The sequence below is a fragment of the Chrysoperla carnea genome, chromosome 3 (genome assembly GCF_905475395.1).
Source record: "Chrysoperla carnea chromosome 3, inChrCarn1.1, whole genome shotgun sequence".
In the NCBI taxonomy this organism is placed as follows: Eukaryota; Metazoa; Arthropoda; class Insecta; order Neuroptera; family Chrysopidae; genus Chrysoperla; species Chrysoperla carnea.
Window position 1 is genome coordinate 37,183,915 of NC_058339.1, and position 576,716 is coordinate 37,760,630.

Here is a 576,716-nt window from a genome sequence, read left to right on the forward strand (position 1 = left end):
CCGTTTGGCAGTAATCGACGATTGAAATTGGGGGGGGCTAGGTTGACGTCACGCTAGCCCCCCCAAATCGTAATGACGACACAAATTGAAAAAGTGAATACATGAGAATTTTGTGCTATTTATGTGCTAATTAGTTGCTCTATTCCCGATTTTTGTGCTCCAGCCGTTTGGCAGTAATCGACGATTGAAATTGGGGGGGCTAGGTTGACGTCACGCTAGCCCCCCCAAATCGTAAGGACGACACAAATTGAAAAAGTGAATACATGAGAATTTTGTGCTATTTATGTGCTAATTAGTTGCTCTATTCCCGATTTTTGTGCTCCAGCCGTTTGGCAGTAATCGACGATTGAAATTGGGGGGGCTAGGTTGACGTCACGCTAGCCCCCCCAAATCGTAATGACGACACAAATTGAAAAAGTGAATACATGAGAATTTTGTGCTATTTATGTGCTAATTAGTTGCTCTATTCCCGATTTTTGTGCTCCACCCGTTTGGCAGGAATCGACGATTGAAATTGGGGGGGCTAGGTTGACGTCACGCTAGCCCCCCCAAATCGTAATGGCGACACAAATTGAAAAAGTGAATATATGAGAATTTTGTGCTATTTATGTGCTAATTAGTTGCTCTATTCCCGATTTTGTTGCTCCAGCCGTTTAGCAGGAATCGACGATTGAAATTGGGGGGACTAGGTTGACGTCACGCTAGCCCCCCCAAATCGTAACGACAGCACAAAACCAAAAAGTGAATATATGGGAATTAGTTGCTATTTATGTGCTTTAAGATACCGGTAAAACATTTACGAAAATGTCTACCGTTTACAGTGAAACCTATACATGCCCTTCCCCTACTACCACAAAACAAATTCGTTCTATCCAAAAAATTTAGTGCTATTTATGTGCTAATTAGTTGCTCTATTCCCGATTTTGTGGCTCCAGCCATTTAGCAGGAATCAACGATTAAATGTGGGGAGCCTAGGTTAACGTTACGTTAACTCTGCCAAATCGTAATGAAGGCACAAATTCAAAAAGTGAATATATGAGAATTTTGTGCTATTTATGTGCTAATTAGTTGCTCTATTCCCGATTTTGTTGCTCCAGCCGTTTAGCAGGGATCGACGATTGAAATTGGGGGGGCTAGGTTGACGTCACGCTAGCCCCCCCAAATCGTAATGACGACACAAATTGAAAAAGTGAATACATGAGAATTTTGTGCTATTTATGTGCTAATTAGTTGCTCTATTCCCGATTTTGTTGCTCAAGCCGTTTAGCAGAATACGACCATAACTTAACACGATGGGACCAGGTAAACGTTAAGCTAGCTTCATCACCATGTTAAATACAATACAAATTCAATTAATAAATTTTTGTGATTTTGTTGATTTTTCGTTGCTCCGAGTATCCACTGTAACATTTTCTCAATGGCACTACTTTTTACAGTGAAACCTTTACATACCTTAAAACTAACGACACAAACTCTTTATAGGTTACTCGTATAATCGATAGTTGTATAGAAAGAATTTAAATATCTGTCTATCTAAATTAATTATATAGAAAATCCAACAAGTTTAGATAATGTACCCGTGTACTCAAATTAATTTGATCTTTATAATTTGTTTTGAAATCTACCACTAGAAGTGTTGTCATCAAAGGGTATGTGAGCAACGGCTGTGATTACGCAATTATTCACGAATATCTGTATTGCTGTGATCCGAGTACCCGTAAAATTGATATTATTTTTATTTAAAATTGTATCGATTTGCAATAGAAAAATCCTCTCGAGCTATGTTTCAGCACTCGACACATTTTTAATTGTTTATCGAGAATTAAATAACGCGTAACAATTTTCTAAAAAGTTGCATAAATTTTAATTGCTTACGAATGTCCGGGCCACGTTGGTGTACTCTGCATATTTTTAAACCGTATGTTCTCTCTAAAACTCAATACTTATTTTTTTGGTAATACACATTGCTGATTAAACAAAAAAAAAAAAAAAAACAAAAACAAAAAAAAAACTGGTTCGAAAAATATAAATTTATTCAATAAAACATAAAAATTTTACATATATACATATATTTTTTTTACAAAATGTAATAGTCATGAACTTATTCCCACAAAATTTGGGAATGTACGAAATTATCGTGCGGATTCAATTTAAAAAAATAAAGTTATATAGGAACGCGCAAATTGGGTTTGCACGTGGTACATGCAAATGCGGGTCATTAATAAAATGTTATATCGATAACAATGAAAATATAATTACCAAAATAAAATGTAAATTTATTAAAGGTGCAGGGAATCTTTGCGGAAAACGCTACCTTAGAAATCCAGTTAGGGAAGCGGTTGCACAAAAATTAGATGAAATGAGCGTTGCAAAATTAATGGTCGATATGGCAGAAAATTTAATGGAATGCGGTGATAAAATTGAGCCTCCGCATTTGTTTAAATCAAATGTTTTACGAAATGCAAAAAACAAATCAAAGCAACAAAAATATTATCATAAAGATCCGGTTAGTTCAATAGAAATAATGAAAATGGGACCAATGAAAAATGTAATTCATAACATAGGATTAAATCCATTTTTTGTGCATTATTGGTCGAATTTTCAATTAGATGTGTATCGTTCATATGCATCAAATGAAACTGTGTCTATTTACATCGATGCTACAGGAAGCATAATAAAAAAAATTAAAAAGGCTGATAAAACAAAAACAGGCGAAATATTTTTGTACAATTGTGTGGTGAACTCAGAAAGAAATGGACTATTTCCTGTCACACAGATGATATCTGAAAGGCATCATACGGGAATAGAGCAACTAATTAGCACATAAATAGCACTAAATTTTTTGGATAGAACGAATTTTTTTTGTGGTAGTAGGGGAAGGGTATGTATAGGTTTCACTGTAAACGGTAGACATTTTCGTAAATGTTTTACCGGTTTCTTAAAGCACATAAATAGCAACTAATTCCCATATATTCACTTTTTGGTTTTGTGCTGTCGTTACGATTTGGGGGGGCTAGCGTGACGTCAACCTAGCCCCCCCCCCCACTTTCAATCGTTGATTCCTGCTAAACGGCTGGAGCAACAAAATCGGGAATAGAGCAACTAATTAGCACATAAATAGCACAAAATTCTCATATATTCACTTTTTCAATTTGTGTCTCCATTACGATTTGGGGGGGCTAGCGTGACGTCAACCTAGCCCCCCAAATTTCAATCGTCGATTCCTGCCAAACGGCTGGAGCACAAAAATCGGGAATAGAGCAACTAATTAGCACATAAATAGCACAAAATTCTTATATATTCACTTTTTGAATTTGTGCCTTCATTACGATTTGGCAGAGTTAACGTAACGTTAACCTAGCCTCCCCACATTTAATCGTTGATTCCTGCTAAACGGCTGGAGCAATAAAATCGGGAATAGAGCAACTAATTAGCACATAAATAGCACTAAATTTTTTGGATAGAACGAATTTTTTTTGTGGTAGTAGGGGAAGGGCATGTATAGGTTTCACTGTAAACTGTAGACATTTTCGTAAATGTTTTACCGGTTTCCTAAAGCACATAAATAGCAACTAATTCCCATATATTCACTTTTTGGTTTTGTGCTGTCGTTACGTTTTGGGGGGGCTAGCGTGACGTCAACCTAGCCCCCCCAATTTCAATCGTCGATTCCTGCTAAACGGCTGGAGCAACAAAATCGGGAATAGAGCAACTAATTAGCACATAAATAGCACAAAATTCTCATATATTCACTTTTTGAATTTGTGCCTTCATTACGATTTGTCAGAGTTAACGTAACGTTAACCTAGCCTCCCCACATTTAATCGTTGATTCCTGCCAAATGGCTGGAGCACAAAAATCGGGAATAGAGCAACTAATTAGCACATAAATAGCACAAAATTGTCATATATTCACTTTTTGAATTTGTGCCTTCATTACGATTTGGCAGAGTTAACGTAACGTTAACCTAGCCTCCCCACATTTAATCGTTGATTCCTGCTAAACGGCTGGAGCCACAAAATCGGGAATAGAGCAACTAATTAGCACATAAATAGCACTAAATTTTTTGGATAGAACGAATTTGTTTTGTGGTAGTAGGGGAAGGGCATGTATAGGTTTCACTGTAAACGGTAGACATTTTCGTAAATGTTTTACCGGTATCTTAAAGCACATAAATAGCAACTAATTCCCATATATTCACTTTTTGGTTTTGTGCTGTCGTTACGATTTGGGGGGGCTAGCGTGACGTCAACCTAGCCCCCCCAATTTCAATCGTCGATTCCTGCCAAACGGCTGGAGCACAAAAATCGGGAATAGAGCAACTAATTAGCACATAAATAGCACAAAATTCTCATATATTCACTTTTTCAATTTGTGTCGTCATTACGATTTGGGGGGGCTAGCGTGACGTCAACCTAGCCCCCCCAATTTCAATCGTCGATTCCTGCCAAACGGCTGGAGCACAAAAATCGGGAATAGAGCAACTAATTAGCACATAAATAGCACAAAATTTTTTGGGTGGAGCCAATTTGGTTTGCGATGGTGGGGGGGCTAGGGTGACATGGGTTATTTTTTTTGCGTTTTTCTCTAACAACAATTTAGGTATCTCTAACAACAATGGATGGATATTTGATATTTTTTTAAAAGAAGATTTAAGTATTTTTCACAAGGTAATTCTAACCAGTCTCCTTACATTTCCAAAAACACAAATCAATAAAAGTTACTTAGGTAATGTATCGGTAGTAATTGATTTATAGAAACAGTCCCTTTTTAGGGAACAAAAAAAAACACCATATTCTATTTAGTTTAGTATCTAATACATACATTTCATTCTCATTACATAATATTATTCACCTGTGTCTTTTCATTTTGTAACATTTAAATATGGGGGAATACTTCAATAGACAAACTAGGTACGTTGAAATATTACTTGTATCTACCCCTCTAGACAAAAGCTTGCTCAATAGATGATACAACTACACCCTCTCATATAGAATTATTCGTAATATATATTACATTTATAGTTACATTAAATGGGTTTATTTGTGCTTCGATAAACAAAGTGTCAAGTTCGAATATCAAACCATCTTTCGTTCCCAATGGATGTCTTGATGATTGTGAAAAAAATTCTCTAACGTTTTTTTCTGACATAGAATAAGCATGACGCAATTAATTAATGTTAGCAAAAACGCAAGAATATTTGTTTTTAAACTAATTTTAAACTAAAATATATTTGAGTAATCCAAAATTCGTATTATCATATACATCAGATTCTAGTAGTATTATCATATATTTTAAATTTTTCCTCGGTTTAAGCCTTTCAATATTGCCGGATATAATATATATGATCTAGAAACCATCGATTCGAGGTCAAGTAAGCCCTTAAATGTGTTCTCTCATTTATGTTTTTAGAAGAAGTTAGACTAATTGTATCTTAGAAAATCAAATGCTGTGAGGCAATTGTTTTTTTGGTTTTCAATTTCTTCTTACTTTCAAACGCAAAACCTATAATTTTCTCGAGGAATTGTATTACCATAATCGATTTTTTTTCAGCATCCAAATTCTGGTGGAAGCGCAGATAACAATACATATTGTTAAAAACAGATATGTTTAATTCATTGCTTTGCGCTCCCACCAATATGAAGACATTTTCAAGAAATAGAATCTTTATCCAAGTTTGTTACTTGAAGGAAACATGCAAATAAAACTTACAAATATTATCGATTCTCTCAATAGTTGGATATTTTTTATAAATTATAAAATTATGTTTTTGTTTCTGGGTGTTAAGAATGTACGAGCGCCTGGGCAATTTTGGATAAATGAATTTTTTTATGAAGTTGAACTTAGTCTAAATCAATTCTGCAACTTTAAGGGGGTTTCCCGATTATTTAAATCAATAAATAACTTCAAAAGTAGGCATACTTAACATTGGTCTGTCTTATGGAAAAACGGTAGATGGATTATTTGTTTTCCTAGATTTCTCCAAAACTAGTCGGTGGAAATTAAACAAAAACCTATTTAAATTAAAGTTAAAACTATTATTAATAAATTATTGAAAACAAATAAAAAATCCGATGTGCCTGACTAATTAAGGATGTATGAGCACGGTAGAGGGTACACAAATTAAAAAAATGTATATTTTCAATCTTGATAATGAATTATGTTATAACGAAAAATAAGAGAAAAAAGTTTTCGATATCTGGAGTAATTTACAAAATATCGAAAATTGTTAATTTTGTTTAATTATTTAGCTTTCTTTATTTCTTTATTTCGATATTTTTTTTTAGTTTAAAAGTTTTTTTTATTTTATGATTTTTAGTGATTCTAAAGTACACTAACTAATTTGTTAGTAAAAAAAGAATCAACGCAATCGGCTGGCGTGATACTGAGTTATTCGTCCATTTGTCGCGCACATACCTAATGCCAAATTAAGACTTTTATGATTTTCACATGGATACCATAGTCAGAACTGGACCAAATTGAAATGGGACCACACAAGAAGCACGAGCTTTCAAATAGAAGTCGATTAAAAATTTATAAAAATTAGTTAAAAATCCTGTGCAGTATTTTTGTTGCAGACCTTTGTTATTATAATGGAAAGTTAAAACCGACTTGATTATTGTATATATATGGTTGATAAGTTGATAAGGGTCTGTCTGTGACTATGTATATCTATTATATATAAATGATAATACATACATATAAAAACACACACATATTAATATATTATATAATATAAAATAGTTGCTTCAAACATCCCCTGCACATACATGGAAGCAGAGCGATCTATAGATGTATATGTTTTATGTGTGAAGCATTATAATGGTATTTCCCTTTGTAACATATTTCTTAATGTTAAAATATTATATAGAAAGCATACCATTGTTTACGAAGGAACATATTTATGTATAAGTCTTTCAAAAATACCAAAAGTTTTGGAAACTAATATCAAATGGACCAGAAAGTATTGTTACGTTTTCTAGCCACGAACAGGTGATGGTATGAGTCTAGGTTTACAATTGGTAGTTTCATTTTTATAAACTTTCCTGGAGGAAGGAAGTTTTTGAGGGATAAGTGTTTTTTATGCTTCGTTTTTAAGATAAATTACTGTTCTTTTTAAATTTGAAAAGTCAAGCTTGTTTAGAAAGTATATATAGTAAAATTTACTGTAAAAACGACGAAAAGAAAATAAATTTTGCACAAATTTGTTGTCTTTTCACTTGATTGAATAAGAAACTAGAAGATTTTAATTATTTTAATACAACGATTTAGAGAAAAAAAGTATAAAATTATAGGATAATGGAATGGTTACAGAACTGCGTGCATATTTTACAAAAAGCAGGGAATATTTAAATGATACAAAATGTTGTTAAGTTCTTTCATTGTGGAAGCGCATGGAAATAATATTTTTTTCAACTATTAACATAAAAATAGATTTTCGAAAAAAGAATAGATTTTGGCTGAAGATATCAAAATTTTTGATTCCACATTTTTTTAGGGAACAAAATTTCCGACAGTTTATGTTTGTTAGGTACTATTTTTCATAAAGTTAATGGTTTCCGAGATATTGGCCAAAAATCGGTTTTTTATGTATACAAAGCGTTTATTAACGGAACCCTACTTCTGAGTAGGGTCTTAAACTAGATGCCAAAACCTTCCTTTTTTTTAGTTTTTTTTTTTTTTTTTTGCCTTTGAATAAATTCATAAAATCGCTTATGTTACTTTGTACGGCCTAAGACAGACACTCCGAAGGTTATTTAGAATTGACGTGAGAAGGTATTGGAGGCGTTTCCGTAGTAACGATACACTACTTTTATTATAGAATTGTATGGATGCATATATAAGTGTATGGATTGCATTTATGACTTACATTGAAAATTTAATATTATTGTCTCACAAATTTAAATAAATAATTATGATAATTTACATTTGAAGAATAATATTTGTGCAATTAGATTTCTTATTTTCACAATTTTTAATTCATTAAGTTAGTCCTTTTGAATAATTTTAAGTTGACATTTTCTATAACATTAACATGTAAAGAATTGCAAATTAGTCATAACAGCGTCCTTTATCGCCAAAATTTTACACTAGAAGCACTGGCATCGATTTTATTGCCCTACCATGACTACACACACAACGAATACAGAAACGACATTTTACTTTTGTAGTCAGACATGGAAATTGTTGATAATTTTGAAAGCATCATGTTGTTTTAGAAAGATGAATCTGAAATATTTTACTATTAATAATATATACGTATATATTATATTCTTGATTCCTTGAAGGTAAATATCTGAATATCTGTGTTTTTCTTTCATTTTTTCATATATGGATATATATTTTGAATTTCATCTTGAGAATGATATTTCCTTTGTGTGATAGATACAATTTTTTCTCTTGACAATCACTTGACATTACATAAAAATTCTGGGAAAAATCAAAATAATAACTTAACAATGTTTATGTTTTTCTATTTCTCCTGTAAAATTTATAATAATAAAAACCAGGGAATTTAAACATTGCTTGGAGAAAAATTTATTATTCTTATTGGATAAAGAAATATTTACAAAACAATTTTATTTGTGTGTTGAAAAAGAAAGAAAACAGCGCATTATTGCTTAGAAAATATTGTCTGTTAAAATCATTGCCTTAATTCTTCGCATCAGAATCACATTCTAGTTTATTTGTCTGTATGTTGTATTCCAGGCATGGGCAAACGTGACTCTTACAGAAGTCCCTCGGACTCTTAACTTAACATACGAGTAAGATAGTGGCAACCTAACCAGTGACAACCTAAAATACGAGTAAGATTTTAAAATACGAGTAAGACAGAGAGATAAAATTTTTTTTTCTACCTATCTCATTACTAGTAGTGAAAACTGAGACAGGTTACAGAGTCGTATACCCGTCTCGCTTCCTCCTGTATCAGGAATGCGTACTTGGATAAAGTGTCATAAAGTTTATGACACACAATAAAGTTATGACAATGGTGACTTCGATTTATAATAACTCGCCCATGCCTGGTTTTCCTCAATTTCATTGCGGTTTTCTCGTTAATAGCGCAGTGTATAAGCCGGGAAAAAGTGTCGATTATGGCAAACTCGGGAAAAAAAGTACTGATTTTAATGAAACTTTTTGGAGCGTGTTTATGGGACCCCAAGGAATATTCAGTCAACTTAGCCCAGTCATAGGGGACATTTGAAGACCCCTGAGGGCATATGAAGGTCAAAATTTTTTTAAATTCTTATTTAGTCTTAAAATCTAGTCCGTTTACACGTATTCTGTCACGTATTCCGAAAATCTTGCCATTTTTGGCCACATTTTGATAATTTTATTTTTGTATTCCTTCTTACCTTCTCAGCTATGAGTGCCAACAAAGTAACACTTTTGAAAGTAACATCGGAACATTTATTAAGAATATGATTTTTCGAAAGATTGAGATATATGATGAAAGATTACTATAATTATAATTCTACTTATCTATAATTTCCGGTATAATTAATTAGAACCAGCTATCGCCAGATATAAGTATGGTGTAAAATAGGCTTTATCTATTTAAACTCCTGAAAGACAAGACAAAAAGTAGTGAAAGAATTCCTTAAGTCTAGACAATTTATATATTTGTCAAATTTATATTGCATTGTTATTTCAATCTAATGGGGAATTCTTCTGCCTTTAAAATGTATTATATTATTACCAGAAGCAAAATAAAATCAAGAATCCTTTCAGTTAATTTAGCACTAAACTTTCTCTCTTATAATTTATTTTATCATTTCGATTAAATAGTTGTCTTTTGTTTCATCAAATCAATTAGATTATTATTATTCAATTGTTTCGTGTACAAACTTTTATTTTGATTTAATAAAACTTAAATAAAAATTAAAGGCAATTGTTTACATGTAGAGCCTCTCAAATCAAATGGTTGTCCGTCTAACGAGAGTCCATCCCGTGGCTCGTCGTTATTTTATACACCCGTTAATGTTAACAGACGACGGGACTTCACTGTGACTCACGTCACTAAATAATTTTAAATTCTTTCAGCAATTACATTAAAAAAAGAAATGCAAGATATAAAACGTTGTATGATGAAAAGAGGAAAAAACCTGTTTTATTAAATGTTCAGAATTATAAGCATGCACATATTATCCACAAACACACCTAGATAATAACAGCGCATGCGGCTATAAAATCATATGTAAAATTGTTAAACCTGCCCGAAGTTGAGTATACAAAAAAACCAGAGAAGAATTTTGTTTTTGATTTTTAGATGGGTCATTGATATCCATGGAAATAAAGCGATGATTTTCAGTCGAGAAGAAATTGTATTAAGTGATGCTTTACTTAACATTTTAACTTAAAAAGCACAAAATAGTTTTGAATGTTGCATAAAATTTATAGTAATAAAGCTGGGTGGTCAAAATCTGTTCAATAAATTATTTACAGGAATGAATGTAGAGAACGATTTTTTGCAAATAGAATTTTGCACTCAAAAACTAATTACTTTGTGCTTGTTGATCATAGCCCTTTGCTTGATAATTAATGATATTTAAAGTTTGGGGCAAGTAAGCCTTTATTGACCGATTCTCTTTAAAACTTTTTTCCATCAAATTATTTTGTATTTAATCACTATTTATTTTATCCAAAATTTTGTTTCCACACAACAAAATAAAATAATTAGCCACAAAAATGTTCAGTTACTTTTACAATTTCGGACTTATCGAAATAATTCTATAAGTCAGAAAATTATATTAATTCGAAAATTAGAGCTTAGTAGGCCATGTAAGTTGATAATTAATCATTAAATTTTTCGTTTTTTATACTTTTCAAAAATTTACTCAATAAACTTTGAATTACTACTCGTTCTTAATTTTATTTAATTTTTAAGCTTAAAAATTACTTTGGCATTTCGAAAATCACTAATGTGTACGAAAAATTCTTTTAAGACCAATCAAATTGTGTAGATAAAAATATTTACGCACACTAACTAATATGACTCAGTGGGAATTGTTGGGAATGTAATACCAATATAATAAAGATTTTCTAATGTTATAATCTCACTTCGAAGTGTTTGCGTATGCAGCAAAACGAGAGAAAGAGAAAATAACGACTACACTTCATTGCCACTGTACTGCATTTGTTTTTAGAAATCACCTACTTGGTTAGCTATTATTTATGTCAGGGTGGTAATTAGGTGGAAAGTAGGTTTTTAGATATCAAAATGATCGCATAAACATGTTCTATCGTCCTACGGACAGTTTAGTGTTGTCAGATTGGGCTATTTACCGCAAATTGGGCTATTTATTTCTTCAAATTGTGGGTAAATTTTACATCACAATCTAACCAAACTGTACATAAATTAACGAACGCCAGCTAAAATATTACATTCGCCGGTTTTGCTTACTCATCTCAGACAAGGTCACGTTTTATAAATGAAATGAGAATGGTGTGCATGTATTAGGTATCATACAATACACATTTTTAGCTTATATAACTGTTGTCATTACTTGAACATGACTAGTTCTGTTTAAAACGTCAATACGAAACGATCGTTAAATGAAATTTTATCTGCTGTCAAAACGAATTCAACCCCAAATTTTCAACTAGCTAAAACAAAACCTAAATTTTTGCACACACAGACTGCATTCATAATGGTTCGCACAACTACGGATTCACTAAAATGTGGCTAAATAATATAAGCTTCTTTACAGATTTTTTCAAAATAAACGAATTTTATTTTCCTCGCAAAATTGTGTTTTTATTTTTTGATTAGTGAATTTTTTTTAACCGCATTTTCGCCCCAATGACTATTGTGTTTTTTCTATTAATTTATTTTTAATATTGTGAGAACACATTTGTTGGTTTTTTTTGTTGTTGTTATTGAGAAGTGGTGTGTTTGAGTTTGTTTGTTTTTTTTTTTTTAATTGTTGTTTGTTGAGTGTGAAACAATTTTGTTGAGCCAAATGATTTTGAAAAAAATCATGTCTGTTGGGATTATATCACCATTACGTAGACGAAATTGTCTATTAACTTTAGTTTTTATTCTATGTGTACCATTTGTAATTATTGTTTTATTATCCGTACCAGGTAAGAAGATGCTGTCATATTTTTTGTGTCATCATTAAAGGGTTGATTTCATTTAGACGAGCACAGAAATTTTGATTCGTGGGGTAAAGTTTTTTAAGTTTTTTTAGAAGTTTAATCGAAAAAAGTCTCTTGAAATTCTTTAAAAAAAATGGTGATATTCAAAACCAGCCAGAAATTGCTGGAGCTGTCACAGTGGTGAGGACGAGGAGACAATATCTCACCTTTTCTGTCACTGCCCAGGTCTTGCCATGAAGAGATAGACACACTTGAGCCAGCTTCTCTTTGACGACCTCTCCAAATGGTTCATGGAGTAGTGGCCGGAGGTGGGCCAACATTATTTCGGTGTCACAACGGACCCTATGGTCTAAGCGTGTCCCACTTCAGGACAGTCACTCATCTAACCTAACCTAACCTAACCTGAAACCAGTCAGAATGTTAAAAATGAAATTTTTGGATCAGCCAAATTATCTTAAAAATTTTATCGGACACCTCTTAGAGAAACCCCGGAAAGTTATACCTACCAATTTATTCAAAGCCTTAATTTGTTATTGTTAAAAGGCGTTATTTTCAATAATATGTCTTTACCCAGTATTTATGCAAATGGACAAAAAGAAAATGTTTATATTTAAAAAAATATTCATAACAACGAGTATTGTGCACTTAAAAACGGAAGGCATCGAAATAAAAGAATCAGTAACGGCAGGTTCAAGTTTTTGTTAAAGGATATTCCAAGATTATTCAAGATTTTTGTCAAATTCAAAAATTACATTTTTGTTTTGAAAATATCGGATTTTTCAATCATTCTACAGTTAAATAACTGTCAACTCGAAAATATAATAAGCGACTGTTTTTTGCTCGTAAAAACTCTTTATAATAAGCGACTGTTTTTTTTTCTGAAAAACTCGTCGTCCCTGTTACGGAACATCTTCTGGCCCTAATATACTATAAATATTTCCCAACGAATGTGAACTTATGTGCTCCTCTAATATATTATAATTCTTCCGCATACAGGCAACCTGTTGTTTGTGTTATTTTATTTACTATACACATGCGAGTTTATTAGATATATGTTTTTGGTTAATCATTTTATAGCCGGCTAGTTTTTTAAACTTAAGGTTATAAGGTATTATTTTTAATAAATAATTTTATTCATTGTTATTTTATCGATAACAAAAAAAAAAAAACGGAAATACAGATGATTCATTGGAATCTTATTAAATTATTATTTAATTTTTATTTTCCTTTAAAAGTTTTTGTAAGAAATTGTCATTCTATAGCAAAGTCTCTTGATAGGTTTTGTTTTTTGCAAATGATTGAAAATACTTTTCTAAAAGAGTAATTTTATGCACTGATCATGAATTTCTGGGTCATTTGGCTCCCCCAGGTGAAGGAAAAAAGATGGCTCTTTTTAAGCGTGATATTTGAATTGAAGGTAGAAATTTCGGTTTTCTTTCCTCTAGCTTTGAATGGAGGGGTCAGATCAAAAATAATATGAATAAAAATGGGGTTTAACCTCCGTTTCTCTGGCATATACGCCTATAATAGAGGCCAATCACATCATTATTTGTTAATCTTTATTTATTTTAACTACACCCATATTTAAAATTACAATTTTGATGTGGGTGGAGTTGGTTACTTCGTTCTTATCCAAGCGTCGACAATGTGATCAGTTTCACCTTGTTTTTGGTTTTTTTGAATAGCACAACTTCCGGCGCCAAAATCAACCATTTCCAGAAAATCGTAAAATTGAGTTTTTAGGCCAAAAAATGCTGTTATTTAAAAAAATTAACATAAGTCTCCTAGATTGATTGTACAACCTAAAAATACCACCCATTGTAAGTTTGGTCAATACCCCGACTTCTGAGCTAACTTTTTTTTTTAAATTCGGACCTCGAAATTATTACTTTACTTCAAAATCGAAATCAAAATCGTAGCAATTGATATGATTTTTAAGTAACATATCGATTTAAAGTGGCGAAATTCTCAAGCCTGTTTTCAGCCACCGGTACTGCACGAGTCGAGCTAGTATTTTCTTAAGGCCGGAAATAACAATAATTTATAAAAAATTTTATAAATAAATATTTTTTTAATTTATGAGCGCATAAAAATATTTGTAATAAATTGTTTATAAAAGTGACTTCTTAAATTAATTTCTTTTGAAATTTATGAGTTTTTAATTTATTAAAAGTTTATTATTTCCGTTTTAGGTAATAATAGAAAAAAATTTTGTAGACCCGGAGTATTGTTGTAATTACGAGTTGTTTGGGTTGATTTTGTCGACTATAGAGGAGTTGATTGGATTCTGAAGTTTTTAGCCCTTCCGTTCAAAAATGGGACACAATTACAGAAATTTTTTTCGGTCTATTTACCCAAGTCGATAAATTTGATTCATCTCATTCTTTTTTCATAAATATTCCAATTTAATTTTAGTTTTTAAGCGCTTTTCTAAATACGTTCTTTTAGGTTTTTTAGATTTTATCGGCCTCCCTCGGAGGAGGATGTTTATTATGTAAACTTTAATTATAAATATTTCGCTTCCAAGTCGTTTTGATAAATCAAATACATCCAGATTAACACTATATTATATTATATTTCATCAAATTCTTAAGAAAAATGGGTTTACGGCCAAAATACCTTAAACTAAATGTTCCATAAATATACGGAATGTTCGATTTACATCTAGGCATATAAATATCAAGAGTATGACAGAATACATGCGTTAAGCAATGCATCTAGGTGAGAGGTATTATATACATGTGTTGAAGCTTCGATATGCGTTGAGATAGTTGTAAGACGCTTGGAGAGTGGGAGTTTCTTAGTTGAATAGATGAACTACAACAGATAAGCCACAATGCAAGTCACTTTTGCAATTTCATATAACACCTATAATACCTCTTACTTAGATGCATTGCTTAACGCATGTACTCTGTCATACTCGTGATGTTTATATGTCTAGATAAAAATTTAACATTCTGTATATATGATATATAGGTAGTTTATAATAATAAATCCTACTGCTGAATAAAAGTCGTCGAGTATATACAATTCTTGCATAACGAACTGTTCTGAAGTTAAAATTAATAAGATTACAGAATTCAAGATTCATAAATCGGAAAATTTATCCTTAATAAATTGAAATAAAATTTTTCCCGTGAGCATTTATTTATTGCTTTGATTTTTTTTTCTATGAATTAAACAAAAAAATAAAGAGGAATTTATAATTTATTTTATTTTTTATTTTGAAACACACAACACACACTTTAATTTATTTAAAATTATTTGTTATTTAAAATTGTTTATATTATTAAAAAATATAAATAAATAAATAAATAAATATACAATGGCTTAGAATATGATTAAATATTTTATAATCACTTTAATATAATGACTTTTTTTATGGCTCCTTCTCAGATTTCAAGAAATATAAACAATTAAATATGGTCTATTAAAACAGACTACACTTGAAATAATTACCTTCTATTGTTTAATTTATCTTACGATAAGCTAAACGAGTAGGCGATATCTAGATTATGGCTCATGATAGGGAAAGTTTTTTATTAAATATAAAAAAAAATTAAATATTAAATCTCAAATTTAGAAATTGATTGTGAATAAGTTTTGAAGGATGTGCTTCTAAGTAGTTTTCTAACACGTCACTTAATAAAAGTTTTTTTTGAAGCGATATTTTATTATAAAAAAAACTTTAACGGAAAGATTTTGTATAATACATACTTCACTTGTATGTATGTATGTATGTCTGGAAAGTGTGCATTGTCTATTGAAGTTAAATTTGACCCATTTGCCGGTTTACCGATTGCGGTCAAATTTTGCACCAGTTTGTCGGATGACAATGGATTTTTATGTATCATCTGATTTTCCCATCGCCTCCACCAGATTTGATATACATACGATTTTTTAGATGTAAATAACAAATACTTTTTCATGGACAACTTTTTAGTGTAGTAAAAGTAGAAAATAATGTTTCTAACAAAAGTTGTTAATTTTTTAATAAGAATCATTTTTTACACTTAAACTTTTGTTCTATCTCTAACGGTTTACAAGATGGGTCTTAGGGACCCAAGACCCAATTGACCTATGTTGCTTATTTACGAACCCGATCTCACTTCTTACGTCCTCAGCACGCTACAAAAATTGCGTCCTCAGCTTGATATCTCTTTTCGTTTTTGAGTAATCGTGATGACAGACGGACAGACTGACAGATGACAGACAGACAGACAGACAGACTGACAGACAACCGGAAATGGACTAATTAGGTGATTTTATGAACACCTATACCAAAATTTTGTTCATAGCATCAATATTTTCAAGTTAGTAGTTTCAACAGTTACAAACTTAGGACTAAACTTAGTATACCTTGGTATATTTCATATACATGGTGTAATTATTAACTTTCAAGGACAGAGACAACGTTATTCACCAAAATAAAATATTTTCGCAGTAAAACAATAGGATTATAATTCTATTTCTCACACATATTAATAGATTAAACCACTCAAGGTGAAAAGAAAATTATTATTATTATTATTGTATTTTTTTTTGTAATAAAAATAATCGGCAACCACAACAAGTATCTTGATAACCACCACCACAATACCATCTGTTTGATTCATATATACTTAAGGTTCATAGTTTACACAGAATTGCCTGAGACTATTCACATTTTTATTATGCACTAAAGCAGGCAGGTAATTTAAATGAGTGTGTTAAAGATTAATATCAGTGCATAAATTAATGTTTAACATGAAGAGTTAGCAAAAAAGAAGTTGATTATAGAAAAATGATAAAAAATAATGATAATTTTCATAATAAAATTCACTTATTTATTTACAGGTTATATAATCGGATTCACTTAATGTGGTTTGCAATGTTTATTTGAGAGGTGTAATTATTTATTTGTATTTTATATTTTTTTTAAAATTATTATCTCTGAAACAAGTTTGTTTAAGCCGTTCTCTCTATACCCACGCGGGATAAGTCTTATCTTTATACCATGTATATGTAATATACCAAGTTTGTAACGCTTAAAAATATTGATGCTATGAACAAAATTGTGGTATAGGTGTTCATCAAATCACCTAATTAGTCCTTTTCCGGTTGTCCCTCTGTCTGTAGTCTGTCCGCTTGTCATCACGATAACTCAAAAACGAAGAGATATCAAGATGACATTTTTACAGCCTGCCTAGGACGTAAAAAGTGAGGTCAAGTTCGTAAATGAGCAACATACGTAAATTGGATCTTCGGTCCGTAGGATTCATCTTGTTAGAGATAGTTTAAATGTGAAAAATGTTATAAAAAATGAGTATCTCTTGTATAAACATTCTTTTCGTAAACATCACACTGTTTACCGGTGAGGGCGCAAATTGTATAGTATGTATTTTATGGGAATATCAGTTATGTATGTATGTGTAATGTGATTGTGTAATCAACACTGTCTATACATGGTATATCAACAATTAACTCAGTTAATTGTTTGTTTTCATATGTTTTACATGAATTTAAATGGTTTTAGACTGTACTTTCTTACGCAGTCTATTATGAATGTAGGTATATTCTGAGAGGCAGGCCATAAATAGCCTATGGATAAGATACAAAAATGAAAATGTATTAGCAAATAATACTCTGAACTAAAATTATGGGAGATTGTCAGCCAGTGTTGATTTCTTAAATTTATAAGGCAAGGATACGCAAAGTAGGAACAAATAAAAACCTGAGAAGAAAGAAGAAAAAAACGTATTACTTCCACACCTTGTACATTATAAATGTAGCTCTTACTTTTTGTTATTTACAAGATATTTGTCTGAAAATTTAAGGTATTAATTTTAGATGTCAAATGCATGGTTGATTCTTTTAAGAATTAAATTTTATAGCTTTAAAAAGACATACTTCGGATTTAGTAGTCAACCCAATATGTGCGTACATTACGTTTGGTTTAATCAAGATATTTACTATGACATTACATACAAATTTCATTGTACTTACTTCAAATTATCTCTGTTATCTTTAACTTCTGATAACTTTCACAACTCAATATTTTTAAATGGTTAAACATAAAACTATAAAAAATACATGAATTTTCTCCAAATTCATGGCAAGCTGAATTGATTGAAAAGCTTTAGTTTTCCAAAGTTACCTAGATGAAAATAGCCGGTTATTGGTTTCGTTTTTTTGTTGTTGTTCTTCTTTTAGTTAGGCCTCCAAACCAGCAAACAAATGAGTTGCAAAATCGTTAAATTAAGTATCAGTCTATGATATTCAAAGTCTGAATATTATTATCGGAAATCGGATCGATTATTTTATTGTTTTATACATATAAAGCAACTGAACAGCACTGTGGAAGCACTGAACACCTTGAACAATATTAGTTTTTATGGAATTGCTATAAAATTTATGAAGGCTTAAAATTTAAATATAATTTTTACCGCAGTTTATTGTCACATTTTTTTATTATCTCCATCAAATAAACTGAGATAATTTAAATATTAAAAACGACATGACAATTTAATTACTACATAAAAAATTATCTTTATGGTATAGACTTAAAAATAATGGCTTACGTTAAGGCACATTAAAAACATAACAAATAATATACCTACGGGAAAATCATGTAAGCGTTAAAATATTTTTTAATGATTAACATAATTTTATTATCTTAAATATGTCATCAACTAAAAGAATAGACGACATTTTTCGTTCAGAATTCGTACAGTATTTTATATGTATCGAATAACTAATGAACTGGGATATTTTTTCACGTCCATATTCGTTGTGTGCGTAGTCATAGGGTAGGGACAGTAAAATCGATGCCAGCGTTTCCAGTGAAAAATTTTCGCGATAAAGTAGGCTGTTATGACTAATTTTGCAATTCTTTACATGTTTATGTTATAGAAAATGTCAAATTAAAATTATTGAAAAACACTAATTAACTAAACCTAATGCATTAAAAATTGTGAAAATAAGAAATCAAATTGTACAAATATTATTTTTCAAATGTAAATTATCATAATTATTTCTTTAAATTTGTGAGACAATAATATTAAATTTTCAATTTCATAAATGCAATCTATACAATTATTTATGCATCCATACAATTCTATAATTAAAGCAGTTTATCGTTACCATGGAAACGCCTCCAATAAAACTCACGCACGGTGCGAATAAACATTATATGACTTAGTACATAATTTTTATATCTAAAGGATAGATAGTGTGGAACGAGAGTTTTTTTTTGTTGCAAGATTGAAAATAATGTGTGCCCTTGATTTGAATAATTAGCCGTGAAAAACTGAAATGGAATTGCGCTAACAAACATGATTTTTTAATAATTTGATGATTTGCCAAGCGAGAAATAATTTGAAATCATTTTTGTTATTGCAAACCTCAAAAAGTAGTTTAATTGTTCACTTTTCATAAATGTTTTCGGCTCTAGAGCAACTAGGGTTCGAGTGCGAGTTTAGGGTTCCCTACCCGAAAAAGTTTTCGGGTGTTTTTTAAATTTTGTAAATACACGAATTAAATGAGTACATATAGAGGTTATATGGCATTGCACACACTAGATTTTTCCATTTGTATAATTTTTTATTATACAGAGCTTCATTCCACTCGAAAAACTATGCATCTATCTATGTCGCATGTTATGAATAGTTATTTCTATGCTTAAAGACTGGAGAATATCGTACAAATTGAATATATTAGTAGAAGATCCGAATTAAGGTCGACCTTCACCCATCTGTTTACCGAATGAAAGTTATTTTTTATGAAATGTAAAATATTTACAAATATCCCTGTTGTGGGTTGCCCTAAAAAATATGGTCCAGACAACTTTTAATAAAAATATCAAAACTTGAAAAGCTTGTAAATTTTATTTTTTGACTGATATTTTGTGGACAATCATATAGCACCGTATTTGCAATAAAATTATCTTTATTTATATATGTGAGGCAATGAATTAACAGATGAACGTAATTACTATTCACAACTTGTATAAATGCGAAAATAGTGAACGAAAAGAGGCAGACAGCATAGCTGCTGCATATTCTTTATGGTTTTTACTTTCGAGTAAATCAATATTCGTTAGATATGCAAGTCTGAAAAATTTCAAAAAATTTTACTCTTGATATTTTCACTAAAAGTAGTCTTGACCACATTTTTTTAGGCAACCCATTGCAGGGATATTTGTTAACATTTTATATTTCATAAAAAATAACTTTCATTCGGTAAACAGATGGGTGAAGGTCGATCCTAATTGGGATCTTAGACTATATTCTCTTGCATATAATCATGTTCCAGCTAAAATCGCAAAAATATATCTATATAACAACATGTTATGCATGCAAAATTGTTCCTTAGGCATCTTATTATGCAGGTATTGATCTCAACATCTCGGTTAATGAAAAAAATTATTTAGATATTCCCAGAGCAAATTGACAACTGGTTTCTCAGTTTTTGAGACATCGGGGAGTTCAGAGGTTCCAGAAAAATTAAAAAAAAAATATGTTTTCAATTTTGATAGTGTATTATGTTATAACTTGTCGATATATGACGAAAAGTCAGAAAAAAATATTTCGATATCGGGCGTAATTATCAAAATATTGAAAATTTTCTTGAGTTATTCAGCTTTCGATATTTCGAAAACCTAAGCAGATATATATATATAGAAAAATTTTAATCTTTTTTTTCGTCTACATTCACGAAGTTATATTGGAAATCATCATCAAAGTTGAAATAAGATAAAAATAATATCATCTCTTAATCTATATTGCTCGAGACACTTTTTTTCTATTTTGTGTCATTGCAAATATGTTTAATTTCTATTAAAAAGTTCTTTTTTTATTGATTCTCATTCGTTCCAAGTTAAAATTATGAAAAACTTTGAAAATATTTCATCGTTTTTTGAGATTTCTCTATAAAAGCAATGTATTTTATATCGATTTTCAATGATTTTTTCCTTAAAAGTATGCATGACAAGTTGAAATTTTAACCACATATTCTTTGAGTAAAAGTCTATCTCTTAAAAGAGTCTTTATTTCAAAAATGGTTGTCATGCTCATACATCCTAATAAAAGTAAAATGATAAAAAAAAAATACAAGCTCTATCTGTCAGATTAATGAATTGGAAATTATAGTTTCTTTGAGTAGTAACAACATGAGACTAAAACTAATCAATTACCCACATAAATTATAAAATTTTGAGAACAGATAATCAAAATCTGTCATTCAAACTGTGTTATTGTAAAAATTAGTAGATTAGTTATTGTTTGTTTTTTTATTTCTCTGATTTTACTTAAAATGCGAGGGAAATTTTACTCAGGGGTAATAAAAAGCAAATTGAACAATTCTCTAGGAAGCTCATAAATTATTTTAAACACTCAAGTTTGATAAATGTCTTGTTATGGGTCTTAATCTTTTGTAAATAAGTCTTGGTCTTGCAGCTTCCAGAGCCTTATCATGGTCTTGCAGAGTAGGGTCAGGGTCTTGATCTTAATTTTTAATTTTCTATTTTTTATGTATTTTGGGAGGTTTAATTTTTTACCTCTTAGAGTCTACAAAAATCTATCAAATAGAATCATATAAATTGGTGATATTAGCAAAGAAAAATTATAATTAAATTGATAACCTCCTTGTTATTCGTCGGGTAATTATATCTCAAAATTAGATTCCTTGGAAATAAATATGTACAAACCAGGATATTTTACGGCACTTTATACCTATATACGTGTATATTATTTCTGTTGCTTTAACAAAAACGTATTTCTATATTTATAAATAATTTCCGCTATAAAATTTACAAAAAACAAGTCTTGAATTTCTTGCTGCCTCATAAAAAGAAATAAAGCTCAATAAATTAAATTTATTTTACATAAATTTAAATTTTTTTTACACATAAGTAAAACAGTTTTATTATATTTTGAGCTATAAAAACTAGTAGATTTGTTATGTAGCTAGCCAAACAAGTTTCTCAGAAAATTAATTAGATTGAAATAATATTATTATAAAAAAATATAAGCAAAACAGGAATTCAAAATATTATGTGGCGTATATAAATAAATAAAATTATAGAACTTAGTTTTAGTGCGACAGTTTTATTGTTCTTTTGTGTGCGTTGAGCTCTCAATGTTATATATACTCACGGACAAAGAAATTGGATCACTATTTTGGATAATAAAATATTAACATTTCAAGATACTCTCCGAAATAATGGCGATTTAGTTCCATTTAATTCCGCTAATACTGAGACGAAAGTTCACCTGCAGAGACGAAATTGTACAGAAGCGCTAAAAATCTAAACATTCCAGACAGGCTGCTGTAAAATTTTAAACATGCTAAATTTCATCAGTTTTTGTTAAAACTGATAATTAAAAAAATTAGTTTCCCTACATTTTTCGTAAAGTGCCTGAATTTTAACACTAAAGTAGTGCTCTCGACACTTAACTTGCTATAGACAGGGATTTAATTTAGTGACTTCTAAGGTTGCCACCTCAAAGTTCCGATAAGTCAAGAGATATAACAAAAGACATTCACTGCATTATATTAATAAAATTGTGTATCCTAACCATGGAAAACGCCTGATATAAAACTCATGCACGGTGTCAATACACATTAATCAATAGTCCTAAGCTGCTATTGTAGACTGAATCATTGCTCAGGTCCATCAGACCTTGAAGTGACTTTATAGGTGAATAATTCATTATGTTTTGTAAGCTGTTATACAAAGTTTCGTGTAGATAATCAATTAAAAGTTGTTTTGGGATGATGTTTGTGATAATTGAGTACAAAGTTTTTAAACTTTCATTATATCAAAGTAAACGTACATAATAATAATTGATTAGATTAGAACTTACACCCTTTTTTTAAACCCTTGACTTTCTCTGAATGAATAGAAAGAAACGAAAAAATTACACAGAAGCCAAGACTCGATCACGGGTCCTGTAGATATTCGATGACTAATACTCCGTCACTTCTATCATCGGATCAAAACGCGATAACGTACCAAAGATCATAATGCAAGGTCAATATATCCGTGAGCGGGGCAGAATACGACCTTTTACACTTTATATTATTTTAGAAAGAAATACAAAGATAATATTTATTTGTTTTTATTGTTGTATAAAGTAGTTTATCTTGATAATATTAAGAACACGTGTAGGATATTTTTTTATGTTAAAAGGTGTAATATTTATATAAATGTTAGAAGCTTATATCTGATATATACCGAACGTTTTTAAATTTATGCTTTCGCTATTTCTATTTGTCAAGACCCCACATGCGTCATTCAGAAACATAAGGTGTTCAGTACTGGTTCGTGTGGAACTGTTATCTTACTTCCTTAAAGTATCGAGCTCGTAGCCCTGAACCTTTCTGACCAATTCGTCAGTTTGGCTTATTATTAAAAATACAAAAGTCTATCCTACGTTATTAGTCAATCACCCCTTATGTGTCGGACTCTGCAGCTATAAATAAAAAATAAATACTCACTTCCACTCTGTATAGTAAGCAACTTTGTATGCTGTATACAAACATCAATCCTTTTATACTTCTGTTGTGAAAATTCATTTCGATTCACGGTTTACGAGAAATGAACTATCAAAGTCAGTGTTTTACCGCAAAAAGGTTTTCTTTTTTATCCACAGTTCTTAATTTTGGTATGATTTGAAAGCTTAAAACTTGAGGAATATTGATTAAAAAATTTTTTGATAAAAAAGGGCTGTTTTTAATAATTATCAGAATTTCAGAAAGCATATTAAATACTGTTTATTTGACACACAAAATTTCAGTTTTTTGGTAACACTTTCGTTATGATATCGCAACATCTTAAAGGAATGTGGAAAACAATCGGTATATTGTAGTGTAATGTTTGGAGCTGTTTTATCAACAATGATTTACAAAACTTACAATTTAACATTACTGTTATAAAACCACAAGTTATTATAGAGCTATACCACAACATTTTAGAGCTATACTACATGTTATATGCAAAAAATATTACGTACGTATTACTCGTATAAGTTGTATGTACACTTTATACACTAATTAAATATACTTGGCTGTAATTGGCCAGGGTTGTCAACTACTTACTTATTTAAATCAAACAGGTTTTCAAATTAAGTATAAAATATATCCTAAGTTATATCTTAAATTATAAAAAATACAGAAATACTTTTATCATATCTTATATATTACTAGCTTTTGCCCACGGCTTCGCTCGTGATCATGATTCATTTCAATATATTCTATAAATGATTGATTTAATGAATCGTTGATTCATTTAGAGATCGAATTTTAAATACCCACATGCTGTCCTCCAACACGCTTTTTCTCGCTTAGCCCACCCTCTAAAAATCAACTCTACTTACACCGCTTTGGAAAATAACGCATCATTCGACCATGAAGTTCGCTGTGCTTATTTAAAGATGGAAATAAAAAAGTGATACAGTATACTTCTCTCTCATTAGCTTGTAATAAATTCACTAAATGAATCATTGATTTATTAGGAGACCCAACAAATTGATAATTTAATAGTGTTATGTATTCAAATATTTCAATAAACTTTTAATAATTTTGAGTTAAGGCCAAAATAATGAAAAAAATACAAATGTATATGGGTATAATTTTTTTCGATTACTCTAACCATCTTTGACGCTAAGCAAAATATTTAGGATTGGCCCTCTTTGTCAGTTTGGAGTAGGTAGAGTTTAAAGTATCTTTTTCTAATAATTTTTTTTCGATATTTCTAACATTCTTGGACGCATAGACAAAATATTAAGAATCACCCCTATTTGTCGGTTTGTATCAGGTAGAGTATAATGTTCAGTATCTTAAAAATGTGACCTATCACCTTGTTCAACTTTGAAAATTCCGGAAAAAAATATGAGAGTGTCTTCATCTTAAATGCGACATAATATATTATTTCTCTAACCTGTTTACGCACTGCGGATTTCATACGAGTTGAGGTAGTAAAATAGAGAAATACCAACTTTAGAACGTCCAACAATCAGTGGACTAGAAACAAGGCTACAAGAATTTTACCATATCATCCGTGCAAGTTTTTAGGCATGAATAACATTTTTTGTTTGCCATGTAATTTACTTAAATTCTAAAAAGTTATAAAGTAAAAATATACACACGTATAAAAGTGATTACAATGCAAGTGAGTGCATGTGCATCATCTTCATCGTGTATTTATTTACTACTGACGTTTACAAAACACACACCTTCACGCATTTATAGTTTGTCGCAGAAATGAAGCACTGAGTTAGAGGGTCAGGAAATTTTGTGATCTAACTTGATTCATAAGAAATTAAAAATATGCAATTAAATGCACTTTCAAACTTGTAACTTGGGGGTTTTTGGGGCGCTGAACACGAATATTGACAATTGATCTCTGAGGTACCTGAGGTCCCGGGATACCCTGCTATGGTGTCCGGGATACTCAGCATACCTGATACCCGATTCTGTCGAAATATTCGTGTTCCACGACCCCAAAGACCCCCGAGTAACGAGTTTGGACCGATTATGTAACGTATTTTCCGAAACCTTCAGGAGACGGCGAATATATCGTTTACCGAGCACTAGGTTCTTTGGAGACCAATTCTGATAGAATTCTGTCGCTGAACGCGAAATCGTGTTCGGCGACCTTAAAAACCTCCAAGTTACAAGTTTCATCACTGTTAACTAAATTGTGAATTTAGTTTATTTACGGTTAATTTAAACTGCAATTATAAATGCAAATTCCATATTTTTAATTTCTTATAAATCAATTAGGGTCATAAAAAAGGGAACTTTGCCTGTTTTTAGTGTTTCGTTTCCGCGACTATATCTGGGTAGGTGGTAAAAAACATATCACGAACATATACTTACTGTGGATAAATCTACTAAATATTATAACTTTCACATATTTGTATGCAAATTTTAAGAGCAATTGAAGATGTACATGATAACATGAATCATATATTCGCATTCTGTAGCTTGGAATTATTACTATTGGAACCACTTTTACTTAACAGATATCGTTTACATTTTTATTTTTAGATTTGATTGGAAGAATTAAAAAATTAAACTCATCAAGGAATGTTAATTAAAATATGTAGACAATATTTCATCGTTAACTCATTATTTTTGCTTATTAATTATTCTATAAGTAAGCAAATTAACTAATTAATAAGAAATTTATCAAGATTCATTTATTATTTATAATAATTAATTATTTATTTTAATGTTTACTGTTCTTAGACTAAAAATATTTTGAAATCAAATGTCATTAAATTACACATAATTTTCGGTTACATAATTTATAAACAAAAGAAAATGTATTGATTTATTCACTAGACGTGACTTCGCCTCTGGGTGTGGAGGCCGGCTTCGAAATTTGAAGATTTGACAGTTTTCCTTTTTAAAGTAAAGTTAATTTTACCTTATAATTACCAATTTCATACACATATGGAGTCACCACCCTGTCAAAAACGTCAAAGATTTCTTATCAGATTGAATGATTATTCTGTGTAGGGAAATGACGAAACCGTAAGAAACAAATTGTGTCAACTATCAGCATAAACATTCAATATTCAGTTCGCAACATCGGAGAAACTGCCAATAACACGCTTCTCTTTCCACCATATATAACGACTCAACGATTATGTTTATGCCATTAATTTGAATTTTGCTTTAATTTAAGATGCGAAAAATTTTAATTTCGACACACTTATGACGTATCAACTATTAGCTTTGATTTCTAATAACAATTTTTGTTCGAAATATATACCGTGTCCAAAAAATAAGGTGACATTTGAATTTAAACTGTGCACGTTTGTTGTGCTGTGCATTATGAATTCCTTCCACCCGGCTAAACAGTCAACAAGGAATCTTATTTAAACGTTATGCTTCATTTGCCTTAAAAGGCCGGAATGGTGGAAAGACAATTCATGGTTTTTACACCACGATAATGCACCATTTTATACTGCACTCATAATTCGTGATCATTTCGTCAAAAACTCAACCCATTTCGTTCCGCAACCACCGTATTCACATGATCTGGCACCGTGAGACTTCTGGCTTTTCAGCAAGCTTAAAAGACTGCTCCAGGAACACCATTTTGATACGATAGAAAATTGGAAAATCCGTTGGCATGTCACCTTTTTTTTTGGGCACTTGTACATATATCCTGGACGATAAATATTTTAAAAATAGTTTCAGTTTTATACATAACGTAAAAATAGGACAGCTTCTGTGATTATAAACTAAATTCACAATGTATAATTGAATAATCTTATCAAACAAAAATTTGGTAGACAGGATATGTGGTATTTAACACTTTTTATCTTGGTTTGATTAATTTAAATCCAAATATTAACCTACCAAAAGTATAAAAGTACTACTGATTATAAATTTTATAATAGAATTATGGAACAATACTGGCAAGGTTTTTTATTAAGTAATAATTAAATAATAAAGTGGGAATCATTTTGTTTGTTTTTTGTGTGGACATAATAAATTAATGTTGATAAAGTTTGATGTTGAACATGAAACATATCGAAATGTAATTTTCATGTATCATACAAATGATTATAATAATACAGGTAACATAGAAGCTCGTTACTCTTGTCCATAATGCACTAAATTACAGGAGTTTTTTTTTGTGCATAGATTCAGTATCACGTACTGAATGTAAATGCATAAAATCCTTACAAAAATAGGCGGGGGAAGTGCTTCCATTTTAAGGAAAACCGGTTTTAAGGAAAACCGAAAAATAGTATTTATTGTAGATAATTAAATTTTCCTACCTTTCTTATACAATTTTTTTTTTTTTGAATCACTAACCGCTTATGCCTTATACGAATAAGTATAATTAATTGAGAATATCAGAAAAGGTGACCATGAATTGTTTGACATTTACTATTTTAAATTTAATTTTTTAATTTCTTTTTTTTAATATCTATATCTTAATAATTTATAGCTCATGTGTTATTCTGATGTATGAGTTATATTGCTGTAGAGTTTCATTAAAAACCATTCGCTAGTTTTTGCGTGAAAGTGTAACAAACAAACAAACTAACAAACAAACATAAAAACAAACATCGTTACTTTCACATTTATAATATATATAAGGATTAATAAAATTTTTCTAAAATATGTTCTGTTTCGAATAGAAATTGAATTCTGTGTGTTCGTAAAGAGTATTGACCACAGAAAACATATTTCCACTGCTAACATACATAAAAAGCTAAATTACAAATAATAATCGAGCATGACGACATATATATGTCAGTCATGTCATACATATACAATAAATAATAACACAATACAATTGTTTAGCAGAGAAACACAAAGTTCAAATCAATTGTCATTTTATTTCATCTCAACATGAAAATACACAACGATCATATTATTATTATTTATTTAATAATAAATTTTTAAAGTCACTCCAATTCAATGCTTAAACTACAACGTTTTTTAATATAGTCCATCCAGAAATACCTACAAGTTATTTTATAATAAAGTTAAAACGTATTTGTGTATCAATACATTTTTAACCCCCGAACTGAAGAAAGGGGTGTTATAAGTTTGACCGCTATGTGCGTGTGGCTGTGTGTTTGAATGTCTGCGGCATCGTAGCGCCTAAACGAATGAATCAATTTTAATTTTGTTGGTTTCATTTAAAAGGCAATTTAACGCATAGTATTCTTAGCTATGTTTCAAGCGCGAGCTTAGAATTTCGTCTTTTGAAAAAACTCAAAAATTGGGTATCTTAAAAGTCGATTCAGTTTGGAAAAGGCGTGACATATAATTTTAACATATCAATAATTACTATGGAAATGCATGGTCAAATAAACCTGGGTCAATTCGTTTCGAAAAGTGAAATGGTAAATAAATAGGTAATTCAAATATTTCCAAAAATTTGTCCCAAAAAAAGATAGCTCTCTAAGTATCCTTGTCATCTCATCTAATGTCCTTGACCATCACTTTGATATTGATTTAAGAAGGAGTGTTATAAGTTTAAAGTATTTATAGCCCCTAAACGGTCGAACCGACTCGAGAAAGTATGGCTTATTATATGGTCTAGAAATCGCTGAATAATGATAGGCATATTGATAAATGGAGGTATTTTAAAAACGACTATAAAGTATATATTCAAATTCAACACAATACTATGCATATATAAATCGAACTAACTATACTAAAATGCCTTGTGAATACAAAATTTATTTTTGAATAACAAAATATTTGATTTGAAGTTCTTCTGTGACAATAATAAACAGAATAGTTAGTTGATGTATTTGGTGTATTTGTCATTCGAATTAATTGAATTAAATATAATAATTGACATTATTTTATCAGTCAGTTCTATCTTTACAAATGAAATGAATTATATTTTATATTTTGTAAAAACATTTCATATTAAGTAAATTTTATTCATACAGCATGATTTTTAAAGTTTCCAGCTTTTTTTTCCAAAAACGGGATGAAACATCAAATACCCGAAAATATTATAGTTTTAGGGGGAATTAAAGTAAACAATTTAGTTTTTTTTTTTTTTTTTTTTTATATAGCATTCACGATCAAAGAAGGATTAACTTTGTTGTTTTCTTAAACGAAACCACATTTTTTTTGTAGCTGATTTTTTCTAGATCTCAATTTTGGGTACTTTATTTCATGTTTTTTCTCTCAAGTTGAAAAATTTTCAACAGGAAAATTAAAAAATTCTCAAAATAAAACCTACAATATCGCTATAATTTGTAGCCTTAAAAACGTTATATCGGATACCAAAAATTGAGGAGTAGGAAACAAATTTTCAAACAAAAATTATGTAGTTCCGGCTTACGGGATATTTCGAGCTGTTCGTGGAGTGGGTTATATGATTTTTATTTAATTTAAAAAACAGCCCTTTTGAACTTTTGTTTCGAACGTTTTAAACTCGTGACTACATTGTCATTTTTCCGATATTGCCCATTTTTGAGCTTAAGAATATGAATTTCAACTCTCTGTACCTTTTTGTACTAAGCTAACCGGCGGCAAACGGGAATTTTGAAGGAGTTATAGGATAAGGTAACTGTACCTATAAAAACTTATAATAAAATATTATTTCTCCGATCAGGATCTCTAAACATTACAAACTTAAACAGATCAAACAAAATTATTGATTGATTCTGCCTGAAACAAACAATAGAATAATAAAGTTATAGGATTATCGTTGTGAATACTATTATAGGATATATATATATAAACAGAATGATGGATTAGGCCCGAAAATTGATGATTAATGATAAAGCTGGGGGTTAAAAATGTTCTTAATCAAGTGGGTTCGACCGTTTAGGGGCTACGATGCCACTGAGATACACACAGACGCACGGATAAACACTTTAAACTTATAGCATTCCTTCTTAAATCAATATCAAAGTGATGACGAAGGACATCAGATTAGAGAGCTATTAATTTTTGGGACAAATTTTTAAAAATGTTTTAAATTGATATATTTGAGTTGACTTTGTTCTTGTGAATTATTGTTTTGAATTACTTAATTATTTTTTTACCATTTCACTTTTCGAAATGAATGGTGCCAGGTTTATTTGACCATTCATTTCCATGGTAATTATTCTTATGTTAAAATTATATGTCATGCCTTTTCCAAACTGAATCGATCTTGAAGATCATCGCCAATTTTTTAGTTTTTTCGAGTACGGAACACTTATCTCGTACTTGAAACATATCTAAGAACACTCCCTGTTAAATTACCTTTCAAATGTAACCAAAAAACACACAGACACACACACATAGCGGTCAAATTTATAACACCTTAGTTCGAGGGTTAAAAAAAAGTCAACAGGGATTAAATCGCAAAATCGATTGTCTTGCCACATGTCAAAATACAGGATATTCTAATTGAAATCACCAAAATGGCCATACATTTAAAAATAACATCGCGGATGGAACATCATATATACATATTAACTTATTAATTAAAAAGGTTTTAAATATAGTCATGCACATTCAGATATTATTGATGGTACTGCATCCTATTTTACTAACTTGAAGGCATTCATAGAACGATGTTATTTATATGCAAGTGTTTATTACTTCACTCGTGGCCATAGGCTATTTGTAATAATTTCCGTTTACTGTAACAAATTGATGTTGTAATTGAATTATTTGAAACAATACAAATATTTACAAATTTTTTTTATTACCCATTGAATAGTTTAATTTATTGAAACTTATTTATGTAAATTCATGGCTAAAAGATAATCTGCTGGCAATACGGAAAATTTAAGGTAATTAATCAGAGTAAGGAAGATATTAAAAATCAATAAATCTTAAATTGTTTTTACGCCAGTCAAATTCTACATGAAATCGGAAAACGTGATGTAAAGCTGGTGCTCTCATAGCATGCGAACTTGGTTTTCAGACCATCGCGGTTCTAGTTGTTTTTCTAAGTGTTTAATTCTTGATGTTTATTTTATTATTTGTATTCTTGATAAATCTTTGTAGAAATATTTCATTTCCTAAATAAGTAGTGGCTTTATTTATATATTAAGATATATTATTTGGTGTTGTAATTCTTAATGAAATGAAAATAATTGTACATTCTTTATATGCAACTTAATATAAAAAAAAACTTTTCTAGCATATTTCTACACGTTTTCGGGGGGTTGAAATTCCTCAGTGAGAATGTCTGTTTACTGGAAGGAATATTACACGAATAATATATAGTAATCGTATTAAAACATAAGATTTATATAATGATTTTCGGGCTTTTACAGGGTGTAACGTAGTCTATGTGACATTTTTTACTCTATTCAAACTCAAACATTCATGTGCTCATTTGATGCTCGAATGTTAGATGAAGATAAGTGGTTTTGAAGCATTTCCGATAAAGCAGACTTATTTATCGACGGGTCTAAGTTCCAGGGCCTCCCAATTCATCAACATTTTCATACTTCTTGACTTTTCTTTAAATGTATTATTTGTTATAGCATTTCTATTAGCAAAATCGTCGAAAAGTTCGGACCCCGTTAGGAATGCAATTTTTTATGAAACTTGTACAATAATTTATTAACTATTATAACAAATATTATTGAAACTAATTTGTTATAATAATTCATTAAATAATTAACGTTTATTAATTGTTGTTCGTTTGACATCTTACAGAATAGTAATGAATTTGGTTAGTGTCAAATAGGTGAAAATATAGTGGTTTCCATGGATTTGTCACTCACATACAGAAAGCATATCTCACATGTTTACGTGACGATTTATACCAGTTTGCTTACGATAGCAAGCTACAATGAAAGCATTAAGACAGTTACTGAAAATTCAATATATGACGGAGACATTCGCTTGACGTATTTTCGATATATATTAAAATGCATCCCGAAGTACCTTTTTGGAAACCGATTTCATGAATAGCACTTACCAGTCTAATAAATGATCTTCTTAAACAACTTTTTCTTAATGATAATAAAAAAAAATTAATAATACAAGGCTAATCATAAATTTAATTGTTTATTTGAAAAAGAATTGCATAAAAAATAAATAAAACTATAAATAAACATAATTTTTACGTTTATTATTAAAAAAAAAATTTACGTTTTCAACACTGTATTGGTACCATTTTGGAAGCATGGTACAAATTCAAAACATTATAATATTGTATGAAACTTATCTTCTCAAATATGTTATTTTAATACATAACCGCTATCTAAATTGGAATTTTTTGTCCAAATTACCGAGCATCGCGTATTTTATGAAAAAACACCAGCCATGGGAAAACCGCAAGGTATGATTTTACTCTGCCCTAGTTAAAAACCGGAATAACTGCTACAGACACCTCCAGCGAGATTTTTACATTTGCATAATGCCTGAGAAATTTAAAAAATCAAGACTAATTTCACATCTTACGTGGGTTTATGTTATAAGTCAAAAATTATTTTGAACATTCCGTATATATAATAAATATTCCAGGAAAGGAGAATATATGTTATCCCTAACAGAGATAATATCACGAACTTATGTAATTGTAACACGCAGGAATAGTGTAGTGTTTTTTCCCGTTGTTATTTATTAGTTTTTTGTCTTTGCTTCCTCGTATTGTTGTGTTTAATTTTAGGTTTATATTTTTTTTCGGGGATGCTCCTCGTTATTTTTATATATACATTTTTTGTTTTATTGTTGTGATGTTTTATGATAAATACTAGAAATATTTTTTTGGATGGCTAATTTATTTTTGTATTTCTCTTTTATTAATTATTTCGTATATAATGATACCCATTTTCCTATTGATAGGTACAATTTTCGGGTACTCATTATATAATGTTTTTCAGGTTATTTTTTTAATGAATACGATAATTATCGTAGTAGTATTCGCACCGTGCGTGAGTTTTATTTATGATTCACATTGAAAATTTAATATTATTGTCTCACAAATTTAAATAAATAATAATGATAATTTACATTTAAAAAATAATATTTTATCAATTTGATTTCTTATTTACACAATTTTTAATGCATTGAGTTTAATTTATTAGTGTTTTTCAATAATTTTAATTTGACATTTTCTGTAACATTAACATTTAAAGAATTGCAAATTAGTCTTAACCGCCTTCTTTGTCGCCAAAATTTTTCACTAGAAGCGCTGGCATCTATTTGAAAATAAAACTTGGAAAAATAAGAAATAATAGTTTCAACAACTTTTGCTAAAACAATTGTGCAACTCCAATTGTGACAACGCTGAATTTACCAAAGTAATCTACATTTCTAAAATTGTGATAGCGGATGGGGGGAGTCTTCTGAGGGATTCTTTACATACCATTAAAAGGAGAAGTGATGGACTTTTCTCGGACTTTGATTGAACGTACACTTACTATCTTTTTTCGACGATTTTATTATTATAGAGTTTAAAATCAATAGAATGAAAATAGGTATTATTGGAAACTGATTTGATAACATCAATGACCAAAGCGTCAACAACTTCATAGCCGTAGCTAATTATACTGACCACAATAACATTCTGAAATAGTGTTGCCCTGTGACGACATGAGAGCAGTGTAGCAAGTTTCTTTTTTGTTCGATTTGTAAAAATTTGCTGTCTTTTTAAAACACAAAAATAAATCAATATGTGTAGTATTTAAGATAAAGAAAGCCTCACCTTTTTGTTATTTACAGGAATAACGATTTGATATCTCTAACCATTTCTGAAGCTAGGCAAAATATTAAGAATCGACCCTATTTGTCAATTTGTAGTAGGCTGTATTTAAAGTTCAGATTTTGGTTAAGTATCTTAAAAAATCATGCTGATATGAGGGTGTCTTCATCTTAAATACGACACATTGTATATAAGAATTTGGACTTAATAAAATAGAATAGTTATAACACGTCTCCAAAATCTACTGCTTTTGTAATTAGCAGTAAGTAAGTTTGTTTTGCCTTTGAATATTATGCCATCTACAAAAATCACATCTTATCATATTTCGTTTTGACTTGAAAGGAAAATAAACAAACTGCATCCGATTGAGAAATATTAATTTAGATTTTGGCTACCTACGCGATTAAAATTAATAACTTCCAACCAAGTAATTAACTAAATTAACTATTGACAATATTATTCCTAATTTAAGCCGTTACTAACTCTAGTGATTTTTTTGTTGAAATTATATTTGTATAAAAAAATTTAGTTTCTAGAACTTGAATCACTGCGCATCGGTCCCACCATCAAATGTAATAAAAACTGATGCACTACAGCTACGGTCCACAACTTGACTGTAATAATATTATAATTAGATTATCATTAAACTGAAATTATGTTTATGTAAAATGATATAATTATAACAAACATATGCATAAAATAATATGTTTGGCTATTATTTTAAAAAATATTTTTACTACACATATTTTGAAAGAGAGTTCTGAAAATATTGAATGTGAAAAAAATGATCTATAAGAACCTCTCAATGTCTATAATACGACTTATAATTTGGCCTGTTTTATCATTTCCCTTTAATGTGTTGCAAGAGTCCCATATCATGGTCTTGGTATACGTTAGAATAACTCCTTCAGTATTGAGTATTAACTTGATGAGAAATTGATGTTTGAGAATAAATCTATAATTGTAGAGAAAGAAATGTAAATCATGAATATAAATCAAAAGTATTCTGTTACCTTGAAGATTTTGGAAACTCTTAGTCTGTTTCTATGAAACAAACTCACATTAGTGTACTATGTTCACTATTACTATTTTATTTTCCTCTTGGGAAAAATAATTAAACACACTTCAAAACATGCAATAGCGAATGTGTTTGTAGAGAAATGTCTGTTTTTTTTAAACAAAGAAAAAAATCGGAGTTATTTTTAAAATTTTATAAATAATATCGGATTTTATGTACCTAAATTATTTTTTGAATAAATTTTGTTTTGGAATTTGATGAAACTCGGTGGATGGGGTAATTTTGATCCAAAAAGTATAAAAATCAGGTTAATTTAATGATTGGATACAGAGTTTCTGAGATATCGCAATATTTGGATCGATTTTAGTTCGTATTTCAAAAACTAATCGACCAGTCAACAAATGCTCCCGATTTTCGTACTTTTTGGGTAAAAATGACCTTATATACTGAGTATTATCGAAATTGGAGGTATAATAAGTTTTTCAATTTTTTGTCCCTTGAAAAAAATCGAGGAAATGGCAAAATAAATTTTTCTTTGGAATTTGATGAAACTCGGTGGATGGGGTAATTTTGATCCAAAAAGTATAAAAATCAGGTTAACTTAATGATTGGATGTAGAGTTTCTGAGATATCGCAATATTTGGATCGATTTTAGTCCGTATCTCAAAAACTATTCGACCAGTCAACAAATGCACCCGATTTTTGTGCTTTTTGGGTCAAAATGACCTTATATACTGATTTTTATCGAAATTGGAGATATAATAAATTTTTCGATTTTTTGCAATTTTTGTAAGGGGTACCCTTTGAAAAAATTAAGAAAATCGTGAAAAAATTCGAAATATCGATATTTAGCGACATGTTAGTCTATTCGTTGTGTGCGTAGTCATGGTAGGGATAATAAAATCGATGCCAGCGTTTTAAGTGAAAAATTTTGGAGATAAAGTGGGCTGTTATGACTAATTTGCAATTATTTACATGTTAATGATATAGAAACTGTCAAATTAAAATGATTGAAAAACACTAATTAATTAAACTTAATGCATTAAAAATTGTGAAAATAAGAAATCAAATTGTACAAATATTATTTTTCAAATGTTAATTATCGTAATTATTTATTTAAATTTGTGAAACAAGAATATTAAATTTTAAATGTAAGTTTTCAATGCAATCCACACAATTATATATGCATCCATTAATTCTATAATTAAAGTAGTGTATCGTTGTCATGGAAACGAAATTCACGCTCGGAGCGAATTGTATGTTTTTTAATTGTATTTTTTAAATATAATTTCTTAATATACAATTTTATTTCGAGTATCGTGGTATTTATTTCAATAACTATATAAAATGTTTTTTTACTTTTCTGATCAAATAAATAAAAATTTCAAGTACATGGGCGTTTGCTAACCTCTTAACATCTTAACAGGTTTATATAAAAAATCAATGCACACAAAATACAATTTTTATCTACACTTATATGTATGTTTTGCACTAAACAGTTCATTGCCTTCTCGTTTGTGGATTTTTTTTTTTAACATCACATTAATGTATTACACCTACATAGTAAATATTTGATTTTCATCGTCGCCATGTCCATGTCCATGTCCTATTCAATGAGTTCGATAAATATCTTATACTCACTTGGATATTGATTGTACTGTAGTTCACCAATACATCTTATTGTGTAAACGTTTTGAATGGAAAGTTTTATGTTCTTTCTATGGAAAATAATAAACTTCTAAATAAATTTATTTATGTGCATTCGTTGTGTGCGTAGTCATGGTAGGGACAATAAAATCGATGCGAGCGCTTTCAGTGAAAAATTTTGGCGAAAAAGGAGGCTGTTATGACTAATTTGGAATTCTTTACATGTTAATGTTATAGCAAATGTCAAATTAAAATTATTGAAAAAAACTAATTAATTAAACTTGCTGCATTAAAAATTGTGAAAATAAGAAATCAAATTCCACAAATATTATTTTTCAAATTTAAATTATCATAATTATTTATTTAAATTTGTGAGACAATAATATTAAATTTTCAATGTTAGTTATAAATGCAATCCATACAATTATATATACATCCATACAATTCTATAATTAAAATAGTGTATCGTCACCATGGAAATGCCTCCAATAAAACTCATGCACGGTGCGAACGGGTAAATATCAGAATTTTATGACGCTCAACAATTAAATTTTTTTCGTAACAATAGTGTTTATAAAACTAGCCATTACCCGCTTGCTTCGCTGAACAGTTCAACCTAAAATGTGAATATCGAAAAATTATCGCAACACATTATTCTCCCTTCGTCATTCTTCCTCAAAACAAATCAGCTTTGTGAATTTTGCCTTAATCGGTTCAGTCGTTCAGAAATTGTACAATTACAAACCGACGCACCAATGATATAAAATTTAAAGTTGGTATGGATTTTTTAACATTTATTAATTTTCTTGACATTTGAGTATTGGCAGAGAGCAAAGTAGGTGGAGGGGGCGGCTTAATCGATTGTGGCGCTGTTACCTTAAAAAGTTTGCAATAAATCATGCGTTTTATTTCAAATAAGATTTGCTTTCAATGTAAATGGTATAGTAAATGTCAAATTAAAATTATTGAGAAATAACAACTAATTAATTTGTTGCATTAGAAATTATGAAAATAAGAAACGAAATTGCATAAATAATATGTATTTTTTAAATGCATACATGATTACTTATTTATATTTATCAGAAAATTATTTTAAATTTTCAATGTAATCCATATATAAAAACCATAAACTTATATGTTAATCCATAAAATGAAGTAATTTATGGCTACCATGGAAACAGCCAGAATTGAAACTCGATGTCGCGAAAAAGATGTCGCGCAAAAGTTAGTACCTGAATAATATTGTAGCTTATAGGATGCAATCTTGAAAAGAGTAAAAACGTTTTTATCTCTAACCAAAGTGCAAACTTTATATTTGAAATCAATTTCAGATTTATCTATTTCAAGTTTTGATTTTCATTGGGATCAAATAACAGAATTTTTAATCGAGAAATGCTTTTTTTATTCGATCTAAAAAACAGTGAAGTGTCGAGTAATTTTATTAAAATGAACATGATAAACAAGAAATTTTTGATAATCAAAAATTTTTTTGTTATTAAATGGCGCCATTCTTGGGGTCATATTTTTAAGACAAATCATTGTGGAATCACGTTTTTGTTGTTATAAAAGTTTCAATGCATTATTCAGTCATACTTTATATAAAATTGCTTGAAGGTTCTTTAGTATAAATCTTTTACAACTTCATATTTTCTTCACACAGTCGAGTTTTTGTATTTATTTTCTAAGCTGAACAAAAATATTTCTAAAACAAGTAAGATTATTTCTCGTACTTTATAATAAACAAATATAAAATATGTATCAACTTGGTTTATTTATTTCAGTTTACTTTCAAGTTATTATACAGGATGAAAATATAAAATCTAACCATACTTAAGGCCTTTCGAGATGATTTATTTTGAAGAAAAAAAAGTTAATTTTCGAACATTTTCGAATATCTTAAATGGTAACGATACCGATGAAATTATGATGGAAACAAAACAAAAGCACTATTATGGTGGAAACGCTAGGTAGAATATAGAATGTTCGGTTTACATCTAGGTAAATAAAAATCACGAGTATGACATAGAACATGCGCTTAGCAATGCATCTAAGTAAGAGGTATTATAGGTATTATATGAAATTGAAAAAGTGACTTGTATCGTGGCTTATATGTTGTAGTCTATTCAACTAAGAAACTCCCACTCTCCAAGCTTCGTACAACTATCTCAACGCATATCGAAGCTTCAACACCTGTATGTAATATCTTTCACTTAGATGCATTGCTTAGCGCATGTATTCTGTCATACTAGTGATAGTTATATGCCTAGATGTAAATCGAACATTATGTATATAAAAAGGGGCTGATATGCATTTTATCTATAAATTCTTACTGCCTTTTTTATCTACAATTGGGTATGAAGCCAAGCGTTTCAAAGCACTTGACTTTGGACTGCTCAAAGGGGTTAAATTAAAAAAACTGTCTGCCCACTTTAGGGTACTATCCATAAATTAAGTCGTTAAGGAGAGAGGAGGTTTCAACCAAAATTGACATTGTGTGGCAATGGGCAAGAGTCAAAAGCTTTGTGACACATGTAAAAATTAAAAAAATTAAAACGCGAGGTTTACACGTATTTTACGACTTTAGACGTTTTATACGACTTTATGTATGAATTTTATCTTACTTCTCACCAGGGATGAGGGGGTACGACAACTGTGACAGACTGTGACAAAGATGGGATAGAGGAGTCAAAAAAGTTATAAAAAATTTTTCGTTAATTTACGTAATTTATGAATGGTCTTGGGTATTTATGAAATACATCAATTACCACGGGATCAAACAAAAGCTTTAAGTTTAGACTTTTTTGTAATTAAAAATGACTGTCGAAAATAGGTAAAGCAATTCGCTCTTGGAAGGGCTAAAAATTTAATGAATTTTATCTGACAACGTGACTCGTTGGGCCTATTTGATACTCGATAACATTCAGCTAGACCTTCCAAGCTAAAAATGTTGGATATATCGTTGAATAGCGAGACGAATGGCATACGATAGTTTCAAATTTATTGTTTCTAGCCAATTTTCTTTTTCGGTACTTTTTTTCTTATAATAATCTGAATCTAAGAAAACCATTTTTGCTGTATGCTCGTGACTGGAAAATAATAACTTTCTTCTTAGAATTTAGTTCTTTCTTTTAGTTGAAACTTACTTTCCATACTATTGAAATTGATGATTTGCATTTATATGAGCTTTTATTATACCATGTATATGAAATGTATCAAGCTATACTAAGTTTAGTCCCAAGTTTGTAACGCTTAAAAATATTGATACTATGAACAAAATTGCTCATAAAATCACCTAATTAGTCCATTTCTAGTTATCTGTGTGTCTGTCGTCTGTCTGTCCGTCTGTCATCACGATTACTTAAAAATCAAAAGAGATATGAAGCTGAAATTTTTATTGCATTCTTAGGACGTAAAAAATAAGGTCGAGTTCGTAAATGAGCAACATAGGATCCTTCTTGTAAACCATTAGAGAAAGAACCAAAGTTTAAAAGTAAAAAATGCTCCATATAAAAAAATTAACAACTTTTGTTTGAAACATTTTTTCGTAAACATCACTGTATACCCAAGAGAGTGCAAATTATGCACAAATTTTATAGTATGTATTATATGGGTATATCAGTTATACTTATATGCGTAACATGTATGTATGTCTAATGTGACAGAGTAATCAACACTGTCTATACATGGTATTTCAATAAATAACTCAGTCAATTGTTAGTTTTTACTTGTTTTCTTTTAAATAAATTAAGGTATATGAGTTAGATACTTGGGACACAAGACAGGTGTATACCTACATAGTTCAAAATGATCGTTATGGTACCATGGTTCTTGAATATATATAACACACTACTGGATTGATGGTATGGTCTAACAAAAATATTACCTTTGTATATATTTTTATTTCCCTTATGTGTGGAAAAACCATACTCATATTGTATGCTTGAATGCATTTATAATATTAAATAAATAAAATATATATAAATATGTTTTTCTAAGAACATTCTTTTTGGTTGAATTGTTTAAGAAAAATTCGAATTATTTTAGAAAAGAATAGGAAAGAAACGATTTTTTTTTATTTCCACGAATTGTACGTGAAATGTTTTAACATCAATGTCAAGAAGAGGTATTTTTATAAACAAAAAAAGTTTTTTGAAAAATTTTTTAGATTGCTTGAGAAAATTCATAGTATTTTTCCAAAAGAATTCTGTCTGTATTTCTTACTAAGAATATACGTTCGTGTATTGTTTCAATGCCATATCTTTTTTTGTTTAGTTTTAGTACGGACAAGTGACTGAGTAAATTGTTGAAATACCACGTATAGACAGTGTTGAGACGTTTTTTACCTTACGTAAGTAAAGAAAGATGTCCACTCTTAGATAGCCACACAATCATAACTCAAAATTTGCGCTCACACGGGCAAGCAGTGATGTTTACAAAAAAATGTTTGAAACAAAAGTTGTTTATTTTTTTATATAGAACATTCTTTACATTTAAACTTTTGTGCTATCATCAACGGTTTACAAAATGGATCCAATTAACCTATGTTGCTCATTTACAAACTCGACCTCACTTTTTATGTCCTGAGCACGCTATAAAAATTTGAGTTTGATATCTTTTTGAGGTATCGTGTTGACAGACAACCGAAAATAGACCAATTAGGTGATTTTATGAACACCTATACTAAAATTTTGTTCGTAGCGTCAATATTTTTAAGTGTTACAAACTTGGAACTAAACTTAGTAAACCTTGATATTTTCATATACATGGTATAAAAATCACTTCATAGGTGTAAAAATTATACCTAAAACAGCCTTATCGCCTTGTATCGATTTATATTGTTCGGTATTACCCTACTTCTTCACTTTTTTAACTTAAAATTCTTCGAAATTAATTCGATAACATTATATTTGTTCTGTTTAAATTGTTGTATTATCATTTGTTTTTAATTATCTACGCATATCGTTTACGCATGAACGTCCTTAAGTAACTTTTCCTGATGAACAAATGAATGGTTTTTTATATTTCCTACTTCATACATAACTTATGAATAATAAATCTATAAATATAAATTAACGACAAGTAGTAAAGAAGTATTCAATGATACTTAATTTCAAGTAATAAATGCAAGATGGTGCTTAAGTAGGTATACTCAATGTCACAAAAAATGCTCGTTTTAAAACATTCTAAGTGTTACTATTATAACATAACATATGATGAGTACACTTAGAATGTTTTAACTGTGGCACTTTTTTTGACAGTGAGTGTACAATATATTATCAGATTTTTTTATTTTTTAAAGTAATCACATAAAGAAACATTAGAGGAGGGCTTATGAATATAAAATTAAAGGGACCAAAAAGGTACATCGAATGAAAACTTTTTTTTTAAATTAGATAATTCTGAAGTGATTTTTTAATACAATTTTCTTTACAGAAGCAGATATATAAAGTAATTGCATGAACAAATATATTTCTTTTTAAAAACAACTTTGTTTAAAACATATTTTTATAAAGCCTAGTTAGCATTTTCATCCTTTAATGAAGAGAAAATGGTGTTTATACTCACAAAAGTTTCTGAACAGAACTAATAGAAATATTAACAAATAAATGAAAAATTTATAGACAATTTTCATTGGATTATTTAAGTTCATATGCTGGATATTTAACCATGTAGGAATGTGATACGTCGCGTAAATCATGTTGATAATTTATTTCGAGCAATATTGCAAAGTCACCACTTTGGTTGTTTTTTAGCACTATTTGACGTGGCCAAAACAGGAGACTGTAATTTTCACAAATCGAGCTACCGGTGTCAGGGTGTCTGGGTGTCATGTGTCTCAATCTGCCTTTTATTAGTCTTCTGCATATTTATTTACTAAAGCATTCGCTGGGCACACTATCCATTTGGATGTGAATCTATGCTTGTTTTATTAACGAAATGCATAATTTCGATTTGATATTTGTTGTAAATTTTTCAAATTTTAACTAGGAGAATATAGTGCCAGTTAGTGAATGCACAGATTTCCACATCAACCATGAAGTACAGTGTATTGGGATGCGTTTCCGTTATTTATTGTTTCGGCATCCCCAGTAGGCCTACACCACGAAAAAATTGCCACCCTAAAACTAAGGACAAATTTTGAATTTTTTTTTTTTATATTTATTTATTTAACGTTTCTTTGCATGGTTTTTACTCGTATTCTGGCACCATTACATAATCTTGGGGGATTTAAAATTACGCAACAACATTATTGGTGCACCAATTTTTAGATGAAGAATATGAGGAGGTATTCCCGGTGGGTTTAGTGTGTGTCGACAGGAACAGTATCTTCTACCTCTATGAGTGTATCTAAAAACGGAATGTGACGTTTTAAAAACGGAATGTGACTCAGAGAAGTCCCTCACACTTTTGTAACTAAATAACGAGCACGACAGCGACAACCTAACCAGTGTCAACCAATAATACGAGTAACACAGAGAGACAACATTTTTTTCTACCTATCTCATTAATATTAGAGAAACTGAGATAGATAGAAGAGTCGTATACCCGTCTAACTTCCTCCTCTACGAGCAATGTGGACTTGGATAAAGAGACACACAATAAAGTTTATGGCACACAATAAAGATATAACAATGGTGACTTCGACTTAAAATAACCCGCCCATGCCTGATATGGATGACCAAATATAATTATCAATAAATATTTAGTACTTCATAGCATTTATCATTAGTAAAATTCTAAAATAATAAAAGTTAGCAATAATTATTAAAATAATATTAATCAGAATCTCCAAGTAATAATAAATATATTTCATTTTATGTAGTTTGTAATGATAATATATTTCATTATTTTAATAACATTACAAGTTTCTAAGTACACATTTTAACCATATGTTACCATCAAATACCGCTATTTAATATTATTCTTCTTTTTTTGTACACACAAACACACACGAGAGATGTGTGTTAGAAGTAATTAGTTTTAATAATAATAATAAGCTGTGGTGAATATGAGCTTTGAAAGTGAGATCACTACCTTTACCATTCAGGTATCTGCGGCAATTAAGACACATCACCTAAATTAACAATAAAACTTTTTCATGAAAAACAGAAATGCTTTTTGTAAATTTTTTATGAAAATATAGGTCGAGTAGAGCCTGTAACTCGAAAAATTACGCATTTTAACATAAAAACACTATAAAAAAAATTGTAAAAAAGTTACAGTAATTGAAATAATTTAAAACGATTTTTGGTTCCATCGCACACGTGATTTGTGACGTCAATTCGACAAGCAATGACAATAAAACAGTGTCAACAGTCGCATTAATATATCGTTAATATCAACTTTAAAGGGGCGTTGTTGATTGTTTATATTATATCATTTCTGAGAGTGAAGATTAAAATGCCATCAAAAACCGACCGAGGATTTTCAAAGACAGGTCAAGGAAATCTACCGAAAATAACTTTTTTTATGGTATGGGAGTTTTTAGTGTAAGATGGCAGGTTGATTGCACCCGAAGTTCGTGAAGTAAAAGCAACTTTGTGAGTACTAATTTTAATAAGAAAATGCGAAACATTTTAGAAAAAAAGAATTAATAAAATTTCATATACAAATTGTTAGGTCTTCGAGGGAGAGCTACGGGCACTTTTGTAGCATGTTGAATTTTGGTAAATTTCATCATTGTGCGCCGTTTGTCGAGTTTGACGTTCGAAATATGTTGAACGGGGCTATACGTATGGCGGCCGGATAACTGCTAATACATTTATGAAAACTTAAACTGAAATATCAGCAAAAATTTTGATTCACGTGATGGATACCACATGTTTCTATCAGACAGACTAATCACAGAATTATTATGTAATACAATAATTAGATAAAAAATATTTACTGTAAATATTCTTTTTTTAAGAATTTAATAAATAATTAGATTTTAAATGAATTAGGTGATCTACTCAAAACATAATACAATAGATGACATGTATGTAATTATCTTGAATGTTCGATGCTTCAAACATTTTTTGAGTTTTAACTAGCTTTCACAGCAACTTAAACCATTATATCTATGAGGAACAACGTAGAGTTTAACTGTGCTTCTGTATTGCCAATGTAAATTAAGTGTATTTGAAATAAATTTGTGTAATTTTCCAGACGAGAAAAATTTTTTGAAAAGCAGCCCGTTCCACAATGTGGACCATGAGTTATCTTACTGTAAAAGTTTATATGTACGTTGATCTAGAGTTCCATTTTGTGGTGAGATCAAGTCAAAAATAAAACATGAACAAACTGAAAGTGAATGTATGATAATTGGTCACACTAAAAAAATATAATATTTTATTTGTAAATTTTTTCAACAGGTTTACCTCCTTATTTATAGTTCATCTGCTAATTTTTAATTAAGTATATCTTTTTTTTTTATCTAAAATTATTTTTAATTTTTTGTTATAAAAATTAATAAATCACATTCTTGTTACTAAACAATAAATACAGGTATTTAACTTTTGACGTGTTCAGACGGAAGCATTTTTTTTTATTGGTTTGTCATAACAAACAAATGGCCATAAACGATTACGATTGTTGTTGCTATGGCCGTGACATTAGCTATAGAATTTAGTTAAGAATTTAGTCAAATTACAATAAATTAAAACAAATTAAAATATTCTTCATTCCTTTTCCTCTTGAGAGCCGTAATGATTTAAGGAACTACCATGTATATATGAAATATACATAGTATATTAAGTTAAGTCCCAAGTTTGTAACGCTTAAAAATATTGATGATACGAAACAAATTTTGATATGGGTGTTCATAAAATCACTAAATTAGTCCATTACCGGTTGCCTGCCCGTCTGTCTGTCAACACGATAACTCAAAAACGAAAAGAGATATCAAGTCGAAATTTTTATATCGTGCTGAGGACGTAAAAAGTGAGGTCGAGTTAGTAAATGAGCAACTGAGTCAATTGTTTGTTTTCACTTGTTATACCATGCATATATGTAATATGCAAGGTATACTCAGTTTAGTCCCAAGTTTGTAACGCTTAAAAATATTAATGCTATGAACAAAATTTTGGTATAGGTGTTTATCAAATCACCTAATTAGTCCATTTTCGGTTGTCTGTCCGCCTGTCCGTCTGTCTGCTAACACGATAATTCAAAAACAAAAAAAGATACCTATCTGAAATTTTTACATCTTGTAAACCGTTAGAGATAGAACAAAAGTTTATGTGTAAAAAACGTTCCTTATCGAAAAATAAACAACTTTTGTTTGAAACATTTTTTCGTAAACATCACTGTTTACCCGTGAGGGCGCAAATTAGGCGTAAATTGTATAGTATTTATTATATGAGGATGTCAGTTACGTACATGTGACATGTATGTATGTGTAATGCGATAGAGTAATCAACACTGTCTATGCATGGTATTTCAACAATTAACTCAGTCAATTGTTTCTTTTCACTTGTTTGAATTTAAAATCAGTACCTATATCGTCGTATTGTGCTTGTATTGACTATATTATTATATAATGGAATGTAATGGCAATTTCAATAATTTTTCCACGACAGGGTCAAAAAATTAATAATTCACAACCATAATTCAAAGTGTCTTCATGTTTGTATGCTGGTTAGTACTGTTTTATTTATTACGACAGCATTCCGTTTGTTAAATAAAACTTTTTACAAGCTTTTATTTAATTTGCAATGTTTGTATGAACGTATGTAAGTATGTATTTACGTATGCATATATGTATTATGTATTGTATATGTTTATGTGTGTATACGTATGTGTATACAGGGTGGGTCATAACCAATCAAAAAATAACTTAAATAAAAGTTACTGAGTTGAAAGATGAAAAGATGAAAGATGAAGATGAAAAGTTAAAAGTTAAAGTGATGTTCTGACATCAGATGTGATCCAGTTCTTCGGATCGTGCTAAAGTTAAGGATACTTTTATTTGAAATAAAAAAATAAATTTTTAATATTTCTTCGTATATACATATTTATATTTCTTTGAATAATTTTAATAACAAAAGTTTATTTTTAGAAAGAAATTTAATTAAACTAACGGTATATTTTTTGTATGTTTGATTATTATTTTTATTTGATGTTTTTACAAGTACCTTATTAACTCGTAAATAATATATTTGAATTTATGAATATTTAATTAAAATATTATTTAAAAAACATAAATAAATTTGAACCACCACCCTAAAAATGCCTTTTGTAGTCAAATACATATTTTATATTTTAATTTGTTTTCAGTTATATTTATTTAATTTAATTTTTTTTTTGTCGTTAAATTAATAAAAGAGTAATAAAATTTCAAAGATTATTACTAATCCGTAGCAACTCTATTATAAGTATCGTATTTTATTTAGGATTCCGCAGCAAGCTTAACAAGAAATTACACAAAAATCAAATAAACATAAACTAAAAATATTAAAAAATATAAAAAAAGATTTAGTCAACCGAATAAGGAAATAATTTCGGTATATTGAATATTTCTTGTTTTTAGGACAATCATATTTCAATGCTTATTTGCAAGAAATTATTTTGATGGTGAATTATTTTATAACTTGGCAATTTAAGACGAAAATTTTCGATATCTGAAGTAAGTAATTTTCAAAATATAGAAATTTGAAATTTTTTTCGATGTTTCGAAAACCAAGGCTCTATCGAAAAATTGTATTCTGTTTTTTCGTCTACGTTCAATAAATTCATCATCAAAGTTGAAAATTTGAAATAAATAATTTCAATCTTTAATCTAAAATTGCCTTGGTGCTTGTACTTCCTTAAACAAAAAATCAATATAGATAGACTCTGTTTTCGCTAAAATTTAATTACTAAAAATCGTTATAATAACTATGTTTTTTGCCAAAAAGTTGATGATTATATTTGTCGTTCCGTCCGCGGTATGCTTAGGGTAGCGGTTCGATTCCCACCGTCGCAACAAAATTAATTTAATTAATAGTTGTGATGGGCTGGTATAGTTCATGGTATATGCATGAAGGAGATGCACTCAGCCTCTGAAATTTAGGAGCTGATAACGATATTATCATCGAAAAGGTGGTAAAACACATGTATGGTATCACAATGGGCTCCATAGGCTAAGTATGTCCTTCGTGAACAGCCAATTTAACCTAACCTAACCTAACCAAATAATTATATTTTCAAATCAGCATATAAAGATTTTTATTTGTTGCAAAAGATAAGATATTGTTGCATTTATAATGAACAATTTCTAGCAGCCTTGTTTCGTATCACATGTAAGAGAAGTCAGAATATTAAACTGCATTTAAAAAAATTGTGCGTTAATACTTTTCGGCGTAAGTTATTTTTTCAGTCAAGCTGCATGTTGCCGTGCTTCTTCCTTTATGCGCAGTTCTAGTAGTGTATATTCAAAGGTCTTAACAAATGTAATTGAAGTAAAGCAAATATTTAGTATAAACAAATATAAACATATATCACAACTATATTCAAATATCAATAATATAATATATACCTATATGTACCTATTATTAATATAAATATTAAATTATTGTTTGTTTTGTTACAGGTAAATAATTAACAACTCGTAATTAATTAATCTCTTCATGCAGGTAAATAATTATCGACACAAAGTAATATTAAGGAAAATTATTTTAATAGTATTTCCGTAATCTATAATATAAAAATGAATCGCTGAATGTGTTGCTAAGCGCAAGTCTCGAGAGCAACTAAACCGATTTCGTTACTTTTTTTTAATAATATTCTTTGAAGTACGAGGATGGTTCTTACGAAGAGAAAAATTTAAAATAATTGCCTGAAAAAGTCTTAAAAAAACACTTTTCTATATTCTCATATATTCGCTCCGTGCGTGAGTTTCGTTTCCATGGTAACGATACACTACTTTAATTATAGAATTGTATGGATGCATATATAATTGTATGGATTGCATTTAAGACTTACATTTATAATTTAATATTCTTGTCTCACAAATTTAAATAAATAATTATGATAATTTACATTTGAAAATAATATTTGTTCAATTTGATTTCTTATTTTCACAATTTTTAATGCATTAAGCTTAATTAATTCGTGTTTTTCAATAATTTTAATTTGACATTTTCTATAACATTAACATGTAAAGAATTGCAAATTAGTCATAACAGCCCCCTTTAACTCCAAAATTTTTCACTTAAAGCGCTGGCATCGATTTTATTGTCCCCTACTATGACTACGCACACAACGAATAGAAGATTTGTATTAATAATTAATAGTCAATTTGAACTTTAATACCATACCATAAAGTTTAAGTGTTAGTAGAAGGGTTCCGGGAAAGCAAAACAATTGAGTGACGTTAGTGTCGTATGGATATTAATGTCAATATTTATCAATATTTATACTATTGTAACATTACCCAAAACCAAATTGTCTATAGTAGAATGTAAATTGTCTGTGGTAAAATGTCAATTGAAATGTAAACGTCTCTTTAATATTCTATAATTCTATATTGATCTCATTGATATTATATTGTTTTTGAGTAATCGTGTTGACAGACAGACGGACAGAAAACCGAAAATGGACTAAATGGACTAATTAGGTGATTTTATGAACACCTATACCAAAATTTTCGCCGAAGCAAGAATATTTTCAAGCGTTAAAAACTTGGGACTACACTTAATATACTATGATATATTTCATGTTCACATGGTATAAAAAACATTTTAAGTTTTTATTCTTACCTTTGTACAAAACCTTAACATTTAAAAAAGTTTTTTATAAATTTTGAAATAATAACAACGAAAAATTGTTTTAAAGTAACATAAATTTGATTTGAAAACTGGAACATAATTAAACATGATCGTATATTATTGTATTTACATACATACATACATACCCATGTAATAAACATTATCATTATCATTATTTATCATTATTACAACAGTGAAAGTAATAGTAAGTATTCACTTTTATCATCCCAAAGAGAGTGTATTACTAGCTGGCTGGTTTGTTTGCTTGTTGACTGGTTAGTATAGTATTACATGAAGCGAGCAACCGAACCAAAACGTAGAAATATTAAAATATGGATATTTTATTAATTTTATGAGTCATGAATTTATTTTGAAGTAATTTCATAAATTTTACTGTCATGAAAATAAAATAAATATAAAATTATATAAATGTATAAGGTGGTCTGGAAATTATCAACCGGAGGATTGGTTTCGCGATTTTTGCAATGTAAAGTGGGACGAATTAGTAATTAAAATTCGAAATGAAATTTCATTATAAATATCATTCTCCACTACTAAAATCGGAAGTTTGGAGATTTAAAACGAAAAACGCACTTGATAGCCTTGTTAGCATGGATATATAGAATGTTCGATTTACATCTAGGCATATAAATATCACTAGTTTGACAGAGTATATGCGTTTAGCAATGCATCTAAGTAAGAGATTATAGGTGTTATATGAAATTGCAAAAGTGACTTGTATCGTGGCTTATCTGTTGTAGTTCATCTATTCAACTAAGAAACTCCCACTTTCCAAGCATCTTACAACTATCTCAACACATATCGAAGCTTCAACGCATGTATATAATACTTCTCACTTAGATGCATTGCTTAGCGCATGTATTCTATTATACTCGTGATATTTATATGCCTAGATGTAAATCGAACATTCTGTATACGACAATCGTATGTCTGAGTCTGCCAACCAAAAGAGTGTATACAATTGTATTTTCTTCCTCTGAGAAATTTTTAGCTCGCCGCAAATTTGGGAAGAGTCTTACACTCTTACATTATTACAAAGTCATAAATATAAAACCTTTCAAGGTTCAATTATAAAGTTTTTGATAATTTAACAAGAAAAATACCCGAAAAGCTTCGCTATTTGTATGTACAATGTACATAGTAGAAAAATCGAGTAGGTATGTTCTTGTACAGTATCTTATTTATTCAATCAATTATTTTTTGAATATTATAATTGCACCTTCAATATTTGCGAAGCGACCTGTAGGTATATTTAAAAATACTTTCATTTGTAAAAGGGAAAGTAATAAAATTTTATTTTTGAATATACAAATAGATATAGATGTATATATTTAAAATTATTAAAAGTATTTATTTATAAAAAAAAATTTTTTTTGGTGATAAAATAAAATACGAAAAAAGTATTCGATATGTGTGAAGATTTATTAAGTAGCAAGTGATTCTGAAACTAAAGATTCTATGTTCAAGATATAAATCTACATTTGAGTGCATATTTATACATTTACACTTTCCCTTATTCGATTTTCAGTTTTAGTATATTAGAGACTAAAGTAAAGAATGTCTCAGATCTCATGTTTATTGTCGCCCGAGGCGTAGCCGAGTTTTTTCATATTCAATTTCATTTAACATAGTATGCAGAAAGGTAATACTTTCTGCCTTTCGTAAAATATTGTATAACATGTTTTTCCGAATATAGCCTTGAGATCAAGTAGCTAGCTTCATTTAAAAATATTAGCTAAATGGCTAATTGCAAGCGCGTATTCAGAAAAATTTTTGATGCGAGGCTGTAGGATCTTGTACCTAAATATGATAATGAATACGTTCATAGAAAATGAAAAAAACTTGGATGAGCTCGTCGACTAATATTAAAAAGACGGACCATATAGTAACGAAAGTTTAAATCTTAAAAAATACTAGTGAAGACTGTATGAGTTTTTGAAATGGACGACTATAAATGACAAACGTCGATTTAAAAAAAGGTTTCTTTATTGAGGGGGCCCATCGATAGAATTTGATATGGGCTCCGCGCTTACTTAATTCTACTGGCTATAGGAACTTATATTATTTAAAAGTTAGAAATTCGTATTAATAAATAACGGTACTAGATTTAAGACAATGGACCTTCCGAAAATGTCAATGGCTAATTTATTTCTCTGAACATTCGCTCGCTACTTAGTGAATGTTTCTTTTTATATAGCAATTTAAATACAGTTATTTTTTGTTCATATAATGTTTTTGATATAACCTACCTAGTATTAAATAAAGCAAATTACAAAAAAATGGTTATTTATATGTATTTTGTTGTTTGAAAAGATATATCTGTTTTTTGTTGTTTGAAAAAAAAATGTATTTATGTCAACGTAAGATAGTAAACGGGCTACAAAAAAAAGAAAAGAAAAAAACTAGCTTTAGTATTACTATTAACGAAAATCAAGTGATAGCGTTTAGTTAGCTCAAGTTAGAGAGGTTTTTGACCCTTATTTGGAAGTCAAATTTCCAATTTTACTAGTTAGTTTACAATCTGATGGAAGTTACAATATTACGGTGACATATATATTTCAATATTTTTTTATCAAATAAAAAACTTATTTCATTTACCATAAAATTGGGTTACAAGTTGCCCACACTTACCTACAGTATGAGTTATATTACAATGCTTATTTTAGCAATATGGACGGGAAATTTTTTTGTAAAAAATGCAAGAAAATGAACAAAAGAAAAAACTGTGCATATACAAAATAGTCTATATTTGACTGCAGAACTTTCGCTCTAATTTACGAGATAATTAACCTACTCCTATATTAATCAATTATTAAAAAATACATTTCATCCAATAAAAAAGTACTTAAACAGGGGATGTGTTTTATCCTAGTGTGTGGATGGACTGACTAAATGCGAAATTGCTAAAAAAAAAACTCTAAACCAAAAATCTTCTACATCGTATAAACTTCTACACGGTCCGTTTTAATGAATATATGCTAAGTAATCTGATATGCGCACGATAGGTTGCGTACAAAACTTAACTTACAACGAGTGTAATAAAACTTGGTTTTTAGGCGTAAGGTTTTATAATAATATAGCCAAATAGAGTATTTTTTTGTAGTAATTTCGCATTGAGGTCACTCCTTCATACTATGATATAGCACATCCTCTGCTTAAGTAGTCTTTTATTGGATGCATTTTATTTTGATGAATGTATTTTTTATTAATTAATAAATATAAAAGTATTTTTTTCTTTTTTTTCTCAGCTTATTCAAAAGCGAAAGTCAAGCAGTCAATTATAGAACATCCTGTATACGAAGATGTCCTTGGATAATGAAGCTGTATTTTGTTGTTGCAGCGATCTCACTTTCTTCTCTCAACTTCGATAAGATAATTAGAAACTTCTTAGGGATATTTAAAATAATTTGCAAAATCAGGAACTTATTAGTCGGATCTGAATAGCCTGAATAGGTCAAATTCAGCACAATTTGTTATTAACATTTTCCAATGTACTTGTAATTTGAAAATATGTTAAAATTTACACCTTACATACTACTATAATATTGGAACGGATGTTAGAAAATAATAACATCCGTTGTGTAATAATGTACCTACCTACATGTTTTAAGCCAAATAATGTTGTTAACCTATTTTCGATACACGGTTTCCTGGATTGATTACACATATATGCAATATAATAATATTATCAATATTATCATCCTACAATATGCAAGTTAATATTTATATTAACTACTTAATATATACCGGGTGTATTATTAGAATCGTTTGTCTTGAATATTCCAGAAAGGGAAATTTCTAATCAAGAAAATATGCTTACATTTTGTTTAAAGCGTGCGTCTGGTGATATTGATTCATAAATGATAAGTAATAATGTGGTCTAAATTAACTACTGAACAAGAGAAAAAAACAATTGACTGAGTTGATTGTTTAAATACCATGTATAGACAGTGTTGATTACTCTACCACATTACACATATACCTATACATATCACACATACATAACTTATATGTATGTACATACATATTCTCATATAATACATACTATACAATTTGTGCCTAATTTGCGCCCTCACGGGTAAACAGTGATATTTATGAAAAAATGTTTCAAACAAAAGTTGTTTATTGTTTGATAAAGAACATTTTTTACATTTAAACTTTTGTTCTATCTCTAACGGTTTACAAAATGAATCCTACGGACCCAAGACCCAATTGACCTATATTGCCCATTTATGATCTCGGCCTCACTTTTTATGTCCTGAGTACGCTGTAAAAATTTCAGCTTGATATCATTTTTCGTTTTTGAGTTATCCAGTTGATAGACGGACGGACGGAAACACCCATACCAAATTTTTTTCGTAGCGTCAATATTTTTAAGCGTTACAAACTTGGTTACAAACGTTGACTAAACTTAATAAATACTATGTATATTTCATATATACATGGTATAAAAAGCAGTCCACTTTCAGTTATAAATATGTGGCTATCTAAAAGTGGGTATCTTTCTTTCCTTACGTGTCGTTATAAAACACACGATTGCGTCATCAAGACTGTCTATACATGTTATTTCAATAATTAACTCAGTCAATTGTTTGTTTTCGCTTGTTTTTGATTTAAATTTAAAATTCAATTAAAAAATACTTCTTGATGAACAATCTTTTACTAAACTGTAGATAATTATTTCTGTGAGTCACTCATACATGACTATTCGTAAAAGCTTTAGGCGATCCAAATCACCGTTTACAATTTTAATTGAGCGCCTCCAGCTTTTACAATTAGTCATGGACAATAAAAGCTTCGCCTTTCAAAAGTTTTTTTAAAATATAATTTTTACGGCGAAAAAAATGCTCCCTGTTCGTCTATATCCTTATCAGTTTAAAAGTTCTAACTTCTCAAGATCGTATTAAATGGTACCATACTAAGACGTTGATGTATACAAGTGAAGAGACACGCTGTATATTACGTAGTTTTACTGTATTACATTATTGTTTGTTCCTTCTACTACTAATAAGTAATTTATACTACATACGCTATACGGTATACCTTATCAAATTAATCTAGCTTGTAGGTAACAACCAAGTCTAACGGATATTAGCACTTTAATGAAACAAAACTTAATTATAAACAGTAAACGTGGCCAAGAGTGCCTTGGAAACCAAAAACTGTTCAAATTGATATTGTGATGGACCTATACAATATTTATGGATGAAAAATAGATACGAATTCACAAAAACGGGCTTCAATTCGTGGCTTGTAGGATTGCCACAAATTTACAGACATAGATAAAGCAGTTTTTGAAAAGATTCTTATTCTTTTGATTGGTTCTTATACCTGGATATAAATACTTTTTAGCCATTCTTCTTCCGAACTATGACGTTTATCCAAAAATCTAATTCAACAAACGTAGCTTCGGGTTAAATAATAGTCAAGTGGAACTTATTTCGAGTTTATAAATTTTTCCAATATTGTATAAGGTTTTTGTATTGATACATATTGGTTAATTTCACTGGTATTCGTAGTTTATCACAAGCCATAAATCAAGAAGGATTCCCAACTCAGACTTTTTCCAATTTTTCTAAGCCAATGTCTGAAACATAGGAATTTCATAAATTGTATTTGTAATAAGCCAATGGTGCTAGAATTTAGTTTGTTGCAACGTGATGATGTCTACACCCATACCTCTAAAGCCTGCTGGTTTTCGTAATTTATCATCATGATCCTTAAGTCATACAGAATTCTCAGCTGGTACTTTTTCCAAAGTTTTCTAAGCAAACAAAAATTAAATAGCTTCATATGCTTTTAGGAGCTACGGTGCCACAAATTTAGTTTTGTGGCATTGTAGCGAGATGAACCGATTTTGATTTTATTTTTTTAAAGGTAATTTGAACGAGCATACTTTTAGTTATGTTTCAAGTATAGTTTAGGATTCCGTACCCAAAACTTGAAAAAAAGAATCGATTAAGCCTGATTTTATGCCGGGGGTTTCTTTAAATTTTTAATTTACTATTATTTTGTATTTAGAGATGTTTTTTGATTGATCAAATAAAAAGATAGACAGCCATATATTTAGAATCTCTTTAAGGTGATAACATAAAATTGTTTACGCTTGTTTCTTCTTATTGATGTTTTATCTAGCTCCTCCCTGTTTCGTATAAGGAAAACACTACCTATATATTTATGGAACATTAAACAACGTAAGAATTATTATGCTTTTTAACGTTCATCTTTTATCCTTTTGACAAGCTGTTTTTGGTGCATATTCTTAAAGCAAACAAATAAACATTTAACCCTTAATTTACAAGAACTGAAAGCTTTAGTCCTATTTTGTAGAATTTACATTTACGTCGTTTACGTAGATATGACTGTAATATTCGAGGCATTAACATAATTTCTTTGTGCTAATTCATTACATAATGATATACTTACAGGTTGATGTTTTAAAATGTTTCCATTATTGTATTTCAAAAATGGAATGAAAAATAATAACGCGAAAACTTATATTTCTCAGTTTTAGATGAATGAAAATATAGGTTTTAATCAATTAATGGTTAGTTTTTGAAGTTTTTTAATTGGAACCACATAATTTTTTACTAGATGCTTGTTCTTAGCTGCAAAATAGCAAACTTTGTTAAAAAAATTGTTCAAACTTCAATTTTTGGTATCTGATTTTACAGTTTTTATACCATGTATGTATGAAATATATCATAGTATGTTAAGTTTAGTCCCAAGTTTGTTATGTTTAAAAATATTGATGGTACACAAAAAATTTTGGTATATGTGATCATAAAATCAACAGATTAGTCCATTCCCGGTTGTCTGTCCGTCTGTAAGCACAATAACTCAAAAATGAAAAGAGTTATCAAGCTGAAATTTTTATAACGTGCTAAGGACGTAAAAAGTGAGATCGAGTTCGTAAATGAGAAACATAAATGAGCATTGGGTTTTTGTACTATGTAAATGTACGTCTTTGTAAACGAAGGGTTTGAAAACTAAAACATTAAATTTACCAAAATAAAAAAATTAATAAAATTTTGCTTACACATTTCATTTAAGTACCTATATTTGTCCATGATAAAAAGAAGACTATAGTCTTCTTTACCATCTCCACAAAAATCAAATATCTCGACAAGTAGTTAAATAAGAAATAAGAAACAAGATGGCAACAAATTTTTTTTCATGAAAAACATTTATTTAACATGTTGACATTTTTGTATATAGAGGGTCTTTTCAAAGGAAACATTTCAAAGATTAATAGACGTAAGAACCAATTTATCGAAAAAAGCAATCATATTTTATTTTGCAAGAATATGGGTTTTTTCGGGATTAAAGAAAGCAGGTTTGAAACTGTGATCTGTGTAATGATCCATCAGTCAGTCATTCGGGACAAAGCATTTTATATGTATAGAAGATATTTTTTCAAAATGGCTACATCTTGTGATTCAACTTTTTATTTTTGTAACAGGGAAAAATGGCAATATCAATTTGTATTAAACCTTCAGGACAAATTGAGTCTTCTTAATCCAAATATGGAAAATATTCACTTTGATTCGGCTAACGCCACCGCTTTGATAGACTTCAATGCATTCCCATAAGTGAAAACAATACCTGAATGGTTAGACGATGTATTATAAAAAGAACATCATTAAACAATTCATCACAATCTCATTTTCTACAGGAGGAAATCCTTTATTTTTTGTAAAAAACCAAAGTATGGAAAAAATCAACAATTCTAGAATAGTCATGAGAAATCAGGATTGATTTACCATCTCTCTCATTCGCACTTGGTCTTACAAAAAAGTACTTTTGTAGGTCCTGTTCAATACTCTTTTATATATCACAAAAAAATTTTCCACAATCATCTAGCGATATCACAATTTTATTACCTTTACTTCAATTATTTTGGAATGATTATTCTTTATTTAATAATTACTCTCAAACCTTGTTAATTTATTTCATTGTGTCTGTTATTTAATTAATAACGAATTGCTAAAGGTTCCTTTGTTCCTCGCTCTAGTGCAGGCATGGGCAAACTTGGCTTAGAGAAGTCCCTCATACTTCTGTATCTAAAATACGAATAACACAGTGACAATTAAAAATACGAGTAAGAGAGAGCGACAACATTTTTTTTCTACCTATCTCATTAATGTAAGAGAAACTGTGATGGGTAGAAGAGTCGTATACCCGTCTCTCTTCCACCTTTATGATACACAATAAAGAGACACACAATAAAGTTTATGGCACTCAATAAAGTTATAACAAGTGTGATTTCGACTTAAAATAACTCGCCCATGCCTCCTCTATTGTAAAATTGACAAAATAAAATTTTTTCGACAATTTTTCTATGATATATGAAGTTTTTCTATTAAGATAACAACTACTTGCAAACTTTATTTAAGAACAACTATAACTTCACCATGATTACTACAGTTTGATTTAAACAAACATCTACAAGAATAACTATGAAAAAGTAACACTTTATATATATATTATACAAACATTAAAGTACATAAAGCACAAATAATGATTATTATTCTAGGTGCGATAAAAGACATTTTCCATCTCTTTTGCTTACGTACATATCAAAAGCCGGCGACAAATTTGCTATAAGAATGAACGAAGAGAAACAGAACAAAAAAAAAAACTGTTTTCTATGATGATGGCTGGCTGGCAGTGAGTTGTTATACTTTTTTATTTGTTTGATAAATTCACATTTATTTTCTCAAATGATTTTCTTATTTCTATAAACTTCAAACGGGAAGGAAAACGAATTTATACGAAGATGTTCTTTAAAATAGATATTTATTTTTATGATATCCTAGTGTCCGTTTAATTTTCGTAGTTTTAGAACTTCAATCAGTGATTGATGATTTTTTTTTTTTTTTGTGAATTTTTTCCACATTTTAATTATTACTTTTTTATCTTCTTCCGAAATTCTTTTCAAGTTCAATTTTATTATGAACCTTTCAAATATTTTATACTATTCAATTTCTTTTACTTCAATGAATAACTGCTTCCAAATGCTTTTGCCTAGATCGATTCGTTTCCGTAATATGGCATTCTAGAGGTTAGTAAAATTACTTTTTTTGCTTTCTAATTAATAGCAGTTCAAACTTTAGATATGGATGAAATTACTTGTAATCCACAAAGTCACGCCTAAAAACCTTCGATGTCTCAGCGTTGAAACTTTATAAAGTTAAAACCTCCTGAACAAAAAAAATCTGTTGTCTTACATAAAAAAATTCTCGGTGGCTTTCACTGCGTCCGGAAATTTTTTATCCGCAGGCTACAAATTGGTGCATATCCAATTTATTTCTTTTCCATAGCGTTTGTACTCCATGAAGAACGATTAGCAAAATGTTGTTCCTATCTGTTTATTAATAATTATAATGAGGACCCAAATTCATTCAAAGCTGACTACACCACTACACCTGTGTGTCATAAATGCTCTGTTAGATATGTTTCCTAAATTCCTTTTTGAAGATCTCAATTTTATAAACAAGTTGAGTCCTAATTCGTATTTTATTCAATTTGGTAATGGGTAGTGACTTTCGGCCCAGCCTGTAAATACTTAATAAAAATAGCACTACTCTAATAAAAAATAACAAATAAGAATTGAAAAAATGCAACTGGCATGAGTCAATATACTTAATTGTTCCTACGTTTGAATTAGAAAGAAAAAAAATTGATCACGATTAGATTTCGAGTTACATCAAAATATAGTTTTTAAAATTCATAAATTAAAATCAGGACCACGTAAGATTTATAAGATAAGTTTTTAACGAGGAAAAGAATAATTCTTTTGTTCTATATGTCAACGAATCGATAAATATCGTTTCTCATTAACTAATGATTTGAAGGTAGTTGTAAATTTATTTCCATATAGCTAGAGATCGTGATGATGAAAGTTTTTTTTATAAAAATATCAACTTTATTTTCATGTATCTATTTATGACGGATTTTTTTTACCATCTAATTCAAACTTAAGAACTTGCAAACATATGACGCACCTATAGCCATGTCTGTTGCATTTTTGCAATTTTAATTTGTATAGTAAGCAAAAAAAAAAGTTAATACTTGACTGACCATTTTTTTAACATCAAACATTTTGTACGTACCATTTCATTTTATATCACTCAAAGCAATTAACTACCAGAAAAAAAAGATAAACTTAATGTTATGTTTTATTCATTCTTAATTTACGACATTAATTAAAATCAAAGAGAGCATCTCCATAATAAAAACTAGTACCTAGTGTATACTAACTACATAACTGAAGACCATGCACTGAATTGACTGAATATGTATGAATATTTACACAAAAATGCTATTAAACTTTCAACATATACATTAGACAAAAAGTATAATGTTTATTTATTTTAAAAAAATGCTGCACAAGAAACGAACCTTTAAAGAGGAAATGAAAAGAATTCATCTGTAATATATGTACAGTTAAAGTGAGATTTAAAGTTGTTCAAGAAATTGAAGTTTTTTACAAAAAAGCCATCTATTGAAGCCTGGAGTGTAAAATCATTTGATATACAGCCACAAATGTGAGTGTCAAAAATTACGTGTTTTATTAACCAACTTCAAACAGAAAAGGAGGAAGTTATCAATTCGTCTGTATTTTTTTGATGTGTGTTACTTCAGAACTTTTGACTGGGTGAACCGATTTTGATGATTCTTTATCTATTTGAAAGCTGGTGCTTTCCGTGTGGTCCCATTTCATTTTGGTCCACTTCTGACAACGGCATTCATGAGAAAACCATAAAAGTCTTAAATTTGCATTGAGTGTGCACGACAAGAGGACGAATAACTCAATATCAACTCAACCGATTTCGATGATTCTTTTTTTAGTGACAAATTAGTTAGTGTACTTCAGATTCACTAAAAATCACAATATTCCACCAACTTCTTACCTTGTTTTTGTATCAAAATTACCGAGTCTAATTCGAACCAAAAAAAAAAAAAAAAACGATATCACTAATTAATAACCGATGTGATTCATAGTTCTAGAGATATCAGCTCCACCCAAAGACTTAAATGCAAAATTTGAAATATGACTAACCACATAACTTGAAGGATGTAAGTTCTACGTTGAAATGAATTCTGATTTGTTTTTGAAAATGATTTTCATTTATTACGGTAAACTTTTGTTTGAAAGCCCACATCAACTACAGTGTATATAAGTTTACCAAGCTTTACCCTGGTTGCAGATCTGATAATAGCATTACGATTAATAATGCAGCCTTGACAACAATGTTTAAAGTTTCTGCTGCTTATAAAACGAGTTGTAAAATGGTACACAGATTCCAGGCTTAATGACAATTATACAGAAACGAGATAATCGTCATAACAGGAATTATTTTAACCTCCGAACCAAAAAAAGGGATATTATAAGTTTGACCGCTATATGCGTGTGTCTGTGTGTTTGTCTTTCTGTGGCATCGTAGCGCCTAAGCAGATGAACCGATTTTAATTGTTTTGGTTTCGTTTGAAAGGTAATTTAACGGAGAGTGTTCTTAGCTATGTTTCATATGTGAGCTTAGTGTTGAGTACCCGAAAAAACTAAAAAGTTAGCGATGATTTTCAAAATCGATACAGTTTGGAAAAGGTATGACATATAGTTTTAACATATAAATAATTACAATGGGAATGAATGGTCAAATAAGCATGGCTCAGTTCATTTCGAAAAGTGAAATGGTAAAATAATTAGGTAATTCAAAACAATAATTCAAATAACAAAGTCAACTCAAATATTTCAATTTCAATTAAAATATTTCCAAAAATTGGTCCCAAAAAATGATAGTTCTCTAAGTACCCTTTTCATCTCATCTAATGTCCTTTAACAGTGTTTCTCAATGACATCGTAGCCCTTAAGCGGTCGAATCGACTTGATTGGGAACATTTTTAACCGAATTCAAACAAAAAAAGTTCTCAATTCGACTGTATAAGTACTCAATTCGACTGTATTTTTTTTATAAGTTTCCAAAAATCGGTTTACAAAAAATAAATCACATTTGTCGGGGGTTTTTTAAATTTTGTAAATTTCACTTTTATAAGTGATATGTTTGACATCATTCACTACATAAATTCTTTTTCATTCATTTTTGATTCAAACCGATTTGATTCGTATACAATTTATATTATCTATCTTCTAGATAAAAAGGTTTTTGGTTGGTCCATATACGATATGCTAGGTAGGTAATCCTATTTTTGTTTATTACAAAAGTGGGAATATAATAATTTTTCGTTAAAATTTTCGTTTTGTGTAAAGATCAAACTTATTGTTGGTAGGTTCTGATATTGATATTGTTTCTGAGATAATAATGTATCCTTAGAGATTTTCTCTTTTTGACCATAAATAAAAGAGATGTAAGGATGTAAAGAGACGTATATGTACAAGTCAGGTAGTTTGTTTGTATACTTTATTGCTTGTACAGGTAAACAGTTTATAGGTATACAGGGTGATGTTTTATAAATTTTCTACCATTATATTTTAAAAAGGAAATGCAAAGTCAGAAAACACGATGTATTGACTCGTTTTTAGGGGTAATACAGTAGGTATAATGTCAAACAGGTGTCAACTTCGTTTTTTAAATGAAACTAAGTAAGTATATAAACAAATTGAAGCATGTGGAAATTAGACTAAGAATATCAAATCAGAGTCAAATATCAGTTGATCGAACCAGTTGAGCATTCCGTCTCTTTATTGAAACATCTTCAGCACCAACAAATTAAAATTATTAAAATAATTATATAACCTCTAATACATAATTACTTTATAAAAATTAATACGTAAGTATTTTTGTAGCAAATTTGTATTCCATCCGCAAAAAAACTAAATTTTGTCTGAAATATATTTTTTCCTTAACCTCAAATAATTTTGTAGACAAAATTGACTTGTTTTTCGATAAAAAACAAATGTACAAATAATAATTATTTTGTAAATTTTCTGGGTAAATAGTTACTTTTTAACTTGAAAATATTTGAAAGGTGCCAACAATCGAGGTCTAGGAAAAACATTTTTTAAACAAAATTATTTAGTTCCGTTTTGAAAAACGAAGTATAAAAAACTTAATCATATAAGTTCGTTTCCCGCTAAAATGAGCCAGTATGTTTTTAAATTATCGATTTTATCTACGAAGCATAGGAGTGGAAACTTTTTGAAAAATTTTCCTGTATAAATATAATATATTACGTTTATTTATTAAAATGGAAAATGAAATACATTTTTATTACGTACGTTTGGTCTTTGTCGATGTTAAGCTAACACAGGCCAGTATATAAAATCATATAATTTTTCGATATTAACAGATCGAATCTGACACAACTCATATCATGGTTCCTTCAAAAATTGAGTTTGATAACCGGTTAAACGACCGATAAAGAATACAAAACGAAAAAAAAAAATGGCGTCTAATTTTGATATATTTTAGGGCGAAGGTAGGTTAAATTTGCAGATAAGATTCCCTATTAAAGATAAACAGAGTAACCCATTCGCCATTTATCAAGCACTTTCAGTTTTTAACACGTTTTTATTTGCTTGGTGTGTGTCTATGTAACGAAATCTTGGAACGTGATTTTTCCCCACTTTAAAACTTTTGAATACAATAATTTAATAAGTTTATAAAAACTAAAAAACAGGCTTTTGTAACTAACTGAACTAAAAGGCATAAAATAAGTTAAAAATATAGAATGATTAACAAAAAATCATTTTATCGTTAAAAAGGTTGGGGTGCAATTATTCAAATTAAGCACCCCAGCATTAACATTATTGATACCTTTAGTCGTACCAGAATGAAATAAATTGAAGTACTTTTTCATGTCAATATAAATATCGAATTACTTTGCACAACTATAAGGCTAGCTATTCATTGCTAACTTCACATGCTTACAAATAAATAACGGAAATGTTTCTGAAATGATATACTAACATAATGAAATTTACTAGAAAACATGCTTCATGCAATATTGTTAATATTTTAAAACATTAAAGAAAAGTGGAACTGAAGTATATTTAAAAATGGAAAAAGCAGTAAATTTTTTATACCTTTTGAACTTTTTTTTTATTCCTATTGTTTAACATTTGATTTGGTATCCCTAAAGGAAAAATTTTACCAATATTATTAATAATTAAAAAAGGTATTGCACGTAAATGAAGGTAAGAATATATTCTTATTTTTGAATTTTTTAAAGCGTTATTAAAATATTTGAATCTTTTGTGAATATCTTTTTAAAAGTATTCTAAAAAGAACAAACAATTTTCTTGTTCAGTTTTTAGTCATATTTTCACGAAAATATAGACGTATACACTGTATCGAAGGAAAACGGGAGGGGGTGGAGTTGCAAATACTCTGTGTAACCTCTTAATCATTATTTAAGGTTCGTTTAGTGTAAGTGATCGGTATGTAGGTCTCCTTTACTTTTTACTTAATGATGTTATTGCAATGACGTTTGATTTCAGCCATTTAGAGAAGATTCCTAGGAGAATATTCTTTTTTACGATGTTTTGAAGGATTTGCTCATCTCTACAACCTCTCTCTAAATTTAACTGAATCGGCATGTAGGTTGAGTTAACGTTAAAGAGTTACCATCTGGGGGTCAACTTTTCAGTCCCTGTTTTATCTAGAAATATCATGTTTGTTTGATTTTTGAGCCTTTGAGCGCCTCCAAAGCTTTTTGCCTCAATTGAGCTAGAAAGAAAATTAATCTGGGAATAAAGTTAATGTATTTTTGGAAGTGTTGAGTCCTCAACCCACTTAAAGCTTATTTATATTAATATTTCATGTTTGAAAAGATGTTAAGATAAAATCCCATGTCAATAAAAAGCCTCAAATAGTAAAAAGCAACTAATGCTTCTTTTTTATAGGTACGTTAATTGGAAGAAGATCAAGAATTAGAAAGAGTAGAAAAGTAGTTGAAACAAGTTTTTGATGCAAGGCCCACTAAAACTTGGCAATGAAAATATCTGTGAAGGAATTTAGAAATAGGTTTGGTAATATTAGAAGAGACTGCATTTTCGAACTGGTCGAAAAATATTGTCTAGTCAAAGTTCTAGAATCTTACTCTTACATTCTTTAGAAGAAAAGAAGAGATGAAATCTCTATCGAAAAAATGAATATTTTATTACTATTAAATTATGGAGTATATAGATCGTTCGAGCAAATAATGTTGCGAAATTTCTATGATTCTTTTTATGTGAAATTTGAAGGATTTTATTTGAAGGAAGATGTAAGTTTTATAAGTAAAGAAGAATGAGTTTTAAGCTGTGGCTTACTTTAACATTTAAAGTCGACACACGAGCTAAAATTAAAAACGCATTTTTTTTTATTACATTTACCTTTTTTGATACTCCAATAATGTCTCGATTCATACAGTTACCATTTATTTGCGCTCCCACCATATCATTTAAACTAAATTCATTGATAGAGATCAGAAAATTATATACAAAATCCTCCAATATTTTAAAAATTAGAATAAATCTTAAAGTTACGTTTTTAATTAGATTTACTCTCATGAAAGCTGTTTTTACTGTTAGAACTTTGGGAGACTCGTTAGCAAAAGTGAACTCAATATAAAAATGTAAAACAAATTTATAACATGCATTTATAACGACTAAACGTTATTTGTAATAATTATACAGAGACCAACAAGCTGAAACTTTTAATGAAAAAAATACACCTACTGACGTTAATTTAATCTAATTAATTTGTTGAAAAAAAATTACAAACAAACTTAAAATAAAATAAATATATATAAAAAAAAAAAAGAAAAAAAAGCATTCAGAAAACACAGTTGGCATTCTGTTTTGCGAGTAAAATTATTTTATATATATAAATTCTCATTACATTAAATAAATTACCTTGCCACCGACCAATGAATACGTTTTATTCTGATTTGTTGATACATCGTGTCCCATTCTTACTTTAGGGATTTTTTTCAGTTTTTTTTTTAAAAATTACTACGTTGTTTTGGATTATTTTTTATTATTGCCATTAGAATATTCAAGAGTATAACAAAATTTATTTATTTATTTTCCGCCTAAAACATATGTTAAAAACACGTTGAGAAAGAAAGCTCTAAAGTACGGAAGTCTGAATGTCTCACTGTCAATTTATGAGAAAGTGGCGCTACACTAGCTTAATTTTTAAATGTGTACTACCCACAAGTATAAAACCAACTTTGATTACGCTATTGACCCAGGCCTTATACCAGGCATGGGCAAATGTGACTCAGAAAAGTCCCTCGGACTCTTCACGTAAAATACGAGTAAGACAGTGACAACGTAACCAGCGACAACCTAAAATACGTATAAAGACAGATATATGAGTAAGACAGAGAGACAACATTTTTTTTTTCTACCTATCTCATTACTATTAGAGAAACTGAGAAAGTTAGCAGATTCGTATACCCGTCTCGCTTCCTCCTCAATGAGCAATGCGGACTTGGATTAAGAGACACACAATAGAGTTTATGACACACGATAAAGTATTCTCTATCGGAGGGGACTTAGTTGTGTCTGATGATCTATGATCTAATCTCCCAAGATCAGTCTTAATCTGTTGAAAACCAACTTCCAAACTTTATGTCGTTATCATTTAAATTATTATCCTCCCTTCAAACTTTTTATTAAATACTAAGATTTCAAAATATGTGATCCTGAATCGTAAATCGAGACACAGTGTATGTCTGTCGCATTCATACAATGATTCTAGAAATATGTATATGACACTATACATAAACAAACATCATCTCACAAACTTTATTTTAGTTTTTATAATATGGAAATGATTTACGTTTCTCTAATTTTCTGACAACTTCTAGCCATTATAATAAACAATATACATACATAGTCACCGAGGTACTACTAAAGCGGAAAAAAACCTAGAAAGATATATTTAGATTGTACGTTTTAAACTTTTTTTTGTAACTATATAAAAATGTAAAAAAATTTATATATATCAGGTTTATGTTATAACACTTATGTTACGTAATTCTCATTCGTGTGCAGTTCGAAAAATCAGAATTTATAATAATTGCTTTTTTGTCTGCGTAAATTGAATCTGGCCGACGTTTATAAAAAAACAAACTAAAGTTTAAAAGTAAAAGATCAATGATTTCCATTATTGGAACTATTGCTAAAGCCAAAAAAAGTTCAACAGACCCCAAAATCCGAAATGTAGGTTACCTAGGAAACTAAAACTGTTTTAATCGATTCAGCTTGCCATGAATTTTGAGAAAAAGAATTTTACTCAATCTTTCAATTTGTATTTTTTGTCAAAAATTTATGTTTTTCATTCAAAAAGATGAGTTGTGAGTTACTGTCATTACATATCCTGATCAATTTCATTGTGGGTAATGTACCCACGTATTGGGTTGACTACTAAATCAGAAGTATGTCTTTTTTAAACAAATGTTACAATTAATTCATAAAGTATAGAGTTAAAGTAGCTATAATATTTAATTCTTTGAACAATAAAACAAGTATTTGACTTCTTCAATTGTAACTTTCAATTTTCTAGAATTAGCCTTTTTCCTCTGAAGATTAAAAAAGGATCCTCTAGATGGCAGGATATGTACCCTTCCCCTCTAGTGTTGCCATCTAGCGGATCTTTTTTTAATCTTCAGCTGAAAAAGGCCTGGAATTATCAATTTTTGTATGACCGGTTTTAATGATAATATGATAATGTTTATAATTTGTCTTATGTAGTTAAACATTTTTATTAGTATTATTTAAAAACTATAATGCTTTAATTAGCCTCTTTACTCAGAAGATTAAAAAAAGATCCGCTAGATGGCAACACCAGGTGAGGGGGTACAAATATAGCCTGCCATCTAGAGGATCTTTTTTTAATGGTCAGAGGAAAAAGGCTTATTGCCAATGCACAGATGTGCAAACAGTATTGTGCAAGAAAAAATAAAAAATTACCGAAAATCACTAACGCTCAAAATTTAAAAAAAAACAAAAACAAAAAATAAAAAAACAATTAAAAGAAACTAATTACACTAATATATATATTTATATAAATATTAATTATTTATGATTTAATAATTATATTGTTAATTACTTTGGATTGATTTCATAATCATTTTCGTTTATTTTGTTACAGGTAAATACTCTTCAATTTATAAAATAAATATTTGTTCTCCTTATACAGGTAAATAATTATCAATAAATATTACTAATTTTAAATTCGAATATTCGTTGTGTGCGTAGTCATGGTAGGGACAATAAAATCGTTGCCAGCGTTTCCAGTGAAAAATTTTTGCGATAAAGGAGGATGCACGCACGGTGCTAATACAAGAGTGTTGAATATCAATGTTTATAATCACAAGAAAGCCTGATGTAAAAGGCTCGGACTTTTGCAATAACCTTTATTTTACCCTGTTTTTTTTAACATTACGTATGGACTTTCAAATTGGACTCCTCGTACTTTTATACAACCATACCTGCTTTCTTACACAATTTAAAAAATATTATTTTGTGTTTTACACAGTTGAAGCTTACTTTGTTGTTCATGTGTCTTTTAATTTTTTTTTTTCTATTTTGCTTTATACATCCGAGAAAATTGTTTCGGTGTTATCTTCTTCATAAACGTACTTAGTAGGTAGCACTACTTTTAATATTTTATTCAAAGGGTGTTTGCTGTTATACATTAAATTTTTGTGTGTTTTGTTTTTTTAAATTACTTAACTGAATGTAGGAGTTCATTATCATTATAATGGCTGTTTGTTAGTATGAATATAACGAAATCCATGAAGAATAAAGTGGACTCTTTTTAACCCCCGAATTACAAAAAGGGGTGTTATAAGTTTGACCGGTAAGTGTATGTGTTTGTTTGTCTGTTTGTGGCATCGTAGCGCCTAAACGAATGAACCAATTTTAATTTTTTGTATTTTCGAGTTCGACTTTAACGTCTTCACACTGAACATTCAACCTAATTATTAATACGTTTGTATTGAAAGAAAACAAATACACAAGGATATTATAGATTTCCCTAAGAAAACTTTTTAAATTTAAACAACTTTTTTCGTAATTAATTTTTCGTATAAATTTCATTTTTTATTATATGTATTCATCAAATTTATTGGAATGGTATATTTGATTTTTTAAGCTTGAGTGGTTTGGTATATAATTTTATTAAAAAATCTTTTTTGTGTTAGTCATTTATGGATATTTTCTTTTCAATGAATGAACTAAATTATTAAATGGATTGCAAAGTCGTATTTGTTGGAAAAAATAAAATTTAATACAAATGTCTGCTTTATTGACAAAGAAAATTTTATGTATTCTTCAAAGTAGGCTTCAAATATCCTTATTATATCGTTAGACTTGCAGGTTTACACAAGCCAAATAAACGTAAAAGAAATATTTTCGGTCAAAATTTTGGATTGGATATCTTTTGTATTACAATAAACAATTTTGATTAATTATAAAAAAAATTAAATCTTGGCTCATTGATATATCTCTGAAATTAAGTTAATAAATACATTTGAATTTTAATACTTCTTTTTTCGGATTTAGGATCTCTACAATTGAAATATTCTTTTAGTGAAATGAGAATCAATGAAGTTTTATTTTATGCTTTGTATAGTTAACTAAATTAACCATTCGAGTTAGCATGTCAAGTAAACCCTTTTATAAATATTTAAAATTTTCCTCAGAAAAAGTTTTTTTTCTACCAATTCAACTCTATGATGGTAAACTAAGGGTTAAGCCCTATATTGCACTCATAAAGGTGATCAAACGTGAATTATTATATACTTTTTTCTCGATTGTAAACAGTACGTTTCCAAAACCATTTTATTTCAATGGATAATCTTTTTTTGAGTTCATTATTTATTTCATTCATAAAAAATATAATAAATAAATAAATTTTTCCATCTATTTTCAGTCAATTTTTTTCTATTTATCAAATATATTTTATCTGCTTTTCCCAAATATTATACATACAGAGTGATCACAAAAAAAGTATCGATTCTTAAAAATCTCGAAATTTTGAAATTTCGAAATTTTTATATGCCTTTTTTTAAAATGACATCACTTGCATTACTAACGAGAGTAATTCATAACACCTTTTTATAAACGACAATTACTTAAAAGTAAATGACAATATTGGTCAAATGAATTCAATCAACAAGTTTAGAAACATTTCGTAACTATCATTAGTTATTGAGGTTGTTTTCACACTTCAAAAATGTCACAGTTTAAGATAATACAAGCGTCAAGGAAAGTTTAGACATGTGGTTGAAATTATTTGTACTTTATTTTCAACCTTGATGATGAATTTTGTTATAACTACATGAATATAGACGAAAAATAAGAATAAAATTTTTTGATATTTGCCTTGATTTTCGAAATATTGTAAGCTAAATCAATTAAACATTTTCATTTTTGATATTTTGAAAATTATTCCAGATATCGAAAAATTTTATTCTTTCTTTTTCGTCTTATCACGTTATAATAGAATTCACCATGAAAATTGAAAAATATATTTAATTTGTGTCCCCACTACCATGCTCATACATCCTTAATTAGTAGGGCACAACGGGTTTTTTTTATTGTTTTCAATAATTTATTAAGGTTTGAACCTTTATTTAAATAGTTTTTTTTTTTATAATTTCTTGTTGCTTCGTTGTCTCGCTGTACACTATTTCCCTAAAAGTCATTCTATATTTTTACTATATTTTCCTACATCTGGACAACATCCATAAATGTTTCCATAGTAACACACGACCCTCTCTCATGTTTCATATACAGGCAGGCATGTATACAATGTGTGACGCATCCATGTACACAAAACACACTACGTTATTGGTTCCATAAACAACATCTATTCATATTATGGATACACTAGGATACTATGAACTACACTAGCGTATGTCAGCCTGTGTGTGCGTTACGTACCCCGTATGCCTCCTGTCTGATACATCAGTTTAATGTTTATATTCATTATCGTTTTCTTGAATGTCTTCCAGTTTCTGTCCTCGCTGTCCCAATGGGTTGTGTGGCACATCAAAGCAATTTGGAAGACCATTTCAAAAAGAAACGGTCCAATACTAGTCGAAAACAACTGGAGGCGATTTGGTGCGAACTATAAACGGAATTGAATCGATCATTTTGCGATTATAACCACCATTTTGTCTAGATTATATTTGAACCCAATTGCATTGAATAAATAGTATATAATAAATTGTTCAACGAGTTTTTTAGCTCAGTGCTTAAATATCCTATGGCGTTATCAATCTGTTCGATGTTGTATAGAGATGTTACTAAAAAGATAGATTCAGATAGATATACAATATAATTACATTTTATATATGTTTCTAGTCCTGTGAATTGTAGTCTATAAGGGATTCGTAATCCCATACCGTTTGGTTGATGTTATCTGTTTTCTACCCGTGTTCGATTTAATGCCCGTGTTGTATTTTTATAGTCGGTTAGATTTCAGAATTATAACGTAAGAATTAGAAAGAAGATGCTTTTAACACTGTTGTTTTCTTTCCAGTAGGAATTAAGAAAGTCATGTTGGCTTTTTATTATAGCGGAAACTAAGCCTGCATTGTTTTATCATTCCTGGGGCTATCAGCCTTACAAAATCTAGTTTTGGTTTGCAAAACTTGCCCTAGCATTAGCCAAGTCTAGATTTTCAAACTTGGTACGAAGCTTAACAATCTAAACCACATGATAACCAGTCACTTAGTTCATTTTTACATCACTTGATAACTTTTGTACCAAATGTGGGACATTCATTTTGCATTTGAAATGACGAAAAATCACAATCTATGATATTTAGAAAAAGCATTGAGTAATATTTATTTTTAAACTTTCAAATTATCGGGTTATAATATTCAATTCAAAGTTTAAGAAAAACAAAACTTTTTCCATGTGTAAATTATGCTCAACGGTTGTAAAATATTTTGCCGATATATAGGACAAAAGTTATCATGAGGTTAAACCATGCCTAAAGGGATACTAATAAGGATTCTCTATTTCCTTCACTTACAATTTAATATCTTGATATACTTGGTTGGTTTAATCACTGAATACCTAATTTATGAATAATTGTTTCTCAAAATAAATTTACTTATATCTATGGAAATCGAAAATTCAGGTTTTCCAAGGCTACATTTCTTAAATTATTCGAGAAATGAGGTCGAAGTTTAAATAGTTACTTTCTTTTTAATTTTGATAGTGTAAAGCATATAAATAACGACTTTTCTAGTTTCTTTTTGTTTTATGTCCCAAACTATTCCTAGAATTTAATCACCAAAAGTTGGATGTTTTGAATTTATTGCTAAACAATAAAGTAATATGTTGCAAAATAAGAGTTTAAGCAAGACACCAATTGTAATCATCAAAAGAAACTAATAGTCACATTCTGAACAATTTAACCACCAGGATTAAATTATTAAGTATGAAATATGGAGGACTATATCCGTCCAAATCATGTTGATTGGCAAATCTTGGATTTTCAAACCGTTCGGCCTTGGCAGCCGAGAAGTGTGATGACTTTTAGGACTGAACACTAAATCCGTTTACTTTATATATCCGTTTAACTATAACAAACTTTACTCTCCTATACCACACGAATAATAATTCGTGTGGTATAGGAGAGTAAAGTTCTCTCCTATACCACACGGTAATTTTCATGTGGAGTTGATGAAATACCTATTAAACTTATAAAAGAAAACTTATCCCAATTAGCGGAAGTGCTAGTTTATATTTACAATCTATCTTTTGAATGTGGGATATTTCCTGATATTTTAAAAATCAGTATGATAAAACCAATTTTTAAGAAAGGTGAAATGTCGAAGCCTGAAAATTACCGACCTATATCTTTACTACCGCAATTTGCTAAAATTTTAGAAAAAATCATGTACAATAGACTCCTGAGTTTTTAGAAACGGAAAACATCTTGACTAAATGCCAACATGGATTCCGACCCAAACACTCTACTTGCTCTGCAAGTAATGAATTTGCGCATCATGTTCTAAAAGAACTTGATAAAAAAAGATATGTTTTATCACTATTTTTTGATTTAACTTCAGCCTTCGACATGGTAAATCACAGGTTTTTGTTAAATAAATTAGAAAGTCTTGGGATAAGAGGACTTCCACTTTCCTGGTTTATGTCCTATTTAGATAATAGAAAAATAATAACGGATGTTGAAGGTATAAAATCAAGCCCACTCTGTGTCAACATTGGAGTTCCACAGGGCTCAAATCTTGGACCATTATTGTTCTTGACCTACATAAATGACCTTCCGTCCTTTATACAGTATGGTAAATTATTAATGTATGCAGATGATACCTCTGTGATATTATCTTCAGATAATATACATAGTTTAATGAATGAAATGAATATTGTAATACAACAATTTGCTGATTGTTGCAAAAATAATCATTTAATTATAAACATGACTAAAACAACATTTTTAGTTTTTAAAAATAAAGTTATTGATGCATCAATTATTACGTCATCAATAAAATATCCGATTACGCAAGTAAGCGAAATGAAATTTTTAGGTATAATTCTGGATGAAGGTATGAAATGGAATCGACATGTGGATACAGTGTGTAAAAAGTTAAGCACGGCTTATTTTTATATAAAAAAATTAAAACAAACTCATAACACTGAAGCTTTATTGGCTGTGTATTATGCGTTTGTATATGCTGCCATGCAGTATTGTGTAATATTATGGGGACAATGTTCAGATTGTACACGAATATTTATACTACAAAAAAGAATTATTCGGCTCATGTTTAATCTTGATTATCGAGAATCATGTGTTAATCATTTTAAGCGGAATAATTTGCTAACATTTTATGGCATTTATTACTACGAGCTATTAATATTTATCAGGAAAAATTATCAAAACCTACCACTTAGAAATGAAATACATGATTATAACACTCGTCATAATAATGATTTGCATATTGCAAACTACAGATTGCAAAAGTTCAAAAACTCTCCGGAAATTATTGGAAGTGAATTGTACAATAATCTTCCCGGAGAGTTAAAAAACATAGAGAGCATGCCAAAATTTAAACGTGAGCTGAAGAAGCATATTGTAACGTCGTGCCCATACAGTTTAATTTAATTTATTTATAGTTTAATTTAATTTATTTAATTTTCATGTTGACTATACCTATGTACGTTTGTATCTTATGGTGAAAATAAATAATAATAATAATAATAATAATAATAATAATAATAACAAATAATAATGTCAATAACTTGTCAATTGAAGGAATGTTTAGAATAACTCTTATTATTCGACAACATAATTAGGTCACTTAATCTCTAAATACTTAAAAGTTTTCCCAAAAAAATAAAAAATCATTCCTAGATATAAATTACATCTACATTATGGGTAAACCAACATTTCAAAACGTTACAAACCATTCATTTTCAAAACCACATCCTATCAATTATGTAATACTGGAGTAAATCTAAGCAAAAAAAGGCTGTTATATGGATTAAAAGTTAGAGCAGTGAAACTTTGGGGTTTTTCTTTTCACATCAAAATAAGTATTTTTTGAAATTTTTTACTTTCCCGGAGTGGTGCAACATGTTTAAAAAACAAAATGGCGTCAAAAATGAAATTTTTTTCAGAAATTTTATCATTTTTATTTTATATTAGCAAAAGGAGACATCGGTGCATATCCAAATTTGGTAGGTTTATAGTCCATGTTAAGAACAACTCCTCATAATTTTTTGGTGGGGTTTCGTCCCTTCCCCTCCCAGTTATATATATATGTATACATACATATGGTAAAACAGTTCATTTGACTATAACTTGAAAAATATTCGATTGATTTTAATGAAACTAATATCAATAGTAGGTTTTATTACTTACAACTTTCGGTTAAAATTTTAGCGAAAGGGACGAAACCGCACCAAAAAATTATGAGGAGTAGTTCTTAACATGGACTACAAACCTACCAAATTTGGATATGCACTGATGTCTCCTTTTGCGAATATAAAATAAAAATGATAAAATTTCTGAAAAATATTTCATTTTTGGCGCCATTTTGTTTTTTAAACATGTTGCACCACTCCGGGAAAGTAAAAAATTTCAAAAAATACTTATTTTGATGTGAAAAGAAAAACCCCAAAGTTTCACTGCTCGAACTTTTAATCCATACACAAGGCGTAATTTCACTCTACTATAAGTGTATGCGTGTACTATGTATGTACGTATTTAGTGTTGTTGTTACAGTGGATTCAATATTAAAAGCGAATTTTTCGCTATGATTCATCAAATTTTATATGTATCCATGTACAATGTATGATGAGTTATGCTTCTCATGCCTGAAGAGCATATCAGTCAATAAACCGAATTTTGCCAATTTAGCCATTGAATTCCAGTGGTATTTCAGAATAAAATCATAATCTTATTGCGTATGATTACGAAATAAATTTATTGTAACTAAAAGGCGTTTGTAATTGTACTTGTTAATAGTGAACAATTTTTTATATACGTCCTTTTCGAACTAAAAATACTTGTTTAGACAGGGAAAATATACGAACCAGACGAGTGTATCTGCAAACACTTTTGGCGTAATAGTAATCGAATGCATGTTGGATAAGCTATTCAAAAACGAATAAGGCAAGAATATTAAACTATGCGCTTAAAGAAACCTTCGACACAAAATCAGGTTGGATAAATTCGTATATGGCATGGTAGCTTCTAAACCAAAGAATCGATTTTGATTTTGTTTGATTGTTTGATAGGTAATTTAATCGAAAGTGTTCTTCTTAGTTATGTTTCCAGCCGTTTGAAGATCATCATCTCTTTTCTAGGTGATATGTCATCAACTTTTTTCTAGTTGTTGATGACATACCACTTAGAAAAGAGATGATGATCTTCAAACGGCTGGATCTTTTAACATATGTGCAGATTTTCTTGAAACAAAGCAACTCTGGATTATACTACGTTAAAAAAAATCAAAATAACTTCATTCGTTCAGGAGCTACGATGCCACAGAGAGAAACTCAGATGTCTCCCCTCCCCCCATTATTAGTTGAGGATTAGATATTCGCTCCGTGAGTGAGTTTCGTTTCCATGGTAACGATACACTACTTTAATTATAGAATTGTATGGATGCATATATAATTGTATGGATTGCATTTAAGACTTACATTGAAAATTTAATATTATTGTCTCACAAATTTAAATAAATAATTATGATAATTTACATTTGAAAAATAATATTTGTGCAATTTGATTTCTTATTTTCACAATTTTTAATGCATTAAGTTTAATTAATTCGTGTTTTACAATAATTTTAATTTAACATTTCTATAACATTAACATGTAAAGAACTGCAAATTAGTAATAACAGCCCCCTTTAACGCCAAAATTTTTACTGGATGCGCTGGCATCGATTTTATTGTCCCTACCATGACTACGCACACAACGAATAGAAAGTACAAAAAATAGTACAACTTTGTTGCGGTATATAATCAAATCAAGGTATCTACTACAACAAATGCATGAAACAAAACCTAGGTTACGATAATGTAAACTTAAATCAAACAAATTAATTCGACCATATACATCGACATGACATCGTCGTTCAAAATACGTTTAAAATATATATTTTATAAATAATATTATATAGTAAATGAATTATTCATCAACATTTGAAGCCATTATAACTTCAATAGCCTGCCTAGAAAATTCATGTTTTGGCGAATTCGCCTTTATGGCATTATGCCATCGATATGTTACATAACATACACATGTACGTATGTCAAAACAAGACAACTTAAGTAGTCATCACTACTATATTCACTAAAACTTCTATATATACAATTATATATCACTCAAAATAGATTTATGGCCTGTAACAACAGGGTGGTGGTGGTTACAGTAGTCAAGTAAATAATACAACAAGGCAGCTGTAGTACACACAACGAATGAACGAAGCGAACGTAAAAGATTATTAATGTCCGTACACATTTTGATTAATTGATAAAGTTTAGGCATACAAAGAACGTTTTGTGTAATGCGAAATACGAGTACAGTGGAAATTGCTTAAAGTGATGTAATTATGTGTGGGGTATTTGATGTGTTTAAAGGGCTAAAAAAACGGAATACTGCATATAATGGGATGGTACTAAGGATTATCAAAGAAGGGAAGGTCGAGGTAGCTGTCCCATCCTGGACCCTGGTCCTATAAACACTAAGTTTGTTAATTCAATTTTCGAGGCCAAAACTTTCTAATTTATCCCTCACTAGACCAAAAAGCCTGAACAAGAAATATAATAGGTGCAAGTATTTATAAGAAAGGTTGATCTACGAAGGCTAAGAGACGAGGGAATGGAGGACGAAAAGAGGAAAAGTAGGCAAATTTTTGGAAAATTGCTCCCGTTGGTTTCATAATAATATGCAGATCGTATCTAATTTGATGAATATCTCTAGATTGTGATGACATTATTAATAACTTTGCTATCCAAAATAACTTTGCTATCAAGACTTAAAAATTTTTGGTTTTATTGATACGTCTGTCAAATCCTACATTAAAATCGCAAACCTGTTTTTTTTGGCATGTTATTTGCACTCTTTAGAGGATTATGAAAATACGTTTATCCAGCAAAAAAAAAGTGCCGCTACCTGCGTAATACGTAAAAACATTTTTTCACCTGTTACGCAGATAGCACAACTTTTTGTTTCTTGCAAAACATACTAGGGATAAATTGTATGACTTAAAGAAGGTATAGTCATGTTATTGTACCTGCCTTTAATTACCTATGTTTACAATTTTAATGATGCTTTTTGTAATATGCAAATTTGGATAGTATTTTGTTTGTGAAATAAGAAAGAAGATAAGTCCATTTACTTCCTCAAAAACCTACTGTTTACAGCTTTTCGAAGTAGAAAACAAGTTTAACTGTATTTAGATTATCTATATTTGTTTCGAACATCCTGGTATGTTTTAAACAGCTCTTATTTCTAACTATTAAAGTTCAAAATCAAACTAATCTAAAGAATAGAGAGTTATTCATTGTTTTAGTAGTATAGGAATTATTTGAATCAAATCCTCCACTATAGTTTTTGGACAATAGATGAACTATATACAGGGTGTTATATTTAACTAGATATAGCCTCAAAACTCAACAGATAAATTTGTCAAGAAAAAATATTTGAAACAAATAAAAGTTGGCTTTATAGGCACACATCGTTTGGGATGGGCTTTCAAGTCAATGGAAATCACATCTTGCTTCATAACTGGAAATTAGAAAGTTGAACCTAAAAGTTGAATTGAAAAGGTAAACATTTTTCGAAAACTGCATAATTTTTTTAGAAACTGAATGCAAACTTTAATCCAAGTTTTAATCCATATTTTCTGCAAAATCTAGGCACTTTTGGGAGTAAAAGTTTTATAAAACCATTTTCCTATTTCAAGTTTTTTTCTATTGTTAACTTGATGACAAAAACAAATTTGATGAAAAAATAAACAAAAGGCGGGATATTTCAAATAAAAAAACCTTGCCCTTTTAATAGGGAAGAACTTTCCAACTTAACATGTTCTTCTATTACCAGTTATGAATCAGAGTGAGCTCTTAATTGAACTTGAAAGCCAGGTCCCATTAAAAATTTAATGTCTGTGATGTGCGTGTATAGAACTATGGAACTTATTTTTCAAGTTTCATGTATATGTCTGGTTAAATGGGGACACTTTATATGTATTATATAATTACTAGATTAAACTTGAATGATAATGTTAAATTTATCTTTAAGATTATATTTTATAGGGTAAAGTGAAATTTCAAGGGTTAATTGCGTATTCATGGTTTTTCATAACTGACATAAGGTTATTAATTCCCAATACAAAAAATCGAGTTATAATTTATTGGAGAAACTTTTGTTTCTCGTTTCGTATTAAGATGAGTTGATTAATATGACATCTTATTCACAAACTTTCGTAAATAGGAATGAGTAATGACTGAGCTTTAGCAGTGATTATGTACATATGAAAATGGGAAATTGTAAAAGATAAAGCATTCTAATTATTTTAAATAAAGCCAGATGTCGAGCAAACAAACTTTAGAAATGTTGTCGTATATTGAGTAAAATAATCCATTCATTACTCACATCCACCACGAAACAATTAATTTAGTCGCTTAAAATCTTAAATCTACGTGCTTTTATCGTACTTTTTCAAAAACCATGCACATTCGACGCAAACGTAATATAAACTTATTTGGCTTCATACAGGCAATGAAGAAAGTTATGCTCCCAAGCCTGAATTCAAAAAATTCAGCTTAAAAAGTGACAAATAGATTATACATGGTACCAAATGGAAAATATAAATCGATATTTCTCTACCATAATATCGATAATTATACTTGAAACTTTTATCTGTTGTAATTGTTATCTAAATTTGTAGAATTTCAACAAATTTTTCTATTTTCTAATCATATAAAGTTATTTAAAATTTACATACTGTTTCCCATATGAACAGACAAAAATCAGAGTGGTAAATGGACGTCCGTAAAGAAGTATGAGCAGCGTTGCAACTTTCAGTAGCCGGCTTGATAATATGTATGTGTACTTGACTGGGTTTTTACCTGGATGACCAAGCTTTGCGCGATATTCTTTGAGTTAAAAGACACAAATTTTATCACTAATATAAGAACCGTTTAAAATGTCTCCACAAAAATACCAATTTACCGTTAACTACGATAAACACCAATATATGTCAGAAAAAGTCTAATTTTGCAGTTTGTTACAGTTTTTCCAGAATGGACGAAATTTTTTAAAAAAGATACATAGCTAGCTCCTCCAGAAAAGTGTTTGGATTATCTTAAATGAAAAATTCAAGAAAACATCTTTAGTTGCTAGAAAAATATAAGTATTAATCGAAAGAATAAACAACTTCAAGTGGTCCAAAATATCGAAATAATTTCAGAAATCTTATTTGAAAATATATGTAAAAAAATTGTGTAAAACCTTGAAACCGACCGATCGGTCGAACGGTTTCGGAGAAATCTTGCTCACCGACCGTCTCGATTTAGGTAAGGTTATACTAGCACCAAGTCAATTTAAGATTTAAGGTTGAAATTATTTGTACCGTAGGGACAAAATTAGACAGAAAAGAAACAATACAATTTTTCAATGTCTGGATTAGTTCTCGAAATATCAAAGGTTGAAAATTACGGTTTAACTGTTCAGTCCTTGATATTTCGTAATGTAGATCAGATATCGAAAAATTTTATTCATCGTTTTAATCTATTTCAACTCATAATCTTCTCTGCTCGTTAAAAGTCTTATACTGTTAACTTGTATAATAAACTATACCCTAATAACATTTATATAGAATAAACTGTTGAAATATTAAGACATATTTTGTGGTGATATACCTGAAAGTTGAAAGCCTATCCTTATGGACAACAATATCCTAATTTGTATAAATTAATAAATAATTAATTAATGAAAGATATTCAACCCAGTATGTACTTTTCACATAGGTTCATATAGTAGACCCTAACTTCCTCTTTAAACCACAAAACAAAATTTTATGATTATTATTAATAATAATAATATCTGAATATTTAATTAATAATAATCATCATTGTAAAGGTACCTAGATATACGTTATTTGTTTATGTATAATTATGTTATATGTGCGATGTTTGATGGTTTTACATGCCTCAAAAATTTATCGATAGTAATTAAATTAAATAATTAAATTGAATCATAATAATAATTAAATTAAATAAATAAACTGAAAATTTTAAACATTCGATATTTAGAAAAATTACCAACATTATAAAATGAAAAATGAAATATAAAACAAGTGAAAACAAACAGTTGACTGAGTTAATTGTTGAAATACCATGTATAGACATATATAACTGATCAGCTTGATTTGAGATTTCAGCTTGATATCTCTTTTCGTTTTGAGTAATCGTGATGACAGACGGACAGACAGAGGACAGACAGACATACAATCGGAAATGGACTAATTATTTGATTTTAGGAACACCTATATCAAAATTTTGTTCATAGTATCAATATTTGTAAGCGTTACAAACTTGGGACTAAACTTAGTATATCTTGGTATATTTCATATACATGTTATAAAAATTTTCCCAGAAATTATTTTACTTTTAATAAGGAGGTTTATTTTTCATTTTCTCTGTGAAATCTATGTAAAAATTATCAAAATATACCGCCTATCAGCCTCTTTGCCATAAAACCAATGTTATATAATCGGTATAACCTTCGTCCTTCCTCAAATTTTCATAATTCATTTGAACGTAATTAAAATACATATTCAAAAAAAATAAAGATTTAAAAATTTTTTCTCTAGAGTTTATGCACTATTATAATGTGATAAGCATAAGAGCTTTGATGCCAAATTTTGATTTCAGCGTAAAATTTAAGCTCTAGCTCAGAATATTTAAGCTCTGTAAAATGTATTGGAACACATTGCAATAGAATTGTTTTAAAGTAGAACTATTAGAAAGTATTTTTATTTAAGTAGGATAATTGTGGAGTAGACGAAAAAAAAGTAGAATTGTTTTCATGCCGGATAACCATTAACCGTATAATGTTGAAATTTTGAATAAAAGACTGTTGATTATTATAAATATATTCATTTGGACATTAAACCCATCTTTACTAATTTATAACCGTACAAGTAAGTCAAGTGGTATCCACGTCAGATTTCGTGGTTTAGTGAGCATGTTTGTACGAGTGTTAGGGTCGAAGCTTCGGCTAACTTCGGCCAAAAAAAAAACACCTTCGTTGAAACCTTCCGCTTTTTGTTTGTTTTGTTGAAACTTTACCGCTCAAAAACTGGCTGAAGCCAAAGATGGTTTTTTTAATAAATTGGAAGGTAATTTCTTTATCATTGTTAGATCGTCCTTTTTTTATTATACAGGCAATATTTTTAATATTAAAGCTTCAAAATAATTTATATTATTCACTGTAGACTTCGATTTCGGCCGTAGACTATGGCGATAGCCGATTAGTCGGTCTCGGCAAATAATCGGCCGTTGGTCTGATAATATTCGCACCGTGTGTGAGTTTTATTGGAGGCTTTTCCATGGAAACAATACACTACTTTATTTATAGAATTGTATGGATGCAAATATAATTGTATGAATTGTATTTATGACTTACATTGAAAATTTAATATTATTGTCACACAAATTTAAAGAAATAATTATGATAATTTACATTTGAAAAATAATATTTGTGCAATTTGATTTCTTATTTTCACAACTTTTAATGCATTAAGTTTAAGTAATTAGTGTTTTTCAATAATTTTAATTTGACATTTTCTATAACATTAACATGTAAAGAATTACAAATTAGTCATAACATCATCCTTTGTCGCCAAAATTTTTCACTGGAAGCGTTGGCATCGATTTTATTGTCCCTATCATGACTACGCACACAACAAATTGAATAAATTACAGTAAAAGACGGATACAGTTTGCATTTTCAACAGGTTACCTGTGTCATTTATTCATATCATGTTAAGTAAGTGATGTAAGTAGTTTTAAATACCCCACAATTAAAACATAGCTTTAACAACTACTTTACATTATTCATTTAGTTTACCTATGTTAATGTTAATAGAGGTTGGTATTTGTGTGATTATGTAAATTGAGTATTAACTTTTAATCATTAATAAAAGAAATAATTCTAACATGCAATGAACTCATTTATTAATGTTTTTATACCATGCATATATGAAATATACATAGTATTATAAGTTTAGTCCCAAGTTTGTAACGCCTAAAAATATTGATGATACAAAAAAAAAATTGGTATAGGTGTTCATAAAATCACCTAATTAATCCATTTCCGGTTGTCCGTCCGTCCGTCCGGCCGTCCGGCCGTCCGTCTGTGGTCACGATTACTCAAAAACGAAAAGAGATATCAAGCTGAAATTTTTACAGCGTGCTAAGGACGTAAAAAGTGAGGTCAAGTTCGTAAATGAGCAACATGGGTCAATTGGGTCATGGGTCCGTAGTACCCATCTTGTAAACCGTTAGAGATAGAATAAAAGTTTAAATGTAAAAAATGTTCCTTACAAAAAAATAAACAACTTTTGTTTGAAACATTTTTTTGTAAACATCACTGTTTACCCACTAGGGCGTTAATTAGGTACAAATTTTATAGTATGTATTAATATAGGAATATCAAAGTGAATATCTTTTGTTATTTACATGACGTCAAAAAAAACAAACGATGCGCATCAACACTTGCGCATTATATGAGAATATCAGTTAAATATGTCAGATATGTATGTATGTGAAATGTGACAGAGTTATCAACACTGCCTATACATGGTATTTCAACAATTAACTCAGTCAATTGTTTGTTTTCACTTGTTTTTTTTGTATTTCTATTGTGTGCGATTAAGAGAAATATTTAAACTATATTAAATATTGTACAAAGTGTTTGATGGTTTTATATGCCTCAAATATTTATCGATAGTAATTAAATTGAATAATAATAATTAAATTAAATAAATAAACTGAAAATTTTAAACATTCGATATTTAGGAAAATTATCCACATTATCAAAATGAAAAATGAAATATAAAACAACAAAATTTTCCCAGAAATTATTTTACTCTTAATTAGGAGGTTTATTTTTTATTTTCAGCCTCTTTGTCATAAGACCAAAGTTAAATAATCGGTATAACATTCCTATTGAAAAAAAAATCAAGGCTTAAAAAAGCCTTGCAAATTTGTGCTTCTTTGACAATTTAAGGTAGTACGCTTATGAAAGCAATATTTCAAGAATTTCTTAAAACTCAGAATATGAACTATTATAAATCTATAATAGATATGCTGATAACATTTTAAGACAATTCAGCACGCCTAATATGAGGTATATAATTACACAGCATGGGTTATTAGATTACGATATCTCAGAAACTCGCCATCCAATCATTAAATTAACCTGATTTTTATACTTTTAGGATCAAAATTATTCCATCCACCGAGTTTCATCAAATTCCAAAACAAAATTTTTTTTTTGCGTTTTTCTCGATTTTTTCAAAGGGGTACAAAAAAATTGCAAAAAATCAAAAAATTTATTCTTTCTCCAATTTCGATAAAGCTCAGTATATAAGGTAATTTTGACCCAAAAAATTCAAAAATCGGGTGCATTTGTTGACTGGTCGATTAGTTTTTGAGATTCGGACTAAAATCGATCCAAATATTGCCATATTTCAGAAACTCGGCATCCAATCATTAAATTAACCTGATTTTTATACTTTTTGGCTCAAAATAACCCCATACACCGAGTTTAATCAAATTCCAAAACAAAATTTTTTTTGCGTTCTTCTCGATTTTTTCAAAGGGGTACCCCTTAAAAAAATTGCAAAAAATCAAAAAATTTATTCTATCTCCAATTTCGATAAAACTCAGTATATAAGGTAATTTTGACCCAAAAAGTTCAAAAATCGGGTGCATTTGTTGACTGGTCGATTAGTTTTTGAGATTCGGACTAAAATCGATCCAAATATTGCCATATTTCAGAAACTCGGCATCCAATCATTAAATTAACCTGATTTTTATACTTTTTGGCTCAAAATAACCCCATCCACCGAGTTTCATCAAATTCCAAAACAAAATTTTTTTTTGCGTTTTTCTGGATTTTTTCAAAGGGGTACCTTAAAAAAATTGCAAAAAATCAAAAAATTTATTCTATCTCCAATTTCGATAAAACTCAGTATATGAAGTTATTTTGACCCAAAAAGTACAAAGTTGGGTGCATTTGTTGACTGGTCGAATGGTTTTTGAAATACGTACTAAAATCGATCCAAATATTGCGATATCTCAGACCCAGTGCTCACTAACGTTACTTAAGAAACATGTGTACAAAATTTCAGGCTTCTAGGCTTCCAGCGGTTTCAGTTGTGCGTTAATCCATCAATCAGCTTCCGTTCTATATATAAATAGATAAATCGACATTGGTTAAGCTCTTCACGAAATGCGAGTCACCTGTCACAAATAGAATAATACATTTCAAAATCATAAAGTTTGTGTACCTTATATTTACAGAAATACCAGAAATCAATTCGTTGAGTTATCGTGACCTGTCAATATTTTTCATATCCTATTGATTTTAATAAATGGTATTTTATATAAAAACAAAAGTGAAAATAAGCATCAAATTAAACAGTTTTGTGGGAAAAAAATTTGTAACCACACCCCCGTGCAATAAACACAATTTATAAGAGCATATAGTATCAATCATTGATTCTATATCCATCTCTAATGCTTTATACCTATAAACTGCTCATTGATTATCTGTCGAACTCAGTTTTATTTTTATTAGAAAAAAACATTTGACCTATAACAATTTTTCATGTTCATGTTATTCATCTCCAGGCATAATAGAGAAAACATTTTTAAAGACATACTCTAATATAAATATTATTTTCGATTTAGAATTATTGTACAGGGTGGGTCATCTTAATCTATATACTTAAATATCTCGTTTTTTTTAGTTAATCAATAAAAAATAACTTTAAGTTTGATAGAGGAAATCATGTTCAGATATTAGATTGTTCTATCATTCTAGTTCTTCGGGTTACTTTAATAGTCACTTTAAATTAAAAAGTTGACCCTCATAAAAAAGTTACCAATTTTTGTTTGAAACGGTTTTTTGAAAAAATGTTAACTCTCAGAGGAAATGCGACTTAAAAATTTGTCATTATTGCAATTAATCAAAAGAAAATACGCTTAAAGTTTATCGATAATTGTAGGTAAAACTCATGATAGGTGTAGTTAAAAGTGGGGATGAACAATCGAATATTTTTAAATATACCCAAGTTGGATATCAAATAAAAGAGCATAACGTGTACATTACAAAACTGTACCCCCGACGCAAAGGAATGCGCGGTGGGAGGGAAGGCTGGAAGTGGGAAGTGGGGGTTAACAATCGAATATTTTCAAATATACCGAAGCCTGATATCAAATAAAAGGGCATAATGAAGGCATGAAAGTTCAGCCGTTTAAAAATTGTGAACTGTTTTATCGGGGATCTGAACTATGACAATGTATTTATTATGAAAATTCTTTATTTATTCTTAAAAATTAATTTCATCCCCTTTAAAGTAATCCCCTCCCGATGCAATGCACTTATGTCAACGGATTTTCCAATCTTGAAACTCTGGTTGTAGTCACTTTCCGGGATTGCCTTCAGTTCCGTCTTCGCTGCGGCTTGATCTCCTCTATCGTATCAAAACGGTGTCCCCGAAGCGGTCTTTAGAGGTTGCTGAACAGCCAGAAGTCGCACGGCGCCATATCAGGTAAATATGGTGGTTGCGGATTGATATGGGTTGAATTTTTGACAAAATGATCACTAATTATAAGTGCAATATGGGATGGTGCATTATCGTGGTGTAAAAACCATGAATTGTCTTTCCACAATTCCGGCCTTTTTAGGTGGAGAGCGTTACGCAAAAGACGCATAACGTTCAAATAATATTCCTTGTTGACTGTTTGGCTGGGCTAGGAAGCTTCATTACCAGTACATAGGCTGTTTTCAAACAAATTTGGGTTCCGCACCAAAATAATAAAATCGACGATAATATGTACAAAAGAAGGATAAGTGATGGCATATGACGTGAAGTTTCACGGCTAGTAAACATATAATTTATCATAGCTATCTCATGCGGTTGAAAAACTAACTTTTTTGCAGACCTGTGAATCATTTCAATATTTTGTGACTTTTTTAAACAACACTCTGTAAGTATTTATGAAATTTATTATTTAAGAAAATGGAATTATTCATGTATTATTTGATAACATATTTGTAATGAATTATTGTAATTGCATGTACATGCACACATAAATACATATAAATTTTACTAAACCAACGCATTGCAGTCATTAAAAAATTAATTATTTATGTTAAAACTATAAAATGTTTTGTTTCTTTAATTCATAAAACCACAATAATTACATTTCATAATAATCTGTTTGATTCCAATTGGCTGGGTATGGTTATCAAAAAATAAGGTAATGGAATAATTGGTAAACCGGTTCCTATGATCGAGTATACTAAAAAAATTACATTTTGTGAGCATGCGTAATAAGTATCACAGGCGAAAGGCAACCCCACCTATACACAAATACATCGCCTTTTTAATATTGGGTTACAGTTTTGGCTGACCTAACAAAGTGAGTGCATATAGTTTATAACATTTGAATATGAAATAAGTAAAGAGTCTTAGATAAAAGTTTATAATTTTTTCGAACTTTACAATTTTTTGCCAAATAATCTATGTCGTTTTGAAATAATTTTGACCCAGAACAACACTAGCACACTCCGTTAGAGGTAAATGGAACTACCTTCAAGTTCGAGTGATGATTGAAATATTGCAAAAAAATGCGTACTTAGAATAAATGATGAATTTTGATTAGCGTTTTCTCGGAAACTATTGCGTCTACAGAGACGATTCTAGTCTCATATTATAGCCAATTTAGTCTGATTTTAAAAACTCTTGAAAAGGTACTTCAAAACTACCCCGTTAGAGTTATAATCACCAAAATCTGAAAAAAGCTGAAGTTTTAACGGGTTTTTTCGAGTTTTGACAAATTTGCGTTCGTCGCTCGAGGTCACAAACTTGGATTATTCATTGGAAAAAATCATAAACAAGTCTGCTAAAAATTTGACGGATTGACGTTAGTTCTGATGTATAAAGTTACGTCGATAAATTTTGAAAAACTTTATCTCGAAAAGTATTAGGTCTACAGAGTCCATTCTTATCTCATATTGAAGGTAATTTAGTCTACTTTAAAAACTTTTCCGAAAGGCTTCATAAAAAAAGTAGTCCTTTAGTTATATTCACCAAAATCCAAAATTTTCAAGGATTTTCCGTGTGGCATAAAATCAAATAAAATATGTTCTATAATGTTGTTTGATTCAATTTACTTTAAAGAAATAATTTTTGATAGAAATATACCTTGTGGACAATTATTTTGAGATAACATAGTCAATTCATTACTTTTTATAGGTAGTAATGGTACTTGTATTGACGGATTGCTATTCGAATTCTGGAATTATGTTTTTTGCTAAATAAATTGTTTCATTTGGTAAAATTTTTGACACAAAAGATTCCTTGTATATGTTTCATCTTTGCTCTCAGTTTCATCTCAGTTTGGTATAGGTGTTCATAAAATCACCTAATTAGTTCATTTCCGGTTGTCTGTCTGTCGTCTGTCTGTCCGTCTGTCATCACGATTACTCAAAAACGAAAAAAGGTATCAAGCTGAAATTTTTATAGCGTGCTGAGAACGTGAAAAGTCAGGTTATGTTCGTAAATGAGCAACATAGGTCAATTGGGTCTTGGGTCCGTAAGACCCATCTTGTAAACTGTTAGAGATAGAACAAAAGTTTAAATGTCAAATATGTTCCTTATAACAAAATAAACAACTTTTGTTTGAAACATTTTTTCGTAAACATCACTGTTTACCCGTAAATGACTGAGCAAATAGTATAGTATGTATGTTATGACTATATCAGTTATATTTGTGTAACATGTATGTATGCGTAATGTGACAGAGTAATCAACACTGTCTATACATAGTATTTCAACAATTAACTCAGTCAATTGTTTGTTTTCACTTGTTTATATAAATGATTATTTCAACAGAATAAATATTGTTCGCACCGAAAAAAAAAGCAAATCAAAATAATATAGGTGCAATCAATCAAAATAAAATATTCGTATCACATACTACGTGACATTCACAATTGTGTACGCCAATAAATCTTCAGACGTTCTTAACAAAAATAACCCGCCTATTTCTTTAGTATTTATAATTTATACCAACAGACTGTTTAAAACAATGTACAAATAGATTTAATATAAAGCTGAGCAGAAACTAAGCTTTTCAAAACCATATACTTTTTTACCAAAATAATTTTAGAATTAATTATTTAGGGTGCTTGACATTCATCTAAGAAGTCGGGGCTCGAGTCCTGGTTCGAGTCTTTTTTTTTCAATTCTCTTCAATTAAGATTAGTAGACAAGATATGAGTCAATATTTAGTTTACGCTGTGTGTATCATATTAAAATTCATCAATTATAATCGAGAGACCATGATCTAAATAAACATCGTATACATGATTAAAAGGCAACAGAACAAAAAGTAATAATAATTTTAGAATGGTTTGTAAGCAGCGAAAACACCTAAAATTCTAAAAAGATCAAAATTCGCAGAAACGGCAAAGTTTATATTATAAGTAGATAAATTCAAGAACTACTAAATTCATTTTAAAAATTCTTTCATCAATAGAAAATAATATTATCAGTTAGGAACAGGGACCAATTAAAAAAAAAAATATTAGCTTAACACTCGCTTCACTGGATATTTTAAAATCAGAGGCTTAATAAATTGATTTTTATAATGAAAAGCAATATATTTCAAGTGTCATGGATTAGGGAAAAGTGAGGGCAAGGGGATGAAGGTTATAACGCGAAAATCACTTCAATCTTTACAAGAAAAACGGTAGTGGTTTATGAAATGTGGGCTATTTTATTATATTGCCCCAATATGCAAAATAAAATTTAAACGCGGAGATGTAATTACACACAGTTTTTATACACTTTATTGCAGGCATGGGCGAGTTATTTTAAGTCGAAGTCACCATTGTTATATATTTATTGTATGCCATAAACTTTATTGTGTGTCTCTTTATCCAAGTCTGCATTGCTCATAGTGGAGGAAGCGAGACGGGTATACGACTCTTCTACCTAGTAATGTAGCAGTTTCTCTAATAGTAATGACATAGGTAGAAAAAAAATGTTGTCTCTCTGTCTTACTCGTATTATTGGTGACACTGGTTAGGTTGTCGCTGTCATGCTCGTTATTTAGTTACAGAAGTCTGAGAAACTTCTCTGAGTCAAATTTGCCCATGCCTACCTTATTGTATAGTTTTGCCCACTTCGCTATTTTAATATTTATATAGTCAATAAATTTTTGGTATAGTATATAACTACATAGCAAAACAGTAAGACGCCTGCCGCCTTACTAATGAAATCAAATAATAAATATACAGAAATATTATGATGATTTATTGATTTACTGCTGAAGTTGAAGGTTTTATTAAGAGCAATAAATATTATACTACATATTATTATTATTAGTATTATATAAATTATTTGCTAATTTTCTCTATTACAACAATGGTTTTTAGTAATAACTTCTATCGTTTCTCACCCTTATTTACTTTCTACTATCAACAATAATAATAATATTTATCAAGCATAATTTATTATTTCAGTTATAAGGCCAGCGTACAATATGATACTTTCGATAGTGAAGAATAAATGTAAAATTTGATAAAAAATTTTTTTAGAAATACACTTAAATATTCTGATTTTGAGGCATAAAAGCATATAATTGTTTTATTTTATGAAAATTAAAAATCGTAATTTTTAAACTGTATATCATGTGCCCTAAAACACAAACGAACCCTGATATGATGTCATATCGACATTAACTATAGAATATTATACATAGACAATGCGAGGGATATGCTAGTCTGTAAGTGGATGCGATATAATGAATGAGAGAAGAGATTAACAGTTAGTTCCTGTGTGTAATTGATCTCTTATCGGAATGATTAGAAGTTGACTTTTAAAATACCAAGGCAACCAGACATTTTCAATATATTTGTTATAAGCCAGATGAACCTCATGTAGTGTTGATTCAGTACATTTTTTTGGCTTTATAATAATACAGGTTGTATAGAGCTAGTTACTCTTGTCCATAATGCACTAAATTACAGGAGTTATTTTATTATTTAAATAGGTTCAGTATCACGTATTGAATGTAAATGCACAAAATCTTTACAAAAATAAGCGGGGGAAGTGCCTCCATTTTAAGGAAAATCCTTTTAGGCTATATCTCCATAACTGTGCACTTTAGACCAAAAATGGTAAAAACCTTTATTATCTACCTCTTTGTAAACTAATTTTTTTTGTATCACTATAGCCGTTTATGACTCATACGACTATGACGATTTTTTTATTGACTATTTGACCGAAATTTCTTCTAATATTTGTTTAAACAAGAAAATGATAATAACTTAACTTTTAAATTTAAAAATTTTCTAAAAAATTTACTTTAAACCTGTAACTGAATGCAGAAAAAAATTCTCTGTGGTCTGAAGTATAATTTTTCTTAAACCTTTTTTGCAAAATAATTTTTTCTTTTGAGTTATAACTCAGTGGGACACTGTATATATGTTTTGGTGGGCTCCAAAATTTGATGGGATCCGCATTTAAAAAGGTGACCTTAAAATTTTCTTTGATTCTCAGTACTGTCAGCAAGCATAAAGACTACGCATACACAAATTATTGTTAAGGATATCAAAAATTACATGTTGGCTTTATACGTATTAATTAGTGGAATCACTAGAAAATAGAACTTCGCAAGTATGTCTGTAGCTTCGTATGAAAATACCTCTATGGTTTCATATTCCCACCCATCTTCTCAATGTAATATTTACTATGAATAATTATTTACGCAAACAAAATATAATATTTTGTTTGATGATTATATAAAATTTTAATTAGTTTAATTAATCCTGTTTATTTTGTTTAATCATTATTATCCTGTTTGTAAAACAATTCAATTTCAAAATTGGTTCATTTTGAAAATAATTTATTATGCTGAGTTTGAAAACAAACATTAAATATTTGACCTAAATATTCATTGTGTTAGACATAATTTGGAACGCACAGAAAATAAAAAAATAAAAAAAATCAATTTTTTAAATTCATTTAAAAGATTTATAGCCAGGAAATCATTTTGACATTGACACAATCTAACTAATAAAATGATTGTATTTTGTCCTAGTCTATTGCCTGTCACTTCGAACAAAAATATAATTATGCTAGCTGTACGTAGGTACAGCCATTTTGTTGAATTTTGATAATTCATCTATCATCGAAAGTTACGAAAATTGTAGGGTAGGAAGATGTGTCATCAAATTCACCACTCAAAGTAGTTACGAAAGCTTTGGAAAATATGTTAAGTCTTTCTACCTCTTGAACAAAATTATTGATTTCCCTTCGAAATTTCATTTTCTATTACATTCACTAACTAGATTCGATAGATTTTTCGTTGAAACATTTTATTGTTACTTAAAAAATCACTGCAAATAATTTTGATCAATCTTCTCACAAAAGTCGAAAGTATATAATAGATGCGTCGTTTCAAACTTTACGGCCTCAAAATTTTACGTTATAATTAAAAATTTACACTTTATTTTGCAAAAAAATGATGGCTAATCATTTTCTGTATAACATGCCTTCTAGTAACTAAAATCTGTGGAGGAATTAAGAAACATTGATTGTGTATTATTGATAGGTACTTCATCTTAGCCTACGACATTTAATAAAATAAAGACATATATCGAAATAAAACGTAAATTAAGCATCAAAACAGCATCATAAAGAATAACGGAGTAAAGGAATATAAAACAAATGTAATGAAAAATAGTTTTATCTTTTATTTCCAGAAAATTTCTTACTATAAAAAACTCCACTATTTCACATAATCTTTTCGAATTCATGCATGCAAATATAATCTTAGTGAAATGTACGTGTTATTTTCAAGTCAAATGTCAATAAATTGTGTTCATTTTTAAGCTTCTTATAGTTTTTTTACATTCGTTACTTCTTTCTTTACTTCTTGCTTCTATAAGCTTATATAAAAATTAATACAAAAGTATAATAATCAAAGTGGAAAACATAAAAACTATTTCATTATTGTATTATGAAACAGGAAACTCGTTGAAAAATCAACGGCAAAGTTTTTACTAAACTAGAGCCAAAAGCTCAGCTGGTATATCATATATAAAGCAAATTGTATTAAGGATGTATGAGCATGACAACAATCTTTGATTTAAAGGCTCAAAATTTGTTTGTAGGTAGTCTTTTACTCAAAGAATATGTGGTTAAAATTTCAGCTTAGGTAACCGTGCAAATTTTTAAGAAAAAAGTCATTAAAAATCGATATAAAATACATTGGCTCTTATGGAAGAATCTCAAAAAACGACATATTTTGGAAGTTTTTGATAATTTTCATTTGGAATGAATGAAAACAAATTTAAAAAAAAACTTTTAATAGAAAGTAAACATATTAGCAATGAATTAGAAAAGAAAAAAACTAAGTGTCACCGTCCATATAAGGGATGTAAGAGCAGGGTAGATTAAGGGTTGAAATTATTTTTATCTTATTTTCAACTTTGACGATGAATTTTGAATATGTGTCTTGGTTTTCGAAATATCGAAAGCTAAATAATTAAACAAAATTTTCAATTTTTGATATTTTGAAAATTAAGCCAGATATCGAAAAATTTTATTCTTACTTTTCGTCTTATATCGTCAAGTAATAATATAAATTTATCATCAAAATTGAAAATATCTATTTTTAAATTTGTGCCCCCACTACCATGCTCATATATCCTTAAAAAAAAAATGACGATCATTATTCTTGCATTAACTTTACAGTTTATACTATTTAATGAGTGCAGGACGTTTATTTTCGTACGTCTTACTGAACAAAGTATCTTTAAACCTAAAATTGTATACCTTCCTATCCCAGTTCCACGTTCGCAATCCTAGTTCGATATTTTGAAATAAAAGAGAAGGTAAGACAACGAATAAACAATAAAACTCTATGAACGACATAAGGAGGATGGATGTTGCAATGAAAAGTTTTGTATGTTCTATAATTTTTTACGTATTTTATGGTTGCTGGATGAAAAACTTCAGATAAAAGTTTAAACAATTTTATAATTGTTCACTTCGCATTATGCTAGTGAATTCATTTTGTTTATAATACTATAATAAATTAAGGAACAAAAAAATGTGTTTTTTAGGATGATGTACTCTAAAATATGCGAATGGTTGCGATTATCTTTACAATTATCTTGCTTTAGTATTTTGAAGCCGTTTAAGTAACTGTTTCGATACCGCGCTATACTTCAAAAACTTTTTCTATAATATAAATAATTTCGATGTATCCGGGACTCCTGGACTCTTTGATCTATTATTGAACACCAAAGCTCTGGATGACGATCGACGAGCTATAAGCCGTAGAATAAAAAACCGGTTTAGAAACGTGATATATGATTGAAAGGTATTATGATGCCATCATGATCTCATTGTATGTCTTTAACTCATCACCTATTGCATTTGAGCGTTTTTTGTGCTTTTTTGAAAGAGGTTAATCTTAAGAGACTACTAGCTGTTTTGATTTCAGACTCATTTTCCGCTTTTTGCTGACTTATCCATAATCTGGTTATACTGACGATAGAATCGAGGCTGGGCCAGTATTGGTCAATTAAGCTTTGGTTTGCCGATTTTTGCCTACGCGTTTAAACTAAGGCTTCGATTTGTCAAACCTTGCTAAAGCCTTAGTCAAGGCTTATAAACCATGGTTTGTTTGCCCCTTGTCCAAGAAAGACCAGAATTTGTTTGCCAAGATTTGATATGTCAGTTATTAATTTATATAAATAATTCATGCTGCTATGCTAATATAAAGATTGGTTGTGTGAGATTGGTTGTAAGTCTTAAAACACATTAACACGCGTTTAATCCATCTAAAAAGCAGCCATGATACACCCTGGCTCGGGTGAAGACTGTAAAGCCGGCTTGAGCTAATCTGATAACCTAATTTGACACAATTCAATGCTTATAAAAGATTAGGCTGTCTTAATTTCTAAGCTAGGATAATTTACCAAATTAAAATACAAAACCTTCCGCATTCTTGCCTCGTTACTCTGGTTCTTTATCGACTTTTTTTGTGTATATTTTATACTTTATAACGCGTAATATGATATGTATCTCTATAGAAATAGTTTTATGGAAACTTTTTACGGAAAAACTTTTATATTAAATTTTTTTATTTAGAAAACTCTATAGATAACTAGATATTTTTGTGTATTTTAAGATCTATATAAATGTAAATGAAGCATATTCTATCGGTAATTTTGTTTTCATAATATTAGTTTTTAAAATTGCTATTAAAATGAATTTAAAGTGAAATGGTTGAAAAAGTTTACAAACAAATCAATCTTGACTCCATGTTTATATAAACTTAAATTTCATCGCATCCTGAAATATTGAACTTTCTGTAAACATAAAATGTAAAGGAATTTAATATGATGTTTTTTACGTTTTGCAAATCAAGATTTCTAACGGTAATAAGGGTACGAGACGGAATTTGTTCTAGTTATTGCATCATAGTAGAGATAAAAGTAAAATAAAATACCGAAAGAAGTATAAAACTATGTTCCTGATAAATGAAAGATTAGGAAAAGGAAGGGCTAGGCAAAATTTTACCAGCTTGAAAAATGAAGTATGTAGTATCGATTTGTAATAGTGAATATTCATGTATTTTTTAAAAAATTATTTTTAATTCAATATTTACACCGTTATAACATCGTAAAAAAATATAAATACTGTTTAAAAATGCGTTAATTAAGTGCAAAAAAATATTTAAAATACCGAATAATTTTGAGATGTTTAAACGCAGTATTGTGCGCTTTCTGTTGATGACGTATTTATATGTGACCTGGTAATTGGTGACACTTCAATGTATCATTTACACTTAAAAGAAAATGAATTTATAACACAGAATTTACACGCGCTGTTATTAAGTTTTCTAATAAAAAGTCGTAATATAGCTCAATGTAATACCATACAAAATATAAGTAAATAATACCAAACAGTATATTAGCGAATTTGACAAGCCAATAATACTATGACGTTATATCCGTTTTAAAATTTGAATTTTCATTTTAGATATTTTGAATTTCTCTAACTGAATTTGCACTTTTATTAATTAATTTTAAATAATTAAAAAGATAATAATTACTAAAATAATGGTTTAGTTGAAATGTCCAGCCAATAAAGTTACGGAAAAAAAATATTTGAACCAAATTTAAATTACTAAAATATTCATCACTTAATTATGTTTAAATACCAATAAAATACGTATATGGTAAATGTGACCATATAGTATCAAAAACTCACGGGAGTAAAAAAAAGCCCATTAAGAAAATAAATAATTATTATTTTAATAAACAAAACCATAAAGAAGAAAGAATTTGTTTTAATAAAGAAATGCCATTATTTATTTTAAAAAATTAATAAACTTATCAATTTAATAACGTCAACAAAATATATTTAAAAGTATGAATAAATAATAAAACACTTTATTATTAATAAATTTAATAAATATACACATGAAAATCAACAAAAATGGTATATAACCCGATCATCTTAGTCAAAATAAGTTCTCAACCACGGAATCTTACGGACTAAGCTGAATTTTTGTACAAACCCTTATTTTGATAGTACAAATGTTGTCTTAAAGCGTGCGCGTCCTTAGATATTCAAGTTTAAAGGTCTCAAAAATCAGTTTTTTATTAATAAAAGTTGTAGACGATAAAATTTTCTACAAATTTTGATTCAAACTTTTTTTTTCTATGTTGAACCGTTTTTGAAATAGATGGCGCAGAAGATGGTGCGCATAGCTTGACGTATTTCAGTGCTGGTTCAATATTTATAAATTATAAGGTGATAAATAATATTTACGTAGTATTTAATGAATAATTATGGAAAAAAACCGCATAATAGACTGGGATTCAAGATCGACTCTTTCTATTTTACAGCTTTTCATTTAATTATCGATTAAATAATTATTTAATACCATATATTTATAAATATTGATCCTGAACTAAGGTACGTATTGCTCAGCACTTCATCTTCTGCGCCCGCTATTTCAAAAACGATTCACAAAAAAAAAAAAAAAAAGTTTGAGACAAACTTTGTAGAAAATTCTATCCTCTGCAACCTTTATAATAAATGTTAATGCGATGGAAGGCAACAGAAACGAGATATTCACAAAAAGCAGATTTTCAAGACCTTTGACCATGAATATCTTAGGACGTGCGCGCGTGACCATATATGACTTTTGAGGCAACATTTGCACTATCAAAATAAAAGTTTGTACAAAGATTCAACTTATTCCGTTAGATTCCGAGGTGAAACCCTAAGATAGATGATTGGAGTAATATATGTATACTTAAATTACTTAAAATATTCATCAGTTAATTACATTAAATACAATATGTATATTGTAATTACTGATGTATATATATATATTTATTATCATTTTACATACATAATGTTATATATAATTATTTATGAGTGCATTTACCGGTATACATATTATTTATTATAATAATAATGGTTTGTAAAGAACGGATTCTCAAAGTATTGATGACACACACAAAAAACAAGTATCTATTATTCGTTTATGAAGTCAAAAAGAGCAAATTTACTAATTTCACAGATTTTCCATTCATTTTACATTTTAAAGACGATATTATAACCATGATGGTAAAATTTTTGTGTCGGAACAGTCTAGAGTATATTCGATTTTACCGAAGAGATATGCAGATAGAGAACGCTAGCCTGAGCGCAAAATTGCCATTAAGTTCCTCTGTGTCCTTGTCTAATACATACACTTACTAATTAGTATCCTAAGCATACCGCGGACGGAATTGGGTACACCTTGACAAACTGAGCTAATAGGGTGACTTTTCTTAGATAACTTTGATCAAAAATTACAAAATCAAGTACATGTAAAAGTACGGCTTACGATTCAAGATATAAGGTTGGGGTCATTCTTCAAATTCTGAGTGTAATTTCAGCGTCAGTTTACATCTCAAGTATTATGAATCTGAGATTTAAATCAGAAACATCGATTTCGCAGTTTTAGCCGAGTGTTTGGAAAAATTAGGTTTCAAAATTTATCATGAACTTTCTCCACAAAATTACAAAAACCATTAAAACGCATGACTTATGACTTTCAAAATTGAGGTTGGCATTTATACTTGTTAGAAACTTGACTTCCGTGGAGCTCTTATTTCAAGAACTATAAATCATATTTAAGCATTACTTGCCATTCAATTGAAGCTTGAAATTTTCAGTTCTACTACTGTGCCCAAAAAATAAGGTGACATTGTATTTATTTTGTAAATTCTTCATTTATTCTTCCAAATCAATTATATCCCCTTCAAAGTAATCCCCTCCATGCAATGCACTTATGCCAACGGAATTTCCAATCTTCGAAACACTTGTTGTAGTCACTTTCCGGGATTGCCTTCAGTTTCGTCTTCGTATGAAAACGGTGTTCCCGAAGCGGCCTTTTGAGCTTGCTGAACAGCCAGAAGTCGAACGGCGCCAGCTCAGGTGAATACGGTGGTTGCGGAACGATAGGGGTTGAGTTTTTGACGAAATGATCACGAATTATGAGTGCAGTATGGAATGGTGCATTATCGTGGTGTAAAAACCATGAATGTCTTTCCACAATTCCGGCTTTTTTAAGCGGATAGCGTTACGAAAATGACGCATAACGTTCAAATAATATTCCTTGTTGACTGTTTAGTCGGGAGGAAGAAATTCATAATGAACAACAAACCCGTGCAGTTTAAATTCAAATGTCACCTTATTTTTTGGACACAGTATTATATCCCATCTAAATTTATGTTCAGCATTTTGCTCAAATAGATAATATCCGGTCTTCAATGATTTATAAATAATGAATAAAATATGTTTTGCTTACATAAATATTGGTACATTAGATCCAGATGCAAGTGAGAGTATATTTATTATACGTACAAAGAAAATTACTTACTTGATTTTAATAATTAAAAATATTAAAAAGGGTTTTTGTGTTTTATTACGAAAATAAATATTGTGTTTCATTAGATAGAAAATAGGGTAGAAAACGTATAACCATAAAAGTGGATAATTTAAAATTTTAATTGACGTTTAACGGAATTCACCAGATGCAAACTTCTTGTTTCTCTAACGTTACATATATACAAATATTTTTATTTTAGATATAAGCAATTTTAAAAGTATATTGTTACAAGTTTCTAGGAAAATTGCAAGTTTGCAAGTTTCTAGAACATGTTCCACCATGTTCTAAGAAAATTACCACCAACCATGTTCTAGGAAAATTTAATTTTTAACTGCGTCTTATGGATTTTTACTCACTGCAACTGGGCATAACATTAAAAAATTTCCCGTCTGGTTATAACTTCCTCTTGAGTCAGTATCTGACGAAATTGAGGAAATTGTCAGTTCATAAATTCATAAATTTAATTGCATAGGGATGTAGTTTAATAAATAAATAATAATATTGATGTGACTGGCCTTTGTTAAATTACATTATTATTATTATTATATTATTATCATAAGAATGGACCAAACTTAGTGATGTATCTATGTTTTGAATTTGTGCTCTAATTTCAATGTGATATTGTTAATAAGTCATTAGTTGGAGCAAAAAATTTTTCCAAACAATAAAGAATTAATATTAATTTTGGATGCGGCACTCTAATAAACATATAATTTGTACAAGTATCCCACGAGATTGAAAAGACACTTTAGCAAGCCTCTGTTATCGAACATTAAAAACTTAATAAGGTATCCAGCTTCATGTTTACGAAAAACGAATATAAATTAACATATGGTATTTCTAAAATGGATTTATACCAAAATGATTGATATTATTTATTATTCCCCAATATATATTGTAAATTGTAATAAAACAATTAAAATAAGTAACCAAGACAAATAATGCACTACAAAATGTCGGTATAATATCGTTAAAATATTTCCAGTAAATTATCGTTTAATTAAATAATAGGTAGTTGGTAGGGTAGGTACATCTATCGTACAGTAGGTACAAATTAATAAATAAATATGTTTGTATTTCATTGATATTAGTTTAATTAATTTTATGATAGTGTGTAGTTTAAATAGTTGTACACAATTATATTTCTAGTAATTAAAATAAATTTACTGTATTTCGGTTTTAATAATAAATTTTGATATTTTATGTATTTTGTCTATACCGTGTGGCTAAAGTACCACTAATTTTTGCGGTAAGGTGGTAAAAATATCTTGATACTCCATGACTTTTATTAAAAGTTACATTCCGTTTACTGAAAAAAGATGAAAAAAAGATATCAAATTTGAATAATATGGATAGGTCTTATCATTTAGGAGGCTGGATATATTTCAAATCAGGACACTAAAACATAAAGATTCATTCATTTACACACATGCGAGAAAGGAAAGCTTATGAATGTTTTAGAAGGATTGGAAATTTTTATAAATTCAAAAACGAGTAACGATAAAAAGGATGTGTTACGAATTTCTATTTTGAGTCTAAATTTCAAATAGTTTTCTTTAAATTTTCATTGCAGTTTCCAAGGTAATCATACTAACGTCAAAAGATTTTGTAAAACCATGGTATTTGTTTTGTTATATTTATAATAAACAAATTTTGTATAAATTAATATAATCTCTTGAGAATGGACGAAAAATTTTGAGATAAAATAAAAAAACTTAGTCATACACCAATAATAAAATTCTTTTTTATTATTTTAATTATTTATTGTAATATAGTATGTACTACCAAAAACCTCATATAAATTCAATTAATGAAGATTCACTGGCAATTCAACATCAAACTTTGGTTTGAAAATATTACCTTCAAATTTGTACGTAAACAGTAGTAAAAATTAGGTAAAATAATTTGGCAGCGCTTACTCTAACCAAATATATTTCTTCCCATCATCACCACCAAAAATAAAATCTATATAAAAAGTTATAAGATTTGTTGACAATATAAGTGAAATTTACAAAATTTAAAAAACATCCGACAAATTTTTCTGGTATGGAACCCTGAACTTGCACTTACTTGAACATAGATAAGTGCACTCTTCATTAACTTACCATTTTTGCGTATAGCCTTCTCCAAACTGAGCCGATTTTGAAGATCATCGCTTCTTTTTAAGTTGTTTCGGGACTCGGTCTTGAAACATAGCTTGGAACACTCTCCATTAAATTAATTACCTTCCAAGCGAAACAGACACAATCACATACATGGCGCAATCAAATTTATAACACTCCTCTTTTTGGTTCGAGGGTTAAAAGATAGTTTGAAAATTATATTCCACATAAATAGCTTGCAAAGCGAGTACCTACCATACTCTTTATACATGCTGCACTTTCAATAAATTTAGTCTATCTTATTTTAAAATGTAGGAGGTTTCCCTATGTGCGCCCATCATTGGAAAATGGCAAAAACTATCCAGATGACGTTTTTCATTTTATCATTTATTAATTTTAATTGATAATTCTATTAAAAATCTAGTGCCGAGGCACTAAAAAGTTTAAAATAAGTAATATAAATAATTTTAAAAAAAACCAAATACTCGACTGCGTTAAACAAAATCTGAAGAAAAAAAACAAACAAGTCCAGTAGTATACATAGCGATTTTAAACGTCGTGGTCCAGTTTTGGGAAAGTTTACGCCGGTATAGACTTTAATGTGCCTCGGCTGTTAAGGTCACTAAGTAAACTGCTGTACTTTTTTGTTTCTTTTCTGATTGTATTTAACGCGTTTTTTAAATTTTTTATTTTATTTTTGTTTAGTGTGTTATAATATAAAATAGATCATTGGTTTTCTAGACCATTTTTTTTAACTTCCCGCTAAGAAAATAGGGAAGTTATTGTTTTCACCCCGTTTTGCCAAAATCGAGTTTTCATCAGATCTCGACGTTTTAAGGTGTCAGGAAGCTTCCCTGACTACTTCCGCGAGGGTGTCTGTATGGCTGTATGTATGTATGAGTGTGTTTGTGTGAGTGTGTTTGTGTGTGTGTGTGCGTATGCAAACCTCTCATAACTTTTGAACGGCTTGTCCGATTTGATCGCGGTTGGTGCCATTCGAAAGGACTTGACCAAACATAGATTTTGAAGCCTATTTGGACCAATAGATTTCGAAAAATCTCAAAAAAACTGCAAAAAAAATTTTTTTTAAGTGTTTTTTTTTTTGAATAACTTTTAAACGGCTGTATCGATCAATTCCAAAAACTAATCAGCTCTCAACATCCAAACCACGTCGATCACCACCAGTCCGGTCAAAATCGGTTGATTCGTTCGTGAGTTATCGTTGACGAAAGAAAACCCAAAAAAGCGTTTTTTCGGAATAACCTCAAAATTTTTTGTTCTATCAATTGAAACTTAAAGATTCTTCATGAAGCTTCAAAAACTGCGTCTAATGTCACCAACCGCGTGAAAATCGGTTTATTCATTCTAAAGTTATCGCGATTTGAAAATTTAAAAAATAGTGTTTTATCAAACGTCGCGCGAATTGTTTACACGTTATGAGTCAATACTTAGCGGGAAGTTACAGGGATGACCTGCAGGGTCAACCGTTTTCCAAATTTTTGTATGTGACTTTATTACTGGAAAACGATTAAGGTTGTCAAGCAAGGATTTTTATATGATGTAAGATACATGCTGCTGGAACAGAGGAGAGAGGGTATAAGATATAAGGAAAATACTTTGTACCGGTTTATTTGGTTTTTGTGTACAAAGTTGCGGACATCGGTTAGTTTTAGAATGAAATAATGTAGTTACGCTATCAGTCAATTTATTTTATTTAATAGTACATAGTTTAAAATTGTTCATTCATTCATAACAATACAAATTATTTTATGCTCAATAGTTTAATTTATAAAATTTGTTTTACATTATATTATTGCAATACACAATTGTTGCTTCCCCGCCTTCATATCATTGTGCATTGTGTGTTCATCATGTCCAATGTAAATGCCTGGAAAAATATTTTTATTAGTTTCAATTCAAATTATTACTATTTCGTTTTTTTTTTTGTGTGTAGATGAATATTAAATGTTTTACAAAAAGCAGCGATAAATTAAATTATTTTTTGGGAATGCGTGTGTATGCACAATTTCTCATTTTAACCATTAATTGTAGCAAATCGCCTGCCTGTACTCGTGGCTTTACTGACAAAAGTTTTTCAGTATTTGGAGGTATTTTTTTGCTTCTATTTTTAAAGAAAAGTAAAAACATATGTCAATCAAGTGTCTCTGCGAACTTTAAAAGGATTCTCTAAGGAAAAATCCAACACTTTATCCTTCCCGCTTATACAACAATTCCTTTTCATAAACAGGTCTATTTGTTGTTATATTTTCTAAAGAACATGTATTATTTTTTGTTGCAATATAATAATTACTTGTTTAAACTGTTAGTACACGTTTAGTATTTATGAGAAAATTCATAATTTAACTTTGTGGCGTCTTTAAAAGTTGTATAATATTCAAAGTTAACAAAGAAAAGCCAGTGAAGATTTAATTTAACATTTATTTTATTGGTTAGAATTTAGTCGATTAATTTCTATAGCGACAATGTAAGTTGCATTTATGTGGTCTTAAAACACATATTGTTATGAGAGATAAGACGATATATATCTAACATCATTTATATTTTATACATGGAGGTACTAACTATTGAAATAGATGGTTTTACTATTGTCATTGGTTTACACTATATGTACCTCCTGGTGGGAATTATATAAACTACTATAACAACCATGGCTTATACCATTGAACCCGCTTATATAAAGCTACAATCAAGGCCCAAAGCTTCAATTTTAGAGTATAAATAACTGGAATATCCAAAAATTGCGGCAAAGTAACTTAGGAGCCTTTTGTGTTACGAAATACACCTTAAAACCTTGATAAAATCCTAATTGCGAGAAACGTCTAGTGCGTTGCGACTTAAAAGGCTTGATCGTTTCGTTTCAGTTACATACTCGTAGAGCAGTTGCGTTTTAATTAATCTCATCTGAACGTTTTTCTACTGGAAGGTAACGATGTATATAAGGATTGTTTCTTCTTTCAGAACCCCTAAATAAACTCATTCACTAAGTTAAGTTATCTTTCCAAGATAAGGTTAGGTTTGGGTGGAATGGCTGTCCTAAGATTGCTGTCCTCAGGTGCTAGACCATAGGATCCGTTGTGATATTTCGGTATACCCGGCCCATTCGGTATACCCTTTATATGACCCATACCCGGCCTTTACTCCGTGAACCATGTAAAGCTGTTTAACAACAGCAAGAGTTATTTGAAGTCAACGGACTTCAAGTCGGGGAAGTCATCAAGGAACAGCTGACTCAAGTAAGTTCATCTCCTCATGGCAAAAGCTGGACAATGACAGATAATGATACATCGTTTCCTCTTCCGCCTCAGTATGACTGCTCCTGAAATAATCATGGTCCGGTAATAGCATCAACATGCCCGGATAAAATAACCGCAAAGATGTCTGTGTTGCACTCTGTCTTGCAGTCTAAGTCCTTCCATCTTAGACTTCTTTTCTTAAGCTTTCCTCCTTCAGGAGCAAGTTATATGTCTCCCGGATGCCTATTAATGCTAGTGTTCGACAGCCTTGTACCCGTATATCATTCCAAAGTATGTCATAAATTTTAAATGCCCTGCTAGAAATAATAAATCCTTTGTATTTATTTCAGGATTTATGTGTAAACAAAAGAGAATTACCATAATTTCGGATACATATTATTTTATAATTTGATAAAGTTCGCTACTAGGTACTGCCTACAATGACTAATTTAACCTAAAATTAAGTATATGACATAGATATTCTCATAATTACATTACAAGGTACAATTTATCGGGAACAGTTTTTGCTCTGCAGGCGACAGAAATTTAGATAAATATCTGTATTCAACTTTTCGGTCATTTTAACATATTTTAAACAATAATTTTGTTTTGTTAGTTTAAGCTTTAAATATCAATGAAGGAAGGGTTTCATTTGATATTATTAGCAAAAAAACTTTGCAAGAATATTTAATGGAGTAGAAGTAGGAAATTTAGAAAGTTTGATAGCTTAAGGGAATACAAAATTTAGTGTTTCTTGTTTAGTAAAATATACACATAAAAGTAAAATTAATATATTTATTAAGTATGCACTCTACAAAGAAAAAAAATCCTTGAACACCATGAGTGTTTAATTAATGTCAGGCTCTTACTTACTCTTGTAGAAAAGTAGAAAAAGGCCAAATATGAAACGTTCCTATTTAGAATGGTGTTCCTAAACACTTTTTGTTTTAATGATTTAAGAAAAGGGAAGAATCAACTCAAAACAATTTCAGGTTAGTCAGTAAAATTTTATATCTGTAAATACTTGGAGCTTGATAAGGCCTATTCATGGTTGTTCTGCGAAAATAGATAGAGATTTTGTTTCAAAATTTTCCAAATATTTTTGGAACTTTGTTCTTTATTGCACGATATTTGTTTCTTGGGAAACCAAAAAAACTGCAACAAACACCAAAAACCGACATCTAGGTTACCTAGGAAAATAAAACTTTTGAAATAGAAAGAATATTCTCAGAAAAGTGGTGAATCAAGTCCAAAATATTTTTAGATTGTTCTGTTATCTTACATCTGCACATACTTGACGCCGGATTTTTCCCGGTGCATCGTTGCACATGTATAAAATAATGAAACTGATAAAATACTTGGTTTATACCAGTGCAGCATGTATAAAACTTTACGGTACCTGCAGGCATTATCAATTTTTTTGATCAAATATAAAAGAAAGGAATGCAGATGCACGATTTTTACCAATATGAGGGATTGTGTATTTTGTAACAGTTGAATTAATCTAATTTTTGTTTTATTTTAATTTCGGTTAATTGCTTTAAAAGTTACGATGCGATGATGATAGTATACTGTTGTAGTACTTTCAGTTTAATCTAAGGATAAAGCTTTTAATTGAAACTTTTACGAGATGAATTAGTACTGAATGTTAGTGCTTTCCCTATGATTATACGAACACGAAATTGGTTAAATTAGGTCCAAATGTGTCTTAATTTCTTATCTCGATTGTGAGTGGTTGGAACAGACAAACATTTTCAATATTCGTCTATATGCATGTATGTGTGAGTAAATGAAGTATATATGCACAATATAAAACAGCCAGCCATACACACATACACACCAACGATGAAATGAAATGAAGCAAATGGTTTGTTCCATTCAAACGCCTCTAGAGACATCACTTGTGTAAATTTACAAACAATTCTACAACCAAGCATCCAACCACATCAACCCCCTTAACATTATCTACCATATATTATATACAGAGAAGTCTATATGACTGTTTTACAATAAAGTAGTCTCATATAATCTACTATAGTTTTGCAGTTGCGAACTTAATACAAATAGTAATAATTATATGGCACATATAGCAGTCAATATTAAGCTGATGATGCATATGCTACTTAAAGTGGATTAAGAGCCAATCTATCACTGGTTTCAAACTGTAGCCATTTGGATAATCGAAATATTTTAATATAAGTATTCATTTCAAGATTTTAGACATTCCATTCAAGTGTCCAAACATTTCAACAGTCCAAACATTTCAACAGTCCATATATTTTAAAATGTAATATATTAAACTAAATAAAAACTCGAAGTCTAATAGGGTATTCCACTATTTTTGAAGAAGTACTTCAAAATGTTGATTTTGCTAATAAAAAGCCACCAAAAAGGTTATAAGTCATGTGATAAAAATCTGTTGTTTAAACTTGAACCAACCTGCAAAATCTCATTTTGATTACGTTTTCAGTAAGTTTTACGCTTCGCCTTGTGTGTATTAAAATTAATGGCGATGATTTCGAATGAAATACTATTAAAAATTTATTTCTATAGCGTAAGCTTTATTATACTTACAGATCGAAACGCAAAGAAAACATATTATTAGCACATAAGTAAATTTTTCATTGAGCAAATGTATTCTTGTCCTTACATTTAGTAAAACTATTGTCATTAGTATGATATGCTCGTAAGAAATAATATATACGGGTCACAAAGTTTTCAAATATTATTATTTATATCGGATATTTTTTAATTAGAAATTGACTTAGAAGAAACGTGAAAACTAGAATCAGTATTAAAGATTTTAAAGTTTAATAGGATATTCGATTAGTTTTGGAAGAATTCATTCGAAAATAAATTAAAAACTTAAAACTAAGAAACAGAAATCATTTGAACAGAAAATAAAGAAATCTTTGATAAATTTCTTTTTGAGTGCCTATGATTCATGAAGACTATAGCCATTTCTAACTCCTGTATATTGGCGTTTTTTTTCATATATACATAACATTTTCGTACATAAAAACCTACAAATTTTTGTACTAATATTATCATAATAGAGAGTGAAATAGTTTTACATCATCGTGCAAGTTTTCACCTGCCTGTTGCCAGATTCCGTGTCTCACACATTATTACATTGGTCTACTTCTGTGATTGCTCTTCAATTTGAAACGATATCTCATCATTGCATCGGAAGGCCATATCAAATAATCATAGTATACTTCTAAACTTACAAACAAAATATAGGTATACTTCTAAACTTACAAACAAAATATAGACTGTGGCAAAAGTGGATATACCGTTATAAAAATAATTGAATTTTTATAATTAGTCGTTGATTTGTCGCCTTTCCTTGGGTCTATTGTTTATAGAAATAATTTAACTTACCTGTACCAACAGAAAAAACATTATTTTTTATCAACTTCACAAAAAAATTGTATATAGTCTGATCATCATAAAATTCCGCAGGATCATGACCAGATGGTTTAGTTGCAAAATCACTGATGCCATCAAATTGTCAATATGAAAATCATATACAGGCTTAAATCTTAATAAAACACCAGTAATCTATGGAAGAACTATTTCATTAAAAGAGGGGGCTATGAATGATATTCAAGTTTATTCATACATTTGAACCTTATTGTTGTAAATTACTACAGTTTCTTAATATCTATCAGTTGTTTCATCGCCTGCTAAATCTCAATTTAAGCTTTTTATCGTATTGTTATATTTAAAATTCGCAATGATTTTCCCAATAATAGGTTAGGTTAGAGTGGCTGTCCTGAGGTGGGACACACTTAGACCATAGGGTCCGTTGTGATTTAGAAAAAAGGTTAGCCCATCCCCGGCCACTACTCCATGAACCATTTGTTGTCTCCATGAACCATGAGATGTTTAAGAACAGCAGGAGAGCTTTGACGTCGACGAACTCCAGGTCGGAGAGGTCGTCAAAGAGAGGCTGGCTCAATTAAGTCCATCTCCTCATGACAAGAGCTAGGCAGTGACAGAGAAGATGAGACATTGTCTCCTCCTACAAACCGCTGTGACAGCTCCCGCAGTAGTCGTGATACACTGCCAGGCCCAGGCGTTCAATGAATCCCAATAATGGTAAAGAAACAAATTTTTTATAACTGTACAGTGTACACCCATGCGCGTATAACTCTCCGAAAATTTGAGCCATCAAAAATTTAAGGTAACAGATGTATTGGAGCTCCAAGCCTTTTTACATGATATTGAAAGTATTTTTCCTTCCATATCTCTGTAGTACTATAAATACAATATCTAAGTAAAATTTATATGAACAATCTATTGCAAAATATATACATATATATTCATACACCAATGATAGTAATAATAATTGTATCTACTAAATAACAGTTGAACATTAGTTAAAGTAAAGTACCTATCAGTATAACTACTGTTTTATACCTGGTAGGTTATAGACTGTGAGCTCATAACGAAACAAAATTTTCATAATTCTTTTGATCTGCTTTTTTGAGAATTGGTAAACGAGTATAAGTTTGATAATATTGAAAATAGAGTTTTTAACCGTAGAACGTATGTCGAGTTTTTAGTAATCGAGTTTTTCGATTTCCGTGTTTTTTAAATAACCATTTTTTCTGGCAAATATTTTATTGACGATAGTTTTAAGTAACACGATATGTGAAAAAATTGGCAGACAATTTGCAATCGACAATCCATTTTTCATGTTTTCGAATTTATATATCATGTTGTGAAGCTAAATATATATTTTAACGTACACGCTAGACAAAAAAAAACCGTAGAAAAAGTAGATTTCCATAAATTCAACAAACAAGCTCTGGTTAAACATTAATTTTTGTCATCAATAAAATTACCTTGAGCAATCTTCTAAAAGAATGATAATAATTTCTCTTCATTATTATATGAACTCACTGATCATGTGCCAGATATCCGTATCGGCATCTGTGGATATCCGCCATGAATAAAAGATGTGTTTACGTATAGGTTTTTTTATATGCGGATCGTATACCGATCTTTTATACTTTTATGGCCAATATAAACAATTAAAAATAATATTTATAAGAATTTACAATAATTAGAGCATTTTAAATTCATCGAATACATGAATCATTAAATATTCTTGACGTGTCCTAGCTCACTTTTATTTTTTCGATAGTTAGTAGATAGATAATTTATGTGCCTTATGTTCACATCACTAATATCGTCACATGTATCTTCACTGCACATGCAACACCTATATGTACCTATATAAAATAATTAATTAGAATTTGAATTAACATACTATATGTAGTAAATACATTTGAAATTCGACAATAATAATTATGTTTTGCATTTTATGATCTTACATTAATTATACCATGTATATATGAAATATAAATAGTATATTAAGTTTAGTCCCAAGTTTGTAGCGCTTAAAAATAATGATGCTAGGAAAAAAATTTTGTCTTAGGTGTTCATAGAATCACCTAATTAGTCCATTTCCGGTTGTCCGTCCGTCCGCCCGTTTGTGGACACGATAACTCAAAAACGAAAAAAGATATCGAGCTGAAATTTTTACAGCGTACTCAGGACGTAAAAAGTGAGGTCAAGTTCGTAAATGAGCATCATAGGTCAATTGGGTCTTGGGTCCGTAGAACCCATCTTTTAAACCGTTCGAGATAGAACAAAAGTTTAAATGTAAAAAATGTTCCTTATCGAAATTAAACAACTTTTGTTTGTACTATTTTTTCGTAAACATCACTGTTTACCCGTGAGGGCGCCAATTAGGCGGAAATTTTATAATATGTACTACACTTGATTATCAGTTATGTATGTGTGACATGTTTGTATGTGTCATGTGATAAAGAAATCAACACTGACTATGCATGGTATTTCAACAATTAACTCAGTCAATTGTTTGTTTTCATTTGTTTTATTTTCGTTTAAAGTTTAATTTAATATTTTAAAAAGTTTGTACTCATGGCTTCATTAATATTCTTTCGTTTCACATGAAGCTAACAAAGAACATGAAAAAATTTTTTACCTATCTTATAGAATAAAAAACATCTTTAAATTGAGATTATATTAGTTAGCAGTTAAAGAAAAAATGATTCGGAAGGAAGCTGTATGGAGGCCTTAAATCCGATTTTGTGTATTCGCGAAAGTAACGCTTTAGCCGCCGTCTTAGAAAATAACTTTTTTTGCATTTTGACTCATATCTTGCGTTCTATTTATTAATTTTTTTTATTTTTTGTTACAGGTAATTAATTATTCTTCAAAAAAAAAAAAGATATACGATTTTACTGCTTGATACAGGTAAATAATATTAACTACATTCGAATATTTTAATACATTTCAGAGTATACCGTGGAGATACAAATCGGAGTATAAGAGTCATTATATAGTAGCTTTTTTATTGGCGGAATAACTTAGATTTAGTCTTTAACAATACTATAAGTTGATTTTGGACTTTGGTTGTCTATACTCTCGGGTGAATATTTGGTCTGACAAACATTCTGTGTTTAAATTATTTCCTTTATTTGAACTATGGATCTCGATATCTCAAAAGTTCAGGAATTTTAGAGATTTGTGTCCATAATTTCTGTTATTCTCAGAATAGTTCTTGAATATTTGGTCGAATGCTTGGTGGATCTTTTTTTAAACATTCGTATGTACCCAAATTTAGTTGGATATCTTTCAAATAATGAATACATATTGTTTCAATTTCCCAAACTATCTCAAACAATGTAAAGAAACCGTTAGAGTTATTGCCTTGATCCAAAAGTAATCACAAAAGATAATTTAGTAAATCTTTGAAATGTTCACTTTACACACGACGTTAATTTTAATCAATTTTTAACCAACTTCAAACAAAAAACTTCGGTTTTTTTTTGGCACTATTCAGAAATAACGATGAAACAAGCATAAACAAATGATAAAAACTTCCTCTAGATATTTAATAAATGTTATTCAGAATCTCTAGAGTTGATCACGAACAAATTAATAATTCTTAACGATATTTCGACAATCAATGAAATTAAATCAAAATCAAATATTGATACCAACTGTTAGCTTGAGCAAACAAGTGTTTTCTTTTTTGTGAGATAGAAAAACCAATTCACTAATGTAATAATATTTTTCGTACAATTAAATTAATCCTCCTTTTTCGTTCTTTCTTCAGGATAGTAGCAAAAGTAATTTTCTATTCATTGTTCGAATTCCATAGTATTTTATTTCGTTTTCACTAAGTGAGAAAATTCATCAATATTAAAAAAGGATTTTTTATTTCATTATTTTCCAACGATTTTTTTTAAGGTAACATTCTTTCTTTTGAAAATAGTAGAAAAAGTTCTCTGTGGAAATTGAAAAATATATTTTATTTCAAAGTAAAAATACGTTTTTGTGCCTTATAAAGCTTTATATAAAATGTAATAGAGTATTAATTGGGAAATCCTGCAAGGATTTTTTTCAATGATTTATTGTGTATTTACAAGGCTTTTAAAAATAACAGTTACAACTTACCTATAACTTAATCGCCCTATTAGCTCAGTTGGTTAAGGCGTAATTAATTCCGTCCGCGGTATGCTTAGGGTAGCGGGTAGGACAATTTGTTTTGGAATTCGATGAAACTCAGTAGTTGGAGTAATTTTGACCCAAAAAGTATAAAAATCGGGTTAATATAATGATTGAATGCAGAGTTACTGAGATATCGCTAAATTTGGATCGATATATTAGTCCGTATCTCAAAAACCATTCGATCAGTCAACAAATGCACCCGTTTTTTGTACTTTTTGGGCCAAAATTACCTTATATACTAAGTTTTATCCAAATTGGAGACAAAAAAAATTTTTCGATTTTTGCAATTTTTTTAAGGGGCACCCCTTTGAAAAAATCGAGAAAAACGCAAAAAAACAATTTGTTTTGGAATTCGATGAAACTCGGTAGTTGGGGTAATTTTGACCCAAAAAGTATAAAAATCAGGTTAATTTAATGATTGGATGCAGAATTTTTGAGATATCGCAATATTTGAATCGATTTTAGTCCGTATCTCAAAAACCATTCGACCAGTCAACAAATGCACCCGATTTTTGTACTTTTTGGGTCAAAATTACCTTATATACTGAGTTTTGTCGAAATTGGAGACAAAAAAAATTTTTCGATTTTTTACAATTTTTTTAAGGGGTACCCCTTTGAAAAAATCGAGAAAAACGTAAAAAAATCTTGTTTTAGAATTTAATGAAACTCGGTGGATAGGGTATATTTAATCCACAAAGTATTCGAAACTGTAATTGGTAAAACAGCAAAATATTATGTCATTCAACAAAACCATAGCGGGTTAACATTTCGGTAGTGAGCAACTGAGATTTACTTTCAATTTTACATTTTTCACTTCATTCACCAGACACTAAATTTGTACAAACTTTTACATAACACAGTAATTCCTACAAACTATGTTGGTATTAAAAACTTATTGCACAAAATTTTCAAATCGTAAAATAAAATAAATCCTTATAAACATTTTAGAACCATATATTATATAGTTTGCCCATCAATTTGCTGCCATTTTTGTTTTTTTAAAAATACATAGAATAACAAAAAAAAACCCTAAATTTTTATTTGGTGTAAAAAAAGTTTTTCCATTTTATGACAATTTCATGACTTGAAAATAAATGTAAACAAATCAAAAGTATTTGGATACCATTTTACAAGTGTTTTTTTTTTCGGTTTACATTGATCCTTTCCATAAAATTTACGTTCAAAGTGGCAGTAATAAAACGGAAAATTTAGTGCTATCTAATAAATAAATAAAAAAAAATTTACTTAAATCGATAAAGTGTTAAATTTTTATGTGATTACTTTAATACAGGGGATAGATATCAAATATCAGTAAAAAAATTTCTAATTTTGGTCAAGGTATCTATACTTCTCAATATATTTGCAAAATAAAGTCACATTATTAATGTACTCATCAGATAATAATAGTAATAACATTTAGAATGTTTTAACTGTTCTTTGTTAATCATGTCCGCTTATCACCAAGCTAAATGTTTAACCTAAAAAAAACACAGTTTTCTAAATTTATTTATTACTCCATAATTTTACACGAAGATTTTTTGTCTTAAGCTTTCGAAATTTGGGTATTTTTCAATTAAAATTTTCTGTCAATAAAACAAATAGTTTTTACGTAGCTTTCACTGTTGAGTATACAAAAACGATAAACATAAGAAATTTCTGTTAACTTTTGAATTATGAAACATATTTACCTTTATTAAACTGCTGAAGGTACGTGTAGTAATCGTAAGTTTAGCGAATTTTGTTGATAGAAAGAATTGTAGCTTTTGAAACTGTACAGGCTACATTGAAGGGTTTGATTGCTGGTCAGGCCCACTCTCAAGGCCTTATTTTCTAGAGTAGTGGACAATAAAGACCCTGTATATAAACATAAATAATTATTTTTTTCGTCTATTTTAAAATTGTCAACCTTGCCCGAATAAGCCGGTCACAGCGAGCCCACCGCTACCTGGGAATGCCTTAGTCTGGTGACTATAAAACAGCTACAGAGGACATACTAAGATTTGCAAACTGGCCAGGTGGATGGTGGATTTTGTACCAAGCTACAGACTGCGATCATTTACCTAAGCTTATTCACGACGGGGCCAAGTGACTAAAATACCTGCCTTGAAAGAAAATTACATTAACTTCTGCCCGAAAAGCTCTTTATTTTAAAGTAGTAAAAGAATACAATTTTATGAATACCAGATTTGTTGATGACCTTTTGTTTTTTCGAAGTAATATCTTATCATTTTAAAGGTATATTTATACGAAGGCTTTTATTATTTGATATCCTTTATTTTCATTTCTTTCTTTTCCAAGTAAAAGCGTAATATTTAGCAGAATATATTTCGAAAAAAATAAGTAAATAAATAAAACATAAAAATTCTAGGAATATGCTCCTTCGAACGTTGGAAAACGCGTAAAGCATTTCACTTGTTTTCATTTTTTATATATATTACCGCTTTTTTCATATTCAGTGGAGATGAAAGAAGGGAGATTATTTTGGAAAAAAATGTTAAAATGTTTTATATTTTTATAGAATAACTGTTGTACATTTTATAACATATCGAAAAAAAGAGAGAAAACAATGGTAGCCAAGTTTTAAATGAACACGAAAAAAAAACGGTAGCAGCATTGACCTCATTTTCGCTGGTGTATTATCGTATTTTTCTATTTTTCATAAAGTATATTACGTATCTGTACACTTATACAGAGAGTTCGCCAGTGATAACTTGCATTTCTGAAAGATTCCAAGTTTGCAGGTTTTATGAGGCAATTATTATAATTTCTTTTGCACAAAAATAGATATCGTTTCCCTTTTTCGAAATTGAAATAAATGTAAGGAATGAATAGTTTAGAATGTTAACTTTTCGCATAAGAGTGTCGTATAATACCTCAGTTGTCTGTTAAAGGAGTGCAAATACGATATTTCTGACAGCATTAGAAAACAAATAGATTATTAGTCGTTCTACAACCGCCCCATTTTAAAGATAGCAAATACCGACATTTTTAATTCTAAAGAACACTCTGGTACCTGCATTACTGAATTGAAATGTCGAGGTTTTAAGTCATATCTTTCTAGTCAATTCCATTTGTTTGTTACTTAAGATTTCGTAATTTTGTTGAATGTTCGTCTGAGGAGAAACAACTGGATCTCAGTTCAGCTTGATAACGTTGAATCATAAGTTATCCCCAGTATCTTTAAACCCTACACCACTACCAGCGTGTAATCGTTTTGGAGTTATTTCAACAAATATCTATTTCAGATAGATTTAATGGAAGGAAGACTTTAAATTTATAAAAACGATACTTTGAACTCAGTGTTACTCTTACTTTTTTTAACTCTATATAAAATTTGAATTTATTTTATCACATCATTCTTACCTCAATAGTTTACAAACGCTTTGTACTATGTATTGTAAAATCCACATATTGTTTGGATTAAATTCTAAATCAGCGACTTATAAAATCTGTAAGCCGAATAGCATCATAAATATAGATTGTGTTAGTAACTTTAACCTGTAAGTTAAGCTATTTTTATTTTATAAAACTTTTAACGTAACTACAGTTTCATACTAGAATTTTTCTTCAGAATAGTTATTTCGTATATAATACCAAGAGTATAAAGTGATTAGAAAACAACTATAACGTACAATAAAATACAATAATTAATGACAAAAACGTTTCTTATCGATTTAAACGCACACTAATTTAAACCCAAGTCGATGTATTTTTTAAATGAAAAATAAGCAACTGTTATCGAATGTATTATTAAATCTAATCTATATTTCTGAATCGTAGCTCATAATGGAGCTAAAACACAATCATTTTTATTTTCTTCATCCTTTTGGAGGATTAACAGTAAGTTTAATAATAAATTAAAGATATTTAAACATCCAGAATATTGTTTTTTTATCAATTTATTTTTCAAAGCCTATTTTGTTCCTGATAGACCTACTCATTTTTGCTAAATATTTTGGAAATCTACCACCATCTACTACATTTCTCTCGATCATTTTTGGTGTTTACCAATAAATAAAATAAAGCATAGATAACAAACATAACGTAGCAAAATTAATATAAAAGATAAGAATAGACAGACAACCTGATTTCGAAAGAGCTATAACTTTTTGTTGCTTTTTTTTTTCTAAAACAATCCTTCATTTGATTTAAAAAAATATCTTTAGTTGACTTACGACTTGTATGGTATATAGATTTAAGAAGATGGCAGTTACATTAAATATTTGTGTGTAGGAAAAAGCTGTTTTAGATGGTGTGTCTAAACCAAACTCTTATATGCGTCACAGATGTTACATACAATGGTATCATAAAGGGTATGATTTATTTTGTGAATGAACTTCGAAAGGTTTGCAGAATTGTCTTCTTTTTAACCACCGAACTAAAAAAAGGGTGATATAATTTTGACCGCTATGTGTGTATGTCTGTGTCTTCGTCTGTCTGTGGCATCGTAGCGCCTGAACGGATGAACCGATTATAATTTTTTTTATTTCGTTTGAAAGGTAATTTAACGGAGACTGCTATGTTTCAAGTGCAAGCTTAGGTTTCTATACCCGAAAAAACGAAAAAATTGGCAATGATCTTCAAAATCGATTCAGTTAGGAAAAAGCATGACATATAAATAATTACTATGGAAATGAATGGTCAAATAAACCTGGTTAAGTTCATTTCGAAAAGTGAAATGGTAAAATAATTACGTATTTTAAAACAATAATTCAAAAGAACAAAGTCAACTAAAATATTTCAATTTCAATTAAAATATTGCCAAAAATTTGTCCCAAAAATGATAGCTCTCTTAGTATCCTTTTGATTTCATCTGATATCCTTGACCATCACTTTGATATTGGTTTAAGAAAGAGTGTTATAAGTTTAAAGTGTTTGTCTGTGCGTCTGTGTGTTTCTCAGTGTCATCGAAGCCCCATAACGGTCGAACCGACTTGATTGAGAATATTTCATAGCTAAGTTTCCAAAAATGATTATAACAAACTTTTCGATCACCTTCTATGTTGTAATAATATGTAACATAGTATTATTATAGCCGAGACACATTCGTACATAAAATTGCAACAAACTATCACGAAAGTTCTATCTTTAATGTAATGGTCTTGTAATTCTTCTAAAGCTTGTGTTATAAACTAGGTAATGTTGTCATTTTATATAAACACACCACTGGACCCTCATATGAGCAGATGTCCATTAAGTTAGCATTACTATTTGTTAAGCATTATTTTAGTGCCATGCATCGACCTGTCAATATTATAAATGCATCGATCTGTCAACATTTTAAGTCAACCCACGGACTACTACATTTCGAGTTTTGTGGCCATAAATGTAAGATAAATTTTTATAAATTAGATATATATGCAACGGGTTAAAAAAACTATTAAAAATAATGAAAAGGCAACAGAAACACAATGTTCTTAAGCGGTCTCCCCATCCAACTGTAAGCTGTGTCCAATGTTGCTTAACTTCAGAGATTGATTATGAATTGGTCTATCAACCGTACTAGAATTATTACGCTATACTATGCAACTATTATAATAAAACCGCTCTACGCGGGCGAAGATGTTTTCATTTCGCATAAGTGCATATCTTTTTGGTAGATATATATTCGCCATTGCACTAAATATGATTCAGATACCAGTTAACGCAAAAGTTAGTGTATATATCTTATAAGTTTTTTTAAATATTATTCACATATAAAAGTATAATTTTGTCTCATTTTAGTAGGTACTAAATCAAACAGTAAAATTTACAAGGTGTTTCAGATATCTTCAGATAGAACACATCGAATTTATATTCGAAAGTTTCTTTGAAGCTCTTCATTTCCCTTTCACAGGCGGCGCTCGTGTTCTAAAATTAATAATCGATCTGTTTCCCTTTCACAGATAGCGCTTGTGTACTTAAATTAACTAATAGTTCTATTTCTCATTCAGGCATAGCATTTTATTGCCATCCTGCATAATCAATCATAAATATTTATAATTTATATTTTTGTTTTAATATTCCATTTATGTCGTGGGACCTACGACCCATATATTTTTAGTATGGAAATAGAATGTAAAATTGATTGTGTTCTTCTGTCTTTAAATATCTGGGATACCCTTTGTATTTCAACGCCTTTTTATACTAATTCTAGATCCAAAATAAGTGAAACAAACAATTGACTTGAGTTAGTTGTTGAAATACAATGTATAGGCAGTATTGTTTACTTTGTCACATTACACATACATACATGTCACACATATATTAATGATATTCCCAAAAATAATGCATACTATACAATTTGCGCATAATATGCGCTCTCACGGGTAAACAGTGATGTTTACGAAAAAATGTTTCAAACAAAAGTTGTTTATTTTTTATAAGGAATTAAAAATTTCAGCTTATATCTCTCTTCGTTTTTGAGTTATCGTGATGACATCCGGCAGACCGGAAATGGACTACTTAGGTGATTTATGATCACCTATACCAAAATTTTGTTCGTAGCATCAATATTTTTAAGCGTTACAAACTTGGGACAAAACTTAGTATACCTTACATATTACATATAGGTATGCATGGTATAATAAGAGCATCAGTGATAAGGCATTATTTTACGCCAACTTGTATATAAACTTTCATGTCACATGAATCTTGCTCGCTACGGATATACAGTTATTTTTCTAATAATTTAATATTAAATAATACTTTCAAAGTAATACTAACGACATTCATGGGTTTATTTATTTATTTCTATACAATTTTTACTCGGTGTTTGTTTTTCCATTTTCCATTGTGGTATATACAACTCTGGTAAACAGTTTTTATTTATTTATTTATTTTAACTATTTCATTTTTATAATATTAGTTAAAATTTATTATACTTTTTTATAAAAATATCGTAATAAATAATTTTTTGATATGACAATAAATTACAAAATATATGATATGGAAAATCCCTTTTTTCTGGTATACATATTGTATGTTTTCTATTTTAATTATTTTCCTTCTAAGACCACAGTGCTATAGAAATTATTTCCATGTGAAATACAATATGAAATTAAACCTAATGAGAGACTGATACCACTGAGTTTCTTTTCTAGTATTTTTTATTTATGACTGTAAATCTACTATAGAATATGATAATCTGAATGATCTAAACTCCATTTTAATTTGAGGATGTTCGAGCAGGGTCGAAACTTTCAGTTAAAGGCTTGGATGTATTTTAAATACGTTCCAATGACATTCTGACTATTGAAAGGACTTCAAATTGGTCATATAGCAAAGTAAGTGACAGATATTTTGATACTTTCATCCGGATTTAATCGTAGAAAATGATAAAAATAAAAAACCATATCGACCTGATATCGACCTGCTTCATTTACAAAGTACGATCATTTTTAATATAATTTGATGTGTAAAATTTACATTTTTTAAAAATATTTTTAATTTTGATGATGAATTAAGATCTTATTTGACTAAATGTAGGCTTCGATGTTTTGATAATCAGATTTTGATTGATCATCAGAGTTGAAATTTTGGCACAGAAAATTATATACCTTAAGGTAGTACTGTCGGTAATAGACTTTGCATTCAGAATTTAATGAAACTTGGCATAGTTGTCCATTATTATATCATAATTAACCAGTTAAATTTTTAGGGGCTTTCAGAGAACTGAAAAAAACATATTTTAAAGATATTTTAACATTTATCCCTATGGAAAATCCCAGATTTTATTTAATTTCACAAAACTCTGAAGGCCCCTAAAAATTTAACTGGTTAATAATGATATAATAATGGACAACTATGCCAAGTTTCATTAAATTGTAAATGAAAGTCTATTACCGATAGTACTACCTTAATGTACCCTGGTGCTCAAACTTCCTTAAATGTCAATCATTATTATGCTTTTGAATAAAAACTAATAATCAATTTTTTAATTTTATTTCAATTCTTTATCATAACTAATTTTTTTAAACATGCTATGTATACTTGCGTTAAACGCGACACATTTAATAAGACCAATGTAATTTTCTTTTGCAAATAAAAATATTATAATTATTTTGTTATTATCATAATTATACATAAGATATTAAGTGGTTGAAAAATACACATTTTTTAATATGTGTAGTGCCGCCAAATATATCTGATCTAAATAGATAGTGCAACGTTTTTATTGATTGAGTGCAATTATACAATTCAATATAATTTAATTAAAACGAACAAAATTTCAAAATATATTTACAGATAACAATCGTATCATAGGCCTGCCATAGTGTACCATATTCCTGACGAAAAAAGTAAATGAACACAGGCTAATAGTTTAATGTGTGCATCTGTGTGTCTGTTTGTACCTCGTACCTCCTAAACAGTTGCATCGAATTCTTAGCTATTCAAGAAAATTTATTCTGTTTGAAGAGATATCCAGGGAAAAACCACATTCATAAAGACTTGAACATCTCTACCGTCCCTTTTAAGTAGAAAGGGCCTTTTAATTAGGAAATTTGCATGTAAATTCAGGAAATATCTATTGTATGCCTATTGAGGATGCCAATTACCACACAACTTCAGTCTCTTTTTATATCGAAATATAATGTTTTTTACAAGATTTGAACATAAGCATATGTAATTTTAAGAATGTATCGAGATTCCATTCAAACTGGGCTAGAGTTAGTGCCTTGGAAGATTATGTTATTACAAATTAATTATTACGTAACACGATGATTCATGATGAATGAAATGATTATCTTCTAAAAAAAAAAATTAATTGAGGCATAAATAATTCTAAAATGATATTCTGTAACTTAGTTAAACAATTGATTTCAATTTGTATGCTTGACAGATTTTGTAGTGGTTTTGAATAAAATTTTGTGGTTTTAACGACAAATTGATGAAATTAACGATATTGAAGATAAATCGATTTATTCAAGTTATAATAGCTATCTGTATTTATTGAGCACACGACACTCTGGCGTCTAGTTATATATTGAGTTGAATAATTAAATTATTTTCTGTTCATGGTAATAATCTTTTACATCTCTATGATGGAGTTGATCTTTAATACTCAAAGTGTTCCAAATTTTTGGTTACACGCTAGTATCATCTTTAAACCTAAAGAACTTCTTGAGCAACCCGTAATAAATATGTCTGGTAAAATTTTTTAGAGTTACGAAACATTCAAAATACTGAAAGTTCTATATAGATTGACCCGTCGAACAGTGGTGCCATGACTGAACAAAAATAATTTTGAAAAATTTAATTTTGATTGTTTTTTCATCATTCTAACACTCAGGAAAATTCAAACTTTATGAAAATATAAATTTGCTAATTATTTTCATTTGCATTACAGCATGGAAAGTGAAAATGAAAAATCCAAGTGAATTTTTTTTGATTTTTTCCGGAAATTCTCTGTAATTTTCAACGAATTTCCGTCGAAGGAATTGGAGCTTTTACTACGAAGAAAATGGAGCTATTGTACTGATGGAAATTTAAAAAAAATACAAAGTTAATATTTTGAATTTTACTGAAGTCCATGACTTTTATTTGCAGGAATACGCAAAAAAAAATGTTAAAAACGCTAGAAAAGAAGATTAACAAAAGAAAATATTCTCAAAACAGGCATTTTCCTATTTTTACACAAGCGAGGAACTAATAGTGCGTTGTAATGATCGTTAAATTTAAAAACTAATAATTTGAAATTTAAACTAGAATGCATTTCATTAATATGATTCAAATCAGGAAATTAAATGAACTTTACTCCATTTTATATAAATTATATTATTATGTGCATCTAGTATTCGAGTAGAAACTATCATATATCATAAAAATATATCAAATTATACGACAACAAAAACTATACATCCATTCCAAGGTATCGTATCTCTGTTTTTGTGGTTTTTTTTATTACAGTACAAATGTTAAAAACAAAACAAGTATAACAAACAGTTATTAAAAATAATATTTGATGGCAAAAAATTTATTTTTTAACTGAAATTGAATTGAGTATTAAAATTGTAGGTTGATTCCATCAAAAACGGACTATTTTTTATACCATGTATACATGTAATATGCAAGGTATGCTAAGTTTAGTCCCAAGTTTGTAACCTTTAGAAATATTGAGGCTAAGCACAAAATTTTGGTATAGGTGTTCATAGAATCACCTAATAAGTCGATTTCCGCTTGTCTGTCCGTCTGTCTGTCAACACGATAACTCGAAAACAAAAAAAGATATCAAGATGAAATTGTTATAGCGTACTCAGGACGTAAAAAGAGAGGTCGAGTTCTTAAATTATCAATATAGGTCAATTGGGTCTTGGGTCCGTAGGACCCATCTTGTAAACCGTTAGAGATAGAACAAAAGTTTAAATAAAAAAAATGTTTCTTATAAAAAAATAACCAACTTGTGTTTGAAACTTTTTTTCGTAAACATGACTGTTCACCCGTGAGGGCGCAAATTAGGCATAAATTGTATAGTACCTATGTATTATATGGGTATATCAGTTATGTATGTGTCACATGTATGTATGTGTAATGTGATAGAGTAATCAACACTGTCTATGCATGGTATTTCAACAATTAACTCAGTCAATTATTTGTTTTCATTTGTTATATAAATAGAATTGAAATTGAATTGTTATGCACAGCTTCATGAGCGTGCTGAATGAATTCATGTATGTGAATATAAAATAAATTTTTCCATTTCAATAAAAACGAAAAAATTCGTTGCGTAGGAGCTGCGTCAGCTAAACTAATTCCCTGTTTTTTTAGAATATTTATCCTGAAAACCACGCACCTAGAGAAAAAATCACAAAAGTATTTTTTGCTTAGAACTTTGCATACCCCTCATCTCTGTTCATTAACGAACTTGACCTTTCAAATCTGTTCTCCCATTTTCTACCGCATGCCTTTTTAAGAATTAATAATTAACCCTAAAATAAGAAAGATAGAGGAGTTATTGGCAGCTGCATGCTAACATAAGGTAGTGCAAACAAAGTCGAGCTTTAGTAGTTGATGGCATGCAATTCAAAAAACGACATTTCCGTTTTCAAAATGCTTACCGATGTGAAACATTAAAGTCTATCATAAAAACACTCTACAAAAATTAGCATGCGACTCGTATGGCCGAGGGTGGGAAATCTTGGGAAAATGTTGTGATAATGCTGTCATCATCTCCCGGTCTATTAATAGTATTTGGTGTATTCTCGATAAGTTCCTCGATAAGAGTTTTGATAAGCTAATTCGAATCCATATATTAGCTACGAATCTATAACATTTTCCATTTCACAATTACATTGAAAAATAAATGAAAATTAAACAAATCGATCAATGCTCATCCGTGGACAATTTTAGTTGATATATTATTGAAAACCATTTAAAAATCTATTAAAATTTACGGATGTATGATCACTGTTTTTAATGGAATTTTAAAATGATTTTCAAATTGAATTGTATAAACGTTGTATAATGGTAAATATACATTATTTATTTCGTAAATTTAAAACGAAACATTTTCTTTAACCTTTTAAAAAGTTTTTTACGTTATTTGAGGTTTATTTTTATTTTTCTATTTGATTGAACAGGCAAAGATATTCTAAGAAGTAAAGAAAAACATTATTATAAACATGTGAAATTTGCACCTATATTAAGCAAGTTTGGTTGTGAGCGTAGTCATGGTAGGGATGGTAAAATCGATACCAGCGCTTCCAGTGAAAAATTTTGGCGTTAAAGAAGGCTGTTATGTCTAATTTGTAATGTTTTACATGTAAATGTTATAGTAAATGTCAAATTAAAATTATTGAAAAACACTAATTAATTAAGCATTAAAAATTTTGAGAATAAGATATCAAATTGCATAAATATTATTTTTAAATGTAAATTATCTTAATTATTTATTTAAATTTGTGAGACAATAATATTAAATTTTCAATGTTTTCAAGTCATAAATGCAATCTATACAATTATATATGAATCCATACAATTCTATAATTAAAGTAGTGTATCGTTGCCATGGAAACGCATCCAATAAAACTCACACACGGTGAGAATTTATAATTTTTCCACCATTGCCATTTTTTATTCGCAAATAATTCGAGATATTTGTTGTTTCGCTAGTTGACGTAGTTCGATTACTTTTCTTAACAGTTGATATTTCAAGCTTTTTCCATGTGATTTTATTATGATTTTTTTATCGATACGCTATATTTGGGATGTCTATGTTTCTGCAACATATATATCAGAAAAATATTTAACCATGAAGAACTCATAAGAACTCGATTTTTGTACTTATTTGTTCGTTAAAAATTAGTGCAACTTCTTAACTTGTTTATCAAAGGTTTGAATGCGTGACTAAAGTTTTGTGCGAATAGTTTTCAAGATAGTAGGTCCAATGTTGTCAGTTAATTTTAATATGTTGTCCAGTGAATTGCTTGGCAATTTTTAAGGTAGGGCAAATTTTCTACCAAATTTTTATTTCAATTCTATTAATTTCAGAAAATATTGACACTTACTAAACTAGAAGATTACAGCTACGGTGTTTTTAATTTCTTAATGGCATTTAAAGAACAGAAAATACTAATTTTTCACACATCGGAGGAGAATTGCAAAATTTGTGTGTATAATTGCACGTTAAGAAAAGTTTGGTTTGTTCTGTTTTACTCAAATATTTAGCATAATTGAATAGAATGATATTTGCACTTATTTAATTAATATCAACTATAATATTATATAATTAGTGCAGTTTTTTAATAATGTATGTAATTTAATATCAATTATGCAGTCAGTAAATACCAACTATACTATTATTATTATTATTATTATATTATTGTTATTATTATTATTATTATAACATTGTTTACATGTGTACTTAAAATGCTTTTAAACAATTAAATTTATATCATTAAAGATTAAAATAATAATTAAAATTAACATAGGTGTAGGTACAATACAGTACTTATTATTATGATGAGCATGATATTTTTTATACCATGTATACTCACTGTGAGAAAAAATGCCATAGTTAAAACATTCTAAGCGTACTCATCATATGTTATGTTATAATAGTAACACTTAGAATGTTTTAAAACGAGCATTTTTTCTGACATTGAGATATATATGAAATATATTATAGTATATTAAGCTTAGTCCCAAGTTTGTAACGCTTAAAAATATTGATGCTACCAACAAAATTATGGTATACTAGCTGTGAACTACCCGCTTTGCTGGGCAACATTCCCACTTTCACCCCTCCCCCCATATTCCATATCCTTTTCTAGGTTACTATCTATCACCTAACTAAATTTCATCAAAATCCGTTCAGCCGTTTAGGCATGATAGAGCAAAACTCCCAGCAAAAACCATAAAAAAATCACTAACTCAATTCAGTTTTCTGCCTACTTCCTACCCCCTAAGTACGATGACGTGATCATTTTGATCTTATATCCGTTTTTAGGTAACCATCTATTACCTTACTAAATTTCATCAAAATCTGTTCAGCCGTTTAGACGTGAAAGAGCAAAAGTCCCAACAAAAACAACTAAAAATCACTAACTCAATTTAGTTATCTGTCTACTGCCTACCCCCTAAGAACGATGGCGTGATTATTTATAGCCTATGACCATTTCTAGGTTATCATCTATCACCATACCAAATTTCATCAAAATCCGTTCAGCCGTTTAGGCGTGAAAGAGTAACAGACAGACAGACAGACAGACAGACAGAGTTACTTTCGCATTTATAATATTAGTATGGATGTGTTCATAAAATCACCAAATTAATCCATTTATGGTTGTCTGTCTGTCATCACGATTACTCAAAAACGAAAAAAGATATCAAGCTGAAATTTTTATAGCGTGCTTAGGACATAAAAAGTGAGGTCGAATTCATGAGTAACATAGGTCAATTGGGGCTTGGGTCCCAAGGACCCATTTTGTAAACCGTTAGAGATATAACAAAAGTTTAAATGTAAATGTTCCTTATAAAAAAATAAACAACTTTTGTTCGAAACATTTTTTCGTTAATATCACTGTTTACCCATGAGAGCGCAAATTGTATAGTATGTATATTATATGGGAAAATCAGTTATATATGTGTGACATGTATGTATGTGTAATGTGTCAGAGTAATCAACACTGTCTGTATATAGTATTTCAACAATTAACTCAGTCAGTTGTTTATTTTTTTTTTAAATTTTTGTAATTGAACTTAAAAAACTATGTAATTGTACAAACAGATTATTATTTAAATAAAATTATAATTTAAAATATTGTAATAAACATAAAAACAAAAATTAGTTGAAAAATACACTTATAGCCTCTGAAAAACACAACAGTTTTTGTCATTGGATGAACGATTTTACCTGTACTTGAGTTGTTTTATCGAGGCCAACATTTAAAAAAACAAAGTTCATTTTGAAAGCACACAGTTTAATTTAAGTAGTTCGATCTTTTTATTCTGATCTAAAATAACTTATATTTATCAAAAATATAAAATTTAGTGAATACTTCTTTACATATTTTTCACAGTTTGACATTTTTTGGTTATATTTTTTCTGAAAAATATTTCTTGTGGAATTTAATAGTGATATTTTGTACAAATAAGTATTAAACTAATCTTCGTCAAGGTAAGATCCAATAGACAAATTTATATTTTTGAACATTGTACATTGGACAATTAAAACAATTATATAGAAATATATTATTTAAAAACTGTTTCTGCAATATTTACACCGTACCGTGACGGTAAGGTATTCATTCAATACTTGTAGTCTAATGTAAATATATTAAGTGAAGTATTTACCTACATAAACAAATACTTAAAAATATGAATATTTAAAAAATGTTTTTCATTTTCATTTTCAATATTTTATTTTATTATTTTAAATTTATAGTAGGTATATATAATACAGTGAAACCAAAAAGTTAAATTATGCTTTTTCTCTCTTTAGTCTAAGAAATTAAGGTCGACCTTCACCCATTTTTAGTTCATTACACCCAGATTTTATGAAAAATTAAATGAATGACCGCTTGTAAACCAGGCAACTCAGTTGTTTTCTAGAAATCCGACCTTATGCTGCTGGAAGGCACAATCACATTTTTACTTTTTTTATTTAGGTTATTTACTGGATATTATTCGGCCCGAAATTTTTCTTTATCCAGATTTTCATTTTAACCCCTTTTAGCTGACCTTTTTCATTTATGATTTTTTAAAAAGGCTAGTTCCGAAAAATTCAATTTTAACTCTTGGCAACTTCTTAATTCTAAACATCTCAAAAACAGTCGGGCTAATTACTTAGTGTAGACGAAACAAAAGTCTTATCTTTTCAATAAATATCTTAACTTACCAGACACTGCAACTAAAATATTCAGTAAATTATCGGTAATTGCATATTGTTTTATCGAATTAGTCATTTGAGATTATAAAAAAAAAATTAAACAACGATAACTAGAATTTTTTGTTCAATGGTATCGTATGAATGTATTAAACTTATCACAATTGCAATTATTTTCAATTTTAATGATAGAGTTGGCGATGATAAAAGTATACATAACTAATTAAACAGCGAGACATTTAGAATATAAAAGATCACCGGATAAAAACCAAATGTATATATATTGAATACCTATCCCGAAGGAAAATTTTACACAAATACGTCCCTGTATACTCACAAAAGTTAGTTTATATTACATTATAATATTTAATCGAATGTAATTTTAAATATAATACTTGTATAACTAACTTAAATAACAAAAAATTACAGTAAAACCTCGTTTAATTGGTAGATCTTAGTATATAGACTCAAATATGGAAATTGACTGATAGATAGATATATTATTCCAATTTTCTCATCCGAATTCCGTCTTCAAAATGGAAGAAGCCTATCAATTCGATTGTTTTAATAGAAGCTTCTTAAATACTTTTTAATGAACTTCTATTTAAATATACTATTTAAATTCATTTTTGGATAGTTTAATCAGAATGGTTCTTTCAGTTAAACAAAAATGCATGCGGCCATTTAAAAATCTTAAGTATTTATTTATACATATCTATTTAAATTCACAAAATTGTATCTAAAATTTTGTTTTATCCCCCGACGCAAAAAGAGGGGTGTAAGTTTCACCAATATGTGTATTCTTAGGGTACGTTTGGTTAGGTTATATTGACTGTCCACGAGGGACACACATAGACCATAGGGCCCGTTGTGATGCCATATATGTGTTTTACCACCTTTCCGCTGATAAGTCATTCATCAGCGCCTCAATTATTTTCAGAGATTGAGTGCACCTCGTTCACGCACATACCTTGCACTACACCAACCCATTACACTATATTAAGAATTTTCGTAGCTATGTTTCAGAAAAATCGGTTCGGCTTAGAGATAGCTGCAGGGAAAAAACCATATTTTTCGGATTTTTTAAATTTCACTTGTACCTATTTTAAAATATATTCCCGAGATAATATTCCCGAGACGATAACTTATATTTATAAGTTATCGTCTTTTCCTACTAATTCGTAAAATCTTATCCCTTTAAATATCAGTGGAGAAAATGCTTATTAATATTAAAATGCATTCAAAAATTGTTTATTATTTATCTTTAACCTCATGGAGACATCTATTCACAATGCTTAACACAACAAAGTATGAAATACTCCCATATTTTCCCATTCTTTAATACTTTTTGTACGACTTATCCAGATTCTACTGTAAGTACTTATGAATGAATATACATTTTTCATTAATAATTTTATTTTCAAACTTGTAGTTGATAAATAAAGAAACCTAAGCTAACCAGAGAAGTAAATAATGTAACGGTTTTTAATTACATAAATAAACATAATCTAAAAACATTGAAATGTTACTTATTCATATGCTCTTGCTACCATTCGTAGCATATTGCTTCTGAACAATTATAACATTTTGTATTTACCTTATATTTATTTGGTATACTGACCAACCATCATACACAGTATTTGAGATTCATAAAAGCTACATTATTTATCAGCTTTAAAAGACCCCGCAATATTAGATACGAAAATGGCTTCCTGTGAAACTTTTTTAACCCACCCTAATATATTTTTTCTATTATTCTGATCAAAAACTCTGTCGGCCACAACAATTATTAGCGGGTAGTTTTCGAGTTACGAGCGATCAAAGCTTCGAATATATTATAGTTTTAGTATCTCTAAGAAAATAGGAAAATGGCTGTCTGTGAGATTTTTCAAACTGCTCTCAAAATGTTCTTCAGATCGATCGTTCTGCTCATGGCCATAAAACTTTTTAAGGAGTAGTTTTTCAAGATAGTTCCTAAAATATTCAATAATTCGATAGACATCTATTCGAAAGACATCTAATTACTTGAAAATTGACCTTGAAAGGTCAATGCTCTATATAAGTGGTAAGATGTTGAATAAAGAAAAAAATTACAATTATTTTGTCTCTTGACCTGTAAACTGACCATCTTCGATATACCTCCCATTTGGTTATTTTGTGCTAGGTTGGACAAAATTTATAGATTATTCGTCTATTGGCTCGCAAGAAGGACTTAGAAATCAAATTTTCATATATGCATCATTTCGCTGTTTTTATTGGCGAACTTAATAGTAATTGCGACCCTAGACATCCTAAGCCCGCTCTATTTGTAACTTAATGTATAAATTTTTTAACATTATTTTTTAACATACGAACAGGGCCAGAGAAATTTTAACAGAAATATAGCACCGCTTAAATGTTGTAGCCTTAGGCTTACGCTTCACGAGTCTAAGCCTTAATTCGTCACTGGCTGTTTTCAAATAGGTACTTACGACTTATGCAAGTTAAAATGCCGAATATTTAAATTCGCAATTAGAAAAAAAAAATTCAATTGATCATGTAGAAATAACTATTTTTAATTTATCAAACGAATAAATAACTATTAATTTTTTTTCCTATATAAATAATATTGTTTTTAAATTAATTTTAATTATTTATTTTCTGTTTACAAATTTATAATTAGTTTTTTTTTTGTGTGAGTATTTAATAACAATAAAAACAAATATTAATTTATTGTTTTGTACCATTTTATTTATTTATTTCTATTTCCATAAAAATAACTATTTGTAAACAAATATATTTTTACTAGATTGATACCCGCCCGCTTCACTGGACTTAAAAGTAAAAACCACCGCTTTTTTGCCTCCACCCTCTCTTGATATACTTAGTTTTCAATTTTGTTAAATGTAGAATAGTCATAATTCATTGAGTATATCAGAATAGCTGGCTATGATATGTTTGAGTTTATTGTTTGAGTTTGTTTTCTAAAAGAAAAATGAGCCACGTGAATGTATCGAAACAACATTTATCTCAGTTTTTCTCGAACGCTTTGTACTTGATATAGTTCCATTGTATGTTTCAAAATAATATGTGCATGCATCATCTATGATAGAACAACAAACTTCAGGCACATTCAATTTGTATTGTGATTATATGTAGGAGAGAACTGTCTAGGAAGACCCACTTCAGCTTTTTAGTTTTTCAATAAGATATGTGAAAAGTTATTTTATTTATGTATTTTTTCTAAAGGCAATAAACTTTTATCATGCCATCGTGGCATTCAAACTTAGAGAAACATTTTAAAAACAATTCAATTACCTTGGGAAATGTGGGGAATAGTGAGGCTATCCTTGAAAATATGATAAGCGAGTAATTTAATACAATACCGAATTTGGTGTTAGTGATGGGGTAATGAGATAGTGTTCATTGTCCGTCTAGATTGGCACTTCTGTTTTTGACGAAACTCGACTACATCAGATCATCGTTAATTCGATACATACCGGTTTGGTCGTAAAGTACCATGTCAGTACCGTCTGCAACGATATTTGTAGAAAGTTTCTTCGGAATATTAGAAATATGACAGGAAACCATTTTTTTTCTTTGAATTAATAATAAAGCAGAAAAAATTAAAATCTTACTTTTATTTCGTTAAATTGAATTTAAATAACATTTTCAATAATATAGATTATTCTTTCTTAGCTTTTTAGTTATTGGGTAATCTAGACGGAAAAAGGCCAAACACCTACTTAATTTTTTAACGTCTTTAATTGTTTCATCTCCTCTCTTCTCATTAGAGAAGTTGTATCAATTTTTTTTGTCCACAATTTAGAAATAAATGAAAGGATTCAGTTAATTAAAGTAAAAATTAATAATTGCATTTTTGTATTGATTATTAATTAAAAAAAAGTGTGGCGTATTTACACCTATTGAGGCTGTGAGTCACTCGCAATCACGCTCAATTCACATTTTGTTGCTTGTTTCTATGGAAAATTACTTTGAATTCTATGGTGAAAGCCAGTGAAAGCAAGTTTATCGACAAACTATTTATCATTCTTTATGTTATTTTATCATTTCTCCGTACAGTGGCGTTGACGTCACTGACGTTTGAATTTGTAGTTTAGAAAAACCAATTTCTCTTGCAAGTATTTTCTTGGATTTTTCAAATTATTTCTTAAGCGAAAATTATAGATATTAATCAAAAGTATGGTGAAGCTTGACAACTCTCCTCTGTATATTTACTATTGCATTATTTTATGTATTGTAGATGAATGGTATTAATATTGTTAAATTTTGGTTTGATATATTCATTCCATTTTCTACACAAGTTTCACGAACGTTATTTCATGATCTCAAACCTCAATCCTTTGTACAAAATATTTGTTCAGCATTACAAAACAAACATGCACAGTGAATATAACCAAAATAATTCAGTGCTTGTAATGTTTATTAATGAGTGAATGTGCATTATTATTTAATTTATTTTTATGTTATTTAAATGCTAATTTTGATTAAAAAAAGCAAAATATAGAGAAATATAAAGTCAACTTGGTGTATTTTTGAATGTTTGAAAGGGATTAGCAAAGAGGTGACTGAGTTTAAAGTTCAGATTTCGGTTAAGTATTTTCAAAAATGTGACCCCTCATCCTGTATGCCTGTCCAAATTTCAAATCGATATTCCTGTAAATAACGAAAATATGAAGGTGTCTTCATCTCAACTGCGACAGACTGTATATAATAATAATTTAATACAGGAGTTTCCCAGCCCGCTTCCATTTTTTGATCCGATGCACGTATATACGCTGTCACACGTATGCATACGTCCACACCAGCGTAAAGTTGAAGTTTTCGCTTCTCACTCTCGCAGTTTCTTACTATTTCACCCCTGCCACACTGTTTTGCAGCTGTAGCGAGCTTCTAATTGGCTGCCTATTTTAATTAATACCTGAAGCAACATGGGCGTCCATTACTTGGACGTCCTTGGATACCCTATACATTAATATAACTTCCTGGACACGCTTAAAATAATTTTGACAGACTATTTTTTTATTGACAGCTTTCCTGAGGAAATATTTAGGTGGATTTATTAAAAAGGCTCAGCCTGTATAAAAATAAATGTTAAGTGTTTAGTTTTAGACATTTGGTGTAACCTAAAAGCACTTCGTTCATGCATTATATATTCAATGCCCATAGACATAATTCTACAAAACAAATAGTGAATGCCGTGGGTAAAATTGTAAAATCCTATACAATTTCCAGAATAAAATATGTTGTTGACACGTTTCAAACATATGTCCACACGCTGCTAGTTGTAGTTGTAATACAACAAGTAGCTATCACTATTAATAAATTCAAATTGTAGAGTAGCCTCATCAATATTCCAATCCATCAATACATCGAACTATCGACTACAATACGAAATACGAAATACCTATTACATCGGGAGATTTTGACAGAAAAAATATAAGGTATGCAGCATATGCATTAACAAGGATACTTCAAGGATGTGGAGTTTTCAAATCAAAGTAAGGCTTGTAATTGATAGTCATTAAAAGAACCCATACGAATAAGCGGCTAAATCGCGGCTTTTTTATCTTTTATTCTTTCAGGTTATACTCAGTGCTCCTTTTAGGGCAAAGAAGTAATATTAAGGATGTGCTTATTTAATATCTTATATATTTAAATGAGCTAATCTTGGAAATGGCTCCAACGATTTTCAAGAAAATGAGTTTGCAGGGGTTTTTTTGGGGCGAAAAGTCGATCTAGCTAAGTTTTATTTTTAAAAACGTCGTTTTATCCGTCTTTTCATGAAAATCTGAAACATTCACTGCAAACTATGACTCTTTCTGACATCTATTGGTGTATATCCTAGTTAATGAAATAAAGTACATTACCGGGACATTCAAATTGGTATTTATGTGGAGTTTTAAACGGTTCTTATAATAGTGATAAAAATTGTGTCTTTTTAACTAAAAAAAACCGAGTTGGTCATCAGGATATTACTATTTGATTTGAAATGTGTTTATGGTAACTGAAAATTCAAAACTATTTTTAAATTAATTGTTGAAATACCATACCATGTTGAAATACGTGTTGATTAGGCAATCGTTTTTTTCGTAGAACCTAAAGAAATGAACCGATTTAGTTTTTTTTGTTTCGTTTTGAAGGTAATTTAATGGAGAGTGTGCTTAGATATGTTTCAAGTGTGAGTTTAGAATTCCGTACACGGAACATCTAAAAACTACGCGATGATCCTCAAAATCTGTTCAGTTTGGAAAAGAATCTAAGAAAAAAGGTATTTTAATGGAGAGTGCTATTACATATGTTTCAAGTGCGAGTTTAGGGTTCCTTACCCGAAAAAATTGTCGGGAATTTTTTAATTTTTATAAATTTCACTTGTTTTTGTTAAAATTACCCGTTCTATATATATTATTGCTATTACTTACTTATATACCTTTATGATCGATAGGGTTCTACGATAGTATCTATGTATGTAATTTATTATGTATTAGTATCAACATTTTCGATTCAAAATAAATGTTTAACCTTATACACAGTTTTAATAAAAGGTAAAATGAATATTTAATAGATATGCTGCTGTTAAATTTTATAAACTGTATAGTGGAGTACAATATTCATTGAAATTATTATCAGAGTTGCTTTAGTACAAGAGTCACAAAATATAAGGGCCCAAAATTTTCTTGTTGGCTCACGTTAGAGATTAAATAACTTTTTATACCGAGCATATATGGAATATGTAAGGTATACTAAGTTTAGTCCCAAGTTTGTTACGCTTAAAAATATTGGTGCTACGTACAAAATTTCGGTATAGGTGTTCATAAAATCACATAATTAGTCCATTTCCGGTTGTCCGTACGTCCGTCTGTCTGTCCGTGGACACATATCAAGCTGAAATATTTACAGCATACTCAGGACGTAAAAAGTAAGGTCGAGTTCGTAAATGAGCAACATAGGTCAATTGGGTCTTGGGTCCGTTAGACCCATCTTGTAAACCGTTAGAGATAGAAAAAAAGTTTAAAAGAAAAAAATGTTCCTTATCAAAAATAAACAACTATAGTTTGAAACATTTTTTCGTAAATATCACTGTTTACCCGTGAGGTAGCAAATTAGGCGTCAACATTAAAGTATGTATTATATGGGATTATCAGTTATGTATGTGTGACATGTATGTATGTTTAATGTACTTGTGTGTTTTCACAATGAAAATTGTAAAATTAACAGAATTTTCGAAAAAAGTAACCCGGGAAGATAAAATATGAGTACGTATAACATATCCAAATTCAAAATCGATAGAGTAAAGCGTAAAGAGTAGTGCTTGAAATTCAATTGCAACTTTAACCATTCTTATCTGCAAAGCCGCTTTTCTCTATGAACATTTTTTTCCACCAACGAATGTTTAAGGGGATTTTTAAAAAATTTATAAAGTTTCTCTCCAATCAAATAATGATTTCAATGTCTGTGTAAATAGGTCCTGTATACAGTCCTGTATATTTTTATTATATTTAATAAAATATAATGTAACGTTTACATATATACTTATATTTGATGACATTTAATAATATTTTTTGATCCTTTTCATATATAAAATAACAGGTTGGCTGATAAGTCCCCGGTCTGACACATAGATGGCGTCGCTAGTATTAAATGCATATTATTTTTATATAGTACCAACCTTCAAATGATTCGTGTCAAAATTTGACGTCTGTAAGTCAATTAGTTTGTGAGATAGAGCGTCTTTTGTGAAGCAACTTTTGTTATTGTGAAAAAAATGGAAAAAATGGAATTTCGTGTTTTGATAAAATACTGTTTTCTGAAGGGAAGTCCGGAAACTCATTATCAAGCCAAGTTTTTGCTTCCACTGTATTTTTTCCCTTCAGAAAACAGTATTTTATCAAAACACGAAATTCCTTTTTTTCCATTTTTTTCACAATAACAAAAGTTGCTTCACAAAAGACGCTCTATCTCACAAACTAATTGACTTACAGACGTCAAATTTTGACACGAATCATTTGAAGGTTGGTACTATATAAAAATAATATGCATTTAATACTAGCGACGCCATCTATGTGTCAGACCGGGGACTTATCAGCCAACCTATTAGGTTTAATATGCTAATTGATTTCACTTTACTGTCTTGTTTTATATAGCTGGTTACACTCTATGAAGCAACGCTGTAAAGCAGACTGAATATTAAGTCGCAGAAACGAAGCAATGAAGTTCGAAAAATTCGAGTCGTTAGAGATTATTTATGCAAAATATCCAATTTGCATAAATAATATGCATTTTATAATTGCATTTTCAATTAACCGTTAATATACTTAATTCACAATTCGGTTAATAGTGCTGAAAATGATTCCAAACTTGTTACCCGGGAGTTTGTGGGGGCACTAAATACGAATATTGCATCAGAATTGGTTTGAGCTCCTGGAGTTTCCGGTAAATTCGTTATATAATCGGTCTAAACTCGTTATCCGGTGGTTTAAGGGGTCGCTGAGTATGAATGCCACAACAGACTTGATCTCCGAGGCACATGGTGCCCAGGGTACCTTGAGTTATCCTGCGTACCCTCTGTACTGAGATACTGGCCCATTCTGTCCCAATATTTGTGTTCAGCGACCCAAAATACCCCCGAGTAACAAGTTTGGAATCATTTTCATCACTATTTTCCGAATTTTAAATTTACAGTTCATTTAAAAAGCAATTATAAAATGCATATTATTTATGAAAATTGCATATTTTTAATTCACTAAATTTTCTGACGCTCCAACGAATCGAATGACGAAAACCGCAATAAAATTTGACTTACTGTTCAAATTTTGCGAAGCTTGACCGTTTTTAATGTTTTGTTTCTGCGACTAATTTTGAATATATTTATTCGATTATTACTAATTTATATGGATCATGTACATATTTGGGATTGGGTTTTATATACTTGTTAAAATATGTATATTCTAATATATTTAAATTCTTGTGGGGATTAAATCATTAAAATATATATTTAGAAAAGTGTATTTTACAAAATTCGATAGTTGGATTACAACATTACTAAAAACTTGAACATTTCGAACTAAAAGTTTTAAATTAATTTTTCTTTTGTGTACTTTCCGGATATTGTATAAATACTATGTATTTTTTTTTCGTTTCAGGTAAATATCACCTTTTGCCTAGCCAAAGTTATTGAGGAATAATTGACAGGAATAATGGTGCCAAGCATCAAAATTTTTGTAATAAACATGTAAGCTGTTTGTGGTAAGCTTTAGATATGTTCGCGGATTCTTTTACAGTTATATATGTGTTTATATGGATACACATTTTAAGCGAAGTAAAAGGAAGATGTTCAAGTTAACCTGTATATTTGTTTTTTAATGTATGGCCACGGATACCTTTTTACAGAGTAGCCTGATTTCGATTATTTATTTTTTATTGACCTCTATAGGTAGAAAAGTAGAGAATGATTGATCGTTCCACTGAATTTCACCTGTTGATCGATTCTTATCGATCAAATTTCACCTGTGGATCGAAAAGGAAATTTTTTATTTTTGCTTGAAAAGGATTTACTCTCCAGGCGGCCCCATTACTGTTTCATCAAAATTGGTCAATAGTTTTTAAGATTTGGACTATTACGTATAACTGACTTCATTTATTGCGTACGAAGATAGACCTTAACTTATTAAAAAGTATAAATAAAATAAAAGTGTTTCCTTAAAGATAGAATCGGCGAATAGTAACAAATAATTTTAGAGTACCGACTCAAATCAATAATTTCCTTTCGAGCAATTACGCTTTGAAATCGATGCCAATGAACCGATTTTAAGCTAAGGATATGATAATATACTACCTAATACTTCGTATCATGCATTAAAGTTAAAAAAAAACTCTTTTTTAACGACATTTACAACCATACAGACTGTATAGTAGGTAAACATATCTTTTTTATGTTTACATACTTGTTTGACAAACCTCTTCGAATTATAAAAAAGAAGAATGTTAGAACAATAAGAGTGAAACAGCTGCTGCTTTTACTGACACGTACAAAACTAATGTTCATTTATTGTGCCTACCTACTTTTCCTTCGAGAAAACATAAAAGCATTTATTGTTCGTTTGCTTTAAAATGAGTTTTCCCATTTGTAAATACTGTGATTTTAATTACATACTAACTTGATAACCGCTCGCTTCGCTGGTAAAATATATGTACAGTTTTCAATTTGTTTTTTATTAAATGTAAAATAGTCATAATTCATTGAGAATAGATGGCCATGAATTGCATTTTTACAGAAATATTTAATTTATGGTTGAAAATGAGGCATATAGATCACACATTAAAATGTCAAACTAAATTTATTAATTAATTTTTATTAAATATATCTTTACAAATTATAGCTCATGTGTTAGTATGATGTATGAGCTTTATTTTGTAGAGTTTCAATCAAATCCATTCAGTAGTTTTTGCTTGAAAGTGGTGAATTAACCCCAGGTTTGACACGAAGTGTATATTTCAATGGAATTATTAATTTTGAAATTATGTATCGATATGCTATATACAATTTTTGTACTCAATTGTATGAAGTTATATCGAAGTTTTGTAATCTTTGGAACAAGATTTGAGGTGCGATTTGTTTTCTACCGCTTGCTACTTGATTTTAGCAATTTGGAGGAAACTCTATCTCTTAAAATTGAGCTACGAACTTGAAAATACGTATGTAAATTGGTTTTGTGTCGAGAAAGTATCGTTTTGGGAGTATTAACTTTCCAGTCACCTTCTCTTCTTATTTGTAATTTTTGCGATTTTTCGCTCAACTCGCTTCAACAGCCTCAAATTGAACTAGAGTGTTAAAAATCAATCTAAAAATTGAGTTAACGTTAAGACATTACCTATTGGTAAATATCATGTGTTCAAAAGCATGAACAGACAATAATCCCTTTTTAGTAGATGTAGGCTTCCTGCTCACAATGTTTCCATGGCATATATACATTTTTTTCATAGCCAATTAGCAAAATAATTGTATCAATTTACTCAGAATTCTTCTTTGTATTTACCAAATTTACACAGTGGATAATAATACATTTTAAGATGGTACAATAATTAATTAAATTTGAGGACAATTGACACAATCATATAACCTTCTCATATTGTTCACTAACCAGAACTACAGTGTCAAAGGTGACAGATGGATATATAGAATTAGAAACAATAGTTTAATTAACTCTCGAACGTTACATGATACACACTACATCCTTTCATGTTCAAACAAATCCTTTAAATGCATGCCTATACAATATTGTTATGTAGTGTGTGGTAAATATAAATACTTTGCTGTAATAGTTATGTGTGTTTTCATGTAGGTATTGTTGCTTCGAGTGGTTGGTGAATAGACAATGTAAATTATGATGACAATTGATTTAAAATGATTTAACCATATCCACAGACAATATAAATAACAAGCACATAGTCGGAGAGCCCGCCGATTAAATATCTGGTGGATCAGATGCATGAATGATCTTTTGTGAGCGAATAATAATACCATAAATGTAGAGGACGACACCCGCCAATGAGCCAATTTGGCACGCATGCAAAAATATAATGCATTTTTTGCAATTATTTTGAAAGTTATTACTACTCATAAGATACATGGGTAGAATTTATTTAGAAATATAGATTTTGATGCGAAGAAACAGAATATCGGAGGTCGACAAGTCTAATCTACCCACTCTGCGAGTCGCCCTCTTTTTATAATTTTTTTCTCAACTGACTAAATCTAAATTAATCTACAAACTCTAAAATTACTTTTAAAAAAATGTCTATTGTACCTAATACATTTAATCATGTACACTTAACAAACGTTAACGTTAATGTACTTAATCATTGACAACCATTAAGTAGCATTAAAATTCTTCTATATACTCTAAAATTACTATTAAATAAGAGTCGGCAAGGTTTACTTGTCCGAAACTCATTGTCGCCTTCAATTTAATTACCAAGACGCCTGTGATCATACACTGTACGTATAAATTTAATAATTGGATATTTTTTTTTTTTTTTTTTAAATTCATATTCTTTTATCTATTCGTATTTATAATTCTCTCTATATTTTTTATAAATAAACCAACCTTAGTCAGAAAGTTACTAATTTAACCTTATCACCTTAATATCACAGAGAACGATCTCTGTAAATTTCATTACGAAGAGAAGAAAATCAGAATACACAGTCTGAGTGAATTCGAATTCCTCCCTATCAAATGACATCTCAAGTGAAATATACGAATTGTCATTCAGAAATATCCTAAGCTTGTTAAAGCTGTAAGGGTTTTAGAGCACCTTTGAAGCAAAGGTGGTAAAATATTACAAACTGGTCGTAATACAAAAGGTCTTCTAAGACATACTATTTACTCAAGTCTAATCTAATACAATTTAAGCTGCTTATTTGTCTTCTGACTTACCTATAATTTAGTATTCTGACTTCTAAAGCTAATCCATAACATAATCATGTCACTCACTACTTATGTAATCTCCTGATTTATGAATAATACGGTAGATACATACATACATATAAATACAGGTATTATGAACATATGAATATCATCCATATATAATTATCATATCATTGACATAACATGATAAAGGCTTATTATATAATGTATGAGCTGAGCACCATATTATAGGTATTCTATATAATATAAAGATAATAATTATATACTAATAATAATATTACTATTGTATTGTATGGTATTGAATCAGTTCGTGCGTTTGGTTGGCTAATTTACCTTTCGCTACAACACATAATTATAAAACAATAACAATATAATTAATTGATCATTTAATAGACTATGTACATTTTTTTTTCGGTTGTTTTTAATGAGATTTTTCCTCTGAATTGTTTTATTACAATTTTCTCAATCATTTTCTGCCTTAAACTACCATTTTAAATTCTTCATTGAGGAAAAAATAATAGTCGAATTTTGAATCAAAATGAATTTTCGTATACAAAAAAATTGCAAATTATTCCAACATTGAAAAAAATCGTCTTTGTCTCGTTGCCCCAAAGACATTGGAATTGAGTTACTGCCTGGGAATATTTTCAAACTTGTACTGCACTATACATCCACGAAACTTACCACCATGATTTTCTCTTATACACCGTGTTCTGTTATTGACTGCAGAAACCCGGCTTACCAAAATAAGCTCATCAAGAGCAACAAAAAAACGATTTTCCAAATTTGGATCTGAGGCCTAATTTGGGAGATACGAGTTCGGCAAAAATTGAAAAATTTGTTCATTCACTATCATTCGATAACCAGTAGCCTACGATAATCACTAGATATTAGTAAATTCCACTTAATAACGGAAGGAATTTAAAAAAAAGTATAAAATTATTTAATTTTATATCTGCTGCAATGGATGCGACCTAGGTAGACCGACAACCTTGACAAGTTTCCCCTATATGCAAGTTCTAAAAAATAGTAACATAAATTTCACATTGATTTTACCTGGTTGAGTTGTCCCTATAGAAATGTATCTGCAATTTATGCAATAACAACAATATTTCATAGACATAGTATATATTTTTCCAAATAAATTGTTAATTGGATATACAATTTTGCTACAATTAAAATATACATATATTGATTATATATACATTTATTTTAAAATTACAACAACTCGCATACGGTTTATTCCCGTATCTCTTCTGTACCATAATAATATATGTCACCCAGTTTTATGTTTCACTAATAAATTGTATGTGATATTAATTATAACTAACGTATATCGTAAAATGTAAATTATAAAATCATCTCATACGTGCGTTGTAGATACCTACCTACGGTGTTTACAGTGAAATATAACACTGATATTTATTAAAATACATAATTTAAGTGGTTTTGTACAAAACAAAATTTTAACGTGTTGGTTTTGTCGGTTTATATAATTGTTTCGATATCGTGCTGAATATTTCACTTTTGAAAGTTTAATTGGTATTGAATTTAATTATCCGCAATATGCAATCAAAAGCGGTTATAGCGACGAACCGGTCGCGGTATGACGAAATGGAAAGATACCGGCTATACTGAATCACTATATAAACAGATATAATTATCTAGCTTTTATCCGCGGCTTTGCTTGCCTTTTTGCCCTTAAATAGCTAGCAAAGATCATTGAAAAGTAAATAAAATAATATGAAAGAAACAGGGTGACGGAGATACAATTTATGGACATCTGTTCAGCCAATTATTTTTAAGCTGTAGAACAACGAACATTTTGTCTTCTCAAGTTTCGGGAAAAATGGTTTTTGCATTTTTTATTTAAATATATTCTTATCTTAATATCGTCCACAATAAAAAAATTTTATTTATCAAATTGTCGTGCAATTAAAAATTTTCTAGGCCCCTTGATAAAGCGGAAACTGTACTTTGAAAATTTGCTCGGTGCGACCTTGTCAAAATCCTTTAAAATTTTCACTCATTCTAAAACGATTGTCTAATTTTACGGCCGACACTAAGCTTATAAACGGAACACATGAATTTAACATTAACTAACACTTAACACCATACGAACTTCATCCATCCGTATGTATTTACATTATGTGCTCATATCGTTATTATTTACCTTTTAAAAACTCATTAACGTTTTTTGAGAGCTAGGATTATGTTAATACGGATTAAATAAACGGTATAGGCATATATATGGAAAAATCAATGGAGGCTGGCTAAAACACATTACATTTAATGAATTTATTAATGAATAAAAATAAAAGCTAACATGTTTTCGTAAAAATGATTTCAGTTGTGTCTCTGGAGTAGCGTGCTTGTACAGTGAGGTCGACGATACGAAAAGGCGAAATTAATGAACGTTTACTTGGATGTCCATGCGTTAGATGATGTCTTGAGCAAATTAAAGGAAGCATGTATGTACTAACTTCCTCGTGTCGCGTGTGTGGTTATGTATAGACGTATATATGCAGATATCCGTGTGACCCAAAAGTCCTTGACCTTTCTTTAATTAGATCTTCTTTTCAGATAAATCAGATAACACAAAAACTTTTCAAGTAAAAATAGTTCATACCATAACGTAAAATCAGTTGTATCATAGCTTTTTTCGATTCGATCTTGACCTTAAGGTCAGCTAATAATCAATTCATTTTCGTTACTGATAAAAAGAAATCATTTTTGGTCCAAAATTGTTCCATACAAAAATTTAGGTTTAGAAAAAAATATGTTTACGCAATATAAATTAATCAAAAATTGCATGTACTAAATTTTAACTACAAATTTTAAATTTTTCCTCGAATTTTCGGTTTGGGAAAATTTTAGAGCAAATGTACGCTAGGTATTTAAAGTATCATCCGAAACTATGCCATGCAGTCTTCTATCTCCAACCAATAACAAAAGATATTTGACTTTTTACTGACCTTGAATTTTTTTCTTACCTTATAAGAAGGATAAAAAGGATAGCTGAAATGGTATGGAATATCTTAACATTGCCTTCTGAAGTAAAATTATCCATGTTTTTCGAAGGGGATATATAGACCAATCTCGTATCGTAATTTATTCTTCTCTCTCGTTGTTAAGTTTAAAATAACCTGAGACAAAACAAACTTGATAGGAATTTGTGTAAAACTCCACTGATTTCATTGCATCGAACATTTTTATAGATTGGATTGCTTCGGCACTATTCGCTTGTCGCTTGTCGATATATGAAAAATATGGTCCACCATGTTTACCGGTAAACAATAACTAGAAAGAAAAATTTCAAAATATGTCGATTTAAAATACATAAATCATTTCAAGTTAGATTACCGTATCCAACCAATGTCTGCATATACTTTAAAAAGATATACCAAGTTCAAATACTGTGATATTCAATATAAAAATTTATGGGGATATAAATCATATGAAAAATGCATAGGTACATCGAATGTGTACTTTTTATACCATGCATATATGTAATATGCAAGGTATACTAAGTTTAGTCCCAAGTTTGTAACGCTGAATAATATTGATGGTACGCACAAAATTTTGGTAGAGGTGTTCATAAAATCTCCTAATTAGTCCATTTCTAGCTGTCCTTCCGTCCGTCCGTCCGTCTGTGAACACGATAATTCAAAAACGTAAATGAGCAACTAGGACCCATCTTGTAAACCGTTAGAGATATAACAAAAGTTTAAAAGTAAAAAATGTTCCTTATAAAAAAATTAACAGCTTTTGTTTGAAACATTTTTTCGTAAACATCACTGTTTACTCGTGAGGGTGCAAATTAGGCGTAAATTGTATAGTATGTATTATATGGGAATATCAGTTATGTATGTATTTTATGAAAATATCAGTAATCAACACTGTCTATGCATAGTATTTCAACAATTAACTTAGTCAATTGTTTGTTTTCACTTGTTTGAAATTGTTATCAATAAAATCCCATATTATACATCTAACTCTTCAGTACCATACTAGTGACATAATACAAAAAAAAATCTATTCCAACTATAAAACACTTTGTTTTTTTTAAATATGGTGGAATATAGGTATGTAGCCTCTACATATAACGGAAATTGCAAATTCCATGTAAACCATGAGAGGTTCACCGCTACAATATTGTCAACAAGTTTTGTATTATTTGCACAGTAAGAGTATATGAGTTTGTAGTGAAACGAGGTATAATTTTTGTCTAAAACTGTAGCAGTAAAGACTTCACTCACACACAACACTCGATGTATGATCAGGTGTTCTACTGTAATTGTTTCTGTTACAACCAGAATAGTTGTCTTATTTACACAATTCCTTCTGTATTAGCTCCACTGAAAACTTTCGTCTAAATGTATGATTATTTTAATTTTTCACCCAGTGGGATGAATAATTTTCAAGATTTATAGACTTATTTTCACAGAAAAGGTTTTTCTTAATGTGCGCCCTCATAGGTAAGTAGTAATGTCCACGAAAAAATGTTTCAAGCAAAAGTTGTTAATTTTTTTAGAAGGACATTTTTTACATTTAAACTTTTGTTCTATCTTTAGTGGTTTACAAAATCGGTCCTATGTTATAGGTCAATTGGGTCCTATAGGACCCAATTATGTTATTCATTTATGAACTCAACCTCACTTTTTACGTCCTGAGCACGCTCTACAGACGCTTACAAACAGACAGGTGGACAGCCCGAAAGGGACACTTTAGGTGTTTTTATGAGCATCTATGCCAAAATTTTGTTCTTGTTATCAATAATTTTAATCGTTACAAACTTGAGACTAAACTTAGTAAACCTTGATATACATTACATATATACAGAATACATAAAAATTTTTTACCATGTACCATTTTTAAGTAATTGTGCTTTCATTGTCATAGATAGCGGTGTGAAAAGAATGGAAGAAAATAGTTCGGATTATAGAAACGTTTTATTGCTAAGTAATAAAGGTATAAATTAAAGTATTTAGATCAGGCCTGGGCAAACGTGGCTTAGAGAAATCCCTCAGACTTTTGTATCTGAAATACGAGTAAGACAGTGACAACCTAAACAGTGACCACCAAAAATATGAGTAAGACAGAGAGACAACATTTTTTTCTACCTATCTGATTACTATAAGAGAAACGGAGATAAGTAGAAGAGCCGTATACCCGTCTCGCTTCCTCCTCTATGAGCAATGCGGACGTGGATAAAGAGAAACACAATAAAGTCTATGGCACCCAATAAAGTTATAACAAAGGTGACTTCGACTTAAAATAACTCGCCCATGCCTGATATAGATAGAGTATAGACAGACATAGAGAACAAAATACTAATAAATTATCAATAATATTAACAAATCATAAATTATCATATTTTATATTTTGTAATACTAGAACAATTCCTCTTGTGTACTGAATGTAAAACAAATCGGTAAATGGGTAGAACTTCATCTGCCTTTTCGAAATTAATTATTGTAATTACATTTTCTACAGTAGAGAGTAGAAGTCTATCAATTAGGTGGTGTATCGATGTATAAAGTATCATTTGTTTTACTTCAAGAGAAAGGGTAACATAATAAATTAGTACCTATTATTTATAGAAAGAAAATAATATATACAGCAAAATAGAAGCTGTATAACAATTTTCAACTTTAATATGAATCTTATCTATTTATTGTTCATAAATAAGGGCTGAATGACCAGCCCTGTTCTAACACCTAACTGACTGACAATCATAATTGTTAATTATATGTAATATACAATCTGTAAAACAATTTTAAGCTTTAGTATATTCAATTTAGTACCACGTAAAACTGCACTGTTTCAATGGCATATATCCGACCCGTGTTCTATCGCTCGCTTGACTGACCGAAGATTGTGTGTGTACAGAACTACTATAACTAACTCTCAAATTAACAGCTTTTTTTATCCAACGAATTTTTTTTTGGCCTTGCTCTTAATCCAATTTTTGACTTGGGAAATTTTTAACTCACCAATGAACAAGATTGCAACATTCGAATATTACGTTTTTAATATTTTCCGCACGTATATTTTAGAATCATATTTTATAATTGGATATTATATTAGTGAGCAATGCTATTACGGAACTAAATAGCATGTTATACAATTATTTGTAACATATTTTAATTCAAAGAAAATATTTTTAGAATACAATTGAAAATATAATATCATATGTATGTGTTGTGTATTTTATTTTGTTACACTTTAATGAAGTTTCTTTGTAAAGAAACTTTTACAGGAATTTAAAAAATAATCAACTTTTATAGCTGGTATTATGTTGTATTTTTGTTGTTCATTTTATTAATTTTTACATCCCGTAAACATACATATGATGATAATAAGTTAAGTACAAGGTTTGAAACAATTTTAAACATTTAAGGTGTTGGTTTCCCTACAGTATTGTAAAAAAGTTTTGGTTTATATGCACGGTACATACATATAAACCAAATACATGATTTGTAGTCAAGTAATGTATTATTTTTAGCTTTACAATACCACGCAACTACAAGAATATATAATATATTGTGTGCAAGTGCTGCTTATAAATTTGATACGATTTTGACTTAAATCAATCGAAATATTGCGATATTTCAGAAACTCTGCATACAACCGGATTTTTATACTTTTTGGATTAAAATTACCCCATCCAGTGAGTTTCATCAAATTCCAAAACAAAATTTTTTTCGCGTTTTTCTCGATTTTTTCAAAGGGGTACCCCTTAAAAAAATTTCAAAAAATCGAAAAATTTTGTATAAAAAAGTACAAAAATCGGGTGTATTTGTTGACTGGTCAAATAATTTTCGAGATACGGACTAAAATCGATCCAAATATTGCGATATCTCAGAAACTCTGCATCCAATCATTAAATTAACCGGATTTTTTTACTTTTTGGATCAAAATTACCCCATCCAGTGAGTTTCATCAAATTCTAAAACAAAACTTTTTTCGCGTTTTTCTCGATTTTTTCAAAGGGGTACCCCATTAAAAAAATTTCAAAAAATCGAAATAGTGATGAGAGGAAAGAAAAACTTTCTATGATATATTGTAAAACTGTTGCATGAATTCAAACATTTTTCGCATGAGACGCCGGGTCGAAATATTCACTTTGCCCATCTATGATCATAATAATAATGATGATATTTCGGAGAATTACGATAATTAATTATATTGTCGAAATGTAAATTTTTCGCTTGATTTTAGTTTATGGTGTTAATAACAATTTTTAAAAACATAGTAGATATAAACTCGTGCATTTAATTGTATGAAGAGATATGACCACGTTCTTTTATAAAAATATGATTATTCTATTTAATATTACTGATGTGTTACAAATTGTACTTAGCATGTACATTCATTACATTACAATTTTACAAGTGTTATAATATTCATCAAACTAATTTAGCATAGATATAATAGATTCTCTTTTTGTAATTTTAAATAAACATTATCATAATGTGTAGTATATGATTTTTTACATTAAATATCTACTGAGTGTTCAAACTCAACTGCCTTTTATACCATAAGAGAACTAAATGGCCGAGCGGTCCAAGGCGTTTGCCTTTGACTGTTTGTCGATTTAGACTAAGGTTGCGGGTTCGAATTCAGGCAGCGGCAGTGTGAACAATTCATAATTAATAGGAGTGCAGAATTGATCACATTGTCGTCGCTTGGATAAGAACGAAGTAACCGACTCCACGTACATCAAAATGTAATTGTAAAATATATTTGTAATTAAATAAATAAAGATTAACAAATAGTGATGTGGGTGGCATCTGTTATAGGCGTATATGTCAGAGAAACGGAGGTTAAACCCCATTATTATTTATTATATACATATTATATCATGTATACCATGAAATACACATAGTATATTAAGTATATTCCCAAGTTTGTAACGCTTAAAAATATTGATGCGACGAAAAACATTTTGGTGTTCATGGAATCATCTAATTAGTCCATTTTTGGTTGTCTGTCCGCCTGCTCGTCCGTCTGTCAACACGATAACTCAAAAACGAAAAAAGATATCAAGCTGAAATTTTTACAGCGTATGTAAAAAGTGAGGTGGAGTTCGTAAATGAGCAACATAGATCAAGTAGGTCTGTGGTCCGTAGAACCCATCTTAGAAACCGTTAGAGATAAAGGAAAAGTAAAAATGTTCCTTATCAAAAAATAAAAAACTTTTGTTTGAAACATTCTTTCATAAACATCACTGTTTATCCGTGAGGACACAAATTAGTCGCAAATTGCATAGTATGTATTATATGGGAATAACAGTTATCTATATGTGTGACATATGTATGTCATTCGAATATCGTTCGAGGCATTTAATTTGCACTTGTAAAAATTCAGGAAATGGATAGTAGAAGAAATTCACCTCTAGAAACATCTTCTAGAAAACTGTGGTCATGACTTTTGTACAACTCTATACATTATAATAAAATATAGTTACTTCATACGTTTTGTCTAATTATATTTAGCATCCATCATTTAATTGATAATTATTGTTTTTTTCCTTGTTTTCAAAATTTACCTTGAATAACATTTTTCTTGGAATAAATACTTACCACAAAAAGTTTTAATTAATTTTTTTAATGTTAAAAATATTTAATAACATTAGTATGCATAATTTTTATTCCCTGTATATATTAAATGTATACTCAGTTTAGTCTTGAAACAAAATTTTGGTACAGTTGTTCATAAAATCACCTAATTAGTCCATTTCCGGCTGTCCGCCTGTCTGTTTTTCCGTCTATCTGTCAACACGATAACGTAAAAACGAAAAATATATCAAGTTGATCTTTTTATAGCGTGCTCAGGACGTTAAAAAAAGTGATTTTGAGTTCGTTAATGAGCAACATTTGTCAATTGGGTCATGGAACAGATGGAATCCATCAGTGAACAGTTTGAGATAAAGCAAAAGTTTAAATGTAATTAATAATTTTAATGTTTAAGAAAACTCCTTTAAAAAAAAAAATTAAACTTTAGGAAAACTAAAAATGCGATATTCGATTTTGAGAAAAATGTATTTATTTTCAATCTCTGAAGGAATTCGCTTAGGTAACGCAGCTCCAGCGCTTTTTTGTTTGTTATATAAGTAATACCTTATCAAAATTTTGATCTGGGATTTTGAAATTTTGAAGTTTATTTCTTGATGTTTATGCTTATTACTTTCATTTAACGATACCCAACAAAATACATTTGTGACAGACATTGGAACTTTAATTTTTAATTCCAATTTTCGAAGTGAAACCAAGAATTTCCTATCAATAAGTTAACAAACAGAGCAAAGATATAAATTAATCTCTTTTTAATAAAATTAACATTACGCTTCGACTATTAAATTATTTTAATTACAGAATCTTATGAATCTTATAAGAAAGAGCGAGCTTAGTTATCGAAGAAAATTCAGTAAAAAAATAGCATTTTCTTAATAGTACTATTTCAAACATCGAATGAATTTATAATTAAATAGTATATATACAGTTCAAATTTTAATTAGAAATACTTTCATGAATTTTTTTTTGTGATGTATTTTTTTTTTTCATTTTATAAAAACATACATCCGAGCACACTACTATTGTGAGAGAAAGTTTGTAAAATTTCATTTGGTTTAATTTTCATTTCTGTTTTTCTAATTAAGTAACTTGGGGTGGTGTATGATTTAGACACTCGAGTTTTCAAAAATTGAAACAGCTATATGGGATATAAAATGTGCAAAACTTAGATGGGATATAAAATGTGCAAAACTATTTCCTATAGATTATTATACCAAGTATATGAATATATCAAGGTATACTAGGTTTAGTCCCAAGTTTGTAACGCTTAAAAATATTGATACTATGAACAAAATTTTTGTATAGATGTTCAAAAAATCACCTAATTAGTGAATTTCCGGTTGTCTGCCTGTCTGTCGCCTGTCCGTCTGTCATCACAATTACTCAAAAATGAAAAGAGATATCAAGCTTGAAATAGCGGGCTTAGGATGTAAAAATTAAGGTCGAGTTCGTAAAAGAGAAACATAGGTCAGTTGGGTCTTGGGTCCGTAGGATCCATCTTGTAAACTGTTACAGATAGAACAAAAGTTTAAATGTAAAAAAAGTTCCTTATAAAAAAATTAACAACTTTTGTTTGAAATATTTTCGTAAACATGACTGTTTACCCGTGAGAGCACAAATTATGCGCAAATTGTATAGTATGTATTATATGGAAATATCAATTATATGTGTGACATGTATATATGTGTAATGTGACAGTTTTCACTTGTTTAAAATTGTTTTTAGGGAACATCTACCTATAGTTTTTAAAGAATTTTGTGTGGTTAATATATAAACTTATTTTTTTTGAGCTTAGAATGTCTTTGAGCTTAGAATGATTTTAATTTGAAAATAAATATTCGTATGTAATAAATGAAAGTGAAATTTGGGATCTTTTCAGACAATTTTTTAATCCCATTGCTATTTTTATTATATCCTGTATACATGAAACATATATCTAGGTATATTTTAATTATTCAGTTTGTTATTATTAAGCGAAGGATATTTTTATAGTATGCCCAAGCTGTAAAAAGTAATTTTGAGTTCGTAAAAGAGCAACATAGGTCAATTGGGTCTTGAGTCCGTAGAAAATATCCTTTAACTGTTAGAGATAGAACAAAAGTGTAGTAAGTGTAAAAAATGTTGGTTATAAAAAATTAAACAACTTTTGTTTGAAACATTTTTTCGTATCATTGTTTCCCCTAAAGGGCGCAAGCTAAGATTAAACTTTGGTGTTCATCGACTGCAAAGCTTTAAAAGATGCCGAGTTGAAATTTTTCACGTAGCTTTAACTAGTCTTGTGAGAGATTCTCGAAAAAAAAAATTGGAAATTACGTTAGAAAATTTTTAATATTTCCGAAACAGAAAACAAATGGCGGCAGAAAATGGCGGCATCGCATACACATAGTATTTTACATTTGTATTTATATATAATATTATGGCCATTTTTCAATATGAGATAGCTGAGCGAGTTAAAACATGGGGATGTATTTTATTATTTTAGTGATTACTTAGTTCGAATATTTTTAATATAAAAGATTTCAAGATCAGTATTGATCCACAATTTGGGAATGCTTCTGGGCTGATTTTTGTTATCAAGTGGATGTTAGTGAGTTGGGTGTGGCCGATTCTCAGTTTGATGATTACAACCTGATTCTGTGAAATTTGGGAACTGTGCCGAAGACACTCTCACATACCTCATGTTACTTCATTCTATTGCAACTTTGTTGATCCCAATGTGATTGTATTTTGCAAAAATTTTTAACATTGTTGTGTGTGACTTCAATATTTGATTCGAGTTCTACGAAGTGGCAGCTAATTCATTTCCATTGATACTTATAACTAATAATTGTTGGTTTAAATTTTTTGGTCTTGGAGGTATTTCCTTCCTATGTATGAGTAATAACACTGTACAAGCACAAAAGAATTAAATGTAAATTAAACCTTTAGGTAAGATTAAAAAAATATATTTTATACACTAAGCCTTCTCTTCTACTTTGTCTGGCTCACATCTGATGTGTTTGTTTCTCTTTTTATAATGCCGTTTTTCTTCGTAGACATTTTTAATGAATATTTGTGAAACAAAAAAGTTATTATTTTTCATTTTTTATTGGATTACGTTCTAAAAACACTCTATAACTAAAGTCGAGGAGATTTTTGAATATTTTTATTATTAATTTAAATATACGAACTCATGAACTGGCATACAATTTTAATAACAAATTTTTTTAATTATAAAAACAAAGTAAGGGATTTAGCGGGGTACTATCTAATGGTTAATAAAGCCTAGGCTTAAATAAAAAATAGAACATTGAAATAATTGAAAGCTTAAAGACTAATAACAGAGTATTTATGTATTCAACATGTTTTTGGAAAAAAAATTCTTCCTTTGTTCAATCAAGAAATGTTTTAATTGAAATGTAAATATTTGAATTGACTTTGTTCTTTTGAATTATTGTTTTGAATTACCTAATTATTTTACCATTTCACTTTTCGAAATGATTTAAGCCAGGTTTATTTGACCATTCCTTTCCATAGTAATTAGTTATATGTTAAAATTATATGTCATGCCTTTTCCAAACTGAATCGATTTTGTAGATTATCTCCAACTTTTTAGTTTTTTCGAGGACGGGACTAAGTTTGCGCTTAAAATATAAGAATACTCTCCGTTAAATTACCTTTCAAATGAAACCAAAATATTAAAATCAGTTAATCCGTTTAGGCATTACGATGCCACAGACAAACACACTCACAGCGGTCAAACTTATAGCATTTTCAGCTAGTTTATAATATAAATGAACTTTGGCCCCATATCCAAACGCTCGTCAAGAATTTTCGTCGTGTACACATGCCCAAGTTAGCCGCAGTGATGTATTCAGATCCTCATTCTCGTCTTACTCCGCACGTATTTCATTGCTTTGAACAGCTATGCATATAGCTCTATATATGCATATAGCTAGTACAATTTTCTACATCTTTATTACTGAACTATCCAAGTAATGACGATCATATGGAGATGAAGATCGCCTGTATTTGTCTGGGTACATCGTGTTGCTTTTCACTCGGGTTCAAAAACCGCGTTTCCAGCGAAGTGGGACAAGACAGGGTGAGGGCATTTCTTCGCTCTACTGGAGGAGGCTTATGAAAGGATTTTTGAAAATTAACCTCAAAGACGTTAAACGGGTTTGCACCAGAATCCAACTTCTTGATTTTGTGGATTAATTTTTGTGAAGATGAGGGCCTAAACCTAAATATGTATGGCATATTACGAATGACGAGACCAATAGACGTTGGGTTAAGTAGATGATGTGAAATCAGAGAACCGAGAGATACAGCTAGTTTTTTGTATAGTTGTGCATTTAAAGAGTAATATTTGTAGAGAAGCCAGCCACATAATTCCTGAAATGTTCACGAAGGTATATTAATAACTTAAAAACGTTTTGTTTCTATTCTAATTTAACTTCTTCTAACTCTAACTCTATTCTAATTTGCATAACTCTTATCAGATCGTCCTTTAAAATACAATACTGATATTTGAAGTATCAACCCAAAAATAATTATTGAAAATATGATGTAAAATATCATCATTGTATAATGAAGTAATTTGGTTAAATAAAAGACGATTTTGAACAAAATTTATCGTAGGTACATAGAATATATTTACAAGATAAAGATAATTATATTGATAATATTGTATTATCTCTCTCTATTGTTATTAAGAAGATAACACCTTCACAATATAGATCTAAAATAGAATTTGTATATAGAATTACCTACTTATCGTAAAGGATTACTTCCTGATGATGAGATTTGAATGAAAGCAGCAGGCTGTTTGGTAGGCAAGGCAACACAAATCAGTACTTAAAACAATGTTATCTATAATATAGTACAAATTTATTCTTGTTTATTATTATCGTTATAAATATGTATAGAAAAATTTGTTCTATTTATTTTATACAGTGAAACTTCGATCAAATGAATTTTTATAAAACAGGTTTCCAAAACTAGCTCAGTTGGTTAAGGCGTAACCAATTCCGTCCGCGGTATTAGGCTTAGGGTATCGTGTTCGATTCCCGCCGTCGCAACAAAATTAATTTAATTAAAAGTTGTGATGGGCTGGTGTAGTGCATGGTATATGCATGAAGGAGGTGCACCCAGCTTCTAAAATTGAGGAGCTGATAAACGAAATTATCTGCGGAAAGGTGGTAAAACACATATATGGAATCACAATGGGCTCTATAGCCTAAGTGTGTCCTTCGTGGACAGCCAATATAACCTAACCTAACCTTTGCTAAACTACACAAGGATGGTATTTAACGTTCTCTGAATCGAATAGATGAAAATGAATGTCCAATAATGACAGTATTTGGGCAATTTACAGAATGGTCCAATTCATAACAACAGGATTTCATCCAATGGTATATAAGAAATGACAATTTTTCGAGGTGCGTATAGTTGAGAAAATGTCTTTTTGTAAATACAGGTTGTAGATATTTTAGAAAAATATTATTGTTGTGAATACTGTCAAGACGGCTGGTTTTAAAATTAGGCATTTGGCATAAAATGTCCCAATCGTAAAGTACTTCCTAACGTTATTATTTTTGCGCTGAAGGTATAGAAGCAATCGAAATTTTGTTCTCGAAGCCAAGTCGCCCAAACGCCCTCAACCGCTGATTTTTGGAATTTATTTGCATACGCCTTCAATCATGAAAAATCCTTAGCACACACTGTAAACTTTCAAATTTCTCTAAACAGGATTTTATGTTCAAAAAAATATCCTTTTTCTTATAAAATTTTAACGACCTGAATTTAGAAAAGGATAATGTCCTGAATTTAAAACAGGATAAGTGTATTGAGAAATTGTCATTATTTTAACTTCATCTACAATTTTATGAAAACCTGTTATTATAGTTTGGGAACACTGATTGAAAAAATAAAATTCTAAGTAGAAAAATATTTAGCAGTTTTTCGATTCGATAATATTTGAGAATTTTTATTTCTATTTCTTAAGAATGTAAGTTCATTCGATGAGTAAAATTTCTGAATTTAGTAATTTTTCAAAATTTGACAGAGTACAGTGCAGTACATTCAGTTTCTAGATTCAAGACCCTGCTTATTCCAATAACATCAGAGTAAAACTGTAACAAGGAGTCGGACAGAACGTAAATAGAGCCTCTTGTGATTACAAGCCATGAATAGAAAAATTTTATAAAGAAATTTAACGTTTAAAACTGCTTATAATTCGTCCAATTTGTTAAAGTTTTACTGTAAAAACCTTATTTCACAAATAATAAAATATTCCTAAACAACACAGATTTAAATTTACATATTTAATAGTAATTTTCCATACTAAATGAAAAACACGTGTCTTTTACAATTTCCTGCATTGTATAACAGAAAATTTTTACATCATTTTTTTTATAATCAAATAAATAATCCTCTTATTTATAATGAATTCCATATTCCTGTATCTACAATGTTCATATTTCCATACAAATAATTTTGGTAGCAAGCTAAACTTTGATAAACTTCATGGAAAAACTAAAATACAACTTCAAAACTTTTTTTTATAACGAGATGGCAATATCTTGGGGATGCAAGCTCTTTTATCTATAGCGGAGAAAAAACTTTCACGGATTCAGAAACATTCACGGATTAATTTCAATTTATAAAACAAATTATCGAAAAATAAAGGATATTACTTGTAAATTCCATTGTAAATAAATAATAAATTCACTTGTTATTTAAAGTATGTGTTATGTATTCCAGTCTAAATATACTTAGATCTTCTGGAATTTAAAAATTTTTGATACTAACTTTAACCACTAGTGAAAAATTGCTGCAAATTAAAAAACAAAATTTGCAGCGCAGGAGTTGCGTTAGCTAAGCAAATTCCCCCAGAGATTGAAAAAATTTCACTTTTTTTTTTAAATCGAATATTGCATTTTATAATTTTTCAAGAATTTTTATTTCGAAAACTAAGCTCTAAGAGAAAAAATCACAACAGTATTTTTTTGCTTAAAATGATCAAAACCCTTCTTGATACCAAATTGCGACTGCTAGAGAGTTTACAGACACTTAAACGCCTAGAGATACATATAATATATATATATATATAAATTTAAAGGTTGGTCATTTTTGACATCTATTACGTAAGATCGATGGTAATTGGAAGAACTTTTCCTAATATTCCACCATCAGTACAAAAGCCATAGCTCCATTTCCTTCGGCAATTCGCTGAAAGACATTGGTTATGTTGTGTTGTTATTAATTAATATAACAAATATAGACCCTGCATAAAGGCGTTACTTAAAACTCCCTAACAAAGTATTTTTAAAGTGTTTTATTTATAGTTGTAATATTTTTATTTACTACTATTCATTTATAAAGAAATTTTGAACACTAACAGAATGTTTCAGAAACTCTCTGTGAAACTCTACAATGTAAGTTTCTGCAATCTAAATATTTAAGGCATTGTATATTAATCAATATTCCAACGAAGCTTATAATCAAAACTGTAGTTTATTTTTATTAACTAATAAACGAACCAACACCTACGGTATAAAACTTTCGTAACAGTTATCAGATCATTAACTACTTAACAAAATGATCATAGTATGGACCACTAATCACCAAAAAAGAAAGTAATAAGTTATGTGTGATTTTGAAATTCATAAGAAATAAATTCGACAAGAATCGTTAATTTTATTACATATGTTAAATGTACGGATTGTTCAAGTTCCTTGAACATGACTGTAACAAACATATTATAATATCCTTAACAAAGATTAACTTTTATATAAAATTTAACGATGCATTACAAAAATATTCTCTTCTCTATAGGTCTATAGTCATATGAGATTGAAAACCTGTTGAATAACCCTTCATTGACACCTTTATAACAAGCTTCTATTAGCTTGGCCTATTCGCACCGTGTATGAGTTTTATTGGAGGCGTTTCCATGGTAACGATACACTACTTTAATTGTAGAATTGTATGGATGCATATATAAAATTGTATGGACTGCATTAATGACTTACATTGAAAATTTATCGATCATAGTAAATCTTTTTCCTGCAAATGCAAAATAACCTTTTTCCTCATCATGAATTTTAGCCGGAACAATTCTGACAAAATCCAGAAAGAACCCTGCGCTTACTTTAATCGTATTAATCCTTAATATTAGAAAAATTCATTTGCATCCGTTGCCATATTTTCTTAAACTGGTGATAATTTTTGATAGTATGTGATTTGCCTTACAATTTTAGAAGTAGAAGGGACATCGAATGTCGTATATAGGACATTCAAAAAAATTATATACAAGTCATACTCTCATCAACATATTCTTCATATTCAAAGTCGAGTTCTGTTGTGAGTTGAAGTATCATTCATACAAAATTATTAACGTCTGTTCTTTGTGTTACACTTTAAAAAGGTTAATTGAAAAATTAGCATAGAGCTCGTTTTATGATTGGTCTAACATTACAACAATGTATTCACATTACTTATTATGCCAGAATATATCAAGTATAAAAATAAATCAGTATGACATTCAATGCAGGGCAACGCACCTGCATAACGAGATGTAATGTACAATATTCGAGAAAATTAAGCTAAAAGTGCTTAAATATCATTAATAACTTTTACTCGGGTATATTTCTTCTATTAGTAAAGAAATGAAGGCATTGAAATCTTAAATCTGCCCAGGAATGAAATAAATTTTAAACATATAGAAACATGCCACATTTGAGAGTTACAATCATTCATTCGGTTATTTTTTTCTTTAAATTCTGAACTATTGTTGTAAAATCCCGATTATATACTGGCCATGCTTGCCTTTATACATAATTTAACGGGCTATTTAAATCATTCTAACCAATACTTACCCTGTATATTTTATATGTTTCTTTGTTTGTTTGTTACCCTTTCACACGCAAACTATAGCTCATACATCAGACTAACACATGAGCTATAATTTATAAAGATATAATAAAAATAATAAAAATCTTAGTCTGGCATTTCACTGCGCCATCTATGTGTATCATTTGGAATCATAAATTAAATATGTCTGTTAAAAAGGTAAACAAAATACAATTAATGGGCATCTGTTCTGATATACTCAAAGAATTATGACTATTATACGTTTAAAAAAAAAATGAACCAATATATATATATATTTTACCTGTGTAAAACAATCCCTACCCCTATTTCGAGCTTTATGGAAGAGGAATAAGTGAGAGCAAGAGAGATGAAGCGAATTGGGTAGGTATCAAGCTAGTAAAATATAGAACCACCTGCGCTAAAATTTAGATATCTTCATATATTTTAATGATTGTTCTTTGCGAATTCGATGGGAAAAATGAAAAATTAACAGCGGCAACGAAACAGTTCTTAATCATCTTTATATGTAAATTTAAGTAGACTAAAAACCCTGCATTTCAGAAACATTTTTCGTTACATTATTGTTTAGAAAACCTTATTTCTATCCAAAAATTCTATAAAACATAAGCCGAAGATTTGATTTTTATCTTTTAAAACAGTGTTTTTTACAAAAATATCAAATTATAAAATTAGTTGAAAATGACTATTTACATTTGGAATAACTACTAGAATAGGAAAATTAATCACCGATACAAAGTGATTTTTCTATTAAAGCTCAGTATCAGCGATACCTGAAATCGTCAATGCATCCATTTCAAGGCTTCCTCGTGAGAGGGACTATACAAAGCTGCGTAGCATAACACAGAAGAGGCACATGGAAAGTAATTTGAGTAATATTTTTGCATAAACGAAGCGAATTATGAAACCGATTTGCTGTGCAGTGTTAGTTTGAAACACAAATTTATTATTATCAATTTACCACTACCCAGCTGTAATTTATCAGTTTAATAAGAGGCAGAAAATTTATGAATACTCGAAAATCCATCCACATATGTTTATAACTTTTATGTATATGAAATTCAATTTGATATGTAACGTAGGAACAACGAAGAGAATGCTCTTGTAACGTAACATTCATTATAGATAACAAACGCGCTATAATATAATGTGAAGTACCATTCATTTTTAAATGCAAATTGCAAATTAGTTTAAAATTTTAAATTACATAATATTTTACATAAAACATGTGATGCATTATTAACAAATTCAAAGAAGCTATTTACACGCTAACGTATAAAACTAATGGGGACATAACAAATTTTGAGTATTTTTTAAAATACTTACATGCTTTTATTGATGTTCTTTAAAACATTGCATTTGTTTCAAATTTTGAATAATTTATATAAGTCAAAGACACGATATTTTTAATAGCTTTTTCCATCTTATCACATTATACCATAAAATATTTGACAGTGAAACTGTGCACTTCAATGGATTAACGCACATTATGTATTTTCTTGTAACCATATAGAAAAAAAAATAGAATAAGTTGAAGGAAACGAAAAAATATACAGAAGACGGGACTCGAACCTGAGTACTCTAAATATACGATCTAGCACGTAACCAAGTTCGTCTCTTGTGTTCTACGTGACTCAATTTTATGTAGTGCTTTTGCGTCATTTGATTCTTACATATTTTCGTTTTCGGTTGATGTTCGCCTTCGTATCCGGCAGCAGGATTAAACTCGGTGAAAGATAGCGTCACAATTGCTCGTCAACAAAAAAAAATTTGTCCTTTGACCTTTTGGGATTTAAATTGAAAAATTCATTGAAACCACCTGACCTTTCATTTTGCTCCACGAATCTTCATTAATTATTCTTTATGGAGCTTCTCTCTCGCATTCCTATATTTTTTATCTTGCTGAAATAACATCAGAATGGTTTGATCAGTGACACTAGCGCGGAAGTAAAAATAAAAAAATACTTTTATGTTCAACTCATATCTACCCAAAAGATAAAATTGTTGTGAATAATTGTCAACATTATTTTTACGTTAACTTGCAAATAGGTGCATGGTTATATTTTAACGAATAATTTATTGAATAATGTAAATTACTAATATATATTCAGTCTTTTGTAAAAAAAATTTGCTTCAGGTGATATATTATTGGACTCGATGTTTAAATGAAAATCTATTATTAAGTTCACAGCAAAGAGAACTTTTTGTAATCGGTCCAATCTATACATTTCATGATCAGAATAATATATTTACACCCTTTTTAGAAGGCAGTTTAGCTATGCACTTGTGTGTGTGAATGAAATGCCTTAAATTTCAGTTATTCTGCCTAGAATTAAAAAAACCGTATTATTCTAGCATGTAAGAAAGGGTTAGTTGGTCATTTGCCAAAATGGATATTTTTTACTGCAAATTATAGCAAAAACATCAAAATTTGTTGTAAACATACTTTTGCAATCTTTTTTGTCATAACATACTTACAAACTGGGAAAAAAACTAAATTCCTTGTTTTTTTTTGTTACAGATTTAAGTTCCGAGCAAACATTAGTACAACGAATTGCTGAGTTACAAGTAAAATTACAGTATTTGGATTCAATGTATCGCTCTAGGCAAGAAGATGTTCAAGTGTTAACACAACAATTAGGAAATATTTTCACTGATGCTAATTCATCGGGGGATTTACCAACACCTAGACATGTGAATAGTTTACAGGTAAGATTTTATATTCTTAATTTTTATATTTCACCGATCCAATGATTTGGGATAAAAACGAATTGAATTATCCTAAATTTGAAAAATTGGTTTATACAAGAAATCAGTTTCTGACTTACACCAAAAGAGTTTTATTTAAAAAAAAAAAACATTATTTGATTTATGTAGATGGGATTTTACTGTATATTTATGGAAGTATCATCGTATGACTCATTGTAAGAAAATAAATCACTTAAGATGTGATTTGATAAATTTTAGTAAATCTGGTTCACTTTCCTGTATTAAATTAAATAATTTACTTGCGTAGGACACATAAATGACTTTAAATTCATCATTTTTCTGGATTATTAATTTTATTACGTCGTATCCTAGTTTTCTTATGCCATTTTCAATAACAAATTATTCTGTAAACTACATCAAACTACAAAACAAAGTGGTATGCTTATCGACATGAAGTAAATGTTAAATAAAAATTATATTTTAATATAAAATTCACCATTACTATATTACGTCTACATACAGAGTTTCTTAAAAGTTCAGGGATTAAAAACTTTTTAAAAATCTGTTATTTAAAAGTATTTATATTCGCAGATTTGAGTACTTCAATTTGTCGTTTCCATGTCAGTGCAGAGTTAGCTTGGCTAATTGCAGCTTGATCCTTGAAAGTACGCCACGGATGTTTGATTCAAGAGGAAGGTTTTTATGTATAAAATAGTAGAGAAACACTGATAATTTTAGAATTTAAACGAAATTGTGAATAAAAGAAGAGTAAGTGACGGCATAACACAATAATCTCTGTATTTAAACTTGAAGTTTCCCAGTGAAGCGGTTGGTTCACAGCTAGTGTTTTATAAACTTTAAATTTTCTATAAAACTTGAATGAAAATTACAAATTAGGTTCCCTCGCTTTTCAGTGTAAAATTATATTGTATAAATGAATGCCAATATATTTAATTCGAAACCGTTGTTTTAAATTAATTGATTTGATTCGACAGAAATTCTATCTTAAATTATTTTTTATTCAACTTTACACAAATTTATTTGGCTTACAAAAAATTGTTTCGAGGTGTCAATTTTCATGCAAAGACCAGACTTGTAATTAATTTTTCTTTTAAGTATAGAAGTAACTTTCTAATTTTAGGTTTCTTTTTAATATATTCGATTTTCAAAGAAAAAGTATGAGACAAGAACTTTGTAACGTTTTGGAATTTATTTTCGCAGTACCTACATTTCAAGGTCATTTTAACATTATAAGAACCTAAATGGCCGAGCGGTCTAAGGCGTTAGTCTTTGAGCGTTGGACTATTTAGACTTAGGTTCTGGGTTCGAATCCAGGCAGCGGCAGTGTGAACAATTTATAATTAATGGGAGTGCAGAATTGCTCACATTGTCGTCGCTTGAGTAAGAACGAAGTAACCGATTCCACCCACATCGGAAATGTAAATGTAAATATGAATGTAATATAATAAATAAAGATTAACAAATAATGATATGGGTGGCCTCTGTTATAGGCGTATATGTCAGAGAAACGGAGGTTAAACCCCCATTATCTTTTTTTTTTTGTAGAATTATTTTTAAGGCCCACAAAATTCATTATATAACAGCTGTTAAACTATAGCTTATGTTTTAAACTATAACAAAGTTTTTCGTCGAACAGTTCTTACCTCCTTTTCATAAATTTTTGGACACCCTGTATAAAACATACATACAAAATTGTTAGTAAATAATTAAAGTATTTAAAATTGTAATGTAAAACCAAATAGGCATTAGTTAATAATTCTCTATATAGATAATGTTTAAACATGTGGAATTCTTAACGTTAGATTAGACTTATAGTGGTTTTTGTTTTAAATACTTGCATTTATATATGTTTTTTATTTGTATAAGTTGAACTATAAAAAAGTGATTATTATGAACTTCCCATATGGAAGTTTTAGTAATTGGTCCGATAATTCAAATGGAAAATTTGAATATACAATGAATAAACACCCACCTTTAGATTGATATCTACAAGTCTACGCATTTACCTTCTAATGTTCGTTCGTAGGAATTTTTTCGTTCCCGATTTGTCGTGAATTAAGGCAGAACTTTCGTGAAATGGCATTTCTTAGAAATTAAAAAAAATATATAATGTTAATAAAAGTATCCAGTATGTAATAAAAAATTTTCACCGCCTGTAGAATGAGATGTTAAAAATTAAAATGTGCATAGTTAACATGCTGGAAGCATACCGAGTATAAAACAAATCATGATACTTTTCGATACACAAGTAAAATTTACAAAATTTAAAAAACCTTCAAGAAATTTTTCGAGTACGGACCCCCAAACTTGCATGTGAAACGTATTTAAGAACACTCCCCATTAAATTACTTTTCAAACAAAACAATAAAATAGTTTCATCCCAGTAGGCGCTACGATGCCACAGAAAGACGCAGACAGACAGACACACATAGAGGTCAAACTTATAATAAACCTTCTTTTGGTTCGGGGGTTAAAAAATTTGTTCCAAATACAATGTACCGAAAAAATCGAAGAAAATTAAAATTTTTAGTTAATACCACGTGATCAAAAACGGTTTACAAGGTTGTTCACGGGAGTAAAGAGTAAAGGCAATTTTTGACCCCGAACCAAAAAAAGAGTGTTATAAGTTTAACTCCTATGTGTGTCTCTCTGTCTGTGGCATCGTAGCGCCAAAAAACGGATGGACCGATTTGGATTTTTTTGTTTCGTTTGAAATATAATTTAACGAGGAGTGTTCTAAGTAATTTTTCAAGTGCGGGTTTAGATTTCCGTACCCGGAACCACTACAAAATAGACGATGATCCTCAAAATCGGTTCAGTTGGAGAAGCTCAAAGGAAAAAGGTAATTTAATGGAGATACGTTTCAAATGCGAATAAAGAGTTCCGTACCCGAAAAATTTCTCCAGGGTATTTTAAATTTTGTAAATACTTGTTGATTACAATACAACCTAATCATAAGTCTATGATTGGCTATAGTACTACCATAGATTCAAAACCAACTTGGCTGAAAATCGCGCTGTTTTTATCACTTTCTTTTGTATAACTTAAGTAAATGTGAAACAATATATTTATGACAACAAAAATTTTCGTACCTATATTAAAAATACATACTTATAGTAGTTTATTTAAATCGAGTACTTTTCTTTTTGTTACTTTTTTGGAAACACATAAGAAAACTTAAATTAACACTTTTTATGGGCTCTGAAAAATACCATATAGTGGTATAGTAATAATAGTAATATCAGTAATCTGTGATGGTTTTCCGAAATCAATTATCTTATAATGGATAAAGACAGTTTTAGAAACTTATCTATTCAATTATTCGATAACAATTTGCATTATTTAACGTACACCTTGTATCTATACGTTCTTTCGTAATATGTGGTTCTTTATATAAATGTTGTTGTTTGCGATCTAAAAACCACTCGTTACCTACTTAAATAATATATTATATCGTATGGTATCTTCCGTTATTTTATGCAAATAAATTATTTCTTTAGTAAATATTATGAAAATTTTAACTACAGTTATAAACATTTCCTTGTTTACACATATTCTTATGTAATATACTTATCTTTATATCGCAGAATCCTTGTTTCTTTTAAAGGAAACGTTTGAAATTAATTTTAAAAATTTTTGGAATTTATTTTTGTGTGGATATTTCTCTTGGGTCAATTAATAAATGCTACAATAAAAGAAATGAAAAGAAAAATATTAAACTATACATACTGTCTTATAAATATTTTTTTAGATCCATGAACCTATGAGACCTCACAGAAAAATTTTGCTTAAAATAACTTTTTACGCTCTTAAGTTATCGTGATCATGGATTGATGGACTGTAGGACGGGTAGATAAATTTGATCCACGAAATTATATCAATAATTTTAATAATACTTGTATCAAAATTATTTCACCAAAATTAATCTTTTTCTAAGCATAACAAACTTCAGACTAATCTTCAAGATCTACATGTCTTCTAATAGATAACCTTTCAGAAACGCAACAATGACTAAAAGACAGATCCCTGGAAAAAAAGGCCAGAAAATATGGCTTATCAGTAAAAAAAATTTAATAACTGGAACCAATTTTAAATTTAGTCTTTTTCCACAGGAATTACTTTCCAAAGCAATTTATAACAAGTTTTTTTTAATTTTTATTACAGATTGATAATCACATGTTAATACGTTCGCTTAACATGTCTGGATTTCGTGCTGCAAGTGGATTAGAACCAGATAAACAATTACGTTTACCATCAACATTTCAATTTCTACCACATTTATTAGATGATCCACAAAGTTTACGACCCGCGTATTTAGTTTCACGTGGACGTACCGGAGTGTCTGTAGTGTTAGGTGTACCAACTGTGCATCGTGAAAAACAAAGTTATTTAATACCGACTTTACAAAATTTAATAAGTGGTATGGATACAACGGAAGCAGAGGATTCATTAATTGTTGTATTTGTTGGCGAGGTAAGTTTTTTGTAAATACTTTTATGATTGTGTTAAGTTAATCTTAAGAAACCTTAGTGACGATTACATTTTAAAGACAGTTAAATCATTTTATTTAGAAATAAAGGTGAACGAAAACTGTCTAGGCAGCCTAGAATTGTTGTTTGATGAAATTTTATAGAAAAAATATGAAATCAGTTTTCCAAAATACAAGTGAATTTGTTCTCTACTCTTTTACGGTGTAATTCGATCTTTCAGCTACAAGAGATTTAGTGTTAATTTATTTGTTTGAAGTTAGGTTGATCTTTTTCTTATATATTCTCGAATGTATCAGTGTTGAATGTTCGAAAAATTATTTTCCAATGGTTCATCGAATTATGCGAAATTATAAAATTTTATCAACTTTTTACAATATATAACTGAACTAATCAATCTTATTTAGAATTAACAATTTTGAGTTTGAGCCGTGCTTAAGATTTTACATAAACATCGCTGTTTTATTCGGTTATTCTCAGTAGTTTTAATAAATTAAAGCGACGATGTTGAGTTAGGTGTATAATTTTCATGATAAAATAGAAAAGTTTTTTCAAGGGAATTTTTATTGATTACAGTAATTTTCTATTTGTCGATCACCACTTATTTGGTGGCATAGGTGCTACATATCGCGTGCTACTCATTCCATTCTAATTATAATTTATACTGCTACAATAAACAAGCAAATTTTTCTTATATTGTGTGGTTTGCGGTATCTCGACAAAGACATCATTGCGACAAAAACGTCTAAGATAAGTTTAAACTATTAACAGCATAAAACCAGTAATCTGGAAAATCAGTAATCTTAACGTTTGACAGTTGTGCTGGAAAGCTATAGGTCTAGCTCCTGGTGGTGACAATATTTGTTTTAATTTATTACATTGTCGTTGCATGCGTTGCAATCTTACCTTTATCTACTCACATAAAAATACAAGATTGTTAAAATTTTAAAAATGAAATATGTAAGAAAAAATAAATGACGTTGTCTCTGCTTTAGCTTAAGAATAATTAAAATTAATTTATTAATTAAATAATTTTAATCCAAGTTTTTACAAGATCATGCGCCGAAATAAGGTAGACTAGTAGTAATATTTAATAAAAAATGTTAATTTGCATTCAATTTATTTTGTATGTTTTTTCACATGAAATTTTCATTAAATTTCTCTGAAATTTGTTTAATAAATATTTAAAAGCAACAGTGAATATAGCTGAAGGGTTTATTTAATACTTTTTTCGTAAGAGCCCCCTTTATGATATTCCCTTTATAATTTATTTTAAATATTTAAATTTGGATTATTTTACACGGCATTTTTTTTTTTGTTTTTTGTAAAAATATGTATAAAGATAGACAAGAGAAAATAAAGGAAAAGGAAAATAAAAATTAATATAAATTTTTGTTGTTTAAAAAAAATGTATAGTTTTCAACTGTTCGGAGAGAAAAATTACTTCAAAAATAGACATTCTGGCTTCTGGCCACTGGATACTCTAATCTTACCAGGATTTTCAATTTGAATCCTTGGGAAACGTAATGACCACTTAACATAGAGTAGTTATAACAATCATCAGCAACCAACTGTGTTTGTTAAAACATATTCCAAGTCGATCAAAAGAAATGGAGTTTCTTTTGGATTTTACTTGAACATGTAAGCTCTGTACGAAAATTCAGTTGATTTGCACAAAGTTCCCACACTGAAAAAAAACGTCCATCTTTTCTGGTATACTTAATGAATAATTACGACTATTATACATTTAAAAAATAGAAAATCATACATATATTTTACCTGCGTAAAACAATCCTTACCATTATTTAGTGTTATAGAAAAGGGATAAAAGTGAGAGCAATCTTTATCAATCTTTACTTTTAAATCCAGCGAAGCGGGTGGGTAGCACTCTAGTGATTAAATAATTATCATTTTTAGGGCGCAGTGATCAAAAGTCATAGCTCTCATTTAGTACTTATAAGTATTCTAAATAATAAAATTGAAACTTTAATACAATAAACCTACAGCATAGACAATCCACGCATGTAGGAAATAAGCCATTTATAAATATTTTCACATGTGATTAAATAAATAAATGTTATTAGCACATTTAAAATGTTATTTATAACATTACACACAGTCACACTGTTATAGTTTACGTAATGAGGTTAATGAAATATAATTTATTTTATTTTAAATTAAAATTTATTTATCATTGTCATTGAATGAAGAGTGCATTGTCTTCATCACTCTGAAATAAATGACTATGACTGTGATTTATACCAAGTAATTGACTGTACCTAGCATATTTATTGTGCGAGGCAATTACTATTATTTGTAAGTAAATAGGTTAAGTTCAAGGTTTTTATTCTGTATTTATTCATGGAAAGATTAAATAACATTTATGTTCTTTTCAATAGCGATATGAAATAAAAGGCCGAAGCGGGCGGATAGAGTTTCTGAGATATCGCAATTTTTGGATCGATTTTAGTCCACATCTCAAAAACTATTCGACCAGTCAACAAATGCACCCGATTTTTGTACTTTTTGGGTCAAAATTACTTTATATACTGAGTTTTATCGAAATTCTGGATAAAAAAATTTCGATTTATTTTTATCGATTTTTTGCAATTTTTATAAGGGGAAAAAATTGAGAAAATTTGAAAAAATTGAGAAAATCGGGAAAAAACTTTGTTTTGGAATTTGAAGAAACTTAGTGGATGGGGTAATTTTGATCCAAAGAATATAAAAATCAGGTTAATTTCATGATCGGATGCAGAGTTTCTGAGATATCGCAATATTTGGATCGATTTTAGTCCGAATCTTTAAAACTATTCGACCAGTCAACAAATGCACCCGATTTTTGTACTTTCTGGGTCAAAATTACCTTATAAACTGAGTTTTATCGAAATTGGAGATAAAAAAAATTTTTCGATTTTTTGAAATTTTTTTAAGGGGTACCCCTTTGAAAAAATCGAGAAAAACGTAAAAAAAAATTTGTTTTGGAATTCGATGAAACTCAGTGAATGAGGTAATTTTGATCCAAAAATCTTAAAAATCGGGTTAATTTAATGATTAGATGCAGAATTTCTGAGATATCGCAATATTTGGATCGATATTAGTCCGTATCTCAAAAACGACGCGACCAGTCAACAAATGCACCCGATTTTTGAACTTTTTGGGTCGAAATTACCTTACATACTGAGTTTTATCCAAATTGGAGAAAAAAAAAATTTTTTCGATTTTTTGAAATTTTTCCCTTTGAAAAAAATCGGTTTACAAAAAATAAATCGCATTTGTCGGGGGCTTTTTAAATTTTGTAAATTTTACTTGTTAAAGTTTCTCTAAAAGTATTGGTTTAAAAAAAATATAAGAGTTTGATTCAAATAGTTATATTCCTACCAAGTATCCTATTTTGAGGTATAGTTCCCAACACTCTGGAAGCATAAATTATTTCATTATCCTTTTCATATTATCGTTTCTCTCTCTTTTTTCATTTTTTCTTTTTAATTATTTATTAACTTAGAAATGTAAACAGTGTAACATTATTATTGTTTCTTTAAATATCATGACATACTTTCTTCATATAATATTTATCTTATTATACTATGTGTATATGAAATATACCAAGGTATACTAAGTTTAGTCCCAAGTTTGTAACGCTTAAAAATATTGATACTAGGAACAAAATTTTGGTATAGGTATTCATAAAATCACTTAATTAGTCCATTTCCGGTAGTCTGCCTGCCTGTCTGTTTGTCGTCTGTCGTCTGTCGGCTGTCGGCTGGCGGCTGTCGGCTGGCGGCTGGCGGCTGTCCGTCTGTCATCACGATTACTCAAAAATGAAAAGAGCTATCAAACTAAAATTTTATAATGTGCTGAGGACGTAAAAAGACAAGCCGTGGTCGTAAATGAGCAACACAGGCCAATTGGGTCTTGTAAACCGTTAGAGATAGAACAAAAGTTTAAATGTAAAAAATGTTCCTTATAAACAAATTAACAACTTTTGCTTGCAACATTTTTTCGTAAACATCACTGTTTACCCGTGAGAGCGCATATTATGCGCAAATTGTAGTATTATATGGTCATATCAGTTATATGTGTGTGACATGTATCTATGTGTAATGTGACAGAGTAATCAAAACTCCCTATACATGATATTTCAACAATTGACTCAGTCAATTGTTTGTTTTCACTTGATTCCTCTTTAACATTAATATATTTTATGTTTCTTTTCTTATACAAAAATTTTGTATATTCAAAATATCATAATTCTGTACCGTATAGAAGAAGGAAGAATAATAGAAAAAAAAAGATAAAAAAGAAGTAGAAGAAGGAAGGAATTTTAAATATGAAGAAGTTGTTATTTTCCACTTTGTATTAATAAAAAATATCAACTGAGTTGTATAGTTGAAGCATTGAAGCTTCAAGAATGAAAAAATAACTCTGATTAACTTCAAAGATACATTAAACATAACAGAAAAGATGAGAAGATAATTTTGGTTAACTTCGAAAAATACATTAATCATAACAGTCGAAGGCTTTCAATCTTTTTTTTGTCAAACATATGAACACATGTGGGCCAGTTTTTGTCATGACTCTACTATTACATCGAGAGTTTTTCCCTTCGTCTTTTACAATTTTTTTGTACAGTTATATTTCCGGATTTTAACATACCATTATCTGAAACGGAAATGATACATTTCGTCAGGTAAAAAATAAATTAATAATATTGTTTTTGTAAAAATAGGATAATAAAAGTTATTGGAATATTTTGACCAGATCCAATTATATAATCTGATATTTTTTAAAAAATCCCTTTCATTATTAAGTGAAATTTACTCATATCTACTGATTATCATTTGCTACTGGTTATCGAATGATAGTCAGCGAATGAACAAATTTATAAATTTTTACCCTATTCGTATCTCCCAAATTAGTACTCAGATCCAAATTTGGAAAATATTTTTTTTGTTGCTCTTGATAAGCTTATTTTGGTAAGCCGGGTTTCTGCAGTGAATAACAGAACACGGTGTATATTTCTTCAAATTCTTCGTTGACGCGACTATATATTATGATGAATACACAAGTGTATAGTACTTCTTGCAATGTTTTACTACCTAAGTACTGACATGACGTAAGAAGGTGGAATACTGTTTTGTATTACATTTAAAAAGAAGAGGGCTGTTGCTTGTTGCAAGTTTGAACTATTTACATTTTAAAGTTTCAATGAATATAACATTTGTACATAAGAAGTTTTTACGTTCAAGTTAAATAATTTCTTATATTATTTTTTAATGGAGAAAAGGAAAAAAAAACACTTTAAAATTTTATGGCCCCAACGTTATCTGGCACTGTTATTACACCAAAATGTACATTCAATATTTTAAAATAATAATAAAATGATAAGGTTTGATGGAATCGTTTTCAGAAAATAATATTTTGATATCTACTAAAGCTGAAAGAATGTTAATAATTCGGTAGTCGAAATGCCTTTTTTGGTGAATTTTTAAAGCAACTAGTGTCTTGCCGATTCCTTAAAAGGAAACACTACCCCAAAAACTAGAATTAAAACAAATTTTAAAATGTCTAATTATTCTTGCACTTTTAATTTAAAGACTGGTCAGACATCAAAAGCTCAAAGCTAAAGTAACATACCATTATCAATGAAGATCGTTTTTTATAGGATTTTAATTAGAGATTTATCTGTTCTTTGTTTGCTATCAAATCTCTCCAGTTTAATTTGACCTACTTCTCGGTTTCCGATTGAGCTAAAATTTTGCATTTATAAGTAAATCGGATGACAATTAGTTTCATCAATGAATATAGCCAGAAAATAGCCATTCTAAGGAAGACCTCGATAGCAGGTTCTTGATTAGTTTGATGATTATTTTTTAAATATTTCTTTTTATATAGTATTGAAAATCAGAAACCTTTCAGATAGTGCAAATAATCCGATAGGGGGGGGGGAGTTAAAAATTAAAGTATAGCAAGAAAATATTGTCTTATATTAATATTAACTTGCTGTTTTAAGAACAAATTTTCCTGCTATTACTTTTTTCAGTTTATTATTTACTTCTCAATAAACATGGTAAATTATAGATTTAAGTGAATAAACAGAAACCTATTTTATCTATCTAATCGATAATTGATAGTATAACTCATGAAAAGTTGATAGAGTCTTAGTTTCTTGTAAGACTGTCAACAAATGTTAACATTTTGGAAAAATTTACTATACGATAGATAAACATTTAAGCTAAAAAAATCTCTGAATCTTATATTTTTTAATTAACCTTGGCGGCCAAAGGATCTCCTTAACATTTACAGTTTTTGTCGGTGTCTAAAGTGCATAAACAGTTTATACATAAGTTTATCTTTATTTCTTAACCCAAATAAGCAAAAAAAGTCAATTTTCTTTAAGTGTGCCATTGAAAGAATCCAGGTCTATTGAAAGAATAAACTTCCTTTCTTCATTATTTTTTCAGTCATGTTCCTAAACTGTGGTCAAAATGAATTGTTAAGGTAGTTAAGGTTGTTACGGTAGTTAAAGGTTATACGTCTTTAGAGATGAGTAATTGTTGTAAATTACGTAATTGTAAAGAAATATTCTCATTAGAACATTTAACATTTATACATATTCAGACCTTGACAGTCTGCAAAAAAAATTTTTAATTTAAATGCTGGTAGTAAATATACTTCTCCTAACCTTGCAGTTGCAAATATATGAATGCAAACTTATATTATTATTAAAAATGTAGGATATTATATTAAAAAATTATCACATAATCAGAAAATATATGAATTTTATATTAAAAAAATAATATTCATTTAACACATGAATTAATGTTATATGTATAATTAAATTATATTTTTATATTATACAACTTTTTTTTTGTAAATGCTACGGTACCTCCATTAAATTGTATTTTATGCATATCATTATTAAAAAACTTTTTAATTCAATTTTAGAGTATGCATTTCATACACAAAAAAATCTTTGAAAAATGTACAGTGTGCTTTATATAAATGTACAATTTGTATATGTGGACGATAGAATTGCGTATAATCGTGAATGATTGAGTAGCGAAATGGTTGGTGACTTCAGTACAGCGTAAGTTTTGCAGCAGATTCAATATCACTCAAAATAGTCCCGTACCCACTGGAGACACAATCTTACTTCGGATTGATAGTTTTTGTACAATTGGCTCATAAAAAAAGATTATTTTATTATTGAGCTAAATATAATTATCTAAAACTAAAACTGCATCTCTCTCAGGCTGGAGCAGAGTTATTTCAATTTATTTTATTGGAGGTCCACCGCTATAACAAATTTAGTATCGAGCCGCTCCGAACAAAACAATAGTGGTCGATATGCGTTATTCTGGAGTTCACGATGATAACTCCATGATGACAACTGAAAAATAATTTTTTGGGCTAAAAAATATATTGCAGTCAAAATGCTCGCCCTTTCTAACAGCTGAGTACTTCCAGTTCAAAAAACATTGTGTATTAAAATCTTTTGCATTAAACACTCTGTATATTAACTGTGTATGCAAATAAATCAAATTTTTTTATCTTTTATGCTTTTGTTAACATCATTGACGTATCGCGTGAAAAACGTTAAATGCATGAGTGATAATGGTTGAATGTTTAATTAAAAAATGCTTATTGAGTTAAATCTAAAGAATGTGTGTTTTTTCCTGCTTTCGTATTGAAAAAAAAAAAAATTACTTATTATAATAGTTGAAAAGTCTTAAGAATTTTTTTTCTTAGAATATTATTTAATAATTAAATTTTACTTTGAAAGTCACCCTCAAGTTACGTCGAAATGAAGATCCCAGGCGAGCAGAGTGTATAAAATATTCATCGCGTCGAAAATAGAGCTGTTTCTTGGAAACACACAAAATATTATTATTAAATGTGTTTTGTGGATGAGTGTCCGAACACTAAACTTGAATTATACAAAAATATCCTTTTATTAACTCCCGAACTAAAATACAGGGGTGTTATAAGTTTGATCGCTATGTTTGTGTGCCAATCTGTGCGTCGTCGCGTCTAAACGGATGAATCGATTTTAATTTGTTCGGTTTCATTTGAAAGGTAATTAAATGGAGAGTGTTCATAGCTATCATTTAAGTGCAAGCTTAGGGTTCCGTACCCGTAAAAATATTGGCGATGATCTTCAAAATTGATTCAGTTTGGAAAAGGCATGAGTCATATAATTTTAACATATAAATAATTGCTATGGAAATGAATGGTAAAATAAATCTGGCTCAATTCATTTCGAAATGGCAAAATAATTAAGTAATTCAAAACAATAATTCAAAAGAACAAGAAGAAGTTTTTTAAATTTTGTAAATTTCACTTGTAGCATTGTTAATTAAGATGGCCCTTATATAATACAGGTATTTATAGCTTACTTAATAATCTTTAATATTAGAGAAATGTGATTATTGTTAATATATAAAAAAATAAAGCCGATCTGGCACTTTCACTGTTGTTTCTGGTTGTTTCACTGGAGTTTTCTAGAAATTTGTAATTGATTTTTCTGTTTTAGTTGAGTGAAAAATAAATTAAAAAATTCTAGTAGCAAATGAAATTATGTTGAAAAAAATTTATATTCAAATGTATAACCCCTTGGCCTGTGCAAATATTATGTTTTAGTAATTAAAATACAAATTATTTTTGGTTATATCAACAAGAAATACAAACAAAACAAATAAACGTATTTATCATATCTGTGATATTCGTTCAAAACTTTCCAATGTCCCAAATCGACAGTGATATGTTTTAGTACCATAAAAATTATCAATATTATCAATCCTATTACGCTTTTCCATCAATTTTCGTGTCGGTAGATGTTTTCTATCGATACAATTCTATTTACAGGTGTAAAATGATCTATTTGGATTTAAATTAATTTAGAAAAACGATAAATTTTTCTTCGAAATTTATCATTGAAGGAGCTACGATGCAAAGAAAAACCTTTCAAACTAATAGAACCTCTCTTCTACCGGTACCTGTAATCTGCTCAAGCGATGTTTATGCGGAAATTGTCTAAAAAAGTATTTAATATTCCATAAAACCTAATCGAAATTCAATTTTATTTCCATTTCTTAAATTTTAATCAAATGTTTTTAGGTTTGTACTTAAATTACTGCTTGCTTGACGAAGTTGGAAATAAATGCTATAAATGTAACATCTACATTATTTTAATTTTCCAAGTTCCCAAGAAAAATTCTATTTTTTATAATTTGGAATATTTTAAGTTCAAGTTCAGTTATTATTAAAAATGGCTGAACGTCTTTAGCTTTTGCTTACCAGAACTTTTTTGTTAAACAACTAATGGTTATATAGAACAGCTGATTCGGAAATCTTTCTGCCACCTATATACACAATATATACCATGTGTGTTTGTACCATCTAGGCATATACACATCTGTAGTATGACCGAATACATCCGTTTAGTAATGCATCTAAGCGAGAGGTATTATATACACGCGTTGTAAGACTACAGATACGATACGACAGATCTTCTGTTGTATGCATGCAGAGAGTGGGAGTTTTGTTGCATACTTACTAGTTATCTGTAACTTAAAAACTCCCACTCTCCAAGCGTCTTTCAACGAATGTTCAATACATGTATATAATACCTCTCGCTTAGATGCATTACTAAACGGATGAATTCTGTTATGCTACAGATATGTATATGCCTAGATGGTACAAACACACATGGTATAATACAACTACATGTACGTTCGTATTATGTTCCAGCTTATATGAAGACACCAGGAATTTATTTACAATTTATAAACGCTTTAAGAAATACACCTAATAAATATATGACTAAAAAGCTATTATAATAATTTTCCTTTACATAAACTTACTTCGTAAAACCACAATAATTCTATTAACAAATCATGAGAGCTAAAAAAAACTGAAACCGTACGAAAAGTGTGTAGTACATTATTAAGAACCAATTTTAGTCATACAATGATCGTGCTTTGTGCAATCGATTTTCTTTAGCAAATAGTTTTCATTGAAAAAGATATATATTTCTTTTAAATCAGCCGTAATTTTTCTGAAACCTAAGTAATTTCAATTTTAATTTAATGACGTTCTTGTTTCAAGATTATAGAGTGCTAGGAATTATCGCAGTAGACTGGAATTGTTGTTTAAAATAAACTTCACAATTAATATGCGTGTGTAAACACGTTCGATTGTTCGCAGTTGGTTAAGTCGTAGCCAATTCTGAACGCGGTATATCTAAAAATAATTGAGGAACTGAAATTTTCAGCGAAAGATGATAAAACATCAATTATGGTATGACAAGGGGCCCATGGTCTTAGAGTGTTCCTCGTGAACAGCCAATACACCTTAACTCTCTTAGAGCCTAACACTCTTCGTCCAAGAAAAATTTTTATTGTGAGAAATTCTTTGTTTCGATGTAATTTTTTTGATCCTAAGTGTAGTCATATTTTTCACTTGTACCTACAGAAAGAAGACACACGTTTGTCTGACAATACCTACAGTACGTATAGTAACAATATATAAGTATTTATGTAATATAAAATAAAAGAACAATAACCATAAATTGTAAAGGGCCTTATTTTATTTAAATTACTGGAGTAAGTGAAATTTATTGTAACACATTATATATTTATATATCGTATAGCAAAGTAGCACACCGCGCGTAGTCAATTTAATATATAATGACTATATCCAAGCTATGACTGAACAAAGTGTTTCAAATTTATTCGATTCATTGGAAATGAAGCTTCTCTCCCAACCACTTAAAGATTCAGAGTTTTCCTTTCAAAGAACATAAGTCGACATAGCGGAATACCTTTTCAATTCCCATGTAGGTATTTTCCCAAACAATATAAGTCGTATTAGTGTATGGCTAATAATTTATAGGGAATTCGATCTCAATGTTTACGTTCTGGGAAATAGTCATCGGTTTTATGCTCACTAAAGATACTCACCGTTTAGCACTCACCGATTATTTAGTTCACTTTTAAAAGTGGTTTTAAATATAGAATTCAATCGAACTCAATTTAAACATCGATTTGAATGAAAAAATCCATAAATTACTGATAATTCAAGGAATTTTCGCAATTTTCTATTTTGTAGGGATTGGGTAGGTCTATTTGTCTGCATCTATAAATGGAAACCTGATCGATGAAAACCGATCCATTTTTATCCAAATGATATTTTTCTTCAAAAAAATTCAATTCTTTTTGAATCTATATTTTGGATCCCTTTTGTAAAAACGAAAAAACAACAAATGTTACATTTGTTGGAAAATAATTTTTTTTAACGCATTTTATTTGCCACAATTTTCAAACAAAAGATATGTATCTTTTGCTAAAAAAAAGTAAACTTTGATGGTATTGACAATATAAGACGAAAAGTTAAAATAAAATTTTTCGGTATCTGGAGTAATTTTCAAAATATCTTAAATTGAAAATTTTGTTTAATTATTTGGCTTTCGATATTTCGTAAACGATGGCAGATATCGAAAAATTGTCTTCTTATTTTTCGTCTACATTTATGAAGTTATAACAAAATTCTTAATCAATATTCAACGTGTAAGATACAAATAATTTCAACTATAAGTCTAAACTTGCCTTGGCGCTTGTACTACCTTAAGAATTACGAATAACAAAAAATTTGTTCAATAAATAATATTTAAATAGGAATAGAAAAAAATTTATTTCATTCGTTCAGTTTTCAAACATATAATTTTGAAATACTCTGTGACAAATCAAATTTGTAGAGTCGACTTTTCTATTCAAACTTTTTTCCTATAGTAAATCCGTAATCCTGATAAAACTGTGTAAAATATTTGTGTTGAAAAATTTATAGTTTCTTTATTTATTTTAAATTTGAGCAAAAAATAAACTTTTCTAGATTAAACTTAACAAAGTAAATATTTAACAAAAAAATATGTTTTGAATACAAAAAAAAAAAAAAAAATGTTTAATGTAAAGTTTAAAAAGTTCGCACGTAACACGTGTAAAAAATACGATGTATCTCTTTTGTCATGTAATTAAATTTACGAAAACTTTTTCCCGGGAAACAAGATTGTAGATTATTTATGAAAGTATTACCTCAAATTTTACACACGTTTATAAAAGTTATATAAACAATAGAATAAATTTATTTCTATAATTTTATGAACGGCAATTGTGCGAACCTTTGTTTTCGATTTTTGAAGTTGGTATCTGTTTCTAAATAATGCATTTATAAACGAGATACCTTATTTTTAAAAATATTAATAATAAATAATATTCTTGATAAAATAAGAAAATAGAAAAATAAAAAGTACATATTATGTAAGCAAATCGAGAATTGAAACGTGGAAAATTCCTATATTATACCGTAAGAAAATATAACCCTTGTTTTATTTTTTAAAAAGATACACATACATATCAGAAAATTTACGATACACATCGGACATTTCTTTTTTAATATTCAAAGTACAATTCCCTTTGTGTTTTTGAAGTTGACTAGTCTGAGCGTAAAGAAAAAAAGGTTTTCTACGTTTTACGAGTTGAATACAAATTCATAACCCACAAAAAAATATAAATAGCTGTAAATTAGAATTTTATTTAACAAAATTCATTTGCCATAAATATGCTAAAGAACAATGCTGAAAAATATACTGCTTCGGGACAGTAATATAAACCTTCTGTGGATATTTCCATAGAAATAAATTTTTCCGTATTTTGTTGTTTAGTGCTAAATCCAAACATGTTCTTCATTTTCTTATGCCCTATTACATTCCCACTTTGAAATATCTTCAGATTTATTCAATGTTAATTCTTCAGAATTTCTTTTTCAGTGTATAATCTACCGTAGCTGTTAGTGATTTCCGATATTTTGAATCTTTCTGCGAAAATACAACTTCGCTTGTTCCGCTGGCTGGTCGTGCTCAAACAAAAGTTCCAACGAATGATCCTATCATCTCGATTAATCGTGTTTCAAGCCGATGTCGCGACTGTTGACCCTAAGAAAACTGTTCCGAGACAGAGCTCGTTCGGTAATTGATCCAGCGATATCTATCTCGCACGTTGCCGCTGATCTTAAGAAAAATCATTAAATGATGATATTTATATTACTTACAAAACTTACCAATATCGGTTGCCAATTTGGTTATTGGTAACCGTTTATGAAGCTACCAGAAGTTAGTTACATTATATTGATATATTGATAAAGCTTGGCCGAATTAATATAAGTCTGATAGATACATCAATAACCATTTGGAAGTACCTTTTGCGACCTATAAAGTACTTTTCAATGAAAGCATCTTAAGAAAGGCTAATATGAAGTAGATAGACAAACGTACTTGCGATAAAACATGGTCTTAATTAAAGCGGAGGCGTTCTGAAGACATTATGAAACTTCAAAGAGGCTCAATAAGCTATACCATTGCAGCTACCACTATACACTGACTAAAAGACACATGGAACGTCGTAGCCTTCTATTGTATCGTGGCTCTTGCAGGAGCCCCTAAGATAAGATGAAGAGAGGGACAATGACCTACCTTGTTTTCCACTTTCCATTTGTTACCATGAAAAGATTAGAACATTGACAAATCATAATTGCTATTCTTCAACACTTCCAATTGATTCATGGGCTAGTGGCTAAGAATAAGTAGCAAGCCTTATTCATTAAGTATCACAATGAATTTAATGGTCTTAGTGTATATCAGTCTGGAACAGCCACTACATCCAACCCTAACTTATTTTGATATCTAATCTGATGCAAAACACAAATTATTTCTGAAAGTGCAAGTATTAAGGTAGTTCCTCCGCGACCGTCCAGTCAAAAAGTTTTGGACTAATACTATCTATGACTATTATACATATACCATATATTATTTTGACAAGACTGTAGTTCCTCACTACTGATTCTAGTATACATATAAGCACACACACTATGACATATGCCTTTAACATTAGTCTTCATATCTTTTCCACAAAAATCATCGCTAAAACGAGTTATTTATTTAAGTTTTTTATCGAAACTATATGGTAAATAATTTTTATTTTTATTTATATATTTTCTAAATATAGTATTCTACATTATATTAGTTTTTCATAGAGATGGTGGACGTCATTCATTGGTAAATAAATATAATATTTGTAAATTTGTGTATTTTTATACACTTCTCCCATGTACACGTACAAATTGCGTCACTTTTAATTGCTAATATCTCATGTATGGCATGGTAAATCATCTTCTAATTTTAACAGCAAGTGTATTATGAATTAAATATTTTATATTCTGAGTTTTGAGAAATTCTTGGAATATCACTTTCGTGTAGGTACTACCTTAATTACATAATAAGGGTGGTAGCAAAATAAAGATAGATAGTACCGAGTAGCATTGGAATATTTAAGTACATTATAATTGAATTACCTAACAAGAGTAAGCTGTCAGAGATTGGCAATAATCGTACTAGCAATGAAATGAAGTATTATATGTGTACATACCTACCTTCCTTTTGTTTTATATATCAATGTAGTATATACGTTGTGACTTGTTTTATTTCTTTTTACTCGACATTATCTCTTGAAAGTACGTTTTTTTTCATACATTGACATAATAATTTACAGGTAAACCGTTTCCATTTCTATACAGTAGCCAAGAAAATATTCAAACAGCGTTCAAATAAATAGTAGTTAATTTTTGGAATGTGGTCTTATTTAAGGGTATTTAGAATTATTATACCATGTATATGAAATATACGAAGGTATATTAAGTTTAGTCCCAAGTTTGTAACGCTTAAAAACATTGGTACCATGAACAAAATTTGGGAAACTGATGCTCTTATTATACCATGCATATCTATATGTAATATGTAAGGTATACTAAGTTGAGTCCCAAGTTTGTAACGCTTAAAAATATTGATGCTACGAACAAAATTTTGGTATAGGTGTTCATAAATCACCTAAGTAGTCCATTTCCGGCCGTCTATCGGATGTCATCACGATAACTCAAAAACGAAAAAAGATATAAGCTGAAATTTTTATAGCGTGCTGAGGACGTAAAAAGTGAGGTAGAGTTCGTAAATGAGCAAAATAGGTCAATAGGGTCTTGTAAACCGTTAGAGATAGAACAAAAGTTTAAATGCAAAAAATGTTCCTTATCTTAATATATATAAATCTCGTGTCACAATGTTTGTCCTCAATGGACTCCTAAACCACTTAACCGATTATAATAAAATTCGCACACCATGTGCAGTTTGATCCAACTTGAGAGATAGGATAGTTTAAATCTCAAATTATAGTCGCAATTTTAATTTATTGCTAATTATTTGTCTGTTATTATTTGACAGTCACAATTATCTGTTAACTCCAAATGATTCTAACAGATGTCGATACCTTTCGACTGGGTTGAGTAAGTAATCAATAGATGGCGCTGCTGTGGTAAATAGTTTTATCAAAATAATGTACTAAGTATTGTACACATTGAAAAGGTCTACAGAAAAGTCCGTGATGGTATATGTCTATCTCTTATGCATTGCACCTTCAACGTTGCATTGCACCCGTGCGAAGCCGGGGCGGGTAGCTAGTAAAATATAAAATAAACAACTTTTGTTTGAAATATTTTTTCGTAAACATCATTATTTACCCGTGAAAGCGCAAATTATGCAAATTGTATAGTAAGTATGTTATGGCTATATCAGTTATATATGTGTTTAAAGTGACAACCAAAGTCTAAGTAGTCAAACGGTCAAAGTCTAATATACCTTAGACCGCTCGGCCATTTAGGCTCTCCAGAAAGTATGATAGGAAAAATCAATCTCGAATTGTAAAATGTCACGCATCGTGACATTTTATAAATAATATAAAAATTTTTCAGTATAAATATGAAGATAACGAAGTTTTACTGTTTTTTTTTTTTTTTAACATTACACAACTTATTGAGCTCCCATATCACGTATGAGCTTGGGCGGTAGCGCACCCGTATAAGTTGTTTTATATATAGTATCTTTTCTCATTCATCTTCGTATATGTAAGTATACAAACTACATTCGAATTCTTCTATTCTACAATATCGAGTACCTACTTTTTTCACAGTATGTACACTACTCACTCGTAACAATTGTGTTTTTGTTTTTTTGCATTCTTTTGTATTATCATCTATCAGTCCCGTTTTTATTCCACTTTCAATACAAGAAAGAAGAAAGTGTCTCTTTAGATTTATTAAAACAATAGGATAATATAAAAAAAAGTTGCTTCTTGTGTTTGATGAAGACAATTTTTTTTTATTTTGGAAAATTTGAAAAAGAAAAATCCTTATAAGTAACTATACAAAGGTTTATTATCATATTATTCATATTTGTTAGAAATTTAGGTAATTTGAAGACTATTATTTTTCTAGCTAATTAAATGCACAAACAATGTGAAATTTACAAAATTTAAAAAACCCCCGACAAATGCGATTTATTCCTTGTAAACCGATAGTTGGAAACTTAGCTATAAAATGTTCTCAATCAAGGCGGTTCGACCGTTTAGGGGCTACGATACCACTGAAAAACACACAGACAACAGATAAACACTTTAAACTTAACACTCCTTCTTAAATCAATATCAAAGTGATGGTCAAGGACATCAGATGAGATGAAAAGGATACTCAGCTATCTTTTTTTGGGACAAATTTTTGGAAATATTATAGTTGAAATGGAAATATTTGAGTTGAGTTTGTTCTTTTGAAATATTGTTTTGAACTACCTTATTATTTTACCATTTCATTTTTCAAAATGAATTGAGCCAGGTTTATTTAATCATTTATTCCCATAGTAATTATTAAAAAAAATTATGCGTCGCGCCATTTCCAAATTGAATCGTTTTTGAAGATCACCGCCAATTTTTTAGTTCAATTACCTTTCAAATGAAACCAAAAGAATGAAAATTAGTCATCAGTTTAGGCGCTACAATGCCACAAACAGACAAACACAGAGACACACACATAGTGGTCACACTTATAACACCCCTTTTTTTAAGCTGGGGGCTAAAAACAATCTCTTTCCCTAAACAAAAGTGGATCGAATGGCAATGAAGTAATGATCAACACAGACTCAATTACAAATGTTTACTTTTGTAACTTTTTTCTAAAACAAAAATTATAATAATAAACTTGAAAAAATTAGTTGTTTTTCAATTTGTTATGTTTCATTTAGTATAGAAATTGAAATTGTTCTCAATAAATGGGTCATTAAAAGGAAATGTATCGCAATTTATTTGGATTGAATTAGTCAATAGACATAGAACATAGATGCCGTCTCCATTTTTTTGTACATTTTCATGGCGCAACGATAGAATTTTTATGTATCGATTTTTCTTTATTTTATGTCAAATCACTTGTTTTGCAAAATAAAATAAAAAATGTAAAAAATTTTTAAAAATTTGTCAAAAAAAAAACAAAAAAAAATCAGAAACTTCTTTTACAAATATAAGCCGGTTTCGTTCATTTCCAGGAAAATCCTAATCGGTATTTATTCCTTTTTTATAACATGAATTTTTTTTTATAATTTTAGTTTCCGATGTTTAAGAATGGTCCGAGTAGATCTATTTTTGGATCTACAACGTCTTGGTAAAAGAGTATATATCTTCAATCAATTTTCTCTAGATAAGAGTCAGAATCGAAACTCTTACTTCTTGAGCTTATCGCTCAAGTAAAGACTTTTATTATAAGAGGTTATAATATAAAATATCTTCTCGATATAAACTCAAACCTAATGCTATAATCAGTTTGGTAAAATAAAGGTGCTCTAAAGCTTCGCAAACTTTCGTACTTTCAATAAGTAGCTGTTTTGTTAACAATGTCTTTCGTTTTACAAATGCATCAAGACAAAATCAAATCGTTGCAATACGAAAGTCACTAAAATCGAAAAATATGTTTTGGTCCCAAAGTAAAGCGATAATGCCGTCTAATCGATTTTGTGCAATTCCATTGACATAAAATTTTTGTTTGTAACTGGCGGTCTTTGAATGATTTAGTTGACACCCGGTATATAAAATAATTTTTTAGTTCAAATAAAAATTGAAAATATTATTTTACAACAACTAAATTATGTATAGTCTTACTAATTAACTAGATTAATTAATTTAATTGAATTATATGATTCGAGAAACCTGTTTTAATTGAGAAACATCATCACGTAATCGTTCGTTATAACGCACATACACTACTCAATTCAATTCTATTCAATTCAACATAATTTAATAATAAATTTTATATAAAATTTACACTAATTAGTTCTTAATTGTGTTTTCTATGTGGTTGATTGTAAAGGAAATGATGCCATAGACTTAACATATTTAAATAGAAAAAAATATTTTCAATATGAAGTTCATAATTCTTATTGAAATCTTAATGTTTTTATCTGGTTTCGATGAATATTCTTTCTTCTCATCTATCGATAGTATAAAATACATATAAAATGCTTTGTCCTGAATGACTGACGGATCACTGTTCACCCTAAACCGCTGCTCGTAGAGACTTGAAACTTGGAGAGTGTGTTCTTTGTATGACGTAAGCATCCAATAAGAAAGAATTTTCCAAAAATCGAGCCGTAAGGGGGTGTGAATTTTAAATATAATATGTGAGCCGTCAGTTGGTAACAGTTCAATGTACTGTTTACAGTTGTACCCACGGATGTAGCAATTATATTATATATACATGGTAATACCATACAAAATATAGGTAATTAATACCATGCAGTATTAATTACCTAAATTTTTTGAAGACTTTTATATATTTTGAAGACTTTTAAGAACAATACAATTGAAAACTACATTTAATGTTAAAAGAGAAACTAATCATGCTTCTGTATGGAGGTTACGTGAATATTTCACAAACAATTTTATTAAAATTCGATAAAGCTATTTAAATATTGGTTGGCTATTTCTGAATATAATTACATAGAAAATGGAAAATCATAATATTATACGACAGATGTTAACTGGTTGATTGAATTAATTAAACTTTACTTTAATAGCCGGCAACCATGAAGGGAAACTAAATTATAAAATTCACATAATTGATTTTAGCTATTTTGTTAACGAAATTCAGTTTTCAGAAAAAAATATTTTTTTAAATTTAAGTAGGTGATAATTTTTGAATTACAAATTAGGTATGCCCACGCAAATAGCTTTTTTCAAGAGAACTGTTGAAAAACAAAAATTAATAAATTGGCAGTACATAATCGGTGTGGTACTGAAGTTGTGTAAGTGCGACCCTTGTAGTCCATGTCCCATGTATATTTTCCATATCCGTGCATCAAGCCATTTATCCATTCTCCTTTATAAAACTAAAAAATAAGAAAGAGCTCATTGCGCCAAATTACTTAAACATCCAAAGGATTATATATTTATTAATTCGCCAACACCTTTTTAAAGGCACACATAAGTTTACCGTTAATTTATTGGCTAAATAAATTATATTTTTATTTTACCTCCTAGGATTTCAGGCGACATCAGGGCAATTTTTACGTTAAATTTTCAAGTAATAGTGTTATTGGATACTAATTATTCTTAATATTCATTATTATACAATTCGAAAACAATTTCAAAAATTTGGAAAACATTTATTTCTGCTAATGGATTTTTTAATCAATAGTAATTACTTTCCAGAATATTACTTACTGAGTTTTCTGGATAGCAGGGCCGGATTAAACATTTGAGGGGCCCTGGGCCGAAAATCATAGGGGATACATGTAAGGGCAGACTTTTTTTTACAAATTTAAGGAATTATAAGCACATTTATTTCACATTTTGTGGAATTATTTTGCTTTCCATGCAATTGTATGCACACGACTAACTTCCCAGAAGAGGAAAAAACATCAAAGAAAAGGTCTTGTTAGCCTTCATAGATTATTCTTCGAACATGTACTGCAGCTTATGCTGGAACGATAATTATCTCCATAGATAAACATAGATGTTTTATCCACTTTTCAGATTCTTAATGTCATAACTGGTTCACGAAAGAATCCGAACGAATATACGCACATACGCACATTCACACACACAGACATTGATTCGGATATTGCAGCTTTGAAACCGCGGAAATATATAAAACTGGAAATTTTCAAAATCGGCTCCATTACATTAACTTCTTCTGGGAAGTTAAAATCAAGGCAGATCTTGGAAAAAAATAACGTATACGGTGTGCAAAACTGAAGGGCAGCACGAAACCTCTATAATTTTGCCATGTTTCAATTGATTTTGTTGATATTTACATATTTTATTTATTTTAGTTATATGATTATTAACAAAACTGGTTATTTGATTCGATAATTACATCGTTTGACCGTTAATGTTTTAGAATTTTCTATCTCCTTTTAATAAAAATCAATTATCGTAATAATTTCTAGTAAAGTGTATATGAAACAATACCATTTATGATAATGTATGAATAAAAACTTATTCTAGTAGATTTTTGTATTTTTTTGGAACAAAATTGTGGGTAACCCAAGAAAAGAATTTTTATTTTTCCCAAATTGAAGACATGAAAAGTAAACCGATTTTTGGCGGTTTTCTTCATGAATAACAAGGTTGAAAAAATCGAACAAATCATTTTTATTTCTGAATTTGATAAAACTTGGCCAAAAAAAATACAAATAGGATTCCTTTAATGATTAGGTAAAATGTGCGAACGGCTTTTATTTCAGAGCGATTCTGGTGATATATCAGGAAAACACATCTACCCGTCCAATGAAACGGACATTGCGGGTTGCCTCCGTGTTAATCAACTTCACAATGTATTAGTATGAAGCTTACGGTTTTTTAGATGATACGAAAAAAATTTTCTTTTGAAAACTGATCTGCCCAGACTGGATTAAAAGAGGATGCTCTTACGTAAGTTTAGTTTCTTTTTAGTTGCGCTTGCGCATTAACACTCTTGAACAACTGCTTACTGTAAGTGGACAAGTGCGCCAGTAAGTCACGCCCAAAAAAAGACACAAAACGTACGTCAGAGCATCGTTCTCGATTTACCGAGTCGGGAATGACAATTACATCATCGTCCGTTACTTGCGTGCTCTATTTTTATATGTCAATGGAAAACTGTTTAATTTAATGTAATTTTAGAACGATTCTTCATTTCAGCTACGGATCATTCTAAAGATTATCTTTCTTTTTCTCGTCTCCATATTTCTTTTATTTTATTTTCTGATGTTCATTTTTTTTGTATGTTTTGAATATTATTAATTATTCTGGTATTTATTTTCAACTTTATATCGATTAAAAAATCATTTTTTAAATACGTCATTTTACGAAAAAAAAAAAATACATAAATAAAACAAACCGACAGTATTCCGCTATATTTTTTCTTCTTCTTTTCTTCTTTTGAATGCACAAATGTTATAGATGAGCACATTTTTTACACATTAGTTTATGTGTTTTAACTTTTTTTTGTCTATATATAAATCGTAAATTATTGTTGAAATATTAGGTAATTTGTGTTCGCGATTTTCCTTTAATGGTGTATAATCTTTTATATTTTTTGTTAATTTTTTTTTTCAGCTATTTTATTCATTTTTGCACACTGAAGCAAAAATGCGATAATTATTTAGTTTAATATTATATGAAAAATGTTCACAGATTTAATGGCCACAGATATAAAGACGATTATTTATTTTATAGAATTAGTTTTTTTTTTTCACTGTTTTTTAATTTGATTTACTTACCTACATTAATTAAAAAATACAGCACAAAACTTTTGATAAGGCTATTGGAGTAAACTAATCTTATTTTTGATAGATTTCTATTTTTGACAGGTCACGAGAAATATGTCAATATTGGCATATATTACTACGTTGTTTGTATAGATTATAACTTTTGAAAAAATTATAATATTTTATATTTTCCAATTTCACTAAAATTTCGACGATGTAGATAAATATCTTAAAGCATCCTTTTATTCGAAAAATAATAATTTTGCTTTGTTTTTAAAATTAATGAACCTTTAGAGGTACATAAAGTTTGAGTTAATGTTTCTACGCAAAGTTAAGAGAAAAAAATTTGTCGCAGCTGCCGGAGCTGCTTTTGCTAAGGAAATTCCCTCAGATATTGGAAAAAAATAACACATTTTTCTCAAACTAAGCCCCTAGAGAAAAAATTATAAAAGTATTTTCTTGCTTAAATTAAAACTGATCAAAAAATACAAAAATATTTTTTCGTTTGATAAAAGTCAAACTGTTCGTTGCGCAACCGCCCCCCCTTCACTTCTTGTTTACCTCTCGATTTTGCTCATTAACGAGATCAATTTTCAAATACCAAAACCCTTATTGATAACAAATTTTATTCAAATCAGACTTAAATTGCGACCGTTAGAGAGTTTACAGTCACATAAAAACATGATGGTCATTTTTTAATGATGGTCATCTATTAGGTAGGATCGATGAACATTTGAAGAAATTTTTTCGAAATGCCAAAATCAAAATCAGTACAAAAGCAACAACTCCATTTCCTTTGGAAATGCACTAAAAATATTTTATGATTGTTCTTTTCTTCCAATTCGACATAAACTCAACATTTATTTTTCAACAAGTACCTTTGAAAAATATTAAAATTTTATACAGAAGAAACGGATTATCTAATCGTACTAAAGAATCTTAATTGGACGAAAGTCACTCTATAAAATTTAGTTTTTCGCTATTTAACAATTCGTTTTAAAATAATATCGAAATGTCAGAATTCAGTATTTAAAAAAAAAAAAAGTGCAATTTAAAAATTAAATATATTTAACGACTAGATAGGTACCATTCTCAATTATAATATAACTAATCATATCGGTAATTTTAACAGAAAGCTATAATATGTGTATATATGTAATATATCTTTACCCAAATTACTTAATTTAATACAAATAACCGTACAAAAGGTAATGAAGATTAATAGTATTTCATATAATTCCCGTTTTATGTTAGGTATGTAATTTCATAACATTTTGTAAAAATAAAAAATTATGCTTTTATTCCCATGGAATTTTAATACCTGCCTTATTATACAAAATTATTTTTTTAAGAATAAATTACTCACACAATATTTTAGTATGAATTTTAAAAAAAATTATTATTACCTGCGACGTTATTATTTAGACATGTAAAAGTTTATTGTTACGGTAAATAATATGGAGACAATTAGTGAATATTAATTAGATAGGAATCTTTACCATTTTGAACCGACTTCAAACAAAAAAAGAGGAGGTTATCAATTCGATTGTATTTTTTGTATGTATGTTACCTCAGAACTTTCGACTCGGTGAACCAATTTTGATGATTCTTTATGTATTTGAAAGCTGGTATTCCTGTGTGGTACCATTTTGACCCAGTTCTGACAACGACATCTACGAGAAAACCGTGAAAGTCTTAAATTTGCATTAAGTATGCACGACCAGAGGACGAAGAACTCAATATCACGCAAATTGATTTCGATGATTCTGTTTTTAGTGACAAGTTAGTTAGTGTACTTCAAATTCACTAAAAATCACAAAATAAAACAAATTTTTAACAAAAGAAAACGGACTTTAAAAGAAAAACTTTTCCAAAACAAATTAATATGCACTAAAAAGTAAAAAAATGTAGATGATATAATGTAGCCAAGCTAATGTAGCAAATTGTTCTGTCCGAGTTGTTTCCTTGGCTGACACCGACTAAAAAAAAAAAAAAAAAATAATAATTTTAACTACATTATTTTATCGTTATTGTTTTACTTTTTAGTGCATATTCATTTGTTTTGTAGAAGTTATTCTTTTGAAGTCGGTTTTCTTTTTGTTAAAAGTTTTTTTTTAATATTAAAGTATGTTCTTCATTAAAATATACACAAAAGCACCAAAACATTGCGTAGAGCCGCAAAATTTTTGTCTATAAATGGTGATGGGTATAATGACTTTATGTTTCGAATAAACCATTTTATGACGCAATTCCTAGATTGTTTATTCTCTTTGACACTTTAATTAAAATCGAACCCATTGAAAAAAATTATCTTGGTACCAAAGTTATTATTATTTTATTATTATTATTGTAATATGTAAAATTATTAACTTCATAATCAATTCATAATCTGTACGTTATTCGTTTCGTGATCAAAACAAGGCATTAACACCAATTTGAGAAAAAAAAAGTGTGTGTGTGTGTGTGCGTATATACGTAAGTTTGTGGTCATTTTTTTCGTAATCGATATAGCGTGAAAAAAAGGATATCGAATTCGATAAGGTGTCGATCGAAGCGTATTAACAGCAGTATTATCCGAAAAAAATTTCATAAAATCTACTTGAGTTAGTAGTTTTTTTTTTAAATTTACCTTGATCGATAGCGCATTAAGGGCAATATGATCCGGAAATAATTTTTAAGTATTTGTCGGTCGAGCTTTATTTTATTTTTATTTTTTATTATGCTATTTATTATGCTGGGAATTTATTTGTGTATACCTCAAGGGTCGCACTAGACCCTATCCACGACTTGTTATTTATTATATTATTGTATTATTATTCTATAAGATTTTTAATTTTTCGATTTTTCTAATTTCAGGTGAGTTCGCATTATCCGTATAGATTATTCAGATCGTAAGTAAAATTTTCTCCATTAATTTAAATAATTTTAATGAAATTAATTTTGATTGAACATATTTTAGAAAATTGATTGCCCAACTATCTTTACTGAATCTCTGAATCTATAAAATATCAGTCACTGCCTACCCTTACTTAAACGACGACCATTTTTTAGATAAAAAATAAAAAAACATTTGTGTTTAAAAACATGTTTATAACATCAAAAGAAACTTTTTTTATCTTTTAAATAAAGAATAAAATACGAAACTCTAAAAAATTTCGTTTATTTTTTTTTTTAAATTAACTTAAATCCTTCTCGCACATACTTGAAGTTGTGTTGAGGTATCTATTAACTGTACCTAATGTGCGGAACTTCTGTCATCTGTAATGCCTTTTTTAAACCCATATAACATTAAACCATACTTGAAATTTACATGTAAATTGCAAGTACTTAGTTACATCATCAAGTATGTGTGTATGTACTATTGCCTATATGTGTAAAATATCATCATTACATAGATACTTTTCTATTGTATCTACATAGTACATACCATTTTCATTTCGACACATTATAAACATATGTACAGTAAAACTACTTCAAAGCTTCAAATCAATTAAAATCGATGAGACTTGTAATAAGGTGTAAGGGATTGGCCATGCAACTGCTGAAATATAAAATACGAAAAAAATTGGCAGTACATAGTCGGTGTGGTACTGAAGTCGTGTGAGTGCGGCCCCTGTAGTCCACACGACTAACTTCCCAGAGGAGGAAAAACATCAAAAAAAGTCTTGTTAGCCTTCATAGATTGTATCCTTAGATGTACTAAAGCTTATGCTGGAACGATCATTGTCTCCATAGATAAATGATGTGTTTTATCCACTTTTCAGATTTTGTTTATTCAGTTTTTTCCAGTTTTTTTATTACCATTAAAAAACAGCTTAACTAATTTTGCTGAATAGCTTACTGTTCTTAAATACACGATTTCGCTGTATTTAACTGGTTTGCGAGATAATCGAGACGCAAAAATAGGAGTGAACATACGCATATACGTACACACACACATACATAGGCGTCACATTGAAAAGGTTTGATTCGGATATTGAGGCCTTGAAACCGCGGAAATATGTAAAACTGGAGATTTTCAAAATCGGCCCCATTGCATTAACTTTCTCTGGGATAGCTTTCTACGTTGAACGAAAAAACAAGAACTTGAAGATAAATTTCGTGGTATAATTAATAAGTCAACTCCCGCTAGAGCTAAACTTATGACGTACCTACTCATAAAACAGAAGAATATCATTTCAAAACTTGATAATTAAATTAAATTAGATTAAAAAATTAAAAAACAAAGAGGCCTTAAATTTTCAAAGACAGGGTTTATAATTGAAGTGCTTCGCATTAATATCTTCTTGATGAAAATGTATTCTTTACGAAATATTCCCACGACGTAATATCTTCAAGTAAAATACCTTTTGACAAAATATTCACAAATATTAGCATATTATTTTTAAAACCATTGCGAATGATGAAATTTCAGGGCTTACCAAACTGCAGGCCTGTACAAACTCGGCTCCATTGAAAGTATGCCCGATCCGTGAATCAGTGAATGGACGCAGTCACAGGGTTAAACAATAAGTTTAAAAAAATCCGTACACCCGTGCTTACTCGACCTTATTAAAGGCTTGAAACCCGTGGACCCGCGAATGGGCGCGATCACAGGGTTAAGCCAAAAGCCAATATACCCGATGACTCGTGAACATTTAGTTTGAAGAAATTTTTGCTTTGGGAATATTTTGTCCAGGATTTATTTTATCCAGAGATATTTTTCCGAGAATATTAACGCGCGTTTCCGTCACCTATACTAAATTTTCCTCTATGTTTAATTAATAATATCAAACCTTCATACTTTGAATATTTTTAAGAATTAAACCAGCTTCATTTTCTTCATTTTTCTGTACGTAAAATTTGTCACCTGGAATGAGTGACAATATTAAGTATTCATTCATATTGAAATTGATTTTGATTTTCTTATCAATTCTGAAATTGAAATTTATTAATAATACAGTCTGGTTAATTTAACTTCGAATGCCTTTTTCGTTTTCTGTTATGATTTAAAGGTGTTTCACTGTTATGAGAATGAGTGCTATTGAACAAAAAAGGTTAGTAGTTATCACACAAAGATACATAATAATGAAACAACGCTGTTTACTCATGCAAAGTCTGTATGTTTTAAAATGTTTTTTAATGTTAAAACGCTCGCTACGCTATACGTTTTTAACGTATGCTTACGGATGGCATGTTTATCTTAAAAGTAAAATTTTCCTCGTTGTATTTGGTATACCTATAATTTTTAAAGGGGTTGTAATTTATTTTACATTAGATAAATGTTTACTGTAGGTTTTTCAGTAGATATTCTGTTTCAGTACATATTCCTTTCCATTTTCAAGCCCTTTGTGACTTCAATATAGTAGATATATTTTCACTAGTGAAAATTTTCAATTTATAAAAGGATTTACTTCATTGAGAATAAAGCATTGTTAGTACTAAAAGAATGATGGAAAATATGCTTAATTTTGGCTGACCACAATTTAGCTACAAACATTTATAATCCGATACTTTACAATGGTCCTCTATTACTAAAAAATATTAGAAAATAGTATGTTTTCTTTTGCGAGACTTGGCTTATAAAAAAAATTAATAGAAACTGGTTTAAATTGTTATAGAAGAAGGTATCCGTCGCCCGACACCCTGAAATTTTTGAATTGTCGGCCAACAAGACCGCGAGGCACGCGAGTTTACCTCTTTCTCTCCCCCATATGTGCCCAACCCGCATAAAAACAACTATAAATCAATTGTAATATTTTGACGCCTAAAAACTGTGAGAATTTTGTTGGTGAAAAAATTTCCCGTGAAAATACCTTTAAATATCACGTGCTAAAGTATAGAAAAAATAATTTCACATAAAACTTGACCCCTGTTTGACCTCGAAGCCGCCTCCGTATTAAAAACAAAATGTATACTATATTTTCGATATATAACGGTGGAAACTTTATAAAAAATCATCCTGTAGTTTCAAGTTATGAAATTGAGCAGAGTTTTTACCTAGTATGCTTTTAAAAACCTATCGTTATTATAAATATCCATTAAATTACCGTTTCAATTTCTTCAAGTTTTAAAAAATCAATAGAAATATTACTTATCTATTTTCTACTATCTATTAGAGGCAAGTAACGAGTAAATATTTTATTATTACTCGTATATTACTTTTATTATTCGAATTGTATATCTTATTGAGTGTAAAAATATTGAAAATAATAAAACTGTTCTACCGTTATACATATTATAATTGATTGTCTATGCGGTTATACATATTCGTTGTGTGTGTAATCATGGCAGGGGCAATAAAATCAATGCCAGCGCTTCCAGTGAACAATTTTGGCGTTAAAGGACACTGTTATGACTAATTTGCAATTATTTACATGTTATAGAAAATGTAATAATATTATAGAAAATGTCAAATTAAAATTATTGAAAAACACTAATTAATTAAACTTAATGCATTAAAAATTGTGAAAATAAGAAGTCAAATTGCAGAAATATTATTTATCAAATGTAAATAATCATAATTATTTATTTAAATTTGTGAGACAATAATATTAAATTTTCTATGTAAGTCATAAATGCAATCCATACAATTATATATGCATTCATACAATTCTACAATTAAAGTAGTGTATCGTTACCATGGAAACGCCTTCAAAAAAACTCACGCACGGAGCGAATATGTTTTGCTATGAATAGTACCTAATAGTTTAGAATACTACCCCTACTCTTACGGGAATTATATGGAGTGACTAACTGAGCGATAGGAAAACAATAAAGGTGTAAGTTGTTGTAAGGTGTGAATATTGAAAATGGAAAAATATTTTAAATGTAGAATAAATTTTATGATATGTTCCATAAATAATAGTAATATAAATCTTTTTTATTTTAGCCGAGTTGTTAAATATTGCTTTATCGCCCCGAATTAAAAAAGTACACGAATAGAAAATCCGAATGGTGTATTAATGTCGCAGGCACCACTGCGAGTCAAATTAATATCAAGGTGTGACATTTTAAAATTCATTGTTAAACAATAAATTGGAATTAGATAATTTTCATTATTTAAGTACTTTCAACTGGAACTCAAACTATACCTACACATTTGAATCAGTAAGATGTAGGTATGTTTTATCAATTTCATCATATTTTCAATTATTAGATCGAAGTTTCATTATTCGATAATCGAAATCCCAAAGCTATAAACTAAAGTATTGCTCAGCACATTTCATGTTCGACCGTTATCCAATTGTAAATAGACAACTCATTCACATTTTATAGTGAACATTTTATTTTTAAATTTGAAAAATAAAATATTTGCAAAGTTCGACTTGTACTACTGTACAAATGGTTCTGTACATAAACTTAAGTTCTATTTTAAGTAGATAATTTCGAATTTCGAATTAAAAGTTCGAACAAAAAAATAAAACTTGGCCAACTCGATCGAATGTTATGAAATTCTTTTCGGATCTTTAATACGGATCTTTAATACGCATTCAGGAATCAAAGCGGACCCACTATAATAACTTCCTATAGTGAGAAGTGAAAAATAAACTATGAATGTATATTTTATCCAGTGAAGTTTATAAAATTTTTATCTACCCGGCAAATACAGTTTTTTTTATAATCTCTCCAAAGAGTACAGATTTTCTTAAACATTGCTAATAACACGTCAAGTCATTTATCAATTAAAGAAAACTAAATCAAAATTCGTTCACCCGTTTAAGAGCTGCGATGCCACAGACAGACACACAGATAGACACGTTAAATTTATAACACCACTCTTTTTGCGGCGTGGGATAAAAATACGATATGCGTTTACATTCAATGCGTAGACTTAAGAAAATGTTCTAAAATAAAATAATTCTCAAATAATTATTTATAGTTTTCTAAATTCTATCCATTGCGATACGGATTTCTACATATAATGTTCACCAAGTTCTGTTTACAACCAGTCTTATAAACATTGAAGGTAGGTAATACATAAAGGTGTTTGAGGTCGTTAGTGATAAGAACATGTGCATTATACATATATGTACGTGTTATAATAATACGATATGTGTTGCAAGTTACCTATATCTAAAATATCTATACACGTACTAAACATTTTTACAATGTTTATCAACATTGATCGAGAAGTAGAATGGTACTTCTTCCATTTCAATAGTTTTTATTTTGATAATATTCTTTAGGTTTTTTTTCAAATATATTTTTTTTTTCTACACGAGACGAAGAACCCGTTGAAAACTTAATAATACCGTTTTAATGATTTTTGAAATACAACGTGTTCTGTTATTGACTGCAGGAACCTAGCTTCCGAAAATAAGCTTATCAAGAGCAACAAAAAAACTCTTTTCCAAAATTGGATCCGAGGCCTAATTTGGGAGGTTTCAAACAAAACTTGTTTATTTTTTGATAAGAAACATTTTTTACGTTTAAACTTTTGTTCTATCGTTAACGGTTTACAAGATGGGTCTTACGGACCCAAGACCTAATTAACCTATGTTGCTCATTTACGAACTCGACCTGACTTTTCACGCTCTTAGGACGCTATAAAATTTCAGTTAGATCTTTTTTCGGTTTTGAGTTATCGTGCTTACGGACAGACAAACGGACAGACAACCGGAAATGAACGAACTAGGCGATTTTATGAACACCTTTACCAAAATTTTGTTGGTAGCATCAATATTTTCAAGCGTTACAAACTTGGGACTAAACTTAATATACTATGATATATTTCATATATACATGATATAGTTACGATGATAAAACAATTTGAACATCTTGTTTGTCGAGTTTAGACAATTATCGTTGCTATTTTATTCAAATACCTTTACAAAATTCATTTGAAATATGAACTTCATATTTTCGGAGACTAAACAAGACATCGCACATTCAACAAAATTATTTAAATGTGGGATATTATGAAAGCTCACACAGTATGTGTTAGGTATTATCGACATCCATAAATATTTTATCTTCTATTATGCCATTTTTTAAAGCATTTAATAGATCGATTTTTTATTTATTAAAGGATATCGAGAAATTGTTGTTTTATTCATGATTGAAATTGTTTTTTATAGAGAAAATGTTGCTGGTTGAAATTTCTTTGAACCTTACTGAAAGAAACAGACTTAGTGTATTATTATATGACATCACTTTTCATTGCGTTAAATTTCAACTGATTCAAAGCATATCTATTTGAATAACTGTGAATGTATTAGGTATGTAAGTAAAAGAAATTCTAATTTAAAAGTTCTGTTTGAGAGTTATATTTCATGAGAAGATACACCATAATAAATAAAAGTTATTATGTTGGAAACGATGCGAAAATTTAGTGACTATTCTCTCGATATATTGATCTGCGTTTGTACTTATATATGTTACCGGCCGAAACCGATCTCAGGAATAAATAGTTTGACCTAGGGCTAAACTGGTTTTTCCTATACGTGATCGGATTAATAAGTATAGCCTAGTCCAAACCAATTCGTCTTAACCCCGATAGGATACACCAGTTAAGGCTAGGCCAAAGTGGTTGATCCTGGTATAAATACGCATCATCGAAACGCACCCAATCGATTCTTTTGCGGCATCGTAGTTCCTAAAGTGATTAATCAATTTTGATTTTTTGTTTTTTTGAAAGGTAATTGAATCGAACGTGTTTCAAGAAAATCTACTCACCCGTTGGATGATTATCACCTCTTTTCTAGTTGTTATCGGATATGGAATCTTAAGCTAGAACTAGAATCATAAAGAACTTTTTCGATCAAATTGCCTTTCAAACAAAATCAAAATCAAAGTCCTAGTTAATAAATTCCAAAATCAGTAAATTATACCTAATCTTAAAGTTTAGACTTTGAAGTTTTGTTGTGCACAAAATATCTTGAAAATATCGACCATGGATCCTTTAACTAATTTGGCTTATCTGAGTAGAACAAACGTTCAGCGTATAAAATTGACATTGTTGAAAATCTTCGACATTCAAATTAAGGCCTGCAATAAAGCTGTGATTAAAATTTGAACGGTGTTTTATGCACAGCATAACTTCAATGTCTAAGGTATAATTTACTTTGATCCATAGAATTTTTTATCTATTCAAATTTTACAGAAACATAACAAAGATAAAGTCTCCAAACCCAAAAAATACTCTTTTAGTTGCCTGGAAATAAATATGCTTTCAATATCTGAAGGAAAACACTTTCATATTTCTGGAACGCTCTGTAAACATTACACGTTTTTCACACAGTCTAGTGTTTTCAAAAACAACATTTTATAATCAAATTTATGTTTTGAATATATCAAAAACAAAACAACAAAAACATGTTAAACTTATAAATGACATTCAATTAAAATGGTTGTAATTACTGTTTGTTTTTGTTTAAATATTACATTTATCTACCTCGCTCGCATTATAAAATTCAACACATTGTAGCGTATATGTATTTCACCAGGTAGGTATTTTATACATGCTTGAAAAAAGTTTTTTTTTTTTTGAAAAAACATTAAACCTACATATCTTTGTGTTATTTAAATGAAAATTTTATCGTTAGTTATTTTTATGGCGTGTCTAATCACAGGGTACTATTAGACGAATCATTTTAGATGAAAAAAAGTGTAAAATAAAGAACTTTTATGTACCTTAACCTATTGGGCCAGTTTTTTTTTTGTAAATGTTCAGAAAGGTCCATATATCAAAATCTACATCTAACTTGTTGCCGCCTGTGTATTTACAGAATGCTGTGTTGGGCCAGAGACTAGCCCCCAAGAGGGGAGAGTATATCCCCATTCTTACTTCGGAATTGTGATCAGTGACCCCAAATTCTTCCAAATTTAGCTTTTTGGCCCATTTTGTCGAATGCTCACAGAATGTTGCCTTTTTTGGATAAACAGGGGGAGGGGGCATGCCCCATGAGGGTTATATCGGAATTCCGATTTCAGAATCGTGATCAGTGACTCCAAAAGCCCCCGAATATAATTTTTTTGTTCCATTTTGTCGAATATTTACTATTCTGCATATGCTCCCCTTGTGACTATATTTAGTTGACTGAATGTTCCTTGCAGTCTTATGAACTTTTATTGTTTCAAAACCCAATACAAAAACTACCTGGACTTTCGAAATAGATCTAAGGAGCTCGAATCGATTATCATTCCGTATTAAAAATGAAGGAAAAGTGCTAGCATAAACGCGTATCATATTATACTCTGTAGCGCCAATCATACTCTACCCTGTGAATAGACGCTTGTCTTCAATACATTATTATACTTTTAGATATGATACGTAAGCTTGAGGAGTTATTAAAGTAAAAATCGTGATGTAGCATATTATTATACAGACAGACATGTTTCAGATTTCCTTTACACACATACATAACAAAAAAGAAACTTTTACTTTTTTTTCTACATTTTCAAATTTGTTATGAGAAAGTTTTTCTTTATAAACATTTGTTGTTGTTTTTTATATGACAGCCAGGCATATTATTATTATCCTTAACGTTAACGCTAACGCAACGCAAAGCAACACATTGAAAGTTGAAATGTTATTACATTTAGATTATACCTACATATTCTTGGAAAAGTTATCTAGTTTTTGTTGTTGCAAGGTAAGGATGTTGTTGAGTGCTTATATTGAAAGATCATGTAAAGTCTTTGCAATACTACACTCGTACTGAAACTAGGGTGAAGCGGGTTCATAACAAAATACTTAAACGGGTTTATGGCAAATAAATAATTTATATTTCCTTACTTTTGTCTTCTCTTATAAAAAATATCAACAAAATAGTCAACTATTTGAGCTATTATCCCTTGCTACAAGATTTTAACTATTATTATTATTATTATTTATTTATTTTTTTTTTTTTTTGGACCATTTTCCTTATTGTTCGCTATCGTCCTGATTTGTTTGTGTGGTTAGGGGATTAAACAAAAAAAAAAAAAAATGTAACAAAAAATGTTTACATCGTAGCCTCTGAAACCAAAACTTTTCTCGATAAAAAAACGACATCTATGTAATAAACATTGAAACTGTACTGTTAACTAGTAATTAAGTGGTTCTGATCTTTGGGAAATTCTTATTACTGTTCATAAATGGCATAGATTAAGTTTTTAAAACAGGATTAATTTTTTGATTTGTTTAGTTTTTTTTATAATAATAATTAATACGAGAACGTTATTTCAATTTTCATAACTTGATAAACGAAAACTTGATATTATTAAATACAATTTTATTGTCATTCCTCCATTGTGCTTGTTATTCAATAATAAATAACTTATAAGGAAAGGAACATAGTTCTTACCGGATGTTCCATGACACCTTCTGTCATCTAAGAAGCAAAAATATCATCATTAAACATAAGAGATATATTTAATTCATTATAAACTATTGCCTGCGATTGGTTCAGGTGTTGTTTCATTATTATAAAAGATGGTGATTGACATTAGTTTCCAAATTTCAACATGGCCATTTGGCACAGGGGTCCTATAATACTATATATCCCAATTCAAAGCTGACTGACTCCCCCATACAAATTCTAAGGGACTTCTAGACATGATAGAAAAAATTTAAATCTTTTTCATTCCCAATCCCCATAAAATCCGCAAATATCTAATAAAATATTCTCATCTTCCAACCATGAAATATTCTATATATAGTTGGAAGATGGGATTGCCACCATTCGACTCGAAATAGTATCAAATTAAGAGATTAGTTAGACTCGAAATATTGTATTATTCACACCTCCCAAAAATTCGAAAAAACACTCCAAAATAACCTTTTTCAGTTTAAATAAGTTCAATTAGCAGAATACTTAGAAAATATCACTACCCACATCACAACCCCCCGGAAAATTGGAAAACATCTAAAATTACCCATTTGCTTCTCTCTCTCTAGAACTTTTATTAATATCTATGCTAGAGAGATTTTGCATTTGGTAGGAAATTTCTTGAAACTAATTAGCGAATTTGGTTGTTCGCTAACTTTAAACTTTTAACTTTATAACTACCTACTCATCAACTAATATTTTTACTCATTGGCTAAATTGGTGCATGAGCTAAAATAATACGCGGAATACAGGCAAAAAGTTCTAGATATTAATACATTTTTTCTAAAATCAATTCATAACCTTCAAATATAAAGCTTCATTCACACTTGATTCAAACTAAACTACATTCATTGTTATTCTTTGAAACGTGTAATATGTTTGTATGGTAAGACCCCCCGATACGAAGTTGTTGAATTTCATATGATATTTTTTCCCTTTTCAGATTATACCCGTTTATTGGAAAACTTTTGTGTTGGGAAAAAGAAAATACACTCTATTCGACAAGAAGTATATATTTTTGTATTTATTTTGATTTTGTTCTCAACATATTCCTCTGCTATATTCATTCAATAAATTTTAATGATAGTCAAAAGAAAACCATCAAAATGTTTTAAAAGGTTTTTTATTAATTTTTTTGTTTTGACATTTTTCTGATTTTATAAATTGTTATTGACGATACCGTGTATACAGGATGTCTTTTTGTAACTTGTTATATGCGTATAACTCGAAAAATAAGTTTAATCGAGGAAAATGCTTCAAACGAAAAATGTTAATTTCAAAGGCGCACATCTTATCTGGATATTAAATTCACTTTTAAGTTTTCGGGTTCAATTAAATCCTCCCTCTAATTCATAACTGGCAAACATTAGGCGAACACATTAAATTGAAAAGTTCTTCTTTATAAAAGCGCAAACATTTTTTATGTGAAACTTTTTTTGGTAAACCGAATATCTTAGAAAGTCATTGATAGTAAAAATACCCTATGACTACATGTCGTAACTTTTTGCGCGATTCTTCATTTAACTTGAACAAAAATATTTTTTATAGAAAAACAAACCATTTTAATTGAAAAATTTTTTTCGAAGAGTGCCTGGATTTCGCAGAAGACTTACAAAAACACAATCTTGGGGGAAAACTTTTAAATCCTTTTTTGCCTAAACAAGTTGGTTTGCGGAAAAATGTTAGGAACAAAAAAGTTAATTTTTTAATCAATAACAACTTTCTAATTTAAAGTATTCATATATCTGTTACCAGTTATGGCGTAGACTGAGTTTTTCATTGAGCCTGAAAACCTAGGTCAATTTAAGTTTAATGCCTGTATAAGATGTGCATCATGCACTCATTTTTCGAGTTTCACGCATATGTCAAGTTAAGAAAAATCACCCTGTATATATCCTATATGTGATTGTATGTGATTTTATGGAGAAATTTGGTTAGAGAATTGAAAAATAGAACTAAACCCACATTTTATTGATTTATCCAAATAAGATTACGTATAAAACGATGGAATAAAATTCGTTGAAAAAGCTTTTTTGCTTAAATAACTCTTGGAAAAAATGATTTTTTTTCTACTTTTTATTTTATTTACAATATCAAGATTTAATTTATTTAATTTTAGTTTTCAATAAGAATAACAAATATTCAAACATACATTAAATTTTTTAGGGCCTTCATTCTTTGTAATTTGTTTTTTAGGGTGTTTCTATACCAAAACGAAAGTGTTACCAAAAAACTGAAATTTTGTGTAATATCAATTAATGAGTATTTAATACTTCTTCTGTTTAGATGTCAAGTTGATCTCTGTGCGGCTTACGAGAAATTAATTGTTAAAAATAGCCATTTGTACATGGAGGTATATGAAGAATTCGTAATAAATGTTGATTTCTTAGTCATACGTCTTTTATAAAAAATTCATATTGCTTCTCTTTACGGTTTATGAGAAATGTGCCCTTCTTTGGTAAAAAAACTGACTTGGACAGTTAATTTCTTGATAAATAAAATTTCATATTTCATTTTTATTTTTGGTCGTATCGATATACCGCTCGGAAGCCAAAACCTGTGAAAACTTGAATTAACATAGTTTCAAGTCTGAGTGTCTATATTGACTCAAGCGTGCATATCCGATCTTCACCCAAGCGGGTGTAAGTATGATTTTGGATTGAACCCTTTGACAATCTGATGGTGCACTAATCGTATTACATATTAGGTGGTTTATTTTGCCTGGTGACATCGCAGCAAAAAGCATCTCAATCTCTATCGCTATCTCTTTATATTATAAATGCGAAAGTAAGAATGTTTGTTTGTTGTTTGTTACGCTTTCACGCTAAAACTAGCGAATGGTTTTTAATGAAACTGTACAGCAATATAGCTCCGACTTCAGAATAACACATGAGCTATAATTTATAACGGTATATTAAAAATAAATAAAAAAAATTAAATTTCATCTGATATTTACTATTTTAAATTTTTACAGAAATCTGTAATTTATGGTTCAAAATGATGATTATATACATGGATTAGATCTATCATCATTTTGAACCATAAATCATCATTTTGAACCATAAATTAAAGTATTCTGTAAAAATTTAAAATAGTAAATGTTCATGGCCAACTTTTCTGATATACTTGAATGAATCATGACTATTTTACATTTAACAAAATTGAAAACTGTGCACATCAAGAGAGGAGAGGTGAAGGCTATAAAGCGGTGTTTTATACTTTTAAGCCCAGTGAAACGGGCGGGTATCAGGCTAGTATGAATTATAAACTCATATAATTCGTTAACCTTGTCCAAGACTTGGGCATGGTTTTCACAAGAGTTCTTTTGAAATATCCTCTTACCTAAATTATTTTGTTCTTTGAAGCATTCTATACCTACCTACTATTTTAGCACATAAATATAACAAAATATATTTTTATATGAGATCATATATTTATTTATTATATCTTTAATTAAAAATATAAATGAAAAAAAAAAGTTATAATTAATAAAAAAAAAAAAAAATTAATATTATAAATCCATAGAATTTATTATTTCCATTGTATTAAATATTAAAAGGTTGTTTATATCCCATAAGAATCAATATTATTAATTATAACAAAATACAGAATAATAAATTATTTATGTAACAAACGCTATGAGAAGAAGAATTTAATTTACATTTTAATTTGTTCACAGTATAAAAGTCATCTTCATTGAATTTATTTACATATAGATGTTGTATTGTAATGTGCAATTATCTGATATTATTATGTAATGCACAATTATTTTTATCTGACAATCCCATATTTTTTTTATAATAAATAATTATAGAAACATGTGAAAGGAGAATGTTTTTGAAATAGTTAATCTAATTTTGGTATTAGTTTGAAGGCTTTATTAAATTTCATAAACCGAACTCGTAAACTGAAAATTAACGCAAGGGTTGAGTGTGCAAGTGTTGATAAAAAAAAAACACAGTTGGAGTCTTAAATTAAAAAAAAAAATTGTAGGTTAGGTTGAGTTTTATTTTCTGTCCACAATGGACAGACTTAGGCTATAGAGCCCATTGTGATACCATATATGTATTTTACCACCTTCCCGTTGATAATTTCATTTATCAGCTTCTCAATTTCAAAGGCTGAGTGCAACTCCTCCATGCATATACCATGAACTACACTAGCCGGGAATCGAACCCGATACTCTAAGCATACCACGGACGGTTATGCCTTAAAAAACTGAGCTAATAGGGCGACTAGTTTAGTGTAACATCGTGGAGTTTTTAATTCGAAATTTTTTTGAAATCTGAACCTTTTGTCAACAATCCTGCAACCGGATACATCTTGAGGGAGAAATTTCAAAGCTTGATCTATGAAATTAAGCCATATGAATGTAAAATGATCGAAGAAAAGTTTGGCAAAAAAGTTTATATTTGCGTATAAAGTGTTGGAGTATTATCCGACAGGCTACACAATTTACAGGATATGCTATGAACCAATAGCAAATTTAGAATCTGTGTTTCTGTCAAAATTAGCACGTTATAAAAAATCCAGGCCGGGCAAGAAATCTGGCTTTAGATATAAGTCTAAGCAATTTCTCAATTTCGATTTTCCGCTATTTCGAATATTCTCCTCCTATCTATTTTAGAAAAAATTTTCAAAATTTCTTATGTTTGACAGAAAAAAAAAAGAAACTTAACAATTATCTCAAAAACTGCTAGCTGCTGTACATACCACAAGTTTTCTGTTGTTATCCTAAGGAATGAACGCCAATGCTTTGCTTCTTTATACAGTGAACTAAGCTTTAAAAATACAAAGCAATACTTTGTTAATGAAGCATTTTGAGAACATTTGTGGTGTTTGCAGAGGAATGGCGTATATAATCATTTTATCAAAATCTATATTCGATATATTTTAATTTATCATCTTTAATATAAAGTTTATAAGCAGTGTATATATTTGACATGCCAAAAATATCTATAGCTTAAAATTTCTCGATTTTTTTGTGTATTTTATATCCTGAAATGATATTTACATGGCTCTGAAAATCAATGTCATTCAAGGTTTTCTTATTATTCATTTTCTTAAAAACGCTTCATTGTATCGCAACTGCATCTTCAAAATGATCAGATCCCTAGAAATCATGTTTAATAAATACAATTCTAAAATTTTTGAATACAGCCATATTATTATAAACTTAGAAGGAAATAGATTATTATTTATTTAAAACTTATTTGTTATATATTTCAATATAGTTGTTTGATACTAAGAAACTAATCAATTTATAAACTTTATTATTATTATTATTACAAGTGATTCTATAGAAATAGAACTCGGTTCGGTGTTGTAAAGGTAAAACCACCATAAGTTAGTTTAGCAAACAAAATAATAAATAAATAGATTGCAGATGGTGATGGTCTTAATCTGTAATTTATTTCACCTGATTCAAAATAGTACGTATTAGGTATAGGGCGATCGTATTTTTTTTTTAAACTTATTTGTCACAATTCGAAAATTTGTGTGGATGTAGTTCGTAGATGTCGCTCTATTAGCTCAGTTGGTTAAGACGTTACCAATTCCGTCCGCGGTATGCTTAGGGTAGCGGATTCGATTCCCGCCGTCGCAACAAAATTATTTTAATTAATAGTTGTAGTGCATGGTATATGCATGAAGAAGGTGCACACAGCCTCTGAAATTGAGGAGCTTATAAATGAAATTATCAGCGGAAAAGGTTTCATTTGAGTCTTAGTTTGTCAATAAATGTTGAATTTACAAGGGTTTTCAAATTTTTTGATTTTGGTCATACACTTGATTTTGACTTAACACAAGAGGACATAGCGCAATATTAAAGGTTGCGTGTTTTGATATTTGTTCACAGAGCTCTTAAGTGTACGATAGCTTTATGGCTACAAAGAAGTATAAGTAAAGTAAGATTGTTGATATACAAATGTTATAACCTTTATTATAATTTATAAACCATTATAATATATGTTAACACAAATGTAGTTTAATCTATATAGTTTGATAAATGTGTTTGTACTGAGTAATTCAATGCATAAGATACAATTATGTTTTAAATTTGAAACTCTTTGCGAAACATGACGGCTTTAACAGTTCTAAATTTACTCATTGACAGCATAGACATGGTAACTAGAAAGTCTTAGGTTTCTATATTGTGATACATTCTTTGAAAGAGAATAAAATTATCTATTCACAGATGATTGAAAAAATGATTGTATCGTTTGGTTCTTATGATAGACGACACATAATATGGAAGGTATCCGCCTTTAATTACGCTTGACATGATGTGATTATTGTTTTGAGTTAAAACACATCGATTTACATCCCTTCAACCCTAGCTACCTCAACTTTGAAATTCAAATGGCACTCCCTACCATGTGATACATTCTTTGAAAGGGAATAAAATTCTCTATACGACCATGATAAAAATATGAAATCGTACGATTTATTCTTAAGATAGACGACACAGAAGAGGGACGCTGTTCACTCTTCAAGGAATTCTTCTACAGAATGTATATTTATCTAGAAAGTTATGGTGGCCATTTAGAACATGTAATAAAATAATTTCTTGTGATTTTAGTTTAATTCAACAATTTATCGAATGCGTTATATTTTGCTTATAATATATGATTTTATGCCTTCCATCGTCTATCTTAAGTAATTTTTTTTTTAATAATGTTTGAATAGAGAATTTTATGCCCTTTCAAATGAAGTGAAATCGCTATTTTGGGGGTGCCATTTGAAATTGCAAAGTGTGGATGTGCTGGGGACGAAAGAGTGAAACCCAAAATTCTCAAATTACCATTTCTTATTTTTCTCCGTCGATATCCAAATCGAAGTTTTTCACTCAAAACAATCATCACGTCAGGTCAAGAATTATGAAGACCTTCCGTCTTCTGTTAAGTTTATCTTTAGACCAATCAATCGATTTCATTTTTTCTATCATGGTCGGTAAAGTTCTCCAGGTATCATTTTTGAACATCCCCCTTTATATCTAAATGGGCGTATTTTTACTCAAAACAATAATCACAATAGGTAGGTCAAGAGGTATGGATGGTGGATATATGAAATGAACACACTGTATATAGAAAATCTTTTTTTAACATTTCAAATTACTGAATAAAGCGCGGAATAAAAAAGGCTGTTAGAAAAGAACCGAGACAAAATAATAATTTCTCTTAACTCAGTTGACTTTGTCAGAATATATAGTTACGAAGTGAAAAAATGATTTCTTTTCATTTTGCTGATTTTAAAGACTATTAATAATGGCCTCCCTGAACATAACCTTGTGCATAGCCTTGTAGGTTTTTTTCGAGACCAATCTATATTTTTGTCCACGGCTTTTGACACATCGAAAAATTGACATTGTTGAGAAGTCAACGTTGAAGTTAAATTGCTATAATTTACATGATTTATTTCTTCAATTTTTTCTATAAAATACTTTATAATGAGTTTAAACTATACTTATTTCCAAGTTAAATTGTAATACCAAAAATATGATTCAAGCTGTCCGTTTATTTTCACTGTATTTAGTCTCAATAACTTTTATTTTTCTTTTCTAGGTGAGTAGCTCAATTTAGAAAACATAAGTCTAAATCGTAAGTAGAATTTTAAGTTATTTAAAATAAGAACATAATTTATTCAAATTGGATAAATAACCTTGTATTGAGCACCTTTATAAGATGATACGTTTTAGTAACAAGTAAACAATAAATTTATAAACAAATAATAATTATACATAATAATAATACATAACTAAATATATAGATAAGTGTATATACATATAACAATGATAAAAGATAATAATTCAAAACCCGGATGGCTCTATAAACATTAAGATGATGTGATACGAACGTTATATCTATTTATTCAATATGAAGATATAATATTAAACTAAAATCCATTAACGGTGTATTCTAAAACCTTTATTTGTTTATTAGTTGTTACCTGTTAGTTTAAATATTCTATAACATTATCAAGTACTAATAATCACTGATGAAAACAACTATGTTTAGGTATTATGCACTATAACATCTGTGTTTTAATTAAAAGTAGTTGTGAATTATGGATAAACAAATGTAATACGGATCTGTTAGAAGTAAGAGGATGAAAATAGCGCTGTCTTTAAAGAAAATACACAGTTTTCATAAAAAGATCATGGTGTGATGCGTCGGAACAAACATTGAATTTTTATACCGTTTATTTGATAAAGAACCAGGCCAACAAATATTTTTTTAATTTACTAAAGCTGATGATTTGAGGATTGGTTATAGTAGATCTGTACAGTGAACACACATACTGCGGTCAGTTAAGCGAACGATAGAACAGTGGCCAGATATATGCTGTCGAAACGGTTATGATTTCCGTGTTATTTAAATAAATTTACTAAAACTTAAAATTGTTATAGAGATTGCATATAAATACCAGCTATGACAGTCAGTCAGTTAAAAATTAGAACAGGGTTGGTCAACTAGCCCAATTTTTCCTCTTTAGTAGACAGTAGTGTCTTGGACTTATTGATGCAAGGATCCGACCTAAAGCCACAAGTTTTGATTAATATGACATTCATCTCTATTGGACCATATATGTCACTGCTTAATTTTCTATTAGGATGCATCGCCAACCTTCTTGAGCAATAGAATCGATGTTGGGGTTAGAATCCAAATCTAACACACGATTTTTCAATTACAAATCTTGCCAATCATCACTTCACGACGAGTCATCGTTATTCTTGATCTTGTCAGCTTTGTCGCTATATATTTTAAATTACAACCTGCCAACCTGAAAAATTGAGTCATTCTTGGGTTGTTTGTAATTATTAGTTACGAGTACGTCTGCCACCTTTATAACTTACCCATCTGTAGTATACTCCAATCACACTTTTAGTCTCGCAACTGGTTAATTTTAAGCACCTCTGATTAGATATCCACATAAGTCCGGCGTCAAGATTACAGAGAGTCTATATTTTTCAATAAAAATATTTTAACGCCGTAATTTTTTCCCAAATATCAATTCTAATTTGTAGAGATCATATATTTTAGCTGTTAATTTTTTGTACTGAGCTGTCATTGTTTTATACAATCCAAACTTTTTCTTCAATATTTATTCAGGACTCTCTGTATAAAACAAAGTTTTACACTTTAATTTCTGTAAATACAAAACTACTTTAAATATACACAAAACGACGGTCGACGCGACGGTATAAAGATAGATAGATATATAGAAATGCAAACATCACATTTCTCTCGATTCGCAAACATACACACATCATGAATAAAAAAGCAGATAGTCGCAATATGTGCTGTTTGGTTTGCATGTGTGAATGTTTATAAGTTTTTATATAGTTTTCTTATTTTTATGCAAAACTTAGTTTAGAATGCATTACCAAAAATCGGGAATAGCACTGCACAAGTTTGCCTGGTCTGGAATTGTATTACAAATAATGAAAGGTACTAATAAAAATAAATGCCTTGTATCTTCTGTAGATTTTTGCGTTCTCAAATGTAAAAACATTACTATTTTTTGTTTTGTTGATACTGATCCATTTTTTATTAAAGATAGTTGCTATCCGGAACTTACACGAACACATATGCTCACGTATAATATTGAAGAAGTATTTTTTGTGAACCTCGCAGGCATTTTTGATAACACAAAAAACTATATTATTTACTTTCGTCCCTTTATTTACATTCAGTTACCATTCAGTTATTAATCTTTTCTCTATTTCTATCCCATCCAAAACGTTATTCAGAGGAGCATCATTAAATTTATTGTTTTCAAGAAATTATAATAAATTTTTAAAATACCTATATGAATCCTAAACTTTGTGAAATTCGCTTTGAAGGAACCTTTGGATTTGGCTTTAAGTTATAATCGACAAAAAAAAGCTCGTTTAAAAAAAAATTACATAAATGGCCCAGTTGTTTAAGGCGCTTGGTATGAACACAAGAAACCTGGGTTAGACTCCTCGTACAAGTGTATTTTTATACCATGTTTATGAAATATACATAGTATATTAAGTTTAGTCCCAAGTTTGTAACGCTTAAAAACATTAATACTATGAACAAAATTTTGGTATTACTCAAAAACGAAAAGAGATATCAAGCTGAAATAATAATCAATTTATAGCGTGCTTATTACGAAAAAGTGAGTTCAAGTTCATAAATGAGCAACATAGGTCAATTGGGTCTTAGGTCCGTAGGACCCATCTTGTAAACCGTTATAGATAGAACAAAACTTTATATAAAAAAAAATGTTCCTTATAAAAAAATAAATAACTTTTGTTTGAAACATTTTTTCGTAAACATCACTGTCTACCCGTGAGAGCGCAAATTATGCGCAAATTGTATTGTATGTATTTTATGGGTATATCAGTTATATGTGTATGACATGAATGTATCGAATGTGATCGAAAGACACTTATGTTTAAATTTGAATACAAAATTTAATAAACGAACAAAAATAATAAATAAATTGTCCAATTTGCTTTCAGCATCTTTTCGAGCGGCAAATAGTACGTCTACATTACAAAATTGCCTTTCGCAATCATTAGGTAATTTTCGTTTTTTTTTTTGAAGCGAAATACTGTTTTGACACGTTGAGCACTTTTTGGGTGAACATTACGGCTCCTAATTTCATCAATACCATTGGTTAACATTAAAATGTACAGACTAACGAATCTTTACCATACGAAGTTCACAAGTAAAAATCTTTATAAAAATATTTAAACTTTTTCTCTCTGTTTCTTTTTCATATAAGTCATAAAAAACCAGCCAGTATGTTTATGTTGTCGGTTATATACTGTAGAAAGAATAGCTAGATAGCTAACTTTTAAATAAAAATAAAAACATGTCTAGATTGTTTACTTTCATTTTGTTTTCATTTCTTTTCTAACAAAATACGTGTTTATCTTAAGTTGATCTTTTATTAAATAATCATATTTTCAGTATAACTTTTCATATTACATATTTTATAATTCAATCTATCCGCACTCGTGACAACAATTCAATACAGTTTAATATTTTTTAATTTTTTAAATCATAATCCGTACATAATTTTATATAAATTTATTTTTGAATGTCCTTGCTAATAAAACAGTCTGATTACGTGATTATTGAGTCATGTATGAGACTGAAAATATTAGAGTAGAAAAATAATCTAAATAGCTCAATTCGTTTTATCTTATTTCACCAAGCCTCTTCGTGTCCTTTCTATCATTTTTTTTTCAATTTACTGAGCAAGTACGTCTTATATTAAATATCAGAAAATATACGGACAGGCCAGAAAATTTCCGAAGTTAATCAATAGGGTATTCCACTATTTTTGAAACAATACTTCAAAATGTTGATTTTGCTAATAAAAAGCCACCAAAAATTTATTTGGGAAAAATACACAACCTTTCTTGCCAAAAACTTAAATTAAATTTTAAATTGTCAAAAACGCGGGCATCCAATTTGATGACGTAATATGGGTATCACTATACGAAATAACACAAATAAGTTTGACAGATATATTCATAGACATCTGATTATAATAAATATAAATATTTCTAAATCTATGGATATATTAAACCCAGCTGTCTACACTGAACTAATTGATGGTCTATAACTCATACCGCTATGACATCACAGCAGGGATTACCCGCGTTTCAGGTCACGTGATATACAGTTTAAAAATTACGATTTTCTTTTAATATTTTAAAAGAAAAATGTGCTTTTATGACTCGAAATTAGAATATTTTAGTATATTTTTACATAAATTTTAACTTTTTTCAAATTTCATGATTTATTTTTAATCAACGATAACCTCCTATTTTTGCTTATACCTTTACTCTCGTGATGAGAGAAATTAATTTTTAAAACTACAGATAGGTTAAAAATCTAAAAAATTCACAATTCGAAAAAAAAAATTGTTAGAAGATAGAAAAAGTTTCAACCACATACCATTTGAAAAATATAAGTTATTTATGTTTTGAATCGAGCATGAGAAAAATGCTCATAGCGTTAGTGCTGGTCGGTTAACAATCTTTGAAGTATTAATTCTTTTGGTAGCAGTAGCGTATCGAATAATTTATTGTACTTCACCACGAAAATATCGTCAGAGACTCACAGGACATAAACTGTAATTAAGAAGTAGTGATACATAATTTGTATTTAATTAATAAAAAAGAATTGAATTAATGAATTAGTCGAGAAGAGAAAGACAAAACAAAAAACGATTTGATAATTTCATTAAAATAAACACTTCTGAAAATTATAGGCTGTATGTGGCCATATGATATTTTAATCCGGTACAAAGGCCTCTCAATCCAAAACTAACCCAAACCCACCCAACCAAGACCAGATCGTCCCAGTTCAGCTCTGGAGCGATCAAAATATCAAAACCAAAGTATCAACATGAAAGTACATTCTATAAAGCTCTTTATTTTACTATTGAAATTTCAGGCTATGGTACCTCGAAATTCAAGGGATCCTCACGACTTGCTGGATCGCATGTGTTATTTTCTATATTCCATTAAGAAAAAAATAAGGAAGCGATTCTGAATACAGTGATGGAAGATGAACAAACAAACCACAATTTCTCGAAATTCAACTATACTTCTTATTAACTATACTTCCATATTAACTATACTTCCATACTTATACAATGTAGATCAATAAGTCATGCTATCTAGCGAGCGAAGCAGAATTTGGGATCAAAAATTCATGCCATGATAAAGGATGCCTTACTTTCTAAAATTCTTGAGAAGAAGGTAAATGATATAAAGGATAAGACTGGTGTCGGTTTCCATTTTGCAGTGATTTCTTCACCGTTTTCAATACTTCTAGCGAAGTATTTTTTGCCTTCACTTCCTGCTGTATATTTTCTTCCAAAACAAACACCGTAGTTTGATTTGACGAGTAGTAATTAAATTTGGGAGTGATAAGCGAGGCTGTACGAAGGCCATATTTTTTTGTACTTAGAAAAAAGGATGTTGACTATTGTTTTCACATTGACAACAACTACTATTGCCACAAACAAATTAAAATACTGCTTCCATTATAAATAGAATTTTATTTATACAAAAATAAAATAAAATTGTCATTTCGTGATCCTCTATAATCATAAATATGTAATAATATACATGATTATTGTCATATTATATTTACCTTGTTTGTATAAAGTTTGATAATTATATTATATGAGTATATTTAAATGAGGAATGTTTTGATTCTGACATAAATTACTTTTAATGCATAGAATACAAAACAAAAATATAAATACAAACAGAAAAAAAAATAATTATTTTAAAATGCTACTCGTCAATTATGTGGAGAAATTAACTGCACGATTAAAGAGTTCGTTTTACAATGATGTTAACAAAATGAGAGAATTTATTACTTACAAAGAGCACATCTTTAAAACTATTCATCTATTCATTTCCCAGCCTTGGGTTGATACTTATAAACGATAATTAGGAGTTCAAAATAACCGTATGTAAAACAATCAAATCTGGGCGAGTGAAATCGCTGAATTTTCGAATTTCAATTTAAATATACATTTTACCTTTCGCTGGTTCCACTGTTTTCTAAATCTAGGTAAAATAAATTGTTGGGGAAATTTTGTATAAAACATACAGACCTAAGATGATTTAAAGGAAGTTTTGGTGACGTGATAGTCTTATATAGCTGATTTGAGGTTGACAAATTTAATTAAGAAAGGACCCCGCATGTTTAACATTAGGTTTGACTCTTGGTTAAAATTTCTTGGAACTCCAGATACAGGTCGATATTGTCATCATCTATCCAAAAATGGATAGACTCACTTAAATTATTCGTTTTGTAATGACAGCTTTTAAAGCTATAATATCGATGATTAAAAGAAATTTTTAGGGTCAATTTAACCTAAAAATTACAAAAATCCACCTAAAAATTTGATTTAAGTTACAGTTTTCAAAATAATTGTCTGGATACGTATACGAATTCGTATTTGCCTGTCTGGACGTGGGGAAAGATGTATTGTAAAAACCACAAATCTGACTTTTGACTGAAGTTTCGTTTTTTTTATGTTCATATTACCCATTCAAATAATGATTGTATATGTTGATTTTCTTGATTTTTTGCGAAATTTCTTGGGGAACTTTTAATCCTTTCAAAAATTTGAGAAATCGAAGGAAGACAAAAAATTATTTTATTTTATAATAAATCATCTTGTTTAAGGTCATTTTGACCAAAACTTTCAAAAATCAACTTACAAATTTGATTTGAAATACGGTTTTCAAAATAATAGAATAAACCCGCAGAGGAATAAGTTCGTTTGGGCTTTTGATCAGGATGACATTAACATCTTGTAGGCTTGTGCAGGTCCTTTGCAGCTTTTTTCGTATAAACAATTTTTTACGTACTGTTCAACTGAAAAATAATATTTTCGTTTTATGTTGAAGTATTTGAAGAAATTAGTATTTATATATCAAGTAGTCGTTAGGTCATTAAATCAAAATTATAATTTTATCTTTTATGGATCATTATAATTATAGAATGTAAATCAAAAATTTTTTTAAATATACCTATCCTGAATCTAACATTCTATATTTCTCTTTTAAATTCACAAGGCGTTGTGAAAACGTAATTGTCATATAATCGTAAAGAAGTTTGATTTGCTCCTACATTCCAACACAATACAATAAATGCTCCTACAATAAATTCATATTTTCAATGAAGAAAATTTCCATTATAATTTTCACCATTGTTTATTATTACTATGATGAGAGTGGATATAACTGAATTTACAAAAATATACATCATAATTTTTGTCATGTTCTACCACTGAATATATTTTTTTGATGATATAATAAATGATACCTCATTTATTTAATAATTTTTGTTTGGATTTCACAAAAAAAAATCATGAGCATTAGCAGCATAGTTCTATCACTCAGCTCATATTTCCTTTCATTAGATACTTATTTGATGATTTTTTATTGAAAGAGGATTTTTGTCTTTTCATATTCTTGAATTCATGAAATATTAACATACACTTTCTTTACACTAGCTCGATTTTAAGATAAATTTTATACCTCCTAAGCTCAATTTGATGGAACGGTTAGGGTTTGCCAATTCTTTATATACCGCGATAAAATATAATATAATATTTTCACAAAAAAGGTGGTATGCGTGATGGAAAGTTTCAACCTCAAAAACGCTTTCTTGACACTAATTGAAACTTTTATTGTAAATTTGTGCAAAATCTGAAAGTCGGGAGAAAATCGATGATTTTTCACATCAGAAGCAGGAGATGGTAGGTAAGTTGAAACTCGCAAAAGACATTTCTTTGGCACTATCTCAAACTTCATGTTTTCAACAATCTAGCAAAATTTAGAAAAGCTGTACAACCGTGTAAGACCTACAAATTGGTGGAATCAACTCCCGCTTTGATATCCCTCATTAACATCGATTCCAGCTACAAATAACCCGACATACAATTCAACTCATTTGAACTAAAGAGAGCCGCTGAAAATGCCCAAATGTAGCGGTAAAAGTAATTGGGGTTGTGTTATAAGACGTATTTATAATATACTCTCAACTCTCGTCGTTGACCTTCGATTTGTGCGTAAGTCTATATTTTTGAGAGCAATATGAGTAAAAACATAAAAATGAAATAAACTACACAAAAAGCAATAATCATAATTGATGAATGATATTGAACAGACAGTCTTCAATAACAGTTAAATAATGAGATATTTTTGTTACTAAATCACATGACAAAAAAATAATCATTTTAAATTTCCATTGAAATATGAAATTATGTATATTATATTTTTAAGTTCTATTAAAATTAACGTTTTAATATTAATTGTGAAAATATATCAGGTGTACAAGTTCCGTATAAAACCAATATTTTTAAAAATGCTGCTGTCATTTATACAAATTATCTCTATATATTATAAATGCGAAAGTAAGCATGTTTGTTTGTTTGTTACGCTTTCACGCTAAAACTATCGAATGATTTTTAATGAAACTGTACAACAGTATAGCTGATATATCAGAATAACACATGAGATATAATTTATAAAGATATAGTAATAAAAATTTAAAAATTAATTTATATTGACATTACCATAAATTACAGATTTCTGTAAAAATAGTCAATATAAAATATTTCACGGCCATCTTTTCTGATATACTCAATGAATAATTACGACTATTATACATTTAAAAAAAATAGAAAACCATACATATATTTTACCTGTGTAAAACAATACTTACCAGTATTTCGAGTTTTATAGAAAGGGGATAAGCGAGAGCAATCTTTATCAATCTTTACTTTTAAATCCAGCGAAGCGGGTGGGTATCACTCTAGTAGTTTCATAAACAAACAAAAATTTTTATAATAATCTCTTTTTGTTTTTGTCATGAATAGAATATTGTTCTGTATTTGAGTGTGTTGATACCAAGTTTTTCCGTTTCTTTGAATATTTATTAAAATTTAAAGTGAGATTATAGATAAGCATTGTAGCATCTCTCATAAACTTATTTTCAAATCTATAGGATTAAAGTTGAATGTATGTATGTGCCTTTTGAAGATTTTGATAGAAAGATACTGTTGTCAACTGTACTGTTTACCCGTGAGGACACAAATTAGATTAGAAACATTGTATAGTATGTATACAGTTATTGTATATATCTTACATTTATACGTTACATATATGTATTTTGTATATGTTTGTTTGTTATAGCATATACTGAGGAAGTGAGAAGAAAGATATTCTTATTCGTTTGTGTGTAAGAGTGGCTATCTACCTTTTCTTACATGACGTAAAAAAAAAACAGAAGTCTTCGTAATCAGCACTATCTATACATGAAATTTTAACAACTAACTTCAATTAACTTAAAGTCAATTTTTCTTTCACTTTTTCTTTTCACTTTCACTGCAATGATTTTTCTAATCAGAAAGTTAATTAATTTTATGATATATTTTCTTTGTCTAATTGTCTGCCTTCCTATTCATTAACTTAATAATAAAAGGGGGTGTAGATAAGGACGAAGTAAGAAATAAAAAGTATGGAATTTTTCCTGTTATTTTTTTTCAATCGTGGTCATGTTTTCTTCCATTGTAATATTCTCTAAGACATTAACGGTTTGAATTTTTAATTATAAAATATTTTTGTCTTTTTAGTAAAATTTACTTTTTCAGAAAGTTAATTATTTCTCTAGTCTCTAAGGATTATATTCATTATTTTTTTTCTCAACTGGGAAAAGTAAGATATGAAATCTGTTAGTATATATTTGAATATTAATAATACTCATATCGGCTTTTGGTGGTAGAATAATATGAAAGTTAAATTTCCATGAACTTATTTTTATAGAAATAAGTATATGTTCTTGGAAAAAAATTAACATTTTTATGAAAAAATGCAAAAAAAACAACTGTTTTTACGTTATCAAAGAAATTGAAAATTATTTTAGGTGTATTTAGGCAAAATTTGTGTCTATAATTATTTCTATCTATGAACAAGTGAAAACAAACAATTGACTGAGTTAACTGTTGAAATGGCATGTATAGACAGTGTTCATTACGGAATCGTTTGTTTTTTCACATCATGTAAGTAAAGAGAGATAGCAAGCCATACATACATGTCACACACTCATGACTGATACTCCCATATAATACATACTATACAATGTTCGAACCTAATTTGCGTCCGCAGTGCTAAACAGTGATGTTTTCGAAAAAAAATTTCAAACAAAAGTTGTTTATTTTTTTATAAGAAGCATTTCTTACATTTAAACTTTTGTTGTATCTCTAACGATTTACAAGATGGGTACTACGAGCCCAAGACTCAATTGACCTAGGTTACTCATTTACGAACTCGATTTCACTTTTTACATCCGGAGCACGTGTACAAATTTCAACTTGATATCTTTTTACGTTTTTGATTTATCGTGTTGTCAGACGGACAGACTAATAGGTGATAAACTACAACAGATAAGCCACGATACAAGTCACTTTTGCAATTTCATATAACACTTCTAATACCTCTTATTTGGATACATTGCTTAACGCATGTACTCTGTCATACTCGTGATATTTATATGCCTAGATGTAAATCGAACATTCTGTATATTATAGGTAGTGTGCTTAATTAGTTTAATAAAAATATAATATTAATATAAATAAATGTATTTTCTATGTTTAGTACCTTCTAGTAACTTAATTTTGAATTTATTTCTTTCGAGAAGTTAAAGGATGTCGTATATACATTGTACACTTTACTTGATACCACATCCTACCCTATATTTAATTCTTTAAAATTGAGGTTAATACGTTTTGAATCAATTTTATTATCTTTTATGTGTTAAGATTTTTGATTGTATTATATTATTTTATACATTTATTTTGTTATTTGGCTTTCTTGTTTTGAACTTACACACAAAACAAACTATTCAACCAACCTTCTAACGCCAGCCAACAAGCACTCCTGTAATGGTCAAAAAGTTTTAGTAAATGTCTGGTCACACGATAGAGCTTATTTTAAATTCGAGTAATATTGTATTTATACGCAATGTATAAGCTATTGGAGTAGGTTTTTATGACTGTACACTACAGTGTTAGTATCGGTGTGAACGCCAAAGGTCTTTTTTTGGCCATTGAGTAACATTAGCAATAGTTTTGGCGAACAAGTCAATGCGGTATTGATGTTTGGCACATACTAGTTGGCGATTCTCACAATACTTATGGTGGGTAGCTCTATTCAATACTGTAGTATTACTTACACTAACATAGGTACTATAGTATCTATCTCTTTATCATACCAGCAATGTAGTAAACGTCATACATTTCTTACTGTATAGAGAATATACCGGGTCCAATAGAATAGCCACCTCAGTCTTCGGACTTGGCTTGATTAGATTTTTTATTGTGGAGTGTCTCAAAATTGTGGCATGAATAGAAGGTCTAGAACTTCGAATAGTTCATGCTTATTTTGATCTTGATGAGGCCGCTATAAGTGTTGCTACAAATCGAGCTTGGGATTCCAAGCCTTGCTTAGGCGTGGGTGGGATTCTTTAAAAAAAAAGGATACTTGACATTAAATCGAGTAACTTTGAATATTTTTCTGCACTTTAAAAGCGCTATTTAAAAGCGGTTAATTTTTTGCGAAAATAAGGGATTTGTAAATAAAATTTATAGTCGCTTACGGTATCAGTATTTCTAAGATGGAAAAAAAATTTCGCTTAAAACAAGGTAAATAAAAAAAAGCTGATGATGGGTTAAAATTGGTCGCTTTTTATGAATTCTAGTAATATGATACATAGAATACAAAATTTTAAGCGACACATTCTTATATTTTTGAATGTGGTGGGGTTAAAAAACAAATTTCATTGTAGGTCAGATCTTCGATTCTTTCTAAAATGCTTTTCAAATGATTTTCAAAAGAGTTTTCAATTTTTTATTGCGCAGAATTGAAAAAAAGAGACAAATCGGTATATCTTGAAGTAAACGTAAATGAAAATTATTGGAGCGGGTTAGAATTTTACGTATACATTTAACATTTATAAAAGTGGTGTTCAAATTGGAATTCCAATAAATTTTTCGGGATTAATATACGCCAGCTTGTAACTAAAAACAAGGAAACTTTTTAACTATATATTTATCTTAGTTTATACTGAATTGAAGTATTGTAAGGTCAGTAATTGTAGTTGGGTAAATATATTCTTCTTGAATGAACATTGACTTTAATGTTCTATTTATCTTCTTTAAGCTTTCGAAGATGTCGAGGTACAAGTAAGTTTCGTGTTTTTTCACATATAAAATGAATATTGTATATATGTGAATATGGCGGATATTTACTTAAAACTACTACACACAACGAGTCTATAAACTAATACAATATAATTTTCTGTGTTAAAATTTGTGTGACTATATTATAATGCAAAGTCAAACAACTAAAATATGTAGTGTAAAAAGTCAAACAAATTGAAATCGAATTGTTGAATGTAAAGTTTCTTGGATCAGAAGGTTATTGATCTAAGAAATCGCTTTATTATTTTTTTTTTTTCGAAATCTTTCAAGATCTCAAAGTCTGGTTAGCATAACATTCATCGATGAATATTTGAAGAAATTTTTCAAAATTCCATCATCAGTACAAAAGCAATAGCTCCATTTCCTTCGGCAATTCCCTAAAAAGTAATACGTTTATATGTTTGTATACTCTCTAGCGGTCGCAATTTAAGTCTCATTTGAACAATATTTGGTACCAAGAAGGGTTTTGGTATTTGAAAGGTCAAGTTTTGGTTCATGAGAAAAATCGACAGGTAAATAGTAAAATAATTTTTTTTTTTTGTATTTTTTAATCAGTTTTAAGCAAAAAAGTACTCTTGTGATTTTTTTTCTAGACGCTTAGTTTTCTAAATAAAAATTCTTGGAAAACTAAAAATACCATATTCGATTTTTAGAAAAATGTTTTTTATTTTCAATCTCTGAGGGAATTCTCTTACCTAACACAGCTCCTGCGCTACGGATTTTTATGTTTACTGTGAGGTAAATATTTGGCTCGCATGATCCTTTTTCCATTGATAGAAATTAAGTGCTATTGCGAGGCTATTTTAGCCCCCACCAAATCATTCCAGGCGATGATATTTCGTATTATTGAAAATTAGACTTTTATGATGTAGGTATCAAAGTGCCTCAAGTACATTTTTTGCAAAAAATTGCAAATTAAAAATTTCATAGGTAACTAAGTCCCCCCAACCTCCCAGCCGGGTTGTCGATTTCACCATTCACACATTCGTTAGCTATCAACTTTAATATTTTCAATGTGCCTCAAATATGTACTCAAAAAAGCCACTCAGCTCTCCAGCTAAAAGATGTCTCACTCTATTCTATATTCACTTTTATTTGGTAAATATACTATTTTTGTAACATGCCTTTAATACATTATTGTTTCCTTAAATTAACTTTGACAGTATATTAAATTTGTTCTTTTCTGTAATTTATTTATTTTGTATCTGTTGGCTATTTGGCACAATTTTCTATTTTAATAAAAATTTCTCTCTCATATAAAGTTTTCCCTACAGTAGTTTAATTCTACTTGCATTCTATTTTCTACAAGATGGAATAGAGGTGTAGGAGGTAGGTGTAATATCAGATAAAAACTATTCTAGTTCAAACTTATTTATTGGTAGCCGTGTTAATGGTGTGAATCTATCTAAATCATCGACAGGAAAACATATATACAAGGTACGATATTTCACACCTGTATAGAGGAACATTCTTATCAAGATTTGAAAATAGAATAAATAAAAGAATTGTTTTTCTGCAAAACTTTTAACTTTTCTAGACCAGACGGTTTTTATAAAGACTGTTGGATATCCTCGGGGGATTTTCATAAAATATTTCTTACTGTTTATTGGCAGCTGTTTTCATTCGATATTCCTACATTTCTCATGAAATTAGACGACGAGTTGTTGTTTGTCACTTTAATATTTTTATTTTACTATTATTATTTTGGCTCACATAACTTTTTTCTCTTATTATTGTTGGTCTATCTAACGTTGTTTATATTTAGACGAAATGAGATAGTAGCTTTAATAAAGCAACAAATCAATTGGGTATTAAACTACTTGAAAAAGTGCTTCAAAATGTTGATTTTGCTAATAAAAAGCCACCACAAATTTATTTCGGAAAAATACACACGCTTTCTTGCCAAAAACTTAAACTAAATTTTAAACCTTTTTTAAACTGCCAAAATGGGTATCACTATTTGAAATAACACAAATAACTTTGACAGATATATTCATAGACATTTGATTATAATAAATATAAATACTGATTATCTATGTATACATTATACCCAGCTGTCTACACTGAACTAATTGATGATCTATGACTCATACCGCTATGACATCACAGCAGGGCTTACCCGTGTTTTAGGTCACGTGATATACAGTTTAAAAATTACGATTTTTAACTTTAATATTTTACAAGAAAAATGTGCTTTTATGACTCGAAATCAGAATATTTTAGTATATTTTTACATAAATCTTAACTTTTTTCAAATTTCATGATTTATTTTTGACTAACGATAACACCCTAAGATTTTGTTAAGGTTAATACTTAAGGTAGTACGAGCGTCAAGACAAGTTAAGACTTGTGGTTGAAATTATTTGTACCTTATTTTTAACTTTGATGATGAATTTTGTTATAACTTCATGAATGTAAACGAAAAATAATAATAAAATTTTTCGATATCTGTCTTGGTTTTCGAAATATTAAAAGCTAAATAATTAAACAAAGTTTTCAATTTTCAATATTTTGAAAATTACTCCAGATATTGAAAAATGTTTTAGTTACCTTTGATCCAGCATAAATTTTTTTCCACATCTCGGATCGATAAGGACTTTTTAGATTTCATTTATGATGGTGCTTTGATCTTTGATGATGCATTTATGATGGTGAATTTTTGTAACTTCGGATGTTTAAATTGGCCGGATGGGTAATTTGAAACGATTTTTAGACTTGCCCAAATAACTCATACACCTATATAAGTTTTTAAGCAAATTGAAAGAAATTTAGAAATTTTTGTTTTTAATTTTAATGCTAATCATTTCTTAAGATTTTGGCCCAAAAATTACGAAAATCAAATATATTTCCGCTTATTGTGTGTCTATTTCTAGTTATGACTTTGTCACTTGAATTCTAAATTTTAACCTTTGAATCAAGCGAAGTAAATTTAAAGTAAAAACAAAGATTCGTTTTAAAAAATAGAAAGACGCGAAGGTACTCTTATCGTCACTTCCATTAGAATACACCGATTGAATTCGAAAACCAATAATAATACACCACTTATTCATACATTTCATATTTCAAGTGAGTATAATATATGCGTATTTCAAGTGGGTAAAATGTATACTCCAATAATTTTCTCATTAAATTAATGGTTGATATTGGATAAAAACAAAAATTTTTTTGTTTGTTTTTATAACCATCACATATAAATGGGAAAATGGGTGATATTTTTGACATTTAATTTATTCAATGATTGATTAAAACAACAGTCAACATAGATATATAAATGGGTATTAAAAAAATATTGTGTTTGTTTAAACAATTTGTTGGTGAGAGCTATACAACAAGCTCTTTGGTCACATACACGAGGGCTTCTATAAAAAATATTTTATGGAAAGAAGCAAAAACAAATATTCATTGCGTTTTATTGTATTGTACTCGATAAAAAATACAAACAATGACTACTGATATTATTCAAGGTTATTCATGACGTAATAAGCTCTGTTTACAAAGGAATTATTCAGTGAAGGCATGCCATCCATAGTTATTTGGCTTAGGACTTGACAGCAGTTGGCAGTTGTCCCAACGCAAACATGTTAGTAGTTCAAGAACAATTACATTTGCAAGTTAAGGCTGTTATGTGCAAATTTTTGATTGGTGTGAAACTTAAATTTTCATTGGGAAACAAAAATTTATAAAGAAAAGCTGTTTTTCAGATAAGAATGGTTAAAATTACAATTGAATTTCAAGCACTGCGATTATACCCTTTACTCTATCGAGATGAAATTTGAAGTAATGAAAAGTTATAGGTATTCATATTCTACCTGCCCGGGGTAATTTTGTGCTACTTTACCTGGGTATTTTTCAAAAATTCTATTAATTTTGTAATTTTGATTTTTCACTCCCAGCTACAGTGGCAAAGAGAAATTTCGATATTTCCAAGGTAGGAAACAATACCCTCCCATTAAAATGGAGAAGGAAAATTTTGCAATTTTTCTCATATGGTAGAATGAATACCTGTAACAAATCCAAATTTCAAATAGAGTAAAGGGTATGATCTCAGTGCTTGAAATTCAATTGTAACTTTAACCATTGTTATCTGGAAAACCGCTTTTATTTATAAATTTGATTTCCACCAATAATATTTAAGAGAATTCATAAAAAAATGTTCGAAAACTGCTTAGAACAGCAGATTGTGATACAAAAAAGGGCTTGAGGGTTCTGTTGAAGTGTTCACCTCTCCGAAGACATATCTTTGACACTAACAACATACCAAATTTCCACTGACCAGCTAGACAATTTGGATGAATCGTGAAGCTGCGAAAAGTCTTAAAAATCGCGAAAAACATGAATTTGTGGTATAAAATAAAGAGGTAGGGAGTTGAGAGGTCGACAACCTCTAAAAAGCACATTCTTAATATTTACTGAATCCCCAAATTGATTTTAACCGTTAAGTCTAATTTAGAGAGGCTATATTCATATTCAAAGCTATAACTTCTCGAACAAAACTGTACTGGAAATCCTCTTTAAATTGCTGAAATCCTCCTGCAATCCTACGTGCGATATAGTGAATAAATCAAGTTAAGAGCCTAAGTGGGCGAGCGGTCTAAGGCGCTAGTCTTCCGATCGTTCTACTTAGACTTAGGTTGCGGGTTCGAATCCAGGCAGCGGCAGTGTGAACAATATATAATTAATGGGGGCGGTAGAGTTGATCACATTGTCGTCGCTTGGATAAGAACGTAGTAACCGACTCCACCCACATCAAAAATGTAATTGTAAAATATGTATTGTAAATGAATAAATAAAGATTAACAAATAATGATGTGAGTGGCCTCTGTTATAGGCGTATATGTATTCATTATTAGTGAATAAATCAATACTTTCGGAGACATTATGACTCAAAAGATGTTTACAATGAAACAAAATTAAGACATTTCATGTTTTCGTAAATTTCCTTCATTATAAACATGACTTTATCAAGAAAATACATAAATGGAAAACAAACAGAACAGTGTTGATGATGAACAACGTCAGTCAACAAAACGTCATTATTACACATCATGTGAAATGACCACAATGACAGTTGATGTGTATGTGAGCGGTTTTTATGGTATGAGAGGGTGAAGAATTTGTGGCATAGTTTTATTTTTATGTGTGCTTTTTTGTGTTTGTCTTTGTGTTGAATATGTACATAGTATGCCAGAAGTAAATGAGAGATTAGCCCACATAATTTTACGTGTTTTTTATTCTTATTATTTTATAGGCATTTTTAGCTCAATTTTCAAGTTTAAGTAAAATGTGGATTAAACAGCATGGACGAATTTTAATTAGAAAACTATTAATTTTTATTGGCCAATCTTAATTGACTGGTGTTGAGCTCGAAAAAAGGATTCGTGACTCTTATTTGGACGTAACTTGTATTATTTGTTAAAACCACTCTGGAAAACAAAGACTTTTGCTTGATAGTCACTTTTGTCCTAAATATATGTAAAATTCTGACGTCATTTGTCGGTGTTGTTTCAGTTTTGCATCTTTTATCGAAGTATAAACGGCTTGCTTAACAAAAAAAATTATTATCGTGCAAATGAATGTAAAATTAGTGCAAATGATGCACTCCTGAACTATGATCTGCACTAATCTATGACTGCGCTATGATCTGCACTATTCTAATGAGTCCCAACCAATTTTTCGGGTTAACCACCAGTTTATGAATCACTTTATAAATTTTTCAAGCAGTCTTTGAGAAAGTAGTGCGCGAACAGTAGCTCGTTCTTATTATGAATTTTTTGGTAAATTATGAATGAGGATCTCGATATTGAGCATTAAGAGACTTTCAGTACCTTAAAGCTTGGATTTCCTGTCGAACAAAATTGTTTTTCATTCAAGTTTTTTTGCAGGACGAAGAACAAGGACGCCTTTTTTATTTTGCAAAAAGTCCCGAGACTAAGCTATAGACGGCTTCGTGGTAAAACGGAAGGCATTTCGACCATTATTTCTCAAGACAACTAGCTTTTAGTGATTTTACTTAGTCTCACACGAAAACAATGCATTGCATCGTATCTCGAATCCACTCCGAATTCCTGTCTCCGCCACATTCTTTAAATTTACAACCAGGAGATAATCGGGGACCGTGGAACATACAGCTGATGCGAAAACAAAAACAATCAATCGATATTCTTCACAAGACTAACTAGAGTCCCTACAATAGTAATATCTCAGGAACTAATGGTCGAAATATTATCAAATTTTTAAACGTGTGTGTGAGCAAAGGAAACTGTTTAGTGAGTCAAGGAAAATTTCACGTGTATGCAATACCATGCAGGTGCAGATTTTCAAATCACCTAACAAGTTTCATCTAGTTAGGTGATTTGAAAGGATTTCTAGTTAGGTAGTTTGAGTTTTTTCATCAATTTTTCACCTCTCTGGCAATCAAGGATATTCTTTCAATCCAATTTGGTTAGGTATAATATGGTTTGGCAAACAAGCACTATTATTCGGATACCTTATCGTAAGGATTTCCAAGGATGGTACATTAGAGGTTTGAAAAGTTTATCTTGTCTATAGTTATTAATTCTGTCTTTGAATGCTACGATCATGTGCGGTTTTGTTTTAGAAAAGTATTTTGAAAAGAGCACGTTAATAATGTTCTTTAATAGTCAGATGATAAATTATAGCAATCTTTTTTATACTTCTTTGCTTATTAAAAAAATTTAAGTTGTCCTAATATTAGCCGAGAAATTCTTTAAATTAAAAACGGTAATTAACTTGATTGTTAACGTTGCATCTGGTTGAAACAGCCTTTTGTCTTAGATTTTAGTAAGGGATTTATATACAACCATACTCAATCCTGTATATAATCCAGTTACATTTTATCAAAGAAAAATAGGTTTTTTCTCAAGACATATACATATACAGGACAGTGGAGGTATCCACAAAAAGCATCCGGACTTTGATCGGACAAAAGTATCAGGTAGTTTATAAAAGTAACCTATAATCTCAAAGGAATAAAAAGAGAAAAATATCACAGCAGCTGCAAGCATAAAATTGAAAATAAAAATGATAAAATAAATATAAATAAGAGAAATATTTATGTACTAAGGAAAACTTTTTCCCAGCACTCTGTGTACCTCAGACCATATCAAATAATATATAATCATATTTTCCACGGGTAAATTTTCCTTGGGAGTATTTTTATATTCCATTTTCTATACGATACAGCAATATAGCAACAAGATGGAAAAAGAGACGAAGCATTCTCATTTTTGTATGAAGAAGAAGGTGAAAGAAGAAAAGATGAGGAAAAATATCACCTGCAGCGTTTTATTACCGCTAACGTTATGGTATTCTTTAAAAAAAACTACTTTCTATTCAAGAGCATACCTACCAGTTCTTTTTTATCTACACTATGTGTGTTGTTCCCTTTATACTCCTTAATATCTAGTACCTCTATTACTATTATTTCTATGGCTATGTACGGTTTTGTACGGCTAATAATTTTCGATCTGATATTACTTTTTGAACAACCTTTGAAATTTGATTGTTAATTGGTTAACTTAATCACAAAATAGTTTATTCTATTTTTTATAAAGCTTTATTTTTTGATTGGATTAAAAAAAAATTTAGTTGTTAAGCATTTATCGATTTGTAAGGATATCAAATGCGACAACTTTTATGAAATGCTGTAAAACCCTACTTAAATTCAAATCAGCTTAATTTTTCTAACAAATACCAAATAAGTAAAATATGTGCATACTAAGTGGTATCTGCGAAGCTGAACCTGGTTGCAAGTATTTTCTCCGTTTGTTGAAAAATTAGTCTAGTTAGTGATGTCCACCATCATATTGAACTTCTTTAATATTCTTCGTATTTCGATTTCTCTTCCATATTGAAAAATTTTTGAAGTTCGCAGATGTACATATAGAAAAACCGACGCACAATGTTGTCTATACTTAAGGCATGTCTACGTAGAAAAATAATTTACAAAAAAAAAAGAAGATGATGAAAATAGAATAAAGAAAAATGAATTATGAAACAAAAATTAAAAAAGCCTTCATAATTACTTTAAGTACTACAATGGAAAACGTTTTATATGCAATAAAAAAAAAGAATACCATAAAAGAAATTTTTCATTTTATTAATTTAAAGTATATAACTGTTATATGGTACTTATTGTAGGACTCTGCTACTTCTTACCTACTGTTGTTTGAAATATACAGCTTTAGTAAAAATATTATTATACCCTCATTTAGATAATAAATGAGGTGTGCTTTTGTGTTCTTGCAAAAGGATACAAAAATAAACATCGTATTGGATGACCATAATTACTGTTTACAGGGTGGTCCGAGTTATAACAGCAGGACTTAAATGGTAAGAAGATAACGTTAAAATTATGAAAATTTATCAATACACTTACTTATAGACAGAAAATTGTCCATTACTAGATATGGGGTATTGAAAAATTGCAAGAAAAAGGATACATTATTTTGAATATTGCCAAAACGCCTGTTTAAAAATTTTTAAATGTTGAATTCTTATAACAGTAATAATAATGAAACAATAAGCGGGGGACACTTTAATATCTCATCGAGATATCTTTAAACCTGCCTTTAACTTTTTTGGAAACCTAGATTTTATAATTTTAACGATATTTTTAATAACAGATAGGTCTTTCCTTTAGATGTTATATGAAAGTATCACTCTGCGATTTGCGAATTTTACATCCTAAAAAAATTTAACTGAATATTATTACAACCACTTTTTATACCATGTATATATGAAATATACATAGTATATTAAGTTTAGTCCCAAGTTTGTAACGCTTAAAAATAATGATGCTAGGAAAAAAATTTTGTCATAGGTGTTCATAAAATCACCTAATTAGTCCATTTCCGGTTGTCCGTCCGCCCGTCTGTAGACACGATAACTCGAAAACGAAAAAAGCTATCGAGCTGAAATTTTTACAGCGTACTCAGGACATAAAAAGTGAGGTCAAGTTTGTAAATGAGCATCATAGGTCAATTGGGTCTTGGGTCCGTAGGACCCATCTTATAAACCGTTAGAGATAGAACAAAAGTTAAAATGTAAAAAATGTCCCTAATTAAACAACTTTTGTTTGAAACATTTTTTCGTAAACATCACTGTTTACCCGTGAGGGCCCCAATAAGGCGGAAATTTTATAATATGTACTATACTTGATTATCAGTTATGTATGTGTCACATGTTTGTATGTGTTATGTGATAAAAAAATCAACACTGACTATGCATGGTATTTCAACAATTAACTCAGTCAATTGTTTGTTTTCACTTGTTAATTTCTCTAATAGTAATGGAAAATCTTTAAAATATCATTAAAAACCTAAGCAATCAATATAACCAAATATTTTTTGTATATCTGTGTATCAAAAAACGTCAACATAGATGTTTTAAAATTTTAATATTGTTTTGATGAAATATAAAATAATTCAGGTAATTAATTTTTTGTATATGTATTATATAAGTATTTTTACGGCAAGATAATTTTACTGCTTCCAAAAACGAAAAAAAAAGTTAATTCATTTTCTTAAAAAAAAAAAACAGTGAAAGTAAACTGAACGCTTTCATTTATTTTTATCAATTTCTCAGAAGTTTCGTTAAAAGTAAGGTATAATTCTGAATAATTGGAAATATTGCATTTAGTTGATAATTAACGAAAACCTACATCTTTTCAGGCGTGCCGGGGGACGTATAGATCAAATTTATGGTTGTAAAATATAGTATGTAAATATTTTTAAAAAAATTTACCTTCAATGGATTCGCGAAGACAAAAATGATTCAGAAGAATTTCGAACTTTTGGGCTGGAATTAAAATACCTATCGGACAATGAAAGGCTGGCATTTGTTTAAGATTTTTCAAGTCTTTAAGGAGGGGGTAGCTGCATTTTTCTCAATAAAACTAATTCACCTGGTAGCTACTAGGAATGGAAAAGTATATTAATAAAACAAGAACTTTCCTATACTTGGAAGTTATGAATATGAAGTTAATCATTTTTTTTAGTTATAAATGCTTATCAACAACAGATAATCACGAATTAAATCGATTTTATGTAAATACCGTTTCTAATTATCTATATAATTTGAATTAAAATTGTATGCATGCTTGATTTCCTGATATATACATTCCTGGAACATCCTTTAAAAGTATGTACATAATATAGATTTACCTAAAGCTGATCATATCTATTTAATATGCTTAAAGTGTCAAACTCACTAAAATATGTGACTGATATTTCAATCTATCTCATTTATTACTCAAATAGTTCGTTCAAATTTACAGTTCAAGTGATTTGAAATTACATTCATTTGTGCAGATACAAACTTCCAGAAAGTGTCATATACCATGATCAAGTACATACGATGATCATGATACAGTGAAATTAAAAATGATTGGTTATAAGATATATTGCTGTACATAGCGGGTTAATATTTTTACAACCTTGTAACCTGCCTTAGGTTCTTGTAGCGCTTGTATTGAGATAAGAGAAACACTTGGGGTATAAAATCAGTTGTTATATTTTAAGCGTTCTGAAACATCCCTCCCTACTTCTCCACGGCCCATTTGGAACTTTTTATGATCAGAAAATGTATTTTGACATAAATAGGTTCCAAATACAACGAACTCCAAACCCTGGCTGACCCAAGTAGGTGTTCTGTTTATTTTTAAAAAAGTTTTCCTGTTTTTTTCAAGCATTTTTCATAAGGCTCACCAGTTGAAGTAAAAAAATTGTTTGAAACAAAAGTTGTTTAATTTTTTATACTGAACATTTTTTACATATAAACTTTTATTTTATCTCAAAATTTTAACATTTGTGAAAACCATGTCAGTTTTTCAAGCATCATATCTCAAAAACTATTACACATATAGAGCTGTAGGTTGGCTTCAATTGTTAAAAAATTTAATATACTTTCAAAGTCTGAAAATTCTGCAACTTTTCACGCTTTAAGCATGTAGCACTACTTTTTTTGCTTGCTCTCTCTTAAGGAGTCCTAATAACGTACCAAAAAAGCAGCTTTACATCGCGTTTTGCGATTTTACTTCTCGCGTAAAACTGGAAATAAAAATAATTTTTTCTCAATACTGGGTATTGATTTCAGGCCGTTTTTATCTTTGCCACAAAACTCTGTTTCTATTACAATAATTTATATGTGTTTTAGGCATATATACGAACATATTTCATCATTTGGAAAGTTAGATGTGAGAACCATAAGAATGGCATTCACATGAGCAGCTTTTTTGAGAATTTTGTTATGAATTTTTCAGAAAAAATAACTTTTTAGGGACATTAATCATTTAGAATTACTCGTTACATTACAAACATACGTTCACATATTATACTTCCCTCAAATGACATAAAATGTCAATGATATACCGGGTGTTTATTTTTTGCTTGACATACGTTAGGCCAAAATTTTTATAATTTTGGGTACGATTCCGGTCAATTTCTGTGTTAAAGGTGCAGTTTTCGAAAAAATTGATTCGTAAAAATTATTACTTTTTCAATGAGGAATAACTTTATAATGTAAACTTTTCTTCTACTCTTGTCAATTATGAAACAGAATAAGCTTTTCATTAAACCTGAAAGTCCAGTTCGAATATAATGATTGCATAAATGAAGCGTTTTCCTAAATAAAACTTATTTTTCGAGTTACATACAAATATCTAGTTTAAAAAAAATCAAAAACCCGACTGCGAAAAGTATTACCACTCCTTGCCAGTTTATACAGATTGTCCGATTTACATCTAGGCATATAAATATCACGAGTATGACAGAATACATGCGTTAAGCAATGCATCTAGGTGTGAGGTATTATATACATGTGTTGAGGCTTCGATATGCGTTGAGATAGTTGTAAGACGCTTGGAGAGTGGGAATTTCTTAGTTGAATAGATGACAACAGATAAGCCACAATACAAGTCACTTTTGCAATTTCATATAACACCTATGATACCTCTTAATTAGATGAATTGCTTAACGCATGTACTCTGTTATACTCGTGATATTTATATGCCTAGATGTTTATCGAACATTCTGTATATATTTTGTATAAAGGTTATAATTTCCAATTTATACGGTAAATATTTGTAAAATCATACAGAACATTTCTAGTTATGAATTGTCAGTTTTCGAAGTATGTGCACACATAGATAGTTCGATAGATAGGAGGTATGTTAGTAGTATAAGTAAACTAAACAACATTTTGTAATATTGAATTACACAAATAGTTTTTGTTGATAAGTTCGATTCTACTCAATAAGTGATCGTCGTCATCTTTTACTTCAAACCAAATCAAATTTATTTGATTCGTATGCAATGAGTGTACTTCGGAAATCAATTTTAAAAAGTATATAAATTCTAGTTTATAAATGCTTTTTTTTTTCAAGTTGTTTTTTTGTCTGTCTGCTATAAATATTGCAATCACTTCTAACTGATCAAGAAATTTGAAAATTTGGCTTTCAGCGTATGTTTGTGATTGTGATGACAATATGTCTTTTTATTGATAAACTATACGTTGTGTGTAGAGATACATACATACCCATAGTCAGTTTACATCTGTAAATTGTCATCAATAGGGTATATCATGGTACCTAAGAGTTCTTTACAAATTTTAAAAGCAAATATTCGATTACCGTTTAAATTCAAAATCACTGCTGTTTTGAAAGCTTTTGTAAAACAAAAGGTAAGAATTATTCATTTGAGAATAAGAATTAGAAAACGATATTTGAATAATAATTAGAAGATGTTATTGAAGCAATACAAATACATCTTTTTCTTTTTTTCTCTTATTTAAAATCACCTTAGAGAACATTTGGCAATGTTGGATATGAAATTTTAATGAAACTTGTAGGTACTAAAACGCATAATGCTCTAAAATTTATTTTATAAACATGGTGGTAATAACACAGAAATACCTAAAATTCTTGATGCATGGGTCAAACGGGATTTATTATTTGATATCAGAGAAAATCTATACATATTAATTTCTTTGTCCTGAATGACTGACGGTTCAACGCACAGCCTAAACCGCTGATATCTGGGTGTGTGTTCTTTCTATGACGTAGGTATCGGATAATAAATTCTGAAATTCTACCCCTAAGGGGGTAAAAACGGGAACAAATCTATTTTAAATTTGGCATAAACATAAGTTAACAGAATTGACGGAAGACGAGTTGTATTTTGACTCAAACTCATCGGCTAATGGGGTTGGTAGAAAGAACTTTATCATATTTGAAATTAGAAATGTAAAAATTGTTATATGAGGGCTAGAACGAACGTGTTTTTGTTTTTAAAGTTGAAATTGCTGATCAAAGCCAAAGTTAGGTATCTGCTAGTCATTTATAGAATATTTAACGAAAATTTAATAAAATTGAAACATACCAAAGATTATCAAATGATAAAAAACAATTAATCAAAGAAAGAAAATGTGTCATATAGTTAATGATTACTTGCAGTCGGAGGATGTCTAACAATCACTTCTTTGCAACCAGTTGGAAAGCTTAGAAAATTATATTACCGTACCATTATGCAGAACGTTTTGGGTACCAAAGAGGGCTATTAACAAAATAAAAGGTGATTGAGTGAGCTGGAGTGATAGAATCGATCAGTAAATTAAATATTAAAGATACGTTTTTGATTCTTCCAATCGAATAACCTCCCTTAATGGAAATATCGTGTTAAACGATATATATAAAAGTACGTCTATATCGTTAGAAGAAAAATAGCATTAGTGTTGAAAAAACTAGTTGTTTATTTCGATTAGATATGCATCACCTGAATGTTTTATCACACTAACGTTGCACGATACATCTATAAATTCCATTAATGAAATGTCATTTTACAATACCCTGATTTTGAGTATACAGCGAAACTTCGGATTTATCTTTTACTGGCATTTAAAATTCATAAAATGATTTACAGTTGCCAAATTTGTTTTTGCTTTTTAATATTTTATTGAATAAAAAAATTTTCGAAACGAAAACGCTCAAAATAATCACTAACAGTTCCTTAAAATTAAATCTTTTATAGCTAGTGCGCTACGGAATGTAAAAACTGGACAAATTGATAATTTAATAATGTTGTGTATTCAAATATTTCAATAAAAACTTAAAAAATTAAATATGCGAATTTTGTCATGCAAATCGGTTAAAAAAACTATGTGGGTATATTATAAGGAATTTTTCTAACCATCTCTGACGCTAGGCAAAATATTAAGAATCGGCCGTATTCGTCAATTTCTAGTAGACTGAGCTTAAAGTCCTGATTTTGGTTAAGTATCTTAAACAGGTGAAGTTCACAAGATTAAAATAAAACCGGCAAATTTTCTTGTTAGGAACTCACAACTCGCATTTAAAACTAGCTAAGAACAATCTCCATTAAATTCTAACAAAAAAATTAAAATCGGTTCATCAGTTTAGGTGCTACGATGCCACAGACAGGCAAACAGACAGACAGACAGACACACACACATAGCGGTTAAACTTATAACACCCCCTTTTTAGTTCGGGAATTAAAAATGTGATCCATCACCTTGCATTACTGTGCAAAATTTCAAATCGATATTCCTATAAATGGCGAAAATATGAGGTTGTCTTCATCTTAAATGCGACACACTGTACTTCTTTTCTTCCTGTATATTTATGGATGAATTGAGTTTGAAATTCCATTCCTTCTAAAGGCGTCGTTATTTTTTGAAGTCTATGCCAATAGTTCCAAGTATACATAAGGTATTGTAAATGATATTGATACATTTAATATTTGTTCGTAAAGCCATCCAAATCACCATGATCATTTTGAATGTTATTGTCATTCGTTAAATTTCAATAATTTCAAAGCCTTATCAATATCAATACATTTTCTTCGAATTTTGAAGAAAAAGAAGATAATGTATAGAATAAAAAAAATATTTTCTGTATAAATTTGATATAAAATCGAACACGTTTATGGCACATTTTTTTCTCCTCGAATAAATAATTTTGTGGCCTCTGCGATGCTCATATGTGATATTTTCATACCTTAAAAACTTATTTTTCCTAATGAACAAATATTCAGGAAAAAAGCAAATTAAGAAACCGCCCCGAATCGTCAAAACCGTAAGATCAGGGATGGTTGACTACAGGGGCAGGAACAAACAAAAAACGGACCAACTTACTTATTTTATATGATACTTTTAATAGCTTTTTCTATCTAAACGCCTTATACCATGGGAGAGAGAGACTGTACACTTCAATGGATTAACGCACATTACGTACAAATAAATTTTCATTTGTACAAATAGAAAGAATCGAAAATAAAAAACAAAACAAAAACGAATATCTCTATTTCTTCAAATGAAGTAGGGTAGGTTGTATATACGGTTTAAATTGGAAAAAAAAAAAAAAAAAACCTTGAAAAAAACTGATAGTCGACGGTATAGTCCATTTTTCAACGAGTGTGCAGTAGCATTTTTTACATAGATGGTAAAGTATCCCATCTCAAACACAAACACACGACACTGAGGGAAATTGAAAAGGAAATTCAGAAAAGTAATAATAATAATATAGAAAAGAAGACATACCATAATATTCGTTGTCAACAACAACTATACTTGTATTCTTGACTATACTTACTAGTTTTGTGCAACATCACAAGCGAAAAAGAAAATATGAGTTGAGAAGTAATTTTTTCAAATGAGATAGCCGTTTAAAAGGACAGCACAGCATACAGAAAATGTGTATACTTTTTTTTATTAAAACTATTCATATATCTACAGAACGTTCAAATAATATGAATTCACAAATTGGCAGTACATTGTCGGTGTGAGTGCGACCCCTGTAATCCACACGACAAACTTCTCAAAGGGGAAAAAACATTAAAATAAGGTCTTGTTAGCCTTCATAGATTATTCTTTGAACATGTAATGCAGCTTATGCTGGAACGATCATTATCTCCACAGATAAATGATGTGTTTTATCCACTTTTCAGATTCGGTTTATTCAGTTTTTTCTAGTTTTTTAATTACCACTAAAAAACGGCAGAACTAATTCTGCTGAAAACTCTTTCAGTTCTTAAATACGTGATTACGCGTCGAATAAGCCCAAAATGTCATAACTAGTTCGTGAGAACTAGGAAAAAACGGATGTTTTACGAACAATTGTTCTGATTTTCATCAAACATTATCTTAGAAGTATTCAGATTAGAGGTGCTTCGAATAAAGAACTCACCACATGCAAATCGAGTCATCAAACCTATCTATCTATCTCAGACAATGAGATAGTTACTCAAAATAAAAAATACTTCAAACATCGTACGCTTTTCGATGTTTAAAATCATTGCCGCAAATGGCGCTTATGTCTTTTTCTGTAATTGATATTTTGTATTTAAACCATTTATCTCTTTTTTTTTTTTCAACAAAATATATCTAAAGAGCAACTTTTTAAATTCTTCGTTTAATATTTTATGAATACTTTGTAAACGTATACAATACTTCATAAAACTTCAAGGAGAAAAATAACTATTTTATTAAATTCATATGTACCTTAGGTTATACGCAAAACAAACTTGAACAAAGAGATGAACTTGTCAATTGCAATTATTTACCTGAAGTTTTTCAATTACGGAATATCAAATGTCTTAGGAACATTCTCAACATAATGAATACCTAAAAGCAACGTTGTTATAGGTACAAAAATTAGAAGAAATACTTCAAAACTTTTGGAAGCACTTAAACAGTATTTTAACCTGTTAATTAAGAAGTGGAGTATTTAAATATCTCGTATAACTCTAAAGGTGTACCCTATTATGAACACGGTAAGAAATCCATGGCGTTTATTCAATTGTTCAGTTTACAACTATTGCTAATGTTTCTATTGCTTCAATACAGTATACAGTATGTACTCTATTAGCTGTAGGATGTATTTTTCATGTATTTTTTTTAATTCATTGCTTACACTGTTATAACATAATAAAAAATATAAATACTGTTTAAAAATGCTTTAATTAAGTGTATAAAAATTGTAAAAAAGTGAATAATTTTGAGATGTTTAAACAAAGTCCTGAGGACGTATTAATATGTGATCTGTCAGTTGGTGACAGTTCAATGTACTATTTACTACAGGTGTAATAGCCCCGTATTACAATTATAGTATGTATCCATGGTAATACCATACAGTATGTCAACAAGTCTGACCAGCCACATACTATGACGTTACGTCTCCAAAAATAACAATAATTGTAACTACATTATATTATCGTTATTTTTTAACTTTATAGTGCATGTTTAGTAATAGTTTTTTTTTTTTTGTTTCAGTCGATTTTTTTTGTTAAAAGTTTTTTTTAAATTAATATGTCTTCAATTGTCTGTTTACAAGTAAAAATATACCAAGATTATAAAAATGATGAATGATGTCTCTCCAATCTTAACACTTGGATAAATGTTTTCATTTTTTTAAATCATATAAATATTTTGTTTACAAATAATTAAAATGAATAGTTTCATGTATTTGTATATCTGATACGATGAGTTTTCTAATAACATCGCGTATTCCATTAAATAAATGTATATATTAAAATCCATCTTTATGTTATGCTTCAATTTCTTCTTTTAGTAAGAGTACAAACTGTGTACTTTATCAATAGCGCTCATCGAATTTCTGAAAAATCTTACAACAATATTTGAAAATTTTTCTGAAATATTTACCTTGACAAAGGGGTCGGAATCCATCTTATATTAATTAGTTTTTGAGATTCTTCCAAACAACAGTTTTTAGCCTACTCTACGTAACTTATCATTCACATTAACTGCAAGATGGATAGCTCAAAGGTGTTTTTTCGCCTAGTTATTTATGTCAACGATAAGACATGCTAAATGAATTATCATACAGATTAAATTCGTGACTCATTTAAAAATTGTGTTCCGCCTATCAAAAACCTTTAGTGACTGTCGAAAAAATGTTTCCATTAACTTCAAAATGTTATGCCTTCAATTAAGCTCGCATGGATATAGTGCAAATTATTATTTGAGAGAAATCCTAAATGATTGATGTGTCCAGATCAGTGTGTCTCAATCCTTCGTTTATCTATTTACTTATTATTTAGTTCTATTATTATTATTATTTTTATTTTTTTTGTTGTTGTTGTGAAAACCAGTTTATCAAGCTTCATAAATAACCCCAATTATAATTCTACAAAAGTTTGGTAGATTGTTTACGATTACACAACCGGTAGTTATGTATCATCACTGGCGCTTATCATAGTACATTATGTGTATATAAAAGATACATGATAATAATAATAATATTTTTATACAGTGAAACTTCTTTATAAAAATTTATGGACCCGAACATTAAAATAGGCTATTTGACAGAATTCTTACCATTGGAGATATCTCCATAGATTTTAAAATATATTTGCTGTAATCTGATAAAAAGACTATGGCATGATTTATTTAAAAAAAAAAAGAGAATTTTAAGCCAAAAAACAGTTTGGATTGATTTGAATTTTATGACGATGAAGATAAAAAATTACTATATAAGTATTTAAGTTGTTCAAGGGAACAACTCAATAATATTTAAACTTTTTTTTACACTCATATGGAGAGAAACTATTTTCCTTTTTTTATAATTTTCCGCCAAAATTTCATGAAATTATTTTATATATCTTAAATATCCAATACAAACATGAAATTATAGAAAGATAAAATTAGATGTATAAATATGTTCTTTTTACTTTACGTTTACAAAATTTATAGGTCTTGTTTAGAGTTTTACTGTAATATTTGTTGTTAAAATAATACTTGAGCTGCATATTTGTGTCATTTTCTTTACATAATTTGATTTTTTTGCTCGATATATAAGATATAAACAATAAAATAAAAAATCAGCGAAAATGAATACATATACTGTGAAAGAACAGATCCCGAAAGTAACCTTTCTAAAAATAGAAAATCTACAACTTTACGTTGAGAAATTACCCCTTTCAGAATTTAACAAAAATAAACTAATAACAAAATTAACAAAAAAAGTATTTTTACTTTCTAACTTACAATATACAATTCCATTCCACATTCTCAGCCTCAACCTAGTTTTGAAGTACCTTCCGTATTAAAATGAAAGCTTGTATATAAATATTATGAATTCAAAAAAACAAAAGCATCAAAACAGACTCCTAGAATACTGACAGGCAGATCTATTCGCACTATACCGCTAACTGACTGAATGAATATAATTCACCAGGAGGCAGCAACCAGCTAACTAAACAACTACATTATGCTTATATATATATATTATATTTTATATTATTTTAATATTTTCATGAGAAACAGTTAAAGTGAAAAGCATTTATAAAAGCTTCTGACTAGTTCACTATTATGTAAGTATTTTTAACCGACTTCAAACAAAAAAGGAGGAGGTTATCAATTCGACTGTATTTTTTTCAAGTATGTTACCTCAGAACTTTCGACTGAGTGAATCGATTTTGATGATTCTTTATCTATTTGAAAGCTGCTTTCGTTGTGGTCCCATTTCATTTTGGTCCAGTTCTGACAATGGCACCCATCACAAAACCATTAAAGTCTTAAATTTGCATTAAGTATGCACGACAAGAGGACGAATAACTCAATATCACGCCAACCGATTTCGATGATTCTTTTTTTAGTGACAAATGAGTTAGAGTACTTCAGATTCACTAAAAATCACAAAATAAAAACTTTTCAAAAGAAAGTAATATGCACTCAAAAATATCGAAAGAAAACTTCGAAAGAAAAACTTTTCCAAAACAAAGTAATATGCACTCAAAAATATAAAAATACCGATAATATAATGTAGTTAAATTTATTGTTCTTTTTGGAGTCAGTGTCAGCCAAGCTAATGTAGCAAACTGTTCTGTCAGAGTTGTCTCCTTGACTGACACCAACTCCAAAAATAACAATAATTTTAACTACATTATATTATCGTTATTTTTTTACTTTTTAGTGCATATTAATTTGTTTTGGAAAATTTTTCCTTTTGAAGTAGGTTTTCTTGTTGTTAAAAGTTTTTTATATGTATTTATAAAATGATGAACTACATATTATTATTATAAAATGTCCTACTTAATTACACAATATCTTTATATTTTAGAAATATATTTATGCTTGAATAAATTTTCATTTTAAATTATTTAACGCCTATTTAGGTTTCTTATGAAAAATTATCTTATTTTAAATGATAATAGTTAAGAAGTATTCTGGTTGGTTGAGATGATTTTTGGTCATGGAAAATGTGGCGTCGTAGTTTCAATTACTCAAGTAACCTCAAGAAAACGATAAATTTTTGTCTCTTGAAATATTATCGTAATTTAATTAATTTTTTTATTTTATTGTAGGTAAATATATACATACTAAAATTTAATTATAGTTTATTTGGAATGTTGTACTGATTATCGTTTACTAAAATTCTCTTATAATTCAAAAGTGGAATCATCAGAGTTGTTTCGATACGATCTTAAATATTTCCTTTTTTCAATTCTTGGGGCATACCGGTCGAAATTTTGGATGGAGAAAAGGGGAACATTTAAGATCGTATCGAAACAACACTGATGATTCCACCTTTGCAAAACACCTAGTGGATTCAGATCATGAACCTAAAGATTTCATGATAATTTTACATTTTGCCCAAAAAGGTTCAATCATGAATCTACAAGAGGCGTTGAAAATCCATAAACATAACGATAATAAAACATAAAAAATTCTAAACGATCAAATGGTTCGTTCTGGTTCAACTTTATTTTCTCAATTATAGAAAAATTCCTTTTTATATATTTTATACATATTTTTACGTATGATACACGTATCACAATTGTTTATTAATTTATTTTTTAACTTTTTCTGAAAAATAAAAATTTTTGTCTATTTATTTTTATTTATTATGTGTAATTTTAAGTAATTTTTCATCAATCGACAACTGTTTCCATCTCTTTTACGAATAATTTTCAACGATCTTGGATCATACAATTGTTTTTATTTATATTTTTTTAACAATTCTACAGGTTTTTTTTATCACCTGATTATTATATAATTTCAATTTGAATTTTAGTATCAATATAGGTATGTTGTTTGTTTAAAATTCTATTGTTCTGAAGATGACTAACAAGTCGAAATGTGCATAAACAAAATATTTTGATTGACAAAATCTCAAATAAAGTGGATTTTAAGCAAATAAAATGTGTTTAATTTATGTTTTTAAACTGTCTAAAATACTGGAATTTTTTTTAAATACTCACATTAAAATTATCAAAAACATTAACAACTTGTGTTAATGATAATAAGGTTGGCGTTACTTTTTTTGCACGGTTTCATTGTATCATACTTTTGGTAAATGTTAACAATCACTGAACATAATATACACTTTATACAAAAAAAAAAAAACAACTCCAGTAATAATGGTATTAAATGTCAACATTATGATTATAAATTGTACATTATTTTAGATAAATGTTTGCTGTGTATGTTTTTTGTTTGAACCATTGCAATGAGCAAACAAAAATGACTTACCATATTTTGTATACAGTATATCCCAGAAGTCTTTAATAATATTCTTTTCATAGAAAACAAAATTCGAAAGTGAAATTTACAAAATTTAAAAAGAAAAACCGCCAAATTTTTCTGGTACGGAACCCTTTACTCGCACTTGAAACATATGTAAGATCACTCTCCATTAAATTACCTTTTTCATGCAACTGAAGTGAGTCTTTATCAAACTGAACCGATTTTGACTTGCACTGGAAACATAGCTAAAACTCTCCATTAAATTATCCTTTATACGAAACAAAAAAAATCAAAATCGGTTCATCCGTTAAGGCGCTACGATGCCACAGGCAGACAGACAGGCACACACACATAGCGACCAAACTTACTTTTAACTTTTAGCACTCCTTTTTTGGTTAGGGTGTTCTATATCTATCTCACAAAAAACGAAAATGCCTTGAAGCTTTGAAGCTCTGATGAGTCATAAATTAGCGTTTTCCCCATCTTCTGTAACAAGAAATTCGAGCCAAACTTAATTCTATATTATTTTTAAATTCAATTTCTGTCGTGCCCTTTCATATTTCGAAAACAAAAAATGTTCTTATTTTTATAAGGGACAACTTTAGCATCTAAAGTGGCCTTCTATCTCTTATCTGTATCGAAAACAAGTTGACCTTTAACTGATATTGCAGGTCAAGTTTCAATAAAAACTGCCAATGAGATGCCCACTTTATTACGATCAACAGCTTTTCTTTAAGGATAGTTAAGGACTTTTGCGACATACTGTATGGCACACAGAGAAACTGTGAAAAGGTAATGGCTTCTAATACGGAATGGGGGGTGTATAACATGATGGCTGCATTAACTTCAAATTGTACAATATATTATAATGTTTACACAAATAAAAAAATATTACTATATGTATTTTTATTATCCGCAGAACAGAATGTTACCTTAAAATTGAGCCCATGGGCCTAATTTATCGTTCCTTTTTATCGTGCTATAACAAAATTGTGAATTTTCTAAATAAAACTTTTATTTAAATGATCGCATTTATTTCAATGTGTATGTGGATTTTGATGGCATATATCTACGTCGCCGCTGTAGCAATGTTTCTTAATACTTTTTAAGTTTAATTTGCAAAATTTTAAAGGAAAACTTAGAAATCAAAATGCTAAATTTCCATAATAGTTTCCGCAAAGTTTTCGCGTTTTCGTTTTAAAAATTGCCAATATTTTTCCAAAAACATATCTAACTTATTCGATTAACACTCGATGATATTTAAAATTCTTCTAATCCAAATTGAATCCTGACGGCGTTCATATTGTCGACAAAAAATTTAAAAGTGAATTTAATCTGATAAATGGGGGATAAATGGCGGATAATCTGATAAATGGCGGATTTTTACATATTTTAAGGAGAGGCAGATTATCAAACATAAGTGTATATATATCAAAATTTGGGCCCCTTTTTCGAGTCGATGTTAAATTTAAGTTAGTTGACTTACCCATGTAAGGTCAAACATTTTCAGTTTACTGTCCTATATGGCGCTCAGATTTAAGAAAAAAAATTTTTAATTGTCGAAAAAGGTTAGAGATTTTTTTGAAGGGATTCTAACAATTGATGCGAGCTACGATCAGATCGGAGCCCTCATTTTTCGGGCTAAATGCTCGTCTAATAAAGAATTTCAAATATTTTACTCTGATTAGGTTTTCCATCATCAACTGTTTTGCGTTTAGCAAGACTGGAAACTATAATTGCCAACTATCTCTGCAGGCCTGATAGGTTTATTAAATAGTGCCAAAGAAGGCGAAGAAAATCAGAACTAAATATACCCTGATTCATTAGCCCTAATATTATCTGAAAATAAATTGACGATCGGTAGATGAGTCTAAAACCATTCAAAATCGATTTTACAGATTAAAAAACTCAGGGATCGATTTATATTTCTTGTAAATCTTTCATGTTCACGGAGATCTTGCTAGCAGAGTATACACTCTATACTCTAGCTACTACGTGGATAGGATATGTATCTAGTAAATAAAAAAATTTGATATTTTATTTTACTAAAATTATATTATTTGTGAATATTTATGATTTTATTTTATTTTTATCATAGCAGAATATTTATATCAGGCATGGGCGAGTTATTTTAAGTTAAAGTCACCATTGTTAAGTATTAACAAAGTGAGTGCCATAAACTTTATTGTGTGTATCTTTATCCAAGTCCGCATTGCTCATAGAGATGGAAGCGAGACGGGTATACGACTCTAGACAGCGAAAGCGACAACCTAACCAGTGACAACCAAAATACGAGAAAGACAGAGAGACAACATTTTTTTTTCTACCTATCTTATTGCTATAAGAGAAACTGAGATAGGTAGAAAAAAAATGTTGTCTCTCTGTCTTTCTCGTATTTTGGTTGTCACTGGTTTGGTTGTCGCTGTCTTGCTCTTTATTTAGTTACAGAAGTCTGAGGGACTTTTCTGAGTCACATTTGCCCATGCCTAATTTATATTATACATATACCTACTTTGTCCAATAAATTATCCACAATAATAATATCATGGAAACATAACAAAAACCCAACATAGAGGGATCAAAAATTATTTTAAAGCTGAATATTTCCATTCACAAAAAAACAATAATAAATATAATATATAAATTTTATTATTATAAATGTACCGTCAAAATTGAAAATACCAATTTCGGTTAATATGAATGTATTGTCGCGTCTAGACAATGGGAATGTTTTTAGGGAATGAAAATTTACTCATTTTTTTTTATACAATTTTTAGGGAACTCGTAATATTCGACTGAATGAATTATCTTAACTTTATGGGAAATGGCTGAATGCTAAATGGCTTGAAAATTTAATAGAAGGTAGTTCTTGATCAAAATCTGTGAATGGGCTCAAATAATGATTTTCTAATTAATGGTAAATACTATTTAAGGGACAGTATCCGCATCGAATTTAACGTAAAAATATTTGCTAATAATTTTTTTAAATAATAACCGAGTGGAAGTTAAAAATAGCGCCTCAACTATTATACCGTAGTTATCATTTGCTTAAGGAAGTTCCCTCACCAGTAATAGAAAAATTAAATTTAAAAAAAATTTGGGTATCTTATCGATCCATTAAGAGAGTAAGTAATTAATTAAAAATATACTAAATAACATAACATGATATGAGGATGGTATGTAATTTAGTGTATTTTTAATTAATAAAAACTCTCTTAATTGATCGATAAGATACCCAAATTTTTTTTTTGATTTAATAATATGTATCGTTAACTACAACATACTAAAAATTCGGATCCTTATCTACTAATTTATTTTTTTCTATTACTGGCGAGGGAACATCCTTAATTATGCCCATTTATTTTTCAAATAATTTTATTTATTTAAACTAGTGACAAGGTAGCATTTAATTTTGTAATAAAGTCTTGTAATGTTTTTATATCCATCCCCTTTTTTTTTGATTGCGAGATAGTACCTACATATAGAAAATATTTTTGTTTTAAATCTAATTAAAATTCAAACCACGTTTTACAAGGACAAAAAACCACGAACATTGCATTTTATTTTTTGGAAAATTGAATTTTTGCTGTTATGTTTGAATGTTAACTAAAAAACAAATGAAAACAAACAATTGACTGAGATAATTGTTTAAATACCATGTAGAAACAGTGTTGATTACTCGATCACATACATGTCACACATACATAACTGATAATCCCATATTAATACATACTATAAAATTTGTATGTAATGTGTGCCCTCGTGATTAAAAAATGTTTATACAAAAAAGTGTTTCAAACAAAGTTGTAAGGAATTTTTTTTTATTTAAACTTTCGTTCTATCTCTAACAGTTTACAAGATGGGTCGTACGGAACCAAGACTCAATTGACCTATATTGCTCATTTACGAAATCGGCCTCACTTTTTACGTCCTAAGCACGCTGTATAAATTTCAGCTTGATATCTTTTTTCGTTTTTGAGTTATCGTGTTCACAGATGGACGAACGGCGGACAACCGGAAATGGACTAATTAGGTGATTTTACGAACACCTATACCAAAATTTTGTTGGTAGCATCAATATTTTTAAGCTTGGGACTAAACTTAGTATACCTTAATATATTTGATATACATGGTATAAAAATACAATTATGTATAACAGATACAGAAATTTAAATCTTATTTTCAGTATATCAAATTATAAAATTGAATATTGCGTATTCTAAATGAAATTTTTCAGATTCAATTTTCTTTTGTTCAATGCGAGAAAATAAAAATGAGATTACTTATAGAATAATTTAAATATGTATCACACATATATGGGATATACTGAATTTAATGTAGAAAACTGAAAATGAAACATGATAAACATATCTATCACTGTTAATGTTTTTTACATCTGGTTTGATATTTTTTTATCATGTAAATATTTTAGAGCCTTACTAAACAAAAAAGTATACATCCCAATATATTATAAATGTGAAAATAGGGATGTTTGTTTATTTGTTTGTTACGCTTTCACGCAAAACTAGCGAATGGTTTTTAATAAAACTGTACAACAATATAGCGCATACATTAGAATAACACATGAGCTATAAATTAAAAAGATAAAGATACTAAAAAAAAACTTTTTTTAAATAAATTTAATCTGACATTTACTATTTTAAATTTTTACAGAAATCTTTACTTTATTGTTCAAAATGATCACAGATATACTCAATGAATTATGACTACTTTACAATTTAAAAAATTGAATACTGTGCATATCTTTTACCTGCGTAAAACAATCTCTTCAAGTGTTATGGAACGTTGATAAGTGAGATCAAAAGAGTTGGAGGCTATTCTCTGACAGGCCTTTTACACCTGTTAGAGATAAGTATTTTATTATTTTATTATTTGACACGTCTCTGGCAGGCCTTTTACACCTGTTAGAGATAAGTATTTTTAGCATTTTATTATTGGACACGTCTTTGAGAGGCATTTTATTACCTGTTAGAGATAAGTATTTTAACATTTTTATTATATGACTCGTCTTTGGCAGGCCTTATACGCCTGTCAGAGATATGAATTTTATTTATTTATTTATTATTTATTTATTTTAACGCCTATTTTTAATATTTTTATTGACATTGACTTATTTCAATTCATTTTAACGTGTTATTTTGTATTTGTTATCTTTAATGCAAATAGGTGCCTTTAGTGCCACTTCTTCATGGAGTAATGTTCGATTTATCAATACTCAGATATCTGTTTCATCCTTATGTTGAGATTGGAAATTGTGATCTGCTGTTTTCATTCTTTTTTTTTTGTTTTTATTATATTTTGACATGTTCTAAACAAATGTATTTTGTAATTAAGGAACCAATAAATATATTATTATTATTATTATTATTATAAAGCGGTGGATTTTACTTTTAAACCCAGTGAAGTGGGCGGGTATCCAGCTAGAGGTCCTATAAAAAACGTTATGTAAAATTGACAGTAATAGGTTTTAATACAATAGGATCAAATTTAATTGCAAATATAAAGTCTTACTGTATGTATAAACAAGCTTTATTTAACAAACTCACAAATATTCCAGTATATCTCAGGATACTACCCTCATGTACACAATGTAATAAAACTATATTTTAAGTTTATTTAAATTAATACATTATTTAATATTTGAAGCACGTTTTTGGTTTATTGTCTTGTTTATTTATTTATTTAATTTCTTTTTTTTTTTAATGTAAATAATTTTCCTCTTTTCTCAAAACAACATTTTTTTTTAAATATTGTTATTAATTTAATAAAGAAAAATTACACATTCAAAATTGGAAATTCGATAAATATTTTGTGCTAGAGGGGTTCAACCGAGCTTCATAAACTGCGGAATTACAAAGTAAGTGTCGAAAATAAGGTACATTTGTTTGATTACTTGTTGTGGAATTGCAGAAAAAATTTAAAATTACAAAATTGGCACAACTTTTTTTCGAAAACAAGTTCAACACACGCACAAAGATGTACTCCAGCTTAGACGCCTGTAACTTCGCAAGTGTCAGGTTCCAGACACAAGTTTTTAAACCAAAGTGCTTGTTTCAGCGTATGCTGAAATTGATGTTTAACCGACTACAAAAAAAAGGAGGTTATCATTTTGACTGAAATTTTTTTATGTGTGTTACCTCAGATCTTTCGACTGGGTGAAGCGATTTTGATGATTCTTTTTTATTTGAAAGCTTCCCGTGTGTTCGCATTTCATTTTGGTCCAGTTCTGACAACGGCATCAATGAGAAAACCATAAAAGTCTTAAATTTGCATTAAGTATGCACGACAAGAGGACGAATAACTCAATATCACGCCAACCCATTTCGATGTTTCTTTTTTTTAGGGACAAGTTAGTTAGTGTACTTAAGATTCACTAAAAATCACCAAATAAAAAAAACTTTTAACAAAAAGAAAACCGACTTCAAAAGAAAAACTTTTCCAAAACAAATTAATATGCACTAAAAAGTAAAAAAATAACGATAATATAATGTAGTTACAATTATTGTTATTTTTGGAGTCGGTATCAGCCAAGCTAATGTAGCAAACTGTTCTGTCAGAGTTGTTTCCTTGACTGAAAAGAGTTGACCTTTTTAAATAATGCTTTTGTTTATGCAAATATTCGGTACAGATTCTGAAACCATAAAAACCGTATAAATTATATGATATAATTTTTCGCGTTGGTATAAACTATCATATACATTTTGTAATGAATGTATTTTTTTGTAACCCTTTATATTTACGTTGTTAACATAGAATTCTAGGAACGAAACACACACAAAAATACACCACTCGACATATTTTTAAAATTGGTTCATTGTAAGCTGTGTATGTATTATATGATCTCTTTTTATCTAACATATACGAACATGTAATGACATATAGCATATACAATTTTAACGGTATGATATAAAATTCGAAGTATTGGGTAATTCGAAATATCAAGCCAAATACGCAAGAGAAATGATTTCTAATAAAATGAAATAATATCATTTTTTATAATAAATAGTGATCCAATAAGAGCTATACTTGTCGTCCAGCTGAAAAGGAACCGCTCCATCAGACAGTGTTTAAAAGTTGTGAACTCTTTTATCATGGGTTTAAAAAATTTCATAAAATTTACTACAAATTTCTCATTTATTTCCATGCAACCACAATGTTCCACACCGACGTGAGCGAGGTACAGCTAGTGATTTATAAATAAAAATGACATAGTCCAATACATAAACTTCTTATTGCAATATTGTACCGCTTTGTTTTTATTTCAAATTAAACCCTACATTTTACATGTTTTAAATGTATTTTCTCTTTCTGTTTTAGGTGAGTTATCCTTCTAAGATACCTGGTTTCCAAACAATAAAGGTAAATCGTAATAAGTCTCCTTGAAAAGTTTTTTATATATTTTATAATAACAGGACCTTTTTATAACTTTTAATGATGTTGTATTTTTTTAGTACTTTATTTTCGTTTTTTGATAATTCCACAGAAACGTAACATTTTTTCAAAATAAAAGATGCATGTACATTGATGCAAGTAATTAACAGTCTGTTCGCCAAATTTTTTCGAACTCCGTTCAGCCGTTTTTGTATGTTTGAATAACAAACATCCAAAAATATCGACAAGCATCTAAAAAATCTAAGTTCGTAAAATTAAATGACACGATCCTTATTGAATAAAAAACATCGTTAACAAAAAAGAGAATAGATTTTCAATACATTGTTTTATATTTGTCTACGTGGTGTATTAGTCGTAGCCCGTTGCATACTGCAACAGCTATAAAATGAATCACGTATTACATCAATATGTAAATAGGCTAGATATTTTCACAGACTTATGAGTACGTGTTAGCCATATCTTGTAGTTACAGTAAAAATCTGATAAAACGACATTGGCCTCTTCATCTATATCAATTATTGCCATTATAACCGATAGTCATTGTAAGTTAGGTTAGGTTAGGTTATATGAGTTGTTAACGAAGGACACACTTAGGCTATAGAGCATATTATGATAGCATATATGTGTTTTACCACCTTTTCCGCTAATAATTTCATTTATTAGCTCCTCAATTATTTTCAGAGGCTGAATGCACTTCATTCATGCATGCATCATGGACTACAGAAGTCCATCATAACTATTAATTAATCGAGCCTGCTACACTAGGCATTTCGAGAACGGAATTGGTGACTGTTCAAGTTGAGAGGGAGATATAAGTTAGTGAAAATAGAAAGAGAGTTATGTTTCAACAACATAACAACAACCATGTCATACTATAAGTATATTAAATATTATACATTTACACAGAGACCCAGTAGCTTAGTGGTAGAACACTGGCCTACAATAGTGATCGTTTGAAACCAGCTCACGTATATTACAAATTTTGGTTTTTGTTTTTAATACTCAATAAACTTATAAATATTACTTATTCACCAAAAGATGGAGCTATAGAAGATTTATTTCAGTCGTGTGTCTTAAATCACACTCGTTTTTGTTATTTAAGTGCACTTGTTGATCGATATTGCATGCTAATTCCAATGGCAAATGCAGTTTACTGGGTTCAAAATAATATTAGGATGTTGTTTTATTTAACTACAAAAGTATATTCATGTAAAAAAACTAGCTATCCACGTGCGTAGTTGGTATATCCGATATGTTGGACTATAAATCCGATGTATATTGGTCACTATAATATATCGCTATAATCAATGTTCTTATATTCGATATATTCATATATATGATTATATAAGGATTCATTCAGAACTTTTCGATTTCGTTATTACTGATGTCATAATATCCTGTTTCGACTGTTTTGTATTTGTGTACCACTCAACTCACACAAAGTTTAATTTCACACATTCACATATAGAAGTAAACAATAAAAGAATTATTGATGTATTATTTGTGATATTTTTATGATGCATTTCCTACAATTTTATATTTATATTCGTTTTCTTTTGTTCGTGTGAGATATTGATCGATTTCAAATAATATCCACAGCTATTCATGTATACAGCCTGCGTCAAAGTCGCCGAATGGTAGAAAAAATGGTACGAAAGCTTTCACAGTTTTCGAAAGTTTAATTTAAGACATCTGCATTTCTGATATTTCTTTCAACCAGCTCAGTGGTCGAGCGGTCTAAGGCCTTAGTCTTTGATCGTCTGACTACTGGCAATATCCAGGCGTTTTAAAATCAATTTATTCACGGTGTAGTCCGTTCGTATTCCATGGCTAGTCATTTGGAAGTAGGTGTTATCTATGCCTCTGGTATAAGGTCTTATTCTGGTCCTTAATAATTAACCATCTAGGGTAAATATGTATTGTACTTACACAAGAATGCATTTGGTCTTGCGATAATTCGCCCCAGGAGAAATAAAACCAGAAATTTGTTTTACTGCATTTCAAAACTCATCATAGTATATGGCAAATAGTACTTTTGTGAATGGTTTTGTTTCTATGGCTTAAAAAAAAAATTAACGCCTTTCAGTGAAACAAAAGAACAATAAAAGTTGTTAATCTTAGCTAAATTTTCTTATGTATTATGGCAATAAATTCTTTCAGGATAAAATGAAGTATTTTTAACACAGGCGGCAGTTGTTATATACAGGCTAAAAATTTTCGAATATAGTCCTGACAGTTGAAAAAACTGAATCCCAATACGATCTCCATTTGTAAGTGTTGTTTTTCTTTCGGTTTAGATAAAAACAGAGTATATTTCCTGTTCATTCTTTTCAACAGTTTTCATAACTCAAAAATTGTTATTCAACCTGGAAATTCTAATTAAAATCATAATTATTTCATATATAAGTATATTTATATTTCCATAATGCGATCACTTTGATACAGATTGTATTTATATTATTTTTATTTTTATGAACACAATACAGCTATGCCAGATCAGCCAGCCACAAAATAGTACATTTATTACATGAATGAAAATGATTTGAAAATCTAATATTGTGTTTTCTATAGTTTTTCATATAATAATAGAAAATATATTACTAATATCGATACATTTTATTCATTTTTTGTTTATTGAGAAAAATACTTTCTATATTGGAAAGTAATTTTTCACAATATTACCTCGTAGAGCAAAGTAATTTCCAAAGTAGAAAAAATTTAAGATGGCTTATAAAACCATTTGAGAGAGAGTGACTACATTATTAGCAAGTTTGTCAGATGCTATAGCAGCCGACCGGTGATGGCAAACAAATTGTATTACTACGGCTAGCTTCAAACTCAATTTTATACATTAAATATAAACTAACCAGCGGGGGGTAACAAATACTCCACTTCACAGTTGTTCTGGTGCCCTTGAAAATAAAAAAACATATTTTTAATAAACTTAACTTACGGTTATTAATGTTTAACTTCCCCGAGGAAAAGGAAGTTAATGTAATGGGGCCGATTTTCAAAATCTCCAGTTTTACATATTTCCTCGGTTTCAATACCTTAATATCCGAATCAAACCTTTTCAATGTGATGTGTGTGTGTGTGTGTGTGTGTGTGTGTGTGTGTGTGTGTGTGTGTGTGTGTGTGTGTGTGTGTGTGTGTGTGTGTGTGTGTGTGTGTGTGTGTGTGTACGTAATCAGTTATGACATTAACACATGACTGGGCTTATTCGACACGTAATCGCGTATTTAAGAACTGAAAAAGTTTTCAGCCGAATTATTTGTGCCTTTTTTTAATGTCAATAGAAAAACTGGAAAAGACTAAATAAACAGAATCTGAAAAGTGGATAAAACACATCATTTATCTATGGAGATAATGATTGTTCCAGCATAAGCTGCAGTACATGTTCGAAGAATAATCTATAAAGGCTAACAAGACCTTTTTTAAATGTTTTTCCCACTCTGGGAAGTTAGTCGTGTGGACTACAGGGATCGCACTCACACGACTTCAGTACCACACCGACTATGTACTGCCAATTTATTGTATAAGATTTTTATGTATTTCTCGTAGTTTTTCATTAAGTTGACAAGTTAAAATTTTCGAGGTTATTATTATTAAATTTTATTACATTTTAATTTAAAATTCGAAAATATGTATTTTGAGATATAATAAATGTTTTATTGTCTACTTAAATTCCTAGTATGGATAGCATTTTCCATATGTACTGATTATTTATATATGACCAAGAATATTGTCATGTTAGAGAAAATTTATTTGTAGAAATATTTCACTGATATTTTTATATAGCTAGAGATATTTCATTTATATGTTTGTTCATATAAACAACAAAAATTGCATAAATAATTTATTATACAACTTTTCTAAAATAATCATAAATACTAGAAGATGATGCCATGCAATTAAATCCTGTTACAAAGAAAATCTCTATGGAAATATTTGTATTTCATGCCATAATAACATCTGACAGTGAAAATATAATGTGTTCTCAGATGGTATTAACAGGAAAACAAAATGGCAATTTTTTTAATTTTATGACACAAAATTTCTCGTAAAAATCACTGCTTCTCGAGAAAGTATTATTAACAATCAGATACAGTGTAGGGAATGAAAAAAAAAAATTGTGGAAAATTTATATCTCGCAAGGTCCATGCCGAGAAAATACCTTGACTAGAAACAAATCGTTGTATGTAGTCATGATCTATGTGTTTTTCGTAGATTTTTTTTGTCAACAAAAACTTGGAATCAGGGAGGGATTTATCAAAAACGGTCATTAAAAATCCTTTATAATATAAATGTGAAAGTATGGTATATAAAACAATTTATGGCCATCTTTTCTGAAATATTCAATGAATTCTGACTATTTTAAAAAATTTAAAACTTTGCATATATTTAAGCTATGTTTAACAAATCTTTCGAGTGTTATGGAAGGAGGATAAGTGAGATCAAGAGAAGTAGAGGCTATAAAGCGGTGGTTTTAACTTTTAAGCCCAGTGAACCGAGCGGGTATCAAGCTGGTAGTATATAATTAGCAAAATAGTTTTTACAATTTAGTAAGAATTTTCACCCAAAACCATATGTGCCATTTCATGTGACAGACTGCAGTGTCATGACCTCATATACTTTTATTCTCAATACATACATTGTTTATCTGTCATAAAAATCTATAAATAAATTTTACAGCATCCTTCAATTTCATGATGAAAATGCATTCATTCAGTCTCTGTAAATCAAGTCTAAATCATTCATTTTGTCATAAAGTTACTTACATTCGCAAAAGAGGGTACGAGCGCTGGTAACGTTTTCGTTAGTTTAGAACTTGAAAGACGTTGCGTTAAATAACGCTACATGAATCTTAGCAAAGCCATCGTATTTCTGCTTAACAAATGAAAATCTTCTTTAATTAAAAAAAAAAAAAGGACGAGAGGTGTCATTGGACACCCGGAAGGATATGTTCCTATCGTATCTGCGTGCATTATAAATGTAGCACTTACTTTTTATTGACAAGAAATTTTTCTAATATTAATGGCAAGCTGAATCGCTTGAAAAAGTTTTAGTTTCCTAGGTTACTTAGGAAACTTATTTGAAAACGTTTCCTTTTTAGTTATTATATCTGGCGCAGTGTTAGCTACTACAAAACTGTGTTACAAGGACGCATTGCATAAATTGACACAAGGCATAAAAAAGGATTCAAAAAAAATGTTTCAATGATCAGGCTCCAAACATATTTTTCCCCTAGATAATTTCAATAAGAAAAGCTATATTATAAATTCAGCTGTCTTGAAATCAACTTTTTCGCGACGCTGCTGTCTAGCGCTCATATACCATAAAATACTGTTGTTGAATATTGCAAAATTTTATTAAACAGTGAAATGGCATTGAAGTAAAATTTTTTAATAAGAAAATAAACTAATTTAATATTTTTTAGTTTCACATAAAAACTGACGAAATATATAATTTATAAATTGTCGTTATTGTCGGGCTAGTCTCGGTGCCCGTAATTATTGTCAGTGATATAAAAATATATCTTATAAAAAGTGTGGCTTTTACTTGCCTGACAACTTTTTCCTATTGGAAAGTTCTACGAGAGTGTGGCAGGCCGAACTCTTCTTCGAACAAATAATACTTAATAAAGCCAAGTACCCATTGTCTAATATTGATTTTGGGGGTTTTATGACCAAGAAAAAAAAAAAAAAAAAAAAAAAAAAAAAAAAAAAAAAAAAAAAAAAAAACAACAATTCAACAATTTGCTAATTATGCCATAGCCACACAATAATTTAATTTTTATAGAAAATTTTTTAAATCCAAATTTAACACATTAACTTAATACCAATCGCCATTGTATTTAGTTCATTGGAAAGGTAATTTTAAACCTTTTTTGAGTAAATAGGATTTTATGGCCAAGATACTCGCTCGGATTAGCTCGCTTGAACCGTAATTTAGAAACTTTTCGTTTTATCCAGTACCTAGAAGCGTTTACTGGGAATATTACAATATGAGTGATTTATCAGTACAATCTAGCGACTTCATATATCCACCAAATAATTCATAGGTGTAAGTTGGTCCAAATTGTGCAATTATAGAATTATTAACTTCCCAGTAGAGAAAGTTATTGTAATGGATCCAATTTTCGCAATCGAAATTTGTGGTTAAGAAGTATGTATGTGTTTGTGTGTACTAAAGTGCGCCCGTTCGTTTGTGATGATTGAGTAATTTTTTTGCATTTTGAAATGTTTTTAACTTTTTTAAGCAAGCTTTAAACAATGTATTCGAACAGTTTTTATAAAGATTCATTTACCATCCTTGGATTACGAGCTTTTAACATATCTATACCTTACTGATCTCTGTTATATATATTTGTATTTGTCAATGTTTGCTGACTGGCACCTAGACTATCTAACCGAAGTTCTTTCCAACAATATTTTATTATTTTATTATTCTATTTTTACAGTTGTCATTGTAAATTTTATATGAATTGAAATATTTTATTAAAAATATTCGCAATTGTGTAAAAAGAGAATGGCGACATAGAAATTTTGTAAATGATATTTATTGTTGATATATAAAATAATTGTAAATGAATGCTTATTTACTTACTGCGATGGACCTTTGGTCTTTAATCTTTTTCAATTTTTAAATCGCTCCCTTCATGGATCTTATCTTGATTTTTAAAGTACGTTACATCATTAAAAATTTATGTAGACCAAATCGTTAGGTTAGCGGTTATAACGACCTCTCCGACCTGGAGCCCGTCGACGTCAAAGCTCTCCTGCTGTTCTTAAACTGCTCCAAATGGTTCATGGAGTAGTGGCCTTTTTCGGTATCACAACGGACGCTGTGGTCTAAGTGTGTCCCACCCCAGGACAGCCACTCTTACCTAACCTAAATCGTTAGCAAGTTTTCAACTTCTGTTCTTGCAAAGAGTGGTATGAGACCTTTAAGTTTTAGTAACTGTTTTCTGATACTTGTGTACGTTTACTTGGCTAAGATTTTCCACACTATCTAAACATAACCTAACTATTCCCTTTAGATGATTGAGGAGGATAATATTACGTCACCAAATGGATGACAACATTTTTGACAGACTAAAAAAGGTATAAAATATTATTTAATTTTATGGCAAGAGATTTTATGGCGTGTTAATTTTGCCAGAATATAATTTTTTGTATCTTTTTATTAGAAAAATCAACATTTAGAAGTACTTTTTCAAACATAGTAGAATACCCTATTGTAAACAATACTTTTATATTGTAAACAAAAAACCATTTTAGAAAATAGAATTATATGTAGAGATAATTTTTTGTCAAAATCTTCTCAGTATTCATTACAAGGTATATCATGATAATTAAAAAGGTGTCTTTTATTACGATTATTATCTAGAACACTTCAGAGGTAGATTTTATAAATATATATTTAATTATCCTTTTTTTCTGTATGTTTATATTTATACAACAAAATATCCTTTTCCTAGAAACTATTTTCATGGTTAATTATTTGGGTTGTTTCTTTTATATATTATGGACATTAAAATTATTTTTTAGTAGAATACATTTTAGATGAGATATTTTACACTTCATTAGTGAAAATGTGAAAATCATTCGCATAATTAACCAAGATATGGAATTTTTAATGTAAAATTCAGTTAGCCTTAATTCGTTAATTTACGAATATCTTGACTTGGAACATGCTGAATTCCTTTGAACACTTCGAAGTACTATATGTAGAGTTCTATCAAAACTAAGTGGCACTGAACAAGAGAGAGTATAGATACGAGTGCACATACATATACATCATACACTCTCTTGCTCGGTGCCACTTTGTTTTGATTTAACTCTAAATAGTAGTCAGCGCCTTTTTTCATCACGTAACGTTGATATTGAACAGGACTGACACTTATTCCAAGACCAGAGACCCATCATAAAATCCTATATGTGTGTAAGTAATTTTTTCGCTTATGATTTCAGCTACTCAATAAATTGAGAGGTTAAGTACACCCCCATCATACACCCATACCATGCACTATAGCAGCACATCACAAGTATTAATTAAAATAGATATACCGCGTACAAAATTGGTTATGCTTTAACCAACTGTATCACTAGGGTTGGTCTCGACTTTCGTAAAAGATAAATAAAAAAACAATGTTGCTTTTACTTTTTTTCAAGAGAATTGTATACAAAAGTTTGGAATTAAAAAAGCTGATATCTTACATTTCTTGATTGACGACAATGCTCTTGTCTTGTTTTTACGATAATAAAGTTCAGAAGTTTTCAATCTCATCTTTCTTTGCTATTGTTAGCGCAAAAATTTGTAATATCTACTACTAATGACACCACCTCTATGATATCAAATTCGACAACTGCTGCTGCTCGAATCGAAATTTATCATACGGTCTTGATAAACGTTAAGATATTGTCTGAAAATTTACAAAAGTTTCCCGCCAATCTTCTGAATTTCGCTGATAAAAACTGGGAAACAGAACACAAGTTTTTATTATTATGGTTTGACCCTAGCAAAAGTAAGCCAAATTAAAAATCAAATTATATTGTTTCTGTACTACGACTTTTATAGTTTTATAGTTTTTATTAGAGATTTAAAATTTGTAGTTTTTCTTAAACCAATTATTCTTGTTATAAATGTTATTCACTTCAAATCTTAACAACACCAGAGACGCAGCTCCTTAATTTGCATTTAATTGTCAATATAATAATTTGATATGCAACGAAAAACAAGATTTGGATAATGTGAGTGGTTCTAGACTTTCTTTTACACGATTTTCACCAGATGTCATTTTTAATCAATATTTCACACGCAATAAAAAGGATAGAGAATGTAAAATATATTTTCAATTCAATAAAATTGCTGAATCTATTAAAATACTAGTTGGTTTCATATTTACCACGTGTCTCAAAAATAGATGCCATAATCTAAATACGAGTAGCACTAGTTTTATATTGAGACACAGTATTGGTGATTTTTTCGGCTTTTTAACTATTTTATCTCTTAGATTGTTTTCCTTTCAGAAATTTTATTTGAAAACAAAAAAACAGAATAATCTAAAATATTTCAATTACTTCTATTGGAGCCAGAAAAAAAAATGAATTTTACACTTTCTTTTAGGAATTCCTATTTATTTGAAATTATTAATAAACTCATTCCACGATTTCTGATTAGTGGGACATTTTATATTACACTTTCAAATCACAATCTCGAAATCTAGAAATTTCAAACTTCTATCATTAGCGATTTAGGCTGTGCGTCGATATACCAGCCGGGACATTGCCTTTCCCCCTCCAGATTATTCCCTTCCTCTGGAATGTTTCTGATTTTAAATAATATACAAAAAGAATCATTTTGAAAAAAAAAATCATCAAAATCGGTGCTGTTATTGAGGACTTCTGGGTAAAAAAACATTCATTGATGCGACGAGTAATGGTATACTTCTAGACTTCATTCGATTCTTGTACGGGTTGCTTATTTATTCAAGATTTTTATAATATCATGTGCTATTCATTTATATCAAGTAAAAAAAAAGAAACTATAGACGAAAAATTTAAGTTTTTGGAACACTGTGTAAATTCTTTCGACATGGCTCGACATAGCTGTAATATTATTCTTTAAAACCAAGGAGTAATACCATTTGTTACACATTTTTCCTGTGTTTTCGTATGTCGATATTCCATACCAAAAGAGATTTCTTTAACCAACTGTGAAAAAATGCGCTCCATTTAACACACAGAACGTTGATGGTTATATAAGAACATTGTATACATCAATTTGTTAAAAGTTTTCTTATGTGTAATTTTATACCTCTATATAGACATCATACATATTAAACTTTTGACCCAAAAAATACAAAAATCGGGTTATAGTATCTATTGGATGCATAGTTTCTGAGAAAATCGCTCTTTGTGTCAAATTTTGGATTATATCTCACAAGCCACGCATCCAATCATTAAATAAAGTCGATTTATGGATTTTTGGGTCAAAATTATCTTATATAATGAATTTTATTGATATCGAGGTCAAAAAAAATTTTCGATTTTTTTGGAATTTTCTCAAGGGGTACCCCTTAGAAAAAATCAAAAAAATCGGGAAAAAGTTTTCGTTTCCAATTTCAACAAAACTCGGTATATAAGGTTATTTTGACCCAAAAAATACAAAAATCGGGTTATAGTATCTATTGGATGCATAGTTTCTGAGAAAATCGCTCTTTGTGTCAAATTTTGGATTATATCTCACAAGCCACGCATCCAATCATTAAATAAAGTCGATTTATGGATTTTTTGGGTTAAAATTATCTTATGTAATGAATTTTATTGATATCAATTGATCGATATCAAATGATTCCAAATACTCCCTAGTAACGAGTTTGGACAGATTATATGATTTCTGAAAAATCCAGGAGGCGACGGGGATAACGTTGCACCAGGTATCTCCGATACCAATTCCGTCACGATATTCTTGTTCAGCGACCTCAAAACCGATTATATAACGAATTTCCCGAAAACTCCACTAGACGACGAGAAACCGTTAACCCTGAGCACCAGGTACCTCTGAGACCAATTCTGGCACAAAAAATGAAATATGATACCTATATATAGAGGTTTTGCGTTGTTCACACCAATATCTTTTTATTTTTTTGGAATAATGATACATTTTTGTTATATAAATTACCGTGTATTAAACCATTTTTCTCATGTTTATACTATGTAATTTTTTGTATTTTCCTCGGAAAAAAACAATGGTGTAATGACATTTATGATAGGACATTTTGTTCTTTATATATTTCTGGTAATATTTGATATAGATGTTATTAGTAGTATTAATAAAAATCAAAGGAAATTACTGTTATTGAAAAACGTCAATAAACCAAATAAAGAAATAGACTTTTTTCATTTTTAAGAAAAAAAATGAATGTCCAGCCGAAGCTGTTTTAAATCATCAATAAATGGCTTAAAGAACTTAGCACAGAAAGTTTATAACCAAAATTAAAACGAAGGATGACTATATAAAATTTCATATTTATTAGATTCTTCAATTTAAATCTCATACTAGAGTGATACCCACCCGCTTCGCTGGGTTTAAACGTAAAGATTGCTCTTGCTTATCCCCTTTTTGTAACACTCGAAATATTGGTAAGGATTGTTTTACACAAGTAAAATATATGCATGATTTTCTATTTTTTTAAATGTATAATAGTCATAATTATTCATTGAATATATCAGAAAAGATGGCCGTGAAATATTTTATATTGACTACTTTTACAGAAATCTGTAATTTATGGTAATGTCAAATTACTATTTTTGCAGATATCTGTAATTTATGGTAATGTTAAATTAAATTAATTTTTAAATTTTATTTTTTATTAATATATGTTTAGAAATTATATTTCATGTGTTATTCTGATGTATGAGCTATATTGCTGTACAGTTTCATTAAAAACCATTCGCTAGTTTTAGAGTGAAAACGTAACAAACAAACAAACAAACATGTTTACTTTCGCATTTATAACATATAGAGATAGAGGTATAGAAATAAAAATAGAGATGTAAGTATATTTTGCTCCCAAAATGAATAAGTTTTGAGCTATTTCATATTAAAATATTAAAACTTGAAAACTAATATACAATTCTCAATAGTAAATAATTAAGTATGATTCTAAATATTTGGCATGAGTCCCATGAGACTATTTAAATTGAAGGCTGTGGGTACATTATTATTCAATTACATTGAATTACGTCACTATAATAATATAAATTATTAATTAAAGTCAAATTACATGTAAACATTTGATAAACATAACGCATATGTCAAAATACCATCACTCCATCCAAGCGAATTGTTTTATCTGAATAATGCATTTAGAGGTTGTATATCTGTGCATTGTGCCTGTCATAAGTGAAAGAATTATATATAATACATAGTCCATTCAAGAAGACAAACAAATTTTTACCCTTAAACTATAGCGCACTACCTTAATACATATGGAGGTTGTATATCTATGCATTGTGCCTGTCATAAGTGAAAGAATAATACATAATACATAGTCCATTCAGGTAGCCCAACAAATTTTTACTCCTAAACTATAGCTCACTACTTAGAGTGGGATGTGACCAAAAGTACCATGTTCACCTTGGTTCATTTTCTAATTTCTCGATATTACTGTCAGATAGCAATCATTGCATTTGTTTTCAAGTAAAAATAATAATACTTAAAGCATTTTTAAAATATATCACCTTCAGGACTCACAATAAAAATATTTAGGTAAATTTATTAAAAAATTATTAATAATTAAAACTAAAATAAAAAAATAAAAATAAAATTAACCAAGATTAGATAAAAATAAAAATATATGTACATCGCCCAGTTACAAAATAAAACAATTAATCTAAACTGTTTCAGACCATTGCATTCTAAATGCTCAAAAATTTGATGATAAATTAAAAATTTTACACAAATGCGCGAAAGGTAAGTTTATGAACGTTTTAGAAGGGTTTGAAATTTGGAAAAATATAGTAGTATTCAAGAATTGATAAGTTCATAAATTTTATAAAAACCATGATATTAATTTTGTTATATTTATTATAAACAAATAATGTATAAATTAATTTTAACTCTTGATATTTTTTACATTTTTAATAAATTAGTTTCTAAACAAATTAGTTTTATTGTAAGAAGTGTATATGATAACCTTGGTTGAACAGATGTCCATAAATTGTATCTCCTTCACCCTGTTTGTTTCATATCATTTTATTTATTTTTTTAATGACCTGTGCCAGTTATTTACAGACTAAAATGCATGTGAAGCCGCGGATAAAAGCTAGTATTTTATATTTACTAGAGATTTTATTTTGTCTCACAAATTTAAATAAATAATAATGATAATTTACATTTGAAAAATAATATCTGTGCAATTTGATTTCTTATTTTCACAATTTTTAATGCTTAAATTTTATCAATTAGTGTTTTTCAATAATTTTTATTTGATATTTTCTATAACATTAACAGGAAAAAACTGCAAATTAGTCATAACAGCCTGCTTTATCGCCAAAATTTTTCACTGGAAGCGCTGGCATCGATTTTATTGTCCCTACCATGACTACGAGCACAGCGGAGCTTTAGATAATAGTAAACTTATAATCATGTGAATATCAATCATATTTTTTATATATTTACATAGAAGCAAGAAATATGACAAGTAATAAATATTAAAGGTTGTATTTCTGAATGACCTTTTGTATGGTACGTATCTAAACATAGATGACATACACTTCCGATCACATGTTCATCATACATAATACATTAAATATAGCTAATTTAATCAATAATGTGTGTTGTATATTGTTATATCTAATTTACACAAAATATCTGAACGTATATTATGATAGATAGATAATAATGATCCTGATATTAATGATTATGAAGCAAATGTGTGCATAACTTACATATAATGTACTGTTGTTACAATTCTGTTAGGAAATTATTGTTTTCTTCACGAAAATAGAAATTATAAATTATGGCATCTTTACATTTTTAAGTTCCTATAATGTTACTATAATATTATCGTTTAACAAGTGAAAACAAACAATTGACTGAGTTAATTGTTGAAATAACATGTATAGACAGTGTTGATTACGCGACCGTTTGTTTTTTTATGCCATATAAGTAAAGAAAGATAACCATACATACATACATGTATCACACATATAAAATAATACAATGTTTCAAACAAAAGTTGTGAATTTTTTTATAAAGAACATTTACATTTAAACTTTTGTTCTATCTCTAGCGGTTTACAAGATGATGAACGGTTTACAAGACCCAATTGAATTTTGTTGCTCATTTACGAACTCGACCTCACTTTTTATGTGCTGGGCACGCTATAATTTCGGCTTGATTTCTTTTTTCGTTTTTGAGTTATCGTGTCGACAGACAGACAACCGAAAATGGACTAATTAAGTGATTTTATGCATACCTATACCAAAATTTTGTTCGTAGCTTCTATCTAAAAATATTTGTTTTGATGATATTATACTTGTCCTGTTTTTTATCACAATTAATGAATGGAATAAATTAAATTAATTGATTTGGAATTACTTGGTACGATTTCCAAAGACCATACCTACCTCGGATATGTTAATTTCTCTTGGATAATATACAATGTATAACATTAGTAGGCTACAATGCCTGTTTTGGAATTCAATTAATTTAAACAAATCTTAGATAATGAACTTATCTTGTTTGTGTGTCTTTATTATGAAATTCTTAATCTTGTAAGATTGCTAGGTACGATTGATGTATTTCATAAAATAAAATACCTTAAGCTTTGTTTCTTAATCTTATAAAGAAACACAACAATTATTTACAGTAAAACCAACGTTATTTTTGATAAACATATATCAAGAATATTAACCAATATAACAAGTAAAATTTACAAAATTTAAAAAAAAAAATCGAGTCGGTTCGACCGTTTAGGGGCTACGATGCCACTGAGAAACACACAGACGTACATATAAACACTTTAAACTTACAACACTCCTTAAATCAATATCAAAGTGATGGTCCAAGTATATCAGATGAGATGAAAAGGATACTTAGAGAGCTATCATTTTTGGGACAAATTTTTGGAAATATTTTAATTCAAATTTAAACATTTCAGTTGACTTTGTTCTTTTGAATTATTGTTTTGAATTACTAAATTATTTTACCATTTCACTTTACGAAATGAGTTGAGCCACCATGTCTATTTGACCATTCATTTCTATAGTAATTATTTTTATGTTAAAATTATGTCATGCCTTTTCCAAACTGATTCGATTTTGAAGATCATCGCAAATTTGTTAGTTTTTTCCGGTACAAAACTCTTAGTTCGCACATGAAATAGAGAACTGCTAAGAACACTCTCCGTTAAATTACCTCTCAAATGAAACCAAAAAAATTAAAATCGGTTCATCCGTTTAGGCGCTACATTGCCACAGACAGACAAACACACAGACACACACACAAAGCGGTCAAACTTATAACACCGCTTTTTTTAGTTCGAAGGTTAAAAATGCAAATATACGAATACATTCGATTTTTCCAAGGAAAAACCTATAATATATGAAACGCATGTCACATAAATGATCACTCCATTATCACATAATATTAGTTTGTGTATTTAGTAGAAAAAACAATACATTCCCGCAAAATTGTTTAACACGACTAATTTTGGATTAATATAAAAAATTAATAATCAAATGTGGCAAAACGGTACGGTAAAATTACTGTTCTAATCTAGTAGACATGAAATTTATTGATAAGTATACAACAATATTGAGGAAAAAGTATTCTATACTCGCATCATTTAGACCACTCTGTTTAAACTTCACTGGGATGTACATTTCATACATTTTACATCTAGTTTTACATTCATTATTTAAAAACTTTATAAATAATATGCGCACACACAATGCCTTAAAATTGTTATAAAAATAATTTCTGCATTCAAACATCCAAACAAATGGAATTTTTATACCATGTATATATGAAATATATACATGGTATAGTAAATTTAATCCGAAGTTTGTAACGCTTAAAAATATTGCTACGAAAATAATTTTGGTATAGGTGTTCATAGAATCACCAAATTTTCCGGTTGTCTGTCTGCCCGTCTGCCAGTCTGTGCACACGATAGCTCAAAAACGAAAAAAGATATCAAGCTAAAATTTATAACGTGTTCAAAACATAAAAAGTGAGGTCGAGTTCGTAAATGAGCAACATAGGTAGCCATTGGGTCTTGTCATTTTGTAAACCGTTCGAGAAGAAAAGTTTACATCTTATAAAAAAATAAACAACTTTTACTTGAAACATTTTTTCGTAATCATCACTGTTTACCCACGAGGGTGCAAATTAAGTGCAAATTTTATCGTATGTATTCTATGAAAATATCATTTATGAATGTGTGGCTATCTAAGAGTGGATATCTATCTTGATTGCGTCATCACACTGTCTATACATGGTATTTCAATAATTAACTCAGTCAATTGTTTATTTTCACTTGTTTGTAAATATATTTTAAAGGCTACTTCATGAAACATAAAAAGAGACTGGGCAGGCTAGTTTTTTATTTCTGACTGACTTATGTAAATAACAATAGTAGAGGGGTATGTTTGTTTGCTTTTCTGTATTAAACAATAAACACAATGTGTACTACAACAATATTTATAATCAACAAAAGAGAATACTAACAAAAAAAAATAAAAAAACGAAATAAGTTTTTTTCCTTTATTCCTTTTGTTTAACGTTAATATTTTCCTGCTTGTTATTTTCCAGTATCAAAAGAAAGAAGAGTTTTTGTATGTATTTATGTACTAGAGTGATACCCACCCGCTTCGCTGGGTTTAAAAGTAAGGATAAAGATTGCTCTTGCTTATCCCTTTTCTATAACACTCGAATTAATGGTAACGATTGTTTTATACAGGTAAATTACATGTATGGTTTTATATATTTTTTTTAAATGTATAATAGTCGTAATTATTCATTGAGTATATCAGAAAAGATGGCCGTAAAATATTTTATATTGACTACTTTTACAGAAATCTGTAATTTATGGTAATGTCAAATTAAATTAATTTTAAAATTTTTTTTAATTTTTTTATTGATACATCTTTATAAATTATATCTCATGTGTTATTCTGAAGTATGAGCTATATTGCTCTACAGTTTCATTAAAAACCATTCGCTAGTTTTAGCGTGAAAGCGTAACAAACAAACAAACAAACATGCTCATTTTTGCATTTATAATATATAATGATGTGTACTTTTCATTTTTTTTTTTATTAAGAAGGTAGTATCCTTTGTTTTATTATATAATATTACAAGTTTTTTGGTACTAATGAAATGAATTATAAATAATAAAAAAAGCTTTACTTGACGCAATTAGTAGCTATTACACAAAATTTGATGAACTTTATTTCGTCTTGATTACAGACACGTGCCTAGGGGCGCAATGTTACAAACGGGCACGCGCGTGGAAATTTTTAAACAAAGAAGAACTTTTGCTTCCTGAATAACCCGAGAATAAAAGAAGAAAATGGTCTTTACCAAAATTGGATCTGAAAAATAAGAAATGTTCTTTTGTATTATTGTGGCAAAAAAAGTTAAATTTTGTCGACCAGCGTAATTGTTAGTGAAATATTTTAATGAACTCTGCCCACCACTGGAACTCAGATCAATAGTTTTCATGAATGAATGAGAGATTATGTCCCATCGACATATTTTAAAATCCCTCAACCTTAAAATTTCATAAGTTTACATTTTCATTGATCGGCTAGGGAAACGGGAATGGTCATCGATTGGGGGCAGAATTTAAACAATTAAGTGTGTTATGTGTTACGAAAACATCTTTTGCATGAACTTCAACTAGAAATTGTTAATCGCTTAGCAGACTGAAATTTTTCTTTGTGATAACTTTTCTCTGTAGAATTCATCCACTGTTTAAAAATGTATTTAAAGAAAAGTAATTTTCCTTCTTATGTAAGATAGATATCTTGCGCTGACATTTTAAAAACAATTGTATATATAAAACTTTCAGATAATACACATTATATTACAATAGAAGATACAAAGAGTTTAAAAAAAATCAAAATAGTATATAAACTTATAATTATTTCTGTATAACTTATGATGTGGTAAATAGACAAATGTTTTTTTTTTTTTTTATATAGTTTTGTATGTCTTTTGATTCATTCTTTATTATTTTAAGCTTTATTTAAAACCAATATACCATACGGCAGAGAGGGAATCAACATAAAATAGGAATATTTTGCTTCATAAAAAATACTGATTTGAAATTTCCAGAAGAAAATCTTAAGAAAGTACATAATAAACGTTCAACTGATTCTACTTTGATTGATTTCGAAACTCTGTGTCTTCTCTCATATTATTATTGTATTAGTAGTTTTAAAATTTACGAACATTTATAAACTTTCAAATAATATTATAATTGAGAGTTAGCTAGTAGCTGTCGTGTCTCTCAAAACTAGTGAAAAACTTTTCTCATTTAAATATGTCTATACCATTTAAAGGTATATTTCATATCATAAATAAAATGTTATTGAATGTTCGATATTCAATGATTTTCGAAAATTAAATACTTTATATTCTAGAAAATTGAAATTTGAAATTTGAGTGGAATGCATGATATTTTACGTTTCGAGAATGTGGAGACCTGGTCCTGGAATTAGGCACATATGTGATAGCTAGCGAAAAACTGACATCGCAGCTGAAAAGAATGATCCCAAATGAGTCGGTTTCAAAAAAAATTCCAATAAGATCGGATAAAAATTGCCTGTGTTATTAAAAAAATTGAATTTTTGAACATTATGACGTCATCAGAATCCAAAAAATTTAATTTTGCTCTATCACATCCAAATTTTATCCAATTTTGATAAACCAAGTATGTAATCCTACTAAATTTGGGCCATACTTTTCAAATTTATGGTCAAAATTAATCTAGCTCTATTAGGTTTCAAGATTGTGGAGGTCTGGTCCTGGAATTAGGCACATATGTGATAGCTAGCGAAAAACTGACATCGCAGCTGAAAAGAATGACCCAAAATTAGTGGGTTTAAAAAAAAATTCCAATAAGATCTAATAAAAATTGCCTGTGTTATTAAAAAAATTGAATTTTTGAACTTTATGACGTCATCAGAATCCAAAAAATTTAATTTTGCTCTATCACATCCAAATTTTATCCAATTTTGATAAACCAAGTATGTAATCCTACTAAATTTGGGCCATACTTTTCAAATTTATGGTCAAAATTAATCTAGCTCTATTAGGTTTCAAGATTGTGGAGGTCTGGTCCTGGAATTAGGCACATATGTGATAGCTAGCGAAAAACTGACATCGCAGCTGAAAAGAATGACCCAAAATTAGTGGGTTTCAAAAAAAATTCCAATAAGATCGGAAAAAAACTGCCTGTGTTATTAAAAAAATTTAATTTTTGAACATTATGACGTCATCAGAATCCAAAAAATTTAATTTTGCTCTATCACATCCAAATTTTATCCAATTTTGATAAACCAAGTATGTAATCCTACTAAATTTGGGCCATACTTTACAAATTTATGGTCAAAATTAATCTAGCTCTATTAGGTTTCAAGATTGTGGAGGTCTGTTCCTGGAATTAGGCACATATGTGATAGCTAGCGAAAAACTGACATCACAGCTGAAAAGAATGACCCAAAATGAGTTGGTTTCAAAAAAAATTCCAAGAAGATCGGATATCAATTGCCTGTGTTATCAAAAAATCGAATTTTTGAACTTTATGACGTCATCAGAATCCAAAAAATTTAATTTTGCTCTATCACATCCAAATTTTATCCAATTTTGATAAACCAAGTATGTAATCCTACTAAATTTGGGCCATACTTTTCAAATTTTTGTCAAAATTAACCTAGCTCTATTAGGTTTTGACTATTTTACCATAACTTACCATACGGCTTCATATAGTGCGACAAACTTATTGATTTTTAAAGCATATGTTTCACACAAAAGTTGTATCTTTTCAAAACAAAAATTAATAACTAATATATATCTAAAGTGATTTTTATTTTCGATACCTACATTTTAAAGTTAGTCAGCATTCACTACTTTAGGGTCACATATTCAAATCTCACCTGTTATTTTTAACCTGCTAAGTTTGACTGCTATGGGTTTCTGTCTGTCTGTGTGTCATTCTGTGGCATCGTGGCGCCTGAACTGGCGAACCGATTTGGATTTTTTTATTTCGTTTGAACGGTAATTTTACTGGGGCGTGTATTTAGCTATGTTTCAAAGGCGAGTTCAGAATTCCGTACCCGGAATAAGTAAAAACTAGGGGATGATCCTCAAAATTGTTCAGTTTTCAAAAGGCCATAAAGAAAAAGGTAATTTATAGTAGAGTGTTCTTAGATATGTTTCAAGTGCAAGTTTTATGTTTCAAGTGCGGATTCCGACTCGAAAATTCACTCAAGGGTTTTTTAATTGTGTAAATTTCAGTTGTTTAAATTTTGTACCTCACGCGAAATATGTTTGGTAAATGGGAGTGTATTCCTTGTACAAATCTTTAAAGTTGATTTGCATTTATGAAGCTTCACGACCATTTATTGTTTTTAAAATGTGTTTCTAATTAAAGACGAGGGGAAGCCTTATTCTGTTTGAATAAAATAATTTTAATGATTATAAATAAATAGCCTAATTTTATACCTCTACACTTTTTAGGGTATAAAAGCGTCTGTCGATAGTTTATCTATTCCAATATTAGCGACAAGAAATAAATCCAAGCTAACAATACAGACTTCACAAAAGACATTTCACTTTTTTTTGTTGCTTCACATCAGATTTTTCTCTTTGAGACTGTTTATAACAGTGAAATTGTCTAATGTGGGATAAGTTGTTTTATGATTTTTCGACAGGTTTTTTGTCTCTTTTTTATGTAGGTATTTGTATATGAAAGGATACATACATAGCTATTCATAGAGTGAAGAATGAATCAAAAGATTTGTTGAAACATGACAAGTTAAATATATGAGAAATTACATTATGATTATATTATCGTATGTAGTATATGTTTGAAAATTTGTATACCTGTATGGGGTTACAGATATGCATTTAAATTAATTTTAAATTCAATTCTACTTACGAATATGTAATACAAGGAAAGTTTTGTTTTGAAACAATTTTCTTCAAGTCATATAATTATAAATTTGGATTTTTGTTTTGTATAGTCGAATATGGAAGCCTGAATGGCTCATTATAAATTTATGAGAAAGTGGCGCTACTAGAAGCTTATTTTTTAAATGTTTACTACCCACAAGTATAAAACCAACTTTTGAAAAAGTCACTAGTTCATTTTCAACAAGTGCACTCGTGACTTGTGGTATTACTGTGACAACGTCATAATAAACACTAAATAATACTTTTAATGGTTAGAAATTAGAAATGTGCAGGTGCAAAATAAAAACATAAACAATTAAAGCATAATATTTTTTAAATAATACTAAGAAAATTTTTTAACTAACTAAATAAGACAAATTATCGTATATATTACTTTGGGTACACAAACAACCAATAACCCTTGGAAAGTGGCGTCATTTAAAGACGTCAAATGGTCGCTGTTATTTCTTCTCCATATTCCAGCATTAAAATGTAAGAGCAAGTTCTTACAAATTAAATCCGGACATACAATTATTAATAATTCGAGACAGTTTCGGAGTGTCTAATTAAAGGATAGTTATCACTGATTGACATCTTCAAAAAGGTTCGTTTCCATAATGCCACAAGTCACAAGTGCACTTGTTGAAAGTGAACAAGAGACTTTTTTAAAAGTTGGATTTATACTTGTGGATAGTACACTTTTTAAAAATAAGCTAGTGTAGCACCACTTTCTATTAAATTGACAGTGAGCCATTCAGGCTTCCGTAGTTGAATACTCCCTTCCAATTCCTCTTTTTCAAAACAAGTAATTTTAATAATATTTTTCACTAAATTGTAACCCTGGGCAACCAATAGAAAATTCATGCAAATAAAACTCAAAATAACACTTTAGCAATTTCTTTAGATGTTTTAACCACTGAATAAAGCTTTAGCAAGTCAACATCAATATGGATGTGTAGAATTAGATTTAATGGTGGTATATTAATTTTCAACTAATTATACTTTTTTCTGGATAAATATTTAGAAATCAAAGAAGCTAAGACAAATCTTTATTCACAAATATATTTAAACACCCGAGAAAACAAAGAATAGTTTGAAAAATTTATGTTTCTCAGATCGTTCCTGATATTGAACTTATGATATTCCATATTCATATGCGACTTATTCGAACGCGGCTTTTCTTGATTGAAGGTATTCTTGAAAATAGATAATGTTAACAGTAAGAGAGCGTAGATCGGAGTCAATTATCTTTTTAATAGAGTATAAAAAAACGTAGATATTCATCAATTTTAAGCTGGTGAGACAATTAAAACTTTTCCGTACCCAGAAAACGCAGGTCTCTCAATAACATACTTCCTCAGTGCTTTTAGAATATACCTTACAAAGTACATTCACACAAATTTTCGACTTGTTGCAAATGAGTCCAAAAATGTACTATAAGTTTATACCGGTGAGTATTATGATTGTGACAAATGATCTATTCTTTGTGCAACGCTTAAAGTAAATCATGTTTGAAAATTCGAAACAAAGATACGATACATTAGATTGTGTATGAGACAATCGTTTTTTTTTAAATCGTTCATTTACCATTTTTTGTTTACGAGATAATATCCAAGTTTCCCTTAATTTATCTTCTAAAAATCTGTAAAAAAATGAAAAACACACGCTGTTGGAAACAAATTTATTTTATTTTTATTTTTTCTCGAAACATAAAAAAAGATATTTGATAGGTAAACGATCTTACAGTATGTGGTTTGACACATCTAAACATATGCCACTTTTTTCCCTAAACATTTATTTAACTGAAAGTGCCACAGATGTGATACTAAACCTAGACCACTAGTAATAAAGCAGCATCTCGATCAGTTTAAATCTTAATCTCAGGAATCTTAACCTTAATTTCGTTTTTTTATCTCGTGCATCTTAACCGAGTTTAAGAGTGGAGTAATTTTCAAAATATCGAAAATTTAGTTTATTTATTTTGCTTTCGATGTTTCGAAAACCAAGGCAGATATCGAACAATTTTATAATTTTTGTTCGTCTACATTCAAGAAGTTATAACAAAATTTGTCATCAAAGTTGAAAATAAGCTACGAATAATTTCAACCCTAAGTCTAACCTTCCTTGGCGCTGGTACTACCTTAATTGATAAATAAAATTTTTCACATATAATGGAAAATTTTTATGTACGATGGAAAATTCTTCGGTGAAAATTTGACTCCACACGTTAATCTACACACCTATGGAAATAATTTTACTATCTAGGTTTAGTGAAGACATTCATAGTTTTTCGAACTAAACAGATACCGAAAGTTGAACCTTTTTTTGCTCCAAAATGTGTATAGAAATTTATTAGAAGATTTTAAACATGGGAATAAAAGCAAACCATCGAGTTGTTCTAGGTACATGCGTTCGTGATATATTGACATATAAACTTAGTTGTCTGACAGTATTGTATATAACTTTAGTTGTAAAGTTTGTAACAAAAACTTTATTCTGGTGTATAGTTTTTTTTTTTTTTTTTTTTTTTTGTTATTCCAACACCAGTTTTCATTCGTTATTAGTATTATTATTATTATATTCACATAAATAAAATTGGATAAAAATTAGGTAAATTTTTGGGCGATCGTTAAGGAAATTGAAAAATAAAATATTTTATCCATCTAGTTTCCTTTATCTATCACATATTTTTCTTAAAACTAAATCAATAAATAATAAAATTATCTTCTGTTTTTTTATATTCTGTTCGTTTTTGTTGTTTGTTTGTTATTCGGTTAGGGTATTTGATATGCATTTGGGAATTATCGTACACAATTCATTGTGTATGAACATCCTTAAAAAACATCGATCCATCAATTGGTTTAAGTTTGACAAAGATATATTTCATCTAACGGAAGGCAGTTTTTCTATTTTATCCCTATATATTATAAATTTAAAAATAAGTTTGTTTGTTTGTTAGTAACGCTTTCACGTAAATCTACTGAATGGATTTTACTTAAACTTACAATAATATACCTAGCTCTTTCACCAGAATAAAATCTATATTAATTATATAGATCTTATTATTATCTAGCATATTATATAATTTTTAAGATATATTAAAAAAATTATAATTAAATTTAGTCGGACATTTTACTGCGCCATCTATGAGCATCTTTTTGAACGTAAACATGTAAATAATGTAAAAAAGTCAGCTCATCGCCATATGTTCTTATATATGAATTACCATTATTTTACATATAAAAAAAATTGAAAACTATTCATATATTTTATCTATGTAAAGCTATCCCTGTCCCTTATTTAGAGTGTTATGGAAGGGGTATGAGTGAACGCAAGATAGATGAAGGCAATAAGATGGTGCTATTTACCAGTCTTTTATCAAGCTAGTTGTAAAATAATTAAAAAAATATATTTATTAATATATAATAGGGACATTTATAAAAAAAAAAAATTACATTGAATCTTGGGACAGTTATCAAAAAAAACATACAATTGAATGTCAAATTTTGAAAAAATAGTTATCTCATATCACCTTACATTTTTTTCTTATTCAACATTGACAACAACACTTTGGTTTGATATTACCACACCATCGCCATGATGGATTTGATCCAAACAATTACCTCAGATGTTGACCCACTTTCAATCGTTTGACGCTCAGTCCATGTACTTAATGATCTAAGGAACCTACAATCATTACAATTTTTTCAACACATTAGAAAAACGCACAAATTTACAATTATTGCATAGGTATTGAAATTATTAGATATGTTTAATTATTTGACAAAAGTATTTATACAGAAATGAAGCTTCAAAAAAATTGTTTTTCCTATCAATTTTATCCATTAAATATTACGGTTCAGTTCACAGTTAATATATTATATTATTTATTAAATTTACTTTTAAACAATATTGGGTGTGGTATGACGTCATACCTATAATGTATATAATTTTGTGAAATGTACGATGTGCGTTGAACAACTTTCAACAACTCGATGAAAATAATTGTTTTCCACTTTTAATAGAGGGAAAAAGTCAATAACAAAATACTGATTACCAGTTTTTAGAGACTTGGTGTGTATGTTCTTTATGACTAGAAAACTTTTTAATTTATTCGAAAACAAAACAATATTAACAATCAGTCTTTAACCCACTTGTATTCTCATAGAGTACCCTTTCAATGCAAATACTTTCTAGTAAATAGCAGAATACGATTGATTTTAGCAACTATATCTTAACCTACAGTCGTTTTTTTAACGAGCAGTCCGTTAGTAATAATCATAATAATTTTAGGCTGACGACAAGTTAACATATAACAATTTTAGTTAATGTTTTTAAACACACAAAGGAAGGAAATATCGTTTTATCATAATGGTATATCGGTCGAATAAGTAAGAGCTGGCTGGGCTGACTGGCTAGTTGGTTGCTCACACTTACACTTCCACTTCTACTCTTGTAAAGTTATTTTGATATTAATTTCAATGAATATATAAAATAATATTTACATTTTACTGCCAATAAATTAATTTTATGGACAGATGTGATGGTTGTTTATTTTATTATTATGTTTCTATTTTCGAGAATATGGAATTTCCTGTGTAGATTTGTTTTTCCTTTGGGTTTAAACATAAGTTTTCGTATCTTTTTATACCATGTATATGAAATATTCCAAGGTATACTAAGTTTAGTCCCAAGTTTGTAACGCTTAAAAATATTGATACTAGGAACAAAATTTTGATATATGTGTTCATAAAATCACCTTAGTCCATTTCCGGTTGTCTGCCTGTCGTCTGTCTGTCATCTGTCTGTCTGCGTCTGTCTGTAGCCTGTCTGTACGTCTGTCATCACGATTACTCAAAAACGATACAAGATGAAATTTTAATAGCGTGCTTTTGTTTGAAACATTTTTTCGTAAACATCACTGTTTACCCGTGATAGTGCAAATTATTCGCAAATTGTATGATATGTATTATACGGGAACATCAGTTATATATGTGTGAGATGTATGAATGTGTAATGTGACAGAGTAATCAACACTGTCTACACATGGTATTTCAATAATTAACTCAGTCAATTGTTTGTTTTCACTTGTTAGGTTTAGATCCAGACCTCGTATTCATTTCCGATTTGACTGGGAGTTTGAGAGCACCTAACAAGTTTTTTCTCCACAAAATAAATATTAATTTTTTTTGCAAAAAATATCCTCTAAACTTGTGTATCATTTCTTGTAACACACATTATAAAGTTAACCGAATTTGTATTGTTTCGAAAAGAGTTAAATGCCATCAGAAAACCAAATTAAATATCAATTTTTACAATAAATAAAGAAGAATTTCAAAAATTATTGTGGACTGACCTAGAAAATTGGCCAAACTTTACGACATTGACGGCTCTACGTCTTTTGTGCTGTCTCCGCGAAATTCTACAAAGAAAAAAATATAAAGATTTTAAATATGCTTATTCAATGTGTTCGGAATATTATTCGTTAAGTAAAAGTTTAATGAGATGAAAAGTTTGCATCAACTTTGACGCAAATAATATAAGTGGTAGTGTCTTCAGTAAGGAAAGTGTTTTAAAACAGGAAAAGTGTAAAATTATCATTTTTACTTAAAATTATTGATTCATAAAAATACTTTTGAACAGTTTTTAATTAATTTTCTTAAAGTGTAAGTATTTTAAAATATGATTTACAATGTCACCATAAAACTGACACTCACCCATAATATACCGTGAGCCCATAATGAAGCAAAAATTGTTTTTGTCTGATGAGGATTGATAAGGATACATCTAGTAACTAATAAAATTTAAGTAATAACCTTATTTCGAGTCTTTTGTCTGTCTAATCTAATAAAAGAAACATATTGGAAATGGAGGGCAAATGAAGAAAAGATACCAATTTTTCGAAATTCATCGATAGTTTCAAACAGTTTGTCAGTTTTTTTTACGTTTTGTCTCGTCAATCTATGTTAATTTTAAATGTTAATTTCCTTTATTAACAAAATTTACATAATAGGTTGACGGTTTATATAATGAAGTAAAAGAATAAAGTATTAAAATATTTTCTAATGAGTTCAACTTTCGTTTTTAAAATCAAAAACTTTTTTAATTCTTTAAATACACATCACAATTTATACATTCGCTTTTAAACAAATGAAAACGAATGATGAAAACGACTGACAACACAAAATAAGTTTTAATTAGAAAAACGATTTTAATTGAAGTTTTTAATCTTTATTATTATACGAATTTATTTTTCTACAGTTATTGATATGATGTGTTAAATTGTTTTTGTTTTCAAATGCCGTGATTTAAATCATATTAATATTAATTTTATAGTTCAAGAACATTCAAATGCCGGTTGTCGATATTCTAATCTAGACTCAGTCAGTACCTACCTATTATTATTGCGGTTTTTTAAAAGAGATTAACGAGACTCCCCCCTCTTAAGGATTTTATTGAAATTCGGCTATCACCGTTTATTTAAAGTTTAATATTCTCATTTAACTTTTGTTGTCGTAGGTATTATTTAAAAATTAACAAAAAATCATAATAATGAACCACATGAACTTTCGAAATATCGACTGAGAATAAAAGAAAATTTTCAATATTTTGAAAATTTCCCATATATCGAAAAATTTTCGTCTTAGATCGTCAAGATATAACATAATTCACTATCAAAATTGAAAAAATATATTTTTTTATTTGTTTTCCTGAAATGGCTGGATTCAACACGCTCATACATCCTTAAGGTAATACGAGCACCAATTCAATTTTAGACTTACGGCTGAAATTATTTGTACCTTATTTTCAACTTTCATGATAAATTTTGTTATAACTTCATGAATGTAGACGCTAAATAAGAATACAATTTTTCGATATCTGCCTTGGTTTTTGAAATATTGAGAGCTAAATAATTTTTACAAAAAATTTCAATTTTCGATATTTTGAAAATCACTCCAGATATCGACAAATTTTATTCCTACTTTTCGTCTTTTATTGCTAAGTTATAACAAACATAATTAACCATCAAAATTGAAAATATATATCTTTTAAATTTGTGTCCCCACTACCGTAGTCATACATCCTTAATTAGACGGACACAACGGGTTGGAGAAATCTATTAAAACATATCGTCCATCTACCGTTTTACCATAAAACGAATGTTCAATATGGCTATACTTTTGAAGTCATTTATTTAAATAATCGGGAAACCCCCCTAAAATTATCAAAACTAATTTAGACTTACTCCAACTTCATATAAAAAAAAATTAATACTTTTATCCAAAATTGCCTTGGCGCTCGTACATCCTTAATACTCATTAAAAATTGTTAAATAATTAATATTTTTTAAATGAACACATAATAGAAGTAGTTTTAATCTGTTACATTAGAAATATAGTTATTTATTAGAATCGTTTCTGTTGAAAAATTATGCGTTTGTCCTTTAAATTAGTTTCTGCAGTAAAAAAATCGGTATTTCACAAAATAGATTTTTAGATAATCAAACAGAAAAGTTCACCATTTCATTGTTTATTTTATCGATCCTTATTTCTCAGGCTTATGATATATTTTTTAATTTTGCTTGCCTTAACTTTAATTGCGTAACTAACCTAACATTTTACATTCAAGTCTTAGCAGTTTACGTTAACTCTTGGACTATATTTTGAAAATACGATGAATTAATTTTATGTACTTATATTTAATAAATTTTTTATAAAATCCAATTTTGATTTGATAAAAATCTAATTTTTCTTTCCTATTATAAAATTAATAAGGTAGTGGTATCAGAGGTTTATTTCGACACGTATTTGAAATCTCCAAACAATTTTCGTTATAGTTTTAATCATAAAAATAATTACTAATTTTGAAATGAAAAGCAAAATATCAAATTTTTGGATAAATTTACACGCCACTTTGCATGTTTTTAAGAAATTTATTTAAAAAAGAACCATGTTTTATGAAGCATTGAAAATTTTTTTTTTTTTTATATATATAAATAAAAACAAGTAAACAATACGTCATTAACTCTAATGTATTGAAGCGATGATTGTTTTTATGAAATAAATTTACAAGAGCATGGTAAATATTTTTTAAGGTCGTACAAGTTCGTGGCATATATTGTAACAAAAGAAAAAATTGTATTGTTTAGATTTAAAATGGTATATTTCATGCGAATATGTTGTGATAACGATTAAATCCAAAGAATAAGGTACCTGTTTGCCTTTTTATATGAAGAATCTACCTGAGAAAATAATTTGTATTAATCCAATTAATCTGCAGATAGATGACAAAATTTCTATCGGAAAACAAAAAATGCGTTGTTATAGAAGATAACAAGTCAAAAATATAGTGTTTTATGTTTACGGCTAATCAATGGCAAAGTTAGCCAATGCAAATAAATTAAATGGAAAAGTTGTAGATCTCAAGAAAATCTATAATCGATTGACGTTCCATCATTTTTGACAATCAAGTTTTGCCCATGATACTCACTGACATTGGAACTTTCTATAGGTCCAATCGGACTTATACGGACTAAAATCGATCCAAATATTGCGAAATCTCAGAAACTCTGCATCCAATCATTAATTTAACCTCATTTTTATGCTTTTTGGATCCAAATGACCCCATTCACCGAGGTTCATCAAATTCCAAAACAAAAATTTTTTTGCGATTTTCTCGATTTTATCAAAGGCGTGCCCCATAAAAAAAATTGCAAAAAAAATCAGACGTTCAAATTAAGACGTTTCCCCAACATACCACTTGTGAGAAGATAGCAGAATAATTAAAATTCTCTGCAAATATTATAAACCACATAAAGTTAATAGTACAAGATCCGAATTAAGGTCGACCTTCACCCATCTGTTTACCGAATGAAAGTTATTTTTTATGAAATGTAAAATATTTACAAATATCCCTGTTGTGGGTTGCCCTAAAAAATATGGTCCAGACAACTTTTAATAGAAACATCAAAACTTGGAAAGCTTGTAAACTCAATCAAAATCATATCACCGTATTTGCAATAAAATTATCTTTATTTATATATGTGAGGCAATGAATTAACAGATGAACGTAATTACTATTCACAACTTGTATAAATGCGAAAATAGTGAACGAAAAGAGGCAGACAGCATAGCTGCTGCATATTGTTTATGGCTTTTACTTTCGAGTAGATCAATATTCGTTAGATATGTAAGTCAGTGAAAAATTTCAAAAAATTTTACTCTTGATATTTTTACTAAAAGTAGTCTGGACCACATTTTTTTAGGCAGCCCATTGCAGGGATATTTGTTAACATTTTATATTTCATAAAAAATAACTTTCATTCGGTAAAGAGATGGGTGAAGGTCGATCCTAATTGGGATCTTAGACTATAACAAAACCTTGGTAACATTACAAACATGCAACCGTTGATCTATATTTCTGTATAAAATTATTAACAAGGGTTTCCCATATAAGAAATTCACATCCCCTTTTAAATCCCTTATAGGGGATGAATTTCCAAAAATCCCTTCTTAGTGCTCACTTACGTCATTCAAGGAACGTGTGTACAAAATTTCGGGCTTCTAGACCCAGCGGTTTGAGGTGTGCGTTGATCGATCAGTCAGCTTGATACGAGCCTTCGCCTTAGGTATGTTTTACTGTCATTGAACCAGCGAATATGTAGTCTCCGCTTACGGGTTTTTCACAAATAAGATTTTTTCCAAAGGTCAGAAAGTTTGTCTCTCACTTAACATCTGTCAAGGGGAGAAGATTTTTTGTAAGGACGCGTACTCCTTGGTAGTTGCCAATGCTTGACCGTAAAGCTTCAGTATTTGGAATAGCCATCGAGACGCTAACGAAAATCGAACTTTTGTCGAATCATTCTGTACATTTTTCTTTTACATCCATAAACTTTTTTTTTATTACATTATTGAACTTTTTGGTTCAAATAAAATTACCTACCGTACTCTGAAGGAGCATACTAAATTTAATGTCCGAACGTAGGATATGGGTATGGTAGTATATAGAATATAAAATTTTATTCTGAAATATTTTAGTAATGAAATGATTGAGGATTTATTTTTCATTTCTTATCTTTTTCTCTGTTGTATATAATAAACCTTTTATACATGGTAGTAATATTTGTGTAAGGGAAAGTTTGTTGAGATTTTCCCTTGGGTATTAAACAGTCCAGTTGTGAGAGAAGTACTTTATATGTTAGATTGATATTTTATGTAATATTGTTTGAACTAATTATATTATTCTAGTATCTATATGGATTTTTATGTACCTATAAAAAGGCCTTTTCTAAAATGTGAAACAAGTTATCAAAAATATATAACAAAGGTATTTTAAGGTGTTACAGAGACAAGTCGTAAAAGAGAAAACAATTATAGAAATTTTGTTTTGAATCTGGCAGAAACAAACTGGCGAAAGGTTTTATAGTTACTTAATGTAACAGTAATTAAATCTTTTGAATGTTGATTGAAAGATTTTTGATTGACAGACATAATTTATTTCTTGATTTATATAAATTTGAAGTTTGGGACCGCAATTTAATCGCCAGCACTCGCGCTATGAGTATTTGGCTCACGCTCGATTCAAAACATAAATATTATTTTTTTTTCAATTGGTACATGTGGTTGAAACTTGTTTTATCTTCATATAATTTTTTTGGTTCGAAATACGAATTTTTCAATCAATTTACAGTTTTATAAAATGTTTTTTTTTTTTTTTGTTTGTTCAAGCTCATTAAGAAACTGTGGTCTTTTTTTCAAAAGGCGCATATAATTGTATCATATAAATTATACACTTCGCATAATTTCGGGCCTATCCGTATACTTACGGTAGATTGAGTGTTTAGTATTCTATTCGCTGATCACGAATTTATTTGTATAATAATAAACAAATGTCAATATTTCTTTGATTGAAATATTAGTGATAATAATTAATAATTAATTTGAATAAGTTTAATAAATGTTTAATAAATTATAACTTTGAATGCATTGTTATTTTGAACATATAGCCTTTAATATTCATAATTCAATAATTCAATAAATATGAACATTATAATTGATGAATATATAATAAATTTCTATAATTTAACTAAAATTAATCATTTTCTCATTGTGAAATTGTTGCAAACTCTTACAAACTCATCGATAATGAAGAATCTACAATTTTTAATTATCTATACAACATTTAAATAAACGGTCCGAAACATCGGACAAGACTTTATTATATTATAAAATTGATATATTATTCTTCATTTATTATTTTGGGTAGGGTTGATTTCATCACTTTGGACGATTTCATCCCTCTCCAGCTCCATGGCTCCAGGGGGAGGGGTCCCAGAGGGGAGTTATATTAAATCTAGGACCTTGTTGACATAAACCCAGATACGAAGTTTCACTGCTGTCCTCTGAGCCTCTCTCTAGAAAATCTCATTCTCCTGTATTTGGAAAGGTTTTTCCTAGGGTGTGGGCCTTCTCGAATTTTCCCGGATATGTGGCTTATACCAATCCTAGGAACACCTTACGGTCTAGCCAAGTTTAATCGAAATCGTTAGAACCGTTTGAGAAAACCCCAAAAATCCTGTTTTGGCTTAGAGTAAAGTACCCTTGAAAAAAGTCCTAGGGAAAAAATGAAAATCGTCTGGAATTATGACCAAACTGAACCTATGTACCGAGTTTGAGAAAAATCGGTTAAAAATTGAAGGCTCCAATTTGGTAACAGACATACCGACATACCGACGGACGCAACATTTTTTAAAAACCACCTTTTTTGGAATCAAGGACCCTCAAACGTGTATTTCCGTTGAAACCCCGATATCGATTTTTTTTCGATCGCAATACTTTATTATATTTATAATATAATAAAGTAAAAATAAATTTAAATAAAATTATGTATTAATTTTATATAAAATCATGAGGTTATGATTTAGAAATTTGAAGAATACTTTGCGCGTGAAATATTTGATGCATGCGCGGTACGGGCTAACGGGGGTTAAAAAGTTTCACGCGGCACGGGCTAACGGGGGTTAAAAAGTTTCATTGCGATAGTGATACAGAACGTCATACCGAGAATGTTCTTCAAGAATCAAAAAACGTATTTAATGAGCGTATTATTGTAACCTGGGAATGATTATGGAAAGCCTTATGTAAGTTACCTTCCAAGTTTAAAATGGAAACCCGCTTTTTTATTGCTATCATTCTGGTAAAAGACATTTTATTCGAACCATTTTTCCATAAGCCGAATATTTATGGCAGAAATCAAATTCAAAATTCAATCTATATAAATAAAAGGAACAGATGGTTATTTTGGTGGTGATAAGTCATTTTCATGACAAGGTCATTCTTAAGTAATTTCCTACGAGGAATCTAACGGGGACCTTAATTCGAATCTTACTTACTTTTGAATGTTTGTGTGTATGTATTTAATTAAATCAGTTGCAGTAGGACAGGATATCAATAATAAAACAATATCAATTATTAAAACCATGAAATTACATTTTTATGGGTCAGTAAGAAAGATCTTATTTAATAAATCAATCACATAAATATTTTATTTTTTATTTGCCATTGTCAAAATATAAAATAATAAATATATTTAATGAATTATGATTTGTGTGTAAAATATTTAATTAATTGATGACGCATTCATCTATAGCTGACCAACTAGTCGGTTTATCGATTGAAAATTAATAAGCAATATTGCTTTAAAAAAAAATTAAAAAAGCATTAAATGATTCAAAAAATTGATTAAAAATACAGAAAGTTACAGAAAAATTAGTTAGTCGATGGAAATACGATCGCATGCTGCACGGAAAGAAAGCTTTATCAGTAGCTTACTGAATGTTTTGTGTAATTTGATTCAAAGACAAAAAAATTAAAACTTAGAGCAGAACACTTCGAGATGCAAAGGCTTAACTTTGACAGATTTAAAGTTAGTCTACCGTCAATGATCAGCAGTTTTTCTCCTCCTTTAATTTATCTTTTACTATGACCGTATAGTCTTGCAGTACTATATCGTACCGGTACCGGTGATCACTTCACTAAACATGGGCCTTTCTTAATTCAGGGGTAGTTTAATTTCAAGTGTTTTTTTCTATACTTAATTTTTATTAAATTTTATTGGAAAATTTAATATTTCAATAGGGTCTGGTTTAAAAAACGCATTTTTCACATACAGATTATTACATGGGTATGTTATTATGTGAATAATATTTTAATATTAATTGAATTAACTAAAAATTTGGAAAACGCGTTTTGACGTGTTGTTTTTATTATCATGTTGTTATTGTTCAAAATTAAATTAAAATTTTTTTTGATAAATATTTAAAAAATACAGTTGATGGAACAGAACACTGATCAAAAACCTTACTTTACTAATTAATTAATTTATTTTTTCTTCTGTTTTAGGTGAGTTACTCTAAGGATTTTATGCGGCCTATTTCCATATTGTAAGTACAAATTTTATAAAAATCTCAAGACTTTGCCTGTAATAAATGCCCATATAACCTTGAAAGACCTTTATACCTTTAACCTTTAAAAAGTTTTTTTTTTTGTTAATTTTATGTAAGGTCGCTTTTAACGTCTCGGTCATTAGCGACCGAGATTTATACATTATTTACATGTGTTATTATTCATACAAAATGTGTTCATACAATTAAGTTTCTGTCTAATTTAAAGTTTTATATTACGTTTCTTGGACTCTTAATTAAGTTTTCTTTTCATAATATTGATTCAGACAAATCGATGTTCAATAATTTATTCCTACATTCCTCATTTACCTCGAAAACAGGTATGTACCGAGGATATATTTTTGAAGTTTTTAGTTGATAGAAAAACTATAGATAGGAACTAGATAGGAACTAAAGTGAATGAATTTATTTTGGTTGTCAATATTATCCAATTTTCAAGCTTATTTTCACCCCCCCTTAAAATTTTCAGAATTGATTTAGACTTAGTTCAACTTCATATAAAAAAAATTAAACCTTTTATTCAAAATTTCCCTGGCACTTGTACATCTTTAAATAATGATTTTTTACTACCACTACGAAACAAAAGTATTGCTTGTTTTAAAATCGAAATGATTCCATGCACTCAATAAAAGGATTACTGAAGATCTGCAAACCTGCTCCACATTGTACAATTATACGCTTACATTAATTTATTACAAAACAAAAAAACAGTTATGAATCATTTGTAAAAGAATAATAATTAGTAACATAATCATCGTGTTTTTTCTTTGAACAATGGTATATATGGAATGATGAATGGTAGAAATAAAATAAATGTTTTTTTTCGAATTTAAGGGTCTATAATATAATATTTACGTGACCTGTGCCTCGTAACGAAGATAGGATATCTACGTACCCCTACATACATTATTACTATTATTATATTTGTATATTGTTTTATAATAAATACAAATTATATTAACGGATATCATTGAATACAAAGATAGATACAGAAACAATGGTGTGTTCTTTTATTTTTAATTCTTTTTGTTGTTATTAAATATTTATAGACTCACACTCTAGCTGAACTGAGCAGAGCTAACAACTCACCCGAAGACAGTAATTATTTAAAATCATTTTTATTTAAAATTAAAATACTCTATAAATATTTAATCATCATAAAAGCCGTTTTTAACATGAAAAATATATATTTAGGGTTCAGTAGATAGATTGTTTTTGAATATAGTCATACATATATCTAATCTTCTTCATTCTATATATTACATTTTTCCTTCTTGTTTCTGAAGACATCTTATGGTTTCGCGTCAGCAACATGCTATGAATATAGCTACAGATTTTACACCGTAACCTAGGATATTAAAACTTTTTTCAATCGAAAAAAGGACACCTATGTAATAATAATTAAAACTGTACAATTAACAATTAACTAAGCGATTCTGATATGTGGTAACTTCTGATTTCTGTTCATAGATGGCTTTTTATATTTGTCTGTTTTATTATAGCTTTCTTCATACTAAAGTTATTTAAAGAAATTTTAACACTGTTATTCCAAAGTTTTAAGTTTTCACTTCCGTCGACAGTCCCCATGACTGACTATCTTTTTTTTACTTCACCTTTTTTAAGCTTGGTGTGTAGACTGACTGCCTGATTTTCATTACCAAGATATTTGAGAGGATATCTGTGTTGATTAAGTAATTGATTATTACTTAAAACTACGTAAGCAGTTCGGTATTGCATACTAGGTAGGATTTATTAATCTACACCCCACTCCCCCATAAAACCTAAAATTTAATGACACCGATCATAAAAACAGGTATCTTATAACACTAACTTTTATGAAACCAAAATTTCCAAACTATATGTAATTTCAAGCTAAACTTTCTAGATTTAATCATTCCATAGCTATATTGATTGTTTAATTAAATACTTAAGGGGCACGATTTGTCCTTTCATCAAGACTAATGAAACACAATAAAACTTTAGTGTTTATGGGCAGCTTAAATTAAAATAAGTCATAGGCATGCATATTGGGCGACCGGACACTACAATAAAATCTTGCACATTAAAAAACTTTTGCAAGGGCTACTTCTGCAACTTTTCTGTAGAAAAACTTGTGCTATTTTGGGCAGATATATAATTTCTGACAAACCACTGTAACTGTGGTAACTTTTTTATCTACATTGACCGGAGACTTTTCCTGCCAAATACATGAATTACGTGTACATTTTCATAATATTTTGAGATATTAAATATGGGAACTAAATAATCGATTGTCCTCATTAACTTACTCTGCTGGAATTTTTGGTATTTAATAGTTTAACTACCCATTAAATGCTTTCAAATTTTTTTGGATTTAATATAATTCGTGCAATAGGAAAATCTATTCACTTTTCCCTGTTTATAAACTACTTACACAGAAAACATTAATTTTTACCTTTTTCATATATGAATTTTGATAATTATTAAATCTCCCATACTCAATTTCATTTGAAGTAAATTACCGGAACTTAAAAACAGAAAAACAATACAATTTTTCAAAATATGTTTGTGAATAATAACAGAAATACTAATTAACAATATCCGTGTAATTATGAATAAAAAAGTGATGAGTTATGTTTAAAAGAAGAAGTCGATGACGTGAATATTATGTTTAATTTAATTAATAAGTAATTAAAAATTCATGAACGTTTGTTAATTATACATAATTAATATGATGATGAGATATTATATGAGATAGATGGTAGATCAAATATGTATATGAATTGAATATGTTTGCGACTCATTTGGATTCGAAGTTGAGATTGAATGAAAACAATGCGTATATATAAAGGATATAAATGTTGAATGTTCCTGTGTTTATCTTAACAAATATATACGTCATTTCCTTTATTATTATTATTAACTCTATCTTACCACCAAATTATAAGGTGTTCCAAGTCTTTTTCTAGTACATACTAATACAATATAGTTCACAATACTTTTATTTTAATGTTATTCTGTTATAGATTATAAAACTTGACTGTGGTTAAAACTTGAAGGGTCTGTATTGTAATCTGACGGTATCGCACACTGTGCACTGCTTATATAGTTACAATCAATTGTTACCGTACAGTCTACCAAATTCTAGAACTGTCACGTATGTTCTATTGCATATATTTTACTTGTATATGGTTTCTATCTAAGTAATATAAAACGATATTGTTTATTTCTTTTTAGAATTGTCTAGAATTCTAGTGTTGAATGAATATATCGTCGGGTTGTTTATAACTACGGATTATTTATATTGTCGGGTTAGTTGTTAACACGACAATAGAATAGTTTAAATTTGAAAGTATGATCTAGTTGGCCTTCATTTAAGGCTTATCTCGAGAAAAAAACGCATCGGGCCTTGTTTGAAAAACAATGATGCAATGTTACTTTTTTTTCAATACTCTCAATTTCTATGATCACAACATTCTATACTGTCTACAAACAGTCATTGTTTTAACGTTATTTGATGAGGACCTGCTGTTTTAACTTTGACCACCCTGTATACATTCAGTGTGTTTTAATATTATGATAGATATCTTTCTAATATTATGATATTTCTTAGAAATGAATATTATAGGAATAATGTCTAAAGGTTAGTTCACTCTATTATTTACTGTCGCTAAGAAGTGAAAGAGAAGATGAGTGCTTTCTCAGATCTCAAGCGGAAATTTGATGTAGTGATGAGTCGCATATAAAATGACTAATCAATGGGTTTTATCGCACAATATTAGTTAACGGATTGGAATATATGTTAACTGTGTTTTTAAGGCTTGCGAGTCAGTTTTTGTTGGCATCCTATTTCTATCATAAGAACGTAGGACGTATTTGAGCTTGCTCTAACGTTCAGCCACTTTGCTGAACTATGGTTCCCATCATAAGATTAAAATTTACCAGAATCTCAACTACATTGAACTTTGTTTAACAGTTTTTTTTGTTCTCTGTAATATTTTGTTTTGTGAGAAATTGATAAAATGTTGATCACGTCTACTTCAGAAGCACCACCTATTTTATTGAGCCAGGCGACCGACCGTTTATTTTTTTGACCGGTAAATTTAACGAATAATCTATGGTGAAAGATACGTAATATATACTAACCTTTAGAAGTATATCTGTATCTGTAAAGAAGTTTTAATCTATCAAATACAATAAAGCAATGTTTAATATGAGGAGTTAAAATTCAATCAAAACTCAATATCTGAATATTAATAATATAAAATACATTTATATTATTTAATATTGAAATTCAAAGAAATTGATTTTTAATTAATAAGAAACTAATTTTACATTAAATAATATATAAAATTTTTAGAATTATAATAAACAATAGTTAATTGTTAGAAACATATTTGAATTAGCTTGTCAGTTTATGTTAATATTTACCTACAATATATTTATGGCATTTAAACGGAAGAATATAAATTTTCAAGAAATTTTTGGATACATTAATACCATATACAAACTATTTATAATGGTTAAATTCAAGTAACCAAAACTAACCAAAATGCTATTGATTTTATGAAAGCCAAATGAAAAAGGACAATATATCATGTATGAACTAAATCACATCATCCGAGATTCTGTAAGGTTAGGTTAGGCTAGGTTATATTTGCTGCCCACGAAGGACACACGCTATAGAGTCCATTGTGATACCATATATGTGTTTTACCACCTTTCTGCTGATAATTTCATTTATCAGCTCCTCAATTTCAGAGGCTGAGTGCACCTCCTTCATGCAAATACCATGCACTACACTAGCCCATCACAACTTTTAATTAAATTAATTTTGTTGCGACGCCGGAATGGTACCCGCTACCCTAAGCATACCGCGGACGAAATTGGTTACGCCTTAACCAACTGAGCTGATAGGGACTAATGTCACAAAAAAATAAGGTTGATGGTGTCGGTGCGCACTGAGCAGTATTTTATTTTATTTGGGAATCTCAGAACCATTTTCTCACTTTGGTTTCAAAACCTGTTAATCTCTTTTAACCCTCCACCTTGAAATATTACCATGTTAGGCAAAACTAACGATTTTAACGTTACCCCTCTCAATCGTAACACTCTTTTTGTTGTCTGTTCCATGTATACCATGTTCTTATGGTTGACTTGGTACTTTTTCAATTATGTCATGGCTGCCTTGTCTTTCTTTTAGCTCTTTTGTTGTGATTTTTATTGTTTTATCACTTTTTTGCATAATTTCCTCAATAGTGTCTTTTAATGATTTCAATGTAGATATGGATGAATCTTTAATCTTCAATCAATTCTCTTCTACTACCAGCCGCCGCCCTTTTCCCTTATCGTCGCGTATTCAAAAAAGAGAAGCTTCCTCACCAATAAGTCAAAAATGATATTGTTTGGGTGTATATACATCTAATAAGATTCATTATTATGATTCTAAAAAATCAATAGCTTCACAATAGCACGTGTTTAATGTTATGTGTACAGTGTTGCTTAAATAGGTACACACATTACAATATTTTATTATATTTATAATGAATTTTCCCATACAACCGCAGTAATCAGAACAAATTCACTGGAACACCTATGGTTTTTATTCAGTCCCTTCTGAAATACTGATCAACCCACCCGTTCATTAAAAAAATTATATTTCTTCAACGGAAACGTCCATTGCTTTCTAACTAACCAAGGTTTTTAAAATGTTTTTAAACTTTAAATTATAATTTCTAAGATATTAATTTGCATATTTATGAGCTGTAACTGATCGTTGATGGTTTTATAGAAACAAAACCAATGTAGAGCACAAACAGAAGAGTTTTTAATGATTCGAAAAGTGTTTTTTTTATAGTTATTTGTGGTACGGATCACTAATCACAAGAAAGAATATCATCTTTATATATTATAAGATAAGGGTAAGTAATTATTGAATTTTCAAAATTATATTAAAATTGGCAACGATTCAAAATATACTTTTTGCTCTCTTTTCTCATCTTTTTCATAAACTATGAAAAGTATATAGACGAATAAATTAGAATTATTTAACCCGAACAGTAAAGTAACGATGAGTTTATAAACATGTTGGAGACAAACTATAAAATCTATAGATACTTGTCGTGTCTGCCCATGCAGAGCTTACACAATAACTCAAAGTCGAAAAACACAGTTTACAATAGGTTTCAATTAAATTCGAAAATTGTTAGTTTTATACCATGTAGGAAATATATCAAGGTATCAAAAACGAAAAGAGATATCAAGCTGAAATTTTTAAAGCGGGCCTAGGAGGTAAAAAGTGAGGTTGAGTTTGTAAATGAGTCACAAAGGACAATTGGGTCTTGGATCCAAATGACCCACCTTATAAACCGTTAGAAACAGAACAAAAGTTTGAATGTAAAAAAAGTTCCTTAGAAAAAAATAAACGATTTTTGCTTGAAGCATTTTTTTCGTAATCATCACTGTATATCCGTGAGGGCACAAATTAGGACAAAACTTTGTTGCCCATTTTCTCCAAAACTATAAAAAATAGAAAATTGAAAATTTGTATAGTAGCTTCATTCAACCAATGGTCATATGAAACATTGTCGTTAAACCAGAAAAAATTCCAGAAAATACTTTCTAGAATTTTTAAAAATCAAATAAATAGCGACTGGAAGGCTCTCTGTTCGTTTTTGAGTTATCGTGCTGACAGATAGACTGGCAGACAGACGGACAATCGAAAATGGTCACTTGGATGATTTTATGAACACCTATACCAAAAATTTGTTCGTAACATCAATATTTTTAACCGTTTCAAACTTGAGACTGAACTTAGTATACGTCGATATATTTCACATCTTCATGTTATAATAAAGGATTCAATAATTATTTAGAATATTTTTGCCTAAAATATCAAGTTGAAAGGAAGGAAGGGAAATGATATTTTTGAAACGTGAAGAATTTTACTTATGTACTTGTAGCAAGAAAATTTTTTGGCGCAATGAATTGTTTTTTAATCACAAAAAAATCTTTTTTGGAATATTCTTGAGCCAAGAGCTAACGACTTTTCTGTTATTTAATATAATTTTACTTTACAATTTACTTGACAATTTCTTCATCTCTGTCGAAACGGATTTAGGAGAAGTTTTTACACTGCAAGCAAAACATTCGCGGTCTTAAAGGTAGTGCATTCAGAGCAATCAAAACTAGCAATTTTTTGAAAGAAATATTTATGTGAAAGTATAGACCACGCGGTTATTACAGGATACTGGTTGGGCGGCAGGCATGCTGAACGCCTGGGTATGGCAGTGTATCACGACTACTGCAGGAGCTGTCACAATGGAAAGGAGGAGGAGACAATGCCTCGTCTTCTGTGTCACTGCCCAGCTCTTGCCATGAGGAGATGGACTTACTTGAGCCGTCCGCTTTTTGACGACCTCTTCGACCTAAAGTCCGTCGACGTCAAAGGTCTCTTGCTGTTTTTAAAAAGCTAACAATGGTTCATGGAGCAGAAAATAAGTTGACAGATTTTCAACTTTACTTCCAACAAATATTTAATGAAATATAGTTTTTATTTAAAAACTTCATACTGCACAAAATAAAGGCATCCGGAAAACAAAACTCATTCTCTCTTTCATGGTTAAATTAAACGGTAAACATAACAAACACACCATTGTTTTTGTCTCTAAATAATATTCAGTTTTGTATAAAGAAGAGTGCTATATCACTGTTATAAAAATGTCAATGTTAATTAATAATTTTTTTATGTTTTTCTCTTTCTTTAATGTTAAATTAGTCATTAAAATATCATTCATTAAAATTAAACAATAGACTTGATTTTTGTTGGATGGTTAGTTACATAAAAATTTTAAAAATTATTATCTGAAACTGTTTTGCAATAGGGAAACAATTGATGTTTTTTTTTTTCGAAATGAAATATCATCTATTGTGTTTTTATTTACCGTTGTTTTTGTAACTAATTGAATAGAAAAATACATTTTTTTTAAACTGTCCAATTGACATATTTTATAAGAATGTAGTAAACGTTTATAACAAATCAGTACAATTAAAAATAAAGCCGTTTAAAAACATTTAATAAGTTTACACTGGCAGATAGTAAAATATTTTTAGAAAACACGCATTTGTCGAGGATATCTTATATTTTGTAAATTTAACTTGTTATTATGTTAGAGCTTTATTGCATCACTTGCAAAAAACATCTGTACTACGAACGTTAGAAATGAATCGAATCAAATTTTCGATTCTAGTTAATTACTTCGAACTCTTTAAAAAAGACAAATTTCTGAAGAATGTAACCTGAATTATTTACTAGTTCTCAAACCAAATATCCGTGATGATACCTGCGCCCAGCGGCGAATTTAGGCATGGGCAAGATGGGTGACAGATGGCCAGGGCTACAGATTCTGGAGAAATAAAACTTTCTTTTATATTGCCATCTATATACTAGCTTACTAAGGTGCTGTGTATCACCTTTGTAACAAGTTATCAACTACATCAGTCTACATTTGTTTACTTCTCGGGAAACTTTGCAAAATATTAGATGAAAGTTCTTCTACTACTAAGAAAAATACCCCTTCGAATTCGACGATGACTGTGAGGTTTGATAATTTTTACAATGAGGTTATGTTATAGATACGTAAGAAGTTACTTCGAATAAATCTTCCCCTGAAAAGCCATAGCAGTGCAAATAATCGAGAATCAGAGTCAAGGTATTCACTGCGAAGATTTAAAAAATTTTCTCGGTAAAGGGGTGGAAATTTTTGTTCTTTTTCTTTGATCTATCTTTGACCTTTGTTAAAGTCCTTGAATTGTAAATACTCATATTCGCTTTCAAGTTTGGATTTGAGGCTCTTATTCGAAATGAAAAGTTGAAATTCACGTCACTAGAATAATAAAGAATCTAGAGTATCATTTCCTACAATTTATTCCTATCATGAAAATAACTGTATACACGAGCGAAGGTTTCTCTACAAACGATATTCTAATAAAGTCATTACCATCAATATTTCATATCGAATCACTTAGAAAACTTACCATGAATATATAAAAGTTGTTTAAATTGTCATTAAGTTAACATTATCGTTTATAAGCGATTTATAAGGAAAATCAACCGTGTCTTCATTCTCTCCTACCACCATAATCTCCTAATATAGGTAGATTTATATTACTTACATAATTTTTCACTTTACCGGGTACCGCCTACGAGAAGAAAAATTCCCTTTATATGAAAACTAAACTGTTTTTTTTGTATAAAAAAAGTTTTCATGACACAAAAATAGTTGTAAAGCATGTATTTTCTGGACACTAAAGGATGTTGTTCTACTTTTTCCTAATAAAAGTTAGTAGCTCCTCTAGGTTTTATGGAAAGGGAATTTTATTTTGAGTCTTTAAGTCTAGTTTTAGTATTCTTAACGAAATAAGTTTTTTTTCCAGTTTTAACTTTTTTACTAAGTAGAAGAATACACTTTGCTTTTATAATTGCAATTTTTACGGAATCCTAAAAGAAAGTTATACAAACAATATTGGTATTAAGTTATAAAAAAATATCATCGATATATTTTTAGGAAAAATAATTTTTTTTATCTAAAAGTTTTATAGGAAAAATGTTTATATAGGAAAACTCATGTTATGAACAGTAGTTGTTTATTAGTTGATCACACAAAGCGTTTCTGGATCTTCTCCATTACTAGTTTACTAGCCCAGCGTACATATATTTACTATAAATAAAGTAGAAGCTTCATCGTTTCAAATTTATATCATGCATACAGCTAAATAAGTGGTTATCAACAAATTTGTTGCTTATTACATTATAGCTAATTAATTATATAGAAATTAGTAATTTAGAGAAATAAAATAGAAAAATATATCATGAAGAAGCATACACTTGAGACTTTATACGCCAGGCCGAGCCAAAAAAAAATTCGTTGAATTTACTAAATCTGATAATTTGAAAGTTGGTTATAATAGTTGTGTACACACATACTGCGGTCAGTCAGCGAACGATAGACCAGAGGTCAGATATATGCTATCGAACCCGTTAAGTTTTACGTGATACTAAAATGAATTTACTAAAACTGAAATTTGTTGCATATTGCATATAAATAACGGTTATGATTGTCAGTCAATTAAACGTTAGAACAAGACTGGTCATTCAGCCCTTATTTATGAACAATAGATTCATCATATTCATTTATGATTTCCGTGGTATTTAAATTAATCTTATCTATTTATTGTTCATAAATAAGGGCTGACTGACCAGCTCTGTTCTAATGTTTAATTGAATGACTGTCATAACTGTTATCTATAAGCAATATACAATCTGTATAACAATTTTCAGCTTTAGTAAATTCGTTTTCGTTTCGGGTTCGATAGTATATATCTGACCCCCGTTCTTTCGTTCGCTTGACTGACCGCAGTATGTGTGTGTACACAACTACTATAACCAAACCTCAAATGATCTGCTTTAGTAAATTCAACGAATTGTTTTAGCCTGGATCTTCCATTATATGCAATATTTTGTTTTTGAATGTTAGAAGTCGTATATAGGAATGTTTGGTAACCACTGTTTTAAATAAAAGCCACCAAGATAATATTTTACATATAAATATATTTAATAAACATAACTAAAATATAACCTTTGTATAAATTTTGTTAAACATATAAACCATGTACATTTTCTACATTATCTATTATACAAAGCTTTCTATATTGTACATAAAAGCTATGTGCTTTCTTATTTTGATTCAACCAGAAAAATGATATTCGAGTGATGTTATTTACCTATTTATTAATTAATATAAAACTAGTTGAGATGCCTGTAGTTCTATTTACAATCAAAAATGAAGAACGTAGACATTTTTTTAAACATGATAAAAGGTACGTGACACGAAACTGATATTCACCGGTACATAACTGATATTCATCGGTACAAGGTTGTTTCAATGCATCGAGCATAATCCCTACGATTACGATTTCAGTTTGAAAGTATCCTTCCAAATTAAAATATGATGGACGAAGTGCGAAAAGTAAATATATATTGAAGAATTTAAAACGACGACTGTCGAACACTACCACGAGCTTTACACTGAAAAAACAATTCTTAATACCAACCGATATGAGGTCGTCTGAACCTCATCGCGAGATCATATGTGGTGAATGGTGCCATGAATGTGTAAAACCACCATACGGAGTCGAGTGATGAAGTTGACACAAATACATGAGTTGTTTGTATGAAAGTTATATACTACCTAACAAATTTCAAATATTGTTGTTTTGAATAATATTAATATTATACAAAATACTGATGTGATTGCTACAACTACACGAGCAGGTAAGAAAAATATAAGGTTTATACTTGCCAATGGGTACTATTGCCAAGTATACCATACGACAATATGGATACTATTGATTTTAGAGATTTCTAAAGTACGTTTTCTTAACAACTACTATTTTAAAGTCTGTGGTATTTTCTTACGTATTTACTGCACTATTTGCATTTGCGAATAAAATACATGTATAAACTTTGCTAGTAGTTTTGTTAAACGAAGCGTCATGGCAATTCAGCCGAAAATCTTTCAGCGATTATGCATAACGGAAGTGTTTTGTAAAACAACTGACAGCTTTTTAAAAAAAACTGACTCGGCAATCCATCTGCGACTATATATTTTCATCCTCGATCCTGATTATAAAGAGAAAGTTTAATATTTTTCAAGAAACTTCTGCCGGCAATTATTTTTTACAAAAAATACCAAAGGAGAAAATAAGAGAAATAAAAATTTTGCTTAAAAGGAGTATATTTTCTTTCTTTATTCCGAAGCATGCCGTATCTGTAATATGATATGCGAACCATAATTACTATAATGAATTTCCATCCATCAATCATGAATATATAGGAATGTTTTTCATTACATTGCTTGTCTCACTCACGTTGAAAGTATATTATTATATTTTCTTGTTCTTGTGTGATATTATATACTTTTTTTTAATATATCAAGCAACTCCATCAAACTTTAAGTGACAATAAAAATACATCCATAAAAATATTTGGACATATAACATAACATATCACATATATAACATATTATATTGGAGATATCTAATATCTACATAAACTTTTACACCGATTTATCATCATACTATGTACACTTTGAAGCATAAAAATTAAAGCGACCTTGAAAAAAAACATCAAAGGTTTTAACGTGGGTTTTAAGGTGGATCATAAGAAATTTGTGCGTTGTTTATCATTTTTAAAGTGACTGATTGAATTATAAAAATATATTCTGCTATGGTTCAATTATCAGCAGAGTAATTCTCGATTTCCTAATAAATGTTTTATAATGGACTGCAGAAAGCTGTCTCACTTTTTATACCATGTTTATGAAATATACCAAGGTATACAAAGTTTAGTCCCAAGTTTGTAACGCTTAAAAATATTGATGCTATGCACAAAATTTTGGTATAGGTGTTCATAAAATCACCTAATTAGTCCATTTCCGGTTGTCTGTCTGTCTGTCGTCTGTCTGTCCGTCTGCCATCACGATTACTCAAAAACGAAAAGTGAAACAACTCTGACAGAACAGTTTGCTACATTAGCTTGGCTGACACCGACTTTAAAAATAACAATAATTTTAACTACATTATATTATCGTTATTTTTTTACTTTTTAGTGCATATTAATTTGTTTTGGAAAAGTTTTTCTTTTGAAATCGGTTTTCTTTTTGTTAAAAGTTTTTTTTATTTTGTGATTTTTAGTGAATCTGAAGTTCACTAACTAATTTGTCACTAAAAAAAGAATTATCGAATTCGGTTGGCGTGATATTGAGTTATTCGTCCTCTTGTCGTGCATACTTAATGCAAATTTAAGACTTTTATGGTTTTCTCATGGATGCCGTTGTCAGAACTTCAGAACTGGATCCAAATAAAATGGAACGACACGGGAAGCACCAGCTTTCATATAGATAAAGAATCATCAAAATGGGGTTACCAAGTCAAAAGTTCTGAAGTAGTACACAAAAAAAAAAAAAAACAAAACAAAACAAAACAAAACAAAAAAACCTCTTCCGATAACATCCTCCGTTTTTGTTTGAAGTCGGTTAAAAAAATAAGAACATAATGATTCTCAATAACACTTTGCATTGTCCAATGAAACTGACATCAAAGTTGCTCAAAATTTTTTAGCTTGACTATACGTTGGTGAATATCATAATATATTATACTATTAACAATTTTTTTCCTTTTCACTTGACAGACATTTATAAATTAATACCTACCACCCAGGAAAAACGTATTAGTTGTATATATATCTAGATAATTTGATTTTCAGTGTTTTCTATGTTTTTGTGTTTATGTGGGGATATTACGTAAGGGAAAATTTGTAGAAAAATCATATTATATCCTTTAATTATATTAATGGTTATATGTATTATATTATTTATACACAAAAGTGCATTATTTTGTAACAAAGTATATTAAATCTTACTTAATATAATAAAAACTTTAATGGAACATGGATGTTTAAACAAGTCGGGGGTTGTGGATTACCTACATTAAGGAGGGAATGAAGTTTTATATTGCATTATTTATGGATTTTTTGAGGTTTATATTATATACAAAAACTATTATAAACTTTTCTAGAATATGGTGTGTAATTACAATATTTCCAGTATAAATATGGCTATATTATAAAAGTGTATGCATGGTCTGCTCGTGTGTGGAACACTAAAAGCCGAATAAATCTCTCCATATAATTTTTGCATTTGTAATCCAATAACCCATGAATAAAACAAGTGAAAAGAAACAATTGACTGAGTTAATTGTTGAAATACCATGTATAGACAGTGTTGATTAATCTGTCACATTACACATACATACATGTCACACATATATAACTGATATTCCCATATAACACATACTATATAATTTGCGACTAATTTGCGTCCTCTCGGGTAATGTTTTTTAATATTTTTAACAAGATGGGTCCTACGGAACCAATACCCAATTGACCGATGTTGCCCATTTACGAACTCTGTAAAAATTTCAGCTTGATATCATTTTTCGTTTTTGAGTTATGGTGTTGACAGACAGACGGACGGAAGGACAGGCGGGCAGAAGGACAGACAACCGAAAATGGACTAGTTAGGTGATTCTATAAACACCTATACCAAAATTTTGTTCGTTGCATCAATATTTTTAAGCGTTACAAACTTGGAACTAAACTTAATATACTATGATATATTTCATATATTCGTGGTATAATAAAAATGGGTACACATGAAATCTCTGCCGGCATTTAGGAGTTATAGTGAAACAAAGATAGCTTACATTCAAACATGAACCCTAAAACATACATAATACTCACTAACTTTTTTTTAATTTGAATGCGGGTGTTCTAATTGACATGGATTTAGTTAGATTGATCAAAATTTTCTCTCTCTTGTCCATTAAGCTTTCTCATTGTTTCTACTTATTGTAGGGGTGCCTTTTTTTAATATAAGATGGCAAGTCAATGTATTGAGCATTTACTTGGTATAAAATTCAATCTGTAGGTAGTTAATTGACCAAATTCTTTCGCCAATAACAAAGTAGGTTAAAATATGTGCAGCCGTTTTAAGATCATCAGCATTTTTTAAGTCGAACTATTTGGTCAGGATATCATTATCATTCATACTTTTGGAATACTCTGTATAAATTCAATACTTTTCATATCTATTTCATTTCACATTACTAAATGTTGTCTAGAAAATCAAATAGTAATAAATCATAAATGATTGATTTTTGAAGTACCTCAAATAACATATTATTATTATTATTATTATTATTATTATTATTATTATTATTATTATTATTATTATTATTATTATTATTATTATTTAAAATTTGAAATTAACGAATTCATGCCTGCCAAGGAGGGAGAGAGGATACAGGATTTACACCCCAGAGCCTCCCATCTCCTTGAGAGACATAAATCTTCACAAGGCAGCTACGTCTTTTGAAGAAAGTTCACTGACTTGTGGCCGTGTAGTCAGTACGTCCGTCAGTCCACGCGACGTCTGTTAGTCCGTCTGTTTTCCGAGTCGGTGGTACGTAAGTCTGTCTAATGTCCTGGTCAAGCAGGCTCCGTCCCTGCACCGCAGCGATGTGGAACCTACTAAAAAATAGAAAATGAAAAAGAAAGAAAAGAAACTTCAAGGGCTGTTACTTGAAGACAGTCTGATGCGATCTCAATGTACGAAGGGTGCCTATAATGACAGCCTTCTGCATAGAAGAGATAAGGTGACGAAGATGAGACCTGCAGACCGGAATTTGAGATAGATTCGTCTCGAGAGTGGGACGAATTCCGCCTAGGCAACCGATAATGAGGACAACCATTTTGACTGAGTAGCCAGGGTGTAGTTGTCGTAGTTCTTGTAAGAGATCAAGATATTTAGTCCGTTTTTGCTCCTCCTTCGTGACTATGTTCGTTTCTGCAGGCGCAGAGAACTCGATGACGTACATAGTCTTAGATGAGATATCCTGGAGCACTATATCAGGCTTAGTAGCAGAGAGCTGCCTGGTAGTTGGAAACGAGAAATTCCAGAAGATAATGCATTTCTCGTTCTTGACGACGGACTCGATCTCGCCTGGTTATTATTATTATTATTATTATTATTATTATTATTATTATTATTATTATTATTATTATTATTATTATTATTATTATTATTATTATTATTATTATTATTATTATTATTATTATTATTATTATTATTATTATTATTATTATTATTATTATTATTATTACCTATTACCTATTACCTATTACCTACTACTATTAGGCGCTTCCACAAATTATTAAGTCAGCAAAATTTATATTGCACCTTATATTGAATTGAGTTCTAATGTGTGATGGCAACATTGATGACTCTAATTATATTTACTTGTCAGCAAAATATTTAATATTTTAATTTTTACGTCACAATATTTAATATTTTGACATAAAAATTTTGTATTTAAAGACATTGGAAATTAATTAGAATCATACAGTAATTATTCAACCTAAACAACATCATACAGTAATTATTACAACTTAGAGCTTCACTCTTAACTTAATTTGTAAAATTCAAAACAAGTGAAATTTAATAAAACATATTATAAAAACTTCATTGTATAAATTAAAATAAACAAATACCAAAAGAAAATATCAGTGTTTAATTTGTACAGACGTCGTATTTATCCCAAAGGATTCACAAAGTCTCTCCTTTTCAAACATTAAGACTTTTGATGGCGGCCTAGTTACTTGGTATACAACAATATAGATCAAATGGTACTGTTATTTATATTAAATAATAGAAAAACTTAAAATTATAATTATAATAAGAATATAAATAAGTTTTCCATATTTTCTTAAAAAATATTATTATATTTAACAACAAAAATACTTGAATTATAACTCATTTGATGAAAACATAAAACTATATAGGGTGGCTACGAATAAATATCCACCTTTAAGGACATATGTTTTTAGAGGCGGGCTTACCTTTTTCCTTCCCTATGCCACGCTTGACTACCACCGCTGAAAATTTTTTTTAATTAAGAGACATATAATTTATTTGAGTTCAAATTATTCATTATACAGTACTCAAAAATAAAAATCACTAAGCCCATTATTTTCATAGCAGTTTAAATAGTAACATCTGTTTAGTTACTTATTTTATAGTGATTACAAAAATTGTTGGCCCTAAGCGCAGGATATAACCGAAAATGAATTTGAGTGGGGGGTTTTGTTTAATATCCAATAATAATTATGTATCATCCTTAGACCAATAATAATTTGTAAAATAAAAAATCTTTACGAAAAGGATGTATCCTGAGTTTTATGGCACTTATAAAAAGAAAAAACAATTATATTATTAACAAAATCAAAATAAAATCAAGCAAAACAACAAAAGGTAAATGAACCATAAACGAACAACATACAGTTTATTCGCAAAAGTAAATTAAAGTAAATCCTATACAAAATATTTTCTTTTACAAGAATATTTGTAATTCCAAGCCAACTTATTTAAGAGCCACTGCTTGTAATAAGATTACATATTATAAATAGGGAGTACTTTATAATTTATGATAGGGCGGGCTAAGATTTTTATTGCTCTTGACCTTACCTTCAAATGCATAAAGACTAGTCTGCGCAGTAAAAGACGAATTTTGGAGGGCCAATAAACGAATAATATCTTTATTGCCGGTAGCTCTTATACTATCGACATTTAAAGAAAATTCTAAGAGATATTTTTAGCTGCGGGCCACTCTGTATAGGTCTATTCAGGTAAAACACAAACAAGTGTTATATGTTTACCTCATAGCATAGAAGGTAAGACAATTTTCTATGTGAAAGGTTGATGAAATTATACAAATACAAAACTAATTATAAATTTTCTTCTATGATGTTTACTTTGATGTAGCAACAAGAACATATACTGTCATCATACGTTTAAGGTAGCTACTATGTATGTATAAGGTAAAGTATAAGTACTATCTGGATAGTACTAAGTTGTTTAGTTGAAGTTTTAGAGTTGTGTAATAGTTTTTAGTTTTTGGATTAAATAACAGATTAGTATGTACTATTTATGTTATGTAAAATAACATTGAAGCAGAGTGTTGAAAGTTTATATTTATACAGTAATACCATGAATCATCTTGTAGTTTCTTAGTATAATATTACTATTTACTGGAATAACATTTATGTTGAAATTAGGTTGTTTTATCCGAATTCAGGTACTATTTTCTAGGAAAAAGTCAAAAATTTTGATGCTTCTGATTGTTTAGTTACAAGATGACAATAGGGAATATTTATGAAATTTAAATTTGGTTCAAATATTTTTCTTCCGTAACTTTAATGACTGGAACATTTCCACTAAACCATTATTTTAGTAATTAAAATCTTTTTAATTATTTAAAATTAATTAATAAAAGTACAAATTCAGTGAGAGCATTTAAAAATTTTTAAAACGGAAATTCTAATTTTTATACGGACGTGACATCATAGTGCGGGCTTGTCAAATTTGTTGACATACTGTATGATATTAATTACATAAATTTTATATGATATTTCATTAAATTATACTGTTCTACTGTGTTGTAAATTCATTTTTTTTAAAGTGTAAATTATACATTGAACTGTCACCAATTGACAGATCACGTACTTATACGTTATCAACAGAGAGCGCCAAAAAACTGCGTTTAAATATCTCAAAACTATAATGTATTTTAAATATTTTTTTACACTTAAATACAGCATTTTTTAGCAGTATTTATATTTTTTACTTTGTTATAACGGTGAAAACAATGAATTAAAAATATAAAAAAATACATGAATATTCCCTGTTGCATATGTTTTAGAAATCACACTCTGCAAAAACAATTGGTTCGAATAAATATCAAAGGGCGATAGGCGTGTTCTGATTTTGCATGAGTTTTTTCTATTTTAATACCTAAGAGGCTTTACTATAATTGCTAGACTACGGTGAGTGGGTATGTTCATCTGTTCCCCTACAACTTCTAAACTACTTATCAAAATTTCTAAGATTAAAAAGAGTTCCACAGAACGGTCCCCCATCTGTATTGACAATTTTATTTATCATAACAATTTCAGATGCGAAAAAATTTCTTGTTTCATGTTTTTTAGAGCGTGATTTTGTAGTCGGCGAGTTTTAGTTTTTGGACTTTATTTTTTTTTTCTGTCTGTTAATAGTAATCCTTGTAAGTCTTTTAAATAATATTTATCTAATGGATTTATTTTGATTTAAATAATTTCACACTATACTGTATAAATCTTAAGAATCAACAATACTATGGTTTTTACTTTGCAAAACAAATAATACATTTAAATTTTCATCTACAATTGCATACAAATAGCTTTAAAATTACAGAAAAATCTCATTAATAAATTTTTAACTGAGCATCCAATTTTTGACAAATCATTAAATTAAATGTAAAAATCTAGTGGCATTTTTTCTTGCTTTTTGCCATTTCTTCCATCTTCTTAAAAAAATAAACAACGGATTTATAATCATCCAAGATGTGTAAAAAACTGAAATTAATATTTAAATATTTTAATCAATTACTTTTTTCCAGAGAGCCTTCTCCAAACTGAACCGATTTTGTGGATCAACGACTATTTTTAGTTATTCCGGGTACGGAAACGTCATAATAAACACTTGATAATACTTTTAATGGTTAGAAATTAGAAATGTGCAGATGCAAAAGCAAAACATCAACAATTAAAGCATTATATTTTTTAAATAATACTACAGGAAATTTTGAACTAATTACATAAGACAAATTATAAACATTATCATATTATTATTGAACCTGGACATAAATTATTAATAATTCCAGACAGTTTCGGTGGTGTCTAATTAAAGGATAGTCATCACCGATTGAAATCTTCAAAAAAGTTCGTTTTCATAATGCCACAAGTTACAAGTGAACTTGTTGAAAGTGAACTGGTGACTTTATTAAAAGTTGGTTTTATACTTGTGGGTAGTACACGTTTAAAAAATAAGCTAGTGTTGCGCCAGTTTCTCATAAATTGGCAGTGAGCCATTCCGGCTTCCGTAAGAATGTACCTATGTGTGCCTCCAGATTAATGTCTTGTTGAATGAGATTTCACTGTAGCTAAACAAATGTATATATTGTGTCATTTGAAAAGCAATGTTTTCAAATGCTATTACCTATGATTATTATTATTATCATTACTATTGTAGTATTAACTAACTATCTCTGGTACAACTAAAATCACACACATACTAAACTTTAATAACATTTTACTTAAAATAATAAAACTATTAATATTTGTTATTTTTGTATTTGAATTTTATTATTTTCTTTATACCTAAAATAGTCGTAATAAAACTTTTATATGCTATTAATTTCTCAATTAAATTTTGTATAAACAGCACTGATATTTGTTATTTCCCAAAGGGTAATCAAGATATTTAATTTGACATCTATTTTTGGGATTCTAAAAAATCTAAATAAAACTATTTCTTAAAACTAGTAAAAGGGCTTTTTCGTTTAAGTTAGACGGCATATAAAGTGAAGGTTATAACACCATCATCTTTGTATTTTAAAGTTGGCCAGCCAAGCGGGTAGTTCTCAGCTAGTATATTTCTAAATGAGATCGACAAACCCATTGAAAAGTCGATAAATAAGATATTCTTCTTATTCAAATTTCTGTAATTACTATCAAAAGAATAAATATTAAATCAACTCTACAAATTTCTCTCCTTGAAAAATTTCCGAGCAATATTCCTGTAGAAAGAAAATTACAATTTCATAGCTCTTATTACATTTGAAACTTGAAAGAAGAACATAACGAAGTGCATTGTACTTTCAATGTAATTATAAATATGATAAATGTAAAGCTCTTTATATAATGATTATATAAGCCTTATGAATACGCCTTAAAAAATAATATGTCGTGTATAAAGGATTATTTTATTACTAATATCGTAATTATTACTATGATATCTGTAAGCGTATAAAGCATATATTAAGTAATTCTATAATAATCTCATGTGAGCACACATGAACAATTACTTACTGTCTAGCAGGTTTTATTATAATTTTTTGTATGGATTTACTAATCAAACTTTTAGTATATAAACGTAAACGGGATATATAAATAATTTTATAGAATGTGTTAATTTTTTCAGAATTTAATCATTTGACAGAAATATTTCTAAAACCATGAAGCTACATTCTAGGACAGTTCCAAACGCATTTTGATAAATTTCTCGGCTTAACATAAGATGGAATAAAATAAATCAGCCGTGACCTATTCTAAAAACGTGTAAAATTTGGCTAATTTTCAAAACTAATGTTATCAAGTGATCACAGTGTTCGCAAAATTCCCTACTGTATTTCTGCAGACCGATAGCTTAAATATGTTGATATCATGATCATTTGAAAATGCAGCACTTTCGAAAAAATTCGTAGAGAGAACTTTGTTAGAATTGCCAAAAAGAAACCAGTCTCGAAATTTCAAGTATGTATTAATCATGGAATAAAGCATCTTTTGTGTCCCATCGCTAAGTACCATCGCTAGCACGAAAATCATCTTTGTTGGAAATTTGTTTGTGAAATTGTCGGTCTGGCAGTACCGATTAATGAGATTTTACTGTATCTGTTTTTTGCTCATTTCGTTACTGAGACACTGTGTGAGATTAAAGAAATGAACCCGTTAGATGTAAATTCCTGGCTTGATCCTGATGAATCACCCTATACATAGGATTTGTAAACAATCAACAATGTTTTCTTTGTTCTTATAATAAAACGAATAAAGGTAAACACCGGAGCCGTTAATGAAACAATAAAAATGGACGAAAAGTTTTTAAAGAACAGTTTTTTTATTTATCGTTCTTCGATTGATAAAAATATTTTTTGAAGATAACTCCATATCTTCTAGTTACATATAACTGTCGAAAAATATATAAGCTTTGTAAACTTTACGTTTCACAATATCTGTGCACTTAAGATATAAAATTCTATGAATTTTGTGAAAATTGAAAATCGTTTGAAAGAAGCAGATAGAATAAAATTTCACCTGTTTCTAGGATCAAATGTAATATTAGCCTTTCAAAAATTTCTATATACATTTTACAAATATTTTCATTGAATTATGTATATTATGTTTATAAAAGCATACCAAAGAATCAATATAACGATCATAGTTATACAAAGAGTGTGTTCCAGAAATCCACTATGTAATGCGAAATATCTAAAATTCAACTTATAATCGTAACTGATAAGGCCTAAAAGAGAAAATCATTTTAAATTGAAAGATGTTTATTATAAAAATGTCGAAATTGTTATGCGAAACATTATTTCATAAATCAAATCGATTCTCCAAAAATCAATTTTAATAAGCGATATAACTTTGAATTCAAATTTTCCTAATCGATTCTTATTTCAAAAAAATGTTTCAAACAAAAAATTTGATTTCAAGGTCAAAGACAAGCCCAACAATTTTTGTTTGACTTATTTTTCTGTGCCTCTATAAATTTTTCATTAAAGGGTGACTTAAGTACTTAAGAATCACACTGTATACTCACTACACGTATTTACAGGGTGGACCATTTGAATTTATACGCCTAAAAAAATTGCTGGTGGACATCATATTCAGACATCAGATTTGACCTAGTTCTTCGGGTTGCTTTAATAGTCAATTTAGATTCTAAACGGTGAGAGATAGAATAACACTTTAAATTGGAAAGTTGATCTTAATAAAAAAAACTAACAATTTTTGTTCAAAACATTTTTTCGTAAAACGTTAGCTTTTGGAGGAAATGCGAGGAAATGAATAAAAAATATGTCATTATTGCATTTAATCGAAAGAAAACTCGCTTTACCTTATCGATAATTGTAGGTCGAGGTCATGGACACAGGCGAATGCTCTCTATGGCCCTCGGCAACTTCTAGCTAAAGCATTATTCCGTAGTTAGTGTGTTTTATTTCGATTAAATGCAATAATGACATACTTTTAAGTAGCACTTCCTCCGAATGCTGACGATTTTTGAAATTTTTTTTTTTCTAATAAGTGTTATCCGATCTCTCACCGCTTAGGATCTAAATTGACTATTAATGAAACACAAATAACTAGGTCCAATCTGATGTCGGATCATGATGTCCCCCATCAATCTCTGACCCACGCTGTATATACAAGAAGAAGGAGTTAACATTACAGATTTTATAAACATTATTTCGTTATAAAGTGAAGAAAAAAATATGGGAAGCTTATGATATCAAATTGACGTAACATATATATTACAGGATGTACATATAAAAGTGGGTGCATTTGTCTATTACGTCTTATGAGACTTTGTAACAGAATTACGAGTGCAAAAGAGTGAGTTTCTAACTCTGTCATATACAGTTTCCCTTACAAACTGTCACTGGATGAACAACTAAATATTCACTATACAGCGCTGTTGAATAAGATGTTACCACATAAATGGGGGAAATTTTGTTCAAAAAAATGTTACCACCTAAATAGGACAGACATGTATTTTAAAAATATAGTGTAAGATTAATATTTTAATTTATACAGGGGTGTTCTTTAATTGACTGTATAATTCTATATCAAGACGAACGTAAAAACTCTTTATCAAATTTCGATCTGAGGCGTTTTTTCCGAATTCTTGTTATTGGAATTTTTATTTATTTTTATTTTAAAGTGAAATTTTATAACGCATAGGAATTCTTGCGTGTACTTAATAATTTTTTCTTTATTTAATCCGTATAACTCCTGCTGATTTTACTATTACACAACTGGATACAAATAGCATACAAGTTTGGAAGCCAAAAGATTCTTCTATGTACAACAAGAAGTTTCTCGAATGATATTTGCAGCTAGTTGAACTTTCAATACAATTTTGTATGTGGATGTACTTTTATAAACATGAAAGTTATACACAGTACACAAACCAAAAACATCCTTTTAACGTAACAAATAACAAGGTATTCAACGTTATTATATAATATATTGAGTTATTATTACTGTATGTACCAATGGAAGAAACTACGGCTACAGAAATATAGGTTTATGCAAGATATTACATAAATTATGGACAATCATTTCAGATATAAGCAAACTTATAGACTGAAAGGGTATACTTATTTAAAGTTATATTCAAAAACATTTATTGTTTTACACAATTTTTCAAAGTGTAAAAAAGTCATAACTCATTAAGTATAACAGAAAGGATGGCTATGAATTGTTTGACTTTGACTATTTTAAATTTTAACAGAAATCTTTAATTTATGGTTCATACTGATGAAAATAGATAGAGCAGTAAAATTTGGGTTCACATGTACATAATTTTTTCGTGATCCAAATACATAAAATACTGACCATTATTTGATAAAATATTCGGTGGGGTGCATAAATGTTGATTGGTAAGGCGATAAAGGTCTATTAATTTAACGATAATGGAAATAATACGAGCAGTAGAAAATAACCAACACTTGAATTCAACTAAAATAACCTAGAAAAAGAATAATGTCCTTCAAATGGCATAAAAGCCTTTTTCTAAAATAAATTGCTGAAGAAACAATTTAAAATCAATTTCCCTCTCATTTACTCGCTTAGAGTCACACGCATTGTTTCTCACCTGTCTGGCGAACGCCATTGTTATGGCAGCACTTTTGTGTTTGAACGGCGGTTCAAAAGTTCTAAAGTAGTTAATTAAATGAAATTTTATACGTTCTACCTACCTACTTTGGCGACACTCATGAGTTTAATTATGAGCCCAATGCTTTAATAAGAAAAAAGGAAAAATCAAAGTTAAATCGTGCTTCCTAAAATAACGGATTATAATTTTTTTGACATTCGGTAAATATTTGACGTAAGTAAAGTTGGTTGTAACCAACTTATTAGAGAAAAGTTTAGAAAAAAGAAAACATCATGCAAAAAACAAACAAAAAACAGCAACAACATTGAGCAAACAACGAACAATATGATGTAATATTTGTTAGTAACTATACAGTATAGTATGCTTGCTATATTTATGTAAGCACAGGAATACGAGTATATCGTGGCTACAAACGTTATTCAGAATTTTGTTGTTTATAGAGAGTATGAACTATGATTATAGAAAGTTTACTACATCTCTTTAGGTTACAATCTTCCTACAATATTACAAAAAAGTTTTGGATTATTTGAACGGTATAAGTATATAAGCTTCTAGTAAAATAAAGTATAATTTTTATCTATACTGTACCACACAACTGTCTCTCATACAATATACATACAATATAAGAGTTTAAAATTATATTATAGTTCTCTTCAACCACAATAACTTTTGTTGTTTCTGTTCAACAATAACATGTTTTAACTTTACATTATTATATCTCAAGAATGAAACAACCGGCGACTTAGTTTTTTAAAAATTTATAACAGATTTTTTTATTTTTATACCATGTATATGAAATATACTAAGGTATACGTAGTTTAGTTTTAAGCGTTAAAAACTTGGGATTGAAACTTGATTGAAACCATGAACAAAATTTTGGTATACGTGTTCATAAAATCATCTAATTAGTCCATTTTCGGTTGTCTGTCTGTCTATCTGTCATCACGGTTACTCAAAATGAAAAGAGATATCAAGCTGAAATTTTTATAGCGTGCTTAGGACGAAAAGTGAGGTCGAGTTCGTAAATGAGCAACATCGGTAAATTGGGCCATCTTGTAAACTGTTAGATAAACTTGATCTAAGAAGACTAGATAAAGAGATTAACCCTCGAAAAACCGCTCTACCATAAGCCCTCGACCAAGAGGAATGTTTTTACGAAAGTTGTTTTTTTTTTCGAGAAAATGCTATATTCCGAAAAATTTTCAAAAGTTTTGTTTAAAAAAAAAAAAAACTGAAAATTTGTGAACCTAATACTCCAAATATCAACTTCACCAAATATCAACTTTTAAATCGAAAAAGAAAATAGTTATAAACAAATGTAAAACGACTATTTTCGTTAATATTTTCAAATTTCCTCAGCACCTACCTAGCACCTAAATCGGACTTGCCAAACGTCAAAAGCCAACTAAACGCGTTAATTTGAATCCTCGTAATTTTAACTGTATAGTGTAGAAACTTCTGAATGTCTATTAAACATTTTTTATATCTATGAATATAATATACATATATACATAATGTAAATCTATCAAAATAACACGAAATAAATTATGTTCGTCTTCTACCAACGCTGAAACGGAAATATGTTGGAAAAATATTTTTAAAATGATGTGTAGATGTGTAGGAAATTTATTGTATACCATCACAAGCTTCAAGCGTTAAAGTAAATTGAATTTACCTTAAAGGTATTAGTTAGAAATCTAACACGTGTGGTAGCAACGTTCAACAATATACTATAGAAACAGTGTCTTATTCGTACGAGAGAAGGCAACGTTTTCGAGAGTTTAATTTCTTCCTTATTGAACTACTTTCTTTATTGAACTTAGATGGAGATGAAATACGTCTTGAACCAGCGATTACGTCCATTAACGCAGGATACGTGCTAGAAAAGTAACCCAATGCCTGCCTAAAAACTTAAAATTACATTATTTAAGGCAGTACGAGTGCCAAGGCAAGTTTAGACTTGTGGTTGAAATTATTTTTACCTTATTTTCAACTTTGATGATGAATTTTGTTATAAGTTCATGAATGTAGAAGAATACATTTTTTCGGTATCTGCCTTGGTTTTCGAAATATCGAAAGCTAAATATAATTAAACAAAATTTCAATTTTCGATATTTTGAACATTACTGAAAATATGTTTTTTTTTTCAAATTTGTGTGCCCAATACCGTGCTTATACATCCTTAATTGGTCAAGCACAACGGGTTTTTTTTTGTTTTCAATAATTTATTAAAGTTTAAATTTTAAATTAAATAGGCCCGTTTTGGAGAAACCTATGAAAACATATCATCCATCTACCGTTACCCTACAAGACCATTGTTAAATATGCCTACTTTTGAAGTCATTTATTTATCTAATATCTCACAAATATAATTGCCATACTTTTTTTTTAATAATTAGAGTATCTGGCGCAGGTTTTGAAACGGAAAAGCAGTGGCAAACATCATTTTTATTGCTATTAAAAGGATATGCAAAATAAATTTTATTTAATTGTTTTAAAATGATTAACAAAAGAAACTTATGCAACTAGTTTTTAGAATGCACTCTAGTAAATGCGGTAAACGGAGCCACTCTTAGGTGTAAGATGAACTTAAATCTCAACCTAATTTCAATAAGAAAAGAATTATCCTAAATCTAGACATATTCAAATCAACTTTTTCGAGGCGTTGCTAGCTCTTATGCCATATATGAGAAAACTGAAGAATTTAATGTATAATATGAATGTTTACTTTGTGTTTACATTAAAATTTTATTCGATTAGAAAATACGTAGAATAAATTTCGCATTTTATCCATATTTTCTAATAATAAAATTTATTATAAAGGTGGCAGAAGCTTTTAAAAATAAATATCTTTGTACATGAACTTTTAGTTCAAAAGCTAAAAATTACTAAATTAATTTTAAAAGACTATTTATACCATGTACATATGAAATATACATAGTATATTAAGTTTAGTCCCTAGTTTGTAACGCTTAAAAATATTGATGCTACGAAAAAAAATTTTGTATGGGTGGTCATAGAATCATCTAATTAGTTTATTTTCGGTTGTCCATCCGCCCGTAAGTCCGTCCGTCCGAATGTCTGTCAACTCGATAACTCAAAAACGAAAAATGATACCAAGCTGAAATTTTTACAGCGTACTCAGGACATAAAAAGTTAGTTCAAGTTCGTAAATTGGCATTATAGGTCAATTGGGTCTTAGGTCCTATCAAAAAATAAACAGCTTTTGTTTGAACATTTTTGCATAAACATCACTATTAACCCGTGATGGCGCAAGTTAGGTGCAGATTGTATAGTATGTATTATATGGGAATACCAGTTATGTATGTGTGACATGTATATCTAGATGTGTAATGTGATAAAGTAATCAACACTGTCTATGCATGGTATTTAAACAATTAACTCAGTCAATTGTTTGTTTTCACTTGTTTCATCTTATTTTTGGACTCCTTTCATAAAATCTAAGCTTTACTTAAGCATATTTATTTTCCATTAAATTCTTTTATAAATTTTCCCACAATTTTTTTAAATTCTATACATATTCCAAAGAATACAAATTCATATATATTTTATAGAAAGTTTTTATTAAATTTTTAGTTGGAAAAATAAATTCTAAACAAATTTTTACTTATAATATTTTTTTATTATCATTAATAATAGCATACAAAAAAAAAACTTCATACAGAACATTTTCACAAAAAATAAAAAAAATGTTATAAAAATTATTAATATTAACAAACAAAAAAAGCAAACTTTTTTCACATAAGCTTACATTAAATCACGAAGGGTTAATTTCCATTAATTTTATTACCCAACAATATTGTCGGTGAAAGCTTATAATTTATGAAAAAAATATATATACAAATTTTAAAAAACGTGAATGGTATAGATCGTCAATTTACTTTCATATGCAAATGCAAATTTTTATTCTGAAAGGTGTCGGGCACTTAAAAAATGTATTTATTTGAATTCAATGCATTAAGAGTCAAATGAAATCGCTATTCGTTGTGTGCGTAGTCATGGTAGGGACAATAAAATCGATGCCAACGCTTTCAGTGAAAAATTTTGGCGATAAAGGAGGCTGTTATGACTAATTTGCAATTCTTTACATGTCAATCTTATAGAAAATGTCAAATTAAAATTATTGAGAAACACTAATTAATTAAACTTAATGCATTAAAAATTGTGAAAATAAGAAATCAAATTGCACAAATATTATTTTTCAAATGTAAATTATCATAATTATTTATTTAAATTTGTGAGACAATAATATTAAATTTTCAATGTAAGTCATAAATGCAATCCATACAATTATATATGTATCCATACAATTCTATAATTAAAGTAGTGTATCCATGGAAACGCCTCCTATAAAACTCACGCACCATGCGAATAAAAATTTTTTAAAAGGTTTCATGTCTACTAATTAACTTTTGTAAATCGTTTATTTCACATGTTAGGTAAAAATAAAAATATTGAGACATTTTTATCCGACGAATGGAGGATATATGTATTTGGCATGTTTGTGGATGGCCTTTTAGTTGTATTACTGTAGATTAAACAACTCCTGCAGTGATTTTCCGATTGTGTAATATCCGATTTCGATTTTTGGCCAAATAACCTACTATTCAAAGCTCCCCGTAAATTTGCAACGTTCTACTACCTTTCATAGATTCGTAAAGAGCTTTAGGAAACTATCTTGAGAAAATCATCCCCATTCACCAACTTAATATATTTACATAGGGGTACTATGAAATCAAGTACTATAGACAAATGACTCAATTGACAATCTTCTGTTCTTTCAAAGTTTCGGGAAAATCCTCTGGAAGTTTCTTTAAAAACTATAAGCTATAAATTCCCAGTTCTTTGGGATGTTAAAGTTATTGGTTTATTGTACCTACCTATTTTCATACCAAGCCCATTTGATAATTAATGAGAGTTTTTGAGAAATCAAGTTTCATCCTTTTCACCGCCTAAATGTAATCAAATGAAGTTTTGACTATTTAAAAAACGAAATGCTGAATCGTTAAAACTCAAAATCTAAGGGGTTTTAAATTTTTCACAGGAATAAGTAGAATAAAAGACAAAGTTGCAACTGAATTAGGATATGTTCTTGAAAAATAAGAAAATTAACCGTAAGGAATACAATCAGCAATCGAATTTTATATGAAAAAAACGCAAAAGGTTTTGCGAGTGATATCTAGCGGTCTAAATCGATAGCTTTTAACCGTTTGTCTACTTAGACTAGAGTTGCGGATTCGAATCCAGACAGCGGCAGCGTGAGCAATAAAAGGGCGATAGAATAATAATAAATGGACGGTAGAATTGATCATATTGTCGTCTCTTAGATAAGAACGAAGTAACCGACTCCACCCCCATCATAAATCTAATTGTATATAAGAATGTAGTTTAATAAATAAAGATTAACAAATTATGATGTGGGTGGGCTCTGTTATAGGCGTTTATGTCAGAGAAACGGAGGTTAAACCACATTATTATTATTATTGGTAATTGAGAAAAAAATATTATAATATATGGAAGTCGAATTAAAAACTCGACTCTTTGTACAGTATTTCATATCAGATATTTGTATAGTTAGGAAAAAAACTACTAGAAATTTTTTTTTTATAATGAGAAAATACAGTTTGTTATTCTGTGGACCTGTACGTATATGTTATTTACTATTTATTATAATTATTCTTATCATGTGTAAGGTTAATATACAGTGTGTGCATTTAAGATGAAGACACCCTCATATTTTCGTTATTTATTTAACCGAAATTCAGAACTTGAAACTCAGTCTACTACAAATTGACAAATACGGTCATTTCTTAATAGTGTCAATTCTTGATAAAATGTTGCTTAGAATATTTTTTTATACCTATATTCTGATTTTCATCACAAAATTCGGATTTTTAATTTTTTCATTATTTTGGTCCAAACTCATAATTATTGCAAGTTTATTGAAATATTTGAATACACCATTAAATTATCAATTTGTCCAGTTTTTACAATCCATAGCACACTAGTTATAAAATTAAAAAATAAACTTTTATAACTAGTGTGCTATGGAATGTACCCAACAATTCTGAGTAAAGACCAAAATAATGAAATAATTTAAAAATACAAAAATGTTGTCATGAAAATCGGTAAATGTGTATAAAAAAATATTCTAAGCAACTTTTTATACCATGTATATGAAATATACGAAGGTATACTAAGTTTAGTCCCAAGTTTGTAACGCTTAAAAATATTGATGTTATGAACAAAATTTTGGTATAGAATCATCTAATTAGTAAATTTCCGGCTGTCTGTCTGTCTGTCGTCTGCCTGTCGTCTGTCATCACGATAACTCAAAGACGAAAAGATATATCCAGCTTAAATTTTTATAGCGTGCTAAAGACGTCAAAAGTGAGGTCGACGAAACATTTTTCGTAAATGAGGAACAATTGGATCTTATAAACCTTGTAAAGATAGAACAAAAGTTTAAACGTAAAAAATATTCCTTATAAAAAAATAAACAACATTTGTTTGAAACATTTTTTTTGTAAACATTCACCAGTGAGAGCAAATTGTATAGTATGTATTACATGGGAATATCAGTTTTATATGTGTGACATGTATGTATGTGTAATATGGCAGAGTAATCAACACTTTCTATACATGGTATTTCAACAATTAATTCAGTCAATTGTTTGTTTTATTTATTTATTTATTTATTTTTTTTTTTTTTATATATCTAACCCTCTCTGACGCTAGGCAAAAATTGTTTTAGTCGACCCAATTTGTCAATTTGTTCTAATCTCAGTTTAAAGTTCCGATTTCCGTTAAGTAAAAAATTTCAAATATATATTGCTATAAATAACGAAAATGTGAGGGTAAATGCACACACTGTACATATCTACTATATTGTTAATTATTTTATAAAAGTCATCAACAAAAACTTTTTTAATACAACAACGTATATAAATTTTATTAGTTTGTGAAAATCACTACATTTCCAGCTGGACATTGTATAGTAAAATTTTTTGTATTTGAAAATTTTTCAAAAAAGAAAATACTAACCGTATATCAATTGGAAATTTTAAATTAAATATTAATTTATCCTTGCAATATATGTATACAAAGAGTTTGTCCTTCTAACAAACTGCATGCTTTAACTAACTCAAATATTTTCAGGATAAATGCTTTTACCTTTTGAATAAAATATACCGATATTATATATGAAACGTTTTATAACCGTATGTTTTAACATCTCCATCATTATACAAGGTGGTCTGAAATATCCCATGAAATTATTCATAGAATGGTTTTTACCATATTAAAACTGTTTTATTATTTTAAAATTTTGGCGGCAAATGTACAATTGAAATAGGATTTATTTATACATATTTCATGGTAAGCCGAACAACAGCATTCTTCCTATAATCCGATCTATAGTTTCTGAAATATTGATTAACCCATGCAGAATTCTAAATTTGAAAAATTGGTTTATACGTTACATTAGTATCTGATTTACACCAAAAAATTATTATTTTAAATAAAAATACAGTATTTATTTTACATTTTAAAAAACCAATTCAAATTAACTTCTTAAACAGTGTAGATTATCATGGCGTCTTGAATGACATCAAACCGTGACATACAATCATTTTTGTATATGCATATACTTGCAAGTTTACATGTTTTTCTATTTGTAAGACCTTATCAAAACACTTTTTTTTGTTTGTTTCAGACGGATATAGAAATCGTCCTACAAGTGGCAAAAGAAATTGAAATCCGTTTTCCACAACATTTAGATTCTGGTTTAATTGAAATAATATCACCTCGTGCATCATATTATCCAGATATGACAAAATTACGTTTAACGTTGGGTGATTCATATGAACGTGTTCGCTGGCGTTCAAAACAAAATTTAGATTTTGCATATCTAATGTCGTATGCACAATCGAAGGGTACATTTTATGTACAATTAGAAGATGATATCCTTGCTAAACGTAATTATGTTTCGATAATGAAGAACTATGCATTGGATCGGATATCAAAGAAAGAATCATGGTTTGTGTTGGATTTTTGTCAACTGGGATTCATTGGTGAGTTTTTTTTTATATATTTCTTATAATGTTCTACTTTATAATGGCACGCACAATGCTGCCGGACACGAGCATCAATAAATATCCGATAGTTTCATTTGTGTATCCACTGCAAGTTGCTCCTCAAAGAGGATATTTTAAAAAATTTTAGATGGAGGGAGAAACTTACTTGTGGTACTACAAGACAGAACTGGTCCAAGTACAATCGTAGGTGTTCCGAAGATCTTATATCATTTCCAATGGCCTCTGTTTGCAATGTTGTTGCGGCTATTATAGGGCACTGATTGGGCGGCAGGCATGCTAAACGCCTGGGCCTGACAGTGTATCACGACTACTGCAGGAGCTGTCACAGTGGTGAGGAGGAGGAGACAATGTCTCATCTTCTCTGTCACTGCCCTGCTCTTGCCATGAGGAGATGGACTTATTTGAGCCAGCCTCTCTTTGACGACCTCTCCCACCTAAAGTCCGTCGACGTCAAAGCTCTCCTGCTGTGCTTAAACAGCTCCAAATGGTTCATAGAGTAGTGGTCGGGGATTTGCCAACCCTTTTTCGGTATCACAACGGACCCTATGGTCTAAGTGTGTCCCACCCCAGGACAGCCACCTAACCTAACTCTAACCTAACCTAACCTATAATGTTCTATCAATATGCTGCCCTTCGGTAAATAGTTACGAAAGACATATTTCTGGGATGGATGACGGAATATAATTTTTAATCTCATTTTTTGTTGTATTGCAATATTTTAAATAGTTGAATGATGTATTAGAGGAAGTATTAGAATGTGGAATATTCTTTTAGAAGCAGTCTAAATCTGCAAAATCAAGAGCATTTTGTTGCATTAAAGCATTGGGCTCATAATTAAACTCATGAGTGTCGCCAAGGTAGGTAGGTAGAACGTATAAAATTTCATTTAATTAAGTACTTTAGAACTTTTGAACCGCCGTTCATACACAAAAGTGCTGCCATTACAATGGCGTTCGCCAGACAGGTGAGAAACAATGCGTGTGACTCTAAGCGAGGAAATGAGAGGGAAATTGATTTTAAATTGTTTCTTCAGCAATTTATTTTAGAAAAAGGCTTTTATGCCATTTGAAGCACATTATTCTTTTTGTAGGTTATTTTAGTTGAATTCAAGTTTTGGTTATTTTCTACTGCTCTTATTATTTCGATTATGGTTAAATTAATAGACTTTTATCGCCTTACAAACCAACATTTATGCACCCCACTGTATATTTTATCAAATAATGGTCAGTATTTTATGTATTTGGATCACGAATAAATTATGTACATGTGAACCCAAATTTATATTCATAAAATTTTTGCTGTAACAAAAAAAATGTACTCCAATAAAAGGTGCATTTTTATAAATCCCTATATATTATAAATGTGAAAGTAAGGATGTTTGTTTGTTTGTTTGTTTATAACGCTTTCACCCAAAAACTAATGAAAGGTTTTGAATGAAACTAGCAATAATATAGCTCATATATCAGAATATCTGTTAATATAAAGATATATTAACAAACAAAATTTCTAAATAGTAAATGTAAGAAATTAATCGCCATTCTTTTGATATACTGAATGAATTATGACTATTTTATTTAAAAAAATCTAAAACTGATCATATATTTTACCTGTGTAAAACAATTCCTATCATTGTTTCCAGTGTTATGAAAAGGGAATAGGTTAGAGCAAGGGAGGTGAAGGCTATAACACAGTGGTCTTTACCAATCTATACTTTTAAACTCAGTGAAGCGGGCGGGTATCAAGCTGGTTCTGTATATTTGAAGTACATATTGTACTATACATTAGTCCGGAAACTTGTTTACACCATTACAATTCTGACATCTAAAATTACATCCTTGTAAAATGCAAAAATGCATCCCATCAAAACATGAAATGTGTACAAAACATCCACACAAAACAGACAAGTTTTAGATTATAAAATAATATTCAACAAAATCTCTGGAATATTAAGGGTGTTGCTGTGATAACCATCAACTATTTGGGAACTAACTTGCTTAAGCAAGGTGATTATTAATTTTTTGCTCTTAACCTTCAGGAAACCTCTTTTTACAAAAAGAGAATGACCAAATAGAAGAATGGAAAAAGAAACATTTTTTCATTAAACTTTTCTTTTTTAACAAGCTTTTCTTAGCTTGGTATATGCATGTATCTATGCATTTATGCTTCAAAATGTCGGATTGAATTGAAACTTCACACACTTATCAAGAATCGGTGATAATACATAATTTAAAAAAGTTCCGATTATTATGATTCCTTTTCAAGATTAACGATTTCCATAAATAATACCAAGTTTCCAAAACTAAAAAACACAATTTCAAATAATTTTTTTTTCATTAATTATTAATAAAAATAGTAATATTTTTGAATAAATAAAACGATAGTGACGTATTAGCTTCCGTTGAGGCTGTGTGCCAATCGGTTTCAATGGAAATTTGCCTTATAATATAGTGAAAGCCAGCTGAGAGACAAACCATTTATGCTATTCATGTTATTTTTCCCTGCGATGGCGCTACGAATGCGAGGTGTTGACGTCACTGACTAAAAACTTTGTTGTCACTCTCTACCATGTTTTCGAACAATTTCTCAAAATTTTAAGTTTGTGGTGTTTCTTTTTTTGTAATGCCTCAACAACCTTAAGTCTTTTTTTTATTAGGTAAGCACACGTGATTTCTCTTTTGCTGCATTACCACCTTAATTTGAATATCACGAATATAAGGCACATCTTTTAAACATAGGTAGGTAGATACGTTGCAGTTGTGCATAATATTATAGCCAAACATTTATTACCACCCATGTAAGATGAGTTAACGTAGCCAGTGTGTACTATTTGTATATGATGTATGTAATGTGTAAACTGTATACAGTGCAGTTTGTTTAATTTGAAAACCGTATGGAAAATTAATTATATTATATCATGTTCTAATTGGATGATTTTCACCGTCTGGAAATAAAACTGGGTTAAAATGTGGTTTGAAATTTTCTAATGAGCCATATCTTGTGTAAACTACTACAGAGTGAGGGAAAATATAAATAATACAACTTGACGAACGAAGGAAAACTGCACTGGTACTGTGCTACAAGCAAAAAAGGAAGAGGTTCTTACTCGACTGTATTTGTTTTTAATGTTTCCTACCTCAGAACTTTCGACTGGGTGAACTGATTTCGGTGATTCTTTTTCTATTTGGTGCTTCCAGTGTGGTCCCATTTCAATTTGATCCAGTTCTGACAATGGCATCCATTAGAAAACCATATAAGTCTTAAATTTACATTAAGTATCTGCGCGGCAAATAGACAATAACTCAATGTCACGCCAACCGATTTCGATGATTCTTTTTTTAGTAACAAATTAGTTATTGTACTTCAGATTCACTAGAAATCACAAAATAAAGAAACTTTCAACAACAAAAAAAAACTAAATCTGCACTAAAAAGTAAAAAATTAATATTTTTTTTTTACTTTTTAGTGCATATATATAGTACAATAGTTAATTCAATAGTCACACAATAGTCAATTATTTTCAATGAATACTAATCTTTAACACATTTTTACATATGGTGATGATGTTTTTCAACAAAAATATTCTTTCACAATTTCTTAGAAATGATTCAAGTAATAATGGAACAATTAATTTAATTTTTGAACATTGATTACAAATATTTTCTAAATCCACATTAAAAGGTTTTACTGTATTGTGATAATGTATCATATAAACTCTAAACAGTATTGCACCCAATAGTATTGTATACTGGAAATATTTACAAATACATTGTACATAGACATAGAAGAGACAATAGTATTCTGGATTTCAAATTTTATAAATTTCACTTGTTTGTGTGAGTTGTTCTAATTTTTCTCGAATTAAACGTTCGGAAAAAGAATGACAAAAAACTATGTGTATAACTTGTGTCGCAAAATTAGTTTTTTACCTTTTTATCTATAAAATATAAAATACATTTGCATCCACTTCTAGTGCATTAAAATGAGTGCGAGTAACATAATTAATACATGAGCCCATAAGGTCACGTACATTCGTATCTAATACAAAAAACAAAACTTTGCACCCTAGTTGTACAAACTACTATTAAAATATCAAATTTATTATATAAATTTTAATAACACTTTCAACACTTCGATAATAATAGAAGAGAAAATGCTATTAAATACTTTAAAACTTTTCCGTTTGATGTAATAATAACGGAAAACTTATGCTCATTATAATTATTATTAGGTATGGTACATGAAATTTTCGCCTTTTATTTGAAAAGTTGTTTCTATGTTGTTTCGTTATTATCTTGTAATAATCAATAATTATAAAATGAACTTTAAAAATATATAAATATATTGATGCTATTTGGCAGCCCCCCCCCCCATAGGTTCTTTTAATTATAGATTTCACTGACTATATTGTTGGACCGTGCATTTAGCAAGCAAGAGCATTTCAAGAAATAAACATTTTATTTGTAGCTTTCCTGAAAGGAGAATTCTTGTTCTATGAAATGAAATAATTTCCTTAGAATATTATTCAAATTTTCTTTAGAAATACCAAACGCCTCTTCTGTTAAATTTGGTGATAAAACATCTATTTCATGATTAGTCATATCCGGTTTCTATTTTTGCATTTGAAACATTTTAGTTTTTCTGGTAATTTAATAATTTTTTAAGTATTTCATTCATTTTCAACAGATCTCTTTACACAAAAACAAAAAGTGATTTTAAGTGTATGAATGAGCATGTTGTGCTAGTCCCTAAGTGGGTTGTAATTATAGTATATATCCATGGTATTACCATACAAAATATAAGTAATTAATACCATACACTATGTCAACAAGTCTGACAAGCCACATACTATGACGCCACGTCCGTTTTAACATTTGAATTTCCGTTTTAGAAAGTCGATTTTCTCTCACTGAATTTGTACATTTATTATTTTAAGTAGTTAAAAATATATTAATTACTAAAATAATGGTTTATTTCAAATGTCCAGCCAATAAAGTTACGGGAAAAAATATTTGAACCAAATTTAAATTTCATCAATATTCGCTATTACTTTCCAAAATTTCTAATTTCATTCAGTGTTATTTTATCAACGGCTTACGTCATGTAGAATAATTTTAAAACTTCCATCTTCTACTATTTTCGATATGTGTAAATATTTTCTGTAATATAGAAAATTGCAGTAGTATATTTTCCTGTTTATAAATAGACATTACCTGTCATAATATCATAAATTATATATATTTAGTAGTTGATTCGCAATAAACAGTGAACTTTATGTATAGAATAATTCCTGATGCATGACTTATTTCATATATTATGTAGGTGTATAAACACAAATGTGAAATGTCAGACATGTGAATGACTATTCAACCCAAAACTGTATTCAAATATTCGTATATTTTTTGACAAACGATATCATACATAAACAGTTGGATTTCAGGAACGTATACATGATATTTTTAGGATTCTCAAAACAATCTATGAATTATTAAAGATAAAAATATACGCCAGCCAAAGCTGCTTTTTCTGACATGTTATTTGGACCTCTTAGGGGAGTGTGAAACTAGGTTTAGCAAGCAAAAAAAGTGGTGCTAAAAAACTGCAAAATTAGAAGTTTGTCACGAACTACACAGGTTGTAAAAATTTTTTTTGCTTCCTGCGAGCAACATAGTTTAACATTTCTAAAAACCATGTAAATTTTTCAAGTATCATATCTAAAAACTATTAGACATACGGAGCTGTACGTACGGAGCTGTTTCAAATTTAATAAACTTTCAAAAATGAAAGTAGAAACTATTGTCAAAAGCTCGTAGTTTTTGAATTGAACTACAAAAACTGGAAATGTTGCAGTTTTTCACGTATTAAGCAGGTAGAACAAACACAAGGAGAGTGGAATTGTGTTTTGCAATTTTACTTCATTCAAAAAATTAATCTACTTTACATCTATTAGTATAATAGATACGTCAATTTTTTACGAAAACTTAACTGGCGCAGTCGGTAGGATATATATAACACCCGGGCCAATATAGAACTAAACCTCTTAACGACATGAATTAATTCAGTTACAGAAAACGAAAGTAAATATATTTAATTGAAATAAATCCCAAACCGATCTGACCATTTAATTGTTCATTTAAATAAAAATCACCTTTTCATGGACGTATATAAAATAAATATGATAATGTAGGTATCTATACCTACTCTACAAATACTGCTTGCTTGCTCTGTACATTATGAAAATATGTATAAAATAACCCAACATATTTGCTAGCCACAAAACCAACTACCAATTCCTGTAACCATGCGGTTATTGTTGACTCAATGACCTGTTCGCCATTACATTATGTGCTCGATATACACGGTTTGGTTTAGTTTGGTCCTCTAACCATGTTCCTTCTTCTATTTCATATTGATATCGAAAATTTTATTGTAAAGTTGTGAATAGTCAAAACATGGATCATACCTCTCTAGTTATAGCATAACATAGAATGTAAATATTAATGGTTTTATTGTGTGTTTAATAAAAAAAACTGTGGTTGAAAATGAAAAAAAAAATCACATTGAAACTCAGATATTTCTATATTGGAAACCATTATACCTAAAAAAATTTAAACCGATATTAGGATTTAAAACATTACAAAGAAAACTTCATGTAATATAATGAAATTTTTGCCTTATTTAAAGATATTGCAAAGAAAATATTTTGGATTCTATTTTAGGTTTAACTAGAATAAACCTTTTATTTTAGGTTTATATGAGCATTTAGTTAGTGCATATAAGTCGCCCTTTTAGCTCAGTTAGTTAAGGCGTAACCAATTCCGTCCACGGTATGCTTAGGGGAATGGGTTTGATTCCCGCCGTCGCAACAAAATTAATTTAATTAATAGTTGTAAAGGGCTGGTGTAGTGCATGGTATATGCATGAAGGAGGTGCACTCAGCCTCTGAAATTAAGGAGCTGAAAATAACTCAACTGCTAAAGGTTAGATAGAACATGGAACTTTAACTAAAACTTTGATATAAAGATTTGTTTCAAATTAAGTAATGTTTTATTTTAATTAAAATACTTAAATTTTAGCAAGGAAGATTCATATTTAAAATTTATTGCATGGCATATCTTCTTGAATATTATTCATTTTTTCACAGTAGGTACCATGAACCAATTCTCATTTAAATCTAGTAAAATTTCTTGGATTATTGAAACATTGAAATAATGTTTTCACCACGATTGGCAGATTTAAACAAAATATTCAAATTTAGAATTAGTAACTGTATACATAATATACAGGTATGTACACCCATGGACAAATAATTTGAGTCACTAAATAATTACTCAGATTAATAGATTTAATTTTTTGCTTAAACATACAAATGAAAAATGAAAATTTTCTAATACATATCATCTAAAGGCATGTTTGTCTATCGATTACCAGTTATGGCGTAAAGTGAGATCGAAAACCTAAGTCACTATTAATATCTGCGTAAGATGTGCGCCTCCACATCCAACATTTTTGTTTGAAACATTTTTTTCGATAAAAGTCATTTTTCGAAATTTAAGCATATGTCAACTTAAAAAAATCACCTATTTACAGGGTATATGTATTATATGTACATCTTTGCTTGAATACATAAATTCCAATGGTGTTTTTTTCAATGTTTTATTTAATTTGTAAATTATAATGAATTTTTCCATACACTTCCATTTTTCGAAATAGCCAAGGTCTTATTGAGTCCCGATTATCGAGATTACTGTATATAGTACTAGAGTGATACCCACCTGCTTCGCTGGGTTTAAAAGTAAAGATTGATAAAGATTGCTCTCGCTTATCCCATTTCTATAACACTCGAAATAATGGTAAGGATTGTTTTACACAGGTAAAATATATGTATGGTTTTCTATTTTTTTAAATGTATGATAGTAATTATTCATTAAGTATATCAGAGAAGATGGTCATGAAATATTTTATATTGACTATTTTTACAGAGATCTGTAATTTATGGTAATGTCAAATTAAATTAATTTTAAAATTTTTTTTATTTTTGATTAATATATCTTTATAAATTATATCTCATGTGTTATTCTGAAGTATGAGCTATATTGCTGTTCAGTTTCATTAAAAACCATTCGCTAGTTTTAGCGTGAGAGCGTAACAAACAAACAAACAAACAAATATGCTTACTTTCGCATTTATAATATATACAGATTTTAAGGATTTGACGCCCCACATTTTTGTCGCTCCGGTTTGTCTTTAATCCAATGTTAAAAGTGACGGCTCTTTGATCTGAAAGAAAGCCTGTCAGATTTTTTACACCTAATTGTATACGATTCCATAAATATAACATGGAAATCGTGTTATTTTATGTTTGAGTAAACTGTTCATACTAAATATCATGAATAAATACGTCATTCTGACTACTACTACATACCACTACCGAACTGTACAACAGTAACTAAACGGTTCCAATGAATAACAAAATAGTTAAACCTCAATCATTATATATTCATTTATACGTATTAGGTATGTACGTTTGTAGCTTTTAATACGGAAGCCTGAATGGCTCACTATCAATTTATGAGAAAGTGGCGCTACACTAGCTTATTTTTTAAATGCGTAGTACCCACAAGTATAAAACTAACTTTTAAAAAAGTCACTAGTTCACTTTTAACAAGTGCACTTGTGACTTGTGGCATTATGGAAACAAACCTTTTTGTAGATGTCGGTCGGTGATGACAATCCTTTAATTAGACACTACCGAAACTGTCTGGAATTATTAATAATTACATGTCAAAATTTAATAATAATATGACAATGTATGGCACGCCATTTTACTATTTAATAGGCTAATTTTTATCGAGAAAAAAATTAATTAATTATTTTTTTTCAATCAGAAATTTTATATTTTATATTTTGTAAAATAAATCTTAGTAAAAGAGAGATTGATATAAGATAAGATGAGAAAAGAGAGATGAGAATTAAAATTATGATGATAACATAATAAAAATGTATTATTATTATGTATCATCATAATAATAATGTATTATTATTATGATGATACATAATAATAAATCAGTTAATTTTATTTGAATTAGATTTAAAAAAAATGATTGAATTAAAATTATGTACATAATGGAAATAGAGAATTAAAATTATGTACATAATTAAAATGATTGAATTAAAATTATGTACATAATGGAAATAGAGAATTAAAATTATGTACATAATAAAAATGATTGAAATAAAATTATGTGCATATTAAAATGATTGAATTAAAATTATGTACATAATAAAAATGATTGAATTCAAATTATGTTCCTAATGAAAATGATTGAATTAAAATTATGTACATAATAAAAATGATTGAATTAAAATTATGTACATAATAAAAATGATTGAATTCAAATTATGTACCTAATGAAAATGATTGAATTAAAATTATGTACATAATAAAAATGATTGAATTAAAATTATGTACATAATAAAAATGATTGAATTCAAATTATGTACCTAATGAAAATGATTATTATTATGATGATAATATAATAATAATGTATTATTATTACGAACATTTTTTTTCGGACATTAAATAGTAAAATGGCGTGCCATAACAATGTTTGTAATTTGTCTTATGTAGTTAGTTCAAAATTTTCTTTAGTATTATTTAAAAAATATAATGCTTTAATGTTTGATGTTTTTCTTTTGCATCTGTACATACCTTTATAAGTATTATTATGACATTTCTGTACATGACAAAATACCGACATCTTCAAAACAGTTCGTTTCCATAATGCCACAAGTCACAAGTGCACTTGTTGAAAGTGACCTAGTGACTTTTTTAAAAGTTGGTTTTATAATGTGTGGGTAGTACATATTTAAAACATAAGCTAGTGTAATGTCACTTTCTCATAAATTGACGGTGAACCATTCAGGCTTCCATAAATATATAGATGGATATGTTCTATTTGTAGTTATTATATTGACTAGTTATTGACTACAACAATGTGTATATAAAATGTACATTATTATTCTAAGCATCACTGATCTGTGTGTAAAGTAAAGTCTTCACAATTTACATCTTTTAAGAGAAAAATACAGGTAGAGATATTCTCCATTTTCAAGTAAATATTGAATTTAATCCAGAATTACACAATCGAACGTGCTAGGCTTTTTGAAACGAAGATTGTTCTCTATAGACTCGGATTGTCTTGAATTTTTCGTCATAATTACAAGAAATCTGAAGGTCATAAGGAAGGAACATGCTATGTCATGCTTTTGTGTTTTTTAAGAATGCCGCGATGAAATCATTTTTGCGCTAACAAGCGAAGTCATAAAGAAATCGGACTTTAAAATTTCTTGCAATAACATGCAAAGTTTGATCAGCTAAAAACATTCCAAGTCAATTTTTTTCTAGAAGTGACATACTTTATTGACAGGATTAGATTATTCTAAACTTCTATAGGGTCATTTTTAAACTTGAAAATTTAGATCTTCCGCTAAAATTATCTGTAATTACTATTTTTGTTAAAGGAAAAATTTATTGTTTTTAGCATTTTCTTTACCCTTGAAAATGGTCATTTTTGAGTTTTTCAAGCATTAAACTAAAATTCGAAAACGACTAACTTTACAAAAAAATTATCAGGAGGCCTTTATTGTGTAAAATTAACTAAAAAACATTAAAATTTTTCAATTGATTAAGAAATCCGAAAAGTTTTCCCGGGTGAATGCAAACTTAGATTTTTTTCTAAATTTTTACCTGTATTTTGATTATTTTGTATTTTACAATATTAACAATTATATTTCAAAATAAATTAATGGATCAAAATTTTATTTTCAAAAGGCTTAAAACCTTTAATTGCAAATCTTATTGTCCTGAATTGTTTTTCACAATAGAAAGAAAGTGGTTTTCTTTGAATAATCGATAATAATTGGTACTGGTACTCGCTTCAAAATCTTTCAAATACCCAGAGATCTATGAAACAAAATTGGCACTGAGCAAGAGATATACATGTATGTGCATCCATATCTACGCCCTCTCTTGCTGAGTGTCACTTTGAGTTGACAGAACTATACGCATTCGGTGAAAATAGAAAAATATAAAACTTGATTTTTTCCTGTGGCAGGCAAATTTTAGTCACATAATTGGTGACGATATTAATGAGAACCATAGCCGAATAATTATGAGAGAGATAGCGATTGTCGAATTATTATAAAACTCAATAATTTTTTGATAATTTACCACCTTTAACACTACTTCAGATTTAATTTACATCATGATTTAATGGAGGAATACTAATTGGAGATTCCACAACGATTGTTGGGAAATTTTGTGACTATGAAGTTTTGTGAGATAAAAATTCCAGGACTAAAACTTATAGATGGTTTCTATGAAAATCATTTCTAGGCAAAGCGTTAAGAAAATCTTTGGTTTTTTTTTATAGAAATTTCCCATACATTAATTAAATGCCTATATACATTTCAGTACTAAGATTTTTGTAGTCTATATGATCTCGGTATTATTTATTTTACAATTTTCGATAATTCTAAGAAAATGTGAAGACTATGTTCGACAAGCTTAAACGATCTGTATGTACCTACATTTATGTAAAACATATTGAATTTTTGTTATGTTTATTAACGGTTCATACAGTTTAGTTATTGGAAAGGAGTAGTATACTACAGTCATTTTATCAATCAACTTTCAACATTTACAGTTGCTTTTCTGCACAAAAAATGGTATAAAGTTCAAAAATGAGCCTAAATTTTTCGCCACCCTTATCAGTTTTTGAAACTCTCTCTAACGTGTCATGCACCATTATTTGGAGGAATTTTTTATTTTACTATTGATAACTGGGAGTTGCAAACTCACCAACTGGCGATAATAATTCGTATTAAATATAATCAAAAGTAGATCCGAATTCAGTAGCTACAATTTCGACTACCAGATGGCAATACTTGTATTTGTATGGCAATACAATTTTTAAGGCCAATAACAATATTCATATTTAAATCACATAAATCCCGCCAACTGGCGGTAAATATTTGTACTATTAAACAGGAAGTGGGCCGTTTTTTCAGTAGTTCCAATTTAGACCACCTGATTACTTACAATTTATCAATATGCAAAGTATATAAAGTATAGTAAACATATTGGAAAAAATTGTTGGATTTCCTCAATATTTCATGTTCTAAGGATGAAATTTTTTTGTTTAAAGGGTAAAATGTTATTGTACTGAAAAGGATTGATTTTTCGAAAAACTTCATGTTGGATCCATTTTTTGCTCAATTTCATGTTTTCGGTGCGTAGCGTACTGATTTTGTGAATGCAATACTCAGTCACACCATCCTGTATATAGGGTGTAGAGGTAGTTCACAGGAGATCCAAAATTGAAAACCAAAAGACATACCGAAAGCCTTTATGTAAGAAAAGTCTGTCAAGGATTAAAGTCATATGCTAAACTTTTGTAAGCAAAATAAACATTAAGAGAAATACTTGCAGTTTCAAGGTTAAAAGCCATGTCAATATAGCTCATCTTCAGGGCAAATATCTGAAATTTTCTCGTTGAATTATTCTCCCCTCACATTATATTTTCACATTACTCTCAGCTTAATTGTATTTTTTATGAATTTAAAACCCAAAATGATCGTAGTATTAGAAATTATAATAGATACATACTCAATAAGTATGTGGTTTGAAACTTATTGACTATTCCATTTGATAAATTATTCACAAACTTACCACGACTTTGGTTCAGACACGATATTTAAATATTATGGATATAGGTATTTGTATATTTAGTATATCTATAGAATGGCTTCTTCTTAGAAATTGCTCCTTTGATCAAAACCTCTATGAATTTTCAATTTTCAATTACTTTTTGAAAACTTTCACAAAGTTCGAATTACATATTACATTTAATAATCATTATGACTCATATGTGGGTGAAACAAGAGCATGTAAAATAAATGGAATCTTTTGATATGCAGACGACTCTAAAAGTTTTAGAGGCGAACTGCATTGGAAATTGATTATTTATAGTTTATCTCTTTAATACCTGTTGTCTGCATATTATCTCCTCGTGTCTCGTTGAAGTATTCTGGAATCGACGCTCACTCGGAGGTCTGAAACCCAATAATCAAAGCAATACTAATAAATACTAATGCAATAAAGCTCATATTAATGTGAAAAATCACAAATGTCCAAGTCAATTTTTTTGAAACTTCTGAACAAATAAAACTTATACTAAGCTTGCACTTTCTGCGCTTCGTTCTTTTGACTTTGGAGCTACCAGGAATGAACGTTAATAATTTCGAGGAAAATTCATTTGAGAATGAAACCAGGGTTATGTGGTGTCATTTGTCGCAAATCCGTCCTTTTTTTAAGTTGCACTTATATTTATCTATTGATAAGTTATCTTGTCAATTTACTCTTATGTTCTAAAGGTATTGAGTTAGAATTATAACACAGAGAAATAAATCTATGTGGATTTACGGCTTTACAATATAATTCAGGCATTACCAGTATGCAATCACTTTTTGAGACACTTAGTCAATTTTTTTTACAGACTTAGAATAATGCTGCAAGCTCTGATAGATAATATAGAAATGTGTTGTTTTTAGACTTTTTCAGGAAATTTGTTTAAGTTTTTCTCTCCGTAAGAACCATCCTCGTACGTCAAGGAATATTATAAAAAAAGAATTAGCGAAATTGGTTCAGCTGCTCTCGAGATTTGCACTTAACAACACATTCAGCGATTCATTTTTATATTATATATAGATATATCAGATATTTTAATTAATTTTTTTTGTTGTGACGAAAAGCACTTAAAACTCTTGATTTAAAATTTTTATGTTTACGTTTTTTCAACATTGTTATGACACTTAAAATTAATATGATTCCATTTATTTTATGACTTTCAATTGTCACAAGAAATTACATTTTTACAATTTTTTTTATATATACACTCATTTTTATATTTTTTACAATGTGTAAGTAGCAATTTAAGTATATTAAAGATATTTTTATAGGCATTGTTATAGCATGACCTTAATAACGATGAATGAGCTTAGATTTATATTGTTATACATTATAAGGTCGTACGTACATATTATGTATTATAAAATGCATATAATGTTACTACGTACAATACATATATGGTCTAAATCAAAATAAAATGAGCTATTTTTTTATATTCGACCAGTGGCCGCGAGTTTAATAAATAGTTACTGTTAAATTGTCGCCCTATTAGCTCAGTTGGTTAAGGCGTAACCAATTGCGTCCACGGTATGCTTAGGGTAGTGAGTTTTTTTCACGCCGTCGTAACAAAATTAATTTAATTAATAGTTGTGTTGGGCTGGTGTAATGCATAGTATATGCATGAAGGAGGTGCACTCAGCCTCTGAAATTGAGGAGCTGATAAATGAAATTATCAGCGGAAAGGTGGTGTCTTTCGTGGACAACCAATATAATCTAACCTAACCTAACCTACTTTTAAATTAGTACCTTAAAGATAAAGAAAAATATGTACATTAACTCATACCAATACCATACCATTTAGGAGTGGAAATGAAGTCATAAGTTTCTGAAATAGTGAACCTAATGATCTACAATTCCCTCCATGCATGCCCAGTTAACGAGCAATAATATTTTTCAAATATTCAGTGATGTTTTATTTCTTTAAAGTAATTTGTCTTGAAGGGGATATCAATACCTATGTCTCAACTCGAAGTCAACAAACATGCATTCTTATATAATTGTTCAATTAATTTATATCCCCCATGTTCAACGTTTTTAACACACTTTTATTAGCTTGGTAATATCATCTTTGTAATGAAATCTTTCTCTCTGAACGAGATTTTCACCCACTTTAAAACGACGAATTGAATTGAAACTTCGGACATTTATCAAAGACCGACGACAATACTACTCTTAAATCAAGTGAAAACAAACAATTGATTGAGTTAATTGTTGAAATACCATGCATTGACAGTGTTGATTACTCTATCACATTACACATACATACAAATCACACATACATAACTGATATTCCCATATATTACATACCTACTATGTATTATATGGAAATTTACGCCTATTTTGCGCACCCACGGGTAAACAGTGATGTTTACGAAAAATAGTTTCAATCAAAAGTTGGTTATTTTTTTTTAAGAAATATTTTCTACAGTTAAACTTTTGTTCTATCTCTAACGGTTTACAAAATAGGTCCTACGGACCCAAGATCCAATTGACCTGTGTTGCTCACTTACGGAATCGACCACACTTTCTATGTCCTTAGTACGCTGTAAAAATTTCAGCTTGATATCTTTTTTCAAGTTTTTGAGTTATCGAGCTGACAGACGGACAGACGGACGGAAGGGCAACCGGAAGTAGACTAATTAGGTGATTTTATGAACACCTATACCAAAATTTTGTGCGTAGCATCAATATTTTTAAGCGTTACAAACTTGGGACTAAAGTTAGTATACCTTGCATATTACATACATGCATACTATTTAATTAATTATATATATAACTACTCTTTCATTAATTCCTAAAAAGCGACGATATGTGTTTTATCGCTTTTTGATTTTCCAATCTGTTTTCGTAATGTAAAGGTAGAAAATTTTTTATAAATCACCTACTATAGGTTCATTTTCTTTGTACAGAAATATTCATACCATGTAGTTATATAAATAAGAATAAGCTGACAATTTTTATTTTTATTATATGAATGATATAATCTTTGTATTTATATTTATTTTTTTAATATATTTTTGTCGTTAAAAATTATAAAATTTTTCATTCATATTTTAATTGTACCATAAATTATTTAGTGCTATTCATAATGCTTAGATATTCAACCAAATTTTAATCTGAACAAATTTGAAAGGTAAAATGTTTCAAATTAACGGATATTACCTACATAAAAATAAAATGTAAAAGTCAAAATTATCAGTATTCTCTGTACTTGTGTAAGTATTTGTATCAACATTCATTATTTTTAGAAACGTCACAATAAAGTTGATTTTTCTGTGGTTAGATTTTGGATATTGCTTTTTTGATTTAAATTAAGTGGAAATAAAATACGTCGAGCACTAGGGAGCCCTTGCATTCACTGTGTTTACTAGTGCGCATTCACTTCCTTTAAAGAATAAAGACAGACAGTTTTGCCATTGCTGGCAACGCACCAGATTGTTCTACTAATTTAAAAAAAATCAAATTCAAGTTATTTTATTGGGGCTATAATTTTTAATATGATTTAGGTTCATAATTTCAGAATGTAATTTTAATTTTCCATATATAAATTTGGTTAATTAACTAGCGCCCATCCAGCGTTATTTAATTTAAGCATGCGCTCCCATATGCAAGACCTACTTCATACCTATCAGGTTCATGTTCATAAGGAAAATAGTATCCGAAATTCAGCCGTTTTTATAAAAACTCTCAAAAAAATTGCAAAGTCTCGTATCATTATATAATATCTACCTCGACCAGTGCGGAATTGTGCAGTGCATAGCCATAACTAATTGTGTGTATAGGCAATTTTACTACCAATACACACCAAATTTTTTGAATAAGATCTACGACTGGCCAAAGAATGTTAAAGGAAATGGAAAACAAATTGTCGGTACGTTTTGCACGCAGTTCATACCTAAATTTCCTCTCATTGTAGTAATCAAAGGGCAAATCCCTACCCTGGATCTCTTCCAGGCCAACAGCGAAGTTATGAAGCGCTTAAATCTGTCAATATTTAACATGATCTCAACACCCAACAAAAAACATGGTTTGCAGTTTATGTCGAGTGTTTTTAGTAGTTTTCGAACATTTTGTTAATTTTTTTTAGTGAATATTATTTTTATATTTATTTGTGGGTGCACAATCGAAATGCTCTTTATTATATATTACTAATATGAGCTGTCACACAAAGAATTCATCATTTGTGTAATAATGTTGCCTATATTTTTATATAATATTATCCATTTGAAAATATAGACGATCTTATTACATATTTGACAAAACATAATATTTTTCCACATTGAAAACAAATAGAAGTTTTATTTAAATATTTCTGCGAACTGTGCCTAATTCGGTTATATATGCAACGAATACGGTGGCCATATTAGTGCTTAGTAAAATAATTTTTATGTATATTCGATAAAATACATATATATAATAATTAAATTTCAATAATTAATATTTTAGATGTTAAAATAAATAGTTAAAATTTAACAATATAATTATGTTTTTGCTATAAATTTATGCAATTTTTATATTTTCATTAATAATTCTCATTTTCTGAACAGTTGTAACAAATATTGGTTTGTGTTTGTTATTCGACAAATATATTGGTAATTATTTTCAATGGTAATTACAAAAGTGAATCGATCAAGTATGAACATATTTCAATCTTTTATATCTGATAACACACAGCCTTTACATTTACATGTTCGTAAATATAAGTTTTAATAATAAAAAAATTTTAGAGTCAAAATAATATTTACCTAATACGCCTTCCGTAGAAATTTCAAATCTCTGTACGGTTTACGAAAACTGAATGAATAAAAACAGCCCTTTTACATGGTGGCATATGAGTGCTTTTAAAAATGTTTCCATTTACATAAAAAACTTTTATCAATATTCCTCAAGTTTTAAGCTTTAAAATCGTACCAAAATTAAGAATTGTGGCGAAATTTTTGGGTAAAAACTTTGACCATGATAGTTAATTTCTCCTAAACCATAGAGAGAATTGAATGAATTATTCACAAAAGACGTATAAAAGGATTGATAAATTTTTTAAGGCTTTGGTATCATTTTCAATTTACGGTATCGAGGATACTTAAGGAGATGAAATGAAAATGATAACAAAAATTTAAAATTTCATTTATCAATCAATCACTCTTGTTTAGGTTTTTTATGAAAAATTCACATTGATTCTATGTACGATTTACGAGAAATGTGTCCTTTCTTTTATTAAAAAAAACTGACTTTGATAGTTAATTTCTCCTAAACCGTTCAGAGGTATGAATTTTTCACAAAAGACATATTTTTTTCGGTATCGAACTAACTTTTAAGTGATTTTCTACAACTTTACTATCAAAACTTCCAGTTCCTTAGTATTAACAGAATAATTTTTAATTTTATTTTTCTCTTTCTTGATGTTATTATGCAACGATCGACCCAGATCGAGTATCGTCACCTTACCCCCCCCCGAGTATGTCCCAGAACGCACGTACACACATGCGTACCTACACTAAAAATCAATCTAAAATTGGTGTTAAGAAGAATTATTGCGAAGTTAATAACTAAACTAATTAATGACTAAACTTTAATATTGACAATTTAACATAAAATTATGTAGGTATTTCGTTTGTAAAAATTTTTTTTTATATATCGTTGGTATGGTCCGGAATTCTAAAAATACAGCTTGTAACATATTAGAGTAACATTTTAACATGTTCAATATGCAAATATATAATTATACACAAATGCAATTGGCTTACAGCCAACAACATTAAAAATTTTGAATACATTATTTAAAGATGCCATTTTATGTAACACTGAGCTTGGATTGCACAGTAATTGTTACCGTTGTGATTAGCTACAAATATGGAATATTAAAACTTTTGAAACAGTAATTACGTTTTTGCCGCATTTCTGAATGTTGTTTTCAAATAAAACTTGACTGATTGTTTTCAATTGGTGCACCGAGAATCCTTTGGTCTACGTGCTAGGGGTCCATTTGCAGTACCCTTCTTATGTATTATGATTACTAGCTGTGCCCGCGGTGTTATCCGTGATTAAACGAGAGTGGAGTTACCCGCTACTAAAAGAGATTTTGAGAGTCTTTATCGTTACTGTGTAAATTAATCAAGCATATGTATCCCATAGAACCAAAGCCTATAAAAAACTAAAAAAAATCCATCCCAGGGGAACCTTATATTTTACAGGGATAAAAAATATAGTCTGTTTTCTATTCCAGGCTTTAATCTATTTCTGTGTCAAATTCCATCCAAATCCGTTCGAATTCAAATTCCATCCAAATCGGAAGTTTTTGCGTGAATGAATAACAAACATCCATCCATCCATCAAAACTTTTACTATTATAATGTATATCAGATTATTGTTTCCAAGGAATCAAAATTATATAGTTTTTTTTAATGTTTCTCAAAAATTTCAAAAATAAAAGTGGCGTTTTGAAATCTCAAAAACTAGAAAAAGATAATTATTTAACTAATAATAATTTTCAATTTTTGTTATTTTGTTTCTATGGTGTTAAAAGTTAATTTATAAAAAAAAATTTCTACGATAAAAATAATTTACTTTAAACACAAAAAATTTGGTAAGCAAAAACAGTTATTTTATCGAAGATGATTGATATTTTTATTATGGCACTGAAACCTTAATTGAAAAACTCAATAACATGTCTCTATTTTTTAAATAAAAATATGCAACTTACTCTTGGGTAAAGTTGCATGGCACAGGATTTTACATGGGAATTATTCAAAATTCTCTATTCTCTAGATAACATAATTAAATATGTGATTCTAACAACAAACTATGATTTAAAACATAAATTTACACAGCCATACAAAAAATATTATTGTCATATATTTTAAATAAAAGCAATGCGAAAATTAAGTACTTCGTTTGTTGGGACTTACTTACCAATCTGTATTTATTAACTGACAAAATGTTAAAAAACTGCCAGGGGTAAACCCATCATCAACTGCGTGTTGTCAGATGTCAACTATATGTAGTCGTAACCAAAGGGCAGAAGGTAAAGAGAAGGCTACCATTACTGGCAATGCTAAAAAAGAGTATACGAGTTTCCACGTCTCCAATTGCGTCTAGTCATAAACGCTCTTCACCTCCATAAGGACCTCTGGGTTGTGAGCCAAGGATTCTTCCACTGTGCGGTACTCTGCTCTGTGAAATAATATCATAATAACATGTACTGATTCGGTTGTAAACACAGTAGTATTTACAGGACCTAAATACCGGATGGCATTCGTGTCTGTATATGCGACCTTCTCCTCTATGTTATACTCTATTTAATAAATAGATGTGCAAATCGAGACCTCCAACGAAACTAAAAATAAATAAAATAATTGATTACTTTTTGTTTTTGTTTACTTTTTATCATGTATACGATATTTATTCACATCATGGTCTCGATTATAATTGATGATTTTTAATATGATACATACAGCGTAAACTAAATATTGATAAATATCTTGTCTAGTAATCTTAATAAAAGAGAATTGAAAAAAAAAATTTCACTTTATGTCTAGAACTCGAATAGACTAATTGGTAGGGCGCTTGACATGAATCCAAGAAGTCCGGGTTCGAGTCCTGGTTCTAGTGTATTTTTTCCAATTCTCTTTAATTAAAATAATTGATATTTTATGATGTAGTGAAACTGTGTAGACACTTCTCTTTAGTATTAAATGACGAATAAATTTTCAACCAATAGAAATCAATGAAATTCGTAGGGGTATTATTCAAAAATATTAGATTTCTGGAACATGTTCGTAGAAAAAGATGGATAAAAAATCAACTTATGTTATAATTCTCTTCTTCACTGTACGATAAGGTTTATTTTATAGGAGTAACATATAGTTTTATTTTGAGTATATTCAGTTAATTATATTCAAATAGTCTATTTATTTATTCAATATACGAATATAATGTAACTTATAGATATATAACGTTATAGATTCAGTTTACAATATAGGTAAATAATAATATAATTCGATTATTATTATAAACTCTACTCTGATATATTTATTATTGATTTGATTTTTAAAACATCCCTTCTATCTCTGTTCCATAATCATAATAACACAATATTAAATTTAATATTTAATTATTATAGACAAACATAATTCGAGTACCTATTGTCAGAAGGGCCTATCACACAATTTACTCATATTTCCATGCGAGTGGCTAAAATATTTTTTTTTTTAGTGAGATATAAATAAAAAGCTGATGTTAGGTAGAATGACCTTTTAACTTCCCGGAGGAAATTAATGTAATGGGGCCGATTTTTGAAAATCTCCAGTTTTACATATTTCTGCGGTTTCAAGCCCGCAATATCCGAATCAAACCTTTTCAATGTGATGTCTGTGTGTGTGTGTGTGTGTACGTATGTGCGTATGATCATTCGGATTCTTTCGCCTCGATTTTGCGAACCAACTATGACATTAACACGTGACTGGGCTTATTCGACGCGTAATCGCGTATATAAGAACTGAAAGAGTTTTCATTGGTTGAGCCGTTTTTAAATGGTAATAAAAAAACTAGAAAAGCTCGATAAACAAAATCTGAAAAGTCGATGAAACTCATCATTTGTCCATGGAGGTAATGATCTTTCCAGCATAAGCTGCAAAACATGTTCGAAACATGATCTATAAATGTTAACAAGACCTTTTTTTAAGTAATTGGCATTTCCCCCCTCTGGGACGTTAGTCGTGTGGACTACAGGGGTCGCACTCACACGACTTCAGTACCACACCGACTATGTACTGCCAATTTATATTAATAATTTCTTGCATATATATGTGAATAAAAATGTGATTTAGTAGAGAAATATAAATAATAGAATAGATGTGATTTTGTATAAGATGTGATTCAAAATTTGTTGATCGATAAATACTGTTATTTTTACTTTGCATTTCCAAAATATTATTATAACGAGTGACTTTTCGATAGAGACATCACATTTGGTTTTACTCAGGGCACTTTCAGCTCTAGTTTTGACCCTGAAACTGGCTAATTGTAGGAAAAAAACATAAAAACTTGAAAGTAAAAGTGATTAGCTGATATTGACTAATTATAGAAGGAAGTATGAACCAAAACGCTTGATTAATAATAAAACTGGAATTATATTAATCCTTAAACCATACTATATTAATCCTAAAACCATATGTTAAAAGTCTTATTAAAATAATTAGTAAAACTTCAATAGGCTTTTCTGAAAAGTCTCGTTTTTGGTGGAGGCGCTCTTCTGGCATGAAACCCTCGAATTATTTAATGAAAATGTTATATCATACATTAAAGTTTATAGTATAAAATTTTAAATAAACATAAATTCAAATTTTATAACATCATCATTATATTTTTGGATATTAATTGATATTATTGATTTTATTAATTAAATTTTAAAATGAGTTATAATAAATATGTTTAATAAAATTTATAAATATTTTTATTATATGGGCATGGTTTTTTTCTTTATTATACTTATATATGTATTTTATATCTTTGTGAACATGGTTTCTAATACCTGGTGTTTATACTGATAACTCAACTATTTTATTTACGATAAGAATCGTTTAATTAACCGCTCAACGCTCAAATTGTTTACTTGTTCTGGATAAATAATAATTCTGCTATAACTGTTTATAGACTTTTACGGGAAGATTATGACCAATTTAATCGTCCAAGTGAAAGAAAAATTTCCATCATTTTACAAAAGTTCAAGGAAACTGTAAACATGACAGATAGGGTAAGACGTGTGTATTGTCATAGCGTGCGTTATGCCTTTAATAAGCAATTGAATTTGTTTTTGTAGAGTTTTGTAAGATTCGCGTTTATATCAACAAAACTGCAACGTTGGGGCACTAACATCCGTCAAGTTATAGGCGAATTTACACCCTTAAACCAACGAAAAGACTTTGAAAATTACCACAAACGAATAAACTGCTGCAAAAGGTTCACACGCAGTTAGTTTGCTGACTGATATACATTGGAGTAGTAAACTTAATATTCTATTAATGAAAATATAAATAAGATAATATCACATTTTGTATTAGTGGTTTTAAAAAAAAAAAAGTTAAAAAATAGAAAATATGCTTTAGTATATTTTCTTATAAATTTTATATATGCTAAGCTATGCATACATTATCGGTATTATATACGAAGAAAATTAAATATTTTCTGTCAAAGAAAAATAATTAAACGATAAAGGTAAAAATAGTAATTGGATTTTCAATAAATCTTCATCATAAGTTTATTTCAATAAACACGCTATACAAATAAACAGACATATTTCATGAAAATAAATATTGTACGAAGTAAAGATGACATAAAAATTTATATATATATATATATATATATCCCCTGAACGTTTATTAAATTTTTATTTAATGTAAATATTTTTCTGGAATGTATATTATCGAGACTGAATGTATGTTGTATACGTACTACATAGTAGTTATAGAAAGTCAGTCGATTCATAATATACAGACAAAAAATCTGTTGTGAACACCATATGACACCCTTGCACGCTTATAAAATAGTCAAAATGGAAATTTCTATTGAACTCTGAAACTGGAAAATTTTCGATATTGCTACTTACTAAGCAGTACATAGAGGGTGCAAAACAAAATGAAACAACCCCTCTAAATTCTAAATTTCAACATTCTACGGGTAATATTTTTTGCGTTATGAGATTATACTTCATTAATACACCGTTGTGTTTCATGAAAACAGGCATTTTTAGCTCCAAAATGTACGTAACAAAGCATTAAGTTTTCGATATTCAGGGTGATAAAAAAAAAAAAACCAAAAAAAAAATTAAGAGAGAAACGAAATGAGGCCGTTTGGGAGGAAATCTATATAACACAGAGAATAAAAACTTTTATTTCGGAAAAATTCCCGGAAAGATAGTTATTTCCATGAACCTTTTATTTGTGGCTCCCAAAAAAATCTCAATAGTCCCCATCAATCCAAATACCGCTACAGAAGTTATCCGGGGTCAAAGTTTTCACTGTTATAAAAAAATAAGTGGTTATAAAATTTGTATATTGAGAAATTTCTTACAAATAATATACAATTATGAGACTAACGGTTTTTAAGAAAATAAATGAAATATAGATATAAATGTTCTCCTTTTACTATGTACAAGGTAGTAAACATTGGTTCATACGATGTTTTCGGATATTTATATTAAAAATATTGGGAAATTCTAAAAAATATATTAAAATGTGAAAATTTTTCAATACTCAACATGTCTTCTACGTTAAAACGGTCGTGTACGCTATGTCGTGTGCTTTAATCTTAATTTAATACAAAATTTGATATAACTAAATTGAATTTTTAATATAATTTATTTAAAAAAAAAAATTTATAACATCTTAGAAATATTGCATTTCGAAAAGTGGGTGCTACAGAGAAATCTCTTTTTAATTACTTAGCACATTTGACTTTTCGAAAGTGAAAAAGGTGCATAAAATTATTTCTTTGCATATTTTCTCGTGATATATCTATTCATAGGTTCTCAAATACTTTTTTATATATTCTGTTTCATTGAGAAGGTTTTTTAAGTGAGTGGTAAAATCATTTTTACCACTCTGTACTATTTTTTACAAAATCATTTCTTTACCACTCACTTACCAAATTATGATCTAATGCTCTGGTTGGTCGTCCCTTAGATCTTTGTGAACTTTTTCATTTATACTAATGTATTTTTGTTTTATTACAGGAAAAATGTTTAAATCAGCTGAATTGCCATGGTTAATACAATTTTTTCAAATGTTTTACAACGATAAACCGGTGGATTGGTTGCTAGATAATTTAATTGCAACAAAAATCTGTAATGGTGAAAAGGATTATGTGGTAAGTTCAATTAAATCAAATTTAGTATGTTAATCTTGAAAAAGTGTCGTGCTATAAAAATGTTACTAGACTTTAAAAAAAAAACACTCTGTAAATAAATTAGCTCAGAACTAAATACAGCTTCATTTCTAGAGGAATTTTTTGAAAGAGGTTCAATGTATTGTGTCAAAAACTGGCAATAATTAAAATAGATAAAATAAAAGAAATTAATTATGTTCCATCTCGTATATTTTTAGGAATGTGACACTTATAAATATACTAGCTTTTTCCCGTGGCTTCTCTCGCGATAATGATTCATTTCAATGAATTCATTAAATGATTGATTCATTTAGATAACGTATGCCCTTACCCATACCCTCTACATACCACTCGCAATATAGGCAAAGCAAACCTTAAGAACAAATCCCTTAGCCCGCTTAACCCACCCCTTAACTATGTACTTTAATTACATCTCGTGGACAATAAATCGACATTTGACGCCATAGGTCGCTATTCTCGCAATTTAGAATAGGCTTTAGTTTATAATATATAAGTCTCGTTGTGCACGCAAGGCGGAGGACTTTTAAAAAGCAAGCGAAATGAAGCATAAAAAATAAATAAATAAAACAAAAAAATCAAAGTAATTTTAAGAGCGTTTTATTTCGGAGGGGTGATTGCTTGCGTTGAAAATATTAAAATTTAAATTTTTAACATAAGCTTCATAGAATTTCACGCCGAATGCAAAAAACCGCATCTTTGTTGTATGAATTGAAGAAAAAAGAGTAGGTAAGGGAATAATTTTATTTATTTTCGGGCGCTTGCGACGTAGATCTAAAAAGTTTTTCAAAATATTCCGTTAATTTGAGTTTTTTACGCGTCAAATGGAAAAAATCCCTCTCATTCTAGTTTGTCTATAGTCTCTATTAAACTATGTCCTATTCTGATATATAAGCTAGATATATAAGCTATAATATTGTGAATTACCTTCCCCTAACTTGAGAATAAACGGTTCTCCATACAAACTTGCATCCCCTATTTCACCCCCGTCAAGTTTTTTTGTGCGAAAAAAGTAGCTAATATCCTTCTCCAAGGTTCCATTTATCTTTTTATCAAAATTCATTCAAATTGGCTTAGATGTTTAGACGTGAAATCCTAACAGACAGACAGACAGAGTTACTTTTGCATTTATAAAATTAGTTAGGACTTTCAAATAGGAATTGTGGTATGTCAGTGTGTATATTATTAATTTAAATACAAAATTCTTGAGAGTATTGAATTTATTAAGACCACGAAAAACAAAATTAATTTTCGTGGTCGTGATAGCAAGGAATGATAATGTTTTATTATTTAAATTTATATCAAACTTGGATTATATTTCATTTTATCTGGTCTACTGTGGTACTAAAAATTATATTGTATAGATAAATGATTAATTTGACCAACAATTTAATACTTGCACAAATATCCATCCAATATACATCATTATTTTGGCAACGGTTTTTTTTTATATCCATTTTGACTTAATACAAATACGAATTAAGTCAAAATTGATAAATACGAATTTTTGGTATAAAAAGTTTTTGTTTGAATTTCGTCTTATTATAAACAAAAAACTTTTTTTATTAGATACAAAATATTTTTGTTTCTTCTGACTAATTTTTGGCCAATTATAACTTAAGTCACCATAAAAATTGAAAATATATATTTTTTTTAAAATTTGAGTTTCCACTACCCTGCTCATATACCTTAATTAGTCGGGCGCAACGGTTTGTTTTTGCTTTCAATACTTTATTAATGGTTTAACTTTATTTTAAACACTTTTTTTTTTATTTCCACTGACTAGTTTTGGACAAATCTATGAATCTTAGCCCAACTTCATATAAAAAAAATCAAGACTCTTATCCAAAATTGCCCTGGCACTCGAACATCCTTAAGCCAATACTTTCTTCAAAACGAAGAAAAATCTTAAAATTTTAACCTTGCGATTAGCATAGTTTTTACCGCCCCTTCCATCAGAATCCCAAGATAAGCTGGACTCAAAAAAACAGGAAAAGTGGGAGTATGTTTATTATGTTTTAATGCATAGTTTTTATGAAAATTCGCACCTTGCATGAGTTTTATTGGAGGCGTTTCCATAATAACGACACACTATTTATTAATATAATTGTATGGATTGCATTTATAATTTTATAGATTGCATTTATAGCTTACATTGGTAATATTATTGTCTTACAAATTTAAATAAATAATTATGATAATTTACATTTGAAAATTAATATTTGTGCAATTTGATTTCTTATTTTCACAATTTTTAATGCAATCAGTTTAATTCATTGTTATTTTTCAATAGTATTAATTTGACATTTACTATAGCACATTTAAAGAATTGTAACGCCAAAATTTTTGGCTGGAAGCGCTGGCATCAATTTTATTATCCCTATCATGACTACGTACACAACGAATACTTGTAGTATGAAATTCTTAACATAATGGTTAATAATATTTTTGGTATAAATGTGTAATTTATACATTTTACGATTTACGAATGTAGTTTCAACAAATATTTGTGGTTTTGCCTGTGTCTCAAACACACCCCTTTATTTTATATTGAAAGTTATCTTTCAATAAAATTCATTTCATTACACATTAATATTCCTCCAAAGCTTTTATATTGAACTAGCCTGATAACCGCCCGTTTCACTGGGCTTAAAGTAAAAAACACCGTTTTATAGCCTCCACCTCACTTGATGTGCACAGTTTTCAATTTTGTTAAATCTAAAATAGTCATAATTCATTGAGTATATCAGAATAGTTGGCCATGAATGGTTTGACATTTACTATTTTAAATTTTTACAGAATACTTTAATTTATGGTTCAAAATGATGATTATAGATCTGCTTCATCTCTAATCGTCATTTTGAACCATAAATTACAGATTTCTGTAAAAATTAAAATAATAGTTAAGGATGTATCAGTGCCATGGCAATTTTTGATAAAAGGCTTGATCAATCCTGCAAATTTTAGGGAGGGGGAGAGTGGTTTCCGATTATTTAAAGAAATAAATGACTTCAAAAGCAGGCATACTTAACATTGGTCTTATGGGCAAACGGTAGATGGATGATATGTTTTCATAGATTTCTCCAAAACTAGTCGGTGTAAATTAATAAAAAACTATTTAAACTAAAGTAAAAAACTTAAAAAATTATTGAAAAGAAAAAAAACCGTTTTTCCCGACTAATTAAGGATGTATGAGCACGCTTATGGTGACACAAATTAAAAAACATACATATGATGAATTATGTTGTAACTTGACAATATAAGACGAAAAGTAAGAATAAAATTTTTCTATATATGGAGTAATTTTCAAAATATCGAAAATTGAATTTTTTTTAAATTATTTAGCTTTCGATAGTTCGAAAACAGGGCAGATATCGAAAAATTTTATTGTTATTTTTCGTCTACATTCATGAATTTATAACAAAATTCATCATCAAAGTTGAAAATAAGGTACAAATAATTTCAAGCACAAGCCTTGACGTTCGTACTACCTTAATGCACTTTAATTATAAAATATGTGCTGCATATTTAAGTTCATGTGTATTCAATTCTTAGTCCAAACAGCATAATATTCCTAAAATAACATACCTACACTTATTTCAACATCTATATTTAGGATGATTAAAATTTATATGATTTTCATTTAGTTAATATTACAGTTAGTAGTTATACCATTTCTACAAACTACATCAGTTGTAGGTATAAATAAAGACCGTATGTTAGTAGTTAGGAGAGTAACGCTCTAACCTCAAACGTATAAATAACAGAGTAGGTATAATATAGTCTCTTGCATGTGTATTTTCAATGTTTTGAAACCATAAAAGGTTTAAACATTAACATTAAATTATATTTACTTTTTTTTTTTAAATAATAAATATGATTAATAAATAATAGTATTAGACTTCCTTCTGAAAGCCACATTCATTGCAGTAGAGGAAAGCTTAAAAGGTAAAATGAGTTAAAAGCTTTCTTTAATGGTTTTTTTGTTTTGAAGGTTCAGTAGGCATCTACAGAATGATTTGCCAAAAGTATAACTCCTTATTCAGATAATAAGAATTAAAAATCATATCTTTGGTATCACATACAAAGGGTATGATTTCTAATTCTAGTAGCTTCTGTCGGTTTACCGAATTTGTTAAAGTCAAAAGTACATTTCCTAAGTTTTTTAATTGTGATCTTGACTTTTTAAAACTTTCGAACCAGACTTTAGATTACTATATATAGCCTAAATGACAAAAATTTTAAAAATGACTAATACATATAGAATGCCCTCGAGAGCAAAGCCCCGATTAACCAAAATAATTTTTGAAATTTTTTTACTGTAATGCTTCTGAACAACTTTTCTATCCATAAATGACTTCCTGTAAAATATTTATTTTCTATAGAATATAAAAAAATAAAAATTTATGACTATTTTAAAATAAATATGAAGTATTTAGAGTACATAAAAGACTAGAGTACATCATAGAGAACGTAAAAGTTTACTAAAACTGAGTATTAAATCAAAATTTATCATATTCAAAAAATTTATTGTAAAAAAGATCTATTTAAACCTACAGAGTGGAGCAGAATAGCGCACGGTTTTCAAAACACTAAAACAAAAAAACCTATAAATTTTTCCAAATTATTTTGTTACCATCTTAAAATACGTAACAATCAATAAAATAAAAAAAAAATAAAAACTTTTCCAAAACCAATTAATATGCACTAAAAAGTAAAAAAAAAATAACGATAATATTATGTAATTAAAATTATTGTTATTTTTGGAATCGGTGTCAGCCAATGAAACAACTCTGACAGAACAATTTACAATTTACATTAGCTTGACTAACAATATAACAATAATTTTAACTACATTATATTATCGTTATTTTTTTACTTTTTAGTGCTATAAATTTGGTTTGGAAAAGTTTTTCTTTTGATGTCGATTTTCTTTTTGTTAAAAATTTTTTATATTTTGTTATTTTTAGTGAATCTGTACTAATTTGTCACTAAAAAAAGAATAATCGAAATCGGTTGGCGTGGTATTGATATTCGCCCTCTTGTCGTGCATACTTAATGCAAATTCAAGACTTTTATGGCTTTCTCATGGATGGTGTTGTCAGAACTGGACCAAAATGAAATTGCTTTTGTAAAATTGCACGGTTTCGTACTACCACTCTGTATAACTATCGGATACCATTACCAAGTATTTGAAAAAAATAGAATTGAAACAAATGAAAATATTAAACAGTAAGTACTTGAAAATTGAGTACTTATCGATATCGAATAACTATTTAATTATACTTATCGACTCGTGTTTTATATTGGAAAATAGTTTTTTAATTATAACTGCAAAAAATTTTATAACATTGATAATTTACTTTAAGTGGAGGTACTTTTGCCTGTCATAAATAATAGAGAAATGTATAAATTTTAATAGGGAAATATGACAATTATAGTCGAACAAAGATAAATATTTTTTGTTAATTAAGGTAATTCCAGCAGGAAAGCACTTCTCGACAGATTTGGCCAATGTCGCAGGCTCGAAATAATGTTACTTTAAGATCCCGAAGTTGCAGAAATGTTAGTGTTTAGATCGCAAGATAATAAGCTGTAAAGTTAGCGATTTCGAAGGTCAAAGCATGTAAAAATCACTGTCCCCCGAACTATTTTTTACTTGTTTTTAATTTTAAAAAATAGCAGCACGTCGTTTTGTTCTCGAGAGCAAAAATCACTGTCCCCCGAACTATTTTTTACTTGTTTTTAATTTAAAAAAATAGCAGCACGTCGTTTTGTTCTCGAGACAATGTACAATTATTCAAATCAAATCAAATTTTCCAGTTTTGCCAGTTAAATTATTGAATGTATGTTGCCCATAACTTTTTGAAAGAATCTTTCATTTGAAAATTCGTACATAAATTTTTTGTTTTCTTTGTTTCAGAAACATTGTAAAAAAGATAAAGCCTTGTTATGGATCCATTTCAAACCATCCTTATTTCAACATATTGGTACACATTCTTCCCTAAAGGGAAAAGTACAAAAGTTAAAGGTAAGCGATATTTTTATATTTGTAAATAGTAAATTTTTTTTTGTTTTTTGTGTTTATGATTTTTAATTTTGAAAAATAATTAAATTTTTTTTAAAGGATAAACAGTTTGGTAAAATTCCATTATTCTTTCCGCATGTCAATCCTGAAGCTGAAATTGAATCGGATATTAAACATTATAAGCAATATACTTTAAAACGTGCATATCTTGGTGAAACCTTCTTTTGGGGTTTATTACCACAAGTTGGAGATCATCTAACATTTAAATTTTCTAGTCCTATTTATATTAAACGGTATGTATTCTATTTTAATATATGTAATTTTAAGATTATTAACTAATGATGCATACAATACGCATATAATTAGGAGCAGTGAGAACGTTGAGCAGTGAGAAGCAAGTACAAAACAAGTACTTTTAGTTTTTTTAATCAGTATTTTTATTTATTTTATAAAAGTAACAATACTACATCAGTGTGTTATGTTTCAACTTGAGTTCAACGAAATTTGAAAAGAAAATATTAACTGTATAAAAAGTTATTGCTATATTATATGTATTGGCCAGTAGGGTCGAAGGCTAGGCTTGAAAGCCCTGGCCCATGTTTGGGTTACCATTCAATGGACGAGGTTAGATTATCCAGCCTTGGTGCTTACAGGTTTGGTCAAGGTTATACTAGCCAATCTTGGCCCAAGCTCAAAAGTCGCATAAATTTCATTCAAATCCACCGAGCAGTTCTCGACTGACAGTGATCACTGCTCTCGACCAAGCCACATTGCGGCCGATGGCCAAAAATCCGTCCAAAATTCGAAAATTTAGGTAGCCCACTCCAAAATTGAATCGCAGGTTGTTTTGGGATCGCTGATAACAAATTTTTTTCCAACAGCATCTAACAGCATCTAACATCTAACATTATTGTTTTCAGACGTAAATTTCATTTGGTTTTGTTAAATTTTCTTGATTCAAACCACTTTGACACGTTTATGACTTTTTCCTTTGTATCTACGTAAATGTTGTGCGGCGAAGGCCACATTCTGACTGAAAGTAAAGAGAAAAATTGGGGAACAGGACGTTGCTATAAACGGTTTTCATTTTTTAGAGAATCGCTGTAGCAAACTTATTAAAAATAGCTAGGTACCCCACGTACGACAAATACATATTAATGTAGCAAACTTATTGAGGAAAAAACTCAATCTAGAATTTTTTTCGAATGTTTGCTTTTGGCCGCACTGTGAGCGTCAAAAAACTCGCTGTTCATTGTCAAATAACTCGAAAAGTTTCAGATTCACCTGAAATCGGATCCTCTTGAAATTTTTCGAGACTTTTTTAAGATATTATACTTTGAAAAAATGCCTTTTTTACAAAAATTCTGACTGCCCCTAACCTCTTGCATGAGCAAGATAACCAATCATGGATTTCATTATATTTTAGAGTAATAATTAAATATGAATTTAAATTTACGAAATGTAATTCCAAACAAAGATGTTACTTTCCTAGTAACAAAATTGTGTATTTTTAGAATTTGAAAATAAAATATCTCAAAAATTCGTCAATTTACAACCATTAATTTTTGTGTATGTTTTTTAGACAGCAAATGGAAATAAATTAGAATGTAAAACGGAGACAATTTATCGAAATTGGTCACAATTATTTCAAAATAAAATTGACATTTATTTAATTGATGTTAGTTATATCTAAAATTGAAATATTGGCACAAAAATCCCTATTACTTCCGATTAAATAAATGCTGACGGATTTGTGTTCACAGACTCAATTCTTCAAATTACCTAAACAAACACTGTATATGACAAGGTTTAATGTCGTGGCTTCTTATTTTAGAATAATACATACAATCAAAAACAGTTACTTTCAAAACTATCAAAATTTTCAAAACTTTATTCTCACAGGTATTTAAGTTTTGTGAAATTCAAAACTTTAAATATTTGTTATTATGCATATACATACCTAATAGTTTGAAAAGTTTTTGGTAGAGATTCGTTGAAAACAAAACTGAATTAATTTTGTTGAAATATGTAATATTCATGAATGTTCATTTTATTTAAAACACAATACAAAATAAATACAACTCAATTTTAAACATTTTATTTTAATCATATTGAAGTTATATACAGAATGGCTCATAAATTTTTTCTTCCATGAACTCCAATACCTAGCTTTGGCTTTAACTTTGACGTATATTATTATTATATTTTTATCTGCATTCTTATTGGAATAGGTTTCAGTAAAATTAGGTGATTTTTGATATGATATCATTTTGATATTTGTAGTCATAATTGTGTAGCGGGTTTAACGTAACCAAATTTGTGTAATAACAAATTGAACTGACTATAGTAAAATAATTATACGAATTTTTATTGCTTAGCTTTTTTACTACATACAAAATATAATATACAATTCCCAATACTTTTATATTAATGTTACTTTGATAGACGATAAAACTTGACCGTAGTTAACTTGAAGATGTATTGTAATCTCCTCTATTGTAAACTCTTGTATTGTAATCTCTCGTATTGTAATCTCTCGTATTGTAATCTCTCTTGTATTTTAATCTCTCGTTTTGTAATATAACCTATTAAGATCTCTTCTTTTGTAATCTGTATCGCATACTATGCTCCGTTTATATAGTTACAATCAATTGTTCTAGCAAATTCTAGAACTGTCACGTATTTTCTATTGCATATATATTATTTGTATTTGTTAATGAACAGTCTAGCAAATTCTTGTACGTATGTTCTATTGCATATATTTAACTATAAAACGATATTGTTTGTTTCTTTTTAAAATTGTTTAGAGATTATTTATTTTTAAGATAATATCTGTGTGAACGGATTGCTAACACCGAAATTGTTTCTTCTAATTAGTGCATTTGTTTATTTGCACGTTTAGGCTTTGATATCTAAAAAATTAAGCAGATGTTTATAATTTTGTATAGTCTCAACCAAGAAACAACATTTGTATGGTTCCATCCAGCATTAAACTAACAATCCGTTATCACAAATATTCGTAAAAATTACTTATAAGCTTATAAATCATACTTTTGCCTTGTTTCCTTAAGCTTCAAGGTGTTCCTGTAAATTAAATCATGCTTTTACATTATTCCTTATAACTTCCTTTTAAGTTATAAGGAATAATCCTATAATAGTAGCGAGAACATTTTCATGACACTCATTGTACACATTTTTAATTAACTTTTTGTATCAAAACTAATATCTAGAATACATAAAATAATGTAGAATAGTCGAGTTTGTTTTTATTGATTAAATTTTAATTATATATTGAAATTATTGTGATAGATTTCTGTATTAATTCTGAAACTTTATATAACAAGCAAGCAAAAAAAGAACAATCAAGTGTGTTTTTTTGTTCAAAACATCGCATACTGGTTGCCATAGTAATTTGCATTTTGCATTAAAAGCTGTAATTTTATTTGAAATCAATAGAATCGATTAAGTGAACATTTAAAACCATGAATAAACAAGTGAAAACAAACAATTGACTGACTTAATTGTTGAAATTCCATGTTTAGACAGCGTTTATTACTCTGTCACATTACACATACATATAACTGATATACCCATATAATACTACAATTTGCGCATAATATGCGCTCTCAAGGGTAAACAGTGATGTTTACGAAAAAATGCTTCAAACAAAAGTTGTTTATTTTTTTATAAGTAACATTTTTGACATTTAAACTTTTGTTCTACCTCTAACGGTTTACAAGATGAGTCCTAGGGATCCAAGACCCAATTGACCTATGTTGCTCATTTACAAACTCGACCTCACTTTTTACGTCCTAAGCACGTAACAATAAATTTCAGCTTGATATCTCTTTTCGTCTTTGAGTAATCGTGATGACAGACGGACAGACGACAGACAGACAGACAAACGGATATGGGCTAATTTGGTGGTTTTATGAATACCTACACCAAAATTTTGTTCATAGTATCAATATTTTTAAGTGTTACAAACTTGGGACTAAACTTAGTATACCTTGGTATATTTCATATACATGGTATAAAAACCTTTTCATTATTTTGACTCTGTCATCATTTTTTCTCCATTCAGAAAATAATTGTTTAGATTTTCGTTTATGTCAAAGGCATAACATATTTCCAAACATTTTATTTTGAGTGTCAGTGATGTTTAAAATAGTGGTTGGATGAAATAAACACTTTTCGGAAAAAATAGAATCCAATCAAAACTAGAATTCTTGCTCTTTTAGTTTTGATTCATGTATGAAACATAAAACTGTTATTCTAGCCATTTAATTGGTTTTTCATTAGCGGTAAAAATAAATCCATTCATTATTTTGAAAAATTGTGACCATAATTGGATACTTTTACTGTATAGATCTTTCTAGTGAAAATGAGAATAGTAGTAGTTTCTAAATAGTACTTCTTTACTTCTTAGGAATTTGAATTTTTAGTAACAAATTTTTATAACAAACCAAGAGACAAATTCTTATAAAGTTTGTCTAGTTTAAAATCGAAAAGAAACCGTAAATAAAGGATATTGGAAGTGCTTTTGTCAGTTTGTATGTAAATTTCGATTGCATACATACAAAAACACAGTATTTTCTTTTCGTTTTTTTTTAGTGTCGATATATAAAATATGACACTTTTAAGCTTTTCGAAATAAATATAAAAAAAATTTAAATTGATATCTTTTTACTCGAACGTATAATATTTTTTCTATATTTACTGATATAGAATGTTTTTTTTCTATCTTCTTTTTTTAAAATTAATTATAAGGATTTTTTATTCATATTTATTCACTTCTTACGTTCTCTTCTTCGTTCTAGTTATTTATTCAGAAGTGGTAATGCAGAACATCCGTCTGATAGATTTTACAATACAACCGTAGAAGTTCTTCCTCGTAATAGTAATCAATTTTATAGTAGAAATTTTAATACCACTAATGATGGTTTTGTGGTTGTGGGTATGTATATTGCAAATACTTTATTTTTTTTGTACCTCATTTATTTTGTTTGAAAAAATTATTCACAAGCTAGAGTGATAAGGAATTATTTACCACGTAAAATGGTATTATTTATATTTGTTTACTTAATTTTGTATACAAATTTAAACGTTAAAGTCTCTCGATTATTATTGATGTTTTCTATGAAAGAATGGCGAAAAATTACATCACACTTTCGCTTTGGACTAAGCGTTGAAATAATCAGAAATGTTAGCCCTAAATTTCATATAAATTTCAAAAATTTTAAAGATTTTTTTACAACAAATCTACGACTTGAAAGTTTTTTTCGTTTTTTATATTTTTTTTTGAAAATGAACTCTAAAAAGTTCTCGTTCAAGCTTTTTGGACAAAGATATTTGCTTTCAAAAGCAAAATTGGCACATCTGGATTTAAATGCCTGTATTTTCTAAAATCTTGAAATCTTTTCTAAAAGCCTGTATTTTCCAATAATCATCACACTGATATTACTGTCTCATATCATTCGAAAACTTAAACTTCTTTTAAACCATTTTATATTGTTTTGTAATGAAATTTAATCACTCTCCCACTTTTCGCTTTGAAACGTGTGAAATAAATAAATTTATGGATAAGGATAAAAATTTTTGGGCAACTAGAAAGTTCTAGTATTATTAAAAAACTAGAAAGTACCAGAGAGCTATTCAGGTTCCAAATTCGATTATTTTTCGCATAAATACAGTTGTTTTTAAGTTTGGTAAAATTTTGCGTTTTTTTTAAATTTTCGTTTATACTTTTGATGAGAATGTATTCCCTCAACCCAGATAAATAAAGTTAGTGAGAAACGGTCGATTTTATTAATCCCCTAGGAAAATTTATCTCTAGCGTGTGCCTTAAAGTAAAACGTTATTGTTATAGACGACATTTTTAAAATTTATTTTATAATTTATCATAATTTTTTTTCAATATTTTTATTTTTTATTATTTTTTTTTTGTAATAAAAATTTATTGACTGTGACATATTTCATTCTACATAAATTGATTTTTCTACAGGATCTTTTGATCTACTGGGTGTAGCAGAAGGTAGTGTGGATGAGTCATTAGGACGAATATCAATATTAAGACTGAATGTCCATTCGGAGAGTGAAAATTGGGCGATATTAAGCGAGGTAAGACTTTTTTACAATTTATCAAATTAAACAATTTTTTTCAGCAATAATGTTAATAATGATTGCTAAACAAAGTATAGGTATTGCTATGCCAAAACAAAGATTTTGAGGAGAGCAATATTAGTCCTGAAACGTCTATCTTTGTAGCTACAGGTATATAAGTGAAGTTTTGGATTTGTATCCATTTCAATCTGAAATGTGGCCCATAGTTTAACCCTTCTGTGGCTCTGAAATAAGGCGTTTCTGGATGCATGTTCCTGAAACCGTAATGCCCAGTATTTTTAAATCACTTAGCACTCAAGACATTTCTCATTAAGAAGATCGTACTGTACACTGCATACTGTCCTTCCACTGAACTATTAATTGCATGTTTAAAATGTCACCAAAGACGTAATATGTAAAATTTCTAACAATAAAATGTTCCAATCTTTCCATGTAGACATGTAAGACATTCGTATGCAATTTTCCACTGTAAAGATAACGAACAGGTAATTAATAACAAAAACTAAAAGTGTTTTTTCTTTTGTTATGTTTATATTTGTTGTAAGAAATGTTTTTTTTTCATATATATATATAAAATATATTTATTATCCTAGCAATAAAATTGTAAATTTGACCTCAATTACATACACCAAGTCGTATATAAGTGAGTACTTACAATACAAATTGTAAAAGGTATATATTTGCAATATAATAATGTACATAGATTTTTCACTTCAGTTAGTCAAATGTCAGAAAATGTCGGTTATACTATTTCAGGTTAGATACATAAAAGTTGACAAGTTGATTTGGAAATCAGAGCTTCTTAACTGATAACTAGTCACGTTTCAAAATTAAATCGAAGCTAAGGATTATAAAATATTAAAACCTAATCGTATACAGCGCCTTTAAGGTCATCTCTGAATCAATATTATAGTTCCACGATATTTACTAACAAGATACTCGCTTCGTTGGGTAATTACAATATTAAAAGTAAAAATACCGCGTTACAACCTTCACTTTCCTTGCTCCCACTTTTTTCTCTTCCATAACACTAAAATTCATTCAAATCCATTCAGTAGTTTTTACATGAAAGCGTAACAAACAAATTCATTTTCGCAATTGTAATATATAGGGATTGCATTTTTGAATTTTTATTGTACAACCAATTAAACAAACTATTAATAAAACAAACAAAAATTACAAAATAATATTGAAATAAATACTACTTCCATCAATACTTGAGAACAATTCTGTTTTGAATTCGGCACTAATGAATCAATTTTCTTCTAAGGATATGGTTGATTTCAAAACATAATTCATTTCGAAATTATAATGTCTTGATGACTACTACTGTCACCAAAACTTTCCATCCCATAACTTTTGCATTCCCTTCAGTGTCCCTGAAAATCGTTGAAAATAATACAATCGAAAATATATTTTAAAATTATATAAATGAAGAATATTTGTTTAATACTTACCAATGATAAAAAAAAATTTACAATAAATAAATACAATAAAAGAAACCTTTCAAAGGATCACTTAAAAACATTTTAATTGTTTACTTCACATTCGCATGTCGTATTGTCAGATGATATATGACCAAAAATACTAGAATTTACTAGAATATGCTTGCGTCTGGCATCCATCATATGACAACTCGACAAACCACCTTGTCCTTATTTGAAAATATGTAATTTATTCTTGACAGATTATTCTTTTACCATATTTGGTTTAAAGAGTGTAGCTTACCAAAAAAACTTTTTTTGACTAATCCTCAAGCACAAATTAAACAAACCAGTGCTTTTCAATAAAATTCAATGTTTATTTGATTTTCGATAAACTATTTCCACCTTCTTAGAAAATGAAACTCTTTTATAACATAGTGTCAATATTCGATTTCTTATGTTTGATATTTACTTCATACCTGGCATGTTTCAAACACATTTTGACTTTGTTAGAGAGAGAAAGTCCCTTGTATAATATACTTGATTTCAATTGTTATTTTCACATAGAAAATTGTATAGGATCCAGAGGTGGATTAAAAAATTTAACACCCGTTGGCAGCAGCTTAAAGAATTAACGCCCTCATCTATCAATAACGATATTTTATTTATTATTCGGTTTCAAGTTATTTATTTCTTAGAATCTGTGAAATCGCGTTGCTTGTTCGGGATAGTTTTCCGGCTCGAACTCTATTTTAAACTCCTTCAGTGTTCAAATTGTTCAGTGTACAATGCTCGCCTCTTTTGAAGTTTAATCACAAGTTTGTCTATAATTACGTGATATACTGTCCCTCTGTTTCTCGGCCAGATAATGAAGAAGTAATGTCTTTTTGATTATCAGATTAGGCAAATTCATCTACTGTGAGCTTTTCTTCCATATCCTTTTAGCATCCTTTTCATATTCTTAGATCGTTATTCCAAAACTTGCCAGTCGTTTTTATTAAAATTTTACAATCAATACACTCAACTTAATGCGAAAATAAATTTAATGTTTGTTTAAAAACTCTACGCGAATGCCCCTTTGTAACCTCGCGTCTGAAGACCATGTACCTACTTTACCTTTTGGATAGCCCTCCTTCAAACGGATCATTCTAAGTACTTCAATTGCTCATTCTTTAACATTTTATGTTGACGTGGGAAATGAAAAACTTTCTATTTCGGCTAGATTTTATAGACTCAAAACTGATTTTACAATAGAGTTTCTTTTCTGTGTACAACTGGAATATAGTGTTATCTATATACGAATTAGTTGTTGCAACACAATGCACTCTAGAGAAATTAAAGTAATTTATGGTTTGATGTTATTATGAGAACATGATGCATATAGAATGGTTTCTCTGCCTGTGTGCTCTGGATTCACTTCCAGTCGACAAGAATAAAGTAGAAAGCATTTCAAATCGACTTAAAAACATACATTAAACTCATAGTACCTACATATACACAGCAGAGACACAGCTTGAAATTATTTATACAACTATATAGCTTTTTGTTGTTGAGTTATAAAAACTTGTTTTTTTTTTATTGGAAAACTATTATTGACCACGTATAATAGGTCTCTTATTGTTGTGGAAATGTTGTTTAAAAACAATTACATATTGAAACAGTTGATGTTTATTGTTGAAAATTTGTAATAAACGTCACTTACAAGAAAATATCCAAGTCGTTAAAATCTTGGGAGTATATATAAAATGTTATGGTATCGAAGTAATTGAAATTTAACAAGTTGACAAAAACAAACAATTGACGGAGTTAATTATTGAACTGCACTGATATATAGTGTGGAGTTTGAGTATCAGTGCTTGCATCATTATTTAAAAAAAACCTACGTCACTTCTTTTCAAAATTTTCGAAAAATTTGCAAATGTATTTTATAAGAAAAAAAAATTTTGATAGAAGAAAAAGAATGATATTTTCGAAAAAATGTTCCAAACTAAAGTTGTTTATTTTTTCAATAGAAAGATTTTTTGCATTATACTTTTGTTAACATCTCTTACCGGCATAGAGAATTTGTTCTATAGAACTATAACTCAAGTGACCTATGTTGCTCGTTTACAAGCTTGAAGTCATTTTATGGTAAAAAAAATTTCAACTCGATCTGTTTTGAGTTGTTTTGATTTGATTTGAGTTGTGCGGTAAGGAACATAGTTCCTATAGTTCCAATAAAAATATGATTACGCCAATACCTGGAGTTCTATAATTTTACAAACCGATATCTCTTGAAGGAATCGTTTCCGAGCAAACTTCTAAAAAATTGTTGATTGTTTTGAGTGCTAAATATATATTTTCAATTTGAGTTTTTAACCCGGGAACACTCTACAAATTGTCTTGACATTATACCCCAGATATTATTACAAATATATTTTGTTATGCGCATAAAAATCAACAGAAAATAAATTTTAGAAGAAGAAAAGAAAACGAAAGATAGAAAATAAAAATTAGATATTATCGAGAAACATCGTTTGTAACGTTATTTACGGATTATATAAAATTGTGTGTCGAATCTCAAACAAACAAGCCTATAAATAATAACAAATTGTAAAGGCTAGATTCACATCGAATAATTATGTTTTCCTTTTTACCCGACTGCCAAGGACTGGTTATGTTATACGTTTATAAATTTATGTTTAAAGCTCTTAAAATTAAAATTTGTCGATTTATTTGACATTGTGCGTTTTATAGCTTTTAACGTAACGAAAAATATCTCTATCAATATAAAACTTAAAGAAAAAATGCAGAATAAGTGTTCACAGATTTACATAAGTACAATAATTTTAATTTAATTAAAATTAAGAGTAGGTATCTGATGATTATTTATAGCCAATTAAACACCTCCAATTTCCAGAAAATCGAAAACCCATACCTTGGGATGTAACGATATGTTTTATATTTTACAAAATAAATTGTGAATCAACCCTTCAAATAAAATTAAGAAATGAATAAATATTTGCAATTTTGATACAAACAAGATGATACAAGTGTTGAATTTTTATAAGCGCATTATGAAATATCTCTTGTTATCGTCTGTTGCAATAAAAACAAAATAAGTTATAATTCGTTGGTCTGAAATAGAAAACAGATTCGAAATAATTATTTGTGATAAGAAGAAAACTTTGTCCTCAAAGTTCATCATCAGTGCGCCATTTATATTTTATTTACGTCATGAAAATATTTATGAGTTTGGTAACTTAAAATTATATACACGCAAGCAGGTATGTGTTGGTACAAGGTGGTGTAAGTTGGAAAATTCTCGTACAATAGGTTTTGGATTACTTAGTTACAAAAAATAATTAATTGAACATAAAACATAAACTACTTACCTCGAAGGGAATATGTTTTAGTTATTTATCAATGAACAACTAATGCTTACAGGGTGGACTATTTTAATCTATTATGGCCTACAGCTCATTTTGTAGTTTACTAATCAAATAGAAACTTAAACAATAGTTGCAGAGTTTGATGGTGACATCATGTTCTGACATCGAATTGGATCTAGTTCTTCGTATTGCTTTAATAGACAATTTAGATCATAAAGGTAAGAGATAGGACAATGTTTTAATTAGAAAGAAAAAATTCGATAAAAAAATTAATTAATTATTTATTTCGATTAAATGCAATAATGACATATTTTTAAATCGCATTTCATCCGAAAGCTAACGATTTTCGAAAAAATGTTTTAAGTAAAAAATGTTAGCTTTTTATGAGGATCAACTTTCATATTTAAAGTTTTATTCTATCTCTTTTCACCTTTTAAGATCTTAATTGACTACTAAAGCAACCTAGAAAGCTACTCTCAATCTGATGTCAGAAGTCATAGTCATAATAGATTAAAATGGTCTACCCTGTATATAAAATATATATACTTATGGCCCTCCCTGTATAGAAGATTAATAAATATCTTCGATATCAAGAACAATTACAAATTTGGTAGTTATTTTTTTTAAAAAGAAAAATATCAATCATTTTTAGAAATTGGTAGCGATTCTAGAAATATTTTTTATTTCTATATTTTTTAAATATTTTTGTAGGTTTTAAAAGCGATTCTAAATCTTGAAGAAATCATATAGATATCGAAAATTATTATTCTCTTGTTTCATTTTTCAAAAATTTCAAATATATATAATGAAAACATTACCAAGGATTACTTATTGAATTTTCTATTAATTAAAGCTATGATTTAAATATCGATGAACAAACATTTATAAATATAACAAGTAAAAACAAACAATCGATTGAGTTAATTGTTGAAATACCATGTGCAGATAGTGTTGATTACGCAATCGTTTGTTTTTTTACGTCATGTAAGTAACGAACGATAGTTAGAGACGAGTAAACAGTGAAGCTTACGAAAAAATGTTTCATACAAACCGTGTTTATTTTTTTATAAGGAACATTTTATAGATTTAAACTTTTGTGTTCTATTTAACATTTTACAAAATGGGTCCTACGCATCCAAGACCCAAGAGACCGATGTTGCTCATTTACGAACTCAATCTCACTTTTTATGTCCTAAGCACGCTATAAAAATTTCAGCTTGATATCTCGTTTCTTTTTTTTGAATTATCTTGTTGACAGCCAGACAGACGGGCAGACGAACACCTATACAAAAATTTTGTTATATTTTTATATGTTACAAACAAGGGACTAATCTTAGTATACCTTGATATATTTTAATTTATACATTTTATAAAATTTATGTAGAATAATTATAATGAGTATAACGTATGTACTTCACTTAGGAAAATATGTTCAATAAACAATTTTTATTCCAATTATAAATTGAACAATGTCATATAGTATTAATTAAAAATATTTTTGCATCAATCTCTTAAACTACTTGCTTGTTTATTGCTTTTGAAGTTGTATACAGTTGATAGCTAGATTTCAAAATCTGTTTATTATAATCACTCTTAAATTTACGAAAACAGTCTAGCTATTTTATACGATGGATTTATTTCTTTCTTTATTAAACTTATATAGAAATATTGTTATACGTCTTGCAACTGAAAGTGGTTGCATTAACTAACGCTGGAAGAATGGTGGTCAAACAACCAAATTTCAGTCTGAAAAATTAAAATTACATTCTTTTACACACTTAAATAATTTGAACATTAAAAACATCTTCAAATCATTTAAGTGTATAAAATAATGTATTTAATTTTAATTTTCCAGAAAAATTTTCCATTAGGTTGGTTTACAACCAGTTACTTATTAGAACAATATCTGGCGCTTTTTGATGGCAAAACTGTCTCAACTATAATTTATATTTCTAAAAACATCAATAATGATTAAAAAATCAGCAATTTGTGCAGTTTTTTTTCTTGAATGTGTTTTTAGGTTCCAGACACATTATTACATGCATTCGCAATTTCAAATATAATAGAAATATCAAAAATTTAGCTCTCTTGTAATCAACTTTATCCCGTTACTCTTATACTAATAGAAATATTTTCTGAATCCAAGATAAACAGTAATATGTTCAATGATTGCATGTTAATTAAATCTGCTTTGAAAATTGTTTCACGTTGAGCATTTTTTCGATGAACAAATATCATGGAAGTCGCGTCATCGATGTTTGTATACTCCGAAACGTATGGATCGATTTTGATAAAATCTTGTGGGTCTCTCAAATTCACAATTCCGTCCACTACAAAATGTTTTTGAGGGTTCCACACCAAATTAAAACCCAAAACCTAGAAATAAATGGTGGAAACGCATATAAATCATATATCACATTATATCTTACTATTCAAATATATTTATTTGCGCTCGCACCATATTTTTCTAAAATTGTGAATAGCTTTTTGAATAGTATTGAGGTATTATTTATTATTATTCAGGTATTGTGAATAGGTATTTATTAGAGCTGTATACTGCCGGATGCTCCTTCCAGTACACAATTCCAAAGGCCACTTATTCCAAAGTTTTAAGTTTTCACTTCCTTTGGCAGTCTCCATGACTGACGTCGTGTGTGATGTGGTTAGTGTCCATAATAAATTTTTAATTTGAGGCTAAATGTATGTTTATTTTCTTAGATCTTCACCATTTTTGTATACCATCTATATATGTATATTATATAAATTTTGAACCCCTTAATGAACGAAAAATGTGGATTTATAATCATTTAAATGCAGATCTTAAAAATACATATGGAATGGGTTGCTAAGAAAAAGATTATTTTGATTCAGTATTTTCAGAAAATATGGAAAAATAGTCGAATGAGCAGCACATGAAATATTGGAGATGTCTTTGTAAGAACTATGGAAAATATATTTTTACGTATTACCTGTTCTATTTACATTCTACATCAACAATTTCGTATTTCGATACGTATTTTTATTTTGTAGGGCTTAAATAAAGTAAATAATAGTCAACTTTTCATAATTTTACTAAAGCTTTTGTGGTGTATCTAGTTTGAAAATCCACCTCCAGCAAAACATATTGACTATATCTCATAATTTTAGTAATCGAGCATTGCTACCATCAATCATCATAAATTTTGTTGTTGTTTTTTATAAACATTGTATATTTATTTGCTTGTAATTAGCTTCAACAATTTACCATTCATATACGTAACCCTACAATCACACACACACACACATACTTGTTTAATGGCGATATTGATTTCATAAACAATTAATTAAAAATAAAAAAAATAAAAAATTACAAAATTTTAATTTATTTACTCTTAGTAAAGGTTGATCAAATTGGGTTTAACCAACCGGTATAAGATACCGACATGATATTTTTCTAATTTTTAGATATTGTAACATGACATTTTTCATTAAAAATAATTTTACGCAAATGTAATGCCTCTTCACGGTAAGAGTAATCCTATTTTCTTTTTACTGTTAAATTTTGTTTATCATTTCGTATTTTTCGATCAATTTATCCATGAAATTATGGAGACAGAAATACTATCCTGTAGCTAAACAATTCCATACGCTTTATTAAAATAACACACTACTAACTACGGTAAATCCATAAAAATTAACAGTTTAGACTTTTAGAGTGATTTGAGGTATGGAGGTATGACTGGTTCGTGCATTTGAGTCAAAATGGTCGTACCTTTATATTAGTACCTAGTTGTAACAAAAAAAAAGAGTTCTGGCGTATAACTTTGCTTATATATCAATAGCAAGTATGAGTTGGTTGGGCCACTTTGAAAACAAACACGACATTTGAAAAAGAAAAAGGCATTGCAACAACCTGATCTAAGAGAAAGTATAAGGTCGATCTTCATTCATCTGATAACCAGATGAGACATAGTTTTTTTTTATCAAAAAGTGTTCATGGCTACTTTTAATTACATTAATTGCAATAAATTTTTTCCATGTTGTTTTGGCAAACCGTTTTTTTAGGCAAACCTATACAATTATTTTCGTAATTAAATTATCTTTCTTCTGATACCAATTTCGATTGGTTAACAGTTCGATGTAGTTATATAATAATGGTATAGGCTTGCCTGAAAAAAATTGGCTTGCATGAACACTTTTCGATAGAAAAACTATGATAGGTGTTATCAGATGGCCACAATTATTAATTGAATTGATTTTGTTGCGACGGTGGGAATCGAACCCGCTACCATAAGCATACCGCGGTCGGAATTTGTTACGTCTTAACCAACTGAGCTAATAGAGCGACTTCGCTTACATGAAACCATTTTCCGTTTAGTTTTTATTTCAATTTAAAAATTTACTACTTTTATTTGATCACCCTTCACATACTTTTGCTGTACGGGTATTTAAAAATGAGTTAAATAATATTGTAAGTGTTTTTGTTAATTATCAAATAAATAAATAAATACTTTTTTTTAAATGATGATTAATGTTATTTTGTAGGGGCGCTATACATAATTAACGTTTTTTTCCCCCCGAAAAACAAATAAGGGTATTATAAGTTTAACATTTTCAGCATTCTCGGTCATTTTTTGTTTTCCAAATTTTCCAATATCGACGATAATCAGCATCTGAAATTAAATGAAAATGGGACTGATGTAACATTAAAAATTTTAAATTTCCAGATTTCATCTACCATCTAATCCATAAAAATTTTTTTTGGATTTATGATATTATGTATCGGAAGCACTTATTAAAAGTTGGTTTTATGCTTGTGGGTAGTACACATTTAAAAAGTATGATAGTTTAGCGCCTTTCTCATAAATTGACAGTGAGACTTTCAGGCTTCCGTACTCGCAGCATTAAGAACTACTGAAAAGTGTATACAAATTACATATCGCCTTTTTTGCTGTTGGTATTTTTTATTATGCTCACATAACCCAATTTTTGATACAAACACATCCAAATAAACTTGTATGCATATTAAATTAGTAATTATCGGATAATCATTTAAAACAATCCACTTATACGATATACCCCCCCCCCGACCTCTTTACTCTTCTCTATAATAATTATAAATAAAATATGTATGTACATATTTATGAATAAATTAATTTAAATTTAACAAAGCGGATTAATTAACATTTTCAAATAATTTATGCAAAATTCAATTATTAATTATAATTATTAACAAAAAACACGTGAAAATTAAAACTTGACTGACTTAATTGTTGAAATACTCGATGCAGTCATTGTTGAACATCCCGGCCACTACTCCATGCACCATTTGGAGCTGTTTACGAACAGCAGGAGAGCTTTGACGTCGACGAACTCCAGGTCGGAGAGGTCGTCAAAGTGAGGCTGGTTCAAATAACTCCATCTCCTCATGACAAGAGCTGGGCAGTGATAGAGAAGATGAGACATTGTCTCCTCCTCCTCACTACTATGACAGCTCCTGCAGTAGTCGTGATACACTGCCAGGCCCAAGCGTTCAACATGCCTACCGCCCAACCAGTGTCCTGTAATAGCCGCAACAACTTTGCGAACAGAAGCCCTTGGAAGTGATATAAAATCTTCGGAACGATTGTACTCAGACCTTATCTAAAAAAGCTGCGTTACAGAATATAAAATTAAAATTTTTACGGATTTTATTCCTGATTCAATTCAATTAACGAGACAATTCCCAGTGTGCTACATAAAAAGTTAACATTCAGAAAAAATATTATAAAATTTTCTAGAAAATTATTATTATTTATTGAACCGTAACAATAATCAATATTGAAAAGTGCACACAAACCATTGTTATTAAATAAAAAAATATAATTTTTCCAATAAAATTTTATGTATCAATGAAACAACGAAAATGTATCGGCAAAGTTTACGAATATAGAGTGTTTATAAATTCAATTAAAAACGAAAAAAGCTTGAACATTATCGGGTAATACTAAGTAGATAATAATCCTTATTTCAAATTGAAAAATAATTCAAATGAACGGAAAAAATAAAATTAGAAAACTCAGATAGTAACCGAAATTAGTCTACAAAGTTTTGATTTCCAGGTATCAAACATAGAAAGTAAAAGTAACACTAACAACAACTTTCTGAAACAGAAACTTTCAAATGAAAAAATGTATATCAATTATCCTGTTATTTTCTCAAAGTCAGAAGTGATTAAATCTCAATTTATAACCATTCTGTACTTGGAGTACATATCATTGTTATAAATATAGAAAAGAAAGCCTTCCGGGTAATTGGTAATGTTATTTTCATTTCTAATAAATTGATATTTTCTTTAGACATACAATGAAAAATGAAAAACTTTTTTTTTCGTTATAGCACAAACACAGCTCAAACGTTATACAAAACAAACAAAAAAAAATCGTAGAAACGGCGAATAGTCGACTTTCTAATAATTAAGGGTTCTGTATATTTCTATACCGTTTTTGGGAATCTATTTCATTTTTAAACTGTCTTCTATTTCATTTTAAATCTATTTCATTTTCACGGCAAAACTGTCTGGCAATTATCCTTTATATTGAACAAAAAAAATTTCGATTGTAGGATCCCCGTTAGGAACAAAGTTCCTTACAAAACCTGTACAAAAACAAATGTAACCATTAAATAAATACTTATATACAATTTTATTTACTTCCTTTTGTAAATCTGTATAATACCTACATATAATATGTTTTTGGTTGCTTACCTAAATAAAATAAACTAATTAGTTATAATAACTTCATTTAACTAGTTTTGGATGTAAATAGTACAAAAATGCAAAATTCGTGTGCTATAATCAATAAATTTAATATAAAGTAGGTAAACATTGGTTGTCATGGATATGATACACACACACACTCACAAAGCATATCTCTCATTGTTACGTGATGAATTCTGCCAGTTTATTCACCATGGCGAGTCGCGTTAAGGAACTTCGTAAAAGTATCCTGTCGTCTTGAAATCAACATTTTGTGGCGATGCCAGATCTTTTTTTTTTATGGAAAAAGCGTGTTTTACTGCTAATTAGAAAAGCTCGATTTTATACAAAATTCAACCACCAAGATTTTTTTTCCTTTTTTTTTTTTATATTGTGTTTCTAACTACTATGGTCATTTATACAGTACCCAGATTTCATCTAACATTTTTAATAATTTAAACATTATAAGTATAGGGTATTATCGTTAGTCAAAAATAAATCATGAAATTTGAAAAAAGTTAAAATTTATGTAAAAATATACTTAAATATTATGATTTCGAGTCATAAAAGCACTTTTTTCGTTTAAAATATTAAAATTAAAAATCGTAATTTTTAAACTGTATATCACGTGACCTAAAACGTGGGTAAGCCCTGCTGTGATGTCATAGCGGTATGAACCATAGACCATCAGTTAGTTCAGTGTCGACAGCTGGGTATAATATATACATAGATAATAAGTATTTATATTTATTATAATCAAATGTCTATGAATATATCTGTCAAATTTATTTGTGTTATTTCGTATAGTGATACCCATATTACGTCATCAAATTGGATGGCCGCGTTTTTGAAAGTTTAAATTTAATTTAAGTTTTTGGCAAGAAAGTGTGTGTATTTTTCCAAAATAAATTTTTTGTGTCTTTTTATTAGCAAAATCATAATTTTGAAGTACTTTTTCAAAAATAGTGGAATATCCTATTGACAAATGAGTGTATCGAATTAATATGATACTTTCACATGGATCTGGGTACAATTCCCTAAAGTTAAAAATAATAAAATCACAAATAAGTTTCTTCTCATGATTATCTCTTTTCCACTTATATTATTTTTCAAAAACGTTCTTCTGTGCGCTATTTAAGTTATATATTTCTGTTTGGAAAATTGAAAAAATAACAATCTCTTTACGAATGTATTTTTTCAATTAGAAATGTTCATCTTTTTTATTTTTCAATGTAGAAATGAAAGAAAGGTTTTTTAATTTTCCATATATATATACATAGATTCTTGTTCAATGTGGATTATTTTAACATTACAATAATTATGTATAATTCAACTGTGAGAAAAGTTATGTAAGTACGGATGAAGTTTTTCATTTATTTTACAATTGATTTTTAACTTTTTCCTTTTTAACCTCCGACCTTAAAGAAAGTTGGACCGCTATGTGTGAACGGGTGAACCTATTTTAATTTTTTTAGTCTCATTTAAAGGTAATTTAACGGAGAGTGTTCTTAGCTCGAGTGTTCTTTAAGTGCGAGATTAATGTTCCGTACCCGAAAAAACTAAAACATTGGCGATGATCTTCAAAATCGATTCAGTTGTGAAAATGACATATAATTTTAACATATAAATAATTACTATGGAAATGAATGATCAAATAAACCTGGCTCAATTCATCTCGAAAAGTGAAATGGTAAAATGATTAGGTAATTAGCCTTTTTCCTCCGAAGATTAAAAAAAGATCCTCTAGATGGCAGGATATATTTGTACCCCCTTAGTGTTGCCATGTAGCGGATCTTTTTTTAATCTTCAGTGGAAAAAGTCATGGAATTATTTATTATTGTATGTCCGGATTTAATGATAATATGATAATGTTTATAATTTAATTTGTCTTAGTTAAAAATTTTTATTAATATTATTTAAAAAATATAATGCTTTAATTGTAGCCTTTTTACTCAGAAGATTAAACATAGATCCGCTAGATAGGAACACTGGGGGGGGGGGGGGTACATATATATCCTGCCATCTAGAGGATCTTTGTTTAATCTTCAGAGGAAAAAGGCTAATTCAAAACAATAATAAAAAAGAACAAAGTCAAGTCAAATATTTCAATTTCAATTAAAATATTTCCTCCAAAAATTTGAAGTATCCTTTTCATCTCATCTGTTGTTCTTGACCATCACTTTCATAATGATTTACGAAGGAGTGATAAATTTAAAGTGTTTACCTATGCGTCTATGTGCTTCTCTGTGGCATCGTAGCTCCTAAACGGCCGAACCGTCTTGATTGAGAACATTTTCTAGCTAAGATTCCAAAAATTACAAGGAATTACAAGGTTTACAAGGAATAGTTTGCATTTGTCGGGTCGTTCGTTTTTAAATTTTGTAAATTTCACTTGTTCACCCACTCTAATATGAATAATAATATTTATGTTAATTTTTTTTTCATTATACAAACGAAACTGAAATAAGAAATTGTTACAATTACTTTTTAAGGTTACCTACAGATTGTTTTGGGAGTTATTTCCATCAACATTCTTTAACGAACCAACCTAAGCATAATTATTTCAGTTAAATCATGAATAAATATGTTAAAATCACAAAATTTTATTATTTTATTTTCTCATTTACATATTAAGAAAAGATAATTTTTACATTATACCTACATTTTATTTAATTCATGTTAAATTCACAGAAAATATCAAAATAATAAATTTTTTCAAAAATATGTTTTATAAACTTGCGAGGGCATAATATGTAGAATTTTACACGCAATAAATAATTTTTTTTATTCTAACTTAAAACAGGCAAAAGGTGTGTTACCAGAAACATAAAAAATAATAATTATAAAATTTTTTTTATTTAGAATATTTTCAAATGTAATTTATTCATATGAACAATTTTTGTAAAATATATTTTTTTATGAAAATAATGAAGAAAATGTAACTTACTTTAAAAAAATAAATAATAATAACTTAAAAGATTGAAATATATTGATTGACTAGATTAATACCCGCCGCTTCACTGGGCTTAAAAGTAAAAACATAGATTACGTACTTATACGTCATCAACAGAGAGTGCTAAAAAACTGCGTTTCAATATCTCAAAATTATAATGTATTGAAATATTTGTTTACACTTAAATACAGCATTTTTAAGCAGTATTTATATTTTTTACTTTGTTATAACGGTGTAAACAATGAATTAAAAGTAAATAAATAAATACTTGAATATTCCTTAACATTAAGAAGGTTCTATTGAACTTTCCTCTCTTTTAGAAGTCGGTTACAACGTTAAAAATAAGAAAAAAAAATTAATAATTAATTGATATGTGAGTATGTTTTATAATACATTTTTTAGAGCATATTATGTGCAGCATTATAAATATTTCACTGATAATCTTTTAAGTATTATAAAGAGTATTACATTATGGTAAATGGTTAGTTTCACGCGATATAAATTTACATAAAGATACATGCAAATCTTTTGTTACCATATTTAGTTTAGTTTTTTTTTTTTTTTTTTTTTTAATTCATGTTAGTAAAAAAATGGAAATAGCCACCCACTAAATAACTCTTTAATTGGTACAAATAATTTGTATCTAAAACGAATTGTATTCATAAAGAAAAGTAATTTAAGAAAAACGTCCTCCTTTTTGGAATTCGTTTGGATAATTTTGATATAAATGATTGATTTATTAACTCTGAATCTGCCTTAAAAGTATTCAAATAATTTTAATTATATGAACAGAGAGATCAAAGATTCTAAAAATATTCAGTTACATCTGAAAAACCATTACATTAAAATAACTTTTGAGACTGTGGCAAATCACACGAACTGTAAAACTATTATTATTGAATTGTACCAAAGATGAAATCAAGCACCTATTTAAAAAACATTTTCAAAAGATTTAAAAAAAAAAAAAAAAAGTTGCAAAAACATACAAAAACATATATTGCAAATCTATCTCAATCTCTGTAAATCTTTAAGAGGAAAAAATGACTGGAATTAAAAATTATTTTCTTTTGCTTACCTATTTCAAAGAAAATTCATTTTACTAATATTTGCAACAAAATTGTTAAAGTTTTATTCCTTCAGTATCCTACGGCTAATGATTTTCGATTTATTCAAGATACACACGTACAAATGCACAAACACCCAAGTTAGTCATATAGGCTTCAGGACAACATAAAATGGATATTTCCGTTAAACAGAACTAAAATCTTCTGCGATTACAATACTTTCTTTCTTTCATTCAAGGCAGTAAATTATCCGTTTCGTTCGAAATATGAATGTGGGGTAAGAAGACGAATCACGTTAATCTTAATACCGTTTGGAAGTTAATCATGAAGCATTGAAATAAATTTGTTAAGACAATCAAATCTTGAACTGTGTAGTACCTCCCTAAAAGTTTCATCCTTTATAAAACTTTTGTACTGATGGTGAAATTTTGGGAAAATTCCTTCAAATGTCCATCGATTCTACCTAATAGATGTCAAAAATGACCATCGTTAACGTTTATGTGTCTGCAAACTCTCTAGCGGTCGCAATTTAAGTGCGATTTGAATAAAATTTGGTATCAAGAAGGGTTTTGGTATTTGAAAGGTCAAGTTCAGTAATGAGAAAAATCGACCGATAAACAAGGGGTGGGGGGATGAGCAAAGTACAAAATTTTGAATTTTTCTAAATAAAATATATTTTTTTATTTTTTTATCAGTTTTAAGTAAAAAACTACTTTGTACTAAAATGTGCTATTTTTATTTCTGAGGGAATTCGCTCCTGCGCTACGAATTTTTTACAATCGCCATTTCCACTGCTTCTGCATTTGCTAATTCTAATAAAAACCATAATCTATTAAATGTATTACAAAAGATTTAAGCATCTGACATTATTAACCGTATAATTTTACTATATAGTATTTTGTCGCATAAAAAAAAGGAAAAATAATGAAAGACGTAAAATGAAATGAAAAAAACCTTACAGTTTTCTTCCCCTATTCTTGTATATGTATTCGTTTTTCATATATATATACGTCATAAAAATAGTCATAAATTGCTATTTTGAATTGTAAATTATAATGTTCAGTATATAATTTACATATTATTTACGATTTAAGTAACAACAAATAATAATCATAATAATATTATTTAAAACTATTAAACTATGATACCGTTTCTTAAAACGAGCAGAATAGTTTTCTATGAACATATCATGAACAGAAATATTTGCGAAAAATAATAATAATTCTAACCAGTGCCCAAACATTGGTTAGAATTATTATTAATTTTCGCAAATATATCTCTTATTAATTTTAGTACCTGGATGACCGAGCTATTTTAAATAAAACCTCGCTAGATCGATTTTTAGCACCCGAAACCCCGCATACTGAATTTCATGAAAATCGTTGGACATTTTTCCGAGAGAAAACGACGTTTTCTTAAAATGAAACCTACCTAGATCGATTTTTCGCCAATAAAGCCCCTACCTACATATTAAACGTGTGTTACTTAACTACGCCATCTACCGAAACCCAGCTGTAGTGTTTCGGTGTCGGTAAGGTAATTAGTTCCTCCCAATTAAAAAAATATAACTACTACTACTCGCCAATAGATGGCAGAAAGAGTCACATTTTTCAGTTTTATCAGTTTTTCCTGAAATGAAACCCAGCTAGATCGATTTTTCGCCCCAAAAAAACCCTACATACTGATTTTCAAGAAAAGATTTTCGGTTTCATTAAAAAACAATCGCTAGATTTAGCGTGAAAGCGTAACAAACAAACAAACAAACATGCTTACTTTCACATTTATAATATATAGGGATGTTTTGTTGGAATATTGGTTCGATCAGAACATTATCTTTTTATATCTCAATGAGAAGTCCCTATCTTATTGGTTGGTTGATGCCACTACTTACTCTCCTGCATGTGACATATCCTTTCTTTAGTCTCAGAACCTTTTAGATTCAGGTTTTATTCAAATATGTATAGTATAATCGAATATGCTTCATATTTTATAATATAATACCTAGTTGAATTAATGATTATGCTTGTAGGTACTTATTCACTTCCTAACAACTACTACTCCTGTTCTCGAATTTATTTATTTACTACCACCATAAAATTCCAGATAACATGGGAGTTCGCCTGTACCAACATGCATACATACTTATAGTTTTCGTTTAAGCTTAGGAAAAAATACGTACTTTATTTCTAAAAATTATGTGAAGATGTATTACTTATAAATTTAAATGTGTGTTTTAGCCCAGGAAAATAGAAATTTAGCTGCTTAAAAAATCCAAGTGAAGTTTTTTCATCGGGAATATCTTTATTCGGGTGCAAGAAATGATAAAAAAAAGTTCATTACAAAATCATGTGTGCAAAAAAAATATTCTGGGTTAAAAGTCGCGTAAAAGGGTTCTTTCAAATTTCTCGTAAACTATGAAGTGAGTTAATTTTACACAAAAAGATTCTGTACAAAATTTTCGTAGAAGCAACAAATTTCGAAATTTTAAACTGAGAAAAGTTAGAATATGTCGCTTACTCTACTACAGGAAAAATATCAAAAATAGTGATTTTGCAGATCTTTTCTTGAATCCAAATAATGAAAATTCCGGTTAAAAAACTTCGCTTGGATTTTTTATGTAGTTTTTTTGTCTTATTTTTTTGGATTATTTTTTAAGACATTTTTTTAAATATCACAATGAATATTGCCTCTATTTATAGCACTGCCGTTTCTTAAAAGCATGTATTTCATTAAATCTATCTGATTGAAACATTGGAAACCTTACAAGTTTGTCTTTCTGGCACCCTCATCTCTTAGCGTTTAGTAACAGCTTCAACTGGTATTTTTGGATTTAATGTGAATACTTTTTTTCCCCATTTTACTACGGTTTACTTAACACGGCAACTACAAAAAGGAGTTAAGTAACTAATAAAATCGCAAGAATACTTTTTTACTGAAAACTGATCAAGAAATACAAAAATATTATTTAATTAGAAAAAATTCAAAATTTTGTACTTTGTGCACCGACCTACCCCTACCCCTTGTTTATCTGTCGATCGGTCTCATTAACGAATTTGACCTTTCAAATACTAAAACCCTTCTTTACTTTACTGTTACTAAAACTTTGTTTTCATATCTCATAGATTATCTATCGAGAAATTAGAGAAAGAACCACGGTGCATTGCATTATCTAATTGGTGCTATATTTTACCCTACTATTTATACATAAGACTCACGTGTGGCATACAATATAATATTAAAATAATATTTAAATCGATTTAATTAACATGAATTGTTTGCATTTTATATTAAACTAGCTGTGTCCGCAACTTTGCTGTCTGATTTATAGAAACATTGTTCATGGATTTGACAATCTGGATTTTCCTAGATTATCGACAATGTTTATTCAATAAAATTAAAATACTAGCGTCACATTTACAAAAAGACGCATGAAGAGACATAACGTTGTATAATTTGCTCAAAGATTTCGAGTAGTTAATCTTAGAAAAATTGAATTACCGGAAATATTTTTTATTTGTCTACTAATCACAGTAGCATAGCACATAACACCACAATTTGCTTTTGGCTCTAGGCTGAATTTTTATACCATATATATATGAAATATCCCAAGGCTACGAACAAAATTTTGGTGTTGGTATTCCTAAAATCACCTAATTAGTCCATTTCAGGTTGTCCGATAACTTAAAAACGAAAAGAGATATCAAACTGAAATTTTTATAGCGTGCTCAGAACGGAACTGAAAGTGGATCAAATTTAGCTTGCAAGATTTGATAACAAACAACAGACAGGGGAAACTAAATAAAAGCTTGTAAAGTTTTTAACAATTACACAATAATTATTAAAATGGATCTACTTTTTGTATTCTTAATTATATTTGTATTACTGACTTGCGTTTCTATGTTGAATTGCCCTGTTTACATTTTTTAATTTATTCATCTTTCATGTCACAAAAAGAAATAAAAATAATTTTACTGTAGAAAAGCAACAAGCACAAATTCAACAAATTTATGTGAATTTGCATACATAAAGGATACACACTATACACAGATAAATGTAGGTAGACATATAAAATATGGCAAACCCATTCCGTTTGTGTTCAAAAGTCCATAAAATTACTATTTTAATCTACGATATACTTATTATTGAAGCATAATAATGATGTTTTTTATATACTGGGTGGACACTTTTAAGTTGACATATGCTTGACACTCGATTCATAAATTTAATCAAAGAAAATGTTTCAAAATGTTCGTTTCGAGGTTACACATCTTATACCGGTATCGAATTCGTTTTAAGCTTTCAAGTTCAATTAAAACCTCACTCTAATACTTACCTGACAAACATTAGATGATCGCTTTAAAAACGAAAGTTGTTCTTTATAAACACGGAAACATTTTTTGTTGGAAATATTTTCAATAGCAAAAATCTAGCTTTGAAAAAACAATTTTGGGTAAAATTTTTAGAAACAAAAAGTGTCACTTTTTTAATCAATTACAACTTTCTAATTTAAAGTGTTTATCTATCGATTACCAGTTATAGAGTGAGCTAGGTTAAGTTTAATGTCTGCGTAAGATGTGCGCCTACACACCCAAATTTTTTTGCTTGATGTATTTTTATGCATAAAACTTATTTTTAGAGTTTCAAGAATATGTCAACTGAATAAAGTCAACTTGTATACGTATAACAATTCTATATTAATTTCAAAAAAATTAACCATGCAGGAACTGCGTAAGCTTATTCAGTACTATTACTAAAAAAGCAAAATTATTTAATAGCCTGGAAAATTTTTATAATATTGATTGGGACATTGTAAAAGCACTGTCTCTGTACTTTTTACTGCCAATCGCTTCCACCATATTTTGATATTCAAACTCAGCTTCACGATTTTCAAAATTGTTGCTCTGATAACTGATTGTCAAGTTTATCGATTTTGTTCTAGTTGATTTTATTTTGCTCGGCTTGAGTTTCTTCTGGTATTGACTGGTTAAAATTTGATTTGTTTGTTTTTTCTTTGTTTTATAGCATTTCGAAGTCGAATTTTCGAAGAAAAAAAAATGTAAAGAGTCGTAACAAGAGTGTTTTAAGATTGATTTTTTATTTTTTTCTTTTGGATCATCGTTTAGTTATTACTTTAATGGTTTTTTTTTGTTGCACTATTGGTACAAACCAATAGCTACATTTTATTTCAAAGAATATTCGCTTACAATTGATATATAATTTAATATTTTTAAATTATACAGGATAAAAGTATTTTTTTATTATTAACTAATAATTATTTTAAGTTATTTGCATCAATTAATTCAGTAAAAAAAAATTGCTTGCAATTAAAAAATGTATTATTTATTATGTTTATTAATAGTTACCGCGAGTCCATTGATCTAAAATCACTGAAACTGAACTAATTTCAATGAATATATTCACTTTTATTCACAAAATTCCAGACAATTACAAATTACTATTATTACGAACTACTGTTATTGTAACGGTTGAAGAACAAAAAATTTCACAATAGTAAAACAATTTCGTTTCATGAAACTTCAATATTTTTATGAACCATTTCTCATTTTTGTAATTTAAAGAAAATGATCTTATTATTTTAAATTTTATTAGTGATTTTTTTATTCTTATTAATTGTACTCAAAAATAGCATTTTAGTAAATTTTTATATCTTTAAAATAGTTTTGCAATATTAATTTTTAAGATTTTTTTTATGCAAAAATACTAAGGTTCCTTATTTTACCATCTCCATAATTTGTTTTATGTAATTTAAAACCAGGTACAATTTAAAATCATAAATTCTTCATAGAGAAAGATATTCGAAGTTTTAAAAGACTGTCGAACGAGACTTCTTTTTGAATGTAGAGTCAGTCACATTTGCGTTTTGATAAATAAATCATTTATCACACATGACTGATATTTCCATATAATACACACTAAACACATACTATACAATATTCGAAACTAATTTGCGCTCTCTCGGGTAAACAGAGATGTTTTCGAAAAATGGTTCAAACAATAGTTGTTTATTTTTTTGTAAGGAACATTATTACATTTAAATTTTTGTTCTATCTCTAACGGTTTACAAGATGGGTCCTACAGATTCAAGACCCAATTGACCTATGTTGCTCATTTACGAACTCGACCTCACTTTTTACGACCTGAGCACGCTGTAATAATTTCAACTTGGTATCTTTTTCCTTTTTTGAGTTATTGTGATGACAGGCGGACAAACAGACAAACAGACGGACAACCGGAAATAATTAGGTGACTTTATGAACACCAATACCAAAATTTTGTTCATAGCATTAATATTTTTAAGACTTACAAACTTGGGACTAAACTAAGTATACCTTGATATTTTTCATATACATGGTATAAAAATACATATACTTCCAATAATTTTCTTGGTTTCAAATTCATAAATATTCCAATTTTCATAAATTCTACATAAAATCAAGCACTTTACTTTCTTATTTGTTATAAAATATGATACTAATTTCATGAAACCCATATCATGTGCACACGATAATATTTAACTTGGGTGAGAATATCAAATTTTATTAGTAATTAGTCAAGAATTTATATAATGGAAAAGAACAGAACACTACACTGAAAAAAATAATTAAAATAATGACAACCTTATCCCGAAGTTGACCGTTTCATATTAAAATATAGTAAAAATACTTTCAAACAATTGCCATAGCGATTGGAACAAGTACAGCTAAATATTTGTATTTACAATAGAATGGGATTGAATTTAAAGTATAAATTCATTGTTACAAAATCACTGAAGTTAAATAAACAAAATCATTACTTCTATTAAACAGATTGATTTTAGTTTAAAGTCATGCATTTTATTGATGGAAACTAAAATTGTACTTAATTTTAATATTTAGTCGTGTAAATAAAGCGAACCGATGAATTAAAAGAAAATTTCTTTGCATTTGCTTTAAATAGAGGATTTGGTTATGATGATCGCATGTCTATCATATCTAGTCCATATGTGATTGTGCCAACTACGTGAAGATTGTTGGTACTAACTTACAGAAAGCTTAAAATAAACTTTTGGTATATATGCAACAATCATCAATCCATCCATATGTCGCTGGTTCAAATCCGACTCGAAGAAATCTAATTTTTTTAAAAATAAACCTGTTATTTTAGCATAAAGCTTTTATTTTTTTACCTGCTAATGTAGTTGTGACAATCACATCACTATTTTGTTATTATATTTAAAAGTGGTAGAACCAATCAAAAAAAAAAAAAGATTAAAACTGTGTTGCATTTCAAAACAACAATATTTGAAATTTTTTTAAACAGTCTTTCATACAATTAACTCATGCGTTTGTGTCAATTTCACCAATCAACTCCGTACGGTAGTTGTATCACATTCGTGGCACCATTCGCAATATTTGATCTCGCGATAAGGTTGAAACAATCTTATATCGGTTGGTATTAAGAATTGTTTTTTGCAGTGTATGTTGTTATGTAGAATGTAATTGGATGTAGGAAAATTTAATGCTTGCTCATTAAATAACTTGCTTGGTAGTTGTACAACGTACGTAAGATACTTCATCAACATGAAGACTAAAAGTACTTTACTTTAATAACTAGCTAAACTCCCAAGCACCCGTTCATACCCACCCACAATAATAATAATAATCATAATCATAACAAACAAGAACAACAATTATAAACAGTAACAATAAACAAACACTGTTGCTTGGCTTGTTGCTTATGAGTTTCTTGGTTCATTATCTTAACAAGAATAGACAGTCTGGGTAAGTAGTACCTACCTATACCTACATGAAGATATTTATAAAACAACTTATTATGAGTTAATCATCAAACATAAATTGGGCTTGTTCACAAAAATTAAACTTCTGACAGTTGATTCTATCCAACCGAGCATATTAGAAGTTGCAGTTTTAAATCTGATACGTAAATGTGTTGTATACGTAGTTGCCTGGTTAATTTATCTTAGGGCTTACACACATTCGTGTACATTTACGCGAGCATTCTCCTCAACATGTATAAAATTTGTGGGGAACAGAGATTTATCAGAGCTGATTGTAATGTTGGTTTTTGATAAATAATAAAATTTTAAGTGTTATTCAACATATAGACCCGGTAAAATCCGTCATTGAGCATGATTAATTTTCGAATGGAAAATTTTTGCAAGATCTCGTTTAAAAAATGCAATCCTATACATGTTACACATACATAACTGATAATCCCATATTAATACATACTATAAAATTTGCATCTAATGTGTGCCCTCCTGAGTAAACAGTGATTTTTACAAAAAAAATGTTCCAGACAAAAGTTGTTTATTTTTTGATAAGGAACATTTTTTACATTTAAATTTTTGTTCTATCTCCAACGGTTTACAAGATTCAATTGATCTATGTTGCTCCTTTACGAACTCGACCTTACTTTTTACGACCGGAGTGCGTTGTAAAAATTTCAGCTTGATATTTTTTTTCCTTTTTTAGTTTTCGTGTTGAAAGACGGGCAACTGAAAATGGACTAATTAGATGATTCTATGAACACCTATACCAAAATTTTTTTCCTAGCATCAATATTTTTAAGCGTTACAAACTAGAGACTAAACTTAATACACTATGTATATTTCATATATACATGGTATAATAACTAAATGAATAAGTCCTATTATCTCAACACAAAAGGTAACGTTTTTCTAAGAAAACGTTTTGTTAATGAAACTAATATAAATATTATTTTCTCTCCGATGTGTATAGACGATCGTTGACAAACACCACAGGGCGTTGAAAACAAGTCAAAACCAGAATGATAGCTTGATGAAAATATGAATAAAGAATCGTTAATACAGTGGTGATATGTTATAATTATGCATTCTAATTAATTTTCATTTACTTATTTTTCACAAAATAGAAAAGGAAATTATATTCGTGCATATGCGAATTATATTCCTACTTAAGTGATAAATCATGTCAAAATCATCATACTTGTTGCTTAGGTGAATAAAAGAAATAAAATTTGAGGTATTTTTTGACAATGGAATTAATTCACCACAAAAATGGACCCAGTACAAAATGCTTAAAGTAGAATAGGTGTGGTAGAGAAGTCGTGTGAGTGCGACTTCTGTAGTCCACACGACTAACTTCCCAGAGGGGGAAAAATATTTAAAAAAAAAGGGTCTTCTTAGCCTTCATAGATTATTCTTCGAACATATGCGGCAGCTTATGTATTACCTTTAAAAAACGGTTCAACTAATTTTTCTGAGAACTCTTCCATTTCTTAAATACGCGATTACGTGTCGAATAAGCCCATTCACGTGTAATATACGTGTTATAACTGGTTCGCGAGATAATCGAGGCGAAAGAATCCGAACAAACATACGCACATACGTACACACACACACACACACACACACACAGACATCATATTGAAAAGGTTTGGTTCGGATATTGCGGCCTTGAAACCGCGGAAATATGTAAAACTGGTGATTTTCAAAATCGGCCCCATTACATTAACTTCCCCAGGGAAGTTAATAAAATATAAGTTATTAGACCAAAAAATTTCTAATTTGTCTCACCCCAAACCAAAATTGGGGGTTTTGCCTTCTCTTGAGTCAAAAGCTGGCAACGCCCCCATGTATCCATCTATTTATTCAACTGAAATAAATAGATGGCACTTGGTTTAAGATTGTTATTGTTGAACTGTTTTAAACCACCGATTGTGGAATGACAAAATGATTTTCCCAATATACAAAGAGGCTGTTTCTAAATGAAGCCATTGTATTGTACTGGTACATTCTGTATACGAGAAAGGAAGATATGAGAAAATATATAATCATAAAATTACATCGAAATGTGAATTAAATTGAATTTCGGTATTTATTTATTTATTTTTTTATTTACGGCTATAAGTATTTTTTGTGTGTGGATTTATTTTGGGTGTTTTTATTTTATTGCATTTCTCTTTTACTTAAAACATTACACGAAATCTACACGTTTTTCGTAATAAAACTTAAACGACATAACCTTTAATAATAAAATGATTATAAATATTTATTTATTTAAATAATCAAATTGGTTATTTTTTTCTTAAATTGAAATCGGATATTTTATTACTTTTCAAAATGAATACGTAAAAAAATACAGAAATTGAATTACGACACATAATGATTTTTATCCCTATTATATTATAAATGAGAAAGTAAACATGTTTGTTTGCTTGTTTGCTTGTTTGTTACGCTTTCACGCTAAAACTAGCGAATGGTTTTTAACGAAACTGTACAGCAATATATCTGATATATCAGAATAACACATGAACTATAATTTATAAAGATAAATATTTTTTTTAAATAAATAAATAAAAATTTAATTCAATTTGTCATTTACCATTTTTTAAATTTTTACAGAAATCTTTGATTTATAGGATTGAAGAAATAAAATTTCCAATTTACTTTGCTTAGTTCACCTTTATTTATTTAATATTTTAATAATTTAAAATATTATTTAAATAAAAATGGACTAAGCAAGGTAAATTGGAAATTTTATTTCTTCAATCCTAATTATGGAGTTCCTCAAAGTAAAGCTCTCTACAATTAATTATCTTTAATTTATGGTTCAAAGTGATGACTATAAGTAGAACAGATTTATGATCATCATTTTGAACCATTAATTAAAGAATTCTGTAAAAATTTCAAATAGTAAATGTAAAACAAATCATGGCCAACTTTTCTCATATACTTAATGAATTATAACTATTTTACATTTAACAAAAATGAAAACTTTGTATATCAAGAGAGGATGGAGGCTATAAAACGGTGCTTTTTACTTTTAAGCCCAGTGAAGCGGGCGGGTATCAATCAAGTCAAAAAAAAAACCAAATATTTATGGATTTTACGATTTTACTTGCCACCTATGTTTTCTGGCAGGCTTACAAATTTGTAAGAAATTAAAAAAAAGTTTTTTGAAGTTTCCAAGATAAAAATGTTAAATGTCCTAAAAAGACAAAAAAAATTGGATGATTTCTTGAAAATTACACGCTCAATCGGCAAATTAACGCAATTTTTTGTAATATTTATGCCAATAATAACATACACATTTTTATCGAATTCCAAAATAAGAAATTTTTTGTAATTTAATTACACCTTTTATGAAAATTGCAAAAATAAAATGGATGGTAAATTTGTGTTTACAATTTCGATAAAACGCAGTAAATAAATTTAATTTTGACAAAAAAAAATACATAAATCTGATTTATTTCACGATTGGCTGAGTATTTTTTTAAATATTAATCAAAATCGCAAGCAAGTCGCGATTTCATAGATCGATTTCAGGCAATATATCTTAGAAGCAACTTGTTTAATAATTAAATGATCTGAATTTTTGTAATTTTTGGATCATATTTAGTCTAGAAACTAAAATATTTTCCAAGAACGAGAGAAGACGATACTCAATAACAAAACTCGCTTATCTACATTTATTATAAATTTTTATAAGGACCTCAAAATTTCAATAATCTATTTTATTTGATTGTACGAATAATTTTTTTAAAGTATAATAAAAACAAAAATTATAAATAAAATAATAAAAAAATTCTAAAAATATTTTTTAAAAATTATTTCTATATATGTTACAGATTCAAATACAAGATAAAGTTGCACGGTGACCCTCTCTAGAAGAATGGACACGTAAGATATTACCACATTTTAACACCAAACAAAATTATTTAACATCAGTTGTGAAATTGTCAACAACCGCAATAACATTTACCAGTTCTTTATTAAAATAATAAAACTTACTGATGTCAGACATTTTACAACAATGGAACAACAGAAAACAAAACCCATTTTTCAAACATCATATTATATAAAATTTTTCACCATTTTATTATTATTAAAATAAAAAATTGTAACAAATAACTTTTTGCACATAATTTTAGTTATAGAAATTTATATATTGTAAAATAAATTTATATACGTTTACAGAATGTATCAGAATTCTAAATTTCAAGAATGGCATAGATCATACTAATAAAAACATTTGCTGACCAAAAGCTATTAGAATTTGTCAAATGGGCATATAGAATCTTATCTTTCTAGCATGTGTAGAACAGAAAATCGTTATTGTGGGGTAGTTTTTCGCGTGCTCTCTTGACAATTAACAATCAACCACTTAAAATGCAATGAGGCCAAATTTTTTGCCGTAAGACGTTCAGTTAGCTTTAAGCTACAAAAAAATTTTTTTAGATATTAAAAATCTAATTTTTTCATAGACTTTTTGAGGGATGAAAATTGTAAAAATCACGTTTTTTCAAATTTTTATCTCCAAAATTGGAGGGCTTAGAAAAAAATGTCTAAGAACATTTTTCGTTAATTTTGTGATCCCAATTGTAAAATTTCGAATTAGTTTAAATAATATCCTATCGGGTTACCCACCGGCCACTTGCACTTTAACATTCAGGAGAATGTTTTAAACGGGTTACGGAAAAAATTTTCCTTGCGAAAATTAAACATCCTAGAATGCATGGATTTTGTCAGGACTAATATGACATTGGCTTTTAAAACATTTTATTTGGTCTATACAGAAATTTGTATAATTAAAAATATAGCACTTTTTTAAATAAAAAATTAAAATACTTACATCTAGAAAAAAGTAAACCTCTGCATTCTTATTCCGTCAATTTTCTTGAACTTTCTAAATCTAAAGTTAAATGAATATGCCTAAATAAAATATACCAAATTTTTTTTTATTGTGTCAAAGTTATATATCAAGTCGCTTTGACAACCCCAGGTCCTTGGCGACTGCACTTAAATACAATATTTGGATAAACTTATCAGTGAACAAATAACAGGCGAGAATATTTGGTTTTATATATTAGCAGATTAGTTTAATCAATTTTAACAATTTGATCGTTTAGAGGCAATGGCGTTCTTCGTTGAGTGTAGTGGAAACGTCGGCTGGAATTCCGTGTTGATTTCTGAGTTGGGTGAGTCCTGGACATGTCTCGATGATATGACTTACGAAGGCTGGTTCGTTGTATGCAGGGCATGTTTTCGAGGTTGTCTACTCACAAAATGAATTAATATGCTATCATTTAGCTTTGTTAAATGATTAATACATACTTTAATAATTATGTTGATGTTATCAAGTGGTCATAGTGTCCGAAAAATTTCCTGCTGCTATTTTTCAGACTGATAGCTTAAATATGACGTTATCATGCACATTAAAAAACTTATCACTTTCGAAAAAAGTCGTAGATAAGTTTGATAGACTCGCCAAAAGGAAGCCACTCACGAAGTTTCAAGTATGTATTCATCGTATAAACAAAGCACCCTTTATGTCCCACGGTCTATCTCTATAGCATTTAAGTTAAGTAGGCAGAAAATGTAGGTGTATTAAATTTAAGAACAATTTATTCTGAAACATTCTGTATACAACAATAAAGAACAAACTTATACATATAGTATGGTGTCTATAAAATTAGTAATCACTTTTTTATATAGTTCATATTTATAAATAATATGTGTAATAATTTATCAAATAAAAATAAAAAATCCTGTGTAAAAATGAAAAAAAAAAGTCATACAAAAGTATGTTAAAATATGAAAATATTATTTTGAAAAATATATTACCTATATCAAATTGAAATTTTAAAACATAAAAATGCTCATGGGTAAAATATTAAACTTTATGAAATAATCTTCTTAGTCATTACTTTATTTATTTTTTTTTTTGTAAAATTCTAAATACTCTCATACAAAATACTCCATAAAATTCAGTTATAAGTATTCATACGGAATTACACATTAAGGTAGTACTATCAGTAATAGGCTTTGCATTCAGAATTTAATGAAACTTGGCATAGTTTTCCATTATTATACCATAATTAACCAGTTAAATTTTTAGGGGCCTTCAGAGAACTGAAAATCTGAACGTCCAGTTTTGTGAAATAAAATAAAATCTGTGATTTCTCATAAGGATCAATGTTAAAATATCTTTAAAATATCTTTTTTTCAGTTCTCTGAAGGCCTCTAAAAATTTAACTGGTTAATTATGATATAATAATGGACAACTATGCTAAGTTTCATTAAATTCTGAATGCAAAGTCTATTACCGATAGTACTACCTTAAGAAATATTCTAAAACGCAATAGAAGTTTTATTTGAATATCATATTCGCAGAATATTTGTGAAGTCTCAGACAATAGGCCTTTGTTTTCGTTAAAATTTGAAAATGTGCTGGAATAGATGGCAAGATCTGAAATCAAAATTAAAATCGATTGATAAACATGAAAGATATAAGCAACTAAATAAAATTTTTTCTATCTTATTCTTGCAAAACAACTTTTGGTATGTAGGTAGTCTCTATGACAAGTGCAGGTTTTGACGTCACCAAGTGCTATTTTCCTTTCTTTCTATTTGTACATTTAAATCCTTCATATTTTCGTAGTTATTGATGTTATCCAAAAATTGATTTCACACGTGTTTTGGCTCGATAACGAACGTCTTTTGAAACAATAAATAAATTTTAGGACAAAGGCAAATAAATTTGGGAACAAAAATAGTTTCTACATTTTCTTCTAATGAGTAATGAGTATCCTGTCAAACAAAGCAGTATCTATGAAACTTAGAAATTCTAATACTTGTTTTTATCTATTCTCAAATAAAAATTTTTCCAACTAATTTTTTTCCTTAATAAGGGACTGTATCCTCTTAAATTAAACCAATTAAATCAAGGCAGTTTACGGTTCCTCGTGAAATTTTTTTAAAAGTCATTAAATTATTTTAAATTTTAAAATTTTTTGGTTTATTCGAAATTCAAATAATTTTGAACAAATGCTTTTGAAATTATTCTAAAATAAATTTTTATAAATTTATGGAATTTATTCAATTTAAAGGTATACTATTTATTGAACAAATTTTAATTTATTGAAATACAATAAAAAAATAAATACTTGTAAAAATTATATCTAAAATAAAAATTATTTTAAATTGCTTTTCGTGAAAGTTTTACGTAATTTTATAAGATATTTATAGAATTTTTAAATAATTTTTATTTTTATATTTATAAAAAATTAAAAAAAAAATATCTAATGTAAAAATATAAATATAAATAAATGTATGTACCTATGAAAATAAACAAAAGAAAACAGTTCATATTGTTCAAAGTCTTCAAAAATTTCGGGTTGGTATGGGGAAAACTGGGAAAAATTTCGGGTAAGGATTTGTAAATTAAATTAATTTTATTATTAGACTTTGAATAATTTTACTGTTTCAATAAGTGATCATCTATCATCGATTATATTAACCTAAAAAAAATATTAGAAAAACGGATTATGAATATATTGATGTAAAAACATTTTCTTGTACTTAAAAAACATGATATTTTTCGGAATGTTAAGGAATACACCTTTCTAAAATTTTATTTTTTCATACCCTTCATTAAATATATTTTGTAATTTTGCTTGTAAATAATTGGGTAAACGCACCAATAAAAGTTATTTTATAATAATTATTATAAGTTTTTAATTTATAATGTTCCACTCGCACATATCGAATATGCACGATAGGAACCGAAAGAATGAAAAGACAAAAAAAAATTATAAAATAACTTATATCATTTTGTGTATCTACCCAATTCCAAGTAAAGAGTTATAAGAATTTTCACGGACCAAAGAAGAGAACATATTCAAAAAATTATATTAAAGTTTTTATACAAGCAAAATTACAAACAAATTGTATTTTTAGTAAACGCTTTTGCATTAAAAAAAAATACTTAAAAAAAAAAGTATAAACTACATCTGTATAGCATCTTAGTTATTTTAACTAAATAGAACGTAAACACTCTATATAATAAATATTCTCTATTTTGTGTAAAAAAAAACCGATAAACTAAGAGCTAATTTTTTCATCTAATACAAAAGATACGAAGACTTTCGGATTTCATTATCAACTATTACCAAAGAACCTAAAATGTTACGTTCTGTTTTTGTAAAGTTGTATCTCAGATTACTAATAAAACTTTTGTAATAAGTATTCTTGGTTATACTATACAGGGTGTTCATTAATTGATTGTAGAAAAAAAGTACACTACTTTATGCTCTTCAAGACGAACGAACAAAACAGCTTTTAACCCAATTCTGATCTCATGCGTACTTTCCGATGATAATTTTTTAAAAATCAGTTAATCAAAAATCAATAAATGTATCCATTTACAGAGCACTTAGAGGGAAAGTGCTACATAATGATCCATCAGAGTAAAATAATCGTTGAACAAAGACTTGAACAAAGATTTTTTTTTAATTTTCGTCGGTTGGATGTTTTGCTCTTGGCTTCTGTTGACTTTTAATAATATTATAACAAATTTTGTTAGGCGTATAATATTTAAAGGCCAGTTTTCTATGACGATATTCAAATATATCGTTACGGGTTAAATGATCCCCTTTATATAAGTTAAAATGATCCTTATTTCGTGTATAAAATTATAATAAATAAAATGATCCCCCATCATGTGATAGGTCTTGAATGTGTTGATTTAGATGAGTCAATTGATTCTTGTTCAGAAAAGTTTATAGATTAATCTTCTGGATGTTGATTGAGGCCCTATTGCTCCAATTTTTAAGCCCTTTTTGCTTCCTAGTGAAGCTTCTCTAGGTTTTTTGACAAATTTATTGATTTTTTTTAATTATTTCGGAAAAACGCATCAGATCGAAATTTGGAAAAAGCTTTTTCGTTTCTGTATATGTTAAGTAGATTTGTTTGTGTATAACTCAGAAGTCAAATTTCTCATAAAATGCAATTAACATTATACGGAACAAAAAATATTCAATTTCCTGCTATCAGAATTCACCAAAAATTCGGTAAAAGTTAATTGAATAATTTGATAGTGAAAACTGGAAATTTTCTTTCTTTTAGATGAAGAAATCCGCACTAAAATCACATTAAAATATATTACTTGTATTTATTTACAAAATAAATAAATATTTAAGCATATTATTAAAAATATTTCATACATACAATACAAACTGGTGATGATTTTTTCCCCGTAAAACAGCACCGATTTCGTCGCTAGGTGTTTGATTATTATTTTATGTGCTAACTTGAATGTCATAATCATAAAATAATTACTCAACAACAAAAAACTAATCTGTTACAAAATAAGTGGCGCAATTATATCTTCCTTCTTTTAAAATATGAGATGTTGAATGAAACGAAATGTTTCTGTCGTGGTTGAACGATAACTAAAAATCTCTTATCTACAAAAATCTGGGGTAGAAAATTTGTTATGTATGAAATATTTTTTTCTAACATAATAACAAAAAAATAAATAAATGTCCACCATATTAAGTAAACACCACTTGCTGTGATATCCTAATTAAGTGTTAGACTATCATAATTTTACTAATTATTTCTCATAATTATTAAAATAATATTTTAATTTTTCAATGTATGATCAAACAAATTTTCTTACTCAATTGTAAATAAGTGGTACCCTAATTGTAAAAATTACTATGGAGATCTGATCTATATGATTAAAATATTTTATATTTTAAATTGGATCTTTGCTACGGGTATACTTTTCTGATTATTAAAAAGTTATTTTAGAAATTAAAAAGGTATTTCTTGCTTTTCATTACGATTTAAAAATATTTTAATATCCTTAGTTTTTTAGACGTTGGTAATTGTAAGAACACATTCTAAATATCATAATCTAATATGGCTCGAAAAAAAAGTAAGCCTTAAAAAGGCAATTCTAACACCATTATTCCGCACAGTTTTCCGTGTGACAAATACCTGATTGCCCATTGTGTTTGTCCAATTTAGTTTTTCGAACATAAAAGTTAAATAAATTTTATTGAGTCCCCAGAAGTGCTCAAAGTAAAACTAAAATTGCGAAAATAGGGAAAGCAAAAACAACTATGTTTATCTCATATATTCTTTTCGTTAAATTTAAGGTATTGAGAACCAAAACATTATGTTCTTGCACTTACCTCGTTTTGTATATATTTTACCTTTTCCCGATTGCTTATACTTCAATCTCATAGATGTCTCTACATTAACAATTGTCAGTCAATTGTTAATTAAACAAAATAAAGATATTATTTTACAAAAATTAATAAAAAGCATTATTTTTATAAAACAATTTTTTTGTATATTTTGTTGACTAGTTTTAAATTTCTTTTTCTTTGTTTTCATAAACGAATATCATAAAATAAATAAATCTCTTAAACATAATTCTTATGAGAAATATTATGCTAAACAATTCATTTTCCTTGTATGAGTAAACTAACTAAAAATGCACGCACCTTATTACCTAAACTAATATTTGACCATAAATGTGCCATAATGTATTTGAAATACTGGTTGTAATCATTTTCAAAAAAAAAAAATTGATTTTTTAGAATAACATAGAAAATTACATAATCTTTCATAAAAAATTATTCTTTATAATTTCTATGTGAGAGATGTTTGTGTTTACTATCCACTCCGAATACAGTCTTGGATTTAACTGTGTGGATTACTATACAAAAGTCTGTCTATCGTCTGGGTCTGGATGGTCATTTCAGCAATTAAATAAAAATTCACATATTTTTTCATTCCTTGAAGAACTCTAAAATAGTTAATTATTTATATTGTCTTATAAGAAATGCTTTTTTACTACCCCGAGAGTCAGTCAAAATAGTTCAAACTAACATAAACAATGAGAAAATTGGAAGAATTTAACAAAAAATACAATGAAACGACAGACATTTTTGGTGTAAGATAGTTTTAAATTTTAAGTAAAATTAAGTTTGGTTCATTTTCAATTAAAGTTGAATTTTCTAATCTCAAATATATCACTTGGAATCTATGTATATTCTATGTTATTCGAATCAAAGAACAGAAAATTGTAAAGGATGATGTTAACTATAAAGATTTAAAATAAAATGAAAGAAGAAAAATGTCTAAAATATTATTAATTACATTTTAATATTAATTAATGTCGAATATATGTCATAATTTTGATATGATCATTGTATATTATTATAAATAAAATTAACACAAAATATTTTATGAGGTTTTTATTTACTTGTCTCCTATTTTTACTAGAATCAAAGAAAGTACAAGATAATTTTTCTGGGATGAACAATTTCTAAAAGTAACAAATTTACACCATATTTAACAGATTATCTCCCTAAAACAATCCAATTCACTTTATTAGAATGTGGTGTAATGAAGAGAGTAGTGTTAGTTGTTTATCCGTGTTTTCATCCTACAAATCAGATCTTATTGATTCTACTAAAAATTCTACTGTACTTTTAGTATTCAAATTTGATTAAAAAAATTGAACGAATATGGCATAAATACAAAAATTTATTAACCATTATTAGGACAGCCAAAGATGTTATAAACATCGGCGAATAAAGGAAAAGCAAATAATACGCAAACTTTTTGCCAAAAACCAAAACCTGGTGGAATGAATTTCTTAATTAAGTGTCAAATATGATTCGTAAACCATGAGCTAGTTTTTCAAATATTTCTATTTGTTAATAAACAATAAATTATTAATTAAATAAAAGTGTCTATGTAAAAGTCGTCTTAAAAAATTAATAATCAGGCAACTTGTATTACACATGTTGTCTACATGTTGTGTGATTATTTGATAAACATTCAGCCATGCAAAACATTAATCTTATACTTGTATAACATGAACGTAATACAAGTTGCATAATTTTTTAAGTCAACTTCATCAACATGGACCGTTTTATTTAATAAACAATTTATTGTTTATAAAACCATTTACGCAACTAACTCATAGTTTACAAATGGTATTTGACACTTAAGAAACACATTCTATCAGGTTTTAGCAAAAAGTGAGCGGTTTATTTCATTTTGTTAATTTGTTACAGCTTTGACTGTACTATATTTGGTTGAGATAACCGAGTCGCATTGCATTGAAAACCTTTTTAATGTGATAGTAATTGCCATAGGAAAAATACAACCCACTTTTGCTTCTTATTAGAGACGGTCCTTATGAAAAACTGATACTTTAAATTGAGTACCATTAAGCCATCAAATAGAAAACGGATGAAATTGTTTAAGCGTTAAGCAGATCAAATACGCTTCTATTCGTGAAGTGAGAATTCTTCAGTTGAAGTAATAAAAAAAAAATTAGTCCTATCTCTTATTCTGTTAAACTACTTGACTATGCTTTAACGCCTTGAAAAATATTTTTTCACCAAATTCAATATGCTACTGTAATTTAAACAAGTATTGCTATGGCAGGATACTAAAAGAAATTATAAATAATAGATTTTAATTTTTTTATTTTCAAATTAATTTCTAAAACAAAATATATTATTTAAAAAAAATGTATACATTTTTTAAGTGAACTATTTACATATTTCAGTATTTTCTGCCTAGAAAAAACCGTATGATCAAAATTTGCAACGATCCCGGCCTAATTTACAATTATCAACAAAAATAACATGTCTATTGTAAGAGAAAACCATTTTTTAAACGTAATCAATATAAATATCAGTCCAATCTAGATTTTCTAGAAAAATCTTGGATAATTGATCGAACAACTTAACAACTATACTAATAGTCACATCACGTAACGTATGCTCTGTAAAGCAAGACTGGATCTCGAGTAGGCCAGGAATCAGGACTTTTATCAGCACAGAGTCTTTTATCAGCACAGACAAATCTGACAAAAATCAAGTGGCGTTTTTACCAAAACAAGCAGGTCAGCTAGAAACAACGATTTATTTTTAACTGTATGGTTTCTGGAAAGATCCAATTCAATAATGACCTCTTCTAAGTTTATTCTATACACTCTTCCAAGCCCTAGAGCATGTTTTAGAGCCCAAAACCACATTCAATTTAGAAAATGAATGATAACTATATCTTTTGCTAAATAAACAGATAGAATTCTAGAGTTTTAACGTTTGGAATTTAATTATTGAGCTTTACATTTCTCATATTGGTAATTTCTTGCGTCTGTTGGTCTGCATCGATCATTGACCTGAGGGCTACGTAATTCTAAAAGAGGTTTTTTTGCAAAGGTATATTTGTTCTTTATCCAGTTTTGGTGGGGTTTGAGTTCGTGATTGACATGCTGTTATTCTCAATAACAAATTTCGTGCGATGTGACTATAAAGGTAAAATTTAACAACACAAAATAAATAAAATTTCGTATTTTCCTAACTAAGCCGCTAAGTTTTGATTTCGGTACGTTACTAAAGCTTTAAATGGCCCCGTTGATGGGGTACAACTATCAACACCACTAGTCGATGGTGGTTTTGTACCAGGTACTACACTAAAATTAAATTTCTGTAATAACGAGGCTGAAAATAAGAATATATTTGCTTTGGCTAATGATTCTCCAACACAACGATGTTTTCCAAATCCAAATGGAATGAATAAGTCTGGTGTAACCACTTTACCGTTTTCAATAAAACGTTCTGGTCGGAATGCATCTGGATCTTCCCAATCACGTAATACACCATAGAAATTTGCCAAAACCATTGTATCCTGGAAAATTTTTAAAAAGCATTATTTTGAATACTAAATTTCTTAGTGAATAATTTGGATTTTACCTTTGGAATGTCGTAACCTAATAATTTGGTATCACGTAAAGCACGATGAGGAACTCCAAATGCACGGAACATAAACATCCTGACTGATTCCAAAACAAATGCATTCATATATGGCATTCTAAAATAAAAGCAAATACTAATTAGAAAATTACTTATCTCAAATGCATTAAGGAATGTGTTCCATAAGGAAGCATCTCAATTTAATTGTGAACATTTGAAACATTTTAAAAAAATGCTTTAAGCAAAATATCTATTTTTTGGCAAATCAACAACGTGCAAGTTTTTTAGCAAGAAGATGATTATTAGTTTCCTAATTAGGAACTTATGATGACAATCCTTTCAATTTGAATACAATTTTAAGCTTGATTTGTAATTTTCGGTTTCTTAATATTTTTAGCTGATATAGGAAATATCAGACATTCCCAAAGTGGTCTATATCGACCCCCAAATCGAAAGCAAAAGGCATCTGCGGTAGCGAAAACTAGAATAGGGGACATACAGGAGCAGCGTAATTGAGGCAAACCCTAGCGAAAATAAAAATTTAGGTAAAGGTGCTTTCAAAAAGGACAGGTGAAGGAACAAAGGTTAAAAGTTAAAAATATTGAAGATACTTGTTGACTATAAAAAGTGAAAGTTTACGGAAATTTTTTTGAAAAGGACGACCAACTGTGGGAAAACAGCTTAGGGTAGATCCACACTATACTATCTGAATTTGGCATTGCGTGGCAGGGGTTTATCTATGTAATGAAAAACTAGCAAATGGTCTAAGAGACAAAAAATTTTGGGAACCTCTGAGTTAAATCGTAGATTTATAAGAGTTTTTATAAATTGGAAAGGACAGGAAAGCGCGAAAGGTTATCTTTTTTTCATAATTTTTTACCTTATCCTTATCTCACACATTTCTACGTTAAATTTTACATTATATTTAAAAATTACATTGTACTTTTTAGGATATATTTTAATAAAAAATTAAGATAAGAAAGTTTGTGATTGTCAATAAAATATCAATAAAAGTAAGCTAATACATTAGAATATATTAGAAAAATTCCAGCTTCATAATAACACGTGACTGAAATAAAACATCCCGTTAGAAATTTAATAATAAAAAATAATATTTTGGAAATAATAATAAAAAATTATATCAAAATGAAAAAAAAAGTAATATATCGACTTTCACTTTCAAGAGAGTAAAAGTTTAATGACGTTATCAAACACATTACATAAAATCTTTCTCTCAATACTTACTGATCGCGATCAGATAACTGTGGCATACGATCTGGGCCGACGACACGATCAATTTCTTCTTGTGCCTTCCGTTGTACATCAGGGTTTAATAATAAATATAAAAATCCAAATCCTAATGTTTTGCTTGTAGTTTCAGAACCAGCAATAAAGAAATCCATACACACGGCAACTAATTGCAGTTCTGAGAAACTAGAACGTTTATCCTCCGATTGTAAAACTTCTAAATACGCATCGATGAAATCACGGATATGACCATCCTTGTAGGTATTTTTATGATTTTCAATTTCATTACGAATAAATTTCCAAATATTTTTATGAATTTCGATGAAGAAGTTATAGCCTGAAGATTCTGGTGCGACATATTGTAAGATTGGAAATTGACTGAACAATGATCCAACCATATCGATATTTTCGAATAAATCGTTTAATAAATTTTGCAATAACCCTAATTCTTTGTCATCTGCATTATATCGAATGCTCGCCATCATAGTCCATAACGTATTCAGTACATAAACACCGAAAAATGTATCCATTTGTAATACCGCTTGATTTTTATTGGATTCTGCTAATTTTTCTTTAACATCTTTCATTAATTGAGCACATTCATCTTCGACTAAAGATGACATATTTCGACTTCCATATCCAAATTCGTGTAATTGTCTTAATGCAAAACGTCGTTGTTCACTCCAAAATTCTCCATCAGTTAGAAGTAAACCACGTCGTAAGCCCCATGTACGTGTTTGATAAAATGGCCCATGTGGTCGGCCTTGTAGATCTTCACTCTTATGGATAGCTTTGACAGCTTCGGGACTGTATCCAATAACAATTTTATCTTTACCAATTTTTAAACCAACAATCCCATCTTTTTGTGCCATTTTTGCTATAACTTTATATAAAAAACCATTTTGTTTACGTAAACGATGGATTAATAATATATTGCCTAATAACGGTAGCCATTTGGGACCAGGCGGAAAATTTTTCGGCTTTAAAGTGTCTATATACAGCAGGACTAATATTACAAAAAATAGTATTATTACCAGCCACATCTGAAAAAAAACAAATTTCACTTTATAATATAAATTAAAACTAATAACTGAAAAATAGAGGTAAAACCCTTTTATTAGTATTATATCAGGGCTGAGATTAACCATATTATTATATCAGGGTAGAGTATACAAATTCGAATCAAAAGAAAAAATTCACGATTTTATAAATATTTTAACACTCATTACTATCGAATTCATTCTCGTCTTTTTGTTTTAGGTTTTTATTTTTCCGGGTTGTTACCAACTCTATTTTTTTCGGTCTATTTTTTCCTTCGCTATTTTTCCGAGGATGTTTTTTCCCTGATTTTTTAAAACAGATCTAGACGATTGTCCAACTCGTGCCCAGTCCGGAATAAGATATTTGACCTCTAAAATAATTATTTTTAAAAGAACAATTTAACGGTTTTAAACCGTCTATTTCTATACTCTAATTCCATATCCATGAACTAAAGATCCTTTACTCTAATATCTTTTTTATGATTTTTCATCTTCAACAACTCACATAGCAATTCCAATAGAAGTTGAGAAAAATAAATTCCAAAATTGTTATAGAAAAAAAGTTTTCATAAAATAGTTCCAAATTAAAAGTAGGTATATTTTTTAAATGGATATGCATTCAAATATTCAATCCCAAGTTGGACCGGTTAATTTGATCTGGTTTTGACTATAAAATACTAAAATTTATTTTGAAAAACCGAGTTTCTTAAGGTTTTGAGAAATTTGTTGTTTGTTCAAGAAAATAAAACTTTTGGATTCAAAATCTTCAGCTTTTTATCTTTGAAATTAAAGCAAATCTATTGAGTATAAAGAAAATTTAAACCAAAAGTTGTTTGGTTTTAAAAACCTTCTTTCTATCTAATTAATTTTATGTTATCTTTTTTTTTATTGGATTATTATTTAGAAAGGTAATAAGAGGCAAATTATAGGGTTTTTTTCTAATTTAATTTTACAAGTATGAGGTGCACATATAAAATGTTTACTCGTATACAACATACGTGTAAATATTACTCGTATCTACTTCCGCTTTATAAAGTAATATAAATAAACATAAAACTGTGAGAATTTCCTTCTGTACTAATCAGTGGTGTAGAAAGTACAAATTATTAAAATATATTTCAAAAAGAAAAAAAATTATCGTTCCATATGATAAAATAACAAATCTTTGTAAAGTCTCTTTGTATTGAATTTTCTAGAACGCCTAGGGAATATAACGCTCACCCTGGGTGGTTAAATTTTGAATAAAAAAAAATTAAAAATATAGATGATTTAAGATATTGAAGTCGGTAAATCATTACTTGAAGTTTACACGTCCAGTGCCAAAATTATTCGTTTAAGTTATAGAGGCTTTGTATTTTAAGTTAGAAGTTAAGCCTCTGAAAAGATGGAAACAAAAAAATGTATTTACCGACGTTCTACTGTATAATAATTCATCCGATATCCGAATATAATCATTTGAGCAACCAATTTAAAAAAAAAAGAAATGCTATGCTAATTATTATTAATTTAATTAATTCAACTTGACCGCCCACTTGACTTTGATAATGAATTTCTTAATTTTAATAATAAGTTTAAGATAAATATTTGTTTGTAGGTACGCTACTGAGAGAAAGATGCTGTAAGTATATGTTGTAGCTTGGAGAAAGTAGTATAATATTGTTAATAAACTGTATACATGTATATTAAAATAATAATAATATCTGAAATTAATAAACAAAATAATATTTTATCTTCGCATATATGAGTAATATGATTATATAATAATTATTTAGCGAGAAAGAAAGTGGTTAATTTGATTACTGCTAGATAATCATTTTTTAGTATTCGTGGAATTGTTTGTTTTTTATTTGTATCTAGAAAAATAAATATTATACTTTCAAAAAACAAAACAAGATTAAGTAATTTTAAAAAAAATAAATCTACCCAATTTATAATTTGGAATATTCTTTCAATTTTACAAATTATTTTGCATTTCGTCAATATTATCAAAGTAAAAACCGATTCAAACGATCATTTTCGAAATTAAACTCGGAAAATGGTCAGGAAATAGTACTTTTTTAAAAGAACGTCCCGGGTCAATAGTAGCTACGCATCGAAATCAATAAAGAAATTGTATCAACTAGAATGCATAAATGGTATAAATTATGAAATCAAGAATTTCAAACGGAAATTTTTTTAACTGCTTTTTAAAATCCTTTATCTCACAAATAAAGCATTGTCGGATTTAAGTCATATGGTGATGAATACTGTGCATCTTATTAGACGATAAATGCATTTTGTTTTTCATAAAAAAGTGAATTTCGTAGGTAATATTTCCAGAAAATGAGTCATTTTAAAATTTGGACAAAAGTAAGATTTTTCTAATGAACTTTTGATACTCATTTTGATGTAGTTTTTAACTACAAACAAGATTATGGAATATAACTTTGTGATTAAGACTAAATTTGAATTCTTACTTTTTTCCAATTGCGGCAAACAGAAGTTAAATAAATCTGCATTTTGAAGGTTTAAATTTTGTATTCTTAGCGTTTTAAGCGCCGCACTGATCTTGCTAAGCGAAGATCCAGAAATTTTACTGGAGGGGGCATAGACTTTTTATAGAGTATTTTGTATGTACTTTTATACGATTATTTTTTGTTAAATCAAACTGTACTCATGCTTAAGCCCTTAAATTCCACGACTTTTGGATTAATTACTAAAAAAAAGTTTGTTTCTCAATCTTTTGAGAAGAGAGTTGTTTTTTATTTGGATTTCTAACAAAGCTTTTTCGAGGTTTTATTAGAATTAGCCAAATTGTTAATATATTTGCAAGATTGGTCTCGGGGAGATCCAAAATGTCTACTTTGTATCCATCCAGGTTTCTTTTTGGAAAATTATAAAGAATAAGAAGTACAGGTCATTTTATTGACCATATCCAGAATTATGTTATATCAATTACATTGAGTCTGTATGTATCTCTTTTCCGGAGTCTGCATGTACCATTTATCGAAATTAATCATAAAAAATGAACAAGTGAAAATAAACAATTGACTGAGTTAATTGTTGAAATACCATGTAAATACTGTGTTGGTTACACTGTCACATTACACATACATACATGTCATACATACATAACTGATATTCCCATATAGTACATACTGTAGAAATTGCGCCTAATTTGAACTCTCGCGGGTAAACAGTGATGTTTACGAAAAAATGTTTCAAACAATAGTTCGTTAATTATAAGGAACATTTTTTACATTTAATTTAAAATTTTGTTCGTAGCATCAATATTTTTAAGCGTTACAAACTTGGGACTAAACTTAATATACTATGTATATTTCATATATACATGGTATAAAAATATAAAATATCCTTATAAGTTAACTATCTTTGAACATCTTTTAACTTTTTAATTTCACATGTATTTATTTTTCATAACGAAATAGGAGTATTTTTCCCGGTTACAAACAAAATTTTCTTTTTAAAAGAATCGGAAAATATAAAAATTATAAACAATGGAAATTTAAAACAGTATTTCCATATAAAATAAAAGAAGTTAATACACTTTTCCAAGTTGATTGACTCTGACAAAGTTGTAAGGCATTTAATATAAATGATTGAACAGAAGAAGAATACCTTGATAAATAACACAGGAAAATAAATTATTGTAAACAATCACACAGGTTTTTTTAAATAAATGTTGTTACCTATTATACTCTTACTTTGATATAATATGTAATATGTAATAATCACTTTCACTAAACAACAACAAATGCACAAATTAAATCTGTATTTGCAATATCTTTCACCTTTTATAATAAATCTCCCACTTCCAAAAAGTTATATAGTTATCTCCAAAACGGATATATTTTAATCAAAGTTTATTATGGGGATAGTTTTTATTCTTAGAATTTCTGATCCTTACTATTTCAAAATTTTGACTTTCAAAATTTTTGTTATAATCTAGTTTTATAAACGTTATACCACAATATTCAAATAATTTGTCAAAAAAAAAAATATTAAGACAAAGCGTAAAGAACTTTCTCTAATGTAATTTTATCTAATCAATGAGCGAGGTCTTTTAGACCTCGCACAAATTAGATGTAATCTGCATGTCGGTCAAACTTTTTCAAATTTTGGCAAAAGATAGTTTAAGTCATTCTAAAGAAAAGTTCCCATGGTCACATGTCATGAAAATGACATGATTTCATGTTATAGCTAAATTAAAGTTGGAAAATGTACTCATTTGTATAATATATGCCTATGTGTGTATAGGCAAATACATAAACAGATATATATAACTACATGCATACGTGTTTTTTTTTTTAATGTAAGGGTGTTGTCTTTTGGATATCAACTTTTATCACCTTCCACTAAAATTTATTCATTTTAAAAATAGACAAATTTTAAATTAAGACAACGCGAATCTGGAAGTCATATTTACTGGACGAAATATAACAAATTTAGCATATTTTTAATATTCATTCACATTAAAATATTTAGTTAAGGTAGTACGAGCGAAAAGGCAAGTTTAAACTTGTAGTTGAAATTAAATGTACCTTATTTTCAACTTTGATGATGATTTCGGTTATAACTTCATGAAAAATAAGAATAAAATTTTTCGATATCTGCCTTGCTTTTCGAAATATTGAAAGCTAAATAATTAAAAAACATTTTTAATTTTTACATATTTTGAAAATTACTTCAGATTTCGAAAAATTTGATTCTTACTTTTCGTCTTATATTGTCAAAGTATAATATAATTCACCATCAAAATTGAAAAAATATATTTTTTTATTTTGTGTCCCCACTTCCATGCTCATACATCCTTAATTAGTCGGGCACAACGGGTTTTTTGTTTGCTTTCAATAATTTATAAAGTTAAAGTTTTAACTTTAATTTAAATAGTAGACTTAATCCAATTTTATATATAAAAGAAAATCAAGCCTTTTAACCAAAATTGCCCTGGCGCTCGTACATCCTTAATATTTTATAGTCTATTTCTCCGCTTAATGCAGTTTTATCATAACTAAGTATGGAAATCTCCAACTTAGCTAACTAATTAGTTAGGCAGAGTTGGGTCAAATTGAATGAGTCGAACAGTAGTTCCATTTGGGACACGCCCCAATTTTTATAAATCCTAGATATCGACATAGGTAAGTTGACCTCGTGCACTTGGCTCTCTATAGAATTCTTAAACTACAAGTAACATAACTGGAGGTTACATATCCTATAATCGGAATTGTTAATTAGTTCCCAAAATGCAAACAAATTACATCAATTGGCAATGTTCAGTTCTAACTTGTCCCATTCCATAAATATACCCCAAAATCCTAGTTAAGTGGGCAGATAATAAACTTTTATATGGAAAATTTTCATTTAAAAGTCATATTTTTAACTTATAACTAATTTTCCTTATAAAGTAACCAATATTAGTCATTCTGATTTTCTTCGTTCCAGATGAAATTTTCACGTATGCTTAATACATGAAAGCAATGACCTAGCGTCAACAAAACAGTTTATTTATGAATACTTGTTTAATTAATTAACATAAAAGACAATACATACATAATTAATTTATCAAGAATATTTTGCAAAAAGTTTTCCGAATGCTACATACTCTCTACATTATATCAGGTTAAGTTCAAGCCGACATCCTAGAAAGTGTCTATATATTTTTAAAGCTATTTAACGCTTACAGGATTGGAACTCATTAATATATTGATTTGATTTTTTAATCAAATATATAAATATTATGAGGGGTTACAGACCCCTGGGGGGTTAGCCAAAAAAAATGGATATCTTTGACCCCGACGCACATAACTATAGTAGGGAATCCCTTAATAAATATTTATAGACTAATAGGATAATTTTTATTCTAGTAAAACTTGGTAAACTTGGCACTTTCTTATAGGACCCTTCTCGCACAAATTTGCCTTTTTCTCTTTTGACCATTTCCAGAGGTCCTTAGTCGATGCAGGGACCCTAGGCATTTGCCTTAATATCCGTCTAATGGTTCCGTCACTGACTGTGCACGCGTATACAGGTATAGAAAAAATCTTCTTAAATCATTCAACCTCTAAACTAAGTGAATACGTGAATTAAAAATGCATCTTATTTACGAATCCAATATGGAAATGTATAAAACGTGTTTTATTTTTAATTTTTATTCTTAGTGTACTGTTCTCTGATTTTATTTTTATAAACACTGATATGTAAATTTATCTAGATCGCTGAAAAGTTTTTAAATAGAAAAAACAATTTTATTATCGTTTAACATCAAAGTTTACAACCAAAAATTTATAGAATTTAAACTCCAAATTAATATACAGCTGCCAATTACTTTTTTGAAATGATTATTCTTATATTGTCATCTAGTTTTTGAATAAATTATTCATTATTTGTAAATTTGAAATTAGTAACCCTCAAGTGTCATTATTTTTGCGAAAATTATCAAATTTAATCTAAATTTGATAATTTTTTTTTCAGTTTTTAATAAAAAATCCTCGAATTCTGACGGCATGTGCTTCTTTATTGAGCTTCCTTATAGGCATGGGCTAGTTATTTTAAGTCGAAGTCACCATTGTTATAACTTTATTGTGTGTCATAAACTTTATTGTATGTCTCTTTATCCAAGACCGCATTGCTCATAGAGGAGGAAGCGAGACGAGTATACGAAATTTCTACCCATCTCAGTTTCTCTAATTGTAATAAGATAGGTAGAAAAGAAATTGTTATTTCTCTGTCTTACTCGTATTTTAGGTTGTCGCTAGTAAAATTGTCACTGTCTTACTCGTATTTTAAGTGAGGAGTCCGAGGGACTTCTCTGAGTCGCATTTGCCCATGCCTGGTCTAATGATCTGGTCATATACATATACACAGTGTTCAATTTTATTGCTAAGCAAAAACTAAAGATCGATTCAAATTTTTTTTTAAATCTTAAAATTCAAAATAAGTTCAAATATTTCTAAAAGATGGTATTGATATGGAAGTGACGGAATATAGGAATTTCCCAGTTTTTTTTATATGGTTCTAAAAATTACCTTCACACAGTTTTTATTAGCTATAGTAACTTTAACAAAAGATGAAAAAATATTATGTTAGAGTAACTGAGTCATTTAGGTTTAATACACACATCGCTAATCGTGTATTTATTTTATTTAGCTAGCTATAACAACTTTTTTTAATGAGTTTCCTTCAATTATCATAAAAATATAATACTTTTATGCTAAAAATCTAAAAATGGTATTCCTTGAATTTTCTTCAATGTAAAACGAATTAATCATTTCAAATTCCAATTGAATTATTGAACAAAAATGCTACCGATTTAATAGTTTGTCAGTTTTTTTATTTTAGTACCTATAGTTTAATGTAGATACATTTTATTTTCCCATTATCAAGTGTACTTTCCACCCATTTTTTGTGCTGAGATACTGAACCAAAAAATTTAACTATTATCTATCTATGCAAATAAAATACTAAAAAATTTGGCATAAACATTCATTGCTGGAAGACGTGTTTCGTATTTTATTTAAACACATCGCCTAACGGGGGGTACCCCTAGCAGAGGATAAACCTAAAGGGATAGAAAGTGATTTTGGGGGTGAATTGCATCGAAGTTGATATTCGCCATTTTTTAATTAAATATTTTCAAAATTATTTCACCTGTAAAACGTTACATTATCAGCAGGTATCACGGGCTCGATTTTATTTAAAAAAAATAAGGGTTCCTCACCAAAAGATTAAAATCCATAAAATTGTGAACAAAGAGGAGGAGTGAGGTCAAGAAAAGTGTGTAAAACACGATGGCCTTTGTTTATAAAGTTGAAATTGCCCAACATAGCGGGCGGGTATCTGCATATATTAAATAAAAAACCATGTTACAATTTTTTAATAATTAAACAGTTTTAAGAATTTCAGGTTATTCAACTCCAACTTCAATTTCAGGTTAGGTTAAATCAGATTAAAGGACTCGGTCTGCAATGCAGACTCTCAATCGGATTCTTGGTAGCCTTTGCTTTATTCTGTTTAAACCCCATAAGCGTCTTTAAATATATGCTTTTAAATATTTCCAGTTTATTAGGAAGCTTAATATTTTCAAATGTCTATTTTGAAAAAATGTCGCTGCCATTTTTTTCCTTTTGAAAAACCTTGTCCCAAAATATTTTTTTTACTGTCTACGTTTTCGATATTATTGCCCTATAAGTAACACAATTTCCTCCCGTACCTTTCCAGCTCCTTACTTTATCAGTGACCAGTTCCATATGGAAACCCTCGAATTTCTGAAGGCGGATGCCCAACGTTGACTAAAATTGAGGATGCGTATTTTTAACTATACTCCGAATTATTTTGCAAATTAGCGTTATTTTGAAATCTATTTTTTAATTAAATATTTTTTTTAGATTTATTAACATTAGTTTATTAAAAATTTCCATTCAGTTTTCTTTTTTTATATTAATTATTACTCAGCCTTTAATAAAAATAAATAATTAACAAAAAACATAAACAAAAATGAATTGGCCACTTAATATAATTTTCTTTTATGCTTTACTAATATTATTTTCGAAAAGTAACGCATTTAAATTCTTTTTAAATTAAACTGTTTTTTCGAAAGATAAGTAAATTAATGTCAAAAACGGAATATGTTTAATGTTATCTGGAAACATTAGCCATAAATTCTCCAACAACGTTACCACGTGGATAATAGTTAGCAACTACATAAATTTTTCCATTAAGCCCTCTGGCCATTGCCATACCCATTTCTTGTGTATTTTTCCATACCATTTGTGTAAAATGTCCAGTTCGCATATTTTTTGGCTCAGATGTAAATATATAATCTTTTACTTCTGAGTACCAAAATTTACATACATCGCTTGGCGTAACAATTGCATTTTCATTTGGAACCCATGAATAGAACAAACTTTCACCGTATTCTATGTCGGGGCGATGATAAAAGCGATCATCTGTTGCTAATTTATTTGCCCAATCTTGTGCTAATGTTGTTAGCTATAAAAAAAGAATCAAATATATTGTACAGTTATAACTCCGTTCTTAAAGACCCTCATTCGTCGATATTTGTAGCGTCTACATTCTACATTACTATAAAAAATTTAAATTACCTTAATCGTTTAAATTATTTTAAAATTTTAGAATTTACCAAAATGTTGAGTTCTAAATGCCAGAATTTGTTTTATACATCAGCTCTAAATTATTAACTATTTTTCGAAGTCGACAATTTTGTAAGATAAAGTTAATACCAATAGAGACAAATGTTTTAACAAGAGAAATTTTCAAAATTCAAAAAAATCCTAACAAATTTTTCCGATAAGGCACCTTAAACTTGCACTTGAAACATATCTAAGAGCACTTTCCATTAAATTATCTTTTTCCTAAGAACCTTCTCCAAACTGAACCGATTTTGAGGATCATCACCTATTCTCTAGTTGTTCCGGGTACAGAACCCTAAATTCACGCTTGAAACATATCTCAATTAAATTACCTTTCAAAGCGAACAAAAAAAATCAAAATAGGATCATTCGTGTAGGCGATACGGTGCCACAGGAATACAGACACACACGCACATAGCGGTTGAACTTATAGTACCCCTCTTTTTGATTCGGGGGTTAAAAATACGAGGAATTCAACAATTACGCAAATATTGTTATAGGATATGAGCCACAACTTACTTTTTCACTGTACTTCAATGCAGGAACGTGATGTTTTTTTCGATATTGATTATGAATACGTACTCCTTCTTCTGAAAACTCTTTACTGTTATAATCTTTTATCGGTTTACTATAAGCACTCTTTATGGAAAAGTGAGAAAGACTGATACTTTTCATAGAAGGCTGTTGTGATTCAAGTATTTTTCCAAAAACAGGAGATAAAACATTCTCTGTAAATTCACCAACAATATTTCCTGGTGGAAGATAATTTGCTACTACGAATATATATTGATTATGACTTTTTGCTACAGCTACACCTAATTCCCGACTACCTTTCCATACCACTTGTGTAAAATGCCCACAACTGTGTATACATCTCGGTTCACGCCCAAATGTGTAAGTTTTAACTTCACTATACCATTGGTCAACTGGTTCTTTACCATTCATGTTACCATTTTTTGGGGTGCGAGTACAATAGACATTTTCCCCATACTCCGGATTTTGTCGATGTTTTATTACACCCTTAACAGCCAATTCGTGTGCCCACTCTTTACTGTATTTGCAAAGTTTAGGCGTTAATTTTAATGGTTCAGCTCCATGCAGTTTTCTATATTCGTTGTGAGCTTTTAAACATTCAGTTTCAAAACGTCCATAATCTTCACCATCTCCTTGAGACGGCGTGGTAGATTTTTCTGATGATTTAAATGTAGCATGGGCTACATTATTATCTGATAGTTTGCTGATAGGATCGCCACCAGGGGGTAGAACGTTATCATTAAAATGACCAAAAACATTACCAGGTGGATAATATTTTGCTATAACGTATACACAGCCGTTTTTATCTCGCGAATATGCAACACCCATTTCTTTAGTGTTTTTCCAAACTATTTGTGTAAAATAGGATGAACGTAAATTAAGTGGTTCAATTCCGTATTGATAGTCTCTTTGCTCTTCGTACCAACTGTCAACTGGCTCATGTCCTGAAGGTTCATAATCAGGGCCGGACATCCAGCTACAATATAAATTTTCTCCATTTTTTCTACTTTTACTTTGCTCTAATGTACCTTTTGCAGCAGTTTTATCTGCCCATTTTTGACTAGCTTCACATAATTTTTTACTTAATATTAATGGAGGTACTCTATGTTTCATCCGGTATTTATTGTGCGCTTCCAAACATTCTTGAGCAAATTTTTCGGGAGTCTTTGCTTGAGAAATTTTAGTAAACGGTATGTCCTTTTGACAATAAGTTTTCGGTATTTCTTTTTGGTGTTCTATATTCGGTATTTCGTTTCCTTCATTAGCTTCTCGTTCTATTCTGGAACGTAGTTGTTGCTATAAAACAAAAAATATTAAACATTTCTTTGAAATTTTTTAAAACGTGTACTACCTATCCGCCGTAATATTTGCCTAAAGACAAGATATCGGAAGCTCGAAAACAAAACCTTTCATAAAAATAATTATGCATACAATTTTTTTTAATTCATCTCATCGTGTAAGGTAATTTTAGATTAAGTCTTTAAAAATATACTTAATGTCTTCCAGTAATTTTAAAAACGCCTGCGTTCTGCGTCTTTTCAAAATTATAACTCAGATATGAAGTCATCATGCTCATTTGAAAACGCAGCCTTTTCAAAATAAAAATCGTAGAGGAAATTTTAGTAGGCTCGTCAAAAGCAAGCCACTCACGAAGCTTCAAGTATATGTTTATCATTTTAAAAAAATCCGTGGGGTAACACGGTCTATATAGAGTTCTACATATAAAACCACATATTTGAAGCATCCAGCATTTTATGCGCCAACCAGGGAACCTCCATTTTTCACGAAGAGAAATCCATTAGGAGAAAATTAATTTTTTTGTAAATTTGGTAACATCACTTTATTGAATTCAATTTCAAAGTCAGTCTTCTTTATTACAAACCTTTTTTTATACAATTAAATGGTAACAAATAATTATAAATATAAAGAGTAAACAAATGATAATATCACAGTCTTATAAAACATAAGACAATGATAAGAATACCTAAAATTAAATACAATTCCTCTATGAATGTTTTGGAATAACAAATGTATTATAATTAATAAAATAAAAAAATATATAAATAAACAAAATAAAATAATAAATACATAATATTAATTACTAAATTAACATTTAATTAATAGTTTATACCCATTGTGTCAAAAAGACTTCTAATTAAATTTGAGAAAATCAGGACAACAACTATTAACACATAATTTTTTGTGCTTGAAAAATATCAAAGCTTTTTATACAAATTTCCTAGGCTAATACCATTTTCGACTATTTTTTTTTTAGTTAATTCTTTATCAAATAGGTTAGCTTAGGTTAGGTTAGAGTGGCTAGGTCCTTAGGTCCTGGGGTGGGACACACTTAGACCATAGGGTCCGTTGTGATACCGTAAATGGGTTGGCCCATCCCCGGCCACTACTCCATGAACCATTTGGAGCTGTTCAACTTATACGTTTAATCGTTTTAATTCAAAAATAATTACGCCAATTTATCAAATATTTTTGGAGTTAACGATTATTACTAATTTTTTGGATCGTTTTTAATGCTGAAAAATATGATGGGTATACATATGGGCTATCTAAATCCCTCTTGAGGTAATTTCAATAAAGAATTAACATTTTTTTTATTTTACAATAACACTTGCCCTTAATAATTATTACATGGCATTATCATAAAATAGCATTATCTTTATTACATTGGACGTTTTTTTTTTATTAAATAATAAACGCTAAATAATTTTATTTAGCAAAATACATAGTGAACTTGATATTAGGACGATTTTTTAAAAATTTCTTAAATTATTATTTGTGACGTTGAAATAGGCCTTGCTTATGATTATCATAGATTATATGCTTCTTTACTGAAGCTTTTTTTTGTTTTGATATGGGATACATAAATATTTTAATATCAGTCATTGAAGCTAAAAATAATACCGCAAGTGCAAGAAATGTTTTGCATTATTTTTTTAAACATGGAATGATTTAGTGTTAGTTCTAACATATTCTTTGGCACTAATTATAATGATTTTTTTTAAACTTTGAGGCGCGCAAATTTTGCAAATTACTCTAATTTTTTCTTTACAAGATTGTCTGTAGATAAATTTTAATTACATTTTTTAGAATTTAATAATTTTATTTAGAATGTTAAATAAGGTATCAAGATTCATAAGAAATTGTTCCGCATTTTTATAGTGGAGTATTAGAACAGATAATCGTGAAATTAACCGAACAAAAAATACTACGTCACCTACTACGTTATGCCTGATAACGGAAGAGACTAACCATACTTAACTTAAGCTTATGAACTTGGTTATTAAGTCTTAAGATTTTAGTCGTTGCTACTATTACTAGCAACTACTAAATCTTTTGAATAGTTTAAAAATTACAGAGTAAATTCTTTAAATCGTCATTTACTTAATTGTTTTAAAAATGCGTTTTTCAACTAAACTTAGTGTACATGATTGGTTAATTTCACGGGCACACTTTCATTATCGAAAAATCTATTGTTGAAAAGGAAAATAAATAAGCGTGATTCTATACATAAATGTTTTGGATGATTTTGTTTAGATTGTTTTTTTCAAGGGAAAAACTATGCTTATCCCCATACAAATCAAAGAAAACTCAAAGATAAAAATTTGGACCAAATTTGTAGTTTTATTCAATTCATATTCTTTTTTATTATTCAAAAATAATTTTATATAATAATTGACTCTCGATTTTTACTAATAGTCCTGTCATAACATTTAAAATCAAAATGGATGTTCTTTTATAAAAATAATACGTAATTCGAGTAAAACAAATATCCTTAAAATAAAATAAAATTCTTTGGAATCAATCACTTTTAGAGCCTAATTGAACATAGAAAATTTGTTAGCAAAAAACAAATTATTAACTCTCAATTTCGACATCTCAATTAGGGCAATCAATATTTTTGTTTATACTTTGCTTTTTAGTTATTTTTTTGTGTTTATTAACGTGGTCTAGGTACATTGGCACTAAATTGTCCAACAATATTACCACGTGGATTATAATTGGCAACTACATAAATTTTTCCATTACGTCCCCTTGCCATTGCCATGCCCATTTCTGTGCTGCCTTTCCATATCATTTGTGTAAAATGACCAGCTTTCATTGCTCTTGGCTCGGACGCAAACGAATAATCTTTTATCTCGTCGTACCAACTTTTGCATACGTCTTTTGGAGAAACTTTTGCGTTTGGATCTGAAGACCATAAATAGAAAATATTTTCACCATATTTTGAATCTGGACGATGATAAAAACGATCTTCGGCTGCTAATTTTTCTGCCCATTCTTTTGCATATTTTGTTAGCTACAAAAAAATTAAAAATTATTAAATTCATATGTATTAGCTAGATTCGACTAACAGGTAGATATTTAAGGAATCGACAAAAATAAGGTTTTGTAGACCGTTAAATCTTTTTTTCTTTATTTTGAGATTCGAGTTTTTGTCATATTATATTTGCGGGAGATTATGATTTACGTACCGCCGGATTTTAAAAATTGCAGTTTACTTTCATTGTGCATCAATAGTGATTATTTTAGCTTATCTGTGTTTTTTTAGCTTATCCAAGCCATTATATTTACGGTTACATTCTTATATTATTCATGATGTTGGCAGAGATGAAACTATTGCAAAGGATATGGATTGGAAAATTACTTGGTCGCAGTCGACTTTTTTATAGGACCTATCTTAACATTCGTGAGAGGAAACTGTAGAAACCCTTTACTAGCATAGGCGGCTACTTTGCCGCTCTTATCCATGCAAGATTAATAAATTCTATAATTGATAATGGCTGCCGAGATTCGAAACGGAAAAATTTGGCCTTTATTCGCTGTTTAGTACCTTTTTATACAAAGTTACGGGGAAGATTCATTGGTCGGCTAGTCAGTGCAACGATGCCCTTGGAGTTAATTTTAGACGACTACAATTATTTAAGACAATGAAATAAGGTAACTTACATTTTCGTTATATTTCAATTCAGGGACTTTATGTTTTCTTCGATATTCATTATGAACACGCACAGATTCTTTTGAAAACTCAGAATCACTATAATCTTTTGACTCAACATCATCTTTTCTTACTTCAGTTTTTTTTGAACCACTCGCATGTGCACTACTTTGTGTTTCATTATTTGGCCCCCCATTTTTTTTGCGTAGTATTTGTCCCATCGTAAAATTACTTAGCTTCAGCCTTAGAAACAAGGTGTATATCCTTTTCCCACGGCTTTAGCAAATTTTGTCTCACAAAATAAGATATGTTAAAAATTTGGTAATATGCACAAAAATAAAAACAATGTGAAGGATTTCCATGGAAACTACCCATAAAATATGTTAAACGCATCTATTAGGATCTTAATGATTTATTTTGAGAGATCATGCACATCAAAGCTTTGAGACATACCCTGTGCTAAGAAGTATATATATTTGGCATTATTAAATCAAGGTTCGGCTGCGAACGGAGCGTATGAGAGTATCTTGTTAGCAAAAGCATAAACGTATGCATAAGCTGCATGACAACCAATTCTTTATCATTAAATATCCAATCATTAGCGATACCTTTGAAATTTATTTGAGAAGTTTGTTTCATTGTCAAAAATTTGATCATTTAAATTTATTGCAATAATTGTTGGATAGATTGCTCTAAAAATAAGGTTGATCCAAAAAAAAAAGGAGAGTTCGAATCTAGCCACATAAGTCCTCATTTATTAATCAGGAAAGCATAAACTACATCATATTCAAATTTTTGCCAATCGAATGGGATTTTCCCAAAATATTTGAGAATATTTTCATGTTTATCTGTTTTTAAGAAGAAATTATGCTGGAAAATGTATATAAAATAGAACTTACATCTTCATTATGTTTTAGTTCAGGAACATTATGTTTTTTTCGTAATTCATTATGATGCCGAACACCTTCTATGGAAAAGTCAGAAAGACTATAAGTTTTCATTGCCTGAGCTTTTGTTTCATGTTTACTTCCTCCACCAAGTGGTAAAACATTTTCAGCGAAACTACCAACAAAATTTCCTGGTGGTGAATAATTTGCCACGACAAAAATTTGTCCATTACGATTTTTAGCAACAGCTACACCTAATTCACGACTATCTCTCCATACAACTTGTGTAAAATGTCCACTTTTTAAATTGTTCGGTTCACGACCAAATACATGAATTTTCACCTCACTATACCATTGATCCACTGCTTCTCGGCCATTGATACGATGATTTGAATTCGAAGACCAACTACAATAGATATTTTCACCATATTCAGAATTTTTTCGATGTTCCATCTGACCTTTAATTGATAGTGCTTTTGCCCATTCTTCGCTATATTTACACATTTTTCGATTTAATTTTAACGGTTCTACTCCGTGCATTCGTCTATATTCGTTGTGAGCATTTAAACAATCTACTTCAAAATCTCCTTCAGCTCCCGTGGAAGAGCTGGATGGAGGGCGAGGAGTTGGAGTGGATTTTGAAGATGGTGTTGTTGGTAACCCTGACATTGTATATGGTTTACTGGTATCGATTGGTGGTGGAACATTTTCAGCAAAATCGCCAATGAAATTACCGGGTGGGGAATAATTTGCTACAACATATATTCGACCATTTTTACCACGCGAATATGCAACTCCTAACTCTGTTGTTTCTTTCCAAATCACTTGCGTAAAATGTCCTGATCGTAAATCATTTGGTTCGGTTCCATATTGATGGCGTTTACTTTCTTCGTACCAACTGTCAACAGGCTCACGTCCTGTTGGTTGATAATCTGCAGCGGATGACCAACTACAATATATATTTTCGCCATAATCTGTATTGTTACTTTGCTCTAAAGAACCTTTTGCAGCGATTTTATCAGCCCATTTTTGGCTAATTTTACATAATTTTTTACTTAATGTTAATGGAGGTACACCATGTTTCGTCCGATATTCATTGTGCGCTTCTAGACATTCATTTGCAAATTCTTCAGGGCTTTTGGCTCCAGGTTGTTTTTTCTATAAAAAAGAAAACCTTTACATTTTTGTAATTAAAATTACTCTTTCTTGAAATAATCTAATAAATGGGGGATTAAACTATTTGCCTGACTAAAATATACTCAAGGAAGAATTAAATATTGCACGCTTATGAAACTCTAGAAACATTGCTTTCGTAAAACAATATCACAGGCTTAAAATATGCACAAAATTCAAACTTTATATTTTAATATCACTTATAAACATGTATTGCACTTACGCTGGACCGTAGACCCATAATTAGGTAAATAACTTAGCTTTAGCCATAGAAGACTTTAATGGACTTTTTCTATGGCTTTAGCAAATTTCGACTGACAAATAAAGTGAAGTATTGTATGTTCCAGTATTTCTAATGTTTCTATGAAAACATGTTTATGACGAATTTCACAAACATTTTTAGGGAAATATATTTTGAAAATTGTTGGAATAATTTTTTCAGGCAAAATTTTAAAGCGTCTACTTACCTTTAATGAGGAGACTTTTTTCGGTGTTGTCGTCTTTGAATGTGCTCCTGTACCATTTTGATGTATAAGTTCTGAAGATGAATGAAATCCTAAATCAGGCGATTTTCGAATACCTTCACGTTTTTCTAATGAAGTTACTTTACGTTCAGTTCGATTCCCATGAAATGTTTCAATTGTTTCACGTGTAATTGTTTCGAATTTAGGTTCCTAAAAAAAATAAATCCTATGAAATATCCATCGTAAAGAAGTTTAAGCACTAACTTATACAAATTGTATATAGAGATAAAATGTTACACTATCGTTACATTGTTTTTGATTAGCAACTACCAATGCTTATGTGCAACAGCTGTTGCATATAAGATAAAATATAAATTAACTTATTTATGTTTTTTAATAATAAATGAAATTTACAAATGACTTTTTTCCTTGTTGCTTTCTCTAAACTAAATCAATTTGCTTAAAACATAGCTATAAACTCTCTCCATTAAATTACCTTTCAAAAAAAAAAAAATCAAAATCGGTTCATCCGTTTAGGAGCTACAGTGCCACAGATGGGCACAAACACGCAGCCGTCAAACTTATGACACCCCTCTTTTTAGGTATGATATTAAAAATCGAACTTTTGATGATTTTGAACTGTAATTTCCCGTAATCTACCCGCAAAATACAGATTACAATTTTATTATAATACAATTTAATGCTTGACTTTTTTTCCTTTAAATACACGTGTGCGAAAAAGTACGTTTCTGAGTTAAATGAAAAATTTATAATATAAATTAGGTATGAACTTTCAGGCAACCACAATTTTATTCGGTTGGCACGAGTTCAAATTCGCCTTCTGCTCTACTTCCGATCCAGTTCATTCCGGCTATGCAGAGGAGTTGCCAATCACTTCAGGAACTTCAATACCACGAGCTATTCGACTACCTATAATTTTTTTAATAATACTGAAGATTTGAAAAATAAGCCTCCCTGAGGTTGTAGTCTAATTTTCATAATTTTTTGTAATATTTTTTTTTAAATCAATCTACTTTCGAAATTTTATAACTGAAAGTTTGACGAATCAATTTTGCTTTGACTACGCATATTTGTTACAGAATATAGAATTATTATTTAATACATTATAAAATATATCTTGCATAGTTTCTAATTTCAATAAAAAATTAAAAATTGATATCTAACTAACTTGAATGTGATATAAGTTATATTCAAATCGTGAGAATTAACAATTGTTACATAGTATTATTTAGTACCATGGTCGGCTAGCCAACAGTAAAAGGACATTAATTGTAAATTGTTTTTAGTATATTTTTACATTTAATTAATAAAAATCTTTCAACTTCACTTTCATTTTATCATAGAAATGGAACTTCAAATGATTCCGTGCTAAGTAGTACCTAGGGGTCTGTGATATTAAAAGATGTTCTGTCATTAGGTATAAATCTACCGTACATTTTTTAGATTTATTTGCAACAAGTCAAACATTTACCCCCGTGAAAACTACATTTTTCGTTTAACCACCCCCTATCCAGAAAATTATCATAAAATGCAGTTGTCATTCGTTTGAAAACAATTTGTCCACGTTTTTCCGCTCTTTAATTATAAATTATGAAGAAATTAAAATTTACTTCAGTGCCCCCAAATGCGAATTTTCATAAAGTGCAAATGACATTCGTTAGGTAACGGTTTGTACACGTATGTACAAATAAAATTTTTGTTTGTCTGGCGTTCAATTTTAAATTTTGAGGTAATTAAAATTTGGCCTCAGTATAACCCAATGCGAATTTTTACAAAATGTATTTTTGGGATTTTTTGGGACTTAAAAATCATTTTTGTATTATATATAATTAACGTTTTATTGAATGATAATATCATGTTCAATTAATTAATCTCAACATATCCACTATTTAAATCAATAAAACCAGCATCTGACTATGGGTGTCCAGCAGCTAGGCGGAAATAATTATCTAGAACTTAAGTTATAAGTTTATCAAACTTGTTCAATTAAATAATAAAATACTGCGTTTTATTTCAAAGTATATTCCAATGAATTTTTTGAGTAATCGTAACTTTTCAATCTTTCAACAGATCGACCTTCTCTATCAAAAGCAGACCAAAAATCAAGTGAAATTTGGTTTTTAACGATTTTTATATTGATTCTCAGGAGAAAAATTGCAACCCTCTATTAAAATTTTGATTTTTATGTTCAACGCACTTAGAATTTATATGTTTTTCTCTGCGGAATTAATATTTCCTTGGTTATTCGTAAACTATATAAGGAAGAGAAAGGGTAGCAAATTTGAGATTGATTTATTAATCAATTGAACTGTCTTACCTCTCCATTTTTGGTTGAAGCAAATGTACGCTGATCAGTTTTTCTAACCATAACCACTCGACTTAATCCATCAAAATCATGACCATGTGCTGTACTTTGGTAACGGTGTAAATCCAGCATTGATGCAGGAAATTTCATTCTGGATCTGTAAAGAACAAAATTAATTTTTAATATTTTGTTAGACTTATTCTCAATTTGGTTAATGGCCTGAATGCGTACAAAAATTATAATAACCCAAATTTAATTATAATTAATTTATGAAAAATTAATTTTAATTTATGAATTTAGTACACTCGAAAAATTATTTACGCTTTGTTTAATTTTCACTGATTTTATTATACACAAAATTTAATAAAAATTATAATTAATGTTTTTTTTTTTACGTAATTTCACTGATTGTAGCTAGGAAGAAGTGGAATAAATTTTATTTTGATATTAATTTAAAATTATGACTCAATTTGTCTTAATATTCAAATAACTTGTAAAATACAGTGAAAACTGTTTATAGTGGCTTTACAATTAATGATATTGAGTGTTATATATGAATTGGTGTAGGCATTTTGGACGCAGGAATTAATCAAAATAAAAAAAGTATTTCTAAAGAATTGCGGATATTGATTATCATGTAAAAACATAAAATTCAATCGAAGATATTGGGGGATATTTAGTAGTGCGATCAAAGTACTTATATTTGAAAAAATATACCCGTTCAAATGTTAAAAAACATGATTTTCGGCATTTTCCGACCTCAAATTTTGCAATATTTAATAAAATAGATAGTTTTATGCAGAAAATAAATAGTATTTTCAGTACAAATAATTTCATAAATCAGAATAGTTAACTCAAGAAAAATCTCCTTCGTAAATGACTAGTTTCATTCATTCGTCATTTCTTATACACTACTTTAATTATAAAATTGTATGTATGCATATATAATGATATGGATTGCATTTATGACTTACATTGAAAATTTAATATTATTGTCTCACAAATTTAAATAAATATTTATGATAATTTACATTTGAAAAATAATATTTGTGCAATTTGATTTCTTATTTTCACAATTTTTAATGCATTAAGTTTAATTAATTAGTGTTTTTCAAAAATTTTAATTTGACATTTTCTATAAGATTAACATGTAAAGAACTGCAAACTAGTCATAAAAGCCAATCCTCCTTTATCGCCAAAATTTTTCGCTGGAAGCGCTGGGTTCGATTTTATTGTCCTTACCATGACTACGCACACAACGTATAGCTGCTACAAAGATGTATTAAACAAAAACAAAACAAAATTTTTAGATATCAGAATACGAAAATCCTGTTGGGATTGAGATTTGAGGAGTGATTTTCAATTAATTGAAGATGTATGCGAAAATGTCACAATAAATACAGTTTTGCATCTAGAAATGGTTGTAATTTTTTAAAAAGAAACATTGTAAGACAAATGGAACACTGTTTTATGAAACAGTTTTACTGTAATATTAAAACTAATTGACAAATTTTAATATACAACTTGATTAAATTATTTCCAGTTAATTTAAATCATAAAAAAAGAACACCTACAAAATATTTGCAATTAAAAAATTATTATTTAATTCAAAAATAATTCGTCATTTGTCATTTATTAAATAAGAATAATAGAACAAAAATTATAGGTTTCTTTATTAATATTAATTTCATTTAGGAAATATATAGATATTTTATTTTTTCCATAATTTTTATTGTTTATTTTGGTAAAAAAAGTAAATTATATATTTGTTTTATACCCAAGATAAAATGAAAGGCGATAGATAAAAAAAATTGGTGCATTCCTAATTTTTTTTAAAAAGAATTCGATCACTGCTAAAATCTTGTTCAATTACCAAATTTTTTTTTAACGCTTTGAACATAATAATCGGCTAACCGGCTAAGTGATCGAGCGAGGAAAGGTGCAATCGGCTTTAACCATTTGACTACTTAGACTGGGAGGTTATGGGTTCGAATTCAGACAGCGGCAGTCTGACCAATTATAGTTAATGGGGTGGTAAATTGATCACACTGCCGTCGCTTGGATAAGAACGAAGCAACCGACTCCACACACATCATAAAAATTTAATTGTATGTATTCGGATATAGTTTAAAAAAATAATGATATGGATAGCTTCTGTTATAGACGTATGTCTAAGGAACGGACGTTAAACCCCATTATTATTATTATTAAAAATAATTATATTTAATCTAGAATAGCTATTATATTAGTTTCAGAATTCATCAACGTATCGACCGAAAAGACTGTTGAATTTACGAAATTTTTAGCCCAAAAATATGATTTATTCTATTCTACGTCAAACATCCCTGTTTTGCTTTTAATCAAATCATATTTTGATTAAGGGCTTATAGTTTTGTCGGTCAACAATAAAGCACGATAGGTTAAGCATGAAATTGACGTACGTGTTTCTGTCAACGTACTTCTTAGCAAGTTATTTCGTAAAATAAAATTTCAGTTCTCATACGAAACTCGACGGTCGTATGATATCTGAGCCTGTACAAAAGACAATAAGGCTGTGTACCAAATATTATAAAAATTTATTTTAAATAACGTAAAATAAATAACGTTCTAAATTTAGAATATTTACCATTTTTAATTTGCAAATTGAGTAGAATAATAATAATTTTTTCTATTTTAATGAAGTCTATTAAAAATGACCATTATAATCTTAATATATATATTTCTTGTGTGCGTGTGTATGTAATTGAACTTCTCCTAGACGGCTGGACCGATTTTGATGAAATTTTTTGTGTGTGTTCGTGGAGATTCGAGAATGGTTTAGATTTACAATTTGGTCCAGTACAACTGTTTTTGAGGGCTCCGTACCAAAAAAATGAAATTTCATTAAATGGTGGGAGCGCATATAAATCATATCACATTATTATGTATACTATGTGTACTATGTATTTTTAATAGTATTCAGGTATTGTCAATAGGCATGTATTAGAGCCATATGCGAGCGCAGCGAGCTCTACTATCAAAGGTCAGGCCAAAGGTCGAAGGTCAGGCCACTCCAATAAATAGGAGTTAAATTGGGGTTTAGCGGGATGGGTTTAGCGGACAGGCTAAACGTAGTATAGGTATTCATGAATTGGAGTTACGTTTTTACGGGACAACGTCCGTCGGGGCCGCTAGTATTAATATAAATAGCATCAAATAATAAATCAAATTTTGTATAATTTTTTAGTAGCCTTGAACTTCATCATATAAAAAAAAAATTGTATTAAAATCTAAAAAAATAAGTACATCTATTGTTTGATTTTAAGTAGGTAAAAGTCAATACAATTATTTAAACAAAAAATAACTATTTAAAAAAAAATTATAAATACTTGTAATAATTATTTAACAAAAAACGCGTGCGCAGCAGACCATCACTAAAATCATATTTCCCCGTCATTTTATGTTTCTTATTGTTGGAATTTTAATATAGATAAAAATATTGCCGTAAGCTTAGGTTAGTTCGGGGCGGGGGGTTGTGAAGATATGCTAAGTCTTAAAAATCACGAAAAAAAGATTTTGTGGTATAAAAAGGGGATATTGAGGTTTGAAAGTTGATTCTCTCAAAAGACTCCAAATTACTGAAATAAGTTTCCGTTTTCATATCATCAATTTGATTTGTATATAACACTACATACCGAAGGAGCCGTATACTAGAAGATTAACGTGTTCTGTGTGCTTATTACCCTCTGATTTTTACGAGCTATAGACCTGTATATTAGATATCCTCAAATCCTATAGCTCGTGTTCTAGGCCAAGATACGGATTTAGAACACGCCCCTCTCCGTTGATCTTTGATAAGGCGCATAAGTCTATATATTCGGGGGAAATATGATTAAAAACATATAAAAAAGAAGAATTAGTTAATTACCCTTAACCGATTATTAATGTTATAGTAATTCTTAATATTTTTATTATATATATATATTTTTTTTTGATATAATCACGTATAAATAAAAGTGAACTTTCTAATTACTATAATTTCTAAACTTCAGTGATTTTTTTCTAATAAATAATATTAGGGTTCTGTAAATCCTCACAAAATAATAACTGCCAATAATTATACAAAAGTGCAATTATTCTTATTTATAATTTAAATATGTAGTACCTTTTTTAACGAGAGATCCCCCCAAAAGTATCCGATTGTTGAGTTTAATGGAGATACTGATAAAAAAAGAAAATAAGAACTTAACACAAAAACAAGTGTAACAAACAATTGACTGAGTTAATTGTTAAAACTCCATGTATAATAAGTGTTGAATATCAGTGCTGCCATTTTTTTTAAATAAATTAGAAGAGTTTATAAAACCAACAAATTTTTTTGTTTTTCGAAAATTCCGAAAGTTTTCGAAAATATTTTCTAGAACTTATCTTCGTTTTTCGAGAATCTTTCACAATTACTATTTGAAGCTACATGCATATTTTCTATTCGCTATTTTTTATAGTTTTGGAGAAAATGGACACCAAAGTTATGTCCTAATTTGCGCACTCACGGGGACTTTTGGGCGAGTAGTAGTTTCTGAGATATCAACTAAAATCAAAAACGAAAAAACAAAACACCCAAAAACCTTGATTACCCTAAAATCTTAAATGATCCAAAGACTCGAAAATCCAGTTTATTTTGCGATTGAACGACTTGTTTCTAAAGTATCGACGAAGAAATTGCACAGGGATATTACCCTACGTAAATAAGTAGCTTAGTAAAGCTTTCTTGTACGGAATCCTTAAATATATAAAGAAAATTCATGCTTGGTTGAATACAATTTTATTAATATTTTGTAATACTTCGATTATTAATTAGAACGACGCAATTAATCATTAAAAACATTTCTTTTATACACGATTTCTTTAAAAGTGTTAAATCTTCGAAGAATTAAATGGAATATTTCCTAATGATAGAGATATAAAGTCAATTATTGTTAGTTGTTTCTATATTAACATAAAAAAAAACTATCTATCTACCAAATTTACCAATTTTTGGGAATCAATAAATCGAAAAAGTATCTATCGAAATGTAAAAGCCGCAGTATTTGAGGAAAAATCTCAAAAGTGAATTATATTAAACTTAAAATTACCTTACTTTACTAATTTTAGAATTAGCAGGACAAAAAACAAGAATGCGCTAAACGATATTTCAAAAGTAATGAAAGTTTGGTAACTACAGCTCGCAATTTTCCTGCAAAGTATGCAAACTACCGTAATTAACTTCATTAATGATAAATTAAAAAAAATACAAACTGTCTATTAACCATAATTTACTTTCCAAATAATGGAATAATAATAATAATTAAAGAAGGGGTTTAACTTCCGATTTCAGTCATCCATCCATCCATAACAGAGGCCACCCACATCATTATTTATAATCTTTATTTATGAGGGTGGAGTTGGTTACTTCGTTCTTATCCAAGCGACGACAATGTGATCAATTATATCGCCCCATTAATTACAATTGACCCACTTGACTGCCACTGACTGGGATCGAATCCGCAACCTCCCAGTCAGTAGTCGAACGGTTAAAGGTGATTGAGCCGGTTTCAAATGGTAGAATGTAACACCATAAGTGTGAGGATTATGTTAGCAAGCTCGCGCCTATCAACGTCTGGAGAGACGTAATGAACAGCTGAATCAACAAAATTCATCCTCATTTATGAAATATGATCAAGGAAAATGTAAACAAAAAAGTTTGTTTGAAGTTTATAATAATAAAATTAAAAATGTGCACAAACTTCAAAGCTCTGATTTGTTTAAATATAAAAAGCTTGCAATTACCAAATTAAAGCATACACCAAGAAATAAAGATTAAAATGTAAATAATTGTTTTTTAAAACTTACTGAACAAGACCTGGCATAGTGATACACTGACCTCTTCTTTTTACAAACAAAATAATAACAACAATCAAATTAAAATACAAACTGGCGTCTATTTTACTAAAAACAACTTTGTTACTTCACAGACAAGTAATATAAACTATGATATTACAACTATTACTATATTTACGGAGTATAGTTAACGAGAGACACTAAGAATTGTTAAGAATACACCGTTAGTTAACTTATTTTATTACTTTCAAAAAAGAAAAAAAAATTACACTCATTCAACAACAAAAAATTTAGTAACTGTTGCATGTAATACAAGAATGGTTTAGCCGCACAGCTCTTGTAATACTAGAAGAAGCAGAAGAAGTAAAGTGTTTAATGTTTTAACCACGATTTTTACAAACAAATAACATTAAAGTTTATAACAATAACAAAACAAACTACCATAGCAAAGCAATAATATTTTAATGGTTTGTTGTTGTTTTGTAAAAAAAGAATGATGGATGGTTTTAGTTTAGTTTAGAGTATTGTGCTCTATGGTTGGATGGAAATGGTTTTTGGATTTATAATGTATGTATTTATTATGAATGAGATGGTATTTAAAAGACTGTGCAACACGCACATCTTATGGTAAAATTATGATGGTATTGTTGTAATACTTTTATTGTAATTTGTTTGTGTTTTTTGTTAACATATTTGTGGTTAGGGTTTAGTTGTTGCACGCAGCTTTATCAACATTAACAGTGGCGAAGGTTACTTGACACAAAAGACGATTTAGTAGACGGCGTCTTCTCCCAATATTTAGCATCCCATCTAGAAGACTAGAAATAAAAACGAGTTAACTCTGGAACTCGGGAAATGCATTCGATGGGACCATATTCGTCCGGCCCTTGTAAATTCGCATATACTATGATGATTATACGCTATGGTCGTGAGATATAATCAGCGCCGCCAAATTCAGATTTACGAACCAGTGGCGTAGCTCGCCTTGGAGGGGCCCTGTATCAAAATTAGTTGGGGGATCCAAATGAAAGATAATATTTCTCACAAAAGAAACAATCACTTCCTCCCAGAAAATCATCTGAAGACGGTTTCATTTTTTCTAAAATTTCTGCCTCTATAGGCAATAGTGATGTATGAGAGCTGTTCCTGTCAGACCTCTGCAGTCCGTAGGAGTTGCAGAGGTCCGGAACCTACAAGTGGCGGACGTATATGGTCCCACTGAAAACCCAGGGTTAACTCTCCTTTATTTCTGATCTACTTGCATCCATATACCGATATACCTTAAAATTGTCTGAAGCTCATCGTTATTGTCTAAAGCTCTAAAGCGTTTAACCATGCCAATTAAATGTCTAATATATATACTGTTAAATTGTTTTATGGACACTTAGCGACGGCAGAAAAGTACACTCGTACACGGTGTTCTTCATAGTAACGCCTAGAAAGATTCACCTTTTTATTCCACAGTTTAAAATTTTGCCAAGTTTTATTTTAAAGTATCATAGACACTATAACGCTTATTCTAAAAACACCTTTTCCATAATTTGGATACACTTTTTACAAGACTTTGTTTAGTTTCACCGGTCCCGTTGTCTGTCTATAATCAAATTTAATCCACTTCTCGGTTTCCGATTGAGCTTAAATTTTGCATACACATTTAGTTTGGATGACAATGCATGGTAAGGTTGTGGCATCCTGATTTTCCTATTGCTTCCACCATATTTGATATTTTAAGGGACAAGCTTTTATTGTACTAAAAAGTAGAAAATAATTTTATCTATGACTCACTCATACCCGATTATTTGTAAGAGCTTGAGGCGCTTTATATCAAGAATGAATCGAAAAATAATTAGGCGTGTGGAGTAGATGAGGCGTTCCGATTCATTTTTGATATTTTAAACTAAACGCCTCAAGCTTTTACAAATAGTCGAGTATGAGTAACTCATAGACAAAATTATTTTCTACTTTTTAGTACAATAAAAGCTTGCCCCTTAAAAAGTATTTTTTATTAAAATTTTTAGTTTTAATCCATTTTACACTACTAGTTTATTGAAACAAATTCTAACTTTGCTGAAAAGTGTATTTAAAAATTGACCAAAAACTAAGAAAAACTTAAATTTTTATTTTTTACAGCAAAATAGATCAAAATATTCATGAAAAAATTATCATTTAATTTTTTCTCCGATGTCCGATTGTATCACTATCTGTAAATTATTTTAATTCTGTAAATTAAAAAATAAATACTTACAATTCATTTGCATCAAGTCCAAATGATTCAAAGTCAACTTCCAAGTGATCAATGCTTTCCATGATCAAAAATTTATAATAAAAAAAATTTCACGAAGAATCTCACTTTAAAACTAGAATTAGTATAAACTTTTAAAGTCACAAAAACTCATTAATTTTATAAATTAATTACACTAGCAAATTTATATATATAAATTCATTATAATCTTAGAAAAAATTATCAAAAATATTAATAAATCCAATTTTTTGTTTATAATTAAATTTACCTGAAAGCGTCGCGGTTGTAAATTGTTAAAATGCGTACATTAGTTTTTAGACTTAATTTAAAATAGACTTTTGAACAATAGATTATACCAAATTAGTCATATCCGATAATCTTAAAAATATATCAATAAAAGAAATTATCAAAGTTATTAATAGATTCACAAATTTTTTCCACTTATTAATGAATAAAACCGGTAAGCGCGTACTTAAATGTCAAAATGCGTATGTTCTGGGTAGTAAAAACTAAACTTGTAAAATAGAAACAATAGCACTAAAATAAAATACATGGTACCGTACATTTCTGTCATAACTGAAGTGTTTTTTGTGATAAGGAAAAAAAATGTGTTTTGTTATCGAAAATATAAAAAAAAAAAAAAAAATTATGAATGTATTGCTGCGATAATTCTTCACTCCTCCTATTTTCAATGGGAATATTATTTAGTTTCAAGGATCTGTTGATTTTATTATTCATATGGTTTTGTAATCATAGCATAGCTTTTTTATTACTTTTGATATGCAAATAGAAAAAATTTAATATAATTAGAAAATCCATTAAAAAAAATTATAACAATAATTTAATAGCCAAATTGATTGATGATAGACGAAAAATTTGTTTAAAAATCAAATAAATATTTTATATGTGAGTACGATTATAAATATTCAAATCTTTAAGGACCTGAATTGGAAAAATTTTTTAACCCCCGAGGCAAAAAGAAGGGTGTTATGAGTTTTTTAAATTTTGTAATTTGCACTTGCATCTTTTTTCTTAAAGTATTTCCAGAACGATATTTGTAGTTCCTATGCTAAAACTATGGTAAAATTTTTTTTTCGACAGAATCTACCGAGAAATTAAAAAGAACTTAATAGAGCTTACTATTAAATCCCAAAGTTTCTATTCTGTCGAGAGAATTTTTTAATATCGTAAAAAATAGCTGGGACGACAATGAATTTTACATGATTTGAATGGGGAAATCAAGAACTTTGCAGCTGATTATCTTGCCAATTAAACAACAAAAAATTCCGCAACTTTGGGATCTCAATATCACAGCTAACATTATTCTGAGTCTGTGGAAAAAAATAGGCCAAATCTATCGACAAGTACATTCTTGCAAGAAATACCTTAAAAACATCTAATTTAACTTGTTAGATGTTCATTCATTATTTATTTTTAAAAGATTGATAATTTTAAAAATTATTTTTGACATAAATGATCATTTTCTTTAAGTTGCTCAAAAAACGACCGAAATTCTATTTAGTTCATACCACGATAATTATCAAAATATAACGATAATACCATCATTATTATAAGTACTATCAAAAAATGTCCAGGCCCGGAGGGCTTTAGCCAATCTTTTCAGTTCATTTTCACGATATATCAAGACATACGGATACACTGATATCACTTTTCATTTTGATAACATTAGTCCCAGTACTCCCAGTCCATTCACGCTTGCTCTCCTTCTGCGCACCTATTGTGAATCTTTTAAGAATTTAATGGAACTACTTATTATTTTAAAAATGGGTGTCATTCATTTGAATTAAAATTAACAACTTTTCTTAGAATATTCGCAAATAAAACATTAAAGAATTATTTTATGATATTAAGATAATAAAAAACCAAGAAACTGTACTTAAATAATCTTCAATTAAATAACTTTATTTCAAAATTATCTCCTGGTAATAAAATGCATAATTTTTTTTTTTAATTTTTATGTTATAAAATAAATAATGAAATCATTTTATTAAATGCAAAATATATTTAGACAACCTAATTTTTGTTAACAGACAACAGACGTGCGTTAGTTATTACCCATAAAATACAAAGAGAGGACAATAAATTGACAATATTTTTAAAAACAAGTGAAAACAAGCATTTGACTGAGTTAATTGTTGAAATACTATGTATAGACAGTGTTGATTACTCTGTCACATTACACATACATACATGTCACACATTTATAACTGATATTCCCATATAATAATGTTTACGAAAAAATGTTTCAAACAAAAGTTGTTTACTTTTTTATAAGGAACATTTTTTACGTTTACACTTTTGTTCTATCTCTAACGGTTTACAAAATGAGTTCTACGGATCCAAGACCCAATTGACCTATGTTGCTCATTTACGAACTCAACTTCACTTTTTTCGTCCTAAGCACGCTATAAAAATTTCAACTTGATATCTCTTTTCGTTTTTGAATAATCGTGATGACAGATGGACAGTCGACAGACAGACAGACAACCGGAAATGAACTAATAAGGTAGTGTTACAAACTTGGGACTAAATTTAGTATACTTTGGTATATTTCATATACATGGTATAAAACGGGAATATTTTAACACACACATAAATTTTCCAAAAATTGATTGCTAATATTTTATAAATTTTTATTATTTTTGATAATTAAATGCATATTAAAAGCAAGAAAACCGACACATGGTACCGTACCAGTTATTAACTAAATTCCCTACAGATAATAAAAACAAAACCTGTGTCTATGACTCATAATAATGTAAACTACATTTAAAAATATAATCAACAAGTTGTATTAATGACATTGCACCTAAAAACACGTGGAACCCTTGTTAATGGTATTATCGCTTTATTTTTCTTGGACTTGATGTGTCACTATTTACTATTTGATAATAACAATGCGTGTTTACCATGTAGCGCGACGGCGCGGCCGATAAACTACTTATAAAATAATTAAAATTAAATTATATTGAAATATAAAAAATACACAAATATTTTTTTATACAATGGTACCAACCATTTGACTGATACACATAGTTAATCATTCCAATTATTAAAGACTTATCCCGAAGAAAGAAAAGTAACAGATAAATTTCAGAATACAGGATCTTTATCCACCCTCACATTTCGAAATTGGAATGGAAAATCATAATAATGGGAGTGTTTTAGAGTTTTTTTTAGCCCCCGAACCACAAAACGAGGTATTATAAGTTTGACCCTATGTATGTGTTTCTGCCTGTCTGTCTACCTGTACGTGGCATCATTTTGTTTCACTTGAAAGAAAATTTAATGGAGAGTGTTCTTAGCTATGTTTCAAATCCAACTTTGGGGGTGCCGTACCCGGAACAACTTAAAAATAGGCGATGATCCTCATAATCGGTTCAGTTTCGAGAAGGCTTTATGGAAAAACGTAATTTAATGGATAGTCTTCTTAGATATGTTTCAAGTGCGAGTTTAGGGTTGTGTACTAGAAAAGTTTGTCGGGGGTTTTTAAAATTTTCTAAAATTCACTTATTTTTAATGAAACTGCTCATTTGTTTCTTCTTATTTTTTGCCCCAAAGAGGCAACTGGGCTTGACTTTTTGACACTTGAAGTATTTTCAGGTTGAAAAGTTAACTCCAAGAAAACTTGTTTACGGATTCTTATTTGTTATTGAAAAATAAACACCTGTAGACCGAAAAAATATTCTTTATATACTAACTATTTTGACACTTTTTAGACATAATAAACCGTTAAATAATCAAGTGCCAAAAATTGAAACCTTGGAAAAACATTTTCTGATAAAAGTTTTTTTATAATTAAATAAAGTATGCATAATTTTGACTAAGCTACAATCTTTTAATTAGAAAAACAGAAATTGAAAACTAATTAATACGTTAAATGCAGGCAAAGGATTCTTATACCGAAAAGAGGAGTCGAATTACTTTGAGCTTAAGAACTTTTTGTTTGAATATTATCATCGATAACTAAAACTTATTACACAAGTAACAAGTTAATAAATTTCGACTGTTGCCCCAATTTCCTAGATCAGTTTTTTGTATTTTTAAAATACGTATTTTCGACTACCAAGTAGTCATCATCAGTAAGAATTAGCTAGTGAATGTTATACTCTTTGCTAATTTGGTGGCGGACTGCACTTCGATAATATTTATACAAGTAACAAGGATTATTTACGAAAAAGAATTTAGTTTTTCGATCATATTTGTCAGTTATGAATTATAGCTGATTAATCATTTTAACAGTGACATATATAATTTTTGTTATACCTAGCTAGGTATATTTGTAGTCTGAAAAACAAGGTATTTCTATTTTAATATTATTTTTTATTCTGGATTATCAATATTAATATATTTCTTATTAAGTCATAACAATATTGTTAATTTTGAAATTCTATAGTTTCGAAAGTAAAACCAAAAAAACCATATCATTCACATAATAACACACACCAAAAAAACACGAATTTGAATTTAAAACAATTTTTTATGATTGCAAATTATCACATACTAAAAACACCAAAAACACTCTCACTTATGTACAAACATACTAAAAAATGACCATAAAAATTGTTCTACATTTATTTAAATTATTTTGGATATAATTTTTTTTGTGTTGAATACAAAAAAGTGTTTTTATTATGTAAAAAAAAAAAATTATACATATATATTACATGTTTGAATCAATTAAAGTGATATCATCCTCTAGGCTTTAAAATATAACTTGTCAGTAAATAATAGGTTCAGTGTTGTACCTTGGTGACAATCTACATTGGATCTTGGATTGACGACAAAGTTTGCATACTAGGAGCAAGATTATAACTCGGAGGAGAAAGGATTCGATAGGGCTTTGACTATTAGAACGATAACGGAATTCTTTTGAAGTTTATACCCGAATCGTATTTTAATCCTTAAAAAATTGTGTTCTCAAACCGAAACTCTAAAGAAAAATTACAATTGATCCGGTTTTTTTTTTTTTTTTTAATTTTAGCATTTGGATTTGGCAAACAAAATCACTTGCAAAAAGGAACTTGCATCTTTGTTTAACTTGAAACCTGAGACTGGAGCAAATAGTATTTTAGTTAAAATACAATGTTATTATATTAAGTTTGAAAAGAGGCATCCTCATGCACCTTGATCAAAACACTATATTGTACCATTGATCAGTCATATACCAGCATGTATTGTTCTATACCACTTATCACGCACATGTTAGCATAGTACAACCAGTGTCGGATTAAGCTAGTGCTAGACCTGTAGCAAATTCTATCCAGAGACTTTGGTTTGTTTTAAATCTGGGCTAAAACAAGTATTGTTTTGTGTATGTGTGTGTAATTTTTTTATTATAATCTTCGTAAATGTACCTAAGGCTTCAGACAGCGCAGAAAATTTTTCCGAAAAGTTGCCTACTTCCTTCTATTTTTCCTTGGAATTGTTCTTTTTTTTCGTTCTAGTAAATCTAGGCCTAAACTTAAACCCCACGAGGGAGATCTTTGTTTGGTCTATAGCTTTTAATAATCTTTCAACGTGTCTAATCCGCCACTGAGTACAATATTAGTCCTGATTAGTGTCCAAGGTATAAAACTTTCCCATATACCAAGTCAGTTTGTAATATGTATTAAATACATAATATCCTCTCATATAGGTCATTATTCTTTTATATCAGTGGTTAGAATCGTAAATTTTAATTGAAAATACTTTACTCTTATTATTGTAGAGATGTACGTACGATTGTAAAACACATTTAAACTAACTAAATGTAATGAATGTAACAGAAATTCAATGCAGCTCTGAGCAACACCGATGTCTTAGTCATAAGTTTTATAAATTCAACTTTGCTTTTCCAGTCCTTGCTCATGTCCCAACACTATATTATAAACCAAGCATTTCCAATCATATCTTAGTTGGTTAGATTTTTCTCTACATAAAGCCAAATCCTGTGAAACAAACCAAAAACAAACATATTTTCCAAGCCTCAATTAATCGCAAATCAACCTTGGGTTTGAGTTTTCAACGTAATCAAAAGACCAAGCTTATTTTCAACTTACAGCTAAGAACTAAATAAGCACCATAAAACCGCGACCGGGGGTTAAAAAGAAAAGTTTTATTTTGTTTTTCAATGCAATCTCTTCTAAGAATTGGACCAATATTCAGTTGTTATTTTCCGTATATTTTATCATAATTTTTCACAAAATTAACAATTTTTTGACAAAAAATAAAAAAACGTACCTACCAGGTATAAGGAATTTGCAAAAATTGCAAAAAACAAGCTAAATTTTTGTTCCAACGTCAAAATTAAAGAAATAATTGACTTTCTTTTACTGTATTGTTTATAAAATGAGTAGTAATTAAAAAAAGAGTTAAATACAAATAGTTTAATGGACTATTTTTTTTTTATTGATGATTATTGATGATAACCTTTTTAATAATTTGTTTAATAATTTCACTGTTTACATGCATAAATTAGTAATAAAATCAAATCATACGAAACTATCAAAAAAAATTCTCATCACAATTGGAAATAAAATTAAAATATAAATTCTTTTTTAAATATTTTGATGATGTTTCGATTTTGTGTGCAATAAATTAAATATCATAAAACAATACAATCCAAATTTTGTATAAATATTAAGCTATTGTCAAAAGTGTATTGTTTCATTTTAATAGGTTGATTCATAGCCTGAAAAATGGTGCCAGGGCTTTGATCGTTATTTAAGTCAAATAATTAATTAAGCAAATGAAAATGTGTTTCATTAATGTTAATAACAACCACAAATTAACGCTCTGAAAGTTAAATTATATGAAAGTTACCAAAATTAAATCATATGTTAATTTCTTTATCTTGAATTTGAAAAGGGCCAGAAATACTTTCTACAAAAACTTTTATTTAATAACCTGTTTCGCTCTAAAATATCTTTAAAAAAACTACGGCATTAAATATTTTCATTCATTACTACTGGTATAAACGACAATCAGGCCAAATTTACAAATTAAAAATGGTTATTTTTCGAAGAAAAAGTTCGATAAACATATATTTAAAGGAACCTCAACAACTGATGTGAATTCCGTCAAAAGTCGAGACGGATTCTATCATACATAGACGGACTGAGAGCCGGTCTATGTATGATAGAATAGCTTCAAAAATTAATTAATGCAATTAATCAAAATATTAATAAATTAAGAATTTCAAATCGATTCTCTGTACGGTTTACGATTGATTAATTATAAAAACAGGCCTTTTAACATGGTGGTATATGAAGTCGTAATAAATGTTCGTTTTTTAGTCAATAAGTACTTTTAAGAATGTTTTACCATTTACATAAAAAACTTTTATCAATATCCCTCAAGTTTTAAGCTTTAAAATCATACCAAAATTAAGAACTGTGCATAAAAACGAAAAACTGTTTTTGATAAAAACACTGACTTTGATAGTTAATTTCTCCTAAACAGTTCAGAGAATCGATAAGAATTTTTTCACAAAAGACGTATAAAAGAATGATTCATTGATAAATAAAACTTACCTTAAATATATTTAAAACTAAAATGAATTTATAAAAATCATTATTTCAGTAATTTAATCTTTAAAATGAATATATGATGATTTTCTTAAATTAGTTTTTAATAAAGGCTTTTTCCACACATATGCAAACTTAAATTTTTTTGCGTCTCAGATTACAAACTTAAAAACCGTTTATAGCGCTAATACTTTAATGTGCCTTGAACATTCTGTATTTCTTTTTATATATTTTAAAAATTTTAGTACAAGATATAGAAATATAGTACAAAATATTATTACTTGAACAAATTACTAAAAATTATTGTTTAACTACTTAATTTGTTTGCGTGATTACAGTTAATTAGACAATATTTAAGCGAAATATCTTAATGTTCAAAATTTTTCTCTGTCGGTATTTTAAACAAAATAATAAAATTTTATTTATAAAAATAACAATTCTAGAAAGACATTAAATTTAAAAGCTTTAATTAACTCGATCCATCTATCGATGTACAGGGTAGGGTAGAGAAGTGTGTGATTTTGAAAATACAGCAAAATAAAATTCATTTAAGAAAATTAATTATGTTACTAAATAAATTGTATTTTTAAGAAAATATGAATAATGACGTAAATTGTATTGGAAGTCATATTTTGGTTTCCAAATTATAATTTTTCTCAACGAGTCAACGATCTCAATACTTAATTCAAGAAAATGAGTATTTGAATAGCTAAAAACTAAAGTATTGGAAGCGAATATTTTCTCGAACCGAAAGTATTTACTTCCTAACATGTTAAGTACATATTTTCTAACTAGTACTTTTTTTTTAACTGTATATAGTTAGGCCTACAATGGCTATAAGGTTAAACCTATTCCAATGGAATTGATTAACGCAACGTTTACTTACTTTGCTATTCGTTGTGTGTGCAGTCATGCTAGGGACAATAAAATGCCAGCACTTCCAGTGAAAAATTTTGGCGTTAAAGGAGGCTGTTATGACTAATTTGCAATTCTTTACATGTAAATGTTACAGTGAATGTCAAATTAAAATTATTGAAAAACATTAATTAATTAAACTTAAATGCATTAAAAATTGTGAAGAAAAGAAATCAAATTGCACAAATATTATTTTTCAAATGTAAATTATCATAATTATTTATTTAAATTTGTGAGACAATAATATTAAATTTTGACCTAGACGTTAAAAGCGACCTTAAATAAAATAAGTAAAAAAAAAAAATTAAATTTTCAATGTAAGTCATATGTGCATCCATACAATTCTATAATTAAAGTAGTGTATCGTTACCATGGAAACGCCTCCAATAAAATTCACACACGGTGCGAATAGTAAATAAATATGTTCGAATAATAAGTATGAAAAAGCCGTTCCTTATTTTTTTTAGCAAATTATAATACTTAAGATGTATAATAGTTTTTATGAAAATAAATATTAATTATAGGTTTGATTGACATTTTAATCAAATCAAAAATATACTACTTTTACGAATATTATAAATAATATGAATTTTAATGACCTAATATTTATGCTAATATCTGAGAGTACCTCGTGATTTTTAGTTTAGATATAATTTTGTATAATTTCGCAAATATTGATAAAACAATTTAAATTTATGCAATTTTTTTCTTTTAGGGCTTATTACAAGGTCAAAATCTATATATCAATAGTAGTTCAGATGTATCAATGTCGAATATCCTTTCTCTGCCAAGTGGATCATATTTAAAAGTGGAAAGTATTTAAAATGATTTATACCTATGCTAATTCTAGTAATTTTCAAAATTTGGACTAATAGAGTATAAAATTTAGACTAAAAATACTTCTAGTGAAATCTAGGAGTAAATTTCATCATCGGTAAAGAACCGAAATTTAGTCCAGCACGTCGGAAATAATTATAGCTTGTATATCTTTTCAATACATCATAAATTTGAGCTAGGACCAAACGAATTCATTGTATATGTAATTATATTGCCTATATTTGTAAACATTAATATTATTTCTTTGCGTTTGTCCCCTTGATCTCTTTCCACAGTTCTATAAAAGTTCGAGTGAACCTATCTCATACACCAAAGGCAAAGTCAGAATCGACCCCTTTTCAATACGGAAATATCATAATCACTGGGAGTGCAGCTCTATATACCATATAATAAGATCTTTGGAGGGTAAACCATATTTCGAGCGTAGTAAGCTCTGAAACCGTAGCCCGAAACCAGATCTCTCTTCAGAATCTCTCTTCAGAAGTGTAATGTGAACCTATCTATTTATACCATAATTCGAGCGAAAAGCTATTGGAAGGTTAAAGCCTATTTGGTGACTAAAAGAAGGTGTTTATGGTGGGCCTAATAAGTCTCGAGAGGGCAAGAACATGGGAGGTTCGAGAGGAACAGGAACATATTGTCTTGCCCGATGCGATAGATAACTGAAGCTGGCTTAGCCATCCATCCGATGCGATAGACAACTGAATGTGGAAAAACCAAAAATATTATGTATCAAAAGGCACTTCAATAAATAGATTATACAATCAAACACTTTTTACTTTATGTAAAGGCATTACAACACATGCCAGGTAGAGCTTGTTTTTTATAAAATTTAAATTTCATTAGAAACCATATTTACTATAAATACATAGAATCGATAGATATGATTTATTGAAATCAGTTATCAAAAATAATCAATACTTATAGATATTCATTAAATTTAATATTTCTATACTTTTACAATGTAAGTGCTTTTAATAATAATTTATGCTGTTCACTCGTACACAATAATCACATTAATTTATTTAATCATACATATTATTATGAATTTAAAAAATTGATGAGAGACAGACAAGTAAATTACTTATTTTCATTTTAGAAAGTGATGAGACCATATGGGTGATTTAAAAAGAAAATTTGAAATGCACGTATAAATTAGTTTTTAAGAACCTAGACTCCTCAGTTGTTAGTTTTTACACAGAGTGATTTTTTTAAAATTTTATAAATCAAAAGCGGAATGGAAACCAAAAAAAAAAAGAAATCACATATCTGCTAAAAATGATTTCTTAAATCAGACACACAAGATTTTGTAAAGAAAAAATAAATTTTTTATCGAAGATGATGCCTGATATTTGTGACATTATGGCGCTGAAATAATTGAAAAACCCAATAATACAGAATGTTCGATTTACATCTAGGCATATAAATATCACGAGTATGACAGAGTACAAGCTTTAAGCAAAGCATCTAAGTAAGAGGTATTATAGGTGTTATATGAAATTGCAAAAGTGACTTGTATCGTGGCTTATCTGTTGTAATTCATTTATTCAACTAAGAAACAGCCACTCTCCAAGCGTCTTACAACTATCTCATCGCATATGGAAGCTTCAACACATGTATATAATACCTTCCACTTAGATGTATTGCTTAACGCATGGACTCTGTCATACTCGTGATATTTATATGCTTAGATGTAAATCGAACAGTCTGTATACAATTTACTATCTATGACTGGGATCATGAAAATCTAAACATGTTACTTTATATAATGTGATGTTTATCAGGTGAAAATAATTAAGCATATATCACTATCACATAATATTAAACTTTTGCTTAATTTCTTGTTAATCCTTGATCCAACCCTGATTTATACTAAACTACAATTAAAATTGACCCTGAATAATAACAAATGATAAATAAATATTATAATATTGTTATTTGCATTTGACATTTGACAAAACAACAAATAAATAAATATATAATAAATAAAATTTACAAAATTAAATAAAATAATTCAATTGTTTTAAAAATGACGTCACACATTTATGCACTTGAAAACCAATATGGATCAGTGACTTTCTTACGTATTTTTTTTATTTATCTGAACCTATATAGATAGAGTGTTTGTTATTTTTTAATGCTTCAGTACATTTTAAAACGGAAGAAGTTGCATATCAGTAAATTCGGTAAAAAGAAACTCGCTAGCAGTAAAGATACATCACTAAGGTCATATTTCCCCCGCTCAATAGAGACTCTTTTTAATAATCTGTTACCTCTTCATGTTTTTGAAAATATGTCTATACAAAAGGGTGGAACGAGAGGGAAGATATACAAAATATGAAGTTCAGAAAAGGAGATACAGATCTTAGAAGTTCCCACCTTTAAAATGCATTTTCATGGCACTAAATCAACATACAAAATTGTCAATCCTATCACCCAATTTGCAGGGGTTAAAGAAAGAGGGGAGAATATTTTCTTATTTGCTGAAATCGCCCATTTAATCACATCGTTCTGCTAACATTTGAACTAAAAAGGGCCGCTGAAAAGGCTTTCTTATAAATTGTGTTCTAAAGGGTAACAAAATGAATTTATAACACACCCCTCCGTTGACTGTTAAAACAGCGTATTAGTCTATATTTTAGGACAAAATTTGACAGAATACACGTATTCTTGCAGGAATAAAAATAGGTAATGATTTTTGACAGGTGGGCAAACAACCGGAAATGGACTAATCAGGTGATATTATTTAAAACCAATAGATAAAAAAAATTTTGTTCGTAGCATCAATATTTTTAAGCGTTACAAACTTGGGGCTAAACTTAGTATACCTTAATATATATTACATATATACAGGGTATAAAAATTCAATAATGATTAAAAAATAAAAAATAGATTTAACGATTCGTTAATTGCACGCTATCAAAGTATATGGATGGTTACGCATTTATTAAAATAATTAAATTAAATGAAAGTTTGTTTGTTTTAGTTTAATATTTTGAGCACAACAACAACTATTTACTTTCAACAATAGCTGCTGAAATTTTCTTTCATGAGACTCCAAAATTGTTAAAATTAGACCTCGCACAAATTGGATGTAGTCTGCATTTCGGTCAAACTTTTCCAAATTTTAGGAATAGATAGTAGAAGCTATTCTGAATAAAAGTACCTATGGTCACAAGTCATGAAAATGACAGGATTTCAAGTTATCGTTAAACTAAAATTGAAAAATGTACTCATTTGTGTAAAAAAATTATTGTAATTTAATTGTCAAAAATCATATGCGCATATATATGTAGCTGAAAATATTGATCTTAACACTTTATATTATTGATCCACTGAACATGTAACACTGCTCCTTCTTTGAATTTCGTAACATATTCTTCATAAAAACAAGAATTAAAAAACAACACCCTTACATTAAAAAACATACGTATGCATGTAGTTATACATATCTGTATATGTATTTGCCTATACACACATAGGCATATATTATACAAATGAGTACATTTTCCAACTTTAATTTAGCTATGACATAAAATCTTGTCATTTTCATGACTGGTGACTATTGGAACTTTTCTTTAGAATGATTTAAACTATCATTTTCCTAAATTTGAAAAAGTTTGACTGAAATGCAAATTACATCTAATTTGTGCAAGGTCATGTCAAAAAAAACTAATATTAAAAAATTCAAGCTTTCGTTTTGATGGTAGTTTAAATATTCATTTTATTGGACTATGCCAGTATTCCAAATAGTTAAAAATGTACATCTTAATTCAAAGATCTTCATAATTACTTAATTTAAAACGGAAAAAAATCTAGTTAACTCAATAAATAAATTGTATAGATTTTTTTTTTTATTAACTTAAAATTACTTACTATGCAATTAAACTTATCTAGGCAATCACATTTTTAGTTAAAACAGTTAAATCACCAATAATAGATGCTGTACAAAGATCATTAATAGATACAACATACTTTTTTTTTTCATTTCAAAATAGTATTAAAAAAGTATTAAAAGGTTAACGGTTAAAATCGTGAAAAAAAAAATGAATGCACATAACCTACTTTATTTCAAATTATGATATTGGATATTCATAAAATTTATAGGTATAGGTAGAAAAGTCGAGTAGCCCGGTTCTTAGTCGAACAATGTAAAAGAATGATTTGGACGTCATTCACAACAGTTATTAAAATCCCACATACAAAAAGTTGGACTCCGATTTTTCTCGATTATGTTCACTTTGAATAACGGTTTGATAACGAAAAAAACGGTTTAACTTTTTCTTAAATTGGATTTTGACGCCGTTTATGCGAATGGCGTCCAAAGCCTCGACGTAAGACTCGCTTTCGTAATAGCACGGAAAAATGATAAAATAACATGAATGATGATAAATGGTTTGTTTCTCGACTGGTCTTCATTATATTATAACGCAACTTTCCATGGAAACAAGCCGTAAAATGTGAATTTAGCATGCTATCGAAAAAAAAAAACTAATTTAAGTTCTCTATTGAATTCATCGGAGTACGGTTTCAATATTTATGGGACCAGAAGTATTAAAAGACAGACACCCTTGATAATATTATCTGATAGAAAATTTATTTTTAAATTCGTAAATGAAAATAGGTTAGAATAACCTTAACAGTATAGTTTATGGATACATGTATAATAGAGGTACCAAATTTAGCAGATTTTCACTTTTTACTATTCACGGAAAGGTCGTTATCCTAATACGTTTAGCCGATAATCAAACATAATAGCATGTATTCTTTATCAATAGTAAATTTTATCACTTAAATAAATCAAATTAAAACGTTGATTGAATTAATTATTGTAAAAATAAAAATGATTACTTTTTTTTTCGTATTATTTAACCTTGCATGTTTCAGTTTCACGCTGAATATCAATTAAAATTATTATTATTATTATAATTTTATTTAAAATTTTATTTTTATTAAATTTATTTTATTAAATAATTTCTATTTATATATTTTTTTTAAAATTATGTGATTTTCATTCAGAATGTAATTTTTCAAACCATATGATGTCAAATTTTTAATTTTTCTGGAAAATTTATTCTTAAATAATTTGAAACTGTTTTCCTCCATGAACACAGAGCAGAGTTACCTAAAGAACTCAGGGATTCTTTTCTTGCTGCTATATTGATGGTCTTATAACAAGTAAATATTTCTTGAGTCAACGAATATGTATACTTAATTTAAAAGAATATGTATAAGATTTAAAAATTTCGTTGAACTAAGAAAATATTTAACATGGTAGTTAAGAATATTTTTTCTTACTGATAATTTTTTTTACAGTGTAGGTTTTCTTTACACAAATGGAGACGTCTATATGTTATAATGTATCTTATTAAGGTAGTATGAGTGCCAAGGCAAGTTTAAACTTGGGATTGAAATTATTTGTACCTTATTTTCAACTTTGATGATGAACTTTGTTTCAACTTCAAGAATGTAGACGAAAAATTAGAAAACAATTTGCTTTTTTCGAAATATTGAAAAACAGTTTTATTCTTACTTTTCGTATTATATTGACAAATTATAACATAACTAGCGACCCGCCCCGGCTTCGCACGGGTGCAATGCTGATACTAAACACACTACAGAAAAACTGTGAACGTTGTATATAAAAACATAGCGGCCCGCTCTGGCTTCGCACGGGTATAAAATATATAGCCTATGTGATTAAAATCGATCCAGTAGTTTTGATTTATTCATTACTGCCCGTGGCCCGCACGCGTTAAATTTGGAGGAAAACAATCCCCCTTTCCCTATACCATGAAGATTTCCTGCTATCTTATTTGTCGTAAAAAGTAAATGACAAAAAAAAGTTATTGTGGGTTATCCATAAGAGATAGACATATACCATCACGGACTTTTCTATAGACCTTTTCAATGAGTACAATACTTAGTACATTATTTTGATAAAACTCGTAGGGTTCAGCCTGCGTTTGCAATGTAAGCGGAAAAAATGTAATTATTTACGACATCACATTATAAACCTCAAAAATAGCAGTACTTCTCCACTATTTAATGGATGTTATTATACATATAAACCTTCCTCTTGAATCACTCTATCTTTTAAAAAAAACCGCATCAAAATCCGTTGCGTAGTTTCAAAGATTTCAGCATACAAAGGGACATAGGGGCAGAGAAAGCGACTTTGTTTCATACTATGTAGTGATTCATCATCAAAATTGAAAAAATATATTTTTTTATATTTGCGTCTCCACTACCGTTCTCATACATCCTGAATTAATCGGACTCAAGGGTTTTTTTTGTTTTTAATAATTTATTCCGCCGACTAATTTTGGAGAAATCTATGAAAACATATCATCCATCTACCGTTTTCTACTTTCTACTTTTGAAGTTATTTATTTATTTAAATAGTCGTGCAACCTTTTTCTTAGACTTAATCCAACTTCATATAAAAAAAATCAAGCCTTTTATTCAAAATAGCCCTGGCGCCCGTACATCCTTAATTTTTCTTGACTAATAAATTCATTGATAGATGGATAACACGTGTTGTATAAAGATGCAGGTACCGTTATAGGTTAATATAAATGAGATGATTCTATTATATTTTTCTATTTCTATTAAAATACCTTAACAAAATTAAATATGTGTATATAGGTATGCACAGACAATGATAAACATATGTTGACTCTTTTTAAATCAACATTTTTATACATAAAATGACATACATTTAAAATTTTTCCGTATTTTTATATGAATTAATACCTTTTTTTAAATATTTAATTGCATTTTTTTATTTGATTTATGTTCAAAAAAACCATATGCTCTCACCAAAATCAAAACATAACTATGTAACAAATATGTTTATTGTAAAATAAAATAAAATCTATGAGAAAATTTCCCTGGCCTAAATAATAAACATGAAGAATCGATTTTTGTTCGACAAATATTTTATAAAACAGAAAAAAAATTTTTTTAATAAATGGGTATCTCTGTACTCCCTCGACATTAGGAATGCTGTTAATGCCTGTCGAGGAATTGAATGGTTTATAAGGAATAAAAATAACTTCAATGAAAAATAGTAGCGAATTATTCAAAAAAAGATGAGATCTTAGAAAACAAATATTTTTTATTCTTAAAAAAAATGACTTCTCGAAGTAAAAACTTTTATTTGAATTAAATAAAAAGAAATATTCACACCATCAAATTCACAACAGTGTCACCCTAGCATCCCTATCGCATTTTCTTCCAAGAGAGTATACAATTAGTACATCTGTTCATAATAATTTTCGGATTACAATAACTTATATTAGAACAGATCGTTATAATTTTTCAACTTAATAAAGTGGTCAATTAAGTTGACGCTTCAAAACAGTTCCGAAAACACAGGCTATATTTTGCCGTATCATCTCACAGAGTCGCAGCGATACTGTTCAAGTTAGTTTTTTATTTGATGCATTTTGCATTAATTAAGTAGATTTTAATTATTCATGTGCTCTGATCTTATATAAGCAAATTAAATTCAATCAAGCATAACGTATAAACATCCTTTTAGAAGATTAGTAAAATATCTAACAATTTAATAATCCGGAACCTTTAAATTAAATAATTGATATAATTATATAAACATTTATAATAAGACTTTTTTTATTTATTTATAACTAACAATAATTGCATGTTCTTTACTATTTCAATGTCAATGAAGATTCAATTAACGTTTTAACAAATTATAATTATTATAGAATAAAAATAGCGCCATTTGAATATTATTTCAGAAATTATAATTATTTTAACATTTATAGTACGTGGTTCAACTTTTAAGCCATGCAACGTAAAATTTGGATTTTTTTTTTGAAACCCACTAATTTTGGGTCATTCTTTTCAGCTGCGATGTTAGTTTTTCCTAGCTAAAATTATGACCCAAATATAGTAGGATTACATACCTGGTTTATCAAAATTGGATAAAATTTGGATGTGATAGAGCAAAATTAAATTTTTTGGATTTTGATGACGTCATAAAGTTAAAAAAATTCGATTTTTTTGATAACACAGGCAAATTTGATCCGATCTTATTGGATTTTTTTTTTGAAACCCACTAATTTTGGGTCATTCTTTTCAGCTGCGATGTCAGTTTTTCGCTAGCTATCACTTATGTGCTCAATTCCAGGACCAGGACTACACATTCTTGAAACCTATTAGAGCTAGAATAATTTTGATCGCAAATTTGAAAAGTATGTATATAAATACAATATTGGTTTTTATTTTTAAATAAAATCCATATGCTCTGATTTCTGTTTTCAAGAATTTTCTATAAAATTGTTTCATTTCACTGCGTCTATATGGTATCAAATTATAATCATAAATAAATTACGTATAAAGTCGATGCAATTTAATATCCGCGAAATATAAAAATTCGTAATATTTATATAATATACAACGTTTCATTTTTTAATTTATTATCTTACAATACCCCGTCATTATATTACACTTTTAATATAAAAATATAATGAATATAATCGGATCAGAAAAGTAGCTCTATCTATATTCTTAATTATTTAAAATTAACGAAGCTCGTTAAAAATACAAATTAAATCAAAAAACTTCAAAGAATTTTTTTATTGGAATTACGAATCTGGTCACTATGGGACACCTTTTACACTCCTCGGCATTATTTTTTTTCTTGAATCTAAATTTAAAATAAAGTTATACAAGCATTTTCTACATATTACATAGCATTTTATATATTTCCCAAAGCGTACATTCCTAAAGTTTATTTGTTTGTTTTGTTAAATAACCAAATTAATGTTTCAACAAATTAATGTTTTAACAAATTTCAAGAAAATACTCCTTGGGGATAAGTTTCTCTTGTTTCAGCTTAATGCCTGTGTAATTAAAATACTATTTATATGTATGTTTAGGGAACTTGCGAATAATAACACAAACTTTGAGAACGTATACGTTGAAAATATTCAAAAAAGCCTAATATATAAGTAGCTCAAATAGGGAAACCTTTTTGAAGACAATTTTTAAATGACAGAAAATTTTGAATAAAAATAATATATTTTAAATAAGTGCTACTATTTTTGTGTTTACTTTGAATATTGAATAAAATATGACCTATATCCGGACCATACTCAACTGAAACTTACTTAATCATTATAGTAAAATGTCGGAAAATTTCATTTCACCTAGTGAATAGAAAAACGCAATTATATGTATTATTAATCGTTTTTCCTACCCTTAAAGGAATGTTATAAAAAACGTTTACATGGAAAAATAAAAATATTTCATTTGGTATTTTATTATAAAACTTTTTAACATAGGAAGGTACTTCTGAATAAATCAACTGCCATTTATAATGGAATCTTTCATATAATTACAGTAAAACCAGCAAATCATCCAAATGTCGAATATAAACGTAAGTCCTGTTGCATACTAGTTTTAGTAATCGGTTGTTCTAAAGTTTTAGTTTAATAAAACGGTCAATTTTTATGAAACTTGAACGAGAACAACATGAGTTACCTCTAATTGAGAGGTTGGGTGAGTTTCAACCTTGAATGAAACCTTGAAAAAAATTAAAGGCAAATTTCGTTTTGTTTCATAATAGGAAGAGCCCCACTTATCCGGCACTTTTAAAGACCTGGAAAAGACGATTTACTAGAGTGAAAATAATGATAAATAAAATAAGGTATTCTTTTTTAAGTAAGTGATTGGCTTAATAGGTGTATAAATAGAATGTCCCAATCAGAATATGTAATAAACTGAAGAGGTTGTACTGTAACATATATTGTTCCTATTTTAGATAATCAATAAAATGTACTACACAACATAAAACGACCTCTTTAAATATTTTATTTAAAAGCTTTGTATGCCAAGTCTGATTCATACAGAGCAGACTTTAAATACTTGATGTACTTTTTTTACTTAGACCAACTTTATTTATAGCAGCCAAATAATTACTTACGGGTGACAAATAACATTACACTGCATTCGCAATAAATCATAGAACAGGTAATTATTGAAGATTTTTTACTACCTATAGAAGAAAATAATACATCACCATTCTCGCATGGATAAGTGAAAACAATCATACTTTTTTGTACATTACTATTGTCTTAATTACTAAGACAGTTATTTGTGAGAAAGGAACGTAGTTCTTACTGGGTGTCCCACGATGACCTCTCGTTCTCTTTCTTTTACTCCACCCGTACTTAAATTCGAGGTTATCTTTTTCTTAGTCAGAATCCACGGTCCGTAGCTCCAATTTTATTCAATGATTTGTTTTGGTGAACCACATTTACTATTCGTACACCTCCTGCTTTTATTATCGCAGGCAATTGATTCCTTACAGCTTGAAATCGACCTTTAGGTTTATATAGAGACCAAATTTCTCTTAGGGTGGCAAATTGAACATATACATTCTCATGATTTCTCAATTTTCATACTTGACTTTAAATTATTACAACCTTATGAGTATATAAACACAACCTTAAACATACAAATGAAGTATTCCATAAATATTTAATAAATTTTACATTATTATTTCTCATGTTTGTAATATTAATGGGAAAACCAAAATATGTATGTAGGTAATTCTAACCTTCTATGGGGAAACACTCTATGTAAGCTTGTATTCATGATTGCATGATAAACCTTTTTTTTGTACCCTGAAAAGATTGTTAGCATTTTACGCATTAATTATTTAAAATGCTGTATACAAGTAGATGATTAAAAAAAATGCATATATTGCAGTATTAGAATATTCAAAATTAAAGGTATTACATAAATTAAATTTTAATTTTTTCCCCAATTTTCTAGATCAATTTTGTATTATATAAGTACGTACTTCGACTACCATTTAGTCATCATCAGTATGAAATAGCTAATCGAAATTACTCATACAAATCTGTGCAGACTGTCACTTAATTAGCAACTAGTAACATACTCTATATAGAAGAGGTATTACGACTAGCTAATTCATAATAATGATGATTACGTGGTAGTCAAAGCATTTATAAAATAGAAAATTGATATAAAAAATTGGGGAAAAAATCGAAATTTAATATTCTTAACTCTCGATTTTTTTAACTTGTATATCGAAAAATATATTACTCTCCCTCTCGTTAAGCAATTAGAAATCAGAGAGGTAACAGGTTAGAGTCCACTGTAAGAAATCCATGGCGTTTACTAGAATACTGGTATGGTATAAAGGCAAATACATATAGTATCTATGTTATCATAAGTAATATTACAGAATTGAATAGGGCTATCCACCAAAAGTATTGTGGGTATCGCCAACTACTATGAGCTTGACGCCCATATTACATTAACTCGTCCACATTTACTTATGCTATAGTTATTATTCCCTCAATACAGTACATAGTATGGCGTTCACACCGATACAGTACGTTCTTCACCGATACTGACATAGTGATATCCATAAAAAATTGATTCCCGTGTAGGTATTTAGTATATTATAAAATGGTCTTCTATCTTTTATCAAAAACAAACTTAAAGACTTGAATGAAAATGAATCACTGCGATAGAAATACCTTACCGTGTAAGATATATCTCATACATTCTTTACCAGTTATGAGTTTTGCGAATATTACCTTACTTCGTTTAGATACTGGTTTTCATTAACTACAGATTGTTAAATCTAATAATGAAACAACTATTTTGCGTATGTTTTACCATCAATTGTTACTCTGAATCACATTTATGAATTAATTATAATCAAACTTTGCGTAATATCTATCTAAATTGAACAACTCTGTATAGAATAAACGGTTTTTTTTTTCATTTTAAATTACCATCTAATGTTTGCTATTTTCATGTTTTCTTTGTCATTTTCCAAAGTCAATGAACTTTACCGCATGTTATAATGAAAAGGCTTAAACAAACATTTTTTTGACCAATCATAATAAAAAAGGAATACGCCTTACTGTATACATAAATAGGATAAGTATAATAATTATTCAAAAAAAATAATATGTATACCTATAATGGGAATTATTAGGATAAAATGTGTTTTAAACATGAAAATTAAATGTTCTTAAATTTACTAGGGGAGTAAATTGTAGTAAACTCTCTTTGATAACACTATAGTTGAATTTAGATTTTGTATTATGATTTTTACAGTCCTTAAGGAGGGACAAAAGTTAAGCAACCAAGAATAAAGCCAGTTGATAATTACTATCTAAATTTTCAGTTTTCTATTTCATTTAAAATTTGCATTCTATTTCCTTATACTATATTATAGGTGGCACATAAACGTCTTTAAAGGCAGAAAAAACTTTTACCTATTCACAAGAAATGATACCTTTGTATTTTTTATCGAGAAAAAAAAGAAAATCGCCGTTTTTATTGGAGGGGGGGAGAGTATTTTTCAAGTATTTTGACCCACTTTCAGAATTTATAAGAGCTTTTATTATTTTAAGGCCAATAGAAATCTTTTTAAAACATTTAATTATTATATAGTTATCAGGGACGGTTTACTTTGATAAGCTCTCTTGGACTATGTTAAATGGAAAATGTTTAATGTTGATATTTAAAGAAAAATTTTAGTTATTTATTATAATGATAATTTATAATGATGTTATTACACGCCCTGATAAGATATTAAGAAAAATTGGAAAGAAAATATTCTTTAAGTAAATAAATACAACCACATATATAATATAGCCAAACCCTATTTTCAAATGAGAACGGAATTAAATTAAGAGGGTACGGCCTATTTTCTAATCAAAATATGTATAATATTTTTAAACTGAATTAAGAGTGGGTTGTAAATATGGTCTACCTTCAGGTGATGATGGAAGAACCAGATTCGCATCAATAAATTTTCGGAATTTTAATTCTACTTTGATGAAATATACTACAAATTGTGTTCCATAATAAATAACTTTTTATGATTACATTTTACGAAAAATGTTTCAAACAAAAATTGCTATGTTCAAAAGGGAACGTTGTATCTCTTATTTGAATTTGATGATACGTCGTACTTATATCATTTGAAAATAAGGCATTAGAAAGATGTTAAAAAGTCAACATTTTTATGGGAAAAGTTTGTATCTGAATCAGCAGAAAGTGGATGCAAAGGATTATCACTTACATAAAACGTTTTCGCCCATATAATAAAAAACTGAACAAAATGAAACCTACACCAAAAGACAATGTATAAGTAATCTATAAAAATATATAAACTAAAACTGAATTTCAAAGTTTGAGTAGAAATTTTATTGTAAGTTAGTTATTAAAATTAATATACACAATATGAAAAAAACAATATGAAATATTTTAAAATAGCACAAAAATGCATAATCGAACATTTGCATTTACTGATTTTTAGTTGTTTTAGAAAGTCTTATGCCGTATTTCGATCAGCAGCGGAATAAAATGTGGGATTTATTTATTATGAATCTTAAAACTAAGTAAAAAATATTGTATTTTACATAATTTGTAGTAAAATGTTTTTATGTTGCCAAATACTCGCATACTGAAATAATTAATGTCAATCGACAATGGATATAAAATTTCCAAAATTCAAAACAACTTGTTGTTAAAATTTTGAACAAAACATATTTAACCTTCAAATTATTTTATTTATAGATAATTTTTTTGGACTTATTTTTTGGATGTACGAGCGCCAGGGCAATTTTGGATAAAAAGCTTCATTTTTTTATATGAAGTTGGATTGAGTATAAATCAATTCTGATTCAAATTTTATGGGAGATTGCCCGACTATTTAAATAAATAAATGACTTCAAAACGAAGGAAATTTAAAATTGCCTTATGGGAAAACGGTAGAAGGATGATATGATTTCATAGATTTCTCCAAAGTTAGAAGGTGGAATTAGAAAAAACTATTTAAATTAAAGTTTCAACCTTAATAAATTATTGAAAACAAAAAAAAACCGTTGTGTCCAACTAATTAAGGATATATGAGCACGGTAGTGGGGACACAAATTAAAAATATACATTTTTTAAATTTTGATGGTGAATTATATTATAGCTTGACAATATAAAACGAAAAGTAAGAATAACATTTTTCGATATCTGGAGTTACTTTCAAAATATCGAAAATTGAAAATTTTGTTTAATTATTTAACTTTCGATATTTCGAAAACCAAGGACGATATCGCAAAATTGTATTCTTATTTTTCGTCTACATTCGCATAATTGGAATCCTAAAAAAGGTTTTTCTGAGGAGAAAAAATGGAATCATTGTCAGGACTTTAATACTCAAGATTATTATATATCAATCACATGCCTTGGATGTATTTAAAATCTATTAAAATTTTCTCGCTTAGCCCAGTTATGAAAATTATCCAAAAAGGGCTAAATCAATAAGACATTAATTATCTGTACTTATGAAAATCTATAAACATAAAATTTTCCGTTTTAGATATAGATTATTCTATAAACAAAAATATAAAAGAAATAACATCATAGGTATAAAATTATTGATTATACACTAAAATAATAAAATCAACTAAAAAACTATTTAGTAGGTTACTGTGATATTTACGAAAAAAAAAAACTAACAAAATTTAAGGTAGAATGTAACACTTACAATTTTGTCAAAATGTCCGTTATTGTTTTCATTATTCATGATGATAACTCATAAAGACATAATACAACGTCGACGATAAAACTATCGATCGACACGCAAAGGTAAGTAAAAACCCACTGGAAAAATATAACGGGTGGCTCTACTCAAAAGAATGTTGTATTTTCTTATTTCCAAAGTATAAAATATAACAGATGGCTGTTTTTAACCCCCGAACTAAAAAAGGGATTATATAAGTTTATGTGTGTGTGTCTTATCTACGTCTTTCTATTTGTGGAATCGTAGCGCCTAAACGAACGAACCGATTTTGACTTTGGCGATAAAGGAGGCTGTTATGACTAATTTGCAGTTCTTAACATGTTAATGTTATAGAAAATGTCAAATTAAAATTATTGAAAAACGCTAATTAATTAAACTTAATGCATTAAAAATTGTGAAAATAAGAAATCAAATATTATTTTTTAAATGTAAATTATGATAATTATTTATTTAAATTTGTGAAACATCAATATTAAATTTTCAATGTAAGTCTTAAATGCAATCCATACAATTATATATGCATCCATACAATTCCATAATTAAAGTATTGTTACCATGGAAACGCCTCCAATAAAACTCACGCACGGTGCGAATAAACGAATAAGAGAAGGAAGTATTTTTTAATATAGACTATGTGCAACTTACAATTCCATAAAATGTCCAGTATTATTTTCAATATTCATGTTGATAACTCATATAAAAACACAACAAAAACACAATATCGACAGTAAAATTATCGATCGATATTTAAACTTACGATAGAATTACATACAATTGGTAACAATATACATTTATTACAACAATATAAGATATATAGTTGTAAAAGAATAATGTATATACCGAATAACTAAAACACGTGTAATATTCACAATAAAGTCAAGTTTATTACTAAAAAATTAAACATGCGTTACATTCAGGTACGCTATTAAATTTTAAATGAGAAAAAAAATTATTATTATTATTATTTAATGTGAATGGTACCATACAAAAGCATATATGAAGTTATATATGTATTATTTTTAATGATTAAAAATTGAATTATATACAAGTGAAATTAACAAAATTTAAAAAACCCCCGACAAATGCAATTTAATTCTTGTAAACCGATTTTTGGAAACTTAGCTATAAAATGTTCTCAATCAAATCAGTTCGACCGTTTAGGGGCTACGATTCCACTGAGAAACACACAGACGCACAGATAAACACTTTAAACTTATAACACTCCTTCTCAAATCAATATCAAAGTGATGGTCAAGGACATCAGATGAGATGAAAAGGATACTTAGAGAGCTATCATTTTATGGGACAAATTTTTGGAAAGATTTCAATTGAAATTGAAATATTTAAGCTGACTTTGTTCTTTTGAATTTTTGTTTTGAATTACCTGATTATTTTAACATTTTGCTTTTCGAAATGAATTGAGCCAGGTTTATTTGACTTATTCACGAATCATTTCTTTTCTCTCCCACCTAGCAACAATGACTATACCCAATATTATAAAAGTTTCAATAAATATTGAGACTATTTTCACACTCTTAGACGAGTGACAAAGCTTGTGCAAATACTAAAGAAAATTGTTCAACTAGAAAGCGCAATTTATGTTATAAATTGTAAGTAATCTAAACTAATAATAAGAGGCTTTTAACATGCGCTTGAATAGCATACCTTCGTATCATAACCAATGATATATCACTAGATTTTCTTGTATGAAATGTATCAAATAATTCGTAAATAAACAATTCTTGTAAGATGCAACTTAAGTCGTTTCATGTCTTGTATTTTCTTTACTTATTGGAAGAAAATAATCTTGAATTTCAATCTGAAATGATGAAGGAAAGCAATTTGATATAGTCATGTTATTTAATAGATTGTAACAAAATTCAAAAAGTAAAACCTTACTTTGTAAAAGATGAAAATAAATATAGAAAGATTCAAACTCGGATTCCATAATTGGAGTCGGAGCCCCGAAGTACATTTAATTTAATCAAAATTAAATAATGATATGAAAAATCCAAATAATGATATTAAAATAATGATATGAAAAATCCACTCCTCATAAACGATTTGAGTTAATGTCTCAAAAATTACTCGTACAAAAGGTAGCGATATTTTGGGTCAAATTAATTGAGCCAAATTGGAGGATGAAAATATGCTAATATTTTTTTGTCTTATATAGAGGCATTTTTCGAATATTAATTAATAGGTACCCTGACTTCTTTAGCTGTATCTATTTTCATATATTTGGTACACCTTATATTTATATTATTTATAACTGTCATATGCATATGCTTAAAATAAACTTAAGTAGCATAATAAGTATAATTTACAAAATAATGACTAATTAATAAACAACAATAACAAATTACATAATAAATAATGACTTAATCTCAAATTAATATTTATCGAATGAAAAATAATGTTAAAGCAATAATTTATTTATTGAATTGTCAGAATTCCAGATTCAAATAATATTTATTTATATTAATGTCAACCGGGACATTTTTTTTTCTTTTATATTCAAGACTTAAAACATTTACAATTGCAAACATTTTAACTGAAATCAGGTCCATTACTAGAGCGAGGCAAAGGAAGCACCCGCCACCAGCGCATAAGAATAAGAGGCGCAAAACAAAAGGTATGTTTTATACGCAAAACAAAAAGTTAGTAAAGAATCATGAAAAAAGCGCTCATTAATTTACATAAAGTCATAAAGTTAAAAAATTCGATAACAAAGGCAAATTTGATCCGATCTTATTGGAATTTTTTTTGAAACACACTTATTTTGGACCATTATTTTCAGCTGTGATGTCTATTTTTCGCTAGCTATCACTTATGTGCTTCATTCCGGGACCAAGTCTCCACATTCTTGAAATCTATTAGATCTAGGTTAATTTTGATTACAAATTTAAAAATTATGACCCAAATTTAGAAGGATTCCATATTTGGTTTATCAAAATTGGGTAAAATTTGGGAAAGATAGAGCAAAATAAAATTTTTTGGATTTTGATGACGTCATGAAGTTAAAAAATTCAATTTTTTTGATAACAGAGGCATATTTGATCCGATTTTATTGGAATTTTTTTTGAAACCCACTAATTTTGGGTCGAACTTTTCAGCTTTGATATCAGTTGTTTGCTAGCTATCATTTATGGACTCAATTTCGGGACCAGGACTCCAAATTCTTGAAATCTATTATAGCTAGATTAATTTTGACAATAAATTTGAAAAGTATGACCCAAATTTAGTAGAATTCCATACTTGGTTTATCAAAATTGGGTAAAATTTGGGAAAGATAGAGCAAAATAAAATTTTTTGGATTTTGATGACGTCATGAAGTTAAAAAATTCAATTTTTTTGATAACAGAGGCATATTTGATCCGATTTTATTGGAATTTTTTTTGAAACCCACTAATTTTGGGTCGAACTTTTCAGCTTTGATGTCAGTTTTTTGCTAGCTATCATTTATGGGCTCAATTTCGGGACCAGGACTCCAAATTTTTGAAATCTATTATAGCTAGATTAATTTTGACAACAAATTTGAAAATTATGACCCAAATTTAGTAGAATTCCATACTTGGTTTATCAAAAGTGGGTAAAATTTGGGAAAGATAGAACAAAATAAAATTTTTTGGATTTTGATGACGTCATGAAGTTAAAAAATTTAATTTTTTTGATAACACTCACATATTTGATCCGATGTTATTGAAATTTTTTTTCAAACCCACTAATTTTGGGTCGAACTTTTCAGCTTTGATGTCAGTTTTTTGCTAGCTATCATTTATGGGCTTAATTTCGGGACCAGGACTCAAAATTCTTGAAATCTATTATAGCTATGTTAATTTTGACAACAAATTTGAAAAGTATGACCCAAATTTAGTAGGATTCCATACTTGGTTTATCAAAATTGGGTAAAATTTGGGAAAGGTAGAGCAAAATTAAATTTTTTGGATTTTGATGACGTCATGAAGTGAAAAAAAATTTTTTTTTTTTTTGATAACAGAGGTATATTTGATCCGATTTTATTGGAATTTTTTTTGAACCCCACTAATTTTGGCTCGAACTTTTCAGCTTTGATGTCAGTTTTTTGCTATCTATCACTTATGTGCTTAATTTCGGGACGAGGGCTCCACATTCTTGAAATCTTTTATAGCTAGATTAATTTTGACAACAAATTTGAAAAGTATGACCCAAATTTAGTAGGATTACATACTTGGTTTCTCAAAATTGGATAAAATTTGGATTTGATAGAGCAAAATTAGTAGGATTACATACTTGGTTTATCAAAATTGCCAATATGGTACTTTTTGATATCTTTTAATGAACAGCCAATATATATATATAATAATTACAATTTTAATCCAATTTTATGTGAATTACTGTGAATTATTTACTTTTTTTATTATCAACAAAATTTCGATTTTGGAGGTTAATCAGTTCCTCATGCAAAATACTCCATTATCATTGAGTTACATTACAGTTTACAAAATGGATCCTACAGACCCAAGATGCAATTGACTTATTTTACACTTTCCGAACTCAAACTCACTTTTTACGTCTTGAGCACGCTATAAAAATTTCATCTCGATATCTCTTTTAGTTTTTGAGTTAGCGTGTAGACGGACGAACTGACAAACGGAAATCCAGTATGGCTATGGGAAATTAGATGATTCTATGAACACCTGTACCAAATTTTTGTTCATATCATCAATATTTCTAAGCAATACAAACTTGAGACTAACATTAGTATAACTTCATATATATTTCATATATGTAATAGAGTATAAAAACGTTAAAGGTTATAATTTTAAATGTTTTACTGTTTTATCATCAACACCTTTTAATTTACATAAGTCATAAATAAATTGTACATATGTAACAAAACGATAAGGCTTCACCTGGTACAACCAGTTACATTTATATTAAATGGCGATACTTTATATGGTAGGTAGAACCATAGTGATCCAAGCAATATTTTTCTTTAAATATAGACTTTGGCATATGGGCACGTAGAAAAAATAATTCTTCATAATTCTTCCATTTGGCAACATTTTTTTTTTTTTTCGAGAAATGAATTTGTTATTTTATTTAATTTTTTTATGTGTAATAACGAATAGTGCTATTTCAAATAAAAATACTTAAATTTAATATTGTTTTTTCATTATTCTAATAATGGGTTATTATTTATTATTATGTATAAAGAGTTAATTTCCTACATATAAACTTAAAAACACATCTTCATTTTCTTACAAATACTCCAATCATCTTAGGGTTTCACCTCGGAATCTAACGAAATAAGCTGAATTTTTGTACAAACCATTCTTTTGAGAGTACAAACTTTGTTACTTTTTCATTTAATTATCGGTTAAATACTACCATCGATAATTAAGTCAAAAAACCGTATAATAGACAGGGTCAATCGTGAATCCCAGTCTATTATGCTGTTTTTTTCCGTTAATTATACATAAACTACTTAATAATTATTTAATACCTTATATTTATAAATAGATACCCAGCACTGAAGTACGTAAAGCTGAGCGCACCATATCCTGCGCCCTCTATTTCAAAAACGGTTCAACGTACAAAAAAAAGTTGCATACAAAATTTGTAGAAAATTTTATCTTCTACAACTGTCAATACGATTGAAGGCAAAAGAAACGAGATATTCACAAAAAACAGATTTTCGAGACTTTTGACCTTAAATATCTAAGGACGCGCATGCGTGACCATATGTGACTTTTGTGACATTTATATTATCAAAAGAAAGGTTTGTACAAAAATTCAGCTTATTCCGTTCGATTCCAAGGTTGGCTACTTATTTTGATTAAGATGATCGGGTTAAAATATAAAACTGTTACTTGGATCACTATAGCTTTCCCATCTCCAAATAATACATAGTAAAAATCAAAGATTATTTATTATAACTCCACGTAACCTTTAAAATAAATACCGTGTGCATTAAGATCTAATACCATTAAGACGAAGCAAAATTCTCGCTAAAGAAAATAATTTTTGGCAACGTTTGGCAAAAGTTCCTCCTTAACCAGCTGGTTCATTGGAGTTTAATTGCTGGTAATTTGGAGTTTAATCAAAGACAATAACACATACCTACGAGACCACGTATATGGCGTAATATTTGCCACAAGAAAAGATCCATTTTTAAAGACCGATAAAAAATTTCACTCAGTGCATTGTGATTAAAGAGAATTGAAAAAAACACACTCGCACCAGGAGTCCATTGTGTTTCATTATACGTTCTTAAGTGAGTTCGTGAATGAACTTTTGAAAAAAGAATAAAAGTCACTATGCGATTTTCTCTTCAGACGAATACTACACCAGATATGCGTTAATACCGAATGATTAAGAAAAGCACTCGTTTGCTAAATTTTAACGAACGGTTTGTACCTTGAGTACTATAGTCTTGTGACACTTAGTACTGCAAAAAAGGTGATAAATAAATATTCTTGATGTTTTCAAACCAATTTGCAACATAAAATAGTATAAGCAAGGAAATGTGTATGAGGTTGGTATAGAAAAAAATTAAACATGCAAACATTTATAGTGAAACTCTACTAGTACAACACGGAGCAAGTAATGAGCGATTTTGAAAATTCTGTTAAAAATGATTTTATTAAATTTTCTAAATAATTTGTTTATCCCCTTAAGATGTTAATAGAAAAAAATAGACCTGGAAAAAATTATACCGCAAATTTTATAGACCCGGTAATTACGAGTTGGTTAGGTTGAGTTTGTCGACTATACATGACTGGGTTTGGGGTCTGAACTTTTAAGCCCTTGCGTTCAAAAATGGTACACAATTACAGAATTTTTTTTGGCCTATTTTTTCTAAATCCCGTTAAGATACATCAAAACGTGCGTTTTTTTCTTCACAAGATAACTCACCACCAAAAGTTAAAACAGTGAAAGGACGAATATGAAATAAATTCCAGAAATAACTTGTTCAACTAGAAGATGGTCTACGCCTGAACATTCATCATCTTATAAGAAGTTTTTAATATTCCATTTTCGTTACATGAGTTAATTTTTTTTAAAGATTTTTTACGGACATTTTATTCTCTTGGTAGAATCTAGAACGAAATCGATATCAATTTAAAGATTGATTCAAATCGATTCAAAATGTCGAAATGATTTGCGAGAAACTCTTTCCACATGGTCGCATTGCAAACCGTGGATAGATAGGACTAATCCATTTTGAACCAAATATTTCCCATTCATAAAATTAATGATTTTTGAAACAACCATGAGACAACATCTCTTCTCTGAATGAAGGTAGGTAAACCAGTCATTTAATATCAAGTAGTAGATAGGTACATCGCACCTTATCTGTCCGTGTTCCACCATAAAGTCAAGTCGAAAATCATCATAAAGCCTCCAGGCAATTATTTCAATTCTGAAGGCTTACAGCTTTCTCCTAATTATCACGCATCTTAACTGTAAGCATGAGATCGAATCTTGATGTAAAAAGGCATATAGAACGAACGACTGGTAAAAACAATTTATTTTATGTATTTTAAGATGAAGGTTCTTTTATAACCTTTTCAAAATCGCTCACTATAATGCTCCACTCTTCATTTAAATTAAAAAATAAGCATTTTAATGTAATATCCTTCCTATGTCCTAGACATTGAACCTCGATAGTACCTGAGCATATTCTACATCGTTGATGTATATAATATTGTAATGCGCAGAATATTTAAATCGATACAAAAAAAAAAACTATTTTCAAGGTTAGATGTTATAATTTATACACCTGTAGAGAAAAGAAACAATTCATAGTAGAGTTATAAAATTCATAGTTCCTATAGTTATATATTCATTTAGAAGTTTCGCCAACAAAAATTCTATGAGAGAGAATATGACATAGGTTGGCGAAAATTCATAATTTTTCTTTAGTTTTTAAACGCGTCAACCCTCAGTAGCTCATTTGGTTAAAGCGTTACCATTTCCGTTCGCGGTATGTTTAGGGTAGCGGGTTCGATGTTATATGCATGAAGGAAGTGAACTCAACCTCTGAAAATAATCGAGGAGCTAATAAATGAAATTATCAGCGGAAGGTAAAACACAAATATGGTATCACAATTGGCTCTATAGCTTAAGTGTGTCCTTCGTGGGCAGACAATAAAATCTAACGTAGCCTAACTGTAGTTTTAAGGTGTCGAATCCTACAAACGAAAATCTAAAATTTGTTTACTAAGTAACAAAGTTGGATAATTGATTCCAAGCAATAGTTTTCCAAATATTTAAGAAGAATGGTGGTATTTAGTCCTAAAAATGTGTCAGGACTGAATATCACTTATATCACTTATTGGCTTCTTAAGTAACAAACTATCAAAGTTGATTCTAATAAAGTTCGACGAAATAAGACAAAAATTGAAAATACAATTTTCAATATTTCGTTTAGTTTTTTATATATCAGTGCCCTTATTTCTAAAATGGTATTTATTCAAATAAAAATTGGTTCAGTCTTGGAAATAACTTTCGAAAATTCGATGGTCACATATAATTTAATCATAAATAAACAAATTTCCTTGGTTGTAGATAGATTTTTGCGTTCCCTTTTTATTTTGAGAGATGATATCCCTCACTGACTCGTCTAAATTTTAATATAATTAGCAGATAATGAAGTTAATATATCTACAAAGTACATTATTTTAAGTTAAATTGTCAATTAACGTCAAATAATTATTCGAATGTTAATTAAATTAGAATACAATATAAAGGTCACGAACTAATTATTAGTTCAACATATTATAGGTATCTTATAATTAACAGTTAGTTATTTGTTCAGTTATTAATGTAATACTGTTAGTTAGGCTAAGCAAAATATTGAAAAAATGCTATCCTCTAGATCAGCTTTGAACACATTCAGAGATGAGCAATGCTTTTAAAAAGTCGAAAAAAGCTGGAATCTCACGAAACTGAACGGATTTTCTTGAATTGTAGCTAAGGATCATTGAAACTAAATCAGAATAAGGAAATTCGATAATTTTTTTAAATTAAATATTTGATTCCAACCGAGAGATGCGGGAAAATTGGTATGTCCTATAGACATTAATTTAGTCCCAATAGGTACTTCTAAGATACTATCTGAACTTACATAAAAATTTCCAACGCCCTATCTCAATTTGGGCGGGGCTCTTTAGAATTATAGCTAAGAATACTCTCAATCAAGTCATCTATCAATAACCAATCTAAATCAAAATCGGTTCATTTATTTGAGAGCTACGATGCCAAAGACAGACTCATAAATACACACATTAAACACATAATACCTCCCTTTGGTTGAGTCTATGGTTCACGCACGTTTAAAATTACGTGAGTTTTCTCATATTTTAAAATCTTCCTGACTTGGTGCAAGCGAAAGTGTAGTTTTTTAGACTTTTAATTGGAAAGGAATGGAAAGTCGTAGTATAACCTAGGATATACAACGGAAAATATCTTACTTCTGGAAAAATACCTCATTTCTCTGGAAAAATTATAGTTTAATTAATTTAAATATATTTAATAATAAACGTAGAAATAATCGCATTTTTAGTTTTTGTCAATCTCAGTTATGAATCAAAACTGACTTTAAATGAATCTAATTTGGCTCTGAAGATTAAGGTCAAGATTCAAATTCACTATAAGATTTTTTTGTTAACAATATTTGAAACATTTTTTTATCCAAAATTTATTTCACGAGTTACTTGTATTGCCAAGTTAAAAAATTAACCCCAAAGTAAGTATGTTTTTTTACCCACGGACCATATATCTGAATATGTTTCAGTCTATACTTATGAAGAAATGGTGATTTTGTCAGGATGAGTATCCCTCTATGTTAAACAATTTTTATTTGTAATATAAATTATAAATTCATTATCCACAAAAAATTTACACCGGATACTTAAAATAATATGTTACAGTGTTAGTAGTTATACGAGATATATGGCCAGCGGATATTTATTTATATCCGCTCGGATATAAGATATTATTTAGCTTAAAATGATGACTAAACTGCGGATATTAGAAGAAATGTATGTTAATTAAATTATGTCATAATTTTTTTTTGTATTTCTTAATTAATTATAACAGTCATTAGAGCATTTTTATTAAATACTTTAGCGCCTTTAATTTTAAATCTAACTTCAGGTCCATATTCAACATTATAAAATCATTCCAAGCAGGTTAAATGGATATGGATTCCAATGCACAAATTACAGCAACATTATCCCTCCTTCTATGTTGCGTTTTTCTTCCATCCGATTACACGAATTTAGCTTTATTTTTGTGATGAAACGAAAAACGATTTGGCTTAATCAGAGGTGGAGTATTCATAAGGCAAATTAGGCACGTGTATACAGGCGCGAAGTAAAAAAGGGCACAGGGCACGCACGTCGAAGTTTTTAAACAAACAAAATTAAATGTGTAACTAAGTGTGCAAAAAATTACAACCCGTAGATATTGAACAGCAAGCTTTGGAACCCAATAGAAAAAGAGTATGAAAAGTACACATATAGAAGATACGGAAGAGGAAGCTCACAGCAGACGATTCTGAGGAAAATATTACTTCTTCATTCGTGATAGTATATCTAGTAATTATAGATAGACTTTTGGTTAAACTTCAAAAGAGGCGAGAATTGTACAGCATTTTTTACAAAAATTTTCATTTTTAAGCAATTTGACCATAATTTGAACAAAGAAGAAGTTTATAATAGAGCAAGTAATACAATCGTTACAAGCGATGCATTTTGGTGATTTAGAAAGGTGCTTTTTTGATGAATGTATCCACTCACATTCTTATTTAACAACGATAGCTCCACCCGGAGAACTGCGTCGAACAACAAACGCAATTTTACAGGTTCTAAGAAGTAAAGAACTAAAAACGGGTCTTTATTGATTACGGTCGGGGGCTAATTTTTTTAAATGCCTCATTTTTTAAAATGCAATATCAATAATATATCGCGAAATCCATTATTTTTCTTAAATGTACAAACCGTACCCCTAAAACTTTTAGAATACAATTACCCTAATAAGACTCTGGAAACGACTACAGTCGTGTGATTACGGTCAATCGATGAAGACGGTGCGTCGTTTTCTTAACTTCCTGTATGGCGACTTTTGATCGAACATTATAGAGATGCATGAATGCTGCCAGGGTTAGCTAAAAGTTGAAAAACTTCTCATTTGATAAAACCGATATTTAGAGTTAGAAAATAATATAAAGTATTTTAATATTGATTCTCTAATTTTTACCCTATTTCATTCCAATCTGGTATTAATTTGACCTATTTCAAATGGTATATATATCTTAAAATAGGTCAAACTATCAGATTCTGCTTCAACTAAATTGTATTTCAAATCTAATAATTTTACTGCAATCTAATAATAATAAATCGAATCACAAAGGTAGGTATTTCTATTTGATATAGAAAAAACTTTATTATTCAGGTTGAAGAGCTATCCAATATATATTTGATAACTTTATACAGGGTGCCACTAAAGTTGGCTACAATTTTCCCAACAACTTTCTGCCTAATACTAATATTTATAGAACAAATAATGTTATTTTATAGTCTAGAAATTTATTGGCCAGATCGTGGATGATAATCTTAAGCATTTCCGTCAATTATAATCCACAAAAATAGTTTAAAAATTTTCTTTTAGGTTTATAATTGGCCATGAACATTTTTATGTGATTAAAATAAATCGATTATTTTGTATAATAGGGTTTCCTTGTTTGAATAATAAAATCATACACCTGCATTTTCAATCCACTAAAATTATTATTATCAAAAATAATTGAATATGCATTTTTAATCATATTTTCTACGAAAATATAGACTTATGCACTATATGGAAAGTTAACGAGAGGAAGGGTGTGGGTTGAATGAAAACCTTTAGGAGATAACTTATCGAGCTTTGGGGACGTTTGATCACCCTTTAGTTCAAATGAGCTGAAAAACTATTTAGGGTTGTTTATCATAGTCGAAACAATATTATAGAAGTAATTTCGATATATTTGGGATCGGTACCCTATTGAGCTAGAGAATTGAACATTTGTGTATAGGTCGGTTGTGTAGGTCAAGTATGTAGTTTTTGGAGGTATCCACTTCTGAGTCCCCTTTAATCCTTTTTATGTCAATATATAACATTTTTTTGCGAACTTGTGGACAGCTTTTGAAGAGAGTTAACTTATTGTATATGAATAAAGTTTGACGATGTTCAGTGCCGTTCAGTGCCGTTTGGCGGTGTTAATTTTCCAACATTCCCGCTCATTCTTTTATATCAAAATATGGTTTTCTCTTTTTGTTTGTCATCTTATGAGGGGGAAATATGATCTCAGTGATAAAGTTCTTCGGCTTATGACAGAGAGCAGACCTCAATATGTTTTTTATAAGGTTTCATTTATTTTTTTATTGGTAATGAATTATATAATTGAATTGTTTTTTAATCGATAAATTATGATATTGGTATTACTTTTGCAGTAACTATGACTAACTAAAAAAATAATAAGAAATTTCTCTGAATGAAATATTTTAAGCAAAATTGGCTCCAAAAAAATGCGTCCTGGTAGATTTTTAATTAATTAAATATTTTTATACCATGTATATATGAAATATACATAGTATATTAAGTTTCGTCCCAAGTTTGTAACGCTTAAAAATATTGATGCTACGAAAAAAATTTTGGTATAGGTGTTCATAGAATCACCTAATTAATCCATTTTCGGTTGTCCGTCCGTCCGTCCGCCCGTCTGTGGACACGATAACTCAAAAACGAAAAAAGATATCGATTTGAAATTTTTACAGCGTACTCAGGACGTAAAAAGTGAGGTCAAGTTCGTAAATGAGCATCATAGGTCAATTGGGTCTTGGGTCCGTAGGACCCATCTTGTAAACCGTTAGAGATAGAACAAAAGTTTAAATGTAAAAAATGTTACTTATAGATAAATAAAAAACTTTTGTTTGAAACATTTTTTTGTAAACATCACTGTTTACCCACGAGGGCGTTAAATAGGTGCAAATTTTATAGTATGTATTACTTAATATAGGAATATCAGTTGTGTGTGTGTTGTGTATTTAAAAGTGAATATCTTTTGTTATTTACGTGACGTCAACACTTTCTATACGATTGCGCATCAACACTGTCTATACATGGTATTTCAACAATTAACTCAGTCAATTGTTTATGGTGTCTTTAAAATTGCATACCATTTTTTGTTTTTTTAGGTTAATGATTAAATTTGTATTAAAGTGAATCTGTTTTTAAGATTTATGTTAATTATTTAATATTGCGTGAAGTATTTACTTTTTTAATTTATAAATTTATAACGTTTTATATAATTTATTTTAATTTATATACACTAATTAACTGTATACATTGATCGAATCGAAGTATTTTTAAATACCCACTAATTAATGTTTATTATTTAATTAATTCGTAGTGTAGGTATGTAATCTGGAGAAAGTCATCCCTTTTAAGGAAGTGCACAAATAATTGGTTTTCTTTCTAATTGTATCAAGAAAAAAAAAATTGAATGAAGGAAAAGTTTTTAACGAACTGTGTATTTAAAATAAGAAAAATACATTGGAATATGAATAAATAAAAATACATAAATAATACATTAATATCGATTTAGAAAATATTTCAAACGATTTGGGATTTTCCTTGACCTAAGAGAGTCCGGTTCCTAAAATGGCCCATAGTAATATCAAGTTGAGATTCGTGGTTGAAATTATTTGTTCTTTATTTTCAACTTTGATCATGAAAATACGAAATTTTTCGTTATTTGTCTTGGTTATCGAAATATCGAAAGCTAAATAATTAAACAAAATTTTCAATTTTCGATATTTTAAAAATTACTCCGCATATCGAAAAATTTTAATGATAATCATTATGTTAATCATTTACAGTGGAAAAAAAAGCATTAATCATGTGAAATCTGTAACAAAAACTTTTCGTATAAGAGATTAACTACAACATAAATGTAGTAAAAAAACCGAGGAAAAACCTGATATTTGTAATAGAACATTTTATGATAGAAGCCAAAAATTCTTAATAAATAGGGTCTATGAATAGTTATTACTACACTGTATCCGAATGACTTAATGTGTTTCGGTTTAGAAGCATGTGTTTTCGGTTTATACTTATTCGGTTTTCTCACTCAAATCTCGGATAAGTATAAACTTTAATTTTTTTTTAATGAATTTATTAATATGATTTTTTGCAAATCAATTAAATTAATTTGAATACGCATTTATTTTGGAATAAGTTAAATTTATTTATTCATTAGGTTAATATAATTTTCTCACTGATATTGCCTGTTTAAATTGTATGTATATATGTCGGGTCATATGGCGATGTGGTGAGCGAGTCCGACTGTTAGTACTAAGATCGTAGGTTCGAAACCCACTAAGGTACAAAATTTTTTTTTCCCTACGTTATTAATTTAAGTTTGTGTAACAATCCCACAGGTGTTTTAGTCACTCAAAGTTTTTCATTAGGTTTGTACAGCTTTATCACCGATAATGTCTCTTGATATTGTTTCATCATATAAGAGGTGTCGCAGCTCGGTGTTAAGCGGGTGCGACTCGTAGATCGAAGGTCTATGGTTCAAAGCTCGGGCAAATAAAAATTGTAAATTTTTTCTCTACATTTCATGTTCTGATTTATTCAAATTAATTTCATTAATTTAAATGCGTGTTAAATTTCCGCGCTTTTTTCGGGTGTGGTCAATCAAAATTATTCATTAGGTCAGTAGTGTTTCATCGTTCATAGTGGACAGTTGGTTACATTTGTGCTTTGTGTTTCACCTTCATTTGACTTCCAAACGTCAAATTTCATTTTCGAATTTGTTTCTGAGTAAGTTTTTGTTTTAATTTACATTTTTCTTATTCTTTTTTTGTACATTGTAAAGTTCTATATTATATTTAATTTGTTTCACATTTTGTCCAAATACTTTTTTACACAAAACTTTTAATATTAATTTAAAAAAATTATGTTTGAATCATTTGTTTATTTTTTCCAATTGAAATCACATTCTAGAATTAGTTGTTTTATTATTAGTGATTGACTACAAGTATTTTTATTTGATTTCAAAATTTTTCGAGCTTGTGTTTATTCCCAAGAGATTCAATCTCATTTATACAAAATTTATTTATAATAAATATAACAAAATGAATATGTACTATGGTTCGATAAAATTTTTTGACGTTAGTGTTATTTTAGATGTAGAATTTACTAATAAACACACAGTTTTAATATTAATAATTATAATTTTTATTTAAAGACGTTCATTCATCAACCTGTTTTGCTATGTGCGTTTATATGGAAACAGTATTTAAATTTGAAATAATTTTGAAATTTTATTAAAATTTTTAATAATTACTAACTGATAAAAGTTTCAAGTATAGTTATCGATATAATTTTTGAGAAATATCGATTTATATTTTCCATTTAAACCTATGTTAAAGATTAATTTTTGTCACTTTTTGAATTTAAAATTTAACATTAATGACGTTTCGATTAATTTATATAATTGTATATTTTTTCTTTCTTAAATCATTCAAAATCATTTAAACTTTTTTATCATCATAATTATTTTTATTTGTCTACTTACAAGTCTCATGAATGTACGTCCTTAAATGAATAACTAAATAACTCTACAATCACTTGAACAATATTAATGAAATGTTTTAATATTATTGTTTTAATCAACAACTCCGTTACTAAATATCGAAAAAAATTCTATCAAAATAATAAATAAAACTAAATTTGTATTCAAATGATTTCAACACTCCGCTCAATTCAAACAAAACAGATTCCTATGGACTTAGCAAATTTGTGAAATTTTTGATTTGATAAACCTTTGGTACAAATATCAGCCAGTTCATTTTTTGTAGGTATATAATCAATTTTTTTTAAATTCTGATCGAATGAAATGTTATTTAAGTTCGCGTACATGCGTGAACCTGTTTTGCTACGTGCGTTCATAGGGAAACAGTATGTAAATTTTAAAGAATTTTAAATTAATAGAAATTTTTTTGATATTCTATTAAAAGTTTAAATAATTATTACCTGGTAAAAGCTTGTAAAAAAAAGTATTAATATAATTTTAGAAAAATATCGTATTTATATTTTCCATTTAGTCCCATGTTAAATCTTACTTTTAATCAATTTTTTAAACTTAAAATTCAATGAAAATAATTCGATAACAGGTTATTTTTCTTGTCTTAAATCATAGAAAATCATTTAAACTATCGCATTACCATATTGTTTTTTATTTCTCTACTATTATCGTTGACGCATGTACGCCCTTCAATTATTTGGAAATAATATATTTTGAAAATCTAAAAAACAGAATATTGTTGCATTAGCTAGCTGCGGTTTGTAAAATGAATGTTTTAATATGATCGTTAAACCAGTAATTTTTGAGGATAATCAATCAAGTATTCAATAAGTTAAGAATTAGGAAAGTAAAAGAAGTAAATATAGTGGCATTAAATACCATTTCATTCGATCAGAATTAAAAAAAGATAATTTAAAAATTGAACATATACCTACAGAGAATCAATTGGCTGATATTTGTACATACACTAATAATAAAATTATTTTTAATTATTTTAATTATTTATCACTAAAATATATTTATTCATTAGGTTGGTCCAGTTTTATCACCGATTATGGCCGTTTAAATTGTAACAAGCATCAAGTCGTGTGGCAGAGAGTATAGCGAGTCCTACTCCTCTTACACAGGTATGGAGTTCAAAATCCAGGTAAGTAAAATTTTTATTTTTATTTCCTAAATCTCATGTGATAATTTATTCTTAGTAATATAATTAATTTGAGTGTGTGTTTTACTATTCACTATGAATAGCTTATTTATTTGACATTTATCTATTCCCTTCATTTGAATTCCAAATCTTAAATTTCATTTTCGGGTTTGTTTCTAAGTAAGTTTATGTTAATAAAGGTAAATTAAGATTAAATGAGCCATCTTTAATTGTTTATGCATAAATATTTAAATTTATTTTACTCTAAATATCAGTTCATTAATTTAAATTTGTAAAATCGGTCTGCCCTATATCCTGAGAAGCGACGTTGACTAACTAAGGTTAGTATGATGTTTCTCAGGAAAAACTCGTTCGATTTGTTGCATGTGTTATAACACTATGAGAAATTGTGTAGTCAAAAATCAATTTTTTCTCGTTATGTCTGTCTGAAGCTAAGCGCCTCGATAGGGGATTGTATCAACTCATGATGACGTTGAGACGGAACTTGCAACGTGCGCAGTCATCACTTAAAGTGAGTTAGGTATATCTAGACAGATAATGTACGGAAAAAATGATCTTGATTACATGGATTTTTCGCCTGTGTTATAGCCTGTGATATTTTGGATTGGTTTCATTCTGGGGTAAGTCTACTTATAACTGGGTTGAAAAATTGCCTAATTTTTCTTTTTAAATTTTTTTAAATTTCTTTTTTAAATATATTATTTTAAATTTGTAAATTCGGTCTGCCCTAAATTCTGAGAAGCGACGTTGACTAACTAAGGTTAGTATGATGTTTCTCAGGAAAAACTCGTTCGATTTGTTGCATGTGTTATAACACTATGAGAAATTGTGTAGTCAAAAATCAATTTTTTCTCGTTATGTCTGTCTATAAGCCAAGCGCCTCGATAGGGGATTGTATCAACTCATGATGACGTTGAGACGGAACTTGCAACGTGCGCAGTCATCACTTAAAGTGAGTTAGGTATATCTAGACAGATAATGTACGGAAAAAATGATCTTGATTACATGGATTTTTCGCCTGTGTTATAGCCTGTGATATTTTGGATTGGTTTCATTCTGGGGTAAGTCTACTTATAACTAGGTTGATATGGTTAGTTCAAATGGACCTTCAGAAATATTTATGCATAAAGGTTATTGTAAATTAAGCAATTTTTATTTATTCCTTTTCTTTTTAAAATAATTGAATTTTTTCCAGAGATATTTATGCTTTTTCATCTCCGACATTCTCATTTGTATAATTCTGTGTTTGTGACTTGTAAAATTCATATCCTATCCTAGAATTATCTTTTTTTATCATATCCTATCCTAGAACTTTCTTTAATTGTTTATGCATAAATATTATTGCAAATTAAGCAATTTTTAACTTTTATGCCGAGAGATATTTTTGGTTTTTTTCAATTTATTTTACTCTAAATATCAGTTCATTAATTTAAATTTGTAAAATCGGTCTGCCCTATATCCTGAGAAGCGACGTTGACTAACTAAGGTTAGTATGATGTTTCTCAGGAAAAACTCGTTCGATTTGTTGCATGTGTTATAACACTATGAGAAATTGTGTAGTCAAAAATCAATTTTTTCTCGTTATGTCTGTCTGAAGCTAAGCGCCTCGATAGGGGATTGTATCAACTCATGATGACGTTGAGACGGAACTTGCAACGTGCGCAGTCATCACTTAAAGTGAGTTAGGTATATCTAGACAGATAATGTACGGAAAAAATGATCTTGATTACATGGATTTTTCGCCTGTGTTATAGCCTGTGATATTTTGGATTGGTTTCATTCTGGGGTAAGTCTACTTATAACTGGGTTGAAAAATTGCCTAATTTTTCTTTTTAAATTTTTTTAAATTTCTTTTTTAAATATATTATTTTAAATTTGTAAATTCGGTCTGCCCTAAATTCTGAGAAGCGACGTTGACTAACTAAGGTTAGTATGATGTTTCTCAGGAAAAACTCGTTCGATTTGTTGCATGTGTTATAACACTATGAGAAATTGTGTAGTCAAAAATCAATTTTTTCTCGTTATGTCTGTCTATAAGCCAAGCGCCTCGATAGGGGATTGTATCAACTCATGATGACGTTGAGACGGAACTTGCAACGTGCGCAGTCATCACTTAAAGTGAGTTAGGTATATCTAGACAGATAATGTACGGAAAAAATGATCTTGATTACATGGATTTTTCGCCTGTGTTATAGCCTGTGATATTTTGGATTGGTTTCATTCTGGGGTAAGTCTACTTATAACTAGGTTGATATGGTTAGTTCAAATGGACCTTCAGAAATATTTATGCATAAAGGTTATTGTAAATTAAGCAATTTTTATTTATTCCTTTTCTTTTTAAAATAATTGAATTTTTTCCAGAGATATTTATGCTTTTTCATCTCCGACATTCTCATTTGTATAATTCTGTGTTTGTGACTTGTAAAATTCATATCCTATCCTAGAATTATCTTTTTTTATCATATCCTATCCTAGAACTTTCTTTAATTGTTTATGCATAAATATTATTGCAAATTAAGCAATTTTTAACTTTTATGCCCAGAGATATTTTTGGTTTTTTTCAATTTATTTTACTCTAAATATCAGTTCATTAATTTAAATTTGTAAAATCGGTCTGCCCTATATCCTGAGAAGCGACGTTGACTAACTAAGGTTAGTATGATGTTTCTCAGGAAAAACTCGTTCGATTTGTTGCATGTGTTATAACACTATGAGAAATTGTGTAGTCAAAAATCAATTTTTTCTCGTTATGTCTGTCTGAAGCTAAGCGCCTCGATAGGGGATTGTATCAACTCATGATGACGTTGAGACGGAACTTGCAACGTGCGCAGTCATCACTTAAAGTAAGTTAGGTATATCTAGACAGATAATGTACGGAAAAAATGATCTTGATTACATGGATTTTTCGCCTGTGTTATAGCCTGTGATATTTTGGATTGGTTTCATTCTGGGGTAAGTCTACTTATAACTGGGTTGAAAAATTGCCTAATTTTTCTTTTTAAATTTTTTTAATTTTCTTTTTTAAATATATTATTTTAAATTTGTAAATTCGGTCTGCCCTAAATTCTGAGAAGCGACGTTGACTAACTAAGGTTAGTATGATGTTTCTCAGGAAAAACTCGTTCGATTTGTTGCATGTGTTATAACACTATGAGAAATTGTGTAGTCAAAAATCAATTTTTTCTCGTTATGTCTGTCTATAAGCCAAGCGCCTCGATAGGGGATTGTATCAACTCATGATGACGTTGAGACGGAACTTGCAACGTGCGCAGTCATCACTTAAAGTGAGTTAGGTATATCTAGACAGATAATGTACGGAAAAAATGATCTTGATTACATGGATTTTTCGCCTGTGTTATAGCCTGTGATATTTTGGATTGGTTTCATTCTGGGGTAAGTCTACTTATAACTAGGTTGATATGGTTAGTTCAAATGGACCTTCAGAAATATTTATGCATAAAGGTTATTGTAAATTAAGCAATTTTTATTTATTCCTTTTCTTTTTAAAATAATTGAATTTTTTCCAGAGATATTTATGCTTTTTCATCTCCGACATTCTCATTTGTATAATTCTGTGTTTGTGACTTGTAAAATTCATATCCTATCCTAGAATTATCTTTTTTTATCATATCCTATCCTAGAACTTTCTTTAATTGTTTATGCATAAATATTATTGCAAATTAAGCAATTTTTAACTTTTATGTCCAGAGATATTTTTGGTTTTTTTCAATTTATTTTACTCTAAATATCAGTTCATTAATTTAAATTTGTAAAATCGGTCTGCCCTATATCCTGAGAAGCGACGTTGACTAACTAAGGTTAGTATGATGTTTCTCAGGAAAAACTCGTTCGATTTGTTGCATGTGTTATAACACTATGAGAAATTGTGTAGTCAAAAATCAATTTTTTCTCGTTATGTCTGTCTGAAGCTAAGCGCCTCGATAGGGGATTGTATCAACTCATGATGACGTTGAGACGGAACTTGCAACGTGCGCAGTCATCACTTAAAGTGAGTTAGGTATATCTAGACAGATAATGTACGGAAAAAATGATCTTGATTACATGGATTTTTCGCCTGTGTTATAGCCTGTGATATTTTGGATTGGTTTCATTCTGGGGTAAGTCTACTTATAACTGGGTTGAAAAATTGCCTAATTTTTCTTTTTAAATTTTTTTAATTTTCTTTTTTAAATATATTATTTTAAATTTGTAAATTCGGTCTGCCCTAAATTCTGAGAAGCGACGTTGACTAACTAAGGTTAGTATGATGTTTCTCAGGAAAAACTCGTTCGATTTGTTGCATGTGTTATAACACTATGAGAAATTGTGTAGTCAAAAATCAATTTTTTCTCGTTATGTCTGTCTATAAGCCAAGCGCCTCGATAGGGGATTGTATCAACTCATGATGACGTTGAGACGGAACTTGCAACGTGCGCAGTCATCACTTAAAGTGAGTTAGGTATATCTAGACAGATAATGTACGGAAAAAATGATCTTGATTACATGGATTTTTCGCCTGTGTTATAGCCTGTGATATTTTGGATTGGTTTCATTCTGGGGTAAGTCTACTTATAACTAGGTTGATATGGTTAGTTCAAATGGACCTTCAGAAATATTTATGCATAAAGGTTATTGTAAATTAAGCAATTTTTATTTATTCCTTTTCTTTTTAAAATAATTGAATTTTTTCCAGAGATATTTATGCTTTTTCATCTCCGACATTCTCATTTGTATAATTCTGTGTTTGTGACTTGTAAAATTCATATCCTATCCTAGAATTATCTTTTTTTATCATATCCTATCCTAGAACTTTCTTTAATTGTTTATGCATAAATATTATTGCAAATTAAGCAATTTTTAACTTTTATGTCCAGAGATATTTTTGGTTTTTTTCAATTTATTTTACTCTAAATATCAGTTCATTAATTTAAATTTGTAAAATCGGTCTGCCCTATATCCTGAGAAGCGACGTTGACTAACTAAGGTTAGTATGATGTTTCTCAGGAAAAACTCGTTCGATTTGTTGCATGTGTTATAACACTATGAGAAATTGTGTAGTCAAAAATCAATTTTTTCTCGTTATGTCTGTCTGAAGCTAAGCGCCTCGATAGGGGATTGTATCAACTCATGATGACGTTGAGACGGAACTTGCAACGTGCGCAGTCATCACTTAAAGTGAGTTAGGTATATCTAGACAGATAATGTACGGAAAAAATGATCTTGATTACATGGATTTTTCGCCTGTGTTATAGCCTGTGATATTTTGGATTGGTTTCATTCTGGGGTAAGTCTACTTATAACTGGGTTGAAAAATTGCCTAATTTTTCTTTTTAAATTTTTTTAATTTTCTTTTTTAAATATATTATTTTAAATTTGTAAATTCGGTCTGCCCTAAATTCTGAGAAGCGACGTTGACTAACTAAGGTTAGTATGATGTTTCTCAGGAAAAACTCGTTCGATTTGTTGCATGTGTTATAACACTATGAGAAATTGTGTAGTCAAAAATCAATTTTTTCTCGTTATGTCTGTCTATAAGCCAAGCGCCTCGATAGGGGATTGTATCAACTCATGATGACGTTGAGACGGAACTTGCAACGTGCGCAGTCATCACTTAAAGTGAGTTAGGTATATCTAGACAGATAATGTACGGAAAAAATGATCTTGATTACATGGATTTTTCGCCTGTGTTATAGCCTGTGATATTTTGGATTGGTTTCATTCTGGGGTAAGTCTACTTATAACTAGGTTGATATGGTTAATTCAAATGGACCTTCAGAAATATTTATGCATAAAGATTATTGTAAATTAAGCAATTTTTATTTATCCCTTTTGTTTTTGAAATAATTGAATTTTTTTCCAGGGATATTTATGTTTTTTTTTATCTCTTTCTTATATTTTAGGAATACCTGTCCTGTAATTATATTAAGTGATGTCAAATTTAGGCTGATAGTATTTGGGGATTGTGAATTTTTTTTTTTTAGGAATTGCGATAATGTTATCCAATTTGTCATGTTCCGGTCACGACAAATTGGATGATTATTTATCTTTTTCTTCTGTTTAAATGTAACCGGATGCACTTAAATAGAAGGAAAAGATCGTGGATTAGGCCTATAGGGGATACCACGTAAAAAAAACGCGCTGATGTATCCTACCTCAATGGTAGTGTGGAAACGGATGCAAATTTCTTTTATAATGATTTTCTTTTACAGTGAGAATTTTGGGTTACAAATGACAATCTTGGCTAAAAATGCAACGATCTGCCAAAATTTCAAGTATATCCATCGAATATAAATAATATCAATAAACATTTAAACAAACAACAGACTTAACAGCACACGTGAGTATTTGTTTTATGTTTCTTGTAAATAAGTCATCCAAAACAACATTTATCCAACTCAACAAGATTCAATGGTTTTCGTGATTCAATATTTTGTTTCATATAAATTATATTTGAAGGTATCATAAAGTTTCAATGCCGGAAAATATAAAATTTGTAATAAAATTTGTGCTTTTTATTTCTTTATAAATTAATAATTTATTAATTGATCACTAGAAAATAAAATATTGGCTTAGGATATCGATTCTAAGTGCTGTTAAATTAGTTGCAAATATTATTTTATTATTTTAACATTTGGACAACTTTTGCTTAAGCATTTTTCTGTATCTTGCGTTTTTTTTTCTTTCGATTTAATGCAACAATGATATATTTTTCGTATTTCGTCGTATTTCCTCCGAAATCTTACAATTTTCGAAAGAATATTTTCAACCAATTTCCTAATTTAATGTGTTATGCTATCTCTTACATTTTAGGATTAAAATTGATTAATAAAGCAACCCCAAAAACTAGATTCAATCTGAACGAACTATTTTAGCCATAATAGATTAAAATGTTCTACCCTGTATATCCAGAATTCATGTTCCCAGAACATTTTTCCCAACTAGATTAATCAGTCCCTATATGCGTAAAATAGTATAAAATGCGAAATAAAAAACCTTATTTGTATCTTCGATTGTCAAGAAAGAAACAAGCTTTAAACTTTTTATTATTTTTTTATTTAAAATTTGCACTGAATTCTTAAGATCGTGTTAAATCGATCTTTACCGATGTCATTCACAGGTAATTACAGTAAAATTGCGTTATAAAATACTTGATATTAAATAAAATGACTTGCAGAGTTGCAGTACATGTAATAAATTAAGGGCATTATTTAATACTTGAAACAAAATATGTAATTATGAATATCATGAATTTATAAATAGGAGCCGAGTCGAGTTGAGCCGGCTTCAACACAGTAGGTCTTAACAAAATTATTTACTTTCACTCATAGCACGTCGATCGACCACCGTTGGCATTGTGCATGACTGTTCTACGGGGCAGAGGCATACTGGCGGTGTAATACGTATTGTTTTCAACAGTTAAACAATTTTTTAATTTTATTACAAGATAATTACTTTAATCTGATTACTAGACTCTTTTTTTTTATTTGTTTTCTTTCAAATTCAGTTTCTTTGTCGATATGTCCTAGATATCTTTCTTATTTATTCCAAATATTTTGATACTTTGATTTTTATCTTAATTAAATTTTTCTTGTGTAATTCAATGGCACGCCTCACATAGTTCAAGTATCTTACAAAAGTGATTCAAGACTCAAACAGACTTAATACTCTTTCTATTTTTTATCAGGGTAAGCTTTCATTTGGGAAAGTGGGATCTTAGATTAAAGCAATTCTGGGTAAAATGTAAACGCAATTAGCAACTGTCTATGCATGGTATTTCAACAATTAACTCAGTCAATTGTTTGTTTTCACTTGTTTTTAGTTATCATTAAGTTATTGCTATATTTTGCTATTTGTATGTCGTAAAATAGAAGTAATTAATGTCTTCAATCCGAACATTCGGTGATTTATTTTCATTTTTCGAACAAAAAGTTATTTCGAACAAACCTGCTAGAATAGTTCCGACTAAAAATTTGGTTTTTATTCGAAACCGAGGCTAATTTACCTTCATTTTATTGTGTATAGACAATTGTATTACATATATGATATATAGATTACATACTGATCAAAATTAAATCTTACAAAATTAAATAGTACATCGATGCGATACATTTTTAAACTGAGTATCTAATTTTCGTCACTAACCAGCATGATAAGGTTTAAATGAGGAATAAATCATGGAAATACATAAATGAATAAGAGAGATCTCGCGAAGCCACAGGAAAACCGGCTAAAGAAATAATTGATAATAAATTTGTCATATTTTAAAATTAGTGATTTCCTTTCTCAATACAGTTTTATTAAATGCAAGTACCTCTATGCTAACATATCGTTGTGGGTACATACGTACAACAAGTACAATATGTTTAATAATAATTTAATGATTGGATGCAGAGTTTCTGAAATATCGCAATATTTGGATTGATTTTAGTCCGTATATCATAAACTATTCGATCAGTCAACAAATGCACCCAATTTTTGTACTTTTTGGGTCAAAATTACCTTATATACTGAGTTTTATCAAAATTGGACATTAAACAATTTTTGCAATTTTTTAAGAGGTACGAACTATATCTCGAAACCGTACCAAAAAATGTTTTAGTACGTTTTTGGTCTAGAAATATTTGCTTTATATATCTCCTACTATCTCTAGAAGTTTGTTCAAATATTTATGAAACACTCTGTACATGATCAAAACTAATTAAAGCTAATAATTAATTAATAATAATAATAATAATAATAATAATAATAATAATAAAAACATATATGACTATTATGTGAACTAACGAATCACAAGAATAACCTATAACTATAAAGTCATATTTCATTAATTATATTTAATACAGTAAATACTATTTAATACTATTTATTATAAAAATGGCAATAAACATTGCATTTTATTACTTTTAATAAATTTATTATATTTGTAGTATATATTTGTAGTATATATACTGCATTTAATAATATATTTATTAATTAATTAAGACAATATAATAATCATTATTAATATTATATATCTATACAATATAATATTTGTTGTTTAATGATAATGATTAATTAGTTTATCATCCTTACAATATGTAGAAGAAGATCTGGTACCTCTAAACAAGTGAAAACAAATAATTATCTGAGTTAATTGTTGAAATACCATGTATGAACAGTGTTGATTACTCTGTCATATTACATATACATTCATGCCACACATATATAACTGATATACCCATATAATACATACTAAACAAATTTCGCATAATTTGCGCTCTCACGGGTAAACAGATGTTTACGAAAAAATGTTTCATACAAAAGTTGTTTATTTTTTGATAAGGAACATTTTTTATATTTAAACTTTTGTTCTAACTCTAAAGGTTTACAAGACCCAAATGACCTATGTTGCTCATTTACGAACTTGACCTCACTTTTTACGTCCTAAGCACGCTATAAAAATTTCAGCTTGATATCTTTTTTCGTTTTTGAGTAATCGTGATGTCAGACGGACAGACGACAGACGACAGACAGGCGACCGGAAATAGACTAATTAGGTGATTTTATGAACACTTTTACCAAAATTTTGATCATAGAATCAATATTTTTAAGCGTTACAAACTTGGGACTAAACTTAGTATACCTTGATATATTTCATATACATGGTATAAAAGTATAATTGACTGCTTGCACTAAGGTACGTAGGTATCAATGAAAACTCCATCTTCTGCGCCCGCTATTTCAAAAACGGCTCAACGTATAAAAAAAGGGTTCAAGCTTAATTGAATTCGAAATGGAATTTTATCCTCTACAACTTGTATGATAAATGTAAATACAATTGAAGGCAAAGGACACGAGATATTATCAAAAAAGAATATATAAGGGCGCTTATACGTGACCATAAGTGACATTTGAGACAGCATTTGTACTATAAAAATAAAGGATTGTGCAAGTATTCAGCTTATTCCCTTAGATTCCGAGGTAAAACTCTAAGACAATTGTACTACCTGGAACTTCCCCTTTAAGATTCTAAAATGGAAATCACCATTTTGTTGCCACATCGTTCAGAAATATTTTAGGAGTCTACGCGACTAATACGAGTCATATAAATTTCTAGTCAATATGATTTGAAAAATGAGATTCAATGTCACATCCACTGTTGAAGACCTAATTGTTCGTAGTGTCTAAGGATTGACCTTGATAGTTATTTTTTTACCGAAATATACTAAACTGTACACGAAATCGAATTCAGTTATTGTATTATTTATGCGTGTAAATAAATTTTTCATTTGAATAAATAAAAGAAAACTAATATGAAAAATTATTGTGTGACGTAATTTGTACGATTCAGTACCATCATGTAACTTGTATTTATTTATATTTTATTAAATATGATTTTAACATAATTTTTTTTTCGTATGTAGGTAATTAATAAAGAAAAGTCGTAATAAAAAAATATTTGTTTGCTATTTTAGTAAAAACATTTCGTGTTGATTTTGTATACTTGATAAAATACGAGTACAATAAAATAGTAAATACATGTTTTATAAATTTTGTACCAGTTTTTTATTTTTATGACCTAGAATAAAAATTCAGAATATATTATACTAAAATCCATCCACGTCAGAAATTCCGGGAAAAAAAAGGATTTGGCGAGATGTAAATTGGATCGACAAAGGCAAACTAAGCCAACACAGATTGAGAAAAAACACAACCTCGGATTGGAAATTATATGGTGTAATAACCCTAAGCTCTCTTAGAAAATTCGAAAATGTACGATAAAGTTATGGAATATTTAATAATATATCAGACAGTAATTATTTACAGACAGAACATTCCAGAAAATTCTTGGAGTATGTTCTGAGAATTTTGTTTCAAAGCAACTCAATGTTCTAAAATTTGTATAATGTTCCAGACGTATCTGAACCATTGAAAAGATTTGAGACCATTCAAAGTGGTCTTAAAAATGTAAACGGAAGATTATCGAATATCTCATTTTCCTGTTGTGATAGGAATACGTTCCTGCACAGAAGGATATGTATTATCCTTATTATATCATGTTTATGAAATATACAAAGGTATACTAAGTTTAGTCCCAAGTTTGTAATGCTTAAAAATACTGATGCTATGAACAAAATTTTGGTATAGGTGTTCATAAAATCACCTAAGTTATTGAACTCTTACAATACTGGAATAAATCTGGATATATAAGGGAAGCTAACGACGGAAGGTATGGTACATTATCGCTAAATTAAATGGCTCAATTTGACTATTTAAACACAAAATTTAGTAATAATCATTATAACAATAATTGTATTTATTTAAATAGACATAAACAGAATCTGCCATTGCATAAAATTAAGAGATTAGATTCATATAATTATTATTTTCAACATAAAACAATAATAACATTGTATTTATACATTTATTATATAAATTATACTAGAGTGATAACCATCCGCTTCGCTGGGTTTAAAAGTAAAGATTGATAAAGATTGCTTTCACTTATCCGCTTTCTATAACACTCGAAATAATGGTAAGGATTCTTTTACACAGGTAAAATATATGTATGGTTTTCTATTTTTTTAAATGTATAATAGTAGTTATTCATTGAGTATGTCAGAGAAGATAGCCGAGAAATATTTTATATTGATTATTTTTATAGAAATCTGTAATTTATGGTTATGTAAAATTAAATTAATTTTTAAATTTTTTATATAAATATATATTTATAAATTATATCTCATGTGTTATTCTGAAGTATGAAATATATTGCTGTACAGTTCCATTAAAAACCATTCGCTAGTTTTAGCGTGAAAGCTAACAAAACAAACAAACATGCTTACTTTCGCATTTATAATATAAAATTATAATAATGAAATAAAAATAATAATAATACTTATTATTATTATTATTAGTTTCTTATATTGTTTTCAATTTATAATATTAATTTGTTATTTTATTAATCAGCAGATGATAAATATATGTTTCATAACATGTTGACTGCACTCAACCAACCATAATATATTAGTTACAAATATTGGGAATGATTTCACAAAAATTTATTTTTTTAATTTTATATATTACCAGCAGATACCCGCATGTTTTGCTGGGTAATTTCTCCTTTTTAAAACAAAGGCTATCACGTTACAGGCCTCACTTATCCTCCCTTTTTCTCACAATTTTATGGATTTTAATTTTTTAACTTTTTTGAAAATGAAGTTTTGACCATGATGCTAGCAGACATTGTAATTTTATATAGGTCCAATAATTAAATTAACCTGATTTTTATACTTTTTGGATCAAAATTACCCCATCCACTGAGTATCATCAAATTCCAAAACAAAAAATTTGTTCCCGATTTTCTAGATTGTTTCAAAGGCTTTTCAAAGGAAAAATTTTTTTATCTCCAATTTCGATAAAACTCAGTATAAAGGTTATTTTGGCCCAAAAAGTACAAAAATCGGGTACATTTGATGATTGGTCGAATAGTTTTGGAGATACGGACTAAAATCGATCCAAATATTGCGATATCTCAGAACTCTGCATTGTAACTTATTATAAGTGAATATAATTTTATCGATAGCTTAAATATGGACATTAACTTGTTCATTTGAAAGCGTAGCACTTTCGACAAAAGTCGTACAGAGATAGAGAAGTTTGGAAGACTCATTTAAAAGAAACTACTCACGAAATTTCAACTATGTATTAATTTTTTAACAAAAAATATATATTTGTTCTTATATTTTCTAATTTTTTGTAGTGACGCCGCCAAATTAATTCAAGCATAGTCAGATTATAATTTTTTTTCATAAAAAAATGAAATATTTATCCGGAAAAAGCAATAATACAAAAAATAAAAATTAACACGTAACATTCAGGTATCATGTTGTCATGTTTAAAGAAAATTTAATTTTAACAATTGGGTAAAAACTCAAGGTCATGTATATACCAAACAATTTTCTGATAAATAGCTACAACAACAATAGATTAAAAAATATAATATAATTATAAATTATTATTAAATTTTAACAATTATTATTATGCAACTATTTTTTTAATCAACATCATTTCCATCCAAATGAGATCTTATTTATATTAGTTTCGTCTGCCCGTTGTTTGTAATTAAATCTTGCAAATTTTTGATCTATTTATGACCTGGTTTTCCCATCGCTTCTACCATATTTGATATACATACGTTTTTTAGTTTTAAATAAAAATTTAAACAAGAAATATTATTTTAGGGGCAAGATTTAATTGTGCTAAAAAGTAAAAAATAATTTTTCTCGCTCTGAGAAAATATTCATGATTTATCTTTGAGTATTCTCTAATAAATTCAAGGTAAGATTTTCTAGATTATAAAAACAAAACCAAACTTCAAAAATATACACAGGCTATTCAAAAAATTAATTTCCTAAATAAATTAGGTTTTTAAAATAGTAAAACTGTCAACACGTGGATTGAGGCTACCCACCCCTCTTTATAAATATTTATTGCAAAATCGCTAATGAATACAGAAATTATTACGAAATTTTGAAGAATAAAAATTGTTATATATTATTTTTTTCATGAAAAAGAGTTAAAGTAAACTAAATTGTTTATAATTATTGCACCATTTGCAAAAATAAATTACAAATGAGTACATAAAATAATTTTCTAAGTAAAAATATTTAACAAAACACGTTGTAAATGATTTCTAAACAAGTGAAAACAAACAATTGACTGAGTTAATTTTTTAAATACCATGTATACACAGTGTTGATGACGCAATCGTTTGTTTTTTGACGACACGTAAATAAAGAAAGATATTCACTTTTAGATAGCCACATATATTCATAACTGACCAATTAACCTATGTTGCTCATTTACGAACTCGACCTCACTTTTTACGTCCTCACATTTCAACTTGATATCTTTTTTCGTTTTTAATTTATCGTGATGACAGATGGACAGAAGACAGAGACAGCTAGACAACCGGAAATGGACTAATTAGATGATTTTATGAACACTTATGAACAAATTGGCCGACGCGTCTAGAATAATATAGATTATACTCTATTGTCACCAGCTCCTAGAATACTAGTTCAATTCCAATAGTTTATAATAATTATATTTTATAATTTTTATAAATCAACCAAAATAAATAAATATACTTTTTCTACGTAAAATTATTTTAAATATAAATAAATAAATTTGTTCCATATGAAATTTAATAAATTTTCTCACGTTTAAGTACAAGCAAAAGTAACGACATTTATTACAGACGGATAAAAAAAGAACTCGGGAGTAGCAGAGGTCCTCCCCCATGGTCATATTCCCCCCTCATTATATATTCAAATGAGAAAAAGGGGCAGGTGGCAACTCCAAAAGACATTTTCTTAACTTGAAGTATTAAGAGATCGTGTAGAAATGCGTCAAGCTTTAAAATCCACGAAAAAACATGATTGTTTTTCATAAAAACAAGTGAAAACAAACAATTGACTGAAATTCGAAGCCTTAAATACGTTGAAAAAAGTAAATCCCCTCCAAATTGCTGAAATGGCATCTCGCTTTCCAACAACCCGCCTAGTAAACAACACTTTATAGTGAATTTCAGATCGGTTGAACTAACAAGGAGGACGCTGGGCATACCCAAAAGTAGCGAAGGGAAAATATATGTCAAATATCCCCAAAAACCCATACATCACGTTTCAGGGATCCTGAAACGAATTTATAATACACTCCCACTCTTCCCCATTGATCTTTGGTAGAGTGCATAAGTTTATATTTTTAGGGAAAAATATGACTAAAAATATTATTTAACTTTTTTCTTTTTTTTAATAATTATTTTTATTACATAAAAACACCATTAGTCTGCGATGTTTTATTAAAAATTAAGTCATTTGAGACCAAAGTACTAAATTACTTAAACAACATTTAGATAATAAAAATTCCTTTATTAAATTATTATGAATTAGAAATTTTCCAAATATTTTTAGAAAAACACAATAATTTCACTAAAAATTATCAGTAATATTTTTTTAAAAATGAACTTGGTGTGACGCCACACAACATTTCTTTAGATACGATTAATAAAAGGATAAAATCGGATACAATTTATAAGAATACACTTTTTAGATTCGACACTCCAAAGTGCAAACTTTTCGAATTTTTCACATAATTTTTATAGTAAAACTTCAAAACATATTAACTTGAAATTTAATTTAAATCAAATGAATTTATACTAAGTAAAATAATTTTCACCACTTTAAGGACTGCTAAGATAAGATAAAAATTTTAAAACAAAAAATTTTACATTGTTTTTTATTAGTCCAAAGTTCAATGGCCTCAAATTTCAAACCCATTTCGTTTTTCACCTGCGAAAAAATCTTTGGATTTATTGACTTTTAAATGTAGATGTAGAGTTATTTGCAACTCAACAAAAAAAATATTTGCACCGTTTTTGAGAAACTTTGGAAAAAGCAAAAAATTAAACTCAGTCGTCTCAAGGTCCGTCTCTGCTTTGGTATAAAACAATAACTATAAATAATGTCCTTTAAGTAGCAAAAAATAAAATACATAATTTTTCAAACAAATAACATAAAAAATTATTGTTGTTTTCCTTTTTTTCCATTTCCTAACTCAAATAAATAATAAACAAGTGAAAACAAACAATCGACTGAGTTAATTGTTGAAATACCATGCATAAACAGTGTTGATTACTCATACATAAATGTCACACATACGTATAACTGATACAATTTCCCATTTAATACATAGAATTTACGCTTAATTTGAGCCCTCACAGGTAAACAGTGATGTTAACGAAAAAAAGTATCAAACAAAAGTTGTTTTGTTTTTTATAAGGAACATTTTTTACATTTAAACTTTTGTTCTTAAACGATTTACAAGATGGTTCTTACGGACCCAAGATCCAATCGACCTATGTTGCTCATTTACGACCTCACTTTTTACATCCTGAGTACGCTGTAAGAATTTCATCTTGATATCTCTTTTCGTTTTTGAGTTATCGTGTTGGCAGATAGACGGACAGACGGACCGGAAATGGATTAATGAGGTGATTCTATGAGCACCTTTACTAAATTTTTTTCCGTAGCATAAATATTTTTAGAATTGAATTGTTTGATAATGGCCGCACAGGTTGAAACTATTGTTACAGATACATAATTATTTGTTTTTATTTATTTAAAATAAATATAATTTAGTGGACTTAGCAAAGAAAAATTGGTTTTATTCATTGATAATGGAATTCCATAAATTAACGCTCGACAAAATTAATAATATTTTTAGACGTTACAAACTTGGGACTAAATTTAGTATACCTTGCATATTACATATATGCCTGGTATAAAAACTTGGGACTAAACTTAGTATACCTTGCATATTACATATATGCAATGGTATAAAAAGAAAAATTCTCTTCTAAATGGTTTCTAACAAGATAGTGATAAACTATACTTTCGAATAGGAAACCAAACGGTAGAGTGCCTGTATACTTATAGACCATTATGTTACCCATGGGAACTATTAATTCATTTCTTTATTTCTTATCATTTTTGTTTGACATACATTTACCAACAAAATATGAAGACAATATTGATTTTTCTAAGGTTTTTCGGCGATTTACGTCAATAAAAAGTTTTTGATATAGATTTAACTATTCGAATATAGAAAATTTAAGTGTATTTTTATTTTTAAGGTAGTACTATCGATAATAAACTTTGCATTCAGAATTTAATGAAACTTGGCATAGTTGTCCATTATTATATCATAATTAATCAGTTTTTTAGGGACCTTCAGAGAACTGAAAAAAAGATATTTTAAAGATATTTTAACATTGATCATTATGGGAAATCACAGATTTTATTTTATTTCACAAAACTGGACGTTCAGATTTTCAGTTCTCTGAAGGCCCCTAAAAATTTAACTGGTTTAATTATGATAGAACAATGGCCAACTATGCCAAGTTTCATAAAATTCTGAATGCAAAGTCTATTACCGATAGTACTACCTTAAGAATCTATAACTAGAATAAAATTAATTTTTACTAGAAACGTACACTTGACATTTTTTGACCTATAAAAATGTTAAATGCCCATTTGTTAATATCTATGTAACAGGGTTAGTGACAAAAATCTTCACTTGCTCGAATAAAAAAATGCCTCTTTGCTAAAAAATAATTTAAAATATAAAATATTTTAGCTCTTTTCATTTTGGAGAGATTTCATCAGCCAAAAAGTTTTTAAGTTCAAAAACAGAATTTTTATTGTTCATTGTTCATTTTAAAAGACCCTTTTTTTTTAATTTTCTTAGAATTTGTATACAACTTTAATAAAAACCAAAAACTTTTACAGTCTAAAAACGATATAGTGTTCTAGAAGAAATTAAATTTTCAAAAAATAAAATATTTAATTGAAATTCACTTTTAAAAATTAAAATTACTTTCCATCAATTTTTCCGATTAATCCCAAATAATTATAATTTAAAAATATTTCCAATTAAAAAAAACTTCCTTCATTATTATTATAAGATTTTTACGTAATAAAAGAAACAGAAACGTCAAATATTTATTCAATTGTTTTCTATAAAAATTAATAATTAATACAAAACAAAAGAATTCTAATAAAGTAAAATAAATAAAATAAAAATAAATAATTTAAAAAAAAATAAATGAAATATACAACTCACCTCACAGTACACATATTGTTCAAATAACTTCTTTTTTTTTAAATTTAAATTAATAAATATTCACAAAAAAATAATTGAAAATTAATTATTATTCAATAATAATAATAATAAATTCAGTTTAAACCGCAACACACACAAATAAATAAATAACTAAAATAAAAATTTAATGTAAACCGCTACACCGGCATAACAACCATGAAGTTAAATACAAAACTGAGTATAAAAATTTAAACTTTTTGACTATTTCTGTTTGGTAAAAACAATAACAAAAATTAAATAGTTCACACAAAAAAAATAATTGATTTTATTACGAAAAAAAAATATTTTAACCAACTGACCTGTTGGTGCGTGTCGCTGAAGCCATGTGACATAAACAATAAAATACACAGAGAAAAACAAATAGAAGCAGGTAGATAGATATATTATATTGTTATTATTGCTGTTGACAATCGCCGTTCGTCCGCGTCGATTATTTACTGCGCGGTTGTTGTTCAATCAAACGTGTATTGTTACCGATTCCGTGTATATTTATTGTTATGTTATGTATACGCTCTCGACATAAAAACCAATCCATATAATAATCAAATCAACATCATCCAATTAATCAAACAATATTTTTAGTTCTTCTCCATAATACACAAACATATTATACCACTACTGATGTAACTGAGTCTCGTTAACTACCGCAAAAATGTTCACATCCTCTTTAATAATGTTTATATCCGTTTATAATTTTATTTGTTAAAAATATGGGACGATAATGTATTGTTGACATGTTTCTAAAAGTAAAAAAAAAAGAAGAAATATTAGATTTACTTTTAAAGGAGTGCGAACACAAGAACTTCTAAATCATGTATTCCACTATTTTTGAAAAAGTACTTCAAAATGTTGATTTTGCTAATAAAAAGCCACCAAAAATTTATTTCGGAAAAATACACACGCTTGCCAAAAATTTAAATTAAATTTGAAACCTTTTTTAAACTGTCAAAAACGCGGGCATCCAATTTGATGACGTAATATGGGTATCACTATACGAAATAGCACAAATAAGTTTGACAGATATATTCATAGACATCTGATTATAATAAATATAAATACTTATTATCTATGGATATATTATACCCAGCGGTCTACACTGAACTAACTGATGGTCTATGGCTCATACCGATATGACATCACAACAGGGCTTTCCCACGTTTTACGTCACGTGATATACAGTTTAAAAATTACGATTTTTAATTTTAATATTTTTAAAGAAAAATGTGCTTTTACGACACGAAATCAGAATTTTTACATATATTACAGAAGTACATTTTTACATATATTTTAACTTTTTTCAAATTTCATAATTTATTCTTGATTAACGATAATACCCTATTGATTAGTACTGGCAATTATGTATTATTATTAACATTAAAATAATTTTCCCAGCAGCAATTATTATTCATGTTTTTACCACACGTAAAACTACGTATATCCCTACTAAACACAGTGATCGCAATGCTTTAAAATGATTTATTTTTGTAACATTATTGTGTTATCAAGATTAAATATTACATTTAGATAAGAAATTTTTTGTTACTCAAGAAATAATTGTTTTAAAATGGTTTAAATTTATTTGTATGAATATTTGTTTTTAACTAATACTTTGGGTATTTTTAAAATACTAATTAGCTTAACTTCTTAATTTTAATTTTATTGTTTTTACAAATGTTATTATTTGGAAAGTTTAATGAAAATAAACTACTGTTAAGTTAATAAACGATTTCACCTCGGAAATTTGATATTTTTGTCCAGATTATTTGAAATTATTTTTTTTTAAATATGGAAATTTGGGTTTTACATTTCTACGATAGTATTTTTCTACTCCAAACTTGAAATCGCAGGACGATTAATTGAACTTGTTACAGGCTTTATGTTATTTGTTACAGCTTTATTTTTGTAGCTAACCATATTCGAACAATTATACCCTTCTTTTCACGCAAATCGTCCTGCCATATTTATATTTTTCAACGCTTTAAAATAACTTTTATTTCGTGATTTTTCCCTTTTACGACCAAATCAGTTCTTGTTTGATAGACCCGTAAATGAAATAATGCAATTTTTGATAAAAAAACAAATCTTTATAATAGGATAAAGCTTTTAAGATTGCAAATATTTCGTTAGATAATCAATTATATTGATTACAAATTACAATATAATTATGTAATCGTATTATTGATTACGGAGTACACAATTCCATCTACATAATTTCTCTAATATTACGAAAGATTTTCAAACTATTTTATCATCAAGAAGGCAAAAATCCGTTTTCGGTTCTTTTTGAATTTATAGAAATTGAAACTCTGTCTTTCCCTTCTAATTTTGATCTGGTAGAGTATACTCATGTTTCTGTTACAAAACTTATTTCTCAATTAGTGTAATTGTTTTAAAATTTGATGACAAACCGATTAATTATCTATCAGTAAAATAAAACATATGACAAAGCGTACCGTTTAAGTAATTATTTAGTACGCACTTTTTAATCAGTAGGTATAAAATAAAAATATTAATTTAAAAAAAATTTAATAATAATAATTTTTTTTATTATTTTTTTCAAATTTTTATCTATTTGTTAAAATAATATTAATCATAATATTTAATTATGTAAAAATGTATATGCATAAAGTGCATTTTATCATAACGAAATTAATTTTTAATATAATTTTTAATATTTTTCCTAATTATGAAATAATAATAAATTAAAAAAAATATCACAATCAGTTTTTACGTGGATATTAGTTGGAAGGAATCCCACTCAAATCCCGGTTAAGTATAAACTTTAATTTTTTTTCTATGAATTTTTTAATTTGATTTATGCAAATCAATTAAATTAATTTCACTACGCAGTTAAAATTAAAAATACGCATTTAAAATTTATTTATTCATTGGTTTAGTCTAATTTTACCACCGATAATGACTGTTTAAATTGTATTAATATATATCAAGACATGTGGTAGAGTCAATAGCGAGTCCGACTCATATAACAAAGATCTTAGTTCGAAACCCAGCAAGGTGAAAGTTTTTATTTTTTCTCTACGTATCATATGATAATTTAGGCGTGTTTAATTGTAAGTATGTATTAATCTTTAAGCGTAAAACACGCCTAGTCTTAAGTAGAGGCGTGTTTTACGTAGGCGTAGGTTCTTAATATTCGGCCTAGCGTTGGAGATGATTAGAAATATCAATTAAATTAATAAAAAAAGTTACTTAGAATATGTTTTTATACCCATATACCAATTTTCATTACAAAATTCGTATTTTTAATTTTTTAATTTTTTTTGGTCTACTCTCAAAATCATATCAAGTTTATTGAAATATTTGAATAAATATCATAATTAAATTATCAATTTGTCTGGTTCGATTTGTTCATTCCATTGTAGTAATTTTGAGTAAAGACTAAAATAATGACAAAATTAAAAATAAAAATTTTGTTATGAAAATTGGTATATGGGTAAAAAAAATATTCTAAAAAACTTTTTCTAATAATTTTGTTCAATATCATCTCTAACCATCTCCGCGGCTCCTGACAAAATATTAAAAATCTGCCTTATTTGTCAATTTGTAATAGGTTGGGTTTAAAATATGAGGGTGTCTTCATCTTGCGGGCGACACACTGTACGTAAATTCATAGCATAACTTTATTGTTTATACAGAAAAAAAATGATTAAGATAAGGTAGTTAACAAAAATAAATATAGCAACTAATTTACTTTCGTTTAAGCAATTTTTTTAATATTTATTTAAATTTTATTATGGTATTCATAAATTAAAAATGCTGAACATTTTTTGTAATCTTTATAACTTTTATATTAAATATTTACGTTTTTAATTATATACTTCTATAATAATAAATGTTTATGGGAGTAGATATGAGTCTCTGAAAGTAGAAATATTCGAAAACAAATTTTTAAAACTAAACAATTGATCAATCCGTTCCCCGAAAAAATTGGGTTGGGACTCTCTCTGGTCGCCACCAACATCAATGATAAAAAAACATCAAAATTTGTAAGCTTCTCTGGTAATTCTCAATCACACTTCGAAAAATAACGATTTAACGATAAATGGCGTCGGAATTTTTACATAATTTAGGGCAAGACAGACACATTAAGATATTTCTAGCATGAATTAGACACATGCTCAGAATAATGTTAAATGTGAGATCCCGAAGTCGGAGAGATCGAGATAATCATCTGCAAAGTTCGCGATTTCCCCATTCAAAGCATGTAAAACTAACTGCCCTTCTAGGTATTTTTTGCGATATTCAAAAATTTCCTCGGCAGAAGTGAAAAAAAAGTAGGAGTTGAAAAGTTTTGTATTGACGTGAATGGGACTAAGTTTTAAGAAAAAAAATGTATTTTTCGAAGTATATTTTAATGAAAATTATATGTGTAGTTTAGAATAGTTTTTTGATGCAATTCTAACAAGTAATGGCAGTGCCGTCCAGATCAGAGTCCCGGCTCATTTTTCTAGGGCCGCCCTGAAAAACTTTCTCATGAATGCAATGTAGCCGACAACTTACAAAGATTTCCACACAAGTAATGTGAACATTTAGGAGCTTCGATCTAAGGAGGTAATAAAACCGACTTATTCTAGATTGCACGAATCGCGTATTTTAATTAGATGACATAATTACATTTAGTTCAAGTTTTTATCACTACTAGCGTTTTATTTTATGTATACTTTATTTCATGTAAAATATGCCACAAAAGTAAACCATTTATTATTCATTGTGGACCATTTATGTTTTCTGTTGCAAAATATAGGTATAATAAAATTTGAAGTCGTAAATCGAAAATATACAGTTCGCTTATGTATATTTAATAAATTTATTTAAAAAAATATGTCACTTATATTTGAAACAACGAAACTAAAAAGAACAGTTATGTTTTTTTCTTTTATTATTATTATTTTTTTAAATAAATAAATTAAATTAAATTCTACATTAAATAATAGAAAAATAATGCATTCAATCATTTGTGAATTTGTACTTTTTAAAACAAAATTGGTCATAGCAAATTTTTTTTATTTGTATATTTTACAGTTTTTTTTTATATATTTATTATATTTTTCGATCAAACAATAAATACTGTTCACATAAAACAATAATAAAATAATCGATTAATGATGAGTTCGTAGATTACAACAAGGGTTCGATATATTGGATATATAATGGATGTAGGCAGCGATCGATTTTCTAAATTAAAATGAACTTAAAAGATTTCGCATAAAATTGTCACAAACAGTATTTTTTACGCTGTTATTCATGCAACAAATGATAATAACTTATCAATTAGCCACCCGTTAATAACTATTCCAACTCGCAACACATCGGTTCTAATCACGATGTGTTAAGCTGTATTAAGCAATAGAATAGAAATCAGCTTCCAAGATGACGGGCAATTTTTTCCTATCTACCTGTATAACAATAATCAAAGTCGAATGTGTGACTGAAGTTTATTAGAAACGGAATCTTAAGAATTTTTTATCATCAACAGTTGAATGATTTTGTAATTTGTGTCGTTAAAAAATTCTTTGTATATGGGATTTTTTAACAATTGTTTCAATTAATTACCGCTTAATGCACATAGAATTTATAAATAAATTTTATTTCTCAGTTAAAATAATGGTTTTTGTCAAATTTATCAATCATATTACACGTTCAATGAACGACGTTTCATACTTCCGACAGATATAGGTATTTCATTTTCTTTATTATGTTCCTAATCCTATAAATTTACAAGACAAGGTATGCTGAATACAATCAGGTTTTGAAAATTTAAATAACTATTTTTAACTTAGTGTAAGACATTTTCTAGTGATTTTTAAAAATTTTTTCATATCTTGTACAAATAATAAATTCAGCCCAAAATGATGGAAATAATAATGAGAATGTACTTGCTAAAATGTATTAAAATTTCCATCTTTTATGTTCTCCAAAGCCATTAAATTAACTATGCACGAATTATTTTTATTAAAATGAGTGATATTTATTATGTCCCAGTAACAAGTGATCAAACTAGTAATAATCCTTGTTTTTATCCATGATCTTCCTTCAGTTCTTTCATTTTAATATAAGATTTTAGTGGAAAACAATTTTTTACCAAATTGGTCATAGCGCCCTAGACCTCTCCACTAGTAGGTCTGCGCTTGCATAAATACACATTTTTCTATGCTTTTGATTGATACAATTTACATGTATAGGTAAAATTTAAATTATTCTTAATACGTTAAGAAATATATGACGTTTGCTACAATGCTGGTATGATATAGAGACAGATACTATAGTATCCATGTTAGCATAAGTAATATTACAGTATTGAATGGGACTATCTATCAGAAGCATTATAAGTATCATCGACCAGTATGGGACTGACGCCCATACTGCATTGACTAGAATTCTAGAATACTAAATTTCTTACCCTGTATAAGGAAATTGAGTACAAAATTAAGAAAATAATGAGAATAATGCAATTGTAGGCCATAAAGTTGTATTTCCTGGCATATGTAAAATATATCGCATACACCAGGGCAACCCAAATTCTTATCGTGAGTTGTTTACCATTTTCTTGATCTCTACTTACCTATAAGAAGGGTCTTTCCCGCCACATTTTACTTTGGAAAGAGCGACAATTGTGGAGTGTTTTTATACTACAAAAATGTAAGCGACAAAAGTCCCTCTTCCCAGAGTTACATATGGTTGGGAAGACTGTATTTGCGACTCAAGGGAATCAAGAAAAATTATTTTCCCCTAATTGAAGAACAACAATAGGAAAAGGTCGAAGTTGTAAATTTAAAGCTAATGAAAACAAACTTTGTCAGATTGCTGCTAGATTTTCAAATTAATCGAAAAGTTTCTAAAATAACTAACTAAATCCAGCATTTTCAAAAAAACAACATGATTTTCTTTCAAAACAAACAAACAAATGAATTTTTTGGAAAATAGGTACACTAAACGAAAATTAATACTTACAAGAAACGTCACACAACTCGTCGACACTAAATTTTCATTATTATTATTTTTTATAACGGAAATTTCCTCAATGAAAATAACAAAACCGGTAAATAAAAATGCCGATAAATTTCACAGTGTATTAGAAAAGATATGTAAATGGAAACTGATGGAAAATACTACCCGGCTTTCTACTCACAATAATAATATCATGATGTTATCCCAACTCAATTCATGTGTAAACGTGGAATTGTTGCCGCGCGCGCCGGCATAAACATCTCTATCCCTGTTTTTGTTTTCATATACGTATCCTTATCGTTCGTTAAGAGCATGAGTGAGTGAAAATGCCATTACACTTGCCTGTGCTTGCGTTACGTTACGATGCCGGTAGCACATTTATTGCAGATCTTTTTTTGTCTAAAATGTGTGTACTGTACATAAATACAACATACATTCTGCAATATTGCGGATTTTTATACAGAATGTTTACTGAAAAATTTCATGGAGAGTGTTCTTAGCTATGTTTCAAGTGCAATTTTAGGGTTCCATAGCCTAACAATTATGATAATGTTCAAAATCGGTTCAGTTTGGCGAGAGCTATAACGAAAAAACCACATTCGGCGAGAGTTTTTTATATTTTGTAGATTTCACTTGCAATTTAAATTTTGAATTTCATTTAAAAATGATTTTATATTTTTTAGGCGTAAATTTCATTGAAACTGTGTTTTTTAAACTATGATTTTGTATATATTATAATCACAGTCATTTACGACCACGACAGATCAAACTTGCATCATAGATACAAACGGAATAGGCTGATTTTTTTATTGGCGATTTCCAAAAAGTTGTAGAGCTATAAGCTCTGGTCGGTCAAGCGTTGAGTAGCACAGGTGCCCTTGGGGCCTTATCAAACATTTAGGTATAAACCAGTGCATGCACTGAACTGATGGTGAATGGTTAATCAAACGTTAAACGATTTGTTAAGTCAGGGTATAAGAAGCGAAATCAAATGTATGTATTAAAAAATACATTAGCATTGGTTAAATCAAACATCAAACGATTTGTTTAGTCATACAGATAAAAGAGAACTTGCATTAATTTTTTTTGTCACAAATTCATAAAAGAATATTTTATCTAATTTTTTTAAATTAATAACTCCATTTTTTTTTAATTATTAATAAAAAGAGTTATATTTTTGAATAAATAAAACGGTAGTGACGTAATAAATTGTGCTGTGAGCCCGCGGTTTCTATGGAAATTTGTGTTATAATATTGTGAAAGCTTGTTGCTCTGTTTCTGAATACAGTTTCTAATACAGTGTCACTTTATGGAATAGGCAAAGATCTGTATTGCCAACTAGTCTCACTAAAAAACTTTAAAAAAGAACAAATCTAGATAATTTTATTCAAAAAATAAACAAAATTATTTAAAACTGTCAGCTTGGAGCTTAAAACAGGAGGTTACTACATATAGAAATAACTGATGAAATAAATTGTAAAGATATCCAAAAAACATGTTGAAGGCACGTAATTTTCGAATTTTAAGCCCTTTTCTCCATCACCAATATAATATCTATACTAGCTTATCACCTGCTTGAATGTTGACCATTTGTAATAAAGTTTTTCTAAAGTCATAAAGAGCTGTCTTAAACAGCTTCTAATGATATATGGAGTAGGGATCGAGGATGGGCCACCTCGTATCACAACGAACCCTATGGTCTAGCCTAAGTGCTTAACATCTCGGTACATAAACGTAGTATCAATTTGGGATCATCCACTTTCTCTCCGTAATGAAGAAGAATAATAAAGTTGTATGGTTGCATTTCAAAAGTCAGTTATTCGTAATACCAATAAAATATACAATTACAATAGAAGGTGCGTCGTGAAAATCAATAATATTCATTATTAAAACATCAATAATCCTATTAAAATTAAAATTAGGTCAGCATTAACAAATAAAAGAAATTGAATATCGAAAAAAAAAAATTTAATCACCCTGGTATACGGTCAACGACCTCTCTCTTTTTACGAATATTTGGTAAAATATAAATGCTGATAAAAAGAACGGAGTAATTTATATATGAAATCTCAAATATTATCATTTTCGAATTATTTTCCCATAAAACATACCCTATAAAATAAAGTCCTCGAATGTTCCCTTTACGCTAGAATTAAAATCAATACAATAAACAAAGAGAGAATATCTAGTATATAGTCTAGTACAGTAAATGTAAATGAGGCACCAGTTTTATTATCAAATCCGAAACAACGAAGGACGGATATTGTTACTTTGAAATAAATTTAGAGATGCATCCTTTTATGTACGATTTAAGGACGAAACCAAGCAGGTCTCATTTCAAATGAAGGAGATCAACTTTATGAAATGTAATACGAGACATTTATGTATAAACGTGGAATTAAAAACTTGACTCCTAGTTCAGTTCAAAAATACTTGTTTCCTTTTCCCAGCCCTATGTTGTCCACAGAATTCACTAGTTTGATTTCCTTTCAATCAGATCAAGTTTTTCACGTAATCCGCTTTCAACTGCATTTTTATTTATAAATTTTATATACTTCCTAGAGGCCATCAAAAATAAGCCGGCATTATGAAAAAGGTCCGGGGTAGATGTGGATTATCCAAAAAGCAAAGTAGACACTTGTCTTTCTGGCACGAAGTTCAGTGACGGATACACCTATATGGGCACGATGGGCATGTCCATCATCCTAATAGACTTGTGAATTCAAAAAATTAAAAAAAAAACAAAAAAAACAAACAAACAAAAAAAATTAATCTCTTCAAATTTCAAATAAAAAAGAGAAAGGAAATTTTTGAAATTGCCTACGGTCGCAAAATTTCTTTAATCCACCTGTGGTCTGCAGTCCACCATTTGGAGACCATAGTCTGCAACCTTAAGTCTGTAATTCAAAAAAGCATTATTTTATAACATCGCAAAGAATTATATTAGTAGGTATCTACTTACTTATCGTACAAAGTTGGACACCCTAATCATTTTTTATGATAGAATGTGTCGTATTAAGAATGAAAACTCTTAGAATCTGGGCTCTTTCTTGCTTTATTAGCTATACTATTTACATTCATCCATGTGAAAATATACATTCATTGAAAGATTTTCATTTAATGCAATAAATCCTCTTATCTTCTCTGACAACCCCCTAATGTTTTGAAACAGACAAATGAAAGAATTTCAACACACAGAAAGAGTTTTATTTATATTTGTGTATGCTTTTATCGATTATTACTATTGTAGTAAAATATACACATTTCATTTTCAATTACAACTTTTGTATGGGAGTTATGACGTGATGAATGAATGAAAACTGTTTTTGGCATGATGACAGACAAACATTATTGTAGTTTATGCTTTGTTTCTGCTTTTTATTGCAAAAAAATATTTAATTTTATTCAAGAAAGATACTTTATCAGCTTAGGCAATGTTTTGTCAGTTATATTATACCCATTGCCAATGCATTTCCTTATTACAAAATGTATTTATTAATCTAACAACATACTTTAAGATACTGGCAGGCTTTTTATGTATAAATATAAATAATAACCGTCGGATCAAATGTTTTTGGTAGGTTGACTTGCTCAGGAGACTCAGCTTTTTCAGTGAGCCTTGGGCAACCAGAAGGAGGTAACTTAGCAAATTTGTCTGATCTCCAAAGGAGGTGTAAGCGAGTAGCAAATGAATCTGATACAACGTTGTCAGACAAACAATTTTAACATCCAATTCATTAGTCTTTTTTTCAATAATGATTTTAAACCCCAAAAGAAGCGTTAAAATTAAATTTTTTACCTGATCGCGTGGTTAAAGGCTCATTTGACACTCGACAAAAACCTCTTCGGAGAGTAGGCAAACATTTTTTATGTAACCTATTTCAGCAGTCCAAGACCCAATATATCGAAAACACTGCATTTCCTAACCAAGTTAAGAGTAAACAGAAGTATTGTCTGACATAATTTTTACATAACAAAGCATGTCTGCTCTTTAACTCTAACTTAAAATCTACGTAAAATCTACAACTTTGCTAATGGTCAATTTACGACTTCTTAAGTTTTCGTTATTTACGGTTACAGTTTTCTACTTGCATAAATATTGGGGTAACGAAAATAATGAAAAATGAAGCTTTTTGAAGAGCCTTTTATAAATATTTTTCATAGAGATAATAAGAATACTATATTTTTTGAACTTTTCTAATGCATTTGTTCATATTTTTAACATAGATGAATTTTCTTAAAAATATAAAACTCATAAAAATCCCAAAATGTCTTCTGAAAAGTATTTTTAAATTATCTACACTATTGTAATAGTATTGTTGGAGCTACTGGCCTCTACCGATATTTTCTTACAGCTGCTTTACTTCTCTTTCTTTCATATGTATACAGGGGAGTAATAGAAAAAGAAAGTAAATAACCACGAATTTGAAATCCGTCTACACACGTGTTGTATGAAAATGTCAATACTATAACCTCAAAAGTGGAATATAAACATGCTGTGATAAAATTTAAAAAATTTGAAACTCTATCTTCCAAAATGAAAAATAAATCAGGAAGGCATAAAGAGACGAATACTTTTACGGTTTGTTTTCTTAATTTTCTATTAATTTATAAAATTCAAATAAATAAATGAAATTTTATTTTGTAGTTTCAACCATTCGCCGAACGTATATCGAATATCGATGTTGATATTTTTCATCGAATTGGTCATAAATATGAAGAAATTGATGATGAAGTTTCATGTTACTTTCGACAAACTTTAGTTAAATGGGGTGCTTTAAATTTAACAAATGGATTTAGTAAATTTCGTAAAGAAGTTTCGGATATCGTATCGTTAGCACAATTATTACATGATAAAGACCGGGTTGTCGAGTCTTTATTAACAAATATTAGCTATAAAGATCCTTTATACTTGCAACCTTTATTAGAGTAAGTGATCTTTACATGATAGTCGTGTGTTATTTTTTAATTCATTTTGTTTTGTAATTTTAGGCTGGTAGTTGCTCTAGCAAAAGATTTGCGAAAAGAATTCTATCCATACTACATCAGATTTTTGGATCAATTAATCGACGTGTTAAATACGAAAGATACAGATGTTCTCGAATGGACTTTTCAATGCTTGGCCTATATATTTAAATTTCTATGGCGATATTTGATTAAAGACATTCATAATGTTTTAAGCAGTCTTTTACCACTATTAGATAGCAATAAACCGGATTATGTGAATAATTTTGCAGCAGAAAGTTTTTCATTTGTGGCACGAAAAGTTCATGATCGAAAACTTTTTTTAATTTCGATATTAAAACTTTTAAAACATAAACCTGAGGTTAGTCTATAAAGATTTTCTATACTAATTCATTCAATTTCCTGTCTAAATCAAAACATTTTCATTGTGTCTCTACATATCGCTATAACAAACTGTATAAAAAAATTGATTAGTAAAAATTTCCAACGAAAGATGAAAAAATAGCATGATTAAAAATCATAGGTATAAATCAAAAAAATGTTGACCAGCGAATCACCCCATACCCTCCAATTGGTCTCACTTCATTTCTAGTTCTACAAAAATCGTAATTTGTACATGCCAAGAGAAAAAAAATTCGTAATATTTGAGTGAAAAAGTTTTATTTTTTTAAGTTTTATCTTTAAAAATTTTTATAGATATTTATTATTTTATATTTTGACATACAAGTCCAGCTGGTCCTTGGCCTAAATTCTCAACATTTGCTGGTGCTGTTTTGCTGGCTCTCAGTGGCGTAAAACCAAGTTCTTCTTTTGCTATTCCAAATTGTTGTAATTTCGCTTCATACGTACGCAATAAATCATCATGCATTTTACAAACTCGTGCTAATTCATATTGCAAATCTTGTATTAGATTATTTTTGTCCTTTAACATTTGTTCAACACGATTGTTCACTTCTGTCGGAGGTAAATTACAAGTTTTCGTAATATCTACAAGCATTGCATCGCGTACTTCTAAACTATCCACTAAATGCTCTAAACGTTTTTGCAGCAGTGCATTTTTCAGCCCAGTTTTCTGTTGTAAATCCAAAATGGCTGTAATAAATTTATTTTTTAATGTATCACGTTCTTCTTTCAGCTGTTGAAAACGTAGATCCAATGTTTCGTACTCCCATTTCAAGTCTTCATGCTGTTTTTGTATTTGAGCTAACAAAATTTTTGTATTTTTCAACGATTGTTTATCTTTCTCATAATTTTGCATTTTATGTCTTAAGTCACGCGCTTCATGTTCAGCTTGACGTAATGGCCCCACTAATTTTTTATTTTCAGCATTTGTATCAGCTAATTGTTTATTAATTCGAGATAATTGATCAACCTGAACGTCGATTTGCTCCTTTAAACTAGCTATTAATGCGAGATTATTTAAGGTTATGTCATTGTAGTAATTTTTTAGTTCGCTAAAATCACGTTCGTGATTCTCCATTAGCTCAGTTATTTGTCGACTTTTACGTTCTTCCACTTCAGCCATTTCCATACGATGCTTCAATCCCAAGTCATATCGAAGCTCACCAAATTTCTTATCATATTTTAGCTCTAATTCTTTAGCATAAAGCTCAAATTCACCTCGTACGCTGCTAAGTTCTTTGGCATGGTTCAACTTTTGAATATTTAAGTTTTCTTCAAATGTTAATTGTTGCTCAATTAACTTATTTTTGAGATCAGTTTTATCCTGTTGAAGTTGATTTTCCTGAGCATAATGATCATCTTGAGCTAATTTCAAATTAACCATTTCAGCTGCACGGAGTTCAGCAATATTATTTTGCTGTTCGTAGCTTAAATGCTTAATTTGTTGCTTAAATAATTTTATTTCATCAGCATTTCGTTCACGACCCTCTTCCATCTCCCGGTCCATATTACGTAATTGAGCACGAGCTTCATCGAGCTGATCTTTTGTTAATTCCCAATATGTTCGTAACTTGTCACGTTCTAATTGAAAGTAGTTACGTTCTTCACGTTCTCGATCGGTTTCTTCTTTCAAGCGTAGTGCAAATGCTTCTAATTGTTCCCGGGTCATATCGGCGGTTTTTACACCGTCGATAATCACCTCTTCTTTCTTTTTATCTTTCTTTTTCACCATTTCGAATGTTTTTTAATATCTACAGAAAAAAAATCCGTAATTATTTTTGTTTGTCAAAAGAACCCTCGTTCGTCTATATGAGAGGAATTACTCCCTCTTCCTGCATTTTTGTATGGTGAAAGTATAGCCCATACATGCCCACGGTAATTTTTAAACTGTTCTGTGGGACTGATCAATTCCTAACTTATATTTAATCCAGAATAACGAATTCAGCGGGAGGTCCCGTGGTTCTAAATACCACGGATGAACGTATAGAGCTCAAGGTGTTGAATTAGTTTTAAAATTTAAAATCGAACTAATATGTGAAAACAAATCGTTAATTGCATGGTCTATTTTATAAATAATTTTATAGTATTCATAAATAATAAATGACTTACCTTTTTTAAAATATACAAATAAATATTTTAATTACAAAAATAAAGAATATTTAAAATAAAAATATTGCCATAAAGGCTTCTTTTGGCTATCGATTAACTTATTTATATAAACAAAATGCTTTGACAACGTTTGACACATCCCATGTATTTCTTTATACCACGTGGTGACTAGGTGTAAACCGTTTCTAAGGAACGGCTATTATGGATAAATAATATTGTTTGGTAATTATTATATATAAAATTATATATAAAATCTCGAAAACTAAATAAAGTATTAAAGTATTATTGAGTTTATCATGACCCCAAATTAATAATATAATAAAACGATATAGAAGTTTTTGCGTTAGCGGCGCTGAATGCGATTCTGCACGCAACGAATAAAACTATTTTTATTTGAATATAAACAATTTTTGTTGGTAATATTTTTATAATAACTTTACATTAGTAATATTTTGTGTAAATTCCTAATTACAGGCTATTCCCGGATGCGGTAGACTATTATTTGAAGTTATCAATGGCGTACAAGGACAATTCCATAATTGTGCTCAAGAAATCTTACCATTTTATTTCCAATCTTTTTCTGATGAAAAATGTCCCCAAAAAACTCTATTTAAATTATTGGAACAAGTTATTGCTAATATTACCCAATACATTAATCCGAAAAAAATTTCACTTTATTGGACATCGATTATAAATGTATTAAAACAATTCCATGACCAATGGTCGAAGGGGGATAAATCAGAACGAAATATGACTAATATCGAATTAGTATTAACATTAGTTGGACAAAGTATTGAATACAAAGAAGGCAAAATGTTGACGAATTCCGAATTGCTAGTTGATAGATTGATAAACCTATTAAAAGATAACATTTCGGACGGAATATCAATGAAAATATCTCAAATTGGAGCAATTATTTTACTTTACACACAAATAAGTCTTTCTCAAGAATATACAAGTCGATTAACTATCCGCATCTTATCAATTCCTTCGAAACCCACGGTGATGGAATTTATTAAAAATGTTATTGCTTGTTCTTCATTTGAAGCGTTAGTTTTACCAACTTTTCTCGAATATTGTGTAGTAGACAAATTGAATAAACAAGTTTTGCATATTTTAACTCGTATAATTCTCCAAAAATCTCCAATCCGATTAAATGGATTCACCGAATGGAAACCTTATATGATTGATTTTCCTGTATCTAAACAAATTGCATTTGAATATGAAACATCTCAAATTTTAATTGATTTGCTCGATATAAACTTATTACCAGAGCAATTAGATGACGTTGTATGTGCTTTGATTTGTGTTCCACATGTAAAAAATGTGGATAAATCCAAATGTGCGGAAAAAGTATTTACTATGGTCAAACAATTGTGTGGCAAAATAAATGGAAATAATTTAAATCGAAATGAACTCATAGAATTATTTTTTACTCTTTTGATTTGTATTGACACTTTACGAAATATTACTGATTCAATGGATAACTGTTTGGATATAATTTTAAAAACAGTTTCACCGTATGTAACAGATTATAAGTTTTTAAGTACTTTGCGAATTTTGGATATTGTTTTATCAGCATGCAGTGACAAAATTATTACATATGAATTATTGAATAAATTAAGCGAAACTTTGATGCCAAATGTTTCGTCGCAGTTTCATGAGGTGAGTGTAATTCTATTTACTTAGAAACTTTTGTGTATCGTTTTAAATCATAGAGAATATATTGCTGTGTTAAAATCATTTTTTTAGCTCTATCAGTTTTAGCCTGCAGCAAATTTAGTTTAGTGTACAAAAATGTTGAAACTTATTTATCAAATTCAATAATTTTATTTTAAACTGGCCATTTTTATTGGATTCTCTAACATACTTCTCAATACCAAATAAAATATCCACTAGTTTATTTTGTCGAATAATTTTACTTTTTGTGTATTCATAGGTTCGTTTATTAACAACACATATTTTTTCATTATTTGAAAATTTGGAAGAATTAAATTGTATCAAAACTGAAAGTAATGATGTATGGAAAATATTCAGTATCTGTTTCGATGTTGAATCACTTGAACCCAATGTTTCAACTTATCGTGAACAATTAAAAAATTTGAGCCATCTAAATATTGACAAACCACAAGCCACATTGTACAAAGATACAGATTTTAAAACATACCCGCTACGATATTTATTAGGTGTTTTATATATGAATTTTAAATTATTATGGAAACCAACCATTGAAATTATTAGTTCACAAGCTAATGGTATGGCTGTATTCGATGATTTCTGGCTAGTCTTTTTAAGTCAATTACATGTTGCTTTGAAAAATATTGAAAATGTTCCTGATACTGCAATCACAGCGAATTCGAATATAACATGTGATTTTTTATCGGATTTGTATACGAAGATTTATGGAATCAATGATAAACCAGATTATCATCATTATCGTTTGTTGTTATGGAATTGTATGGAAGAATTTCCAGATTTAGCCCACACCAAAAATCGAGATGTTACAACAATATTTATTAATTTTGTGAAGTAAGTTGATTTTTTTGGAAAATCCGTTTATATACGGAGTAATTAAAAAATGAACTATGTTAGTGCTGATATTTTATGTCTCTTGCTTTCAATTGCAGTAATGAATATTTATTATCAAATTCGGAGCTAGCCAAATCATGGAATATCCAAAAACATGAAATTAATACAAATTCAGAATCAGTACTCAATGAAAATGAAAATGAAGAAAATGTTGAAGAAGATGAATTGGATACGATAATTAAATTTCCAAGAAAAGCAACAAAATCGTAAGTTTAATTTTTGAAGCATTTCCTCTCAACCTTTAATATCTTCAGTAAGTTTATCTTATCAAAAAAACGCACACCCATCAACACATGGCGGATAACTTTTAAAGCTTTAAATGATTACTGAACTGTTATAAACAAATTTAATAAAAAACCTAGCATCTTGTTATCTTCAATAGTTTTGAATGATGCGTAGGCATATACAAGGCATTTTATGATTTTATTTGTGAGATAATCCTGTACTCTGAATCTTTTCAAACTTTTCTGCCGATGGTATTCAATGATATTTTATTCATTTGGAGTATGTTCTTAGGATTCTTAAACTACAATATTTGTTTTTTCTCTTACAGTACATTGCTAGCACAATTGGAAGTATTTTCAAAAATGCATAATCCCAAGAATATGCATCGTGAACCCGAATTATATCAGATTTACTTAGAATTATTAATGAATCGTAATTCCGACATACAAAAAGCGGCTTTAGATTGTATTATGACTTACAAACATAAATATTTGACCCCGTACAAAGAACATTTATACAATTTAATAAATGATAAACAACTTAAAAATGAGTTAGCACTGTTTCGTATCGATACTGATAGTGAGGTTTTAATAAAAGATCATCGTAAAGATTTTATACCCATTGTTTTACGTATCGTCTATAGTAAAATGATTACAAAAACTGGTCTTCGAACAGGAGGCAAGGGTGGTGGACAATTAAAACGTTCACTTATACTACGATTTTTATCTGGATGTCTTGAAGATGAATTGATGTTATTTGTGCAAATGGCATTTAAATTTTATTCACCATTCCTGCGGGACAATTGTGATCAAATTATTGCTGATATTGATACAAATCTTGACTTGCAACATACTATTGCCCCGAAAAAATTATTAAGTACGGTCAATCTTCTTGGAATTATCCTCGAAAAATTTGGGGCTGTTGGAAGCAAACAACTTCTTCCATATTTATTAAGAATTTTACTTTGCGTTGGAGGGCTGCTAAAAAGTATGTTTTCACGTCAGGATGAAATTCATGCGGGGTACTTAAATTCGTTACGTCAACTTCGCTCTTCTTCAATACAAATTATTGCACGATTTTTTGAACATTTTGAAATGTACCCATGGACTAAATCAGAAATGGATGCTGTTTTTGATGTATTTGTATGGCCATGGTTGGATAAATTACAAATTGAGGGAATCCATAGTCCTACTGCATTGATGAAATTATTTATGTGTTGGAGTCAAAATCCACGATATTTTATTCTCTTAGCGAAATATTTACCTAGCCAACCAGATCAATATGCTATTCCTTATATTTTAAACCTATTTTTGAATCCAAAAACACATTTGTCGGTGATTAATGCGATTGTAGAAATTCTGGAACATTTGTTAACACTACAACCAAGTGAAGAGGAAATGGCTGCTCCACAAATTCCTGTAGATTGCTATGTAAAAGCGAATAAGGAAATTTTAGACCGATTGCATTTGAAAGAGCGATTAAATTTTGGAAGCATAATTATCTTGACGCATGTGCCAGTAATTTTACAGTATTTGCAAAATAAAATCGAAAAACAAAAAAATTTTAGTAGAAAGGAGCTTGTGATTTTATCTCGAGTTTCTGAGTTGGTTTGGGAAGTTGAAACCAGTGATAATTTATTAAAAATTCTACTTCCAATTTTGGTGAAAAAAGCTAGCAATGCTTCAGAGGATACAGTCATACAAATGGTTACAACTCTTTGTAATTTAATCCAAAATGTTCCAAATCCAATTCGACATTTAAAAGCTGTTGCTCCATTATTTGGCCAAATTTCTACAGTTCCACCTCGAAAACTCTTATGCGAGTTTCTTCGGGATCTGACACAAAATTCTACAGACGAATCAATAGCTACAGCCAAAGTTGTCGTAGAGTTAAATGCATGGGATGCTAAATGGATTGATCAACCAGATTTCACGAGGCGACTAAATGCTTTTCGTACTGTTTCTAGTTTGATTGAAGAAGGTGTTCTCGAATATGAATTTGGGGTTATAATTATCCATAATTGTTTTTATCTTATCAAGTACGAAAATGATATATCGCTTCGAGATAACGCTTCTGACTGCCTAAAAAAATTATGTCTGTATTTAGCGATAAAGTATAAAAGTTCTCAACAGACAGAATTCGTTATAAACGATACAATTTTAAGTCTAATTCGTAATGGTATTCGTGATAAAAATGATAAAGTTCGAAGCGAATCAATTTTATTGCTTGGTTATATTGCTCGAGAATGTCCACCTGATACGTATAACGTTCTGTCAGACTTGTCACTTTTAACAAATAAAGCCGATTTAGAAGTAGACTTTTTTGAAAATTTGCAACACTTGCAATTACATCGACATGTAAGAGCGTTATTAAAGTTTTCTCAAATTTCGAAAAATTTGACAAAGCCGTTTAGTTCAAGGACTTTAACGCAGTTTGTTTTACCACTTATAACACAGTATTTATGTTCGGATAAATATTTACAAAAAAATACGATTGTGGACGCTGCAATTGAAGCTGTAGGATCTGTGTGCCGAATGCTTCCATGGCATCAATATGAGACTATTTTACGATATTATTTAGGAAAATTAAGGAATAAAATTGAATATCAAAAACAGTTGGTCCGAATTATTGTAGCGATTTTAGATGCATTTCATTTTGACTTATCTCGCGCAAAAGACATCCCTAAAATAGAGAAAGTAGAAATACCAAAATATACGGAAGAAGATGAAAAAGAAGAAAGTGAGACGGAAGAAAAAAAGGAAACCGCTGAAGAGGAAGAGAAAGAAGAACAACTCGAAGAATTATTGGAGACTGAAGCACCTGAATTCAATGATATTGTTGAAGAAGTACACGAAAAAGAATTAACTGTGTTCGAAAAACAAACAATTTTAGCACCTTCTGCCGCTCGGCGATTAATTTATAGTATTACAACAGGATTGCTACCACAATTAAATCGAGCAATTTCACAAATGAAACAAAGTGATCATTCACATAAACTAAATAAAAAACGCACGGGGGCTGAAAAAGAAGAGGACGATATACTACGTGTACCAATTGCTTTAGCGGTTGTTAAATTATTACAAAAATTACCAGAAAATTTACTGGAACGCAATTTACCAGGGTAAGTTTTATTTTTCATTTAAAGCCATTATTTAAAATCTCTTCTATAAAAATCTTTCTAAATTTATCTTCTAGAATAAATTGAAATATTATGCTGCTATGGCTTGATGCCAAATATAAATTTTCCTTTCTCTGCATTATTTTTGCCTAAACAACTATTGAAAGTAATCACTAGTTTTCATTTTACAGGATTTTCATGAAAATTTGTACATTCTTAAAATCACACTTAGAAAGTGTACGACGTGTTACTCGAGAAATGTTAGAAAAAATAATGACCTCTTTGGGTCCGCAATATTTGAATACGTTATTAGATGCCATTACACCATTAATGACTCGCGGATTTCAGGTCTACGTCTTAGTATATACTGTACATGGTGTATTAAACAGTTTAAAACCTTTTTATAAACCTGGTGATTTGGATAAATGTTTAAAAACTGTTCTCGATCTATGTATTGGAGATATATTTGGAGTTGTTGCCGAAGAAAAAGAAGTTCATAATATCGTAAATAAAACATCTGAAGCGAAATCCACTAAAAGTTATGACACTTTCCAAATTTTAGCACAATTTATTACGAAAACACATTTAACTGAATTAATTTTGCCATTGAAGGATATACTAAGCACATCTTTCACTTATAAGAAAGTTCGTAAAGCAGAAGAGTGCTTACGGCGTATTGTCCTAGGGGTAATTGATAATAAATTTATTACCGCCGAAGAATTACTTCAATTTTCATTTGATGTGACATCACAAAGTATTCCAGAATTAAAATGTGTTGAAAAACCAATTTTGACTAAAAAGGAAAAAGAATTACAAGCACGTCAAAAACCAGATTGTTTGATCATTCCAGCTGCGCCCAAGTCACGATTTGGTGAAGTTCGAAATGCAGTTAAGCAGTCGGTGAATAGTAATGCACATGTGTTAATCGAATTTGGATTACAGTTATGTAATTTTCTATTAAAGCGAGAGCGATTAAGAGAATTGGACTATCGCAAACGAATGGATCCGTTTGTCCATTTAATGTTGAATTCATTAAAATCGAAACATGTAAAGGTAAAGCACACCCAACCGCTTACTCTACAGTTAACTTTTTCTGGTTAATACTATATGATTTCTTTAACTTTAGCTCAGCACTTTGACCTTAAACTGTTTATGTTGGGTTTTTAAAATGGATTTACCAGCCTTGAAAGATAGCGTGAAAGAATTTGCCAAAGAAATATTTGGTTTATTACATAAGTATGCCGTGGCTGGATTAAGCAAAGGAGATAATTTTGATTTAGTTTTGATTGCTTTTAAGGTAAGAAATATTTGAGAGAAGAATTCCATACGAAAAAATACGTATTTCAATTTTTTTTTTAGGCAATGGGAGTCTTAGTGAGGGATGTAAAATATTTCATACTAGATGTGGATCAATTGAAAACGTTGCTCTTATACACAGAGCAAGATTTACATAATCACGATCGCCAAGCAACTGCATTTAGTTTATTGAAAGCAATTATTAGTCGAAAATTTATTGCACCTGAAATACATGATGTAATGCAAAAAGTTGCTAAAATTAGTATAATTTCTGAGATGGAATATGTTCGACAACAGGCACGAAATGTATTTCATCAATTTTTAATGGACTATCCATTAGGGAAAAAGTTAGAAAAGTATATTACGTTTTATTTATCACAATTAAATTATGAATTAGATTTTGGACGCCAATCTGCGTTAAATATGATTTTATCGTTAATACAATCTTTTCCTTTGGTAAGTATCGCAACGCTCTGGATTGTATTAAAATTATAAATGTGAAAAACATGAAAATTTAATGATTATTTTTTTATCGCAGGAAGTATTAAATGAACAAAGTCCAGTGTTCTTTGTAACATTAGGCGCACGATTAATAAATGATACTTCACCGGAAATCAAGAAATCAGCCGCGCATTGCATTAAAACAATGTTGGGACGTTTAGAACGAAAGGAACGTGATAGTTTAATGGATGTAATTGTGACATGGTTCCAAGACGAAGAACAGGTAAATATATTTTTAGAAAAATAAGAAACTCATCTAGGTGGTTAAGGTTTGGTTAATCAAACTATTGTTTATTTTAGTTATTTTAAAATTTTGTTCCCATTTGTAGATTAGCCATCGACAATTAGCAGCTCAATTATGTGGATTAATGGTAACAGCCGAGAAAGATGATTTTGATTCTCGACTCGATAATTTAATACCGATACTACTGTTACAATTTACGCCGGGCTTACGTTTAAATGAACCCGGGCGATTTGTACGTGTACGATATGAAAATGAAACAGATTTTGCTGATGAAGATGTCCAACGTATGCGTGATCATCACTTATTTCAAGTGTTACAACTCTTATTGAAATTATGTGTAGCTTGTCCAACATTTTTAACACGTACCGAACAAATAGAAGATTTTGCAAAATATGCTCAAAGTTTTCTCGGCTACGATCACCAGTGGGTCCGCTTAGCTGCTGCACAATTTATTGGTTTTGTAATGACTAAATTGAATACTGAATATATTGCAAAACTGTATTTAAAAAACAAATCCGAACCAGGTTATTTGAGTAGTATGCCACGAGAAGATATAAAATCTTTAACTTTAGATTTGTGTGCTCAATTACAAGTGGATAACGTAAATGAACAAATTGTAGAGCAAGCGGTGAAAAATTTAATATTTATAGCACGCATTTTAAAAGAATTACCATTGACAAAAGATAGTTTGAAAGATGAAGATGACGAAGATGAAAATGAAAATGTTAGGGGAAATCAACGGATTAATTTGATGTGGTTGGTACGGCGATTGAGAAAAGTTGTTTTTGCAGAAATATCTCAAACACCTACTGTAAATGTTTTGGTAAGTTTATCTTTTAAACGAAATATCTTTCAATGATATATCTGCCAACAAAAACTATTTGTTTTTCTTTTTAGCGTCAAGCAGTTTTTCGTTGGATTGGTGGTTTAACAAGAATGTTAACTGCTGAACAAATAACCCCTATTTTATATCATTTATTAGCACCATTAGTTCGTGAGTTGGCCACCGAAGAAGCTTCCGCCGACATCAAACTATTAGCAAAAGAAGTATCTAACGAATTGAAACGAATAGTTGGTAGTAGTATCTATACAGAAACAGTATCAAAAGTACAAATGAAATTAAATGTAAAACGTGCGGAACGTAAGCGAGAACGTATACAAATGGCAATCACGGATCCAGAAAGAGTTGCGAAAAAGAAAATTAAATTCCAAGCAAAGAAACGAGAGTTGAAAAAACGAAAAGTGGCTGAAATGAGAGGAAAACAGTATATAAAAACGAAAAAACGGAGAGTCGTTGATTTGGAAGAAGCTTAAAATTGTAGATATTATAATATTTGTAAATATAAGTAAATAAATTTTCTATTATTTTGGACATTAAAGTTTTTTCCTAATTATCTTAATTAAGTAATTTTATGGTGTCCTCGGGCAAAAGATGTCTAAATTGAGTCACATTTTTATGAATTGCAAACAAACGACGACGTACCGCAATGCCTGAATCTGTTTAGGTGTTTATCTCCGTACAATATTGTAAAAATGTATTGGGCTAAATGCATTTAGTCTAATAATGTGTTATTTTTGACTCATAACGCAACCATTTCTTATAATACCTAAATATTGTGTACCAAGTGCTGTGTTAATATAATTTTTTGACACTATGCCCATAGCAAGACAACGGCCATTATTTCTAGCATTTTTTTTTCTCAAAACTAACGTTTTGTTTGGTTGTTTTTTATATTGTTTGTGCAAATGCGAATGGACAAAATACGACATTCGTTCCATCTCTAGTCTGTACAATTCTAAATTTCGAATGTATAAAATTTTTTTCTATCTATTTAATTTTATGAATGGTATATTATTTAATGTGTCGCATGACTTTAAAGAATAGAAAAATGTCATAATTTAGATTGTCAGGTCAATTTATGACATATGGTAGATATAAACTCAACCCTTTGCGTTTTGGGAAATCAGCCTGGAGCATAGTTTCGCGTGATGGTAGATAAATGTTATATTTTAAGATAATTTTTTTAATAATATGTTATATGTATTTTTAATGAAGTCATTGTTTTTATTTTAACGACAATATAAAAGTGGAAACTTATATAATCGAAATTTGTTATTTGTCTCGTTTAAATATATCATTTAAAAAATGGAAAGAATTTCCTGGACCTGTATTTAATTAAATAAAAATTCCCAAAAAGTAAGTTAATGCTATTTATTTTACAAAAATTTACAAAGAATTTTAACTATTCGTTGGAATTGTAGCTAATCGTAGTTAAAACGTCGACCACCATCAAAACGAAAACCATAAGCTGCTGAATTTTTGGCATCGACTAAAGCAGGATTTAAATGTTTGTAGTAACTTCCATGACCATGTGGTGCTCTTGATGATCCAGCCGGTGGACCACGTGGATAAAATGCTTCAAATGTTCCAGCTGGTGGTATAACTGATTCCACTTTTGGATCATCTGGATCATAAGCCAAACCAACACAAATAGCCAGTAATAAAATAAATATTGTTTGAGTAACCATTTTCTTAATACATAATTTTTACCTTAAAAAAATAATATAAAGTTCGGTGAAATAAACCAAAAAATTACTAAAAAGGAAAAGCAGGATCAAATCAACTAGAACGCTAAAGGAGCATAAATTGTAGGGTTTAAAAATATTCCTTTGCTATGGCCTGATGCTTTTAGTAAGATATTTGTGAGTTCGTATCATTAAAGTATTGAAAAACAAACACGGATTCAGAAAATGGTTCGGAGTAAATAATAATTTATACTTGTCATGTTCTTATTTTCCAGATTGTCCCATTGTCTACTAACCACTGTCTTGTGGGGTAAAAAATCATTTTGAGAAAATCACAAAAACAAATTTGTTTTAGCGATTTGATGCAACTTGGTAAATAGGATAATTTTTATCCAAAATATATAAAAAATTGGATTTGTTTAACGATGGAGTTACTTAGTAATTTTTGGGGTTTTAAAGGCACGAAAATCTTATTGATTTTGCTATTGGACAAGTTTCTCCGAATATTACCCCTCGTACACTAAATATAGTAATCTCTTTTTGGAGGGGATAATTTTGCTCCCTCTCTAGCTCCGTGCTTGGAAACTTATATAGAATGCCAAACGCCGATTTAAAAAATGAAACAAACGATAACCGAATATTGAAAATATATTAATTTTTTTATATTATTATTTTGAATGTACTGCTGAAATTTGCTGTGATAATTCCGTCTCATCCGGTATAAAGATCTAGCTGACAATATTAAAAAGGAAATTTGTTCAATATACAACAATACCGAAGATTGAGTATATTAGCAAATAAATTGGTAGTATTTTTTAAAAATCGACTGTTAAATATATCTTCTCATTCTGAAATTGTTCCCAATCAATTTGTAATTGTGAAGTTGAGAAGGTATATATGATAATCCTCTAAACATTAAATGTGCAAAACATTGAGTTACAAAGGAAAACTGAATTCATAAATTGCATATATTCATTGCGCAGCTGCTCATATTAAAATTACACCGATTGAAAGTCAATAACATTTTAACATATTATTAATTACAAAAATGAAAATAAACTTACCACTTATATATAAAAAAAAAAAGAAGTTATATCACTCACATCCAACAATACAGAAAACTGGTTGAATATATGTGATAATAATTTGTCAAAAACTTTTTAACGTATATCAAAATTATAGCATACAAATCTGCAAACTTTCACTTATACAATACACGTAGAAACAACAGTAGTGGCTGGAAAGTGTATTCCATTAAAAATGATAGAATTGAGTAATTTGTGTATGCTTTGCTGTATATGTCCATGTAATTAGTATTAGAAAAATAATCCTGCAGCGCATGCAAATTATTGAACATTTTTTAGTGCTCAGTTCGAGCTACTTCAGGGTTTTCATTAAAGAATGACAAAAAAAATTTATTAGATATATTATTCTGTGACAATTTGTTTGGTATTTATTTTTATATGGTAATCGCAGCTTCGCTGGATAGCGCTATTTAATTAATATTGGGAAAATCTTCATTTAGCGCATGCAAATTATTGAACTTTTTTAAATAAATCAAAATGAGAGTTTAAAGGATTTGAAAGGATTTTTTCGGGATGATTGGAAATAGTATGTCGAAATGGTTTGTATGAAGGTTCTCATTGTGGAGAGCTTCCGCTGAATATCGTAGAGGGACTTTCGTAATTGTCCGAAGACAACGATGACAACCTTATTGATTGCAACGGTTCGATTCCCGTCGTCACAACAAAAATTAATTTAAAAAGTTGTTGTGGGCTAATATGTGTAATGTATGGTATGTGTGAAGGAGGTGCACTTAGTTTCTCAAAATAAATGAAGAATTGAAATAATTAGCGAAAAAGAAAATAAAATACAGTGTAATACAATGGGCCTCAGCCCTCCGAGTGAGTCTTAGCACTTCCAAATTAGTAATTCAGGCTAGCCCAAGCTATAGACAATATAAATCGACTATTCTGGAGTTTAATAAGCGATATAGTCGTCGAAATGTGACGTTATTGTTTGAATTTTAAGTTCTGACATTCTCAATGAAAAACATTTTATATTTTGTGTATAGTATTATTGAATAATATAAAATTGTACAATTCGTTTCATTGTCAACATAAATTAACAGTATTTTTAAGTTGAGGTGTGGTTGTCAGTCTTTTTTAGTTACAGCAACAACATAAAAGTATATAATGTATTTTTTATATCTTAATTTAATTATATAAATGGCATTGACTTTATACACCTATGAGATAACTAAATGACCATCAACTTATACCTAAAACCATAGGAATAGATATATCTAGAACTAAAACTTATGAACAATTAATATTGTAAATTTATTCTGATAGAAAAATACTAGATCATAAAATAAAAATTGACAGTCTATTTGTTGCACACAGAACCGTTTTTAGCACCGTTCAAAATAATTATAATTTCTATATCGTTTCATTATATTATTAATTTGAGTTGTCACATAATGATGATTTCATTATTTATTTAATAATATTGGCCATATCTATCTTAAATATAACTAGCAGTTACCCGCCGCGTTGCTGGGCAATTTCAACTATACAAACTCACTTAATTCCCTTTTGTACGCCATTTAATGGATTTTAATTTTTGTATATAAAATTCAGCCCATATTTCTTGCTGACAATGTAGCATTCTATAGGTGAAATAATTTTTATAATCGGTTAAGTAGTGGACACAAAAATGACGAAATTTTCATCCCCTGTTTCACCCCCTTAGAGGTAGAATTTTGGATAATCCTTTCTTCAAAGGGTGCGTTCTTTACCAAGTTTCAGGCCTCTACGATCAGCGGTTTAGGCGTTGATCCGTCAGTCAGTCATTCAGAACAAAGCATTTTATGTGTATAGATTTCTCTATTCTGTTTTTCCTGTCCACGCGAGATTTTCTTTATTCTTTTCTCAAATTTGATGATTTCTCCCAGATTTTCAAGCTTATCTTGCTGGCTACTGACGAAAAATAGATTCACGGTCTAAAAATGTACGGCTTAGGAAAAAACAGGCTATACAAATAATATTAAGATTTAATTTTGTTCGTTATGCAATTTGTATATCATATCTGTAATAAAATTAATTGCCTATAAATAAAAAGAAAGTAAATTTTTGTATCACTTCTCTAGCCTGTTTTTAGACACGGGTACCAAATAAAAACAAAATTTTGACAGCATGGTGGACTTCCTCACGGTTTGAGCTAGTAAATAAATAATATCTATTTAAAAATACAATGTTATTACATAAATGATACAAATATTGTGGGAAAACTTACTTTGTCTATTTAACTTCGGAACACTCTGTACAATACCGTTCTATCTATTGAAAAATAATTTAATGGGTACTGGGAATCAAAAATTTTAATTTAAATATAAAATTAAAATATTATTTTCTAATATTTATAAATTAAAACATAAAAATTCAATGAATATAAATAAAAAAAAAATATTAAAAAATAATAATATACAACATACAGAAATATTGTTAAGAAATCAGGAGTCACTCATAATATTAAAGGATCATACAGATATGATTGAAGAACGGTTATAACCGTAGGCAATTATTTCATGCCACTCGGAGATTACTTCCCTATCCTATTATCATTCCAGCGTCCTCTCTGTGAAGATTGAAGCCGCCCAATACCAGTTTTATTAATGAATAAATAAAATAACTTGCTATCAAAATCTTTATACAGGTACGGCTTTATTTAAAAGTATAAAGTTTAAAAAATTATAAGCTAACTTGTTATTTTTTGAATGTTAGCATCGCTCTCACTATTTCGTTAAACCGTTTATAATATAAACAAGAAAAATTACAAATGTTTTACTGTTTAAAATAGAACTAGCTGTGAACCACCGCTGGGCAACTTCAATTTTATATGCAAAGATTATTGTGTTATAAACTTCACTTCATATGCCGTCACTTACCCTCCTTTTGTTCACAATTTCGTTTACCTTCTATTTACCTATCTATTAGAAAAAACCGCATAAAATCCGTTGCGAAATTTAAAGATCTAAAGATATATATGGATTAGGGATAGACAGACGGAAGCGACTTTGTTTTATACTATTTATTGATAGTGCAATAGCCATACAAGTGCATTTATTTGATCCCAAAAATGTGCGCTAAAACATGGCAAGTTGAGTATCAATAAAGATATTTTTTGGATCATTTTCAAAAATGTATTAATTTGATGATTTATATTATTCCAATGTTAATCCCACGCTGTCCGGAAATCATTTCTGTGTTGAAAGGTGATCAGTACCAGTGATAATATGAAGATGAGAACCTGTATAAAGAACGCTGCATGATTAAAAAAACAAATTTAATTTAGTACTTCATATAACTTCCATTAGTAATATATTTCATAGTCATACGTAATTAATAAAACAAATAAACATAAGAAGTAAGAGAGTTAATTGTTTAAATAATCAGTATATGCGCTTGGGTATTAATGTTTGGACTTTTTGTAGTTAAGATTACATTAGATTTCAGATAGGAGTAAGTCTTAGAATATCTTTTGTACTGCATTCAGTTTGATCTATTGTACCTCCTTTGCTTTAAAGTTGCTTCAGAGGTCGCTTTCATAAAATTTAGAATAAACCAGGGCGACAGTTCATTTATTTCACTTGAATGAATATTAGTCCATCTCAAGTGATGGTATCGTTTGAGAGAGAACTTTATGCATTCACACAGAATGTAATTTTGTAGTTATTAAGATTGCTAAATTATCCAGATACGCTAATACAGATAAGACAGAGTAACAAATTTTTTAATTTGGTGCATGCATGTGAAGTAAATAGGCCTTTGCCCTGATGTCGATTTCTTTCGTTAACATTTGAAAATGTGCGAGAATAGATGACAAGATCTGAAATCAAAATTAAAATCGATTGTTAAACAAAAGATATAAGCAATTAAATCATTTTTTCTATCTCATTCTTTTGATATGTAGTCTCTATGGCAATTGCAGGTTATGACGTCACCAAGTGTTATTTTCCTTTCTTTCTATTTGTACATATAAATCCTTCATATTTTCGTAGTCGAACGTCTTTTGAAACGATAAAAAATCTGAGGATAAAGGTCCATTCTATTGAATTTCATACATCAGAATTGCTTTAATGTAGAGGTATCTAGTTCTCAAGAAATTTTATCCTAAAAGTTTAAGAAACTCGTTTATTATTGTGTTCGAAGTTCTGTAATAATGATAAACAAAATGTTTCCATAAAATGCTTATCTGAAGGAATTGTTCTTCGCTTTCAAATTTCTTTTTTTACCGCGTGGATGGGTTTTTTGTAAATTTTGCAACTCCATAGATGATAATAATCGATCATTTTCTTAAAAAAATACACCAAGCACGTAGCCAGAAAATCCATTGGGGAGGGGGGAGGGGCTGAGATAAATTTACTTGAAATTTATTCAGTAAGTTCCAATACTGATAATCGCAAATTATTCTGATGATCGAATAGAAACCTAGTTTTTTATTACGCACATGAATCATTGGCATTTTTGCTGGATTCTTTGAATTTTCTAGACTTTTGGGGGAGGGGGATTTTCCCCTAGCTCCGCGTTTGTAGACTACGGTACATTACGGTCGTACTACCTTAGAAGCGGCTCTGTATACATTGAGTTTTGAACGGAAATTTTGAAATTCAATCAAATCTTAAAATTTTTCGATGAAAATGGAAAATTGAAATTTCGATAAACAGTAAAGATGCAGGACACATCATTTTTTCATAACTAACATTTACATTTAGATTAGAAATGTAATGCTTTACTTGTAAAATCTAATTGAGGATTTAATTATGTGGATTTATAAGACCCACACTTACCTCAACAGCCTATTTTCATTTAAGAGGAAAAATGGAAGTAATTCTTATACATTTCATCTTATTCTACTTTGAATATTTCATGACATTCCCGATTATTATAATTTTTTTCTATTTACTTTTTGGGGATTCATTTGTGATGTTTAAGATTTAGGGTGACTGACTTTATATCTTGTTTAAAGTAAGTTGTCTTAACATTATAATTCTTTTTTTACTTCTCTCTAATACTTAAAAACTTAAGTCACTCTTCGTTAATTGACTTTATGTTGTCTGTGGTGGTGTGTTTAGAAGTATAGTATAGATAGATAGATACCGTATTTTTTAATATTTACATTTCACTAGATATATATTTTTAAAAATATCATTACAAAGAAACGTAAATGGTAGGTTTATGTCTCTTATTTTGATTTAAGCTTATTAAAAATGTTTTTTTCATTCTTTCGTTCATAAAGAATTTTAATTTAAATTCGTTTATTTATTACAATAAATACTTTACAGGCTTTTATTTTTAACCAATTTTATTATGGTTTTTTGTTATGCGTCTTGTACTGTGAAAAAAAAGGATTGAAATGAACTTTGATGCCGTAATAAATCCATAATTTACGAGTTTAATATTTTGACTATTGAAATTAATTTTATTATTTGAATTGTGTTATTTTTTTACCCTTCAGCCGTTTTTATACCATGTATATGAAATATACCAAGGTATACTAAGTTTAGTCCCAAGTCTGTAACGCTTAAAAATATTAATGGTATGAACAAAATTTTGGTATAAGTGTTCATAAAATCACCTAATTAGTCCGTTTCCGGTTGACTGTCTGTCTGTCTATCGTCTGTCGTCTGTCCGTCTGTCATCATGATAACTCAAAAACGAAAAGAGAAATCAAGCTAAAATTTTTATAGCGTGCTAAGTGCAATTGGGTCTTGATTGCGTAGGACCCATCTTGTAAACCGTTAGAGATAGAACAAAAGTTTAAACGTAAAAAACGGTCCTTATAAAAAAATAAACAACTTTTGTTTGAAACATTTTTTCGTAAACATCACTGTTTACCCGTAAAAGCGCAAATTGTATAGTATGTATTATATGGGTATATCAATTTTATGTGTGTGACATGTATATTTATATGTGTAATGTGATAGAGTAATCAACACTGTCTATACATGGTATTTCAACAATTAACTTAGTCAATTGTTTGTTTTCACTTGTTTAAAATAGTATTAATCTTTAAATTGAGGTCGATTTGCTTCACAGATATCCGGCACTGGAAATCTTTAAATAAGGCCAAAAAGTTAAACTTAAAATAGACCAATGTTTGTCAGGGATAAAAAACAATTCTATAAAATGTAACCAAACAAATTTACTCGTATATTGACTTGTAGTGAAGTTGCATGAGCAAACAGTGTTCCGTTCGTTTTATAAACCTAGATAAAACTAAAATAGACAATAAATTGTTTTAATAGTACATATTTTAAAATACCTGTAGGGTAAAGAATATTATTTTAATTGGTAACATGATATATCCTAGATCAATAATAATACCTATCTATATCTTTGTACACACACAACTATGATATTGTGTATAATCAAAAGCTATCGTGATCATAATTTTTATACCATGCATATGAAATATACCAAGGTATATTAAGTTTAGTCCCAAGTTTGTAATGATTAAAAATATTGATGCTACGAACAAAATTTTGGCAGAGGTGTTCATAGAATCATCTAAATAGTCCATTTTCGGTTTTCCGCCCGTCCGTCTGTGAACACGATAGCTCAAAAACGAAAAAAATGTCAAGCTGAAATTTTTACAGGGCACTCAGGACGTAAAAAGTGAGGTCGAGTTCAAGTAAATGAGCATTGGGTCTTGGGTCGTAGAACCCATCTTGTAAACCGTTAGAGATAGAACAAAAGTTTAAATGTAAAAAATATTCCTTATAAAAAAATAAGCAACTTTTGTTTGAAACATTTTTGGTAAACATCACTGTTTACCCGTGAGAGCGCAAATTATATAGTATGTATAATATGGGAATATAAGTTATGTATGTGTGACATGTATGTATGTGTAATGTGATAGAGTACTCAACACTGACTATGCATGGTAGTTTAACAATTAACTCAGTCAATTTTTTTTCTTTACTTGTTTTTTATTGGTTTTCGATCTCATATACAAGACAACAGGGTATGGAAGAAGTGCACACAATCAATTTACATGTTCAAGTAATTAATCTCTAGCTAGGTTCTTTGGTTTAGTCATACATAATCTTCGAGGAAAACCTTTTACTAACAACCATGAATGGATATAGATAGAAATTCTAAACATTTTAAATTAATGTAATTTTTTAGAGCTTTTTGCACTTTACTATATTTTTCGAATTCTATTTAATTATAACTCATAAGATCAGCAACATGGTATAAGATTGCTTTGTCAACTGCGCTAACAAAGCAATACAGACTATTGCTCCTTCAATTTTTTCCAAAAATACCTTGAAATTGGTTCGTAGAAATGTGTTAAAATCAATTATAGGATACTCTCTGTTTTTCTAATTATAGCGTGCTCCTGCTTTTAAGCGAATTGCCGAAGAAAATGGAGCTATTGCTTTTATAATAGAGGTAGAATTTTGGAAAAATTTCTTCAAATGTCCATCAATCCTACCTAATGGATGTCAAAAATTACCATCGTTAAAATTTGTATATATATATTATGTATATGTATATACATATGTATCTTGTATATTTTACATTTTCCTTAAACTTCTTAAAATCTTTTTCAGATTAAAATTTATTTTAGAAAAACTAGATACATTCCGTTGTTCTGTATCAGAAATTACACGGTACAATTTAAAAAAAAAATTGGTTTTAAAATTTTCACTGAAAAAGAATTAAATCTTATCTGGTTGATGTTTCACTTTAAATAAAAAATAAACCTATTTGTGTGAAAGACATTTATAGAATTTTATTCTTCCGCTAGCGTCTAAATAGACAAAATTTTTTAATCAAACTAAGATCAATGTATAATAATATCATGTCCGTTTTATTTTGTTAAAAATTATTCTAATTGTATGAGAAATATTCTTTATATTATTATTATTTTTATAGATTATATTTATATTATAATATATAATATCTATGATTAGGTGTTGAAGTTATACTATCGTGTTGTTGTCCTTAAGCGTTATAAGTATTCAAAATAATATCATATATTTATTTTCTATTAAAATTTATTTATCATTATCTATTATATAACAATCAAACAACTTTAAAAATATTGATACATAAATAATTTTAATTACAAAATACAGAGACTCTAAAATACAATTAAGGTAAATTAATGTTTTTAATTCAAAATATATTTTGAATTTAATTTAATTTATTATACAAAATAGAAGTCCCGTTGAAGAAACTAACGGTACCCATTTTGAATAAAAAGCTTGCTGCTTCATAAAAACGAATTTATACTTTTTACCAATTTTTGTACCTTTAAGATTACGTATAGGTATTACGACACGTACTCTCAAAATTGACATTGTACAATCTTTAAAAAATCACAATTATTAACTAATTTTAATGAATATGACTGTAAATTTTAGTATGGTCTTAATTCCTCGAAAAGTGAATGTATGATCGTTCATATTTGAGACTTCTGCTTCCAATTTTTTTTTTATAAATTCTGTTAGAACTTGGGAAATTTAGACGAAAAGTAAGGGAAATTTTTTCGATATATACCATAGTTTTTGAAATATTGATGCCTAAAGATTTAGAGAAAATCACTTATAGAAGAAATAACTCACAAACGCATGCAATTTCATCACTTTAAATAAATTTTATGGAAAACCGAGTGCCACTTGCTATAATTTTTGTTGATAGGAAAATATTTGTCATGCTTTTAACTAATGAATAAAAGTTTTTTAAATTTTTGTTTAGAAAATTAGCCTTTTAACAGCTCAACGCAAACTTTAACAGCCCAAATCAATAAATTTAACACTGTAAGGAGTATTAAAAAGTTTACCGAAAAAAATTCATGCGATTAAAAAGAAAGTTGACATCCAATGCAAAAAAAATTAAATAGAAAAGTTATAGATCTTTAAAAAAATCTATCGATTGACGTCTGGTAAAACCGATTTGGATGTGTAGGTGCTGAGAAAACTTGAAAAAATGTGCGAAAATAGTCGTTTTTACATTTGCTTATAACTTTTATTCTTTTTTCGATGTTAAAGTTGATATTTAGTAAAGTTGTGAGTAATAAGTTTACAAATCTTCAGTTTTTTTTAGCATAAAATTTTGAAAATTTTTCGAAATATTGCATTTTTATGAAAAAGGACACCGAGATCAAGATCAAGAAAAAAGTTTTAAAAAGTGTTTCGGGACAATTTTATCATCCGTTTCGTAGATTAATTGGAATATTATGTGGATAGATAAGTGTCATTTACAAATTCGTTTTGCCTGATTTAGCGGCAACATATAGGAATATAAACCATTTTCTGATGTGTATTTTTCAATAGAACACTACCTTTGCTATTAATTTTATTATGGTACTATTTCGAATTTAAATTTAAGTCAATATAAAATTTAAATTTTTTGTTTGTTTTTGAGATATTTTTGTACATTGTACATTGAATAACATAGACATTCAAAACAATTATTATATTCAAGAAGAGTGTTCTTTGAGAAGATATTATGAAAGATTTATGCGTCATTAGATCTTATTAATGTTTTTTTGGAATATTATAAAATTTTTAAATCATTATTCTTGAAAAAAAAATCAATACAGAAGAAATTTATTTATATGTGTAATAAATTGTACTTTAAGGTGGTCTTATATTTAATGCTCATTAGTTTTCATTGATGTTTTTGAATCAACCCATATGTTCAATCAGCTAATAATATAATTGAATTCTTTAATACGGAAATCAAATAGCAGGCATATATTCCTTAAATTTTATCTATTAATGATTGGAATACTAACTAGAAAAGGTTCTTAATAATTTTGAGCCACCGTTTGTTTAAATTCCTAAAGTTTCTGCATTAAGTTTCAGGGTTGAATCAGGGTTTTATTATACACTATGAATTAAAAAGATGAAGATTTTTATGAATCTAGAATAGTAAATTTACAAATCAATCTTTTTTATCCAATCGACGAGTACACGCAGCTATAATTTAAAGTTTTTTCAGATTATCAAGATTCTTAAGTGCTTGTTTTTAGTTCAACTCAGTTCATATTTTATGCAGTCAGGTTTTCAATTAAATAACGATTGAGTAGATAATAAATACAGTACCTGCACTACTTGTACATACAGTGATTTTCATCTCTCAGTCTCATCTCTATTAGGACGCTGCTTAAATACATTTTTACCATCGTTAGGCTAGGAGTAGATGAGTAAAACAGACAAATACAAGAATTCTTGAAATAATTTATTTTATTTTTTACTCATTATTTTAATAAATTTAAAAAAAGTATTCACGGTATAAAAATATAAAGTGATTTAGTTTTAATATAAAAATTTAAATAAAAATAAGGGATTAAGCTTTTATTGTACTAAAAAGTAAAACATATTCTTTCGATGAATCATTCATACTTGGTTATTTGTAAAAGCTTGAGCTCAATTTAAAATATCAAGGATTATTCGAAGCGGCTTACTTGTACCTTAAAAAGTATTTTTTATTAAAATTTTTGTATCTAATAATGTATATCAAATACATTACATTAATACGGTGGAAGCCGATGTACAATGGAAAATTCGATAGAATTTGTTGCCTAAAAACTAATTTGCGAAAAAAAAATTTATATATATGCATAAATTGTTTTTATATATATATATAAACAATTATATACAATTTATAAACAATTATCCGCGGAAATCGATGGTTTGAATCTAGGTTTCAACTGGTAAATCTGAATTTTTCATTTCAGCTTGCACTATTTATGTATTACTTTGCATAAAAATATATTCTTCACAACGCTTCCACCATAATACAAAATTAGAATAAATCGTGTTGAAAATCGAAAGGTTTTAAAGTTAGGATTTTTAGACCTTTTATCTGGAAAGCTCAATGCTCTTAAAAGAATATTTAAACAAATTTTGTTATAAATAATAATAATACAAAATTTTACGTTTATTTATCTATATATCTATCTAAATGATTATATTTATAAATTATATATAAATAAGAAATAAAATTAACATAAAAATATTAAATAATATTTTTTTAAATATTAATAAGATAATATTTATTATTTAATAATATTCAATATTAATAATAATAATAGTACCGATTTCGAAATAAGGTCGGTGTCTGTTATTACCATTAAATAAAGGGCTTTATATTGTCGTTAACTTATTATTAAAATTTCGTTCCATACTTTATTCTCTACTGAAAGATAAAATGCATTTTAAAATAATTATAAATAAAATAAAAATATAAATAATAGGTACATTATTATTCATAAATGTTTATAATAAAAAATCATGCTGTGTTATGCTTTACTAGTTAAACTGACTATGCATAAGAACAAAATTAATTATGAGAAATATTAAAGTGAACCTGATTTAATAAAAAATCTAGGAAGTCAAGTCCTACCTTCGTTTAATTAACTATTTCAAACTTTGCGTAGTCTCTAATAGGATCTTATATAACATTTCTATGTTTTACTTTTATTCGTAAACAAACCACATAGGCAACCAGTCTTCAGTCTCAATTTTCATAAAATACCCTCTTTTAAAATCAAATGCTGTCCGGTACAAATGCAATGGTCGTGTCCAGAATTTGAACGAAGTGAGCAAAACAGGAACTTTTGGATTTTTTTTCTATAGCACGTTGAGCTGATCTTACGATATAATTAAAAAATTCGTTTGTTTAGAAAAAAACGGAAAAATTATGTTTTTTTTTCATTGAGTTTATTAATCAAAAAGTAGTTTTTAGTTCTGAAAAATGTAAATTATTTCTTAAAAGCCATATATTTCAGCGCCATAAGTTTAATTTATTCAAAAATCTGGCTCAAACAAACAGTACTTGAACTACGTGACTAAAAACAAATTTGGATTAGATTCATATAAAAAAATATTAAAATTTGAAATTCATGTTACCATACAACAGACTTTAGAGGACTAAATTATTCAGGCCTTCCCTAATACTACACTTATCTTATTAATAATTATAAAAATTAAATATTTTTATATATAATAATATTCTGTATACACTTTTATAGGGTACACGAAATATGAACGGACCAAGTCAAAAACAAGCCACAATGTTCAAAAACTTGACTGAATAGTTATATCATCTCACATCGTTGTGTCCAGTATTATCTAATAGTCAACACAAAATAGTCTAGGAGATATTGGCCTACGAGAGAAAAAAATAAAATAACTTAAGATATTTCTTCTAGTACAGAAAAAACATCGTTGGGAAAATTCAAATTATTTTTTTATTTTTATATTGATAATTTATTTTAGAATTAATTACTTTATTGCGCTTCTATTATACTGTGCCCAAAAAATAAAATGGCATTGTATTTATTTTCAAAATTCTTTATTTATTCTTCCAAATCAATTTCACTCCCTTCAAACAAATCCCCTCCCGATGCAACGCACTTATACCAACGGATTTTCCAATCTTCGAAACACTGATTGTAGTCACTTTCCGGGCTCTCCTTCAGCTCCGTCAGCTGCGGCTTGAATCTCCTCTATCGTATCAAAACGGTGTCCCCGGAGCGGTCTTTTGGGCTTGCTGAACAGCCAGAAGTCACACGGTGCCAGATCAGGTGAATACGGTGGTTGCGGAACGATATGGGTGGAGTTTTTGACAAAATGATCACGAATTATGAGTGCAGTATGCGATGGTGCATTATCGTGGTGTAAAAACCATGAATTGTCTTTCCACAATTCCGACCTTTTTAGGCGGATAGCGTTACGCAAAAGACATATAACGTTCACATAATATTCCTTGTTGATTGTTTGGCCGGGCGGAAGGAATTCATAATGCACAACAAACGGGAGTTGGAAGTCTAATGTCACCTTATTTTCTGGACACAGTATTATATTACAAAGAAATCAAATATATATAATTGAATATTTACTGATTTACGTTGGATTTTCACAATTTGCAAGGGTTCCCATAATTCTGGAATACTTATATAACAAATCTCTTTCTAGGATTTAATAATTGTATCATGTATAGTGCTACGAAATTGTTTCACTTGAACATTAAGACTTGAGTATTGATTTTGGTAAAAGACAAAGTTATCACTAGCACTATCACCCCCCCCCCCCTATTTGTCAACATAAATTTTCATATACTTAATTTTTCCCAATACTTAACTTAATAACATTCCCATGGGTATGTACCTCCTAGACTAATTTTGGTCAAGGGCAAATAAATACACCACTTCATCATTGTAATGTAGAAGAAGAAGGGTTGTTTGATGATAGCCTCTCGTATACTTTTATTATTTTGGGAATCTTTTTTTTTTTTTTTAATTTTTGGTTGTCCGTGGTATAAAAACTTCAGTAACCATAAAAGAGGTTTCATTGTTGTCCAATAGATTTAACTGACCGTGTGAACATTTTTAATTTAATTTTTTTTTTAGTTTTTTTAAGTGATTTTTTTTTTGTAAGTGTTTCGAAATGGAATCGTGGCTACGAACAATGGTTCGTTTCAGTGCAATTTTTTTTTTCTAATTTAAATTAATTATTTTTGAAAATTTTAATTTTGTTTTTTCGCTTTATTTGCAGATAACGGTGTTAATTTTAGTTGTTATTTCAACGATTAGTGAAGCATTTTTTCTAAATTGGGGAACTACTGAAACGTAAGTTAATTTTTTAATATTTTGAAAAGTAAAAAAATTAAATTTTTGCCGCTAATTTAATTTAAACATTAATTTAATTTTGATTTGGGTTATTTCTTTTTAATAGTTTTCAGTTGAATGCAAATTTATTTACAATTTCCAAATTCTAAAATACCATGAAAAAATTATTAAAATATTTGTTATTGATAATCGATGAATTATATAAAAGTTGTACCTAATTATTTATTTGAACTTTCAAAAAAATTTCATCGAAATAGTTTTCCAAATGATTGCTTTATTATTTATTTTTATTAGAAACATTCATATGATTTGTACATATTGCTCCATAAATTATGTATTGTTTAATAATAATTTGTGGCTTTTATTTTTGATAGTTTTTTGGCAGTTTTCTAATAATTTTTGGTTTAAACATATTTCAGTAAAATTAATAAATTGAGAAAATTAGTGAAATAGATAATTAATCGAGTTGGTTTGTTAGAATAATATAAAAAAATTATCAATTAAATTAATAAAAATTTTAAAGTGTAAACATTTTAAATTAAAAAAAAATGCAAAAAATATTTAAAATTAATATTAAAAAATTACAAAAATTACATTAATTCCACAAAAAATGTATTTGAGACATATAAAAAGAAATAATTGCTATGATTCATGTCCAACTTGTCAACGGGAGTCAAGTGGCCACAAAATTAATTACTAAGAGGGCTTGAAAAAGAAAATAGGCTATCGAAACGTGTCTCTTGTTTACATATGTGTTTAATCGTTGGTCCACTTTTTCGATAACAAGATATTTATTATATAAAAAAAGTTTTATAGTAAACAAAATTGATTGAAACATTCTGCAAAAAAATTGTTTATTTTAATATTGCATTTTATAATTTAATTACTTTATCTGACTACTAGAGTGATACCCACCCGCTTCGCTGGATTTAAAAATAAAGATAAGTAAAGATTCCTCTCGCTTATCCCTTTTCTATAATACTCGAAATAATGGTAATGATTGTTAATAGAGATTACTTGTTGGACTATTCATCTGAAAACCAATACACAAATTGATTAAATAATTATATTTAAAAATAATCATGAAAAAAGTCGTATAAATAAAAAAAAAATTAAAGTCAATACGACTCAGAAATCTCTCACGGTCTTTTTTTGTTAACAGATAAAAAAAAATATATATTTTGGTCAGTCGCCTTAATATACCTTATAATTTATAAACAAATCATTAGTCAGACACAAATAATAAAAGCCGCCTAGTGAGAGGCTGCTGAGCAGCCTAGCTGTTATGTTAACAAGCTTGTTATACCAATCTCAAACATTTTATCATTCAAAAAAATTATAGAAATATGAAATATAATAAAAATATAGACACAAAAGTCATTAATCATAATTTTTTTTTTCATTTTATTTCTAAATGAAAAAAAAAACACACTCAATGTACTGGATAATTTTTTGAAATTTTTCAATTATTCCCTATTTAAGAATTTAGATAACTTAAAATGTTCTAATTATTTAAAAAAAACTTAAGTGGGCTTAAAAGGAATTAAATTAATTTTTTTATTTAATAGAGATAAATAAAGCTTAAATTTAATGAGAGAGTTAACCTTTTATTTGAATAGTTTTAAGCCATAATATATATGCTATGAAAGTTTAATTTTTTAGCGTGGCCTAACAATAGTGATCAATTTTCTCGACTATAATAACTGACGAATATATCTGAGTGTGATAAGGAATCTTACAATAAAACACAGTACCAATTTCTTGAAACATAGCTAAGAACACTTTCCATTAAATTATCATTAGTTTACCTGGTTATGAAAAGTGTTTATCATTAACAATTGGGGTATACTGAGTTTCGAAAAAATTATGAAGAAATATTTATTATTTTTTATTTACAAAAAAATACCTACAACAATATTAAAAATTTGAAAAATGACTCGGCTTTGCTTCTATGTATTTATTTGTGTTTGTGCCTCTTAAAATAGACCAAAAATAATCACTTGGCCCCAGTATCTTTCAAAAAGGTTTGGAAAAATGGAACATACATGCTTAAAAGCTATGCTGTTCTTCTGAAAGGTTAGGAAAAATGGAGCATTAATGCTTGCAAGTGTATGCTAGTTTTATCTAAAGCCTGAAACAAATATCTAAAAAAGAAACAAAACTTATCTAAAAAAGAAACAAAATCATCGTTAGGGAGCTACGATGTCATAAACAGACACGCAAACAGACAGACAGGCACCCACACAAGTGGTCAAACTTATAAATAACACCCCTCTTTTTTCGCTGGGGACTAATAAAATACCGAGAACATCAGAATTTATTGAGTATTATTTCAAAATTTTTATAGAGACAAAATTTTGGGAATAATTTTTTACAGTTATCCTATTTTGTTAGTGGATATTAAATGATGTAACTACCTATTACCAAAAATTTTTAATGATGAAATGAATAAATTATTTTTATCGTCGAATTGTTCAATAGAAAATTTATATTAAAAAAATTTTGTCATTATGAATTAATTATTATTAAAATTGTGTTATTGTTTGTGCTTGAGTGTATCTGTTTACGCAAAAAAAAAAAAAAAAAATTGCGATAATTAGAAACTAAAAAATATATTTAATGATTTGAATAAATATTTATTGATTATTATTTATCGATGAAATAGTAATAGGATTCCGTATTTCGAATATGAATGTTTAGTATAACTTTACGGTAATATTAATATTAGAAAGAAACACGAAGATAAATTTAATGTTGGAGGAAGTGCATGGAAAAAATTCAATGGGATTAATTAAAATAATTGACAATTTCACTTATACATTTTTTTTTTTGCATATAAAAGGAACATTGACATGTTTCAGTTCATGAGACTACTTTAAAACTGGCTTCCGAGGTTTATATTTCACTGTAAAGCTCATTACTATTATACTGGTACAAATTTAATATCCAGTTAGGTCATTCAAAGCAATATGGTCTTTAGATTCTACTTAACTTACGAAGTACTTTAATTATCCAATGAATTCTTTAAAAATTATTTAAGTTTTGCTTCTATTTGATTACAGGGTAGCAAAACCACAATGGCCGGTCTCACCATCACACTATTATTATCATCAACAAAGATTCCTTCAACCACAAGCATCAAATATTCAAGCACAATACATCAATCCTTCTTCCGCTAGTAATAACAATGATCTATCAGCATCTTCTGTATCATCGCATTATCCACAACAAACTCCATTATTAATGGCTCAACAGCAACAACAACAACCTCCATCTCAATCTCAGTCAATTCCAGCAATACCAATTCAAGTACCTTTGCAAGCACAATTAACACCTCAACCAAATTTACAAAATGTTCAATTAGTCCCATGTTTATGTCCGATCTCTCAAGATGATATTGAAAAAGCATCTGAAATTTACTCAGTTAAAAATAATCAATAATAAAGAAGTAATTAGCCACAAAAAATATATTTATTAGTTTTCGAAATAATTTTTCAAAAAAAATTTACCGTCCATTTGAATTGCAAAAAATTAAACAAAATTACATAAAATATATTTATTAGTTTTTGACAAATTTGTTGAATTCGTAATTTTCAATTTAGGCTCTAAATTTTTTTCAATTTTTTTAGTAATATATTTATTTAATTTTTTTGACTGATTTTAGTACAAAAATAGTCATTAAATTTTTTTATAATTATTTTATTTATTTTGAATATTTTTACGTTGTAAAAAAACATTTAAAAAAGTTTTTTTGTATTATGAACTGATTAGAGAAGACTGATTTATTAAATAAATAATTGATTATTTTTTAAAAATAAATTATATAAAAAATATTTAACTAAGTTTTTTATTTTAAATTAGTTTAAAATATTTTATCCAGAAGTTTATCCTTGGTATCTTTTCCAGTTTGGTAAATATCCCTTCACAAAACTTGTATTCAGTGAACTAAAAATTAAGAAATTTTTTTTATAATAATTATCTATTCTACAATAATTTAAAACTGTAGAAAATAGTTTGATATAGTTTATCAATGTGTTATTTTTTACACACTCTAACTACGATAATTTTAAACCGGCGTACAGATAATAAAACGAAATTGATTAAGATCTTATTCAATTATTAAATAATAAAATTATTATTATTATAATTTTCAAATTAATAATTTAATTATTGAGAAAGTATTCGCGAGATATCACTTGCAGGATTACATACATATGATTATTTGATGTACTAATGCTTGCACTAGTTAATGAATAAATTAAAAATAATTTAATTATGTTTGCGTGTAGATAAAGCTATGCCGATCGTACCATCTTATTATAAATGCTATTATGTCATCATAAATTTTTCTATAAACACATTTTTTAAATTATTAACTAGATTTTATCACAGGTGCAAGCTACCGACAAGTAGCTTGTAAATTTTGCATTTGTGTAAATTTAATCCTTATAGTTGCAATTTTTAAGTACAGGATAAATTGTTTGCACCATGAGCTTACAATTGATGCCGCAAATAATGGAATAGGTTAGCAGTTCAAAAATCTATTTGTCCTACACGCTATTAACAAACGTACATCTTGTTTGGTCGAGTATTGAAAATTTGACGACCACATAATTAAAAAGAGCATTTTATACAATCGTAAATTTGCTTTGTGTTATCGATCTACATCTACACAAAAACTTTTGAAGGAGCAAAAATAAATTTCTAAAAATTGCACATTGGCTCATCTGTTTGAAAAAAACATTTTTTAGGCCATCTTATCCAATCGCGGAAGGAGTAAAAAGGTAATAAACTACACAGATGAAAATTAAGATATTTTATAGAAAACTATGAGTGACGAAATTAAGCTTCAAAGCTAAACAAAGTCGAAGAAACGAACTTTATGAATAGTCGCTAATGATGTGTCATAACTCGGTTTGGGACTCATTATGACTATTTTTTGGAAAAAATAGTACTGACGCCAAAAAAATCCACAAAGAAAAAACAATTTTAAAGTATTTTGTCAAGTCTTCAATCAATATTTTGTTTATAATTGAGTAGTTATGCTTTGAAACCGACGTTAAAAATTATTTATTGGAGTCAGTACTTCAAGATTTTTTTTTTTTTGTGAATTTTTTGCGGTTGGTTCTTTATTGTTATTAGATATACCTTAATTTTTAATCAATCATTCCCTATTTTTCGACTCTTTGGGACCATCTTTGAAGTATATCCTATCCGATAACAAATGGATGTAATTCTGTTAAAAAGTTTTACGTGGTCATAAATTAAAAAAAAAATTGACTTGAGAACCTCATTCTTTTTTTTGTCGGGTAAAGATAGTCCAATCAAATGCCACAAATCAAGAGATATTGAACATTGATTTTCGAAGAATAAATAAACTGTATTTTTTATATACACATTTTTATGAGAAGAGAAAATATCCAAAGAAAACTTAAAAAATAACTTTTGGAAAAAATTTGCATGATATAAATCAATTTAAACATAATTTTCATGGCCAACAGATTTAACAAAAGCATTATCTTGAAATTGAGATAAATGCGTGATAAAAAGTGATTTTAGAAAAAAATTTATTTTAATTGACAAATTGATTAATTTATAAAATAACTCAATTATTATTTTGCAGTTTGCTCTAGTAGCACAGTATTCGAAATAATTTAATTATCTGTGAATTTTAATCACTTCTTAAATTTAATCTATTTTTGTAAAGTTACTTCCATTTCAAGGCTACAGAATTAAAACGTGAAAATTTAAAAAGGTCTCGACATAATCAAAGCTATAAGATTTTATACATACTTTTGAATATTTAAAAATTATTTTGGCTAAAGGGATTTTGATGCCATTTAACCGATACAGACGGATTAAAGACAGTTAATAATATCATTTTTAGCGGAAGCGCTGGTATTACTGAATAGATACTAATAAACTGACACACACTTCCACCAAACAAAGACTTACACAAAAATTAAGAAATTGGTTTACTTATGAAACGGTTGAACCGATTTTCATGAAAGGTGTTACAATTTGTTTGATTTAACTACTTTGGTCAAGGTATTTGAGACCCACGATGCCCGAGACACATGCAGGCATACAGCTTCGCTTCAACTTAAAACTCGCTTTTTTGTCGGAAGGTAGGAATATAATTATTTTACTTTAATACCAATTGTAAATATTTTAACGTTTCAGAAGTGTTCGAATTTGCATAACAATTCAAAGATTTTGTGCGAGAAGTTCAATGCTTCACAAAAAATCAAGGTTTCAAGATAATCTTTTAGAGATTATGACACCCTCGAGGAAAAATGAATTGAACGATTGGGCTTAGATATGCGGAATTTCCAATCACGCAAGTAATAACTCATACGTGTGGAAGTTAGATGATGTTTTGTATATTTTAATAATAAATCTTAAAGTAATGATTAAAATTAACGAGGCTGAAAAAAGTTATCATTTAATTTAAATAAATTTAATAATTAATTCTAAAAAATCTATTTAAATCGCAAAAATGCATCGTTTTTTAATTAAATCAAAAGAAGAATTATATTAAAAAAATTAAAATGAATTTATTAAATTTATTTATATAAAAATAAATTTATTTTTAATATGTTATAATAAAAAATAGAAATAATTTAAAATATGTTAATTTATAATAAAGTTGATATTGTTATATCATGATAAACAATGTGTTCCCTTCCAAACTCTTATAGTACCACAATAGCAGTGCAAACCAGGAGAGAGTACCTGTGTATACTACAGATATGAAATTTCACTTTTATAAAATGTTCTGGATGAACGCAACAATAAATGAAAATAAAGTAAATTATTGTTCATTTCATATTATTTAATATTGTTTATTCTTTTTAAATGTTCGAACAATACTTATTTTATTGTCTCATGCTGTTCTTGTTGGTTACAAATTTTTAGGGTTCCATATAGGAAAATTTCATAAATAAATTAAAATTGATGTGCATACATTTTTTTGATTGATGAAAACTATAGTCTTAAACATTCTCGGTGGCGAAGAATTGAATTTAATCCACTTATAAAAATAGATTGAGTAGTAAGTTGTAACTTCGAACATTCGAGAATACTCACCGATATATGGAAGATAAAAGATTATCAAGATCCAGGTTCCTGAGTCTTATAATAAGAATGGATAATCTTGAAAGAGCGATTTGGAGGCAAGCTTAAACGGGAAAGGAGCACGTGAGGTAGGAGTGGTAAGGGACTACGTGGATAATTATGCAAAGGTTTAACGCTGCCATTGGTGGCTGCCATTCTGGCCATTGATAGCAGTAGGCCAAAGCACCTATAAAATAAAAGAAGAACGGATATTATGCTTAATCGCAGGAGTAATCAAGGAAACTGTATTATCGGTACCTCAAAAAATTGGCAGTTGCAGAAGACATCATATGTAGAGGAATACAATGAGAATAAGAAAGAAAAAACAATAAAGCATCGCCTGTGTCGATTCTAGGACTTGCAGAACTAACGTTCTTACGTTTTGGACATAAGTCTCTTCATGTTCTTATGTCTTTGGTGTAATTGTAATAGGGTCTGATATAGCTGATATTAGGACTTGTAGAGCATACGTTTAAGAGAGGATAATGAATTAATCATAAATATAGTAAAATTTAACAAACGGTTAACAGGGCTGACCGAATAGTTAAGCTATACATACAGGAATATCTGCAAACTGATGCTTTTTAAACTTTAAAGATAACTGATTTTCACACAATCATCACTGCTCCAAAAGGTTTAGAAAATCGATGTCAAATTTTCCCTTAATATTCTTCGTTACGGTAAAATTTATTAAAAGTTGCTTTTCTCTATCAAATGTAAAATAACTTATCAAATACTTTTTTGACAGAAATTATACAGCAAGATCTAAATAGTATAAATATAATTTGAGACTCAAAACACAGTTTTTTTGTCATGGTTAAAGTATTTCCAAACCGTTTTAATTCTATAACGTCAACTATTTGAACAAATATATTATTTCTATGACAACCTGTAATTGATTCGTACAGAACCTTTGATGCATACGATTTCTTCAAGATTTATTATTATTGTATTTAGCTGCCATTTAACTTACTTTATAATTTTATTATTATTTATTTATTTTATTGAATAATTGCATTATTTATTTTTATTGTTATTATTTTGTCTGGTTTTTAAGAGGGGTAAAAGGCGGTGCGATATTGATTGTAGATGGTACATAATATGTATAATTAGCTAAGTGATTTGATAACAGTTTTTTTTAATATAAATACAATTTATTTCAAATAATTGTTTAGTTAAATTTATTACACTGTTCAATAATATACAAGACTAGCATAAACACTAATTGAATTGGATTTTCAATTTAAAAAAAAATTGAATGGAAAATGGAGATGAAAAACGTGGTGTGTTTCATATTACATTATTTAATTTTGTGAATTTTATGTGTAGTGTTTTAGGAATTCATGTGTGTTTTAAGTGTCATAAGGGATTCGAGTCCCGGATAATCCCAAATCATATTGATTCTTTTTCGCAAAATTATGTTTATTTCAATTTTAATATCTGGTTTTAAATTTTAATTTTCTCGAGAGCATGTTGTGAGATTCGAATTTGAAAAAAAAAAAAACTTTGAAATTTCGATATTTCGAAGGAAGTCACACAAGCTTTAATTTTCCAATTTTTTAATTATTTTTATTGGAATTAATAAAAATTCAATTTTTGTTTCAGATTTTAACATCTTTATTTGTCCTATTCCTTATTGTATCAACTGCAAATTCTGGGTAAGCAATAGTTTAAGCGTAGGTTAAAACTGTACGCGTTGTCAAATAAAACAATCAATTAATTAAATACTCTTTGAAAGATTCAGTTATTTTTTAAAATAATATTACTAAATTATAAATCGCAAAAGGTCAATGAATAATGAAAATTAAATATCATAGAAATAGGCCTCGTTGATTTCCTGGATGCCTTGTGGAAGTTTAAATTGTAAAATTTTTTCTCAAGATAAATGTTAAAAATCAAGAAAATAGTAAAATTTTCGGCTTGAATATTAACATAAAAACTGAATAGTTTATCATAGTTTTTGTCTTTCTATACGCGCAATTTTCTATACGGTATTTAGAAAAGAAATGTAACAGCGCAACGATTTAAGGGCGTTATATTTTCTTACTGTATCTAATCATATGTAGTCTGATTTTGATGGGCAAATTGTTTAAAAAATGATGACAATCACCGAAACTTCTTCTTGAGGTATTTCGATATCAAAAAATGAAAATGATCCAATAATTTTCAAATTTTATTTATCAACTAATCATTTTTTTATACGCCTTTTGTGGAAAATTCATATCAATACCTCCGCATTTTTATTTCTTTATACGACATCATGCATTGCAACCAAAAAAATTCTTAAAAAAATTGTATGCATCTGTTTTAGCTAGTGTTACCGCGAAACGAGACGAGACAAGCGAGAAGAGAAAGTCTTTTGTATTGTTTCGACTTCTTTCTATCATCTTGTTTCATGCAGAAATAATTATAATTAATTTTCAATCGGTTTATGCGCTTAAAAAGAATTCAAAATAAAAAACAAGGCCTTAATAAGACCAAAATTAATCAGTTCCTGATTCAATAAATTTTGATTGGAAAATCTTTTGTCTGCATCTCGAATACTCTTCCTCTATTTATCTTCAGCATTCAAGGGAATCTCGTAAAAACCATTTAGGCCCCATTGTCATTTGTTCAAAAGTTAGTTGAATCTATAGAAAATAGAAAGTTAGTTTTCTTTTTTGTAAAATTCAGTTGCATTTTAATAATTTCACCAAAAAACAAAAAACTAAAGTCAATGACTTTGAAATGCATAAAAAATAATACTAAAAGTTTTTTTTTTGACCACCTAGTGAAATTTTGTGGTAAAATTGATTCAAGTTTTTTTTTATCATTTCTCCGAAAAAACTAACTAAAGTCAATAGCACTTTATGATTGACTTGAATCGTGTGTTATCATTTAGGTATTTTTTAGTTCCAACTTTTTTTATATTTAAATTTTATTTTAATGGAAAGTGTGTTTAGACTTATAGAGTAGATTACTGATAGGTACTACAGTAAAAGTATTCAATTATTTAAAAAATATATCTTGTATTTACTTTTTGTTTTGATATGCGTGAGAAATCAGCCGTGAACTTGAGAATTTGATATGGTTTTTTATTTTTATTTTATAGTATTTACTATGTCAAAAGTATAAAATAACACAATAAATAAGAGATCTATTCACATTGATAAAGATTTTAAAGATTATGAGAACCGTGGCCAGAATGGCACACTAAAGGAAACATCAATTTTTAAACAAAACTAATTCTCTTAACGAAAAACATTTTCAACGTCTTTAAAACAACTAAAGATTATTAATTTATTTAAATAAAAAAAAATTTAACCAGCAACTTGCTCAAAAATAGGTTCAACTGTGAAAATTGGTTTCAAATGGTCGATAACCCGTTTTGTAAAGTGCCGGAAAAAATCATTATTGCATTTGCTATTAAATTATTTTGCTATTTTAAACTTTTATATTCATTAATTTCGAATGTGGTGAGCAATTAAGTTTTCTAAACACCGCAAAAAAGCATTGCAATTTTTCTCAAATAAATAATGTCTGACGCTCGTCATACTGAGGTTGCGAGTTCTTATTTTTGGTAATCATTGATGAAAATTATCTCTGACACAAACTGTGGAATTGAAGGTTAAAAAAAAAGTAATAGCCCGTAGTTGAGCGGCCTAAATTTAGATTTACAAATACTTTCATTTTAAGGATAATCCTTAATCAGTAAACTCAAGTTGTGAAGTTTTGTATAAGATATGACTACGCATTTGATAATTGTAGGTAGCCATAGGTATGAAAAAACGTAATGGATCCTAATAGAGTGTCTTGGGGTAGCAAAAACGTAATGGTCCGTTATTACGGGATGAAAATGTTAGATTTTCTAAAATTTTTATTTTATCGGCAATCCTTAGTTAGAAAACTCAAGTTTTGAAGTTTTATATAAGTTAAAATTATGAATACACATTTGATATTTGTTAGGCTCCTCACCAATTCTCGACTTCCTTGGTGGTATACTAAACAGGCCAGAAAACCATTACACCAAGTATTTTTAGCAGTTCCTGGTTATGTTTCTGCAGGCTGGAAAGAAATGATAAAGCTATTCAAATTTCGTTGACTTAATTGTAGCTTGAGGTACATAATGGGCCGTGATAGAGTGCCTTAGGTTGGCAAAATAGTAATGGACTTTGATCAAAAAGGTTAGATTAGAATTTCAAAACAATATTGCTATAAATAACAAAAATATGAGGATGATCTTAAATGCGACACATTGTATAAGCTATGAGTGTACATTTGATATTTGTTAGGCTCCTCACCCATTCTCGTCTCGCTTGGTAGTAGACTAAACAGGCTAGAAATCCATTACACCAAGCTTTTTTTAGCAGTTCCTGGTTATGTTTCTGCAGGTTAGTTAAGACATGTCAAAGTTATTTAAATTTCATTAATTTTTGTTTCAGTCATAAAAAAGTTGTTATCCATATACCATATACAGTAAAAAATGTAAAACACACTCATACCATTTATAAAACTATACATCATAAAAAAGGCGATGGCAAACATGAGCATCATCATCATCACCATCATCATCATCATCATGTCGATGATCATCATGGACATAAATCATCATCGACATCAAGTCATAAAGAGAAATTAACAAGTAGTCATCCCTATCATAGACGTAGACGATAAGAATTGAAATACAGAGTTTAACGTTTAAATTGGTAAAAACTGTTTATAGTCTAAGATCCCAATAAGGATCGACCTTTACCCATCTGTATCCTTGCAACGGGTTGCCTAAAAAAATGTTGTCTAGGCTACTTTTAGTGAAAATATCAAGAGTAAAATTTTTTGAAATTTTTCACTAACTTGTATATCTAACGAATTTTGATCTACTCGAAAGTAAAAGCCATAAAGTTAATTCATTGACTCGCATATCTAAATAACGATAATTTTATTGCAAATTCGTTGCTATATGGTTGTCCACAAAATATCAGTCAAAAAATAAAGTTTACAAGCTTTCCAAGTTTTGATATTTTTATTAAAAGTTGTCTTGACCATAGATTTTTAAGGCAACCCATTACAGGGATATTTGTAAATATTATACATTTCATATAAAATAACTTTAATTCGGTAAACAGGTGAGTGAAGGTCGACCTTAATTCGTATCTTATACTATTAGATGAATAGATCATATAATAACGGGGATATAGTAATGGGGTAATTCAATAAACGCCAGTCAATAGTATGCAGAACGAAATTTCATGGTTTAAGAAATTTTTCATGTAGTAATTATATTGTGGATTATATTTTGTTCGTTGAATATCAGAAAACTTGAAACTATTTATGTTATACATTTATTAGTTCAGACGTTTCGAAATATACATGTTTCTTCTTCAGTTGGTAATAATAAAAATGTATAGTTTAATGAAAAAAAAAAAGATAGTCAGTCAGTGGGGACTGTCGATGGAAGTGAAAACTTAAAACTTTGTAATATCCAGCCTTCGGCCAGACTGGTCGTATATAGCTCTAATAAATTCCTAATCACAATACCTGAATAATCATAAATAATACCATAAATAATCATAAATACTATTCAAATAGCTATTCGCATTTCTAGATAAATATGGTGGGAGCGCAAATAAATATATTTGAATAGGAAGATATAATGTGATATATGATTTATATGCGTTTCCACCATTTATTTCATATTTTTTTATTTTTTGGTTTCGGAACCTTTAAAAACATTTTGTACTGGATCGAATTTTGAATCTCGACCATTTTCGCATCCACTTGAACACAGACTTTGAAGTGTTCAACGTGCCAAAAGAAGTTTTCACTTCAAAAAATTACTTTATTTTATTGAAATATGATATTAATTCATGCATTTATTGTCAAATTTAGACTGAGGGAAAGAAATTGGAAACGTGTGAAATATTAATTTTGTAATATAAATTGTTCCAATTCAATGAGGTTAGAATGAAATATAAGCAAATTTTTACTTGATCCAGACATGTAGTTTTTTGCATTTTGAATGAAAAACGGCAATTTCCGGGACATGTTAGAGAATGGAGTTTGAAAAACCTATTTTGGCAATTATTTCATTATTAGATTAAGCGTGTAACTTATATTACATTAAAAAAAAGCAATAAAGAACAGAAAAACGAAATACAAAGTTAAAGAAAAAGCTACAACTTTACATTAAAAAAAATGTACATGAAATTTTGAAAATCAACTGTTCGAAACCACTCAGCTATAGAAGCTATTTTTCACGACAATTGGCTACGAAGTAGTATTTTTATTCTTTTCATTATCGCCAATGGTTTTATCACAATCGATGCTTATATTTCAAAAAGTGCAAAAAAGTAATTTACAACTTGCAAGGTACAAAAATCCTTTCACATTTGTAAGGTAAAACTTTTCATTGATTGGCCTTTTTTATGAATGATTCTCATAAAATTATTTTCACAAATTCAAAAAACTTGGTAAGCATTAATAGCGTACCTTCATTACTATACTAACAAATATTTTTTACGAATATGTTTAATAAATTCTTTGACAGTGTGTTGTTTGTCAAACGCGTTTGATAACAGTATCGAATTTGCCAAGTGCATCGATCAAAATTTTGATAATGTATAGACCCATTTATTATATGATCATTTATCCAGGTTTTTCTCATTGATTTGAAACGAGTATGTTGTTTGCCACCGAGCCACAAAAATTTGGTCAAAGGTTAAAAATTATTTGTACGTGAGAAAAAATTGCTTGAAAGATTGAATTAAATTTCGTAATTATTATAAATATAAAGATAGTATTATGTTCCTGGTTTTATATATGACTAATTTTTCTAATTCTATTTGGCCAACATGTGAATTATGGTGGGATAAATTGATTCGAATAATGTAAACTGATAATATTTTACTAATATCTCCGATTTAGCATTGTCTATAGCAATATTTTTATTTGAATCGGAGGTTTTTGTATTTTTTGTAACATTTTCAATGAAAATGTGCCCTAATTTATATTTAAAAATACCAAAAATATATAATTTTAAAATTAAGTTGCTTTGTATATTTCGTTAAGTCATTATTGTATATTATGAACAAAATAAAAGATTTAACTTTTGTAAAATAAATGAAAAAAAAATTTTTAATTCGTCTTTATAATTTAATTTCCATAAATCATGGCAAGACAATCACAAATGACTTTCTGTGAAAGTTTTTCAAACCAGCCCCAAAATTTTCATCGGATCGTTCTAACCAAAAGCTATTCCGACCACAAAATTTTTTTAACGAGTAGTTTTCGTTCCTTAGGCGATACACATATAATATAGTTATGTAGATTAGATAGGAAAATAGCTTTCTGTGAATCATTTTTCAAACCACCCCTAAAATGTCTTTGGATCAGAACGATCCGGCTTGAAAAAGTTTCACAGAAATCCATTTTCCTATTTAATCGTGCGGGGTTCTTTGATGATAAATTAAAGATAATTGCATCTTCCACTGTTATTTTGCTTCTAATAAGAAATATTTCCTTTATTTCTCCTTATTTGTAATTTTGACTTAGAATGAAGCCTTCGAGTACAAAAATATATTTTCGTTCAAAAAAGTGGTAGGTGATAGCTTTGAACAGATCATTTAGTAAAAATGTGGTAGATTTAATTAGATTGTTGAAATTATTTATAATTAAAATGAAAATATGTTTTTTTTGATTTTTACGGCTTGCATTCGTTTTTTATGACAATTCGTAAACTTAAAAATTGAAAAAATTCAACAAACAGTTAGATTGTGTTTTTAGATTTTCTGTAGTATTTAAAACTTATGTCTATAGTAATTATCGATCCGAAAAATCGATTTTCGTGTGTGATTTTGGAAAATTTATTAGAATCTATGCATTCGTCCATCAAATAACCTGCAGTCTTGGTTTCCAATAATACTGAAAAATGTCCATCCAGGCTTGCACCTATGTTGTCTAGGTTGTTATTGCCTCTGTGGGAAAAATATTCAACAAATGTGTGTTTACGATTAAACTTTAACGTTTTATTAATTGTCATTTGCCAGAGACAAAAATGAGATTTCAATTCAAATATAGCATAGAAAAGAGCACATTGACATTTTAAATTCTATATTACCTGTGCAGTCTGTAAAAGTTAATAATAATTTGTACGCAATTATAATTATGTACATTTATACGCAATTCTATTTATCATTAAACGCAGAAATAATTTTCAATTTAGAAAAAATTATTACTACATTTTTTATGTTAAAAGTAAACAATAGTAGTTTTGTTATTTGAAGCGTAATATTTATTTAAAATTACCATATGAAATCGTTTAAAATCATAGACAAATCAATTAAATATTTATTACAATCGTTACCAATCCGATTATGTTATATTTATTTTGATATACCTACTTAGCTAAAAAAAATTTCAACAAAAAATTTCCGTATTTATGAGGAAACACGCTTATTATTTAAAATTAGCTAACAGCCGAAAATTAAAAAAAAATTATATATACTTTCACTATAAACTTATTACATTTAAAATAAAATCAATAAAATTAGATAATTGATAAAGAAACAAAAAAATATTAATATTAAATTATTGGAAATATTTATTGATTGTTTATTTGTCAAAATAATGTTGGATTCCGTAGCGCGAAAATTACTATTTTCGCACTCGCACTCTCGTTAAATTATCCGTAAATCGATTTGTACATGCAAATTTGTATAAATGAACTGAATAGAGCTTTTACGTTGTTTAAGCAGTCTGCCCGGTGTATAGTAAAGTTTGTGTCGATTAATATAGTTCGATAAAATTTCGAAGAAACTCTTTTTCCTTTTGATAAAATTATGGTACCTTTTAATAAATACAATAGGTTGTTAATGATTGTTATAAATAGGGATGTGCTATAACTAAGTCGAGACCCCTGCGGACACCACGGTTACCTGTCTGCTGAGTGGTGAATATACTTCGAAAAGACTCACTGGAAAGAAGGGTACCTAAAAGTAAGCGATATTTCCTCAATTTTTAAAGCTACGGCCTCTTGATTTGTGATATGTGAGGTGTACGCATGGAAAGTAGTGAACTTTTTGTCGGAAGATCCCTTAAACATCTCGGCACCATAATTAACTAAGTCAACTTTGAAGTTAAAAAAGAAATATAAATGTGTGTTTCCGGCCGTTTGAGACAAGCAAAGTTGTTGTCTTAGATTAAAAAACTGAACAATTTTTGAACTTCAATTTTACCCATTCTAAGTTCGAAAGTTATTCTCGTGCACACGTTCATGCAAAAACTCTAACCTCATGCAAATTTTCTGTCTGAACAAGTTTTATTCAAACCAAATTTTTCGTGATTTTTGGGTTTTTACTCGCTTGATTTGTGCAAATTAGTTTGAACAAACCAATTAGTGCAAAATTGCATGACCGTGTAAATCAAGCCTTAAATTAATATCCAGCTAAGACGGAAGCGCAGTGAAAAAAAAGCACAATATTTTATAATAATTCTTTTAATTTTTTTTTATATAATTCAAAATTGAATATGTCAGTAGTTCCAATCTACTTCATTAATTTTCAGCCCGTATATACTTCAAGAAATAAAAATTTAACGATTTTTTAATCGCAAATTGATTTCATCTCTGGCGATGTCAACTATAAAAAATATAAAACCGAAACTCTGACTTGCGGATTTTTATATATTTTATGCAAGACTGTTAAACAAAGTTCTATACAGATCGTTATATCTCGCAAGAAAAAAGTAAAAGAAAATCTTTAGAGTAATTTCGTTCAACTAGTGGTATGTATTTCGTATAAATCTGAGTCTCGATGTTTTTGAGAAGGTCCTCATAATATTATGATTCTGATTTTTCGGGCTACGCCGTAACAGTACACTGTCTTATAAATAAATTGAAAAAAATGATTTAAAAAAATTTAAGATATGCTTACCTAACCTTTTTTATAGTGCATTCATTCACTCTTAGTCGAATATTTGTTTTATTTCTAAATAGATTGTTTATATTTTAATTGATCAATCGATAATAATTATACAACAAAACCACGAGAAAAGAAATTTTCGGAAAAAAAAACAAACAATCAAAATATCATTATCCAAAATCTTTTAACCTATTTTAGTTAGTTTTTAAAATAATTTAATATATTGAGTATAAATCGATTTTAATATTGATTTCGATCTAAATTTAATATGTTTTGATAGAAAATATATAAACCACAAAATAAATTAAAATTCCTACGCACTTTTTACGCAAAGAAAGAATTAATTTATTTAAAAAAAAATTGTGGCTACATAAATTGATTAGCCGTTGGGTAAATCGATTAACAAATATAGGTTTCTTCAAAAATGTTATAAACACACTATTTACTGCAATATTACAGAATTTTATGTGGTTTCAGCAGGGAACATTAATTCTGTGAAATTTTAAAAAAAAGATTTATTATATAGAGATTCCGACCCCTTTTAAATCTACTTCAAACAAAAAAGTAGTAGGTTATAAATTTGACTGTATTTTTTTTAAATGTGTGTTACCTCAGAAATTTCGACTGGATGAAGCTAGTGCTTCCCGTGTGGTCCCATTTCATTTTGGTTCAGTTCTGAAGAGGACGAATAACTCAATATCACGCCAACCGATTTCGACGGTTTTTTTTTCGTGACAAATTAGTTAGTGTACTTCAGATTCACTGAAATTCACAAAATAAAAAAAACTTTTAACAGCAATTTTTTGTAAGCAATGTCATATTAGTATGTATTCAATATACATTATGCTTTTTTAAGTTGATATTTGCTTGGAACTCGAAAAATATCTGTTATCGATAAAAAAGCTTGAAAAAAAAATATTGGATGTTTAGTCGTACTTCTTACTCAGACATTATACTCGACCTAGGTTTTCAAGCTCAATGAAAAATTCACTCTTCTCCATAACTGGTAATCGTATAAAGAACACTTTATGCTATTGATTAAAAAAATTACAAAAAATTAAAAATTTTTTTGGTTGAAACATAAAAACATGACCAATACTAATTGATTAGAACAGTATGAAAAGATAAGCGATAGTACTTCTGAAGCCTTATGATGAGGAAAAAAAAATTCCGAAAGTTGAGAGTTAGCTCAAGATTTGCTTGATTAAATGGCAAATGAAAAATTTTATGAATGAAATATAGTTTACTAGGTTTGATGATATAAAGCAATTAATTATAAGTGCAAATTAGTGAAATTTAAATCAATTGAATTTAATAAATCATATCAATTAAAATATTATAAAATTTTAAATAAATTATACATTAAAAGTGTACTACATGTTATTTTTATAGATAAATAATTTCATATTATTATTTTCTATAATTGCATCTAATTTTTCATATAATTTTTCGCATTTGATTTCAAGATTAAAATCTTTTCATTTTTTTTTTCTAAGCATATTGAAAGTTTTTACTACTATTGTTGTTGGTCAGCATAACAAGATAGAAGCATTTTATTTTATAAGCTATATTTTATGGTATGCTACTTTTTTCCATACCAAAATTGTTCGTGCAAATAATCGTAAATATAAATTATATTATTTATAATTTAAGTTTTATTCACAATAAATTTATAAATATGTTATTTGTTTCTGTATAGTTGAGAAATGTTTTTATAATATTGTCTTATTAATTTAAAATATAACAATATTGAACATACTATGATGGTCCAGGCTCTATTATAGCCCACGTTTAAAAAAAAGTATTTAGTGACTAGTACTTTTCACATTTCATGGGCATGCGTAAAGTGGTTCCAAAAAGCTTTAATAGTTAAAATTATTTTGTTATGAGGAGTACATTTTCATATCAAAACGTTTGGACATTGACTGAAAGGGAGACTTTTTTACCAGTCATTTATTACAATTGAGTAAGGTTGCATTTATTCCTTATATTTCGGTAGTGCGCACATGTCGATCTTATATAATAATTCTGCGAATGGGCTAGGCCTGAATGTATCAACCTCACCTAAAGAGACCTTATGTTTTGCAAGTGTGCACATTTTTGCCTAATATTTTTATAGTGCGTACAGATTTATGTCACTTCTGCACATTGATTGACCTTTAATACTACAACTGCGCATATATAGGCTTCACATTACCATTTCCGGAAGGTAGCGATGAAAAAAGCGTTACATGAAAGACATCACACCTTTCTAGCATGTTAAGAAGAAAAGGAATGGTTTTGGTCGATTTTTTCCCTATTTACAAGGAATTATGTGTATCAAAAACACCCGTCAAATTTTTCGGGTACGGAACCCTAAAATCGCACTTGAAATATATCTAAGAATACTCTTTATTAAATTACTGCTTTCCTTAAAGCTTTTTTTAAACTGAATCAATTTTCAAGATCATCCCTAATTTTTTAGTTTTTCGGGTACGGAATTCTAAACTCGCAGACACACACACATAGCGGTCAAACTTATATCACCTCATTTTTTTAGTTCGGGGGTTAATAAAATTAAACTTTTATGCTGTGACGAAGGTAAGGTTTGATTATTTTTACCCTTGCTACCCGTTACCTACCAAAGCTACCATCATCCAAACTTTACAGTCTTGGATCGTTCTTAACTGTATAGAAGACGAATACAGAGAAAAATTCTGCTATTATAAAATAACAAAATTCAAATTAACCAAATCATATTAAATTTATCTAAAATTTATTGCTACTGATAATAAAAATTAATAAAATATCTTTGTTGATTTTGTTGATCAAATAATTAAGAAAGTTATTATTATTTATAATATAGGTATTAAATTACTTTCTTAATAAAATATTAAATTTCACAATAGATAAATATGAAGAAATTATTATTAATAATAATAACTAATGACAAATACATTGATTTATTTTAAAAACAAAATAAAAACATTTTCTATGCTAATACATTTATGTATTTATTTATTTATTAAAAACTGCAACTAATAGTTGACGTGACTCTTATTACGATAATACATTACTTACTTACTTTTACTAAAATTCTCATAATCAAATAAGAAAAACATTTTTATTAAAAAAAATAAAAGTCTGAAAATATATCAGATCGTTTGAGGTAGCTAGTAAATTTTACAGTAAAAGTAAGTTTTATCGATTACGAAACTTTGTATTAAAAAAAATTCATTTATCTCTTTGAATTTATACTTTGAATCATTTCCAGTTTTTTGCAAATCTTATTGTTTTTTCATACCCATTTCCATTGTCACTTCCAGACCATTCTGAAGATCTTGCATCAAGCATCGGCTCAACAGATAGTCTATTGATTGTTTCTACCTATGCAAGCTAGATCGTTCTTATGATTCAATGATCGCCTGGTCCTAGTGCAACCTTACTCTCGCAATCATCTTGATTCTGCTATTCCTCTCTTTCATTATTCTTTATGCTATCATCGACTTTATGCAGCTAACTTGGCAACTCTGCCTGCCTCCATTTTTCTGTTCACATTAGAATCCAGCATAGACAGATTTAAAATTCATCTCCTTCTTTGATCGAATTACTGACGCTATTCTTCAGCCTAAAAAAACTTTTCAATATCCAGCACCTTATAGTAGGTAAGTTTGTATAATTCATAAATTACTGCGTATTCTCAGCCCCATACGCTCTCTTAAGGGTATATGTACAAACACTTCCTTCAAGATAACTTTTGGCGATCGCAATGTACAAAGGACGGTTTAGGAACTCTGAATCTCAATAGGGAATAACAACTAAACCATTATTATAGTAATTAATGTCTTTTTAATTACTTAAAATTAATTAATAAAAGTGCAAATTTAGTGAGAGAAATTCAAAATTTCTAAAACGGACATGCATATTTTAAAACGGACATAACGTCATAGTTTTGGCTAGTCAATTTCGTTGACTTAGTGTATGGCATTAATTACTTATATTTTGTACGGTATTACATTGAGTTATATTATTCTACGACTTTTGATTAGAAAACTTAATACTTAACATAATAACGAGTGTAAATTCTGTGTTGTAAATTCATTTTTGTAAAGTATAAATTAAACATTGAACTGTCACCAATTGACAGCTCACATATTAATACGTCATCAACAGAGAGCGCCAAGAGACTGCCCCAAATTTATATGAAAAACATATTTCCCTGCCTAAAAACACGATAAAATGGTAGCACTAGGTTTTCGCAATGGTTTTATCAGTGAAATTATCCAACAGTGAAAGTATTCTCGTTTTTTATCTACTAACCATCAATAATAAAATAATAATAGATATTTTATTTTGGTGATGCATCAATGATTTAAATTACTACCACTTTTTTATTAAAAACATTTTTTTTTTCAAATATGTATCATGAAACACATAAAACACCGAATTCATAAATAGCGTTCTACATTTATTTTTCTAACATTATCCAAACAAGATTAAAATTTAATAAAAATGCTTTTATTGTTAACAATTAATTATTAACTTAAATTTTCAATTAATTCAATATAAAATTAATCAAAAAATAAATAATATGATGCATCGAATAATAATCAGATTTAATTTCATTATAAAATAAATTCTTTCAAATTAAAATATTTTTTAATTATTAATAATTATTTAATATAAAAAAATTAAATTTAAGTTTAAAAATGAAAATTATTTCAAATAATAATTTAATAGTTTTTGTGTTGTGTATTGTGTTTGACCTTGTGGCATCTGGTGGAGGCGGCGGTGGGAAAAATGAAAAGTAAGGCAAGCTTTTTGAAGTGTTTGTATTTAGTGATGGGAAACTTTTAATTTTTGTGCAAATGTTTACTGGATTATAACTAGTTTGGAAAACAAAGCTCATTATTCAATTTTTAATTCAAATGAACGGCTAGGATTTTTTGCCAGATAAGGAATTGGGAATTGTTTTTATATAAAGTAGCCCATTATCGTAGAAAAAGTTTCTTCATTGGAAATAAATTGAAACGATTAAGAATGTACGAGAAGCAAGGCAATTTTAAATTAAAAGCTTGTTTTTTATATGAAGTTGGGTCAAATCTAAATCAATGCTGAAAATTTTAAATAAATGAATGACTTCAAAAGTAGTATTTAACATTGGTTTTATGGTAAAACGGTAGATGGATGATATGTTTTCATAGATTTCTTAAAACCTTAATAAATTATTGAAAAAAACAGGTTGTTCCCGACTAATTATGTATGAGCACGGTAGCACAAATTAAAAAAATATACATTTTCAATTTTGATGGTGAAATATGTTTTAACATGACAATATTAGACGAAAAGTAAGAATAAAATTTTTCAATATCTGGAGTAATTTTAAAAAAATCGAAAATTTTGTTTAATTATTTTGCTTTCGATATTTCGAAAACCAAGGCAGATATCGAAAAATTTTATTTCTATTTTTCGTCTACATTCATGAAGTTATAACAAAATTCATCATTAAAATTGAAAATAAGGTGCAAATAATTTCAACCACAAGTCTAAACTGGCCTTGGCGCTCGTACTACCATAAAAATTCTAAAAACTTAATCGCTGTAGCTGATTATATGATGCTTTACTGAGATTTATCATAATGAGAAAGTTTTCCATAGGATGGCGTTATTTGACGGCTTATCGTCATCACCCTACTAGGAAACTCTAGTTTTATCTATATGAAATTAGTTTTATCTGTATTTTTAGCTGTATGAAACAGGATTGAATATCGTAGTTGCTACAATTTAGGTTGCCTATAATGAATTTTAATTATGTTTCAGGGTTCATTTCAAAATTCAAGTACCAAAATTTGTAAATAAACACACTCATACAAAAACTATTTACATCCATGTTCATGAGCCACCAAAGACACAAAAACATGAGCATCACCATGCTCACGAACATGACCATCATCACGATACTCATCACGGTCATGGTCACGATGACCATGGTGGAGGTCATGGCCATGAACATTCCTATCACCATTCATTTCATCATTCGCATCATGACGATCATGGATCACATCATCATACCAGTCATCATGGTGGTCATGACCGAAGTTCAACTGGTGGGCATCATCACAAGCCACCTGCACCAAAGCCTCCACCACCGAAGCCACATCACCATCATCCTGCACCACCTCCAGCACATAAACCAAAAGGTCATCCTCATCATGGGCATGGGGGAGGAGGAGATGGACATCATCATCATGCACCGCCAGTACACAAACCAAAGAAACCACCAGCGAAACATCCACCACCACCTCATCATCATCCACATCATCCTCATCATGCCCATCATCCAAAGCCTAAACCACATCCAAAACATCCAAAGCCAATACCAAAACCACCGGTACATAAGCATCATCCTATTAAACCTGTACATGAGCATCATCCGCATGAAGCTCCACCTCCTAAGTATCCTAAAAAAGGTGGACATGAACACGTTGTACATAATCAAAAATATACTGAGCATTATACTGAGTATAACAATGATGATTACGAACATAGTCCACAATACTATAAACAAATTGAGGAAGAAGCTCCATATTATGAAGCGGTTGAAGAACTGGAAGATCATGATGATACCGAACATGATGTTGGTACACATGCTGGTTATATCAATCCAGATTATAGCGTGAAGTAAGTATCGCTTAAAGACTCGTTAATCCTTGTTTGGTTCAAATATTTTTACTTTACTCTCAATTATCGGTTTTTCTTCGCTTTTCTTTTCGTGAAGTCGATGTCTTCTTCACATTTCAAGTTTCTTTTTTTAAAATTTCGTTCTTTTTTATATTTTTGATAAAATCTCAATTTCAAGCAAAGTTTGGCGATGGCCTTTCTTGTGGCAATGGCAGGTTCAATATCGTGGGCTAGCGGGGGGGCAAGAGTGACTGACAAGTTTAAGCTGCTCAGGCTCATCATTTTTGGAATCAACTCAATAGCTAAGAGTAGCTCTGCTCACTTCTGCGGTGTGAAAGTTGCGTCTGAACTCAACTCGGGTGGTAAGCTGGCATATTTACCAGTGCTGTAAGATAGGGCACGACTCATCACGGTAGCCATGATGGAAGACATACTAGAAGTTTTAGAAGTTTTGGCACGCTAACTTGGCGTATCCCAGTGGCCTTAGCTCTTTTAGAGGGTCTGTCTGACCTTGGGGGTTTTTTTATATTAAAAAATTTCATTAGTAAATTTTCACCGTTTGATTTCTTTTCTAGCAATCATCATGAAGAAGAGCCAACAGTTACTTACCCGGAAGAAACCCAACAAAAAACTTATCAAAATAACTACTACCAAAACAATTATGAAAATACAATATTACCAGAAAATGAATCTGCCCTTTTACAAAATCCATACATCCATGCGTTCATCCATGGTAACACAGATATGAGTAACCAACAACCAATCAGTCACCAACAATACAACCAACAACCGAATAATGTGTACTTACACCAAGCGCCCTCAACTGATGAAACTTATCTACAAAATGATGTCACTTACGATTCATACGGGAACGTTATCTCCGATCAGAATAAGAAAAATTTCTATAATAATTTTCCACCTCTGAATAATATACCATTCAAACCCACTCCCACATTTTCAATACCCAATCCTTCACCACCGGTGACTAATGAAGAATTATATCGATCAGAAAATAATCGATACACTAATGCGGATAAACAAATCGAGCAAGATTTTCATATTGACGCTGAATCCTTCAATCATTCAATTATTTATGACACACCTCCGCCTAGAACAACTAGTAAACCAAAAAGACATCGAAATCCATCGAGTACACGCCATGGAAGTCGTTACAAACATAATAAATGATATTGAAAATAATTTAAATTTTAAAATGGACATAAATTATTGTGATATATACTTTACTAAAAAAGTAAGATAAAAATGTGTATTTTTTTATTTAAAAAAAGGCCATTTAAAATTTTGATAGCTGATTTGAATTTAGTGTGTCTAATATTCTAATATTTAAATACAATAGTGTTCCAATTTTTTGACTAGAATTTTTCTAAGGCTTTATAAAAGAAATAGTAATGTTTTTCACTCGTCGTAAATTTTTTCCATTATTAACTTGAATAGATAATGAAGATTTAATAAATTGATAAAATGGTCCAAAAGGAAACATGCTGAAAAAGATGCTTCTAAAAATGTAAAAGTAAGTTTAAGCACTATGGCGTCAGTTTTTCCCGGTACAGATGAGTACAAGTGGAAATATGGATGTCAGACCCAATGGTATCTCACCCCTGCACAAGCAAATATGTACGGTGTTGCTGGATACTAACTCTCCATAAGTATTCGAAGCAAATGACAAAAATGCTGTACAGAAATAAACATGGGGGCTTCGAAAATCAAACGGACGGGAGATCAAAAATTTTTTGTTACTTCTAAAACCAAAGTTACTGGATTTATTTCTGTACGGAACCAATGTAATTCGCTTCGAATACTTATGCAGAGTTAGTATCCAGCAACGCCGTATATTTTTGCTGCTGCAGGGTTAAGATACCAAGGGTGTGGCATCCATATTTTCAGATGTAATCACCTGTACCGAACAAAACTGACGCATGGTGATAAACTTACTTTTACATATATAGGATCATGTTTTTCAACATGATTCCTGGTGGGTCATTTCACTCGAAAAATTTCAGCATCGGCATGTGGTCTATAATATTGTTGTATATTTTATATAATACCCTCCAAAAAAAAAAAACACAAAAATTGAGCTACGAACATTCATTGTATGTAAATATTGTACATAAAACAAAGACCAAATTTTTGCTTTGATTTACTTCACATCTTATAAGATTATAGAGGGCCTAGAGCAGGCATGGGGAAACGTGACTTACAAAAGTCTCTCGGACTTCTAACTTAACATACGAGTAACAAGTGACAACCTAACCAGTAACAACATAAAATACGAGTAAGACAGAGACAACATTTTTTTTTTCTACCTATCTCATTACTATGGGAGAAACTGAGCTAGGTAGAAGAGTCGTTTACCCGTCTCGCTTCCTCCTCTATGAGCAATGCGGACTTGTATAAGGAGATACACAATAAAGTTATAACAATGGTGACTTTGACTTAAACTAACTTGCCCATGCCTGACCTAGACTCTAGACTAAAAAATTGCGGATGAGGTATTCTAAAAAAAAAAGGAAACTAGAAACAATTTACCAATGAAGATTACTTGACATTTTAATGAAAACGAGCCTACCTATTAGAGATGACATATTAATAGTACTCTTTAAATATAGGACTGACTACTCTATAAAATGACTTGACTTTTTAGAACATAATTTGACAAAATTCAATCATAGATTTCTTATTCTATAAAAAAAATAAGATATTTTTATGTATCAGTCTATTCCATTTTCTTTTTTCGAATTTAATAAATTGATAAAATTGTTATCTATATATATTGTATATTCTATATAGTGGCTTCCGAAAATAACAAATCACACGAAAATATTTTTAAAAACGATAAATATTGTTTTTAAAATAAAACAAATTAAAAAATATTTTTTTTGAAAAAATTGAGATTCATTTGGAATGTGGTATTAAAAATTCCATTTAACTGAACAATTTATAAGAACATGACATAAAAATTATAATAATTTTTATTTTTATGTTTTTTTTTTCTTTTTTGTAATAATTATTTATGTTAAAATGTTAATGGATTTTTATTTATTTTTGTTTTGTTAATTACGTATTTGTAATTATTATATATATATTTTTTTGTTTTGAAAAAGATTAAAAAACTTCCAAAAAAATGTTTAGTTATTTTTAGTTTATTTCTATTATTTTCTTTTTATTATAGTGAAAGTAATATTTTAAATAATTTTACCATATATATCAATTATTTATAAATTAGTGCATTTCAACAATTTAAAATGTGTCTGATCTATTAATTGCAAACAGCGAAATTCGAATTAATTTAAAGAATTTGTCTTTCAATTAAATATTCTTATCTAGTTTTCATAGATTTCAAAGAAGAAGGTAGGTATAAGTATTTTATGTGGTCATAATTGGGTTTAAATGATATTACACAAAACTTGGAGATATTATTAATTGTAATTTTTTTGATAATCATTGAAGCTTTCATTAATTTTTCCTTTTTTGATAATCATTGCGGCAAAGGAGACACATATGTTATATAGTGCAACTATTCGCACCGTGCGCGAGTTTCGTTTCCATGACAACGATACACTACATGTATGATGCATGTATAATTGTATGGGTTGCATTTATGATTTACATTGAAAATTTAATATTATTGTCTCACATATTTAAATAAATAATTATGATAATTTACATTTGAAAAATAATATTTGTGCAATTTGATTTCTTATTTTCACAATTTTTAATGCATTAAGTTTAATTAATTAGTGTTTTTCAATAATTTTAATATGACAGTTTCTATAACATTAACATGTAAAGAATTGCAAATTAGTCATAACAGCCTCCTTTATCGCCAAAATTTTTCACTGGAAGCACTAGCATTGATTTTATTGTCCCTACCATGACTACGCACACAACGAATACTGAATACGCAACAACAACATAAAATCGGTGATAATCGGCTTACAGCATTTTTACTTTTGAAAATACCATTCAATCAAATCATATTCAAGAGTAGGAACATACAAGCTTTTCTTACGTGAAACAAGTAGTTATGTGATGTTGTTTACAAGATAACAATCCCTATGATAAACAGAATGGGTTTGGTAATTTCCGTAATTTTGAATGAAGATTGAATTTCCTCCGACAAGTAAGTAAATTAAGTCACATGCTTAGCCAAACAAAGGTGAGAAAAAAACAAGACTGTGGTGGTCAGCGGTTACTTGAGTTTTTTTTTTATACATTAAGTTTAACCCTGATTTGAATATTTTATAACAAAAATCAAAGTATCTACTGATTAATTGCTTCTAAAATCAAAAATTTTAAACATTTTCCTAACATTTTTAGAATATTGGATTAACCGAACTTCAAATTCCAAGTATCATTAAAATCAAATCCAATAAATTATCCCTTATTAAACATATCATTTTAAAAGAATCTACATAGAAATGTTGTTAAAAATAAATAAAAAGAACATAAAAAATATATATAATAATAAAAAAAAATATTTATTTTATATCAATTAAAAAAATATAATATAAAAAGTATTTTGTTTCATTCTCATCAACAACAAACTAAAAATATTTAATTAATAACAAAAATCAAAACTTAATTTTAATACAATCAAAAAAACAACAATATATTAGGTAGTAGGTAAAACAGTTCAATGATATATCAACATTAATAAAAGAAAATCTATAACGCATATAATATAAAACTCACAACTCATTCGATGAGATAGATTAGAAAATAAGTTCAATATTTATATATAAACAAATCAATATTAATTTATTTATGGAAACAGTAGCGTAGCCAGAAAAATTATTCGTAAAATCTTTCACATACATTCTGAAATGTTTATTCATTATGTTAGTATTTTCAAATACTTTCTGGCTACACGCTTTGATTATTTTTATAAAAATTGTGTATCAACAGAAATACGACACAAAAATTGATTCTTTAATCAATAATAGTTTTTGTTTAAAAAAATGTTGTAGATGAATTTATTTAAATGTAATTTTAAAAAAATCTGGGCAATACGAGATTTGAACAAAACTGAATGAATAAAAACTATCAAATTTATAAAAATTCAAGAAAACTATATTTTTTGATAGGCAACTTGTATGACGTACTTGTTAAATTATCACGTATAGTTGTGTATCAAAATGATGCTTTGTTGATTTTACAGTTAGGTAGGTTTTATAAAGATTTTCTTTTTCCCGAACTAAATCAATGCTCTTTTACAAAACGACGTTGTCACATAAGTAAATTTTGCTGGAAGTAAGCGATCAATCAATGCACAAGGCAATGAAGTTAGTAAGATCGTTCGATTGACATTTTTTAGCAAAATTAGAAATCCAGGCTATTGTCATGCAGAGTTATCTTGAATTTTCCGCCAGTTTTTTTTCATTTTGTATTTTTGAAGATATAAGTGAGAGAAAGGCCGAATAAAATCTGAAATAATCCAATTCATTCAGCCAGCTAGCATTTCATAGGAACAATTTTTGCCAATCTAAAGTATAAGTTCATTTCCTGTGATTTTTTAGGGTATTTTGCCCCGATTAAAAATAATAATACCCAAACATCTAATTGAACAAGGATAAAATAATGGTATAGAAACATTTTTTTATAGATAACAATATAAAAACTATTACTCTCTCATATATGCTAGCAAGCATGTTTTTTATTTTTCGATTGCGTGTAAGTGGCTAAGGTAGATGTTGTTGATATGTTCTTTAATCACAGGTTCACATGTTTTTTTTTTAAAGAGTAGGTCTTCCACATAAGGAATGCAGCCAGTTTGTGTTGTTATTCATAGTCAATAGTAATTTCTTTCTAACCTATTAAATAAGTGTATAATCAGAACGTAAACGAAATGAAATACCTTCATCCATCCACATATATTCATTTTTGAAATGCATTCAAGCAATCATCTCTTCTCTCAATCTATCTCTCTTTAAAATTAACATTCTATTGATAAACTTGTTACATCATACATGTTCGATTGTCTTCTATTTTGATGGATTGATCATCGGTAATCAGACGCTTTGATTTTTAAACAAAAATAACATTTTATTCCTTCAAAAAAATATTGTAGTATTGTCGATTTATTCATTTTCTTTTAAAAAGGCAGGAGGGCATAATTTGGCTGAAAGCCGGTTTATATTGGAGAATACTAAACAGAGATGTGCCTCTTTCTATAAAGATAAATAAAGATCCAACAAAAAACAAAATTTTTCGGACACGGCCAATTTTTAAGACGATTTTAGTAGTCAATATTAATATCATTAACGACTGCTTAAAATAAATTTCCTATTTTCGAATAATTTTGTTCTGACGAGTCAAATAACGAGAATTGTGGCATTCAAAATTTAGAAAACCTACTCAAACCAATCTTACTTCGATTTGCAGTGTTCTGTAGTAATAAGAATCTATTCATTTTAATTGGAAAATACTATAAAGAAGTTTGCCGGCTTTTTTATTCAAGATAAACTTTTTTGAAAAGAATATTAAATCAAATTTTGGATAATTCAGATACAATTATAAAGAATTTTTTTTTAAAATTAATTTTCTGGTTTAAATTAATTTTAAGCGTAACATAATTTCTTTATCCTTTCAAACAAAATCCTAATCACATCAATTTTTGTGAATAAACCGATATTTCTGTTGATAATCAATTGTTATGTATTTACGAATGTTTTCTTTTAAAAGTCCAGTTTCTCAGTTAATGAAATTCAATCAGTTTCTCTCAAATATCGACTTAGAGATAAAACTGACTTTAATTTCAGCTTAAGAATATCTAACCGATTCTTTTAAACTACCAAAGACAACTATACTTTACAGTTTTTCGAAAGCCAGTTTTTCTGAGGTGTTTAAATGTGTACTCTATACGATTAATCCACTTTTGCACTGATAAACTGGAGTTTTTTTTAAGGCTTGGTTTCTCCAACTTTGATTAATTTTGATTGTTATTGAATTTATCTTCTAATCAAATATCATTTGAACTCTAGACTAGGAATTCTAATCAATGATTATCAAGTTAATCGAAGTTGGTATGTATAACAAGGTCTTTTTTAAAGTTGAATCAGTCTGAAATATTAAGCTAATGATTAAGTTTTGGAAGTAGGTAATCTAACTAAAGAAGTGACTAAGAAAAGAAAATGGCAGTATTACTTTGTAAGAGGTACACGTTTGATTTTACAACCCCCGTTTATAGGGGTGAAATTATTTTTAGTGGTAATGTCCACCACTGCTATGTTCGTCACCACCTCCATAACCACCATCGCCACCACCATGACCGCCACTATATTCAATGTGGCTGCTGCTTCCACCTCCGTAGCTACCGCCTCCATATCCGTGATCATCACCGCCTCCATAACCGCCATGACCACCACCGCCGCCACCTCCATGTGATACTTCAACACCACTATCAATACCTCCACTGTATCCAATTACTTTGTAATATTCATGATCACCGCCACCACCATGACCACCACCGCCACCGCCTCCATGACCACCTACTTTTTTATAGATTGTATGTGTGTGATGGATGTGATGGATTTTGTATGGTACATGAATGATAATTTTTTTGTGGGACCTGGAAAGTAGGAAAAAAAGTTATTACGATATACAATAAGACCGTGGCTAGAGTTAGAGCCCTGGCTTATCTTGCGCTGCAGATCTTTTGTTTCTCCCTAAAAATAGTTCGTTAAACAAAATTTGTTGAGGCTAGAGGTAACATATAGAAACAAAAATAAGGTCACATTTTTTGTGCTAGGACTGCTTCCAGGTTGGAGTCCCAACAATCCTAAACATTCTATACTTGACTCTCTGTAAGCTATATAGGTGCAAACAACAAGAAATGGTTAGTAAACTACGTGTCCATTCCCATCATCCCAGAAATAGTAAACTTAAATATTCCTATAAGTTGAAAGTTATAACATCTTTTTTGTGCCAAATATACAAATTATTATCTAAATTTGAACGTAAAGAAAGCAAATCGTATATTACGAAGTACAGATGGATCCAAAAAAAATTGTAGCTTGTCCATACATTCTTGTCATCCTAAAATCCACTTAAAACTTTATGTTTTCTGACCATCCAAACTTGTTACTTTCTAATTTATCTCAAATCTTAAATGAGACGATTGAATTATATCAAAAAGCCTCAGATAAAAATCGTTTTATATGACTTTCAAGTAATCAGTACCTATCAGTATAAAATGAAAGGTAAATCAAAATTGATTTACAATTCAAATAAAAACGTATCATTGACAAATTTGATATAAAAAATAAATGAATAAATAATAAAGTACTTTCATTTAATAAGATTTAATAACAGTTCCCTTTTTTTGTAAAAAAAAAACTTCAAATTATGTATTTAGCTTTGCCATTGTGAAAGTATTAAATTTTATTTTTAAATTTTTGTTTGTTAATTGCTTTATTAAAGCGTATTATGAATTTTGTTTATTTTTTTGGAAGTTTTATTTTTGACATTCATTTTTGGTGAAACTTACCCGCCTCCACCTCCAGCTGATACGCATAATATTCCAAAGACGCAAACAGCAGCGGCTGACAACAACTGAAAATAAATTTGAAAAAATACATTAACTTTAAAAATTGATTAAAGATTGCTGGAAATGTTATCGGATTTTTTTTACATATAAAGTTGGACTAAATAATCAATTTTAAAAATTTTAGGAAGTGTTGCCCGATTATTTAAATAAATAAATGACTTATTAAATAGCATATTTAACATTGGTTATATAGGAAAACGGTAGATATATGATATGTTTTCATAGATTTCTCCAAAACTAGTCGGTAGAAATTAAAAAAAACAAAAACTATTTCAAGTAAACTTAAGTACCCGACTAATTAAAGACGTATGAGCACGGTAGTGGAAACACAACTTATAAAATAAGTTAAGCTAGTAAAAATATGTCATTAATTCAAATTTAATGCATTATGTGTATGATCTCAAAAATAAGTGACAAAACCGCTTTGATTTTCAATGGACATTCAAATTACAAAAAATGATTTATTTTGTTATTTTTGGTTAATTGAAATTTATGTATGAACACAAAGACCCTTTTTATGTTATATAATCTGTATTTCTAGGTGTTATAATTCCAAAATAGGAGGTTTTAAAGACCATTATGTTTTTATTTTATTATTGTTATAAATTATAAAAAAAAAAATACAACTTAAAATCTAATAAAGCCCACCCTTAATTAAAAAGAAAAAAAAATTATTAAAAAAAATATCCACTCCCATATGATGTAAAATAAAAATTTTGTTCAATAAAAATTAATAATTAAAATTGTTTTTACACATATTTTTGAATACTTTCGTCTGAGGGTATATAACGTTAATATGACGTATTTGAACATTTATTCTGAATATGAAAAGTTTGTTTTCTGATCCAAGTTTTAATGTAACACGGTGGTAAAATAAATACCACAGGCCATTTGATAAAACTTTATGCAATTTCCATAACATCTTCACCATCGTAGTATTAAACAAGTGAAAACAAACAATTGACTGAGTTAATTGTTGAAAAACCATGCATAGGCAGTGTTGATTACCCTTATCACATTACACATATACTCTTTTCCCATATAATACATACTATACAATTTACGCCAAACTTGCGCCCTCACGGGTAAACAGTGATGTTTACGAAAAAATGTTTCAAACAGAAGTTGTTTATTTTTTTACAAGGGATATTTTTTACATTTATAATTTTGTTATATCTATAACGGTTTACAAGATGGGTCCTATGGACCCAAGACCCAATTGACCTATGTTGCTCATTTACGAACTTGATCTCACTATTTACGTCCTGAGTACGCTGTAAAAATTTTAACTTGATATCTTTTTTCGTTTTTGAGTTATCGTGTTATTTGAGTTACCTATTTTGAATAATTAGGTGATTTTATAAACATCTATACCAAAATTTTGTTCGTAGCATCAATATTTTTAAGCGTTACAAACTTGCGACTAAACTTAGTATACCTTGCATATTACATATATGCATGGAATAAAAACTCTAGAGCAACGGAGTTCCATCGCTATTGTCATATTTCCGCATCATTATATATTTCTTATTATAAAATTTATTGAATTAGGATTTTTGTGTTTCAATGTTTATGAAAACATGAAATAACCCGAACTCAATTCATATACAAATTTTGAACAACTCCATTAAGAAAAAGTGGTTCTAAAAACTTGAAAAAACACGAAAAATATAAAATTTTTTGGAATAAACAAGTGTGAAAGCAGAATGGAAAGTTGACTCCCCCAAAAGGCACCTCCTTGACATTAAGCCCACATATATACCGATTTTCAAACTTTTAGGTTAATTTTAGGCAACTTTACAGAAATTTAAAGCCATAAAAGCATCGAAAAACGCAGTTGATTGTATGAGGAAATTTGACTAAAAATTTTATTGGCAAAGAAAGTTTATTCATGAAAAATAAAATTTAGCAATTTCTTAGGAAAGTTTTTTCGGCGCAAATATAAAAATATCGATTTATTACATACTCCATAAAAGAAACTGCTTGGGATATCAAGTAGTAATGAGATTTTTAATTTACGTTTATTAAAAATAGCATAAGTCCAGAAAAATAAGATGGCAAATCAATTTGAAAATTAATTTTTCCTTTATATGCTCAGAACACGAAAGTTACGTGAGTGCGTACTCATGAAGATTTTATTAAAAGCAGTACTTGTTCAACATTTTTAAGTGTATACCAATTTGCTTCTTTGGTTATTAAATGAAATTAATTGACGCTATAACATTTTATTAAAATATTTTTGTTATTAATTTCATATTAAAAAAAAATTAATAATACCTTAAAAGTGTTAAATTAATTTTGGTAAAAAAAATTTAATCGATAATTTTAATATCGATTGAATTCCGTACTGTGACGATTCTATGCTATGGATTTAGTATTGTATCCGTAGAATTGTATTAGTAGATAACTTTCCTTCTTATCTTTTTATTATTCGAAAACGTAAGCTCTAGGTATCCCAACGAAACTAAATAGTTTTATTGATAAGGTTCAGTGGCGCAGCGAGGGGAGGCAAGGGAGTTCAGCATACCCCGGGTGCTACTCACAAAGGGCGCCAAATGGTCCACAAAACAAAAAATTGCTGAATAATTTTTATTTTTATTATAATTGATTTCTGGAAAATATATTTAAAATTTAATGCCAGTGTAATCTAACAAATGTTAATTCGTTAATAAATATAAAAGGAACTCTAAAAGTCTAAATCAAACTGAAATAATATGTTCATAATAGAAATGGCATGTTCATAATCTTTTCTACTGGCAGCGCTGACTCGACCTGTTTTCTATCAACACTTCCTTATGGCATCTACAGCTCCGTAAAGAAGCAATAGAAACGCAATTGAAAATTTGTCCCATTTGTCCCGTTTAGGGCAATTGATAATTTGTACCATAGTTACAGCCCATAATTACAAAAGCTACTTTCTCAATGGCACCATTACTCAGTGGTTTTGGACTCTTTCTGAAGTACGCCTTTACACATTTTAATTTTTATCGAAAAATCATAATTCGAAACTTGCAAAATAAAAGGACTAGTAAGAGCCGTTTCATATTAATTAAAATTTCACATAAATGAAATGGATAATTTGTTTCAGTTAACTTTGCTACAATTTTTTGGAATTAAATAGCTTTGGTCATTCTGAACATAATTTCCCTTGAAACGGAATCACAGAAAAATTAACATAACCGTATTAGTTGCCAATTTTCGGAAAATTTTGTTTATCAGGACATTTGTTTATAGGTACAACGCCACTTCTACATTTGATTTACGTGAACTTCCGTTAAATTCATTGCACACTTTTGATTAACGAAATACAGTAAACAAAAAACACATATCGAGTAAAAATCCACACGTAATCCGTTGTTATATCCGCCTAATACGTAATCCAAACCGTATATGGTATTAAACACTAAATCGTTACACTTTTTCCGGTAAAAATTGTTTTTGGTCAAAATAATGTAGTATCAAAACTCACCACAATATTTTTTGTTGTTGCCATTTTTTTTTAAATATTGTTAATCCAAAAATTTGTATTAGTTGTTAACTAAACAGATCACTTTTTGAATTTGATGATTTACTAGGAATCACAACATTATTTATATACTAAAAATAGTATAGATAACCCATCCACATATTCATTCATTAAAAACCTTTTGAAATGAAAGGAAAAAGGTATCATTTTCCTGAAGAATATCTATCTCTATGTACTTTGAAAGTTCATTGTTTTTGTTATATGATTAATCTTTCATTTGAGTATATAATATAAAAAAAATATATATAAAGTAATTGTATATTTTTAATGCTATTTTTATCTTTGTCACACTAAATGATATCAAATATAGAAGTGTATCTGTTTTTTTTTTCTTACGAATTTTTTTACAATTTTTACTCATATTATACATTTTTATATGCACACATACAAAGAGTTTAAAAATTTACGTGTCATTATGATTTTAATTGTTCAGCTAAGGCTTTCATTAAATGACCTGCAAATGAGCAGTCCATTTGCAGACTGATAGAAGGCTTAATTATCTGAAGACAATATTAAACTAAAATGACTACATGTTACCACCAAACGAGTTCTCCTTCGACTTTGTTATTTTGCTATTTGCAAAACAAATATCATTAGAGACTAAAGTAGAAAAATACTTTTAGACGCCCTAAAATAAGGTAAGGTTTTTGAAATACATAAATGTCATCAACTTGACATTGATCAAATTATACCTACGGAAGCCTGGCATTCATAATTTTATTTAGATGAATAGACAAAACATCAATTCGATCTGAATCTGAAAATAGATATCATCAAAGTTTATTGATAATCTTAGGTCAAAAGTTTTGGAAGAATATCCTCTATTGACCCTGGCAACTTTTGGCTAGAGCATTTCCTTCGAAAGCTGAAGGTTTGCAAAAAAATGGCTTAGATGAAAAATGTTTTTATTCTATATCTTACCGTTTAGGATCTAACTTGGCTATTTAAGAACTCAACTTGTGTTCCAGTTATTTTTTGATTTTTTGATTGGTTAACTAAAAACGAGATATTAAGGTGTATAGATTAAAATGGCCCACCCTGTATATCTAAAATTCTTTGCGTGGAAATCCACATTTGAATGATTATCATATTTCAATGTATTTAAAACTTTTCAATGAATTGGAGTCGATTACTCAAATGTGTTACTTTTGACTGGGTGAACCGATCTTGATGATTCTTTATCTACTTGAAAGCTGGTGTTTCCCGTGTGGCCCCATTTCATACTGGTCCAGTTCTGACAACGGCATCCAAGAGAAAACCATAAAAGTCTTAAATTTGCATTAAGTATGCACGGCAAGAGGACGATTAACTCAATATCACGTAAACCGATTTCGATTATTCTTTTTTTTTTAGTGAAAAATTAGTTATTGTACTTCATATTCACTAAAAATCAGAAAATAAAAACAACTTTTAACAAAAAGAAAACCGACTTCAAAAGAAAAACTTTTCCAAAACAAATTAATATGCACTAAAAGCCAAGCTAATGTAGCAAACTGTTCTGTCAGAGTTGTTTCCTTGACTGACACCGACTCCAAAAATAACAATAATAATTTTAAATACATTGTGTTATCGTTATTTTTTTACTTTTTAGTGCATATTAATTTGTTTTGGAAAAGTTTTTCTTTTGAAGTCGGTTTACTTATTGTTTTTGTTTCCTATTTAATTTTAGTATAAGAATTGGTTTAACTTTAGTCTAAGATTCAAACAAAAGTTCGTAATAAAAAGTAAAGTCTTATCATTACTATGGTTTTTCTCGGTAATTCCACCATTCAGTATAATACAAATCAAAGTTCAAAAACTTGATAGTATTTTTTTATCTCGATACTTTTTAAATACATTGTAGTACATAGACAGGGTCTGCAATACATAATAAAACAAAGTGGGGTAATTATAATATATTTATAAATAATAATATTAATAAAATAAATGTTCTGTAAACAAATAATAATATTAATAATAACATGATAGCAACTTTACTCATATGTGCAATTTTTTTATGTGTTATCTTTGCATAACTATAAATGGTAGCTAATACCATGATGGATGCTTGCAGCTACAAAAAAAACAAAAAAATTCTCTTTCTTTTGCTTGAAATAATTATTACTTATGTATTTATTATATACTTATGTTTGTTTGAATTTGAAGTTGTTCGATCAGCTTCAATGAAAATAAACAATAATATTTGTCTTAAAAAATAAGTAAAGATATTAATTATAAAAATTTGATGTTGCTTCCAGAAGTTACAACTGTTTTCAGAAATGGTTATTAACATATTATCGAGTTGTCACTTTAAGGTAATTTTAATTAAAATGTAATAATAACAGAATCGGTTCTTTTACTAATAATAATACTCTGAATATTTCAACAACAACAAAAATCTTTATTCAGTAGCTTTAAAATTAACGAAAAACCGGTAGCTTTCTTGTTCGATGGCCACAAATAAATTTTTGGTTCAGAAACCTAAAAGATCAGAAGGTATCAAGTATCTCAAATACAGTCCAGTATCAGTATCCGGAACCCCCCTGGTTATTATTGAATCCCGATTCTCGAGACTCTACTGTATTTTTTTGTCACTGAGCTGAGAGAGTTTAGAAATTATTCTCGTATAGAGTGGCAATAATTTTGCACTAATTAAATATAATTAATACAATAAATTCAAAAAATTTAAAAAATATATTTTCTATAATGCATTAACCAAAACTAAAAAAGAAAAAAAAAACATAAAAGTCGGAAATAGAACTTTTAATGAATTATATATTACATTCTATAATTATACATATGAAGGGTTTTTCTTCGAGAGTGTCCAAAATTCAAAGTTATGTAGATACCTCGAAATTTTTTGTATATATTAGAGAGTTATATCGTATTTTGTTTTATATATTGTACTTGACAAATAGTACTTAACATCCATAATTTCGCTGATCAGAGCAATTATAAACTATTGCGAAAATCATACAACATTACAGCGTATTATATGTTGAATCTCATACATAAATTGTTGACCTTTTTTTCTCCAAATGAGTGTTTTGGTATCGTAGAAAATTTTAAATCAACTGATTCAATAAATTTTATCAAAAAAACATGTGAAAAACCAAATTTATTACTTTAAACAAGTGAAAACAAACAATTGACTGAATAAATTGTTGAAATACCATGTATAAACAGTACACATACATACATATCACAATACACATACATACATATCACACATATATAACTGATATTCCCATATAATACATACTATACAATTTGCGCATTCTTTGTGCTCTCACGGGTAAACGGTGATGTTTACGAAAAAATTTTGTTGTTTCAAACAAAAGTTGGTTATTTTTTTTATAATATTTTTTACATTTAAGCTATTGTTCTGTCTCTAACGGTTTACAAGTTGGGCCCTACGGACCGAAGACCCAATTGACATGTTGTTCATTTACGAACTCGACCTGACTTTTTACGTCCTAAGCACGCTATAAATTTCAGATTGATATCTCTTTTCGTTTTTGAGTAATCGTGATGACAGACGGACAGACAGACAGACAACCGAAAATGAACTAATTAGGTGATTTTATACACCTATACCAAAATTTTGTTCATAGTATCAATATTTTTAAGCGTTACAAACTTGGGACTAAAATTAGTATACCTTGGTATATTTCATATACATGGTATCAAAAAAGTTAAATAACTCACATAGAACTTAATTAAAGATAAAAGACACTATTAATGGAAAACCTTTTATCTAAGTGTTTTGATATGTAATTATTAATTATAGTTAATAATTATATTCATTCATATTAACAATTTGCAATTTGCATTAATTATTATTTTATTTTCAAATTCAAACATTCACTTTAGTTGTAGTTTAATATCATCGAATAAATAATAAACATGTTCAATTCTATAATAGCTTGTGGCTTCATTCCGCGTAATAAATGCTGCAAATATGATTAATGAGAATTTGTTTTTTATGTAATTATGTAAGACAAGAAGTTAATATTACTCTAATATTAAATCTGAATAATACATTATTGAATAATAAAAAATTTCATTTTCGTAATTTATTTATTGTAATCCGAAAATTGGCCGCGGTATACATAGGGTGGCGGGTTCGATTCCCGCCGTCGCATCAAAATTATTTAATTAATAGTTGTGATGGGCTGGTGTAGTGCATGGTATATGCATGAAGGAGCTGCTCTCAGCCTCTGAAATTGACGAGCTGCTAAATGAAATTATCAGCGGAAAGGTGGTAAAACACATATATGGTATCACAATGAGCTCTATAGCCTGGTGACCAGAATGACTCGGCTGTACAACTTACCTACTGAATTATCTCAAAATTTTTATAAAATGCATCCAAAATAACGAATATGATGTCCAAATAGTCCTCGGTGTACCTGAGGACCAGAATACCCTGGTTGCAGAGTTCATCCCCAAAATTTTTCACCGTACACCGAGGAGTATTTTACACATCATATTCGTGATCAGCGACGTCGAAAATCCCCGAGTAATTATTTTGAATGCATTTTCCATGAATGCAAGCCCATAATTTCAATTTAGAGTCAATCCTGAAGATGGTATGTACAACCAGCTCGTCCTGGTCTCCAGGTGCAAACTTTTGAATATCATATTCGCGATCAGCTACCCCTAAAATCCCGCAAGTAAAAAAATTTGGTCAATTTCGTTAATAACCTACCAATTAATAAATTTTTGCGAAGAAATTCATGGATTGTATATAATAAAATAGTTCACAATTTTTATAATTAACTTAATGGAAAAAACCGCATCTGAATCTTTCTATCCGGGAAAAAATCGATCTCAATTATGTGAAGTTCTTCTATATTTTTTGTATAAAATCAAAATCAATACTTATTTAATGAAAGCATAATAATAATAATGTACAATATAACACAATATTATTAATTTTTAATTCATATAGTACCAATTTCCTTATAGATAAACCTAATTCTTATTCATAATAATAATAATTATTATTATTATTTATTAAATTTGTGTCTAACAAGTATTACCGCATTTATAGAATTTATTTAATAAGCGTAACAAATTAAATATATTTTACTTTTAACAGAGGAAGAAGAATTCTGTTCTTCCGTTTATTTTTGTTGCATAACATAATTCTTATTTAATGAAAGTTATATAAATATTAGGTTTGGTTCATTTTTATTCTTATTCTAAGACATCTGTCCGTTATAAATTAACCTGACGGTATTTTACTAATTTTATTAGTTGTAAATTAGTAAGGCAGGCTTATTTTAAGCCATTATTCAGACGTTCACAATTTTTTTAATTACACGAATAAAATATCATCTTCCAAAGTTTTTCTAAGAAATTTTTAGAACTGCAAAAAATTGCCAATTTTGTAGACAGAAAATTTTTATGTGAGATTAAATTAATTTTAATAAATTACATTTATAGATTTTAACAAGTAAGTTACTAAAAAAGTGCTATTACACTTTTTGGGTGAACAAAAATCATGGAACTCGCGTCATCGCGTATTTGTAATTTTGAACTCTTCATGAACGGATGGACCGATTTGTATGAAATTTCGTGTGTGTGTGTTCAAGTCGAGACGAAGATCGTTTAGGTTCACAATTCGGTAAACTACAAAATGTTTTTGAGAGTTTCGCACCAAAATATTAAAACCCATTAAATAAATGGTGGAAGCGCATATAATTATATATTATATTACACCTTGCTATTCAAATGTATTTATTTGCGCTCCCACCATATTTATCTAGAATTGTGAACAGTATTGAGGTTTTATTTATTATTATTCAGGTATTTATTATAGCTATATGCGAGTCAAAGGGAGCTCTACTGTCGAAGACTACAGCTAGACCGAAGTCCAGGCCAAAAGCCAGTTATTCCAAAGTGTAAGTTTACACTTCCGTCAACAGTCCACATGACTGACTATCTTCTTTTTTTTTACTAGTTTCACTAAGTGTAACAAAAATTGATTAACACAAAATACAAAAGTGTGTATTTACTTTCGTTGGTCGTTGTGGACGATATAATGGCCTATAATTCCCATGAATATTGGACTCTATAACTGATGTTGTTATAGGCGATACCTTCATATATGTGTTTATTCGGAATTAAGTCGGGAACTTAATTGCGTCGTAATAACCGGTTCGTTGTTAAAATTGAAATCTGGTTGAAAACTAACTGGTTTTCACTGTTCAGTGTTCTTAATTTTTGTTTACGAATTTGTAGAACGTCTTCTTAAGCATACAGCTTTGAGGTGATTCAACAAATTCCATACTTCTGAAATTAGAAGACATTATTGTTTAATTTTTTTTTTGGGAAAAATGATGGTATAAGATAAAGGTATAAACAAAAATTGTTTGATGAAGGATGAACATTTAATTTTGTAAATTGAATTTTCCAAAAATTTTTAATGAACACATTAGTTTACGTATATTTAAAAATCCGTCTAAAGAATATACGATCGTCTAGAATCGAAATGTTCTAGTAGAAGCATCATTATTCTACAATGTTAGTGCCGATTTTAAAATTGATATAATTATTTATGCTATTGCTAATTAGTTTAAGTAATTAATTACATACAAAAGACATTCAACAAAATTTCTGTATACTACGAGGCTTGAACATCCCTTTTCAGTTCATGGTGTACCTGGCCACTTTTTTCTTCATTATATTAAAATTTCAACTTTGTCGAAATAATTTTTATTGCATATTTTGTTTTCGCCAAAATACCTTAAAATCTATAATTATATGCAAGAAAACCCTATAGATATTTTTATCGAGTAAAACTCTAAAAACTTGAATGAATTAGCGAGTAAAAGTAAATGAAATAATTGCAAAATTGTAATTATTCGGAAAATAACTTTCATCTATTTCTTCGCTAAAAAGTGAAATTTTTATTCATCTATGAATATTTTTATAAAGCATAGCACTCAGATTTTAATTTCATGCATTTTTCATTATTTTATCTAAATCATTTTATATATGAATTTTATTGATTAAAATTATATCAGAATATTACATATAATACTTTATAATAAAGCTGAGCAATATTTTGAATGCGTTATTTTTATTTACAGTTATACCTACTTTTCAGGGCACTTTCCAGGGTAACATTTTCCTACAAAATCCCTCGTCTCTATTGCGATTGTGCCATTATGAGATTTGTCTAGTATTGTGCATACTTTTAAGAATTATCTTTCATTAGAGACGTGACTAATTAAAAGTTACTATCAAATAACTAATTTGCTCTGTTCATCTCATTTCTGTCCGCACTCTCAAAGTCGTATCCAGAGGTAATAATAGGCGTTAACACTGCCACGTAGCTCGTTTGTATTGTAATTGACCTGGCCAGAGAATCTTCCAAGTTCTGCCACTAGTTTGAACCAATTTTTAAATGTCAAACTATTAAAGTATGTTGGTCAATAATATTTGCCGGGTAGTTAGTGTGAACTGATGCAACTTCGTTTTTCCTGTTGAGTTATTCGTACTGACTTATCTCTTACCCATTTGCCAACATATCAAGTGTATATCTTGTAATAACTTTCCATTACTGAAATTTTTTAATGTTTCTTATTTTAGGTGCATTTAATTGAAACTTACCTCTACTGGACCAAACAGTTCCTCACAAATATGAAGAATATTTAGTATGCCTTGCATAGACTTGTAGGGCTTGATCATCGTCAAAATTTCTATTGGATGGTTACGTATATGTCGATTCCCGCCGTCACAACAAAAATTTATTTAATTAATAGTTGTGATGGGCTAGTGCAGTGTATGGTATATGCATGAAGGAGATGCACTCAGCCTCTGAAAATAATTGAGTAGCTGATAAATGAAATTATCAGCGGAAAAGGGGGTAAAAACACATATATGGTATCACAATGGGCTTATAAACTAAGTGTGTCCTTCGTGGACAACCAATGTAATTCTAAAAAAAAGTTCCCATAGTCACAAGTCATGAAAATGACAGGATTTCATGTTATAGCTAATTTAAAGTTGGAAAATGTACTCATTTGTATAATATATGCCTATGTGTGTATAGGCAAATACATATACAGATATGTATAACTACATGCATACGTATGTTTTTTAATGTAAGGGTGTTGTTTTTTAATTCTTGTTTTTTTGAAGAATATGTTACGAAATTCAAAGAAGAAGCAGTGTTGTTTAGTGGATCAACTATATGAAATGTTTAGATCAACATTTTCATCTACATATATAGGTGTATGATTTTTGACAGTTAAATTACAATAATTTTTTTATACAAATGAGTACATTTTCCAACTTTAATTTAGCGATAACTTGAAATCCTGTCATTTTCATGACTTGTGGTACATAAAATTTGCTCAGCATTTAAATACTAATATGCATTATATTCACTGAATACTGAATATAAAAACTTTACTTATAGTGTAAATAATTGTTTTATATATTTTGTTTTTTTTTTTCCGATCTTTAATTATCGTAGAATAATTTACTTATGAAAGTTAGGAAAAAAAACCTTATATATTTAAAAAACAATTTTAATAAATAATTAAAAAAGTTTTTTTATTAAAGATAAAATATGCAGGAAATAAAATAATATTCTTTGACAAATAGAATCAATGCCCGATGTATAGATATTAAAAGATTCATCATTCATTCAATTCTAAACTTAAGATTTGCATTCGTAGATGTTAATGAAATAAATTCTTATTATAAAAGTCATTGCAATTAAAAAAATTATTATAAAAAGTGTGAGACAAGACAATAGCATTTAGTATTCAGACCGTTTGAATGTAGTTATTTTATTCAGATTAGATAATTTTGATTAGGAATGACTTAAATAAAAAGTATAAAAATCAGGTTAATTTAATGATTGGATGCAGAGTTATCGCAATAATTGGATCAATTTTAGTCCGTATCTCAAAAACTATTCGGCCAGTCATCAAATATACCCGATTTTTGTACTTTTTGAGTAAAAATTACCTAATATACTGATTTTTATCAAAATTGGAAATATAGAGAATTTCTCGATTTTTTGCAATTTTTTTAAGGAGTATCCCTTTGTAAAAATCGAAAAAAAGCAAAAAAAAAAATTTTGTTTTCGAATTTGATGAAACTCAGTGGATGGGGTAATTTTGATCCAAAAAGTATAAAAATCAGGTTAATTTAATGATTGGACCTATAGAAAGTTACAATGTCAGCGAGTATTATGGGCAGAACAAAAGAGTGGATAAGTGAGGGCTATAACGTCTAAAAAAAAAATTGACCAGACTTGACAAAATCATCTAAATTTTTTCAAAGGGTACCTCGTGAAAAACATATCCAAAAAATCGACTTTAGGTCAAAAAATTCAAATTTAACTCCGCAAAGTGATTCTTGGAGCAACTTTTGTAAAAGAGTGGATTTTTTAATTTCTCGGATTAAAATGACCGCCATTTAAAAAATAAGGTCTAGGTTATTATATTAATGCTTAGAGAAAAAAATCAAATTATTATAAATAATATTTTATCTACACATTTAAATAATCACTAATGATAATTAAGTTTTATAACAAACGAGAAGAAAAAAGTATTGTTCAGTGATGCATATATTGGGACTTGAGAATTCTTTATTTTTTTGAACTTGACTTTAATCTTCATAGCGGTAATTTAAAACTTACTATCGATAGTATAATTAATTAATGTATTGCATGATGCAAAAAAGTATCTAATTTGTTTTATTTAATTTTATAATGATTTAAAGAGCCGGGCAAAAATGAAACTATCGAAGCTCTTAAAATAAACTTTTTTGGATTAGATGGCTTTTTTTTTTTTAAAATTAATAAACCAATTTTTTGATTTTTGAAAACTAGTGAAGATCCGTAAGATTTACATCTCGGAAACCAGGGCTACCCAATGAATCTTCATAAAACTGTTTGACTGCATTGTTAAAAACTGATCTAAAGAAGTTAAAAAAAAAAGTGTGTAACCTTGCCCAGGGAGTAGGAGCCACTTCTCTTCGAGGATGGGTAAATTTTTGCTGAAAATGACAACGAGAATCAATATAGGAAAGAATTCTGAAAAAAAAGTGTCCTTGAAATATTTATATATTTCGAAAAGTAAATACGTTCACAGTTATTGGCGAGTTATTGGAATATTTTTAACGTCAAATAATTGAAAAATTTGATGTTTTTTGAAAAAAGTATCATACACTTTTTAAAGTACTATAAAAAACCTTGAAAATAAAAAAAGTTTCAAGTCATTTGCCTTACGGCTCTCTGTTAAACATCTTTTTCTTTCTGATAACAACTATGTCAAATTTAACATTTGGATTCTGTTGGTTGATTGGATTTATAAGTCATAACAATCTTCATAATTAGAAGCTTAATCGTGGTAAATTACACTGCACTGCCCAGGTGAGGTACAAGTTTCTTATTGGCGAATTTTCTAAGAAATCAATTGGAAATATTTGTTGTGATGGTGAGATTTGATGCCACAGACAGCAGTTGTTATCCAAATTTGGTGAATTTTATTTTCGTTAATTCGTTAATTATTTAAATATTCAAATTTTTTTTGCTAACTGGACAAAAAGCTTAAAATATGCAATTTGGTTGCCGCTTTGGCTGAAATAATTCGTTTTGGCGTTGGTGCGGGACAGTCAAGAAAATTTTTTTTATTGTTTTAAAAAAAATTATAATCTTTGTTTTTTCATTGCCAATACTTTACCGCATGAATGGTGTAAGGTTAGGTTAGAGTGGCTGTCCTGGGGTGGGACACACTTAGACCATAGGGTCCGTTGTGATACCGTAAAAGGGTTGGCCCATTCCCGGCCAGTACTCCATGAACCATTTGAAGCTGTTTAAGAACAGCAGGAGGGCTTTGACGTCGACTGACTTAAGGTCGGAGGGGTCGTCAAAGAGAGGCTGGCTCAATGAATGGTGTAAAATTCAAACCATCGTTTAACTTGTCTGATTTTAATTTTCTCTCCTAACATAATGATTTTTTTTATACATTGCTCAGCTATACTTGTTAATTATGTAATTAATTTAAATAAGTATAATATTGATTGCCTATATTATAATAAATTATTATAATTTTTTTTTTTCATTAACGCTCAAAACATGCTTTGTAGTGTCTGGCATTATCACATTTATATTTTATTATTATTATCATTAAGATTATACTTATTGTTGAGTTCGTTCGTTCCTAAGCCGAAGATGATACAAAACGTTACCATATAAAACAAATAAATTTATATAAAAACCATAAATAATATTAATTTCCATTTTATTTCAATTGTTTTCTTTGAATCAAGTTGAATAGTGATTTAATATTTAAATAAATAAATGGTTTTTATTGTTGATATTTGCATTAATTTACAATGAATACATTTCACTTGGTAAGTTTTCATAATAAACTTATAGAAAATTTATTATCCGTAATATGCCTGCTCATAAAATTTTATTTGATAAATTTTAACAAATTTCGTATGATAAAATAGCCGTAATATTGTTTTTTTAATAACCCGAGCAATTATTTTTTCTAATAACTTTTTTTATCCTCTCGTTTCAATTGCTTTAGTCAGTGTTTGTCTGTTTGCTATACAAATCTTTCAATAAAACATTTGATTTATAATACCATGCATATATGTAATATGCAAGGTATACTAAGTTTAGTCCCAAGTTTGTAACGCATAAAGATATTGATGCTACAAAAAAATTTGGTATAGGTGTTCATAGAATCACCTAATTAGTCCATTTCTGATTGTCCATCCGTCTGTCCATCTGTCTGCCAACACGATAACTCAAAAGCGAAAAGAGATATCAAGATGAAATTTTTATAGCGTACTCAGGACGTAAAAAGTGAGTTCGTAAATGAGCAACATAAGTCAGTTGGGTCTTGGGTCCATCTTTAAACCGTTAGAGATGTCTGATAGGTCTTGGCATATAGTAACGTTCTTACAATTATGCATATTGTTCTCGATCACCTGGTTTGTAGAAAATCTCATTAAAGTACCTGTGATTTCAAAATCACCTACATATAACAGTCTAATATCAATTTAAAATATCTAAAATGAATCGGAACGCCTCATCTATTCCACATGCCTAATTATTTTGATTCATTCTTGATATTAAGTGCCTCAATCAACAAATTGTCATATATTAGTGACTCATGGGTAAAATTATTTTCTACTTTTTATTACGATAAAAGCATGTCCCTTAAAAAGAATTTTTTTATTAAAATTTTTAATTTAAGACTAAAAAAATTTATATATATATATGGGAAAATCAGGACACCACAACCTTACCATGCATGCATTATCATCCAAAGTAATGCATGCAACATTTCAGATTAATCGGAAACTTCCCGGATCAAATTTGACTGCCGCTTCAATCAAAAAATATTTTTTCCCGTTGTTTGCACCATTATTTCTATTTTGTAGATTACTTTGAAATTCAAGACAATAACATTTTCGAAATTTCAAACCCATACACTAAACATTAAATAGAAAAAAAATTGATTTAAAAATTTTTAAAAAGCGACATAAGCCAGATTGCCATATCGAAATCGAATAAGTAATGCATAAAATTTGATGGACACTACAGGTTCGATCTTAGATAAATATAGGTAAATTTTAAACGTATAGGCAAAAGTATTTGCATTTATGTATTACTTAATACATACGGAACCCTTTTTAAATAATTTCCATAAATAATAATAATAAAAAAAGATTAGTTGCAGTAAAAGTAAAAGTTACATGTCTGCATTTAATTTTTGTATTCAAAATGATTTAAAAAATTTGAGTAAAATATATTTTAGAATGTAGTACGGAAATAGTAGTAACTAAGTTTAAAAAAAATTATTATCACACCTATGATTGTCTTGAATGTATAATGACCAATATATGAGGTCCGATGTCTACTAGCTATTTCAAGTCAAATGAGCTGTTCAATAATATAATAATTTTGAGTAAATAGTATATATTTATTTAGGAAACATTTGGCTAGGTAAATGTCAGTGGCTAAATTTCAGGGACCATTCAAAATTTACGTCACACGTTTTGAGGAGGGGAGGAGATAAGCGAAATGAGACATTGTGTGACAAGGAGTATAAAGATCGAAACCTTTGTGACTTTATACGTTTCATACGACTTTATATTAATTCGAATGAAACTAAATAACATTCCGAAATTGCTATTTTAATTTGATCATTTCTACATAGGAAATTGAAAAATATCTGAGGTCACACTAGGAGGCAATAGCTATTTACAAAATTTTAACTGTCTATAAAAGTCAAATGGGCTATTCAATAAAGAAAACGATTAGTTATTGGGGGGTATCATTCATAAATTACTTCACACGTTAAGGGCAGAGAAAAAGATCAACGAAATGTGGAATAGTACCTATACAAGAAGAAGGGGATTAAACATTTTGGGACGTCACATGTCAAAATAATAAATTTGGACGCTACCGGGTAGAGATGGGACGAGGTCAAAAAATCATAAAATTTGTGTGACACAATTTCTGGATGACCCCTTGCTGAACAACCTTGTATTCTAAAGAACAAAACTTATATGCTCAAAAATTCTAACCGAAGCGATACAAGGAACCGCCCTTTGTTCATAACACAGGAAGTATTATATCGTGATGAAATTCGACTACTCAAAGGAAATATCCATTTTGAGTAGTTTTGGGTCGATGTCTGCAGTCATATAACTCAAAAACAATTATAGAATGTAGAACCGAATTTTGAGATTTAGGTCTGTTTTAAAATTTAATCGTGTACTCCCCTTTTTGTTCATTATAGGTACATTGAAATATGAATGCTAATTACTTTATAATCACACAAGGTATTTTATTCCACCTTAGCTTTTAATTTTGTATACTAATTTTTCAACTAGTATTATTCTTATAGTTTATATTTGCTCTAATAGGAGAAGTCATCAACCTAGATGCTACAGCTAAAAAACTATTGTAAAAAAAAATTGCGATTATTCACTTACAAAAAATTATTTTTATAAAAACTTAGTCTATAAACAGTACTTTCTTCTTTTCAATTACTTTGTACAATTACATAAGACATATGTAATCTATAAGTCAAAAACTTTTGACAAACCAAATTTTTTTGCAGCTATTCGTTTAATTTTTATTCGTCAAATATAATTATTTCAATTAATAGGCCCATGTAATTAAAAAAAATAATTGAAAATTAATTTAAATTTAAAAAAAAAATCTGTCAGAAGTGGGATTCGAACCCACGCCCTCAGAGAGGACCAGAATTGCTCACATAGCTGTTTAACACAGCCAAGGTAATACCTTGAGTCTGGCGCCTTAGACCGCTCGGCCATCCTGACAGTTGACTAACTGAATGCATAAATATGTTCAGTATTTATGAATGTTAATTATTGATAATTTTAAAAGTTTATTATTACTATTTGTTAACGAACTAAATATAATAATGGCACTAATTTATATTTTTTATTAACTTTATATACTAATTTTTATTTATATTTAGTTTTCAGCTATTTTTATGTGTGCACATCCAATCTACGCGTTAAATTTTTTTAACTTATTGTAAGTATCAAGAAAAAAATTTATATATATTATTATCAACTAGGGCCGCCAAGACTACGGCTTTTGAGGTGTGTCTCCGGTCCCCGGTTTTCGAAGAATAATATTCGGATTTTTATAAGAAACAAAATAAATCCCACAAATAGCTCTTTTATATTTGAAAATATTTCTGGCTAGATTAAATCTGAAAGTTGTTGTTCAGAGAAGCGAAAATTCGAATTTTTAAATTGTTGAATAATCAGTTTTAATTGAGTCTAACAAATGCGATTTAGGAACGCTGAATCGAATTAAACGAACCCCTGTGCAATGATGTGGCCGAGGAAGCAGTAATTTAGAAATCGTGTCATAATTAAGGGGTTTTTGGCCGTTAATTTTCATATAATTTACGACTTACTGGTTCCTAGATGACATTTTGATGACAAGGCCCCAAATTCACACTGGAATTATGTAGTTGCTACAAGGTTACTATTAGACTAATTACAATTTTTGTTTCAAAAAATCGAGTAGGCCTAATTCAAAATTTTATACAGATATTGCGATTTTCCATACTTTAATAGTAAAATGTCAACAAATAATTTTAAATAGGTAATTGAAATTTTGAGATTAAAGAACATTTTTATATTCGTCAAAAATATTATTCAATATAAGAAATGGATGTTTCAAGAATTCGAAATTCGTTACCACAATATTATGCATCAAATTTATTCAATAATTTTCAACTAAAGAAAAAACAACCAGATCGTTCAATATTTACAGCTAATGGAATTCGGGATAAATTATTCAAACAAAAATTACGTAATATAATTTATGATGAGTAAGCAATAAGAACTTGTGAACATTTCTGTCAAAAATACCTAAATATTTTTAGTAATTTTCAGCATCAACGAGCATTATCGGCTAGTTCATTACGTTATTTAAATGATTTCAGTGGTCGTGCACATGAAAATGAACAACAAAGTTCAATGGTATCACCATTATCTGTTCCAAGAACACCATTATCTTTAAATCAATTATCACCCATGACACCACTTAACAGTGGAATGACACCTAGACCAATGTCATTACATGTGCAACGAAATCAAATTAAACGTCCATTTCGAATTCAATCTGGAAATGTTATACGAACTATTCCTAAAGTGGTGGATCCAGGTTTTCGACAGTTGACGGTATGCTTATGATAATTAAATCTCTAAATTGAGATTGAAGTATATTTGAATGCAATTAGTCTTATTGGACAGTATTTAACCCGACAATGGTTCGAAATTCCTAATGCTACTCTCATCAATCCCGATATGTGTTTATTTCGACAGATAACGATACAATGAAGTCATTTTTCATCTTCTTCTTTGTTTAATTAGGAGTTTTAAACATTCATATTTTTCGTATTTCTAAAGATTTTCAAAAACCAACTTCACTTTTCTGCCCATTCTTTAATAATCGGCGTAGGCAGTGAACTATTTTCAAAGATAAGAAAAGATTGGTTTCATTGGCGTTAGGATCCAACTCTCGACCCATTGCCCGGTTACATCTAGTGTACTTACTAGCACAAATTTTTAAGATTTTGGACTATACATGAATTTATAAAAATAAAGAAAAATAAATTTTCCAAAAGTAATTTTTTATATTAAAGGTAACACCAGTGACATCTATTTATACAGCACTGCAAACAAGACCAATACGAATTGTGAAGTATCCTATAATATTTGGTACGCGTCTTGAATTACAAGAACCACAACCAGGTGCAATACGAAATTATAACAAAGAAGATACACGTTTTGTTACACCAAAGCGGCAATATTTAAATTTTATTGATACACAACCGACATATTTAAATGACGTAAATACTGTAAAACCAAAACGTGTTCAATTTGTAACTAACAATGTAGATGATTCACCTGAATTATACGCAATCACAACAACACGCTTGAATAGTGAGTTGTCTAGTAGTACAGAAGGTTTCTCACCAAGTGATGATATAAAACCTGTATATGAAATTGTCGAAGAGGATGAACCTCAAGGTGATGCATTTCAGTTTCGTGTAAATGGTATTGTTCAAAATCATAAAATAAATGAAAAAAAGAAATAATTTTTGTATATAATTATTTATTGTGTGTGTTATTTAAAATATATATTTATTTATTTCAAATTCTATACATTGTGTTTTTTTTTAAACAGTTTTAGTCCGCAGGACTATGTCAAATAAACGTACTGATTACATCATCATTGAGATTTGAATATATGCCCTTTGTATGCTTACTGCCAGCATGTCACCATAAAAAAAATGTTTGGTAGCAGGAAGCAAGCTGCAAATTGGAAGATATGCAATTTCCGACTTTGTTTTTATTCTGTCAGAACGATAATCTAACAAAATACAAAGGAGTGGCCGTTGACCGACAACTGAAAAATTTCAATTTTCAGAGTTTTGGTTAACGAACACCTTGTTATATAGAAGGGCGGGGAAAATAATTTTTCTTTTGTTATTCGATTATCTTTCTGTAAGAAAAAAAAGAAACAAAACAAAAAAAGATCAAAACTGTCTAAAATAAACGGATATCTTTTTTTTTTGAAAATGAGGGGCACAATTGAAAATATTTTGAACCCCTAAAAAAAGAAAACCGTGGTAGTAACGGGCCATTACCGATTTGTTTTTTATGAGACGCTGGCTTTTGGACTATTTGTATACATTGCCAATTGCTGGACATTGATAAGATATTTTTAACTGAATCGAAACAAGTTTTGCCTACAGCATTGTTCTCATGGTGTTCTCATACAAACTCTCAAAGTAGAGTGCATTGCGCAAACTGTAACTTTTTTATTATTAAAAATTAAAATAGATACAACTTATATAACAAATCTGCTCTGTTTTTGCCTATACTATAAGATATAATGAATTTTTATTTCATACAAATCTCATAGTATTTCATACAAAAGTCATAGTTTTTGTATTATGAAACCAATTTTTATGTAAGGCAAAGGCTTTCAAACAAGTTATTTTTAATAACTTTTGTCATTTTAACACATTATACCACATAACCTTTTGAGGACGGGACTACTAAAGCATTTTTTAAAATAATTCATAATTTTTTCCAAATCTTAGTTTGTTTTTAAATATGTATAAAAATAATTTTTTTTATGATAATAATTTGATCAATTTAAGAGATTAACAAGATTAATGTTTGATAATTATGTAACAGTTCAATGCCATTAAAAGTAACACTCAAATATTTATTCTTATTATGACCAAAGTCATTTTAGCTGTGATACATGTTAGCTACGATTATATTGTTAAAGAAAGTTTAATGTATGTATATCAGAATGACTGGGAACATGAAATTTACTTTTACCAGAGGTACTTTTTTTAAAGTTAAGGTTATTTTATTATAAACTTGTAAATTTTTAAAAACATAAACCAATAAAGGTACAGTTTTTATATTTCAGGTTATTCAACTTTATGGAATATTAAATGTAGGTATATCAAATAATATATTCATATTTTGGGGTGTTTTGAAATGTGAGTTGAGTCATATAAAAGATGGACTTCATTGATGAATTTATTTTTTTTTTTATATAAAGATCGTTATAAAAGGGGAAATTAAGGATGTTGTCTCGCTATGGGCATAGTGTCAGTAAATTTAAAATTTTTTAATTATTAAGGATATTATAATAAAATTACTATAAAAATTTGAAGTCGATGTGTTTGATCCCGGAAAAATCTCACAGAAAATTCCTGCTAATAATTGTAAAATCACCATTCTAAATCATCGGGGTATTTGTCTCTTCCAAAAAGTAACGAAGTCAGCTAATTTAAAAAAATCAGTAAATAATTTCCCATGGAAAGTACCTACTTAGTCAAAATGGAATACCTCAAATAATGTTTTCATCATCATGGCACAATTGTAGATACGCGTTATCTAGCTCAAAATAAGGAAAATGTCCGAAAAAAAACACATCCCTTGATTTTGAATTTGTAACGGTATTGTTCAACTCAAAGTATCCTCTATAATAAATAGCATAATTGGAAGCCATGGTTACTTCTATGAAAACTTGAATCAATGAAATTAGATGGACAATTTACACCGAGCAAACAACATTTTCATCCAATGTATTCAAATATAAAAATTATTTGTGTTATGTATTACGATAATAAATTATTTAAATATATACTACGACTTTAGAAAATGATTTCGATACCTGGAATCGAACCCGAACCTTCTGGGTGAACATCTAATCTAACCTCCTGATTAACAGCTCGCTTAAGAGAAAAATAAATCCTTCTGTATATCGATAAATATTTTGAAGCACGCTGTATATGATATGCGTTCGACATTTTAAAAATTAAGTGTGATTTATTTTTTTTTACAGTTTTTTATACCATGCATATATGTAATATGCGCAAGGTATACCAAGTTAAGTCCCAAGTTTGTAACGCTTAAAAATATTGATACTATGAATAAAATTTTGGTATAGGTGTACATAAAATCACCTAATTTGTCCATTTGCGGTTGTCTGTCTGTCTGTTGTCTATCTGTCGTCTGTCTATCCGTCTGTCATCACGATTACTCGAAAACGAAAAGCTGAATTTTTTATAACGTGCTTAGGTTGGTCATCTTGTAAACCGTTAGAGATAGAACAAAAGTTTAAACGTAAAAATGTTTCATAGAAAAAAAATAAACAACGTTTGTTTGAAACATTTTTTCGTAAACATCACTGTTTACCCGTGAGTGGGCAAATTATGCGCAAATTGTATAGTATGTATTATATGGGAATATCAGTTATATATGTGTGACATGTATGTATGTGTAATGTGACAGAGTAATCAACACGGTCTATGCATGGTATTTAATCAATTAATTCAGTCAATTGTTTGTTTTCAATTGTTCTTTATTAACTGCGTTATTATCTCTAACCGTATTAACTGCAATGCATAATTTATTTAAAAAAATAAAATATTACTTTCATTTTCATAAGTGATTTTTTACATAGTCATTCCACACACTATAGCAGCCAGCATTCACTTAATATTAATAAAAAAAAAACCAGTTACTATTTATAAATTTATTATTAAAAACAAGTGAAAACAAACAATTGACTGAGTTAATTGTTGAAATACCATGCATAGCCAGTGTTGATTTCTTTATCACATACACATACAAACATGTGACACATACATAACTGATAATCAAGTATAGCACATATTATGTAAATGACTTTATAGGTTTCTGCATTACCGACCGACATTTAGTGTATAGTTTGTACACATATTATAAAATTTCCGCCTAATTGGCGCCCTCACGGGTAAACAGTGATGTTTACGAAAAAATGTTTCAAACAAAAGTTGTTTAATTTTGATAAGGAACATTTTTTACATTTAAACTTTTGTTCTATCTCTAACGGTTTATAAGATGGGTCCTGCGGACCCAAGACCCAATTGACCTATGATGCTCATTTACGAACTTGACCTCACTTTTTACGTCCTGAGTACGCTGTAAAAATTTCAGCTCGATATCTTTTTTCGTTTTTGAGTTATCGTGTCCACAGACGGACGGACGGACGGACGGACAACCGGAAATGGACTAATTAGGTGATTCTATGAACACCTATGACAAAATTTTTTTTCCTAGCATCATTATTTTTAAGCGTTACAAACTTGGGACTAAACTTAATATACTATGTATATTTCATATATACATGGTATAAAAAATTGTTTGATGCATATTTAAATATAATTTATGAACATATGATTTAACGTATTATTGTATTTCAACGTATTTGTATTTTAAATTACATCAATTTATGTATATTAATTTCACTACAAAAGCGACCCACGCGCTATGCCATTCGAAAAATATTAGCAATTTATTTGAATAATATTAAATTAATAATTTAAAGAAACCCCCGACATAAAATCAGGTCTGATCGATTCGTTTGTGTTATTGTGTTGCATTGTAGCTCCCAAATTGAGCTACAATTATCGAGAGTATCATTAGCTATGATTCAAAAAAATATACTCAGCCGTTTAGAGGATGGAACCTTAAACTTGCACTTGAAAGATATTTAGGAAGCTAAAAACACCATCACGATAAAATTACTTTACCAAAAAAAAAAAAAATCGATTGATCCGCTTAGCAGCCACGATGCCACAAAATCAGGTTTGAACTATTCGTTTGTGGTGTCGTAGCTCCTATACGGATGAACCGGATGACTTTTTTTTTGGAAGGTAATTTGTTTGAGAGAGTTCTTTGGGATATTTCAAGAAAATCTGCTCTTCCGTTAGAATATCATCACCTCTTTTCTAGCTGTTATCGGGAACGTAACAATAAACTCCGACTTGAAACATAGGTAAGAACATTTTCAAAATCTAAAAATTGGATAGTCCATTCAGGAGCTACAATGCCACAGATATACACACAAATACACAGATACACAACTAAATAGATTCACCGACACGTTATGCGTATATGACCCCCGCTTTTTAGTCGGGGTTAAAAAACACAATGCGTGTGGTACTATAAAATCAAATTCAATTTGTAAAACATAAATGTTTTCATTATAAGCTATTATTTAACTGCAACATTATTCGTATGGTGTTCTTCAATTTCAAATTTGTAGTTAATTTTTTTCCCTTGTTCCATGCTCTGATAACACTTGTATAATAGGATTCGAAAATTCAGACTGAATTGAAACTTTGGTGGGAGCGCTGTGAAGACTTAGAAAAGGGAAAAGTTGATAATTAGTTTGCTTTAGTTCCAAAACATTTGAGCATAAAAAAAGTTTTAGACATAAAATAAATTAGAAAAAAATCAAAATTTGCAATTTTCAAGAAATTGATATTTATAAATAATCACTTATGTAAATGATGATAAATAATATTTCCCATCAAATATTCGAAGGCGATTGTTGATTTTTAAGAATGTATTTTTAGGTGGAAATGACAAGATGGCTGTTTTTTCGACTTTCAATCAAACCTATGAAAACATTAAATTTTGGTGAAAATTGAACTGTTTTTCTTAAATGTTGTTAAAAAGCGTGAGTAAATTTCGATTTAACAAGTGAAAACAAACAATTGACTGAGTTAATTTTTGAAATACCATGTATAGACAGTGTTGATTACTTTATCACATTACACATCCATACATGTCACACACATATAACTGATATACCCATATAATATATACTATATCATTTGCGCATAATTTGCGCTCTCACGGGTAAACAGTGATGTTTACGAAAAAATGTTTCAAACAAAAGTTGCTAACGGTTTACAAGACCCAATTGACCTATATTGGTCATTTACGAACTTGACCTCACTTTTTACGACCTAAGCACACTATAAATATCAGCTTGATATCTCTTTTCGTTTTTGAGTAATCGTGATGACAGACGGACAGACGACACACGACAGACAGACAACTGGAAATGGACTAATTAGGTGATTTTATACCAAAATTTTGTTTAAAGCATCAATATTTTACAAACTTGGGATTTAACTTAGTATACCTGGGTTATATCATATTCATGGTATAGTAATGACAAAAATAACTGCCCAAAAAGGTATAACATTACTTTGGTTTAATAAAAGGTTAAACAATTTACTTATCAAATAAGAGAAATTTTTACCATTAATAAATAATAATAATTTACTTCAATATAGTACCAAATTTGGAATACAAAAACCTTTAGACATTTAATATAAACTAACATCCACACTTTTATAACATCTAAATTATTTTTTTATAAAACATATTTATTAAATTTTAATAGCCAGAAAAACAAAATATACTAGTCACGATTCTTTTAAAAATGTTTTATTTATCAATCAATTAATTATTATGTTTATTTTATTTATAATATTTCCTAATTTTTCCCATCTCATTAAAAAAAAATTTGGTAAAAGTAAATTATCACAAAATTTTCTCATTAGTAAGCTTAATGATTCAAAGGAGCTACAACTAGAGATGAAAGTATTTCATATGAAAGTTTACTTCGTTAAATTTTAATTATTGTGATAGAAAATATGACTAAATTAATTTAAATTTAAATAAACATATTTTTAATTATTAACATTTGAATTATTTTAATCTCATAGGAAAAATAAATATTAAGCCCCTTCATTTAGTAATATAATCAATGTATAATTTCTAATCTGTGTAAAATAATTTTCTTTAATCTTTATTATAAACAAGCAAACCTGACAAACTTATCCAAAGGCTTTAGTTACGTATTATAGTTCTAGTGATATCAGCTTCACTGGAAATTTATATTCAACAAGTGAAAACCAACAATTGACTGAGTTTATTGTTGAAATACCATGTATAGACAGTGTTGATTACTCTGTCACATTATACATACATACATGTCACACATATATAACTGATATTCCCATATAATACCTACCACACAATTTGCGCTCTCACTGGTAAATAGGTATGTTTACGAAAAAATGTTTCAACCAAAAGTTGTTTATTTGTTGATAAGGAACATTTTTTATATTTAAACTTTTGTTCTATCTCTAATGGTTAACAAGATGGGTCCTACGGACCCAAGACCCAATTGTCCTATGTTGCCTATTTACGAACTCGACTTCCTTTTTTACGTCCTAAGCACTTTATAATAATTTCAGCTCGATATCTCTTTTCGTTTTTGAGTCATCGTGATGACAGACGATATACCAAAATTTTGTTCATAGTGTCTATATCATTAAGCGTTACAAACTTGGGACTAAACTTAGTATACATGGTATAATGAAGTGTATCGTTATTCAATCGGAGAGCATTACACAGAATGTCTTTGAATAGAAAGTTTACGATTAATTTTTTCAAATACAGTAGAATCTCGATAAGTTAAAGTCCAAGGGAAACAAAAAATATTTTAAGTTATAGAGGTTTTTAGTTATCAAGGGTCTATGTTATTGAATGCATCAGAAGGATGGGATGTTCTAAATTAGGGAATTCGGCATTTTTTTGTCTTTTACATTGAAGATTTCCTCCTGATTCTTGTTTCTTCAAGATTTCAGCTTCTTTTTTAATGATGAGAGACAATGTACTCTCATGTATTCCAAATTGAGCCGCAACTTCTTTCCTTTTCAATCCATTTTTCACTGCTTCTATAGCTTTTAATTTATCAGCGTAGGTGAGGGTTGTTAGTTTTCTTTTTGTACTCATTTTAAGACAGTTTTATCACACAGTAAGTAAAGCGATGTTTCCAGAACAACAATCAAAAAACTTATGATGCAAGTAAGTCGTTGTCACAAAGCTAACCACCGCAAAGCTTTGAAGAATTTAGATAAAGCAAACAATAGGTAATGTTATTGTTTACGTTAACAAGTAAAAACGTGCAAGCAATAAATATCGAAACCATTTGTTTTGACACTCTTTCAAAATGACTCATTCACAATTTTATGTTATAGAGGTTGTGGAAACATTTCTTTTAGTTACTGAGGGCCTAACAGAAATTATTTATTTAAGTTATAGAGGTTGCGTATTTTAAGCTATAGAGGTTTTGGGCTCTGATGGGAAGGGAACGTAGTATTTTTTGAAGTAACTAAGGTTTTTATGTTACCGAGGTTTAACTTATCGAGATTCTACTGTACCATTGAAAATCGTGCTTCTTCCAATCTGATATTCTTAAATAATAGAATTAAAATTTATATCATTTACAATATTTCTACAAATTATTTATTGTCAATATCACGACCTTGATGATGCTAACATCAACCTTGCAAAAATAAAGCAGTTAAAAAAATTATTAAAAAAAGTGCAAAAAAAAAAGATAAATAAAGACATCATTAAAAAAAACTAATAAATAATAAAACTTCTAAGTGAAAAAAATGTAATTATTGATCGGAATGTTTTAAAGGTATTTTAAATGTAATTAAATCTATTTCAATTTTTTTATATTTTAATATCTATAAGAAGTTAAAGATAAACCAATCACTTTTAATAATTAATTATTATATGCTTCATAAATTATTGAAGGTTTGTTTTAACTTTTTACGGTTTGTTAAAATATTAATCAAACTTTCTTTTCAAAGTTGTTAACAATTATAAACAAAGTGTTTTCGTTAATGGATATAATTATGCATACATATAATTTATTAATAAGGGCTAAACTTATTAGTTTAAAGTTTGCAACGGGTCGAAATAAAATATAATAACAAGCGGTCAATCATGTCAAGACATGAATCTAAGAAGTTCGGGTTCGAGTCCTGGTTCCAGTGTATTTTTTTTAATTCTCTTTAATTAAGACTACCAGACAAGATATTTGTCAATTTAATTTATGCTGTATGTATCATATTAAAAACATCAATTATAATCGAGAGATCATGATGTAAATAAATATCGTATATACATGATTAAAGTAAACAATAACAAAAAGTAATAATAATAAATAAGTGAATAAACAAAGTAAAAATACAAATTCAATGAGTTGAAAAATTGCACTCTGTGTCTAGAACTCGAATAGCCTAATTGGTAGGGCGCTTGACATGAATCCAATAAGTCCGGGTTCGAGTGTATTTTTTTCAATTCTCTTTAATTCTTAATTCTATATATCTTCTTATAAACTTAATTTTTTTATAATTTGTAACATTAGCCGCATGTTAAATTTTAAAATATTTCTATTGTTTAATTTAAAAGCTCCCAATGTTAATAATTTTGAAAAGACTAGAATGGGATTACTTCGTTCCTGTGGTAATTTAATTTTGCAAATGGGTAGTTCAAAACTGCGGTTAATATCTGAGACACAGTTATGAAAGTCTTTGGTCGATATGACATCATCTGTTTGAAATGTGAAAATAAGTTAATTCGTGAGATTTTAATTAAAAAATTTTTTATAAAGTAAAACAATCATATGAAATGTGTTGCTTCGCATATTTAATAAAAAAATAAATCGTTTACTCGTTTAACTTACATCACGGAGATATAATCGTAATATTTTTTAATTGATACTTACATCCAACATTTATATATTTTACATCCTAAAAGAATTATTTATTATCTCAGTTGGACAGTGAAAGGTCTTTCTTTACTTTTATAATAATAATAATGTCTGAGCTGTTTATGTATAAGTGTATATTGTAAACTTATTTATAACTTACACTTACACTCTTATGAACTAATAAAACCACTTTCATCTTCGTAATTTTTGTGGTTTCCACAGATACAAAGATCAATATATTCTGGTTTGCATGTAAATATGGTGCATTTATAATATTAAATATTGTTAATTTTATAAAATGAAATTTCAATTGCACAAAATAAGGAAGTAATGATAGATATACATCTTTGTTTTGTGTTTACAAATTCTCAGTAGCATATGGTTAAAGGGGCTAAAACTGATACAATTTCTTTTTTAAGATTAAATTATCATACAGTGAAACTACTGAACTTATTGAAATGGAAAATTTTAATAAATTTATTATTCGTTTCAGCAATGAATATATAAAATAGCCATTCTTAGGAAGTCCTCAATAGTAGCTCCGATTTTAATAATTTTTTTAAAATGTTTCTTTTTTTATTAATCCCCAAACTAAAAAAAGGGGTGTTATAAGTTTGACCGCTATGTGTGTGTGTTTGTCTGTCTGTGGCATCGTAGTGCCAGAACGGATAAACCGATATTAATTTTTTTGGTTTCATATGAAAGGTAATTTAACGGAGAATTGTTCTTAGCTTTGTGTTAAGTGCGAGCTTAGGTTTTCGTTCCCGAAAAAACTAAAATATTGGCGATGATATTGAAAATTGATTCAGTTTGGAAAAGGATTGACATATAATTTTAATATATAAATAATTACTATGGAAATGATTGGTCAAATAACTCTGATTCAATTTATTTCTAAAAGTGAAATGGTAAAATAATTAGATAATTCAAAACAATAAT

General features: G+C 28.9%; 12 protein-coding genes and 1 non-coding gene across 19 annotated transcripts; 6 read left to right on the top strand and 7 right to left on the bottom strand.

Annotated features, from left to right (window-relative positions):
• Nucleotides 1-11,921: 11,921 nt before the first annotated feature.
• Nucleotides 11,922-376,979, top strand: LOC123294672 (alpha-1,3-mannosyl-glycoprotein 4-beta-N-acetylglucosaminyltransferase A). Its single transcript, XM_044875778.1, has 10 exons — nucleotides 11,922-12,087; nucleotides 159,001-159,188; nucleotides 163,374-163,682; nucleotides 312,411-312,768; nucleotides 337,269-337,402; nucleotides 343,362-343,469; nucleotides 343,566-343,759; nucleotides 348,287-348,423; nucleotides 349,471-349,586; nucleotides 376,751-376,979. Exons 1-10 carry the CDS (start codon nucleotides 11,964-11,966, stop codon nucleotides 376,778-376,780), a joined length of 1,698 nt encoding a protein of 565 aa, XP_044731713.1. The 5' UTR covers nucleotides 11,922-11,963; the 3' UTR covers nucleotides 376,781-376,979.
• An 8,622-nt stretch (nucleotides 376,980-385,601) lies between these two features.
• On the bottom strand, nucleotides 385,602-388,986 carry LOC123295128 (probable cytochrome P450 303a1). Its single transcript, XM_044876355.1, has 3 exons — nucleotides 387,941-388,986; nucleotides 386,696-386,813; nucleotides 385,602-386,630 (listed from the first exon to the last, which is right to left on the bottom strand). The coding sequence occupies exons 1-3, from the start codon at nucleotides 388,984-388,986 to the stop codon at nucleotides 386,304-386,306; spliced, it is 1,491 nt and encodes a 496-aa protein (XP_044732290.1). The 3' UTR covers nucleotides 385,602-386,303.
• Nucleotides 388,987-397,617: 8,631 nt separating this feature from the next.
• LOC123296006 lies at nucleotides 397,618-399,647 on the bottom strand. Its single transcript, XM_044877467.1, has 2 exons — nucleotides 398,652-399,647; nucleotides 397,618-397,971 (listed from the first exon to the last, which is right to left on the bottom strand). Exons 1-2 carry the CDS (start codon nucleotides 399,636-399,638, stop codon nucleotides 397,618-397,620), a joined length of 1,341 nt encoding a protein of 446 aa, XP_044733402.1. The 5' UTR covers nucleotides 399,639-399,647.
• A 2,052-nt stretch (nucleotides 399,648-401,699) lies between these two features.
• Nucleotides 401,700-475,550, bottom strand: LOC123295218. 7 transcript variants are annotated; one of them, XM_044876474.1, is made up of 5 exons: nucleotides 475,250-475,550; nucleotides 408,486-408,630; nucleotides 406,151-406,357; nucleotides 404,523-405,668; nucleotides 401,700-402,984 (listed from the first exon to the last, which is right to left on the bottom strand). In XM_044876474.1, the coding sequence occupies exons 1-5, from the start codon at nucleotides 475,273-475,275 to the stop codon at nucleotides 402,625-402,627; spliced, it is 1,884 nt and encodes a 627-aa protein (XP_044732409.1). In that variant the 5' UTR covers nucleotides 475,276-475,550; the 3' UTR covers nucleotides 401,700-402,624. The 7 variants fall into 7 exon arrangements, with proteins under 7 accessions (XP_044732409.1, XP_044732411.1, XP_044732412.1 ...); XM_044876476.1 differs by lacking the exon at nucleotides 475,250-475,550 and adding an exon at nucleotides 474,912-475,016; XM_044876477.1 differs by lacking the exon at nucleotides 475,250-475,550 and adding an exon at nucleotides 442,120-442,145.
• Nucleotides 475,551-486,377: 10,827 nt separating this feature from the next.
• On the top strand, nucleotides 486,378-499,036 carry LOC123296936 (small subunit processome component 20 homolog). Its single transcript, XM_044878651.1, has 13 exons — nucleotides 486,378-486,501; nucleotides 486,568-486,848; nucleotides 486,912-487,245; nucleotides 489,870-491,060; nucleotides 491,335-491,924; nucleotides 492,023-492,190; nucleotides 492,538-495,330; nucleotides 495,519-496,380; nucleotides 496,454-496,624; nucleotides 496,687-497,079; nucleotides 497,162-497,347; nucleotides 497,454-498,191; nucleotides 498,266-499,036. The coding sequence occupies exons 1-13, from the start codon at nucleotides 486,457-486,459 to the stop codon at nucleotides 498,680-498,682; spliced, it is 8,169 nt and encodes a 2,722-aa protein (XP_044734586.1). The 5' UTR covers nucleotides 486,378-486,456; the 3' UTR covers nucleotides 498,683-499,036.
• LOC123294633 (dynein regulatory complex subunit 4) lies at nucleotides 487,588-488,990 on the bottom strand. Its single transcript, XM_044875727.1, has one exon. The coding sequence runs from the start codon at nucleotides 488,953-488,955 to the stop codon at nucleotides 487,588-487,590; it is 1,368 nt and encodes a 455-aa protein (XP_044731662.1). The 5' UTR covers nucleotides 488,956-488,990.
• Nucleotides 499,037-499,566: 530 nt separating the features above from the next.
• Nucleotides 499,567-501,098, bottom strand: LOC123296407. Its single transcript, XM_044877871.1, has 2 exons — nucleotides 500,959-501,098; nucleotides 499,567-499,919 (listed from the first exon to the last, which is right to left on the bottom strand). The coding sequence occupies exon 2, from the start codon at nucleotides 499,895-499,897 to the stop codon at nucleotides 499,631-499,633; it is 267 nt and encodes an 88-aa protein (XP_044733806.1). The 5' UTR covers nucleotides 499,898-499,919; nucleotides 500,959-501,098; the 3' UTR covers nucleotides 499,567-499,630.
• A 13,266-nt stretch (nucleotides 501,099-514,364) lies between these two features.
• On the top strand, nucleotides 514,365-517,987 carry LOC123296007. Its single transcript, XM_044877468.1, has 3 exons — nucleotides 514,365-514,388; nucleotides 514,473-514,546; nucleotides 517,609-517,987. Exons 1-3 carry the CDS (start codon nucleotides 514,365-514,367, stop codon nucleotides 517,985-517,987), a joined length of 477 nt encoding a protein of 158 aa, XP_044733403.1.
• A 4,933-nt stretch (nucleotides 517,988-522,920) lies between these two features.
• Nucleotides 522,921-526,315, top strand: LOC123296008 (histidine-rich glycoprotein-like). Its single transcript, XM_044877469.1, has 3 exons — nucleotides 522,921-523,007; nucleotides 523,268-523,320; nucleotides 526,084-526,315. Exons 1-3 carry the CDS (start codon nucleotides 522,921-522,923, stop codon nucleotides 526,313-526,315), a joined length of 372 nt encoding a protein of 123 aa, XP_044733404.1.
• A 10,936-nt stretch (nucleotides 526,316-537,251) lies between these two features.
• LOC123296009 (histidine-rich glycoprotein-like) lies at nucleotides 537,252-539,402 on the top strand. The gene is made up of 3 exons (XM_044877471.1): nucleotides 537,252-537,281; nucleotides 537,433-538,214; nucleotides 538,790-539,402. Exons 1-3 carry the CDS (start codon nucleotides 537,252-537,254, stop codon nucleotides 539,400-539,402), a joined length of 1,425 nt encoding a protein of 474 aa, XP_044733406.1.
• A 6,033-nt stretch (nucleotides 539,403-545,435) lies between these two features.
• LOC123296010 (glycine-rich cell wall structural protein-like) lies at nucleotides 545,436-550,273 on the bottom strand. Its single transcript, XM_044877472.1, has 3 exons — nucleotides 550,250-550,273; nucleotides 546,721-546,785; nucleotides 545,436-545,802 (listed from the first exon to the last, which is right to left on the bottom strand). Exons 1-3 carry the CDS (start codon nucleotides 550,271-550,273, stop codon nucleotides 545,436-545,438), a joined length of 456 nt encoding a protein of 151 aa, XP_044733407.1.
• Nucleotides 550,274-564,505: 14,232 nt separating this feature from the next.
• Trnal-caa lies at nucleotides 564,506-564,625 on the bottom strand. Its single transcript has 2 exons — nucleotides 564,588-564,625; nucleotides 564,506-564,550 (listed from the first exon to the last, which is right to left on the bottom strand). It is a non-coding gene; the product is annotated as a tRNA-Leu (tRNA).
• Nucleotides 564,626-565,492: 867 nt separating this feature from the next.
• On the top strand, nucleotides 565,493-567,023 carry LOC123296011. The gene is made up of 4 exons (XM_044877473.1): nucleotides 565,493-565,656; nucleotides 565,711-566,008; nucleotides 566,473-566,880; nucleotides 567,018-567,023. The coding sequence occupies exons 1-4, from the start codon at nucleotides 565,493-565,495 to the stop codon at nucleotides 567,021-567,023; spliced, it is 876 nt and encodes a 291-aa protein (XP_044733408.1).
• Nucleotides 567,024-576,716: the final 9,693 nt, after the last annotated feature.

What these genes read in the sequence shown, in the direction of transcription:
- LOC123294633 (XM_044875727.1), bottom strand. Translation starts at nt 488,955, where the DNA reads ATGACCCGGGAACAATTAGAAGCATTTGCACTACGCTTGAAAGAAGAA.
- LOC123295128 (XM_044876355.1), bottom strand. Translation starts at nt 388,986, where the DNA reads ATGTGGCTGGTAATAATACTATTTTTTGTAATATTAGTCCTGCTGTAT. An exon ending in CAGTTATCTGATCGCGATCA is followed by an intron (nt 386,814 to 387,940) that starts GTAAGTATTGAG and finishes CTTTTATTTTAG; the next exon opens with AATGCCATATATGAATGCAT. An exon ending in TAGGTTACGACATTCCAAAG is followed by an intron (nt 386,631 to 386,695) that starts GTAAAATCCAAA and finishes AAAATTTTCCAG; the next exon opens with GATACAATGGTTTTGGCAAA.
- LOC123296407 (XM_044877871.1), bottom strand. Translation starts at nt 499,897, where the DNA reads ATGGTTACTCAAACAATATTTATTTTATTACTGGCTATTTGTGTTGGT.
- LOC123296006 (XM_044877467.1), bottom strand. Translation starts at nt 399,638, where the DNA reads ATGTCCGGCCCTGATTATGAACCTTCAGGACATGAGCCAGTTGACAGT. An exon ending in CATTGAAGTACAGTGAAAAA is followed by an intron (nt 397,972 to 398,651) that starts GTAAGTTGTGGC and finishes CTTTTTTTATAG; the next exon opens with CTAACAACATTAGCACAAGA.
- LOC123296008 (XM_044877469.1), top strand. Translation starts at nt 522,921, where the DNA reads ATGGAAAATGGAGATGAAAAACGTGGTGTGTTTCATATTACATTATTT. An exon ending in GTAGTGTTTTAGGAATTCAT is followed by an intron (nt 523,008 to 523,267) that starts GTGTGTTTTAAG and finishes TTTTTGTTTCAG; the next exon opens with ATTTTAACATCTTTATTTGT. An exon ending in GTATCAACTGCAAATTCTGG is followed by an intron (nt 523,321 to 526,083) that starts GTAAGCAATAGT and finishes TTTTTGTTTCAG; the next exon opens with TCATAAAAAAGTTGTTATCC.
- LOC123295218 (XM_044876472.1), bottom strand. Translation starts at nt 416,636, where the DNA reads ATGGAAAGCATTGATCACTTGGAAGTTGACTTTGAATCATTTGGACTT. An exon ending in CTTCAACCAAAAATGGAGAG is followed by an intron (nt 406,358 to 408,485) that starts GTAAGACAGTTC and finishes TATTTTTTTTAG; the next exon opens with GAACCTAAATTCGAAACAAT. An exon ending in AAAAAGTCTCCTCATTAAAG is followed by an intron (nt 405,669 to 406,150) that starts GTAAGTAGACGC and finishes TCTTTTTTATAG; the next exon opens with AAAAAACAACCTGGAGCCAA.
- LOC123296936 (XM_044878651.1), top strand. Translation starts at nt 486,457, where the DNA reads ATGAAAAATAAATCAGGAAGGCATAAAGAGACGAATACTTTTACG. An exon ending in CTGGAACGCAATTTACCAGG is followed by an intron (nt 495,331 to 495,518) that starts GTAAGTTTTATT and finishes TTCATTTTACAG; the next exon opens with GATTTTCATGAAAATTTGTA. An exon ending in TAGTTTTGATTGCTTTTAAG is followed by an intron (nt 496,625 to 496,686) that starts GTAAGAAATATT and finishes TTTTTTTTTTAG; the next exon opens with GCAATGGGAGTCTTAGTGAG.
- LOC123296010 (XM_044877472.1), bottom strand. Translation starts at nt 550,273, where the DNA reads ATGGCAACAACAAAAAATATTGTG. An exon ending in CAACAACAAAAAATATTGTG is followed by an intron (nt 546,786 to 550,249) that starts GTGAGTTTTGAT and finishes ATTTATTTTCAG; the next exon opens with TTGTTGTCAGCCGCTGCTGT. An exon ending in TCAGCTGGAGGTGGAGGCGG is followed by an intron (nt 545,803 to 546,720) that starts GTAAGTTTCACC and finishes CCTACTTTCCAG; the next exon opens with GTCCCACAAAAAAATTATCA.
- LOC123296011 (XM_044877473.1), top strand. Translation starts at nt 565,493, where the DNA reads ATGGATGTTTCAAGAATTCGAAATTCGTTACCACAATATTATGCATCA. An exon ending in CGTAATATAATTTATGATGA is followed by an intron (nt 565,657 to 565,710) that starts GTAAGCAATAAG and finishes AAATATTTTTAG; the next exon opens with TAATTTTCAGCATCAACGAG. An exon ending in CAGGTTTTCGACAGTTGACG is followed by an intron (nt 566,009 to 566,472) that starts GTATGCTTATGA and finishes TTTATATTAAAG; the next exon opens with GTAACACCAGTGACATCTAT.
- LOC123294672 (XM_044875778.1), top strand. Translation starts at nt 11,964, where the DNA reads ATGATTTTGAAAAAAATCATGTCTGTTGGGATTATATCACCATTACGT. An exon ending in TGTTTTATTATCCGTACCAG is followed by an intron (nt 12,088 to 159,000) that starts GTAAGAAGATGC and finishes TTTTTGTTACAG; the next exon opens with ATTTAAGTTCCGAGCAAACA. An exon ending in TTGTCAACTGGGATTCATTG is followed by an intron (nt 312,769 to 337,268) that starts GTGAGTTTTTTT and finishes GTTTTATTACAG; the next exon opens with GAAAAATGTTTAAATCAGCT.
- LOC123296007 (XM_044877468.1), top strand. Translation starts at nt 514,365, where the DNA reads ATGGAATCGTGGCTACGAACAATG. An exon ending in AATCGTGGCTACGAACAATG is followed by an intron (nt 514,389 to 514,472) that starts GTTCGTTTCAGT and finishes CTTTATTTGCAG; the next exon opens with ATAACGGTGTTAATTTTAGT. An exon ending in AATTGGGGAACTACTGAAAC is followed by an intron (nt 514,547 to 517,608) that starts GTAAGTTAATTT and finishes ATTTGATTACAG; the next exon opens with GGTAGCAAAACCACAATGGC.
- LOC123296009 (XM_044877471.1), top strand. Translation starts at nt 537,252, where the DNA reads ATGAAATTAGTTTTATCTGTATTTTTAGCT. An exon ending in TTTTATCTGTATTTTTAGCT is followed by an intron (nt 537,282 to 537,432) that starts GTATGAAACAGG and finishes CATGTTCATGAG; the next exon opens with CCACCAAAGACACAAAAACA. An exon ending in AATCCAGATTATAGCGTGAA is followed by an intron (nt 538,215 to 538,789) that starts GTAAGTATCGCT and finishes TTTCTTTTCTAG; the next exon opens with CAATCATCATGAAGAAGAGC.